A 576,716-nucleotide genomic window follows, 5' to 3' on the forward strand; every position below is an offset into this window, starting at 1 on the left:
GAAGCATTTTCCATTTAGTCCCACAAAAGAGAGAGAGAGAGAGAGAGAGAGAGAGAGAGAGAGGGAGAGAGAGAGAGAGAAGTCTCACTATGGATTTCCAGTAGTAGCATCCTTAATTGTCCCTGAGAATTCTGAAATTCTAAGTCTGAAAAAGAGCAGTATCTTTTCCCTGCTATTTACTGCGAGATCATCTTTATTCAACAGACTTTCTATAACAAAGAATACAGCTTAAACTTTAATTATATATATTGTAGTTTCTCCCACGTATTTCTACATCAGTAGGGTAGGAAAGTGGATTTGATGAACCTGGCCCCACTTGGGAGTGGAATTTTAAGCCTTTGGCAAATAAACGTACCTGCAACCCTGGCTGGGGCTGGGTTTAGCAACAGATTCCCTTGTAATGCTCAATATTCTATGAAGAAACATGGTACAGATATCCATTCAGTTTGCATGGACAAATGTGTGCTTTTGAAGGTTCAAAGCATTTGAATGCTAAAACCTGAGTATACATTTAGACTTAAAACACAGTTTCTTAATTAGTTCAATAGGAATTTTAAATTTAATTTTGTTACAGAGAGCTGTTAAATTTCATTTTTATTGAAAAATCTTTTGGAGAGAAACAGGTTGGCTAGAATTCTCTCAGAGCTGGATCCAGAAATTCTTACTCACATGAGTAATCCCACTGATTTATATGTATGTTCATGCTGAAGTAAGGTCTATACATGAAAAAACTGCAGAAGTGGGCCCATGAGGCCAGATTCTGAGAGGTGCGGATAAACCATTTCACATACAAGTTGCAGGTAGTTTGTAGGTTAGCAGATGTGAATTATAGTGTGCCACATCTTCAGGGATTAGTTTCCTCTGGATCAAGACATTGTTCCTGCTAGGTGTGGTTCTGGTTGGACAAAGACATGGTAAGCATGTTATCTTAGGCCCGCAGTTAAGAGGAAGAGAGGGTTTTCTCTATAGTGCTCAAACTCATTTTTCATCATCATGATGTTCCCATTACGCCTTTGGCGTTTAGGGCAGCAACAAAGCTCCTCCACTCCTGTCTGTTTCTGGCAAGTCTTTCAATGGTTCCCCAGCTGTGTCCCAAGTTTTTCAGCTCGGCTTTCATAGCTCTTTGCCATGTTGTTTTCAGACAGCCTCGTTTTTGCTTGCCTTCAGGTGTCCATCTTATTGCCACTCTGGCGAAGGAATCAGTTTCCACCCGAAGCACATGGCCAATGCATCTCCAACGCCTCTTGGCAACGATGGTCCTCTTGGCTGCACTGTGTCAGTAGATCTTGGTTTGAGTTTGTTGTGGGCCAAAAGATACGGAGGATTTTTCTGAGGCAGGTTATATAGAATGAAGATAGTTTGGACAAGTCATACTTTCTCATTCCCCAGAATTCTGCACTATAAAGTAATGTTGAAAGTACGCAGCTCTGATCAATCTTGCGTTTGGTTTTGTATGTTGATGATTTCCAGACTGTATGTAAGCTCCTGAAGGTGTTCCTGGCTTTATTGATTTTGCTCCGGATGTCCTGCCTTGTTCCATCATCCTGGCTGGCGGTGCTGCCCAAATATGTGAATGTTTCCATATTGTTGAGAACATAATCCTCTATCCGTGATGGTGAGGCAATATTAAAGGGCATGATATCTGTCTTATTGCAGTTAATTTTCAGTCCAATTTGCTGGCTGAATGCGTTGAGTCATGTTGTTTTTTCTTATATATAGTGTTGGGTATGTAATAGGAGAGCGAGATCATCTGTGATGTCCAGGTCTTCAAGGGATGAGAAGGGTGTTCATTTAATGCCTCTTGGCATGTCTTCTGTTGTACGCTGCATTACCCAGTCAATGGCAATGTTGAAGAGGATTGAAGACATGACACACTTCTGACGTACTCCTGTTTTGACTTCAAAACTGAGCTCCCTGTGATCAACACTGCATGTAATGTTGAAATTAAAAAAAAAAAAAAAAAACTTTTGATGATGTTGACTGTATGGAAAGGGATTCCATATGCCTGCAGAATGTCCTCTGCGGTCTGTGCCTTGTCATGGCGGGACAGCTTGCCTGCTCTAATGATCCCCAGAGTCTGTGTAAGTGGGGGCTTTGATAGGTTCAGCCATGCCGGATTGGTCTGTGGGAGAAGGTCCAGACAAAACAGACACCCTGGTCCTCCAGGTTGGGGGTTAGGCACAGAGCTAACAACCCTGTCTCATAAAAAACAAAATATGTTACAGAAACAGCGATGGAGAAATGACCATGTGTGTGTGTGATGGCTTTCAGAAGTCAATGACCCATATGACTGCCAGTGGTAACAACCAAAAGGAAGCCACTAGCATGAAGACTGAAGTGTTCAACACCAAGACAAAAACCAGACTTGTTTTTGGAACGTAGGGACAATATACGAAACAGGGAAGATGGCTCAGGTCACAGCAGAGATGAGATGCTACAGCTTACACATCCTGGGTGTCAGCTAGAGCAGATGGATGGGATCAGTAAGATTAACAACAGCCTCAGGAGAAACTTTGCTGTATTCTGGACGGGATGATTGACAATAACCTCATGGTATTGTCCTCCTTTTGAAGAAGGGAGTGGAGCATTGCTGCTGATGGGTTTCCATTCAAGCAGGGAGACTTGAGAGCCAGACTGAAAGGGAAAACACAATATCACCTTGATTCAGTGCTATGCTCCGACAAGTGACAGTGATGAAGAAATAAAGGACAAATTCTGCCTTACATTACAGGCGGAGTTAGAGAGAGTACCATGCCACGATCTAACTATCATCATGGGAGACCTGAATGCCCAGGTCAGTAAGGACAACACAAACAGTGACAGAGCAATGGAAAGACATGGGTGTGGCACCATGAATGAAAACGGAGAGAGACTTGTTGATTTCTGTATTATGAATGACCTAGTCATCAGCGGAACCCTATTTCAACATTGTGAAATTCACAAGCTGACATGGTGTTCTCCAGTGGCAGAGATAAGAACCAGATTAACCATATCACAATCAATGGAAAATGGCGACGCTCACTGATAGATGTGAAAGTGAGAAGGGGTGCAGATGTTGGTAGCAATCACCACCTTGCGACAGCCTCCATCAAGCTAAAATTAGAAGTGTGGGCCCACCAAACAAAGGGACATAGACGTTATGATATTGACAAACTAAAGGCCTCTGAAATACAGAAAGCCTTCATTCTACACTTGCAGACCTTGGTGAAGAGGAGGGGAATGCAGATGAGGAGAACAACGAGTAGTGGGACAAAGTAACGGCAATTTATGAACAGAGCAGTGAAGTCTGTCTAAGCTACAGGCAGAAGAGAAGGAAGGAGTGGATTACATCCAGCACGGAATGCCACAGAAACCGGATGAGCCCTGAAGAAAAAAGTTTTAGACACAAAATCCCAGAACCTAAAAGGACAAATACCGCAAGCAGTATAACAAGACACACCGGGAAGTCAAACGCCTTGTGAGAACGGACAAACAGCATTATATTGATAATCTGGCAACACAAGCAGAGAATGCAGCTGCTTGTGGTGAACAAGGAACAGTCTACAAAATTATGTGGCTTATCAGTGGTAAACGTCAGACACCAACAAACACTCATCAGGGACAAACAAGGCCACCTACTAACAACCGAAAAAGAACAAGAAATGCGCTCGTCACGAATATAGGGGGAAGAGTAGCATAAAATCCCTCCTTGGCAGCTGTACTGGATTCCCTTACCTGTAAAGGGTTAAGCAGTTCAAATAACCGAGTTGGCACCTGACCGAAGGACGAATGAGGAAAGAAGATACTTTCAGATCTAGGGGGGAAGGATTTGTTTGTTGTTCTGTAGTTTGTTCCCTCTCCGGACAGAGGGAGAAGCCAAGCAGGTACAATATCTCCTGAAAATATACCTGGAATAATCCATCTAAAACCACAGAAACTGTGAGTAGGGCCAGGAAATGCGTTAGGTTATCTTTTGTTTTGGTTCACATTGCTAAAGCAACTGGTTGGTAGTTTATTCTCAAGCCTCCCCAGGAAAGGGGGTGAAGGGGTTTGGGGGGGATATTTTAGGGGGATAGGGATTGCAAGTGACCCTTCCCCGAATATTTTACGTAAATCACTTGGTGGTGGCAGCAATATCAGTTGAAGGAATTAGTGCCTGAGAGAAGTTTTAACCTAAGCTGGTAAAATAGAAGCTTGGGGGTCTTTCATATGGGTCCCCACATCTGTACCCCAGAGTTCAGAGTGTGTGTGTGGGGGGGGGGGGACTCTGACAGTGCTGGACAGAGCATTTAAAAGAATTGCTGAACAGGGACCTTCCTAAAGAGAAAGCAAATATCCAGGAGACAGAAGATGATCTTGATATTAACACAGACATCCCAGCTAAGGAAGAGATCATTCAAGCCATCCAATCCTTAAAAAATGGGAAAGCTCTTGGCAAGGATAACTTGAATGCAGAATTGTTCAAGGTAAATCTTGAGTTAGCAGCATCTATCCTGGCCCCTCTATTTACATCAGTCTGGGAAAGGGGAAAAGTGCCAGATGAGTGGACCAATGGGTTTATTTATAGTGAAGATACCAAAGAAAGGAACTCTCAGTGATTGTAATAACTGGCGTGGTATCACACTTATCTGTGCCAAGCAAAGTATTGTGCAAGATCATAATCCAGCGTATATCAGAGGCAGTTCATCGCGTTCTCAGAAAAGAGCCAGCTGGTTTTCGGAAAGGATGTGGATGCACAGACCAGATCATCACTTTATGAAACATAACAGAACAATGTTTAGAATGGCAATGGCAACTCTACATAAAACTTATTTTTTACCAAGGGCAATATTAATTGGAAGGGGCACCAAAACACACTACATGGCTCTTGCAATCTACCCCAAAGTAATACAATTTTTTGGAGGAGTGATATTTTAACACTGTCATTTGGACCTTGTCTATCATTTTGGGAGCAGATCATTACAGAGGAAACTGAAGCAACCCTTTATTATCCTTTAATTAATAATTTCACAATTTTTTTCTTGTGAAGGGAGTTTTTAATCTCTTACACTAGGGCTTAAAGCTTCCTCACAACTAATCAGAAGTAAATGGCACCATCCTGACAGTCATAAAAATGACTAACAAATAAATGCTAATCCCATTCCATTCTGCGGAGCAGGTATCTCTGGGGGAGGTACAAAATGTTTGTCTGTTTGTTCACTGACTGGTCCTCCATAGATTTAGTGATTGAATTGACCACCAGACATCTACAAACAACAGAGCGAGCTCTTGAATCGAGCTGTTTGTCTCTAAATCTCAAAGCACTTTACAACGACGGGGAAACATTACTACCCCTGTTTTACAAATAGAAAAACTGAGGCACAGAGAGGTGAAGTGATCTGACTTAGGTCACACAGTGAGTTAGTGGCAGAACAGGGAACAGACCCTCATGTCTCTTGACTTCCAGTTTCATGCCCCATCCAGTGACTATGTTGCTTCTTTTTCAGCAAAGGAGGTCACTAAAATACCCACATCTCCAACATCATCATCGTTTGAGTGTTGCTATCATTCTCAGATGGCCTCCTGTATATCAAACACCCTTAACTCAACAATACCATACAAGGCTAATGAAAACCTTTCTGCTGATTCACAAAATAAGCTTAGGAATTCTATGTAAATTAAGATTTTTTAAGCTTTTCTAGAGAGAGTAAAAATTAATACTGAAGTCTTTGCACTAACCACGTGCAACCAAAAATCACAGCTGTCACACTTGCACCATCATTTGCACATACTCATTACCCATTCACCACTATGCCAACTTCCTACTTTTAAGTTCTGTTATTTCTCATTTCATCATTTCCAAAGGCTCTTCCTAAATTAACAGTTAGGTTAGTAATGGTACTTTAATCTCTTAAATGATATACGATTACAGTTTATATGCTTAGATATATAAATAAGAGAGCAAAAAAAAGTGCTTAAAACATCATTTGCATCCACTTCGATTTCAACCAGTAAAATCAAACTGTCCTCTAAATATATGAATAATACTGAATATATACCTCCTCTTGTCCATTTTGTTACCTAGAACCCTGTAGGTAACTGACCTTCTCTTGTTCATTTACTTTTACCTAAAACCGTTGACAATAACAACATCTTCCCCTTGCTGATTATTACCTACAACTCTGTAGGTAACTGTGCCTCTCTCTTACCATTTATGCCACCTAGAAATGTGTAGGCAACAATGCCTTCTACTTGCCTATCTTATTACCTAGCACTCTGCAGGTAACAAGACTTTTCTCTTGCCGATTCTACTACCTGGAACTCTGCAGGTACCAACAGTTTCCTCTTGTACTTTTCCCTTTTGTACAAACCTTGAAAAGGGAATTTGAGTGTCTTCATTTCTGCTCTTCTCTGAAAAATTGTGCTGTTTTATAAATGTATAGCTCTTTGAAGACTAAAAAAATTAAATTTGCTGAATAGAAAAATAACTGTCCTGATGTTTTTAGGTTTCTAGCAGCTGCTGGTTCTGCTAAATGAACCAGAAGAAACCAAGTCTATTGTTTTAAATACAAAATGGAAAGTAGAGTGAGACTACTTAAGACCTTGACATTCCAATGAGGCAGTCATGCCCCTTGCTATGCAACTATACAGATATTTTTTTCCATGCTCAGAGCTAATGCTCTGTTTTTTAAAAAGCAACTTAGACTAAAAAACCGTAGTGATTTCCAAAATTACCCAGTGTACTTCTGGTAAAGTTGACAGTTGATTTACCTAGAGTAACACAATCTCAGGAAGGTGGGCAGGTACATCAGAAGAGCACAGTTGTTTTATGTTAGAACCTTCCTGACATAGCTGGACACAGAAAGAAGTTAGTCCAGTCAATATCTTGCTTTGCAAAGGTTGATACCTTGCACTTGCATTTAAATATCTCCACACCATGCCAAAAAGGTAACTCTGCATGAGACATCTATTGAGGAAAACACCAGAAAGTCAAGTCTGCCTGGACAACTGCAATTCTCCTTTTATAAACTCTTGAGGTGAATGAATCCCATAGAAAGTGGTGGGGCGTCATATAAGCCTAGAACTTTTAAGGAACTGAATGAGAACTCCATAGACGAAAGTGTATTGACAGAGAGTCTGCACCATCATCATCCTCTGCTGCCTCAGCATGTCCAGCACTCTTGGGATATCCAGCATCTGGAAAAAGAAAAGTTAACTGTTATAACGACTGGTGATTAATAAGTCTGTGGTTTGTTCTTTCAAAACAGGAGAGATGTATGATCTAAGCACAAAGTCAGTAACTCCTGAGCTCAGATCTCAGCTCTGACAATTAACCCTCAGTGGCCTTGACCAAGTCACAAATTGTCTGCCTCATTTTCTTTATCTGTAGAAAAGGCTTAATACTAAATTTGCCTACCTCATAATGAAGCTTAATAATTTAATAGTTGGCAAGTGCTTTGAAGATGAAAAGCAGTGTCATGTGTAAATACTAAGTATCTTCAGCATAGATAAAGTGTCTTAGTTTCAGTATCATCTTTCAGGGCACATTCAAAAATGAAAAAAGCAACAAGTGCAATAGTCTATAGCTGGTCACCTTGGGTGATGGCCAGACAGGGCTAATGTCTCCTCTAAATATTTTATTAACTGTCACACTGTCTTCTACACAACACTAGTATTATAAATACAGATACACCCAGCAACCAGGCAAATCTAATGAAGTGCAGGGACTAGACTGAAAGAATGCATCTATAAAAATTGGTCATAAAGCCAAACTAGCAAGATGCTGGGTACCCTCAGCTCCCACTGAATTCCACAGAATGTGAGGATGCCCTGCACCACACAGGCATTGATCAGCACCTTGCAGGACAAGATTCCGGAATGAATAATACATTTTAATGCACACCTGATTCACTAGCAATCACTTTTACATTATTAATGGTGGTGTGCTTGTAAGGGTTCTCCCACCCTCAGTAGTAAGAATTTTCCATAGGCCACACCATAAGTACTCAATAGCAGTACAACACTTGCTCAGGTAACCCAGATCATAATCTCCACGTACATATACCAAAGCTTTTATTTTAAAACATGGGCAAGAAGATAACCTCATTGTGTTCCAAACAGGCAATCATGATCTCTGACAATATGACCACTCCCGTTCTTCCTACACCGGCACTGCAGTGCACCAATACAGGAGGGTTAGAGCTTTTAGGATCTGCTGTGCTGTTTGTATGGCGCCGCACTGATTGTATCTCCTCCAAGTACGCTGTCCGTTCCAATGAAAAAGAAAGAGATGTAAATACACACATTATATCACTACCATTATAACTAACATCAGAGCATTCCTGACAACGATCATTGATTTACTGAAACATTTTTAACAGCCCATCAAAGCAAAAGGAAGGATTACTTGTTTGCCTGGGTGGGCTCTTGGGGAGGTTATAGCCTAATTCTCTTTTGCTGGAGAGCTGTTAAAGTGACAGCATGCACAGTAATTATGTTTCAATTTATACAGTTTTTAATAATTATGTACATCAGTTTAGAGGCAGAAAGACGCACATTTCTACAAAACAAAAAAAACAAAAAACAAAAAAAACCCCCAGCAATCCAACATCCATCACTGGTATGAAGAAACCTTTAACATCAGTATGCTATACAACCATAGGAGGTGGTGTGGCTAATGGAGGGGATTAACACAACTTACACAGAAATCCCTTGGGATCATCTGGGCACCCGTGCTCTGGCCAGTCAGTGTACTGCAGATGCCAAACTGTTCTCTCCTGCCCTGTGAGAAGGTGTTTGATCTTCAAGCCTGTAGTTGCATAGCAGCCAGAGTCTGTCCGGAATCGTGTAGTAATCTTAAATCTTCCATAGGTGACAGTGTTGTGCCTTGAGCCAAGTCGGGGCCAGTACCTGAAGCTCTTTTCTCGCCCACCCTCCTTGGAAGCAAAGCATTGTAAACATAAGACATGAACACACACACACACACACACACACACACACACACACACAAATTGAACTTGCTGTAACAATCCCAACATTTCTACCCCACAATGTATCGCTAAAGGGCTTCTCCAAACACTTAGACTCAGTAAACGAGGAAACCATTTCTAAGGCTGAGTCTACACTAGAATGATTGGCCAGTACAACTATCTCAGGAAATCCCCCAAGTGGAGACCAGTTTATACCAGCAAAACTTCTACCAGTTCCCTGAATGAAAAACTATATTGTCAAAAGGATTTTTTTGCTAATATAAAAATATCACACAGGATCACGATCCTAACTAACATTACTATATTAAGAAATATTTCTAAAGTAGACCTGGCCTAAGGACCCACCTCTTCTGCAGTCACCATTGCTATAATGGCAATCCCTTGTTCCCACACCATCTGCCAGAAATCCTGACAGGTATTCTGCAAAGGGCCCTGTGTAGCAATATAGTCCCACTCAATGCCACTGACAGAGACCTGCAAAAAAATGCAAAAGGAGAAGGTTAATTACTGCTTACCAAGAAAGTTGTTTGCAAAGTGAGTGACTTTAAAGTTTGGAGTTGAAAGTAACATTTGGGAATCAAATGAGGCCATTTGTAAACCATATAAATCTGACTCCACCTAGTATTTGCACCCTGTTGTGTTGTAGTCATCATTTATATGGTCCTTTAAAAAAGTTAAATGAACATTTAGAGGAGAAAAACTAGAATCACGTAGTATTTTAAAAAACAACTATACTGGACAACTGAGGCTACATCAACATTCTTTCATACTGGGTGAATTCTGTGTATTTAGACAAATTAGGCTTTAAAGATATTTTCTAGCCATTTCAATGCCATTATTACAGCATTAAAATGAGTCTACACTAGTCAGAATGTTTTTCCTTCCAATTTTGATTCAAGAAAGTCAAAATGCTGACTTATAGCTTGTTATCAAGTATGGAAACTGTTTGATACTGTGCCAGGCAGCAAAAGGCCATTAAGAAACATATAACCTTGTTTAGAGCTGCCTACAGATAAGAAGGAGATCTTAACTCTCTTTAGAAGCATTAAATCATTTAGGACTATAACCCACCTCCCTGTGGCAACACCCACTGGAAAAGGGCAAAGGGCCCTGGCCCCTGGAAAGTCTATGAAGTTCACCTTGCAAGAGGTTCCTTATAATCTTTGAGGAAAGAGGCTTGGGCGGGGGGGGAGGGATTATACTGTGAAGAACAGTTTCCCACCGGGCTCCATCCATTCCCTGTGACCAGCCAGGAAAGTTCCAGCAAGAAGCTAGCATTCCCACTGTCTGTGCTCCCAAATCCACAGAAGGAGAGGGAACAATAGGGCCCTTAATTTCAGTTCTTTAGGTGAGTGTGTGTCTCTGTCTCTCTCTGCTGAGAACGGAGTCAGACTGGGCAATTACAATACCTGATACATATATACCATCTTTGATCTCAAAGGACCCCATCATGGATTAAAGATTATTGCCCAGCATGTCACATCCCCAAAGCATTGATTTACCTTCTATTAATGTATGACAAATTAAAAAGAGAAAGCAACTGAATGAAAAGTATATGGCAGACACCTCAGATATCTGACCATGAAGTCTCTCTTAAGGCCTAAGGGCTTGTCTACACCGAGACTTAATGCATGGTAAGGCAGGGTTTGAATGGACAGCCCTCTAGCCTGTCACTCACTAAGTGGCTGTGTAGACCCTGTTACTATGCTCTAAAGGTTTCATTGTGTGCTGTGATGTTCTGCCGTTTCAAACAGCGGTATGTCAAAGTGCACTACAGAACTTTTAGTGCGCAGTAACAGAGTCCACACAGTTGCTTAGTGTGTGGCAGGCTACAGTGCTGTAGTTTTACACACTGCGGTGTTGCGGACTAAATCTCCATGTAGATAAGACCTAAGAAAAATGTCTCTTCCTTAAAATAGTGACTATTAGGCCAACATGAAAAGGGAAAGAGGGACAGACTAAGCACTTACCCACACTCACTTATCAGTCAGTTTTTCAATATCAGTTCTAACATTTCTCTTAGTACAACAGTTGCAATCCCCTACACAGTTAAGAGAAAGAAAAAAGTCTCTCCCAGCAGTGTCATGCTGCTCTGAAACTAGTAACACCAACTGAGATCTTCATCACCAAGACTCTCCTTATAACCCCTGGTGCCCTGACATTTCAAAGTGCAGAGGTCAGTGTGCTCAGTCAATCCAGCAAGTCAACTAACCTGGCAACATTTTTAGGCTATTCAGAATTATTTTAACAGAACAATAAAGAGGCTTTTGATACTAGCTGCAAGGAGACTGAAGAATCCTTCTGCAAAACATTCTTCATCAGTGTAAATCTTACCTTAATATGGGATGCATTGATATAGCCAGTGTTGTTTTCTTTGGTTGGGACCAGCTCCACTCTGGCATCATCATAGGGAAGGACATCCTGGAACCTGTTTCTTTCTGCATTTTCAGGGAGCCGGGCTATTGAGCACTCTCCATCTATGAGCCTTTTCTTTTGAATCCGCTCATACTCGGTAAACACCATTCCTTGTTCCAGCCGTTGTTCGAGAATTTTACACTAAAAGATAGAATAAGATGATCATAAAATGCCATATCCCAACTCAATTTTATTCTTAACACTTCAGTGAAAAGAATTTAATTTAAAAAAAAAAAAATCACAAATTTCTCACTTAATTTTTTAAAAGCCCTCTACAACTACCACTGTTTTTACAATCACAGTAATTCAGGAGTGGCCAGATCTTGGGGTCTTTACTCAGATTAAACTAATTTATGTTAATGGGAGTTCTGTCTAAGTGAACATGGATGAAGAAAGTAAGGATATGGCACTAGGAGATGGAGATAGTAAATAACATTGAAAAATTATTCCTTGATTTCTATATAGACAATCCAATTAGACATGGAAACATTTTGTCAAACAAGGAAATTAGGACAGAGTCTCTATAGGTATTTGAGGCAAGGATAGATAAGTTTGGACGGGGATGTGTACAGTCCTTCCTGCTTGCTGTAGCAGGTTACAGTAACTAATTTGAGAGGTATCTTCCAACTCTATTATCTGGTCAGCTTTGTTGTTCAAATGGAAGAGAAAAGCTCCCCAGATTCAAAACAGTGTTTGTTAAATAAATAAATTCAGCACATTTTGCAAATACTCTGTTTTATCACCCTGCAGATGATAAATGTTGAAGATGGCAGCAAATCCTTCCAACAAACTCCTACTACAGATGAGGTATAAGCACAAATTCCTCATACCATAGTAATTCTATTTTTCACTATTTTCTATATTATTTTTCATTTATGTTTCATTAATTGTTTTATTTTTATTTAACAAGACCTGAAAAACAATCCCCCCCCCCCGGCCAAATACTTTCTAATCATAAGAGACTTTTGGAATTTCAGCATTTTGGGGGGGAGGGAGGGGAATGGAGAAAACAGAACAAGATTTAAGCTAGAGAACTGTGTGTGTCACATGAACCAGACTCTCACAGTAACATCAGAACAGCCACACAGTACGAGACAAATCAACCATCTAGTCTGGTATCCTGTCTCTAACAGTTGCTGTTACCAGATGGTAGAGAAAAAGTGTAAAATCTCCACAACAATTCATACATCAGCACACCCACAGGGAAGTTTCTGACTTTCTTCTTGGTCAAGTTTTCTACTATGAAATTGAAGAGCAAGGGCACAATAGCATGAATCTGAGCTTCAGAAGCAGTTGTTGAACAAACTTCTTGGTCCTCCAAAAATATCTGAAGTCCTCTGAAACTGGATTTTCTCCTATTACATAGGTCTGAATGGTTTTGTCAGTGCCCTATTTAAATGGTAAACTTCTTGTTTGTGCAGCATCACGCACAATAAGTGGCAACAATATCTGTTTTTTAAAGCTTTAACTATTTGCTTCAAGAATGACTTGATTCTTTCTTCTAACAGATTCCTGTGGGCGGTACTGGGCAATTGCGCCTCTGCCATATTGATTCTACTGCATACAGGTCTGCAAGGTTCTATTTTGTCACCCTCCTATTCAACATGCACTGCATACAGGGCTGCTGGGAAAGACAATGCAGGAATGTGGACACACATCTCTGACTCCTTTTCATCTACCCTATCAGTGCAGATTCCCTGTTTTCCCCCAAGTGCTTGGGAAAAACTGGGGTGTGGATAAAGTGTGCTCACTGAAGCTCAAGTCAGACCCCCCTCTCCCCCCCAAAAAATGATGCAGATAGGTAAGAGGGAGCATGTGAAATATGGGGAAACCTGCCATCATTAATGGCTGTGTCTGTTTGGTAACTTCAGTGACAATGTGTTATTTTAGGTCCCCAGCATCTGCTAGACTCCTATGGTGCGCCTATGGCTAAAAATGCCATTTTCTATCTACATTTGTCCAGAAAACTACAACACCTCTCTCCAGTGTGTGGACCATACTCAGTTATCCAAGCCTTTGAGATCCCCAGCACGGATTACTGCTATGTGCTTGACATAGGAAGCCATTTGGAAGTTTGTAGTTGGTGCAGAATGTGATTTCTCACTAAGGACTCAGTCTTGCAAGGTGTTCAGTGACCTTCCCAGTGAATTGAGTTAAAGTGGAGATGAAGCTGAGCGTGCTGTGTTATGCACAGAATCAGGTCCTTAAGTGTTGGCTGAAGCATGCACTTTATACTGCTTCTCCAAGGACTACACTGGCTTCCTCTATGCTCCTGGGTATAATTCAGGGTGATTATATAGGGCTCTATTGAACAATATTGTTTGGATTCTGCCTATTTTCATCCCATATCCTCTCACAACACTTAGATTAGCCAGAGTGACCTTGCTTATGCTGCATATCATAGAATATAAGGGTTGAAAGGGACCTCAGGAGGTCATCTAGTCCAACCCCCTGCTCAAAGCAGAACCAATCCCCAATTTTTGGCCCAGATCCCTATCAAGGATTGAACTCACAACCCTAGGTTTAACAGGCCAATGTTCAAACCACTGAACTATCCCTCCCACCCTAAACAGCTAGAAGCTGGAATCAAGTCATTCTCAGTTGCATGATCCTCAACTTTGGAGCCTACTTCTCCCCACAGGTTTCAGACGGTATAAATGTGTTGATCTTCATGGCATTGTGTAAGATCCATCTTTTTTTTCCAGGGTTTTACTGAGGAGAAATATCAATGTGATCTGCAAAGACCTAAACCCTGGATGAATTCTAACTAGGATACTTGTTACTTTTTTTATTATTATTTGTTAAGCACCAACAGTAATAAGTCACAGAGAAAGTCACAGCCTCTACCATGAAGAGCACACACTCTAGACAGGGATAAAACTCAGTGGGAAATTAAGGGAAACTTTCTAATTTAAAAAACTCTGAATACTATTTTAATTACTGCCCATATGCCCAGAAACTGGATGATAGGTGAATTTTACACATCTTAAAAAAAAAAAAAAAAAAAACCCTTTCATCCTTAGTCTCATAAGGCACTTTTTACCAACCACTAACCAATAATTAGAAGTCTCTTTCACTGATTTGCTGTCACCTTCTATGTCTGAATTATTTTGAGGGTGAGACATTATAGTAATTAGCACAACACACGACGACGATGCAGTTAATTTTTAAGATTGCCCGGCTAAGAGAAACCAAATACTCTAGAAAACTTTAACATACCCGTTCATCATTTGTTGCTCTGGTAGGCTCTTCTTTACCCTCATCTGGCAAAGGCATTCGAGACAAGGTTAGTCCATTTAGGGCAGCTAGCTTCAGAGGCCCTATTTTTTTTGCATCAGTTCTATTCTTTTTCATACCCTGCAAAAAAATTTGAAAAATTGTAACATCCACAAAACAGATGACGATGTAGTCTTCACAGGGGTTAAGCTTAATAAAGGGGACGACCGACTCCTTTTTGCAAACAGAAGACAATGCATAGCCCTTTCTCTTTGCTAACCACAGTGTAAGAGATTGCAGTGGTAGAGCCACATTCTTTCCTAGGACAGGACACCAGTCTGACTTCATTCCAGATACAAGTTTCTGAAACGGCCACAAGAATGACAAATATTGTTCTCTCCAAGGCTAGGTCACAGTGTGACGGACAATTTTGGGCAGTTTACAGTCCTCAATAGAATTAAAGTCTCTAATAGTATGAATAAAAGACAGAAAAAAATACCAAAATGGGATATCGCACACATCAAAATGATTATGTGCATCCGACTACATAGTTTATAGGCCCAGTTTTCAGAAGTGGCCGCAGAGAGCACAATTTTATGGGTGCATTTTATAGCATTTAGATGCACAAGCATTAGACTGCGGGGGGAGGAGGGGAAGAGGAGAGCAGGTTCTTAAATGTCAAACCAGAAAAAAAAAAAAAGCCTACAACAAATTTCAGATGCAAAAATGTGGTCAAGTCTTAGAGGCAGAGTTAAGGGCCTTTGGAAAATCAGGGCCTGAATCTTTAATTTTGCAGTATTCACTTACTGTTAGAGGAAAATATTAGTACAAATTCAGGGGGATTTTTGTGTTAAGAACCATTCCACCATAATCTTTTAAACACTTATTTACTAGAAAAAGCAAATGTCTCAATCCTACAGTTTATAAATTTGGCTGCTAACAAAAATAATAGACCTAAAGAATTTCTCACAGTGAAAAAAAACGGAAACATAACATGGGCACATGTGGTGTGTTAGTGAAAAATCATTACATCCAAGAGCTAACAGGCAGTAACAGAAACAAAAAACACTGCTAAATGCCAAAGCTCAGAGAATGGGACTCTGTGCAAGAATGAATGAATGGAAACCCAATAACGAAGGACCACATTGGGAGCAAAAGACGTCATGGAAAAATGCCTCTACCAGGCTTATCAGGATATAAATGTCAGTATTAAGTTCTGAAAGGAATTAGGTTCTATCTATATTGTTTGGAGGATTGTTGTAGCCATGTGTTGGTCTCAGGATGAGAGACACACGAAGTGGGTGAGGTACTGTCTTTTACTGGACCAACTTCTGTTGGTGAAAGACACAAGCTTTCGAGCCCCACAGAAGTTGGCCCAATAAAATATATTTCCTTACCCACCTTGTTCTAGCTATATTTTATAATAACTAAACAAAGGTACTTGCTGAATAAGACAGTATTCTGTTGAACATTTCCAATGAGTAAAGAACATCTCAGTTTAAAACTAAAGTGAGAGTCTCTCTCAGTGAAAGCAAACTAATTACAAACACAGTAGAAGGAAAAAGCAGGGTAGGTTCACAAATGTCTCAAAAACATATACCATGTAAAGAGCAAAAAGAAGAGTACTTGTGGCACCTTAGAGACTAACAAATTTATTTGAGCATAAGCTTTCGTGAGCACAGCTCAAGCTCACGGAAGCTTATGTTCAAATAAATTTGTTAGTCTCCAAGGTGCCACAAGTACTCCTTTTCTTTTTGCGGATACAGACTAACATGACTGCTACTCTGAAACATGTAAAGAGCAAGACTCAAAACCTCAAAGATATTTAAAGGTCACATTGCAATAATTAGGAGTTAGGTGCCTAAAAACCTTTGAGGATGACACAAGGTGGGAGTTTAAAAGCTGCCTATGAATATAAGCCTATCAACTGAAGAACCTAATTAGTTAGTTGTTAGTGTAGATGTTAGTGTAACAAAGGTGGCGGAAGGGAAGAGACAAAGAAATTATATACAATTATAAAGTTCTTAAAGGAAATTGACTAGGGTTGTGCAATTCTACTAGGTCTCTTTCTGCATCCAGCTCCATGCTAGAAATCTTGATTTGGAGGGACAATGATGAGGGCTATATACATGTCTAGATAAAGAGACTAATCCTACAGTATTTAGTTTCTGCAGGGTCAGCTGTAGCAGCTGTTAAGCAGTAAAACTAGCATGCCAATCAGTTTCTCATTGCTGCTTTTCCCTGTGTAAAGAGCTACTTGCAGCTGCTGGTAGTGACTCTAGGGAAGAAGTTAATGAAGCACAATCAATTAAAAAAAATAAAAGCAAACTAAAAATAGGGAAAACGGGGGGGGAGATAGTGGCTAAAACGAAGAAGAAATTATTTTGTTTTTATTACAGTTGCACTCACAATGAGCTAGGTTTCAGAGTAGCAGCCGTGTTAGTCTGTATTCGCAAAAAGAAAAGGAGTACTTGTGGCACCTTAGAGACTAACAAATTTATTTGAGCATAAGCTTTTGTGAGTTACAGCTCATTTCATCGGACGCATTTGGTGGAAAAAACAGAGGAGAGATTTATAGACACACACAGAGAACATGAAATAATGGGTTTATCATACACACTGTAAGGAGAGTGATCACTTAAGATAAGCCATCACCAGCAAGGGGGGGGGGGGAGAGGAAAGGAGGAAAACCTTTCATGGTGACAAGAAAGGTAGGCTAATTCCAGCAGTTAACAAGAATATCAGAGGAACAGTGGGGGGGAGAAATAACATGGGGAAATAGTTTTACTTTGTGTAATGACTCATCCATTCCCAGTCTCTATTCAAGACTAAGTTAATTGTACCCAGTTTGCAAATTAATTCCAATTCAGCAGTCTCTCGGAGTCTGTGTTTCTGAAGCTTTTTTGTTGAAGGATAGCCACTCTTAGGTCTGTGATCGAGTGACCAGAGAGATTGAAGTGTTCTCCAACTGGTTTTTGAATGTTATAATTCTTGACGTCTGATTTGTGTCCATTCATTCTTTTACGTAGAGACTGTCCAGTTTAGCCAATGTACATGGCAGAGGGGCATTGCTGGCACATGATGGCATATATCACATTGGTAGATGCGCAGGTGAACGACCCTCTGATAGCGTGGCTGATGTGATTAGGCCCTATGATGGTATCCCCTGAATAGATATGTGGACAGAGTTGGCAACGGGCTTTGTTGCAAGGATAGGTTCCTGGGTTAATGGTTCTGTTGTGTGGTGCGTGGTTGCTGGTGAGTATTTGCTTCAGACTGGGGGGCTGTCTGTAAGCAAGGACTGGCCTGTCTCCCAAGATCTGTGAGAGTGATGGGTCGTCCTTCAGGATAGGTTGTAGATCCTTGATGATGCGTTGGAGAGGTTTTAGTTGGGGGCTGAAGGTGATGGCTAGTGGCGTTCTGTTATTTTCTTTGTTGGGCCTGTCCTGTAGTAGGTGACTTCTGGGTACTCTTCTGGATCTGTCAATCTGTTTCTTCACTTCAGCAGGTGGGTATTGTAGTTGTAGGAATGCATGATAGAGATCTTGTAGGTGTTTGTCTCTGTCTGAGGGGTTGGAGCAAATGCGGTTATATCGTAGAGCTTGGCTGTAGACAATGGATCGAGTGGTATGATCTGGATGAAAGCTAGAGGCATGTAGGTAGGAATAGCGGTCAGTAGGTTTCCGATATAGGGTGGTGTTTATGTGACCATCGCTTAGTAGCACCGTAATGTCCAGGAAGTGGATCTCTTGTGTTGACTGGTCCAGGCTGAGGTTGATGGTGGGATGGAAATTGTTGAAATCATGGTGGAATTCCTCAAGAGCTTCTTTTCCATGGGTCCAGATGATGAAGATGTCATCAATGTAGCGCAAGTAGAGTAGGGGCATTAGGGGACGAGAGCTGAGGAAGCGTTGTTCTAAGTCAGCCATAAAAATGTTGGCATACTGTGGGGCCATGCGGGTACCCATCGCAGTGCCGCTGATTTGAAGGTATACATTGTCACCAAATGTGAAATAGTTATGGGTGAGGATAAAGTCACAAAGTTCAGCCACCAGGTTAGCCGTGACAGTATCGGGGATATTGTTCCTGACGGCTTGTAGTCCATCTTTGTGTGGAATGTTGGTGTAGAGGGCTTCTACATCCATAGTGGCTAGGATGGTGTTTTTAGGAAGATCACCAATGGACTGTAGTTTCCTCAGGAAGTCAGTGGTGTCTTGAAGATAGCTGGGAGTGCTGGTAACGAAGGGCCTGAGGAGGGAGTCTACATAGCCAGACAATCCTGCTGTCAGGATGCCAATGCCTGAGATGATGGGGCGTCCAGGATTTCCAGGTTTATGGATCTTGGGTAGCAGATAGAATACCCCAGGTCGGGGTTCTAGAGGTGTGTCTGTGCTTGTGTCTCTGTGTCGTTCTTGTGCTTTTTCAGGGAGTTTCTTGAGCAAATGCTGTAGTTTCTTTTGGTAACTCTCAGTGGGATCAGAGGGTAATGGCTTGTAGAAAGTGGTGTTGGAGAGCTGCCTAGTAGCCTCTTGTTCATACTCCGACCTATTCATGATGACGACAGCACCTCCTTTGTCAGCCTTTTTGATTATGATGTCAGAGTTGTTTCTGAGGCTGTGGATGGCACTGTGTTCTGCATGGCTGAGGTTATGGGGTAAGCGATGCTGCTTTTCCACAATTTCAGCTCATGCTCGTCGGCGGAAGCACTCTATGTAGAAATCCAGGCTGCTGTTTCGACCTTCAGGAGGAGTCCATCCAGAATCCTTCTTTTTGTAGTGTTGGCAGGAAGGTCTCTGTGGGTTAATATGTTGGTCAGAGGTGTGTTGGAAATATTCCTCGAGTCTAATGCCCCTACTCTACTTGCGCTACATTGATGACATCTTCATCATCTGGATCCATGGAAAAGAAGCTCTTGAGGAATTCCACTATGATTTCAACAATTTCCATCCCACCATCAACCTCAGCCTGGACCAGTCCACACAAGAGATCCACTTCATGGACATTACGGTGGTAATGAGCGATGGTCACATAAATACCACCCTATATCGGAAACCTACTGACCGCTATTCCTACCTACATGCCTCTAGCTTTCATCCAGATCATACCACTCGATCCATTGTCTACAGCCAAGCTCTACGATATAACCGCATTTGCTCCAACCCCTCAGACAGAGACAAACACCTACAAGATCTCTATCATGCATTCCTACAACTACAATACCCACCTGCTGAAGTGAAGAAACAGATTGACAGAGCCAGAAGAGTACCCAGAAGTCACCTACTACAGGACAGGTCCAACAAAGAAAATAACAGAACGCCACTAGCCATCACCTTCAGGCCCCAACTAAAACCTCTCCAACGCATCATCAAGGATCTACAACCTATCCTGAAGGACGACCCATCACTCTCACAGATCTTGGGAGACAGGCCAGTCCTTGCTTACCGACAGCCCCCCAATCTGAAGCAAATACTCACCAGCAACCACACACCACACAACAGAACCACTAACCCAGGAACCTATCCTTGCAACAAAGCCCGTTGCCAACTCTGTCCACATATCTATTCAGGGGATACCATCATAGGGCCTAATCACATCAGCCACGCTATCAGAGGCTCGTTCACCTGCGCATCTACCAATGTGATATATGCCATCATGTGCCAGCAATGCCCCTCTGCCATGTACATTGGTCAAACTGGACAGTCTCTACGTAAAAGAATGAATGGACACAAATCAGACGTCAAGAATTATAACATTCAAAAACCAGTTGGAGAACACTTCAATCTCTCTGGTCACTCGATCACAGACCTAAGAGTGGCTATCCTTCAACAAAAAAGCTTCAGAAACACAGACTCCAACGAGAGACTGCTGAATTGGAATTAATTTGCAAACTGGGTACAATTAACTTAGTCTTGAATAGAGACTGGGAATGGATGAGTCATTACACAAAGTAAAACTATTTCCCCATGTTATTTCTCCCCCCCACCCCACCCCCCACTGTTCCTCTGATATTCTTGTTAACTGCTGGAATTAGCCTACCTTTCTTGTCACCATGAAAGGTTTTCCTCCTTCCCCCCCCCCCGCTGCTGGTGATGGCTTATCTTAAGTGATCACTCTCCTTACAGTTGTGCCAACTCCTTTACGTTTCTCATCCTTCTTTCATCTCGAAAATCATATGGAAACGTCTCTGTCCACTCAGTCAACAGCTGCAGGATTTTGGGTGCAATTTTTCGTATCCGGCTCTTGTCAGTCCCAGGCTCGCTTAGTCTCTGATGCTCCATGCACAAATGGCAAACCTTGGCCATTAGCTCATATGGGTGCATGAACAGCCGCGAACTGAGCAGGAAGGTGAATATGTATGTTCTATCAGGATAGTAATCTACATTGGGTACTAAGTGCTGGATGAGGGCTTCCAGAGACCCTGATAGGAGATTGTTGTCATGGTAATAGAGTCCTCCACAGTTGTCCTCTTTTGACTGATACAGGTTTCTGTTGTAACCACTGCCGTCAAACATAGCTGCAAAGGGAGGTGTTTGTTGGCACAACGAATAGCCAGTGGCGATGAGGAAGTATGCCACAAACACCTCCCTTTGCAGCTATGTTTGACGGCAGTGGTTACAACAGAAACCTGTATCAGTCAAAAGAGGCCAACTGTGGAGGACTCTATTACCATGACAACAATCTCCTATCAGGCTCTCCTTACAGTGTGTATGATAAACCCATTGTTTCATGTTCTCTGTGTGTGTATATAAATCTCTCCTCTGTTTTTTCCACCGAATGCATCCGATGAAGTGAGCTGTAGCTCACGAAAGCTTATGCTCTAATAAATTTGTTAGTCTAAGGTGCCACAAGTACTCCTTTTCTTTTCACAATGAGCTAGACACTGTACAAAACACATGGAGTTATAGTTCCTGCCCTAAGAACTTGCAAACTAAACAGACTAAAAACAAAGAGGGGACAAAGTAGAAGATCACAAATTACATTGTGTGGTTCTGCACACATCTTGGAGGAGGTTTTGTGGGCGGGAGTGTCAGTTTGTGTTCCTTTCTTTCATTATCTATTTTTTATGGCTTGGTGAGGTAGAAGTGGGAGGGAGGGGAATGGCAAGGAAGGACTGAGTTTTTAAGGATGAAAGAATAGTTAAAAGGGAAGAAAGAATGGTTAAAAGGTAAGACAGGAAGGGAGGGAGCACTTAGAAAAGGGAAAAACCAAGGAGTGAATACAAAGGAGGGAGGTGCTTAGTGACATAACATTAGGAGGAGAGAGAGTGGGAAGTGTGTCAGAACACACAAGTTAACACTCAGTTAAGTCCAATGCTTTAATTATGGGAATGGGTCTAATGTCACAAAACTGCCAGGGGAGTGCATGTAGCTGCTCCTGCTTCAGTTGCCTGGTGAATGGGGGGGCTCTAGGAACCCTGGATGACTCATCCATGGGTTATATGAGGGTGAGGAGGTCTCCGATCCAGTCCCCCGTAGCTACAGACTGAATAGAGGGAGGGGGCAGGAAGACTAGCTGAACAGACTGAGGGGGATGGAAAGACAAAATAGGGGAGAAAAAGGACAGGACAAATAAAGAGAGAAAGCAGGAAACGACGAGAGAGAGAGAGAGAGGGCAATAGAGAGGAAGGTTACTGCATTTAATTGTTATGCTTCAAAGATATTGAAAAAGCTTTTTTAAAAAACACTGACAAATGGGATCAGATCTATCATCATGAACCAAGAGAAGAGAGAAAGAGAGAAATAATATCCACTTACACCTAAAGGGGGAAGACCTTCCACTATATTATTCTTCCCTGACAGAAGGTCAGAGACAGGTCTCTTCTTTAGAGAATCCTTTCTCACTCTGTACCTTCCCGAAGTCGTAAGGTCAGATTCTGACATGGACGGAGTCAGCAATCCTTCACCTCTTCTCTGCACCTGGGTTTCAGCCATTAACTGTACTGGGCTCACATCTTTTATCCTCTTTTCCGTCTCCGAAATATGTAACTTAGGCTCAAGGATATGCAAAGGGCCAGGAGGTGAAGCAACAGAACTGTAAGGGTAACTTAGTAAGGATTCATTAGGATAACCACCCATAATAGCAGAAAGCTGGGTTTGATCATCAGTGAGAGGAGTCAGAGTTGTAATAGCTTTGTTTTCTTCTTCAAATTCTTCTTCCTCCTCACTGCTGTGAATCAGCATAGTGGCATCCGAAAGAGACTTCTTATGATCACAGTTCAAACTTTCTTCTTGCTCCTTATTTTCTTCTTGCTTTGTTCTCTCCATGAAAATGCTGGGCTGTGACCCTGCCGACATGACCCTTGGAAGGGCCACATCTGCAGCAGAGGCTGACATGGTCCTCTCTTTAATTCTTATGCATTCAAAGTTGTGGGCAAGTCCAGCTATTTCAATACTGTTCCTTTTCTGTAGCTGAGCATGCCGTGCGGATGTTAAGGGCTCACTCACTTCCTGAAGGGAATGTGCAACAGGCAGGCTGTCTTCCTGAAACGTCTGAACAGAATGGTGGACTCGCCGCGTGATGAGATCTGGGTTGCTGCTGCTAATGTAAAGATGTCGGGAAAGGTCTGGAGTACTGTTTGCAGGTCTTGGGTATGGGTAAGGGGGAGGAGGTCGATAGACCTGGGTCTTCATGATATTTGGTGCTGGATACTCCTGAGCCTGAAGCTGCACATTTGTTAGCTCAGGGACACTGACTGCTCCAACAACTGGACGCCGTTCAGCAGGATATGGGTAGGGAGACTGGCTATGAAAACTGTAACTCAGGTTGAAAGGATAGTGATTAGATTGGGGGGAGGTGAAGTGAGCATGTTCTCGGATTTCAGGTTGGCTGTAGACCAGAGCATCAGGCCTACTGTAGGCATATGAATTGCTGATGTTAAGGTTTCTCATAGAATGACTCTGCCTGTCTGTGTGCATCATTCCTCTGTTAAGCTGTCTCATCACAGTTTCATAATCTGGTGTAGGCCGATAAGAAGGTGGTATTAGCGCACTATGTCGATGCGACGGAACATAATCAGGTCTCAGGACATCGCTTCCAGTAATGCTTGGGTTAGAGGACATGGGAGATGGCTGCAAGTAGTGCTGTGGGTTATTCAAAGAGTTTGTGCTGTGTGCACTATAGACACTTCCATTGCGGATTCTGCCATTGTAGTCATGTGGAGTTCTATCCAAGCTAGTCTGAGAGTGGTAGTAGTATCCATTCTGCTTGCTCACAAAAAGGTTATCTGAAAAAATAAAAGAGTGTTTTACAACCATTATGTCCAAACATTAAAAGAGTGAAATTTTCTCTACTAGCCATGTTTAATCAATGATTAATCATCAAAACCTCAGCCCTTCCCCTCCATATCTTGGCTTTAACAATATATTGCTGCCAAGCAACAATTTTACTTCCAAGGATTGCATTTTTAGTGCTGCAAGGCTCCCAACACTCCTCCCAAATACACAATTGCTACCTCGGGATACTATTTCTGTTTTACCTCTTGCTACCTGATCAATTTTCTGACATGCAGAATGGATCCTGTAATATAGTCCTTTACCTGGAGACTGATTTAATTCTGATGTGATTTGTTTTCAGACACCATGATGTCAATGAGTGTGGCATCAAGACTCAGCAGTGAAACATGAGAGTTGTAAATTTGCCTTCTATCTTGAAGTCATTCAGAACTTGTTTTGCTTTGACCAAGTGGGGTTGTGATGTAACAGCCAGAGTCAGAATTCAAGCAAGGTTGATCAATAAAATGTGTCAGCCTCACTCACAAGAACCATTCAAAAGTACGAATCTAGAAAAATCCCACCAACTAAGCAGTTACAGGCTCAGGAGCAACCAAAGGCTTTCAGCTCTCTAGGCCAGGGGAGACAGTGCACAGTACAGAGTTATGGCACGCGAGCTCTGTGGGGAAGAGGTGCACCATACCTGTAGGGGCAGCCATGCTAGTCATCTAACTAACTGGATTAACTAACAGTGGCTGCAGAGGGGACTTTCCCTCATCCACCAAGCCACTCAAAGTTCTGCAGTGACTGCAGCTACTGAGAATTAGGCAGAGTGCAAGCGATGGAGGAAAAGGGTAAAATAGAAAAAATTTTGGTCCTGCTTCTGATCTTATTTCTTTATATTTTATTTACCTGTTCCAGGCCAGTGATTTATACATAGTTACTCCTGTGGTACACCAGTGCAAGGTCTTGTCTATGGGCTTGGTTACACTTGCGAGTTAGAGTGCATTAAAGCAGCCCCGGGCGCCTTAGCTACTACCCATCCACACTGGCAAGGCACGTAGAGCGCTTTGACTCCACAGCTAGAGTGCTCCTGGTACTCCACCTCGGCAAGAAGATTAATGCTTGTTGTGCCTTAGCGGAAACGCCCAGGCGTCAGTGTGAACAAGGTGTTGCATTACTGCGCTCTAATCAGCCTCCAGAAACGTCCCATAAATCAAGTGGCCACTCTTCTCATTGTTTTGAACTCGCTGTAGGAATGTGGATATGCCCTTTGAAAGCTCTGTTTCTGAGCAGTCAGGGGAAAGAGAGTACAAAGTCCATGGATAATTTATGGAGCTTGGATATTCTTAAGGTCTAGAGGGATATGAAGGAGCTCCTGAGGCCTGCTCATTAACTTACCTTATATCTAGATAGATAGATAGATAGATAGATATAGATATAGCCATAAAAACCATAGTCAATTTAAGGTCATTCAAGAGGGACTGTGGTCTGTAATTACAATGTGCATGGTCAGTAACTCAGTATTTGCTATCCTAGCTCCCTGCTGTACCTCTATATCATTCTGTACTTAGAATAGAAACAAGTACTGCAGCAAGAGAAATAATGTGGGCCTGACTCACATTTACACTATGGCCTCTTTACACAGCTCTAGCAGTGCCATGGGGCCTTAAAGTGAGTTGAAATGTAATGTGGTAAAATGTGATATCATGTGGTCTGAGTGCTTACTAGTTCCCACTGTATTTAGAATTTACTTGAGAGTTAAACATTGAGAGTGACACATCATAATTTACCTTGGGATGATGTATATGGTTCTGTGTAGTGTCCATTGTAATGTAGAGGAGGTGGTGGTTGCATCATGTAAGGCTGTGGCTTGGGCTAAGAAAGAAGATATTTTAAAAGTAGTTAAATACTACATGACTATTAAAGAGTCTTGAAGAAGGTTGTACAAGGGGCTATTCTAAAAGCAAATTCAGTCAGTGTGTAACACAAAGTATCAGTTTTCAGGGCAAGTGAAGAGTAAAAGCCAACCAATGTCATGCCTACAAACAGACATCTAGGATTTTCTCTAGATGTAGGGGAATCTTAAATTGAAAACAGATGCATCTAAAATACCTAAAAACAAAAAATATTTTTAGATCAGTTAAGAAGTTACATCCTGGTTTTCTGACAAACTAACAAGTTTCTTAATTTATTGGTCCCACCTTATTTTTCCATCATTTCAGCTTATTTCACTAAATGAAAAAATATTAAGTCAAATGGAAAACTGAAAAAATTCAAATTTCAGAAGTTTGGCATATTCCTAAGAAAAGTATTCTTTTCCAATCTTCCTGACTATTAATGTAGTCACCACCATTTCTCCCCTCCTGGGGAATCCTCATTCTAGTTAGCAAGAAACAAGAAGTGGCTCAAATGTAAAGCTATTTGAAAACCTTACCAGAGACATCCTGGAAGAGGACCTCCTTCTAACTGGATTCACTGTAACAGCCTGGGTTTGTCTACAAAGCAAGTCAAATGATGAGCAAAAAATTTTACAACATTGTCAACTTAGGCCCAATCCTGTAAAGTGCTCACCACCACATTTCAGGGCACTCAGCACTTCACAGGCCCTATGTTGCACAGTCCTCCCGCCAGTCCCAGAGGGAAGAGCTTTGTACAGCATATGCACAAATCACTGCTGTTGCTAGAATGAGAAGAAAACACAAAAATAGGATGGGGAGGGAGAAAGACAAAACACCTTGTTTATCTCACTGCCTCCTCTCCCCATGTACAGCACCCTAGCAGGAGAAGAATTCAGATTGCACTGACACACCAGGCTTCCCCAGAAGTGAGGGAAACGGAGGAGGACCTGAATTTCACATACGCAGTGGGCAGGGAGAAAGGTGGGATTTTCATGCTCTCGCACCAAATTTCAACCCCTGATAGAGTCTCACCAAGTGGTAACCTGTAGGCTCCCTTGGCCTGGATATCTGTCTTTATAATAGTCTATAAAGGATCCTCAATACTTTCTAGGTTATAGAAATAAACAACAGTCAAATGCTCATTCTGGGTCCCTAACCAATCCAAATTTTAGATATGGCAAACATTCTAGCCATCATAAACAATGTTTTGTAGTTTGCCAAATCACTGCATGTTGGACTATTCAGCAATGCCCATTTTCCCCACCCTATACTGTTTCTGTACCTGTTAGCGTGCAGTACGACAAGGACCCAAAAGACACCAGAGCAATACAAATACAAAAATTTCAGAAAGAAAGATTATTCTCCAGCTCACCCTTTGGGAAGAGAAGGACGAGAAAGAATTGGTAAGCGTGGAAAGGAAAGAATGAGGAAAGGTTTCTGAGAGCCTTCCACAGGTGGAGAGTCTGGGGAGTCTCTAAAGACAAAGTACGTGCAGACAAAATGGAGACAGTCAACCAGCACATTGAAAAGAAAGGCACTTGTTACCAGCAGAGAAGACATTTTAACTGAACTTAGATGAGTCTGGGACAGAGATTCTTAGCCTGGATGTCAGCACTACCTTGCCCTTCCCTTTTGTTAAACAGGAGGATTTCCCAACTCATTGACATGGGTTCCCAGTAAGGAAAGGTTAAGAATTACTGGTCATGGGCATTTTTTTTTTTTAAGTGAGCTATTGTAAAGAGTGCAGAATTGACAGCCCAGAGACTGAAGTTCATAATGTGACCAGAAAACAGATATAGTTCAGACAGCAGCTACACATGCTTCAGACGTGTACACTACCTCCACCAATATGCTTCATCCCTGACCAGAAGGCAGCCACCACGAGGGACGAGAGGCCAGTTTGGTCTCTATTGCAAGTCAATCCTTCAACTATTTTTGAGTGTCAACAAGGGTGTAATTAATATTAGTGCCTGTTGTGGTGATTTTTGTGATATGGATATTTCTCACCATCTTTCCTTCAACTTCAATAGGCTCTGAATCAGACCTCAACAAGTCATTTATTGCTGGACTATGTAAAATAAATTGAATTAAATGGAAACCATGCTTATTCAGACTCACTGGACCCAATTCTCTGTCTCATACTAATGTAAACCAAGAATAACTTGACTGAAGTAAAAAAAGGTTAAAAAAAAAATCAGAATCAGGCCCTTGATTTGCAGTGTGGAGACTGGCCCATTAAATTTAATCTTCTCACTTGTATTTAATTTGTTCTGCTCTGGCGCTTACTGAGCTATGAGGAGTCTGTGGATATTGAAAGGGCCGCATACTGTAAAACTGCCAATCCAGTATCTTCCAAGCACACTACATTCACTCCTCCACTCCTTTAAAATAACTTCAGTGTCCTATTACAAGTTCAGTCAAAAGCACATTCAGAGCCCCATAGATTTCAGTATTTCACAAACACCTTGACATTAATGGCCCAAGTAGATGCATTTACAGCATTGAGATCCAGTTATTAGAAGAAGAGGACGATTTTCTCAGCTGTGACTCACGGTTATAAAAATATTGTCCTCTTTTATAAGGCTGCAACCATTTAAGATAAATCCTTTCCATATTGTAAACTTTAGCATTGGGGATAAATAAGTGGTTGAAAGCATCAGGAGTAAACAAGGTCACTACTTAGTATATTCTAAACAAGTAGTAAAATTACAGATGTTATATAACATTTAGATTCATTATGGGAACAGAGACCTCCTCCCCCCCAAAAAAACTATTCTACTTACAGGCTACATTTATTTAGTCTGTAAAATTTGTGTCTGGCCACACACATCCTCCACACATATTTTGCCGTTTCCATGTCCTCCTGTCAAACAAAATATATAGATATACGACAAAATATACAGGCTAAAATATACAGGCCCAACTCTTGGTCCCATGGAAGTCAGTGAAAGTTTTACCACTGACTTACACTGGAACAAGATTTGACCAACTTCATTTTGATATAACAGTTTCTATATCAAAGTTTCTTAGGAACCATGTAATTTGCAGGACTAATCCATCTGCTCAAGCATGAACACTCCACTAGATTAAAAAAAAAGTTGAAAAGAGCAGCCTTCTGTTGAAGAGAATGTTATGACTCAGAACACTGAATAACCATATATACTGTGCATATCACACTTTAAGACTATTACAATAATTATATTCTTGAAGAAGGGAACAGACAAATGCTTTAAAGACTCAATTCTGCAAGGCACTGAGCACTCTGGCTCTGACCCAGCAAAGCACTTAAACATGTACTTATCTTTAAGCATGAGAATAGTCCATTGACTTCAAAGTCTTATTTAAACACATGCTTAAATGCTTTGCTAGTTTAGACCAGAGTGCTCAGCAGTTTTGGTGTACTTACAAAAGATAAGATTTCTTAATGCCTTTTACTTTTGTATAAAAAGTACTGAAGCAGCCATAGAATTTAAAAGGTTATATTTGTGCCACCCTTATAATTAAAACTCTTTAAAAATTGTAATAGCAACTAAAAAACCACTTATCTACGAAGTTGAAAAAAAATAACATTTTGGACAAAAATAGTTTGAGGGATTATCTTATTTTGTGGTTTACTTGTATAGCTTTAGACTGAGAGAAATAAAAACTCGCTCACTTACAGTTTGGAACTGGATTGTCTCTTCTTTATTTGCCAATTCTAATGCAAAAAAGGACTTGTTGTGGGACATATTGGCAATGTCATGCCACCTAAGGATATATGGAGAAAACATGACAAGTAAGCTCTGGATTTTCAGCATACAGAAAGTATAAATGAAAAACAAAACCTATCTTTGGGAGGGTGAGGACTAACTGAACAATAACTCCCCCCTACCCCCAATCTGAGTCATGTGTAGCAAACTCTGCAATAGTAATTAGAGAAGCAGACTATAACTTTACACCCATTAAATTATTGTTAAAAGGAAAATGGGGACGTAACTGTAGTTTTTTGGAGGATATATAAGTGTGGGTGGTATTATTTATAATGGATAAATGCTTTGCTATTCCTGCTCAACTTTGTGGTCTTCCAACTTAAACTTTTTTTTTTAAAATGCATTTAAGACGAGAAACTAGCCATTAGCATGTCCTGACTTCTTCAAAGTTAATCACTCATTGTAAAAGAAAAGCTATGTCCAGTAACCAAGAATGCTCAGAGCTATTAAGACCTGGTTAAAATGAATGAGAAGACAGGCAAGAATGAGCAGAATTTGGGGCCCGTTGAGATTCACTGTGCATGGCCCACTTACTCTGGGGTTGCAGAGAGGTTCCAATATTTGGTCCTCAGTCAGTCAAAAACTATTTGATCAGATAAAATCCACTGAGAACAATGTCTACCTGGCCACAATGGTAACTATAAAAGTCACCAATGTCCTTGAAAGTAGCCTTCCACATGTGTCGCTACACGACATTCATTTGGTAGGCCAAATTCCGCCCATGGATGCACACGTGCAGCTCTTATTGTAGTCAGTGGGACTCATGTGCTTGCATCCAAAGGTGAAATCTGGGCTATTGGAATTGGGCCAGATGGATCTCAATGCCATGCCTAGCATGGAAAAACATTTTTAAAATGTTTAACTATGAAAATTCCCAGAAAGACTGCACGCTTCACTACCAGTGACAGCTTAATTGCAAACAGCAAATGATCTATCACTTCAGAATAGTAACAGAATAGTAATGCAACTCTCCTCTTCATATTTCCATATATAGAATAACACCCCCCGAACATATTTTTACGATTGCACATCCCCAAGTAATTGATGTGCACATTTGTTTTTTGTATGTGCCTGTATCTGCCAAAGTGATGCTGCCTTTAGATTCACATGCATTTGCACAGGGGAATATACATAACTGTAGGTGACACACACATATATAACATAGCTCTAAATGAACTAATCCTGCAGCAAATATAGGTAAAACTCCCATTGACTACAGTACGTATGCACAAGGGCTTCAAGACAGGGCCCATGTTTGGAACTGTGCTAATGAGTAAGATCTGTATTCATCCAAGATGCCATGAAAGCAACTGGGGACTGCACAGAAAATGTTAATTTGCAAAGTACTTATCAGCATTATTCTGACAGGGGACAATACTCACCGAAATATAACAGGAGGCCGGCCATTTTTGTGTTTCACAAAGATACCATCAAGACATGCCCCAATAAATAGATCACTTCCCTGGCTGTCCTAGAAGTAGTAAACAGAAATCACAAGAAAAACTCTTTATGAGCCAAAGTTACAGCAGAAACTATTCACTTCAGTGAGGTCACAGAAGGGTTCTTACATAAGCAATGCAAATCTTAATCTTTAGTTTGAGATCATGACCTCTCCTCATCATGCAGCACTAACACAGGACTCGATACAGTGGTCCTTATGCACTTGAGTAATCCCAGTGAAATCAATGGGACAACTCAGGTGACTAAGAGATGAAGTATAGGGCAAAGGTTTCTTATACATTGGATTTTCTTGTTTTTTCTTTAAGATGGTTGCACTTGTTAAGTCACGTCAAGTGTCAAAGCCATCCTTACCTTTGCAGGATAGCTCTCTTCACCATAGCCTTCCATTCTCTCTACCTCTTGCATATATAACATTTCTGCATCAGGAGGTATAAGGCCTCTACAAACAAACACAACAGTAACTTTTAATCTAGTGATCAGCTTCTAAAATTGTACCAGTGGGGAGGACTCCTACTTGCATTACTCTTGAAGCATGCTCTCAAAGCTCGAAAAGCACTTAGTAAGATATGGGGAGGAGGGATAGCTCAGTGGTTTGAGCATTGGCCTGCTAAACCTAGGGTTGTGAGTTCAATCCTTGAGGGGGCCATTTAGGGATCCGGGGCAAAAATTGGGGATTGGTCCTGCTTTGAGCAGAGGGTTGGACTCTATGACCTCCTGAGGTCCCGTCCAACCCCAATATTCTATGATTCTAGGAAGGTGGCCTTGATATCCAGGCTATTGTGAAATCTTGCTGCTTCTTGTCTGTCCAAGTGGCTAAAACACTTGTCCTGGTCCTGCCACTTGGAATCCTGTAACCCCTTCCTCTCTAGCTTCCCTGATTTCCATATCACTTCTCGCCAATTTGTCTGCTAATGTTTATTGAGACCATGTCACATCTCTCTTAAAATCCCTCCCCTGGCTCCCCATCACTCACCATATCAAAACTGAATGTTTAGTATTTCCATTCAGGGTCCTTCATAATTCCACTCCAGCCTGCATCTCAGGTTATTTATTTCTTTAGCACAAACAGTATGCTTAGCACTGTACAGCACAAGGAGACACACTAATTTCTTATTATATATCCCTTCTTTTCTCCAACAGTCACATCAACCTCAGCTCCTGCATTTCCTTCTCCCACTCCCATCTACATTCCTCTTTCTATGTTGGACATTATGCACAGAACAAGCCCACAATCCTGATATGTCCGTCCTCATCCCTCTCTTCATTCCAATTCCTCCTAAAAACTCGCCGTTTCCACGCTACTTAAAACAAACCCACAACACTGAGCCACATCAAACTCCATCTCAAGCCCAACATTATTCTAACTAGAGGGGAGAAAAAGAAGAGAGATCAGTAAAACAAACAAGGAATCTCATCTGATGCCCTCCTCTGGGTCTGCACCGTGTCTTATCTCTATGACTTAGACAGAAAACACCTTGAAACAGAGGTTACCTTTAGATTGGTACAGCTCTGAGCATACTGTTAGTTCTTACCAAACAAAAATAATTGTGGTGACAATTTCCATTACACTAAAGCGAGAGATTAAGTCAAAGGACTTTAAATATTATAACAATGAAGCCACAATATTTATTTTTGCTCTGATAAGCAGCATTATTACCATGTACATTTGCTATTTCAAATGTCCTGGCTTTACCCTGGATGTAAATACCCACACAAATTGCAAGAAGCTTGAAATTCACAGCACAGACAAGAGAAATGCAATTTTCTCCACACTACTCACTCCCAGCTGTGCCTCAACTCTGACTGGAAGGTAACATCTCTGGCAGGAGAGCAGTAGCTGTTCCTACTTATTCCTTCCCAGTTAGTGGCACCTATAGTTTTAGTGATTTGGAGATCTGTACTCTAGAAATTGGATTGAGACTGCATCATATGATAACTTTCAGTCACTACTGAGCCAAGATGGACTTGAATCAGCAACATATTGGTGACAAGCTCTATATCGCACTACCTAAAAATCCAACATCACCTATACCATAGAATCATAGGACTGGAAGGAACCTCGATAGGTCTTCTAGACTAGTCCCCTGCACTCAAGGCAGGACTAAGTATTTTCTAATACTTGGCAGGTGTTTGTCTAACCTGCTCCTAAAAATCTCACATGACAGAGATTCCACAACCTCCCTAGGCAATTTATTCCAGTGCTTAACTACCCTGACAGTTAGGAAGTTTTTCCTAATGTCCAACCTAAACTGCCCTTGCTGCAATTTAAGCCCATTGCGTCTTTTCATATCCTCAGAGGTTAATGAGAACAATTTTTCTCCCTCCTCCTTGTAACAATCTTTTATGTACTTGAAAACTGTTATGTCCAGCCCCCCGCCCCCAATCTTCTCTTCTCCAGACTAAATAAACCCAATTTTTTTTTCAAATCTTCCCTCATAAGTCATGTTTTCTACATCTTTAATCATTTTTGTTGCTCTTCTCCAGACTTGCTCCAATTTTTCCACATCTTTCCTGAAATGTGGCACCCAGAACTGGACACAACACTCTAGTTGAGGCCTAAGCGGCGCTCCAGTTGTCAGCCCTGGGACGGTGGGGGCTCCAGCTGTCAGTGCTCAACAATGCCCCACTTGAGTCGGCGCAAGCGCTCCTGGTGAGGATGCACACCACTGACAGAAGGTGCATACTATATGGACACACACACAGCCAATTTAAATTACTGCAATGGCTGTAGGTTGACCCAACTTAAGTCAATTTAACTTTGTAGTATAGACATGCCCTTAGATCTGAAGTGACTGCTTCACAATTTCTGCATTTATGAAATCTTACCTGTATTTTTGATGCAGCAAGGCCACTTTCTGAGTTGCTTCCTCCAGTACTTTTTCCTCTTGTAACCAACCCTTAACATAAAGCAGAATTTAGTTAAAGATCTAGTAGAAGGAATTCTAAAAGGATAAAATAATTAGTTCCTTCACTCAATAGGATCCTGACTTCCAACTGAGCCTGTGGTTAGTAGGCTGTGAACAGATTACCGCAAAAACCTAAAAAACACATTTTGTTTTTTTCCCCCACCATTTATCTTCACTATAATGTACAAACATCTTTAAACATTGCAATGTCCTGGAAAACTGGGATCTCGTGCGCAATTTAAAGCATTATGTGTAATTCTATTGCCTGATAAAAACTTTAATTAGCTCTGTACTTGCAGAACCTCAATAATTTGTGCTTTGATTGGTTTGGGAGCAGTAAACGAGAGAGAGAAGTAGTGGTTCTCAGCCTTTATATAAGCATGTATCCATTTGTTGAAATCTCTTTGATAAGCACTGCTATTTGTCAGTACAGTGTTTGCTCACTTCGAAAGGGGTCTCCAAACCAATTTGTTTTCTTTCAATAATGTCAGAAAAGCAGCTGAAGAAAGTGCTTACCACAGGAAACAAGGCAAATCTTTGTAGAAATTCCTGAGATTCATACTGATCGTAGTCTCCAAAGTCAGCTAAGGAAATGAAAGACCAGGTAAGATTCAAGTACTTGTGATGATGAAATGATATAGCTCAGTGTGAAGGATGCGCTCTCTGTACAGCATAGCTCCGTAATAATGAACTCTATTATTTGAAAGTAGTGGATGACACTGTACAATAGTTAGTAAACTTTGCAAAGTAGAACAGTTAAGCAAATCATGTTGTGATGAATGTATAAACCCCATACTGACCAAAAAAGGGGCTAAATAGAGATAGAGGCCTGGTGTACACCTCAGAGTTAGGTCAAGACAAGGCATCTTGTATTGACCTAATTATAAAAGTGTCCACACTTAAATTTCACTCCTGTCAAATTTCAGAGTAGCAGCCATGTTAGTCTGTATTCGCAAAAAGAAAAGGAGTACTTGTGGCACGTTAGAGGCTAAGAAATTTATTTGAGCATAAGCTTTTGAGAGCTACAGCTCACTTCATCGAATGCATTCAGTTTACTATCCAAGTAACTGCCCTGCTAAGCCAATTTAAAAACTCCACTTCCACGAGCAGCATAGAGTCAAGGGGTCAATGTAGTTAGGTCAACGCAGTGTCTATGTTGACACTGCGTTGCTTATGTCGATGGTTACTGGCTGTCGGGAACCTTCCCACAATGCCCCACACTAACAGTGCAAATTGACACAAAAGTTCCTTATGAAGACATGCACTGCCGACACAAGGAAAAGCGTAGACACACACAAGTAATGTAATTTCTGCTGTGGCTGTATGCCAATGTAAGTTAGGTCGACTTAATTTTGTAGTGTAGACATGGCCTCAGAGCTTTAAATTAGCACCAACTTGTTATACCTGGAGGGTGCATCAGGCTCACTGAGGAGCTCAGCTGGGAGAAGGAGACCCAGGAGAATGGAGATCTGGAGTTCCTGCCCTGTGAGAAGGGTCAGACAGAAGCTCAGTGGAAGGAGAATTGTGGGGAAACTACAAGAGTAGAGTTAACGCCAGGGCAGTAGGGGGTGGAGGGATTGAAAAAGGGACAAGATTCCAGCAAGGCAGCCCTGTGGGTTGATACTCTGTAGGAGAGAGGAGAACTGGGAGAACCTAAGATGCTCTAAAAGCTGAAGCCTGGGGCAGGCAGAAGTTGCTCTAGTTTGCATTTTTGTCTGGTTTCTGAGTTTTGCTGAGAGTTTCCAGGGGGTGGCCCTGCAAAGCTGAAGAGGAGCTCAGGAAGGACAGAAGATGTTATGTTGATTACCACTATGTTGTTGGACATTATTTATTTGGGGCCCTGGAAGGGTGGAAATATAGGAAGACATGGATAAAGGCCAAGTCACCATTGTTAGAGCCCTGTATGGATATAAAAATTTGAATCTGCATCCATGGAAATTAAATTGTATCTGACCTGTGATCTGCACTCCACCTTATAGAAGGATCTGCATCTGCACAGCACCCTCTAGAGCAGCAGTTCTCAACCGGGCATCTGTGGCCCCCTGGGGAGCTGCAAGCTGATTTCAGGGAGTCCAGGGCCCCGCGGGGCTCCGGGCTTCAGCCCCACAGGCAGTCCCCCCGAAACCGTAGCCCTGCTAATTGAGATCCTCTGCATAATCTAGAGCCCCGCACGATAAAAAAAAATTTGGATCCGCATCCAATTCGTAATCCAGAGATGGTAAACAAAGATCCGTATCCATGGATGCAGATATCTGTGGATATGAAGCGGTTATCTGCAGATTTGCAGAGTTCTAACCATTGTACCAGACCAATGACATAGCAAGGAGGAGAGCAAGGCAGAGTTGCTGAAATGCCATATCACACCAGGAGGGTGGGGGGTACTCTGTAATGGTGAGACTTTGTCCTTTTTCTCCTTAAATATCCTACTTAGTCTGTGTTCCGCTTCTGACTGGTCACATGACACAGTTCAGACACTAATCCTTTTGATCTTAATTCTTTAGAAACTCCACTCCTGTTCTTCTCTTTTCATTTGTTGTCTCCTGCACCCAATTGTATTCTGGTCCTTGGATCGCCGCTCCTCTCCCCTCCCCAGGATTCAAGTAGGCCTGGTCCCGGTTTAAGGCTTCTTTTACTGTGGATGCTGGTTGTCAGTTGCTCCAAATGAACACAGCTTGCACTGGGTGCATAAGAATGGGAGGTAGATAGGAAGGTAGCTATCAGAGATCACTGCTCCCCGATTCTCTTCGGCAGTCCCAGTTCTGCTGTAGATTAGAACAGACTAAGGGCTGTTCTGACAATTCTCCACTGGGTATGGTCCCACAGAGACTGTACATCGGATAGGGATTGTTGGAGCACACTGGACACTTCCCCTCCACGCCCTAAAATGATCCCTGTGCTGGGAGATGTGGGGAGTGAGGCCTAGAATCCAGTTCTGCATGCTCTGCACTTGCTGGGGGTATTCACAGCAAGGACTATGGGGAGGTTTTAGTTCTCTTTTGGTCACCCAAGCAGCCCAAAGGGATCACAAAGAGACAGAGAACCTGCCTCTCTGTATCTGACCCCAGCTGTCGAACAGGAGAAATAAAATGGGCTAAATACAGAAGACATCAAGAAGGCCAAGGTGTTTAATGTATTTTGCCTCTATCTTCACTAAAAAGGTAAGTTGTGAAGATACTTCACAATGGCGAATTCAGACGGGACGGGTGAGACATCGCTTCACTGTGGTCCCGCGCTCGCAATGCCACGTGTCGCCTGGGGAAGCGCACTGGCTGCCACTGGGAGTGGTGCGAGGAGCGCCAGGAGCTGGGAGTCCTGGTGCCGCAGATCAGGTCCGACTACAACACCAGGGGCATGCTCGAGAGGTCCCTGAAGGCAGCTACCTACTCACTGTACATGGAAACCCTGAAGCATAAACCAGACCAGGGTAAAGCCTTCGAACTGACCAGCAAGTGGGACGTCAGCAACCACTTCCTCGCCGGGGGCGGCTTCACCTGTTTCATCGACTGGTGGTTCATCCACCATACCCGGCTCAACTGTGTCCAACTCAACGGAGCCGTCCGCCACGGGAACTGAGACAAGCGTTGCAGGAAGTGCGGCTACTCCAACGAGACCTGGCCCCACGTCCAGTGCAGCTGCAAGCCCCACTCCAGAGCCTGGCAGCTGCCCCCCAATGCCATCCAGAACCGCCTGGTGAAAGCCATCACACCCCACCTGGGGGAGGTCGCTGTGAACTGCGCCATCCCCGATACTGACAGACAGTTGCGACCTGACATGGTAGTCACAGACGAGGCCTAGAAAAAGATCATCCTCGTCGACATCACAGTCTCCTTTGAGAACAAGACCCCGGCCTTCCGTGAAGCCCAAGCTTGTAAGCTGGAAAAATATGCCCCCCTGGCCGACACCCTGAGAGCAAAGGCCTACAAGATGCAGATGGATGCCCTGATCGTCGGAGCCCTGGGCGCTTGGGACCCCTGCAACAAGTGTGTGCTGCGGACCTGTGGGATTGGTCGACGCTACACACGGCTCATGGTCTCGGACACCATCCGATGGTCCAGGGACATCTACATCGAATACATCACCGGCCACTGACAGTACCAGGAGGTGTGAGCCGGTACGACATCATGTATCAACTATGAGAAAGGGACAGAGACTTTTTCCATTGGACCATATGAACTGGAAACAAACTCACTGAACATTAAATCTCACCAAATGAGGGTACATCCATCCTCATCATCGTTTCCATTCATTATACTCCACACCTGAACATAGCCATTATATGAACAACATACCCCCATATCTCAATGTCTGTATTTTGACCCGTTAACCTTTTACCCCCCAGTCGGGGAGACTGCAGATAATGTATTTCTTACGCCACCCGTTCCTTATTCCCTGATAACCAGAAACTTCTATGCTTAAACTCTGTACTGTTTTCTTTTTATTTCAACATCATCTTAATAAAATTAAGAACAACAATAGGGAAGGAACACAAGCCAAAATAGGGAAAGCACAGGTCAAAGAATATTAAATAAATTAGATGTATTCGAGTCAGTAGGGCCTGGTAAGGAACCAGCTGAAACAATCTCAGAATTGTTAGTGATTATCTCTGAGAATTTATTGAGGCCAGGAAAGCTCCCAGAGTGTTGGAGAAGGGCAAACATAGTACCTATCTTTAAAAAGGAGAACAAATTATAGACCAGTCTCCTAACTTTGACACCTAGAAAGATACTTTACTGGAACAAATTAATCCACAATCGATTGTAAGCACCTAGAGGATAACAGAGTTACAAGTAAAAAGAAAAGGAGTACTTGTGGCACCTTAGAGACTAACAAATTTATTAGAGCATAAGCTTTCGTGAGCTACAGCTCACTTCATCGGATGCATTACTTCTGATGAAGTGAGCTGTAGCTCACGAAAGCTTATGCTCTAATAAATTTGTTAGTCTCTAAGGTGCCACAAGTACTCCTTTTCTTTTTGCGAATACAGACTAACACGGCTGCTACTCTGAAACCTGTCATTATGAGAGTTACAAGTAACAGTCAACATGCATTTGTCAACAACAAATCATGCCAAACAAACCTAATTTCCTTCTCTCACTGGGTTACTGGCCTAATGGATAGGGGGAAGCTGTAGACATGACATTCTCATGAGCAAATTAGGGAAGTGTGGTCTAGATTAAACTACTATACAGTAGGTGCTACACTGCTTGAAAGACCATACTCAAAAAGTAATTACCAATGGTTCGCTATCAAACTGGGGAGATGTATTTAGTGTGGTCCTGCAGCTGTCTGTCCTGGGTCCAATACTATTCAATATTTTCATTAATGACTTGGAGAATGGAGTAGAGAATATGCTTAGAAATATGCAGATGGGAGGGATTGCTAGCACTTGGGAGGACAGAATTAGAATTCAAAATGACCTTGACAAATTGGAGAACTGGTCTGAAAGCAACAAGATGAAATCCAATAAAGACAAGTTCAAATTACTTCACCCAGAAAGACAAAATCAAATGCACAACTACAAAATGAGGAATAACTGCCTATGTAGTAGTACTGCTGAAAAGGATCTGGGACTGATAGTGGATCACAAATTGAATACGAGTCAACAGTGTGATGCAGATACAAAAAAACACCAAAATCTTTCTGGGGTGTATTTACAGGAGTTTCAGATGTAAAACGTGGGAGGGAACAGTCCTGCTCTACTAGGCACTGGTGAGGCCTCAGCTGGAGCAGCATGTCCAGTTCTGGGCACCATACTTTAGGGAAGATGTGAACAAATTTGAGAGTCCAGAAGAGAACAAAAAAAATGATAAAGGGATTAGAAAAATCTGACCTCTGAGGGAAGATTCAGAAAACTGGCATGTTTAGTCTTGAGAAATCTCTAAAAGTCTTTAAATATGTTTGTTAAGGGCTGTTATACAGAGGACAGGGATCAATTGTTCTTTTGTCCACTGAAGATAGGAAAAAAAGTAATTGGCTTAATCTGCAGCAAGGGAGATTTAGGTTAGATATTAGGAAAAAACTAAATCAAGATAATTAAGCTCTGAACAGGCTTCGAAAGGAGGTTGTGGAATTCCTGTCTTTGGAGGTTTTAAAGAACAAGTTAGGCAAACACCTGTCAGGGATGGTTTAGGTATATTTAGTCCTAACTTAGTACAGGAAGATCGACTAGATGACCTCTGAAGGTTCCTTCTAGTCCTACATTTCTATGGATTCTATAAATATCAGAGAAGCTATAAATGAATCTTCAGGAGAAAAGGTCTCAAAGGACCAGAGCTTCTGCTGAATATCTGTTCCATATATGAATATAACCCACAAAAATATAGCTCCTATTTACAAGTACTTAGACACCAGTCTTTAATTCAGAATTAAAAGTATTGTGTGGGCTAGTATTCACATTTAAAAGGAGACTTCAGCCATTTTAGATTAAGTTAATACTCACAATCTAACTACTGTTCAGAACTGACTTACTGTTACTATTAAAAATCACAAATTGCTGTGGTATTCATCAGTGGGGACAATGACAAATCACCAACTTGCCAAAATATAAGTGTTCATGTTCATGATAAAAGCAACTGACCCACTTTATAAGTCACCTTAGCTATCAAGCAGTACCAATTCAAAAACTCTACTAATCTATGCTGGTTTTTCAGTGTGTTACTAACACATACTATTCCTTTCTTACAACCCCGCCAGATAAAGTGAAAAATGCAAAAAAGTTAAAGGATAAATATTTTCCATCTGAGAAGAGGATTATATTGAGAAAGATTCCCATAAACAACTCACTGAGCAGAGACACATTTATACTCTTCCAAGAACGTGAAAATGAGTAAGAAAGAACTTGGTAGATGAAGATTATTAAAGGCCTAGCCTGAACTACAAAAAAAAAAAAAAAAAGAGAAACCCACAACCCACACAAAACCCCATTTTTACATACATATGGGTATTTTTAATTCACCCTATTTCACTGGTAAAACAGAAAAACGGATTCTCTTCTTTAAATGTGACGCTATCAATATCTACCCACTTAGTTAATTTTTTAAAAAATCAACTACAATTTTCATGTACTACACATGCCCCCCAAGTACCCTGCCAATGCTGGTGGTTTTACAAACTATTAGTTGTTACAAAGGAAGACAAAATTCAGGCAAAGGTTGTGGGAATGGAAGACTACATACAATTAGCCTGGTCATGGGGAGGACAGGTAAACTGTTAGGTTACACGTATATTTAAAAAAACCTAGAAACCTCCAGAACTATCCCACCTGCCCCCAACTAGCCAACATTAAATGGCTAATTTCTTGTAGGCATCATGGCAGAAGGGGGTCTTCAGGAGAGATTTGAATGTGCAGTAATGGTCCTGTGGACTAGCTCTGCAAGCACATTCCAGGCGTAGTTGGCATGAGACAACATGGAGAAAAGAATATGGATGTACAAACACATTCTTATTTATTAAAATGCATCCCCCCCTCCTGCTCCTAAACCAACAGGAGGAGATTGCAGAAGTTGAGACGCAATGAGGCCTAGTGGTCTGAGCATATGACTAAGAGCCAGGAACTCCTGGGCCACTGACTCCCTCTGTGGCTTTAGCTAAGTCCCACTGAAGTTAATGCACTTAAGGATCAAGCTCTTAATGACCAGCTAAGTGTTGAGGCAGCATAATCCAGGTGCATTAAATGATTATAAATTCAAAGCAAATATCATGTATTTTACAAAAAAGGCAGGTTAGAGCCACAAAAGTACATATAGAGTATCTACCATAACAGGGGGTGTTCATATAAGCAACAAATATAAAATATGCATTCAAATATCTCAAGTCACCATCCCTAAAATTTACTTAGTGAAATTCCTTTGTTTACCTTGAACAGCTAAGCCAGCCAGATGAATTGCTTGCTCTAATGTGCAAGGAATGTTTCCCTCCAAGATATCTTTCTTCAATTGCAAATAATACTGGTATCTACAACAACAACAAATATATATATATATATATATCTCCATGTCAGCTTTTTCATTTTTGTTTCAGTACAATATAGCCAAAAAAATCTTTTGGAAGCCAATGAATTTGCACGCATATTTCCTTCCAAATCCCCTCCCCTTCCCTCACTCTCTCACTACTGAGGAAACCACAATCCTCCTTGTCACTCAGTCCCATAACTTAGTGTTCATCTTCAACTTCTCCCTCACCCCTCACACTATAGTGTATCCATATTCCGCCACTTCTTTCAACACATCTCCAGGATCTGATCTCTCCTGCCTGCCCAGACATCAAAAACGTACTCATGTCCTCCTCATCGTAGTATTTAATTCCTATAATAGCTTCTTCTCTTGCCTCTCTGACAAAAATCACACCCTTTCTCTTCAGGCCATTCAAAACACCGCTGCTGGTCAAAACAATCCCTGATGGTCAATCTGACATCACTCCTCCCTTTGAATCACTTTGATTCTTGCTTTTCCAGTACATCTACTGCAAGCTATACATCATCCCCTTTAAGGCCCTACATAATCCATTCCCTTTAACCTGGTCTCTCATCGAATTTATCCAACCTGGTCTCTATCTGTGTCATCTCCTCCATTCATCAATTACATCATTTTCCCACAACCATCTTCTTGCATGCCTACACAGGGAACATGCTTTCTGAGGAAGTCCAGCAGCCACCAGCCTCTCCTCAAAGTACTTCCTTAAAACCTACTACTGCTGTAGTAAAACCTACATAAAACTTAGCCGACTAAAACATTTATTTAAACTGAATATAGATATTTTTAAAAGTTTAAAACTTCCTCATGCTGTACATTAGCCCTTGCTCAATACTGCAAACACTTCAACATGTGCTCAGCTTTACTCACTGGAGCAGTCCCATCTGAGTCAAGTAAAGCACACAAGTTTTTCAGCATCAGGGCCTAAATGCATAATTTTACAGGTATTGTCCCTGTCCCCCTTAACTGTTTTACTACATCACATTGAACAATAGTTTAAGAGTTCCTGGGGGCAGGGATTTTGTCCTCTTACATTTCAGGAGGTACATCATGCCATTAGAAACAATAAATAAATGCATGTCAGACTACACACAGGAACACAGATGTTTTCCATCTTTACCAAAGACTGTTAAACACAGCAACCTTTTAACGTATTCTCTACTATTTTCCCCTCTCCCACAAGAGCAGAGCCATGTGCTATATGACAATAGATACCAGTGCTACATAAATCACACACACACACACACACACACACACACAGAGCTGGGACTAAAATCCTTTGCTCCAAAAACACACAGTACCCTTTGTGCAAAAGGAAATCACCCTAACCAAGCAGTAGGTTTCTTGTTCTTCCTGCAGGACCCCTGCTAAAGGAATATATGATGATCATACAACTACCCCATCTAATTATGGGCAACTTCCCTCAAATACAGGCCTTGCACTCCCTTGGCTATGCCAAATATACCACTTGTTTTAAAAACTCTTTGGGCCAGATTCTGATATAGAGTGGGAGTAAGTAACTCCATTAACTTCTCTGAAATTAATTACGATCTTAACTGATGTGAATTAGGTAACTATCTAGTCCTTTATATCTAGCTGCCCACAGTATAGGAACACATCTGAACTCGGGTCTTGTGCATGGCAGTATATTACAACATTGCTGAGCTATTGCACCAGAAAGTTTACAGCCTCTGTGTCTGCTAAGAATGTCTATATTAGAAATATTGGCAGTTTCACCCCACTGAATTAGAAAACTGCCTAATCAAAGTGAAAGCTTTTACTATTTTGATCTTGCTGAAACAATTCCTGATACATCAACCTGTGGAATCCTATACCAAGTTTAGGACCTAATCCAATACCTGGAGTTGGATCAGGCCCTTAAGAACTTGGAAAACAACTGAAAAAAGACCCTACCATGCATTTTAACCTATTATAAAGAAAACAAGTATACAGCTTTTCCCATACAAAACGAGAACCAAAGTCAACAGAACTTGTGCTGCACTGTATAATATGTTGGAGGTGCAGAATGTATTCTGAGCCACCCCACTGCATTGAAGCATAGCAGCCTGTAATTAATGTTGTGACAGTTCTCAGGGTAAACAGGACTGAGAGCCATCTTGTTACCCCTCTGCCTTCAGTGTGAGGGAGTCTTGCTTGTGCTTAACTGGTTGTCAGTTCCGTGAAAACACAAGACTATTAACCACCCAAGCACTCTCCTCTGGACTATGCCAGCCCTTACTCTGCCTTGCAGGTTAACTGTACATGCAGTCCAGTCCCCAAGTTCCTTTGAAGCATTGCCCCTATATAGTGTTCACCCCTTATCTACTGAAGATTCATTGAAACACATATTTTCTGGGTACCCAGGACTGTCACAAATATGAAGGGTCCATGCAGCAGCAAAATAATTTTTAGTCTTCTAGTTCTTAAAAGTAAACTCCTGAACTACAGCAGTTCACATTAAAGTAAGTGTTTTCCACTTCTGTGAGAAACTAAATTTATCATCACAGATAGTAACTGCAATACAGCCTGCTACAACAGTTTCCTATTAAACTCTAAATTTAGGGTCTGAATGTGGTCTCAGCCAAACTGGTATAAATTAGAAATAACTCAGTGAAAGTGAAAAAAATAATCACACCGGTGTAAACACCATGTACATTAAAATAAGAAGTGAAACAGCAGCTGGGAAAAGGTGAATCAAATTTGTTTATCCTTACCTCCCTATTGAGGCTACGTAGACACAGCCCACTGGTTTAGATGTTTAGAATTTGGCTTTAAGATTCAGGGTTTTTTCCATTTCTATTTGTACAGAGCCTATCCCAATTCATTTACATTTTTGAATTTCTTTTGTCTATAAAAATCAAAGTTATAAAAAAGTGAAGGTACATTCACCATATGAAGAGCTAATCAGTGAACATACTGAACTGGATTCTCCTTTACAGTTAACAGCACTTCCTGGCACTTGTGCCTCTGATCAGTGAATTCATAAAGCAACAGTGGAAAAGGATGAACATATTTCCTCTCTGATATCCATCTTTATTGTCTATAATCACACACACTTTGCAAACATGGTTTATGAATGCCAGAGTGTTCCGACAACAGGACAACCTGCCTCTATGAGCTCTTCAGGTAGTAAGTGTTGGATTGGTTTCCTGAAGCAAAGTATTGCTCTGAAAGAAAAGCCTATAATAACTGAAAGGCTGATCATGCAAGCATGTCTGTGAGTAACTTTACTAGGCTCCAATGGACTCATAAGATCATTGGGAAAATTCATCCCAAGAGTAACTCTATTATTATATAGTCTAAATACACTAAAAGGATAATAAATGCCACAGTTTGGGCACAGTTTCTGCCTTAAGTCTGCATTTCCATTTTTACAAAGGTTGGAAATAAGGCAATTGTGTCTACTTTAAGATGACCCATATGTTAGAATGTTAAAAGCTGAAATTAAAAACCATGTGCAAGTTACCTGGTAATCTCCTGCTGAAGCTGAGAAACAGTAGGCACATAGAACACCACTCCAAAATATACCGTCGGCTCCAAAGCATATTTGTCCAGTTGCTTTTTTAGAGGCTTGTCCAAATCCACCCACCGGCGCTGGTTTTGCTTATTGTAATACCACAGACTGAAATAAGTAATCTGAAAAAGAGGGAAGCAATTCAATGATCAAATCATGTCAGTATTGCAATACCAGATAAAGTGCATATAGTGTGAACCTGGCACTGTCTCCAGCTTCACAAAAGGCTGGAGATATAGGACTAAAAACCATTTAACACAGGAAGGCTTTATAAATCTATAGTCTTAGGATTCAAAACTGCCAGGAGTATTGAAATATTTTTAACAGTAATAGCATGCCATATTAAATATTATGAAATAACAAAACAAGCCCAGGTAGTTGAGGAAAACACTTTTGGTTGCCTAATATATAAATTAACAGCCCTATTCCCAAAACACTGCTCACATAATAAAAGGTAAAAAGAAAAGGAGTACTTGTGGCACCTTAGAGACTAACAAATTTATTAGAGCATAAGCTAGTGAGCTGTAGCTCACGAAAGCTTATGCTCCAATAAATTTGTTAGTCTCTAAGGTGCCACAAGTACTCCTTTTCTTTTTGCGAATACAGACTAACACGGCTGCTACTCTGAAACCTGTCATAATAAAAGGTGGTATTCTCATCGACTTTGATAAGACTATTTACATAAGTAAGTAATATTCTTGGTAGTAAAAGTTTACTTTTCATGATGCAGCATTAACTTCATGATGCAGAATCAGACTCATTCAAATCTAAATTTCACACCATACAAGAAGTGATCAGTAATGTCTCATTTGGCAGCCTTTATTCCTGTGAATAACGATTTCAGAATTGGGTCCTCAGTGAGCGCGGACATGGGTACAAAAGGTCAATCTAAAAATCAGACAAACCATCAGTACTTTTATTATAATAGTGATTAATATAAAGCATCAATGTTGTGCATTGGTATCAGTGGCAGTTAGGAATTTCCCCAAGTGGTTTATACACACGCACTGTTATAGATGGTGCAGGTAGAAACACCTAAAGACTACCTAACACTTTTCTTTAAAAGACCATGCTTCCAGTTCCTTATAACTTTGCAATGTTAACTGCCAGGGCTGAAATATCGTATGCCAAGAGTCTGCCTCAAGTTGATTTCCCTTCCATCCTCCCCATACTGAAAGGGTCAGCCATTTCCGAGAATGAGAGTAGGAAAAAATGTGTTCACCGCTCTAGGCCAATGGGGGCTACCAGAAGTCGCCGGTTCCTGCAACACCCATTGGCCTGGAGCAGCAAACCACGGCCAGTGGGAGCTGCGATCAGCCAAACCTGCAGATGCGGCAGGAAAACAAACTGGTCCGGCTCGCCAGGGGTCTTATCCTGGCAGGCCACGGGCCAAAGGTTGCCAATCCCTGCTTTAGAACCTCCATGCTTTGGAGCAGGGACTTGAAATTTGTCCAGGGTGTTGACTTGGTGTCAGAGATGTGCCTTTTGTGGATGTGCTAATGGATGAGGGATGTAGGAAACCCCCAGTTCAAGCCTCACTTTTCTTGAGGGAGAGAAGTGATTTGAACAGGGATCTGTTGCCTCTCAGGCAACTGCTCTAGCCACTGGACTTCAGGATATTCTTATACGGTGTCTCAGTCTCTCCTATTGAAGTTGTTAGTTAACTAATTGAATATCTAAATATTAATTGGGCAAGTGAAGAGTTAAATAACTCTATAGCCTAATAGATAGGGCAGTGGCTCTCAACCTTTCCAGACTACTGTACCCCTTTCGAGAGTCTGAAACCCCTAGTTTCACCTCACTTCCTTATTCTCTCATTTTTACCATATAATTATAAAATAAATCAACTGAAATATAAATATTGTACTAACATTTGAGTGTATAGTATACAGAGCAATATAAACAAATCATTGTCTATGAAATTTTAGTTTGCATTAATTTTGTTAGTGCTTTTACGTAGCCTGTTGTAAAACTAGGCAAATAGCTAGATGAGTTGATGTACCCCCTGGAAGACCTCTTAGTACTTTCAGGGATACACATACCCCTGGTTAAGAGCCACTGAGTTAGGGCACTCACCTGAGAAGTGGCTGATCCCTGTTCAAATCCCTTCTCCCACTCAGAAGGAGGGGGGGGGGGAAGTTGAATCCAGGATCTCCCACATCTTTGGTGAGTACACTATCCACTGGCTAGGCTAAACCTTATCAAGAAAGTCCTCCTCCCCCAGCTATTTTGTTCCTGGCTCCTCATGCAATTTAGGAACACCCATCTTCCCTGGTTCTTGGATCACTAGCAGAGATAGACACCTCACTGCAGCCTACATTTAAGAGCCTATCTCTGTGACAGGATTGCGGTTTGCATACATCCCTGCAGTCAGCATCTCCCATTGGCTAGCTTAATTGGCTCCTTGCATGGTATGCTGGCTTTGTGGATCGCAGTACGAGGTACCAATCTCTCCCCATTTATTGTACAGGGCGCCTAGGTGTCTAATTCAGGCTTTCCAGATTGCAGTAATATACTGTGATTTTCTAGGGAAATAAAAGTCAGGGGCTCCGATGCTCAGAATAATAATGCCTCAGTCCCTTTGGAGGCTTGGACCTAAGGTACTATGATGAAAGCACCCTAGAAAAACTCAGGATGATGAAAATTTTGAGTTCAGTGCATCATATGGATGGCATGCAATAAAGAACACAGGGACAAAGCCACACACTGAATGAAGATGATAAAGAAATATTGAACAGCTACCCATTGAATGAGCCCATCAATGTCCATTGTACACTGAATGACGCATGGATCCTGTGAAAAAAATTGTAGCTGATCATGTAATTAAACAGCTTGTCTACACAAACAGCTAGACTGTAGCTAGTGGGGATATGAAAGTGCCCCACACTAGCCTAGAGTGGACTAAATGTCTGTGTGCACCTTGCAGATGTGCATAGGCTTTGACTGAGACTCGCATCAGCAAGGTACATAAATACAGGTAGTGTGCTACAGGCTAGTGTGGGGCAGAGCCACAGCCCAGCTTGCCATCGTCTAATTGTTTGTATAGACAAGGTCACTGACTATATACTATAATGCGCGCACACACAAGAAGCTGAATTAAAGTTACATGACAACCTTAATTATGGCATTTCCTAACTTCTGACTGCTAGAATTTGCTACCTTAACATCCTTTTATGTAAAATTGCATTAAAAGTAAGGTAGATGAACTACAGGAATACAATTACAACAATGTAGACTCATACCTCAATTAAAGTTGAAGTATAGGCCAAGCACTGCCAGATCCCACCTGCTGCTGTGATAAGCTTGTGTATGTAAGCCTATTCTTACTACTGGTCCAGTCCATCTACCCAGTTACTACTGCATTTAGCTGGCCTAGCAATTATAGTAACAGCTAGGGGCTACCACTAATCTTTAGGATCAGTGCAATGTTTAAAGCTGGACATTGAAACCTAACAGTATTTTGGTCACCACTACTGAACCAATGCAGCCTACTGTCAAAATGTGTGCGTCTCTGTCTGTGTCCTATCTCCCCGAATCATATGAACATTTATGAAAACTGACCTAGTGGAGATGTGTGACAATGCCCAGAAAACCATTTGACTGAGTTTGATCTGTAGACTTAATCTAAACCATGAAAAAGAAAATGGATTGTTATTTAAAGGGGAAACGGGGGGGACCTTGAGATTTGAGCTAAATATGCCAAAATTTTCAAACCTGTCAGACTCAAAATAAGCATCTAAATCTATATTGAATAAGTATCTTGGTTTTTTGGAGGTGCTGACTGCCTGAAGTTTCCACTGAGTTTCTTCAAAAATCAGGCCTCTTATGTTGTTGCATTAAAAAACAGATCTAAGTTATGACCACAAATAACGAAATGTGTCTACTCTTAAATATGACTGAGTGAAATTGTGTGCATTTAAATAACCTTTCCCCGCCCCCAAAAAAGTGCACACTTGAAGGCCCAATATAAACAGATTAAAGCCAAATGAAACACTCTGCCATATCCTGTCTTCTGAATCACATGCAAGCCTTCTTTTGGCTTCAAGGGTAGCATTTGGCCCTATGAATTCTCAGTAGGGGTAGTGCACTCTGGAATACTGGTGCTGATTAAAATAGAACCATTTTTTACTCATTGCTAAAAGTCTGTTAATAGTAGCACAAGACATTACACAATCCTAAAAAAAGTGACATGACATAATTCTTAAAATATGTCAAGCTTCTGAGATTAACACTGTAGTGAAATTTGTTTATTATAGCAACTTATTAGTCATTTAACTCCTGGGCAGAAAATAAAACCTAGATAAAAAGAACTGTAGAATTTCCACTTAACTACTTTCCAGCTAATTACTTTCTGCATTATAGAAAGAAATAGCAGGGCTTTTATATAATTGTGGAACTGTTGACAAAAAAAGGCACAGTAAAATTAATGGAACTAATAAAATAGGTCTAGAGAATACTAATATGGAAACCAAAATTTTAGGTGGTAAAAGGTTGCCTCTGTCGCCTACATGCATGCCACCTTGCTTTGAGGCAATGGGACTTCACAAGCTAAGCAGCTGGGTTTGGTCAGTATTTGCATGGGAGACAGAGGAAGAGACACAGTTCTGATGATATAGTAGGTCGTGATCTACTGTACCTTCTCTGTCAGTAGAAAATTAATGGTGCTAAAAGGCAAGGTCTTGTTGCAGGTTCTTCCTTGTACATGAAATATAAGCCCGAGGTCTCAATCACTTGATGGTCTCTTAAGAGACCATAGGAAAAACTGAGCTTGAATCTTAGTGCTCTAACCAAATTCCAATTCTGGTCATTTCATTCTGCCTCCCTCAGTTCCCACTATAGTGTCAACTGGAAACCATAGTTTTCCCCTTCTGTCCTAAACTGCTGTGTATTGTTGTTGTTAATCAGCTGCTGCCTTTCATTTAAGTGGTTGGTGAGTTTATATATCAGGTTAAATTTGTAAAGAATTGTGGAATCCTTCAAGCCAAAAGCTGCTTTATGGAGTTTATTTATCTTTATTATGTGAGAGAATACATTTTACTACAATATCTTGAGGTCACTTCTAGTCTGCATTTGTGCTGTTTGAAGAGGAACTTATAAAGATAAGGTGTCAATAACTGGAAATGTAAGCTTCCCTCGCATGAACTCTGCAACTCTTGCTGTGACCCCAAGATTTCATCTTGTCATGATCTCTGGATTTGATTTTACATCTCAAGAGAATCTAAAGGCAAGTATCAAGAAAAGCTTTGTTTCCCAAGGACTTTTCAGTCCACTTCTGCTGTTGCCTTTGAAGGTTTCTTTAATAGGTACAAGGTGCTATGCTGCTACAAACATCATAAATTCCCTGTCAGAAGTCACATAGCTTGGATTACAGACTGTCACATGTTCCCCTAAGGTTTGATAGTGGTGGCTAATTAGTTATTGCATAAACAACTTCAACAACCTACCATATATTTTGTGACACCCAAAGTGATCAAATATGATATTAAGAATTCTCATGATGAAAGCTAGAAAAAAGGAGCACTGAGTAACTAAGGCCTTATAAATGGATTGGAACAGAAAAGGAGAATGTTATTCTCCAGGTGGCTAAAACAATAGCAAAATTACATTAACTAGAAGGTGCCTGCCTCAAAGATACTTTAAATAAATGAGACAATACTCCAGACTAATTTTATAGTTTGACCAAGATATATTAGGGCCTGCAATCAGGGGATCTTTACAGTTTTTCAATTTGGACTTCATTAGAGATATGTGGGGGGGGGGGGGAGCTTACAGTCTAAGGGCATAAATGACATGTCAAGGGTGTTGGTGGATGAACAGTAACACACATAATATATCTACCATTAAAAAGATATATGAAGTGTCTTGCTCATGCTTTGCATCACTGAATTAGCAGACAGTACATAAAGTTTAAGAGCCACATTGTGCTGTCTTGGGGTTAAAAAAAGGACGCAGAAAACTCCACTTATACATTACAAAAAAAAAAAAAAAAAAACCATCCTCCCACTGGAGAGGGGAGGATTTAGAGGACCGCACATTAGACAGGGAGCACAGCCTCTAAATCTCATGCACCCCAGGAGTTTGTAGGGAAAGGAAACTCCAAACTTGCAGCATGCCAGTGCTTGCGTGGTGCTGTATGCATCTACATGCTGCCCCAATACACTCCAGGGGGGTTACAGACAATAAGTGGAGGCTAACACTGCTGGCTGCATGGACCCCGATTCTGAAGTTGCTACCTGTTTGTACCCCAAACCCTCAAAGAGCCATGTGCAGAATGGAGTTGAAGCGAGTTCTTTTATAAACGTAAGGGCTGGAGGAGTACTACTTGTTGGCTCTTCCCTGCTTCAGGGATTTTTCCACCCCATTTTCCTTTTATTTGCTTCTCTCACAATAAAAGGAGAAAACAGCTCTAAGTTAACTAGCAAGGTCTTCAGTTATGGAGATGGGTTTTTTTTTACAACACAAATTAACTGTTGTTAACAAGGAACACTTCTCAATATGAACATATATTTCATACCAAGGATCCCACCTGTTCTGGTGAATCTTACATCCGAGATACTTTACATACCAGCAATTACAATCTCTCTTTGACGGATATATTCTGTAGCTGGGCTAGCATGAGAAATTAAATTCATTCGGCAGTACATGAAAACACAATTCCTTGAGTTTGGGGTAAAATAAATATAAGGAACCCATAAAAGGACTAATTTTTCCAGTGTAATCAATGTTATTGCTGTAACGATTACCTTGAACAAAGCTGTACAAAAACACAATAAAATCAAAAGCAACATTAACTCTGAGGTACTTTGAAATATTCACTTCGGGACATTCTTGTTTATAACAAACTTACAAATTCACAAAACGGTTAAAATAATTTCATTTCTAGTTGTCTATGGACAAGAATGACCAGATCAAGGCTGTAGTCATGGGAATTATGACAATGACTGCAAACAGAAAGCAGTCCTTTCAAAATGCAATTCTTTTTTCTAATCCCCAGATGAATTTTTCCTAATTATTCCAAGATACCTTTCATAAGTATTATTTAAAACAAGTAACAGTTACCAATATCATCTCAAAGCAAAATATTGAGGGTTGTCTGTTTTGCCATAGTAACAATTTTGGCATCTGGTCTAATCAAATATGATCGCATAAGGTCTCAAATAGAGTATCTTTTTGCCTTTCCTTGAACTGACATGGCTGAAAGGGTTTTATTTTGAAGGGGAAGATAGGTATGGAGTCACTGGTTGCTGTACCAGAAGCAGATGAGTAGCTAGCAGACAACCAAACATGAAGTCAGTAAGCACATGCAGGAAATAACTGACCAGAACATTACTGAGAAAGAGAACTCTGATCTCTAATAGAAATCAGCTGCCAAGATGCCTAAAAATTGTAGCTCTTTTTAATGTTTATTTAGGTCACTTTCTCTCTCTGTTCAAAGGGGGAGGACTCATCTCACTTTCTGTTCTCAATTCTGTGCAAAACATTCATCCCAGAAGCATCTTAAATAGCTATTCATCAGGTTTCTTAATTTCTGGCATTTCTTCACCAAATAGAAAAGCAAAAATATTCAACATACCTCAGCTCATATTAATAAACAAACTACTGTGCTTCAAAAATACAGAAAATCCTGTTCTGCAGTCATCCATTACATCGGAATGCAGCAGATGCAACATATTTAGTATAAGTTACTATAAAGTTATATTACAATACTTAGATTCTGAAAAAGAGAATGTTATTTGCTACATGTTATTTTCAGGTTCTGACTTAACGTGAAAAAAGCTAAGGGGTTCAGGGTTAAGACTCCCTGCTTACCAGTTTTTGAAAGAACAACCTTACCCATTTTGTGCTTAGTAAATGAGAACATGGGGACAAATTCTGCACCTACTAAACAGTTCTTTTAGACAGTCACTAGAGAAAACCTCCCATTCCCTCAGACTTCTGCATGTAGGGGAATTGCCAATCTGTTCGCCTTGCCATAGTTTGTTCTGCCCCCAAATTCATTCTGGATGATAGCAGATAGTAACAACCCCAGAGCTCCCTGGTGTTGAGTCACGTTAAATGAAGATGCTTTTGGATAGGATCAAGTTTGCCATGTTCCTGACAGGTTTTAGTAAAAGAAACACTGATTTCTTCTTGGTTTAAAAAGGGAAACACAGACAATTAAGATCCTGTATGTTATGCATACTTCTTGTTAGTTCAAATATCAATGGTTAACAATCAGTAGAAGTAAGTAGTGCTGTCTTCCAGCCATGCAGAATGCAGGACTGGGCCCTAACACTTGTCCGTCCATCCATCCCAACTCACCACGCAGTACTGCTCATGTTCAAAGTCTGGTATGTGTATCCCTCTCTGGTGGGCATGGACATGATTGTGTTAGCCAAACCTCATTCATGGCCTTGCCACAAGGCTCAATCTACCAGTCACTGTGGTTTCTGATATCATTACTTAACAACAATATTAAGATAGTGTTTGTGTTAACAGACTATATCAGCCCTTACCTGGGTATTTATCTGATAAATGAACATTTTAAAAACATTACACTGAAAATATTTTAAAATGTATTTCCTCTGAGGAGGATCGGATATGCTGTAGACATTGGGCAGCAAAATTTGACTGTGCACAGTTCAAGTCTCTGAATTCTGCCTGGCTGACTTCTGCAGTGTCCTAATCCTTCCTCTCTCCCTCCAGACCTAGGGTTGCCAAATGTCCAGTTTTGACCGGAATGCCCGGTCAAAAAGGGACCCTGGTAGCGCCGGTCAGCGCCACCGACCAGGCCGTTAAAAGTCCAGTCAGTGATGCTGCAGGGCTAAGGCAGGGTAGTCCCTACCTGTCCTGGCACCGCGCTGCGCCCCAGAAGCAGCCAGCAGGTCCGGCTCAGAGGTGGGGGGGGGCGCCACGGGGTTCCATGCGCTGTCCCCACCCTGAGCACTGGCTTCGCACTCCCATTGCCCAGGAATTGCGGCCAATGGGAGCTGCGGGGGCAGTGCCTGCGGCGGAGGCACTGCCTGCGGCAAGAGCAGCATGCAGAGTCTCTCTCCTCCCCCCCACTCCGCCTAGGAGCCAGACCTGCTGGCCACTTCCGAGGTGCAGCGCGGTGCCAGGACAGGCAGGAAGTCTGCCTTAGCCCCGCTGCTCCACTAACCGGGAGTCACTCGAGGTAAGCCCATACCCCGACCATGAGCCTCAACCCCCTGCCCCAGCCCTGAGCTCTCCCAAGCCCAGAGCCCCCTCCTGCACCCCAAACCTCTCATCCCTGGATCTACCCCAGAGTCTGCACTCCCAGACAGAGCCCTCACCCCCCCCGCACCACAACCCCCCTTTCCCAGACCAGAGCCCCCTCTCGCACCCTGACCCCCTCATCCCCCACCCCAGAGCCTGCACCCCCAGCCCAAAGCCCATATCCCCTTCTGCACCCCAACCCCCTGCTTCAACCCACAGCTCCCTCCCGCACTCCAAATCCCTCAACCCCACCCCCTAGCCTGGTGCCCCCTCCTGCACCCCAAATCCCTCTTCCCCAACCCAGAGCCCACACCCCCAGCCAGAGCCCACACCCACTCCTCCACCCCAACCTCCTGACCCAGCCTGGAGCCCCCTCCCACACCTTGAACCCCTCATTTTTGGGCCCACCCCAGAGCCTGCACCCCCAATTAGAGCCTCACCACCTCCCACACCTCAACCCCCTGCTCCAGCGCAATGAAAGTGAGTGAGGGTGGGACAGAGCGAGCGAGCCACCAAGGGAGGGGGAAACGTAGTGAGCAGGGGGCGGGGCCTCAGGGAAGGGGCAGGGCTAGGGTACTCAGTTTTGTACTATTAGAAAAGTTGGCCACCCTATCCCGATCCAAGTTAAATACATGAATAACTAAAGGCATGCGCCACCTTCCGATCTTCTCCAGGAATTCCTCATCAGTTTTGATAGACTCCCTTGTCGCAGCATTTTCAAAACTTGGAGCCAAATATTCACCTCACTCACACAAATAATTTCCGTGACAACACTCTACTTGTGCAAGACCAGGCAGGATTTGCCCCTTCACTTTTCATTTTGAAAGATAAAATTCCCTCAACTTCCTTGAAGATAGCTAATAGCATTAACATTTAAAAGATGTTTCTGTTTAAAATGTCTTTTGCTCACATTCGTGCCCCAGTTACATGCCATGTGTAAATGTGCATGCAAGAGTGTACACACACACACACACACACACACACACACACACCTTTAATCCTGTTTGCAGTCAACAGCTTCACAACTACAGCACTTGATTCTTTTTCAGATCTGCAGGATTGGGACTGTCTCTTGTGAGAAACAGAGGTCCTAGGTTTTCATTATATCCCCTCTTTCAGCAGCATCAGAATAGTTACACTGAAGCACTATTAAGGGTAAATTTAATGAAGGCATGTTTTTGACTTGGCTTCTTGCCCAGGGTCTATGATTTAAGAGAGAGTGGGATTATATTTATGTTGCCTCTGATTCACATTCTGGGAATACCACAAGATATTCTTCTCCATATATTTTCATTATTTATTTTTAAGTTTATAAACACACAGGTCAAAAAGATGAAGTCAACAACAGATTCAAATCTCCTGATTCCTAGTTCCATGCTATAACCAGTACACCATACTACCTTGCTAATATAGGGGCTGGAATTGGTAAAAGCCAGTGTTTAGTGATGCACATTATGACTTCAACATTGATAATTTTTAAATGATGTTACCTGCATTACAGTTAAAAAAAATACAGTATTAACACAAAACCCTAAAGCTGTTCCTCAGAATCCTGTATAGCAGGGATCAGCAACCTTCGGCCTGCGGCTCGCCAGGGTAAGCCGCTTGGCGGGCTGGGCCAGTTTGTTTACCTGCCGCGTCTGCAGGTTCGGCCAATCGCGGCTCCTACTGGCCACGGTTCGCCGTTCCAGGCCAACGGGGGCTGCGGGAAGCGGCGGCCAGCACATCCCTGGCTCAAGGCCTAAAGGCTGCTGTTGTAGAACTAAACGAGGCCCTGAATGACATAATATTTTCTGTCTGTAGGCCTTGTACTTAATGAGCAGTCGGGGTTATTCAATGGCTGCTCGGAAAAAACTGATAAGATGTGAACTTAAAAGCATTTAAAAAGACAAATAAAACTTTCTGAAAGTATGCTTGAGAATGGCGATTTAAATCCCAGCTTCAGATCCCTCTTGCCACAACACATTTTTCTGCCAAGCAAGAATGTGTTTCCAGAAGAATTTCATCAAAGTTCAGCAGTCTGGTTCGCACTCCCTAGATGAGATACAGTAGAACCTCAGTTATGAGCCAATCCACACCTCATTTGGAACAGGAAGCATGCAATCAGGAAGCAGCAGAGACCAAAAAAAAAGCCAAATACAGTACAGTATTGTGTTAAACATAAACTATTAAAAAAACTAAGGGAAGTTTTAAAAAAAGATTTGATAAGGTAATGGAACTGTTTCTGTGCTTGTTTAATTTAAATTAAGATGGTTAAAAGCAGCATTTTTCTTCTGCACAGAACAGTTTCAGAGCTGTATTAAGTTAATGTTCAGTTGTAACCTTTTGAAAGAACTATAACGTTTTGTTCAGAGTTATGAACATTTCAGACGTATGAATAACCTCCATTCCAGAGGTGTTCCTAATTCTGAGATTCTCCTGTATATCAATCACAGTGGCGATGTTGCCATCATTTTCTGAATGTTTCATGTGCAAAACCGAAGGGGCAGAGATAATGGAGACTCAGTGAAGGAAGGTTTGAGCATTGGCCTGCTAAACCCAGGGTTGTGAGTTCAATCCTTGAGGGGGCCATTTAGGGATTGGGGCAAAAAAAATTGGGGGTCCTGCTTTGAGCAAGGGGTTGGACTAGATGACCTCCTGAGGTCCCTTTCAGCCCTGATATTCTATGATAAGTGCTACTTTACATAACAGGGTGTGCAAACCCCATACTGGTGAAGTGAGGGTTAAGGAATTGCACTGGTCACAGAAAGCCATGCCCCCTCAACCTTGTTGGGTGTGCTCCCAGTTGAAGGAGAGTTCAAAAGGGAGTGGCTCAGCCCAGTCAGGTGTTGCAGCCTCCTACAAAGAAGCTGCTGGGACTCCAAGCGGCCAGGACCAGCGTTGTAGAGAAGCTTTTGCAGGCCTTTCAACTGTGGGGGCCAAGGATGACGAGCCACTGCAGATAGGGGAAGATCCTCTGGAGGGGATCCCCTAAAGGGAGGCCAATAGGGACCCAAAGACAGACCCACCGTGCAGACAGAGGAATAGAAGATGGGGTAGGAAGTGGCCCAGGGAACAGGTGTAAGGGCACTTACCCCTGGCTATGTATCTGGACCATTATTTTGAAGGGACTTGGGTTGGAACCTGGTGGAGCAGAGAGGGTCCAGGTTCTCCTAACCCCAGCCACCAACTTTCTAGATGTGGAAAGCAATCACAGACTCTCGCCGTTGGGCAACATAAGAGTATAGCCACTAGGCGGAATTGCTAGCCTTGTACGCAACACCCCCCTTTCCTGACACTCCAGCACCAGGTAAATGGTTTGATAAGTGTGACTAGGTCAGGCAGGGTAGACAGTGCCTACGTGTGATGGAGTACACAAACCCTCCGAACAAGAAGATGTTAAAGAGCATTTATGAACTTAAGCAGCCCTGCCCCACTGTATCTGCAAGGCATCTCATACCTGGAGGAAGGGCCTTTAAAAAAAAAGGGTGGGGGGCAGCCTAGCTCAATTGGGTGCAGTGCTGCACAGAGAACAGACCTCCTATCCTCAGCTTTTGGAGAGTTTAGCAGCTAAGGTCAAAGCCTCCTTGCATGGCCATGGTGATCAATCTGAGCCTCCTGAGTGGAAAGTGGGCCATATCCTGAATGGCTGGTTTAGAACTCCTGTGAGTGACTTGCCTAAGGGTGCTGAACTTTGTTACAGACTGCTGGAAGCCCCTTGCAGGAAGGTGGCCTGCTGTCAGCTTCCAGTAGTTTGTTTGCTTTCCTTGGTCATGTTGGGTATCTGTGAGAGCCCCAGAAGAAGTCAACTCCCCTGGGAGTCAGCCAGAGGTTCCCACATCTAGACTTGTGCTGATGACTGCTTGGATGTTGAGGACTGAAGCACAGAGCTCTGCCACAACCCAAAAGGTTGCTGTGTGAGATCAAGCCCATGACACTACCCTTTTGCAAACCAGATACAATAAGTTCTCCACCTGCTACTGTAAAATGGCTCTGATTGTCAATTTATTCTATTTTCAGATGTCTCAAAACTCTAAACTCAAAACACTAACACACACACTCAACCATCAGCACTAAAGAACAGATACACAGCCTGCTACAGTATAGACTGGCAAAATAACTATTTTTGTCATTTTTCCCCCCTCAGGCACAACATAGCATGGTGAGAACACAAGACAATGAATTAGTAACAGCTACAGAAAAGTATGTGGTATATTAAATTCTGAACTATAAGGTTTAAAAAGGCAACTGATGGCAAACTACAAGAAGGCAGTTGGAAGTTAATGGATCCCAAAGTAAGCAAGTGCTGATAAGTCAGTGGATTTGTACTGGGGTTTTCTTACATTTATCAAAAGATTTTTAATACAGAATACGAGGCCATTTCTGCAAACATTTGCTACTGTATAATGCTTAATACCATGAGCAGTCCTAAAGTAATTAATGCTGTTCACAACAGTAACAGTCTGCAGGACTGAGCCCTAAATTAGTTTGCTCAATAGTTACTGAAGCTACTTGAAATTGGCAATATAATATTTTGGAAAAATCAACAAGTTATCAACTAACTAAACAGAGTAATCCTATATCCTTTCCAGCTTGCTCTTCTATTTTTGTTGCGTACCGCAGTCTGGGATTTTGTCTCTGTTTGTCTCTTACACAAAGCAGTATTTAGAGGCATCTCTTTTCTAGTACTACGGTACAACATATGCCCATTTCTGTCTTGTACATTTTCTAGTTTATATTTTGTTTTTTTTCCCAAACAAACAAAAAGTCAGATTAGTGCAGTACAAAATACACAATACAGTGGTTACAGCAGGACTGGGAATATGTGCCAATTTCCAAATTGTGTCAACAGCATCCAGCCCTTGCAGTCAAATTCATATCTCATACCACTAGACTGAAGCTAATGGAGTTACAATAATAATAAATGTCTCCCTTTAAAAACAGATCTGTGTGAACAAAGGTTCTACTTAGCTAAGGATTCTATAAGACCAGTTTCACAATTCAGCACTTCAGGTGTAAATAAATCAAAATATAAAAAAGAGGGATCATCAGATTTGCGTGGGACAGAGGTAAATCTGAGTTACTGGAGAGTAGAAAATCTCCAAAATGTTTAACCTTCTTTTCAAAACTAATTTGTGTATGCAACTACTCTGTCTTTTAGTGGAAGTCAAGCATCTGCACCTGGCCAACTATGCATTTAATGGGCCATCTGCTAGCTCAACTATCTAGCTCAGCAGTTCTCAAACTGTGGGTCACAACCCCATTTTAATGGGGTCGCCAAGGCTGGCATTAGACTTGCTGGCGACCATGACTGAAGCCTAAGCCCCACTGCCCAGGGCAGGGTCAAAGCCACGTGGCAGGGCTCAGGTGACAGGCCCTCCACCTGCGGCAGTGGGACTGAGGCTTTGGCTTCGGACCCCCAGCCCAGGATGCCAGGCTTGGACAGGCTCAGGTCTCGGTCCTCCTCCTGGGTATTACCTGTAGTAATTTTTGTTGTCAAAAGGGAATCACGGGGCAATGAAGTTTGAGAATCCCAGACCTAGCTTATACATACCATGCGTGTATTTGCACATACCCAGTCCACAGTACATGTATTAGCGCTGGCATGGGTGTCTGGTCGCATACGCTAGGAGAGACTTTGCCTCTCCAAACAGCCAGGCTTAACTCTGCCCCCTGCTGTGACGCTCCCTGTGTGTGGCTCCAGTCCTCTGGCTCCAACCCCACAGTGCTCTGCTCCACCTGCCTTCCTGCACTCTGGAGCTGGGGTCAGTGGCCGTCTACCCCATGGGCTGGAAGGGCTGGGGCCACACCTCCCGTGCTTAGAAGCTGGGGAGGCTAGGGTTGCGTGCCACCCTCCCTCCCATGCCCCAGGGCTGGGGCCGCATGCTCCTGCCCTCCCGGCATCCCTTTGTGGCTGGGGAACTAGCTGCAGGACTGGGCCGGTGACCGCAGGGGTGTGGCCTCACGGGGACGGGAGCAAGACTCCCCCAGCCAGCAGTTCACGCACCACCCATGAATACTGGTGCTTTTTTGCCCAGCACCAGTGCCCTGAGACCCCATTCATTCAAATACCTCTTTCTTAAAGAGACACTTCTTTCATGTAAGCTCTATAAACACAACTTATTAAAAGGGAAAAAAAATAGACTCTAAATTAACACCTGCCTCCAAGTTGCCCACTACTTTCTGAATCCCTCTGTTATGATCTATTCAGGCAGGAATGGTCATTACTTGTCTTAAATTCTGACAATATTCTCAGCACTGTACAAGAAGTGACAACCATTGTCCTTTTGGCTGGCACTTTAGGCTTGTGGGCTGAAACATGGTGCGCTGCTGTCCACATCCTATTCTCTAACCCTACAACATAAATTGTGAGACTGGGTTTTGAAGCCATCCAAGTTGCACTGTGGATCAGAGCATTCACAATAGAAGGAACATGCTGGGGTGGCTCGTACAGGAGAGAATTTGGTAAAGTGTCAGTTGTCTAAAACAGTGGTTTCAACCTGGGGTCAACGGACCCCGGGGGGTCCGCAGATTATGTCTAAGGGGTCCAAGAAAGGTTGTCATTACCATAGAACAGCGGTTCTCAACAGGGGTCTGCAGACCATGTCTAAGATTTCCAAAGGGGTCCACACCACCATTCAAAAGTTTTTAGGGATCCAAAGAAAAAAAAAGGTTAAAACTCACGGATCTAAAATGGTGGGAATCACTGTAGTGGGTAACCCCTTTAAAGGGATGGCTAGAGAAGTTGCCAATTTGCTTACCTCCCGCAGTTCGAGTCTCTGAGCCACAGCCTCCAGGCTTTCCTGGCCGGTGCTCTCCACGGAAAGAGTGAACTCCACAAATTCATTGTTGAGCAGCTGGATGCGGGCCACCAAGCAGCTCTTGCTGGACACTGTGTAACGACGAGTTCGTTTCAATTTGAGCCCAAAAGGTAACGGCATCTTTCCCCACGGCCAGTGGTGAAAAGCTATCACCACACCAGAAAATGAAGGGAAGTAGCAGTCTTCTCCGAAGCAATAAGGAGCCCTGAAGTATCCTGCCAATCAACCAGCGACAGCAGCAGCAGCCATTAAAGAAGAACAGGTCCTCCACCAAGCTCTAACTGGAGGGAGTTTCCACAGCAGCTCTAACAAGGAGAAGGGAGAGAGTCCAGAAGTGATTTATTTGAAAGAGGAATTGGAGCCATGGGAAATCCACACAGACTTACGTTTTCTAAATCACATGGTCAATGTTTTTCTCCTCCACTATAGAGAGTAGAGTATGCTCTACAATAGTGAAACAAGAATGAAGATTCCTGGTTTGCCACAGACTTTTGGAATGACCTTTGGTAAGTCACAACTTCTTGATGGCTCTGTCTTAGTCATCTGCCACATAATGTAATGAATTTTGACCAAATGCTGCCAACATGCTTTAAAGATAAAAACGGCTCTAAAACTGCTAGGTATTTCATAAACTAGATCAATACTTGGATAAGACACCTTTAGGAAAAACGTAGGTGTCTCAAATATTTGGGAGGGAGAGTCACTAGGTGGCACTGTTTTCTCCAACTCAGGACTAAATCTGTGCTCCAGTATTGTCCCAGAAGCACCATGCTATTGGAGCCTCTGTCTTGGACAAAATGCAGAACTAAAACATAGGGTCATTAGAGATGCCACAGTTTGGAGTGTCATGCGGTGGTGGGTTTTTTAGTTTGGAGCTGGGGTGAGGGAATACTAGCAAGATTCCCATTCAGTTCATTATATTCCAACTCTCGTTTCCCCCTGAAGTTCGTTAGCTACAATATTCTTTATTTCCTGTTCTAAACATCTGTACTGTGCTTCAGGTTGCTAGTATTTGCCATAGCGTCCTCCCTTCCACCTCACCAGAGGGGACTACCTTTCAGTGGTGGCTGAAGCAATTCTTTTCTAAATCTCCTCAAAGAGAGACTTCTTCTAGGGAACCTATAAACCCTAACAATTTCCTTGACACCATCCATTGCTCCATGACTCCCACAAACAATTTTCATGCGACCGCCTAAGCACAGAAAACCCTCCATAAATAAGTCTGGAAACTTACTACCCTCTTCCCAGTACTTTCTCACAGACCACTCCCTATAATAAATTGCACATCATTATTACCATTATTGACTGTTTAGAAAATGTGCCTGCATAATGGAAGTGAAGGTATCAACATTTTCTAAAAAGACTATTATTTCCTATGCAGTGATTACTATGTTTCATATATATAAAGTAGTTTGGGTAATTAGTAAGGTTTATAAAGTGTTTTGAGATCCATTCCGATGGAAATTGCTACACAAAGGCAGGCTTCACATAGTAAATTGCTGACATCTAATCACATTCCTGGGGAGGAGGAAACCAAACATTAATCTTGAAACTACCAGCCCAAGGTAAACAACACACGCACACAGCACGGACATGCTGATTACCTGAGCCTGGACTTTAAGGGGTTTTTTGGTTTCATTCCCCCTCCACTGTAACTAGCCCCACTAGGTTGGTGACTAGCACCTGCTTGGTGTCAGGCTCTGAGGACCCTCTGGATGAGCTCATAGCTGACACAGAGCAGCCCCATCCAGAGGAAGGGAGGGAGGAAAGAAGGGAGCAAGTCCACTGCCAGGGAGGGCTGAAGGGGCTCAGAACCCAGGCTGCCAAAGGGAGGCTCTCCCACCCAGACTGTGAGCACTGGGCAGCCCAGGACGAGGTATCAGGGCTGTCGCCCACAGGAGCTTCTTGACTGTCAGGGACTGGTTAATCTGCAGAGGCCACCCCCAGCCAGGGGAAGGCGAGGGAGGGGAGCATTTAAAGGGACGGTGCTCACTTTAGTTAGGCCTCCAGTTGAGCTCCCCTTTAACCTTGTGCATTGGGACACATGGGGGGCGGATTCTTCCTATGCAATTTATTTTTCCTATTATGTTTGGTTTTGCTGGGGGTAATATTTCTGGCGTCTAGGTCACAGCGATGATGTCATCAGGTGCTCAGGTGGAATCATGGATGCCACACATCTAGCTTTTTTATTTTTTTGATCCCCTCTAGTTTCCCAGTAGCTTTGTTTCATCACTTGAAACTTCAGGAGGGGGATGGTCAGCTTTTATATAAGCAAACGTCCTTTTTAATGAAGGGTTAGGGGGGTTGTTTTTTTAAATGCAAATTCACATCCACCTTAACTGAAAGGGTTTTATTTTAAAAAAGTTAGGGAGGAAATATTGGAGCTATTAAATAGGGAATTTCTAAAAAGTAATGTTACTCCAGCAGTGTTTAAAACCTAGAAAAGCAGGACAGAGTGAGAGTGAATTAAAGATAAAGGAAACAAATGAAATGTGTGTCTATGAACCAGGAGAATATTTACTTATGCAAACAGGGATTCTATAGTGATCAAAACATATGCCTAGCTTACTGCATCATCAGGTCTAGAGTGGCCTGACCAAACAGGGCAGGCAAACATCTGGACTCCTGAAAGAGCCAGATTGAAGAGGCCTGAACCTCCTTGGGCTGTGTTTACCATTGATGGATATCAGAGGTTACAAATAGACCTGAATAAAGAAAAGAGAACAACAGGCATTATAACTACTGGATCCATCATAGTAGAGTACTACTATTACATCTCTGCCTACCGAATTCTATACAGTGATGATGCACAGAAATGAACAGTATACAGAGAACCTGGTGTTGATCAGGATAAGATATTTCAAGGAAACACTGGAATATTACCAGGAAGTTAGCAATAACTCCAGTGTTACCAGAACCTAGCCTTGAAGGCACTAATTACTACACTATGACATTTGATAATTAACCCCATCATCAATGAAACCCCAGACTGCTGCAGGCAATGTTCTGCAACATTAACAATAATAGCAGTTATTAAACATCTGCTCTAGCACAGTGGTTAAGGACCTGCCAGTATTTACCATCAAGTTTTATTTTTCAGTGGCGCTGTAGGCCGGCAGCAAATATTTACTGTGGACAAAAACATAACATATAAGTTTGTCAAATCATGTACATTGTTTTGCCTGCAAAATATTACAGTTGATTTCTCTCTCTTCTATGGTTAGGAAAGAATCAAACATCAACTCCTTGTTTTCAAAGTCTTCCAAACAACATTTCTTCAGACTAGCATGCGTTAGTATTATATTTTTTAAAATTTATGGACTTTGATTTCTGAGAAGACTCCCTTTACAATTTGTTAAATGAAATACCTTATTTCCAGAATACAGATCAGTTTTGATGGGGAGGCAGACTCCTAATGCACCTCTCTTTTAGCCCCTTAAAATGTATAAATAAGGATAATCTGTATCTAATTTGAGTATTTTATTATGGATCATTCTGACCCAATCAAGGAAAATTCATAAACTCATACAGAGCTCTATGTTCCTTTTTGTTAGACACCCATGGAGGGGAATAAAGGTAGGCAAGAAGGGACAGATGACCGACCCCATGACACAGAAAGTGAGGGGAAGCAGCACCTCAGTGACCTACTCAACTCCCCCCATCAGGAAACCCTTCATGTCCTTTTTTGCATGGTCATGCTTCTAATGATTTGGAATAGGTTGTACCATTCTATACAACATAGTTCCCCAGCTCCTGGCAAATTTCCACAGAAGTCTGTGCAGTAATTAAGGTAGGCTGGATGAGAGACTGTCTCCCTGTATGCATATGCAATACTTAACAAAATTCTAGGTAGTACTGGAATATAAATCATAATGGATGGAATTAGATTTCCCTGCAGAGCCTAGGTTGACGTGGGGTTTCCAGGCTTTCCAGTTTGCTCTGCACATTGATCCACATAGTCCTACTACATAATAATAGCATGCAGGGAAGGTTCCACAGATTGAACCTTGCAGAGTTTCCTGCATACTGAGGGCAGAATCCCGCAGTGGATTTATTCCTGGAAGTGAAACTTGTGGATCGCTGACCAAGCTCGCTTTCCTGTGCCTTGGTATTGAACAGTTTGTACATCAGATTATGCTCTTTTCTCTGATCCCTGTAGTACCAAAGACAAAAACCCAATTATGGAGCTTTTAGTCAGAACTTTAAATCTGTTTTAACAGTTTTAAAGGGGTACAATTAAACATGAATGACTTTTTAGCTTTAAGGCAGTGGTTCCTAACCTGGGGTGCACATGCCCTTTGGGGGTGTGAGATGCCCTTTCTGGAGGTGCGAGACATGCCAGATTTTTTTTAGAAGGTAAATCATCGAAAACACAAATTAAACATAGGCACGTAAGTACAACTACTTTGTTTAATCAAACCTATTTATTTATTAACATTATGCATTTTTAAACAATTTACTGTAATATACCCCCAAAAAATATATCTAGGTTTAAAGAACTGACCTAGAACTTCAACGATTTTTGATAAGGGGTACGAGAACGTATTTTGAGAACCAAAGGGGTGCAGGCTGCAGTAAAGGTTAAGAACCACTGCTCTAAGGAGTCTTAAAAAAAAAAAAAAAAAAAAACACCCAAAACAAGTACAACTGATTAGTTCCAGAATGACTTATTACATTTCATTTGTCAGAGTGTCAGATTGCCCAGATTCTCATTGCTTTAGTTATTTCTTTGACAAAAGTAGATTTATGCATAAGAGGGAAATTTTAAATAAGACTTGGTGGTCCGTTAAAAGGGAAGGAATTTTCAAAACATGTCAGGTCCATTTTTAAGGCCATATTGCATTCTCTGCTGTTACCCTAGTGATGACAAACTAATTTTCTCTTTATCTAAAACTATATTTTTTGGTAAATTTTCCTTACTTATGAGGCATGCTTACCTCACTTTTTAAAATGATTCTTAGGAAAGCTATAGTGAAATTAAATAGTTATACTTATTTAATTAGCAATCCATATCATTCACTAAATCAAACATAGCCCGACATAATGCAAAATACAATTGTATTGAACAAATAAGAACATTTGAGGAATAACATTCAGAAGTAATTCAATAACTTATTGCTGGCCAAGCACAATTCTTGCAAATAGTGCAGTATTGTTTTCATTTACCAGCTGTCATTTTGCACTACCATCTGCTGTCATATTTGTCTCAGGCATTATTTCAAACATGTGTATCTACACTGTTGTGGGTCTTTTTTTGCAAAAAGAAATCTGTGCTAAACTGCCAACGCTTGTAAATCCAATCAACTCTCCGCTGAAATTACAAGTCTTTATTTGGCAGGCCTAGAATTTTCATACAAGAGCCAAAAAAGGAATTTCACTTGCTAAATTGCACACATCCATCTATCCATCCATCCATGCATGCTACACATATAGTTTTAGATAAGAATTTAGTCCAATCTGGCCAGGAACCAGACAGAATTACCAAGGATTTGAATATCTTCCTTCTTTATCCATGCTCCTAAAGCCTCTCCGATAATTAGCTTTCATTTAACTTTGTAAAGCATTTCATCATAGTTTGCATGAATGACAGTATGCAACATAAAACTGCAACGCAGGGAGGAGAAATGAGGCTCCCGCTATTTCAAGTATTTAAATGTAGAAACTTATTTTATAAATACGGAGCGAAGCCTAAAAGCAAAATCACTCCCCGCGCCTTGGTACATTTTTACCTATCAATCGCTGCAATTACTTACTCCTGGGACTAACTGCAAGAGTAAAGGCAAAACGTGCACAACATCACAAACTTCCTCTGCCACCCGGAGCGAAGAGGCCCAGAGAGTTATACTGACCTCACCACTCCAGGCTGCTCTTATTTATCTTAATAGGAAATGCCTGCAACTGTGTATCCTGGGCGGGCAGACAAACAAACAAAACAAAGAGGGGAAGAACACGTTATTTCCAACAGTGCCCGAGGCTTTCCCATTACCGGCTGCAGCGATCCAAAGATACAGTGTATCCCTTCCCACATCTTTAGCTGTGGAAGCTCACCAGCAGCGCGGAGAGTTCTTCCCCCGAAACCACCTCATCTAAATTCCTGGGACATTGACTTATTGTGCTCCCCTTGCATGAAACAGCTGCTATCTCCGCTCCCCCCGCCTTCTTCTCAGATCACTCATAGTGAAAACACGCCTCACTTCCTGTCTCAAAGCCCTTGCTCTGGATATCATTCCACTGGGTAAAGAGTCGGCCTGGGAGGGGAACAATATTGCAGCCAAATAAACCTGCAGCAGCCAGCTTTGCAGACACCTTTCATGTGAGCAGGGCTAGTGTGCTGCTTGAGCACAAACTGAGTTCTCTGGAATATTTCAAATCAGCTCTCTGGCTGTGCATTTAATTTCTTTCCCTGGGGGCGTTCCCCTGGCTCTATCCATGCGGAAGGATACGATGAAAGATTAAAGCGAATCGCGTACGCTGTAGCCCATTACCTCAGAGCGTTGGAATGCCTGGCAGGGAGAATGTCAGCAATGGGACAGCTGCTCCTCTGGCTACCGGGGCATTACAGAAATAGGGACTTACAACAGACAGTGGGCAATCCTTTCTTTTTTTAATCATATGATCATTTATTTGCTGCCTTTCCAATTAAAGAAAAGCTTCCTTCAGATCTACTGGTCTTATTTATACCTCGCCTGGACATATTTTTAAGCCTTCATTTTAATTAGGGTTATGTATTATATAAAGTGGCCGTTGTACAACATTATTTTAAGGTCTATGACTTAAAACAAAAGTGATTGGGGAGCGCCGGCCCTTATCCAGATGCCTTCTCAGCAGCACTACTGAGTAGCAATACTAGCAAATACAAAATTGATTAGGAGATAGAACTCTCAGTCCTTGGTAAGCCAAAAAACCCCATTGAAGTCAACAGGAATTTTGCCATTAATAAGAATTGTAAGATCAGGCATCAAGTGAGGACTAATTACTTCATGTTTATAAAGCATTTAACTGAAGAAAAGCCTTGTGTAAATGTTAAGGATCCCTTCTCACTTTGTTGGTAATGGAAGGGTCCTCCTCGTGGGGGGCAGAGGAAAGCAGTGGCACAGACTTAAAGGGGGACAAGTGGGTGGGGAATCAAACATAATAAGTGAATGCTGATTCATTATCAGAAAAGGTCAGTTATACAATCTGAACTCCTCCCCACACCCTAGGCAGGTTTAACTGCAGGTCCATTAGGTAAGCAGTAGGTAACTCAGTAGAACACTAACCTGTGTGTGACAACAAAATGTAGGTAATATTTGTACTATGAGGAACTGCTCTTGAGTTATTTCTTTACTGTGTAAGGCCCAAACATGGTTTCTATCACAGTTTCTTTTCATTCTGAGCACAATTTATTTTCCCACCTATCTTAATGCTACTGAGCCATATTTATGATAACCACTGTGAGCCATATACATCACGTTAAAAAAATAGATTGAGGGATTTTATGTTGAGAGTAAATATCAGTAACAAGTGTAAAAAATTACAGGAATGTTCCAAATATCCTCCAAATATGCAGTTAAGTTTAATCTAAAAAGACATCTCAACATGTTAAAGTATAGAAACACATGATTAAGGTACCCAAATAACTGCAATTTTGTAGCCATACCATGCAATAATCATTCAATTGTACTTAATGCAATTTAGTGATTTGGTCCCTCCCAGATTACATTATACTGACCTTTAAAGGTATGTTTCCATAGGTGCTGGAACAATTTTTATAGTGAGGGTGCTGAAAGCCATTGAACAAACTGTAAACCCTGTAAATGATGGAAACCACTTCAAACACCTTTCCACTCTTCCAGCACTTCTGTATGTTTCCCCCCTTTTTTCTTCCCTAACGTGTCAACAACCTGAACTGTGTCCTGTAATCTGATGCCTCCCTAATAGTATTATCAACACAACAGGTTGCAGCTCTATGTCTTGATGGGTCCCTGTAACTGGGAGTGATTGCTCCAGGCGACTGAGAGATCCGACACATTTTATCTGTTATATCTCCTTCCTAAATCCTGCTTTCAGTGTGATCCTGCCCTGAAGTTGCATCTCTGAGAACACTCTTAGCTCCCTAATTTTTCATATCTGTGTATTTGTGCATCTTACACTAAGGTAGGGTGATCAGATAGAACGTATGAAAAATCGGGATGTGGGTGGGGCGTAATAGGTGCTAATATAAGAAAAAGCCCTGAATATCAGGACTGTGCCTATAAAATCAGGACATCTGGTCACCCTACACTAAGGGGCATGCACCCAGCTCAGCAGCCTGCATTTCCACCTTTCCTCCTGAGAGCCCTGTGTTTCTTTTGGGTTCCCTAGAAAGGACTCCTCATGACCCGCTTCTCCACCTCTCCCATCGTTCTTCTGTCACATCCCTGCCTGTGCTGCTCTCTGTGTTACTCCCTCCCTCTGTTTTGCCAAGAAGCCAAGTCTGGCAAGCACTAAGGGCAGCGGCAGCTTTACTGTTGTTGAATGCGCATGCTCAGGTCTCTGACGCATGTGCATTAATAGATGTAGACTAACCCTGGGATGGGGGGATTGGACCGGCTGGCGCAGATGCAGTAGTCAGGTTAATTCAAGACCCAGGGGCACTTAGCCAAGCCCCCATCCTCCCTATCCCATCCTTGGGCCTGCAAGGGGCCGGGCTCTCCCGGGACGTCCCAGCCTGGGACACACCTTGATCTGATGGGTCCCTTCTAGAGTGCAACATGGCCCGTGGGCTGCACTGGCACTGAAGGGTTGTAGTCTAGGGTCCCATTGCCATGCTGACCCCGGGCAGTGGGTTGGTTGCACCTTCCCTGGTTGGCTTAGAATGAGCTGGCATTGCCCCATCCAGCCTCTCCAGGATTTCTCCATCCTTAGTGGAGCTGGTGCAATGCCAGTGGTGCAGCTGGGTACGTTAAATGCAGGAATTCATGGTGCCCTGTTTCTAGCAATTTGGTATCTCTGCCTGACTCCAAGGTTTGTAGCATTGCCAAACCTCCAGGATTCTCCCAGAGTCTCCAGAAATTAAAAAATAATCTTTACTTAAAGATCATGTCATGGGACGAAACCTCCAAGAATACGGCCAACCCAAATTGGCAACCCTAAAGGGTTGGGTCAGCTTGTTCCCTGACTAATGGAAAAGGGTCGCTCCGAAGTGAGTCCACTAAACACAACAAACTCCATTGTTCTCCGGAGCAAGAAGACATTTGCACAAGTGTCTTGATGAATTTATTGGGGAGACACTAGTTCTTGAAAAGATACAACGTACTCTAGAAATCAATAGGAAAGCAGTGTTGCCAGGACTTCTGAGCATCACAGAACCTTTAGAGAATGCATCATAATTTATTCACTGAACACAAGAGATGGTGGCTCCAGACACTTTAAGTCAGACACAGACTGATATTGATTGTCTCAGGGACGGGAATTACTCTTCGTGTGATTTATAAAATCTTCTCTCCTTTTTACAAATGTATTTTCTCCTTCACTGCTCTTTTACTACTTGACAGAGTGTCTCTGAGACTTCCTTTGTTTTTCATCACTCTAGGTATTATTCATGACAAATTCAGGATGTTCCACAAAACAAGGTTAAACCACAAAACAAGGTTAAATCAGGGCTCTCAGGAATTTACAGGGGCTTTTAAAGTATGGAATGTTGTAGCCATGTCAGTCCCAGGATATTAGAACAAGGTGGGAGAGGAAATAGCTTTTATTGGACCAATGTTGGTGAGAGAGACTAGCTTTGGAGTTTACACAGAGCTCTTCTTCAAGTCTGGGAAACTTATCAGAGTGTTTATCTGTCTTTATCTGTGACACTCTGATTAAGTTACCCAGACCTCAAGAAGAGCTCTGACAACAAAAGCTTGTCTCTCTCACCATCTGAAGTTGGTCCAATAAAAGATATTACCTCATCCACCTTGTCTTTTTAGGGGACCATTTAAAACACATGGCAGTTATGTGAAATGCAACACTGTAATATAATTTGTTGTGTTTTTAAAAGGGTGTTGGGTGCCATAGAGACATAAAATGACATAGACACAATCCATGCCCTACAATGCTTGCAATCTAAAATGTGTCCATTATGTTTCTGCAGATGAAACTTTTATCTGTGTTTGCTGGATCCCTTTTCAAGGTACAAATGGGCTCGTAAACAATGAATTGCAGTCATCACCTTGTACTACTGAATATATTAGCTGAGATTATTATTGAGGTTCTTCAGTTACAGTTTTGTAGTTAAAACTGAGATTGGCACTTAATACAGAGATGAATCACTGATTTATGTATGAAGAATACAGCATATGCTCCCCAAAATTACAGCACTTTATCAGAAAATTCATTCTGTATTCAAAAATAATTTACACGTAAATCCACTAATTAGTTTGAGATAAAATTAATTTTACAATGTCCTTTAGCATTCAGACCTTTCTTGTCCAGAAAACTTTATCTCTGCTCTGTAGTGAACCCATAAGTAATTTTTTACAACTGTCCTTAATGTCTTTAAAGTCAATTTAATCTAATCTGGGACACAAAACAAAAATTTATTATTGATCATAATTTTATGGTTATTGCATGGTGTTGTTACAAGACAGAGTTCATGTTATTTAGATGCCTTTACTGTTTATTTCCATATTTTAATATGTTTGTATTTCTTTTAAGTTTTACCGGTTTCAGAGTAGCAGCCGTGTTAGTCTGTATTCACAAAAAGAAAAGGAGTACTTGTGGCACCTTAGACTAACAAATTTATTTGAGCATAAGCTTTCGTGAGCTACAGCTCACTTGAAGTATCCGATGAAGTGAGCTGTAGGTGCCACAAGTACTCCTTTTCTTTTTTTAAGTTTTACCTTAACTCCTGGGTTTGTATACTTGTTTTTGGGATAATTACAACATCCCTGTAATGGTAATGTTTTTACTTTTAAGTTACTGATATATCTTTAAATGTAGGTTTTTTGTGTGGAAATAACCTTTTTAGTTTCAATTATTAAGGTGTGTTAAAACTACTTCTTGTATGCTGATCAATACTGTCTCATTTTTTCCTTGTACTCTCATATTCATCTGGAATCATCTGATGTCTCTTGACTTATTCTTCCATTGTAAACTGTTGGGGCAAGGGCTGTGTTTTTGCTCTGTGTTTGTACAGCACCTAGCACAAAATGGTTCCAGAGCTACAATAATACCAATTTTAAAAAAGTTACCATGTGATATATACAATGATTTATGAAATGTATGTAATATCAACCTTAATTTTTGTTTTAATTTTAGCTTTAGGGATAGATTCACTTGTACACTCTCACTGCTTTATGGCAGTTTGGAGCGGTCCAAAATACCAGCAGTATACTGGCCTGTTAAACTGGGTTTACAGTGGGCCGGACTGGGTGCGGTACAGTTGTGTCAGGGAGAGCAGAGGTCTGGGGTGAGTGCCGGCTCTTGCCAGTGGGGGCCCAACACGCTGCTGCTTTCGCCGCTGTGGTTTCTGGCAGAGCCTTTTATATCTGTGGATATTCACATCCGCGGATATGAATTTTGTATCCACACAGGGGTCTTAACTTTTACCCTCAAAATGCAGGCGCTTGCAGGGTTTGGTGGGAATTTTGTGGAGCCTAAAACTGAGGCTTAGGTGCCTAAAGTCCCTTTGTGAATCCCCTCCGTCGCTGGTTGGGATACAGGGTTTTTTAGATGTTAATTTAAAAGCGGCCAATTTACCAAGGAAGAAACTTGCTGAATAGGCAACGGGGCAACTTGACTCAGAATTGAAAAAAAAAAAAAAAATGGATATTTCCACCCCACTTCCTTTGTTTTTTTTAATTTAAAGGAGGTTATCCGTGTCGGAGGGCCTGGGAGCTGGGCAGGTGTAACAGAAGGCGGGAGGAGAGCAGGGATGGGGCGCTCAGGGGAGGCTCTGTGCAGAGTTGACCTGTGGGGGGGCAGAGCAGCCGTCCCCGGCCGAGGCGCGGGGGAGGGGGCGGCTTCGTCCCGGCGTGTGCTGTTCCCGGGCTGCCCGGCAGAGGGCGCAGCCGGCGGAGGCCGCGCTCTCTGTGCCGGCCCGGCCTGTGGTGGTAGCGGCGGCGGCGGCGGGCGGGCGGCCCGGGACTCCTCAGGCACGGCGACCATGGAGATCGGCACCGAGATCAGCCGCAAGATCCGGGTGAGAGAGCACCCGGGCAAGGCACTGGCGACCCCCGTTCCCGCGGGGCTGCGGCCCCGGGCCCCCCGCGCGGCCGCCGCTGAACAGGGCCGCAGGCTCGGGTCACGGGCCGGGCACCCGGCCGTGCGCTAGCGAGCCCCGGGCCCAGCTGTAAACCGTCCGCCGGGGTCCGCCTCCGACCCGCTCCCCGACGTGCGCGCGCCGGCCCGCCCAGCGGGGAGAGGGGGCAGGTGACGAGGGATACGGCCGGGGAGTGAGAACAGGTGGCGGGAGGCCCAAACCCCAGCCCCCCCCCCCCCTCCGCCCCCCCGCTTCCGTCGGGGTTTGGAATCCGAACCCGCCTCCGGATCCGAACTGTGCAGCCAAAGCCGGCTCCGGAGGGGGCCGAACCGACCGCCAAACATCCCCGCCCTCGGGGAGGCCGAACTCTGGCTCCGAATGATGCAGCTTGAGCCCATCACTACTATACACCAACCCTGATTCAAAAATCGTCAGGTAGAGTCTCTTCCCTCTCCCCGCCCCGTCATGAGATTGGTTTAAACATGAGGGTTTTTTTTTTTTTTAAAAAGGGTTCTTTTTATTGTTTGTTTTACTGGGGGAGAGGGGTGTTCACGGTTTCCAGTGTTCCTCTGCAATTATGAAGGGCTAGGAATTTAAAAACATAAATGGAGATTGTCAAGTAATCTCATTACTCAAGGAGCTAGGATACCGGAGATACTGAAAAAAGAAGAGGAGGACTTGTGGCACCTTAGAGACTAACAAATTTATTAGAGCATAAGCTTTCGTGATGCATCCGATGAAGTGAGCTGTAGCTCACGAAAGCTTATGCTCAAATAAATTTGTTAGTCTCTAAGGTGCCACAAGTCCTCCTTTTCTTTTTGCGAATACAGACTAACACGGCTGCTACTCTGAAACCGGAGATACTGAGAGACTGGTGATTACATCATGAGAGTTGTCAACACTGCCTCTTCCTTTGGAAGTTTGCATTGCAAATAGTGGAAAAGAGGAAAAATACAAGATCTATATTAGTGGTGTTGACAAACACATTTTAGCAACCAACATTCGGTCAGAGTTTGGGTACTAGTTATATCCAATGTTCCTTAACTTAAATGCAATAATCTTAATTTATTTTCTTTTTATAGGGCGCTATAAAGGGAAAATTGCAGGAGCTGGGAGCTTATGTCGGTAAGTTTTATTCTGTTTAATAGCTTTATTTAGGCTCATTGTAGTTAAAGGTGGTAAACCTCTGCTAGTTTGTGTCTGTCCCCTACAAGAGTATAAGGTAGTTTTCTCCCATGACAGTATGTGGGGCTCTCCACTGACTTTTTAGCTATTTATTTTAGTGCAACAATAGTTCACAAGTTGATATAGTGCTCCACTGGAAGCAACTCTGAGAAAGGCTTCAATCCTGTGTTTGGATTTATACTTACAAACTCCGGTACTCACCTGGAGCACAGTTGAAGTCCATGGGGAATGGGCTACATGGGTGCAAGGATCACATGCCATTGGGTGATCAAGCCCAAAGGTTGTAGCTGGGTCCAAAATTAATCCTGCTGCCCATTTAAATGTATTAAATGGGTAATTACATTTACAAGTTTACCCAAAGTGGTTATGAAAGGATGCCCCATCATTTTCTCAGCCCATCATGTCTGAAGAGGATGGGCTCATAATTTCTCCTTGCAGGTCTTCTCTTTAATTAGTTTGTCAGCCCCACAGTATATTTGGTCATTCAACCATGCAACCTGGTTGTCTTCTTTGATTCCGCTCTTTCCTTCCCACTGTTATCTTTCAGTTCTCTGGTTTCTCAATCATATAGCTTCTTTTTCAACAACATCTCTGAATCAGTTCTTTCTTTTTTCTAGAGCCAAGAGGTTATTAGTACTCTAGTACTAATCTCTGGTTTTAATTACTGCAAATGAGGAAGTTAGTTAACTAGAAATTAAAAGGTATAATGCCCAAAGTGAAATCCATGCAAGCTTCACGGGAACTTTTTAAAGACACCATAATAGAGGCTCAAATTAAATGTATACCCAAATTAAAAAACACAGTAAGAGAACAAAAAAGTGTCACCAGGGCTAAACAACAAAATAAAAGAAGCAGTTAGAGGCAAAAAGGCATTCTTTAAAAAGTGGAAGTTAAATCCTATTGAAGAAAATAGAAAGGAGCAAAAGGCCAAAAAGAATTTGAAGAACAGCTAGCCAATTCAAAAAGTAACAGCAAATTTTTTTAAGTACATCAGAAGCAGGAAGCCTGCTAAACTATCAGTGGGGCTACTGGAGGATCGAGATGCTAAAGGAGCACTCAGAGGATAAGGCCATTGTGGAGAAACTAAATGAATTTTTTGTATTGGTCTTCATGGTTGAGGATGTGAGGGAGATGTGATGGGTTGGATCACAGAAAACCCCTTGGGAACTACCACCTGATGTACTTTGACTATCTCTGAGTCTGTTTTCCCTACCAGCTTAGGACTTCAGTGCCCTGCCTAGTTTGAGCCAGACACGCTTGCCTGCTACAAACCCAGACCCAGGTCTGAACTATGTCCCGTAAAAGCTTCAGGCTTAACTGAAAACAGCTTAAGAAGTGTTCCTGTCTCCAACACTCAGATGCCCAGCTCCCAATGGGATCCAACCCCCAAATAGGTCTGTTTTACTCTGTATAAAGCTTATACAGGATAAACTCATAAATTGTTCATCCTCTATAGCACTGATAGAGAGAGATGCACAGATGTTTGCCCCCGCCCAGGTATTAATACATACTCTGGGTTAATTAATAAGTAAAAAAGTGATTTTATTAAATACAAAAAGTAGGATTTAAGTGTTTCCAAGTAATAACAGACAGAGCAAAGTGAATAACCAAGCAAAATAAAATAAAACACGCAAGTCTAAACCTAATACAATAAAAAAGTGATTACAGATGAAATCTCACCCTCAGAGATGTTCCAGTAAGCTTCTTTTACAGAATAGTCTCCTTCTAGTATGGGTCCAGCAATCACTCACACCCCTGTGGTTACTGTCCTTTGTTTCAGATATCTTTCAGGTATCCTTTGAGGGTGGAGAGGCTATCTTTTGAGCCAGCTGAAGACAAAATGAAGGGATCTCCCAGGGGTTTAAATAGACTTTCTCTTCTGGGTGGAGACCCCTTCCTTTCTCCTACCCAGAATTCAGCTCCAAGATGGAGTTTTGGAGTCACGTGGGCAAGTCACTTGTCAATGCATGACTGAGTTCCTTACCAGCCAGGCCACATTCCTCGGAAAGCTCGGATGTGGATTGACAGAAGATGACAGAACGAGGAGTAATGGTCTCAAGTTGCAATGGGGGAGGTTTAGATTGGATATTAGGAAAAACTTTTTCACTAAGAGGGTGGTGAAACACTGGAATGCGTTACCTAGGGAGGTGGTAGAATCTCCTTCCTTAGAGGTTTTTAAGGTCAGGCTTGACAAAGCCCTGGCTGGGATGATTTAACTGGGACTTGGTCCTGCTTTGAGCAGGGGGTTGGACTAGATGACCTTCTGGGGTCCCTTCCAACCCTGATATTCTATGATTCTATGATTCTATGATTCTATGATGTCTCCAAGTTCATTGTTAGCTTAAGTGTTTCTTGACTGGACAGTTACTGAGAATAGTCTTTTCTCAGGAAGCTGACCAACTGCTTCACTGAGGCTACTTAAAATTAAACAAGTACATAGCCAATATTCATAACTTTGAATACAAAAATGATACATGCATACAAATAGGATGAATATATCCAGTGGATCATAACCTTTACAGAGATATGTTACATGGCATATCTAGCATAAAACATATTCCAGTAATGTCATATATACTTTCATAAGCATATTCTCATAAAGCATTATGGGGTGCAATGTAACAGGAGATTCCTCAACCTGAGCCATTCTTTTTAGGTGACAAATCTGAGGAACTCTCCCAGATTGAGGAGTCAGTAGAGGAGGTTTTGGAACAGATGGATAAATTAAACAGTAATAAATCACCAAGACCAGTTGGTATTCACCCAAAAGTTCTGAGGAACTCAAATGTGAAATTGCAGAAATACTAACTCTGGTATGTAACCTATCATTTAAATCAGCTTCTGTAACAGATGACTGGAGCATAGGTAATGTGACGCAAATTTTTAAAAAAGACTCCAGAAGTGATCCTGGCCATTACAGACCACTAAGCCTTACTGCAGTACAGGGCAATTCGTTGAATTAAAATTAAACAATTAAAATTCGTTGAAACTGTAGTAATGAACAGAATTGTCAGATGCATAGATAAACACAATTTGTTTGGGGAAGAGTCAACATGTTTTTTGTAAAGGGAAATCATGTCTCACTAATCTACTAGAATTCCTTGAAAGGGTCAACAAACATGTGGACAAGGGGGATTCAGTGGATATAGTATACTTAGATTTTCAGAAAGCCTTTCACAGGTTCCCTCACCAAAGACTCTTAAGCAAAGTAAGCTGTCATGGGATAAGAGGGAAGGTCCTCTCCTGGATTGGTAACTGGTTAAAAGATAGGAAACAAAGGGTAGGAATAAATAGTCAGTTTTCAGAATGTAGAGAGGTAAATAGTGGTGTCCTTAGGGGTCTGTACTGGGACCAGTACTATTCAACATATTCATAAATGATCTGGAAAAAGAGGTAAACAATGGGGTGGCGAAATTTGCAGATGATACAAAATTACTCAAGATAGTTAAGTCCCAGGCAGACTGTGAAGAGTTACAAAAGGATCTTACAAAACTGGGTGACTGGGCAACAAAATGGCAGATAAAATTCACTGTTGATAAGTGCAAAGTAATGCACATTGGAAAACATCATCCCAACTATACATATAAAATGATGGGATCTAAATTAGCTGTTACCACTCAAGAAAGAGATCTTGGAGTCATTGTGGATAGTTCTCTGAAAACAAGCACTCAATATGAAGTGGCAGTCAAAAAAGCTAACAATGTTGGGAATCATTAGGAAGGGGATCGATAATAAGACAGAAAATATCATATTGCCTTTATATAAATCCCTGGTATGCCTACATCTTGAATACTTCATGTAGATCTGGTCAGCCAATATCAAAAAAGATCTATTGGAAGTGGAAAAGATACAGAAAAAATGATTAGGGATATGGATCAATTGCCATATGAGGAGAGATTAATAAGACTAGGACTTTTCAGCTTAGAAAAGAGACGACTAAGGGGGAATATGATCGAGGTCTATAAGATCATGACTGGTGTGTAGAAAGTAAATAAGGAAGTGTTATTCTCCTAACACAAGAACTAGGGGTCACCAAATGAAATTGATAGACAGCAGGTTTAAAAGAAACAAAAGGAACTATTTATTCACACAACACATAGTCAACCTGTGGAACTCTTTGCCAGAGGATGTTGTGAGGGCCAAGATGATAACAGGGTTCAAAAAATAACTAAATAAGTTCATTGAAGATAGATCCATCAATGACTATTAGCCAGGATGGACAGGGATGGTGTCCCTAGCTTCTGTTTGCCAGAAGCTTTGTCATCCTCATCTCAGTCCCTGGAAAAATCATGAAGCAGATCCTCAAGGAATCTATTCTGAAGCACTTAGAGGAGAGGAAAGTGATCAGGAACTGTCAGCATGGATTCACCAAGGGCAAATCATGCCTGACTAATCTAATTGCCTTCTATGACGAGATCACTGGTTCTGTGGATGAGGGGAAAGCAGTGGATGTGTTATTCCTTGACTTTAGCAAAGCTTTTGACACAGTCTCTCACAGTATTTGTGCCAGCAAGTTAAAGAAGTATGGGTTGGATGAATGGACTACAAGGTGGATAGAAAGCTGGCTAGGTTGTTGGGCTCAATGGGTAGTGATCAATGGCTCCATGTCTAGTTGGCAGCTGGTATCAAGTGGAATGCCCCAAGGGTCTGTCCGGGGCCGGTTTTGTTCAATATCTTCATTAATGATCTGGAGGATGGTGTGGATTGCACCCTCAGCAAGTTTGCAGATGACACTAAACTGGGAGGAGAGGTAGATATGTTGGAGAGTAGGGATAGGATACAGAGGGACCTAGACAAATTAGAAGATTGGGCCAAAAGAAATCTGATGAAGTTCAACAAGGACAAGTGCAGAGTCCTGCACTTAGGACGGAAGAATCCCATGCACCGCTACAGACTAGGGACCAAATGGCTAGGCAGCAGTTCTGCAGAAAAGGACCTGGGGTTACAGTGGACGGGAAGCTGGATATGAGTCAACAGTGTGCCCTTGTTGCCAAGAAGGCCAATGGCATTTTTGGGCTGTATAAGTAGGGGCACTGCCAGCAGATCAAGGGATGTGATCGTTCCCCTCTATTTGACGTTGGTGAGGCCTAATCTGGAGTACTGTGTCCAGTTTTGGGCCCCACTCTACAAGAAGGATGTGAAAAAATTGGAGGGCAACAAAAATGATTAGGGGACTGGAACACATGACTTGTAAGGAGAGGCTGAGGGAACTGGGATTGTTTAGTCTGCGGAAGAGAAAAATGAGGGGGGATTTGATAGCTGCTTTCAACTACCGGAAAGGGGGTTCCAAAGAGGATGGATCTAGACTGTTCTCAGTGGTAGCAGATGACAGAACGAGGAATAATGGTCTCAAGTTGCATTGGGGAAGGTTTAGGAAAAACTTTTTCACTAGGAGGCTGGTGAAACACTGGAATGCGTTACCTAGGGAGGAGGTGAAATCTCCTTCCTTTGAAGTTTTCAAGGTCAGGCTTGACAAAGCCCTGGCTGGGATTATTCAGTTGGGGATTGGTCCTGCTTTGAGCAGGGGGTTAGACTAGATGACCTCCTGAGGTCCCTTGCAGCCCTGATATTCTATGAATCTGGGAATGTGAGACTGGGGATGGATCACTTGTAACTACCTCTTCTGTTCATTCCCTCTGAAGCACCTGGCATTAGCCACTGTTGGAAGACAGGATACTGGGCTAGATTGACCTTTGATGTGAGCGAGTATAGCTGTTCTTTTGTAACCCCCTCTTCCGTTGTCTCTCCCCACCAACTAGTTCATTCAAAAGACAACTACCAAGATAATCTTTACAATGGCTTCCATTCTTCTGAATTAAGTTCAAGCTTCTCATTTTATTGAAAGGTCTCTGGACCCACCTACATCTCTGTCCATGTCTTATCTTACCTCCTGTCTACACTCAAGTTGTTGTGGTCCTTTGTTGCCATTTCTCACTCCTGATTTTACACTTTCTTTCATGTTGCCCTTAATGCTTGGAACAGCCTTCCAGTTAATATTTGCCTCCATTTCTTCCTTTAGAAAACCAAAATCCTTCCTACTTCTTGAGTCATTTTTACTATTCTGAGCATAGACCATTCTGTATGTGTACATTTTTATTCTGATTTGTGTTTATTTGTGCCATTCTTTTAGGTTTTCTGCAAAAAGACTGTTGTTTTTGGTTTTTTAAAGTTATTTATAGTGTAGAAATAACTGTTAAAGGAGAATCTCACAGCATAGGAAACTAAAAAGAAGAAAAAATATTATAAAATGCTAATCCAGAATTTTTCAGAATATACCAAAATCTCACATTTGTACAGATCCCCAAGTTTTTCAGCAAGGAAGTAACTTCCATACATTTTGGTAAGAGAACTAGGGGACTGTGAACAGTAATATCTTATTGTGGTTCACAAACTACTAGCACAGGGCTGAAATGATATCTTATGAACTTTAAGAACTGCTGTTGCAGTATATGAATTTAACTGCTGTAGTCACATAAACAGTCACATTCTCCTCTGTACATTTTACAATATAAGAGAAAATGTAATTCTATTCAATTATGCTTTGATTTCCATTTAAGACTTCCTCCTCTTTTCTCTGATTTGTTTCCTTAGGCCCTGATACTGTAAAGGCTTACGCATATGGTTGATTGTAAAGTCTTCGGAGCATGGACTGTCTGCTGCTCTGTAGTGTCTTAGTAAAATGGGGCCCCACTCTTGATTCGTTGTAAGGCACTACTGTAATAAACATGTTAAATACAAATATGCTTGACCTTACGCGCTGTGAGTAGTCTCTCTGAAGTCAGACAACTCACACTGTAAAGTTAAGCACATGAATAAGTCGCTTCAAGATTGGGGCCTTGATATTTTTTTTATTTTTTATTTTTTTTAGTTTAAATAAAGAATGGATGTACCGTTATTAAGGTTAAGATTTAGTCATGGGTATTTTTAGTAAAAGTCATGGACAGGTCATGGGCAATAAACTAAAATTCATGGCCTATGACTTGTCCATGACTTTTACTAAAAATACCCATGACTAAATCTTAACCCCGGGGCATGGCTGCACTGGGGGGTCCCCGGGGCCAACCCCACTTGCTGCTATAGCTGCAGAATTTCATGGAGATCGTGGAAAGTCACGGAATCCATGACTTCTGCGACCTCTGTGAGAAACTTGTAGCCATAACCACTATTTCCTCTCAGCAGCGTTCCCCACCACTCCCTCAAATAATGAGGTGAGGAGTTCTGAATTGGATTATCTTCAGTAAACATTATTGGTTTTCTTTCACGTTTAGTGACAACGGTAGCTTTGGGGTTGCGCAGCATTGTTAAGTGTCATCAAAATAAAAAAGGGTACATCTAATCCTCTTCGTAAAGACAGGTTTCAGAGTAGCAGCCGTGTTAGTCTGTATTCGCAAAAAGAAAAGGAGTACTTGTGGCACCTTAGAGACGAAGTGAGCTGTAGCTCACGAAAGCTTATGCTCAAATAAATTTGTTAGTCTCTAAGGTGCCACAAGTACTCCTTTTCCTCTTCATAAAGTCATTCAAAATGCTGCTGCTGTTTTAATAATCTAATACTTTGAAATGGAAGGCACTGTAGAGAATTGCAAAGTGCTTTATACATAGTAAGGAATGAAAGTAAGAAGATATCCTTTCATTGATATTCATCTGAAATGAACAATAGTTTGTTTTTAATCTTTCATATAGACCCAGGCCCTGAATTAACAAAGCACTTAAACATGTATGTAACTTTAAGTGATTTAATTGGCACTGCTGACATGCCTAGTTATGCACGAGTTGAAGTGTTTTACTCAATCCAGACCCTAATGATCTTACCATTCCCCCTTGAAGTATATAGTGTCTGTCTATACTTATTCATTTTTTTTTTAAGATGGAATTTTTGAAGTTAATAGGTAAAGGTTTGTCTGTAAATTTTATGCATAAATCAGAAAGGAAATTTCTTTTTTTCAGGGACATGTTTGCCGCCGCTTCCTGCAGCTCCTGTTGGCCGGGAACTGTGAACCACAGCCACTGGGAGCTGCGGGGGCAGTGCCTGCAGATGGTCAATGCAAACAAAATGTCTCGTGGCCCGCCAGCGGATTTACCTGATGGGCCATGTGCCGAAAGCTGCCGACCCTTGCTCTATTTGGTTGCTTTTCCTGAGGGAGAAAGCCCTTTTGCAGTATAGGGCTTTTATCTTAAATATTTGAATAAATGAGAAACGTATACTATGAGTGTTTAAATTTAAGGCCATAATATACAAATGTGATATCAAAATGACGTTCATATATTTATCGTGTATGTGTGACTCACTCTTTTAAAATTTTACTGTAGTCTTTAATTTGGGTTCTGGTGGAGTTGACAATCTTATGTGCTTTAGCCATATCTGAAGCTTGTTGTATTTCAGAGGAAGTGGAAAACTTGTCCACGAAAAGCTTGCTTATTCATTTGCTTATCAGATAATCTATTTGTTGTGCTGTCATAAGTAGGTATATTTGGCATACCAGGATGCAATCCAGACCAGTGAAGGGTTGTCTCATCCCTGTCCTACAACCATTACTCCTGGGGGAATACTGCACATGCTCAGAATTTATGTCCCCTGCAGATTTCTTTGCTTCCCCGCAGAAAAATGACTTTCTGACAGGGAAGCAAAGGGAAGCCACGAGAGAAGTCGTGACCCTTCCCAGCAGTATGTTTCGGGTGCCCAGGGCAGCCGACAGAGGAAATCACTGTGGGTCAGGGGGCAGGATTGGGGAAGACCCAGCCAGTGGCTCCTACCCTGCACTGGGCTCAGCTGCTAGTCCTGGCTGGGCTGGGGAGGACAGGACTTCCTCTTCACCTGCATGGCATCTGGGGCTGTGTCAGACCCACCCCCAGATTTCTCCCTCGGTTGTAGGAAGCTCTGCAAACTTCCCCTCCTGCCTGCATCCTCTTCCCCCACCCCCAGCGCGTCCTGCACCCCTCACTCCTCAGCTGCAGGGGGAGGGATCACTGTACAGGTAGCTGCTACCCCATCCACCCAGTCCCCACTGTATCCAGAACTCCTCACGCCGAGCCTGCCCCTCGCACCCATAACCGCACCTCCCAATAAGCCCCTACCCCCGCACTACCTTGATGAGCCATCCACACCTGGATCCGCACCATACCGAACCCCAACCAGCTGCACCTGGATCCCCACTCCCCCGGCATCTGGAACCCACCACTGAACCCCCCACACCCACTTTGCTGATGTCTGTCCCCCACACACACTCCCGAGCCCCAACCACCTTCACCTGGACCCCTTTGCAGAGTCCCATTACTGTTGCACTCAGAACCCCCCAACAAGCCTCTGTGCATCCAGATTCTTCCCCCCCGCACCTGGACCCCACTGAGCTACCCGCACCCAGGTTGCCCCACACAGAACCTTCTCAATCCACATCTGGATCCCTCCACGCTAAGCCCCTCCACAATTGGATCCTGCCTTGCTGAGCCTGCTTGCCCACACCTGGTGCGCTTGGCATGGAGCGGCATGGCCCTGGGGTGTTTCTGGGGCAGGCCTGGTCCTTGCGCTGTGTCGGGGTTGGGTGCAGCCTCACCACTGAGTCTGTGTCCCGGGGGGGTAAGCTGCACAGTGATCTCCCACCTCTGTGCAGTCAGTGGCCTGTGCTTCCCAATGCCATGATGGGGCTTTCATATTTATTTGACAAATAAAATTTGCGGAATTTTGCAGAATTTTAAAATATTGTGTGCAGAATTTATATTTTTTTGGCACAGAATTTTTAATTTTTTGGTGCAGAATGCCTTCAGGAGTAAACCTTGAGTGCTGCATAATACCTTGCTTATAGTAGCTCCAACCTAGGCTGCTCACAAACAGCCTTCCAGCATGCAGGTCACACCATGAGTCTCTGTACAGCTGCAGCCTGCCAGCCACACTTGGGTTTCACTCTAGCTCTTACCATCTTTAGTTATACTGCAGAGTATTCCCCAATATACTCCCAGTCCTGGATTTCCCCCCCAAAATGTGTCTTGTACTGCAAAGCCCTCTCCTGAACAGTCCACATTAATTCTGTCATTCCTTTAAGGAATAATGCACACAAGTTTACCACCTGAAATGGAGTTACTCAGATACTTCAATTTAAATACTGGATTAGCTAAATCAAGTTTATTAACTACAAAGAGAGTTTTAATTGAGTACAAGCAATAAGGCATAAAAGTCAATAATGGTTACAAGAAAATATAAAAATGCTTTCTGGTGCCTATCTTAACAGATTTTAAAAATTTTATTAAAGCTAATGTTAAAATTACATAATACACAGGTTGCGAAAAGAGTGACTGTACATCTGGGTATAGTGCTTGGATTATCCACAAATAGAAAGTTTGTTTTTAAAAGTCATATGGTACATACATAACATAATCGGCAATAACCCAGATTTAGGTGAATAAATTTAAGAATACAGTTTAGATCGGGGTGGCCAACCTGTGGCTCTGGAGCCACGTGCGGCTCTTCAGAAGTTAATATGCAGCTCCTTGTATAGGCACCGACTCCGGGGTTGGAGCTACAGGCACCAACTTTCCAATGTGCTGGGGGGTGCTCACTGCTCAACCCCTGGCTCTGCCACAGGCCCTAACCCTATTCCACACCTTCCCGCCCACTCCCCTAAGCCTGCCATGATCTTGCTCCTCTCCCTCCCCCCCCCCCCGAGAACCTCCTGCACGCCACAAAACAGCTGATTTGGAGGTGTGGGGAGGGAGGGGAAGGTGCTGATCGGTGGGGCTGCCGGTGGGTGGGAGGTGCTGGGAGCGGGGTGTGGGGGAGCTGATGGGGGGGCTGCTAACGTATTACTGTAGCTCTTTGGCAATGTACATTGGTAAATTCTCTCTCCTTCTCAGGCTTAGGTTGGCCACCCACAGTTTAGATATTAGACTCAAAGCAAATTTTCTTACCACATGCTTCCAACAGCATTACTAACCAAACTTTCAAGTCCAGATCCCTCCCCCAGAGTCCAATGGCTGCTGCTTTTGTCTTCTCAGGTGCAAAGAGTGAGATGGACAGGGAGAGAGAGGAGAGGAGCTTTGGAGTGCTTGCCCCTCCTCTTTATAGTTTCAGTCCCTCTTTGAAAAGCATTTCCAGCTGAGAACTGAGACTGGGGTCTGATGGACCAGGGAGACCTCATGCTGTTTCTTTTCTAAGATGGAGCTTTCTTTGCCCTTGCCCCCCTTTCTTGCCAAAGAATGGTCACTGGATAGGGGATGGCCCATCAGCTTTGTTGACACCTGGCCGGGACGTCCGCTTGCCCTTTGTCTTTGAAAAACTGGTTTAGCTACTCCCCAGATTTATCTGGGAAACACACTTCAGTCATGATTTCATCTTATGTTCATAACTTTACACACGATTTTGGTAGATGCATTTTACAATGATATTACTGATCAGCAAGTTAGGAGTTTTCAAATGATACCTCACAAGGCATGCCTTGTACAAAAATTATTACAATAGCGTATAGGGTGTGAATACAGGGGTGCATTCCATCACAATATGTCAAACAGAAGGGTTTTGATGAAGCAACTTCATGGGCTACATCTAGTGTTGTCAGTGAGGCAGATTTTTTATTGCAAAAAAGAGAACCTTGAAAACTTTTGATTTTACAAGAAAATTTGCAAGTAATTACCAATTAGTTTAAACAAATCTGTTTGGCCATGATTTTGCTATTCTCTTGCCACATTCTGTGCTTCCTGTTTAATGAAAATCTTTATTTCAAGTGGTTTATAGTAAAACTGGAGAAATATTTTGATGTCTTCTTTGTCTCTGCCTCTTTTGTGCATCTACTGTACTTTGAAAATCTTATAGAAATGTCATTGTTAATTACAAAGTTGCTTTGAAAAATAATAACAAATTGTATTATTTTTTCTTCCAATTAGATGAAGAACTCCCTGATTATATTATGGTCATGGTGGCCAACAAGAAGAGTCAGGAGCAGATGACAGAGGACCTTTCCCTTTTCCTAGGAAACAACACTGTCAGGTTTACTGTATGGTATGTTTGTGATCTACATTTTCCATGAACCTTACTTTTAACAATTATTTTACAACTGCATTTTGCGTATGAGACTTGAGAATTTAAGAAATTACACATTTTGTCATTATGCAAGTAAAGTTTGATCAATTAATTTTTTCTTGTGCCTGAAGTGATGCAATATAGTAACTGATAATTTTTAAAATTATTACTTGTAGCTTGCCAATATTCAGGCAGTGGTAATACTAATGTGTGTGTGTGTGTGTATATATATATATATATATGTGTGTGTGTGTATATGTATGTGTGTGTGTATATGTGTGTGTGTATATGTATGTGTGTATATGTGTGTGTATGTATGTGTGTATGTGTGTGTGTATGTATATGTATATATGTATATGTGTATGTATATGTATATATGTATATCATAGAATCATAGAATATCAGGGTTGGAAGGGACCCCAGAAGGTCATCTAGTCCAACCCCCTGCTCAAAGCAGGACCAAGTCCCAGTTAAATCATCCCAGCCAGGGCTTTGTCAAGCCTGACCTTAAAAACCTCTAAGGAAGGAGATTCTACCACCTCCCTAGGTAACGCATTCCAGTGTTTCACCACCCTCTTAGTGAAAAAGTTTTTCCTAATATCCAATCTAAACCTCCCCATTGCAACTTGAGACCATTACTCCTCGTTCTGTCATCTGCTACCATTGAGAACAGTCTAGAGCCATCCTCTTTGAAACCCCCTTTCAGGTAGTTGAAAGCAGCTATCAAATCCCCCCTCATTCTTCTCTTCTGCAGACTAAACAATCCCAGCTCCCTCAGCCTCTCCTCATAAGTCATGTGCTCTAGACCCCTAATCATTTTTTGTTGCCCTTCGTTGTACTCTTTCCAATTTATCCACATCCTTCCTGTAGTGTGGGGCCCAAAACTGGACACAGTACTCCAGATGAGGCCTCACCAGTGTCGAATAGAGGGGAACGATCACGTCCCTCGATCTGCTCGCTATGCCCCTACTTATACATCCCAAAATGCCATTGGCCTTCTTGGCAACAAGGGCACACTGCTGACTCATATCCAGCTTCTCGTCCACTGTCACCCCTAGGTCCTTTTCCGCAGAACTGCTGCCGAGCCATTCGGTCCCTAGTCTGTAGCGGTGCATTGGATTCTTCCATCCTAAGTGCAGGACCCTGCACTTATCCTTATTGAACCTCATTAGATTTCTTTTGGCCCAATCCTCCAATTTGTCTAGGTCCTTCTGTATCCTATCCCTCCCCTCCAGCGTATCTACCACTCCTCCCAGTTTAGTATCATCCGCAAATTTGCTGAGAGTGCAATCCACACCATCCTCCAGATCATTTATGAAGATATTGAACAAAACGGGCCCAGGACCGACCCCTGGGGCACTCCACTTGACACCGGCTGCCAACTAGACATGGAGCCATTGATCACTACCCGTTGAGCCCGACAATCTAGCCAGCTTTCTACCCACCTTATAGTGCATTCATCCAGCCCATACTTCCATAACTTGCTGACAAGAATGCTGTGGGAGACCGTGTCAAAAGCTTTGCTAAAGTCAAGAAACAATACATCCACTGCTTTCCCTTCATCCACAGAACCAGTAATCTCATCATAAAAGGCGATTAGATTAGTCAGGCATGACCTTCCCTTGGTGAATCCATGCTGACTGTTCCTGATCACTTTCCTCTCCTCTAAGTGCTTCAGGATTGATTCTTTGAGGACCTGCTCCATGATTTTTCCAGGGACTGAGGTGAGGCTGACTGGCCTGTAGTTCCCAGGATCCTCCTTCTTCCCTTTTTTAAAGATGGGCACTACATTAGCCTTTTTCCAGTCATCCGGGACTTCCCCCGTTCGCCACGAGTTTTCAAAGATAATGGCCAAGGGCTCTGCAATCACAGCCGCCAATTCCTTCAGCACTCTCGGATGCAATTCGTCTGGCCCCATGGACTTGTGCACGTCCAGCTTTTCTAAATAGTCCCTAACCACCTCTATCTCTACAGAGGGCTGGCCATCTCTTCCCCATTTGTGTTGCCCAGCACAGCAGTCTGGGAGCTGACCTTGTTAGTGAAAACAGAGGCAAAAAAAGCATTGAGTACATTAGCTTTTTCCACATCCTCTGTCACTAGCTTGCCTCCCTCATTCAGTAAGGGGCCCACACTTTCCTTGGCTTTCTTCTTGTTGCCAACATACCTGAAGAAACCCTTCTTGTTACTCTTGACATCTCTTGCTAGCTGCAGCTCCAGGTGCGATTTGGCCCTCCTGATATCTTTCCTACATGCACGAGCAATATTTTTATACTCTTCCCTGGTCATATGTCCAACCTTCCACTTCTTGTAAGCTTCTTTTTTATGTTTAAGATCCGCTAGGATTTCACCATTAAGCCAAGCTGGTCGCCTGCCATATTTACTATTCTTTCGACTCACTTTCTTTCTTTACTTTCTTTCGATTCTTCGACTACATATGTGTATGTGTATGTATGTATATGTGTATGTGTATGTGTATGTATGTATATGTATGTGTATGTATGTATATGTATGTGTATGTATGTATATGTATGTGTATGTGTGTGTATGTATATGTATGTGTATGTGTATGTGTATGTATGTGTGTGTGTATATGTGTATATGTATATGTGTATATGTATATGTGTATGTATATATGTATGTGTGTGTGTGTGTGTGTGTGTGTGTGTGTGTATGTGTATATGTATATGTGTATGTGTGTGTGTGTGTGTGTGTGTGTGTGTGTGTGTGTGTGTATATGTGTATGTATGTATATACACACAGCACTTAGAGACTGCGGTATTGGTATTCTCCTTTTGTCCATTTTTCCAGCTGAACCTTCTGAACTGTTCTGAAATGTTCAAAATAAATTAGGAGTCTATTTAGACATGGGTTAAAAAAACTGAGTTTCAAACATCTGAATCCCATCAAGGGAGTTGCCCTCAGAAAATTATTACTGCAAAATTATATAAGAACTAGAGAACATTACACAGTGCAGTCATATCTGGTTATAGTAGATTTATTTGGTAAACTTCCCTTTTATTCAGATTAATACAGCTTCAGTTAGAGATGTTGATATTGTGTAGGCATTACAGGTATGCCGTGTGGTAGCTGATGTAGGTCACAGGATATTAGAGAGACAAGGTGAGCAAGGTAATATCTTGTATTGGACCAACTTCTGTTGGTGAGAGACGCAACCGATTTCTTCCACAAACTCTGCAACATTAACAACCTCCCTCAGAACACCATTCTTGCCACCATGGATGTCACTTCCCTATATGCCAATATCCCTCACTGTGATGGCATAGCAGCCTGCCTCGAAATATTTTCAAGACAATGGACAACCCTCAGATATCTACCCCAAACACATCGCCAAATTCATCCATTTATCCTCACCCATGACAATTTTCCGTTCAACAACACCACGCATTGTCTAAACCATGGGAACATCCATGGGTACCAAGATGGCTTTCCAATATGTCACCCACTTTGTGTTCCTCCTTGAAGAAGAATTTCTGAGCAAATGCACCATGATACAAGTGATATACCTCAGATACATCAATGATAGATTTCCACCACAACATTAAAAACCACCACCTGTCCACTAAACTCTTTCTGGAATGGTCCCACACTAGCATTAACTTCCTGGACACCATAATCAGCTTCAGCAGTGGAACCCTACAGACAACCATATACAAGAAACCCACGAATCACCACATCTATCTTCATAGATCAAGTAACCACACCAAGAAATCTGTTATCTAGAGCCAGGCACTCAGATACCACAGAATATGTTCCAAGGCGAAAGTCCAGGATATATACCTTAACACACTTTAAATTGTCTTCACCAAACAAGGGCACTCCACCAGAAAAGTAGATCGGGTCAATCATGGAATGGGCCACCCAGATACCCTGAGAGACTGCACACCCCTAGTTATCACCTACCAACCCACACTGGAACCCATATGAGTATAGTGAAACAACTAAAACCCATACTCAATGGGAACCTCACCCTGAAAGAAATCTTTCCAGAACCCCCTCTTCTGACCTTCAAACACCTCCAGCCTCTCCAAGCTCCTCATCAAAAGCAAGCTCCCCACAGACCAAAACGCACCAACTCAAAGTGGTGCCAGAGCAACAGATGCAAAACCTGCAGACATATCTCCACTGTTGCCATGATCAACACCCCCCACAACACACCTTTCAAGATCCATGGGTCCTACACATGTCTATCATAACACGTGGTATACCTGATCCAATGCACTAAATGCCCCAATAACAACTATGTGGGTGAAACCAAACAATCACTATGCTGTCGAATGAAATCTCACAGAAAAATGATAAACGACCAAAAAAACCTATTCTCTGTGTGTGAATACTTTCCACAAAGCAGTCACTCTATATCAGACCTATCAATCTTCATGTTCAAAGGAAGCTTGCACAAAGCTTTCAAAAGACGAGCCTGGGAACTTAAATTGATGAGTGTGCTAGACATTAAAAATCATGGACTGAACAGAGACACTGGATTTATGGCTTATTACAACAATCTATAACCAGCAACGCTCCCCCAGCTGCCTCCCCCTTCCTCTTCCCCTTATGACTGGAGTGGTGTTAATGGGGCCCTTCAGCTTGAATGGTCCCTTGAAATATGTGTTAACAACTTATTCTAAACAATCTGTTCCAGACCTGAAGAAGAGCTCTTTGTAAGGCTATGTCTGCACTATAGCCTATGTCAGCATAACTTATGTTGCTCAGGGATGTGAAAGAACCACTCTCCTGAGTGACATAAGTTACACTGACACAAGCGCCAGAGTGGACAGTGCTATATCGGCGGGAGACCTTCTCCCACTGACATAGCTACTGCTGCGCATGGAGGTGGTTTTATTATGCTGACGGGAGTGCTCTCTCCTGTGGGCATAGAGCATCTTCACCAGATGCGCTGCAGCTGTATAAGTACAGCTATGCCACTGCAGCCCTGTACATATAGGCATGGCCTAAGTTCATAAGCCTGTCTCTCTCACCAACAGAAGATGGTCCACTAAAAGGTATTACTTTACCCACCTTGTCTCTCACGGCATTAAAGGAACATAGGAATTGCCATATCAGGGCAGATGATTGGTCCATCTACTTCTGTATTCTTTCTTTGGCAACAGCTGTATATGCTTCAAAGAAAGGTGCAAACTGCCTCTCCCCATGACTCCAAAACTTCATGATGAACAATTATGAAAAAACCTGCCCACCAGGGAAATTTCTTCCAAAATCCTAGCAGCTATGGATACTTTATACCCTGAAACATAACAGTATGAATCCCTCATAACTTTTGTCCTGTCTAATGTAACACTAGGGAGGCTTACTGTCTTCACCTCTCATTAAATTTAGGTTTGAATGGTTTTAAGTTTGATAATATTTAAAGGGGTGTTGGGTTAATTTAGGAGGCTTTCCAACTTCGAAAGTTTCAATTTTTTCCACAGGTAAACTGACTACTGAATTTTTTTTAGCTGCTATAGTTTAACATAACACTTAATATTTTAACTGAAATAAAATAAAATAAAATGTTTACAGTTCTGGGTTATTTTCTTTTTGAATTGCTTTGTGCCTTTGCAGCAGTTTTGTTGTATTGTCACTTTCACTATTTCGCCTGTAAATTAGTCAGTTTCCCTTTTTGTTGCTATAGGCCATTCATACAGCAACAGGGCAGGAGAAAAACATTTTAAAAGATGGGGAAAATTTGATTGTAAAAACACAACAATTTACATGAGGAACTGAAAGGCAGGAGTAGTACCTGGAACTAATTTACATTTTTAATTGACTAGATATCAATATGACAGTGTCCCTTTACAAGGCATTGCTGGCATGTGTTGCTTTTCATTTATTTTAGGCAGGTGTAGAGGTGAGGTGGGAGGGTCACATGCCCCACCCAGATTTTTGTGAGCACCATGCTGCCTTTGTGGAGCTTTACTCAGCCTGCTGCAGGAAGGGAAGCTCTGTCCTTCTCATGCTACACCTTCTTCCCTCCTCCCCTTCCTTCCCCCTCTTCTCCCCCCACCCCCCCGAGATTTCCAGTTCGCTTGGTCCTTCTCCCCAGCAGCGGGCCCAGGTGATGAGTGAAGGGGGTGGGACGGGTGCTGCTTCTCCTGCTGGGTGAGGGTGGCTGCTCTGGAGCTGGCGGGATTTTCTGCCCTCGCCCAGGGAGATGGGGATGGAAGGTTTCTGTACTAAGAGGCAACACATGGGTCAGTCACATACCTGTTGAGGGCACAATTTAAAGATTGTGGGTATTGTGTCACCTCTGTGCCCCTTGTCAGAAACAGAAGAAAGAGCATGCAATTTATTGTTTTTTGAAAAGTATACACACTTGTACATGCTCATTTATTCCCTATTGTGGCATGCCTGAACAGTTTGTTTGTGGGTTTGGTGTTTTTTTGTCGTTTTATCAGTCACACATCTGTGTCTTGCATCCATTGGGTACATGAATCAATTAGAAAACAAAATAGATACTGTCAAATGTGGAGGTTAGTTCCGTTATTGGAACTTGATCTTTATATCATCTTTTAGCTAGGCTGTATCCCAGAATGTATTATTAATATGACAGAACATTTTTAATACTTTGAAGATGAATAAATTAAATTAAATCATTTACTCATAAGACCAATAATGAGGTGAGGAGAGAGATTATTCTTCAGTGTAGGACAATATATCAAAATACATGAATTTTTAGATGTACTGCCTGGTTTGACAATGCCCTCTAAATTATTAAAGGAATGAGAGTACTGTAACTTAATCAGGTTTCTGGATCTGTGTGTGAATATAAATTTACTTCACAGCAAATATTTTATCAAATATTGAAATACAATGTGGTTAAAAATAACTGGAAAGATGAAGATTAAATGAAATGTATCCATGACAATCCAGAAATATGATGGGAAAATTAAATGGTAAATCCAGGAAACCTACAATTTTAAACATTGTTCTTATGCTTCAGTGTTTGTTCTCACCAAAATGGATTTCTCTTAGATTTCAATACTAATCCTTTGCAGGGCGTTTCCAGGTATAATGTATACCTCTAGTGTATAATTCTGATTCTGCTATAAAAAGCAGCACTGCCGTGACAGAGCTGTGGCTCAGTTTAAAGGTTTGTCAGCCCTTTTCTGACCAGGGTGGAGGGCCCTTGTCTACACTAGAAAATGAGGTTGGTTTAACTGCATCAGTCAGGGTTGTGAAAAATCAACCTCTCAGCGTGACATAATTAAACCAACCTAAATCTCAGAATAGACAGTGCTAGGTCAAGAGAAGAATTCTTCCCTTGACATAGCTATCACTTCTCCAGGAGGTGGATTACCTACACCAACAGGAGAATCCATCCTGTCAGCATAGGTAGTGTCTGCACTGAAGCACTACAATGGCACAGTTGTGCTGCTGTAATGTTTTAAGTGTAGTCAAGCCCTGAGTGTCAGGTCACACCTTTCCTTGTGTCCTGAGTGTGAAAGTTGATTCATGATGATCAGATCAGCAGAGCTCAGCTGACTCTGCTTTGGGAGTATTCTAGTGAGATTGCATGCAAGAGGGATCACAAAGGCTTCCTTACTGCAAAAGTGTTACTCAATCTTTTTTTCTCCTAAATTTCAATGGAACTCTCTTAGGCTCTGAAATTATGAAGATGTCTAGTTGCAACTGAGTAGGTAGGGTTGAATTCTAAAATGAGCTAAAAATGGGGCATGCATTTCTGTTTTTCTCTCAAGGCAGGTGTTCAGTCAGTGTGAAATTTTACACAGGATTGTTTTATTCCCTTGTAATTTTCTTTGTTGGTTTTACTTCATATATTTTTAATAGGAAGCCTTTGAATTTGGGCTCTAGCTGAAATTTTTCCTTGGCCGTGTTTCTTGACTTCTCTCTTTAAAAACGTTGTTTTACATAGCAAAATTTGCTAGGGAAGTGGATCTTGCATCTATCAGGTGCACAAAGCAGAGTATTTGATCTGTGTGTACAAAACTGATTGATTGAGTCTAGGAGTATACAGATATTGACTGATTGATTCTGGGGTTGGATGTACGTAGGGATGATTGTGTAAGTGGAAAGGAGGCTCACTCAAATGAGAGGCCTGTTGACATGAAAAATAAAACTTATAAACCTTGGCTGATTTTTGAATGGCTACTGTTCTGAAAAAGTTTAAATTACTCATCTCCTCATCTCTCTCTTTTTTTCAGGCTACATGGTGTGTTAGATAAACTTCGGTCAGTAACTACTGGTAAGTAAAGTTTGTCCAAGAAAGCAATAGCTTAGCTTTGGAAGCAGATATCAGTACTGTATTTTCTTATACTCGTGTATATATTTTTCCAGTTTTTAAAAAGTTCTTAATTGGCTATATCATTTAATATTTAATGTTTATGATGTCTGTGGCTCCTGGCTATGAAGAAAGTTGTCATGTATGTTACTTTTGGAATGAAGTAAATATGATCTTTTTAAGCAGGTCTTGCTGCTTTTTCAGTCCAGTGGTTTGCTTCTGAGGATTTCTGTAGAGGCCAGTTGTTCATTATCTTGTGGCTTTACAGCTGCACTTGCTGTATAATTGATTTACATAAGCTAAGTCACTGAACTTTGATGTAAGGGTGAAGTGCACCTGTCTTCACAGAACCTACTAGCCTAAAGTCTTCAGACTCTAACATCTTTGAGAGCAACTTACCTTCCAGCAAAAGCAGTTCATGTGGGAGTGATGAGAGACGGCGTGAGGAAATCCTACCACCTCTTGCAGTCTCCAGCACTCGGGCTGAAAGAAATGACTCCAGAGTTTCAACCAGCTCACAAGAGCAGAGAGCCGCTGCTGCCCGGTAAGGCTTCTACCTGCTTATTGGCAAGAACTCAGATTTCAGAGGATATACATCACTGGAATTGTTGTTTGGAAGAGAAGTAGGAAATAACTAGCTGATGAGACCAGAACAGGAGAATGGAGGCTTTTCCAGTCTCAAGCAGAAAAGAGTTACTACTGTGTGTTGCATAAAATAAATATTGTACCTGAAAAGTTTACATCATGCTTCTTTATGCCATAAATGTTCTTATCTTAACTAACTAAACTAAAACTAAAAGTATATGTAAAGTCTGCCAGATTTTTTAAAAGAGCAAAATCTTGTTTTTTATTTCTGCTTATATTTAAAGCGTTTTAAATTTTGTTTTTCAGGGATTCTTATCTGGCAGTTAGTTAAGACTTTGTAACCTCTTCTTTCACCAGGCAGTCTTATGAAGATGGATCTGCATCCCGCTTAATGTCAACAGTCAAGCCTTTAAGAGAGTTGGCGCCTTCTGAAGCTGTGATTGACATTAAACCTGAACCAGATGATCTCATTGATGAAGACTTAAATTTTGTGCAGGAGAATCCATTGTTGCCTCGGAAGAAAGCTGTTATAACTGTAACTTATGGATCTTCCCGTCCTACTGCTGAAATCTACAGACCACCAGCTAGCAGAAGCACGGACAGCCATATACACTTACAAAGATTGCCGCAGCAAGGCAGCCTACAGGGTGGTAGGCAGTTAGACATGGAAAGCTGCAGGTCTTTGGAAACAATCCCGCTATGTGATCCAGAAGCATTTGGCAGCTTAGCAGAAAGTTACAGGCCCACCTCCAAACTGAGCGCTGATAAAATAAGCAGTGAGGTTAGTATGCAGATCTAAACTATATCTGTATTTGACACACACTCAACAAAGCCAAGTCACCTTGGATGACACCTAAGAGGGCATCCTGGCCGCAGGAAGTCAATGGGAGTTTTGATGTAAGTTGGGCCAGGATTTCACCACTTTGGTCCACTGGCCAAAAACCAGTGTGCTTTAAAAAAACAAAACAAAAAAAACCCCCTCACAAATGGCTGACTAACTTGGTGATGCGGCATCTGTTTGGTGCTTTACTGACTTGGAGTAATGAATTAGAACATTGTTGGCAGTGAACATATGGTAGGTAAGAATAATCATTTTAATCTCTAGGTTTTTTTGGAATAGCTGTGTTCATGCATGAGTTCTTTGTAGATCTGCAGTTTGCCAGGTGTGGAATAAAGACCAACACTGAAGATCAAAGAAGAAGAAAATATATCCATCTACCTATTTGTGTATGTATCTCTCTGTCTTTTTAGTGTGCCAAACAACTTTGTATTTAGGGTGGATGAATCTTAGTCTCAAAAGCCATTGCTATTACATCACTTGCTGTGGATGCCAAAATGATCCTGTCAGCAGCAAGATAATTCTAGGACTGTCCTATTAATGTATTTAGGAACATTGTGTGTAAAAAGAAGAGGGATAAATGGATAGTTGACTTTCAAATTCTAACTTCTTAATAAAGTAAAAAAATTATTTGCCTTATATTCTAAGTGGAACTGTTTTTTTGTTTTGTATTGTTTTTTGACTATAATAATTTTTTGTGCTTATATAATGCTTTTAATCCAAAATGCTTTATAAATGCAGGTAAACTTCATCCTCTCATTTTATAGGCAGGGTATCTGGATCTTGAGAAGTGATGTGAGTTGCAAAGTCTCACATGAATTAGCAGCAGACCAGTCACCTCCCTTCTTGGGGTATATTAGACACGCCCCTTTGAGCTGTTACTCCCCCTGTCCCCCTTTTTTTAAATTAATATTATAATCCTGTATTTAAAAAAAATAGAGAGATATTTATGGAGAGAGCCCTAGAATTTGGAGGTTTCAGAGTAGCAGCCGTGTTAGTCTGTATCTGCAAAAAGAGAAGGAATACTTATTAAATCTCTAAGGTGCCACAAGTACTCCTTTTCTTTTTTCTAGAATTTGGAGTTTCATCATCTTCAGCCTTGTCTTAGACAAGTTTTTGTGGCTTGAAAGGTTTTTCTCTCTTCACCAAGATGTTGATTTCTCATGGTATGTGTCCTCTGCATGGTCACTAAAATCCTTTGGTGCATCAGTCTGGCTAGTGAATATTCTCTGTATTTATCCAAAGATAGAGCTGCTGCATAGGGGAAATAGGAAAGTATAAGCAGTATAAATGGTATTCTTGGCAGCAGAGTTCTATCTAGGTGTTCCATAGAGGGGATTGTGAGTCACATCCCAAACCTCATTCTTTCTATAGTACTTTTTTTCTGCACACAGTGCAATACATCCAGGATGTTAAGTGTGTCTCTGTGTCCTAGATCATTGTTTAAGTGGAAGCTCTCCATCATCTGTCTATTGGTGGAATAACAGGGTCTTGTTTGTTTGCATATTAATGTGGATCTGATTAATGAATTGTTGGTTGCAGGAAGAAAGTTCCAGGAAGAGAAGATTGCCAGTTATAAGCTCAGTGGTCAAAGTGAAAAAGTTCAATAATGATGGGGAGGAGGAGGAGGAGGAGGAGGAGGAGGAAGAAGACTATGGGTTACGAATAGGAAGTATCTCCAGCAGTGTGTCTGTACCAGCAAAGCCTGAAAGAAGGTAGTTGAAGATTTCTATGATCTACTACTGGTTTTTAATGTGAATCTAATAAAGGTCAGCATGGAAAAAGAATGAGTTGATGGATAAATCAGGGTTAACTAAAGGTTTAGTATAGTATGTGAGCTAACTGGTTTAAAACATTAGAGTTGAAGAATACCTTATAAAAAGATTTAGTTCGTTAAAGTGTATTCTCAGATTGTATATTCTAGCGACACTGTACTTAATTATTCAGTGTTTTAACATTTTGTTGAAAATGAAACATCACAGTACTGGATTTACAGTGGCTATTGGGATTCATATATCTGCAGGAAAAAATAATTTTTCTCTCTCTCAGACCTTCACTTCCACCATCCAAACAGGCCAATAAGAATTTAATATTGAAAGCTATATCTGAAGCTCAGGAATCGGTTACAAAGACAACCAACTATTCCACAGGTAATTCATGCCATTTTTATGGTTGGCAAAGCTATGTTATTTCTAAGTCCTTTCAAGGGAGTTGTTTACATGGGTGCTGATAGGTAGATTTGAAGGTTGGTCTGGAGCGTTGAAGAGTGCTCTGAGATCAAGGGGAATGAGAAGAGACAAAGGTTCCTCACATGGTGCAGATTCCATGCTATTGCCAGACAAAAAAAAATCCAAATTAAAATCTGCAAGAGCTGAGAAAAGTGTTTTTGAAAAGGGTATGGACAATGCCAGATGTTAATACTGAGCACTAACATAAGTTATTTTAATATAGTGCTTTACGTTTTCAGAAGACTTCCCAAATATTAATTTTATAGAGCTGGGGAACTGGCAAAAGGAGTGATTGGCAGTGGCACTGTAGAGATAAGGGTGAGGAATGGAGTCAGATGATAGGATGGTCATTGAGATAGACGCTTCCTTAAGAAACTGTATGTCCTAGGGACGTACAGAGGAAGAGGAGAGGAAGGAGAAAGCACTTCCAACAGTTGCCCACTTGATGCATGAGATATTGTGATTCACAATCACCCTAAATTGGAAGAGGAAAACTATTCTGTGCACTGGAGTGAGTTTGGATATAGTGTGAGCAGGATTGCCAGCCTCTTCACAAATGAGGCAGTAATGGAAAATTAACTTGGAATTGTTTTGGAGAGGAATTTGTTAAATCACTTGGCTATTTTTAAAACATCTTCCATACAAAAAATAAAGTGTTAAGAGAATGTTATTGAGGTTGTGAAGTGAAGTATCTACAGGTTAGGAAATACCTGAATTAAAGTAGTCTGTGCAGCATTAATTATGGCCCTTTGGGCATATGCATTATAATTAGATGATCGCATACTAACTTTACCACAAGACCCCTGCTTCATTGAGTGCCCAATTAATAAAGCTCTTTAATATATTTTTTTAATCCTCATTGTTCAATGTCATTCACTGCATAGCATCCAAACCCTTCAATGAATAAAGAATTTAGTTCTTTATAGAGTTTTCTTCTGCATTCATACCATGGTGTCTGAGTGCCACCCAAACAGCAGTGAACTTGTTGTTATAAAATCCTTGCAAATTAGGGAGGTGGTATTATGCCCATTTTACTGCTAGGGAACAGAATTATTAAGACAAGTTAGTGGAAGAGATGATACTACTAGAACTCTTGGTTCCTGGCTCCAACCCATAGCTTCACTATGTCAAGGGGTATTTTGGTAGAAAAAGACACAGCAGCAGGAACTAGAGCTCCCTATGGGTGTCCTGAAATGCTGCAGGAGGCTCAGTGGGCCTGGAGGGATGCACAGTGTAACGTGGTAGAAGACGGAACATTGTCAGAAACTTGAAAAAGTTGTTAAAAAATGTCCTGTGCTTGCAATGGTAGTCATTTTCTGTGGCTTATAACTCAGCCAAAGTAGGGACAGCAGAGAGCACCTCTCTGAATTCTGGGCTTATCTCCAGGCCATATTTCAGCTTCCTATTCCAAACCCCTAAGGTACAGGAGCCATTAATTTTTTTTGCAGTTTTTTTAAACATTCCAAGTGTTAGCTGGTGCTGTTGCTTTAGGTACAGTACAATTTGTAAAGCTTCATATCTTATTTAAACATTTTAAACAGAAAATGAAAATAGCATAAGTTCACGTACAATAAAAAGGATGAAAGAAGATAATAAACTGAATGATAAACCCAGCACTCTGCAGTGCCTCATGCTGTACAAGCTAGAGAATGGTCAGGACTGTCAATGTGGTATTCATCCAGAATGCAGCAATCACATCCTCCCACAGTTCTTTACATCCAGCTCACGGTCAAAACCAAACCAAAGCAAGGAAGTCAAACTGCCATCCTGATGTCATCAAATTCCACATGCTGCTGTTGTCACATTCTACACTGTTTCCAAGGACCTTGGGTTGGATTCTCCAGCATCCTGGCTATCACAGGTTGATTCAAACATATCCGCAGCGTAGTCATACTGACAGAAGGCAGGAAGAGAAATGGCTTTGAAAGTCACTAGAAAGTCCAGTTTGCATTTGCCCTCCATTTAACTACAAAAATAACAGGAGTACTTGTGGCACCTTAGAGACTAACAAATTTATTTGAGCATAAGCTTTCGTGGGCTACAGCCCACTTCATCGGATGCATGCAGTGGAAAATACAGTAGGATGATTTTATATACACAGAGAACATGTGCTCATTATATACACAGAAAACATGTGCCCATTGTTTCATGTTCTCTGTGTATATAAAATCACTCGTCTGGCCTGAAAGCTGGGTGAATGAATGCTGTTGCTAGTGTCAATCTCACTTCTACTGTAGGCCAACTGTGGCTCTGCACTGGCTGTTTTATGAGGAATCAGAAGTTGATCTTACAAAGCAGGCGTCATAAGATTGCAGCACGTGGAACTGCCACTAGGCCAGTCTCTGGACTGCCTTTAAAGTTATACACTTAGGTTGTTGAGAATGAAATTATTTTGGGATTAAATGCAAATGTAGTACCACTGTATGTTTTTTTGTTTTGTTTTTGTTTTTAATATGCTCAACTATTTGACTTATGGCCTGCGAAACCCAGGGTTGTGAGTTCAATCCTTGAGGGGGCCATTTAGGGATCTGGGGCAAAAATTGGGGATTGTGCCTGCTTTGAGCAGGGGGTTGGACTAGATGATCTCCTGAGGTCCCTTCCAACCCTGATATTCTATGATTCTATGTAAAGTTCCACAGAAGCAGACAGTTCCAGTTGCGCCCAGAACAAGAATTGCTCAGGATGAACCTCTGTTAGAAGTGATCCATGTACAGAGCCAACCTTCCAGAGTGAGCGCCCAGATTGAGGCAGAAGAACCTAAGGAACAGACTTTAGAAAGAATTCAAGGTAATTCTGATAATACTTTTCAAAAACCGATACACGGGAAAGTTACTTTACTTAAACATGGAATCCTGTTACAGGCTGATTATCAAGTTGTTTGGTCACATGTGCATTATGGTAGCATATAAAACTGAAAGTGCACCAGAGAAAAACAAAGTATGCACTGGAGAAGCAGATTTGAGCACCTTCTAGTGGTGCCGCAGCTTATTAGTTGCTTCTGTAGCTGTTGGACTCTCTTAGAAGCCAAGAATCAAAACCATAAAGGGCTGTATAGATCAAAACCAGCCCCTTGTGTTATACCTGGAAATGAGCTGAAAGCCATTGAGGTTTCTGGAGCAAAAGTGTAATATGTAATAATCACCTCAGATGAGCCAAGCAGGAAGCAAAGATTTGTATAGCCTTCTGGTTCATAGTGAATAATTTCACATAATGGAGTTGCTGCCAATCAGGATACACTTATTTGCGTATGTATTATGTTTGGTTACTATTTCCGCATCCTTAGTATTTTTGACTGTACTCTTCACAGGAGGGAAGGCTTGATCAGTATCTTACAAAAGAGAGAGAATTACAGCACTGGAGATTTAGAATCAAGGTGCAGTGTGCTATAAGATATTACAAAATAGTTTCAGTGCTACTGTTATCAGATGAGTTGTCTTCAAAAGTTTTTACCACTTTCTTTGTATAGGTTTTAAAATGTACTGTAGTGAAGGGTTGCGGGAAGACTGTTAAGACAGTGGTTACTTAAACATCAAGCTCTGTCTTCACCTTTGTTATAAAACTGCTAAAAGAAAACTGACTTAACATTAAAGGCAATAAAGAGTATAACTCTGAAAATGTCAGCAAAGTATTTAGCTTTTCCTACATCAAAGGGCAGTGCCAAGAGCAACAGGTTAAACACCTCACCTGGGTTAACTGAAAGAGAAGCTGTTGTGTGACACTCTGATGAATCCGAGGATTCAGTTACTGTTTTAAACATGTTGGAAAAAAAATCCAAAGATCTTGGCTAAAATTAAGGGAATAAAAGAAATTATTCTAACAGCTCAAGCAGATATTTCTGCCCTGAATGCCTGGGTTGCAAAGAATGAAGCTGAAATCTCTGCTTTAGAGATTGAAAGAAATGAATATGCAACCTTAGCAAGTGAATGTGACAGGCAGTTTGGAGTGTTCCTACCAAAACTAATGGATTTTGAAAGCCGTGAGACAGGAAATAATAAAATTAATTTTTGCCTTTGGAAACACTGACAAAGGTAATCCCATTTAAAAAAAAAAAAGTTATTGAGCTCTTCTGCTTACCTTCCAGATAGTTGTGGGAAGGGCTCATAGATCATTCAGTCCCCATCCAGCTTGGATGAAAAACCTAAACCTGTTATAATTATATTTTTTGAGATTCAATGCTAGAATTGTGAGATCCCAAAGGAAGCACAAAAAATCATTTTTATATCATGTATATACCCAAACTATATAATTTATCTTTTTAGACTTACAGTTGGCCAAAAAAATAGTCTTCCCTTGGAAGACACTTCTCCGGTCTAAATTAGCAATAATGACCAATGTGGGCATTTCATGACTATTATTGAACCCTGGCAAGAGTTGAGTGTCCTGAGGTAAGTCTTTATTGGTTTATCCCTTCAGAATTTTGGGTGTCTTCATCCCTAAGTTTTCCAAGTTCTTTGATACAACCTTTAACAGTGTGATGATGTATTTCCATTTTCTCAAAGAGGGTCACTTAGAATTAGCCCATAGTTGCTCATTCTGTAGAGCTTTTATCTACTCTTCATGTAACTGCACTCATAGATGAGATAGAGATTTTTGTGTGCTGCTTTCATGGCTTCAGAAATCCTGGCAAAATCTTAGATAACATACAACATAAATAAGTGATTGGAGTAATAAAAGACCTAATCCTGTGTTGGGCTCCACATGGGCCAAGGTCTTGAACAACATGTGGTTTTATGTCTTTGAACCAAATGAGCTGAATATAAATTATATCTACTAGTAAAGGTCTTTCTTCCCCCTTCTTTTTCTAAAATCTGTATTTCATAATATTAGCATCAAAATTAAGAAGAAATTGAGATGAAAATAGTTTTTAAAAAATCCAATAAATGTCAATTGTGTTAAAGGAACACTGTCAATTTAATAATCACACTGAAACTTTGTTTCCTCTAATCTCTATCAAATATAATAATCTTAGGTGTTTTTCTAGCAACAGCAAGTAGCAAATTGTTTTTCTCTCTTTGTCAATGTTTACTTTGTGCATTTGAGAGCTTTTTTTCTTATACTTAGTTTCATTGTTTCCCCTGTATATATAGGTTTCAGAGTAGCAGCCGTGTTAGTCTGTATTCGCAAAAAGAAAAGGAGTACTTGTGGCACCTTAGAGACTAACAAATTTATTAGAGCATAAGCTTGGGCCTGCTGTTTGTGTGTCTTTCACATAGCAACTGAGGAGAGAAAAACATTTAAAGAGAAAAGTTGTCCTGGAGACTTGGGTGTAGGACATTCAGTTGTTTTCATTTTGTGAAACTGACCAGATTTCAAGTTGACAGGGGGTCTCTGTCTCCTGGGGATTCTAAATATGGTATTCTGCTTTTGGGTAGATATGGAATTACATGTACACTCTAAACTTAAAGGGATTTTCCCAATATTATACCAACCAAAGTGGAGTTCACTGAACATTTATTATCGCTTAATGTTAATACTTTTAGCTCAGTTAATCACTGATCCTGCAAACAAACATGTGCTTAACTTCGCTACTGTGAGTGGTCCCTCTGATTGTTTGCGGGATTGGGGTCTTAACCACATACTACTGCAACAGAAACTTTTTTGAGGAACCCTCATTGCCCACTATTTTCTGTGCATCTTTGCTATAAACAAACCTGGTCAGGTGTGTGCCACTGGAGAAATGAAGTGTGTCCCAGTGTGAAATGTTCAGGGAGGAATTCTTGGCTTTAAAAAAAAAAAAATTATGGTGATATAGAAACAGCATGAATAAAACACAGCAAATATCTAGATTAAATTAAAGGGTAAAATGGATTTGAGTTGGACTGCTGTCAGGTTGGCTCAACTTCATTGTCTGAGGGGTGACAATTTCCTGTTAAAATTAATCACTGTTTTTTCAATCCCTCCTTTTTGTTTTTATTTTTTTATCTAGCCACATTGGTCGATAGCATTATGATGGCAGATTACTTCAGAATAGGAGTGAGTTTGAATAGTTTGTTTATAATGTAAGGAAAACTTCTCCAGCATCTGTATATGAGATGGTTTAATGTTTATAAACTATGTAAACTAAATGTTGGGGGTTTTAAATGGAAATGACTGCTTAGGAACACTGTCAACATACTATAAGGGCTGGTTTACACTAGGTACTTACATCAGTGTAGCTACATCTCTCAGGTGTGTGACAAATCCATACTCTTGAGAGATGTAGCTATATCAACCTATCCCCCTGTGTATACAGCACTAGGTTGTCAGAAGAATTTTTCTGTTGGCTTAGCTACCACCTCTTGGGGATGTGGATTACCTAAACTGATAGGAGAAACCCTCCCATCAGCATACGCAGTGTCTCCACTGAAGCGCTATAGCAGCGCAGCTGCACAGATGTAGCCTTTTAAGTGTAGACATATACTAAGTAAAACTAATTTTTCCAAACTTTAACAATAAATCTAATGCAGAAGAATGTGCTAACCTCATTTGTCTAGCAATTTTAAAGCATAAAGTATGCTCTGTTTTAGTTAGTTCCTTACATTTGAGTGTCCCTGAGAGGAGGCAGCTGGAAATGGGGATACGCGCTGTGCTACTCAAAATATAGACAATCCCTGTAAAAATGAGGGACAAAGGTGCAAGCAGAACTGATCTTCATAGTACTGTTTCTCCCAGAAGATCATGCATCCACAAACATAATCCATGCACAATCACAACAATGGGAAAGACTGGACTCTTTAAACAGCTGGTTTTTGGTGTGATGTGTCCTGTTGGAGGAAATGTTTTATTGCTATATGTTTTGGAACATTCGAGACGGAGAAATGAAACACACAAATGAAACACAGAAATGAAAATTTCTTCCTCTGTTAGAATTGATTTTTTTTTTTTTTTTTTTTTAAAGATCAGAAAGAAAGGAGTTAGCAGCTGGGTCCTCTTTTAATTTTGACATGCAGTAAAATGTGCTTCTAATCCGTATTTTCTTTAGGAACTCAACAAACGCAGCTCTTTTCCCGACTCCAGATTGAACCGTTAATTGAAGAAACTTTGCAAATGACTCAAGGTTAAAGATGGCTTTTCTTTTTTTCTTTTTGAAAATGTGATAGTTTGACCAAAGAGGTCATTGTGTTTTAGGTTTAAAGTAGCACTTCCCTTTAAATTAGTTATTGTAATGTCCTCTAGTTTTTACATGTTAAGTAAAATCTTTCCATCAGTAGGTGCCAAAAATGAGATACTGGCGTATGGATCCAGCTGCTTCTGCAGAGCCAACCCAATAACAAACGCCTAGTGATCAGGCCGTATGCTGCTACACCTTCAGCTGATATAATCAGAGTTGGTGCATAAAGAAGGAAGTACACTCATTTTCTGTTTTAAAAACCAGGGTGGATTTGATTTAAATCAAATTGATTTAAATCATGATTTAAATCACTAGTCAGGAAGACTCGATTTAATCATGGATTTCTACATCAAAGTGCATTTTTGTTGGTTGTTATAACCTTAATACATATTCTTCACAGCTCAGAGATAGATGTAGGTTTCATTTTTAGAAGGTACACGCTATACATTTTTGAAGTGATTTATTTTGAAAACTTTTCGGATTAGTTTTAGTTATATCAGAAAATGAATGATTGTTTGGTTATTTCATTTACCAAAGTTAAATGAAGCAGATAGTTCACCTCCCAATGACTTCATAAATATCTCCAATTCAACAGGTTAATCATTAATATTTGGAGGGTTTTCTTGCCATGCTGTATTAGGAGGAGAATATCACCAGACAGACATTTAAATTGTTTTATTTAACTATTTCTCACCTCTGTATATGATTTATTTATTTAAAACATTTTTGCTGTTAACAAGCATGTTATCTCTGGAGACACAAATCCACAGTTTGAGAACTGCAAAACTAAGCATCTCTGACGGTATCTTCTAGACTGAGCACTGAATTCCATTGGGGAGATAGTAAGATTAACCTAAATAATCTATACAGAACCCCATAAGATTGGGTCCCTAATCCATGAACTATTGGAACTCATTTACAGAACTTTTCTTAAACATTACATGAATATATTAGATATATATGAGATATCTTTGAGCTATAATGTATCTAAATTAAAACTATCTTTAGATAGGTTTTTTTTTCCTAAAAAAAAAAAATCCAATTCAAATTTAAAAAATCAATTTTTTAATTTTTTTATTTTAAAAAAATAATTGATTTTTATCTACCCTGTTAAAAACTAGTACAGAGAATTGAAAACAAAATGCTAGTAGGTTGGTCTCTTCTAAATTATTATTCGAAAACATGACTGCATACTAAAGTGCAATACGGTGGTTCTTTTATTCCAACTTTGATCCAATTTTTCTATCAGATTATTATGACGTGGAGTCTGTGGTCCACACTGATACTAGATCATTTATTCTGAAAAAGCCAAAGCTATCTGAGGAAATAGTAGTGCCACAGACCCAGGAATTGGGGAAGAAGGCTGCTGAGGCAATGCGGGCACTTTCAGGACGTCTTATACAGACAAGGTAAAAAGTCAGTCCTTTACTTCATTTAAAGTAACAGGACCAAATACAAGCCAAGTCTTGTTACTTTAATGTATCTTGTAATTGGTTAGAATGTTTATTTAAATGTAATAGGTTCCATAGTTGGAAGAACAAATTCAATACATTTCTTTGTTTCCATGCTGCAGAAGCTCAGTCAAGACTGATGAAAAATGGACAAAAGAGCCTACAGCCCAACTAAAACTCAGAAATCCTGACGCTCATTTCTTTTAAATTGAAAATGTGTCCCAGGCTTGGTTGTGGTTAGAGCAATTTTTTCATTTACTAGAAAATGGAAAAAAGAACTGGATGGCTTGCGGGTATCAGAGGGTGGCCCACTTGTATTGTAACTTTTATTACAGCTGTTACATCTTGCTGAAATCTAAGCAATAGTTTGCATGGGCTCTTGTTAAGGAGTTTTAATTTTGTTTAACTTTTTTACTTGTTATATTTACTCTTACCTCATCAGTCAGACTAAGATTTTGTCATGGTTATTTTTAGTAAAAGGCATGGATATGTCACAGGCAATAAACAAATTCACGGAAGCTGTGACTTGTCTGTGACTTTTGCTGCTGCGGCTCCATAGTTTCCCCCGCCACCATCATGGCTGGGAGCTGTGGGGTTCCCCTTCGGCCCATGGCAGCTGGAAGCGGCAGGTGACCATATTTCCCAAAGAGAAAACGGGACATCCCCAGCTGCTCGCCCAAGGCGTCCTCCTCCACTCCCCCTCCCCGGGAGGCTGTTGCCTGTTGCTACAATCCTGAGGAAAGCCATCTCAGGAGTCTGTCACCTGTTGCTGGAACCTTGCAGGGGGCCCCTTGCTGCCTGCCAGCTTGAGAGTCCCACAGCCCCTGGGGCTGAAGCAGAGAATGTCACGGAGATCTCTGGAAGTTATGGATTCCGTGATTTCCATGACCTCCATGACATAAACGTAGCCTTACCCATCAGACTAAATGCTAAAAATTTTAAAACGGTCTTTTGGTTGTAGTCATGTCCTCTAGCCACTTATCATTTTGAACTATAAGTGTGTAGAGAACGGAGGCAAACAGCAAGGTTAATGTTAATTTTAGATGGTAAGAGCTATTTAAGGAGGACAGTGAGTGAATGTATTCCTGATTGGGTTTGCCTTGGAGTGTGGGTGTAAAACTGAGCTGACCTAACTGGAGCCTCTATACCCAGAAGCCAGCAAACAGCTATTAAGTAGGTAAATGGTGTGTGGGAGCCCTGCTTTATGGGAGTTTTCCTATAAGGCATTTGGCCAAGGGAAGCGCAGGACTCGTAGCTGTTGAGAATGGTCTGTATTGAATTCACTGGGTTTGCAGAAATCAGTGCCCAGTGGACAGCGCTCCTTTTAGTTCATCCTAGTACTAGGTAACTCCTGATAGGGAGCAGCTCTGGTTTTGGGGTATGTGTATGTTTTACCTATTTATATACAAACTGCAGGAATGGATGTGATGGCATGTGATAAATGGCATTTAGCATGTACCTTTCATCACCTCACTGGCCCCTAGCCTCCTAGTTCCTCTCTTCCAGGGATCTGCTAACATTCCAAATCCCTGAGCAGTTTCTGTTTAAAAAAAGGCAACCTTCCAGAGAAGTGTTTCCTTTTTTGCTCTCCAAAAGTGATATTTTGTCACAAACATTACAGTTACTTAAGGCCATGGATGGTCATGATTCAGACCTGTACTAGACATGTTTAGCATCCAATATCTCATGATGCTGCAGGGCTGGAAACTGGAGCTTTATACCCTTGGAAAGAGGTGAGTCCTCCCATCCAATGGGATCGTGCTCTGACATCTAGCTCTAAAAGCTCTTGATATATTGAGCCTTATATTTGTAATGTTTTTAATATATTAAAAAACATTTTAGGCCCTTAATAGATGTGTATTCAATTTCAGTTGCTTTTTTCCCCCTTCTAACTGTAGCATATAAAGAATACATGATGGTGTGGTGAGAGATAAAGGCTTTGTTCGCACTTGTTTGGGATGGCTGCACAATTCACTTTTGCCTTTGCCAGTTGTGAGTAATGCAGCCATCCTAAACTCAAGCTCACCTACTCTTTTCAGACCTCAACATGTATCTTTCACTGTCTATCTGAGGGGGTATATGCATGTATATCGTATATGAAATAGCTTCTTCCAAGGATTCTGAATGGCATTTAGCTCACTTTTATGCCTCAAAATTGACTTATTTTAAACGACTTAACTGTGCTCCTTTAGTAACTTTGCACCTATCAATGAGTCTCTGAATTTGTCCTTTTGAGCCAGCGTGCACAGGCTGTGAAATTTACTACTCTCTGTAGGTGTAGATTCCTGTTCTTTTTGGTGTGTCAGTGATGCAGTAAGGAATGTTGATATTTGAAGAGGGTGATTATTGGCAAAAAAAAAAATAAAAAAAAAAAATCAATCCTGGATAATGAGATGCTCCTTGTACTTTGCCCTTTGGACTCATTCTTACAGTTCTGTTGGTATCAGTACAGCTGACTTCACTCCAATTTCTTAGAGTTAAATTCCCTGTGATTTTTACTGTGTGTTTTCTTCTGTTTTTTAGAGAGCAGCTTGCACAATCAGAAAAGCCTGCTAGCCCCAAGTTCATTGTGACACTGGATGGTGTCCCCAGCCCACCAGGGTACATATCTGATCAAGAAGAGGAGGAGATCTGTATAACTGAAGGAGCGAAGCCAGTTACCCAAAATGCAGCTGCAAACAAGAGATTAAAAAGCTTTCAAGCACAGCAGATGCAGGTTATAAGCAGGCAGCTGGAGAGCCCTTATGGTAAATTATCCTAGCCAACAGGGCCTTCATATTGGAGTTAGATTACTTTTTAATGTGGGGCTTTCATACTTGGGAGAACTCGCAAGCCTACCAGCATTAAACATCACTCCTTGCACTTGTTTGTATATTATTTGTTCAGGGTGTAACGAGACCAGTCTTTGAAAAGTGAAATTTCAGCATTTTAAGGGGATAGGGCCGTTTAACCTGCTGACCAAGAGTAGTAGCTGAAATTGTTCTCCACACAGCTTTGTGTCAGTAAAATTAGATAAGTGGTTTCTTTTAAACTTCAGGGAACTTTCACTTGTCAGAAAGAGCCATCATTCCCCTTACTTGCTGCATGATTGGCCCAAGGCAGGACTGCATGTTCTGAGATGCACCTTATTAATTTGTATTGAGTCATTGAAAATGTTCCAGGTTGTGGTGGTAACCATGGTCTTTATAGCCAGATTTGTTAATTTCAAAAGCTGTTTTTAATGAAACACTGTCTTTCAAATTGGTAGAATCTTTCAAAATAGAAGAAACTTTACTTATGATCACTGTATGTTTTTCTTAATATCTCATACATTCAGAATGCCAGCCCAGGAATTTAGAACATTGGCCACTTTAAAGTTGTTTAGAACTCTGCTTTTGAAATGTTGATTTCTGAATGCAAAGTAACACTCACTTTAAAATGTGGATTTTCCTTTCTCTTGGACTCCTTAAACACTCAGTGGTTTGAGGTCACGTTTACATTCCATTTTCGATTTGTAGTATGAGAATGTCAGATCCTCATCTATTAACAATGCATCAAAATTTCTTGAATTTGTATATAAGAAACTCAGGGCTAGGTACTATGTTGAGTGCTCTCAACTCCATTCACTGGATCAGGCCGTAAATCAGTGAAATACCTGGAGGTCTTTTTAAAGGACAGTTTCAGAAAGTATTAAAGAGAGATTTAGGCACTGATCCTATAAATACTTCTTGCATGCTTAGCTTTATGTGCTGCTTAGTTTGCTTCAGTGGGACTGCTCACAGCACAGAAAGCTAAGCAAGGGAGTAAGTTGAAGAATTGGAGCCAGGATGTGAAGCAACTTGGAGAAGATAGAGTTTCAGATGGGGCAATACCACTCAGGTTTGAAAGGATGTGAATTGGGTACATAAATGAGGCCAATAATGGAATGAGGGTGCAGAAAGATTGCTGCAAGGATGGCGAGGGATATTGGTGTGAATTTTGAATTGCATGTGGATAGTTAAGAAGCCCGTGAAGATGCCAGAGAATGAGGGATAGGGTCCTGTTTTCTAGGGCAATCCTACTCTGGTTTCTGAATCCTCCGAACTCGACAGGAAGAGATTTAAGAACAACAGAAGAAGGGAATTGCAGGAGGGAAACCAAGATGTGATTAAAGTGCAGTAATTGACAATAGAGTGATTGTATGAAAGTTGCACCTTCTTACTCAGCTTGTCCTGTTAACAAGGAGTCCTATCTGCTGATTGTAGTGTCAGAAGTAACTTCTAAATGCTGCTTTTTCATGATGGTCTCCCAAAGCCAAAACTGTCCATGAGAAAGGGCGATTTTATTCTGACACATGCATCAACAGAACAGTTAGTGAAGTTTCAGTTGCAGAATCTTTTTCTTAGTCCAGTCAGAGTAAGGAAGGATCCAATTTGTGTTTGCATATCTGGCAGAAAATCATTTTTTTTACTAGTAAACTGAGCTCATTTGATGATCTTTAAGTCCTTGGAAGACAATAAATATCCAACCATAGGATGATATTTTTAGCCATTTTAAGAAGAAAGCAAGGATTTAGCAGAGACAGTCTTGTGTAGGTTTCACTGGGCTGGAGTATACACTGGGGAACTATTGAGTGCACACTTGATTTGATCACTTTGTAATTAAGAAATTAACCCACTAAATAAAGTATTGCAGCTTTTACCAGCTAACTTTCTTCGCTCTAGTTAGAGGTTGACTAAACTCTGTGTATGTTCAGGTGATCTGAAATCTTGAGAGATTTCAATTTTTGTATGAATGCTTTCTCACCAACATATGGCAAGCTCTCTGTGCAGGGAACATACTGAATTTAAAGGGTGGTCTGCTTCATAAACCAAACTGCACATGTAATAAAAAAAGGTCCCTGTGTCATTTCTCCCCCACAGTGGAGATGGAGGAATTGACTGTGCCGCAGAAACAAGAGAAAGTGCTTGAGCGTTGCAAATACTGGCCTGCCTGTAAAAATGGAGATGAATGTGCATACCACCACCCCACATTACCATGCAAGTAAGTGCTACAGAACTTGATGACATCTGATCTGCTTTGTCCTTCTGGGCTCTAAATGCTGTGTTAAGTTATTTCACATCTGTTACTCAGTTAACATGCTTCATGGTGGGAAATGGGAGTTGAACTTTGCTTTATAAATGTAACTTCCTCCCCCCCCCCCCCCCCCACTTTCCTCTCTTTCACCATGTGGCAGAATTTTGTGGTATTTACAATCAGCGGAGTCACATCTGAGCTCCTGCAGGAAAGAGCTTTTTCCACCACACAGGGTGCTGTTTTTCTGAGCTCTTTATAGGAGAGCTGCGAGTGTACTCTCAGAGGCTATATCTACATTACAGCGCTTACAGCGGCACAGCTACAGCGTTGCTAAGTGCAGATGCTCTCCTGTCGACTTAATTACTGTAGCCACGATGAGCAGCGGTAGCTCTCTCTATACCAGGCCTTAGGTCAGTATAATTGCGTTGCTCAGGGGTGTGGATTTTCCACACCCCTGAGCGATGTAGTTATACCGACATAAGGCTGTAACGTAGTAGAGCAAGCCCAAGATACCTCAGCTAGGTGTCCCCAGAGTTTTGAGTGCAATTGCTCCCATGTATATGGTGGTACAATACTTTTTGGCTTAAAAGCAAAGATTTAGAGGAGTCCTGAAGATTTTACTGTGCTATTGACTCTTCTTCAACTGGCAGTGACTGTCCAGAACAGCTCTCTTGCTGTTGTCCTCCTGGATTTTTGTGTGTCAGGCAGGCACTCAGCTTTACTAGCTGCTGTCAGAAGAAGGGAAACTGAACCCAGCACAGTGGAACAGGCATGGTCCACCTAAGAGAATGTACACTGTTGTGGAGTTCATTCCGAAAGGTGGAATCTTTCTGATACAGGGTTAGCTAACAGGTCATCAAGCCCTTGCTTTCCCCACCCTCTATCCCACAGTGAGGGAGTGGAGAATAAAATTCACACCTTGATGCGGATTGATTCGGTGCATCTCTGATGAGATGATCACAATGGTCCCTTCTGGCCTTGGAATCTATGAATCTTTGACTGGGGAAGCAGATTCTCAGTCTGAAATTAGTCAAAGGGGACCATAGTACTGTAAAAGAGAATATTCCTTGTATTTTTGCTTAGTACAGTAGATACAGTAATTCAAGGTTGTATAGTAAGTGCACTTGCTTTATGAATGGTGGTATTCTTTGTGGTTTGCACTACTTTGTCTCACGAATGAGATAATATTTTGGAAGGTGTTTATGAGAGCTTCTCATTTCTCCAAAAGGCAATGATATATTGTAATTTATGCTACCCGATACCTCTGAATTTCTGGTAGACAAACACAAGTGGTTTCATTCCACAATAATTCTGAAAAGAAAATTCACATGAGATCAGAATACTAGTTTTTATCGCCCTAAAACACTGAGATTGAAAAGGGGACATTGTTGGGTTCAAGTATTTAGTACCCAGTGAAAATTATTCTCTTTGGGCGTGTACAGCTTGTGGTGTTCCTGCAGTGGGAGCCCAGAAGCTGAATCTTAGACACGTTTTGTCTGGTTTGCTTAGCCTTTCAGCTGCGGTTTTAAATCTAACTGCCTTAGCTCTGCTGTTTGGGGATATACTGGTGCTATTTTTAGATAGCAGGTATTATCAGACTTGCGGTCCATCAGGCTTGATGTTGTCTTGTTGAAAGAGTTCATTTTAAATTATGGCCTTACATCATCTAATCCTTATTTGGAAATATCACCTTCTGCAAAATGAACTCACTCTCTTTCTAGGTGCTGTGGCTCAGACCATATTTGATCTGTGGGAACTGTAGTTTGCCCTGGAGCGGGTGTGCACTAGCTACTGCATGGAACGTGGTTCAAATAACTGGTTTGTTTTTTTTTCCCCAGAGTCTTTCCCAGTTGCAAATTTGCTGATAAATGCCTGTTTATCCACCCAAACTGTAAATACGATGCAAAGTGTACTAAGCCAGACTGCCCTTACACTCATGCCAGCCGACGAATCCCATTGCCACCTCCCAAACCAGGTGAGCAGTCTTGACTATTGCTAGTTTATTGTGAATTTGTGAGGAAGGGAATAGTGCATGTGAGGAACTGGAGCTAACCCACAGAATCTGATTTGGTGATATCTAAGAGGAAAAAGTTTTCTGCATGAAACTTGACATTCACCTCACTTCTCTTATCCCCTGGGCATTAAGTCTTGAGTTAATATAACTGCAAAATCTGTTAGGAATGTCAAATCCCTGAGCTCCTCTGTGTAAGTGCTGCATACCAGCAACTCTCATTCAGTGCAAAGGGAGTAGCATGGGGCAGAGGTGGTGGCACACAGAAATAGCCTATCACTTCTGAATGGATCAGGTAATTAGTCAGTTCTGTAAGAACAAATGCACCTAAACTGTCCCCAGATTTAATTTGTATTATAACAAGAACAATCTTTTGATGTGAAAACACAAATTGAAGACTTATGTTTCTGGAAGTCTGCTTTCTGTCTTGTAATTTTACATGATTGTGATCATTTTTATCTTTCACTCATTAAAACAGAGAGACTATCCTTGGGTAAAGAAATGACTTGATGGAAATTAGGTTAACCACTAAATGCAGTTATTTGAGTTGGAATTTGCCCAAAATTTAGGGGTTAAATTCCTACTCCCATAAGAAACACTATGGTAAGGGAGCCACATCTCCAGTGGCTTAGTGCTTCCTGACATCACAGTGAGGTGTGGTTTCATTACTGTGTCAGGCTAGAGTCCTACATACTGATCACTTATGCCACTTTCTGCACTCCTATATGTTCCTGGGAAGAGCCCCACTGAGGTGTTATGTCCCAGTCCTGTTTAATTTGAAAACTAACAGGCTTGCTGCAGCCTGAATGCAAGATTTGAACCTCTTTGTCTGCCTAAATTCCCCTGAAGTTTGTTGGAAGCAATGTCCTGCATTTTCTGTCCTGAACTGTTGAAGTGCTTCTGTGTGTGGCTAAATAGTGGCCACGTTCCATCTTGGCATCAGCAGCTTTTCAGTGCTGGGTGGCATAATCCCGATATGTATTTCATATGTATATGTATAAATACATATGTATTTATGTATTTCACAGGGCTGTTACAAGGTTTAATTGTTTGCGGAGTGATTTGAGATCCTCAGATTAAATGAACTCTGGACATACAAAGTAGAAATTGCTGAGAAAATGGAATTGTTTTGATCCATACAATACTCTTGTTCTTTTTCTAACAGCACCACTACAAGCACCACCAGCAACCTCCAATAGTCAGCTCTGCAGATTTTTCCCTGCTTGTAAGAAAATGGAATGTCCATTTTATCATCCAAAAGTAAGAAGTGTCTGTTAACACTTCTATAGAAGTATGTTACGTTCCGTTACTGTGTTTTATGATGCAACCCTCAGAAATGCTTCTATAATTTGTATCTGAAAGGTAATCAATTTATAGCTTGAAAACGAGAGACAGAAAAGCACTGATTTATAGTTGTACATTTCTGAATGATCTTTCCTAAACTCTGTTTGGTGGTCTAGTAAAACTGTAGAAAATGCTAAATATCAGACTTGTTCAGTTACATCAGACTGGCCCCAATGAGTCAGTTGACACTGTGATATGTGTTCTGTGTCAGCTCATAGCTAACCACTTATCCAAACTCTTCAGCTTATGAGGAATGATTTGGACACAGGAGAAGAAAATACACTTCTGCAACATATCATGGGGAGAGCACACAATAAATGCTGACTTGGGATTTCATTTTTCCTGCCCCTGGGGTCATATAGTTAGCTTACAGTATGCACAGCTAAAAGATTATCCCATTGAGGATATAGCATCCAGAAGTGGCCACACTTAAAGTTTATATTGAGGGTATCTCCAGAGAAAGATGTGATCGGATTGGTAAAGACAGCCACCAAAGGAAGAGAAGAAAGGAAAGGCTGCCTTTAATTGTGAATTGTGTTTCTTTACGTTAGAGATTTGTCTTGCGGCTCTTCATGTTCGCTGTAAGAGGAAGCTGTAGCCTTTGTGCTACGAATTTTGACTTCTCTTTTGTTATGAGAATCACCTTTGATACATGTGGAAATTTTGTGAGCAGTCTGTCTTTTAGGGTATGTCTACACAGCAGTGTAAGCCCTGGCTTGACCTGAGCTCAAGTCTAACCCCCCTCACATCCACAAACCAATTGTGTTAACCTAGGGCTCGAACCTAGGATCCCAGGACCCTGCAGGGTTGGAGGGTCTGAGCCCATGTTAAGTTGGGACGTAGGGTCCAAGCCCTATTGCTTTCCTGTGTGCATGTGGCCCAGGCTTGACTCGGGTCCTGGATGTCTTCTGGATATATCCCAGAGTTCCTTGGGGCAACTTCCTTAGTCCTCTCTATGCCCATAGACAATCAGTGTTGCAGTCTATTGCACTCTATTGCAAACAGAAGCAGCTCAGATCAGCATTAACCCATTGTTTGCTGAACGCTGGTCTCCAAGCACACTATCAGGGAGCCTGCAGGGTTTTCAATGGAGACCAATAAGAAGAAGCTTTTTGCAGAGAGCTGCTTTTGGGTCACAAGAGCACAGCCAGATTTTGCTGCACTCAGCCAAGGGAGGGTGGGGGCGGCAGCGGGCCAGTGAGCGGAGCTAAGACTAAGTGGCTGCCTTGCAGGGGAGGCGAGCAGCAGAGCTCCTAGCTCAGCATGTCCGGGGCAGGATGACCCCCAACACCCTATCTGCTTCCCCTCCCTGCAGGGCAGCTGCTTGTTCTCTGCTCTCTGGCCCCCTCTGTGGGTGCATGTGCAGGGTGCCTGGGCAGCATGCACTGTCAGGGCAGCGAGTGGGAGCTGCAGTGGGCAGCAGCCAGGCTTGGACACGTTTGTTTTTCCTCTGAAACCTCCATTTTATGTCCAACTTCCAACCAAACAAAACACCTTCAGTGAACATCCCATTTTAACAATGTGGACTTGCCAAGTTTCATTTTAATAGGTTGACAGCTCTAGAAACTGATGCCCTAATTATCCTCAGAGCAGGTGCACAAAGGCATTTTCCTACCACTGTGGCTCAGCCTGGAGCTGGAGAGCCCAAATCACAGGTTAGATGGTAGTTCAGTATAAAGCCTTCTCAAACTGCACTCATTCTACTGAGCAGCCACCAAGGAAACTAATGACGCAACTCATGTGCTCCTTATGGGCACCTGAGTCCCATCAACAGCACTGTCACAGTTAGGAAACTGGATGGGCAGTAGTGTTTCCTCACAGAGCAACACATTCATAGGGCTAGACTGTTGAGACCGATGTAGGGGGGCACTAAGAAACTGGGATAGGGTTACTTTGATTCAGGTCTCTGCAGTGCAATGTGGACGCCCTAGGGTAAAACGAGTCCAAAAATCCTTAACCTAGGGTTAAAATGCAGTACAGACGCACAATCCCAGGGTTCCCTGACACAGGTCAGCTGACTCAAGTCCCACTAACCCTAAACTTACATTGCTGTGTAGACGTACCCTTAGAGTACTTTCTAGGATCTGATTAAGAAATACATTGCAATACATTGCCTAAACTCTTACTTTCCGTCTAGACAAAATGTAATCACTATGTCAACAATGAGAGAGTGCCTGAGATCTTTTTCAGAAGTCAGTTTCGGACATGATGAAAGAAGGGAAATACCCTCATTTAAATTGAATAATGAATTCACTTTTGGTCCGTAATTGTTGCTTTATCATTATGAAAGAAGAGAGTGAGATTTAGAAGGCAGTGATGTGATTGAATCTCTTCTAGTAAAACTGATGGTCCCAAGAAATACTATTTTCCAGGACAGTAATGTAATTTTACAAGTCACTAGAGAGATGAAAAGTGGAAGGTAAAATCTTCTAACAATGTATTTTTTGTCACTGCAGGTTAATTCTTGTTGCTCTTCAATATATGGTAGCATAGATCTGATAGTTAACTGCAATTCCACTGATAAGTTGCTTTAGTGACTTTGTAACAGGGACTTGCGATTCTTGGAATACTCAAAACTAACCCCTTATCTAAACTCTTCCTGTGAGGAGGAATGACTGAAAGGCTGCAGAAGAAAATTCACTGCTGCAGTGCACCATGGGGAGGAGAAATCCCAATATCTGTAATAAATCTTTAGAAGCCACACCTTTACAATACTAACATAATGAAGGTTACATTAGAGACAAAAACCTAGTGAGTTTGGCTTTTACTGTACACACCTTCAACTTTAGAGACCTTGAAACAGGATGCAACATGGGACCATGAGACACAGGGATTGGATGAAAATGAGGAATAATGGATTCTTAAATATATTAATCACAAGTCTGCAACACTCTTTGCACTGCTAAGAGAATCTTGATGCCTTCAGGGCATTCAGGATCAGTAGTATGACAAAATCATAAAATTGGTTCCTTTTGTTTATGACATTGAGAACACATTTGCCATTTTAGCAGATGATTCTTTTCCACCTCTAAAACGGTGAATCTCCCAAGTGTCAATCAATTTAACAGTCTTCAGTTTATTTGTTTTAGTACATTTTATTTGCGTTTTTATAATTCATGGTCAGTTATTAAATATCTTGTTGATAGAACATTTTCTTATAGAAAACAGAACCTCTGCCATTAGTGGGTTCAATTGACACTGCTGTTAATTTGCAAATTATTGACCCATTATTGCCCATCAGGTATTTTGGACTATACAATAATAAGTACTCGTGTATAAAATTTGCCAAGATATCTTGTTTGTGGCTTTAGGAGCGCTATCTTTAATTAGTCTTCTCTGAATTAATTTTAGCACTGTAGATTTAACACCCAGTGTACAAGACCAGACTGTCCATTCTACCATCCCACTATTGCTGTACCTCCACGTCATGCCTTGAAATGGACTCGAACTCAAACCAGGTAAATCTTTCACGGTGGTTAGCTTTTAAGGCCCTGATCATCTGAATATATATACACATGTGTAACTTTACTTACGTGAGTAGCCCTGTTGAATGTATGCATAAGTGTTCATTGGGTTAGGGCCTAAGATTGGTAATTATTTCACAATCTTATTGTGTAGCAATGGTCAAAGGCTAATCTGTCTTTGAACCAGAACTCTGTATTTGTTGTTTTGAACAGTGACTTAAATGGTTACTAACTCAACCCTTAGAAATGTGAAAAATCAAAGTTCTGCAGTGAGGGCCTGGAATAGAGCAAACAAGGTTCCAGGCCTGTGCCCAAAGACTAAGTAGAATGCACTGGTCTCCCTTGAGTCAGACCGTAAACTCCACATCAGTTCTTCCTTGTCCCTGGTCTCATGTCATGGTACATGACACCCCAGATGGCTCAGGTAGCTCTTTTTAGTATTCCTCATGTCATAGCGAAACAGCCTTTTTCCTAACACCGCCAGTGACTCCACATACCCTAGCAAACTGGTTAGTCTATGAAATGCTGTGGGAATTAGCCAGCATCCTAAGTATCAATGTTTTTTTTAATGCTCTGAATCAAGAAAATGGTACAGTTTACTCTGAAAATATCCACGTGAGGGGAATTTATTTACCTGTAAAATTTTTGGCTTAGAGGGAAAGATTAAGAAATGTAATGTAAAATAGCCAGTGTTTGAAGTTGAAATAGCTTGTGTTGAGAGTAAATGCTTGAGTTTTTCTTGTTTTACTCTGAAAGTTTAAGATTGCTGGTGATAAAATTATTAGCAGAACTTGCATGACATACAGAGAGAAATATGCAGGTCATAGGTTGAAGGTGAATAGTACCTGTAATTTGTTCCGTTTCCTCATATTTAATTGGTAATTTACATCTACTGTCCCAAGAGTTAAGAATGTTGTAAAACTCATTAAGGAAAATCTATACCATTAATCTATATCCCTTCATATGCCAGTACTTTTAGGATTAAATCCTGCTGTGTCAGCAAGAGCTGCAGGTTTTGGAAATTGAAGTCAGTGGAAGTTGCAACTGCTCAAAATAGCTGAAAATGAGGCTCTTTATTAAGGTGCCTAAACAGAGATTTAGGAACTTAACTTTAGGCACCAAGTTTGAAAATGTTCACCTTTCTTTTAAATGCTTAGCTCTCTTGAGCATTTCTAACCATTTAATATCCCCTGAAATGGAAATCTTGATACTTGAATCATTAAGAGGCTAGGACAACACTTGTCAAATCATCTATAATGGATAATAGGCTTGTTAATTATGTGTTTTTCCCCCTCCCCCAGTGAATAATTATCATACAATTTGTGGATGAAAGTTGCTGCCTTTGGACACTGATGGAGAGGAAATCCTGATACTACAAAACCTTTCATCACACCTTTGGAAGTTTTGAATATATATAGTTTTCATAAAATGAAATTGATTGCATACTTGAAATGTCTCTAATTTTCCAAATTTGTAAGTTTAATAGCTGGTTTTACTTTTTTTTTTTTTTTTTTTTTAAACTCGGTGAAGAGAACATCTGTGAAGGGAAAGAATTTTACTTTAAATTCCATTAAAAATTTTAAGACCTGGTTTGTATTTTACTGTTCAGTTTGGTCTGTTCTTTATTTGCTTAAAGATTATTCAGTAGAGCCACTCAAAGATTTTTAGTACCTGATGGATACAACAATAACTATTCTCTTGTGGGGATGGAAAGTTTTTTTTCTTTTTATTCAAGGAATAGTACATAGGCCTCTGATAATCTGACAGTAGAAGATAAAGGTAAGAGGGAAAGTAGTCATTAGTAAGCAAGTGTTTTTAAATGTAGCAAACAAAGTGAATTGTTCCACTGTTTTTGAATTACTGAGCAGTTCAACTGGAAATCCAATTTTAAGGATAAGTGTAGGTAGAAGGCACCATCTTGAATCTATCCTCAAAGACTTTATTGTTCTTCAAGCACTCAACACTGCTGCAAATACTTTGTTGTAATCATCTCCCTCCAGGGAGCACCTGTAACGTATATAGCAAAGATAAACCCATATGAATAGTAACTGTGAAGAAATAGTTTAAAATCTGTAATTCTTTTGTTCAAATGATGTAAATTGTTAAACAGTAACATGAATGCACTTTTTTTTATTAAATCTTTTGTATCTTTTGGGGACCCACATTTTCACAAAAATATACAAAAGATATATTTTTTTACAAATATTTACATTAGATATCAGAAAACAATATCACCTACATATTTTAAACTCAAATGTGACAAATATATTCTTAAATTCTGAAATTGAACACATCAGGAAATTAATTTAAAATATTTGTGCAGATAAAGTAATCAAAGTTTAGTTTATATTCAAATTTAAAAAATCTGAATTTATGCAAAAATCTGAAGATTTAATTTAAATATTTTAAAATAACATAAAAACTACAGTATTGCATGATTACAGGGATTAAATGGTCATGGCCAAAACCAAAATGGGAGCACACTTAAAACCATGATCCTTATTACAGTAATATATGAACATACACCTTTGGACTAGTTTAGAGTACATTTTTTGGTTAAAGCAAGAGGGATTGTCTGACAAACACCATAATGAAACACAAACAGTCTAAAAAGACAACTGGATCAATGATTTTAAGCTTAAAGAACTTCAGTAAAAAATTTTCCTAGACAATTGAGCGGTGGAGCATAGGATGAGGAACAGTACTGAAACAGTGGTTTCCAGCCCTTCTCTCCCCCTCCCTGAAATGAAAAGTAAAACTGCAAATGAAATTTTTTAATAGAATCTTCAAATACATCTATTAGCTAGCTGCACCTTTCAGAAGCATGCTTTCCCTTTTGGATATGAGACAAAAGTGAATCAATCATTATAGGGCAGCAAAACAGATTAATACCTGCACTGGTTAATTTCAACAGCTTTGATGTCTATCACCTATTGCACAAAGTTTAGTATAAGGCAATCTGCTGATGCGCTCCACTAATAAAAACAGTAGGTGACAAACCCACGAAGTAAAAAAAATAATAATTTCAGTCTAAGGGGAATGTTTTCTAATGAGTGCCATTTAGATTGATTTTACATTATTTTAAATAACTACTGTGGTCTTGATCTTATTCTTATGTAAAACTTTACATAAAATGTACATTTTACCTTTCTTCACAAATTAATACAGCTTTTCCATTACTTAGTATATGCTGTAAACTCAGAAATGAACTAAAAACAGTTAAACAAAGCTCACAAGTACCAACTGTTTGTTCTTGTTAAAATTTAAGTAGCTATTCCAAGTCCAAAAAACACAACACTATGACAAGTAGTAGCAATAAAGGAACATAGGCTAGAAATACGGAAAAAGCATTATCTGACAGCACCAAGAATTTCACAAAGGAGTAGTAAACCAACTTTATCATGCAGTTTGCATCAGTGCTGCCACTTGGAGTTTCTTTATAAAATGCATTTACTACATTTCCAAATATTTCAATAATCAAGCATGTCCTGGATATAATACATGTTGGAAACAATTGTGGAACTGTAGAAGTGCCAGTCACTATTCCATAGTTATGGCTGAACATAAGTTTTATGTTTTACGTCTTGCAGTGAAAGTAGGAATGCAGCCACTTTGTTACATAGGAAGATACAATGTATCCTCCCAAAATTACAGCATTTTCCCCTTTGGGTACAGAATGATTTTTCTGAGAATTTATAAATAAATCTGTTAGTTTGACTCTCTTTCAAAATAGCTGCCGTGGCTTCTTTTGTCCTCATGGGGGAGAGACTGGAAGTGCCTTTTGCTAGCAAATATGCCCTCTTTCAAAATGGCCACCAATTTTAAAAGATGGCATCTTTGTTCAAGTTCAGCTATGGTCTCAGACCCAGTGAGAATAGATGGCTGCTGTTTTGAAAGCAGGCAATTCTTATATTCATCAGCCCCTGCTAAAGATGAAATTTTTAATTAAGAAAAATGGCAGAAAATGAACAAAAAGAAAAGCAGTACTTGTGGCACCTTAGAGACTAACAAATTTATTAGAGCATAAGCTTTCGTGAGCCGATGAAGTGAGCTGTAGCTCACGAAAGCTTATGCTCTAATAAATTTGTTAGTCTCTAAGGTGCCACAAGTACTGCTTTTCTTTTTGCGAATACAGACTAACACGGCTGCTACTCAGAAAATGAATACTAACCCTGAAACTTGTTTTAAAGAACTATCTGTTGCACCAGATTGACTCAACAGGTATGGGAAATTCTGGAGAGGTGTGCATGGGAAGTTGGAGGGGAAGGGATAGGGGACGTTTCTGTATGGGTGCATTCTGGGGAATGTGGAGTTTATGTGTTAGGGGAAATTAACTAGTTCACGCTAGTTGCTTTGCACTGCTCCTGTGTGGGATTAACAGCAAGAATATCTGGTAAATCTGGTCCTAGAAGATTTAAAGGTGATACGACCCATCTTCAAATCATTAAAAATATTAAATGGCAACATTCTCTTTGGGTTTCTTGTTTCTATGACATTTTAAATAATAAACTTCCACGAAAGAATCTATATTAAAGATAAGATTGACAGTATATAGCAGTAATTTAGAGGTAAAACCATTACTGGAATCTTGTAACAACCTAAATCTGAATTTCCTGGGTTTGGAATGCTTGTTTTGGGAATTAAGTACAAGAGAAATCTAAATGTGTTAAGGTATGGATAAGACACACAAAATGTTAACTCTGTCTTCTAGTATCACCATTTGGGGTGGGAGGGGGAGTATTTAAAATCAGTTTAATCAAATTTAGGACTTCAAACATTTATGCATTCATCATAAGTGTATGGTTATTGTATAGTGTCACTATAGGGCAGAGTTGAGGTTGTTTGGGTGACTCTAAATTTCCATACCTTCACACATTTTGACTATTTATTTTAACTCATGCCTTAAACTCTCTCCTGAGTTTAATTATTTGCTTCTTGATCACAAAAGCCCTGTAATTTTTTTTAATTCTTAAATTACTGATTTGTACTCAATCGTAACTCCAATCTCAATATAATTTGTCAGTAATTTAAACAAAAACTAATGAGTACAGGCTCATTAGCAAGATTTGTGCATCTCCCTCCTTCTAAGCAACTGTAATTTGTGCTGGCAGATCATGGTTACCATTTTCAAAATGAAACATCTGATGGAATTTCACAATTCTTTGGTTTATTTTCTCCTAAAGAAAAGTTTAAATACCCCTGTTATTCAGCAATATGAAACCTGGACACTATCAGGTTAGGCCAGTTAAAATAACCCCAGTTTTGGAGTGTGGGTAAAACATAATGTATTTGTTTATTCCTTTTAGTCACATAGGCTGGAGGGTAGTAAAGCAGGCTCTCCCAAGCCTCAAGTTACCCCTTGGAAGCAGCTGGGACTTCCCCAGGAACAAAGGCGTGGGGCAATGCCCAGTAACTTTCCACTTAAACTAGCAGATGGGTTCTTTCCTCGCAGCTGCCACTTCACCAGCTGTCAGTTCTTTCAGTTTGAAATCTGGGTATTTTTCATCTGCTGGTTGGTGGTTTGACTCATTGACCACTTGCCCCTTCTGCTTGTCACTTCTTTTGCAACCTCACTCTCCAGCTTTCCTTCCTTACTATTTCCTTTTCTGCCCACCCCACTGTTCTTATTTACTCTTTCCCTCCTGCTGTTTCCTTCAGCACATCCTCCATAATTAAAGAAGTGGAATTAACTTTTGCTTGTCATTACCATGTTCATATATTGTATGCCATTACTCCTCCCCCGCAATCTTCCTTGTTTTTATAGTTGGGGGTTGGACTCTGTCTTCCTAGTTCTTTTTACATTGACTATAACAATAGGAGCCCAATCCTGATTAGAGGCTTTACTATAGATAACTCAAGTAGATGTGACCAAAAAACCCCTCAGTAACTGCTGAGATTGTATTCAGTTATTTGTGAATGATTTGGTAAGCAGATCTGTTGCAGCCACTCTCCGTATTATGAACCCAGTTTTCTTTCTCCCAAACAATCAGGTATTCAAGACCAGTTTGGTTTAAGACTAGAAGCTGAAGAGGACCAAAATCAAGAAAAGGATTTGGTCTGACAATACCACAGTGATTGGTACAAAGAGTGCATAGTAGGATTTGGCGTGCTCACGTATTTATCCAGATAAGTAAAAACAAACAGTACTGTAAACATCAGGGGAAAAAAAACAGATGACAAGAGGCAGGAAAGTCTGTAGGTATGAAAGAGCATATACGTGAAACACAGCTAGGGCTGCTCAATCAAATTGGTTACTATGACTAATATGGCAGTTTAAAGTGTGACCTGCAATAGTTTTTTCTTCCCTTCGTTTAGGCATGGTACATTCAGGAAGAAGGCCACAGAATGAGTCACTCACTATCCAAAACAGTTAGCAACAAGACATTTGTCTGTTGTACACACGCTAACCCAAAACCACTTGCTTTTGACAAAAATTAAGGCTTGCTGCATCTACTACGCTGATAAATCAAACAGGAAAACATGTCACTTTGCTGCTATAAGAAGAGTATATATTAAAACCAAATAGCTCAGCTTTCCATACGATGAGGGCTTGTTATCCACTTACAGCATGTAGATAATTATTTGGGTGCTGTGTGCTGTTTTTCAGGTGGTGCAGGTATCAGCCAGCATTAACCAGATTTCTGTAATTAGGGTAACTTCAGCTAGCAACTTTTGATTATGCTCATGGTTAAGATTTTTGTTCCAGCTAAATACTGACTTTATTGGTGCATATGTTCAGTTACTGGAAAGGAGTGCTAAACTAAGTTGCTCTTCCCGCAACCCCTTCATGGATCCAAATAATGGTGTCCAGTGATCATGTGTTGAAAAAGGAAAAATTGAGACATTTAAGGTTAAAATGATCCAATATAGTTGGCTCATTAGTTCTTCCCAACCTTTTCCACACATCTTGGCTCTTTTGACTACAATAGGGTCATGTTTAAGTCTGAGATGATTTTTTTTAGAATTCCAATCTGGGCATAGGATATCAGGTTTTCTCTTTAAATACTTTTCAATAACAGATGGATTCATGGGTATCTAGACTTGCAGGGGTTATTCTTTCACTTGTATAAGGGGTTTACTAGTTTAGTAATATTAAAAGAGATTACCTTCCGGCCCTTAAAAGTATCATACAGTTGGATTAATTGCAAACTAGAAAATGAACCTGCATGATTGAGTGGCAGGATATGAAAAAAAGAGTTGGGGGCTCATTGCCGCCCCTGTTGGTGCTGCATAGCTAAGGGAAAGACTCCTTCCCCAACCCCATTATTGCCTCCAGACCACCATACTTCCAGAACCAGTCTACACTCAGCCCTTCACATTCTTCTTTCCAGGTTTAGATGATCATAGCACAGTAGGCATTTTTCTGCACCAGTGGGCAGTTATAATGTCCCATAGGCTATTGGCCCTTGTATTCACTGCAGAAGCGTTTCACTTAGCAGCATGGTACCCATCTGATTGAAATTACGCCACTAACATTAGTGAGTGTAAACACTAATTGAGGCACAATTGACTTGTGTGCCAGTGTAGACACATCCCACTAGCACATTGGTGAGCTGTCAGTTTCCACTGCTGTCAAAGACAAAAACTCTTCAGCAATGAACTGCCTTAGTTTGCTTGTGGAACATGCACTCTACCCCCACAGATCTTCAGCTAAGACACTATTCTCTCCAGCTCCAGGAGTTTGGGGGTAGAGGGAGTATAGATAGCTGTTGTGCACCTCCTGCTACAGCCCTAGTGGTGATTTGTGGGTGCATTGTGTGCTGGTATTTGTGCTCTGATGTACCTCTGTGGTTCGTCAGTGCAAAAGTGTCAGCCGGCAAATTAGCAGTGGAGTGGCACAGCCGTAGCATGGGCACTGCTGAAGGTGGTGATAAGGGAATGGTTAGTGTGAGACGAAGATACTCTGGGGAAATATAGGGTGGGTGCAATTCACAGGCTGAAGACTTACTGGGGGATAGTGGGCATAGGATTTGTAGTAGATGGTGAGACACAGAAAGAAGACTTTCAGCTGGCAATTTAAAGAGGTTCACTAGCTAAAGGAGCTTTTGACACTCACCCCATCTGAACTGGTGTAAGGCAGCCTTAGCATGGATGCAAGGCCAAATTACACCATGTTCAGATGTGTAGTATAGCTGCACTGAATTAGTGGCAGAACAAAGGGTGCAACACAATAGATTACTACACTGACAATTGACTTCTCTAGCGTAGATAAATGCTAACTATTAATGTTTATATTATAATAATGGGCAGTGAGAGTAATGCTGCACTGATCTCACATCTGTGTCAGTCAGGTACACTTCCACTGAGTCAGTGGTGTACCCTAGCACAGACCCTAGTCCTAGCACCTTGAACAGCAGCTGTGTGGTTAGTGAAGCTATCGTACTCTAGTAGTAATGGCAATAGCTCATCTGTTCCAAATCCTGCCTGCCTGAGACACTTGATATTAGATCCGTACATTTTCTATTGTAAAAGAAACTCTAGTTAGATATAGGAAACAGTGTATAAGATTATTTGTTGGGTTACTAGTATTGACTATTACTAGGGCCCTACCAAATTCATGGTCCATTCTGGTCAATTTCACAGCCTGAGGGTTTTAAAATTGGTCAATTTCACGATTTCAGATGTTTACATCTGAAATTTCAGGATGCTGTAACTGAGGGTCCACACACAAAATGGAATGGGCAGGAGAAAGGGTTGCAAAGTTGTTGTAGGGGGTCCCAAGATTAGCACCCTGCCAGCTTCCTGCAGTTAGAGGAGGTTCCCAGTGGTGAAGCCAGAGCCCAGGCTGCCCCAGCTGCAGCCACTGGGAGCAAAAGCCCCCAGCCCAGCAAGCTCCACTGTGGGAAGAAGCCCCGAGCTCACTGCCTGGTGCTATTGCAGGAGCCCTGGGAAGGGGAGATGGAAACCCAGAGCCCAGCTCCTGAGCTGCTGCAGCACAGAAGTGAGGATGTACCACTCTCATTTCTGCACTGCCTCAGGAGATGGGTCTGATCTCCTCACCAAGGGCGACAGTGCAGGGGAAGGACAACTCCTGTCCCTTCCCAGCGTGGGCAGAATAGCAACTAGGAGCCCTGGGCTCTCTGCAGCAGGGGAGAACAGATTTCCCGGGAGATGGCTGATTTCACAGTCAGTGACATGTTTTTCAGGGGGGTGAAATTGGTAGGTCCTATATTACATAACAGCAAGCATTGTTGGACATGGAGGAGTACAGAGGTCTGGCTGAGTCTCTTCTTAGTTTCTCATCTACTCTATGCAATCTGTCTTTTTCTCCCCACCACACACACAAGATATTTACAGTGGGTGCTGAGGTTTATTTGTTTCATTTTTACATTTACTTGGAGTAAAATGATAAAAGAGGTGAATAACAACAGCTATGCTATCTCAACTCTGGAATCAAATGCCATCCTTAACAAACGCTGATTTAAGTAGACAATAACAACTGTGACCATAGCAATACTACTCACATTTAATAGCACTTCGTTAATGCAACCTGTGAGCTAGTTACTTTTGCTCCCTTTCATGTTGCATGAAAAATAACTGCACTCCTTAAAAAACAGATATAGCCCACAGCACACCTCCACTGCTTGATCATTTCAAACAAACAATTGAAGCAGTCTTCTCTAGTTTCACCAAAAATGCAACTTTCTCCTGGAGTTTATCATCACTAAAAATGCTTAAGTCTGTGTTATTTTGCCATTTAGAATACGTTCCTATGCTAAGGGTTACAAGCAGGCCCATATCCTTAACATTCATGCTTACTTAAAGAAGAGTTATGACTGGATGGTACATTACAATCAGAAGAGAGAGCTGAATAAAGATCTCTTCCAACTAGTTTTATTCCAGTTAAAAAATCTGAATGTACAAAATACCAGTGTTTGGAAAGATTATGTTCTCTCTGCATCCTCCAAGTGATACTGAGAAAATAAAAATCAACAATTCCTATTGCTGTGAAATTCTGTTTTTGCAACTGGTGACCCCAGTCTTTAAAGAGACTAAAATTATCTTATTTCATATTTCCAGCAAAGAGGCTAGCAGCTCAGTCAAGTTTAATCTCCCTTCCACTGAGAACACTTTTATCACAAGGCAAAAACTGGAGTTAGACTTTTAGGTTGTGGGCAAGGCACTCGCAAAGTGAGCAAATCTGTTTCTGCTCATGGAACTAATTTAATGTTTAAGTGCAACAAAATCACTAAATTAGCCTTGAAGAATGGGTTCATGCATGCCTAACAGCATTCATCAGACAGGATTATGACCCAGGCCTCTAAGCACATGAATACTGCAGGTCTAAGGAGCAAACTTTACTAATACTGCTTCACCAGACAATGCTTCATTTTTTGACTATTCATAGAAATGTCATATCCCATTTTATTACTTTAATCTTTTATTAAAATACTGTGTAGTTTTATTTAAGAACTGCTAGATGGTTTTTCTTTCAGTAATTAAAAAAAAAAGGAGTAATCTGTTTCAATGATATTCAATCCCCAGAATTTAAAGGAAACACATTCGTGCTGATAATAAATGCATCACATACAGCATTAGGTCAGAAATAACATCTCTTGATTAAAACCCCACTGTCTTATTGGGAAACTATACATTGATCCACAACTCACTTCTTCCTTTTATCCATGTGTTTCTTTTTCAACATCTGGCAGTGAGTGCAATCCACACATGGATTATCCAATACTGTAGCAAATCTAAGGGGCGCAGCATATTTGTTATAGTCTATCCTTCTGATAGACTCTAGACACTTGTCTTTCAGAGACAGATTGTTGTCTGTCTTAGATCAGCACCATTTCTTAAGCATGCAGGGCACTGTAGAATGTCTCATTGCACTCATGGGTCTTTCATGCCTGTAATTTTCCGCAGTGTCCTCTTTGCAAAGGTTCCATGTCACTCTTAATGAGGCATATGCACACATTTCCAGATAAATAAGCTGCATTTTCAAAAAGTTAAGAGAGATTAAAAATTATTATATGTTTAATGTAAAAGAAACTTCAATAAAAATTATTTTCCATTAAATTAAAAAATATTTCAAACTATATTGGCCATTACAGTCTATTTTTTACTTTAGTGAATCTCTGTACTTCATACCACTCTTAAATAAAAAGAATCAGGTGTTGTAAATATTTGACTGCTTCTTTACAAACAATAAGGGACAAACACATAACTGGTTAAATGTCTCAGATTCTGAACTTGAACATTATCTCTGCACTATTAAGAATTGTCCACAGAGTAAACATATTAGATTTCTAATTACTTTTTGGGAAGAATGGAAAGATATACCTACCTGCAGTCATCCCCTCCAGCACTGACAACATATTTATCCCCACTTGTAAATCGAATATTAGTCAAATGGGCTGAGTGACCTAAAAATCGCTTGTGTTTTGCCTAAAAAATAACAACATGAAAGATCATGAGTCGTCCTCATTGGACTGTTTTAGAAAGAAAGAGTAAAAGAGTGTGTGTATAATATTTAGTATCATGTATCTAGAAGGTTCTAAAATGCACCATAGGTTCCTACGCTACAGGGGTCATTTCATGAAATGCATCCACCATGGGGTGTAAAGCAGAAGCTATTAAATTGTCTCTAAATTATGGGGTGTGGAGGTGTCTCTAAACTATGGGGTGTGTGTATACACCGCCCTCCTCCCCATAGTTTAGAGACAATTTAATGCATTTATCCAGTGGGGTATAAAGCAATTGTTACCCATAAACATGCATGCCCAGTGATTAGGGCAGTCAGCTGGCAGATGGAAGTCCCAGGGTCTAGTTACGCTCCTCCAACAAATACTTATTTATATCACAGTGGATCTGCTTTAACAGGAGGGACTGAGACACAGACCAGCCCCAAAATACCCCATAGCTCACTGATTAGTGCATTTTCCTGGGAAGTAGGAGACCTAAATTCAAGTGTGGCAATGCTAAGCATTGCAGTGCCTAAGTCCTCCTTGGGTAGCCCACCACTACTCTTTTTGAATGTGCCTGCTTTCCACAGATGGGTGTCTGTGAAGTGGGCAGTATTTGTGTGTGCAGATACTTGCATGTAAGGGAGACCTTTTTGTGTCAAGAGAGGGAGGAGAGATCAGGAATGGGAGCAAAAAATTAAAAACCAAATTTTTGGGGGGGGGGATTTTTTTTTTTTTTAATGACTCCTCATGCTCTGCTCCCTCCTCTAACTCTCTTCCATGGCTGGCCATCACGTTCCAGCTTGTGAAGAGAATATTTCTGACATCATTCCATGCAGAAATTACAGATTCCTGTCTTAAGACCTTGTCTTCAAAAAAAGGTGTGTAACAAGTTCAAATCCTTGTGAAGACAATACAATTGTTTTCATGTGAGTTACTCAGTGGCTCAAGTTAAAGCCTAGGCTCCCCATCAGAACACACCTTTTTTTTTTTTTTTTTTTTTGGAGTGAAGACATGGTTTAAGAGAAACCATGTTCTTTGTTCACAGTTCAGAAAGTTGTCTCCTTGCTACAGGAGCCAGTGATGAACTCTAAATTTCCACAACATTTTCATTATGTTCTTTCTGACTAAAGGGATTTAACAGCCAAACAATAACTTTGTGACCATGAAATCAGCTACAGATAGGGACACTAATGCAACCATTTTGCTATTAATTTACACTGTGCAGTCACAGTTTGTTTCCATAACAAGTCCTTAACCTCAGGTGCCTCAGTTTCCTTATCTGTAAAATGGAGATAGTGTTACTTATCCACATTTATAGAGCGCTTTGAGACCTTCATAATGAAGGCACTTTATTAATGCAAGATGGCAAGGATTACTATTGCTAGTTTTTAGATTATTTGAAATCATGGATTGTGGCTACAGTTATTGTACAAGGGTTTAGGAAATCCTGGATAGCAAGCAAGCTTGTAAGACTATGGAGCTACAATTAAATGCATACATTAAAAAGCTATAAACTTAGGGGGGAAAAGCACTACCATCACCCTCCCTCCATAGATATTATAGGGTGCCACAAAATCAAAAAACACTTTGTGTTACAATCACACAAACAAAAGGTTCTTACAAATTTTTCAGGACATGGAAAGTCAAACAGCTTGACCATGCCAAAGTCATCGCCTGTTACAAGGCTGATTCCAGAGTGAGAGACACAGGCACAGTTCACATCAGCTTTCTCAGCATGCCTGGACCAGATTCCAACTACTTCATCCCCTAGAATACTGAAATAGAAGGGTGAGAGGGCCCCCTTGGCAACTAATGCATTGTAGGAAAAGCAATAGGTTTAGAAATAATAAACCGATTTTTATAGTATTCTGTGATTATGAGAATCTGAAATTAAAATAAACAATTTATCAAAAAAAGATATAACATGGCTAACAAAGCTAAAAAGCAGATGATGAAATTGATATTGTTAAAATTGACCAATGAGGCAATTATCAAATATTGAAAAATAAATTATGTGAGGTACAACATACAGAAGTTGAACAGAGATGTTACAATTAGAGCTTGTCAGAACATTTTTTGTGAAATATGTTTTCATGGGAAAATGCTTTTTCACTGAAATCAAAATGTTTTGATGTATGAATTTTGCTGGCATTTTTGACTGAAAGGTTCCCGAGGTCCAGGGTAGACCCTGGTCCATTCCAGAAAGAAAGAGTCCCAAATCAAAAGCTAACCCTTTTACTCTGAAAACTGACATTTCAATAACTTTCCATTTTGCAAAAACTTTTGAAAGGTTTGGTTTTCATCCTGAACTGGATCTAAAATACATTTCAAACCTTGAAAATCCTCATGAAATGGAATTGTTGGTCTCTGGCTAGCTTTAATTATAATGTACATGTACACTCCACAACCTGAAGAGAAACCCAGCACTGGATTATATGATGGATTATAATTTATATAATGAAAATTTGGAATGCTAGAATTTTTCTGGATCAGGCTTGAGTATAATATATATATATTAAAATAAAATTATAACACAGTTAGGGCTAGGTTAACTGACAGTGTTTCTTTCAAACACAATTAAACAAGGAATATAATAAATTAATCAACTCACTATTAAATCATAAAATGGATAGGTGCAAAAATGGCTCGGGACCTGATGATCTGAAAATTCTCCCCCATCTGATACTATCCTGATTGTGATCAGGAATCCTTTTGTTTTGAAAAGGAATGGGCTGCTGGCAGGACATTCTCTCTCTTTAAAGGCCCAGTGACTTTGGAATTCACTCCCCACAATGGTATGAAGTAGCTCAAGTCTGCCAATTTCAGGGCATGCTACAGATCCCAGCTCTTGTTCAGGGTTTTGAGAAAGTGGGAGATGTATGGGGCTGGTGATTTTTTGTTTTTAAAAAGACTGATTTTTTCAATTAACCTTTAGTGCATGAATGAAGGTATATTGCAAGATTTGTTATTTGTTATTGATTGTGATTTTACAGATTTGTCAAACGAGCCTAGAGCATGACATAAGTGATTTTTATTTCTATAAAAATTAAAATAAAGTAATTAAATATACAATGTAAAATAAAAACAATGTAGTTTTCAAAAAAACAAAAAATGCCAAAAACTTAATAAAATATAATTTTAAATATAATATAATCTGTTTATACAATTTCTTTTGTATATTTTTGAATACACCAATAATAATCATATTTTCCCATACGTTAAACAGATAGAAGTACTGTGTATAATCTAGCACTGTCTACTACCATGCTCTAATAGGCTCTGTAAAACTTAAATAATCACAGGCTTGTATTTACAGGTTTTTATTTGAAACCAATTTTATATTTTTTCCTGACGTACCCTCAAATTGCTATTTCACAGCTACTGCTGCAACACATTCAATTAACTGGGAGAGTGAGATGTATGATCTCTCAGGTTGCCTTAGATCAGGGGAGGGATAGCTCAGTGGTTTGAGCATTGGCCTGCTAAATCCAGGGTTGTAAATTCAATCCTTGAGGGGGCCATTTAGGGATCTGGGGCAAAAATTGGGGATTGGTCCTGCTTTGGGCAAGGGGTTGGACTAGATGACCTCCTCAGGTCGCTTCCAACCCTGATTGTCTATGATTCTATGATTGCACCACAACCTCTTCTGACAACAAAAATTACTACACAACCCCAGAAGGGGGACCGAAGTCTGAGCCTGCCATAGCCCTGCCGCCCTGGGTGATGGGGGCCAAAACCAAAGCCCAAGGGCTTTAACACCAGGCAGAGAGCCTGTAACCTGAGTGCCACTGCCCAGAGCTGAAGCCCTTGGGCTTGGGTTTCGACCCCAGACCGCAGCAAGCGGGGTTGCGACCCAATTTGGGGTCCCAACCCACAATTTGAGAACTGCTGCCATAGATGCTGGATCAAAAGCTGTAAAGGGTACTTAAAGAGAGTGAAAACTCATAACCTCCAGAGACCATATGCATCTAATATCCTGATTGGGCTAATTGCCAGTGGTCTCAAGTGGAGCCTAAACATTCTTCCCATGTGACTGTATAATGTACTCCTACTCTGTTGCCAGATCAATCAGGCATGTTTTTAAGAAAAATGTAGATCAAATGCTGTAGTGTTGCAGTATCCTTCATGATAATATGGTCATTTCCAGACCTATGGTTTTCTTTCCAGATGGGAGACATCTGAACTTTTACTCCAGTAGCAAAAGTGAATCTGTGAATTAGTTACCTGGTCCAAGTGGCCCATGTTATTCTGTCAATCACTGCCTGGTCCATAAGCTGTCTTCCCGAAGGCACTTCATAGACCTGCCTTTTGTAAGACCCAGTAGAGACCTTTGAGGATGAACGTTCAGAAATAAGAGTTCATTTGAGTTAAAAATGTTTGAAGATATTTGAAATGCTAAGGATATAATTATACACTCAATGTTATTATCAATGGCTCTGAAATAGGGTGTTATTGATAGAGCCTTTTACCCTACAGTAGAATCAGAGGAAGTATTCTGTGGAAAGATCTTATGCTTCCCAAAAACGTATACAAGTAGAGAACAATGAGAAATGGTGATCAATTTTTAATTTAAAAAAGTCTTATCAATAAAATGTGAGTGAAATATATGTACATTCCTTACTACACAGCACCCAATTAAAAGAGTAACTGTTGTAAATAATGCAGGTATAAACTGGACTTTTAAAAGTTGCTTAATTGGCCTGGGGAGGCTCAGCCCAATCTGTGTATGATCCTTTGGTGGTGAAAAGGCCACATAAGAACTCGTATGCTATTCCTCCTCCCTGATGTTGGTGCAGCAGGGAAAATGGAGTACTGCTAGGACATCCCTACTCTGATCCCAATATTTATTTTTGGCCTGTTGGAGCCATTTAAGGCCAGTATAAATTACAGCAGCCTGAAGCTTGAGCTTGCGACCTCATAGAAAGGGGTCAAAATGTGTAGATACATTGTGAAAGCCATGGCAACATGGGTAGAGTGCTCATAAGAGAAGGCTTGTACTGATAAGATGTGCACAGGGGCACTTTATTATTATGGTCAGGAATCTGAAGGGTTTGCCATAGTTTTCTGACGATTCCTGGGAAGAAAGATTGTACTCCTTCTTATTTCCAAAAGGTCACAAACCCAGCTTCAACAAGGTGATGAGGCAGATGAACAGTCAGTGTCACTTTTTAGTAACTCAGAAGTACGCTTCTGCTTTCTGTATTTATTTCTCACACTCAGGTACTAAGATGAGTCCAAACAACTTATTTTTATTTGTGATCTATACATGCCTATCACAAAACAACCTCACCATTTAACACAGCTATCAGTTTCTAACCATGATAGGCCCAGGACTGAAATATTGGGGGAGCTGCTGGTCAGGACTGAGATATGATTACTGGTGCCTCATAAGGAATCTTGCATGGTGTCTGCCACTAATATCTTTGGCGTGAACAAGTGTTAATAGACCTTCATGAGCAATACATTTACTTACAAACTTAAAAAATATATACAATGATCTCATATGACTAATACCTGGAGAAAATGACTATCTGCAGAGAAGTCCATCTGGATAACAAAGCTTGGGATATCTTTGCAGTAGCTAACTCGATTTAGCGTGGGACCCAATGTCAAGTCATAAAAATCCACTGCATTCTCACTAGTACCCACTGCTAAGTAACGAGAATCTGGACTGAACCTGAATAAATAAATAGTTTAAGAAGAGAGGTTGAAATTCACAAAAGAAAAATTTAAGATCTTAGAATTTCTTTTTCTATTTTCTTTTCAACGCTCTGCTATCAAGTATCATGTTGTTGTTGTTGTTGTTGTTTTTTTTGTAATGTAGTGTTACAAAATGGATCCAGCTCTTATTCTAAGGGATGAAAGACAAGAGAAAACATAAAATCTGTCTGGTCCTACTTTCTCTTTCAGCATGATTGATTATTAGTAATATATTGACAAAAACACACTGTTTACATCTTCTATCTCCCCTCCTTGTGACTCTCCTCAATCAGGAGTCACTCTTTCTCTTGTGCTACCCTATCTCTGCTGAAATTTTCTCCCCCTCTAAGAGGCTGAGTTGATTTCTTCTCTTTTGAATCTAGAGTTCTGAACTGAGCTCACCTATGACAGAACGCTTCCATTTCCCCTTCATTGTAAGTAATGTCTGACAATACTTACTGACATCTCTACTGCTTAGGTTCCAGCTTTCTGTTCTACTCCATCTTCATATGTCCTTTTTCTCTTTATGCCTTCTATTGAAGTCATTATACTCAACTCTGTAAAGCATTCACTCTATTCTATCTCTCTGCAAAGCATTTTGTAATACTCTGTACAATGGATACAATATAATTTACTTTTGTATAGTATTATAAAACTATTCTCAAAGCACACACTTTGAAAATTACACTGGATTGGGAGGGGATTAATATGGTGTTTTAGATATACAAACTCCAGGTGAATAGCAACTTTTGCATATGGGACTTCCTTATAAAATAAATCACCTTATGTGGGTGGAGTTTTTGTTTTTAAATTATTGCTTGCTTACTTTATCAGCTCATTATTATCACATTTCAAGGATAGATAAATGCCATGACTTTTCTGACCTTATGTCTTGGATAGCAGATCTTCTGTCCCTTTTTTTCCCCCATATTTTTAGAGAGGTCACCAGCAAGATAATAAATTCTCCATTTTTCATGCCAATAGCCACCATGTCCCCCTCGGGACTGTAAGAAACAGTACGAGCTGCATGTCCCAAACTGACTTTGTTCAGCATCTTCTGTGAGAAAATAAAAACCAGGAAAAGAGGAGTAAATATTTCTATTTATGCATATTCCAAAATAATCCATAACCAACAGTTTCTCATAGTATCCATTGAATGTTATTTTTATTATGCAAAAGATAGTATCACAATCACTATACTAGCTTAGTTTCTCAGACTATGGTAAGAAAAACTATTTTAAATCCTCACTATTGAATAAATCTCTGATTCTTTTTTTCTAAAATTATAGCTGCTTAGTACTATTAACTTTACATCTACCTTTTCAGCAATGTCCCAGAGTCTCACTGTCCCATCTTCTGCAGCAGAAAGGAAAAAATCTCTTGAAGGATGTGTAGCCAGTCCCCAGATAGGTCCATCCATATGACCATTAATTAGAATGTTACATGCTGCATTTTTCTCTCCAACTTCAATTATTTCAGCATTCCTTGTCCCAACAAGAATTTTTCCCTGGGACAATGGTGAAAGAATTATTACTGTAATAATATATTAGCTAATACTTATAAATAGTAACAAATGAGCCATGGTTATAATTCCATCAAGAAGGGCTGCTGAAATCAAATAAGGATTAAATTTTGTTAATGAAGAGATCGGCATGTGAATCTTCTGATTGTCTGAATTTCTGTTCACAAATCGGACATCAAATGTAAAACGGAATCATTCTCTGCCTCCAAATTTAACAGAATGTATTCAATTCAAGAGTTGGTATAATGGTCTGGGTGCTAAACCCAGAAAGCAATCCTTTGTTATTTTTTAATCAAGTTGTATACACAATGTCATCCTAACTCGCACTAGTATTTCCTTATGTGTATATATGTATGGACTGGAAAGTATGCTTTATGACAGATAATCTACAGCCATAGTAAGCCTTTAATTTAAGAACATTTTAAATTATAAATTAAAGTGAGATTCTTCAGTAACTCTTTAAATAGACATCTACTTGTATTAATTATTCAAACTAATAACCATGAGAAAAAGAGTCTGCAAAAATTCTTCAGTATATCAATTTGCTGTATAATAACCCAAGGATTGACAGCAATATATTAAAAAGAACATGCCTTACTTTGCCTCTACACACAGAACGAACACAGTCAGTCATCTGTCCTGTTTCCAATCTGAAGGCACGACATCGCTTCAGCTCCTGATCCCATAGTTTAACAGCCCCTCCTTCCTTTGATCTAATAAGATAGTAGCCAAAGACACTAAGTATGAAAGCTAGCTCGTATTTCAGTCAATTAAAACATTTTGTTATTTAATGTAGTTTAACCTCCCCATTTTTTCCATTTAGCTTATTCCCTCCTAAGAAAACCCACCCCCAAAAACCATGGAACTAAAATGACATTGTCTACCATCACATTCTTCACTGTTTGTGTGTTATATCCCTTTCCCCCACCCTGTCTCTGTCTTATCTATTTAAATTGTGAGCTCTTCAGGGCAGGGACCCTCTACAACTCTTTACAGTGCCAAGCACAATGGGGCACCATTCTTCATTGGCCCTTAGGCACTAATGTAATAAACAAGATAAAGGCATTATAAATTTATTCCTTAAAGATTCCATTAACATTTGTATAAGAAAAATATTAATATGCAATATATACCAGTCTAAAAAAATAAAATTCAGATTATAGATCAATAAAGTTTATTTATTAACACTTAACAGTTTTTAAACCAAGATAGATTTGCTTTTCGACTGTTTTAATCTCATCTTTCAAAAACACATTCATTCTTTAATTTGAATTAATTATGTGTATTAATCTATAAAGATGATCAATTTTGCTGAAATCTCTAAATTACTGTCCAGAGGAAAAATAAATCAAAGGCATAGTTAGATTACAGATTCTGTAATTCATATGGTGCTCCTCAGTTTCCTTCACTGTAATGCTTCTTCCCTGCTGTAGTGAAATGGCATTTAGAAAACTCTTCTGTCTAGCGACTAAAGTCATATGATGTGAAGAAAGGAGTGGATTTCCCAAACTACTGGTTTAGTATTATATGTTAAATGCTATCTGTGAGCCATAACAGTATAATCTTAAAACAAAGAGAAACTGAAGGAAGAGAAGAAAATACAAGAAAAGAAACTGAAGAGGAAAACTGAAAGAGAAGCAATGGGGAAGGTGTTGATGGGGAAATAGAAAACAGAATAAGATTTGTAGCATGTATTTTTAATTATTATTGTTTATTTTTTATTCAGTGCCTTTAATGTTCTAGATGCTTCATAGAACAAGTAAAAGATATGGTCCCTGTCCTGTAGAGTTCACAATCCACAAATGGAAAAGGTATGAGATGACAGACAATGGGGATGAGGAGACAGCAGGAAAAAGGCCAGATTCTCCATTACTCCCTTCTTGTACTGGTTGCAGAAAACATGGTCAGTGGGGACTTTAAATTATTTTTGTGTCTCCCTAATTTTGGTCCAGAATAGGCTCCAACGTTCTAAACACAACTCTGAGTAGCCCAATACAGCCTTTTAGAGCAGAACTGAGACATAAGGGTAGAGCAATACCACTGTGTGGTTATTTTGATAGGCTGTGCATGCTCCGTGGAGGTTAATTTTAATTATGTATTTTAGCTATAAGTGTTACTAGACCAAAGCATTGCATTACATTTCTGCTAAATGATTCAACTACTTATCGTGAGCAACTGCTGTTTTTCAATAGATAGTTATAAATATTGATGTGTAAGTATGCAGGCTTCCATTTCTCTTAAAAGTGGTCTCATAGCATATCTTCAGAAATCTGTGTGGTCAAAGCATCAGCCAAGTATGCAAATATGTTGCATACATCAAGTTCCCATAGGTGGTCATCCATACATATTTGATTAGTAAGACAGGTGGAGAGTCTGAGAATGCAATTCAGGGGACAAGAGGAGGAGATCTGGCTTTTAGTACTTTAGATCTACATTAAATGCCAAAACATACACACACACAATTACAAAATACTTTTGTCACCATTTTTCCATGAACAAACATACTACAAAATTATATGTCTGTGTGTTTTTAGGTAGTCTGTATAGTTTACATTAAAGTGTGCAATGTGTTTTGAGATTCTTCAGAATAGAAGACAATATACAGCAGTTATGAGTTGATTTTATTCTTACCTTTTACAATATATTCATTGATTCTTTTGAACTTGTGTGATAAGAATACCCTTTTGGCTTTGAGACACTCAATATTACATTAGAATGTGGAGAAATAAGTAGCAAATAAAAAGAACATATTAAAAGCAAAACATCTTTAAAATGCAAGACTATTATTTTAGGGAAATAATCATAAATTTGATGGAGTTTTGTATTTGGATGGGGTGTACGTTAACAGCTATCTCCAAGGGAAAGGAAAAGGATCTCACCAAAATGCAAGGAAATATGCAGTGTTCTGCAATACTGAATCTTGCTGAGCTTTCAGTCTCATTAAATCTGCTGTGTGCTATTGGCATCTGCAAATGAGGCTAGAGGAGCAGAAGGCAGCTCCCTCTCATGATGCTGCTTTCCTCTCTACTGCATCCCTTCTAATGCCAGGTCTGAAAGTGTAAAAAGGGATTGGAAGAAAACTGGCACTGGTCATGAAAATAAAGGATCTTCTTTTTGAAATCTGATTAAGACAGACCCAAGGGCTATGCTATTGAATAGGTGCCCTTTAACCTCTCAAGTGTCTCATGAGTTTTCCTGACGAAGATATCTGAATAAGAAAGGGGTGGTCAATTTATATTTCATGGCAAGGGAAAATTGATAAATTCATTGTTACAGTTCAGGGCAACTACACCTGTATTTCCCCTCAGTGGTCCAGCAAGGGCCCTGTTCTCAGGCTTCCACTGTATGTAATGCTCCCATTGTAAAACAGTGTTTATTTCTGTACTGTTTCAAAATTATTTTTTTCCTATTGTCTTAATCTTAATAATGAAAAATCATCACAAAATGTTTGAAATAGCTTGCATAGGTACTTAAATAAAGTGACTGATAGTAACTACTGGAATTTCATGTCCTGAAGCACATTTGTACAGCACATAATATCTTAGTAAAACATATTTGAATGATAAGAAAAAAAAAGACTCACGGTCTTTCTTTGCCTCCTGTTACGATTAGACCATCTCTTAGTGTAGTGTACATTGTGAACACAGGCCCATTGTGAGCTTTGGCCACAATTCGTACCAACACATGATCTTTCCAAACACAAACATCTCCACTGATGGTACCTGTAAATGTCAAGTTATTCTGAAAAGGGGGGAAAATATACTTATCATTTGATTCTGAATAAGTCAAGAAGAAATACATTTAATTTTTGCAATAAATAAATAATAAACAAATTCTACATTTTGGGCTAGATTGTGGCTTTATTAGTCATTGCTGTAAAAGTGGTGTTTGTAGAGGGATATGGACCAATGGCAGATCCCAGAGGCACTCTGTCTGCAGAGGAAAAAGGCAGATAGCCTCCAAGTTAGAGGGTGAGCTCAAAAAGAGAATCAGTTGCTATTCGCTTTTAAAGGTACATGCTCTTCTCCGGTCAACGTGAAAGAAGGATATAGCAAAGGTCATGCCTAGGCTGAGATGTCCAGCACTGCAGGGAGCATGAACACTCCCCCACTGCACTGAGAAAGTGCAAGGTATGGGATTTAGGGACCGGGCTCTCTGAGTCTGTTCCGCATCATCCCTTTGCACAACCATGGAAGAGCAGACAGGAAATCAGGAGCAGCTAAGATACTAGTTAGTATCATATTTCACACAAAAACTATTACTACTATCCTTCAAGCCCAATGTTCGATGGAAATCATCTTGTGTCCAGCTATTAGGTACAGCACTTCCCTCAATGGAGTACAGAGATGGTCAATTTAAAAAAGGAAAGTAGTAAGAATCTAACTCAATGGAACATAACTTGGTTTTCTTTAACTGTGCCTCCTATTTTTGAGGGGTAGTAAAGTTAAGTTTAACTACTTTAGGTATTCAAAAGTAATGATATTGAAAAATATTTTAAACCAGTAACAACTAAATGCTTATTGTTGGGAAGTTCAAAATGTTTTTGTTAAGTGCAGAATTCTTTATGTTTCAAATTATTGGTGATATTTAACACATAAGATAATATATCAATGTAAAGAAAATACATTCCCTTGATTGACTCTGCTGATTTTATCTGTCACTGGTTTCCCTTGAAGTCACATCTCTATCTAAGGCACTAACATAGCCTCCATTATCATAGTATCTGAGCTCCTCACAATCTTTATGATGATAATGATGTTATATGCATTGAAAACATTTAATTTCCAGATCCCAATTCACTTTCCAAGCTATTTACAGTATTTACATGACTCATTGCCACCCAACACTGAAATGCAGCTGATTCTGTGCAGGGAATGACACAGTTGTTTATCTTGTACAGCAACATCACATAACATTAAATGACTAGAAGTGAAGAAAAGGCAGGAAGGATACATGGGAATGTGGCCAGGAAACTGACACTAAACACCATCCTTATGCTTGTGAAAAGCTGCCCATACTTTTAAAAAAAATTACTTATTTATCTAGATTTGTATGCAAAAGTAAAGAAAGGCACTTATCCACCCTCTCTAAGCACCCTTGCAATAAATTACAAAAACAAAAATAAAACTGAAGTGCCTGTAGAAGACAACACTCCCCAACAGGTTCAAACTTCACCCTTAGATGCAGCTTGGACCAACACCTACCTCTTGCACTGTGATACAAAGGTCAACTGACTCAGATTATACCAGACCAGAAGAGGGAAGTCTGTTCCAGAGCTAAGGGCACCTCAAGGAGAACGCTCTACACACCAGCCCCCTCTTTTAAATCAAGGGGAATCCAGCTCAAACACATCTGCCAATTGCAACTGTGATGGAGAGGCAGTCTGTCAACTAGGGAAGTCCCAAGCCATTTAGGGCTTTAGAGGTCACAAACAACAATTTAAAGTCAGTCTGGAAACCAACAGGCAGCCAGTGTAGATCATACAGCACAGGTGTCATGTTCTGCCATTCAGAAGCACCAGTTAATAAGCAGGTTGCCACATTGTAGACCAGCTGAGTTTATTAAATTTACTTAAGATATAGCACCATGTACAGCACATTGCAGTAATCCAGGCTTCAAGTGACAAAGGTGTGGGTTCTGGTTTAGCATCTCAAAGAAATGGTCACAATCTCTTAGCATGGTGCAGATCATTTTAATAGATTCCAAGGGCAGAAGAAACACTGTGATCATCTAGTCTGACTTCCTATATACCAAAGGCCATAGGACTCCTCCAAACTAATTCCTTTTCAATTAGAGCATATCTTTTAAAAGAATCCACCATATTCCTTGGTACATTATTGCCATGGATAATTATCCTCAAAGAGCATTTCTGGACACTTTTGCTGTACAATCATCCCACAGCAGCTGGGGATGCAAAAGTACACCCAGACTGTGAACAAGAACCACCCTATGGTGGGCCCAAAACCTTAATAAAAGTGGAAAAGTTTTTCTCTTAATTTCTTCTGGTTGCCTTTCCCAACTTAACAACATCACCTCAGTCTTATCTGGAATGAACTTCAGCCAGCAAGTTCCCTGCAGAATTCCACATAAAGTGCCTTAAGGGAAGAGGCACTACCTCCCTGTACCACCTTCTGGGAATCTTTAGGCAGGAGAGAACAGAGCCACTCTAGAGCACCTCTGCAGTCCACAGACAAGTCTTCACGTTTAATGAACACAAGAGATGAGAATCTCAGGTTTTAGGTCTCAGCTGAAAGAAGGCGTATTACAATGACCTGATTATGATGGGCTACTAAATATTGACTTGAAGGGAAAAGTGGTACCTACCGAAACACCAAACAATTTCCCACAGATGCTAGATTTCTCTTGGGGATCTCCCATTCAAGTATAGATCAGCCCTGATCCTAGTAAGATATAATGACCTCACCACCTGGGGTGGTATTGCTGGTTTTTTATACCTTTTTATAAACTTTCTACATTAAATGCATACCACATATTGTGACTTAATCCCCCCAAACTTGGATCTTGCTTAGTTAAATTTTGTCTTGGAATACGCATGGCTGGAAGATGGACATTTGTTACCCATAGGTCAAATCTTCCTATCATTTTTTGTAAAGTAATAAAACAGAATGGGACTAGACGGGAATATTTTTAGTGATCAAAAAATCAATACGTATGAAGTTTATACAACACTGGGAGTATCTGAATTCATAACCTTTTTCTAAAGAGAACTGATTTCATTTAAATTAAGAATAAGCTCTAGAAATAATAAGTTTTTGTTAAACTATACAGTTTATATACTAATCAGCAGGTTACAGCAAATTATGCAAATAGGCATTTATGGCAGAAAAGTTCAGGATAACTCATTTTACTGTATATACAGACATGGAAGAATAAAATGTAAAAATAATGTTTTGTATCTATGCATTTTTAAATAATTTGTTAAGGTACATACAGCTCCAAAAGCTACAGATAGCATGGTCTGCATCCGGGCATCTTCTATTGAACTCAGTAGCCCTTTTTTACTGAGAAGAGCTCTTCCAGCAAGGGTCCAAAACCTCACATGTTTTACTCCCACTGAAACAAACTGGGTATCTGAATCCGGTCTGAATTCTGCTACAAATATACGTTGGTTATGACCAGCTCTGCTGGCAATTTTGGCACCTGGCAAAAAGAAAATGGAGAATTTGAATTTACCACAAAAATATGTCTTCTCTCAACAGAAGAATCCTTTACTCTGCAGCCTGATGAGTTATTCATCCCCACAATAGTAAAAAAAGTAGCTGAAACCCCAAACTGTTCCTCCTATATAAATCCTCAAATGGATTATCTCAATGCTTTAAACGCTAGAAAACTATACACATATACAAACTACGTACTCAGCGTAGGAAAAATTCCAGAATAGAGAAGGTGGTGTGGGGGAGAAGAATGAAATGAGGAGACAGATCAAGAAGAATAGAAGACTGAAAGACCTGATGTCCAAGACAGCATCTAGTGAAGATGCTGTGTCTACTTCTAGGCTGTAATTTTCAAAGGGGCTTAATGATTGGGGCCCTACTCCTATTGCATTTCAATGGGAATTGGGAGTCTAACTACCTTAGGTCCTCTGAAAATCACAGCTCTAGCATCTGGTCAAAATATGCAGAGATTGCCAGGGGGCTGCTCGGCAGCTTTTCTCCAAAGCTGCTCTATTTCTCTCTGTCCAAGATCAGTAGAGTACATTCAACAAAATCAGTCTAAGACTCGAAGATGGTGCCTTTCCAGCCTATACATAGTTTTTAAAATTAGATGTTCTGACCCGTTTGAAGATGGTTGTCTTAGATGCTTTGTTTTTATCTGCAGAGCAGATGAACAAAATATCTCACTACCTAAAGTACTTTGTCCTATCCAGGAAACATTTGATGGCTCTGTAGCTATCCAGATGGAGCCATATGAACTTTTGAGGATGGGCAAGTTTAGGACAGTGGCATCTTGACTGAAATGGTAAGGAGAAACTTACTAGACAGGCTCTTACTAAACATACTACACAGGCTCTATCTTTGCCCATGTCCATGCTCAACACTGCACCAGTTTCTGCAGGGACCTGACTGGACACTAATCACATATGATGACAGACACATATTGTGGGGGGTCATTTTCATTGCATACACTCATCACTCCTGATGGATTTCTCCTTGGTCAGCAGAGACCACCAGACGGGAAGGTGGCCAGTCAGTGCGTAATGTATCATGTCGGCACCCAGGGTTCAGGGCTCTGGTAGGGTTGCCAGATGTCCGGTTTTAGACTGGAATGCCCAGTCAAAAAGGAACCCTGGCGGCTCCAGTCAGCACTGCTGAATGGGCCACTAAAAGTCTGGTTGGTGGTGCAGTGGTTCTAAGGCAGGCTCCCTGCCCTGGTTCTGAGCAGCTCTCAGAAGCGGCGGCATGTCTGTCTCTAAGGCACAGGGACGGCCCCGGGGGCTCTGCGTGCTGCCCCGCCCCAAGTGTTGGCTCCGCTGCTCCCATTGACTGGGAACCATGGCTAATGGGAGCTGCAGGGGTGGCACCTGCAGCCATGGGCAGCACACAGAACCCCCTGGCCCTCCACCTAGGAGCCAGACATGCCAGCTGCTTCCTGGGAGGCACATGGAGCCAGGGCAGGCAGGAAGCCTGCCTTAGCCCTATTGTGCCATGGACTGGGAGCCGCCTGAGGTAAGCACTGCCTGGCTGGAGCCTGCACCCCAACCCACTGCCCCAGCTCAGAATCCCTTCTCACACCCTAACTCCCTCCCAGAGCCAACACACTGCACACACTCCCACACCTCAACCCCCGTCCCAGCCCTGAGTCCCCTCCTGTACCTCAAATCCCCCATCCCTGACCCCAACACAGAGCCCACAGCCCCAGCCCGCACACCCTCCTGCACCCCAACCTCCTGCCCGAGCCCTGAGGCCCCTCCTGCATCCTGAACCTATCATTTCTGGCGCCACCCCGGAGCCCATACCCCCAGCTAGAGCCCTCACCCACTCCTGCACTCCAACCCGCTGCCCCAACCCGGTGAAAGTGAGTGAGGGTGGGGAGAGTGAGTGAGTGAGGGAAAGGGGATGGAGTGAGCAAGAGGAGGGCCCTCAGAGAAGGGGTGGGGCCCACAGGAAGTGGCATGGCAGGGGTGGGGCAAGGGTGTTCAGTTTTGTGCGATTAGAAATTTGGCAATCCTAGGCTCTGGGTGCACCAGAAACTTTGTAGTCATGATCTGGGTAAGGACTTGCCAGTTGGGAAGGGGAGAGAGAGAAGGAGCATCACAGTGCAGAAGAGAGGATGGGCAACAAAACCCAAAATCCTGTGGCCTAAAACCTTGAACTCAGAGCAGAGATGCTATGAATGACTGTTTACTATAGTTGGGCACGTGATGTAATTCCAGAGATTATACAGAGGGAACAATTTAGGCATCACATTTCTGAGAGTTTCAGCTTCTTCTGTAGTCTTTGTGAGTGAGTCAGTCAAATCTCTAGAGGACTCCTTCTGGGTGTGAAAAGATTTATATTTATCAGAAAGAAATAGATTCAATACAAAACTGAATGAAACGTAAGGTTTACTTTCATTATTATAAATGGTGGTCAAAGGATTTTCTTAACCAGTGTTTACAAGGATGATGCACTGAAAATACATTTGGCAATTATCACAATAGTTAAGCACATTTATCTTATTTTTAACTTGTATAGTATATGCTATGAAACATTTATTACAATCATTTTTATCAGTTGATAACCAAAAATTTTATGTTGCAGTTTTGATGTGTGCTCTTGATTGACTTAGGGGCAATATAAATATATTGTACAAACACAAATGCTTTCCTACCTTCCTGCCACTTCCAAATGGTAATGGTGTGCTCAGGATCCAGCCCTACAGAGAGGAGAAGTTTGCCAGTGGCACTGAAACTGACTGAACAAACTCCCTTTGAATGGTAGCAACGCAGTACAGATAGTGTCTGTTTGTTCATTGCATCCCACACGTGGATAGAAGGAGCTGTAGCTAAATGAATATAAAATCATCAATTATTTGTTATATGCTTACAAACAAAGGCAACATTGTTGCTACTGAAAGCAAATGAGGTTTTTAACACTAGAAAAATAAAATTGTTTTGGTTAAAAAAAAAGGGGAGATTTTGGTCTCACCTTATAAACTAACTTTTTGAAACAAGACCACCAGTCTGGACTCTGGGCTTGTTGATCCAAATTATATTGGTGCAAGTAGCTTCATCCTCTAGTTGGTTGCTGAGCTTCTGAAACCCAACAGGTTTCAGAGTAGCAGCCGTATTAGTCTGTATTCGCAAAAAGAAAAGCAGTACTTGTGGCACCTTAGAGACTAACAAATTTATTAGAGCATAAGCTTTCGTGAGCTACAGCTCACTTCATCGGATGCATTTGGTGGAAAAAACAGAGGAGAGATTTATATACACACACAGAGAACATGAAACAATGGGTTTATCATACACACTGTAAGGAGAGTGATCACTTAAGATAAGCCATCACCAGCAGCAAGGGGGGGGAAAGGAAAAAAACCTTTCATGGTGACAAGCAAGGTAGGCTAATTCCAGCAGCTAACAAGAATATTAGAGAACAGTGGGGGGTGAGGTGGGAGGGAGAAATACCATGGGGAAATACTTTTACTTTGTGTAATGACTCATCCATTCCCAGTCTCTATTCAAGCCTAAGTTAACTGTATCCAGTTTGCAAATTAATTCCAATTCAGCAGTCTCTCGTTGGAGTCTGTTTTTGAAGCTTTTTTGTTGAAAGATAGCCACTCTTAGGTCTGTAATCGAGTGACCAGAGAGATTGAAGTGTTCTCCAACTGGTTTTTGAATGTTATAATTCTTGACGTCTGATTTGTGTCCATTCATTCTTTTACGTAGAGACTGTCCAGTTTGGCCAATGTACATGGCAGAGGGGCATTGCTGGCACATGATGGCATGTATCACATTGGTAGATATGCAGGTGAACGAGCCTCTGATAGTGTGGCTGATGTGATTAGGCCCTATGATGGTATCCCCTGAATAGATATGTGGACAGAGTTGGCAACGGGCTTTGTTGCAAGGATAGGTTTCCTGGGTTAGTGGTTCTGTTGTGTGGTGTGTGGTTGCTGGTGAGTATTTGCTTCAGATTGGGGGGCTGCCTGTAAGCAAGGACTGGCCTGTCTCCCAAGATATGTGAGAGTGATGGGTCGTCCTTCAGGATAGGTTGTAGATCCTTCATGATGCGTTGGAGAGGTTTTAGTTGGGGGCTGAAGGTGATGGCTAGTGGCGTTCTGTTGTTTTCTTTGTTGGGCCTGTCCTGTAGTAGGTGACTTCTGGGTACTCTTCTGGCTCTGTCAATCTGTTTCTTCACTTCAGCAGGTGGGTATTGTAGTTGTAGGAATGCATGATAGAGATCTTGTAGGTGTTTGTCTCTGTCTGAGAGGTTGGAGCAAATGCGGTTATATTGTAGAGCTTGGCTGTAGACAATGGATCGAGTGGTATGATCTGGATGAAAGCTAGAGGCATGTAGGTAGGAATAGCGGTCAGTAGGTTTCCGATATAGGGTGGTGTTTATGTGACCATCGCTTATTAGCACCGTAGTGTCCAGGAAGTGGATCTCTTGTGTGGACTGGTCCAGGCTGAGGTTGATGGTGGGATGGAAATTGTTGAAATCATGGCAGAATTCCTCAAGGGTTTCTTTTCCATGGGTCCAGATGATGAAGATGTCATCAATGTAGCGCAAGTAGAGTAGGGGCATTAGGGGACGAGAGCTGAGGAAGCGTTGTTCTAAGTCAGCCATAAAAATGTTGCATACTGTGGGGTACCCATCGCAGTGTTGCTGATTTGAAGGTATACATTGTCCCCAAATGTGAAATAGTTATGGGTGAGGACAAAGTCACAAAGTTCAGCCACCAGGTTAGCCGTGACAGTATCGGGGATACTGTTCCTGACGCCTTGTAGTCCATCTTTGTGTGGAATGCTGATGTAAAGGGCTTCTACATCCATAGTGGCTAGGATGGTGTTTTTAGGAAGATCACCAACGGACTGTAGTTTCCTCAGGAAGTCATTGGTGTCTCGAAGATAGCTGGGAGTGCTGGTAATGAAGGGCCTGAGGAGGGTTATTTCTACCCCCTACCCCACCCCCCACCGTTCCTCTGATATTCTTGTTAACTGCTGGAATTAGCCTACCTTGCTTGTCACCATGAAAGGTTTTCCTCCTTTCCCCCCCCGCTGCTGGTGATGGCTTATCTTAAGTGATCACTCTCCTTACAGTGTATATGATAAACCCATTGTTTCATGTTCTCTGTGTGTGTATATAAATCTCTCCTCTGTTTTTTCCACCAAATGCATCCGATGAAGTGAGCTGTAGCTCACGAAAGCTTATGCTCTAATAAATTTGTTAGTCTCTAAGGTGCCACAAGTACTGCTTTTCTTTTTGTGAAACCCAACAGAGACCCTCATACCACCAGTCCTCTGTTGTTTTCAACCCGAGTTAAATTGTCCTTAGCTTGAAACATTAACTCAAAATCTGAGAACTTTGAAACATACCTTATCTAGTAGTATGTAACTTGTCACAGGTTTAATATCTGGGTGAGGCTTTCATACTGGTGGTTTCTGCAAAAAGTCAGTTTACAAGAAAAGAACAAAATTTCCTTTTCTACAAGGTGCCCACCAGTTTGGAATGTGGGCTATATCTAGCAGTATGCCAGGTGAATCACTGGTAGGCTTACTGAGATAGAAGAACTAGAGGTGTTTATGTTGGTATGAGTTACTTAGATTGTAAACTCTCTGGGGTAGGGACTGTCTTTCCACAATATGCATGTACATTATTAATTATGGTGATGATGATTATTGTAGTGCCTAAAAGTCTCATTGTGCTAGATATCACAGAGACAGTCCCTTCCAAAAGAGCACACAGTCTAACCATGGCTTGCAATCTGTGTATAGAGCCTGGTACAATGAGGCCCCAATCCTGAGTAGGGGTTGGACTTTCAGAGGTGTGTAAGTGACTCAGCAGCACAAACCTACTTGAAAAATCAGTAACAACCTTCGCAGAAGGAAGTTAGAAGGACTCTCCTTCAACTCATGAAGAGGCCTGAAAAGAGTGGGTCCAGAAGGCTCTTTTCTGCTATGAAGATTTCCTTCATGCTGTTACATAGCCACTTTGGTTTAACCAAATAGAAACCTTCCCCCTGCTTCTTTTTTAAAAACTTTACATAGCACAAAACAGGGAATCAAATTTGTGAAAATCCTGGGAAGATTCATTTGGTGTATAGGCATCCAACTTCCTGAGCTAAGAAAATTACCTTGTCAAACCTCTCCTAGAACAGGTAGACAAGACCTTGGAACATGTTGAAGACTGTTTTCAAGTGGACCAACTTCTGAGAGCACACTAATTCACTCTTCTTAAGGCTAATAATAAACCCCATATGAGTAAGCAACTGTACTGACTCACAAACTACTTTTGGAGCCTCTAGAGCTAAGCATACAGAAGCCTGTTGTTGAGATACAGCAGAACGTGCTGGTGGGGGTGGGAGCAATGCAAAGATAAAGTGTCAATTAAAAGTGCTCTTGACCCAGAGCAAAGCAAGTATTTTTGATGTGATGGTGTGATGTATATGCAGGTGTGTTTTTTTGGAAGTGAGGATGCCTGCAGGATCAACTGCTGCTATAACTATCTGGGTTATCTCTACTTTGAATTTCCTGTGTGGCACCAGAGGACTGAGTGATATCAGATCTAAAAGTACACAGACACCCCTGGATCTCTTTGGTACTGGTGAACAGCAGAGTAAACTTCTGCAAAACAATCAAAACACTATATCTCATTCCTTTATAGCTTTATACAGCGTAAAACAGATTTATTCGGGGTTTGGACCCCATTGGGAGTTGGGCATCTGAGTCTTAAAGACAACTTCTGTAAGTTGCTTTCAGTCAAGTCTACAGCTGTTAGGGGATGTGGTTCAGACCTGGGTCTGGGTTTGCAGCAGGCTAGCGGGTCTGGCTCACACCAGGCAGAGCACTGAAGTCCTAAGCTGCCAGGGCAGGAAAGCAGGGGCAGAAGTAGTCTTGGCACTTCAGTTGGCAGTTCCCAAGGGGGTTTCTGTGATCCAATCCATCACCTCCCGAACTGCAACCCCCTGCCGCAGCCCTCCCAAACCTGGAGCACCTCATCCCTGGCCCCACCCCAGAGCCCTCACCCCTCCCATACCCCAACCCCCGCCTCAATCTGCAGCCCTCTCCTGCATTCCAAATTCCTCGGCCCCACCCCCCAGCCTAGAGACCCCTCCTGAGCACCAAAGCCCTCATCCCTGGCCCCACAGCCCAGAGCTCTCACACCGCCACACCCCAACCCGTTCCCCAGCCCTGAGCCCCCCCAACCCAGACCCCCCTCCTTCACCCCAAACCCCTCATCCCCGGCCCCACCCCAGAGCCCGCACCCCCAGCTCAGAGTCCTCACCCCCCTGTACCACAATCCTCTGCTGCAGCCCTGAGCTCCTTCCCACAGTCTGAATCCCTCATCCCCATCCCCCAGTCTGGAGCCTCCTCCTGCACCCCAAACCCCTCATCCCCAGCCCCCCCAAGCCTGCACCCCCAGCTGGAGCCCTCATCCCCTCCTGCACCTCAAGCCTCTACCCCAGTCTAGTGAAAGTGAGTGACAGTGGGGGTGAGAGAGCCACTGAGGCACGGGGAATGTAGTGAGTGGGGGGTGGGGCCTCAGGGAAGGTGCAGGGAAGGGGGCGGGGCCTCAGGAAGTGGAGGGGTTAGGGTGTTCAGTTTTGTGCAGTTAGAAAGTTGGCAACCCTATCTTCACCTAGACTCCACAAATGTGAATTTGAGTAAGTCTACCACAATAGGGTTAGCTAGAAGAAAAATGTGGTTCCCTCTGTTTATGCTCTTCTCAAAATCTCTGCCTTGATCTTGCTTCTCCCTCATGAAGGTCATGGTCTGCCTGCTGAGTATCTATCCTAGCAGAAGGATGCATTTTGTGGGGTCTCCTCTCTCGCTTTAGTCAGGGTAAAGGTTCCATGGGCAAGCAGGGCAGAAGAGATCTGCATTAGAATGAACCAGACCTGTTCTGCAGTCAGTAGAACATTTCAAGTGCCATTCTCAATTTGGCATGGAGATACTTAAAACATGATAATGAAGAGCAGCAGCAGCTCAGATTCTAGTCTAGTAGCTCCACAAAGAAGAGAGAATATAGTGCAGGACCCAGGCAATGCCATCAGGAATTATATAGTTTTATTAAGACATAGAAGGTCAAACTAAAGCTGTGCTAGGAAGGTCAATGAGGCAGCAGAAGTGCCCAAGTGGGAGTTAGTGGCGACATTATGCAGCATTAGAGAGGTTCCTCCTGAACTCATGGGAACAGCCATATTATGGTTACCTCTTACATAGGATTATTGCTTGGAAAAAGGCTCCCTCATATGATCTCTCCCATCCTTAATGCAACCTTCATTTGGCATATTCAAAAAAAATCAACACACTTCAAAATTTCACTGACCATGTGCTCATCACATGCATAATTTTTATCATGTTCTCTATATACACACAAACCCACTTTTATGCATCTCTGTGTCTGATGTGTGACAAACAGCTACAATGATTGCTCAACAATGAACTCACTCACACATGATGGTGATGGATCCTTAAGATTATAGTTAAGATACAATTAATTACTAAAAACAGCTCAATCACAATTGTCAAAAGACCCAAAATGATTCATCACAAAATTAAACTGGCATAATAACAATCATTTTGGATCACTGGTAGTAATTGCATGACAATCATACAGTAGATATGAAAGGTGGTTATTTTATTCACTCAGTCACCTAGGCCTCCTCAGTGGAATATTACTTTAAATGTATACATTACAAAATTATGTTCAATTGAATTGTCTAAAACTGTTAGTTGTCAGCCCCAATAGCTTCTAAAAACTGCATGTTTGTACAGATAAGCTACAGTAGCAGCATATGTTAGAAATAGTTTATCACCAGGCAGCAAGAAGGGAATATGTTTCAACAACAAATAGTTTTAAGATGTGTTCTTTTGAATGTTTTGATCTTTGGTAAAGGAAATATTCTATTTTTACAGTTTACTGAGCTATTGTGGTTTATGTTCAGTGCTGAGGCAGTAAATGATTGATATGTGGGTTTATAAACTTGAAATATATTCTCAGAATTTATTGACCTACGAAGTTGTAGACAGTGACTACTCAATAGTCTAACTATACCTGAAGAGGTTAAAATTTTATTTCCCTTACCTGACATATCTGCTGAGTCTCCTGTAATGGAAAAGCAGCAGAAAAATAATTAGATCAGAAATAAGATAAGGGTTCAAGAAAATATATGCTACAAAAAGTGTAATTTCTTACCACACACCTTAAGGTCATCTTCTTGCACTACAGCAGTACCAGTACTGCTATTATAGTTAAAGTTGAACAAATACTGATGTCTAAAGTCTAAGTGGTTTCAGTCACATTTGGAATACAAATGGCTAGCATGAATGTATTTTGTCTTCAATTGTGTGAGTTATAAAATGTACAAATGTCACTTGGGTCTACGCTTGAGTCCTTCTCTGCCTAGCTCTAAATTAATAGCATTTTTTATGTTTCAGGCATGCTGGCCAATTAAGTAAATAAATGCCCAGAGGGAAATAATATCTGAGATGGTATATTAATAAAGGGCCTGATCCTGACATGTACTGAACCCTCTCTACTCCCATTTACTTCAGTAGAAGAGATAGGTGATCAGCATTACACAGGAACACGCCCAAATTAGAGAAGCAATTAAGCATTCTGCATAACATAATGGATTTAGCATCATCATAAAACATTGCAATGAGATATTCTGATGTGAAAACTATTTCAATGCAAATCTAGAAAGACTCCGCTACCCTGCCATTACAATTTGAAAACACATTAAAGTAATATTTCTGTAAATCTTTGGAGACTGCATTATGTCAAAACTATGCTGATGCAAGTTACAACACTGTTAAAAATAACAAAAGCAAATAAGTATAGTAAAATAACCTTAATGCCAGTGTAAAGCTTTAAAAATTGTTTTGAAAAATGTTTATTTGATCTTTTTATTAAAAAAATCCCCCCCCATTTAATTACTGGGATTATTTGCATGGAAACAATTTTATTTATGTGGAGTCATCTGTTCCTGCTCTTTATTCCTCAATCCAGGTTATAAAATAAGGTAGAAGTTGTTCTATTATTAGCTGCTTTACAGAATGCTTATGGGACAAATAAGCATTAAAAGTGTCCTATGTTTCCTCCTGGGTGAAGAAGCACAGAGGGAAACAAAATAAGCAAAGAACCATAGCTTTTGGAGTGTCATTGCATTCCCCCCACCCCATTCTGCATTCTTTAAGTAAACCTTTAAAAAATGTTCAAAATCTAATCGCAATATTTCAATTTTGTCAAAAGATGTTTTATTCAACCTAAAACAAGTTTTATTTTTTTCTTTTCAATTTGCCAAAAATTTTGAAAAATTTTTGTTTTCAGTCCAACATGAAATGTTTTTTTCCCAACTTTTCAAAATTCCCAGTGAACAGAAAACAGCTGTTATTTTCCATTATTTTCCCAGCTCTTCTTAGCAGTAACTTCAGTACAAATTTTTGTAGAGAAATAAAAATATATTCCTGTTAAATCAATCTGGTTCCTACATTTTCTAAACTCTCAGACATTCAATATGTGCTATTATTTACTAAGAAACATTAAAAGATATGCAATGTATGTTTGGGTTGTGGAATTGACAGAGGACTGTATTGTGCTGCAATGTCTAGACACAATAGTGTTGATATAAAAGAGTACTGTTGTAAGGATTTCCTTTTTTGTGTGTGATCTTACATATCAACTTTAATGTCATTTTAATATATATTTGTTAATACTAAAATCTAGGATTATCTAGAGCAGGGGTACCTAAACTTGGTTCGTGGCTTGTTCAGGGTAAGCCCCTGGTGGGCCGCAAGACACTTTGTTTACCTGAGCATCCACAGGTACGGCCACTCACAGCTCCCAATGGCTGTGGTTCGCCGTTCCCAGCCAATAGAAGCTGCGGGAAGCAGTAGCCCGGCCCGCAGCACTTCCCACAGCTCCCACTGGCCGGGAATGGCAAACCGCGGCCACTGGAAGCTGCAAGCGGCCGTACCTGTGGATGCTCAGGTACACAAAGTGTCTTGCAGCCCGCCAGGGGCTTACCCTGAACAAGCCACGAACCGAGCTTGGGAACCCCTGATCTGGAAGGAAATGCTCATTATTGCTTTGGCTCTGTTTGGAAGGTTAAAACCATTTATTATGAGCATTATAGTTGTAGATACTGTAAACCTGTATCATGAGATAATATTATGTAAATTCACAACTATTTTTCCATTTAAGATAAAAATGCAGGCCACTGTTTAATTAAATGTTCTTCATTTGTCTCCCTTTCATCAAAAGACTACTGTTGAGTTGGTTGGAAGAACTGTTTATGATAATGATGTCCTAGAACAAGTCAGGAGATTAAATGAAAGTACAGACGAATTTAAATGGGGCTCAAATTTCCAAAATTACTTTCTGATAACTCTCCAAGCAAAATATAGGCTTTGGCTTCCTAAGCCTCTCAATAATTTTTGTTTAATTTTATTAAATTACACTCTAGAAAAAAATAAAGAGGACAGGTAACTGAGTAACATTCATACAAACGGAGATAGCATAATCAAATAATCTTTATGTTTTATTCATGAACTCAAATGACCCTAATGTCATGCTTGTATGTTAATTTCATTTTAAAAAAAATACAAACATACCTACTTGGCCAGTTGCCACAAGGTTGGTAAATTTGGGGTGCTGATTTACAGTGAGGCACAGAATATCATCATTATGTTCCTGGTAAAAAGACTGAGAGCCTACAATAAAAATACAAAAAATTAATACATTTGTTAAAACGTTTATGCATATATGGCAATGATTAAATTTGAAAAAATGTTCTAATATTTAATAGAGAATGGCCATATGATGACATAATATTCTACATTTAGAGCTTGGCGCCATGAATCACTAAATTCTAAATCTGGATTTGATATATACTTCTCAATTATATTGGACAAGTCCCTTAACCTCTCTCTCTCAGCTTTCTCATTAGGAGTATTGTGATAATGGATCAAATTTGTCCGTGGTGTAACAGCATAGACTTCATTGTTGTTATATCCGCTATTGATATGGACCATTAATACTTATTTCCCTACCCCACAGGGTTGCTGTTTGATCATTAGTTCGTATTTATAATGTATTTTGAAGATGAAAAGCAGTAAATAATTGTAGTATGTCTCACTTTATTAAACACTTTTGAAAACATACCATGCTTTAGATTAAAATTCTTACCATAAACATAACAAAGCTTTTAAAAATATACACCTGAGTAAATAATGCATTTGTTGAAAACAAACCATCAGTGCACCAAAAGATAAATTGCAATGGAAAATTTACCTTTAAAATTAATACACATGCTAATATATTTTCTGTGTCCTTTGTCAAAATATATTCTTTTAAAAACAGTTCAGTCATCTTAAATGAGCTCCTGTTCAAGGAACTGTGCTCTGCAAATGCTGATATGACAGAAAGTCTCCTGTTCTGACCACAAGCCCTAAATTGTCAATGTCCCCAGATGTGCTCCTCAACTTATTGAAGAGGCATCAGTGATTATGGTCATGGTTGGTGGAGGATGAGCAAAGAGAAAACCCTGGCATACATTGCTCTGAATTGCCCAGCACTGTAAGAAGTCCAAGGCTATCCAGCGATTGACAATTTGGGCAATAGACCAATTTCACCTACACTGGAAGAGGACGAAAGCACAATGTCGCATGCTGAACTCCAAAAGTGCATGCAGACATACGGCCTAGTAACTTCAGGCATACACAGACCATAGTTGAAGGTTGAGATTGGAATGCCAGACACAGGTAACAAATTGCTTGAAATCATTCGTTCGGCAGAAAGATTCCTGAATTTACAGAGTTTAGTGGGGCCCCAGTTTTCCGAGGTCAATTTTTTGAGTTGGTATTACTGTTCATAGAATCATAGAATCATAGAATATCAGGGTTGGAAGGGACCCCAGAAGGTCATCTAGTCCAACCCCCTGCTCAAAGCAGGACCAAGTCCCAGTTAAATCATCCCAGCCAGGGCTTTGTCAAGCCTGACCTTAAAAACCTCTAAGGAAGGAGATTCTACCACCTCCCTAGGTAACGCATTCCAGTGTTTCACCACCCTCTTAGTGAAAAAGTTTTTCCTAATATCCAATCTAAACCTCCCCCATTGCAACTTGAGACCATTACTCGTTCTGTCATCTGCTACCATTGAGAACAGTCTAGAGCCATCCTCTTTGAAACCCCCTTTCAGGTAGTTGAAAGCAGCTATCAAATCCCCCCTCATTCTTCTCTTCTGCAGACTAAACAATCCCAGCTCCCTCAGCCTCTCCTCATAAGTCATGTGCTCTAGACCCCTAATCATTTTCGTTGCCCTTCGTTGTACTCTTTCCAATTTATCCACATCCTTCCTGTAGTGTGGGGCCCAAAACTGGACACAGTACTCCAGATGAGGCCTCACCAGTGTCGAATAGAGGGGAACGATCACGTCCCTCGATCTGCTCGCTATGCCCCTACTTATACATCCCAAAATGCCATTGGCCTTCTTGGCAACAAGGGCACACTGCTGACTCATATCCAGCTTCTCGTCCACTGTCACCCCTAGGTCCTTTTCCGCGGAACTGCTGCCGAGCCATTCGGTCCCTAGTCTGTAGCGGTGCATTGGATTCTTCCATCCTAAGTGCAGGACCCTGCACTTATCCTTATTGAACCTCATTAGATTTCTTTTGGCCCAATCCTCCAATTTGTCTAGGTCCTTCTGTATCCTATCCCTCCCCTCCAGCGTATCTACCACTCCTCCCAGTTTAGTATCATCCGCAAATTTGCTGAGAGTGCAATCCACACCATCTTCCAGATCATTTATGAAGATATTGAACAAAACGGGCCCCAGGACCGACCCCTGGGGCACTCCACTTGACACCGGCTGCCAACTAGACATGGAGCCATTGATCACTACCCGTTGAGCCCGACAATCTAGCCAGCTTTCTACCCACCTTATAGTGCATTCATCCAGCCCATACTTCCTTAACTTGCTGACAAGAATGCTGTGGGAGACCGTGTCAAAAGCTTTGCTAAAGTCAAGAAACAATACATCCACTGCTTTCCCTTCATCCACAGAACCAGTAATCTCATCATAAAAGGCGATTAGATTAGTCAGGCATGACCTTCCCTTGGTGAATCCATGCTGACTGTTCCTGATCACTTTCCTCTCCTCTAAGTGCTTCAGGATTGATTCTTTGAGGACCTGCTCCATGATTTTTCCAGGGACTGAGGTGAGGCTGACCGGCCTGTAGTTCCCAGGATCCTCCTTCTTCCCTTTTTTAAAGATGGGCACTACATTAGCCTTTTTCCAGTCATCCGGGACTTCCCCCGTTCGCCACGAGTTTTCAAAGATAATGGCCAAGGGCTCTGCAATCACAGCCGCCAATTCCTTCAGCACTCTCGGATGCAATTCGTCCGGCCCCATGGACTTGTGCACGTCCAGCTTTTCTAAATAGTCCCTAACCACCTCTATCTCTACAGAGGGCTGGCCATCTCTTCCCCATTTTGTGTTGCCCAGCACAGCAGTCTGGGAGCTGACCTTGTTAGTGAAAACAGAGGCAAAAAAAGCATTGAGTACATTAGCTTTTTCCACATCCTCTGTCACTAGCTTGCCTCCCTCATTCAGTAAGGGGCCCACACTTTCCTTGGCTTTCTTCTTGTTGCCAACATACCTGAAGAAACCCTTCTTGTTACTCTTGACATCTCTTGCTAGCTGCAGCTCCAGGTGCGATTTGGCCCTCCTGATATCTTTCCTACATGCCCGAGCAATATTTTTATACTCTTCCCTGGTCATATGTCCATATGTTGATTTTCCTTTGGTCAAAATCAGACCCAGATGACTGAAGAGATGTAGTGTGAATAGGACATGAAAGAGGACTTATCCTCTGCCACTCCCTAACCGATTGACCAGGTATGGGAACTCATATATTCCTCTTTTTTCTGAGATATACTACTACTACTACTACGACGATCATGTATTTGGTAAATACCCATGGAGTGGAGGACAGGCAAAAGGGAAGCACAGCATACTGATAATGCTGACCTGCCACTACAAATCTCAGAAACTGCCTGTAACTTGGGAAAATTACCACATGGAAGTTAAGAGTCCTGAAGAATGAGGGTGGCAAACCAATCATTGTGATTCAAAGCAGGGAGAACAGTCACTAGGGTAACCATGCGGAATTTCATGTATTTGTTGAGGCTGTGAAGGCTGAAGATAGGTCTCATATCTCCCTTGGACTTGGAGATCAGGAAACACCATGAGTAGAATCCCCTTGCCCAGTTCTGAAGAGGAACCTCTTTCATCACTCCCAAATCCCAGACAGTCTGCATCTGCTGAAGGAGCAGACATTCATGAGAGGGGTCTCTGGAAAGGAATGGAGTGGAACTGAAGACATAACCCAATCCCACAAGTGCTCAGGACCCACTTGTCCATAGTTATTGACTCCCAAGACCTGTAGAAGTAGGATAGCTTATCCCCAAATGTAGGAGAATGGCTTGAAGCCTGCCGACTGTAATGCTGGCTTCCGAGAGAGTGTCAAATTAGCTGCATACCCAAAACTGATGAAAAACAGGCTGACTGGTTAAAATTGGGACTAGAAGACCTCTTATAAGACTTGAGCCCCTTCCTGGAAAAGTCTTGCTGCCTAGCAAGATAATTCAACCTAAAGAACCACTGAAGACAATAATGCTGCTTAAGCTGTTGCCCTGCAAAGTGATGCCTCTTTAACGCTGGTGTTAAAATCCCCAGCAAATGCATCATAGCTCAGTTTTCAAGAAATGTAACATTTTGTCATTTCCAAAAGCTGACCATAGTGATATTTTTGCCACTAGTCACCTTTTACAATGAACTCTTAAACTCTTCCCTGGAGGATTCTGGCAACTTATCTATAAATTTTGCCATTGTTTCCCACTTGAGAAAGTCATACTTTGATAAGAGTGCCTGATGATTGGCAATGAGCGTTTGTAAGGATGAGGCAGAATAAATTTTCCCAAACAAGTCCAATCTTTTAGATTCCTTGTCCTTTGGTGTCAATTTATCTCTCCCCCATCTTAACCCCTCATTAGCTGCTCTTACGACAAGAGAGTTAGGCGCTGTTTGTGAGTAGAAGCACCCAAAAAACCATTCACAAGCATGTGGTATCTTTTATTTGCATGCTTCATTGTGGGTGTAAGGAAGCTGGGTGTTAGGATCTTTGCCGGTTCCAAGATTGCTTCATTTATGGAGAAAGTCACTCTCCCTGGAGCTGAGGATTGGAGAATATCCATCAATTTATGGGTGTTCTCCTGAGAAAACTTGGCCTGAATACCCAAGGCTGAACGATTTAAAATCCTCAGGTACAGGGGAGGAAGAATCATAGAATCATAGAATATCAGGGTTGGAAGGGATCTCAGGAGGTCATTTAGTCCAACTCCCTGTTCAAAGCAGGACCAATCCCCAACTAAATTATCCCAGCCAGGGTTTTGTCAAGCCTGACCTTAAAAACTTCTAAGGAAGGAGATTCCACCACCTCCCTAGATAATGCATTCCAGTGTTTCACCAGCCTCCTAGTGAAAAAGTTTTTCCTAAACCTTCCCCAATGCAACTTGAGACCATTATTCCTCGTTCTGTCATCTGCTACCACTGAGAACAGTCTAGATCCATCCTCTTTGGAACCCCCTTTCCGGTAGTTGAAAGCAGCTATCAAATCCCCCCTCATTCTTCTCTTCCACGGACTAAACAATCCCAGTTCCCTCAGCCTCTCCTCATAATCATGTGTTCCAGTCCCCTAATCATTTTTGTTGCCCTCCACTGGACATTTTCCAATTTTTTCACACCCTTCTTGTGGTGTGGGGCCCAAAACTGGACACAGTACTCCAGATGAGGCCTCACCAATGTCAAATAGAGGGGAATGATCACGTCCCTCGATCTGTTGGCAATGTCCCTACTTATACATTCCAAATGCCATTGGCCTTCTTGGCAGCAACGGCACACTGTTGACTCATATCCAGCTTCTCGTCCACTGTAACCCCAGGTCCTTTTCTGCAGAACTGCTGCCTAGCCATTTGGTCCCTAGTCTGTAGCAGTGCATGGGATTCTTCCGTCCTAAGTGCAGAACTCTGCACTTGTCCTTGTTGAACCTCATCAGATTTCTTTTGGCCCAATCCTCTAATTTGTCTAGGTCCCTCTGTATCCTATCCCTACCCTACAGCATATCTACCTCTCCTCCCAGTTTAGTGTCATCTGAAAACTTGCTGAGGGTGCAATCTACACCATCCTCCAGATCATTAATGAAGATATTGAACAAAACCGGCCCCCAGACAGACCCTTGGGGCACTCCACTTGATACCAGCTGCCAACTAGACATGGAGCCATTGATCACTATGTGTTGAGCCCGACAATCTAGCCAGCTTTCTATCCACCTTATCGTCCATTCATCCAGCCCGTTCTTCTTTAACTTACTGGCAAGAATACTGTGGGAGACCATGTCAAAAGCTTTGCTAAAATCAAGGAACAACACGTCCACTGCTTTCCCCTCATCCACAGAGCCAGTTATCTCGTCATAGAAGGCAATTAGATTAGTTAGGCATGACTTGCCCTTGGTGAATCCATGCTGACTATTCTTGATCTCTTTCCTCTCCTCTAAGTGCTTCAAAATTGATTCCTTGAGGACCTGCTCCATGATTTTTCCAGGGACTGAGGTGAGGCTGACTGGCTTGTAGTTCCCAGGATCCTCCTTCTTCCCTTTTTTAAAGATGGGTACTACATTAGCATTTTTCCAGTCGTTCGGGACCTCCCCCGATCGCCATGAGTTTTCAAAGATAATGGCCAATGGCTCTGCAATCACATCCGCCAACTCCTTTAGCACTCTTGGATGCAGTGCATCCGGCCCCATGGACTTGTGCTCGTCCAGCTTTTCTAAATAGTCCTGAACCACTTCTTTCTTCACAGAGGGCTGGTTACCTCCTCCCCATACTGTGCAGTCCAGTGCAGTAGTCTGGGAGCTGACCTTGTTCGTGAAGACAGAGGCAAAAAAAGCATTGAGTACATTAGCTTTTTCCACATCCTCTGTCACTAGGTTGCCTCCCTCATTCAGTAAGGGGCCCACACTTTCCTTGACTTTCTTCTTGTTGCTGACATACCTGAAGAAACCCTTCTTGTTACTCTTAACATCTCTTGCTAGCTGCATCTCCAGGTGTGATTTGGTCTTCCTGATTTCGCTCCTGCATGCCCGAGCAATATTTTTATACTCTTCCCTGGTCATTTGTCCAATCTTCCACTTCTTGTAAGCTTCTTTTTTGTGTTTAAGATCAGCAAAGATTTCACTGTGAAGCCAAGCTGATCACCTGCCCTATTTACTATTCTTTCTACACATCGGGATGGTTTGTCCCTGTAACCTCAATAAGAATTCTTTAAAATACAGCCAGCTCTCGTGGACTCCTTTCGCCCTCATGTTATTCTCCCAGGGGATCCTGCTCATCAGTTCCCTGAGGTTGTCAAAATCTGCTTTTCTGAAGTCCAGGGTACATATTCTACTGCTCTCCTTTCTTCCCTTTGTCAGGATCCTGAACTCGATCATCTCATGGTCACTGCCTTCCAGGTTCCCATCCACTTTTGCTTCCCCTACTAATTCTTCCCTGTTTGTGAGCAGCAGGTCAAGAAGAGCTCTGCCCCAGTTGGTTCCTCCAGCACTTGCACCAGGAAATTGTCCGCTATACTTTCCAAAAACTTCCTGGATTGTCTGTGCACCGCTGTATTGCTCTCCCAGCAGATATCAGGGTGATTGAAGTCTCCCATGAGAACCAGGTCCTGTGATCTAGTAACTTCCATCAGTTGCTGGAAGAAAGCCTCCCCCCCGATCCAGTGGTCTATAGCAGACTCCCACCACGACATCACCCTTGTTGCTCACGCTTCTAAACTTAATCCAGAGACACTCAGGTTTTTCTGCAGTTCATACTGGAGCTCTGAGCAGTCATACTGCTCTCTTACATACAATGCAACTCCCCCATCTTTTCTGCCCTGCCTGTCCTTTCTGAACAATTTATATCCATCCATGACAGTACTCCACTATGTGAGTTATCCCACCAAGTCTTTCTTATTCCAATCACATCATAATTCCTTGACCGTGCCAGGACTTCCAGTTCTCCCTGGTATCACAAAGTTGTCTGGCAACGAAGAAGAAGGAGGAAGCAGAGCCCATGGAATCTCCTGCGTCACCTGTAACAATAGTTCAGGCGGAACCAGCATTTCTGGAGCAACTACTGTCTGTGGCTATAGTGACGGAGGTTCAGGAAGAGAGACTACTGGAGGAATAGGTGACTTCGTTCTGGACTGAGCAATATCCCAAGGAGGCCACTGTGGGTAGGGTTACAGCATTGGTGGCCAGTAAGATCTGGGTCACAGACTTCTATCTCTATTAAGGGACAACCCTGGAGATGGCAGATATACTGACTATGTATTTGCAGAGAAGAAGTGCAGTTTTTCTTATACTAAACAAAAGATATGATAAGATGCATGTTTTGCTAGCATATTGTAATGCTTCTGGTACACTACTGACCTAAGAGTAGTGCTTCCCAAATTCAAATCACCAGGCAAATTGCCTGTATTGTCAAAACACAGATGATGGTAGGGAAAAATAAGCCCTTTGAAAGTCTAAGTCTATCATTTAACAGTAATACAGGGGGTAGTTGATGAACTAACATACATAGTATGGGAGGACCGAGACGTGAAATGCTAGTTTAACAAATGAAGACATTTAGTCACAATAATGTTTTTAAAACCTCTTTCAAACATTTCTAAAATAGTTTTTCTGTAACATATATGGAAAACATGAAGCTATTATGCGGGTCAAAGGTTTTATTGGCACGTGTTTTGGATGATCTGCGTAACTAAGTAATGTGGCCACTCAAATGCATTCACTGGCTCATGTCATATTTAACAAAAGCCAACAAAAATCATAGCAAATGCATTTCTATACTGACTTTACTTTATTCATTTTTTTAATTTTGAGGGGCAGAGAGATGAATTCAAAGGTGAAGTGTGATGAATTCAAAGGTCCCACAGAAGTTTTCACTGTACATTTTATTATATATCCACATGTGTTTCAGGCACATTCAGTACACATTCCAAGTGGCTGTCATTTTGGATTACTTTAAGAGAAAATTGCTTGCAGCAATGCTGAAATTTTAAATGCATTAAATTCAAAACTAAAATGAAACATTTTAGGTCTCATGAGCAATTATCAAAACTTGCTCCGTGCTAGTTCCTTCAGCTGGAACAGAAACATTGAGACTTTAATTTTAGTTTTGAAATTCCTCTTTGACTACAGACCCTAACCCAAAATAGTGTATTAAAAGTAAACTTAGGAAAATTCAAACAGTAGCAGCACACAACATCCCTCTTGACAGGAGGGAATCTAAGATGGCAACCATAACCTAAAAGGTTCAACAGGACACTGTGATATGTGATTTGTCTCACAGCATCACAGTGACAAAACTGCAACGCCTCCTAAATTACAGATTCTTTGGCAATATATTGCTGTCAGCTGAGAATGTGAAGACAATTACTTTTTGAACACACATGATGCTGGTACACAGAGGGGGAGTACTACTGAGTTACGAAAATTGGTATTGAAATAACTGGATTCTTATACCTCCCTCCAAATATTGTCCTCACAGGGATTTATTCAGATCTTTTTTTTAATACATAGCACAAATAATACAGATCACACACTCATTGATTGCACTTTTAGCTAGATTTTCTTCTGTAAATCATTATTTTGCAATTTTTCCAGACAGCACTAAGATTTTAAGTATACTGGTTATCACATGGGTGTTGCCTGTACACACAAGCAGAGAAATTTTCTGAAGTAGTTTTTCCTACCTGTTGCCACGTTATACAGAATCCCAACGGATGCAGTATGATAAATTATATCAGCACCATCATTCAGATAGTGAACATTGTTCCTGCAGTCCTTGCCTCGGTATCCAAATACCAGCTCCAACACTAGATCCTAAGAAAACAGATATAAGTCTATTAAATACTTTAAAGCTTCTTTATGAATAAAGATTTCCTAGTGCTTTATTTTTTAAATGTGTACTTGCCTATATTCAAAGGAAAAATGAATTTTTAATGATGGCCAAAAACATCTGAGACTAATCTGCTGCCTACTACACCAGTATATCATATTTTCCCCGTATCTCATGCTATACCTTTTGATGAATGTTTTCACAAAAGATAGTATACACAGCCTCATCCGGCAAAAATAATATAACTCTTGATATACAAGATGCTAGGACACTAGTATGAATAGTATTCTTCACCAGTTTCATATTCCCATAGTCTACCTGTTGTTGAGCTTGGAGGACTAGGGGAATTGGAATGCAGAGATGGTGCCTAAAAATTCCCAAAGCATCATGACAAAATGCTACATACTATGCCAAATATTTTCTTGAATATTAATTAATAATCTATATTTCTAAAATGGTGAGAATATTATTTAGTATGTATATTACATTAGCATTCAGATGCCTAATGATGATCAGGGTCCTACTGTGCTTGACAATGACAGAGATGAAGACACACTCCCAAATTTAAAGCACTTACAATTTAAGCAAACAAGTCACATATGAAAAGGTGAAGGGATGGGGTACAGTCAAACACAGAATTAAAAAAAAACAAAACTCATATGCACTGGGGGGGGGAAGAGAAAGAGAGAGAGAAAATATTAATTAAGGCCCCAAATACTGCAATCAGATCTAACTGCAGGATTGGGGTCTAATGCTACCTAACCCTAAAAGCATCATTAACTGGCCATTACTTAAAAGCTTTAGAAGAGATTTATTTTGAATTTGAGTTTTAAAGGAGAAGATGGTAGTGAAGAGTTCAGGTGAATTTACAGATGAGTTCAGGGAGGGTATTTCATGCATAAAGGGAAGAGATAAATTTACTGCATTCCTCTGAATAAACTTCAGAATTAAAGGTGATTTGTTTATCTGGTTTAGTAACCTACTGGTAATACAATGCATGGCCACATGGAAAAATCAGAGTTCTGGCCAAGTGTGATATTATACTGATACCCTACAGGCTTCAAAGTAGCAGCCGTGTTAATCTGTATTCGCAAAAGCAAAAGGAGTATTTGTGGCACCTTAGAGACTAACACATTTATTTGAGCATAAGCTTTCATGAGCTACAGCTTATGCTCAAATAAATGTGTTAGTCTCTAAGGTGCCACAAGTACTCCTTTTGTTGATACCCTACACTCACCTAAGAGGGACTCCATACCACATAGGCTGAATGTGCTGTTTCTGTAACTGATAGACTCTGAAGAAAGCTGTGGCTCAGACACATTTGTGGGGTGGGGTGACATTGGACCTTTCAGGGATCAAAAGAAAAATGAAAGATAAAAGATCCTAAAGGATCCCCTCCCAAAAAAAGAAATTTGCTGCTGTATACATACATGCTATTAACTAAAAAGAAAAGCAGTACTTGTGGCACCTTAGAGACTAACGAATTTATTAGAGCATAAGCTTTCGTGAGCTACAGCTCACTTCATCGGATGCATTTGGTGGAAAAAACAGAGGAGAGATTTATATACACACACAGAGAACATGAAACAATGGGTTTATCATACACACTGTAAGGAGAGTGATCACTTAAGATAAGCCATCACCAGCAGCAGGGGGGGGAAAGGAGGAAAACCTTTCATGGTGACAAGCAAGGTAGGCTAATTCCAGCAGTTAACAAGAATATCAGAGGAACAGTGGGGGGTGGGGTGGGGGGGAGAAATAACATGGGGAAATTCTTCTCTACAAAAGAAAAAGGACACTAAGCTATCTAAACTACTATATGCCACAAGGGGCCACAACAATGGTTCCCGTAACCCACCCAGCAATATTGTTAATCTATCCAACTATACTCTTAGCCCAGCAGAAGTATCTGTCCTATCTCGGGGCCTCTCCTTTTGCCCCTCCACCCCCACGAACATGATACAGTTCTGTGGTGACCTAGAATCCTATTTTCGACATCTCAGACTCAAGGAATATTTCCAACACACCTCTGACCAACATATTAACCCACAGAGACCTTCCTGCCAACACTACAAAAAGAAGGATTCTGGATGGACTCCTCCTGAAGGTCGAAACAGCAGCCTGGATTTCTACATAGAGTGCTTCCGCTGACGAGCACGAGCTGAAATTGTGGAAAAGCAGCATCGCTTACCCCATAACCTCAGCCATGCAGAACACAGTGCCATCCAGCGCCTCAGAAACAACTCTGACATCATAATCAAAAAGGCTGACAAAGGAGGTGCTGTCGTCATCATGAATAGGTCGGAATATGAACAAGAGGCTACTAGGCAGCTCTCCAACACCACTTTCTACAAGCCATTACCCTCTGATCCCACTGAGAGTTACCAAAAGAAACTACAGCATTTGCTCAAGAAACTCCCTGAAAAAGCACAAGAACAAATCCGCACAGACACACCCCTAGAACCCCGACCTGGGGTATTCTATCTGCTACCCAAGATCCATAAACCTGGAAATCCTGGACGCCCCATCATCTCAGGCATTGGCACCCTGACAGCAGGATTGTCTGGCTATGTAGACTCCCTCCTCAGGCCCTTCGTTACCAGCACTCCCAGCTATCTTCGAGACACCACTGACTTCCTGAGGAAACTACAGTCCATTGGTGATCTTCCTAAAAACACCATCCTAGCCACTATGGATGTAGAAGCCCTCTACACCAACATTCCACACAAAGATGGACTACAAGCCGTCAGGAACAGTATCCCCGATACTGTCATGGCTAACCTGGTGGCTGAACTTTGTGACTTTGTCCTCACCCATAACTATTTCACATTTGGTGACAATGTATACCTTCAAATCAGCGGCACTGCGATGGGTACCCGCATGGCCCCACAGTATGCCAACATTTTTATGGCTGACTTAGAACAACGCTTCCTCAGCTCTCGTCCCCTAATGCCCCTACTCTACTTGCGCTACATTGATGACATCTTCATCATCTGGACCCATGGAAAAGAAGCTCTTGAGGAATTCCACCATGATTTCAACAATTTCCATCCCACCATCAACCTCAGCCTCGACCAGTCCACACAAGAGATCCACTTCCTGGACACTACAGTGCTAATAAGCGATGGTCACATAAACGCCACCCTATATCGGAAACCTACTGACCGCTATTCCTACCTACATGCCTCTAGCTTTCATCCAGATCATACCACTCGATCCATTGTCTACAGCCAAGCTCTACGATATAACCGCATTTGCTCCAACCCCTCAGACAGAGACAAACACCTACAAGATCTCTATCATGCATTCCTACAACTACAATACCCACCTGCTGAAGTGAAGAAACAGATTCACAGAGCCAGAAGAGTACCCAGAAGTCACCTACTACAGGACAGGCCCAACAAAGAAAATAACAGAACGCCACTAGCCATCACCTTCAGCCCCCAACTAAAACCTCTCCAACGCATCATCAAGGATCTACAACCTATCCTGAAGGTCGACCCATCACTCTCACAGATCTTGGGAGACAGGCAGTCCTTGCTTACAGGCAGCCCCCCAATCTGAAGCAAATACTCACCAGCAACCACACACCACACAACAGAACCACTAACCCAGGAAACCTATCCTTGCAACAAAGCCCGTTGCCAACTCTGTCCACATATCTATTCAGGGGATACCATCATAGGGCCTAATCACATCAGCCACACTATCAGAGGCTTGTTCACCTGCGCATCTACCAATGTGATATATGCCATCATGTGCCAGCAATGCCCCTCTGCCATGTACATTGGCCAAACTGGACAGTCTCTACGTAAAAGAATAAATGGACACAAATCAGACGTCAAGAATCATAACATTCAAAAACCAGTTGGAGAGCACTTCAATCTCTCTGGTCACTCGATTACAAACCTAAGAGTGGCTATCCTTTAACAAAAAAGCTTCAAAAACAGACTCCAACGAGAGACTGCTGAATTGGAATTAATTTGCAAACTGGATACAATTAACTTAGGCTTGAATAGAGACTGGGAATGGATGAGTCATTAAACAAAGTAAAACTATTTCCCCATGTTATTTCTCCCCCCCACCCCACCCCCCACTGTTCCTCTGATATTCTTGTTAACTGCTGGAATTAGCCTACCTTGCTTGTCACCATGAAAGATTTTCCTCCTTTCCCCCCCCCTGCTGCTGGTGATGGCTTATCTTAAGTGATCACTCTCCTTACAGTGTGTATGATAAACCCATTGTTTCATGTTCTCTGTGTGTGTATATAAATCTCTCCTCTGTTTTTTCCACCAAATGCATCCGATGCAGTGAGCTGTAGCTCACGAAAGCTTATGCTCTAATAAATTCGTTAGTCTCTAAGGTGCCACAAGTACTGCTTTTCTTTTTGCGAATACAGACTAAGACGGCTGCTACTCTGAAACATGCTATTAACTATTTCTCTCTTTATACTAACTTTACCATATACAACCAGTCACTTTATTGATAAGCAAATCAATTTTTTGGACAAAATAGAAAAAAAATGGGATTAAGGGAATGTTAAAATAGAAAAAAAGATGTCTGTGGTTTTCCTTACCTCTATTGGTCTCTTTTTTTTGCCAACGTTATTTGTCTGAAGTTTTTCAGGCTGTGGCAGTGCCCTACTAACTGGTGGTCTGAAATAGAGAACTGTGAATAAGAAAAGGCTGTCTGTCACCTATTCCGTACTAGAAGAGTATAGCCTAATCTGTTATCTGGAAAGGGAAAACTGTTAAATCATTATGTTGCTTAAATTGTCATAAAGAAAAAAGACCACTGTGAAAAGAATACTGTCTCTGATTGCAGAAGTGTCACAATTTATATTGATCAACTTGATAAGTTTTTGACAATTCTAAAAGTATCTATTAGGTCAATTCAAAGTCTTATTTTCCAATAAGAATGAGCCAAACATTCTTAACTTCTAACAGCATATTCTTTCTCCATATGCTTCCCTTTCAATGCAATAAGTATTGTTGGATGACCCACAAAAGTTTAGAGGCTTGCCTGAACTCATTTAAGGTTGTCCCACCCTTTCCCACAACTTCAAAGGGACCCTAGTTATCTCCCCACCTCCTTTCCTACATTCCTTCAATAGACCCTAGATACCCACATCTCTTCCTACAACTGTAAAAGTCTCTGCTGAGCCCTGGGCACCTCTGATACAGTTCAGGTCAATTCTTGATTGAATAAATAGAAATTAGAGATAGAAAAGACCTATTAACATCCAGCCCATTTCCTTGCAAATGCATGTTTGTTTTTATATCCTTACAGTATACGTTCTAGTGTTCTGGTTAGTCTAGTTTTAAGTTGTTCAAGCAATGAGCTTCCATCATTTCACTAGGAAAATAATAATTTGATCAAAATTTGTTTGCTTATCTTTTTAAATATTTGTAATATTTATATATTGTAGACAACATACATGGTTTCAGTCACAAAGGACAATTATATATATATTTAAAAACTCAGGAAAATAAATATATTTTATTGACCATATTTATGTAAGTATTGATAGCAAATCTCCAAGAGCAATAGTAGCTGATTCTAGATAAAATGTTCAGTTGTTAAAAAAAATCTTTTAAACTAAACTATCAGAAAAAGTAGTATTCATTTAAAATTGGGGATTTAACAAGTCTTTGTAAAGTCTAAATTATTTAACTCAGCTGACTTTGTAAGAGAGTTATTTATCCATCACTCCTTGTCATTGAAAGGAAAAGCTACAATAGATCATAACTCTTGGAGACAATGCCCGCAGAACATGACTGGCAGGAAACTTGTAATTTCAGTATTTTGCAGGCAGCAATCCTATCTAGGATACAGATCACAAAAGGTGCCCACTGTCTGGGGCATGGAACATACTAGTTTTTCTGCCAACTTGTTTTTCAAGTGAAAGGTAGAAAAAGATTAAGGAATGCAAATATGCATCTTCAACTCTGTTGGGAAGGTTGGTGGCTGGAAAGCTATTACAGTTTCTACTCTCAGAAACTCATAAAGCAGTATTTTTTCTTCCCTAAAGGCATCAGCAGCATTAGAATCTCATGCTACCGTGAGCTGATGGTGGGGACAGAGGAGGGAGAGGGACAGCTGTTGACCACACCCCCTTGGACCTAGCACTGTGGCCCCAGTGTCCTATGCTTCTCTCTGTGGCCACGATATGGAGCAGGAGCCTCCCAACTTCTGAGTGCAGGGATAAAGAGAGAGAGGCAGGCTGTGTCAGTATCCCCCCCCAATCACCTCTTAAGACTTTGCACAAGGTGCCTTCAGTCCACAATGTTTTTGTTGGCAGTTCCTTCCTTTTCTATAAATTTTCAAAACCTTTATCTAGTTCCCTAAGTTCAACTGTTACTTCTGTACTAATAGATCCCCAATCTACCTATCTATCCCTAACCTCCAACCCTCTGACCATTCTTGCATCTCCAACTTTCCTCAAACATCTCCTCCTGCTCTTGTACTTAATATATTCAAACTAAACTTCCCAACTTTCCTAACCCCTTTCCATGTCCTCCCTTCTCTACTGGTGATGATACCTATACTTTACTTTCCCAGGCTTGGAAGATTGCTGTGAAGTTTGACTCTTCTTTCTCCTTCTCCCCCATATTTGGGTTTTTCTTTAATTCATGTTGATTCTTTCTCTGCAGTATTATTTTAAAAAATTATATTGCTGTTGTCTTATTGTTTTGTACATGGCAAGCTCTCTGATGATGAACACTTTCCCCTGATATTTGTAAAGTACCTTGTATATTTACAACACTAATACAATAATATAATCACTAAACATGATAACGCGTATTACACAAGACTGCTGTATTTTTTATTTTACTATCCAATTAAACCACAAAAGTGCCTGGCAATTCATGCAATTTTTACCCTTTTTACACATGCTAGCTCTGGGATATAATTCATCTTCACAAAATAACAGACATCCTTTAATGCATTTACGCTTTTTCAGGGATAAATCAATGTTTTACTGTGAGAAAAACATCTTTAAATCACTTTTGTTCTACACTTTTTTCATAGGTGTACAATTTCCATTTAGGCACAAAAGCAATCAATATCTTGCATGGAAAATAGATGTCTCTCCAGGTCCAGATTAGACCCTTCAGAACTATGCCTTTGACCAAACCCCAAACACGTGTCTCATCATTAGGATGTGTAACGGATTATATTGTTTGTTTATTGGAATATTATGAAAACATATAAATCAAACAAGATGTAAATATATTTAAAATATACATCATAAATAAAACCATTGGAAATAATACATTTTTATAGATACAAATTATATTGCCACTAAATTCCTGTCAGAGAAATACAATCATTTAGGGGTGTGATATTCAAAAGCATCTAAGTTATATAGGAACACAGATCCCACTCTTAGTTGTTTAGTCAGCTGCTTCCAAACAGCCCAGCTCCAATTATATCCGATGAAAAAAATCAGACAACCTGTACAGCTCTTTTAATCTAAAACTAAGATCAAATGTCAATGCCTTTTTTTTTTTTAATAAAACAGCCTTAGTTTTCAGTTGGAAATAGTTAACTAACCTTATTATTCTGGAAATGGCTACACTGACCTCTAAATTATTAACCATTTCAGATTTATTGGCTGTACATGTCTGAAAAACATTAGTTGATATTTAATAACTTCTAGTCCTAAAAATCTCTGAAGTGAGATATTAAAATGTTATCCAGCTATACACCCAATTCTTTACTTTATGTGATCAAGAGTCCCTGAAGAAGAGAGGTGATTAAAAATTAAATTGAAAACAAGTTTGATAGCACAATACTATATTATTTCAGGGGTAAGAACTGCATTTATTATACGAATGGAAAGAATTGACATCTTAAAACCAGTATGATAAATGATACTGAGAGTACTTAATCAAGATTTTACTACCTGCAGATTATTCACTGGAATTATAATTAAGTTACTGCATTTCCTTTGATATCTCCATAACCTTCTGGGTACTTGTACAGATATTAATTAGTAATTGCGGATTACATATAAATAAGTTCATTCATTTCAATGTCATACCTTAAAGATGTATTATAAACTAAATATCATTAATCTACTTTCCTGTTTGCTTAGATAAAATGAATATGGCTGACTATTCTATCATCAGAATAAAAGTACCTTTCTCCTTTTAAAAAGGATAAGTATGAATGATGTCAGAGTGCTGTAAATTAGAAGACTACTTACCAGCAATTCTGTTAGTTGTAGTTACCTTGTCTACCATCCTATGATATTGGATTAAAGGACAGACACATTATGGTGCCACCTACTGGAAACAGGGATGCAAAGAGTTTTGAAGCCCCATACCTGACCACACAGCTTTAGCCAGAAAATGCTCCCGTCAGTTAAAAAAAACTTCCACAGCCATAGAAAAGGACACAGTATACAAACCAGTGAGAGAGATGATAAACAAGCACCAGAGCAGAGAATGGAGGGATGCAGGGAGAGAGAACAGGAGACTCCAATAAACAGAATTACTGTTAAGTAATTTTCTGTTGTTATATGCCTGTCTTCTCCAATCCTACATCAGTGGATAGAATGACAAAAATGTAGCAAGTAGTAAACCCAGGAAACGGGGCTAGCATATTGTTCCGCTAGCAGGACCCTTTGTCCAAAAGAGACTATTTGAGAAGCAGAGAGGCCTAGCTAATAGCGACATAAAAAAAGGAATAGAGACAACCATGTTGCCACGTCATACACTTGGGAAATGACTGCTCCAGCAATCACTGACAAGATGTGAAGACTTCTCTTGGCAAATGTCATCTGACAAACTCAGGACAAGGCTGCCAGTCTGGGCATACTCTGTGAGAATGCAGGCTTGAACCTAACTAACAAAAGTGACTTCAGATGCAGCCTTGCCCTTATTACAACCCTCAAAACAGAGTAGCAGTTGTTTTGGCTTTCTAAACTCATGAGAATGAGAATTTTTTGTTTGAAATGTTCAACAAATGAAACTTCTCATAGGGGCTGGGATGCAATACTGGATTTGGAGGGAGCAAGAAGAAGAATGGATGATTTTTCTTCATAGGGAATTCCATCTTCACCTTGGGAACAAAGGAAGGCTGAAAAAAAATCTTTCTGGTAAGAACGGGAAATATGAGAGAGAGAGATCAACTTGTTCATCTAGCTGAGATCACTGCAATAAGGAACACCATTTTAAAGAAAAGAAGTCTGCCCTAAGGCCCAAATGAGGGTTGAATCAGAGCTTGCCAGATGAGGAGCAAGTTTTACTGAAGAATCACAGGATTAATCACTAGTTTGAGACCTTACTTGAGTACCAATAGAAAAAAATCCCAAAGATCCTGGAGCAAGAAAAGTAGGAAACAGGATAGCCCTCTGATGTCAAAGCAGGCCAGGAAGACTTTTCAGACCTAAGAGTAAGAAAAAGAAGCACCTTTTCCTCCAGACAGTGTCATGTCAGCAGAGAAACCTTCTTTTCAGAATGACAGGTTTCAGAGTAGCAGCCGTGTTAGTCTGTATTCGCAAAAAGAAAAGGAGTACTTGTGGCACCTTAGAGACTAACAAATTTATTTGAGCATAAGCTTTCGTGAGCTACAGCTCACTTCATCGGATGCATTTGGTGGAAAATACAGAGGGGAGATTTTCGGTTTTCAGAAGTGGCTCCCTTCAACTTAAATGCAGTCAGCCTAAGGTGGTTGCAGAGCACAGAGCCATGAAGGGACCAGGTCAACAATTACAACTGTTTCATCCTGCCTGGCTTTCCTCAGTACCTTGAGTAGCAGAGGAAGCAGCATCTCAATACAACTCTTCAACTCTATGCGAGGCATCACAAAAAAGGGTGAGGGACTGGGATAAGAGAACTGAATCAGAAATGACTGACAGACATCAAGATAAACCAGTCCAAGGCGAGGCACTCTTCACTCTGGAAAATGGCATCAGAAGTCCAAGGGAGCAAGGTTCAATTTCCCAGAACAGTTTGTAATTAAGTCTGCCTAGAAGGCTGCTGTTATGGTCCTCCAGGTATAGTGGTTTCAAGGACAGAAGAAGGGTTCTTAGAGGCATCACTTCCAAAACTAGGGGCTGTATTGCAAGCACTTCCCTAGAAGTTGGCAGAAGCCACTGCTGTTTAATTGTTACAGCAGACAAAGATGTGGGAAACTAAACTAAAACAGGACTAGAAACTATCAAATTAGCAGAGTAAGGCAGGAGGCCCAGAGTTCTAGGAGCCTTCTACTCCACCCACAATACCCCCCAGACCAGGATCATGGGCTGATGGTTTGCCCAGATGCACCATCCCAACCCAAGAGACACATGTCAATGGTGATAAAGAGGTAGGGGATGGATGGAGGAAAGAAAGGATGGATGGATGGAGAAAATCACCAATTCAAAAAAGGATAAGGAGTACCCGTGGAACCTTAGAGACTAACAAATTTATTAGAGCATAAGCTTTCGTGAGCTACAGCTCACTTCATCGGAATGCATCCGATGAAGTGAGCTGTAGCTCACGAAAGCTTATGCTCTAATAAATTTGTTAGTCTCTAAGGTGCCACGGGTACTCCTTTTCTTTTTGCGAATACAGACCAACACGGCTGCTACTCTGAAACCTGTCAAAAAAGGATGAATCAGCACAGGGAAGAAAGGGAGTGCCACATGGGCCAAGGCCAAAGATTCAGTCACATCTACAGAACTAAGTCCACACAGGCTACAAAGCAAGCCAGTATCCCATGGATGCTTCTAACTGAGGAAGGGGAGATGCTGTGATTGGCAACAGCATGTTCAGTAAGGACTGAAGCCTTTAATAGGACATGAAAGCCTTCCACAGCTATTTAGGACTACACCCAGATGAACAACCTACTGGAAAGGGGTTAGGTGGAATTTGTCCCAGGGAAGTTGGCATCCACTACCAGCAAGTTTTGGAAGCTGAAGAAAGTACAAATGGCAGGGTACTAAACACAGGAAGTGACTGTTTCTGAGGGTGAAAGGTAGAAGACTCCAATGAGCTGAAAAGATATGAATATGCAGATATGTGCTCTGAACTGCTATCAAGCAGAGATGGTCACTTGGGAAGTGACTATAGAACTGATCTGGAAGTTTCCATCCAGAATCTCTGCTGTTATTTAACAGCCATAAAACAAGGAAGGACCGGAACCCTTCGCAGTTTTTGTGCATAAGAAATAACCAGAAGCAGAATTCCTAGCCAAAATTCCTCTGCAGGGACAGATAGTTCTATTACAAAAGAGATCCTGGAGTTGCATTACCTTTCAGTGCCTCAGGCTCCCTCTCTCAATGGAAACAAGACATCCCTACTTCACAGTTGTGTTGTGTATCCTAACTCATTAACATTACCAAGTTCTCTTAGAACCTCAGAAAGCAAAAAATATTATTGTATGGACTTCCCCATGGCTACAAAAGGATATGCCACAGATAAAAGCAGGCAGCTGTACAATGCTCTATACTTGTCCTACTTAATACTAAGGAGGAGAACTTAGGAACAACAAGATACATGACAAGTGGAACCTCATTACTGAGGCACAAGTTCAAGTATTCTCCCAAGATATATATTCCACATTCTGACTGTGGAAAATACACATTGAAGGTCCCCAACAGCCTAGAAATGAAGGATCTGGGGGATTCTGAGCAAGAAGCTGGTCCAAATATGATCTCCCTCTCAAGGGAATTATATCTATTCCCTCTGTGCAGTAATAACCTTGTAGGATCAAACCTCAGGGTTATATTTCTCATGACAAACTGCTAAGTAGTATGCAGAGGGATCATGGTGCTTCTAAACTGGACTCAAGTTAGAAACAAGGAGGGCAGGGACAGGCAATCTTACAGGAAGAGGTACTGTCTGTACAGAAGGAAGCCAGTATGAGAGTGTGGCTGTACAGTCTATCCTTTGTGAGGCTGGTGCAACACACAATTAGCAGAGACTGAAAGGTAACAGGTAAGAGGTCCTGATGTGTGGTGCAATAAGGGAGACCACAGACACAGAAACTAAGAGGAATGATGTGACAGCCAGGCCATTCAGAGCACCTGTGAGAAAAAGTGTGCATCCAAAGAAAATCAGTGAGAGAAAAGAGATGAATCCCAGCCAGAGACTGAGAGAAAGACCAAGTTTCTACTATGAACTGCATAGGCTCCCGGGACAACAGAAGAAAAATGGAAGGAAAACCTGTGACTGGGAAACAAGGGAGAGGAGATAAACCCCTCCCCAAAGATGGAGACACAAAGTTCTGGTTTCTGCACTTACAGGCTGGTAAGGGGAGGCAGAGACTGCAGAGCTGAAGGACTGGGAGTGGGGGTGCTCAACAAACACTTTTTATAAGTAGCCAGGGTCTTGGTTTTACCTCTCAACAGAAAGACCCACATACCATAAATTGCGAAGTAGTCAGTTTCATTCTCATGCTGAAAGAGCATGAACTGGGGTTTGAATTCCTGAGTGCAGTGATATGAAACTCAGGGGCTGGATCCTGCAGTCATCAGTTCAATACTTACACCAGATACAGGGAATAACCTGGAGTTTGCAGCCAGCACAGATTTTCCCCAAGGCTTTAACTGAAGCAGAATATGAAAGATATGAATCTGCCAGAGTGTGGCTTACCAGGGCCAGGACAGATGGAGAAGCCTCAGGACTAGATCCCCATGGACACTGGAGAGACTGAACCGGAGAACTGCGGAACAGCTGGACATGCTGCTAAAGAGAACAGCTCAACGAGCAGGCAGGACGCTAGAGAAGCTGGTCTCCAGTGTGGAGAATGAGCAGGCCCTCTGGCATCAGACCCCTGAGAGGAGAGAATTGTGCTGTTTGCACAGGGAACAAAGGAGATGTCAGAACCATCTGGGGCTGAGGGAGTGCCAGATGGACAGGGAGAGGCTCCAAGGAGGGCTAAGGAGGCTGAAGTTGGAGCAGCAGAAATTCCTGCAGGAACAGCAGGTGAAAGAGGAAAATCCTGAGGATGGGAAGCACAAGGAGAGGAGAGCAGTAGGGGGGTCCAACAAGGGAGGAGAGGCGGAAGAAATACCTGCCAAAGCAGGACTTACCAGAAGTGGAATTGGCTTGAAAACCTCAGGTATAGGAGTCCCTGGGCCTTGTGGAGGCAGAGAAGCTGATGATGAACTGCATAAGCTGTGGAGCAGAGCTGCAAGCTGAGGCAGAGTCCTGATACCAGTAAGGCAGGGAGGCAGCATGCTAGGCATATGGGTTCTTCAATCAAGGGAGCATCTTAGAGATTGAGGAGGGAAAGTCTGTGCCCTCTGGCCACCCCTATAAAACTGATATTTACAATGTCTGGTTCAATTGCCAACCCCAGTTGAGATCACCCCGCCCCCAGGGAGTGATCAGCCACAGAGCCTGGTGCCCTGCCTTTCACCCTCCCTTGGGTTTGAAGAAGAACATTCAAGTTTCTTTCCCTTCCTTGTCTCCTTTCTTCTTTTGTATCCCTGAAAGACAGAGAAAGAGAGAATGAGAGGAAAAGGGCAGAAGAAAGGAGACAGCAGGAGTGCAGAGTTGAAGCCTATATGTTTCGCAGTACAGAAGTCAAAGAAAATTAAAGGGAGAAAGTTCTGGCTCAAGCATATGTAGTTATGTGTGGGGTTTCAGAACTTTTTGCCTCCTTCCAGTAGGTGACATCATAAAATGTTGTCTGTCCCTTAATCCACTGTTATAGAATGGGAAAAGAGAGAAATGTATGACAGTTTTCAATTATAAAACAATTTGAGAAGACTATCTTGTATTTCAGTACAATATATAACTCCTTAGCCAAACAACTGATTGGCCTATTTGAATTTGTATGCGACTATACTATAGCATACAGTATGCAAAATAAAAGACTTTTGGTCTCAAGAATAGTGTTAAACTTGATTAGTTTGTGCTTAACTGTCTGTCTTTCAAGATATTCAAACAATATAATTGTAAACCAATCTAAAAAAACCTATAAATGCACTATATTGTTTCATAGCAGTGGAAACTGAGTGCAAGATAAGAGTAAAGGTATATTTACATATTTTTCATTCAAATATGTTTCAGGGTAACAATCTCGGCATTCGGAAGCAGGCATATGCCAGGCATGGTACAGAACATGGGAGTACATTTTCAAAACACTGTCCTAAGGATGCAAATCTAAAAAAAAAAAACCCACAGTTTTTCTAGGCTGATTTTTCATTTGGTGTGCAGCTGGGTCACTATTTCCACATGCAATATATAGCGGACATGCATTTGCATGAGGAATATGGCTGCATGCTCAAAAACTGTGCGTACAAAAAGTGGGAGAGGCATGGGAAGGTTTTAGAGGGTTAATTTTCTCTTTGAACACATGTAAGGGAGTTAATACAGGAGTTAAGTCCCTGTATCAAAGGGGAACAGACCCGTTCACATAGGTAATTTGTTTTATGCATGAAAATTTAGCCAGTGTTACTACACATCTATATTTTAGTATTCTTTGTTAAAAGACTATAGAAATGAAATAAATGTATGTATACTATACACAGTTTAAAAACAGTCAATCTCTTTTCATCCCACTTGATGTTGGTATGCACATATAGTTCTGCACAATGTTACAATTTGTCTCTCCCTAGGTTTCATTTTAAAGCTATTAACAGATCAAAGTATGGTCTTTTCTGATGTGCATTTCCTTCCATATCTGCCTTCTCTACCAGGGGAAGATGCCAACAAATCTCTTAGTTTTGAGTTTAGTGGTAAATGAGGCTGAAATGCCAATGGTGGTATCTTTATTTCTGTGTTAAAATGTAGATATTTTAATCACATTTTTCAGAGAGTAAATGCAGCTGTATGGACAGATGAAGAAATTCACCCTTGTGCTGAATGATATCACATCCTACGTTGAAGGATTCCAGTGGTGCTGGCCCTCTGTACAGGATGAACCACACCCAGGGAAAAATGAGCTCCAAATCGTTTATGAACTTAAAGAGATTGAAGACAATCTTTTTGTTTACATTTATTCTGGTTGGGATTTTCAAAACCACCTAAGCAATTTAAGTGTCTAATTTCTATTAAAAGTTAATAGCTCTCTGAGGTATTTTTTTAAAATCTTGCCTGCTGACAATAAGCAGTTAAACTGGGCACTCGTACTAAGCCTTGTATTCATAGAGATAAGTGCCAATTTTGTGTGCACAACTATAGAATTGTTAGTTATCTAGTATTTAACATTTTTAATTTAATACTGGTTAAACAGTGGATTCAATGCTTATAAAGGGTGCTAGATTGACATGGCAAATTCAGTCTCTATGACCATTTTTTCCTTGATCTCTCTACAGAGACTGCCAAGAAATGCTAAAGGAGTGCAAGTTATGGTGTTTTGTTTTTTTTATAACATAGATAGCTGTCCACTAAGAACTCCATTCCTACCTCCTCTTATTTCACACTAATTTAGTATTTTTAAAATGTTCACAAATTTAATGAACATGTGGACAATTTTATTGGTAAATACATCCCTAAATATAATGTAGAATATATTAAATAGAACTATAGCTGAGGCTATATATGTAATTTAAGAACTGATAAGCAGCATAATGGTATTTTGAAGGTTGCTAGGTAAAACACAGCATCCTATTAGACTCCAAAACAACATATGGGTTTTAATGGTAATGAGAGGTGATGGTAAAATATGGACTAGACTTCTTAGCAAAATAAAAGCATTACCTGGAACCTCTTTTCAGCAGCAGATAAGAAAAAGAGAATAATTACTTATACAAGTTTGGCTCTCAGCAAAATATTTGAAGGAAAGAAAGAAAATCAACTTTTTAAAGTACTTTTTTAAAGAGCAGAAGAGAAACTGTGTCTATAATAAGGGGTTTATTCACCTCTCCATGGGTCATACACAACCACTGATTTTTGCACAAAACTACCATTGACTTAAATTAAAGTTCTGCACAAGCAGTGGAGTGTGAATGTGATCCAATAAGTATAACTCCCAATATGAACAAGAAGAGGAAATGTGTGTGTACGTGGGTGTATAGAGAAGTGAGGACCTCTGATGTATGATAAGCATTTAGCTGAGTTGATAAGTACAACATCTGAATCATTCAATCTAAAAAATGACTTGACACTGGTAATTTCTCTAAATAAGGAGACAGATAGGATAAATTCAAGTCACTAATAAAAGCAGATGTAACACCTGTACAAAGTTACACAACAAAAGATATTAGATTATACTGGAATGCAATTGTCTCAGCTCACCAAATTGCAGGCATGTGGTACAGTCAATGATAAACTGTACAGTAATGTTTCCTAGTTATCCTCAGCATGCTGATTGGTTGTAAGGTTCCGTTTCATGTATTCATTATTGAGAAAAATCGTACAACCATATAAAATGCATATTCCTATACTCTGACAAATTAACAGCCTTTATCATTAGTAACCAGAGTGCTTGGGTTTGCTCTGGTTACTGTTCAATAACTGCACTATGAATATGCACATTTTCCACTCTGGATAGCAACTATAATCTTTCTGCTCTGACTTGCTTTTGTTATAAGAATGTTCAAGCTGTTTGGCAAAGATGCTAGCTCAGTTATCACTCCTTGCAGATGAAACAGAAGTAATTTAGAATTTTCTTAAATGAGAAAGAAGCACAAAGCAAAGAGGGTTATTAACCTGCTAAAGAAAAATAAAGTTGAAAAAAATGCATTCAACTCCTTTCTATTTTCCCTTTCCTCCCAACTTTAGCCCCAGGTCAGCAAGGCTCTGGTTTTCAGAACATCTGTTTTTGCATTGTTTCTTTACAATGTGAACATTTCAGCCCCTCTCTCCCAATTCAATTTCTAAAAGTTCTTGAGCAGAGTTTCTAAAGAACAGACTCAATGCTTCATTGTTTGTTCTGTCAGAGGGGCAAGTCACAGCTAGATCTCTATCATTAGAGTGCCAAATACAGCTGGATATATTCCAGGAGCAGGTATGACCCAGCATCATTCACAGGCACTCTTCTCCTGGACTGGAATCAGGCATTCCTTTATGATTTTCCTTTGATTCTGTTGATCCAGAAGTTAATTAAGAAAGTCAGATGGGATGAAAGCAAAATGCTGTGGATAATCCTGGCCCAAGCCTGGAAGTTTTGGTTCTCTAATCCTCTGGAACTTGAAACCACAGTCTACCAGATTTCTTGTCTCAGGATAGGGGCAAGATTCTCCATCCAGATTAAACTTCTCCACAGGCTGACAGCTTGGCTTCTGGACTGCTGGGAGCCCAAGTCAAGAGAGTATTTTGCTGAGGTCCAAAAGATCCTACTGTAAACCAAGAAGGCTTCAACTAGACACATCTACCCAGTGTAGTGGTAGAATAGTTCCAAATCTGGACAGATCAACAGGGAATAGATTTGAGATGGCCCTCTGTCATTTTTCTCTTTGAATACTCAGTACTTCTTTATCTACCAGAGTCCACATGGCTGCCACCTCAGATTTCTACACTCATGTGTGGGTTGGCAATCTGCTCATCATACAGTAACACATTTCTGAAAATGTTTTCCAAGTATTTTCTCTGGCACATGAACCAGATGTACCACGGTATCTGAATCTCGTTTTCATAAAGTGCTGTTTGAACCTTGTCAAACTGTTCTGCGTGCCATCTGTCTGTGAAAAGAGCATTGATTATAGCCACATCATGATCCCTTATTTAGGAAGATACAGGGTTGATGCTCCCTGCACTGTGTTCAATAAGAATAAGGTGATCCTGTATCTTCACTCCAACTTTCTGTGTAAAGTGATCTTTGATTTCCATTTCAATTGGGACAGAAACCTGTGCTTTTTCGCCCTCCTCTGGTCTTATGCACATCCAGGGAGATAAGAATCCATATTTGAGATGTCCAGAAGGCCTTAAGTTATTATATATATAAGCCAAAATTATCTGCAAGTGCCTCTGACTTTTGAGGCATGTAGTAAGACCAGGGTTCAACCCATCTTCGTTTCCAGGCTGTCCAGATGGATCAGATTAGGTATACAACACTGTTATAACATGACAGATATTCAGCCACATGGAGATATCAGAGGACACTCAACTAAGTCTAAGGCAGTTTCTATGACATGTCTTTGCACTGTATCCATCAATGAAATACTCAGGGCTGTTGCTGGAATTCTATTTTTTCATCATCATTCCTTCAACTTGGTTTTGAGATGTCAATCCCAATTTGAGAGAACAATCTTGTCATCATCTTTAACTAATACACCCCAAACCCACAGTGCTAAGATCAGCCTACCTTGCCCAGTGAAGTATCTGTTGCCTCAGTTTTCCGCTTCTTGGGCTCATCAATAAATGCATATGAACTGATGCTCCAAGTAACACCCCCTTCTTGGGGTCTAATTTATTAACATCACATAACAGTTCAATGTCAAATCATATCTTCCAGACCTCTTCCCCAGGCTGTATGGTTCCTTCTCAAATCCAGCTCTTTTCCTGATGAGGCTTCTTTTCTTGCTCCCTGGCAAGTGTCTCCTGTCTCACTTATACAGACGCCTTTCCTATATCTTTTCTTTGACCCTGAGTCACTTCTCTGTCAGAACATGCTTCTTCCACCTCTGGGCTGCCACCACATTACCCTTGGTAACTTGATTCTGCTGTATGTCAGAGCCTTGAAACCAGGCATGGGAACATGCATGTGCACCCAAAGCACTATGTTACATCCATCTCCTTTAAGGTATCTATATCTTGATAATTTCCCAAGAGTAGGGATCGATATGAGCAATTCACAAAGAAAAAACAGTTACATACTATAACAACTCTCAGATGACTGCTCATAGAGAACCATACTTCCATCTATCTTCTGGAGTTCTTTGGGGCCTCTAAAGAGATTCCTGAATTAGTAGAAGGAGTTGAATAGTGATTGGGGCCCCTCCACTTTTTATGACATCAAAACTCTGTGCAAGAGAGGGAGGGAGGGAGGAAGAAGTAGCATTAATGGAACTGATTTTTAGATAATTCCAAGCTCATGGATGGGAGCCAGGCATCTCCTAACAGGGTGCTCTCTCTATGGGAAAGCTCAGAGAACCACAGTTACGACAGTAAGTAATTTTTCTTTTCCTTCCCAAGGTATTTCCCTATTTTCACATCAAAAAATGGTTATCTACCTCTTGTAACTGTTGTTCTTCAAGATGTGTTGTTCATGTCCATTCCAAGAAGGTGCGTACACGCTGTATGCACAGTGGCTAGAAGGTTTTTCCCCTACCGGTACCCATTGGGACGGATCAGGCGCCCCTTGGAATTGCACCTTTATGGCACCCCATAAAAGGCCCTGCCGACCCGCCGCCTCTTCAGTTTCTTCTTGCCGGTTCACTCCGACAGAGGGGTAGGAGGGTGGGTCTTGGAATGGACATGAGCAACACATCTCGAAGAACAATTATTATGAGAGGTAGGTAAGAGGAGGTTACTCACCCTGTGGCGTAACTGACGTTCTTTGAGAGGAGTGTCCCTACGGGTGCTCCACTTCAGGTCAAGGTGCATCGCAGCGCCTTCAATCAGAGATTTCTTTAGCAGTACCCCTAAGGGCTGCGCATGCACAGTGCCTGCCTTACAAGCTGTCAGTGTTTGAATAGCAGGTGCATGGCCCGGGCTCCTCAGTTCCTTCTCTACAACAGAGTGCGTTCCAGAATCCGAAGTAGAGGGGAGGAGGGTGGGTAGTGGAGCACCCACAGGGACACTCATCTCGAAGAACATCAGTTACTGCACAGGGTGAGAAACCTCCTCTTCTTTGAGAGAGATGTTCCTGGGGGTGCTCTACTTCAGGTGACTGAAAAGCAGTATCCCTTAGGATGGTTGGGCCTTCGGATCAGAAAGAAGGCTACTGACAAGACAGCTCTACCCATCTTGTTGTCAGATGCTGCAGTGTGCATGACAGTGTAATGATTGACGAAGGTGAGGTTCGATGCCCAGGTAGCTGCCCTGTATATGTCAGAAAGCGGAACATTACGGAGAAAGGCAATGGAAGTGGAGACAGCTCTAGTAGAGTGTGTCCTAATAGATATAGGGGGTTGTATTTGCTTCAGTTGCTAACAGAGACGTATGCAGTCTGCAATCCATTTGGAGAGTCTCTGGGTAGAGATAGCTTTTCCCTGTGATCCCTGAGTGGTAGAGATGAAAAGTTTGAGGGTTTTCCTAAATGGTTTTGTTCTATCCAGGTAAAAGGATAGTGCTCTGAGCATATAAAGAGTGAGCATTCCTGTTTCAAAAACATTAGCATGAGGTTTTGGGGAAAATGTTGGTAGGTGTATTGGCTCATTGAGGTGACAGGAAGAGTGTATCTTAGGCAGTAACTTAGGGTGTGTGTGGAGTGTGACCTTATCACGGAAGAATGTGGTATACAGAGGTTCCACCGTAAGTGCTTCCATTTCTCCTACTTATCTGGCAGATGTTATTACTATCAGGAGATGGTCTTCATGGATAGGTGGAGAAGGGAGCAGGTAGCCATTGGCTCAAATGGTTTATCCATCAGGGCTTTGAGGACTAGGTGGAGGCCCCAGGGCACAGCAGGAAGTTTTATGTCTGGATATAATGTTTGGATGCCCTTCAGGAACCTTTTGGTTATTGGATAGGCAAAGACCGTAGTGTTGTCGATCTTATGGTGAAATGTGGTGATTGTGGCGAGATGGACCCATAGGCAACTCATGGAGAGACCTGATGTTTTAATGTCTAGCAGGTAATCAGTATCAGTGGGAATGGGGCAGAAATTGGGGAGGTCTGTTTGGCAGTACACCAAGATGTGAACCTTTTCCATTTATGTAGGTAAGTAGTGCGTGTTGTGCGTGTCCTGCTGTGTAGTAGGACTGTCCACACTTGTTCAGAACATGTTAACTCCTCATTAGAGAACCATTGATTAACCAGGCCTCAGGTGGAGTCATTGTACGGCAGGGTGAAATAGCTGGTCCCTGCATTGTGATAGGAGGTTGCTGATGGGGGGGAAGGGTAATCTGTGGCGTGACCAACATCCGCTTGAGGAAGGGATACCATGGTTGTCTGGGTCACGATGGGGCTATCAGAATGATGTTGGATTTGTCTGTTCTTATCTTCTATATTATTCTGTTCAATAGACGTATTGGTGGAAACGCATACATGAGAAAGTCAGTCCATGGGAGCATGAAAGCGTCTCCTTGAGAGTGTTTCCCCAGGCTGGCTCTGGAGCAGAAAGTTGTTTATTGCCATGGCAAATAGATCCAGTTGGGGATAACTTCATGTCTGGAAAATGGTGGATAGAATGGCGTCGTTGAGTTCCCACTTGTGCTGTATGGAGAAGGATCGACTGAGCTCGTCTGCGGTGGTGTTCTGAGAAGTGGGCAGGTATGAGGCGGAGATATGGATATTGTGTTGAAGGCACCAGTTCCATAATTTTACCGCCTCTATGCAGAGGAGTGGGACCAGGCTCGCTGCTGTCTATTCACATAAAACATGCATGTGGTGTTGTCAGTCATGATCCAAATTCTGCAGTTTTGGATAATGGGAAGGAAATGGAGGCAGGCATTGCATATGGCTCTGAGATCTAGTAGATTTATGTGAAGCTTGGTTTCCATAGAGGACCTGAGGCCCTGAGTGGTGAGGTGGCCCATGTGTGCTCCCCATCCTGTGAAGGATGCATCTGTAGTGATGGTCAGTGAAGGGGGTTCTTGTCAGAAGGGAATCCCGGCACATAGATTGAGAGGAGAGGTCCACCACAGGAGCGAATCCTTGACTTTCGGAGGCATAGTTAGCAATTTGTTTAATCTGTGGATATTTGGTTTGTATACTGTGGCTAGCCATCCCTGAAGGTGCTGCATGTACAGGTGGGCATTTGGGACCACGAATGTGGAAGTGGCCATGTGTCCTAACAGCTGCAGGGAATCTCTGACTGTAACCTGCAGGCTGGCATGTATCCGTATAATGAGGGTGCCCATTGTGTGGAATTTGTCCTGGGGAAGAGATTCAAGACCTGTGGTGGAATTGAGGTGTGATCCGAAGAACTCTATTTTTTGGGTAGGTCGTAAGGTAGATTTGTTTCTGTTTATTTGCAGACCCAGGGTGTAGAAGCAGTGCACGGTTGCAGAAGTTGCTCGGATCACCTCCAAATAAGTGGGGGACTTGAGGAGACAATCATCCAGGTAAGGAAAAATTAGGACCCCTTTCTTTCTGAGATGTGCTATTATGACTGCTAGTACTTTTGAGAAGACATGTGGGGCAGTGGAAAGGCCAAAGGGCAGGACCCTATATTGATAGTGTTCCACTCCCATGGCAAATCTGAGAAAATGTCGATGGGCAGGGTGGATAGTGACATGGAAATATGCGTCTTGGAGGTCGAGGGTTGAAAACCAATCTCCCTGCTGCAGCATCGGAATTATCGTTGGTAAAGCAACCATCTGGAATTTCTGTTTCTTGACGAACTTGTTTAGACATCGAAGGTCGAGGATAGGGCACCATCCACCATTTTTCTTTTCTGTCAAGAAGTAGTGGGAGTAAAACCCCTTCCCCCTGTGTTGAGCTGGTACCCGCTCTATCGCTCCTAGTTGTATGAGGTGTTGTACTCTTAATGGAGCAAATGTTCATGAGAGGGATCCCTGAAGAGGGACGGGGTGGGAGGGTGGGTGAAGGGGTATGGAGAGGAAGGGGATGGCATAACCCAATCTGATCATTTCCAGGACCCCTCTATCCATAGTGATGGCTTCCCAATTGGCAAGGAACAGGTGAAGATGGTGTCCAAAAAAATGGATAGTTGAAATTGGCGCTGAAAAGGGTGGGAGGTTTTCTATACCCTTGACCAAGGCTTCAAATTTGTTAGTTTGAGTTAGGAGGGTGGGTTGCCATCTTTTGTGGAGGTCGACGTTGTTGAGTTCTGGGTCTATGGCGTTGTTGTTGCTGCGTATCATATTGTCTGAAATGTTAATTTTGCACAAAAGCATGGTAGCATGGCCGTTGGTATGGCTGATATCTGTACTGCCTCTTTTTTGTGGCAGGTGGCTGAATGCCTAAAGATCTCAGTGTGGCACGTGATTCTTTCATGGAATGGAGGACCTCATTGGTTGCAGAGGCGAAGAATTTGTCCCCATCGAAGGGGAGATCTTCGACAGCGCCTGTATCTCCTTGGGAAAGGAGGAAGTAGTAAACCATGAGGCATGCCGTATGACGATGGCCGTGGCTGTGGATCTGGTGGCTGCATCCGCAGCATTGAGGACGGTCTAAAGAGCTGCGTGCGAGATCACTTGGCCCTTGGACACCACCGCTTTGAATTGTTGTCATTTGTCTTCCAACACATCATCAATAAATTGCATTACTTTAGCATAACTTGTGTGGTCATATTTTGCTAAGAGCGCCGCATCATTCGCTACTTGAAATTACAAAGTGGAAAATGAATACACTTTGCACCCAAAGGAGTCCAGTCTCTTGTTCTCCTTGTCAGATGGGGTAAATCAGAAAGGCTGGTGCTTATTTTTCTGGTTGGCCGCCTTGACCACTAGCGAATTGGGTGATGGGTGAGAAACTCAGAACCCTTCGACGGGACAAAATGCTTGCGGTCCAGTCTCTTGCTAGTGGCGGTTATCATGGCCAGGATCTGCCAGATATTTTTAGCTGGTCCATGATAGCCCCATTAATTGATAAGGCTATTTTGGATGAGGTGGTAGCTTGTAATATGTCAGTGAGTTCGTGGTGGATTTCTGGTACCTTCTCCAGGGTAATCTTGAGCTCATTGGCTACTCTTTTAAATAATTCCTGAAACGGAATGAGCTCATCAGTAGTGGGAGGTGGTGGGGGCCTCCTGTGGTGGTATCACTGTAGGATGGGGAGTGATGTCCTGTGCAGACGAAAAGGCTACTTCAGGTCTTATCTGCTTATCAGTGTAAGAAAGCATTGGGGAGGGCCTGACAGCTTTTCTACGGGTGACACGGTGAATGCCCAACTGTGTTGTGGTATAGTTCCATGGACCCCAGTGTGGCCATTGCCCAGGAAAAGGTGTAGGTGGTCCCATCAAGGCATAGGTGGCCATTAGGATAGGAGGATCATGGTATAGTGCATCTCCCACTTGTAGGTAATTGAACCTGGGAGGAATACTGTGAGGAAAATATATGGTCATTGTCCTCTTTCGCCTCCTCCTCTCCACTTGGAGCAGTAGGAGAGTAATGCAGATAGGGTGCTGAAGGTCCTGGTGATATATCGGTGCCGAGTAGTGGAGATTGAGGGGCACGTGACACTCTTAAATCCCCTGGATGTAAAAACTGAGGCGATGCAGTGACTCCAGGTGCCGAACGATAAGGCAAGAGAGGAATGAGGGTTGACTGAAGTGGAGATGGTGCTGCTGCCATTGGTGCAGGCACGGTCTGAGGAGGCATCTGCAGCACTGAAGGTTGCACTGGGGGTGCATATTGTGCCTCAGAAGTAGGTGCCCCAGATGTGGACACTGTTGGTCAGGCAGGTGACATGAGGCAGCTTGGTGCCGGGAATGTCGGCTGCAGTGGGTGAGAAAGCGGCACTGCAAGATCAAATGGTGGTGCTGCGGTCTCTGCTTGTGCTCTCGGCACTGTGACAGTTCTCGGCACCATGCTGTCAAAGATTGCAGAGGGAGAGCTGTAGTAGACGGGCAGCTGAAAGCCCTGAGCCTCAGCACCAGGAAGCTGAGCAGCTGACTCACAGCTGTGAGCAGCTGACTCACTAACGCCTGTGGAGTTAAAAGTGCTGAGCCGTGGAGTGGCGGGCACTGGTGAGGGGGAAGTCATTTGAGACTTCTTTGCTGAGGAGCAGCCCTTGTATGTAGGAAGGAGTGGGAGGAAGTTGAGGGGGAAGGAGTTGGCCGTTTCTTTGTTTTACCTTTCTCCCTTGAGGGTTTAAAAGAGCTTTGCTGGCCAGGCTCAGACAGGGGTCTGAGGGAGTTTTCTAAGAGGAGCAGTTTCAGTCTTAGCTCCTTGTCCTTGTGGGTTTGCGCTTTGAGCTTATTACATTGGATGCATTTTTGGGGTACACGAGACTCCCCCGAATAGCGTACACACTGTGAATGACCATCTGAGATGGGGATGGCTTCACTGCAGGAGGTACATCTCTTGAAGCCGGGGGAGCTGGGCATCTCCGTAGCCGACTTTTTTTTTTTAAATAACTCTAATAACTAAACTATTTTTCTTAAATAGTAACTCTATGACTAAACTATCTAAATTAAACTGAGAAACATAACTATCAATGACTAAACCTGAGAGGGCTGCTGAACTCCGTCTCTAGCTGGGGATGGTAGAGAAGGAACTGAGGAGCCTGGGCCATGCATGTGCTATTCAAACACTGACAGCTCGTGAGGCAGGCACTGCGCATGCACAACCCGTAGGGGTACTGCTGTTGAAATCTCCAATCGAAGGCTCTGGGACGCATCTTGACCTGAAGTGGAGCACCACAGGGATATCTGTCAAAGAAGAACTGTTTTTTCTTCTTTGAGTGCTTGCTCATGTCAATTCCAAGAACGTGACTCCCAAGCTGTACCTTGGAGGTGGGGTCATAGTTCACGGATTAGCTGACTGAAGCACCGCTCTGCTGAATGCTGAATCGTCCCTGGCATGCGGGGTAATGGCAAAGTGAGAAGTAAAGGTGGGGACTGATGACTATCTTGCCACCCCACATATCTCCTGGATCAGGACCTGGGTCAGAAATGTCACTAAGGAGGCCTGTACTGTTGTTGAGTGTACCTCCAGTGCAGGGGCAGATATCTACTAAATCATAACATATCCAGATATGGGATGAGGTCCACAATGAGATTCTTTGGAAAGACACTGGGAGGCCCTTCACCCTGTCTCCTACTGTGACAAACAGCTGGTTTGATTTTTGAAATGGCTTCATCCATTTGATATAAAACCAGTGCCCCGCAAATGTCCACGGAGTGGAGTCTTTGCTTCCAACTGTTAGCATGTGGCTTAGGGTAGAAGACGGTGAGAAAAATGTCCTGATTGGCATGAAAAAGAGACAACCTTTGGAAGAAAGGCTGGGTGAGGCCAAAGCTGCACCTTACCCTTATAAAAGATGGTATACAGGGGTTCAGATGTTAGGGTCTTGAGCTCAGATATCTTCCTAGCTGAGATTATTGCCACCAGAAATGCCACCTTCCATGACAGAGTAATAAGCATGTTGCTAGGGACTCGAAGGAGGCCCCCATTAGCCTTGAAAGAACCAGATTAAGGTCCCAAGCAGGGATCGGTTGCTGAACTTGAGCATATAACCTGTCAAGTCCTTTCAGAAAACCTGCAATCATCAGGTCAGCAAAGACTGATTGGTCTGTCACTCCTGGATGGAAAGCCAAAATGGCAGCCAGGTGAACTTTTATTGATGACACTGACAGGCCCTGCTGCTTTAAGTGTAGGAGATAGTCAAAGATGAAGGGTCTTGATAACTGCATCAGGGAGGTATACTCTGGAGTACACAGGAAAAAAAAATTAGTAGGTACTTAGCACCCACTGGCAGCCAGCTTACCCCCCTCCCCCAGGCAGCCCTGCCGATCAACTCCTCCCCCTCCCTCCCAGCCCCCCCTGCCCACCTCAATCAGCTGCTTCGTGGCATGCAGGAGACTCTAGGAGGAAGGGGGAGGAGTGGGACAAGGCACAGCATGCTCGGGGAGGAGGTGGAACTGGATGGGAAGAAGTGGGAATTTGGGAGAAGAGGTGGGGTGGGTCAGGGCCTGGGATGGAGTGAGGGGTTGTGCACCCCCCAGGCCCAGAGGAAGCTGGCACCTATGCCTTGGTGGATGGCTTCCTTCCGCCAAGGAAGACCTCCCTAATGGGTCCCGAGCATGTTAGCTCTAATGAGTTCAACCATGAAGCTTCCAAGCTGTGAGGTGAAGAGATTCTAGACTGGGATGCTGGAGCCAGCCATGATCCTAGGTGATAAGGTCCAGAACTAAGGGCAGGGTGATCTGGTCCGGAACCAAGGTGTCCGACGACAACTCCAGAAGTGTGGTGTGCCAATGCTGGTGGGGCCAGGCTGGCACTATCAGGATCACTGAGGCTCCTTCCCTCCTGACTTTGAGGAGAACCCTGTGGACTAATGGAATTGGTTGGAAACATGTAGAACAGGTGGTCCTCCCAGGGAAGGAGGAATGCATCCACAAGCAAGCCCGTACTGTGATTCAGGAAGGAGCAGAACTACAGGCACTTCCTACTGCGTTTTGTGGCAAACAAGTCAACCTGGGGAACTCCACAACATTGGAAAATGTTGTTCACCACATCTGGGTGAATGGACCACTCGTGATTGTGGAAGGATCTGATGAAATGGTCCGCCAGCTCATTTTGAGATCCGGGTAGGTCCGATGCCTCCAGGTGTATTGAGGGGGCTATGCAGCAGTCCCAGAGCTTTTGGGATTCCTGACAGGGGAGAGGAGCCTGCTCCACACTTTCTATTTATATAAAACATTACTATTGTATTGTCCATCATGACTGATGCACATCTCCCTTTCAAGTGAGCTTGGAAGGTCTGGCATGCCAGACGAACTCCCCTCAGCTTTCTGACATTGATGGGAAGCAAGAGCTTCACTTGGGATCAAAGGCCCTAAATCCTGAGCTCTCCCAGATGCACTCTCCACCCCATTGCTGATGCGTCGGTGACCAGAGACAGCAAGGGGTGTGGTTTGGAGAAGGGGGACCCCCATGCACACCACTTGAGCCACCACCGGAGAGACTCGAGAACCTGTGATGAAAGCCTATCTACCTTGTCCAGCGTGTCTCGGTCTGGTCACTATGCCAATGACAACAATGCCTGGAGAGGTCTGAGCCTCAGTCTCACGTGCTGTACTACATATGTACAGGCGGCCATGTGTCCAAGGAGCTTCAAGCAATTCCGTGCTGTGGTGGTGAGGTACTGTTTGAAGGCCTCTATAATGTGAATTGTCTGAAATCGAGATTCTGGCAGGAATGCTCTGGCTTGTCCTGAATAAACTCTATCCTCTGAATGGGGGATAGTGTTGACTTTTGCATGTTCAGCAGGATACTCAGTTTATCAAAGGTAGAACTTATCATGCTTACATGTTGCTCCACTTGTGCCTTGGTGCAGTCCTTGACCAACCAGTCACTGAGGTACGGGAATACCTGCACCTGCCATTTCTTCAGGTGAGCAGCTACGACTACCATGCACTTGGTGAACACTTGAGGTACTGCCAACAGGTTGAAGGGGAGGACTGTAAACTGGTAGTGAGTATGGATCACTACAAATCTGAGGAATCTTCTGTGGGACAGGACTATTGAAATATGGAAGTATGCATCCTTCAAGTCATTGGCAGCATACCAATCCCCTGGATCCAGGGAAGGGATCATGAGAGCCAAAGAGACCATACAAAACTTCAGTTTCTTCATGAACCTGTTGAGGTTTCACGTCAAGAATGGGTCTGAGACCCTATTTGGCTTTCGGGATCAGGAAGTACTGGGAGTAAAACCACTTGCCCTTTAGTTCCCACAGACCCTCCACTTTGCCCCTGCTAATAGAAGCGTTTTCACCTCCTGTATTAGGAGTTGCTCATGAGAGGGGTCCCTGAAGATGGATGGGGAAGGTGGGTGGGAGTGAGAGGAGTAACTGAATTGGAGGGACTATCCCAATTCTACTGTGCATAGTACCCAGCGATCTGAGGTAATCTGGGACCACGCACAGAAAAAATGAGATAAATGGGCCAAGAAGGGCAGTGGTGGATCCAGGATTTGGACTGTTGTGCCACCCCCGGGCGCACCTTCAAAGGCCTGCTTAGGTCTGGAGGGCTGTCTCATCGACCCTGACACCTGGTTGAGATGGGTGACACCTGTGATTTCTGCCCCGTTTTCTGTTAAAGTCCCTGCCTAGGTCGTCCCTGATAAGGATGGGGCATGGATTGGGACTTAAAAGTGTTTCCGCTGCATGGCAGGTGTATGCAGTCCTAAAGACTTTAAAGGGCTTGGGAGTCCTTTAAGCTATGCAGCTTCGAGTCAGTTTTCTCTGAAAACAAAGCTGAGTCCTCAAATGGGAGGTCCTGAATTGTCTGTTGGACCTCACCGGGAAAGCCTGAAGCCAGGAACAGCAACACATGGCTATTGCAGAGGACATGGTGCAGGTAGCTTAGTCTGCCGAGTCCAGCAGTGAAACCATCGCCATCGCCTTGCCCTCATACACTAAAGCCAAGAACTCTGCCCTGGAGTCTGCTGGTACAAACCCTTTGATTTTTGTCATTGCATTACAGGAGTTAAAATTATACTGGCTGAGGATTGCATGCTGGTTAGCAATGTGAAGCTGGAGCTCTCTCGGGGAATACACCTTCCTGCTGAAGAGGTCCAGCTTCTTCACATCCTTTGCTCGGGAGTGGGTCCTTGCTGCCCCTGCCTCTCCCATTCGTTTCCACATGCAACCACCAACGAATCTGGTGGAGGGTAGGTGAAAAGGTCTTTGTAACCTTTTGATGGTACAAAGTACTTCCTTTCCATCCCCTTCACTGTAGGGGTCAGAAAGGCCAGTGTCTACCACAGGGTCTTAGTAGTTTTTTGTATGGTCTTTATGAGAGGTAGTGTTACCCTCGAGGGGCCAGCGGGTGTCAGAATGTCCACCACAGACGACTCAGTGACCTCTTCTACCTGGAGCCCCAGGTTTTGAGCCATCCGTCTGAGAAGCTTCTTGTGTTTATCAGGAGAGTGTGCTGCTGTTAGGGCTATGAGGTTCCCGGCTGCTTCAAAGGTCTCCGGTGTGGAGGGGATATCTAAGTCTTCCACTTGGCCCTCTTCTACAGGCACCAAACTTGACGGACCCCTCTGCAGGCCCGAAGTCAATGGTGCTACATTGGGCACGGAAGAGGCGGAGTGGCCTGGCATGGGTTGCACTCTACTTGAAGGCTCACGCTCAGTCGTACGAGTGGGTGAACACCCTCTATCCATCTCCCTGAGCTTTTTGCGAGGCAATGGCAATCGCAAGCGGTGCCAAGTCTCTGCATGTAAAGAACTCTTCAGTGCCAGGGAATGATGGTGCCAAGGATCTCTGACTCCAGAGTCCTTCCTACAGTGCTGCAACCTCCCTGACAGAGGCTGGTGCGTTGCACACTGATGCCGAAGTGCTCAGTCCTGTGTCCATAGGGCTCGGCTCCGATTATGGGCGAAGAGCTGCATCCATCAGTAAAAGTTGTAGTCTACGGTCCCTTTTTTTTTTGGTCCTGGGATGGAATCCCCTGCAGATTTTACACCGATCAGTCTGGTGGGATTCTACCACGCACTTCAAGCAGGATGTGTGAGGGTCTCCCCTGGCATTGGCTTTTGGCAAACCCTACACATCTTAAACCTTTGAGACCCGGGCATGCCCTGGTCCCTGGGAAGGGAACTCTAGTTAAAAGTGGGGGGTTAAACTCAGACTATACTATTACTGAGAACTACTAACAACTATCTAAACTATTTACAGGTAAAACAGAGTCCACTAGGGGATCACCCGAGAATGAGAGAGAGAGAGAGAATACTCCAACAACTGTCATTGGCAGTAAGAAGGAACTGAAGAGATGGCGGGTCGGCAGGGCCCTATATGCAGCACCATGAAGGCGTGACTCCAGGGGGCGCCTGAGCCAACCCGATGGGTACCTCTAAGAGGAAAAACCTTCCGGCGACAGTGCACATGGCGTGCACACACCTACCTGGAATCAACATAAGCAAGCACTAGAAGAAGAACCAGGACACTTCCTTGTCAGTTTTTGTTCCTCACCCAAGATACCTGTATGTGTTTTAGGTCATAACTGTTTATGTTAGTGACAAAAGTTAGTTTACTATTTTTCACTCCTGTTAATAATCAGGAGTTGACACTTAGATGATCTGGTGATGAATGGGCTACACCCATCACTCATCAATTCAGAGGCAGTACAGAGTTGCTGATGGGAGCTCCAAAACTAAGCATCATCCCTTCATCTCAGGCCAAAGCTGGAGAAGAACTCCAACTACTGATTACTACCATTAAGACAATAACTTGAAATTATATTAATTAAACTTAAGTTATTTATGTAGTTATGTCTCCCTTTACGGAAAGATTCAATTAGTTACAAACTATATTCTGGTTATTCAACAAACGAACAGGGTGGGTAGAATAATGGGAGAAGCTGCTGACATAAAGGAAATTATGCAGTAATTTTTTTCCATTCTGCTTTGCAGCTTCTCCCCTCTTTCATACCACATGGAAGGTAGCAAGCAGCGAATCACAGAAGTTGTAGGGAAAGGGAGAATATAAAGCGGAATTATTATTATCAAATAATAGGCATGAATTTAAGTCCCCCAATATAAAAAACAAGCTTTGTAATGTAAGCAGTAATTTTGGACCAAATCCATGTAGCGCCTTCAAACGAAAGAATGGTTTTGATATAGGACCCTGACCAAACCATTCCTGAGAAATTCTATTGTAGGTAAGATCACCAGATCTTTGGGATTCTTCCTGTTTCCCTCATACCAGAAGTGAAATCTGGGGACTAGATAAATGAGTAGCATTTCCTGGTTCAGTTCTGTTTGTATGCCAAAAGTATATCAGTCACACTAACAGAGAATCCCTGCTCAACTACACTTCTATTTCAATGCCTAGTTCTGATAATTATAAGGTGATCCGGGTCCAGATAAAGAAGGAATCCCGGATTCTAGAAGTCTGGGTTTTTTCCTGCATGTGCAATGGAAACTCCTTGGCTGCTTCTATCAGACACCAAAAACCTTTGCCTTCTCGACCAACCAGGGACTAGTTCAATTATCTCAGCCCTTTCTTTTCTTATCTTTTTGTATATCCTTCGTGTGAACTGCCTTGAAAGGTAGCAGATTCTTTCTTGCTCAGGACATTATTTCCATTGCTTCTGAAAGAAACTTTAATCTCTGGTTAGTAAGGGGTATAAAAGAAACATGCTTCAGAGCATAAACCAACCTCTATATAATAGGAATTAGGAGAAAATTTCCCCTGTGAGAAGATTATTCCATGGGCTCACAGTTCTAGAATATTTGTGTGGAGTTTGTTCCAGTGACCACGAACTCTCAGAAGTTCTCAGTTCCCAGAAGTGAGCTCTCCAACCTTTAGATTCACAGGTTCTAAGGCCGGAAGAAACCATTGTGATCAGATGACAGGCCTCTGCGAGGACTATTGCTGATGGGGATGTAGAACTGAAAGACAACTCCTTCAAAATACTGTCTTCATTTCCACCAGTAAAAGATTGGAACTTTCAGGGGAACTGTCAAAGGAGCACATAGATTGTCTACCCTGAGATTAATTTGTTGGCACCTAATGTTGTAATGGTTTCAACTGTAATCAGGCTTAAGATGTCATATAAATTAAGGAAACCAAAAGGCATATCAACTTTAGAAGAAATCTCACAGATTTTTCAGGGCCCTCCTTCCAAAGGAATAGGACTCAGCAAATATTGGCAAATCTTGCTGCTGCAAGGAAAACCTTAGTTTGATCAGAATCCAGGATAGCCCAGATGAAGGATATTCTTTCAGTGGATTTTAGGATAGACGTTCTTCACTTTATCTTGAGGCATAAGGAATTAAACAGATTGCACGTTTTTCCCAGGGATTTCTCTAAGGTATCCAAGACCAAATAAATCTGTCAACTAGGAATGGGTACACACATACTCTCTGATACCTGAATCATGTTGCCACTATAGCCAGGCACTTAATAGAGAGAATAAAGGCAAAGCGGAGTATTTGTTTGCCTTCACAAAAGTATGGATGGCTTCTTTTGGTGAGATGGTGTGATAGTGCTGTAAAAGTATACATCTTTTAGGTCATCTATAGATTAAACAGGAAACAAGAAAAGGGAATCTGCATATAACTACTCCAAGGTGAGGAAGGAAGTTCTTGTGGTTAAGACATTGAACTGGGATTCAGGAAAACTAAGTTCAATTCCTTGCACTGTCACAGATTTCCTGTATGACCTTGGACAAGTTGCTTAATATTATTGTGCCTTGGTTTCCCAGTTGTAAAATGGATACGATACTTCACTACTACAAAGGGAAGTTCTGAGGATAAAAAAAAACCAGTTACCCACCTTTTCGTAACTGTTCTTCGAGTTGTGTTGCTCATGTCCATTCCACTGTAGGTGTGCACATACCCACATGCATGGTCATCAGAGATTTTTGCCTTAGCTGTATCCACAGGGCCAGCCATTACGCCCCCTTGAGTGCTGCACTCATGCGCTGGTATATCAGGCACCACCAGCCCAATGCCCTCTCGGTTTCTTTTTGCCGACAACTCCGACAGAGGGGCAGAGAGCGGGTAATGGAATGGACATAAGCAACATATCTCAAAGACAGGTTTCAGAGTAGCAGCCGTGTTAGTCTGTATTCGCAAAAAGAAAAGGAGCACATGTGGCACCTTAGAGACTAACAAATTTATTTGAGCATAAGCTTGAGCTACAGCTCACTTCATCGGATGCATTCAGTGGAAAATACAGTGGGGAGATGATTTATATAAACAGAGAACATGAAACAATGGGTGTTATCATACACACTGAAAGGAGAGTGATCACTTAAGATGAGCTATTACCAGTGGGGGTGGTGGGGGAGGAAGAAAACTTATTGTAGTGATAATCAAGGTGGGCCATTTCCAGCAGTTGACAAGAACGTCTGAGGAATAGTGGGGGGGGGGGAAATAACATGGGGAAATAGTTTTACTTTGTGTAATGATCCATCCACTCCCAGTCTCTATTCAAGCCTAAGTTAATTGTATCCAGTTTGCAAATTAATTCCAATTCAGCAGTCTCTCGTTGGAGTCTCTTTTTGAAGTTTTTTTGTTGAAGAATAGCCACTCTTAGGTCTGTAATCGAGTGACCAAAGACTGAAGTATTCTCCGACTGGTTTTTGAATGTTATAATTCTTGACGTCTGATTTGTGTCCATTTATTCTTTTACGTAGAGACTGTCCAGTTTGACCAATGTACATGGCAGAGGGGCATTGCTGGCACATGATGGCAGCATATATCACATTGGTAGATGCTCAGTTGAATGAGCCTTTTGATAGTGTGGCTGATGTGATTAGGCCCTATGATGGTGTCCCCTGAATAGATATGTGGACACAGTTGGCAATGGGCTTTGTTGAAAGGATAGGTTCCTGGGTTAGTGATTCTGTTGTGTGGTGTGTGGTTGCTGGTGAGTATTGGCTTCAGGTTGGTGGGCTGTCTGTAAGCAAAGACTGGCCTGTCTCCCAAGATCTGTGAGAGTGATGAGTCGTCCTTCGGGATAGGTTGTAGATTCTTGATGATGCATTGGAGAGGTTTTAGTTGGGGGCTGAAGGTGATGGCTAGTGGCGTTCTGTTATTTTCTTTGTTGGGCCTGTCCTGTAGTAGGTGACTTCTGGGTACTCTTCTGGCTCTGTCAATCTGTTTCTTCACTTCAGCAGGTGGGTATTGTAGTTGTAAGAATGCTTGATAGAGATCTTGTAGGTGTTTGTCTCTGTCTGAGGGGTTGAAGCAAATGTGGTTGTATCGTAGAGCTTGGCTGTAGACAATGGATCGTGTGGTGTGATCTGGATGAAAGCTAGAGGCATGTAGGTAGGAATAGCGGTCAGTAGGTTTCCGATATAGGGTGGTGTTTATGTGACCATCGCTTATTAGCACCGTAGTGTCCAGGAAGTGGATCTTTTGTGTGAACTGATCCAGGCTGAGGTCGATGGTGGGATGGAAATTGTTGAAATCATGGTGGAATTCCTCAAGGACTTCTTTTCCATGGGTCCAGATGATGAAGATGTCATCAATGTAGCGCAAGTAGAGTAGGGGCATAAGGGGATGAGAGCTGAGGAAGCGTTGTTCTAAGTCAGCCATGAAAATGTTGGCATACTGTGGGGCCATGCGGGTACCCATTGCAGTGCCGCTGATTTGAAGGTATACATTGTCCCCAAATGTGAAATAGTTATGGGTGAGGACAAAGTCACAAAGTTCAGCCACCAGGTTAGCCGTGACATTATCGGGGATACTTTCCTGACGGCTTGTAGTCCATCTTTGTGTGGAATGTTGGTATAGAGGGCTTCTACATCCATAGTGGCCAAGATGATGTTTTCAGGAAGATCACCGATGGATTGTAGTTTCCTCAGGAAGTCAGTGGTGTCTCGAAGATAGCTGGGAGTGCTGGTAGCGTAGGGCCTGAGGAGGCAGTCTACATAGCCGGACAATCCTGCAGTCAGGATGCCAATGCCTGACATAATGGGGCATCCAGGATTTCCAGGTTTATGGATCTTGGGTAGCAGACAGAATACCCCAGGTCGGGGTTCCAGGGGTGTGTCTGTGCGGATTTGTTCTTGTGCTTTTTCAGGGAGTTTCTTGAGCAAATGCGGGAGTTTCTTTTGGTAACCCTCAGTGGGATCAGAGGGTAATGGCTTGTAGAAAGTGGTGTTGGAGAGCTGCCTAGTAGCCTCTTGTTCATATTCCAACCTATTCATGACGACTACAGCACCTCCTTTGTCAGCCTTTTTGATTATGATGTCAGAATTGTTTCTGAGGCTGTGGATGGCATTGTGTTCTGCATGGCTGAGGTTATGGGGCAAGTGATGCTGCTTTTCCACAATTTCAGCCCATGCATGTCAGCAGAAGCATTCTATGTAGAAGTCCAGTCTGTTGTTTCGACCATCAGGAGGAGTCCACTCAGAATCCTTCTTTTTGTAGTGTTGGTAGGAAGGTCTCTGTGGGTCGGAGAGCACTTCAATCTCTCTGGTCACTTGATTACAGACCTAAGAGTGGCTATTCTTCAACAAAAAAACTTCAGAAACAGACTCCAACGAGAGACTGCTGAATTGGAATTAATTTGCAAACTGGATACAATTAACTTAGACTTGAATAGAGACTGGGAGTGGATGGGTCATTACACAACGTAAAACTATTTCCCCATGTTATTCCCCCCCCCCCCCACTGTTCCTCAGACGTTCTTGTCAACTGCTGGAAATGGCTCACCTTGATTATCACTACAATAGGTTTTCTTCCTCCCCCCTCCCCAGCTGGTAATAGCTCATCTTAAGTGATCACTCTCCTTACAGTGTGTATGATAACACTCATTGTTTCATGTTCTCTGTTTATATAAATCAGCTCCCCACTGTATTTTCCACTGAATGCATCCGATGAAGTGAGCTGTAGCTCATGAAAGCTTATGCTCAAATAAATTTGTTAGTCTATAAGGTGCCACAAGTACTCCACATCTCAAAGAACAACAGTTACGAAAAGGTGGGTAACCGTTTTTTCTTCTTCAAGTGCTTGCTCATGTAGATTCCATTGTAGGTAACTCACAAGCAGAATCCTCGGAGGTGGGTTCGGAGTTTACTGTCTTGCAGTCTGAAGCACTGCTCTACCAAAGCCTGCATATCTCAAACATGCTGTGTCAGCGCATAATGCAATGTGAACGTGTGGATGGATGACCAGGTCGCCGCCAGACAGATTTCCTGGATCGGCACTGTGACATTGCACTCAATATGCTTTATGAAAATATGCTTTGAATGTAAATATAATGTAACTGGTATATGCTTTATGCAAAAGGTCTCTTGTACGGTATCATTACAAAGCTTATAATCTACTGAGTGTGTTTCATCCTATTTGTATGAATGCATCATTCTTTTCAGAGTAGCAGCCGTGTTAGTCTGTATTCGCAAAAAGAAAAGGAGTACTTGTGGCACCTTAGAGACTAACAAATTTATCTGATCATAAGCTTTCGTGAGCTACAGCTCACTTCATCGGATGTACTCCTTTTCTTTTTGCGAATACAGACTAACACGTCTGCTACTCTGAAACCTGTCATTATGCAAAGCACTGAATTTAGCGTATGGAGTGGAAATCTATCAACTTCATGAAGGAATGCATCCGATGAAGTGAGCTGTAGCTCACGAAAGCTTATGCTCAAATAAATTTGTTAGTCTCTAAGGTGCCACAAGTACTCCTTTTCTTTGTATCATTTTTGTATCTGAAGCTAGAAATATGAAGTATTACTCTGAAGTCCTATTGTAATTATGCAAAGTGTGGGCCATTAATGGTGATTTAGAATCTTAATGGCTCCCATTAACCAGGACAACTGGCTTAAATGGCTCTGTTTACTTGTAAGCTTTCCTGTGTTCATATGAGTCAGGCCCTAAAAAATGGAGGCTTGGGGTCTCACAGGACATGTAACCATGTCAGCTGATACTGGAATCCATCTTAAACCTGGTGCTTTTCCATTTAGAAGGAGGGGTGGGGACCCAGAGAGACAAAAGATTCCCGCCTTATGCCAAAGACATAGAAGGGGGTGGAACAGAACAAAGTGGCTGCCAGTCATAAGAAATTCCCTAGTTACCACCTGAGCTGGAACTAACAAGAACTATACTGGGGAAAGGATCGGGCCCAGATTAGAAAGTACTCTAGTCTGTGAAAGACGCTGATTGGAACATCTCTGAGGGTGAGATTTACCTGTATTCAGTTTCTTAATCTATTAGGTTTAGACTTGCGTGTTTTGTTTTATTTTGCTTGGTAACTTTGTTCCGTCTGTTATTTCTTGAAACCACTTAAAACCTTCTTTTTATACTCAATAACATCACTTTCGTTTATTAATTAACCCAGAATAAGTGATTAATACCTGGGGGAGCAAACAGCTGTGTATATCTCTCTAACAGTGTTATAGAGGGTGGACAATTTATGAGTTTATACAGAGTAAATCAGATTTATTTGGGGTTTAGATCCCTTTGGGAGCTGGTGTCTGGGTGCTGGAGATAGGTGACTTGTTGAGCAGTTTTTGGTTAAATTCTGCAGCTTTGGGGGCGTGGATCAGACCTGGGTCTGAGCTTACGTGGACTAGTGTTTCTGGCTTAACAAGACAGGGTTCTGGAGTCCCAAACTGGCAGGGAAAATGGGATCAGAGGTAATCCCAGCACATCAGGTGACAGTCCCAAGTGGGTCTTTGTGACCGAACCCATCACAGGTACCTGCTCCTGGAAGGCTGCCAATGATGCCTGTGCCCTCACTGAGTAAGCTGTCACAATTGCCGGCTGGGGCACTTTCATCAGCTCACAGCAGTAGCGAATGCAGGCTATGATCCAGGATGAGATTTGCTGAGCAGACACTGGGCAACCTTTCATCCTGTCTGCCACTGCCACAAACAACTGTGTTGATTTGCGGAATATATCTATGTTCTATCTATGTAGAATGCTAGCATTCTCCTGATGTCCAAGGTGTGAAGTCTGCGCTCCTTGTCTGACGCATGAGGCTTCGGACAGAAGACTGGTAAGTATATGTCCTGGTCAATATGAAACTGGGAGATGACCTTGAGAAGAAACACCGGATGCAGGTGCAGCCGGTAGCCCATTCTTACTGCTGGGGTCTAGGCAATGGGCTGAAGCAACCCTTGGTTCCGGAGTAACCCCCTTCCGGAGACCATGGAGCAGCTTTAGATGCTTGAATCTGCCTTGAGACTATGGATAACCGTGACCGGTGCCCTGCACGGAGGGACTGGTACCTACGGCATGGAGACCAGGGTCAGTGCCGGGGGACCAGATGCAGGAAGTGTCAGTGATTGGGATCGGCCGATGATCTGCTGGATCAAGACGATGATCTGCCGGACGGTGGTCAGTGCTGGTAGTAGGGGGATTGGCGCCTTCCACTCAGCGAACCGCATCAGGACGATGGTGACCGTGACGCCGGCAACTGATGGAGAGTATCTGCTGACCTGGATGGAGGCTCCAGCGTCCATCGGCATGGAGATGGAGAGCATGTCATCACTTCGGGGGATCTGCGGTGCTCCACTGCTCCCTGGGAAGCCTTTTCAGCTGGCTTGCCTTCTTGGGGAGCCTTTGCTGAAGCTTGTGGCACCTGCTGCGCTAGCAGCACAGGCAGAGGCCTGTGCTCCTTCGATGCCTGGAGAGCATGTGTTGGCGTCGGTGGTGGCAAGGAACACAGTCCAGTACTGCTCGCAGCAGTTGGAGGAGGGTCTTTTACTGGGCTAACGGCCCCAACTGGTGAAGGCTGACTATGGGGCTCCGGGATAAGCGGATGGCCCAAAGCACTTCTTTTGCCCACTGCCACCTGGTTTTTCCTCACCAGCACTGGGGAGCCGTGTTTTCGCACCTTTTTTTTTTGGTACCAGTGACAGGGAGTGGTGTTGGCTGGAGCCTGTTGCTGAGGTGCACTCTTCACCAATACCAAGGTACTCAGCAAGTCATGCCGAGATGGCTCGGATGCCAGACAGAGGGTGGACTCCATAAGGAGGGCCTGGAGTTGAATATCCCACTCTTTCTGCGTGTAGGGCCAAAAGATCTTACAGATATGGCACTTGTCTTGATGTGTGCCTCCCACAAGCACTTGAGACAATTGCCATGACGGTTACTAACAGCCTTAGGCCTGTTACAGTCTGTGCAGGGCTTGAAACCCAGAGATCGGGCCATGTCCTACAGGTGGCAAAGTCCCTGCTGGGACCTTTACTACTAACAACTAAGCTATTAACAGATACTTAACACTAACTACTAAGAATAACTATATACAAGGGCTTAAGGCACAAAGTCCAAGACGACAAAACTGCTAGCCCTTGCCAAGCAAGGAAAAGGAGTACTTGTGGCACCTTAGAGACTAACAAATTTATTTGAGCATAAGCTTTCGTGAGCTACAGCTCACTTCATCGGATCCACCAAATGCATCCGATGAAGTGAGCTGTAGCTCACGAAAGCTTATGCTCTAATAAATTTGTTAGTCTCTAAGGTGCCACAAGTACTCCTTTTCTTCAAGCAAGGAAAGGTGCTCTGACTGAACACATGGGCGGAAAGAAGGAACTGAAATGGAGTAGGAACAGCAGTGCCTGATATCCAAGCGCATGAGCGTGGCACTCAAGGGAGCACCACGGCAAGCCTTATGGATACCGCTAAGGCAAAAATCTGTGATGACCGCACATGTGGGTGCGTGCACACCTACAATGCAATCGAGATGAGCAAGCACTTGAAGAAGAATTAAAGTTCATGAGATGCTCACATATGCCCTGCACCACTATAGCATAAATACCTAATTTAAAGACAGACAAAAGGGACATCATCACTGGGAGACTACACTGTCTCCAAATTAGGGACAACCAGACAGAATCCTGGGAATTGCCATCCATGAAAGATCAGAAGTATCTTCAAAACCCAGACCTTCAATGATTGATGTACCCTCTATATCAATAGCAATGTTTCTTTTTCCTCCGCAATGAAACTAAGTTCCCTGGTGCAGATCCCATCTGGGATCAGCGTCTGTTTGCTCTTTTGCTTGACAGCAGGAAGAGAGTAAACAGACTTCACTAAACATGGGGCCCAGCGCTGGGAGGAAAATTCAGCACTGACTGGAGATAGCTTAGCTGGAGATTTCCCCAGTGCTGAGACAGAGTGAGGAACTCTCACAAATAGCAGTATGCAGTTCATGGCTGAGAGGAGAGATCATCTAAATCCCTGGCACTAAGGATACCCCACCATCAGACACAAACAATGGTGCTGACCACATCATCTGATCAACCTCAGAACTGGTCCCACAGCGTTTGCCAGCCTGAAGCTTGATAATAGAGGCTGGCCCCAGCGTCAATAGTTGGAAAGGAAGGAACTGAAGCTATTGAGGACCACACTTCTCTTACAACCTCAGCTCCTAACATTCTGAGCTATGTGGGAGAGCTGATACAGTCCTAACAAACACTACTTTTCCAGAAGGTTCACAGTTCTTAGTGGGGTCAGGTAATGCCATCAACAATAGGCCACCTTGTAGAAAAATATTTATAACTGGGGACGACACATGACTCAGGGAAAAAAAACCCTTCTACTTGACTTACATATTTCTTGTTGAATCTTCAGGGTTGTCTGGTATCTTTTTACTTGTAAACTGAGAGACAATCATGGAACCTAAGGAAGCCACTCTTTAAGAGTCACTACAGAGAAATACACATTGGGCACAATTTTCAAAAATGGCTAATGATTTTGGATGTCCAACTTGAGACACCTTAAAGGGACCTAATTTTCAGGTGGCTAAATGCTCAATACTTTCTGAAAATCAGGCCTCTTAAAGGGATCTCATTTTGGGCACCTAAAATCACTGATTACTTTTGAAATTCTTGGCCTTAAGTTTCAAGAAAATAACACTGCTTTTTTATAGCACTTTAACCAGTATGATTCATGCATACTGCTCATTGCATTATACAAACTGGGAAATTCTCCTTTGATTTCACACTTCCATTCTTATGATGAGCTGTTCTATAAATTTCCTAAAATCCCAAACTTTCTCTCTTATGAATACATGTCCAGTCAAATATTACAAAAAATCCCCCAACAATGCAGATGAAAAGAGAGAAACATTTAGAAAAGGTTTTTAATTAAAAATGGTTTCCCAATCTTTTGTGATCCATCATATATAAAAATGCCACATAGAAAAAATAGGTAAATAATGAAGACATAAAACATTCAAATGTCACATGTGAGTGTTGCCTTACAGTCCATAACATTTTATCATTCTAAATAATGGATACAATAAACATACCAATACAGTCTATTTTTCTGGACCCATTTCCATTGAGAGACAAGCCATATAAAGCAGCTGTTCCACCAGACCATTCCACTTTTTCCCTGTCTTTCTCTTCTGCAATGGGAATTATACAGCAGGACTGCAGGCAATTATGCTAAGAGGTTAGAGCATAGCATGTGGCCAGCCACCCCTTCCATACACCTTTAAACCCCTTTTCTTTCTAGTTTTTGTCCTTTAGTTCCTTTGCACTGCAGGGGAACAAATAGTCCCAAATATTGAAAGCTTCAAACACATCTGTAGAATCTTCTTCCTTTTAATATTAAATGCCTATACAAGATTGTCAGCACAAGCAGTAGAAAAGTCACCACAAAGTTGCAAAAATCCTGTTTACCCTGTAGGGGAAAATAGAGGAACTGTTCCCCAAAGGTGAAATAAAACGGTTAAGCCAAAACATTATTAATTATGCAGGTAAAACAAAATTATATTACTTTATATTATATTACAAAATTATATTACAAAATTATATTTTATATCTATTACATTTAAGGAGCACAACATAGGAAAAATGATGCATAAGACCACAAAGAAAACGCAGGCATAGTTACCATCACAAACATCTTGACTATTGCACTTGATGTCATAATATCTATATCACAGATGTACATAGTCTTATACCTCCATTACCAGGCAATATTCATTTCTCTCTACCCTATATAAAATGTTAATCTTGCTGCCCTATGTATTAAAAAGGTTAAGATAACTTCTAAAATATAATGTCTTGTTTACACACAAGTTTTAAAATATCTACATATTAAATGGGGAACATCCTCCCCTCAGAAGCACAACTTTACTTCAGTACTTCTCTGCGGTCCTATGAGTATATTTAGTCAAAGATGGTGTAAAAACAAGAAATATTTTTAGAGTTGATATTTTAAACTTTTTTGTAATACTTAGGCAGATGTATCAAGTTTACCCATATCACAGACTATCTTCAGCAATTGGACTGAAGTAACTTCAGAACTGTTCTTCAACCAGGAGGAAGACAGAAGACTTGTCCTCCTGACTCCAGGCTTTTCTACCTCATGCCCAGCCCAGCTACTCACACTGTGTACTTAGCTCTTTATTTGTCCTCTAATCCCTTCGCTGCCCAGTAACAATCTGCATTTTAACAAACAGTATATTGCATAATGCACCTTATTTTAAGCATTCATTGCTGTATCAATGTACAACTCTACTTTTCAAAGTTTTGTAATAAAAACGCTTTATCCTGGATTATTATAAAGATAAGAAACTTACCTTACTACCCCTTGCCTTCACAGGAAGCAAAAATGGGAAAATGAAGAAAGAGAAAATAAAAATTAGTATATATTTAAGCAGTTTTTTAAAATTTTTGAACAGAACAGAATTGCAGTAATATTATAGCAGAAATCTGGGCTAAAAATAAAAAATGAATGCAGTGGATCAAATTCTGTTTCCATTACTCCTCCAGCCTCCCTAATTAGAAGGTTTTGGTCCTAACCTTTTAGGCCTTGATCCAATGTCCATTGAAATCATGAGAATCTTTACACTGACTTCATTGGGAGCTGGATCAGCACTTTGCTTACAATGCTGTAAAACTTATTGCATTTGTACTTTTGACAAGGGATCCAAATTAAGTTTGCATGGATAATCTTAATTATGGTATATCCTTATTTTTGAGTGCTTGAATTCAACTTTTATGTATATTAAGTATAGTTTTTCTGTATGTAAGTTCCTAAGTGTTTAAAAAAGCAAACTGAAAAAAAAAATTCATCATGTGGATTCTTCTAACCCCCAAATCTCCACACATACATATCATCAGCTAGGTTGGGACATTTAGATCCATAGTCCAACTCCAGATCATTACCACTTTCATTCAGGGAGTAACTAATAGTAGTTGCAGGCTGTTATCCTCTAGCTGGACCAACCACTAGAGACTAATATGGCATACACCCATAACAATAGGTATCACTACCACTTTTTGCCTATAATAAATATTTTATAGGGCTCAAAACAGGACATGATATTAACAAAACACAGACAAATGAACATATTATCCAAGAAATTACTCAAATGTTATCATTTACATAGGCCATTTATGCATTTTTTAATTCCTTCCATTTATAAAAATGGAGGCATGATCTAGATGTAAATAATTGTCTGGTAATCAAAAATGTTTCAAAAGCAGTACTGATTTAAAATGTGTTAGCTCTCTATGCATTTAATGCATCAATGTAATTATGTTTTATTATAAAATATATCTGCTACTTTTTTTAGCTACATATAACTTCAATTTAGAAATTACCTTTCATCTAGTGATGGCTCCTTTTGTTGCAGATGAGGCTTAATTCCAAACATTGGTCTGATGTTTGTTGATAAGGCTTTGATGGTGTAATTAATTTCATTCTCTCGTGTCACATCACTGTCATAACCTAATAAAATCAATACAGTAAACAGGACTAAGAGAAGAAGGAAGTGAAAAATAATAAATAATTATTTTATTTCTGTAGCATCCCTTCTGCAGGAGCACTGGGAAATCAAATAAAAAGTAATACAATATACATGTAATTAAATGCCACCTTCTTAGACAGACAAGGTGGTTGAGGTAATATCATTTATTGGACCAACTTCTGTTGGTGAGAGAGACAAGATTTTGAGCTTACACAGAGCTCTTCTTGTATCTCTAATATCCTGGGACATAGAAGGATTTCAAAGGGCAGTAATTTCTACCACCATAGGGCAGCAGTGGGCAACCTGCCATGGGGTCTTCCATGCCAAACCTGCAATTGTCTGCTACTAAAGGAGCAAATAAAGATGTAAAACTAAATTACTCAGATTATGTATAGTTATTTCTATGTTGCCTTTTTAAATGTTTTTGAACAGCTATTCCCTGAAACTTGTAAACGTTATGGCCAACTTGATATCAAGTTCAAATAAAGAGCATGTCATGGGAGAAGCTTGACTGGGAATATTATCCCTATGGCTTGGTTAGCAGATGTATGAACTGCTATAAAGAAAGTCCTTGTAACATCATGATTTCTTACGCTGGCAGAGAGATATCGGAAATGTCTGAATTTTTCTCTTGCACTTGTAGTCTGTGAATGATTTCTCTTTGCTGTAGTTTCTTTGTAACTGTAGTCTCAAGCATTTTCAAGATGATAGTATGGCAGAGGTCCCCAAAACTGTTGGGTGTGCCCCTGTGGGGGGAGGTGGAGGAATGTTTGGGGCGTGGCTGGGGCCCGGGCCAGCTTCCACAGGAGGGAAGGGGAAGGGAGCACCACCCAGCTCTGCTCCTGGCCCCGTTCCCTTCCCTCCGTCTGCGTCCCCACCTCCCAGCCTTGGCTCCCGGGGGCGGGGAAAGGATGTGGATAGGAGTAAGGGGGGGAGAGAGGTAAAAAGTTTGGGGACCACTGTACTATGGTTAGTTTAGATATCTGTCTCACCAGAAAAATAACAGAAAAATAAAAAGTGGTGGGCCAGTGCCTGTACAACTTACTAAAGTGAAATGTCAATTTAAGTGAATTGGACCCAGATTTTTTACGAAGTCTCATTTAACACACATCCACAGACACACCCCTTCAGAATTCTTTGGTGTTATCAGATCAAGACTTGTCACACATTTTAAAAATCACAGGTCCCATAGAATAGTAGTTTAGTTGTTGATGTATGTGTCACATTGGAAAAAGTTTTGTTGAAAATTATACCTTTTTGACATTTTAATATTATATTGTTTAGGTTTTGTGCTGTTTTATGCATGTATTTTAACTGTTAGTTCAGTGCCTAGAGCCTCTATGATCAACTTTAGAAATAAAATAATGATGCCAAGATTAATTATTTTTTTTGGATTGGAGCAAACATAATAGTTTGCTATACAAATTGTTCTCCAAATTCTTGAGGCTGGGGTTCCCTATGATCTGATTCGAAAATTCCAGCTGCCTATCAAATACATATTAACTGCAACCAAAATAATGTCTCTCTCACCTCCAAACTTGCTGAGTCTGATCCAAATGCTTAGGCTCTGGCAGTGTTTTTTCTCTGTATATATGTAGACAGCTGCAAAATAGCCAAAGTCTTCTGAGCAGCCTACAAGATGGTGACAGATTTGCAACACAGAAACTAAGACCTGTTTAAGAAGCAGGGGAGGAGTTCAGGAGAATCCTGCCCAATTAATGTTTTAAAACGCCTATTTGGTTGATCTGATTTATTCCAATGCCAACAAAGTTAAATTGCCTTCAGAAGAATCTAACATTTAGGGATAAAAAAAGCCAAATCTGGCAGGGACAGTTTAGAAGTATCTGAAGATTGTGATTCATTCTCTTGAATGTAACAGAGGCAAGCAAAACTCATTTGGGAGCACAGAGGAGGTATGGACAACCTTGGGAAAATCTTGAGCACCCCTGCCTGAGAACGAACTCCTGAACTATGATTTGAATAGGAACCCTTTATAACCCACACATTCCGTATTGCAGGAAGAACTGATATTTAGTTCTATGAAATGTGATTAAATGTTGTTACTCCTGTTCATTTTAGAACTGTATGATAAAGTGGCCCATAATACTAACACGAGCATATTTCAGGCTAGTACACTTAGATACAACAGACAAGGGCTTTTTAAAAAACCTCAAGACAACCAGATTCATTCATGATGTAGATTTCAACAGACATACAAATCCTTTTCTTCATAATTTTTAAAATAAATGGTGTTTAAACATAAACTTTATTTTGCTGACTTCTTTAATATAATTCTTTATTGATTTTAACATTTATATTAGTTTCTGGCAGTTAGATTCTGCTGGTACACCAAATCTATCTATGCAATTTCCAGGGCTGTGGTGTGGCTAGAGCAAGTTCTTGGATTATGTTCCACAGACTCAGATACTGAACAGTTTGGTGGTTTTGGTCAAATCACTTAATCTATCAGTTTCCCCATGACTATATTTATTGATCTGAACCTCACATAGGATTCTATAAAGTTTAATTAATGTCTCTAAAGTAGATTGGGGTCTGAGTAAAAATAGCTATGTACATATTTTCATTTCTAAATTGGCAGTTTTTCTAAAAGAAACAAGAATTGCTCTCTTACACTAGTATTTCTTAAGAATATTACTGACCTCCATCTTCCTCAGAATCTAGATCAGATTCTTCACTATCACACTGCCTACTCTCCCGATGTCCCTCCATCTCATAGGTCCACAGCATTAGAGAGGTGTCTGCCCCTCCGACAGTGACCAACAAACTGTCCTCATGAGTCCAACGAACATTTGTTACATGTGTACTATGGGCCACATACTTCTTAAATTTTCCAAATTTTCCCTAAATAAGGAAAAAAAGAGACAAAAGTTTAATCAACTCTTCTAAATAAAATTAAAATGAGCTGCTAATAAAAGACATTTTTGTCCACTGCTATATCCTTAACCTTTTAAAAGCATATGCTTTAAAACAGTTTTACATTTATTCTGTATTACATAATTTGACAAATTCCTCAATCATCCAGAAACTTGATGAAATATAAACCAGATCTGCACTTCCAGTGAGGCTCTGGTTAAGAAAATGAGGAGCAAAATCACTGCGATTTTCAATAAGAACATAGGAATGACAATACTGGCTCAGAGCAATGGTCCATCTAACCCCGTATCCTGTCTTCTGACAGCGGCCAGTGCTAGTGCTTCAGATGGAATGAAACAGAACAGGGCAATTATCAAGTGATCCATCCCTTGCTGTCCAGTGCCAGCTTCTGGCAGCCAGCAGTTTAGGGACATCTGGAGCATGAGGCTGAGTACCTAACCATCTTGGCTAATTGCCACTGATGGACCCATTCTCCAGGACTTTATTTAATCCAGTTATACTTTTGACCTTCACAATATCCCCTAGCAATGATTCCACAGGTTGACTGTGCATTGTATGAAGAAGTACTTCCTCATGTTTGTTTTAAACCTGCTGCCTATTAATTTCATTGGGTGAGCCCTGGTTCTTGTGTTTTGTGAAGACGTAAATAACACCTTCCTATTCACTTTCTTCACACCGTTCATGATTTTATACACCTCTATCATATCTCCCCTTAGTTATATCTTTTCTAAGCTGAACAGTCCCAGTCTTTTTAAAATCTCTCAAATGGAAGCTGTTCCATATACCTAATCATTTTTGTTGCCCTTCTCTGTACCTTTTCCAATTCTAATATATCTTTTTCAATAATTTACTGCATTAGTATTCAAGAATCTTTCACCAAATATTGATTTTAGTAAGGAAGGAAAAAACCAAATGTTCGAATTAAATATAAAAAAACCTGGTTACTAACCTTCCATAACTGTTGTTCTTTGAGATATGTTGCTCATGTCCATTCCAGTGTATGTGTGTGCTCGCCCTGAGCACCACCGGCGGAAAGCTTTTACCTAAGTGGTATCTGTCCGGTCAGCTCTGGTGCTCCCTGGAATCGTCTGCTCATGATACCGGTAAAAAAGGGCCCTGCCACCACCTCATTTCCTTCTTGCTGTCTAACTCTGGCAGGGGGCAGGCGGGGGCAGGGTTTGGAAAGGACATGAGCAACGTATCTCGAAGAACAACAGTTATGGAAGGTTAGTAACCATTTTTTCTTCTTTGAGTGCTTGCTCATGTCCATTCCAATGTAGGTGATTCCCAAGCAGTTGTGCAGGTGGAGGGTTTGGAGTTCACTGGCATGCTGTTGTAATACATCTGGGCCAAAATCTGTGTTGTCTCTACCCTGGGTGATGGCATAGTGAGATGCAAAGGTATAGACTGATGACCATGTTGCTGCTCTACAGGTGTCCTGGATAGGAACTTGAGCTACAAACGCCACCGAAGATGCTTGAGCCCTGGTAGAATGTGCGATTAGAGCAGGAGGAGCAGGCCCCTTTGCCAGGTCATAGCATGTGTGGATATAGGAAGTGATCCATGATGAGATTCTCTGGGCTGAGACTGGAAGGCCTTTCATTCTGTCTGCAATGGCTACCAAAAGCTGTGCAGATATTTGAAATGATTTAGTCCTTTCTAAATAGAAGGTTAGTGCACGTCTGACATCCAGCGAGAGGAGTCTCTGTTCCTCATTGTTGGCAGGTGGCTTCAGACAGAAGGCTAGAAAGAAGATATATTGGTTTCCATGGAATTGCGAGATCACCTTTTGAAGGAAGGTGGGATGTGGCTGCAATTGAACCTAGTCCTTGAAGACAACCATATAAGGTGGCTCCGATGTAAGGGCTCGGATTTCTGAGAACCTTCTGGCAGACATAATGGCTAGAGCCCTACAAATCCAAGGATATCCGCTTTATTTCTGTGGACCATTTTTGCGGATCGCAGCTTGGATGCAAATTTTGTATCTGCATAAGGCTCTGCAGCACACAGTCACCCAAACGGAGCAGCTGTCACCCAGCCCTCAGGCTCCAGCTCAGCTCTCTCAATCACAGCAGTGGGCTGCGATACATGGCAATAGCCCGCTGGGTATTCTGGAAGTTGTAGTCACCAGCTTGCTTGGATGGAGAAAGTATACTACAACTCCCAGAAGAGAATGAGCCAAGCACCATTTTGAAAGAGGTGTGGTTGTACTTGGAACTAGTGAGCAGCAATGGTGAGCACTGTGATGAGAGCAGTTGTTGCCGCTGTCTGTTCTGGCTGGGCCTGCATGCATTAGAGCCGCCGTAGCTGCGTAGGGGTGACCAGGCCCCACACTGGAGGATGGTGCTGCATACGAAGGCCCATGATTGTAGCCTCCCTGCCCAGAGTGGGGAAGGAAGTATGGTGAGGGTGGAATGGATGGGCTGGGCAGGAGGTCTCTGGGGAGAAGTGGGAGGTGGTTAGGGGTTGGGACTTGGCACAGCCCTGTGTCACTCGTGCACGGTGACCTCTGGAGCTGTTAGTAGAGCCCTGCAAATCCATGGATACCCGCAGACAATTTTTGCGGATACAAAATTTTTGTATACATGCAGGGCTCTAGTAATGGCCACCAGGAAGGCTACCTTCCAGGATAGGCAGAGCAGAAAGCATGTTGCCACCGGTTCAAATGGGAGTCCTGTCAGCCACGCCAACACCAGGTTGAGGTCCTGGGGGAGAAGCTATTGTAGCAGGGGGTATAATCTCTCCAGGTCTTTGAGGAAATAATCACAGATGGAGTTCAAGAAAACAGAACACCCAATCATCCATGGGTGAAAAGCCAAGATTGCCACTAGTTAGACCCTAATAAATGACACAGATAGGCCTTGTTGTTTCAAGTAGAGAAAGTAGTACAAAATGAAAGGCAGTGTTGACTGTGTAAGAGAAATATCCTTCAGTGCAGAAAAAAGCAAGAATCTTTTCCACTTTGTCAGGTAAGTGGTTCTAGTGGAGGGTTTTCTGCTCCCTAAAAACAACTCACAAACTGTCCTGAGCATGCTAGCTCTACAGGGTTCAGTAATGGAGCTTCCAGGCCATAAGATGAAGGGACTTGAGATTTGGATGAGGTAGATGGCCATGGTCCTGGGAGATCATGTCTGGAAATGAAGGCAGATGGAATGGCGTTTCCACCAAGAGGTCCAGGAGGGTGGTGAACCAGTGCCAATGTGGCAAAGCCCGGGTTATCAGGATAAGGCGTGTCCTGTCCCTTCTGATCTATAGCAAGACCTTGTGTATGAGAGGGATGGGAGGAAACACATAGAAGAGATAGTCCATCCAAGGGAGGAGAAAAGAGTCTGCGAGTGATCCCAAGCGGTGGCTGAGGAAGGAGCAGAACTGAAGATGCATCCTGTTGTGCCTCATCGTGAACAGGTTGATGTGGAGAGTCCCCGACTTCTGGAAGATGTGTTTCACAATGTCTGGATGGATGAACTACTTGTGATGACTGCAGAAGGATCTCCTGAGGTGACCTACTGCTCATTCTGTGACCCCAGCAGATAAGAGGCCTCGAGGTAGATTGAGTGGGCTATGCTTAATTCCCACAAGTTAGCTTCCTGGCACAAGTGAGAGGAGCACACCCCACCCAGCCTGTTTATATAAAACATAGCTATCATGTCTGTGAGGATCAACATGCACTTGCCCTCCAAGTGGTTTTGGAATACCTGGTAGGCTAGGCAAACTGCACTGTGCTCCCTGACACTGATGTGTAACACGAACTCCTCTGGAGACCAGAAGACCTGAGTTCTGAGGGATAAGCTCCCCAGCCCATCGACAAACTGTCTGTGATGAGAGACACTGATGGATGGGGTCTCAAGAAAGGAACTCCAGCATACACTGCCAGTGGGTTCAGCTACGGAAGAAAGGAAGCAATCACTGGTGGGGGAAGTGTGACTACCGTGTCCAAATGGTGTTGGCCCGGTTCATATGCCAATGCCAACCAAGCCTGAAGAGATCTGAGCTGTAGTCTCGCTTGCTGCAACACATAGGTGCATGATGCCATGTGGCCCAGGAGCTTTAGGAACTTTGTCCTGGTTATGGGGTGATTCCTTAGGCTTTCCATGAGTGCCCCTAGTTCTTGGAACCAGGCTTCTGGGAAGAAGGCTCTGGCTTGGACCAAGTCAAGGATCACCCCAATACATTCTATCCTTTAAACCAGAGAAAGGGTAGACTACTGGGCCCAAGTCCTGGAAAGTTGACAGTACTAACTTTACATTTGTCTCCACCTGGGCCTTGGTCCAAACTTTGATCAGTCAGTCATCGAGGCAAGGGTAGACCTGAACCTCTTGTTTCCCCAGGAAGGTCGCGATGACTGCCATGCACTTCGTGAACACCCAAGGGACCACTGACAGGTTGAATGGGAGCACTGCAAAGTGGTAGTGCACATGATTCACGATGAATCTGAGGAACCTTCTGTGTCCCTGAAAGACAGCAATATGAAAATAAGAATTCTTCAAATTGAGGGTGGTTTACCAGTCCCCTGGATCCAGGGAGGGGATGATAGAGGCCAAGGAGACCATGCGGAACTTCAGTCTCTTCATGAACTTCTTGAGCTTCCACAGGTCTAGAATCGATCTGAGACTGCTGTTGGCCTTCAGGATTAGGAAATAACTGGAGTAGGACCACTGGCTCCTTAGCTCCCCTGGAAGCTCCTCCACAGCTCCCAACCTTAGGAGCAACTGCACTTCTTGAATAAAAAGGAGCTTGTGAGAAGGATCCCTGAAGAGGGACAAGAAGGCAGGTTGGGAAGGAGGAAAACAACTTAACTGAAGGGAGTATTTGAGTGCTATCGTGTGTAGAACCCACTGGTCTGAGGTAATACAGGCCCACACCCAGTAGAAGTGGGATAAACGGTCCACAAAAACTGGAGAATCTGGATCCATGCTTTGGCCTGGTAAGCCCCCAAGCGTCACATCAAAAGGCGTGCACAGACCCCCACCGAGTGTTGGGGGCAGGGGTCAGACATGGGCACAGACAAGGTTGAGGTGGAGGTCTCCTCCTAAAACCACTACTCATTCTCCTACTGTAGTCCTGCTGGGCAGAAGTCTGGAAGAACCAAGCAGATGGCTGAGGTTTGTATTGCTTCCTTGAGGGAGTCAGTGTCTGCATTCCTAGGGACTTTAGGGTGGCCCTTGAGTCCTTTAGGCTGTGCAGATTTAAATCTGTCTGCTGGGAGAAGAATGAGATCCCCTCAAACAGAAGGTCTTGTGAGGTCTGCTGCACCTCATGTGGTAGGCTGGCAGCTTGAAGCAAGAGCTTCTGTGCATAGCCACTGCAGAGGCCATGGATCGGGCTGACGAGTCTGCCATGTCTACGGCTGCAGACAGGAATGCTCTCACAACCGACTTGCCTTCCTCCACTATGGCTGCAAACTCATGCCTGGACTTCTGTGGTACCCGTTCTTTAAACTTTTCCACAATATCCCAGGGATTAAAGTCATTAAAGTCCCAGGGATTAAACTCAAGAGTGCATGCTGAGTCACAATCCTGACCTGGAGTCCCCTGGTTGAATAGACCTTCCTGCCAAAGAGATCTAATTTCTTGGCATCCTGGCCTTGGGGTTGGTCCCTGTTGACCCTGCCGTTCCCACTCATTGGCCACTGACACCACCAAAAAGAACTCGGTGGGGGACGGGTGTAAAGAAAATTGAATAATTTGGCCCGGACAAAATATTTCTTTTCTAATCTCTTTGCCATCAGCTGAAGGGATGCTGGTGTTTGCCATAAGGGCTTGATAGGGTCCATAATGGTATCATTCAATGACAATGCCACTCTTGAAGGGCCCAATGCCATTAGGAAGTCCACTAGGGTGTGGAGGACTTCCTGATCTCCTCTACCTGGATCCCCAAGTTTTGGGCCATTCTTTTAAGGAGTTCCTTATGTGCCCTCTAATCATCTTGGGAGGGTGCTATCTCTGTTCCTGGGACCGCCTCATCTGGGGAGGAAGAGGAGGATGCCTGTATCAACTAGGAGCCCTGTTCTTTGTCCTCAGCATCGGACGGGTCCTGTGGTACCAGGTCCTGATATTCGGTACCGACCTCAGTACCGGGAGTTGAATCCTGCTCCAATAGTGTAGGAGGCTCTATAGACTCAGAGGTCATGGAGTACGATCTCCTGAAATGTGATCCCTGTGGTGGGGGAAATGCCTAGGGATTCCAGAAGGGCCTCTGTGCTGGGGGCCATGCCAGAAACAGAAAGGCCTGGCCTGCGTCCACTGTCGGGTACTGCTGGCTGGAGACTTGGTGCCAACTCCTGAGGCAGACATACAACTCTGCCTCTGAGTCTGTCTCCAAAGAATCCCTTCCCAGACACCACGATGGATTGGTGCCCAGCTGGTGCTGAATGGTGCTGAAATGGAGGAGGAGACCAGTTCTAATCCATCATGGCCAGTTTCCTGTTTGAAGGTACCTGGAGTCTTGGTGCTGTGGCAGATCTTCCTATCAGTGCCACCGTTGACTTCTCCTGTACTGGCGGGGACAGTGGTACCGGAAAAGGGAGCAAGTCTCTCAGAGCCACAAATGCCTCTGGTGTTGAAGGTATCACCAGGGTGGTAGGCATCCAGTGTCTCTCCAGGGAGTCCATTGGTGCCAGACTCAATGGTGTCTGTTCCAGAGCAGAAGTCAATGCTACCAGGCAGGCTCTAGAGATCTCAGAGTGGCCTGGCATGGGTTGCACTCTACTAGAGTCTCTCTGTGACCTCGGGGTCGGGGATTGACCACTGTCCATCTTTTTCGGCACCGGTGATGAAGAGCAGTGCTGAGAGTCCTTGGCCGGCGTGGTCTTCTTTGGCCCTGGAGATGACAGACGGTGACGAGGCTCCCGAGAGGCAGAAGCAATGTCCCTTCTCGGTGTTGTGGATGGAGACCGGTGCTGAGTCCTAATAGTCACTGGGACACTTCTGACAGAAGCTGAAGTACTTGGTGCTGAGTCCGAGGGACTTGGCTCCAAGGGAGGACAGAGAGCTGCCTCCATGAGAATAAACTTAAGTCTTGTGTCCCCATCTTTTTTGGTGCAGGGCATGAAGTTCTTGCAGATATTGCAGTGCTCCCACATGAGCTTCCCTCAGGCACTTAACGCAGCTGGAATGGAGATTGCTCACTGGCATAAGCTTGTGGCAAGAACCATAAGGTTTAAACCCCAGAGATTGAGGCATATCCCGGTGCCAGGAAGTGACTAACCCCCGCAACATGGGGTTCATTAACCTGACTAACTGTTCTAACAATTAAAACTTAATTATAATAATGGTAACTATACACAACAAGTTAGAAACAAAGTCCACTGAGGAATATTTGCGAACACAAGGACGAAGTAGTTCCAGTGACTGTCATGGGCAGTAAGAAGGAACTGGGGGCACTGCAAGGCCCTTTCTACTGGCACCATGAGCACGTGATTCCTGGGGGTACAACAGCTGATTAGATGGATACCACTGAGGGAAAAACTTTCCAGCAGCGATGCTCATGGCGAGCACACACCTACACTGGAATGGACATGAGCAAGCACTTGAAGGAGAACTGTGCATAACAATATTAAACAGAGATTTAGTACTGTGTAGCAGTTGTGAAAATTCATGTTAAAATACTATAAGCATGTGTACTGCTGACATCACTTGTATGATATAATATTAACAATTGGAGAACTATGTGATGGCATAAATATATTTCACAGTTTAATGCACAACAAGGTACAATGTCATACTTATTTCCTTTACCAATCATGGTGACAAAAAAACTTAAGAGCAATATTATGCTTATATGTAGTGATAATTTTAGTAAGTGTTGACATAAGCAATTTCATTAACCAAACTTCTAATATCACAGTTAGAAACTTACTTACTTTAGCAGGGAATCGGAAAAGTTTCACAAACCCAAAATCATCTCCTGTGGCCAAGACTTTACTATCACTGGTGAGGCATGAAGCAGTTACATCTGTGACTTCCCCAATTATTGGCCAGATTCCTTCACAGCAAGAGCCCAGAACACTTGTCCATGATGCCCAGCCAATTTTTTCAACCTACAAAACAAAATTTTTCATCAATGTGATCTCAAACAAAACAAAAGCTTTTTATTTCAAAATATATTATTTTATATACATACTGTTTTCCAAAGTTAGATACATGTGTAATTTATATGAGGAGGAGGAGAAGACATCCCTTATGTATGTACATTCTGGTAATGATATTATTTATATGAAGAGTTTACAAAAAAATTCTGTATAATTAAAGCAAAGAACAGTAAATAACTAACAGATGCTTTCTCCTAAAGGACAGGTAAGAATTGTAGTATTAAGTCTCATTCTCTATTGATGCAATTTATACTGTAGTTCTTTGGTTTGCAACTGAGTTACTTCCCTACCTCCAAATTGGGAATTGTCTGTCTTTTCCCACGAGGAGCTTCAAAGAACAGCTGCTCTTTAGCACCAGTGTTGACTTGTAAAAGCTTCCCTGTAAAATATATAAATTACACGCCAGTAAGTTAACACCAATTAGAAGATTCAACTTCACTGAACAAATGTCCATTTGGAAATTTTCTGTTAACCATTTCTCACAAATTATTTGTTTCCACTTAATTCATTTTTAAATTAATCATGCGTTTAGTATTCAGTACTACTTGAGAAAAAAAGTAATTCTTCCATGTGTAACACAAAGCAAGGATCTGTTTTCTTGGGAAAAAGATGCAACAATACATTGCTGAGAAGGTAGAAATCAAACAATACATTACATGCAAGACATAAGAATCTAGATAGAACTTTTATTTTACTTCATCTAATTGCACTCTTTTTAGGTGTCTAAATTGCGGTAACAGATATCTATGATTTTTACCCATATAACATCAGCATCCTTAAGTGAGGGATGCATCTACCATTGGCATCATAAATTCATATTCTATGTGTACCAGATAAAATGAAGCATGATCTGCATGTTTAGGTTAACAGAGAGTATAACCCTTTGACTTCCAATGAAATTTAGGCTCCTACATGCTTAAATCACTTTTGAAAATAGGATTTGGCTCTTTTATAAATTTTATAATCTATAATCTATTCTTGCAGTTGTCATTTAGAGTCACAGATTATTACTTACCTCTGATGTCCCAGTCCATGTGTGATACGTAACTGGAGGCACCCTTGCAGATTCCCACTCGCTTACTGCTCATTACATTGTAGATGTCTACAAAGCTGTCACATGACGCCACCGCTAAGTATTTTCCAGCACCTAAAATAAATTAGAACATAAGACATTTTTCAATCATTCCAGTGCTTTAAACATTAGTAGATAAGCTATTACCCTTTCACTTTTTGGATCTCAGTTAAATTAAATTTCCAGCTCTTTCTGAAATAGATGTGGTGATCCACAACCAACCCCTGACAGATTAGCATCTATATCACAAAATAACCAAAAATGTCAGAGACCTTGTCTACACTTGTGGTGGCATGTAGGGTATGTGTAGCTACATTTGGCAGAAAAAGGCAGGCTGCATCCACACTCACTGCAGTGCATAACTACATGTGGCAGTGAAAGGCTCCAGATGCTCCCCACTGCTGGAACCTTTCAATGTGGTGAAGAAAGGTTCTGGCAAGAAGGCAGCAAGACACGACACTGCTAAAAAGAGCAGTGTAGACAAGGCCCCAGGAGCCACAGCTTGGGCATGTAGAGCACATGTGTAGGGTATATATATCCTGGGGTTCAGGCATGCACTCTACTTTACTCACCGAATTAGTGCCTCACCGTCTATACCAGTGGTTCTCAACCAGGGGTTTGCGTACCCCATGGGTTATACAGAGATCTTCCAGAGGTTACATCAATTAATTTGGATATTTGCCTAATTTTACAACAGGCTATATAAAAAGCACTAGCAATGTCACTACAAATTAAAATTTTATACAGACAATGGCTTGTTTATACTGTTCTATGTACTATACCCTAAAATGTATGTGCAATATTTATATTCCAATTGATTTATTTTATAATTATATGGTAAAAATGAGAACATAAGCAATTTTTAGTATTTCTTATGCTCTTATGCTTTTTAGTATTTCTGGCTTTTAGTATTTCTTATGCTTTCCCCCAATCCCATCTTGCCCCTCCTGGCTGGTTGCTTGGCCTTGCCTTGATATAGGAGTCAAGGGCAGTCTTCAAGTGTATGCTCGTATATTAAACTCCCGCCATACCCAGCAGCACTTTAATTCTCTTCTCATTGTGCTATAAACCCCATCTGGTTAGGCAGAAGTAAACACAGTGTCTTTGTTTGTCAATATCTTCATAAATGATCTGGAGGATGGTGTGGATTGCACTCTCAGCAAATTTGCGGATGATACTAAACTGGGAGGAGTGGTAGATACGCTGGAGGGGAGGGATAGGATACAGAAGGACCTAGACAAATTGGAGGATTGGGCCAAAAGAAATCTAATGAGGTTCAATAAGGATAAGTGCAGGGTCCTGCACTTAGGATGGAAGAATCCAATGCACCGCTACAGACTAGGGACCGAATGGCTCGGCAGCAGTTCTGCGGAAAAGGACCTAGGGGTGACAGTGGACGAGAAGCTGGATATGAGTCAGCAGTGTGCCCTTGTTGCCAAGAAGGCCAATGGCATTTTGGGATGTATAAGTAGGGGCATAGCGAGCAGATCGAGGGACGTGATCGTTCCCCTCTATTCGACACTGGTGAGGCCTCATCTGGAGTACTGTGTCCAGTTTTGGGCCCCACACTACAAGAAGGATGTGGATAAATTGGAAAGAGTACAGCGAAGGGAAACAAAAATGATTAGGGGTCTAGAGCACATGACTTATGAGGAGAGGCTGAGGGAGCTGGGATTGTTTAGTCTGCAGAAGAGAAGAATGAGGGGGGATTTGATAGCTGCTTTCAACTACCTAAAAGGGGGTTTCAAAAAGGATGGCTCTAGACTGTTCTCAATGGTAGCAGATGACAGAACGAGGAGTAATGGTCTCAAGTTGCAATGGGGGAGGTTTAGATTGGATATTAGGAAAAACTTTTTCACTAAGAGGGTGGTGAAACACTGGAATGCGTTACCTAGGGAGGTGGTAGAATCTCCTTCCTTAGAGGTTTTTAAGGTCAGGCTTGACAAAGCCCTGGCTAGGATGATTTAACTGGGACTTGGTCCTGCTTTGAGCAGGGGGTTGGACTAGATGACCTTCTGGGGTCCCTTCCAACCCTGATATTCTATGATTCTATGATTCTATGATTCTATGTTCTTCGTTCACACATATTAGTAAGGATATAAAAGTATAAAAAAATCAACTCAAAATTCTATCCCAGGCTAAGAGACAGGCCTATATACTAACACTTTGTGGTGACACTTTTGTATTTTTATGTCTGATTTTGTAAGCAAATAGTTTTTAAGTAAGGTGAAACTTGGGGTATGCAAGACAATTCAGACTTCTGAAAAGGGTACAGTAGTCTGGAAAGGTTGAGAGCCACTGGTCTACACTGCTAGTTATATCCCTCCTAGCTGGGTGTGCAGTGTTTGCACTATACATTACAACATAAGAATGGCCCTACAGGGTCAGACCAAAGGTCTATCTAGCCCAGTATCCCGTCTTCCGAGAGTGGCCAGTGCCAGGTGCCCCAGAGGGAATGAACAGAACAGGTAATCATCAAGTGATCCATCCCCAGTCACTCATTCCCAGCTGGGGAAAACAGAGGCTAGGGACACCATTCCTGCCCATCCAGGCTAATAGCCATCGATGGACCTATCCTCCATGAATTTATCTAGTTTTTTTTTTAACCCTGTTATGGTCTTGGCCTTCACAACATCCTCTGGCAAGGAGTTCCACAGGTTGACTGTGTGTTGTGTGAAGAAATACTTCCTTTTGTTTGTTTGAAACCTGCTGCCTATTAATTTCATTTGGTGACCCCTAGTTCATGTATTATGAGAAGTAGTAAACAATACTTCCTTATCTATTTTCTCTACACCAGTCATGATTTTATAGACCTCAATCATATCTCCCCTTAGCCGTCTCTTTTCCAAGCTGAAAAGTCCCAGTTTTATTAACCTTTCCTCATACGGAAGCCGTTCCATACCCCTAATCATTTTTGTTGCCCTTTACTGAACCTTTTCCAATTCCAGTATATCTTTTTTTGTGATGGGGCAACCACATCTGCACACAGTATTCAAGATGTGGGCATACCATGCATACCATATATAGATGCAACGTGATATTTTCTGTCCTATTATCTATCCCTTTCTTAATTATTCCCAGCATTCCGTTTGCTTTTTTGACTGCCATTGCACATTGAGTGGATGTTTTCAGAGAACTAAGCACAATGACTCCAAGATCTCTTTCTTGAGTGGTAACAGCTAATTTAGACCCCATCATTTTATATGTATAGTTGGGATTATGCTTTCCAATGTGCATTACTTTGCATTTATCAACATTAAATTTTATCTGCCATTTTGTTGCCTAGTCACCTAGTTTTGAGAGATCCTTTTGTAGCTCTTTGCAATCTGCCTGGGTCTTAACTATCTTTAGTAATTTTTTATCATCTGCCCATTTTGCCACTTCACTGTTTACCCCTTTTTCCAGATCATTTATGAATAAGTGGAATAGGACTGGTCCCAGAACAGACTCTTGGGGGACACCACTATTTACCTCTTTCCATTCTGAAAACTGATCATTTATACCTACCATTTGTTTCCTATCTTTTAACCAGTTACCAATCCATGAGAGCACCTTCCCTCTTATCCCATGGCAGCTTACTTTGCGTAAGAGCCTTTGGTGAGGGACCTCGTCAAAGGCTTTCTGAAAATCTAAGTACACTATATCCACTGGATCCCCTTGGTCCACATGCTTGTTGACCCCGTCAAAGAATTCTAGTAGATTGGTGAGGCATGATTTCCCTTTGCAAAAACCATGTTGACTCTTCCCCATCAAAATATATTCATCTATGTGTCTGACAATTTTGTTCTTTATTATAGTTTCAACCAGTTTGCCTGGTACTGAAGTCAGGCTTGCTGGCCTGTAATTGCCGGGATCACTTCTGGAGCCCTTTTTAAAAATTGGCATCACATTAGCTAACCTCCAGTCATCTGGTACAGAAGCTGATTTAAATGATAGGTTACAGACTGCAGTTAGTAGTTCTGCAATTTCACATTTGAGTTCCTTCAGAACTTTTGGGGGAATACCATCTGGTCCTGGTGACTTTATTGCTGTTTAATTTATCAATTTGTTCCAAAACCTCCTCTAATGATACCTCAGTCTGTGACAGTTCCTCAGATCTGTCACCTAAAAAAGAATGGCTCAGGTTTGGGAATCTCCCTCACATCCTCAGCCGTGAAGATCGATGCAAAGAATTAATTTATTTTCTCCGCAATGCCCTTATCGTCCTTGAGCGCTCCTTTAGCACCTTGATTGTCCAGTGGCCCACTGGTTGTTTAACAGGCTTCCTGCTTCTGATGTACTTAAAAAAAATTTGCTATTACTTTTTGAGTCTTTGGCTAACTGTTCCTCAATTCTTTTTTGGTCTTCCTAATTGTATTTTTACACTTCATTTGCCAGTGTTTATGCTCCTTTCTATTTTCCTCACTAGGATTTAACTTCTACTTTTTAAAGGATGCCTTTTTGCCTCTCGCTGCTTCTTTTACTTTGTTGTTTAGCCATGGTGGCTCTTTTTTGGTTCTCTTACTATGTTTTTTAATTTGGAGTATACACTTAAGTTGAGCCTCTATTATTGTATCTTTAAAAAGTTTCCACGCAGCTTGCAGAGATTTCACTTTTTGCACTGTACCCTTTAATTTCTCTTTAACTAACCTCCTCATTTTTAGCCTTACACCTGGTTGTAAGGCTAAACATACTCATAGTCTGACACAGACAACCCCTTTAAGGAACAATCAGAAGTGAAAACTTGAAAATCCAACCATTCTTTCCTTCACAGAGGATGGCATGTGTAATATTAAGGTTGAGATAACAGCAGGGCAGTATTTGTGTGATATTTTGCATCAAACTTTGCCTATAGGTAACAAAACTGCTTCCACTGAGGTGTTGTTAATGCCTCGGGCTATACATTTGGGTTCCTAAATGGGAGCTGAGCTCTTCCAAAAAGCTGCCCCCAATCAGCGGTGCTGAGCACTTTTAAAAATATGACCCTAGAGCATTAATAATACTTCAAATAAATTGGTCTCTTTAGCTATGGGTAAAGTTTCATGAAGATACATAGTGTAATATATCACACAGAGACTGCCCTGCAGTGACCTCTACCTAATCCAAGTGACCAGATTTTCCAGAGCTCACAACACTCAGCAGCTCTCATTATTTGCAATGGGAGCTAATCACTTGAAAATCTAGTCTTTAAATTTATGTACCTAAATATGAGCTGAGCTCTTCTGATAATCCTGCCTTTATCCTCCAAAGTGTGATAATGCATCCCAGCAACATCAAATGATAATATTAATTCCATTTACTAAACAATGATAGATATAAAACAGGAGTACAAATCTTCATTTTCCTGTTCTTTTGAAGGAGATCCACAGAGATGCAGAATAAGATGTATGTCAATTTGTTTCTTTCTAATTTCCATAGAGTGCATAAAGAAAGCAACACTATGAAGGTTTTATATCTGAAAAGTGACCTTCCTTTAACACATTCTAACAATTGATTCGATACATTTATGGAGAAACACAAGTGTGTTCTCAGTGAAGAAACCAAAAATCCCAGTATGCATTTTTACCACAGATATGAAGTTCTATCAAGCTGGATTTGATAATCATCACCTTAATGGATCACTCACCAGGAGAAAATCGAATCTCTGAAATAACATCCTTCCTGTGGTGGAAGGAGACTAGATCCTCCAGAGTGTCTGCATTCACCATCAAGAAACTTCCATCATTGAGACCTACAGCCAATGCCTTTCCATCAGGAGAAAAGCAGCAACATCTGCCCCCTGGAAGAGACACACAGGAGCTATTTACTTATTCTTTCATTAAATATTCTCCCTTTCTGGCTTACCTATTTGTCCAAAAATTTGGACAGATTAGTAATGCAGTCCTCTGTAAACCACACATTTTTTTTCAGAAAGAATACCAAGAGATAATACAGACCCACTTCCATGAAAGTACACAGATTCTGTTACTGGATAAGCAGAGGTACAACTTCACATCTGCATTACATTTATTTGTATAATTTGAATTTTTTTACTATTATCAATATTTATTTTACATTAGTGATCAGTGCAAAGATACCATTATACATATTTCTATGTTGCTCACGACAATAGGTATTGGTGCCAGTTGTTTGCTACAATATGCTCTCCTCATACCAAGTGTACAGCAAGGTTCTTCACATGTCATCAGTTACAGTATATTTTCATCTGTCAATATGGAGTTTGACTATGCAGCATAATGCTGAACACTATATACTTAGCCCTTTCTTTCCTTCTCTTCAGATTTCACAGAATCTTCTAACATTTCTAAAATGTGCTGCTCCTTCTCTAATTTCACTGCTCAAACACTGGTGCATGTCAGAGTTCTCTTTCCTGGACTACTGCATCTGGCCTGATCTCTTCCTCTCTGGCCCCCACCACTTCTGTCTGTACAGAATTCAGCAGCTAAAATACTTTTCCTTTCCCATCACTTCGTCTGCATCAAATCTGGATTCTTCCTTTTTGCTTCTAAAATACTGAAAAAAAGTTTACTTACCTTTCATAACCATTGTTCTTCTAGATGTGTTGCTCATGCCCATTATATGCCCCATGTATGTGCACCATGTGCACTTGTTGGCAGAGATTTTTCCCGTAGTAGTATCCGTTGGGTCTGTTCTAGCGCCCTCTGCAGCTGCGTTTGTATGTGCCGGTATAAGGAACGCTGTCAACCATGCACCCTCTAAGTTCCTTCCTGCTGGTAACTCCAATAGAGGGGTAAGAAGGTGGGTCAGGGAATGGACATGAGCAACACATCTCAAAGAACAGTTTTGGAAGGTTAGAAACCATTTTTTCTTCTTCGAGTTCTTGCTCATGTCTATTCCACGCTAGATGATTCACAAGCAATACCCCAGGAGATGGGTGTGGAGTTCATGGATGTGCTGACTGCAAAACTGCAAAGGATGGCATCATCTTGGACCTTTTGACGGGGTGAACTCATTCCGTACTGGATGGGGAAAGGTTAACTCCTCACTCTGGACAGAGGAAGCCATGCCTCCCGCATCCCTACTGGGCATGCTTCAAGTGTAACATCACTATAAGAGGGGGCAGCCCAGCTCAATCTGGATTGACCACCAGAAAGGAAGGACTCTCCTTGCCAGCTGCTTCCCAGGAACCACTGGAGCTCCAGAATGCGGAAGTCAGAGGCACCGAGGCCCAAGCAGATGCCCTGTGGATGCCCAAGGGAGGTCTGAGCAACAGGGAGTTGCACCAACTGAGGAACCCGGAGACCTCGAAGATGTGCAGAATGCCACAAGGAATAACACAGTAGGAAGTAGCATCCTTTTATTTCGGGGTAGCACTTGACTGGCACCGCCTGTCCCTTTTGTTCACCTCCAACACCACCAGGGACTCTGGAGGAGGGTGCGAGTACAGATAGTTGAACTTGCTTGCTAGCACATAATAGATACTTCTTCTCTGCCCTCTTTGAAGTGGGGGCCAGAGAAGAAGGAATCTGCCATAGGGCCTTGACTGGTCCCATCATTGCCTCATTGATGGGCAGGGCTACTTTGATATCGTGGCTGCAGCAGCTCCATCCAATAAGGGTGTGTGATGTCTCTTTGAGCTCCTGGATCTCCAAGCCCAGGTTTGAAATGACCCACTTCAGAAGGTCCTGAAATCGTCCTGGTGAAGTAATCTGCTGGGACCTGCAACAGCTTCATCTGGAGAGGATCAGGGGGAGGCTTTCATCGGAGGAGGGACTCCTTACTCTCCTTCGGCCTCAACTATACCCACTGGGCTTTGGTACTGGGGTCGGTGCTGGAGTCTAGATCTTGGGCTGAGTGGGAAGGAGCAGTAGCCTATGTCCAAGAGACCACCAAGTAGTAGAAGTGGGAGTCAGACCCTGGTACCAGGGGAAACCCACTGCGGTTCCAGTCGGGCCACTGCATTGGCCAGTGACCTGCTAGCCAGGAGCCCATCGGGGGACCGGCAGTGAAGCTTGGTGAGGAGTAGGCTGGGTGCCGATGGTGGGCTTTTCTTGGTACACAGGGCTCCCCTTCAGAATCCAAAGAGGATTCCTCTGTTGGCGACCATGGTGGAGCAGTACCCACACATATGGTGTGGGGGCTCTGGGGACTAGCAGTGTGCCAGGCAGAAGGATGCCGGGATTAGGTAGGGCTTGCCCTTGGATGATGTCGGGGGACTCAGTGCCAGGAAGGCGCCTGATGCACCTTGTTCCCTCCTGCTTCCGGAGGCCAGAACTGGTAGGTTCCCCAGTGGGCTGGAGAGACCGGAACAGAGAGAAATTCCCTACCTACCTGATGAGCCTCAAGGGTTGATGGCACCGTCAGTCCACTGATACCAGGGTGACTCCCTGGTGTCAGTGGAGGGTCCTGCATCAGACTCATTTCCCTTGGTGGAGGTGTCAGTGCTGACGCAGGTCCAGGGGTAGAAGAACGGCCTGCCATGGGTCTCACTGCCTCTCCCCACTTGTCTCTCTTCTGTACCGGTGAGTGCCCTCTCTTGGTGTGCTGCTTTTTGTGTTTCTTCCATGGTACCAGGGATGGAGAATGGTGCCGGAAAGAGCTTAGTGCCAGGAGATAGGTTTGAGGGTGTCTTCCATGAGGATATTCTTTAGTCTGATGTCCCAGTCCTTTTTCGTGTGAGGTCTGAAGTCTTGACAGATTTTGCACTTGTCCTTAAAGTGAGTTTCCCCAAAACTCTTTAAACTCCTCGAGTGCGGGTCACTCACTGGCACAGGTTTGTCACAAGAGGCACAAAGCTTGAAGCCTGGGGACCGGAGAATGCCTGTCCCTACTTGTCTGTTCTTATATCATCCTCCCCTTCCTTGCTCCACCTGCTTGTCTGGTTTTGCCACAAGCATCTTCATTCTTTCTTCCAAACCATCCCTTACACATGCAACAACCTCCCTCAACTAGTCTGTAAAGCTACTATACCTATCCTCCTTAAAGTTAACCATATTTTCCCTGTACTTCCCTCCTATTGTTTATTACCCTCACTTGTTGCATCTTGTGTTAAATTAGATTATAAACTCTTCTGGGCAAATATTATGTCGTCCACAGTGTCTAGGACATTGGAGCCCCTCTCCAGATTAGGGCCTTTGAGTACTTCCACAATTTAATTAATTAGGAATTTTCTTCTTAATAATAAATAATAACAACAACCACCATTCAGAGAGCTATGATATTTTTTGCAGTTTTCATACACTTCCTGGCAGATCATCTCCCCAGTTTCAATCACAAAACAAAAAGACCTCACAAAATTATAACACATCATGATCATGTCAAACAACAACAAAAAAGGACGTTCAACATCAATGCTGTGATTTTATCTAAAAATACCCATGAACTAAAATTTCATAGTATATATACACGACACATAAAATCAACCATTGTTTAAACTGCCTCCCATACTAGATAAAAATGGTGGGTTTAATGCTGGGGCTTCATCCTTTATTTTAAATTATCTGGCTTTTAATTGTTAATAATTTTATGAAACACTATTACATTTAAATATTTCTTGAAGCTTTTATCTGTTGAGTCAGTAATGTCTTATCACAGAAACTATTTGAACTAGCGAAAACTTTATATTTTAATATTTTGTCTTTGCAAGATTTAGAATGCTAATATGTGTTAACTTAATTCAGTTACAATCTCTTTTCATACTAGCATCTTACCCTTTTTCAATTTGCGAACAGCTAACATACAATGGCTAGGAGATAGATCCCATATTCTTAAGGTTTTGTCATCACTTACAGTGGCACAAATAGGTAAATGAGGATGGGTGGCTAGACCCCAAACTTCCCCTTCCATGTGACCCTGTTAAAAAAAAATCCATCAGGTAATTTTATTTCCAAAACTGAAAAAAAAAATACACAAGGAAGCTACAAAGCTATACTGAGAATGTGCAAATCTTTGTTGGATGATAAAGAAAACTTACTAATGAAAACACTCCTGGTTCAGTAATCGGCACAGAATATCTTAAAAATAAAAAGCTTCTGAGTAAAATGTAATATAAAATTAAAGTAAATTATATCTGAGAAAATTGCCCAAGTGATCTGATTCACTAAATTATCTAATTTATAGAATCTTTTTGTTAACCTAACAATGACGGACCAAATTGTCACTGGACTATTCATGTGAATAATTATTACCCAATTTGAGTTGGGAATTCACAGTCTGGCCATAAATGTGCATTCTATTACTAAGAAAAAGCCCAATTTGTAAAAAGTATTTACAAACTTCCTTTTATCATCCTTCAAAATACACATGCATTATTTTAAGTTTGTGCTTAAGATAAAAACATACTATAACAAAACATTAGCATAGCAGAGCCTGACTCAAAAGAGATATAGAGATGTATTGGCAGATACGTCTTTTGATTCAGGATCTAGTATGCTAATTTTAATAGTGTATGGGTATATGTACGTGTGTGTTTTAAAAATCTGTTCATGCATTGTTGCGCTATAATAGCTCTTCACACACATGGATTAAATATGCATCTTACATATATATGAACAGAAAAGAACAAAGCCACAAGAATGATTCAAGGTCTTGAAAACTCATGTTCCAATCAGAGACTTAAGAAGCTCAGCCTGTTTAGGATATCAAAGAGAAGGCTAACAAGTGATTTATCATGGTTTATAGGTACCTACATAGAGAGAAGATATCTGATTGTACTGGGCTAGCAAAGCCCATAACAAGATCCAATGGCTGGGAGCTGAAACTACACCAATTCAAACTAGAAATAAGGCACTATGTTTTAAACAGTGAGGTAATTAATCATTGGAACAACTTACCAACGGGATGTAGTGGATTCGCCATCACTTGAAGTCTTTAAATCAAGAGTAGGTGTCTTTCTAAAATATATGTTCTAGTTCAGTGGTTTTCAACTTTTTCATTTGCGGACCTCTAAAAAATTTCAAATGGAGGTGTGGACCCCTTTGGAAATCTTAGAAATAGTCTTCAGACCCCCAAGGGTCCACAGACCACAAGTTGAAAATCACTGCTCTAGTCCAACAAGAATTTATGGAATTTAGATGAGATTTAATAAGAATTTATGATGCAGGAATTACTGGGTGAAATTCTAGGGCCTATGTTTTGCACAAGGTCAAACTAGATTATCATAATGATCTCTTTTGGCCTTAAAATCTCTGAATTTAAAAGAGTTTTCAGACTTCATTAACAATTATAATATTTATTATTTTATGTTACTTCTGTTTGAAATACAGCATTATACTTGTGATAGAAACTTTCAAAGCCCAGCGGATTCTAGGAAGGAAATGGGGAAAAAAGAATATATGGGTAATTATGATGGGATGTATTGACCCCACACCAGGGAACCAAGGGTTATCGAGCAGCTCTGAGTCCTGAAGGCCCAACCCAGCCACACCTGCTGGGCATGCTCACAGTGGAGACAGAGCTCAAAAGGAAGCAACTCAGCTCAGTCAGTGCGGACTGAGCAAAGGAGCAGTCCTATGCTGGTAACTCCTGGAGAGAGGCCGCAGGAGTTCCGCACTGCCTGGACCAACCCCTGCGGCAGAGCCACTGAAGGCCCCTGTGGAGACTAGGAAGAGGGCCAGAACTGAAAGACAAAGACTCTGGTGAGAACCCCCACACCTGAGAGTTCATAAGATGACACCTTTTGTGACGTTGAAGGGGGCTGAGAATGCAGTAGGAAGTGACCCAGTGAACAGGCTTGGTAGCATCTGCCCCCCAGGCTGCATATCTGACCAACCTGTCACAGGCTCTGGGTTGGAACCTGGTGGAGCAGGGAGGGACCAGGTTCCCCGACTATTGGCTGCAGAGTCTTGCAGCTGGGCGACATGGCTACAGACTCTTGTCACTGGGTGCAAATGCCAGGCTCAGATGTTCAACACCCTGTCAGTAATATTTTAAAATGTACCTGAACCAGCAGAGTTATTGGTCCACTTTTATCCACCTCCAGTATTTCCCCATTCTTTGTGCCCACTAAAATATGCCCATGTCCTAACGATATGGCACGTATAGAAGGATTGTCTTCTAAGAGGAGACCTAAAACATTAATTTTTTAAAGGTGTGAGAGTTTAATTTCAGAAGTATATACATTACACCCACATTTTACCAGATCATATTCAACAGAAAAGAAGTCCTGGCATTTTCCTGCCTATAAAACTTGGCTCCAGTTGGGGAGCTTTAGCACATATTAGCTAATTTTTAAAACGTGCAGAAACCACATAATTCATTCTGTGCCAGCCTTCCAGTTTTTGTTACCCTGCCTTCCCTAATAACCCTGCCACATAAGGCAATGATCCTCATGTTCAGCAGACTTTCCTTGAGGTTCAAACAAGGTGGAGAGCATTAACATGGCTATCTAATAAGCATGCTACAAACCTCAGTGAGAGAAATGTGCATACAGCTATGATGTTATCTATCTTAAAGTTAGAGTGGAGTACATCAGTAAAATGTGTTAAACTACTATTTTAACTGCAATAGAAGTTTAATAAGCAAATGGAGAACCACCCTTTTGACAGTCTAATGATGTAAGCTAAGAGCAGAAAATTCTTAGTTTTTAGGGAAGACAAATAGAGAAATCTCCAGAATATCAGATAGGGAAAGCTGTATATCAGGAACAACATCAGCTAGCAAATGGGAGAAATTTGAAGGAACAACAAGCCTGAAAACATTTCAGTACTCGTACGTGCTCACATGAAAACAAGTCAGACAGAGCATTATACCTTTAATAAAAAATATATATATTCTACCCTCCATTCCTTTTTTATCCAAGGCAGAACAAATAGGAAGATTAATCATGGAACCCCATGGTGCCATTTTTTAGAATAATTTTTCAGAGCGTAATCTTTCTAATTTTTTTAAACTACCCTCACTTCTGTAGCATAGTAGTTTATTGAAGTCTGTGGAATGAATGACAATTAGCTCCAAATCAAGATAGAAGACACTGTGAAGAGTTTATGGAAATGAACTTTCTGCAGCTTATAACTGTAATTCAGTGTAACTGTTACTACATTTTTATAAGAGATTCTCTCTTCAGACCATGGGTTGCTACTGGGCTAAAGATGTAGTATCTTCCATGACAAATGTAGTTTTGTCATTGATCTGTGTGGCCCATATTCAAAATGCTCTAATTGGAGTGAGTGTTTATCCTCAAAGATTTACAAATATGCTCAATTCACAAATAAAACTTTTTTTTCCTTCATGGTTAGTCTTGCAAACTCAATTTCTGATCAGTGTTAAGCTTGGTTCTTTCCTTCTGATGTATAATCATCAGTGATAAAGGTTCTATAGAACAAGTTTTCCTTCCTGGATGTGAACAGGTGAAACTGACTGAGACTTAGTAAAAATTTCAGTTTTTGTTACTTAACTGAATCCCCGCATTCACTGTCTCCTGGTTGGCTTGGTCCTAAGTACTAATAGGCATGAAAAATCATTATTGTTGTCATAAAAGAACACAGATATGACAGAATACTCAAAGGAAGCTGTGACAAAGTTCCTCCTCTATCTTGGTGGGTCTTGTGCTTATTGACGGATTTGCTCACCTTGGAGCTTCACGGCAGCCCTTAGTTTGGCCGTTTTCGTGAACCCACAGTGCAGGTAAACTCCTCCTGTGTCTGACCAGGAGTTGGGAGGTTTGGGGGGAACCTGGGACTGCCCTTTACTCCGGGTTCCAGCCCAAGAGCCCTGTGGAATGCAGCTGTCTAGAGTGCCTCCTGGAACAGCTATGCGACAGCTACAACTCCTTGGGCTACTTCCCCATGGCCTCCTCCCAACACCTTTAACCTCACCATAGGACCTTCCTCCTGGTGTTTGATAATGCTTGTACTCCTCCGTCCTCCAACAGTATGCGTTCTCACTCTCAGCTTCTAGCGCCTCTTGCTCCCAGCTCTTTACACGCACACCACAAACTTAAGTGAGCTCCTTTTTAAACCGAGGTGCCCTGATTAGCCTTCCTTAATTGATTCTAGCAGCTTCCTGATTGGCTGCAGGTGTTCTAATCAGCCTGTCAGTCTTAATTGTCTCCAGAAGGTTCCTTATTGTTCTGGAACCTTCCCTGTTACCTTACCCAGGGAAAAGGGACCTACTTAACCTGGGGCTAATATATCTGTCTTCTATTACTCTCCTGTAGCCATCTGGCCCGACCCTATCACAAAGCATATATGTTAGGTTAGAAGCTGCTATTTTTACTTAGTCATTTTTCCAGAGTAGAAGCACACTTTAAATAGAACCAACAATAGTTTTCAAATACAACTTTATTTTTTTCTTTTTCAATTTTTACTACAGCAAAATTTGATTTCCTTTTATTGTGGAAGAAGGAAACTTAGAAGAAAAAGCTTATTAAAGACAGTGTTTAAAGGCAGAATAAAATAGAGAGGTTTGATGTACAATACAATCACCTTTAGAGCCAGGGGCCAAAGCAGCTCGTTTGATGGCATAGGTTTTGAGACAGCGTTCAAAGGTGTCATCCCAGAGAGCCACTACCCCATCCTTTCCACCAGTTACAAATCCCTGCCCAAAAAAGTACAAGAAGATTAGTTCATAGGTTGTCATCAGTAGCCTTAATAATAATGTAGCTGTTAAATCATAGAATCATACAAGTTAGAGATGGAAAAGATCTATTAGATCTTCTGGTCCTGCCAATGCATTAAGTCTCTACAGTGCATTTTTAGTGCTTTGTCCAGTCTGCTTTTTAAAGTCCTGCACCTATCACTCTCAAGAAGACTATTCAGTAGCCTAATACATTTCACTGTCGGGATGTTTTCCTGATAGTTAGCCTAAATTTTCTCTTTCTTAATTTTACCCCTACATCTGGACCTCCCAGATCACTTTTACAATGGGCCTGGACTAGCATATTTGTGAATGTGGGGAAAGGTTACATCTGTATCTGAACTTTGTGGTTTGGGACCCTTTTCTCTAACAGGAATACTCTATTTCTATTCTCCTGCCTATGTCAGAAGACTGAAATTGTTTCATAAGGGGGAAAATATTGACAAAAGATAAACTGGCAATACAGCTGGAATCCTTTGATGTTATAAATTAGGAAAAACACAGTTTTGTTGTAAACATTCCCCATTCCTATACCTAAATTAATTATAACTGTGACAAAAAATGAACACTGTAGCTCCTTTGGCTCAAAAGGACATACTCTAGTTTAACTTATATCTATTCCAGATGACTAAAGCCTAGTGTACATTCAAGTTTTGTACCAATGTTACTATTTTGGCCAGCAGTGTGTGTTTGTTTTTTCACACTGAAATAGTTATGCAGGTACAACTGCTGAACTGGGACGCAGCTGAACTGATATAAAGGTGCCTTATACTGATGTAGCTTATTCCCCTTCCCATATTGGAATACCCATACCAATATATATTTATATTAACAGAAGTATATCAAACTAGAGGGCTTGTGTTGCTTTAACTATGCAAGCAGAGTTAAAGTGGTATAGTGCAGATAAGGCTTTACTGTATGTTGGCACTGTAACAGTGTTCAATTTGTAATCCAACAAAGCCCATATAATAGTTACTAGATTATATACATAAGGATACAGGATTATATACAATGGATGTAATTAAAAAGTTTATTTCATTTACGCATTTTCTACCAGTTTGGAAGAAATTTCCTATGCATAAAATGGTGAAAACCGCTATAAATGGTAGAAAGTTTTTAGGTGTGGCCATGTACATGAAGCAAGCCTTAGATCTATATTTTCTAATGCAAACAGCATCTGCTTAGGGTTGTCAGACATCTGATTTTCAACCGGAACGCCCATTTGAAAAGGGACCCTGGTAGCTCCAGCCAGCACTGCTGACCGGGCCACTAAAAATCTGGTCGGCAGTGCAGCGGGGCTAAGGCAGGCTCCCTGCCTGCCTTGGCTCTGTGCAGCTCCCCGGAAGCGGCTGGCATGTCCCTGCAGCCCCTAGGCACGGGGGCAATTTAGGAAGCTCTGTGTGCTGCCCCTGCCCCCAGCGCTGACCCTGCAGCTCCCACTTGCTGGGAACTGTGACCAGTGGGAGCTGTGGGGGTGGTGCCTGTGGGCAGGGGCAGCACGCAGAGACCCCTGGCCCATCTGCCTAAGGGCCGCAGGGACATGCCGGCTTCTTCTGGGTGTAGTGCAGAGCCAGGGTGGGCAGGCAGGCAGTGAGCCTGCCTTAGTTCTGCTGCACTGCTGACCAGGAGCCGCCTGAGGTAAGGACTTCCTGGCTGAAGCCAGCACCCCGAACTCCCTCCTGCATACCAACCTCCTGCCCCAGGGTCAGACCCCCCTCCCACACCCTAACCCCAGACCCCCAGTCCCACCCCAACCCAACTCCCTGCCCCAGGTCAGAACCTCCTCCCGCATGCTCTCTCCCAGACCCCGCACACTCACCCCAACCCGCTGCCCCAGGTCAGAACCCCCTGCCCCCAGCCCTGGGCCCCCTCTTGCATCTCAAATTCTTTATCCCCACCCCAGAGCCCACACCTCCAGCTGGAGCCTTCACCCCCTCCTGTACCCCAACCCTCTGCCCCAGCCCTGAGTCCGCTCCTGCACTCCAAACCTCTCATCCCCAGCACCACCCCAGACCCCTCCCCCCCAGCCAGAGCCCTCCTCCCGCACCTCAGTTCCCTGCCCCAGACCGCCCTCCCACAACCTGAACCCCTCATTTCTGGCCTCACCCTGGAGCCCACACCCCCAGCTGGAGGTCTCACCCCCTCCCTCACCCCAACCTCCTGCTCCAGTCCAGTGAAAGTGAGTGAGGGTGGGGAAAAGCAAGAGATAGAGGGAGGGGGCTGGAGTGAATGGGGGCGGAGCCTCAGGGAAGGGGTAGAGCAGGGTAAGGGTGTTTGGTTTTGTGCAGCTAGAAAGTTGGCAACCATACATCTGCTCAAGTCTTCACATAGTAACAAACATCACTGGCATATGTTTCTTTTAATGCAATGTAACCAAATCTCCTTTCACCCCCTGAAAGTCCCTCCACTTTATCTGCTTTATCCACTTTTACTCTTAAGGCATCATTAAAGAAGGAGGGCATGCAGCTCTTAAAAATTAATGAGAGGAGTCACTGTAATATAATGATACAATGCATTTCCTCCTACTAGGAAAGGCAACACTCTCTGTTCCCGCTGACTTGAGAGTGGGGAGCACCATCTAGAATAGGGTGACCAGATGTCCCAATTTTATAGGGACAGTCCCGATTTTTGGGTCTTTTTCTTATATAGGCTCCTATTACCCCCCACCCCATTCCGATTTTTCACATTTACTGTCTGGTCACCCTAATCTAGAATCCTGAACTCCAATTATATGATAATAGACTGCATTCATGTTAGGCCTAGCCACAAAGAGATTTTTATTAATCCAAACTATGTCTCATTTAAAATCCAAATAGTTCACTTACTTTTTCTAATGCATGCATGCTAAATACTGGACCATCGTGTGCTTTGACTGTTTTTATGAGAAACAAATCTCTCCAGATACACACATCCCCAGTGGAAGTTCCAGAGAATGCCATCTCTTCAGTCCAGCCGTATACTGCACACATCATTGTATCAGTTCTTGCCATTGCACCTATGCAGCCCTTTCTCCCAATCAGTCCTCCCCCTGGTTTAGAATAAAAACAAGTAATCAAATGCTTGCATAACTATCACTTTCAAAATAATTTATAGGGCAACCTATCCAGAATAATAAATCTGTTTCCCTCTAGCTCTGGAATAAGCAAACTTTGAAGGTTCTTCACAAATCATTACTTCTCACCTCCCCCCACTTTTTGGCACCTTTGAAGAAAAAGAATGCATCTCACCTTTAGGCATTCATTTTACATGCTACTTGATTCAGGGCTTGAATTTATATACACACGCATGTAAACATACATACAGATATATCAGAGGGAGTGAGTGAGAGAGAGTGTCTAAATACAGACTTTAATTTTCTGTCATATGATAGTATGGTATAAAGATTTTAATGGAATGAGTTTCGGATGACCATATTACTCCAATGTACAAACTTTAAACCCTAGCAACACATTCTTTTCATGCTATATTTTTGAAGGAAAGTTATTTTAGAACTTTAGCTTTAAAATTTGTGTTGATACAGTATCCTGTACTGTCCTATAAGTGACAGAAATGTTATTACCAATATTTTTGAAAAGCCTCTAAATTGTATGTCAAATAGTTTCTGTATATCAGGATGCCTATGTCCAGTATCTTGTGACCTGTCAGGCGTGAAAATGAGATGTGAATTTTCACAAAATTCTCAGAGTAACTCCATGTTTGAGACAACCTGTTTGCGTTGTCTCAGTGCCACCTAACAGATGAAGATCTAGGGATTTTTATATCTTCAAAGCACTGTGCTATATCTTCAGTGACAAAGCTCTGGATGTGTTTGCCTGCATTTGGCACTGATGAAGAATTCCCGACAAACACATACTTCAGTATCATGTGGTCTCAGGTCCACCAGTTCTAGCTCTAGTTTCAGTAGTGGATCTTGACTTAGAATATAGTAGGACTGATCTCTATCTCAGTGCTTATACTCACAATGATAAGTCTCCTTCACAATGACTGACTATCTCTACACTTTCCACAGGATACTGTCACTATGTGCATTCTTGAGTTTATGAAAAAGTATGTATGGAGGATGTGTCATAAGGGCCCCAATTTTGCCGACCCATCAGGCAGAGGTGATAGAGACAAAAAAGGCCGTTTTCATTAATAAGTGAAGGTAGGACCACGTTGCCATCAGTTCAAACAGAGGTCTAGTAAGAGAGAGTAGAACGAGGTCGGAGTCAGATCCTGTATGTGGGGGAAAATATTTTGGAGACCCTTCAGGAAACATTTTATGAGTGGATGTGTGAAGACAAAATGGCTGTCTATTGTGGCAGTGAAAAGTGGTGATGGCTGGAAAATGCACACAAATGGTGTCAGTGGATAATCCTGACCATTTAAGGTGTAAAATATAGTCTAGGACAGGGATCGGCAACCTTTGAGACATGGCCTGTCAGGGAAATCCGCTGATGGTCGGGATGGTTTCTTTACCTGCAGCATCCGCAGGTTTGGCCGATCGCAGCTCCCACTAGTCACGATTTGCCGTTCCAGGCCAATGGGGGCTGCAGGAAGCAGTGGCCAGCATATCCGTCAGCCTGCACTGCTTCCCGCAGCCCCCATTGGCCTGGAATGGTGAACTGCAGCCAGTGGGAGCTGCGATCAACCGAACCTGTGGACACTGCAGGTAAACAAACCATCCTGGCCCACCAACGGATTTCTCTGATGGGCTGCGTGCCAGAGGTTGCTGATCCCTGGTCTAGGATAAGTGGTAGTTGAGAGTTTATTGCATCAACCTAATGGGAGGTGCACCAGCATTGGAACCTAGTCCATTTGTGACATTAAGTGAATCTAGTCGTGTTGCGTCTGCTATTCAAGAGTATCTGTTTAACTGCATCTGAACAGGTTATTTCCAAATCCAAGAACCATGGAGGAGCCAGGCTTTGAGGTGGAGCATCTGTGGATTGGGATGGAGAATGTGACCTGCATCCTGTGAAAGGAGGTGTGGAGTTGGATGGAGGAGATCAGTTGGCATACCATCATGTGAAAGAGGTAAGTATACCAGATCTCTCGTGGAAATGTTGGTGCGATAAGGATAACATAGGTTCAATCCCCCTGATTCTTGTGGGATACTCAAAACAGAAAGGGGAAGGGAGGGAAGACATAAAGCAGTGGCGCATCCCATGTGATGAGGAATGTGTCTTCCAAAGACCTGTGTCCCAATCCCAACTCTTGAGCAGAACTGAGGGTATCAGACATTTTGTGGTGTGGCAAAAAGATCTATGTGGGGGAATCCCCAGTGGTTGAAGATAAGCTGAAGGAGTTGCTTATCCAGTTCCCAGTTGTGATCATGGAAGAATCTTTTGCTCAATGAGTCCACAGTGAAGTTCTGGTGTCCAGGGAGGAATGTGGCTGAGATGGTGATGTCGTTTTGGAGGCACTGAAATTATGGAACTGGTGTATCAGAGTATAAAGAGTGGAACCTTGCTCTGCCTTGTCTGTTGATGTAAAAACATGCAGATGATATTGTCCATCATGACTTTGATGGTGCGATATGCTATCAGTGGGAGGAAACATCAATAGGCATTGCGGATTACCTCTATGTCTAGGAGGCTGATGTGTAGGGTGGATTTGGTTAAAGACCATCTGCCCTCCACCATATGAGTGTGAAGGTGCACTCCCCAACTGATGAAGGAGGTGTCAGTTGTTAGAATCATGATTGATGCTGGCTGAAGGAAATGAACCCCAACACAGATGTTCTTAGGCTGTGTCTACCAGAGTAGTGAGTCCTTTACCGTCCTCGGCATGAATAAAAGTTTGTGGCTGCTGTGTCTGTGAGGGACATATGCTGTACAGACATATGTCTGAAGACATCACATGTGTAATCATGTGTGCTTTACCCATGAATGTCGTGGCGGTCATGTGTCATATTAGCTGGAGACACATTCTCTTGGAAATCTGGGGATAGGCTTGTACCTTGGATACAAGATCCACCATAGTCAAGAATCTGTGAGGCGGAAGGAAGGCTCTGTCTTGTATGGCATCTATTTGTGCACCAGTGAACTCCAGGTGTTGTACTGGTAAGTTCACACTGTGGCCTAGATTTGTGAAAAGGTCCATTGAGACCTGGACGGCACGAAGAGCGTTGGCTTTGGATGAGACCTTGTGGCGACAGTTGCCTAAGTATGGAAAGATGATGACACCTTGTTTACTTAGGTAGGCAGCAATTACCGCAAGGACGCTGGAGAATACACAAGGGGCTGTCAACAGTCCAAAAGGCAATACCTTGTACTGATTATGGTTGGCTCCCATGGGGAACTGGAGAAACCATCTGTGGACCAGGTGTTTTGTGAAATGGAAATACGCATCTCAGAGGTCGAGGGCCGAGAGCCAGTCCCCCTGTTCCAGTGCTGGGATAATGGTAGAGAAGGTAACCATCTTGAAGTGTTGCAGTTTGACAAACTTATTTAGGTTTTGAAGGTCCACGATCGGCTGCCAGCTGCCGGATTTCTTCTGGATCATAAAAAAATGGGAATAGAAACTCATTCCTCTGTGTTGGGAAGGGACCAGTTCTACGTCTCACAGGTGAAGAAGAAGATTTATTTCTTCTCATAGAATGGGTTCATGAGGGGGTCCCTGAAGAGGGACGAGGAGAGAGGAAGAATAGATAGGAAAGGGATGGAGTATCCTTCCCTGATGGTCTCTAGAACCCATATGTCTGAGGTGATTAGTCTCCAAGATGGAAAGAACGGAGCTAAACCATCACCAAACTAGTGGTATATCGAAGATGGTTGATGTGACTGGAAAAGAGGGAGGCTTCTTGAGGCCTTGACCTACCTTCAAAATTGTTGCTTGGCTGCAGGTGTGAGAGAGGTAGTCCCTTGAGGAGTGACCTGTCTACATTTGGTAGGGGGCTTTTGTTGTTGGTCCTGAGTGTCATAGTGCTGCTGACGAGTGTACTGCGGTGGTCAGGATCGTAGGGGGAGATGATACTTTTGTAGGTGTCTCTTTGGCATGGATGTGTAAATATTAAGGGAGTGGAGAGTAGCTTGGCAGTCTTTAAGGGAGTGTAGGGAATCAACCATATGCACCATGAATAGTTTGGGGCCCTCAAAGGGTAAATCTTCAACTGTGGTTTGTACTGCCTTAGGAAAGCCTGAGAGGTGCAATCATGGTGCCCGCCTCGTAACCATGCAGTTGCGATGGAGCGAGCAGGGATATCTACAGATAATGAGGCTCGTGGGGCTGTATGGGCCAAGAGGTATCCCTCAGATATAAGCACCTGGAATTGTTCTTTCTTGGCCTCAGGAAGGTTATGGCAGAGTTCCTCTATTTTGGACTAAGTGAGGTAGTTGTACTTGGCCATAAGAGCCTCGTAATTAGCTATTCAAAATTGGAGTGTGGCAGATGAATAAGCCTTGCGTCCGAATAAATTAAGCATTTCCAGTGTCTGTCCTGACGGGTAGATACTTGTCGTCCTTTCTCTTTCTAGAATCACAGAATATCAGGGTTGGAAGGGACCTCAGGAGGTCATCTAGTCCAACCCCCTGCTCAAAGCAGGACCAATCCCAACTAAATCATCCCAGCCAGGGCTTTGTCAAGCCTGACCTTAAAAACTTCTAAGGAAGGAGATTCCACCACCTCCCTAGGTAACACATTCCAGTGTTTCACCACCCTCCTAGTGAAAAAGTTTTTCCTAATATCCAAGCTATACCTCCCCCACTGCAACTTGAGACCATTACTCTTGCACCATATTAACTACTAGAGAATCTGGGGTCGGATGCGAGAAAAGAAATTCCACATCTTTTGCAATAACATTTTTTGTCTGTCCATTTTCAGGTTGGAGGGATGGCCACTGGGGTCTGCCAGAGCACTTTTGCAGGATTGAGAAGAACCTTGTTGATAGGTAGGGCAATTTCGGAGAAAGATAATGTGTGCAGGACATCGAGCAATTTATGCTCCTGATCTTTCACTTCCTCCAAAGGAATCTGGAAGGAGACTGCAATTCTGTGGAATAATTCTTGAATGTGTCTGAAGTTGTCAGCAGCAGTAGGAGGTGGGGGCATGATAGCCTCATTGGGGGAAGAAGAGGAGAAATATAATGTTGGTGGAGCTTCCTCCTCCTGTTCTTCCCCCTCATTCAGTACTCACTCCGGTGTGCAAGAGACCAATGGAGAAGGGAGAGGTATAGGTCTCCAGCATTGCTCCATGGGAGGCTTCTCAAACTGTGCCCTGTACATGTCCCCAAGGTCCCAATATGGCCAATGTGGAGGAGTGGAATGTGTAGTTGCATTCACTGTGGTCCATAACAGGATTGTGGTCCAGATGTGGATTGCCAATAGTGAGGATGTGTAGATGAAGTCGTCGGAACCTGTCTTGAATAACAGGGTGCGATGGAGCACTCCTCCTCTTCTTCCTCCTCGTCATTGGCGAAGGAGGGTGCCCTTGTCAGGGGAACAACAAGGAGTCTGGTGGCACCTTAAAGACTAGTCTTTATGACTAGTCTTTAAGGTGCCACCAGACTCCTTCTTTTTGTAGACACAGAATAACATGGCTACCTCCAATACTTGTCGGGGGAAAAGGGAGGAATGTTATGAGTCCAGAGAGGAGGGTGGAAGTGGGAGGAGGTCATGTCTGAGCAGAGCTGACTTGGGCATGTCAGATACAAGCTGTTCTTTTCAGTATCTAAATTCCTGGGGAGGAGGAAGGAACATCATCAGCACCGGTACATGACTCGGTACATGACTTCAGGTGGAGCTGAAGACTTGGTCAGTGCCGAGGACTCGCTCAGTGCCAGCGACTTTGTTGGTGCTGAGGACTTGGTTGGTGCTGGCAGTTTTGGTGGGGCCAAGGACTTGCTCTGTGTCGACAGCTTCAACTGTGCCAAAAAGGACGCCAGTGCCGATGGTTTTGTAAGTGCCATAGCTCCTGAAGTCAGTCTGTCTTGGTCTCCAGAGCTGAGATATGGTGCTGAGGGCTGTAGCTCTGCCTGGTTAGGGTCCTTAGTTTCATGCCGAAACCAGAGGTAGTCAGGTCTTGGAGCTATGTCCCCTGTCAGATGATGTTGAGGCAACTGACCTCACAGGGGAAGGTGAGCTTTGCCTCAGAGTGTGAGGAGGGAGCCTGTTTCTTCTTGTCAGAGCAAGAAAGAGACAACTTTCTCTTAGAGGGACATGGGGAATGAGGATCAGTGGACAGCCTGGCAGAGCGTGAAAGACACATGGGGGAGAGCCCGGGGCCGGGTTCGATGCTGGGCACTGTGATTTCTCCATGAGGAGAAGTTATAACCGAACGTTCCAGTCTTTTCTGGCCCTGGCAGTCAAGTTGTGACAGTGGGAACACTTTTGTGGGATGTGTTCCTCTTCCAGCAAGTGAACGCACTGGGGGTGGCCATCCATTACTGGAGGGCATTATAGCCAGAGTTGCACCTCTTAAACCTGGGAGATCTGGGCATAAGGGTGAGGAAAAAAGCTTCCTGGTTCGGAAGGGTGAGAAGCAGGGAAATGAAAACCTAACTGATGAGGTAACAATAAAGGTGACGCGAAAACAAATGTTTTTTGATAGAGGAAAGAAGAAGAAAAAGAAGAAGTTCTAAATTACACTAAAACTGACAGGTAAGGCACTATTCTATGAGGGAAAAAGGAGAAGCGGGCTCTTCTGCGGATTCCATCCTAGACCGAAGGCAGTAGAGAAGGAACTCAGGGGTGGGGGCGGTCAGACAGCACAACAATATATATATGTCCCACTCATGGTGTGAGGGAGAAGAGGTGTGAATGTGCAGTCTGACGGGCACTGCTGATGAAGATTTCTGATCCCAGGGGCAAGGGGCGCTGCCACCCCCACAGTGGAGAACCCATAGGGACAATATTCAAAGAGTTAGTCTTCTCAGCAACAGCTTGCCAGCAGTGTAATAACTTTATTAAACAGCAGCATACTGTGGCCTGGGTTGAACCTGGATAACTTCTTGGGCAGTCCATGACTGAGATGACTAGGGTGACTGTTTTCCTTGCCATTAAATGTTCTATAGCTCTTAGGATGAATCTTAAAAGGAATGGGAAGGATTCACCCGAGCCAGTGTATTTTCAGAACTACTGATGATGTCTGAGTATTTGGAGGTCTTGTCAACACAGTAGTTTTCTCCAGCAAAGGAGGTACTCTTTTCAAAGACCCTTTTGGCTCCATGTGCCTTTCAAGATCTGATACACTAGAGTTCAGAATACCATTTAGATGGTGTTTTTCCATTGCTCTAAATTAAACATTTTCGAATAGATTAAATATGCATCTATTCTTTAACTTCTTGAGTTTTTGTAGTCATGTTTAGCAAAGACAGCCACACAAAGTATAATTAGTAGGTATATTCACTGCAAGAGCCTTGTCTGCAATCTTATTTGTGCCTCTTACAGGTGTACCTTAGATTATTAAAATTGCATTCCTTTGTGATTTAGATCAATATATCTCTATTTTATATATATATATATATATATATATATGTATGTATTATACCCCCCAAATATTGAAGGTCTGAAATTATTACTTTGTCCTCTTTGGTATCACTTGAAAACTTTTTTGTATACATTGAATGGGATTTATTACATTATCCTACAACTGTGCATGAGATATTTTGAGCTATATAACTTTTGTGACAGATATGGTATTTCCTGAAATACTCTTGAAACACCTCATGGTGTCAAATTTATGTATTATTGTGGGCTGGACTGTATGTAATTTCTTCATGAGGAGATGTCAGAAACATTGCAACTCCATGCAGCATCTTTGGGATCCATTGTTTTAAATGAATGGTTTATGTATGACTGTTCTATTCCATGGGGGAAGAGCTACCACAGCTCCTACAGGAACTAAAACAATAGATTAAGGCAAATCAGGCAGGTTGTAATCTCCACAGAGAGAGGGGAGGCTCACATATACTAGTTCAAACTAGATTCCCCACAGAGCCCAACAGGCAAAGAAAAGACTTTGGGATAAATAGCCTGAGTTTAAAGTGACCCAGAGCCTTTTTTTCTGATCCAACAAATGGACAGACCCTTCTGTCCAAGGGGGCTCCAATTCTTCCTGGGAAGGGTTGGAAGGACTTTGGCCTACTGGGGCCCCATAAGACATATGGGTGATCTCTGGCAAGCTTATTAACATGCATGTAGGTTCTTTTATTGTTTTTAATGTTTTCTCTGTAATACTTTCACCTTAAGAATAAATGTGCTTGCTTATAAAGGGCTGTGTGCAACTTATAATTGCTGCCAATTATGTTGTTCGTAGCCTTCAAGAGAAAGCAAAGTGAAGATGCTGGCCTGTTTAGGCAGTCCCCTGGCTTGCTGGGACTATCACAGTGTAAGCAAGGAACTGTGTGGGCTGGAAAAGCCCCTGGTCTCCACCCAAGAGATGCGACAGCTGAGGAGCCTGGAGCCTCAGGGGTGCCTCAAGGGACCGTGGAGGGGGAATATGGTGCAATTGCCCTGAATTGTCACAACTATTAATGGCGTAACTATTATTTATAAAAACTAGACTAACCTCTCCAAGGCAGGCATTACATTTTCCTGCATGCTGTATTACACCTAGCACAATGGGCAGATTATCTTTCTTGGGGTCTCTGACACTACCATAACATAAATTAATTTTTATTATTAATAGGAGTTAGAAAGAGATAACCTATTGATATATGCATGTGTCAAAAATCATACAGAATACATAACAATAACTATCTTAGGTATAACAGACAATGCTGCAGTTAAAAATACAAGAAAAACATGCCTTTCCTTACCTGCTCTACGCCAGAATTTCATGTGTTTAATTCCAGCTGTTATCAGTTTATCAGGCATATAAGGATTCATTTTAACAACAAAAATCTTATCTTTGCTTCCTCTGAAATAAAAAAGTAAAATATTTCACTGCCTTGATCCACAGACAAATGTATACACTCACATTTTTCTGTAAAAACAATGAGGAGTTCTTGTACCACCTTAGAAACTAACGAATTTATCTGGGCATAAGCTTTCGTGGGCTAGTACCCACTTCATCAGATGCACACAGATTTTCTGTGTGATTGTCCAGCTTACTAATGTCTATCTCACAAAACATTCCTATAGCTCTTAACCATTCTTTTATTAGGAGAAATAGGAAGGCAGGCCATTGAACTAAAGGTATTGAGTTTACTGCCATTTTTATCTGTCTAACTCTTAATTTGACAGTTTGCAGATTAGAAATCTGGAGAAACTGCTCTACTTCAACAACCCACTCAACAGTATTTTCTTTATACAAGAACATACTTGACCCAAAATAATGCAATGATATTTATTCTTTGGGAATTAAGCCTTGATAGCAAATTAAGGCTGTAAGGTTACATTAATTGCAGACCGTATCTACATCAGTTTCTCATTCTGAAAATCAATGACAATGTCCATACACTTTTTACTGAACTTTTCCATCATTCTAGTGGACTTAAACAATAATGGATATGACATTGTTTGTCACATCTATCTTACAATACTTACCTTCAGCAGTTTTTGGAAAAAAAAACAAACCTGTCATCTTTGTTTGCTGACACATTTTGTATTTCTTTGTATGTTCCTAAATACAGACACACAATACACAGCTACAAGGACTACTGTTTTGAAAGATCCTATCTCTTTCAGCTATATTTCCTATCTATGTAAGAGAAAGTTATTTACCAGTAATTCTGCTTCTCTGAAAATATAGGAGTCTCCTTCTCCTTTTGTAAATACTCACTCATGGGTATTTGCTCCTTAGTGCAAGAATGGGAGAACTCCTCTAGCTTTTAGCTTCCTAAGATTTTTTGACGCTGAGGGGACCACAAGCCAGTCAGTTACTAACCACTTTACACCACAATCTGTCATATATAAATGCTGTCCTCCAACATTGCAGTCAATTCCAATGACAGAGTTTGAGGTGAAGCTCCCCAGATAGAAAAGCCAATCCAAAATGATCAACATAAGATTAAAAAAGGGCCCCAGGGGGAAAAAATCAGTAAAAAAAAGGTGCAAGAGAAAAACACCCGAAAGAATGCTCTGGGCTCTAATGGGAGGAGAACATATGAAATCCTAGAAAATGTAATCTACTTTGAAAATAAGATATTGAGCATGACAAGTCTAAAACAGGAGTCCATTCTGGAGGTGAAATCCAAGCAATAAATGCTTAATATATGTATATGGAGTAGACTATGTATCTGCTTTGAGATTTCTTAATGAAAACATACCTGAAGCAGGAGATGGTGACAGTGTTGCTTCAAAATTAGTGTACCTTGAAAACACCTTTAGTATCAAGCAATCCTGGTGTTAGCTATATAAAATGCAATCATATTGTCTTCTTAGCAATATACAGTACTGCCCGGTAAAGTGGCATCAAATGAAAAAGGTGTGTGGACTTTCTGAAGGCTTTTGTCTTTTCCAAAAACAACACTAAGCACCTTCAGACATTAAGTGTAGTGAGAGGAGTATTCTGGAATGGACATGCAAAACACACTGGCAGGACAAACAGCTTATTAAAGTGGAATTCAGACACCAACTTAGAGAGCAATTTTCAATATGTCCACTGCACTATCTTATCCTTGTAAAATCTGGTGTATGTTGGGTCTGTTACTAGGGCTCTGCAAGCTGAACTGACTGCTACCAGGTAAAAATTACTTTCCATGTGAGAAACTTAAGCTCAGAGAGATTGAGTGGCTTATAAGGAGCTTTCATCAATTTTGTCATCTTGATATTAATATCCCACGACACAGGAGGCTTTTTAACTGGAGGTTTTAAAAGCCTCAAGACCTGCATGAACCTGACAAGGGACTGCACAGACATTGCACTGGTTGACCTTCAGTTAGTTCACTATTAGCCAGATGGCTGCCAAATGTACCTGGATGTAGTTAGTCTTTCACTTAGACATGTGAAAAGACTAGTCAAGTAGCTTTTCTGGTGAGAACAAAGTGTCCACTCAGTCCTGTTTGCATGATTCCACAAATCTATTTTTAACTGTAGGAACTGGAGTTGTAGATGCTTCTCAAGTCTCCTTGGAAGCCCTCTACCAGTATAGAACTGCCCTCATTTCCAGAATAATTATGTCCAAGTGCAATTCCTATAGAGATAAAAATGCGCTGGGTGCGTAGTCCTCTGTATTGGCTCCTCATACCAGGTTAGACACATCTGTGGCTGCTAAAGTTTGAAGAGGAGGTATTTTAAGTCAATTTGTAATTAGTGATTGTTCCTGAACTGTCAACAGGTCAGAGTAACCTGGAGACTGTCTGCCATCAGATGAGATGTGAAAGTTCCTGTAATACTTACTTCCACTGGAATTGCAGGGTCTGCAGAGCTTACCTCATATGTAGGGCCCTACCAAATTCATGGCCATGAAAAACGTGTCACAGACCATGAAATCTGGTGTTGCTCCATGAAATCTGCTCTTTTGTGTGCATTTACTCTCTACTACACAGATTTCACGGGGGGGAGACCAGCATTTCTCAAATTGGGGATCCTGAACCATAAGGGAGTTGCAGAGGAGTCGCAAGGTTATTTTAGGGGGGTCGTGGTATTACCATCCTTACTTCTGCACTGCCTTCATTGCTGGGTGGCCAGAGTGAGGTGGCTGTTGGCCGGGTGCTCAGCTCTGAAGGCAGTGCTCCACCAGCTGCAGCACAAAAGTAAGCATGGCAATACCATATCATGCCACCCTTACTTCTGCGCTGCTGCCTTCAGAGCTGGGCAGCCGGAGGGTGGTGCTGCTGACTGAGTGAGGGCCCAGCTCAGCAGGCAGCAGCCTAGAAGTAAGGTTGGCAATACCATACCAGTCTATCCTTACTTCTATGCTGCTGCTGACAGCGGCTCTGCCTTAAGAGCTGGGATCCTGGCCAGAAGCCACCGTTCTCCAGCTGCCTAGCTCTGAAGGCAGCACGACCACCAGCAGCAACACAGAAGGGTAGTAGCACCACAACCCCCGCCCCAACAATAACTTTGCAACTCCTCCACAACTTCTTTTTGGGTCAGGACCCCTACAATTATAACACCATGAAATTTCAGATTTAAATATGTGAAATCATGAAATTTATTATTTTAAAAATCCTATGACTGTGAAATTGACCAAAATGGACTGTGAATTTGGTAGGCTCCTACTCACATGCAAACATGTCCTGGATACCACAAATAGCATTGCAGCCATGAGACCGAACATTAGTAGTATTGTCTAAACCAGTGGTTCCCAAAATGGGGGTCATGAACCCCTGGGGGTTTGCGAAATGTTACATGGGTTCTTGGGAAAAAATTCCCTAATGGCAGACAGAGCTGTCCCTAGGGACCCCGGCCAGCATGCGGCCAGCAGCCCGAAACCCCTGGACTTCCAAGAGCTAAGCATATCAAAGCAAGCATATCTATCACACTGAGGACATTTCAATTTCAAGACTCCTTATTAGAAAGGGAGGTGGATATTTTTTGCTGTTTTTAAAATTAAATAAGCACCTAGTATTGTTTTTAAAATTATTATGAAGAACAAGTTTGAGCTTTGTTGTAATGTGCATTGTTTGCCTGGACTGCTCGAGACCTGAATGCTTGTGTAGGAGGAACTCTGAGTTGGCTTCTTAAATACCTTCATGCGGTTTCACATCTGATACTCCTTGATGAAACATAGGAGCCTTGCCTTATAACAGGCTTATTCAAAGTGATACAAGCTACAAAAGTGAGATCTTGGAAGAGTGTTGCCGTTTTCATAATGCAATAAAAATACTGTAATGATAAATAATAATTAATAATAAATAGTGTGTAATAAGCATGTCATAAAAACAAATTTTATATTTCCAAGATCGTTGCTTTTATAATTTATACTCAAGTAAAGGAGAAAATCCCTGGAAATATTCATTTTTAGGAGGGAGTTCACGAGACTTGACATTTAGTGAAAGGAGTTCACAGGTTGTTAAAGTTTGGGAACCACTGGTCTAAACTTACCTGCTAACTCTCTTGCTGATCCGTTGTGCCCAACTGGGAATGTCTACAATCCTGTTCTGGAGAAGGAAAATTGATTTGAACTGTCTAGTGGGGCTCCTGTATACTTCAATTGTTTGTGGGGGACTGTTGAGAATGTGGGTAGTTTTTCACATATCCTAGTGACTCCATTCTGGTAGTGATATGGACTGTTCTTCCACATGATACAAAGTAGTGTCCTTAATCAGCCAACTTAGTGAATGTGCACACTCCCAGACTGGGCAGGTAGGCAATGACTTTCATCAAGAATTTTGTGAACATACGCAGAGCAGACACCAATTCAAGAAATAAGACAGTGAAGGAAGTGATGTTTCTTTACCTTATATCTGAATGCTTGAAGAGCATTCTAAGGTGCATGCAAGCATTCAGTTCTAGAGCACATAGCAATTAAACTTCATCTAAGAGAGTTGTAGTGGCTTCCAGGGTAACTATCTAGAATTTTTTTTTGACCCGATACTGATTCAGTTGCCTGAAATACAAGAAGGGCCAGAGATTTCCCATCTTTTTTCTGCCTGAAAGTATGTAGAATAAAATCCCTTTCCTTCTTTCAGCCAGTGGCCCTGGCTTTAAGATTTTCTTTGTCAGGAGGAACAAGAGTGCCGGTAGCACCTCTTCTTCACATTGATAAGCCTGAGAGCATTCTTGAGAATGAGGAGCACAATTTGGAAGACTTTCTGAGAACCATTTGTACGGGGGCACCACCTCATCCAATGAGCTCAGTATCATCTCCTTCAAATACCAAGGTCAGCAATAATGTCAGGCAAAACTGGCACTGGGCCCTGCCACTCAGAAATTTTGACTGACTCAGGCTTTAGTACTCCAGGCCAGTCTTGTGCCTTCCTAAGGTGCCTGAAGAAGAGCTTGTTGGACTGCCCCATGTTTCCTCAGCACTTGGAATTACATTTCTACACATATCTAGTACCCCTGTACATCATGAATGATGCCAGTGCAGACAATATAACAAACATGGTCATCAGTTTTAAACCTATCCTGAAGGACAACCCATCACTCTCACAGATCTTGGGAGACAGGCCAGTCCTAGCTTACAGACAGCCACCCAACCTGAAGCAAATACTCACCAGCAACCACACACCACACAACAGAATCACTAACCCAGGAACCTATCCTTGTAACAAAGCCTGTTGCCAATTCTGTCCACATATCTATTCAGGGGACATCATCATAGGGCCTAATCACATCAGCCACACCATCAGAGGCTCATTCACCTGCACATCTACCAATATGATATATGTCATCATGTGCCAGCAATGCCCCTCTGCCATGTACATTGGTCAAACTGGACAGTCTCTACGTAAAAGAATAAATCAGATGTCAAGAATTATAACATTCAAAAACCAGTTGGAGAACACTTCAATCTCTTTGGTCACTCGATTACAGACCTAAAAGTGGCAATACTTCAACAAAAAAACTTCAAAAACAGACTCCAACAAGAGACTGCTGAATTGGAATTAATTTGCAAACTGGATACAATTAACTTAGGCTTGAATAGAGACTGGGAGTGGATGGGTCATTACACAAAGTAAACTATTTCCCCATGTTTATTCCCTCCCCTCGACCCCCCACTGTTCCTCAGAAGTTCTCATCAACTGCTGGAAATGGCCCACCTTGATTATCACTACAAAAGGTTTTTTCACCCATTGTTTCATGTTCTCTATGTATATAAATCTCCCCATTGTATTTTCCATTGAATGCATCCAATGAAGTGAGCTGTAGCTCACAAAAGCCTATGCTCAAATAAATTCATTAGTCTCTAAGGTGCCACAAGTACTCCTTTTCTTTTTGCGAATACAGACTAACACGGCTGCTACTCTGAAACCTGTCTAAAAGGAAAGCATTACCGGTGCACCAAAGGGAACATCAGACCAAAAGACACAACAAGTGCTGAGCACCAACATAGATGTAGGAATGAGAAAGATATCTTTATTACTTACAGCTCAGCACCTAACAAGCTTTGGTTTTGGAGTGCTGAGAACAACAATGCAACAGAGCTAAGGTGCTAGCTAAAGGAAAACACATACATATGGTAAAAAGGCTCTATATTAATGGGTGGCACATAAAGCAGTGTGCCAAAGTTCTGAGAAAATATGTACCAAATTATGACAAAAAGCAGAATCCAGTGTGCCGGAGGCAAAAGACATCAGAAATTTAGAAATACTTTACTTCACCTGACTGAAAAGCAGAGCTGGATCCAGGAAAGAACACATAAAGAGCTTCAATGTTGTGTGCACAATAGGCACTGAATAAAAAATTTCAAATTTGTCCTATGAAGGGCCCCAGGACCCTTCTATTGTGGAATGAAAGCATGTAACTGTGACCCAGATTTTGTGTGTTAGAGTCAAAGAGTTGCTAACATTATCTGAACTGCAAAATAGAGAAATAACTATTTAGCACATCAAAACTGTGAAAGTGGAAATACGAAGCATGTTTCTTTTTCCAGCTGCTGAAAGTATACTGTTGAGCGAACATTTCATTGTCCACATTTAGACACTAGATCAGCATTTTGAATTATTCATGAAGTTTTTGGACCAGTTACTGTAAGAGAGGGTTACTCACGTTGTGCAGTAACTGAGGTTCTTCAAGATGGTTGTCCCTGCGGGTGCTCCACTTTAGGTGTCTGGACGCTTTGCACTTGCAATCAGAGATTTGTGGTAGCAGTGCCTGGTTGGGTTGCAGACACGCCATAGCTGTCTCGTTCCAGCGGTTACATAGTGGTGCACAGTCAACCATCCCCCTGTTCCTTCTCTACCTCAGAGGATCGGCCTGAAACTCAGAAGTAGAGAGGAGGTGGAAGGGTAGTGGAACACTGACAGGGACAACCATCTCAAAGAACCTCAGTTACTGCACAAGGTGAGTAACCCTCTCTTCTTATTCAAAAAGTGTTCCTGTGAGTGCTCCACTTTAGGTGACTGTTGAGCAGTGCCCGTCAGAGGAGGAGAGGGGCTTTGGAGTTTGTCTATTAATGGTGGATAACACCGTAAGTCCAAAGTGTGCATCTGATGCCGATTGTTGTTCTAAAGCAGGGATTGGCAACCTTTGGCACGTGGCCCGCCAGGGTAAGCCCCCTGGTAGGCTGGGCCCGTTTGTTTACCTGCTGCGTCTGCAAGTTCGGCCAATTGCAGCTCCCACTGGCCGCGGTTCGCCGCTCCAGGCCAATGAGGGCTCCGGGAAGCCTGGTGAGCCGCGTGCCAAAGGTTGCCGATCCCTGTTCTAAAGCATAGTGCTTAGTGAAAGTATGGACTGATGCCCATGTATCTGCTCTACAAATGTAGGTGATAGGGACATTATTGAGATAGGCCACAGATGCTGCCAGTGCTCTGGTGGAGTGTGTGCAAACTCCCGGTGGGGGTTATAGATTGCTGTTTTGATAGCACAAATGGATAAATCCTGATATCCATTTGGATAGTCTCTGTTCTGAGATGGTTTGACCATCTAGCGTTCTGTTATGGAAACAAATAGTCTAGGTGATTTTCTAAACGTTTTTGTTTTTTCAATGTAAAAAGTTAATGCTCTGCGAACATTAAAAGTGTGGAGTGAGGCCTCCCTCCCGTCCACATGTGGCTTAGGAAAAAATACAGGTAAGTAAATGGGTTGGTTTAAATGAAAGGGAGAGGCAACTTTGGGTATGAATTTAGGATGCGGTTATAGGATTACTTAATCTTTAAAGAATGTTGTATAAGGTGGGTATGCCATTAGAGCACTTAATTCTCCCACCCGTCTGGCAGACATGATGACAATGAGGAAAGCCACCTTCATGGATAAGTGCAACAAAGAGCAGGTTGCAAGGGTTCAAATGGCTTTTCCAGGAGTCTGCGTAGAACAAGGTTGAGGTCTCACATGAGTGTAGGGTTTCTTATTGTGGGTGTAACAGAGCACAGCTGGCTCTCCTGGCTCCTGCCTCTGCTAGGCTCAGATAAAGTCACTCAGAGACCCTGGGGTTCAGGAACCACTGGTGCTTTTATTTACAAGTATGTTCTCCCACCACCTTCTCACCATACAGCGTACACAATTCTGGGTTCCTTGTGGCTGAACCCAGGAGGGAAGGTCTTTCTCCCTGCCTAGACTCCTCGCTCTCCTCCATCCCACCACCCTGGCTTCCTTCTTCCCAGCCTCTTATATAGCCTTTGGCTAATTGGGCTGGCAGCTGGCTCTCATTTCCCAATTAGGGCAGGTTCTTTCCAGCCAGCTCCACTTTATTCACTTAAATGGGGCTAGTGTGGCAGGGGGCTGATTCTGGAGTCTTTTTGCTCAGCACCATGTCACAGTGGGATAAGTATTTTCAATGCCTGTAAGGAAGCACTTAATCGTCGGGAGAGTAAATATGGTGACCCTGTTTACCTTGTTGTGGAAGGAGGTAATAGCAACCATCAAGTGTACTCTGATGGAGCTTGTGAATAGCCCCGATTTTTTAAGTTCTAGTATACTGTCCAGGATCCTTGGGGGGGGGGCGAATTGTGTTAAGATCTGTTTATCTTGGCACCAGGTTCAGAATTGTTTCCACTTATGGATATATGTCTTTCTTGTACTTAGTCTCTGACTGTTCAGTAATACATCTTTTGCTTCCTCTGAACAGGCCTTCTCAACCCCAGTCAGCCATGGAGTAACCAGGACTTGAGGTGGAGTACTGCAAGGTTGGGGTGATGGACGCATCCCACATCTTATGATAGAAGGTGAGGTACTAAGGAAAGGCAGCTTTGAGGTGGTTTCACTGCCATCTGACATAAGTATGGGAACCACGTTTGTCTGGGCCATATGGGTGCTCTGAGAATGACCTTGGATTTGTCCTGCTTGATCCTTTGAATGACTTGGCTTAGGAGTGGGGTTGGAGGAAATGCATACATCAATGGTGCCTCCCATTTTATGAGGAGAGTGTTGCCTGGGGGTGGTGTCCCAATCCCACTTTGGAGCAATATTGTGGGCACTTGGCATTCTGAGCTGTTGCAAATAGAACTATGATGGGGAACCCCCAAAGTTTGAATATGGAGTTGAGAATTCCAAGGTCCATTTCTCACTTGTGAGTTTGTGAAAAATCCTTACTTAGTACATCTGCTGTTGTATTTTGACATCCTGGCAGATAAGATACCGATATCTCTATGTTGTTGGTGATGCACCAATTCCAAATTCTCTGTATATAGGGAGTATGATTGTGCTTCCCCCTGGTGATTTATATAAAACATGCATGCGATATTGTCCATGAGGATCTTAATGGCATTGTTCTTGATTAGAGGGAGAAAGTGGTCACATGCATTTCAGACCTCCCTTAGCTCTAGTAAGTTTATGTGCAGGTTGGATTCCGCTGGAAACCAGCAGCCTTGGACCGTATTGTTGAGTAGATGTCCCCCCCCCATTAGGGAAGCATCTGTCCATGATTGTCATGGATGGAGTTCTTTGTTGGAAAGGGTAGACATTCCTTGGTTGCGTCCACCATGTTAACGAGTCTTTTACTCTGCGTGGCATTGTGAGGCATCTGTTGAGAGAGTATCTAGCAGTATATACACTGTTCGAAGCCAGACTGGCAAGCATCTTATGTGGAGTCTGGCATGCTTGACCACAAATGTTGCTGACAAGTGCCCCAAAAGTTGTAAACACGTTTTAGCGGATGTTTGTGGGCTGTCCCTCAAAATTGAAATTAGATTGACTAGAGTGAGGAAGCATTGCTGGGGTAATGTTGCTGTTGGTGTTAGACAGTTGAGATAGACTCCTGTGAATTCCAACTTTTGGACAGGAACTAGTGTAGACTTTTGCACATTTATTTGCAACCCTAGGTTCGTGTAAAGGGTTATTGTGCTCTGCGTGACATTTATCGCTTATTGCCATGTTGGTGCCCATATGAGGCAGTTGTCCAAGTATGGAAATATCATTACTCTGTGTCTGCGGAATTGAGTCGCAATGACTGGTAGAACCTTGGAAAAAAACTCTGGGGCAGTGGTTAGGCCAAAGGGTAGTACTCTGCATTGGAAATGCTGTTTCCCTAGGGTGAATCTCAAGAATCTTGTGTGTGATGGGTGGATGTTAATATGAAAATAAGCATCCTGAAGGTCAAGAGCCAATCTCCCTTCTCTAATGCCGGAATTATTGTGGTTAGAGTCACCATGTTGATATATTCTCATGAATTTGTTGAGTTTTCGTAAATCCAGGATGGGTCTCCACCCGCTGGTCTTTTTCTGAGTTAGAAAATAGTGTGAATAAAAACCTCTTCCCCTGTGTTGCCATGGTACAGGTTCCACAGCACCTATTTGTACAAAGTAGTTCATTTCCTGTTGTAACAGATGCTTGTGAGAGGGGTCTCTGAAGAGGGACAGGAAAGGGGGGTGGGTAGGTGGGACAGAAATAAAGGGGATGGAGTAGCCCTTCTGGATAATCCCTAAAACCCGTTTGTCTGTTTTGTTGCTGTTCCAGACTGGGTAGTATGGTGACAGACGGTCTCCGAATGGGCGGGGAACCGTTTCTGATTCCAGAGTAAGAGAGTGTGGAGGTCTTGTGCCCTCGACCACACCTTCAAAATGATTGTCTAGAGGTGGATTATCAAGATGTCGAAGGCTGATCTTGGTTTTGCCAACATCTGTTCTTTGTTTATGCCTTGGTTGTACTGTCTTTGGAGCTGGGAGTATGGCGTAGACCAGAATCTCTGATTGTAAAACATGCTCTATTTCTTTTTGTTTGCAGGTATGTAAATACCAAGGGTTTTTAAGGCCGCCCTTGAGTCTTTTAGGGTATGTAATGAGACATCGGTTTTGCCTGCAAAGTTTCTGACCCTGGAAGGGTAAGTCCTTGCCTGGACCTCTCGTGGGAACCTGGAGAGGTGGAGCCAAGATGCACAGTGCATGACCATAGATGTTGCGATGCAATGTGCTGCCGTGTCAACAGAGTCAAAGGAGGCCTGTAGGGCTGTCCTGATGATGAGAGACCCCTCAGAAATGTTTGCCTTGTACTGTTCTTTTTTGTCATTGGATAAATTTTCAATAAAAGTTGACATTTGGAGAACAGATTGCATGTATATTTGGCCAGCAGAGTTGCACAGTTGGCTATGTGGAACCGAAGTGTAGCTGAGGGATAAGCTTTCCGCCAAAAAAGGTCCAGCCTTTTCCAATCCTTATCGTATGGGATCATTTGGGACTGATTTGTTTCCCCCTTTGGTTCACTGTCTCCACTACTAAGGAGTTTGGCATGGGGTGTGTAAATAGGAATTCAGCCCCTTTTGCTGGCACGTAGTATTTTTTGTCAGATCTTTTACATGAGGGTGGTGCTGTAGCAGATGTCTGCTAAATTATTTTTTTTTGCAGGCTCCATGCCTGCATAATTAATTGGCAGAGCTATCTTTGCTGATGGGTATGCCTGGGGTATGTCTCAGAGCTTATGTTGGGCTTCTGGTAGCTGAGCCAACGAAACGTCTAGGGATTCAGCAACCCTTTTGAAGAGGTCCTGAAAGGATTTGAAATCATCCCCCATGGTGGGCAGTGGTGGCATGATGGTTTCGTCTGGTTACAGCGAAGAGAGGTGAGTAGGCAGCGAAGTGTCATGCTCAGCTATGTCCTTGGGTTCCTCAGTGTCCTCCTCTTGTGTTTCTGAGGGTGCCAGAACAGTTGGTGAAGGAGATTTGGCTGTTCTGGACAAAGGAGAATTAGGAGAGCTGTAGTTTTGGGCCCCATACATTGCCCATGGATCCCAGTATGACCAGTTAGGTGGGAATGGTATGGGGGGTGGTGTCCAGAGGTGACCACATCCTCATATATCCGCAGGTGGTTGTTAATGAGATGGTCATGGCTTGGGTGAGGAGTGGCAAGCAATATATATTACTGCATCATCTTCTTCCTCATCACTGGAGATAGGGGAGGCTGATCTGCAGGGAGTAGTCAGCTGGCTTGGTACTGATATGGATGAGGTACCCTCACTAGCGAGTAAAGATTCAGGCACTGAGGCCACTCTCAGTGCCATCGATACCGGAGAAGATTTTTCAGTTAGAGATTGCTTTCTTTTAGGTGATTCTCCGTACAGGGATGTCTGTGATCGCTTTTTGATAGCCTTTCTAGGAATAGGCTCTTTGGCAGCTGTTGTTGAAGTAGAGCCCCTGTCAGAGGCTGCCGCTGGCGACAGTTGGCTGGGGGTGACCTGGACTTGGGGTTGAAGACTGGCCTGAGGGATTTCTCCTTCATGAGGATCTTCAGTTGGAGATCTCTGGCTTTTCTTGTCCTGCCTGTCAGCTTTCTGTAGTGTGGGCACTTTTGAGTAATGTGTGTCTTGCCAACGAAGCAGACACGCTGAGCCTGGCTGTCAGAGACCAGTATGGAGAGTCTGCAAGTCAGGCAGCATTTCAAGCCAAGTGAGCCAGGCATGTCCAAGGGAGTCAAAACTGGGATAAACCTGCTGGAGAGACGGGGGTAGAAAGGGAAGGTAAAGGGAGACTTTTTTGTGTGAAAATTAAAGAAATTAGAGTAAGGCAAGGGGACAGGGAAGCTAATTACAACAATCACTATGAACTATCTACTATAAATCTTATCTGAGGTAAGAGAAGGTGCTGCTGATTGCTCCCACTCAAGACAAAGATGATAGAGAAGGAACAGGAGGACGGTTGACTGCGCACCACTATGTAACCGCTCCGAGCGGCATGAGAGGGCTACAGCGCATGTGCAGCCCAACTGGACACTGCTACCAAAAATCTCCAATTACAAGTTCAGGGCATCAAGACACCTAAAGTGGAGCACGCATAGGGACACTCCTTGAAGAAGAACATAGCTTGTGACACACTATGGTGGATCCAATAATTCTTGGAACTGAAGTCATCTTTGGCACAAGGGTCAAATGCCTTGTAAACAAATATACAGAGAATCACTGAAGATTGGGGAACTTTCCAAAAATTCTGACAGCATCTGCTGATTTGGGAGAATTTGTTATTATCATAAATATTACTGAATCAAACGTGAATGAACTGTGTCAAATAACTGTAGGGGAAGACTCTTTCCTGATTCATCAAGGGACCTCAGAAGCAAGTGAGGACAGTAACTATTATGAGCCATTGACAAAGAAGGCATATTCATGCCTGAACAATCTAGCTTGACAGAAAGACTATGTTCCTCTCCCCACAAGTGGCCATTAAGAGGTAAGGAACCAGCAACTGCTAAAGCTTCCCAGAGACAAGCATATGAAGCCTCCTAGTCAGCTTGCCAGGAGACCTACTAGCAAGAACCAGCTGAACCAAGACCATTAGGGATCATTTTTCCAACTGCAGCAATACCTTCTAAAGACTTCTTCTGATCTGAAGAGCTTGAACTACTATCAAGAGAAAACTACTACTAAAGAGAAACTACTAAAACTACTACTAAAGAGAAAACTTAATTATTTGAGGATGGCAAGGCTGCCCTGCTTCCGCAGCTACCAGCTGTGCAGCCAAGTTTCCACAGCCTCAGAGCAGAGGGTTGGGGAAGGAGGAGTAAGGACCTGCAACAAAAGGGCATCCCTGGAGAAAGCAGTTGTCATCTGACAGCACCAACATAGGAAAGGGCTGAAGGAGCCACTGCTGGAGACCTACCACAAGAAGGTTTTGAAAAAGAAAAGTAGATACCAACATCTGCAGAAGGGCTGAAAGCGTACATCTGGTGAGTGCAGCTGCTACTTGGAAGGTAGATGAGGCCCAGAAAAACAGTGTCAGCACCAGCTGCACGCAGGAGCCTCAAGGTTCAGTAGCTGCCGGAAGGAGAAGCACCAGACCCAACTGCATAGAACAGGAACATTAAAGAAAGACATGTGAGTGTGTGTGGTGTTTGAAAGGCAAGTATTGTGCATGAATGTGCTGCAGAAATGGTGAGGAAGTGTGCGCAGCTGTAACTGGTAAGGAGGGAGGGGGAAGAGTCACTTGCAGCCAACGATTCAGCTTGGAAAGGGACTTGTATGCAGTCTGTGACTATGTAATATTTTTTTTGACATGACAAGTTACAGAAATGACAAACGGAGGTGTGTGTAGTGAGTTTTAAAGAAACTGTTTCAAAAGATACTAGGCAGTTACTCACACATCAAAGAAATGTTAAAGAACATCTCTTTTCTTCCAGTAAGAACAAATCTCTTATTTCTTATCTTGAGTTCGTCACTTAACTTACATAGCAATGGTTGTTGATTTTACTTTACCTACAGCTTTTCTCCCTGAACAAAGTGTCAAGTCTATGCTAAAAGCCATTGATTGGGTGAATCAACAAGCAAGGGAAACTGCTCATTTATGTCTCAGTAGTATTCTCACTTTGTATCCATTCTGTCCATTGCCATTTGAAACTAATTTTGGTATAGATTTCAGAATGAAGTTAAACTTTTACCTTACTGCTGAAAGCTTCTCTCCTTTTTTCCAGTCCCAGAGCACAATAGTATGATTATCATCTATGCCAACAGAAGCCAACCGTTTGCCATCCGCTAGAAAAGGAAATGTATGGTAAGAGAGTGGGTGGAGAGCATTACTCTGCAATAACAAGAAATCAAATTATTATATTAGATATACTATAAATCATACAAAACACTACTTATAATATTATGAGATGAAAGAATGTACAAACAGATAAACCACAGCTGATGTGTTGTAGTTAGGCAGATTTTTTTATATGAATGGTCTAGTGGACAGAGTATAGGATTTGAATCCAAGAATTTCCAAGTTCTAATCCTCCCTTTGCCATTAACTTAGTGCAAGACTTTAGACTAGTTATTTAATTTCATTATACATTTTAATCTTGGACTTTTAGGATTTTGGCACAGGAATTATTGATGTTGCTAGCTTTTTCCAACAGTTGGGTAATGCCAGGTCACCAAAAGCAGAGTCATTGCCTTCCTGTTCCTCTACACTAGAAGCATACTTCACCTTAGTATCCTCCACATCAGCACTCATCCTCAAGAATATCCTTTTGTAACAGGGTAGTTGACTCCCTGTGATGGGCTTGTAAAAAGAGAACAAGTCCATCTCAGGCACCTATAAGTAATTAGCTGCAAACCTCCATGGTGTGCTGACAGGGGTGGGTGGGTAAGAACACTGCTTTACCAAGTGTTGACATCAGTTCCACAAAATCCCTCAACGCAGGGAGGCACCAAGAATCTCTGTGTTGAGTTTAGTACTCCTTACCCTGATGAAGCAGAAACTCTGGGGTAACTGCAGATTGGGTTTACAGAAGTGTATTAGGGGTACTTCTAGGATATTTATGAGATATTCCCAAGCTTGATGACTCTGGTTAACATCTTGAGGCAGATCTGACTCTCAGGTATGTCATGATTAACTCCAAGTCAGAAGATGCAGCATTTATGCTCATTTGCAACTGATCTCTTTCCTGGCATATGCACATCTTCTGAAGCTGCAAAGCTGCTTTCCTGGAAACCTGGGGCAGGGGGGAATTTAGAGGGAGAGGATAACTTCTTGAAAAGTAAGAGCCAAGAAGGACTGGAAATTCTCTAATGTCAGAGGCCCAAGATCCAACAGTATGCACAATCTCAGCACACGCTTTAGCTGTGTCTGAGATCAGATTCATTCCAATGAAACCAAATACCATCCCAGAATGCAGTGAGGCCTACCACAAGAGAACAAGGAATCAACAGCTTGTATCAGAGTTCAACTTCCTGAGCAGAGAAAACTCAAAAGGTTTAACTGGCAAAGGCTGCCTACTATGGTGGAGTGGGAACGAAAAAAAGAGATAGCCAGATTCTTTCCAGAGAACAGACACGATCCAAGTTTCTCAACTCACTACATTCACTTTGTGCCAAGGATGGATCCTGGCTCCAGGATTACAGTAACCTTTGAATCTGAAGTATATGACACAAAACATCATAATTGCTAAAAATCATTTGAATCTAGGAAGACTTTCGGCACCAGCCAACCACCCCACCAGATCCATAACTCTTGTCATTCTAAGAGTAGAAATAGGAAGAAAAGAACCTTGGTCTCTTTCTTTCCTTCTTTGCTTTTCTCTCTTTTGAACAGACCCAAGATCCTGAACTCATTGGATTAGTCAATCTTTACAGTTTCTTACAATATTCAGATAAGAACAAACTTTGGATCCATCCTTTAATTTCCACTTATGAAGCTGAGTACCTACAAGGTAAAGACTCACTGTCCTTCAAAGTCAGACTTAGATGCCTTTAATGCCACTTCAAAGATGAAAAGTGAAAATTTATCTTTCCATACTGAAGGCATAACATTTTGATACATCAGGCATCAGCTAGGCAGGCACCCCTCATCCAGACATGTTAGGCAGCACACAGGTTGGTCAACATTTTTTCCCATAACAAAAATGATCTGATTTCTTGTCAAACATACTGATCTGTTGGTCTAAAAATACCACATGCCTGAACAAAAGGCTAACTGAGGCATACAGCAGACAAATAAAAAAAGGTGACAGGCCATAGAATAGAACTAGAGATTCACCTAAGTGACATTAGGCTCACAAAACTGCGATAATATTAATTGAAACTAACTACTAATAAAATAAACTTTAACTGATAAAACAAGGTAATTAGATACTATGATGATAAGTACAGTACATAGAAACAATAAAACATAATAAAGAATAGTCAAAGTTACGGTAGATGGAAAAAACAGGAAGTGAGTTCTTGTTTTACTGTGTCAGTGACCAAAGTATCTCAGAGATGTCTGTGGCTTTGACTCCTTACAAAGTTGTGATCCAAATATTCATATTCCCAAGAGACTAATGACATGCCTCCAAAAGACAATGCAATATGCACAACCACAAAATCAAAGTTGGAGAGATGGAGGGGAAGAATGGTAGCAAAATTGCTGCCAGTTTTCCAGACTGGATTATACTACACAAAGAAAAATAAAACAGTTGTATATTATAAAATCTCCTTAGTTCTTTAATATGCCTCATACTTGACTAAATGGTTCATTCTTAGAATGTAAAAAATACTACATACATCTCAGTTTCACGAAGGCATCAGACAGCAGTCGCAGTAAATACCAAAAATATACAATCTAACATTTTATAGGTCTACAGGAAGGGTTTTTTGAGTTCTGCATGTGAAGCATATTAGACCTACCTTGCACTGCACAGGTCTACAAGTATAGTATAGGTAGGGTTGCTTATTTATAAAAAAAAATGTAAATTGAATGTAGCCAGCCATTTAGGATGGTATTTCAATAGATGATATTGATACAGAAAGAATGCAAACCAAAACCTGTACTAATCCACAAATGATACAATGTATTACATTAATCATCTAATAACTAGTTAGACATTTCCAAAGCAGCATGTCATTAATCATATTTTTGAACAAACTCCCGTGCTATTAAAAGATTATCAGAAAGGTCTAATATTTTCTTATATACATTTAAAACAACCAGATGACTTGTTTTGTAGACCTGCGGAGGCATGTTTTTGACCTGCATAGGAAGGAAAATGGCTAATTTTGTTGAATGACCACAAGATGTGCCCATATTATTTCCCATTCCAATAGCTCCTTGAATTACAGCTGATGCTTCGATTGCTTCCTCAGCTTAAAGATTTATAAAGTGCATTAAAAAGTGAAATTTGCTACTTCCCAGTAAAAAAATGATTACCTACCTTTCGCAACTGTTGTTCTTCGAGATGTGTTGTTCATGTCCATTCCATTCTAGGTGTGTGCATGCCCACGTGCACAGTTGTTGGAATTTTTTGCCTTAGTCGTATCCATAGGGCTGGCTCTGGCACCCTTTGGAGTGCCGCACTCATGTGCTGGTATGTGAGGCACCACTGGGCCTATGCCCTCTCAGTTCCTTCTTGCCGGTAACCCCAACAGAGGGGTAGGAGGGCAGGTAATGGAATGGACACAAACACCACATCTCGAAGAACAGTTCCTAAAGGCAGGTAACCGTTTTTTCTTCTTCAAGTGCTTGCTCATGTCAATTCCATTCTAAGTGATTCTCAAGCAGTATCCCTGGAAGCGGGCTCAGAATTCACAGTTGTGCGGCTTGTAACACTGCTCAACCAAAGCTGGCATTGTCATGGGCCTGCTGGGTGGTTGAATAATGCAACACAAATATATGAATGGATGACCATGTAGTGACCCTGCAGATATCTCGAATCGGCACCTGGGCCAAGAAGGCTGCTGAAGAGGCTTGCACTGTAGCAGAATGAGCAGTTACAATTGCCGTAGAGGGTACCTTTGCCTGCTCATAGCAAAACTTGATGCAGGCAGTGATCCATGATGAAATCCTCTGAAACCCTCAGAAATCGGGAGGCCCTTCATTCTGTTTGCCACCGTAACAAAGAGCTGCGTTGACTTCTGGAATGGTTTAGTCCTTTCAATATAAAAAGCCAGCGCTCTCTTCATATCAAGAGAGTGTAGTCTGCACTCCTTGTCTGACTTATGAGGTTTCGGGAAGAAAACTGGTAAATATATGTCCTGGTTCGTATGAAACTGTGAAACTAACTTGGGCAAGAAGGCTGGGTGCAGTTGCAGTTGAACCTTATCCTTATAGAACACCATATAGAGCGGCTCCAAGGTGAGAACTCTAATTTTGGAGACCCTGCGGGCTGATGTTATAATCACCAGAAAAGAGAACTTCCATGAGAGAAGCAGAAGGGAACAAGAAGCTAACGACTTGAAGGGTGGACCTGTGAGCCTAGACAGCATGAGGTTCAGGTCCCAAGGTGGGACAGGGTCACGGACTTGAGGGTAGAAGTGCTCCAGGCTTTTCAGAAACCGAACCTGCATGTCATGTGCAAAGACCGAACTGCCTTGTGCTGGAGGGTGGAAGGCTGAAATAGCTGCCAAGTGGACCTTGATCGTTGAGAAACACAGGCCCTGGAGCTTGTGATGAAGAAGATAGTACAGGATCAACTGGAGAGAGGCCTGGTCGGGCCTAAAACCCCTGGTCCAAAGCCCAACATGTGAACTGTTTCTGGGCTTTCTGCTACCCATGAGGACCTGCTGAACGCAGGCCAAGCATGCCTGTTCTTCCGCATTCAGCCATGCAGCAACCAAGCTATCAGGTGCAGAGGTACCAGGTTCGGGTGCAGGAGGTGTCCGTGGTCGTGGGACAGCAAGTCTAGCTGGAGTGGAAGCTGTAGCAGAGCTGCTATCGAGAGGATTAGCAATGTGCCGAACCAGTGCTGGCAAGGCCAGAGAGGAGCTATTAGGATTATTATCATCTTGTCCTGCTTGATTTTCATGAGGATTCTGTGGATTAGAGGCACTGGCTGAATGTGTATGGCAGTGCCCCTGACCATGGGAGCAAGAAGGCATTGAACAGAGAGCTTCTGTCGTTCCCGTGAATCAAGCAGAAAATAGGGTACTTCCTGTTCTGCCTGAAAGTGAGTAAGTCCACCTGGGGAGTATCCCACCTCTGGAAGATCAAGCTGATCACTTCCAGATGGAGTGACCTCTTGTGACGAGATGAGAAGATCCTGCTGAGGCAATCCGCTAACACGTTCCTGGTACCTGGAAGGTGCAAGGCTACAGAGATAAATGGCATGCTGCACATAGAAGTCCCACAGCCAGAGAGCTTTCTGGCAAAGGGCTGACGACCGGGTTCTGTCTTGCTTGTTGATATAAAACCTTGTCAGAGTATTGTCTGTCAGGTCTGAATCACCTTGCCCTTCAGGTGATGCTGAACACAGACCCAGCTCACGACAGGTGGATCATACCAGATCGAGGTTCCTTTGCACCTAGTCCTGAGCTTTTCCCTTGATGATCCAGTCGTTGAGATATAGATAGACCTGAATGCCTTGATGCCTCAGGTAAGTGGCCACTGGTACCATACACTTTGTAAATACTCTCGGGATTGATGAGAGGCCAAAGGATAGCATCAAAATTGCAAATGGCGCTGGTCCACACAAAACGAAGGAACCATCTGTGCCCTGGAAAGATGGAAATATGAAAGTATGCTTCCTTCAAATCAAGGGTGGTGTACCAATTTCCTGGATCCAGGGAGGGGATGTTGGAGGCTAGGGAGACTGTGTGAAAACTCAACTTCTTGAGATATTTGCTGAGGTGCTGTAGATCCAAAATGAGTCTTAAATCCCTTTTTGCTTTCGGGATTAGGAATTAGTGGGAGTAAAATCCTTTTCCTCTTGAGTCTTGAGGGACTTCTTCCACTGCCCCACTCGTAGGTTTTCCACCTCCTGAACAAAGAGTTGCTTATGAGAAGGGTCCCCAAAGAGGGACAGGGAAGGGGGAGTGGGAGGGAGGAGGGAGTTGAGAACTGCAAGGTGCAGCCCAAAGATGATATACTGAGAACCCAATGGTCTGAGGTTTATCACAACCATGCCAACCGGAAGGGACACAGATGGTTGAGGAAAGAATTGGATGATGGATCCTGGAGTCTGACTGGGGCACTGTCCTCGTGCACACCCTCAAAATGCCTGTCTCAGGCCCCCTTGGTGTCTCGCAGGGCCGGGCTGGGCAAATAAATGGGAGGAAGAGGGGCGATGGCATTTAAACCCATCTCTTTCTTTCCTCCTGAAGGCACTTTGCTGAGGAGGCCTCCAGGACCTGGGTGGCAGAGGAGGACGGAACTGCTTTCTTGATATCTGCGGTGTGTGGGGCCCAGCAAATGCAGAGTGGCTTGGGAGTCTTTGAGACCATGCAGTCTCCCATCCATTTGCTCCGAGAAGAGCCCCTTGCCTTCAAATGGAAGGACCTGAATGGAGGACTGCATGTCCTGGAATAAACCTGAGGTTTGAAGCCAGGAACTGCGCCTCATTACCACAGCAGAGGCAACAACTCTGGCAGCTGAATTGGCAGCATCCCAGGCCATCTGGTGGAAGCCACTTGCCAACCCTTTCCCTCTTCCAGGATGGTCATGAAATCCTGGCCAAGGTCCTGTGGAATAGCATCCTTAAACTTGTTGAGGGAGTCCCATAGATTAAAGTTATACCTCCCCAACAAGACCTGGTGTTTGGACACCCTAAACTGGAGAATGGCCATCGAATATATTTTTCTTCCAAAAAGATCCAATCTTTTGACATTCTTATTTTTAGGTGTGGCTGCTCACCTGACCCTGCCTGTCCCTTTCATTGGCCGCCGATACAAGCAGCGACCGGGGGTGGGGGTGCGGGGTGTGTGTAGAGATATTCAAACCCGTTAGTAGGAACACAATATTTCCTTTTGGCCTGTTTGGGGGTGAGTGGAATGGATGAAGGGGTTTGTCACAATACCTTAGCCATCTTTAGAACACCCTCATGGACCAGCAGCCCAAGCCATGCCAGGGTTGCTGTGTTAGCATGCCTAAAAGGGCATCTGACTGTTCTGCCAGTTCCTTGGCCTCCAAGCCCTGGTTAGAAGCCACCCTTTTAAGCAGGACTTGGTGCTCTTTGAAGTCATCAGTAGGGCTGATGTGTGATGGGCCTCTGACGATGACAGCACCAGGGCCAGGGCACTTTCCCCCACTGTGGAGGGCTCCTTTGGCATTGGCACCTGATCCTCCAACCCCACCTGCATTGGAGTCTGTGCTGTGTTCCAAGCCCGGTACCAGCAGTTGCTTGTCCAAAGCGGCCAGGGAGAAGTTGTGCGAATATGGCACCAGAATCATTAGCATGCCCCATGGGTTCCAACAGGTCCATTGGCCCTGCTGCCACGCAGCCACAGCCAGTGCTGTGCTGGTCTCTGGAGCCAAAAGAGATCAGTGCTTCCTTGGTGAGGGGCTAAACTCCCACTCAGACCAGTCACCTTCCAGGGACCTGGCTACGCAGATAGTGTCAGAGAGAAGGCTTTGGATTCTTTGACCATAGGATGGTGTTCCAAGAAGAAGAATTGCTAGGAAGAGACAGGCTCCACCTAAGGAAGAGAGGGAAACGCATCTTCGCAAGCAGGCTGGCTAACCTAGTGAGGAGGGCTTTAAACTAGGTTCACCAGGGGAAGGAGACCAAAGCCCTGAAATAAGTGGGGCAGTGGGATACCAGGAGGAAGCAGGAGAGCACAAGAGGGGAGGACTCCTACCTCATACTATGAAACCAGAATGATCAGTGAGTTATCTTAAGTGCCTGTACACAAATGCAAGAAGCCTGGGAAACAAGTAGGGAGAACTGGAAGTCCTGGCACAGTCAAGGAATTATGATGTGATTGGAGTAACAGAGACTTGGTGGGATAACACACATGAATGGAGTACTCTCATGGATGGATACTGTCATGTCAGGAAGAACAGGCAAGGCAGGAAAGGTGGGGGAGTTGCATTTGTATGTAAGAGAGCAGTATAACTGCTCCGAGCTCCAGTATGAAACTGCAGGAAAACCTGAGAGTCTCTGGATTAAGTTTAGAAGTGTGAGCAACAAGGGTGATGTCATGGTAGGAGTCTGCTATAGACCACCAGACCAGGGGGATGAGGTGGACGAGGCTTTCTTCAGGCAATTAACAGAAGTTACGAGATCACAGGCCCTGGTTCTCATGGGGGACTTCAATCACCCTGATATCTGCTGGGAGAGCAATACAGCAGTGCACAGACAATCCAGGACGTTTTTGGAAAGTGTAGGGGACAATTTCCTGGTGCAAGTGCTGGAGGAATCAACTAGGGGCAGAGCTCTTCTTGACCTGCTGCTCATAAACAGGGAAGAATTAGTAGGCGAAGCAAAAGTGGATGGGAACCTGGGAGGCAGTGACCATGAGATGGTCGAGTTCAGGATCTTGACACAAGGAAGAAAGGAGAGCAGCAGAATACGGACCCTGGACTTCAGAAAAGCAGACAGACTCCCTCAGGGAATGATGGGCAGGATCCCCTGGGAGAATAACATGAGGGCGAAAGGAGTCCACGAGAGCTGGCTGTATTTTAAAGAATCCTAATTGAGGTTGTAGGAACAAACCGACCCAATGTGTTGAAAGAACATTAAATATCGCAGGCAACCAGCTTGGCTTAACCGTGAAATCCTTGCTGATCTTAAACAAATAAAAGAAACTTACAAGAAGTGGAAGATTGGACAAATGACCAGGGAGGAGTATAAAAATATTGCTCAGGCATGCAGGAGTGAAATCAGGAAGGCCAAATCACACTTGGAGTTGCAGCAAGCAAAGGATGTTAAGAGCAACAAGAAGGGTTTCTTCAGGTATGTTAGCAAGAAGGTGGTCAAGGAAAGTATGGGCCCCTTACTAATGGGGGAGGCAACCTAGTGACAGAGAATGTGGAAAAAGCTAATGTATTCAATGCTTTCTTTGCCTCTGTCTTCATGAACAAGGTCAGCTCCCAGACTACTGCACTGGGCAGCACAGTAAGGGGAGGAGGTAACCAGCCCTCTGTGGAGAAAGAAGTGGTTCAGGACTATTTCGAAAAGCTGGATGAGCACAAGTCCATGGGGCCGGATGCACTGCATCTGAGGGTGCTAAAGGAGTTGACAGATGTAATTGCAGAGCCATTGGCCATTATCTTAAAAACTCATGGCGATCAGGGGAAGTCCTGGATGACTGGAAAAAGGCTAATGTAGTGCCCATTTTTAAAAAAGGGAAGGAGGAGGATCATGGGAACTACAGGCCAGTCAGCCTCACTTCAGACCATGGAAAAATCATGGAGCAGGTCCTCAAGGAATCAATTTTGAAGCACTTAGAGGAGAGGAAAGTGATCAGGAACAGTCAGCATGGATTCACCAAGGGCAAGTCATGTGTGACTAACCTAACTGCCTTCTATGACAAGATAACTGGCTATGTGGATGAGGGGAAGGAGTGGACGTGTTATTCCTTGACTTTAGCAAAGCTTTTGATATGGCCTCTCACAGTATTCTTGCCAGCAAGTTAAAGAAGTATGGACTGGATAAATGGAATATAAGGTGGATAGAAAGCTGAATAGATCGTCGGGCTCAACGGGTAGTGATCAATGGCTCGATGTCTAGTTGGCAGCCAGTATCAAGCGGAGTGCCCCAAGGGTTGGTCTTGGGGCCGGTTTTGTTCAATATCTTCATTAATGATCTGGATGATGGCATGGACTGCACCCTCAGCAAGTTTGCATATGACACTAAATTGGAAGTAGTGGTAAATATGCTGGAGGGTAGGGATAGGATACAGAGGGACCTAGACAAATTAGAGGATTGGGCCAAAAGAAATCTGATGAGGTTCAACAAGGACAAGTGCAGAGTCCTGCACTTAGGATGGAAGAACCCCATGCACTGCTACAGACTAGAGACCGAATGGCTAGGTAGGGGTTCTGCAGAAAAAGACCTAGGGGTTACAGTGGATGAGAAGCTGGACATAAATCAACAGTGTGCCCTTGTTGCCAAGAAGGCTAACAGCATTTTGGGTTGTTTAAGTAGAAGCATTGCCAGCAGATCGAGGGACATGATCGTTCCCCTCTATTCAGCATTGGTGAGGCTTCATCTGGAGTACTGTGTCCAGTTTTGGGTCCCACACTACAAGAAGGATGTGGAAAAATTGGAAAGAGTCCAGCGGAGGGCAACAAAAATTATTATGGGGCTGCAGCACATGATTTATAAGGTGAGGCTGAGGGAACTGGGATTATTTAGTCTGCTGAAGAGAAGAATGAGGGGGGATTTGATAGCTGCTTTCAACTACCTGAAAGGGGGTTCCAAAGAGGATGGATCTAGACTGTTCTCAGTGATAGCAGATGACAGAACAAGGAGTAATGGTTTCAAGTTGAAGTGTGGGAGGTTTAGGTTGGATTAGCTTAGGAAAAACTTTTTCACTTGGAGGGTGGTGAAGCACTGAAATGAGTTACCTAGGGAGGAATCTCCTTCCTTAGAGGTTTTTAAGGTCAGGCTTGACAAAGCCCTGGCTGGGATGATTTAGTTGGGGATTGGTCCTGTTTTGAGCAGGTGGTTGGACTAGATGACCTCCTGAGGTCCCTTCCAACCCTGATATTCTATGATTCTATGACAAAGGTGGGACTGTGAGGCTTGCATCTGGCGGCTCACTCTAAGAGTGGAGGACTAGTGCCTGGAAGTCAGTGACTAATGCCTCTCTGGGGAACGATGCCGGAGAGACAGGGACCGGTGCTGTGGCAGCGAGTGGTCTCGCACCGGCGGAGACTGATGTGTTGAAGACTGTCTAAGGGACTGAGACCTAAGCCAGGGTGTCAGCTGATGGGAGGTGGGTCGGTACCAGGAATTCAGAGACTGGTGCCTTGATGCGGGAGACTGCGAGCACAGTGCTGGGGATATGGGCCATCTAGCTGGAGACCAAGGTTCCAGAGCTGGGAGTCGTGGTTGCAGAGTCGGGGAACAGACGCCTCTGCTCTGGGGACTGACGATGCCCCACTGCCCTTAGAAGTGGTCCCATGGCTGGCTTGTCTTTGGATTAGGGAGCCTTAGTCGAATCTGTTGCAGGACACAGCGTGGGCAGTACCAGAAGGGCCATTCGGTCACTAGCCAGCTGGAAGGCCTTGGGCATCAAAGACACTAAAAGGTGCTGGGGTCCCCAACTGCGCCCAGGAGTTGGAGGTGGATCTCTGGTTGGGCTGGGGGTGTCCAGCCGGAAAGATGCCCCCTTTGAGCTCCAGGGTGACCGTGAGGCCTGAAATTGGTCCTTTGCCCAACTCCCCCTTCCCCCTCTACTCTGTGCCAAGGAGCCACGCTCCTTTTTCTTGCGTTTCTTGAGGGGAAATGGTGCCGGGCAGAACTCATGGCTGGCGGGGCACTCCGGAGGGGGAGGGTTCCAACACTGGAACCCCCAGAAGTGCAGCCTTCATGAGGAGGGCCTTTAGGCAAATGTCCCGCTCTTTTTGAGTCCTGGGACGAAAGTTCTCACAGATTCTGCACTTCTCCTTTATGTGTGAAGCACTTTAAGCAGCACTTTAAGCAGCTGCTATGGGGGTCACTAACAGCCATAGACCTGTTGCAAGTTGAACAGGGTTTGAAGCTCGGAGATCGGGGTATGCCCCGCCTTGGGGCAAAGTCCCTGCTGGGACTCTAACTCATTAACACTTAATCACTAACTAAGTATTAACAACTATATAGAAAGAGACAGTCAATAGGCTGTTAGAAACCACTATCCATTTGCGAGACAAGAGGAAGGCGCTCCGACCAATCATCATGGGCGATAAGAAGGAATTGAGAGTGTGTAGGGCCAGTGGCACCGGTACATGAGCGCAGCACTCTAGAGGGCACCAGAGCCGGCCCTATGGATTCTGCTAAGGTGAAAAATTCTGAAAATTGTGCATGTGGGCAAGCACGCACTTAGAATGGAATCGCATGAACAAGCACTCGAAGTAGAACAACAAGTTCTGCACCATCTGCTTACTGGACTTGTTGCTCATTGTGATGGTTTGTGAAATCTATGTACACCTCATGAATTTTGACTGGTTTTATGAACTCTATGTATAACTCTAATTCTCAGTGTGTACAAAATTAGCCATTTGTTAACAGGGAGGCTGTCACATCTGGAAACAGCTACAAGACAATCCAAAAAGTCATTAATATGGAATGACTTTGCCTTGGCAATATAATAGATATGCTAAACAGACTGGCCAAGATGAAGAAAACTGGTTCTTCTTCCCAGGTTGTCTGGGGCCCTGGTTGGATCGGTGGAAATACCCCAGCAGCAAAGGAGAAACAAAGTAACAAAGTATAAGAACTGGCTTTTAAAAACTGAAACTCTGGAAGGTTTCAGGAAACAGAGACATGCATTCTGAGCTAGAGGGAATCTTTTGACTGCTAGACCTGAACAAGCTAAGGAGAGCTTGTTGCGGGGCAGAGAAATGGACCTGGAGGTTGACCAGGAGGTGAGGAGAGTCTGGGGACTGACTAAAACCCAAATGGGCTCTTTTAGTGGTGAGGACACTGAAGGGACAGTTATTCTGTGCAGATTTTGTTATTTTTGCATGGATCTGTAAGTCGGGATACTTTCTCTATGAATAAAATGTGTGTATGTGTTTACGGGATTACTTTGCAAAGCCTCTGGATTCCTTGTCATAACTGTTATATGTTCCGGAAGGGTTAAACAGTGAACAAGATTACTCATGAGGGTGGAGCTCTGGGAAATGTTGTGCTTAAGCTTCTGGAGAGGCCTGGGATGGGGGGGGATGTTCAGCACTAGTATTGGGGATTAAGGCAGCTGGACCATGGGTTCTCAGCTCCTAGAAGTGATACCAGACAGGGAGTCTGCACTCTGGGCATAAGCCTGGAAGCCAAAGCCAAGCACCTGGCCAAAACCCAGACTGAGTGCACTTAGAAGCATGCTGGATCCAGTATTTGGATCCAACCACAGCAGCTTGGTGAATGTCCAGAAAGGTCTATGACACTGCTTTAGTCAGAAGCTTGTCCTCTCAGATTCTCCAAAGATAAATTCAGGCAAAGAAACATATTACACACTGTATCTGCCATTATTTGTCCTGCAGTACTAGTAAACTGTGAAAACAAAAATATTAAAATCACTCAAAAGTGAACGCCATTGTTTGGCAAAAAATGAAAAAAAAAAAACAAAAAATGAAGTGTGCAACATAACACCAATAAAAAATAAATGAAAAAGTAGAACCAATTAAAGCTCCCTACCACACATACAAACAAAAGCAACCCATTTCAAAGCCTTACACACACACACACAAAAAATATATAGATACACAAATATATAGATACACAAACATATTTATACCTTTACCCAGAATACTTTTAGCAATTCTGATCTCAAAAGAGATATAGAAGAAATAGAAGAGGTCAAGAGATGTGTGAAAAAGAGCTAGAGGCATGGAAAGACTTTTATATGAAGAATGACTGAAAAGACTGAGCTTCTTCATTTTAGAGAAGAAACAAATAAAAGATGATATGATAGAGTTAAATAAGAATGCATGATTAGCCTATGGAACTCATTGCCACAATTTATAATTGAAGGCAAGAACTTAGAAGAATTCAAAAAGTTTTAGCCTTTCATATCAATTTCCACCACAGAATTATTAGTATTGTTTAATTTTTCTTCTGGCAGTGAACATCATGTACTATGTATTTTCCAAGAGTTTGCATTAAAAAACAAACACACAAACAAATAAAAACAAATAAAACAGAGATGGAGGTAACTGGCTATGATAAATAATATACTGTTTTGGTTTTTTAAAAGCTAAATAGATAATTTCAAAATGCTCACACACTATCCATAGTCGGTCAGTTCATTTCTTGTATGCATCATGACATAAGAGGGTCTTTAGGAAGAATATGAATATGCAGAGGGTTCTGTCTTTGCAGAGTGGCTGAGAAAGGACATTATATACACAAAGAGGCCCTGTATTAGAATGTTCAGAAGTACCTCTGAAAGAAGCAGATAAAAGAGGTGTTCTGCACCTTTCTCTGAAACAGTGAGAGAGGCCACGACCAGAGAGTGAATAAAGGACTAGATGAGCCAGTGGTCTAGTCCAGTATGTAAATTGCTGCACTTCCTCCTGTGCAAGAAAAGATAGAATCTAGCCTTCAACTCATCTTTCTAAGATACAAGCTGTTAAAATAGCTGCTAAAATGCAATGTTGCTAATATTTACCCAATGACTGATTAAGCCAAGAACTGACAAACAGAAAGAGTTCTGGCCATGAAGACTATAGTCAAAACAATGCAAATTTTAAAAACTATTCTGTATGAATTTCATCTTTAGCAGAAGCAACCAGGTGTTTTGTTGGAACCTGGAGGGGCTCAATATTTTATTAAAACTAACTGATTTTTGCTGATGGTCTCACATCAGAGTTTAGAATTTTTGCTTATTGCAGTTTGAGATAGCTCAACTTTGCTCCTAAAGAATGAACTGAAATGCCAAAGAATGGATTAATTTTATTACTTGGTTACCAAAGAGGTTTTATGTTTATTTTCCCAGAGCAGATACTAACAGAATCCAAAACGTGATAAGAAACATCATGATAAGAAAAATTAGTAAAGAGAAAAAATGAATAAATAGAGATTTTACATTTAAAGATTTGTGTTTAATGTATATTATTCATTAATAACAACTTCCATAAGCATCACTAAAAGGCTTCAACTCTTCAAAGGCTCAATTAAAAATAATAGCTCCAAATTCTTTTAGAAGCCTCAAGGAGTCTTTGCAATGGATTTTCTGAAGTAAATTTTTTGGGAATTAAAATAAAAGACATGAATGCTCTGCATAGAAAGTTTCGTCTTTCTGACAGTTTTTTAGAGGAAGAACAACATTGAAGGTCCTTTACTGGCAGAGGCAATTATTACTGTAGCAGTGGCTCTCAGGATTGGTCTTCCTCTAAAGTTCCAAGGAGACATTGCAGACTCATTGTCTAAGGCCTTCTCTACACTACCAAAAGGCAGCTTTTGTCGACAAAACAGTGAATGCGTACACACTGCGATGCAACTTTGTCGGCAAAAATGCTCCGTTTTGATGACAAAATACAACGACCCCGAGAGACATAAATCTTTTTCCTCTATTGACAATTGCCAGTATAGACACTACGCCTGATTTTATTGCTTTAATTGGTCTCCAGGAGGTGTCCCACATTGCCCATCATGACTGCTCTGGTCAGCAGTTTGAACTCCACTGCCCTGCAGCCAGGTAAACAACCATCTGACCCTATCTCTTAGGATATGGAGAGAGGAATCTGTGCAGTCACGGTTGTGCTTGAGCCATAGGAATTGGGATACCTATGGGCACATTTCTCGAGGCTTGTGTGAAAAGAGCTACGATCAGAACATCCTGCAGTGCAGAGCAAAGATAAGGTAGCTGAGGCAGGCGTACCATAAGGTGAGGGAGGCAAACCGTTGCTCCAGTGCTGCATCTAAGACCTGCCAGTTCTATAAGAAAGTGGACAATAGCCTCGGTGGCGACCCCACCTCCACTGCCAAGCCCCGTGGATACTTCAGCGGGCCTGGAGGCAGTGGAAAGAGGATCTAACCTGGAGGACGAAGTCATTGATTAGATGATGTGGAGTTCCCGGTGGGGTCGCCCAATGGGGCAGGCAGCCAGGAACTGTTCACCATTCCAGAGGTTTCTAGCCAGTCTCAGCGGTTACTCTCTGGTGAGCAAGAAGCAGGAGAGGAGACACCTGGTAAGTGGCTGTGGTTTGTGTACTGTGGAGGTGGGTTCAGGGTATAGAAATGTGAAAGGCTGGCTGTGTTTCTGTGAGCTGGACATCTCCCTGTGTAGCTAATCAGTACAGTAGAACAGGGTGTTGATGCACATTGAGATCTCATGGGAATCTTCCAGAGAGATCTCCAGGAAAGTATCCTGGAGGTACTCGGTAATTCTCTGCTGAAGGTTCCTTGGCAGAGCAGCTTTGTTCCTTCCCCCATTGTAGGAAACTTTCCTGCGCCATTCAGCAATTATTTTTGTGGGGACCAAAGCAGCACACTAGCGAGCAGCATGAGGAGCAAGGTGGAAGCCAAAAGCATGTTGTAGATGTACCTTCATTTCCCTTCTTACCCTTAGCAATGAGATGTCTTCTAGAATGACCCCTGCCTGTGGAAAAGTGTGGGAGAATTTTAGAATTTTTTCCCTAGTTGGCTGCATCACAACCCTTGCAGAATGAGTGCTCTTTTCCCCATACGGAGCCCTCTTCCCCCCATCAACAATCACCATGCTTTGGGTGTTCGCAGAGATGTGTGCTTGCCAAGGGTCAGTGAGAAAGTGATTGTTATGTTGCAAAGGGTGTATTTTACTGAAATGTTTCAATGCTGTGAGTGAATTTCACAATGATGCTTCTGTGCATTGTTCCTTGTGCTTCGGCAGATGTGGCCTTCAGAAACACCCCACACTCACTGGCTGAGTGTCTCTGTCACACAAGAAAGTGCCCAAGACAGAGCAAAGAAGACATGTTCTAGCAGGTACTGCACTCCTCCAATGCAGAGAAAAGGGAATGCAAGGAGTACTGGGAAGCTGAAAGGCAGGACAGAAAAAAAAAATCAGGAGTTTGTTAAGGACACTACTGAGTAGGTGATTCAAGTAATGGAGGAGCAAACGCAAACGCTGAAGTCCTTAATAATGTTGCAGACCAAACAGATCCATGCCTGCCCTCCCCTGTAGCACATTCAGAATTCTTTTCCATGTCCCCTGCCCCAAAACTCCGGCTGCGCAGTCCTTTCCACTTTCTGGGACTTCTAGATTTCCTCTTCACTACACCCTTTCAGACAACTTTCATAATGATAGCTGGACCTACACAGAGCTCTGAAAGTCTGCCCTTTCCTAGTACCTCCTTTCCCACCAAGTATCTTTGTGTATTTGTGTGTGCTGTTTCTTGTGCAATAACAACAAAGTTTTCGAATGGTAACTCATCTTTGTTTGTTTTCTACAAACTGAGAAAGCAGGCACTGCCAATACATATACAGGCAGTTATTCATGTGCTTGCTGGAACGTAAAGCCCCAAATGCCACTGTTACTTCCTAGGAAAACTACATGTAATGTGAATGAGGAGTACTTGTGGCATCTTAGAGACTAACAAATTTATTTGGGCATAAGCTTTCGTGGGCTAAAACCCACTTCATCAGATGCATAGAATGGAAAATACAGTAGGAAGATAGATAGATAGATAGATAGATACACACACACACACACACACACACACACACACACAGAACATGAAAAGATGGGGATTGCCATACCAACTCTAATGAGACAAATCAATTAAGGTGGGCTATTATCAGCAGAAGAAAAAAACTTTTGTAGTGATAATCAGGATGGCCCATTTCAATACAGTTGACAAGAAGGTGTGAGTAACAGTAGGGGGAAAATTAGCATTGGGAAATAGTTTTTAGTTTGTGTAATGACCCATCCACTCCCGGTCTTTGTTCAAGCCTAATTTGATGGTGTCCAGTTTGCAAATTAATTCCAGTTCTGCAGTTTCTCATTACAGTCTGTTTTTGAAGTTTTTTTGTTCAGTTAGGGAAACCCATTTCTGCAAAGCCATCCATTTCACACGTTTCCCAGAGTCATGGTTCTTCGTAGCAGGATGCGATTAATTGCCCTGCACACTTGCATTAACGCAGCCCCTATGGTCAACTTCCCAACTCCAAACTGATTTGCAACTGACTGGTTGCAGTCTAGAGTTGTCAGCTTCCACAGATCGACTGCCACAAACTTCTCTACCAATAGGGCAGCTCTCATTCTGGTGTCCTTTTGCAGCAGTGCTGGGGCGAGCTCTTCATAGAGTTCCAGGAAGGTGGCTTTCCACATCCGAAAGTTCTATAGCCATTGCTTGTCATCCCAGACCTGCATGATAATATGATCCCACCATTTAATGCTTGTTTCATCAGCCCAAAAGCGACAGTCCACTCTCGGTAGCTGTTCTGTGAATGTCAAAAGCAATCTAAAGTTGCTCCTATCCATATCCTACAGCATGTCAGGCAACTGGGAATCTTCTTCACTTAGGAACTTTGTGATTAACTGCATTGCCATCCGTGATGTCTTCATGACAGTTAACAGAGCATAGGATAGCAGTGCAGAATTCATCCCTTCTCACAAAGATGCTGGGGTGTACAGCAAAGAAGGGCTGTTGAAAAATGCCACAAAAGAAAGTCGGAAGCCCATGGAGTCCTGGGGCTGAAAGCAATGCATTATAGGACATTGAGCCTGGTCCCAAGATGTGCCGCAATCTGCTCTGCCATCCCCACAACACCTACCCACAAGTTCACAAACTGAACTTTCGGATAGGCACCCACAGTGCATTGTTCACACTGTCGATGATAGTGCCCGAATTGTGGGCGCACTCTGCCGACAAAGAGAGCAAGTATGAACATGACATTCCGATTTTTATTAAGCTGATTTTTGGAGTACTGACATCACTTTTATCAACAAAACTTAGTAGTGCAGACAAGGCCTAGGATTTGTGGCACTGCTTGTGACAAGGAAAGGACTAGTTATTATTAAAGTGATTCATTCCTGCTCTTTTGATTTGGATAACATGCTCTTTGATCTCATTCCAGATTTGTGAAATTGAACAGTAGCTTTCTACAGAAAATATTTATTATTAGAGAATCTTTGTCATTTCAGGGTGATCACTAGAAAGCATTTTCAACTGCAAAACTTGAATGTGGTCCATATCTAAGCACAAAGAGGAGATCATACTTACAAATTAAAATTGACTAGCAGTATACCTTCAAACAAAAAAAGCAGATGAAATATGTATATATTTATTTATTTTTTATATTTTACCTGAAAAATCAACAGCACAAACGCCATACTGGTGATAGCCCTTTAATACTGACAGTGGTTTGATTGTCTCTGTATCCCAAATGTGTATTGAGGAATCCCGACCAACCTAAAATATAAAGGATTTTAGGCATTCTTTTGTATTTTTGCTCAAAATAATAATTTTACCTTAAAATTTTAATTACATCAATAAATAAACTGAAAAAATTAAAGTGATGATATACTTCTCCCTCCCACCTTGTCTATAAAAATACCAAATATAACTGTAGTCCTAAAGTATCAACATGAAAATTCTCCCTCCTGTCTCACACCTGTCACTCCCATGGCTGGCCCTCTCTTCCTTCCAAGGAAGGAAGAACTTGAAAAAATTAACTACAATTAACTAACCTTATAATGGAATTCTACACTGAAAAGAGTATATTGTGGAAGGGTTGCATGTTTATTGTCTCAGTTATTTCTATGTCAGTTATTTTCAGTTTACAAATAAAACTACTAGCTTGTAAACTACTCTACGCTCGAGAGCCAACATAACTTCTTTCCTTTTCATGCATCATTAGCAGTAATAAAGGCTTTGCAGGTCAAATTATGTGATACCTATGCAATTCCATTACTTTCAGTAAGTTTGCAGCAATGCAGATGATTCAAATTTAGGATAATAGTCTCTTGGTGTCAAGTGTATTCTCTTTTAGCTATGTTGAGCGTGCAGGCATTACTACTCTGTAGTTATCTGATCACTTACTATTTGATCTATAGGTTTCAGAGTAGCAGCCGTGTTAGTCTGTATTCGCAAAAAGAAAAGGAGTACTTTTGGCACCTTAGAGACTAACAAATTTATTTGAGCATAAGCTTTCGTGAGCTACATTACTTTTGTAATGACCCATCCACTCCCTATTCTGGGTCATTACACAAAGTAAAACTATTTCCCCATGTTATTTCTCCCTCCCCACCCCACCCCCCATTGTTCCTCAGACGTTCTTGTTAACTGCTGGAAATGGCCCACCTTGATTATCACCACAAAAGGTTTTCCTCCTCCCCCCCCTTCCTGCTGGTAATAGCTCATCTTAAGTGTTCACTCTCCTTACAGTGTGTATGAAAAAACCCATTGTTTCATGTTCTCTGCATATGTATATAAATCTCCCCACTGTATTTTCCACTGAATGCATCCGATGAAGTGAGCTGTAGCTCACGAAAGCTTATGCTCAAATAAATTTGTTAGTCTCTAAGGTGCCACAACTATTCCTTTTCTATTTGGTCTATAGTATCTGTGCCTCATTCAATACACAAAATGGCAGTTAACGAGGCAGACAGCTGCAGCAAGACAAAGGGCATTCCTATCTGGTTTAAGGCACCAGACTGGTACCTAGGGTTCTACTTGGTTCTGCCACATATTTACTACATGATGTCAGGCAAGCCTATCATAATGCGCATACCTGGGGGGGCTGAATCAACATTTTATGGGCAACCTTAATTATAACATTTCTCTGTGTGTGTGTATATAAATCTCTCCTCTGTTTTTTCCACCAAATGCATCCGATGAAGTGAGCTGTAGCTCACGAAAGCTTATGCTCTAATAAATTTGTTAGTCTCTAAGGTGCCACAAGTACTCCTTTTCTTTTAATTTATTGCCTGACTTTACAATCTTAATGTTGTTCTAATACATATTTTAGAATATACTGTATCTTAGGTAATTTTTTATTCAAATATTTTCATCTTTCAAAATGTGTACTATATAAAACTTAAGTGGTTCACTGTATAATCAAAAATCTCTAACTAGGCCAATTTGTTTGCATTAATCTCAAACATATTTGTAAATTCTAGACAAAAAGTATTACCAATGTAAGGGTAAATTCTTTACTGAGAATTTGGTGAGCTGTCTAGTTAATAATCATTTGTCTTTATCAATACTAACAGTTTCTTAGACTCTGAGTTCACTAATTAAAACTCAAAATATTCTCTCAAGATCAAGCCATAAATTCTTGACGTGAGAACAAAGCTTTTGAAAGATGTTTATCAGAAAAGGATGCCTGTGAAAAAGTACTAAAGGTATGTACTGTCTGGAGATTGATAAAATAGCATCTTACTGTAAATAATAACAGCACTGAGATTTTGAGCATACATATAGAATTCAGACAGATGATAATATAAAACAGTCTAAACTGGAAATCCAGAGTATGAGAAAATTTGCTTTTGGCAGTTACTTTTAACAATGTAAAAAATGTTATTTGTATTCAGTTTTTTTCTATATGTTACCTTACAGTGGCAACACAATAGAATGTTGATTTTTAAAAAATAAAATAAAAATGTAAATTTATTCATGCTCATTTGAGAGTTGATCAGTTATAAACTCAGTCAGTTGTCAAAATTGATGAAATATATCTAATTGGAAAAAAGCAGGGCTGTGGATTAATCACAGTTAACTCATGTGATTAACTCAAAAAAAGTAACTGCGATTAAAAAAATTAATCGCGATTAATCGCACTGTTAAACAACAGAATACCAGTTGAAATGTATTACATATTTTTGGATGTTTTTCAACATTTATATATTGATTTCTATTACAACACAGAATAGAAAAAGTTTACAGTGCTCACTTTGTTATTTTTTATTACAAATATTTGAACTGTAAAAATGATAAACAAAAGAAAGTATTTTTCAATTCACCTCGTACAAGTACTGTAGTACAATCTGTTTATCGTGACAGTATAACTTACAAATGTAGATTTTTTTTTGGTTACAAAACTGCACTCAGAAACAAAACAATGTAAAACTTAAAAGCCTATAAGTCCACTCAATCCTACTTCTTGTTCAGCCAATTGCTAAGACAAACAAGTTTGTTTACATTTACGGGGGACTGCTGACTGCTTCTTATTTACAATGTCACCTGAAAGCGAGAACAGGCGTTTGCATGGCACTTTTGTAGCCAGCTTTGCAAGGTATTTATGTGCCAGATATGCTAAACATTCATATGCCCTTCATGCTTCGGCCACCATTCCAGAAGGCATGCTTCCATGCTGATGATGCTCGTTAAAAAAATAATGCATTAATTAAATTTGTGACTGAACTCCTTGGGGAAGAATTGTATGCCTCCTGTTCTATTTTACCCACATTCTGTTATATATTTCATGTTATAGCAGTCTCAGATGATGACCTAGCACAGGTTCGTTTTAAGAACACTTTCACAGGAGATTGATACTGTCTTTGCGTTTTGTCAAATGTGAGATTTCTAAGGATACAACACTCAACCCAAGGCTTAAGAATCTTAAGTGCCTTCCAAAATCTGAGAGGGATGAGGAATGGACCATGCTTTCAGAAGTCTTAAAAGAGCAACACTCCGATGCGGAAACTACAGAACCCGAACCACCAAGAAAGAAAATCAACCTTCCGCTGGTGGAATCTGACTCAAATGATGAAAATGAACATGCGTTGGTCCACTCTGCTTTGGATCGTTATCGAGCAGAACCCATCATCAGCATGGATGCATGTCTTCTCGAATGGTGGTTGAAGCATGAAGGGTCATATGAATCTTTAGCGCATCTGGCACGTAAATATCTTGCATGCCAGCTACAACAGTGTCATGCGAACACCTGTTCTCACTTTCAGGTGACACTGTAAATAAGACGTGGACAGCATTACCTTGCGCAAATTGTAACCAAACTTCTTTGTCTGAGTGATTGGCTGAACAAGAAGTAGGCTCCAAAGTTTTACATTGTTTTATTTTTATTTTATTTTTATTTTACATTGTTTTATTTTTGAATGCAGTTATTTTTTGTACACAAGTCTACATTTGCATGTTCAACTTTCATGATAAAGAGACTGCACTACAGTACTTGTATTAGAAGAACTGAAATATACTATTTCTTTTGTTTTTTACAGTGCAAATATAGAGAGCACTGTACTCTATGTATGGTGTTGTGTAACTGAAATCAATATATTTGAAAATGTAGAAAATATCCAAAAAATTTTAAATAAATGGTATTCTATTATTGTTTAACAGTGTGATTAAGCACGATTAATTTTTTTAATCACTTGACCGCCCTAGAAAAAAGCTGAGGTTCTCAATTTTTAGACCTCTCTGTCCCCAACACAATTTCAAAAATTTACCTGCATATTTGTAGATTGCAAAATCCTAAATATGCATGTGTAAATTCACTAAAGTACTGTAACTTCAAATTTCTAATGCATATAAACATTTATCCTACCTGGCCTGTTGCCACATAGTCCTTTAAGGGATGAATAGCAAGGCAAAGAATGTCATCATCATGACCCAGATAAAAGCGCTGTGTGTTCTGCTGCCGATTGTATACTACGCCCACTGCTGCAACATGGTATACAATTTCACCAGTCTGAGTGTAAAACAGATTACTCCGACAATCATAACCTCTGTAACTAATTAAAAAAATAATTTTTAGATCAAGATCACAAGCATAGATGCTAAGTAGTTAACGATATAAAAACAATCAGGACACATTCAATTCTTAAATTAGGTAAGACCTTACAAATGATTTACCAAATACTACATAGGAGTATTAAAAATGATTCATATCTCTATTTCCAAAGAATACTACTTTACAAACTTCAATTAATATGCAAAGATCATTACATCTACCCCTAACTTGAAAGAGACTGTTTTTTAAGAGTAATGCTTCAAAAGAAGTTTAGAACAGGAAGTAAAGACTAGTATTTTTTTCCAAATGAAACTGCAGGGGGAATTTAGATAGACTGCATGCAATTGTACAGGTTGGAATTTGTCCAGAATACTAGTCTTAACATTTTCTTTCTACATCACAAGTGATCAGGATCCTGGGTGAATTTGGTCAGGAGTTTTCAGTCAAAATGATTTTTCAATGGAAAATGCATTTTATTTCAGGTTGGTTCAACCCAGATCAAAACATTTCAGTTTGTTGAACTGAACTAAAACATTTTGTTTTGAGTCAGTTTAGTGTTCAACTGCATCTGCCTGTGGTATTCCAGTGCTTCATGCCTCATTCTCTCTTAAAGGCTAGAGTTTGGGGCTGGACTTCATCTCTCTTGACGCACCATAGTTTCTCTTTTGACCCAACTGTGTGGTGCATCTTGGGAGTCATGTGACTGTGGATGCATCATGGGAGATGTAGTCCAGTTGATAAGGGAAAATGAAAGTATGAGGCACCCAAAATATAACTCCCAGAAGGAAATGTAGCACCACAGACAGATGCAGTTGTCCAAAAGACTCAAAATAAAGCATTTATTAAATTTATTAAAATTTATTATTTATTCAATGAACATGTCAAAACAAATCATTTTTCCATCTAAATCTAAATCTTTGGAACTTTTCTTTCAAAGATTTGGATATTTCAATTTTTTGTCCTGATTTGACACAAAAACAAACATTGAAATATTAGAATTTCTTACAGGACAGAAATTCTGTTTTTTATTTAGCACTAGTCTTTGGTTTTGAGTGTAGCTCATGATTCAGTAGGTGGCACTTTGGTTTACTTCTGGGTCAAAACAATACTCCAGCAGCAAAGGGCTCCATTACCACAATGCTGGAGTATTGTTTTGAGCCAGTAGTCAAACAAAGTGCCACCTACTGATTCATTCAGTACTGAGGAGTTGCAGTACCTGCATTACTTCTTGAGGTATCAAGGAGTTTCTTGGAGTCTATCATTCAAGTAGTGAGCCAAAACCTACTTAGTCTGTGAAATCTAAGAGGATCACAAAACAAGATAATATGATGACTCCAGGCAGTATATCTGTGTCATGATCAGAAATAAAAATACCTTTACTGTAAGTACATACCGAAAAATGACAAAGGATTTATCATGCCATCAGAACCCCAAAACATCTACTGGCTGGATTCTTCACAATGTCAAAGATCCGTTTGCCATCACCAATCTGATGGCTGGCTTCTCCTGGAGGAACTCCTTCTGACACCTATTCAAAGATGCCTCCCCTCCTCACTTTCTCATTCCAGAAACCCACTTTGACTCCTTTGCTTAGGCTGGCTCCATTGCTCTTTAAGTACGCCATAGCCATCAAAGTGCACATGCATGGCTTTTACTACCATCATTATGCTGATGATTCACAAATCTACCTCTCTATTGATAAGTTATCTCCCTTCATCCAATGTAGTATCTTGGTCTGTCTTTCTGACATCTCTTTGTGGATGTCCAGTTGGCATCTTAAGCTCAACATAACCAAAACTGAGCTCTTGGTCTCCCCCCTCCCCCAAGTCCTTCCCTCTGTTCCCACTCTCTATCACCATGGTCAACACTATCATCACCCCAGTCATTCAGGCCCACAACCTAGGTGTCAGTTTTCACTTGGTCTTCTCACTACACCCACACATTCAAGCCATTTATAAATCTTGCCTCCTTTTCTTAGACAACATCTCTGATATCAAGCCTTTCCTCTGACTACAAAGTGAAAACTCACATCCCTTTATCAACATGTCATGCCTTCCCTATTACAACTTTTCTCCACTCCTCCAATCTATTTAGAATGCTGCTGCTGAATTAATCTTTGAGGTTTGTCACTCTGACCAAATCAACCTCCTCTTTAAGTCTCCTCCACTGGCTACTCATTCAGCTCCAGATGAAACACAAGCTTCTTGTTTTAAACTTTAAGGACATTCGTAACTTAATCCTGTTGTAGCTATCTGATCTAGTTACCAATAATGATCCACCAGCATTTCCAGCTTTTGTCTCCCAAAAGTTAGCTTCTCCAGTAAATATCTTCATGCTTACTCCCATGACAGTTATCTGTAATTATGATTTAAGTTTGTATACTATAATATCAGAAGGTAATCTGTTTTATTTGAACCACTGACACTCATTACAGATAACACACAGTGAGGCTACCTGCCTCTCTGTAAAGTGACTATTCACAGGCAGCAGGAAAGGCACATTCAGAAAATATGTAAAGTTCTTTTGTAAAGCAGACTTAAGCATACAACTCAGAGCAACATGTTGATTTATGTTTTGAGCACCCATTGCTCTCAATTACTTGTGAAGAAACGTATATAACTTCACGAACAATTTTACATCTTCTGTAGATCCAACAAGGAGAGTTTATTTAACAGCAGTCACTATAGTTCTTGGAGAATACTGACTCTACATGTTCATGCTGTAGAGATGTGCTGTCAGCACAGCCCAGCTTTAGAAACTTCTCTGCCCACTGAACAATGCATGAACAACCCACAGCAGACCTTTAACTCCCTGACTCCAGGGCTTGCTGCTCACTTTCCTTTTTTTCTGTTTAAAGATAGACGAAAGCAGATAAAAAAACAACGTTATTTGGTCCCCCCAAGTTACTGAAGTCACCATAAAAGGCCCAGGAATTTATGAAAAAGAATTAGAAAAAAATTATAGCTACAAGATATATAAAATGTAAGCTATTAATAAAAAGTGTCTGAAGAGACTTGGAGTGGTCCCTCTCTGTCAGCATCAGAGGGAGGCCACCTCGCCTCGCTACGCCACCTAGCAGCTGAGAGCTGATCAACAGGGGATTAGCACAGTAAGTCAGTAAAGAGTCTAGGGCGATGGCCCCTCATGACAGGACAATTGGCAGCCTTTAGAACAGCCCCCTGGCTTGGGCAGACAACCACCACAATCAGGCTCAGGCCCTCTGGGCCGGGCAGAGCAATAACAGTCTAGTTGGAGCAGGCAGCAAGCAGGTCAGGCTCCACCCTCTAAGCAGGGTAGGGCAATAGTAAATAGTCAGGCTCAAGCCCTCTCAGAGGGCCAAGAAAAATATGTCTATGGCCCAGCTCCTTGGCTGGGCAGACTGCAGACAAACGCAGACCATTTGGCCTAAGGTGGGTAGCCTGCCACCCCAGGGTGGGGTTGGCAGCAGTGGGTAGGGGGACCTGGGCCCACCCTATACCACCAGGTCCCAGCCTAGGGCCCTAACAGTGGTGGGAAATCCTGTCAAAACACGCTGACCATGGTTTCAGCAACACAACCAGACTAATGTCTGGTTTCCCTGGGCTACTTCCTACCCATACCTGTTCGTAGGGCTTAATCACTCATGGTATCCTCGTTGGGATACTCTGCCACCGGCAATTCCAGCAGCTTCTTGAGGTATTTGCCTGGCGGCAGCTCTTTCAGGTATTACTTCAGAAGCAAGGGTTGATACAGCTCAGTTGCTGGTTCAGGGACCAGCAACAAGGCAGCAACATCCAACTCCTTCCCTGGCTCTCCCTCAACAGAGCTGGAGGCTCTGCCTCTTATACTTCTTGTTCTGCCCCTCTGCTTCCAGCACAAGGGATGGGACCAGCCTGGGCGTGGAGTCCTCCCCATCAGAGTCAGAGGGAGGCCACTCCGCCTCACTACAGTGTCCTAGTGCAAAACAGTTTAGAGATGGTTGGATATTTGAACCAGGATTTGGTGAATCAGACTCAGTAATGGAACAATTCTACCCAGAGCAGAGTCTCCTATCTATTTGTCAGACTCTGACACAAACAACTCCAATGAATGGTTTACAGTTAATGAATGATAACGTGGTCTAGAAGTGACTAGATGAAACCAAAGGAATCAAGCAGGAGGAACATCAAGATGAAACTCCAGAACCCAATGACCTAGAGAAGGATGAGCTGGATTCTGAGAGACTCCTTGGGATCACTAAAGAAAAGCAACCATACAGAGTGGAGTGTAGGTACAATATGCACCATAAACAAAGCACCACAAAATAAATGGACAGCTGCATTCTGAACTAGCTGAAGTTTCCAAGTCATCTTCAAGTAATGCTTCCAGTATAACATACATAAGTGAGGCTATATGGAGGTGACAAAGGTATGGGTTATGGTGACAGTCACTTGCAAAAGAAAAAAATAACCTCCTCATAAAATGAATATTTACAAAAACTGATTGCTGCTATCTTGGCATCTAGAACAAGTTGAAGAGCCAACATGATCCCAAGTTTGTGAACACCAGGTTTCAAGTTACATATTGATATTCAAACATGGGCAATATCAATAAATGCCTTGTCCAGAAGTTATTAATAAACAATTGAATAACACTGGTCCGCAAACCAATCCCTGAGGTATTCCACTAGTAACCTCTCTCCAGTCTGATACCTCACCTTTCAGCACAACCCACTGCCTTTTCCCTGTTAGCCAGTTCCTTATCCACCGTACAATTCTAGTACTGATCCCCATCCTCTCTAATTTAACACATAATTTCCTATGTGGTACTGTGTCAAATTCTTGAACTGAAGTCCAAATATATCAGACCTACTGCATTTCCCTTATCTAAGAAATCAGTTATTTTTTCAAAAAAGGAAATCAGGTAGTCTGGCATGATCTACCTTTGGTAAATCCATGTTACATTACATCCCTTTTACCATTAATTTTATTATTCTTTCCTGAATAATTTGTTCTAAAGCCTTGCATACTACTGAGATAAGACAACTAGAAATGTAATTTCCTAGATCACTTCTTTTCCCTTTCTTAAATATAGATATCACATTAACTATTCTCCAGTCAAATGGCACTACTCGCAAATAAAGAACTATTAAACATCCTTGCTACCAGACTAGCAAACCCACGTGATAGTGCTTTCCGTATTCCATGATGAACCTTCCACCTTAGATGTGGTGATTTCCATTTTTAGCACTCATTTCCTTCAGCTGTATTGCCTTCATGTGCATGTTCCATGTTAGCATCCTTATTGATAACTGAGGTCAAGTATACATTTAGTTTTGGGGCTATACCTAGATTTCTTTTAAACTCCTTTGCATCCACGTTGCACAGCAGTCCAACCACACCCTTCATTATTCTCTTTTTATTTATATAACTAAAAAAACCTCAATATTTATTTTAATTTCCTTTGCAAGAGCTAATTCAGTTTGACTTGTAGCAAATTTCACTGACATGTTCTAATCTCCACAATGTAGCTTTCTTTGCTGATCAGCCCCTTTTTCCATTTCCTATAGGGTCTCTGTTTACTTCTAATAACCTTTTTGACGTGGTTATTCATCTAACTTGGTTCACAACTTTCCTTACAAGTTTTTTCCTTTGCTGGGAATGCCAATTTCAGATAATTTTTGAATAACTGATTTGAAGAAATTTCTTATCTCCTACACATTTGAGTCCTTGAGCTGTTCAGTCCAGTTGACTTCCTTGATTAATTCCCTTAATTTCCCAAAGTTCACTTTTTAAATATCATGTCAGAAACTAACCCTACAGGAAATCTCTAAAAGGTGTCTAGTGGCATTGAGAGTGGAGAGCATCACTCTCATTTGACAAAATTTGCACATTACCATCATGACCTTCGCAATATGCATTTATCAAACCTCACAAAGCAGATTTCCATTCTGCCACAGAGTCATCATTTGGTAGGAAGTGCAATATTAGTTGGTTTCCATATACTCCCTTAAAATTTTACGTAGCTATTGTTTAATACAGGGAGGAAGTTATATTTCTGCCTATTATTCTAACGTAATAACTATAATATTTTTCTTAATTCCCTCCATTCTTTTCTCTTGACAGAAATAGTTTCAGTTATGAAAACTAATGGGGAAAAAGGACCATTAATCCTGAAAAAAATATTAAAATATAGCCCAGGTACAAGACTTCACTGAGCTTTAACAATCTGGAAAGTATGACGTATTATTCAGTTACTGAGTTTATTAGAAGCAAAAAAAGATGTGAAAATGGGTTTGAAGTTTCTTAAAGGGCTAATTTTGAATTAAATTAAATTCCTAAATTAATAGATTTACTTGTAAATTCTCCAAAAATTAGTTCTGTATTCAAAGAGTATGTGCTGAATTTTGGGGAGGACACGCCATATTTTTCTTAGATAACAAAGAGGCTGATACCCTGCTTTAAGTAGAAAACTCAACTCAGTCTTAACTACAGAGTCCCTGGTAAAGCGAGAGAAAGAGAGATTCATTCCCAGATGCAGAAAAATATGGTTAGGTAACATTCAAGTCTTATATTTAGATAGCACTATAAAATAACGACACATCAACTGAGTTACCAGTAGGAATTTTATGGTGTAATCTAGCTGGGCAGCAAAACCACTGCTGTATATATATTTAGTTTAAAGACTTGTGTGTCTGTAAAAAGTGTCTAAAACACAGCATCTGATCTTAATAATTTTCAGTTGGTTCATCACATATTTAAATCTTACATTTCTATTTTTGTTGCCACAAATTTATAACAGAAAATGAATCTGTCCAGTCTGCTTTTAGAGAAAACTCAATTTTTCATACCCATGAACAAAGTGTAATCTTATACTGTTCCCTGGAGCTCTCTCTCTTCTTTTAGAAGCTGCACTTTTTCGTTTTTCTTTGCATTGCTCTTTAAGCTGAGGTAGATCTTCTTTGTAAACCTTTATGAAAGAGTACACATACATATAAACAAATATGTTTTCAGGAAGAACAAGTATCTGAGAAATAAACCTATAGATCAGCTCAGTTTTCCACCAGAATGGCACATTGACATTACTACAGACATTTGCAATGACTGTAGCCAACTGGGTATACAATTTCTTTTTAAATTACAAACCATACAGCATGATATGAAGTGTTGTGAATACATCCAGCCACTGAGCTTTCTGTTGTCTTTGAATGTGTCAACTACTGGCAATGGGCTAAATCCTAACATCCTTGCTCAATTTCTATTCAGTCCTTACTCAGGTAAAACTCCCATTGACTTCAGCGCTTTTCTTGAGAAAAGACCAAGTAAACCCTTGGGAAATATTTCAGGATTTGTCCCTGTGCCATTAAAACTCAAGTCTTACCTGTCGACGGTATGTGATCTGAGTCTCTTGTTCAATTTCAGAGTCTAGCTCTGGAACATCAGATTGATCTGAATCTGATTCATCACTGTTAGAATCAACGAGACTTTCTGTGATCAAGAAAACCAAAACATGGATGGAAACAATTAATTAAAATAGTGCATGGTTCAGAAAAAAACAACACCACTTCTGGCTTGTGCCTGACTGCTGATATTTACCACAACATGAGCTACTAAACCATGAAAAGATCATTTGAAATTATCATCAGTTCTCCTAATACAACAGTACTTTCAAATTTGGACTACTTGCTTTTTTCTTCCTTTTTGATAGCTAGGCTTCACGTATTAAATTCACTTCACAGGCAGGGTGGTCCAGTGGGCAGGGCACTTGATTGGAAGACGGAAGACCTAGGTTCCATTCTTGGCTCTGTGAATGACCTGCTAAGTGAACCTGGGCAAGATGTGTCTGTAAATTAGTTTCCCCTACTGATGACCTCTCGTGGTCCCTTCCAGCCCTACATTTCTCCGATTCTATAATATGTATGCACAAAAGCAGTTTTTTGTAGATACAAGTTTATTCACCTTTGAATATTGGAGCTGGTGCGTCTTATTTACTTTTGGGAGCAGATTCCAGAGGCATGGATCCTCCAATGACAATGTCTTGTTACCAGATACATAAAGTTTAAATTCTGGAGCCAACAGTGAGAATGACCCAACAGATTTTAACTTCAGTGGTGGTACAGAAGCAAAAAGCCCCTTTCACATAAATGGATCTTAGATCATTGAGTGAATTACACTCAAATGTAGATCTTAGTGAACTGGCGATATGTGCCTGAGACTCTGAAACTCATTGGTGAAGACTAATGTTACATTTGCAACTGCTCGTGTCATTAGATCCTTCTCCATATTATTAGACTCACTTCTGTCTTACTGCAAATGAGCTCTAATCAATTCATTCACATCCATTCTTATTTCCATGATGTACTGTAAAAGCACAAAGATCTCAGTATCAGAGTGTCACAGGTGGGATCTGCCCCATAGTGCCACCTGCGGGGTCAAACGTAGTGTTGCAGGTGTCCCTTTCCTTAGTCCACAAGTTAGGGCCGCATGGTTGGAACAGTGTGGCCTGTGCCATAAGCTCAGAGTTAAATAATTGCAAATTCAGAATCTGACTGTCTGCACCTTTAAATAAACAAATAAAACCTCAAAGGCAAGCACTTACTTGCAGTGCTAGAAGGCAAGGCCCTGACCTGGCCCTGGGGTTCTGGGCTAGCTCTGAAAATCTCCTCATCTGTCCCAGTTTCACCCAGTTCTGACGCTGAGAATTAGCAAACAAGCCTTCTTAACTGGCCTGCTGGCTCTTGATTGGTCAGTGTCTCCTCTTAGCCCTGCTAAACCTCTGGAGGACTGTGCCTTGTTGATAGCCCAGCCTGAACAAGGATGTATTCAGGGTGATGCCTCCAGCAGGGGGACAGGAAAGGCCTGACAGACTCCATCAGATGGAGTTTGATCAAGTGCACATTTAAGTCATCTGATTATTGATGGTACTGCCAGAAAAGCATATCATTTGTCTTTCCTAACAGCTGTACGTACATACTGTTTTTCCTAACAGCTGTATGTACAATTAGTTGCAACCTTGTAGGGTCCCAAAGCGTTAGAATGCAAGGAAAAAAGAAAATATTAATCACTTCTTTTTTGGATTTCTCTGCAAAAGTAAACAATCAATAGAATCTAAAAAATTGCCATTAAAACCAACAATACCAGCATGAATATTTTATTTCTGCCAGAAAGAGCTAATTAGTCCGAAAATACTGCCTCCATACTAAAACCATACTCAAAATCACACGGCTAGGCACAGGGATCAAAGATACATATGTGAGAAGGATGCACCTAGAGTTGCTCAAAAAGCACATTTTCAGCCACAGAGAGCAAGGGACTATCAACTAGCTTAAACTGAGCTCTCCTAGCATATCAAAATCACCTTACTAAATGTAATCATGCAGAATGGCATACATTTTGACAAATTTCTAGAGGAAAAAACAATATACTACAATTGTTTTGCCACGATACCCTTCCAAATAGCAACTTTTTCCTACCCACGATTACCTTTTAGTCTTAAGCATAAAGGCCTACATTTTCAAAAGTGAGTGCTAATTTTGGATACTTCAACTTGTAGGCTCCTATCTTGAGACTCCTTAAAGAAGCCTAATTTTCATAATCACTGAGCACTTACACTTCGAAATTCAGGCAACCTTTAAAGGTCTCAAGTTGGTCACCCAGAAACTCAGTTGCCCCAAATCAGTAGTAACTTTTGAAAATTTAAAACAAAAAATCTTTAAAATTAAGATACTCTTATATTGACTTCAATGGGACTCACATATGTAATGATAAGCATGGGCATAACTGTTTGTGGATTCGGACCATGAACTGTAAAATATTTATTAGAAGATTAACTGACATGTCTATGAACGGTCGGGAGAGAGAGACAGAGAAGATTGTCCTCTGTATGTGCCCTGCGAAATAAGAAGTGGGAATGAGATCAGCTAGATCTAAAACTTTACAGAATATTCTCAGAAAATAATGTTACTAAACAATTATGAAATTCTAATTAAAAGAATAAGTATAAAACATCTACTTTTTCCACATACCACTACGAAGTAAGAATGATTAAAACAAGGCAATTTAAATAAAAGCCTGATTTAATTAAAAGAATGATTTTTTGGAAATTCATGATTTGTATCACGATCACACACTATATACAATACCATATTATATTTGTTTGTAAAATAATTAATTAAACATGCTTTTGGGACAAAAAAGTTCTCGTCTCAAGACTGCAACTCAATTCTCGACATGTCCCATTTAGTCTAGTTTAGATATATAAAGAAACCCCTTGTAAAATGGTTAAATAAAAGTCATTGATATAGCGCATTAATGTTGACATAGATAAATAAAGCTCCAGTCCCACAAGGACTTAGGCGCATGTTTTACTTTATGGACTGTGAGTAAAGTTAAGCACGTGTCTTTGCAGGATTGAGGCCTAAATCTGATCTTTAACACTAATTATGCAAGTTAGAGATGGGATATTTGAAGGGCCCATAGCTTGCTTCAGCTCTAAAAATGAGAGCCTTTATTGAGAAATCTCAAACACATAGGTTAATGCTTTAGAATTTAAATAATTAAATAGATGAATCTTAAATCTTATGTTACTGATTACATGCTCAATGAAAGCATATTATTACACATTTCCTCAAGTAACTAAAATAACTCATTTTCAAACACGGTGGCCAACTTTCTAATTTCTGAAAACCTGACACTGAGCAATGGAATCTCCCCCAACTCCTGTTCTGCCTCTTCCTAAGAGGCACAGGCCCTGCCCCAGGCCCTGCCCCTTGCTCCACCTCTTCCCCTTGAGGCCCCAGCCCCTGCTCCTCTTCCCCGCCCCACCCACCACTGTCACTGCTGCTCTCTCCACTACCCTCCCCTTGCCAGCTGAGCAGGGCTTGAGGGGGTGACCGGGACAGGGCAGGGAAGGGAAAGCCGGGCTCTGGGAGTGGAGAGGGGAGTGGGGCAGGGCGGGTAAGGGAGAGCCATGCTTTGGGGATGGAGGGATAAGTGGGGCAGGGCTGGGAAGGGAGAGCCGCGTTCCAGGGGTGGAGAGGTAAGTGAGGAAGGATGGGGGAGGGATAGCCATGCTCCACAGGTGGAGGGGTGAGTGGGGCAGGGTGGGGAAGGAAGAGCCATGTTCCGGGGGTGGAGAGGCGAGTGGGTCAGGACGGGGAAGGAAGAGCTGCATTCTGGGGGTGGAAGGGTGAGTGGGGCAGGACGGAGGAGGGAGAGACGCGCTCTAGAGGTGAGAGACTGGGACAGCCACACTCCAGGGGTGGAAGGGTGAGTGGGCCAGGACAGAGCACAGAGAACCATGCTCTGGAGTGGAAAGGTGAATAGGGCAGGACAGGGCAGGGAGAGCCATGCTTGGCACAGGATAGGGGAGCCGCTGGTACCTCTCTCTGTCAGAGCCATTCCAGAGTGCTCTGCTGCTCCTCCAGACTCCAGCAGAAGCTGTGGCTTTTTCTCACTCCCCCCTCCTCAGTGGTAGAGACCAGTTACTGCAGGTAATCGGGCTTTTAGTGTCCGGACACGACCAGGCTCCCTTTTCAACCAGACTTTCCAATAAAAAAATGGACACCTTGCAACCCTATTACAATACTGGTAGGTTTATAGTGGTGATGCTTAAAAATCTTCAATATTGTCTTTGCACTTACAGTGTCACACCCCAATTGCCCCCTCCCTGAAGGAGTTTCTGGGGAAGGCAGATCAGCATTGTATGTGGCTAACACTGTTGCAAGCATTATAAAGCATTTTGGGGAGGGTCAAAGGTGTGAGAGTGGAGAGTGGTAATTTCCTTTGCAGAATACGAGAGGCCAGCGGGGGAGAACGAAGAAAAGAGAACGAGTTAACTTAAACCTTCGACTAGCTCCGTGTGAAGATAAGACGCTGGCCCTGGCCCAAGGTCATGGGCTCAATGAGAAATCAGCAGCTGCCCAGCCATGAGAAGAGGAGAACTAAGTTGAGCAGAGCTGCAGAGATAGCAGCGAGAACAGTGAGAGCAAATGAGATGGCGACAACGAAGGCCAATAGAAGGGAAAACAAAGTCTCTGGAGCCGGGATGTTTTGGGAAACCGAGGAGGCCACAGCAAGTTGGTTTGGACTGGTACAAAGAGCACCAGAAGCAGAAGTCCCTGAGTGGAACCCCCCCCCCAAGAAGCCCAGGACTGGAGCAACTGGGAGATTAACAGTGGATCCTCGGACGACCTGGGCCCAGGACATCACTCCCATCCACCCTTCCCCCCCCCTTCTTCTGACATTACACCCAGGCCTGGCCAGTCTTGGGTAGTGCGTGTATATAAAAGTGGGTTAGGGCATGGGGCACGAACGCTTTCTTTCTTCCCCTGAGTGACGTGGGAACGTTCCCAGCACTCTCTGCTGTTATTTTATTATTTTATCAATAAAGCTTTAAAACTTAGACACTTGATGTGTTCTGTACATCCTCCCCAAAGATCCTGTGGCATCAGCCTGATCAACTGACGCCCCCAGCAGATTGGTAACGAAAATCTGTCACAGTTTTGGTGGAGAATTGCAGGGGGGGGGGAGTCCTGCGGAGCGCACCAACTGCTTTGCACTTGGTATTTCATGTTTGCTCTGTCTGGCACTGTTGGTATTGCATGCTGGGGATTTTATGATTAAAGGTGAGCCCCACCCTCAGTCATAGCATGACAGAGAACCAGAGGGAGGTTTAGCATTCCTCTCTCCACCCCGGTCGGCAGGGGAAGGGTGCAGGTGGGTCTACCCTTGGTCGTAGAAGTACCCGGCAAGAGGAGGACTTAGGAGATCACTCCAAGTGACAGGGACAATCCCTGGCATATACACCCCCAATTGTAGTATGACTGAGTAGAAAGAGGAGAGCTTTGGAGTTTCTCGCTCCGCCCAAGAGGGGCACTTGCAGGGGTGTATGCACCCTCGGTGGGATCGGACCGAGTAATACGGAGGGAGGCTTAGAGTCTCTTCCTCCAGCCACTCCAAGCGTGTGTGGGGGGTGAGCACTGTAAGCTCTGGTGCCGGCGTGAGCACTGTGAAATCTCAAGTGATTTAAAAAACCTTAAGAGTGGTACCAACCGTTTGTGAGAGCATGTTCAGGAAACAGAAGGGTACAGCTGTGGACTCAGGAGTCCCGCAGTTATGGGCGATGGCATCAATGACGGGTTCAATGCCAGACGTATAGACATTAGGGAGTGCGGACACAGTAGTCCGGCTGCCTGGTCAGCTGGCATCTCAGGAGGCAGGTGGACCTGATGCCCGAGGCATGGGGGAGGCAGCAAAGAGGGACGGGACCCTGCTGCCTCTTTCAAAGGGGCGTGAGGACCTCTCCCAGCTGGAGAGGGCTCTCACCAAGATGGGATACAATCCCTGGGGTTCTGTGGTGGAGCTTCAGAAAAGACTGCAGACTTGGCAGGATTTGTTAGACCTATATGCCGAGTATGAAAAGCAGAAGGGTAAAAACCTAGGGGCAGCTGTGGGGTTAATATGGACTGCAGCAGCCGTGTGGTATCAAACATTGTTGGACAGAAAGAGGAGTTGGGGAAAAGGGAAGCAGTGTGCACCCGACCGCTGGTGGAAATTGAGCAACTGGAAGCGCAAATTACTAACCAGGCAGCAACCCAAGCCTATGCCCAGGACAAGTTGCAGGCCTTGAGACAGGACTTCCAGGAGGAAAAGGAAGAACGCACCTGTCTGGAAGCACTGGCTAAGCAAGTACCGGTCCTTCAGGGGCTTGTCAAAGATTTGACCATTCATGCTCAGCATCCTCCACAACGGCAGTGTGCTTGCCATGAAAAGAAAATTATACATTTAAAACGTCAGTTGGCCGTACGTTCAGTCCAGGTGGCAAGCCTCACCAGGGATGATTTTGGTGACCCCTGTGAGGGCTTTGATCTCTCTCTTTGTGAGGATCCTCAATTTCAGGCAGAACCTTGTTGCACCCCTATAGCGGCCCTCATTAAGACCGAGGAGAGGTCCAGCGGGTAAAGGGGGAGGTTGTACGTACAGCACTCCCAACTATGAGGAGAGCACCCCGTGGGGTGATTATGAAGAGGAAAGGGACCAGGAGGGGTGGGGACTAATTAAGAAGCCCACCTTCCTTGCTAAACTGGTAATGAAACTAAGCCTGTGCCCATGGAAAGGGATGGTGCAGTGAGAAAAAAAGGATTGGGCCCAGACAAGCAGGCAGGCAACAGATGAAGAAATTGGAGTAAAGAAAGCAGGAAGTACAGGCACGGGAAATTCAGATCCCTGAAATAGTACTCGGAATGGTAAAATCTGAGTTGATGAAGGTGTCATTTTGGGAGATAAGCAAGTGATTTAAGGAAAGAGAGTGAGAAATTAACTCTGCAGAGGCTGGAGGAAATTAAGCAATTAAATGCTGTAAAAGTGTTAAAAAGGAAAAGTGTTAAAGAAAAGAAAATTCTTGGTTTCTTTGCAGCCACTCTGAAGGAAAAATGGGCCCTTTTCCAAAGGAATGTCTGTAAATAATCCAGGCAAAGAGACAATCTGATTTAAATCATTTTACTATGGACAATTTAGGGTTTGCTAAATTGAAACCCTATTCTGCTAAAAGAATATAAGGGGGTTCTATTGGACCTTAAAGACCAAAGTCATGGCTGCAGCAGGGCAGTGAAAACCAGGAGAATGGGGAAAGATTTTGAATTTGTTTTTTGATAACAAAATAGCAGATAAGAGCTGTAGTAAAAGAGAGAAAGACAGTGCCCCACACTGAGCTGAGGTGGCTCTGAGTAATCAACCTGTCACTTTGCTAAGGGTACATAAAAATTCTGTGAGCACAAAAGAAACAGTTATACCTTATGAAAAAATTGATATGGCTAATGTTATGGAAATTAAATTATGGGAGGAATGTGCATTTTCCCCAGTGTATATTGTAAAAGGGGCAAAAGAAATGCAAAAATATACCACAATAGGTTGTGTTTTCCTTTTTAAATGTGTGTTTTGGAAGCAGGAGTTAAAAGTAATCAAAACTCTGGTGAAAGTTGATTGTGTCCCTTTTAAGACAGAGTCTCTGAGCTGCTAATGGCTTTTAATATAAAAGCAAGCCAGAAAGCTTCTGTGTTAATGGAAATTACCTAACTGATAAAAGTAGAAGCCATTGAAACCTGGCCTGTATATAGAACAAACAAGAAAATATGGGGGTAATTCCTCTGTCTTTCCTGCCATCAGCAAGGATATTTGTAAAAGAAAGGAATATTTTAAGCAATAATCTGCCACCCCAAAGGGTAGAAATATGGGGTTTTTTGTCCTGCAGAACAGGAAAAGCTGATACCAGCTGAAAAGCAACCCAGAATACCATGAAGCTACTGTCACAATAGAAATTGTGTTCTATGTTTTGTCTTGTGTTGTTTGTCTTGCTGCTAGCACTGTTGTGTATCAAATGCTTCAGGGAAACATCCTCAGGCAGCAGACATCATATTAGGAGAAACTGGTTTTGGAGCAGGGATTATAAATACTGTAGACATGGAGGTGATTAAGAATAAATTAAGCTCTCTCTCCCAGCTACAGGACAGCCGAATACAGAAACAAATGGAAATAAAAAAAAAACCATACTGCTATAGCTATAGGATATACTGAAATGCAGATACTTGCTTTGTTCACCTTGGAACACAAAATGTTTTGGGTAATATCAGGAAATACTAAGGTTTTGACACACGTGCTAAAGCAAAAAAAAAAAAAACCATCACTGTTTGATACTTGTCAGTACAAACGGATGCAGTCTCTTTTTAGCATAGTAAGGCCAGATCTTTTAATTGGGGGAAATTGTTGTTAAAATCGCACACCAATAGGCTCTGGAGGCCAAGATATGGAAAGTTAGCCCACTCCCCATGGGATCCTTCTGGCTACCCCGGACCTCGAGCCTGTGGGCTGGGGAGGGAGGGAAGTGATTGGACACCTGAGGTTGTACCGAGTGGACTCCTCAAAAGTGGGTATGCTTGTCCTTACCAGTTGCTCCAGAGCCATGTAGTAAAGACATTTCACTAGGATCCTATATGTGGGATGAATTGGATAATGAGACCAAAGTACTGTATAATGGGCAATGTGTATGTGTTAATTCCTGGGAAGCAGTGTTTTGCGAGGATGGAAGTGTCAGCAACCCACGAGTTGACAAATGTAAATGTAGTGTAAGTACTGTGTCTACCAATAATCACATTTACGGTTTACCACAACCAAAAAAGACTCAGCTTTGCCCAGTTGAGGAAGGAGCTATCTGAAACCCGTGAAGCTGTAGAGGCCGCTTTAGATAAGGAAAAGGCCAAGTGTAAGGGTGTCATATATAAAGGAAAGGGTAACCACATTTCTGTATACAGTGCTATAAAATCCATCCTGGCCAGAGACAACATCCTGTTACCTGTAAAGGGTTAAGAGGCTAACATGGTTGGCACCTGACCCAAAGGACCAATAAAGGGACAAGATACTTTCAAATCTTGGGGGGGGGGAGGGAGAGGCTTTTTGTTTGTGCTCTTTGTTTACGTGGTTGTTCTCTCTTGGAACTGAGAGAGGCCAGACAGAAATCCATCTTCTGTAACCCATCCTAATCCAAGTCTCCAATATTGCAACCAGTATAAGTAAGCCAGGCAAGGTGGATTAGTTTATCTTTTGTTTTATGTGAAGTTTCCCGGTGTTAAGAGGGAGGTTTATTCCTGTTTTCTGTAAACTTTAAAGGTTTTGCCCAGAGGGGGATCCTCTGTGTTTTGAATCTAAATACCCTGTAAAGTATTTTCCATTCTGATTTTACAGAGATGATTTTTACCTTTCTTTCTTTTTCCTTTTTTTTTTTAAATAAAATCCTTCTTTTAAGAACCTGATTGATTTTTCCATTGTTCCAAGATCCAGGGGTTTGGGTCTTTGATGATTTTGTAACCAATTGGTTAGGATATTATTCTCAAGCCTCCCCAGGAAAGGGGGTGTATAGGGCTTGGGGGGATATTTTGGGGGGAAGACATCTCCAAGTGGTGTCTTTTCCTGTTCTTTGTTTAAAACGCTTGGTGGTGGCAGCATACTGTTCAAGGACAAGGCAAAGTTTGTACCTTGGGGAAGTTTTTAACCTAAGCTGGTAAGAATAAGCTTAGGGGGTCTTTCATGCGGGTCCCCACATCTGTACCCAAGAGTTCAGAGCGTGGAAGGAACCTGACAAAAGGGATCGTCGTTAAAGACATCTGGGGATGGCAAATTAAAGACAAGGTAATGTTGCAAAAACTGGGGAAAGCAGCCACACCCTGGACATTAAGTGGGTGGGTCCGTACTCCATTGTGAACCGCATCTCCCTAGTAGTTATCAGCTAGAGCTAACCGGTAAATTAAAATGGGTGCATGCCAACCAATTCAAAACATGTTTCTCCCTAGGTTTCTGGACATGGCATCGTGGGCCTCAGTTGTGGACCAGCCATCTGCCTGGACCATCCGGGTTTCCAGCTGGCCATGGGATTCTCAGGATGATCATAATTATTAGGAGGGAAGATACCTCCAAAGGCTCTCCCTGGCTTGAGCTACGGATGGGGCCCGAGCCATCATGTGGTGTGAGGCTGGAGGGGAGGTGCCTTGGAGACAGTGCATAGTCCGGATAGACACAGCAGGGCCACAGCAAAATACCTGGTGGGTGGCCCCAAGCCGCCCCTGGATCCCATTGGGATAAATCCTGTTCCTCCTGTGGTGGCCCGGAGTGGAAATGGAATGGGAATCCCTTTGGCAAACAATAGCAATTACTGATCTTGGGATGTAATATTGTTGTTAGAAGCTCCTAAACCAGGCCAACAACAATATCCATGATGAAAACCAAGGCTGTAACAGGATGACTAATAATTTAGAAAGTTTTTTATACGTGCCTCAGTTTCCCCAATAGGCGCATTTATGTTGTTCTTTTTCTCTCCCTCTTGCTTTGTTAACAGGATAAGGCAGTAATAGCGAGAGCCCAGGGACACCCTGAACAGGAGTGGTGGGACCGCTCTTGCTGCTTCAGGCCTTCAGAATTTGTTAGTGTGATACAATGTATGTATGGTGGCACATATCTATGGGAATCCTCGGGTGTCTGACGCTTTCATCCTCCTTTGTTAATTTTACCACTGTTCAGAATTGGCCATGGTGGAAGAAAAGATCAATTATCTATTGGCAGAGGGGACAGTTGTAGCTTAGCATCCTAGGAATGAGGCATCACATATCTGGGATTGGGTGGTCCATCGTGACGTGTGGGAGGTGGCTCTCACCAATGACATGGCTAAGTGGTATATGCTGACTACATCTTCTATTAGCACATATGGATTGCAGAGGACAACACTTGGCAGCTGTGGCCTATGGAGCCCCCTCAAATGATATGCAGAGAAAAGGCAATGCGAGGCCGCTTTTATGAGGTAGGTCAACACATCTGCTGGGAAGGGGAGGCATCAGGATATGCCCCCACTAAGGCCCATGTGTTTACCAATACCTCTGTGTGTGTTTGGAGGACCACCTATCCCAGGGTGTCCCTTGATTTGCTGTTACACTCTGAGGCGCAAAAAAATTTTGGTGCATTGACCGCGGTTATGCAAAATATGGTTAATATCTCTAACTATGTTGTGTTTAATTTTTCATGGATTACACCCAATGTTTTCCTGCCCTTGATGCACACCTGGGAACTGACTGTATTCCAGACAGATGCCTCCTCCTTTACAGTGTTGCAGCATGTTTAATCTGGAGGAAGCTGCCTTTGCCACAGACATTTGAGTGGGGTATCTATGCCAACAGGGGGATGTGCTATGCTATGTTATGTTACTAATGAAGCCAGAAGTCATTATTGGCTAGTGTATGCAACTGTTGCTGACTAACAATTTTGTGTATGTTATGTTGCTGTTTATGTAGAAGGCCAATAGTAACCCTAGCCACTGTGTCAGAGGGAGGATGGAAACCTAAGTGCTGACCCCTCACAACAAAATGTTGATTCAGGGTCAAGGGGGGGGGAATGTCACACCCCAATGGCCCCCTCCCTCAGGGAGTCTCCTGGGAAGGCAGATCAGCATTGTATAGGTTAAGACTGTTGTAAGCATTACAAAGCATTTTGGGGAGGGTCAAAGGTGTATGAGTGGAGAGTGTAAGTTTCCTTTGCAGAATACGAGAGGCCAGCGGGGGAGAAAGAAGAAGAGCAGAGAATGAGTTAACTCAAACCTTCAGCTAGCTCCGTGTGAAGATAAGCCACTGGCCCCGGCCCAAGGTCATGGGCTCGACAAGAAACCAGCCATGAGAAGGGGAGAACTAAGTTGAGCAGAGCTGCAGAGATAGCAGCGAGAACAGTGAGAGCAAATGAGATGGCAACAGCAAAGGCCAATAGAAAGGAAAACAAAGTCTCCAGAGCCGGGATGTTTTGGGAAACCAAGGAGGCCACAGAAAGCCAGTTTGGACTGGCACGAAGAGCATCAGAAGCAGAGGTCCCTGAGTGGAATACCACCCTCACAAGGAGCCCAGGACTTAAAACCCTCCTGAGACCTGGACCAACGCGGAGATCAACAGCAGATCCTCGGACGAGCTGGGCATGAAGAAAGTGATGAGTAAATTTGCCAAATCTCTCTATACTTATAACAGGAAGTATCAACAAATATTGAGATTATGTTATTAGCTACCTCAGGCAACTGCAAAATTTTAAGGATGATCAATGCATAAGGTTAGATAATTCTGAATACGTATAAATTATGCTGCTACTTATATTAACCTTTTTCACCTTCTTTTTTAAACATAAAAGAATGTTATGAGCTCTCACCTTGGGGTGCTATGTGAATAGCATCCTTCAGCTTCCGTTCAGGGATAAATTTCCACTGGAAGACAGAATGATCAGCTCCACCAATAGAAACAACCCACTGATGATCATGTGACCATCTGACATTTGTCACATGAGCTGAATGCCCAAGATATTTTTTAAACTTTGCTCCTAGAACAAGGGCAGGGGGAGAAAGGGAAGCAAGCATTTTCAGTGTATTCAGAATAAATCTTTCAAAAGCACAATGATTAAAAAACAGGGAACATTTCTATACAATGTGTGAAAAAATAACCATTAAGCTTTAAATAAAAAAAAATCTGCTCATTAGATGCCACCAATATGGATAACTAGAATTCCATTTGCTCTGCTTTGTAACAGGAAAATGGATCCATAAAGAGTCATGAAATTATTATACCATTCCCAGCCTCTAATCTGCCTGCATATCAAATAGTAAAATTTTATTTTCATGCACCAGTTTAAAACAGATGAAAAAGCAGAGGCGGAAAGGAAGGGGACACATGCTAGGCTTTCATTAAGTTTACTATATTATGACAGGTTTCAGAGTAGCAGCCGTATTAGTCTGTATTTCTCAAAAAGAAAAGGATGCATCTGATGAAGTGAGCTGTAGCTCACAAAAGCTTACGCTCAAATAAATTTGTTAAAACTCTCTAAGGTGCCACAAGTACTCCTTTTCTTTTTACTAAATTAGGATCACTTTGCCCACCTTGTACAAGATCCCACTGCTTACTTTCCCTGCCATCACAGAGTGGCATTTTAATTTTTATTTGCACATATTTAATTGGGTTCCCCTCACTGAAAGCTTTGAGTGCCAGCTTCCACTTTTCCCATTGAAGAACTTTCAGTGTTAAGCAATTCTTGTCATGCATACTCATCACTACTATTACATCTGGTTAGCTCATTACCAAATCCTGCAAAAAAACCTCAAAATTCAGATACATGTCAAAAAGAAATTGGCTTCACAGAACTCATTGCAGGCGTTCTCATTATTTCTCTTCAGCAGATTAATTTGCTGTTTAATTAGTCACGCTCAAAACTACTTAAAAGAAGGAGAAAGCTGCTTTCTTTTAGATTTTCTGAAAATACTTCTTAGGACAGGTTTTTTAGATTATCTCAGTTAGCAACTAGCAAATGCCTTAAGGCTATCAAAAGAAAACAAAACAAAATCTGAAGGACTTCTTAAACTGTGTTTGCAAAAGGGAATAAGGCAAAATAACATTAGATATTCATGCCATTGTTGAGTGGCACAAACGGATGGTAAAATTCTATTTCTATAATACCCAAACAGTTATATGAACTTCCCTAATGTTTGTCCTCAAGCCCATTAGGTGGGTCACACAGTTATAGCCAGGGCCATCCCCCACCCCCGGTGCCCATGCGACGAATCCGTCACTTCCGGGACCGACGACGCCAGCCAATCACACTGGCCCGCAGGGCCCCCAAAGCGCGAGGCTGGAGTGGTTGCCCGAATTCGCCGTACCCAAGGGACTGCTCTGGTTATAGCTTAAATTAAAAAACATCAAAGGGTATGTGACCCTTAAAGAACTAACTGATTGTAAAGTAAGTGCAGATTTACATGAGGATTCTGAGGATGTAGCTAGGGCTCTAGGATCAGTTATCTGTTTCTCAAGTATCCCTACACCATTAAGGAGTATTTTATAGATAAATTAAAGGACACAAATCATCCTACAGTATCTAAAAAAATTCAAAAGTAGTAACAAAATTTGATTCCTTTTGATACAGATTTCCTACATGATCTAACCATAGCTAATGTCACCAAGGTCACAGAATCCGTTACTTCCATAGGCCTCAGTGACATTTTCTGTCCCGGGACTGCTCCCCGGGACTGGAGTCCTGACCCTGCAGCTCCCAGCCCCTGCCCTAGTGGGGGACTCCCCACAGCTTCCCAGTCGCGGCGGGCAACAGGGAGACCCCCCACAGTTGCCCAGTCACGGAGGGCAACAGGAAACCCCCCCCACAGCTGCCCAGCCATGGTGAGGTGACTGGCAGACCCTGCAGCTCTCCAGCCACTGACAGGGGTGGGGGACCCCTGCAGCTGCCCAACCGCCACGGACAATGAGGGGACTCCCCACAGCTGCCCAGCCGCAGCATGGGAACCCTGAAGTTCCCATTTGCCTAGGGGTGAGGGGACCCTGCAGCAGCCCAGCCCCCTAGTCAGGGGACCCCGGAGCTCCCACGCTCCGCAGCGGTGGGGGACCCAGGAGCCCCCAGCAGCATTGGGCGCTGAACCCTCCTATCCCTTTTGTCAGGGATATTTTAAGTGAAAGTCAGGAACAGATCACGGGTTTCCATGAATTTTTGTTTATTGCCTGTGATCTGTCCATGACATTTACTAAAAATATGCATGACAAAAACTTAGCTTTAACCATAGGACATTATTTCTCTGCTCTTTCAAAAACCAGGATTCAGTCTAGTCTCCAGGCTAATCTTAAACATTACAATGACTCTACCTCCTCGAATGCCAAAACGCATTTCAGGGGCTATGTCATATGATCATGGCATCACAGGTTTTAAGATACAACAAATCTTTGAGACTTAGAGCATTTTTCTTGTTCAACCTGAATGGTTTCTGAAATAGAGAATTCTGAATAACTGTGAAGCAGCAGCAACTCTTTTTTGTTAAACATACAAGTTTGCAAAGATTTCCCTCTCCCCCTACAATACACACACACTCTTCATTTTGGGGACTTCAGTTGAGAGTATGAGGTAGCTTGCTCTGGGCTTCAGCTTCAGAAATTTCATCTGAGATTTTTCCTTACCCTTAGTAGTAGGGTTGAGCAAGAAGTAGAGCCAATCAAGAAAAGGTTTTCCACTCCCATTAAAATTTTTGAGATTTCAAATTTTTACCCATTCCTGACCAGGACAAAACTGAGAGCTTTAGAAGTTTTTAGTTGAAAAACAAGAGACACCCACCCAGCCACCCAAGAACAGTCAATGACCTACTGGTTAGAGTACTCACCACGGATGTGAGAGACCCATGTTCAAGTTTCTGTTTTCCCTGATTCAGACCAAGGACTGGAACCTGTCTCTCCCACATCCCAGTTGAGTGCCCTAACCGGGTGAAACAGATAAGTCAACTTTGCTGACTTCTGGCCCAAATCCCTTAGAGCGGGGTAAGGGCTGGAAAAGGGAGGGAGCATTATGAGGGAGACCATAGTTACAATGCCTGGAGACATGTTCCCTGCATGTCTCCCTAATGAGAAAGTCACCTATTCATCGCCTTCTGTAGGAGTATTGGAAGAGAGGGAGAGGGAAGGGGAGGCCCATTTCCCCTAAGGAAGGAGTTTTGAATTACTTAACCCCATATTCCCTGATGCTTAGTCCTGGCTGAACAGGGGTCAGCTGCTCAGAATAAGGAATAGCAGGACCTGAAGCAGCTGGAAACTGATGACCTGACAGTATATACAAGGCCACAAAAAGAGCTCGCACCTTTTTTAATATCTGAGGCATTCTTAGCAGTGGAAGGCATTGGAAAACTGAGCCTTATATGCAAAATTTCTTTCTGAGAATGTCAATGTTTGAAAATCTGTACTGTGTATGTCCCTCTTTCCCTAGTGCTTGGAGGAAGATTAAACTGTTGGCTGTCAGCCAGAGTTTATGACTCAGGTTGAGGCTGCACCAACTTTGGCAAGACTGCCAAAATCCTTTTTGTCTTTGGAGGTGTTTAGAATTTTTATGTTTGCCAGCTAAGAAACTTCTCCTTGATGGTAAACTCCCACTCTGCCTTAATCAAGTCCTCAGATGCAGGAAGTAGAGGAACACAAAGCTCCTGATTTGTGCTAGCTAGGAAATACTTCTGAGACACTCCCTGGATTTTACCAATGGGCCCTGCTCCTGGGATTGATCCAGCAGCATCTCCAGGGCTGCTAGAACTTTTCTTAGCATAACAGTGAAGAGGTGAAGAGGGAACAACCTCTGCTGAGGCTCCTCTTCCAGGGTCACACAATCAGAATCAGACAGTTCCCCTTTGTCAGACAAGGTGGCAATATAGAGGAACTTCTAGGATTAAAACCAGAAAGAAGCCGAAGTTATGAACTTTCATTTGGATAATTTAACTGGGACACTGGGTGCTGTGGTGCGAGCCAGTAATCTTAGCTACTTGGGAGGCTGAGGCTGGCAAATCGCTGGTTCTAGGCCACAGTGCTATGCCAATCAGATGTCCAGTGCAGCTGACAGCCTGGCCAGAGGTTGGCTGAAGAACTGGCTAGAACACAAATTACGTGTTGTGATCGGCACTCTCTCTGTGAGGGCTGATGAACCAATTGATCAAGAATTTAACTGAGGCTTTTCCTTCCTTTCACAAGGAACTGTCCCTCTATTGGCACTGCTTTTATGCTCAGAAGCCCTAGGACTTGTGCTCAGTAAAAAGACACTATCTGTTTAAAGATTTCTCTGGGAAAAATGGCTCCAAAATGGCTCTGGGGAAAATGTATCTGTTATCTAGGCTTCATCCTGGGGCAAGGAGGTTCCCTGTGAGGGCCATGGGCAGACTGAAGGTCTACTGCCTGTGCAAGTTTGGAGGTGAAGTCCTCTTGGAGTTCCTCCTGAAGGATAGTTCTAGCTCCTAACCGAGAGTCAATGATCCAGTCTGCCACCGAGTACTACAGAATGGGGAATGCTTACTTGGAACAAAAATTACCAATATCCACTGACCTAGATCTGCATATGAATGGAGTGAGACCACAGCAGACACTTCTGAAGCTCATGGGATCAGGTGTGCTGATACTGTGCCTCACTGAGTGCATGTGTGGTGGTGAATTCCTTCACTTTTCTAGAGCCCTCATAGAGATTCTTTGCACAAAGGTCTTTTATTCTTACTTTTGCTAATTACACAATTTCATCCATAGCATGAAACATGAAACAGATCAGCAATCATGATAAAACAAACATAATTATAAAGGAATGCCCACAGTGCATCTGTTCTTCTACTGAAATTTCTAGAAACTGTGTACTACTGCCACATAGAACCTGTTGTGATATATATCACTATCTTATCCAAAGCGCACACAAAAACATAGATCATAAATTCTGTAAATCACTATTACATGGTTCATTTAATCAAACCATTACTATTTTACATATTTGTACTTTAACATTCTAAGACTAAAGCTTTGCCATTTACATAACTCTTAAGACCTTTCTACTTTCCCCAAACCTTTATAAATATTCATTAATAATCTAAGTCAAACAAGATATTACCTTTTCTTAAACAAGGATACCGGAATAGTTTTACTATTCCATAGTCATCAGCTGTAACCAAAACTTGACCATTAAAATTTCCATCTACAGAATTGATATCGTTGATATCAGAGTATTTGGGCCAGATTCCGTTAACTTCAAGGCCATAAACACATGTCCATGAAGCCCACTGGACGCCTTTTAATTCTTCTTTATTTGTTACTTCTTTTCCACCTAAAAATAAATAAAAAGGCTTATTTTTAATAATTCACTCATGCTTTTCCTTTAATACATTTAGTGCTAAAATGATCAAAAAATGACCAGAACTCAGATATTGCTCAGATTGAGCTGAAAATTGTACAGTAAAACTATCTTTTTCAAACATTCTTTTTATTAGAGGCAGCACTGATGGCAAAAGTCTATAGTCAACATTGCTTAATGCTTTCTATTATAAGACCTAGTTTTCAATTGCATATAAAATTTTGCCAAACTTTTTGGCTGAAATTTTTCATAGCAAGTATCTGCTTTAGGCTGTTTTTTGTTTTTTAAAAGGTTCAGCAAAAATGGTTCAGCCATTTCTAAGAACAAAGGTAGGGGAAAATATGTTGTTTGGCCCCTGTTAAAAAAAACCCTTACAGACTTTTCATTGAGAAACCCTAGAGCCTCCATGATTTTGAGCAGGAACTTGAAAATCTACCCAAATATAGCCAAATTACAAATCTCTGAAAAACCTCAGTTTATACAGATTTGTTAGAAGTTGGTAACATGCTCCAGTGATTCCACCTGCATTGAGTATGCTCCGTCCACACATAGCTCTTATATGCTGACTGGACTGAGAACGCACCATCCCAGAGCTGCAGACATAGCTAGGGCCACTATGATGCCAGGTACCACAACTGAGAACAGGCAGACTTCTGTTCTCTTAATGCCCCCCTTTAATGCCCAGGCAGAAGGAGAAAAGCAGACTGACATGCTTAAATGCAAAGTAGTGAAGAGGGAGAGGAGGACGACGGGTGGGCTGGAATGGACAGAGCAGGGACAGGCTATGGGGGTACAGGAGCAGGGGAAAACAAGGACAAGTTGTGGAGGGCCATGTTATGGGCAAGGATAGCATGGTATTTACCAGAGGTGGTTTTTACCAGGTAAATCATGGTTTTTACCACTCCAGGAAAAACGAGTTAGTCCCAGTTTAAGGAATTTTCTGTTTTTAAAAGTGTTTATTTAATGCACACCACATTACATTTAGTTTCAGTTACATATTCGAATTGTGGTTACATAAAACAGTAGATTAGGAGATTAATTTAGGGTTGTACAAATAAAAAAAATTGCAGTAGCTGAAATACTAATATATGTCATTACAATACTGAACATTGGAAGGTCTGTATACGTTTCAGTTTGGAACTTTCTTAAGGAAGTTATATATGTCATGACTCATTTAATTTTTCAATATCATATATACAAAAGTAAAAAAAAAACTGATTACATGAAAATGATAATACCCCAGAGTCGTAAGAATGAAGTGTTAAGCAATCAGAAACATGCAGAGTTGCGATCTGCCAGTTGTAACACAGAGGCCCATTGGTGGTTCACTACTTTGTGTCAGCAACTCCTCAGGCCTGACGTACTCACTACACCTAACACATTGTTTTCATGATATACACCCAAAAGGTGGAATGCAATATATCGTAGGAAAACTAATATCTCACTGATCATTAATATTTTTGTGTAATATATGTATGGGATGTGCACAAATAAGGTATGTGCTAGAATTATGTTCTGAAAATGTGTTTGAGAAACAATGCATAAGCACAGGTTTTAGAGTGGTAGTCATGTTAGTCTGTGTCACCAAAAACAATGAAGAGTCCTTGTGGCACCTTATGCCCAAATAAATTTGTTAGTCTCCGAGGAGTCCTTGTGGCACCTTAGAGACTAACAAATTTATTTGGGCATAAGGTGCCACAAGGACTCCTCGTTGTTAATGCATAAGCACAGTCTGCCCTAAACAAAGGAAAGTGTATTTGTTTGCTTGACCAGCCTGGTCCTCAGGCAGAGACAATGAAGGTATATTTACATACAAACTAAACAGAGTCATCAACCTAGCAAATGGGGGAAATAGCCTCTTGCGGGGTCTGAACCTCCAACGATAAGTAATTGAATCATCTGATAGTATACAATACTACTGTATTATAAAAGTATATCAAGTATGATCGTTTATGAAAGCTCATGACACACTGGTGATTAATATAATTGTGAAATGTACTGTGACAAAGCTCTGTCCTTGCCTCCATGGGTCCCGCATTTCCTGGTGGATTTTGCTAGCCTCAGAGGCTCATTGTGACCCTCCATGTAACCCTTCTTTCTCTAGACACAAGGGTCACAGTCTACTGAGACATTTTCATCATAAGCCAGCGAGGGAGGTGAGGAGAAGTTATTCTTCCTTGCACAGTCTCTGTTGTCTCCCAGTTTCAGTGATTAATCAGAGAGCAAAGGTGGGGGGGGAGCCCAGGCCCTCCCTCTACTCCAGGCTCCAGCCCAGGGACCCTAATAGTATCAGCTATGGTAGCTGACCTTTTAGAAAAATGACATGTACAATTCCCAGGGCTACTTCCCCCACAGCAGCCCTCACTTCCTCAAGCTCCACTTCAGCCTTATCTCAGGGCCTCCTTGTGCCTGATATGGTGTGTACTACTCAGCCTCTCCAACAGCGCAACTTCTTCCCACAGCTCCTGACATGCACACCCACCCGACTAACTGGGAGGCTTTTAACTAGTTTCAGCCAGCCCGATTGGCTTCAGGTGTCCCAATCAACCTAACCTTCTCCCTGCCTTCTGGAAAGTTCTTAATTAGCCCCAGGTGTCTTAATTGACCTGGAGCAGCTGCCATTTCACTTAACCTGGTACCAGGGATTTGTTTAGCCTGGAGCTAATATATCTATCTCTCACTACTCTTCCATAGCCATCTGGTCTTGCCCCGTCACAGTACATAGTAATACTATATGAGGAATTATGGATACTCAATAATATTATGCTTTAAAGTCAGTGACCAAACAAAGGGAGAGAAAGAGGTTTTCTGCCAGACAGAAGGGAAGGCAGTTATATACCTGTCTCCAATGAAATTAAGGAAGGTATGACTGAAAGCTGTTTAAGCCCCATTGACAGACAAATCAGCAGGGCAATGAGAAGTCCACAGGAAGGGAAGAAAAGCATGAGGTCATCCTGAGTCTGGGGACAAAACAGTGAGTTTTGGAAGATATAAGGAGAGAGAAGAGGCTATCTTGGAATCCATCAGTGGACAGCACAAGGGGCCACAGTTCTTGAAAATTGAGCAAGATGGATCCTTCAACCAAGGGAGTTCAAATTTGTGGGAATCGAATATAAGTGAAAAACCTGCGTAGGCAAAGATCTTTCACCTACAGCCCCTTGTACTTCTATAGAAAGTCCTGACTTAGAGAAAGTCAGCCATGGATGGAAAGAAAAAGATTGGTAAGAAATCTACTTTGAACCCAAGACCGTAGATTGTTGAGTTAAGTCTTAGCCACTAAAAAGTGTATTTTACTTTTATTTGCTTGCAACCAATTTGTCTTTGTCCTTTGTGCTTGAACTCACTTAAAAACTCTCTATTTTTGATTAAATAAACTTGCTTTACTTTTATTCTAAATTAACCAAGTACAGTGTTCAACGTGAAGTGATTATTAACTCTATGGTGCTTTTATCTCTTTAAAGGAGCAACAGGCCTTATTACTCCTTTAAACATTCCTGGAGAGAGCTGGACATTTCAGGGCAGATGGTTTTGGGAAAATTCAGGACTGGGGATGTGTTGGGGTCACTTGGTTAGCAATAACCAAGGCTCCTGGAGACCAGAGTATGGCTGTCGCATAGTGAGCAGGCTGCTGGAGTCGAAATTGTTGAACCATGGCAGATGAAAACATTTATTTTGGATACAGTTTCTTCTACTTTAAATGAAAGTAAATGTGGCAGAAAGTTGGGATTTTTGTTGAGCAACCACAGCCTTGCAATTTCTTCTTATTCAGATGACAATTTCTTTCTTGCGTATTTTGACTGAAAGAGGTTGACACAGGAGGTAATTGCCTCATGAAATCTCTTTTGCATTTTTGTTTTGTGTGGTGCAAGATCTTCATTTATCAGTAGATCCAACCATACTTTGTATGCAACTCCAACTGTCGTTGTGCAGTAAATAAGATATATGGTTACACGCTGAAGGAAGCTAAACAGGAAGATAAACAGAAATCCTGAATAGCTATGTATTCAATGAGCACTGTCCATTTTGTGCACTGAATGAAGCAGGGATCTTGTGGAAAAATATATATTATATGATCATGTAATTAAAAGACTGTATCATAATGCATACACAACAAGGGGGCCAAATTAAACCCTGAAGCATGGGATTTCCAGACCTAACTTTTGAGTGCTTAAATTTGCAACCTTAAAATTTATTTAATATAGATTTTTGTGTGAAATTTCATTATGTCCCCATGGTGTGAAATACCTCACCCACTAACTCTGTTGATTATTTGCGTGTTTTTGATATCGCCAAAACATTTCCAATAATGGGGTTATACTACACTTTAGAGCTGAAAACTGTATCTTAAAATATTAATTTTCTTTCTTTAATGTTCACCTATCTTGAAAGGAGAAGTTTACAATTATACTTTTGTCGTTGATTGCTCACCTAAATATTATTGTAATTTTTGTATAGTTTTGCAAAGACAGACTTATTTATAGGATCAATTTCCATATTTACCATAGCTTCAAGGGTCACTCATATTCCTTTTCTATTTCCAGCTAACAGATTCTAATATCCACCTAATTCAATTAATTTTTATGACATTGTATTATCAAAATTTCCATGAACTAGAGGACCTGGAACTGGTAGCTGAGGGGTGGGGGAGTCCCTCTGCCCTAATCCAGAGAGTGATACCACTGAAATTATGATTCTGTAAATTTTACAAAACAAAACAAATGACACTTCCCTTACCTTTTAATCACTAACTTGCCCATGGAATGAGATTTTACTACATTATGCTCCCAGACTAATAGTTGTATCTCTGTATCAAAGTATTCTTTTTCCAAAACTTCAGTTCACTAGATAATTACCCAGTCTTATATTTCCAGATTTTATTTGCATTCTGATGGTTTTAAATAGATACAAATTACTTATTGCAAAAGTTCATATAAGTTAACTTCATCAGTAGGGTTGCAAAAATCTAGTTCTAAAAAAAAAAGTATGAATCTGCTGATACGGGAGTTCTTGATCTTTTCAAGCACAAAAAGTATACAGCTATTTAACACGAGCTCATAAAACCCTGGTAAAAGAGAGCATTCAAATGTAAAAACAGATGGTTACTTACCTGTATTGTAAGTATTGAATAGGAGCGTGGACAGCAGAGATTGCACATTTAGTGAGCTAATAGAAAATCATGATTCCTTAAAATGAAGTAGGTATTATAAAATATCCTATATCCTTGTAGCTGAGGGAAGCAAGTTATGAGTCTCAGCTCAACACAAAAAATGTTTCCACTTACACAAATAAGTACTCATAATAGATGGTTTCCTGCTGTTCAACAAAATGTTTTGTGCAGCTAAACAACAGTCCTTTGCTGTACGGTCTAGCCATTCAATAGCCAAAAGGTCAGGTGACGACTGTTCAGATTAGAGTGAAGGACTTGACCATACTGAAGGGACAGTATGCCCTGTGGCTCATGGGCCCGCTCCTTAACATGCATGATATTGCAGGTTCCCCTGCTTTAGTCCACAACTTTAGGCTGCCTGCTTGAAGCAGGGCAGCCCATGCCGTAATCTTAGCATCAGTCTCTAAACAGTTAAATAAAAATAAACACTGAATTTGGCCATCTGAGCCTTTAAATAAACAAACAAAATCTTAAAAGGTAAGTCCTTAGTTACAACGCTTGAAGTCAAGGCCCTGACCTGACCCTGGGTTCTGAGCTAGCACTGAGAAGCTCCTCCTGTGTTCCAATCTCAGCCAGCTTTGCCCCTGAGAAGAAGGCAAGCCTCCTTAACTGGCCTATTGGCTCCCGATTGGTCAGTATCTCCTCCTGGGCCTTCCACGCCTTTGGAGGACTAAGTCTTTTTGGTAGCATTGCCTGAGCCGGGGCGTGAGGTGGTCAGGGCACTGCCACCTCCAGCAGGTAGCAGACAAAGCCTGGACAGACGCTGTCACTCATTTTCTCACACAGAATGGGCCTGAGACTCTATCTCCCCCTTCTGCAATAACCCCATCATCCTGGGAAAAGAAGTTGGTCCTGTGAATGAGGTTGGGGTTGTATATGAAAGGCAAACACCCTAAAATAATGTGAGGATTACTGTCCTTCATTTCCTTCAACCATTTAATGGGTTCATGGTCTATTATTAGGTAAAAGGAAGCCCCTAAAAGATAACGACACATTACCCCCATAGCCCATTTGATGGCCAGGCACTCTCTCTCACTGGTGGAGTATCTAATTTCTTGTGACTCCAGTTTTCAACTTATGTACAGTATAAGATGTACCATAGCCTGAAATTTTGCACCTATACTCCCAGACCATGTGAGGAATCAACGGTTTGCACTAAGAATGGAGTGAGAAGTTGGAACACCAGAGTTCAGGATGTTGGCACAGGATAGTTTTTATCTTTGTAAAGGTCTTGTCACGTTCAAATTGTCCATTGGACTGTTCCGGGTGCAGTGGCCTTCTTGAGGCCTGTCAATGGATTGTGAAAGCAAGGATTGTGAAAAGAGGTACAGACCTATGGTAATACCTGGCCAGATTCAGGAAAGCCCATACCTGTTTGTTGGTCTGGGTACTGGTGTCCTTCTTAAGGCTTCTGTCTTATCTTGCAGGGGTTAAATCTGCCATTCCCCATTAGATACTCCAGGTACCAAATTTCCTGCATCCCAAACTTACATTTTATTGAATTCGAAGTTAATCTTACCTTTTTTTATTACTTCGGCACAGAGGCCATGTGTACCACCTGCGGACTGCCAATTTGTACTAAAAATAAATGTTTTATGTATTTAGCCTTTCTAAGGCAGTTGAGGAGTTTGACACACTGCATTGAGTAAATATCAAATCGGGATACCGTATTACGCCTCCTGAAGTCCATACAAAATTGGGTGGTACCATCTGGTTTGGAACCCAGCATTACCAGGCTACACTAGGATCTTTTGGACTCTTCAAAGATGCCAAGATCTAACATGGCTCACACTTCCCAGTGTATGATTCCTTGGAGTTACTCAGGAATACGTTAAGTTCCATGTTCTACTTTTACTTCTGGGTTTGTCAGAATTCAGCATTTGATGACCTAACTGAATGGAGGAAACCATGTCAACAAATTCCTTGCTTGCCAGTGTCAAGTTAGGGGTAAGAGTTTAAGCTACTAGCACATCCTCAAGGCTGTCTGTTTCTTGTGTCTAAGGGCTCAGATCCTCAGGGAGTTCTCTAAGATCTATAAGTATGTTTTCCTGAGCCCACTAGGGTTTTAAACATATTTACATGGTAGATCTGGTGTTTCTTTTTGTCCAAACATTGAAATTTATAACTCACCTCTCTGACTCAGTGGACAACCTCATATGGGCGCAACCATTTGGCCAGGAGTTTGCTCTCCACGTTGGGGAGGAGCAGAAGCATGCGGTCTCCTAGGCTGAAAAATCCTCTCCTAGACACCTTTACTATACTGTTGGGCCTGGGTTTTTTGGGCCCATAGGAGATTCTCCTTCGTAAGTTGTCCCAGCCATTTAAGACACTCTCACATTAGTAGGATATACTGAAACACATTTTTGAGAGCATGACAGCTGCTCTTTAAGGAGACCCAAGATTTGTTGAGGCCATTGGCCATGTAAGAGTTAAAAGGGCGAGAAGCCTGTTGAGGCCTGGGGAACCTCTCGTACTGCAAAGAGGAGATAGGGAAGCAGCTGTTTCCAATCCCTGTAGACCATCTTCACAAACTTTTTTAGCATTTGCTTAAGAGTCTGGTTAAACCTCTCTACTACACCATGTTTCTGGGGATGGAACACTAATGTTTGGAGATGTCTAGGTTAAAAGAGTTGCCATGCCTCTTGTGGTAGATGGGATGTGAAGCTAGTCTCCAATATGTAAGGACTTGAGAATGTAAGTCCACTTGAGTGAAAAGAAAGACAAACTCCCTGGCTATGGCTTTGGCAGTAATTGAGAAGAAGGGAAAAATCTCTGGATAACGGGCTGCATAATCCACTATGATCAGGATCTATTGTTGCTCCCTTGCACTTTTTTCCAAATGCCCCAATATGTCCATCCCTACCCACTCAAATGGCATACTTACGAGAGATAAGAGGATTAAGGGAACCCAGAGGTTTCCTTTAGATGCTACTGTCAGCACTCAGGGTAAGACACACAAAAGCTCACCACTTATTGGTACATCTGTGGCCAAAATATCTGGCCAGCACCTTCTCGAGGGATATATCTCTGCCCAAGAAACAATGAAGGGAACTACATGTGCCAGCCATAATACTTATTTCTGAATGTTTTGAGACACCAGGAGCTGGTGAAGTATGTCACCCATCGAGGTGTTGTTCTCCTCTGTAGAGAGTAAGTCATTTTGCAAATCAAATTGGGGAAACTGGGAGGCCTGAGCCTCATTAGTGATGGTTCCATTAACCACTGCAACCAGGGTGTACATCTCGCTAACGGTGTCAACTCCTCATTGTTCCTGGACCAAATGAAAGAACCTGTCTAACATTAGGTCAATAACCGGAAAAGGATTATTCAAAAGTGGTCCTGTTGAGCTGCCAGCAAGTTTGGGAAGAGGGCTATCCTGAGGCAGTCCTGTTGAGCTATCAGCTGACTTGTTAACTGCCAGAGCAGTTTGCAACCAAAACTTCCCGGCTAGTCATCACAGAGGTTGGAGCCCACAATCAGAAATCGGTCTGGGCTCACTGAGCAGCGAGATAGTAGTGTTGCCAGTCCTTCCCAATTATTACTTCCCACGACAAATTGGGAGTTACACCAACCAAAAGCATTCTAGCTTGCTCTCTTAAGTTCCAATGTACCCAGGCTGTGGAGTAGGAATAAGTGTCCCCGTGGACACTGTTCATGTGCACCAGGTCATCCTTTTGTAGCTATTCAGGATCAAGTAGGGTCTCCCAGATTAGGGGTTGGGAGCACCCTAAACTGTTTAGCCCCCTAGGACTACTGGAGCTACAAATGCTCAGCAACAGTTCTAGTCTGTTCTGCCAAAGAGATCCCAGAACCACAGTCCGTGAAATCACACTCCATGAGGGAGCACAAGCAGCTGACACATCCCAGCTTCCCACAGCAGAAATAGAAATAGAAACCATTTGATAACGGAAAGCACCTTAGCCTGCTCCTGGGAATGACTCCATGCGCTCCCCCTCTGACAGGCCTTGCAGTGGTTGCAGGATGCCTTCTGGGGTCTATCGGGTGGGTACCCCTCATTCTGTGACTACTCCAGGAGCTCCCAGCCCTGCTGCCCTGAGTTAATTCCTCAGGAGATTGGGGCCAGGCTTCACTAGGCCTAGGTCACTCACACTGGACAGGTCAACTTTCTGACATAAAGTCCCCTGAGTTGGACGGCAGCTGTCAGTATGCTGGGTTGTGTTGGTGTACCCAGGCTTGCACGGTAGCCAGCAAAACCTGTAGATCCTGTTTGAATACCACAGACTCTATGATCTCGGATGGAGAACAAAGCCAGTGGGTGGGCCAATTCTTTAGCTGCTGGGGCACAACCTAGGATCATGCCCCAAGTGAGAAAGTTTCTGTCTGGAACTGGCACCGGTAAATCTCTAATGATACCCTCAGAGGATGAGAATGGTGACTTTCACGGTATCGTACTACTTTGCAGCTTCATCAACTGAGGCCTAGTAAGCCACCTGAGCTTCCCCAGAAACAAAAGGAGCTAGTCACGCAACTCAGTTAGTCTCTTCCAAGTGATGGGCAAGAGACATCTACTCAAATGTTACAAGGTACATCTCAGGATTATCAGTGGGTCCCAATCTGCAAAAGGCTGTGCCTGGCCCCAACGGCATCACTTCAGAATAGGACTGGCCATTTTTCCGCTTGAGCATAGCCAAGTGGTGAGCTGGAGCCGGTTCGCACCGGTTTGCGTGAACTGGTTGTTAAATTTAGAAGCAAGTTTAGAACCGGTTGTTAAAGGGCTGGGTAAACTCCAGCCCGCGGGCCACATCTGGCCCGCAGGACCATCCTGTCTGGCCCGCCTGAGCTCCCGGCTGGGGAGGCTCCCCTTGAGAATCCCTTTTTACTCACATGGCGGCGCTCCGGGTCTTTGGCAACACTTTAGCAGCGGCTCCTTCACTTGCGCCGGGTCTTTGGCGGCAGGTCCCTCAGGGCCACTGAAGACCCAGAGCGACTGAAGGAACCGGTTTTTCAGATTTTGGCAGCTCATCACTGAGCATAGCCTCTGGGAACTGCTGCTGCAGTAGCTCAAGGAGCACAGGCTGTTGCAACTGGGTAGTTCACCAGGCCTCCTCTTGTACTTCCAGGAAAAGTTGCTGGGACTCTGCCTGAACATGCTGCTACTGAACCAGAGTCATATGCTCTCCTCCACGGACAGAAGGAGTCAATCCCACTTCTAGTACCAAGTTGTGGCAAGCAGGGTTGCTCCATAGTGCCCTCTGTGGGGCCAAACATGGTACTACAGGCACCCCATGCCTTAGTCCTTAAGTTTTGGAGTCCTGTTAGGCAGCCTATACTGTAAGCTCAGTGTCACTGTTTAAACAGTTAAATAAAAATAAACTGAGAATTTGCCTATCTGAACCTTAAAATACACAAACAAAACCTCAAAGGCAAGCACTTAATTGCAGCACTTGAAGGTAAGACCGTGACCTGGCCCTAGGTTCTGGGCTAATACTGAGAAGCTCCTCCTGTGTCCCAGTCTCACCCAACTCTGGCTTCTTCTCAAGGTCAAACTTTCTTAATGGGCCTGCTGTCTCCTGATTGGTCAGTGTCTCCTCCTGGCCCTTTCCTCTGGAGGACTACTTTTTTTGGTAGGCTGGCCTGAGCAGAGAGGTGTCAGGGTGCTGGCACCTCCAGCAGAAGGGTCAGGGAAGGCCAGTTAGAGCTTGTCAAAGACCTCTTTTGGAAGAAGTGCTAGAGGCATCTGAACAAAGAATCTGTTTAAGTCAGATTATCCTGATTAAATCCATGTATCATTTTTGTATCTAAAGTTATGAATATTGGCTATGTATTTGTATCTCAAATGTGTTTGTTCCTGGGTGACACCTCACAAATAGATTTACATCAAGGCTACACAGCTATGTGTGGATGGCTCATTAAGGACACTTCAGTTTAATAATGGGCTCTCCCTGAGGATGCTTCAGACACCAAGGGGCCAACAGTCCTCCCATGTGAGTCAGCAAACCATGTAAGGACATGCGATATGCTCAGGTGACCCTGGACTCCATCTTGGGCCAGTAACTTTCCACAAACAAGGCTGTGGGCTTTGTTTGGGACAGTAAAATCCCATGGACATTGCAGAGGATATAAAAAGACATCCGAGACATCTCCATTTTGTCTTCATTTCGTGCTTCTTTTCTCTGGACTGGATTTCTAACAAAGGCGATCTAAACAAGGACTGATGACCCCCAATCTGTTTGGGTGATCCCAGAGAGATTTTTGCAAGCTAGCACTTCATTCCGTTACTGCTGTGACCCTGATCTATGAATACTGAAAATCATTTGTATATATATGATGGGATAGAGGGAGCCTATATAGGAAGAATGGGCTCCACCTAAACCAAAGTGGATCCAGACTGCTGGCACTTAACATTAAAAAGGTTGCAGAGCAGTTTTTAAACTAAGAGATGGGAAAAAGTTGATTGCTGCAGAGGTGGACATGGATTGAACAGAGACTTCTCTTAGAGGAGAATCTATTGATGGAGATTCTCTAGGTTTTAGTCAGGAGGAGAGGATGGAAGAGGATAAAGTATGGGTCAGATCAGACGAGAAACATTCATATAAAGAATCTGACACATCAGAAAAGAGTAGACAAATAAACACTGACAAGTTTTTAAAGTGCTTGTACACAAAGGTTAGAACTCTAAATAAAAAGATGGGTGAACTAGAGTGCCTCGTGTTAAAGGAGGATGTTGATATAATAGGCATCACAGAAACCTGGTGGAGTGAGGACAATCAATGGGACACAATCATTTCGGGGTACAAAATATATCGTAAGGACAGAACAGGTCATGTGGGGGGCGGAGTGGCACTATATGTGAGAAAAAATGTAGAATCAAATGAAATAAAAATCTTAAATGAATCCACATGTTCCATAGAATCTCTATGGACAGTAATTCCATGCTCTAATAAGAACATAACAGTAGGGATCTATTATCGACCACCTGACCAGGACAGTGATAGTGATGATGAAATACTAAGGGAGACTAGAGAGGCTATCAAAATAAAGAACTCAATAACAGTGGGGGATTTCAAGTATCCCCATATTGACTGGATACATGTCACCTCAGGACAAAATGCAGAGACAAAATTTCTAGATACTTTAAATGACTGCTTCTTGGAGCAGCTGGTTCAGGAACCCACAAGGGGAGAAGCGACTCTCGATCTAGTCCTGAGTACAGCGCAGGATCTGGTCCAAGAGGTAACTATAACAGGACCGCTTGGAAATAGTGACCATAATATAATAACATTTAACATTCCTGTGGTGGGAAGAACACCTCAACAGCCCAACACTGTGGCATTTAATTTCAGAAAGGGGAACTATGCAAAAATGAGGAGGTTAGTTAAACAGAAATTAAAAGGTACAGTGACTAGAGCAAGGGTGGGCAAACTTTTTGGCCTGACGGCCACATCGGGTTTCCAAAATTTTATGGAGGGCCGGTTAGGGGAGGTTGTGTCTCCCCAGACAGCCAGGCATGGCCCAGCCCCCGCCTCCTATCTGACCCCCTCCGCTTCTCGCCCCCGATGGCTCCCCTGGGACTCCTGCCCCATCCAACCCACCCTGTCCCTTGACGGCCCCCTCAGGACTCTTACCCCATCCACCACCCCGTTTCCTGTCCCCTGACCCCCCCCCGGAACCCCCACCCCGACTGCCCCCTACTGCCCCATCCAACCCGCCGTCTCATTCCTGACTTGCCCCCCGGGACTCCTGCCCCATCCAACCCTCCTGTCCCCCCCGACCACCCTGACCCCAATCCACACCCCCACCCTCTGACCACTCCCCTCAACTGCCCTGCCCTCTATCCAGCCCCCTTACCCCCTTACTGCGCCGCCCAGAGCACAGGGTCAGGCCGCGACTCTGCAACTGTGCTGCCAGGCCACCCAAAGCGTTGTGCCGGCAGCGCGGCGTGCTGAAGCTGCAGGGGAGGAGGGACAGCAGGAGAGGGGCTAGCCTCCCTGGCCAGGAGCTCAGGGGCCGGGCAGGATAGGCCCGCGGGCCGGATGTGGCCTGTAGGCCGTAGTTTGCCCACCTCTGGACTAGAGTGAAATCCCTGCAAGCTGCATGGACACTTTTCAAAGACACCATAATAGAGGCTCAACTTAAATGTATACCCCAAACTAAAAAACACAGTAAAAGAACTAAAAAAGAGCCACTGTGGTTTAACAACCATGTAAAAGAAGCAGTGAGAGATAAAAAGGCATCTTTTAGAAAGTGGAAGTCGAATCCTATTGAGGTAAATAGAAAGGAGCATAAACACTGCCCAATTAAATGTAAAAAATGTAATAAGAAAAGCCAAAAAGGAGTTTGAAGAACAGCTAGCCAAAAACTCAAAAAGATAATAACAAAATGTTTTTTAAGTATATCAGAAGCCGGAAGCCTGCTAAACAACCAGTGGGGTCCCTAGACGATCGAGATACAAAAGGAGCACTTAAAGAGGATAAAGTCATCGCAGAGAAACTAAATTAATTCTTTGCTTCAGTCTTCACGGCTGCAGATGTTAGGGAGATTCCCAAAACCTGAGCTTTTGTAGGTGACAAATTTGAGGAATTATCATAGATTGAAGTATCAGTAGAGGAGGTTTTGGAATTAATTGAGAAACTTAACAGTAACAATCACCGGGACCATATGGCATTCACCCAAGAGTTCTGAAAGAACTCAAATGTGAAATTGCAGAACTATTAACTATGATTTGTAACCTGTCCTTTAAATCAGCTTCTGTACCCAAGGACTGGAAGATAGCTAATGTAACACCAATATTTAAGAAGGGCTCCAGAGGTGATCCTGGCAATTATAGACCGGTAAGTCTAACATCAGTACCGGGCAAATTAGTTGAAACAATAGTAAAGAATAAAATTGTTAGACACATAGAAGAACAGAAATTGTTGCACAAAAGTCAACATGGTTTCTGTAAAGGGAGATCATGTCTTACTAATCTATTAGAGTTCTTTGAGGGGGTCAGCAAACATGTGGACATAGTGTACTTAGATTTCCAAAAAGCCTTTCACAAGGTCCCTCACCAAAGGTTCTTACGTAAATTAAATTGTCATGGGATAATTGGGATGATCCTTTCATGGATTGAGAACTGGTTAAAAGACAGGGAACAAAGGGTAGGAATAAATGGTAAATTTTCAGAATGGAGAGGGATAACTAGTGGTGTTCCTCAACGGTCAATCCTAGGACCAATCCTATTCAACTTATTCATAAATGATCTGGAGAAAGGGATAAACAGTGAGGTGGCAAAGTTTGCAGATGATACTAAACTGCTCAAGATAGTTAAGACCAAAGCAGACTGTGAAGAACTTCAAAAAGATCTCATAAAACTAAGTGATTGCGCAACAAAATGGCAAATGAAATTTAATGTGAATAAATGTAAAGTCATGCACATTGGAAAAATAACCCCAACTATACATACAATATGATGGGGGCTAATTTAGCTATAACTAATCAGGATAAAGATCTTCGAGTCATTGTGGATAATTCTCTGAAGATGTCCACGCAGTGTGCAGCGGCAGTCAAAAAAAGCAACCGGGATGTTAGGAATCATTAAAAAAGGGATGGAGAATATCTTATTGCCCTTATATAAATCCATGGTACGCCCACATTTTGAATACTGCATAGAGATGTGGTCCCCTCATCTCAAAAAAGATATACTGGCATTAGAAAAGGTTCAGAGAAGGGCAACTACAATGATTCAGAGTTTGGAACAGGTCCCATATGAGGAGAGATTAAAGAGGCTAGGACTTTTCAGCTTGGAAAAGAGGAGACTAAGAGGGGATATGATAGAGGTATATAAAATCACGTGTGGTGTGTAGAAAGTGAATAAGGAAAAATTATTTACTTGTTCCCATAATAGAAGAACTAGGGGCCACCAAATGAAATTAATGGGCAGCAGCTTTAAAACAAAAAGAAGTTCTTCACTCAGAGCACAGTCAACCTGTGGAACCCCTTGTGTGAGGAGGCTGTGAAGGCTAGGACTATAACAGGGTTTAAAAAAGAACTGGATAAATTCATGGAGGTTAAGTCCATTAATGGTTATTAGGCAGGATGGGTAAGGAATGGTATACCTAGCCTCTATTTGTCAGAGGGTAGAGATGGATGGCAGGAGAGAGATCACTTGATCATTACCTGTTAGGTTCACTCCCTCTGGGGCATCTGGCATTGACCACTATCAGTAGACAGGATAGTGGGCTGGATGGACCTTTGGTCTGACCCAGTATGGCCAATCTTATGTTCTTATCCTTTAACCATTCAATAACCCTCTTTCCCTTCTTTTTTATATCATTAAACCTTTAATTTTTAGCTACTAAAGGATTGGCATCAGTGTGATTATTGGGTAATATCCGAGTTATATATTGACCAGGTTAAGTGGCTGATCCCTTGGGATTGGAAGGACTCTACATCTGATTAAATTGTTTTCAGTAACCACTCATCATAAAGCCCAGTGTGTCTGGGAGGTGAGCCAAGGACTGGAAAGCCTAAGGAAATCACATTTTTGACTTCTTGTTAACCAGTGTGGTGATACAGAAATTCATTCTTCTTACTGGCTCGGTATAATCTAATGATAGAATAACTACCAATTTTGGGTGAGTCTGCCTTATTTCTCAAGAGTCTATCCTGAATTTGGCATTCTTAGCTGTGACCCACTGAGGCACAGTGAGACCTCCTAAAGGGGGAAAACACGGATAGTGACATGGCCAGAGGGCCAAACCATGAAGAAGGCACTGCGGTTCCTGAGGCTACAAGGGGGGATGCAGGTGAATGTAGAGACAAAGTGATGGTGTGCAAACTAAGGAAGGGGAGGGTTGTCAGCCTCGAGCAATGCTCAGAGTGACCAGGAGAAGGCACCAGCCCAGTGGTGAGTGATGTGCCCCAACACACCTGCGTAGTCAAGGTCAGAGATGGAAAACGAGTGGGAAAGGGCACACCCCTAAAAATGTTGATTGGTCTTTCCAAAAGTTCAGTCAGGAAAGCACCCTTGCAGGTACGTTAATTGGAATCCAGAGAATACTTGATTGGAAGATACACAGACTTCAGCTATCCCTGTAAGCATCTGAGGTGAAGACTGTTTGATGCTGATCTTTACTTGATCTCTGGAATAGTCATAGACAACTCAATTGTCCAGGTAAGGGAATACCTGAATGCCAATGTTTCTGAGGTGAGCTGCTCCTACTGCCATGCATTTGGTAAACACCCTTAGGGCAGATGAAAGACCAAAAAGGAGGACAGTATATTGGCAATGAAGGCCTACAAACTTCAGATACTTTCTATGGCTTGGATGGGTTGTCAAATGAAAGCAGGCACTTTGGCAATTGAGAGCAGCATACAGTCACTGGAATTGAGAGATGGAATGATGGATGCCAGGGGAGCATGGAGCTGAATCTCTTGGTCTAACCTCAGCACTGAGCAGATCGTGAGGAATGTTCTTAGAGACACTTCAGTGGCCTTTTTAAGACATGAAGTGCTCTTTTTGAATTTTGTGACAGATTTAGGTCTCAATTCTTTGCGAAAGGAACCCAGAGACAGGGAGTACTTCCTCTTTTCACAGTGGAAGGATTAAGCTTTTTCAGATTTTTGAGAGAAGTGGAGAGGCACTTCCAGCAGGACAGGTATGGGATTTTATGATCTCAGATACTTTGCAAGAGGGGCAATGAGTAAACTCCAGAGGTCCTGGCATAACCTCTCAGTCTGAAAAGAAGAGATCTCTGTTTGCAGGGTGCAGAAAAAACCCTCCATAAAATGATTAAACAATAAAGAATTGTTAAAATGGGTACTACTGTCTCACTAGTTGCACTTGTGAATGATCTGTTTACAAAAGAGAAACATCTCAATATGAGAGGGAAAACCATGAAAGAGCACACGGAGTTTCTCATTGCCTCTGGCTGCTTGTTAGAAGAACAGAAGGAGGGGTTGGAGCGGGTGACCCTGTATACACTTGCCTGGGGCCATGAGGAAGTGTAGAAAGTATTTTCCACCCTCACAGGTATTGCTACAGAGAACTGTCTGGCTCACCCGCACTGGACATAAACACACCTAAGTGGAAGAGATGTGCAATCACTCAAAGAAGAATTAATCTTTTTTTAAAAGGTGGGAGGAGGAGACATGCTCTTCAGAACAATCCCCTGATTTTAAAAAAATGGTTTCAAATAATTTTTTTAAAATAACACTGTAATAAAGCAAACATGCTGCTAATAAGAGAAAGATAAGAATATTTAATTAAAATTAAGCAACTATGGCTCAGAAATGCTTAGTACCCAAGCCATAGTACTGTGACAGTCTAGAATATGAAGACAAATCTGAATGGGCAGACTATTTATGGCTAAGTCTCTAATTTTCTCATACATGTTATCCATACATACATGTTATGAATAATTACTTGGTCCCTAACATCTTTGTTCAATTTCCATGCCCTCGACAACTTAATGTTTCAAACCAAGATTTATTAACTATATATTGTGGATTGAATTTATAAAATAAAGTAAATTATAAAAATACAAAATCTTACTTGGCATCTTGTAAAAAAGTCTTTTCGCACTGCCATCATTGGTCTGTAAATATTTACTGTCTGAAGACCAGTCCATATGAGTGATGAAACTTACAGATCCAACACATTCCCCAACTTTTTTGTACCGCTGAACAACACCATAAATATCAACAGAGCTGTCATTGGAGCCAACAGCAAGGAAAGTCCCATCTGGTGAATATTTTAATTCATGAATGGCTTCTTTCCTGTCTTTAATATGAACAACCTCTGTCATATCCCTGTAAGGGAGAAAGAAAATGTGTCACAAGCACAAAAGAGAATATCATCTTGTTGTCAAGCTCACTGTTTCAAGAATGTGGCTGACAAAATTTTCTTCTGAATTCAGAAATTTTACTATTCCTTGTACAAATGTACTTTTTTCATATGCTTTCAGAGTAATGACTAGACATAAATAGTCCGTGAACCTGTGTTTAAAATTTAAGTTTAAATACTTTCTTAGCATGTTTTCTACATAAAATAAAACAGAAATATGCACAGATTATTTAAGAAAAAGTTTATAATTTATTTATAATTTTCTAATCTTTGTACCTACCTGACTCTAAGTACAGTGAAAGAGCCATCCTTCATGCCAAGTGCAAGATGGATTCCATCAGTACTAACAGCTGCACAGCGAATTGGTTCTTCCATATTGCACCGTGCAATCAATGCATGGTCTATTAGGCTCCAAATTCTAAAATAAAATATTAAATAAAATCATATAAGGAATGGCTGTTTTCCAATAAAAAAAGTGAAGATTTCAACTTCATAGAATATATTCGGAATGCAGCACTACAGCTATATTCTGAAGTCATTTGCTATCAACAACTTCCAAAACTAACAAAGTTACAAGCTTTGCATACAGCAATGAGTGCCTGTATATTTGAGAGTACGATTGAGTACCCAATTCGTGAATCTGCAGAGGCAGACTCATTTTGTTTGAAAGAACAGTACTTATTTGTAAAACCTGAATTTTCTATTGCTTAAAGTGTATACTATTCATTTAGTTAAAGATTATTGAATGAACAACTGAAAATTTTACAACACAAATGCCTCCCTTTCTGTTAATTATTTATCATTCATAATGTAGCACAACTTTCTGCATGTCACCAGATACCAATATAATTTCTAACTTATACTAATTCATGCCTTTTCAAGCATGGAATTTTACAGTTGCATGTTAATTAATTTTTTATTATATTAGTGTAACTCCTAGCAGATTAGCAAAAAATGACACTACACTTAATTTGAAAAATGTTAAAAAAAAACTCTGTAAAGGAGAATAATTTGCTAGGATTTATTGGACTGTAGCCTTATTTAACAAATATAAATACATTAAGTTACATTAAGTAAACAAAAATGTCAAGTCTGAAATGCAATTCTATCACATTTAAAAAAAACATGATGTAAATAAGAATTATAAGGTACTGTACCATAACAGCCCAAAAGAAGGCATCTCAGTAATGCCTGATATAGTTTGGATGAAAGGTTCACTAAAGACATCAGGCAAAATTATTTAACTTGGGAGTTGTGGATGCTTCACAGCACCTCTGAAAGTTAAATCACTTCTTAGATACTCAAATATAAATTTAGGTGTGTAACTTTAGTTACCCAAGTTTGAAAATGTTGGTACTCATCTTATTTACTATCATTGAAATTATGAAAGTAATCCCTTCCACCATTTGAGTTCAAATTAAGGCCTTGATTTCCATTTTGAAAACTACCCATTTCTGCCACTGTTTTCAGACCTCCATCAGCAAAGTAATCAGTATTTAGAGTTAAAGAATAAATTATGTTGGTTCAATACCACAATATGACATGCCATAAATCATTTTGCATTTTTACATTTCAATTGTTTTTCTAAAGATGAAGTCTCATCTATAAAGCTATACATAATCTGGGTGGGAAACTTTAGTTTGGTGTATTATTGTTGGTCATTTTGTTGTTGGGGGGAGAGGGGGGGCACTGTTGTTGTTACTAACCTCACTGATCGGTCATCACTTCCAGTCATGGCCAATGGTTTTGTAGGATGGACTGCCAGAGCCCACAGCTCTCCTTCACAGTGACCCTGCATGATCAGGAAAGGCTTATTGCGTTCATGCACAACAATCTCAAAAATTTCACTGTCTTGTGTCCCAACTAGGATATGGTCTCCTCGCCAGCAAACACTTCTCACAGACAGACCTATGGGAAAAATATATGTATAGGCACTTTGTTATGAACCACTTAAAATTTCACACAGATCGCATAGCTGTCAAAACCTTAAAAGAAAGAAAACAACCAGAAATTAACCTGCATAATAAATACTATCTTATTCTTTCAGCCATGGACAAACTTTTTACCACAGCAGACCACACATCCATCACTACCTTAAGGATGCCAGCCTTAACCTCTTGCATTGCCATACATCTAATAGAAAGAGTGAGCCTTGCATATTGGAGAGCAAAGTAAAAAAACGTGTAGTCAAATCTTAACATAACAAAAGCATCATCCAGCACATTGACATTTGCATATAAAAGTGTATGTTTTAATCCATCTAATTCCTAAACATATAAAATAATATACTGAATATGAGTCACATACTCCAACTACTAATCAAAGAGCACACTCATATTTCTGACGGAGCTGGCAGAGACTACATGAACAACATCAACAGAGATATCAATGGGATGTGTTATTCTTAACTTTCATAAGAATTACAGGTAAGCAGAAAGTTAAAGTTAAAGGACAAGTGTCTTTTCATCTCACAAGTCTGTCTACTCAAGGTTGCCTTCCACAATCATCAACAAAACAACCAGTATATCATCTGATTATCAGAAGAAGCTAATCAAGGTGAAAGAGTGAAAAATAGATCCTACTGGCAACAATATATAGAGTAGGGTGGGCTTGGGGACTGGTCTGCATATTTTGGTACCTAAATACGTATCCTAATTTTCAGTGGAGTTGAGCACCCACAAGTTACACTGAGTTGAGGGCAGTTAAAGGTGACCAGCTATTCTGAAAACCAGATAACTTTTATTTAGTTTCCTGAATATGGATTTAGGTGCCTAACTCTAGGCATGCCAAAATTCTTAAATTTTGGCTTTAGTCAATAGTGTCTACTATACAAGCAATTTTACCAGTTTCAAGTAGGCATTCCTGCCTTTTCTCACTCCTGCTTTTTCTCAGTCCTTTTGGCAGTGGGCATCAAAGAGGAAGTTTGCCAAGGATTTTTGTAGGCTCCAAGATGGCATCATAATTGGTAAAACCACACAAGCAGGACACACAGTATGCAAAATATCCACTAACTTGTGTGGATTGCCCTGGACTAGTGCTACCTGAATACCAAGGGAAGTGGCTATATTTTTCATAAATTCCTGTTATGTTATATAATTATCCAAAAATGGGGAGAATCATTCAGAGACAATGGTCTCATCCAGGGAGAAACAAATGGGTAGATAAGCACTGTAGTGTACCTCTGTTCTGCAGTCTCCTGAATCTTTGAACTGGAAGGGTCAGCTGAAGGAAGCAACTGAAAGAGGCACATCCTCTGCTTACCGGGTACTGGAATCGGTACTGAGATTGGTATCAGATACAGTATATCGCCTTGATGGAGATTTATTGGTACATGGTGTGATGTTATATGATTAAAATATAACCATGTAGATCATTGTTGCTACCATTGTTATATAATTGCAACAAATCTTGTACAAAGTGTGTCAAGTAAGGTGTCAATAGAAAAGTTATGGTTTGCTGAATATGATTATTCTATTTTTATGCATGTATCCTTTTTCTATCTGAAGTTATGAATATTGATTATGTACCTGTATTTCAAATATGTTTGCTCCAGTGCTATCACCCACAGGGTAATTTTCATGCAGTCTGGCCAGCAGAAGGGACTATTCAAATTGAATGGCCCATCAAAGAACACTTAACTCACAATGGATCACAGAAGAGGCTTATCCACACCTGATGGACTTTCTTGTGAATGTTCTAGAATATGGATAATGGCCTCTGCTATGACTCAGCGAAGCATGCAACGGCATGTGACTAGATCATGTAACCAGATCATGTGACCCTAAATGCCATCTTGTTACCTGTTTTTTTCCAAAAACTGAATATGAGTCACGTAGCCCAACTTCTAATCAAAGGGCACACTCATATTTCTGACAGAGCTGGCAGAGACTACATGGGATTGAGGACCTTCCAATCATTTGGGAACAACCAGAGACTTGACTTAAGCCAAGTAGTTTATTTCATCACTGCTTCAAGCCTGATCCAAGGACCTTGTAATTATTGTATGTATTTGATTCCTTTAACCCATTTTAAATCTCACCTCTTTCTTTTTATAAATAAACCTTTAGATATTAGATACTAAAGAATTGGCAACAGTGTGATTAATGGGTAAGATCTGAGTTATATATTGACCTGGGTATGTGGCTGGTCCTTTGGGATCAGAAGAACCCTTTGATTGATTAAATTGGTTTTAAATAACCACTCATCATTAAGTCTAATGTCTGGGTTTTGAATCCAGGACTGGAATACCTAAGGAGGTTGCATTTCTGATTTCTTGTTAGCCAGTGTGGTAAGACAGAAGTTTAATTTTGTTGCTGGATTGGTCTGTCTTATGGAAGAATAATCACCAGTTTTGGGGTGCATCTGTCCTATTTCTCAGCAGCATTTGGTATTCTCAGTTGTGACCCACTGAGGCACGGTGACACATGGTCTAGGCAATGAGGACCTAGAGTCCAGAGGAACCCCACAAGAATTTCCAAAAATACCACTGTTGGACCTGATATGGTACCAGGGACCAGCTGCAAGACATCCTGTCCCTGGACCTGCTCCTATAAGAATGATGGTACCGAGATTTTGATTTGTATGAAGAGGAACAAGGAGAGGCTCTAGTCCTTCTGTTATGGGATACTAATGAAACTCCTCCCACATCAGCAATGAATCTAAAACAGAGGGAAAGAAGGTCCCTGACTGCAACATAGGTCTCAGGTGTTGTTGTACCAAGAGCATAGTGTGTACCTCAGATGAAATCAAAGCTGTTAAAGGTCCCGGCAATAGAGTCAGTCTCAATGGTACTGAAAGTGGTGCCAGAAGTAACAACTTGACATTGGTAAACAACAAATGTGACACTGGGGAATGTTTAGCTAGGGCTGGCTTATTTCTAAACTCAGTACCAGACTTTTTTCTGTGAGTTTGTCAGTGACCTGGCTCTCAAAAAGGAACTGGGCTTCTTCTGGCTAGGGGCATTTAAAGTATCCATCTTCTGGTGTTTACACAGTACCAAAGAAGGAGAATGCCTTCTGCCTGGTTCCCTTTGATGAGGATCCCTCCAAGTCCAGCAGTGCACTTTGAGATAGAGTAAAATGTGAACCCCCATGTACCGAGTGGCTGGGTTCCGAGTGAGGGTGCAAAGCTGCCTCTATCAGGATATGGTGAAAATGAATTTACCTCAACTTCTTGGCCCTGGTCTTAAACCCTTTACAGAAAGGGCACTTCTGCCTTACATGACCCTCTCCGAAATACTTTAAACATCTAGAATGAGGGTTGATAACTGGCATAGGTACGTTACAGTCAGAATAGAGTTTAAATCCTGGGGATTTAGGCACACTCCTGTACTGAGCTTTAAGCCTGAAGTATGTATGTGTGTGTGTGTGTGTGTGTGTGTGTGTGTGTGCGCGCGTGTGTGTATATATATATATAACACTAGACAAATTTCTAAAACAGGTACCATAAGCTATCACTATAATCAACTAACAAACTATGTACAATAGGAACTAGAAACAATTTCTCTAAGAGAAGGGGAAAAGTGTGACAAGCACACACATTCTCCCATTACCAACTACGAACAGTAAAAAGGAACTGAAGGGGATTTTCCCATTTATACCCTTAGTTAGCAGCATGAGTGTGCAGAGGGTGCAGACACTATCCCAACAGGTAGTTCTCTGAGAAAAAAAGTTCTCTGACTGCTGTGCACTGGCATGCATACACCTACAGTGAAATGGACATGTGCAAGCACTCAAAAAAGAAACTATGTACCCTCGGCATGGAGTTCTCTTTAGGGGATGCTCAGGACTCAGGTCTAGATGGCCTGCTTCTTCCGGGAGGCAAGTTGAGAGAGGAAGATAGGTGGGAGAGAGGCCCCCACTCTCCAATTTAATAAAAATATCTAGAGGAAATTTCACAAATGGAATTTTGTGGAGTTTTCCAACCTCACCCAAGGGTTCCTCCCACATATTTTCCCAACACAGAGAATATAATTGGGCTCAATAGCTTCTGTTGTTATTACTGCTACTATTTTGGAAATGACGGAAAAACAGCAAAGAACAAACTAGGGGAAATCTGTCTAACACCCACCCCTGGAAAGTTCTTAAAAGTGTTTTGGTGGTTAGTTGTGTTGTTGGTAAACCCCTCTTTGAATTTAAAAATAAAACTTCTTTTTTGTATACAATAAGATAACAAATACGAGATTATCTGATATCAGTTGGAAAAAATCTCCCCATTATTCAATATTAGAGTTGAATGTTCAGATGGAAACAAAGATAAAAACATCATGCTTACAGAGAAATTCGACCAATAACTCATTTTTATAGGTAAGATGCAATAAATTATATTAGAGGTGGAAATTAAATACTTTGTGTTTTTTTTAAATGGTGCTATGTAATATAACCAAAGAGTCATTTTGTGAAGTTGGAAAAACAGAAGTAGGATATCTTTAAATTAGCCTTTGGGAATAGTCAGATGCTTGTGGAAGACAAGAGTTTTAGCCAGATAAAAAAGGTGAAAGTTGACAACACAGTCATCTTGGTACACTTGATGAAGTAGATGTCTACACAGTAACTTAGTCTGCACCAGGTGAGGTATAAATTGTAATGCACACCAACGTTGCCCACACTAACTGGCCTGGCCCATGTTGATCCTAGCACACCAGAAGTTCTTCAGTGTGTGTTAATGTAGTCCTGTTTCAAACAGTAACATTATTGCACAGAAGAGAACTTTTAGTGCATACCAGTAGGGTCCACATGGTCCAGTTAGTGTGCAACATGCTGGTGCAAAGTAAAATTTACACCCCAGATATTGTAAACTAAAGCACCTTAGAGACTAAACAGCAGCAAAACAATAATTTTAAGAATGCTGGAAATGAAAAGTGGCAAAAATACTTAATTCTGCTTTTGAACATCTAAATGAATTAGATGAGGGAATGAAAAACCTTCAATAATAAGGGCTTTGAAGAGCACAGCATTATTAAAACTTCTCAGTAGGAGTGGCGAGACTTATATTCACTGTCTGCTCGTGCCCAACCCAATGCACTTTCCTCAAGGTGAATACGACTTTTAAGGGGGGAAAGCAGGAGCAAAAAGGCCTGCAGCAGGATCCATCCAGAAGTTCAGGTCTGTGGGGCTGCCTCAGAACAATATAGAGAGCTCAGTGAAGCCTGGGAGCAAATGCAGTGCAATTGGAACATTCAGAAAATTATGGGGTAAACTGATAAATTCTACTGAGCATGTACAAATGGTGACCTTTTGCAGATTATAACTCTTCCAAATCCGGGCAGATTTTTACAACTACCAGCAAGATGCAACTCTGCCAAATGTCAAGATTTTGCCTTTGTTGCAAATCACAGATGTGCTATAAGTAGCTTTGCCACTAACCTAATTCTAAAAAATGGCCAAACAGTTTTTTCCTCAATTCCCCTCCCCGCAATTCTTTTTTTTTTAAATTTAACAAGAGACAATTGACAACAAGAAGTGTTTGGCGACCTCAGTACAGAAGTCACTACTGCACTATTTACATTTTTCTTTTTCTAAAATAGAAAGATGTGTAATTTTGTTAGAGATGAAAATAACATTTGAATTAGAGAAATCACTGGGAGAAAAAGAGGGAAGATATTTTCTAATAAGAGGTTTTTTAGAAGGGAAAATAGTGATAACTGAAGTTCAGAGACAATTGTCATATTATTTTGAATATTAGTTGCGTTTTCAAAAGGAGAGATAATAGGAGAAAATTTTAATGTTAAAATTGATTCAATAATATACAGATCTACTTAAAATCTAACTCAGAGCACTGGAACATATCTTAAGAATCATATTAGAAATAATGGGTTAACAAAGGCTTGGAGATGGAAACACAGAAGAGAACCACCATACTTTTTCATTAATTCTTACCAAATATACTTAAAATTAGATTACCTCTTTCTAACTCAAAGGTGAAAATCTAATAATAAAGACATTACTTGGAACCCAGATTGGGCTTTAAATGGGAACTTTAATACATTATTATAGGATGTAATAATAAGTAATATTGAAAAAAGAAACTACACAATATTTTGAAGCAAATATTCCTGGGGGCATCTTCCATAACATAAAGTGGGTATCAGAAATAGTTAAACAACATGTTTTAAAAGCACTAGCTAGAGAAGGAGTGAACAAATTAATGAAGGAATTGTTAGAATTAGAAAGAGAACAGGTAGAAAGATATAAAATGGTCTTCTTTTACATAGAGGTATCAGGATATTAGCTGATTAAACTTTCAAAGTGTATAGCAAGAGTTAATCTTTGCAATCATTTCAAACAGCGGTGGCCCTTTCAACCTATGGATAAGAGTAATGGCGAATGAAAGAAAAAATTATAAAACTTTTTGTGAACTTGTAAATTCCTTTTTTTTTTTCTTTTTCTTTTTTCTTTTTTTAAACTTTAAGATATATGAGCAGGTATCCTTATCTGTGCTGTAATAACTTTGCATTAAATACCACGTTCACAAAGTTCCACTAATGAAATTTCAGTAATTTCTGGCAGGTGATGCTAGTCTTATTTAAGATATCTGAAACCCTTAATCTTGCTGAATGCTAGATTGAAACAAGGGAAGAAGAAGCAAAAGAAAGCCTTATTAAAAAAAAAAGCTATTGTCCAAATACCTGCCTTTCCCCTGGAAAGGAAGTAGGGGAAAAAGCAGAGATTTGAATACATTTGGCTCTTGCTTAGAGACTCTGATTACGGTTGCCAGGATTCTGGTTGAAAAGGGAACCTGGCAATGTCTGGTTAGCACTGCTGACTGGACACGAAAAGCCCGGTTACCTGCAGTAACTGGTCTCTGCCACCAGGCGGGCAGGAAGAGAAGCAGCTGCCATTGGAGTCTGGAGGAACAGGTTTCAGAGTAGCAGCCATGTTAGTCTGTATCCACAAAAAGAAAAGGAGTACTCGTGGCATCTTAGAGACTAACAAATTTATTTGAGCATAAAGCTTTCGTGAGCTGCATCCAATGAAGTGAGCTGTAGCTCATGAAAGCTTATGCTCAAATAAATTTGTTAGTCTCTAAGGTGCCACGAGTACTCCTTTTCTTTTTTTTGGAGGAACAGTGGAGCACTCAGGAACGGCTCTGGCAGAGAGAGGTACCAGCAGCTCCCCCGTCCTGAGCGTAGCTCTCCCTGCCCCACTCACCCTTCCACTCCCAGATCATGTCTCTCCCTGCCCCACTCACCCCTCCACCCCCGGAGTGCAGCTCTCCTTCCCCTGCCCTGCCCCAGTCAACCCCTTTCCCCTGGAGCCTGGCTGTCTTGCCAATGTCATGCACAATCACCCCTCCACCCATACAGCCCTGCTCAGCTGGCAGAGGGAGGGTGGTGGAGAAAGCAGCGAGCGGTGGGGCGGGGCGGGTAAGAGAAGAGGAGCGGGGACGGGGCCTCAAGGGAAAGAGGTAGACCAAGGGGCAGGGAAGGTTCCGGCACTCAGTGTCCAGTTTTCACTACTTAGAAAGTTGGCCACCCTAACTGAGGTAGTCGTTTTTCTTGAACTGTTTCAGTATTGAGAAAGTGACTGTCCACTCCAGGTCATTTAAAATGGACCACAACCCATCTTGTTAGGATATCTCAGAATCTTAGTGGGGGTGCCAGGTCAATTACAGTTCAAATACAGTATGTTTATTTTACTATATATGAGAGCAGTTATTTATTGATACTAATATATTTGGCTAGCTCAAATCATCCTTCAATGTACTGGGATCTTGCACGACTGTAAAAAATAACAAGCAGCTTCAGCAATTGGCTGAGAGGCCTGCAACAGAAGTGCTACTGAAAGTGACAGTATGTTTCAGCATGTCTGAATTCTTTTCATGAGTTGGTATTGAATCAATATCTTAGGCCAATATAAGAAACAAATATTTTGCTGGAGGTGCCTCCTTTTCAATGTGTCATAAAACCGAGGACTTGAGATTATTTCATATGATAAGGCACCTTCGTGGTTATGTCTGACCGATGCTGAGTATGTAAGTGCTTTTATCGTTAGCCAAATTTCAGCACAGCTAATTGCAATCTGCCTATCAAAATGCCCTCTACAATTTCTGCTGCAATACACTAGTTCTCATTTCCTGTCCTCTATTGTTATACAGTGTTACTGCATACCGTGAAAAAGCTGCTGTGTTACAACATAAGGGTGGCTGCACCTCAGCAGTAAGAAAAGTTTTCACTCTATGTGCTGTAACTATTTCACAGAACTGTTGTGAGTCTTATTGAATATTTGAAGTGCTTAGTGATCCCCAGATGAATGGCCATTATATAAGTGCAAATTATTAATTCTTATAGTGCAAATAGATTGTTCATATTAATATACATATAAATTTATAAAACGTTTCCATTAACTTTTTTTTAAATAGACATTACTTTTTCAATCTATGAAGACCTTCCTTTTTGATGGTGTAACAAAAATGATAAGACTATTTTACCTTTATATCCCTGGTCTGTTTCCCTGAGATCAATCACAGTAATTGGTTTAAAATTTAAATCCCATAGACGAACACAGCCATCCCTGCCACCAGTGGCAAAACCTTCCTCACATGCATTCATGCTGAAAATTCCTGCCTATAAAGAAGAAAAAAAAGTTTAAAAATATGCAGTTTACAGTTACTATTATGCAAAGCAAAATTATTCTTCATAATGATAGGAAATAATTTCCCTTTTGTTATGTCATAGAAGACAACATAAATTATACAAGTACATGTTTTATAATTGAGAGAGTCAGAATATATGTAATAATTAAAGAACAATTTTTAGTATTATGGATATCCTCCCAGTGTTGTAATGGAATTGAAAGTGGTACAGAAAGAACTTCATAAGAACATAAGAATGGCCCTACTGGGTCAGACCAAATGTCCATCTAGCCCAGTATCCTGTCTTCCGACAGTGGCCAGTGCGAGGTCCCCCAGAGGGAATGAACAGAACAGGTAATCATCAAGTGATCCATCCCCTGTCACTCATTCCCAGCGAGGGAAAACAGAGGCTAGGAACACCATTCCTGCCCATCCTGGCTAATAGCCATTGATGGACTTATCCTCTATGAATTTATCTAGTTTTTTTTTGAACCCTGTTATGGTCTTGGCTTTCACAACATCCTTTGGCAAGGAGTTCCACAGGTTGTATGAAGAAATACTTCCTTTTATTTGTTTTAAACCTGCTGCCTATTAATTTCATTTGGTGACCCCTAGTTCTTGTGTTATGATAAATACTAAACAACACTTCCTTATCTACAGTAACTCCTTGCTTAACGTTGTAGTTATGTTCCTGAAAAATGTGACTTTAAGCGAAACGATGTTAAGCGAATCCAATTTCCCCATAAGAATTAACGTAAATGGGGGGGTTAGGTTCCAGGGAAATTTTTTTCACCAGACAAAAAAACTATAAATCTCACACACACACACACACACACACTATAAGTTTTAAACAAATAATTTAATACTGTACACAGCAATGATGATTGTGAAGCTTGGTTGAGTGAAGTTAGAGGGTGGAAGAGGGTGGGATACTTCCCAGGGAATGCCTTACTGCTAAATGATGAGCTAGCATTCGGCCGAGCCCTCAAGGGTTAACACATTGTTGTTAATGTAGCCTCACACTCTACATGGCAGCACGAATGGAGGGAGAGGAGACAGCACGGCAGACAGAGACACACACCCTGTGTGTGGGAGAGAAAGAGAGATGTGCATTGCCCTTTAAGTATGCTGACACCATTCTAAGTACATTACCTTTAAAAAGATCAGAAAGTTGAGATAGCAGCTGCGCCAGCAAGCTCTCCCTGTCCTGAGCCCTGTCCTGTCCCCACTCTGCTCTATATGGAGAAGCGGTAAGTGGGCAGTAGGGGGAGACCATGACATTAGTCCCCGTCTTCTCCCCTCCCCTGCACAGCAAGCAGGAGGCTCCCAGGAGCAGCTCCAAGGCAGAGGGCAGGAGCAGCACATGGCAGTGGGGGGAGGCACAGCTGAACTGCCGGCAATTGATAGCCTGCTGGGCAACTGACGCACAGGGAACTCAGGGGAGCGGGGAGCTGATAAGGGAGCTGAAGGGGCGGGGGGCTGCCAGTCCACCCTGGTTCCAAGCCCCCACCAGCTAGCTGCAACAGGCTGCTCTTCCTGCAAGCAGTGGATAAAGCAGGCGGCTGCCAAACAATGTTATAAGGGAGCATTGCACAACTTTAAATGAGCATGTTCCCTAATTGATCAGCAACATAACAACGAAACAATGTTGGGACGACTTTAAGTGAGGAGTTACTGTACTTTCTCTACACCAGTCATGATTTTATAGACCTCAATAATCCATCTCCCCTTAGCCATCTCTTTTCCAAGCTGAAAAGTCACAGTTTTATTAATCTCTCCTCATACAGAAGCCGTTCCATACCCCTAATCATTTTTGTCACCCTTTTCTGAACCTTTTCCAATTCCAGTATATCTTTTTTGAGATAGGACAACCACATCTACACACAGTATTCAAGATGTGGGCGTACCATGGATTTATATAGATGGACATGATATTTTCTGTCCTATTATCTATTCCTTTCTTAATTATTCCCAGCATTCTGTTTGCTTTTTTGACTGCCATTGCACATTGAGTGGATGTTTTCAGAGAACTATCCACAATGACTCCAAGATCTCTTTCTTGAGTAGTAACAGCTAATTTAGACCCATCATTTTATATGTATAGCTGGGATTATGCTTTCCAATGTGCATTACTTTGCATTTATCAACATTAAATTTCATCTGCCATTTTGTTGCCCAGTTTTGAGAGATCCTTTTGTAGCTCTTCGCAATCTGCCTGGGTCTTAACTATCTTTAGTAATTTTGTATCATCTGCAAATTTTGCCACTTCACTGTTTACCCCTTTTTCCAGATCATTTATGGGTAAGTTGAATAGGACTGGTCCCATAACAGACTCCTGGGGGGCACCACTATTTACCTTTTGGTTGAGCTCAGGGATGACGCAGTTATACCGACTGAACTCCCGGTATAGACAGCATTATGTCGATGGGAAGGCTTCTCCCATCAACACAGCTACTGCCTCTCGGGAAGATGGAGTACCTATGCCAATGGGAGAAGCTCTCCCGTCATTGCAGGTAACGTCTTCACTAAGTGCTACAGTGGCACAGCTGCCCAGGACTGTAAGTATGGATAGTCCTAGATGTCTGACCCTGAATTTGGGTGCACTAAAATGCATGTTGTTCAAGTGAGCCCAGCTTATCATGAGATCCAGATCATTCTGTGGAACTGATGAGTTAGCCATTATTTATCACTGGACTTTGATTGAATGGGATTTTTTGCCTATTTACTACCCAAGTAACTCAAAAAACAGTAGAATTAATGTGTTTGCTAGTATTCAGTAGGTAGAGAGAACTGCTGAAATATTACTTTCATTCTGATGCTGATGATCATAATGCTGCTGCTTCTTATACCTAAAAAGAGTTTAGTTTCACATTCTTTTGCCTTAGACTCCCTCTAACCTCTGCAAATATCAATGGAAAGACTTCCACTGCCTTTACTGGAGTTTGGATCAGGTCTTTAGTTGCCATTAGTCTACTCCTTCAGTTAATTAGGCAAAAAGTCAAACAATGTTTGACATTTTGCCTAAAAATATATATATATATCTAATATAGATCTGCATTAGTAGGAGCATTGCCAGCAGATGGAGGGAGGCACTGGTGAGGCCATATCTGGAGTACTGTGTCCAGTTTTGGGCCCCCACTACAGAAAGGATGTGGACAAATTGGAGAGAATCCAGCGGAGGGCAACAAAAATGATCAGGGGACTGGAACACATGACTTACGAGGAGAGGCTGAGGGAACTGGGCTTGTTTAGTCTGCAGAAGAGAAGGGTGAGGGGGGATTTGATAACAGCCTTCAACTACCTGAAGGGAGTTCCAAAGAGGATGGAGCTCAGCTGTTCTTAGTGGTAGCAGATGACAGAACAAGGAGCAATGGTCTCAAGTTGCAGTGGGGGAGGTCTAGGTTGGATATTAGGAAACATTATTTCACTAGGAGAGTGGTGAAGCACTGGAATGGATTACCTAGGGAGGTGGTGGAATCTCCATCCTTAGAGGTTTTTAAGGCCCGTCTTGACAAAGCCCTGGCTGGGATGATTTAGTTGGTGTTGGTCTTGCTTTGAGCAGGGGGGTTGGACTGGACGACCTCCTGAGGTCTCTTCTAACCCTAATCTTCTATGAAAAAGGCATGACTGGTATAACCAAAATTGAAATAAAGATAAATACAACACAGCTGCCTAATATATTGTACCTAATCCTGATTTATTTTTTTTGCCAGGAGCTTCAATTTTATTGATCTAAAAATCATTTTCAAAAGTGACTCAGTCACTTAGGAATTTAGATTCTATTTAATTCCATTTTCAAATATGTATAGCTCCTAAGTCACTTAAGAGCCTTTAAATTTTTACCTTATCTCTATTTTTTAAAATATATATTAAATACTAAAGTTACAAGCAAACAAAAAGTAACACCAGATGAACACTTAAAAACAACCAAAGCATGGAAATGGTTCTAAAACCTACTTGTGACACCCTGGTACCACCTTATTCACCATAATAGTCCTGCCTATGCAATTTCTACATTGGATTAGCTCTAATTAGGGCTATGCTTGAAAGATCATGTGGAAAGCATGTGCAAGATGCAACTGCCCACCTACTAAGGTGTACTGGAAAACTAAACATATTACACCAGTTCCCCAAGAACAGTAGTGGCTTCCCTTTTCACATGCAGGTACAATTCAAAGCATAAACACTGATCTATAAAAACATATGTGATAAATGAATGGGGGGGGAATAGCCCACATTTATGAACACCCAGCCAGCCAGTTAGCTGTAAAATCCCTCTTTGTGTCTGTTCTCGGATTCCTTTACCTGTAAAGTGTTAACAAACCCACAGGTAAAAGAAAAGGAGTGGGCACTTGACCAAAAGAGTAAATGGGAAGGCTAGAACTTTTAAATTTCGTAAAGAGGCTGGAGGGACAGAGCAGCTTTAAACCAGTTATGATCATAAATATCAGATTATACCTAGAACTACTTATCTGAACCTCCAAATGTGTAAGTAGATCAGAATGTTTAGCTAGACTCGATCAGGTTGATTTTTGTTTATTTTTCAAAGCTTGTGGATCTCCTCTGTGCTAACCCCAGGTCTTTTGTTTGCTTGTAACCTTTAAGCTGAACCCTCAAGAAAGCTATTTCGGGGGCTTAATTTTTGTAATTGTTTCTTTTAAACTCTAGCAAAAAGCCTAAGTTCCAGATGGATTGTTTTCCTTTTTGTTTTTAATAAAATTTGCCTTTTTTAAGAACAGGATTTGTGTCCTAAGGGGTTTGTGCATGTTGTTTGATTAGCTGATTGCCACAGCTAATTTCCTTTGTTTTCTTTCTCAGCTCTTTCCCGGCGTGGGGGTGAAAGGGCTTGAGGGTACCCCTCAGGGAGGAATTCCCAAGTGCACCCTTGTGTTCAAAGGGTGTTTTTTTTTCATTTGGGTGGTGGCAGCATTTACCAAGCCAAGGTCAGAGAAAAGTTGTAACCTTCGGAGTTTAATACAAGCCTGGAGCGGCAAGTATTAATTTTTAAAATCCTTGCGGGCCCCCACTTCCTGCACTTGGAGTAACAGAGTGGGGATTCAGCCTTGACTGTATGAGATATTGCCTCTCCCTCCCACTTATGTCCTGCACAAGTCGACATCAGCTGTAACACTTGAGGTAACTGTCCTCCCCTGAAGCAGTCTCGGGGAAGCAAATTCCCATTGGAAGGCCATTGACTCTGGAATTCACTCCCTTTACTTGCCCAGCAAAACCCAAATTGATTCTCCTTCAGGCTAGTACAAAGCCAATCTCTTTTCAAAGCATTTTGATAAATGAAAGTTGGTGAGGATAGTGAGATTTTTTCTAGGGAATGTCATTGTTAACTTCTGCCTCGAAAGAATAAAAAAATTCTCTCAAAGTTTTATTATATTTTGGAAATGTATTCCATGACATGTGAAAGGAGTGTATTTCACTATAGAAATCTAAAAATAATTAAGCATTTTCCTATATATTTACACTATAAATGTAGATCAGTGTAGTTTGAATTCATAATTAGCCAGTCCAATAGGAACAAAACTCTGGGTGACAAACTGTGTTGGCCAACAAGACCAGCTTTAAAACATTCATTTAAATTATTGTTTCCATCTATATTTAATTAAAGCTCAGCGTACCACCATGGATGCATGATGCTTGGGTGCCTGTTATTTAACCTCAGCCTCTGGCATCAGTCCACACAACTTTAATATTCACCTTTGAAAGCAAAAAGAAAAGGAGTACCGGTGGCACCTTAGAGACTAACAAATTTATTAGAGCATAAGCTTTCGTGAGCTACAGCTCACTTCATCGTGGACATAAATCAGACGTCAAGAATTATAACATTCAAAAACCAGTTGGAGAACACTTCAATCTCTCTGGTCACTCGATCACAGATCTTAGAGTGGCTATACTTCAACAAAAAAGCTTCAAAAACAGACTCCAACGAGAGACTGTTGAATTGGAATTAATTTGCAAACTGGATACAATTAACTTAGGCTTGAATAGAGACTGGGAATGGATGAGTCATTACACAAAGTAAAACTATTTCCCCATGGTATTTCTCCCTCCCACCCCACCCCCCACTGTTCCTCTGATATTCTTGTTAACTGCTGGAATTAGCCTACCTTGCTTGTCACCATGAAAGGTTTTCCTCCTTTCCCCCCCCTGCTGCTGGTGATGGCTTATCTTAAGTGATCACTCTCCTTACAGTGTGTATGATAAACCCATTGTTTCATGTTCTCTGTGTGTGTGTATATAAATCTCTCCTCTGTTTTTTCCACCAAATGCATCCGATGAAGTGAGCTGTAGCTCACGAAAGCTTATGCTCTAATAAATTTGTTAGTCTCTAAGGTGCCACCGGTACTCCTTTTCTTTTTGCGAATACAGACTAACACGGCTGCTACTCTGAAACCTTTGAAAGCGTATCCCAAAATAAATTATTCACCTACTGAGAAAGCATCTGAACTTACTGTGCAACATACAACCATATTTTCTTTTTGCGAATACAGACTAACACGGCTGCTACTCTGAATACAACCATAGTATGCAAAAGTCTTGAAAATATAGAATGGTATTTTTTGTTTTAAATAATATATCATATAGTTTATTACACATTCATATGAATGTATAAAGGGTTTGAAATTCATAGATCATTTCTCAATCACTATCCATAAAACACTGCAACTAAGAACTTTCTATAGCCTAGTCTTTGTAATGACACAGTAGTGTGCTTTGATAAGTTTTTTAGGTTAATGGCTTTAGTGTTAATTTTCCTGTATCAGATCTACCATCTATGACTAAGCTCCTGAAGTGCTACCAATGTGTGTTTGTATATCTCTTTTTCTTCTTTCCCCATTCAGCTCTTTGCCCCTCCTGCTGATGCCTTCCCTCTCAAACCCCTGGTCAGTTCCATCTCTTACCCACCCTTTCCTCTCCTGTTCCAGATAAATTTAGCTCTCCACCCCCCCCCCCCCCCGCTGTTACATTCCTTACTGCTCATCCGTTCTCAGCCCGCTGCAATTCTCTTCCTAGCTTCTTGAGAACTTATGTTCAGTTACTCATACATTATAACCCCTAAATCATTTTCAAAGTCACTGCTTTCCAAGCTAGAGTCCCCCATTATATAGGCATGGCCTGCATTCCTTGTTTCTAGATGTATAACTTTGCATTTGGCTATAATAAAGCACATTTTGTTTGAACAGGCAAAGCTTACCAATGTTCCAGATCACTCTGTATGATTTCCCTCTCTTCTCCATTATTTATCATTTCACCAGTTTTTGCTGTTATAATTTGTGAATGATGTAGTGATTTTATGTTTACTTCCAGATCATCGATGAAAATGTTGAATAGCATCAGGCCTAGTACCACTCCTTGCATAACCCCATTAGAAACAGCTCCATTCAAAAATGATTCCCCATTGACAACTATTTTTTGAGATCTGTTAGTTAGATCTGTTCTTAATCATTTTAACAGGTGCTGTACTGATATAATACTAATTTTTAAATCAAGGTTCACATGGTACTGAGTCAAACACCTTACAAAAGTTTACATACACACACACATATATATATATATACACACACATACATATACATATATACATATATATATATACACACACACACACACATATATATATGGATATCTATACATCTTCGGTTACCTGTATAAAAAATTGAAATCAAGTTTGTTTAAAAGACCTATTTTCCATAAAACCATGTTGATTGGCATTAATTGTATTCCTATACTATAGTTCTTATGACCTGAATCCCATATCAACTTTTTCCAGTATTTTGCCCAGGATCGAGGTCAGGTTTACCAGCCTGTAGTTATCTTGGTTATCCAGCTTGTCCTTTTTGAATATTGGCACAACACTCTCTTCTAGTCTTTTAAAATTTCCCCAATATTCTAATTTTTAATAAATCTTATGATTGGTCCAGAAATCTCTTCAGACAACTCTTTTAGGACTCTTGGGTGCAAGTTATCTTGGCCTGCTGATTTTAAAATTTTTATCCCATGTTGATGTTGTCTAACATCCTCCTCAGTTAGTAATAGCCTGGAACGTACTTTAATACCCTCAAATAATGAGTTCATCATCTTGCTTCTTTACACATACAGAACAGAAATATTTACTGAACACTTCTGCTTTTTCTGCTTCATTATTAACAGTTTTACCATCTCTATCTAGTAATGGGCCCATACCATTGCTAGAATTTCTTTTGTTCCTGATACATTTTTTAAAATCCTTCTTCTTGTCTTTAGCCCTGCCAGCCTTGGATTTTCCCTGATGTCTTTAGCTTCCCTTATCAATTTTCTGAACTTCATAACTTCTAATTTATATCAATTGCTATCTATTTGCCCATTTTTCTATTTTTATATAATGCTTTTTAATTGGTGCCTTAACTTCACTGAAATAGGATGGGCTTTTAGCCAAAGTTGTCATTTTCCTTCATTGTAGAATCATGGATTTTTGATCATCTAATATATTTTTCTTTAAATAGTCCCAATTTTCAGTCTAATTTTTTTCTCCCAAACAATGTCACTCAATTTTCTTGAGCATTGGGAAATTAGCCCCTTTGAAGCACCAGGCATATACATTTTTGGTTGCAATTGCCCTCTGTTTGCCATGTTAAATCATCTTCCTTCATATGGCAACAGTGGAACAGTGAAAGAAACAGCGTGACTACAGTTGGATCTTAAGGTCTCTTATCCAGACGAAAGCACAAGGAGTAGCTATGTGAATGGCTGTGGCGCCTCCAGCATGAGTATAGATTGGGCAATTGTCCGTGATGTGTCCAACAGCTTGTACCACGCCACAGTTGCAGTTCAGCGATTTCCTCACTTTCTATCCATGGGGTAAGTATGCTCATCTTCCATGTTAGATGTGGATATGGTTTAGAGCTGTCCGTATGCACCGTGGGAAGGAGAAGCCTGGCACTTCCACAGTTGGGTCGTCAATTAGATTTTTGTTTGGCATGTCGGTAGCTGGCCAGACTTCAGACCATTTTCTGCAAAATGTCCTTATTTTCCACAAAGAGGGCTGTGCACAAGATCAGAAGGGTTTTCTTGATTTTAGTTGGTGGTGAGAGTGATGCTCCAGATCATGGGGGACCGCTACTCTGATATTTGCTATGATCTTCCCTAACTGTCACAGCCTCTCAGAGATTTGCTGGTGCAACGTTAGCCAGTACCAATAGCCATGGAACTGGTATTGATATGAGGGTTCCACTAATTATGCAAAGAGCTGTGTTAATTTCAGTATCCACTAAAATGGTGTGTGGACTTCCACTCCAAAACAGGTGCACACTGTTCCACTATGGAATGAACTAGGGCTAGTGTCCATGTTCAGAGTATGCATTTAACATGCCTTGAAATAGATTTCTAGTGTTTGTAGGACCTGTTCTAGAATCTTTTCTGAGGTTTCAAATGAGGAAGTCTGAGAAGCCAGCACAATGTCATCCTAGTACATGAACTTTCGGGAGGATGTTGGTGGAATAATTGCTGATAGATAGTCGAAAAGTGCTAGAACTAAAACAGACTCTTGCAGGAGTCCGTTTTTCAGTCTTTGCAGGCTGCTGATAGCATCACCAAGATACACGGTGAATCTGAGATTGTTCAGCATTTCAATGATGAGCCTAATTCTAGGGTAACAGAGCATGGCTATTGCAAGTTTCAGTAGAAGTCTTTTCTGCCATACTGTATTGTATGTGCAAAAAGAAAAGGAGTACTTGTGGCACCTTAGAGACTAACAAATTTATTTGAGCATAAGCTTTCGTGAGCTACAGTTCACTTCATCGGATGCATTCAGTGGAAAAACACTGAATGCATCCGATGAAGTGAGCTGTAGCTCACGAAAGCTTATGCTCAAATAAATTTGTTAGTCTCTAAGGTGCCACAAGTACTCCTTTTCTTTTTGCGAATACAGACTAACACGGCTGCTACTCTGAAACCTATATTGTATGTGGAATTAAGATTGATAAATATTGTTGCTGTTTTAAATTGGCATTGGTAGCCAGCCTCTCTATAGCTGGTCAACACAAGGATTTGGTTACAACAGTTTCTGCCTATTATGAAACCAGCTTGTTCTTTGGGGGACCAGTTCCTCCACCAATGGCTTCATTCTGCAAAGCAGAAGCTGCTCCAATAGCTTATAGCAGCCACTAGGAAGCACTATAGGTCAATAACTTTTTGCATTAGTTGCCTCTTTTCCTGGTTTGAGAACAGCTATAATTTTTGCTCCTTTCCATTCTTTTGCTGTTCTCCCTGAGGAGTAGATGTTGGTAGAGAGAGCAGCTAGCCATTTTCTCATTATTTGGCCCAAATGCTTTACGACCACAGGGAATACGTCATCGAGACCTGCTGCTTTTCCAGGCTTTATTTGAGTGAGGCCACTGTCCACCTCCTCCACTGAATTGGGCACAGAAAATTGGGAAAATGTTTGGCATCATTTGAGGGCATTATAGAGTTCTTTACTGACTTTACGGTGCTTTTGTCAATTGAGTTGGCAATTAGTTGCCACGCTATGACATCTGGATTCACCTGCGGAGATTTATAGATTGCAGGCGTCACTCCACCAAGGGCATGGAGGAGACACCAGACTTTCAACTTGACTTTGTGAGGTCAAGGGCCTCCAAAGTGTCGCACTATCTTTGCATTCTTGATGAGTCCAAAGAATGGAACAAAGCTTTTGCGGTATCTGGTTGTCCATTTGCTGTATATGCCACAGGAGTTCTTCAATCTCTAGTGTCCAGCAGGGAGTGAAAGCCTTTCTGTATCCCCTGGGAATACTGACTTTGACAGCTGTAATAAGGCTAACCAAGTGATGATAATTGGCAAGGGTCAGAGGGATCCACATCACAGATTTCTCTGTTATACTGCTTTCCGAAAGTTCCACACTGAGGCTTCAGGATGGAGCAAAATAGCGGGATTTGGAGATTGACCTTTATCACAATGGGTGTGTGTAGTCTGTTGGGATAGTCATTGAGACTGGAACCTCAAGGTACACATGTACTTATTTCCTTTGATTGCACATGTGTAGAGTCTCTGATGACAGAGTTGCCATTATCATCCTGCGACAAAGCAAAGGTCAGGCATATAGCATAGGGGGGAGGGATGATAACCTGCTACAGGAGTAAGCACAACTAATGTAAAATTGGTGACAGAATGTCCTGAAATGCCTCCTAGCCATGGAAAAAGCCATGGAAAACAGCCCCTTCTAAGTCAAACCGGAAGCCAACCCTTCACTGCATATAATGCAGTTAAACATTGAGGGTTTATCCAGCGCAAAATGCGACTACCTCACAAAGATCCTACAAACAGATGAAATTGACATCTTTCACTTCAAGAAACACACATCGAGTGAGAAAGCCACCAGAGAGATCAATGGATACATCCTTGTCTCAGCAGTCAACCCATGTCAAAGATGACTTGAAGAACACTATTCAGGTCCTCCCAAACATGTCTCTTAATTCCATCACCACCAAGGTCAGAGACTTGACTGTAGTGAATGTCTGTAAACTCCCATTAATGAACTGTCCCTCTACAGTTTGGCCACCTGCAAGCCACCCCGCCATATATGTTGGCAACTTCAATAGCTACCACAGTTTGTAGGGTTATGACTCCAACGATTTCACAGAAGAAAAATTGTCATCATGGGCAGCAACAAAAGACTTTTGCCTGCTCTATCACACTAAGAAGTGTGGCACATTTAGGTAAGCATTCTGGTAAAAATGCCATATTAAATGTAATCAGCTTATGATCACTGTTCCCTGAGCAATCAATAGCTTCTAGTCCCATGATTAATTCATCTTATCCATCATACAAAATCCAAAATAGAATTACCTCATGTAGGGTGCAATACCTTTTGTTAGAAAATCCATCACCCATATTTTTAGAAACCAATTATGTTTTACCATTGGCTGCATTAAACCTCCATAATATGTTTGCTAAATGGAAGTCCCCACCCATAACATCACGTTTACTTTCTATACATTAAAGGTAGGTGTTGGAGTAATGGATCCTGTTCTCTGTTTTGATTTGGTGGTTGTAACACGCACCCGCTAGTACCCCCTGCTGGGCTTTATAGATAGCACTTTGCTTCACATGCATTCAGGATCTGTATTTCTGAATTAGCAGTAATTCTAAAAGAAGGTAATGGATCTTTAATGTCAGGTGCCACCCAATTCCACCCTCCCCTTTTTCCTATTCTATCCTTCCTGAACATATTCTAACCAGTGATTTTAACATTCCAGTCATGCAAATCGTTCCACCAAGTTTCAGTAACACCAACTATATCAAATTTCTTTTCATCAGTGAGACATTCCAATTCTTCTTGCATGTTACCCAGACTCCAGGTATTGGTATATTAAATGGAAAAAAACTTAGTTAATGCAGAGTTAAAAAGTTGCCTAGTGAAGACAGTTCATGCCCTTCCAAAAATCAAGTTCGGCAAAACCAGTAAATACAAAGTTAACGTAAATGCCCATGCAACCTTAGCTCTGCCCCTGCCTCCCCGGAACTGGCAAGAGCCACTGGGAATATACTGCATATACTCTGCATATACTCCAGCTGCTTTCAGTGTTTTAGATACAGCTGTATTGAACGTTGGAGTCAGTAGATGGGGCAAGTTGGCATAGGTGTGTTTGTGATATGAGGAGACCTGGGGAGTAGTTTGAGAAGTGTCACAGAGCTATGACTGTGATATGAAGAAATCTGGGTCTGAGATTCTCCATGTGTGCAATCAAAGGAAATAGGTACATGTGTACCTTGAAGTTTCAGTCTGCAACATTTAATACAGAATTGTGTAGGTTGTGTCAGTAGCAGGGCATGGAGTCTTCTTGCCAGAGTACTGTCAGTAGAGAGGTGGCTTATAAGAGCAGTCTCTGGATTTAATGACTGGTAGGGAAAAGATGGCATCCTGGGTGCAAGTGTGAAGGGGTTGTAAAAAGTGTGATATTCTGTCAGAGGAGTAGGATCAGTGTTTGAGCATAGTGCAGGTACAAGAAGCGCCTGTCCATTACATTGAAAGGCAGAGTGCAAGTATCTGCATTATAGATGGTTTAGGGCACCTTGCACAGAAGGCAGAGTTAAGGTTACATGGGCATTTACCTTAACTTGGTATTTCCTGGTTTTCAGAGGTTTGAGTTTTGCTGAACTTGATGTTTTGGAAGGTCATGAGTGGTCACCAGGCAACCTTAACTCTGTGTTAACTTAGTTTTTTGCCAATTAATTTCCTATCTTTTCAAAACAGAAAAAGAAATGTTTGTTGGTAGAGTTAGTGGCCACTTAGGCACTTTTAGTTCTCACCTACGTTTGTAGCTGATATGCTACTGTGGCTAGGTAATCAAAATACCTAGCTTTTATATAGTTAGGCTGGGCAGGATTCTATTTTGTAAAAAAAAATCGACAGATGTCAGTAAACATCTATTTCAGTTGACACAAAAAAAATAAAATGAAAAAAATCCTCGGGAAACAGTTAGCTTGAGTGCAGCCTCCCCCTTGCACCTGCAGGGATTGGGTGTCATTGGCTCTTTTGCAGGACAGTTTTCTGTGGCCCTGCTGCCATGGTCTTGCTCCCTCACTAGCTGGGATTACGAAGGCCCCATGAGGACAACACCCTTCCCCGCACCTTGCGCCTGCAAGGACCAGGTGTCACCAGCCCTGTGCCAGCACAGGAAACCCTCTGCAGCCTGCTGTCACAGGTGTGAGAATGGGGTCATGACAGAAGGCCTGCAGAGAGCTACCTGCAGGGCTGTGGGGCTAGTGACACTTGATCAGACAGCTGCAGCGGCACAGGAGCTAGCAAACAGAGCTCTAAACAGGGGAGTTTGAGTGGGAGTTCTGTTGGAGGAGACGGTAGTTGTACTTGGTTTTGTATTTTTAGTATTTGTGTGTGTGTGTGTAGGGGCTTTGTACTGGGAGAGCAGCTGAGCCCTGATTAGGGGGTGGGGCTTCTGACTAGAGGTCCTATAAAGGTAGCCAGCCAGTCAGGCAGCGGCACAGGAGCTAGCAAACAGAGCTCTGAACAGGGGAGTTTGAAAGGGGAGTTTGTATTGTGGTGCTTGTTTGGGGTTTGCTTTTGCTGGGGGGAGGAGGAGTGGTCTTTTTGGTGTGGCTTGTGTTTCCCAGATTAACAGGATTTAGGTGGGAATGAGATGACAGATACAGAGGCAGCTGTGGGAGTGACTCCTGTAGTGGAAGACACATTGAGGATGACTGGATGTGGAAGCTGTGGTATGTACATGATCCTGGAGGGGGGAACTGGTAAGAGTTTTTTCTGCATGAAATGCCGTCTGATAGAGCTGATGGAGGAAAAGATCCGAGGTTTGGAGATGCAGGTGGAAAGTCTCGTTGAGTTTAGGAAGGGGTTTGAGCAGATGATGGAGCAAAGATATGAGGTATCTGAAGGGAAAAGCTCAGACTCGCAGATGGAAGCAGGGCTGGGGAATTTTGAGGGGAGACTGGGTGAGGAAAGTGTTCAGTGGAAGCATGTGACTAAAAGAACCAGGCAGAGGAAAAGACGGGCTAGTGAAGGAGAAATAGATCTTAGGAATAGCTTTGCAGAGTTGGAAAATGAAGAAGGGGCTCAGCAGGTACTTGTTGAAGGTGGAAGGGTAAGGAAGAAGAGAAGAGAGGCTAGTCCTATAGGAAAAGGGGAAGAGTAAGGGAGACTACACCAAATATGAGCCCCAGGAGGATACAGGATGGGTTGAAGAAGATTATAAGGGAAAATAGGAATGGAAAGAACTTGCAGCCAGAGGGAACAGGGGAGAGACTGGAGAATAGCACCGTCACCAGGAAAAGGCAGGTCTATGTGATCGGGGACTCTTTAAGAGAGAGAAGAATAGACAGGCCTGTAACTAGAGCTGATCCTGAGAATAGAAGGGTGTGCTGTCTTCCGTGTGCTAAGATCCGGGATGTAGACCTGAGGTTGAAAAGGATCCTAAAGGGAGCGGGAAAGAATCCCCTAATTATCCTTCATGTGGGAACAAATGATACGGCTAGATTCTCGCTGGAAAGTATTAAGGGAGACTATGCTAGGCTGGGGAAGACGCTTAAGGAAATTGAGGCTCAGGTGATCTTTAGTGGGATCCTTCCTGTTCCTAGAGAAGGGCAACAAAGGTGTGACAAGATTATGACTGTCAACAGATGGCTTAGGCAGTGGTGCTATAAGGAGGGCTTTGGGATGTACGGCCACTGGGAGGCATTCACGGACAGAGGACAGTTCTCTGGGGATGGACTTCATCTGAGTAGGGAAGGAAATAGACTTTTAGGATCGAGGCTGGCACAACTGATAAAGAGAGCTTTAAACTAGGAATTAGGGGGAGATGGATGGGAGATGTCCAGAAAATCTCCATGCCAGATTTTAGCATTGAGAGGGAAGACGACGAAGTAAGAAAGGATACCGCCGTGGGTAGGAGAATGTATATAAGGAGCGAGGGCGGTGTGGATACTAGTCTAATAGGTTATACTGGCTGTAGAATGACTGTGCCTAATAGGGTACAAAATGTGAGCGAGGCCAAACAGCAAAAATTAAGATGTTTGTACACCAATGCGAGGAGCCTAGGTAACAAAATGGAGGAACTAGAGCTACTGGCGCAGGAAGTGAAACCAGATATTATAGGGATAACAGAAACATGGTGGAATAGTAGTCATGACTGGACTACAGGTATTGAAGGGTATGTGCTCTTTAGGAAAGACAGAAACAAAGGTAAAGAGGGTGGAGTAGCATTGTATATCAATGATGAGGTAGAATGTAAAGAAATAAGAAGCGATGCAATGGATAAGACAGAGTCCATCTGGGCAAAAATTACATTGGGGAAGAAAACTAGTAAAGCCTCTCCTACGATAGTGCTTGGGGTGTGCTATAGACCTCCGGGATCTAATTTGGATATGGAAAGAGCCCTTTTTAATGTCTTTAATAAAGTAAATACTAATGGAAACTGCATGATCATGGGAGACTAACTTCCCAGATATAGACTGGAGGACCAGTGCTAGTAATAATAATAGGGCTCAGATTTTCCTAGATGCGACAGCTGATGGATTCCTTCATCAAGTAGTTGCTGAACCGACTAGAGGGGATGCCATTTTAGATTTAATTTTGGTGAGTAGCGAGGACCTCATAGAAGAAATGGTTGTAGGGGACAATCTTGGTTCAAGTGATCATGAGCTAATTCAGTTCAAACTAAATGGAAGGATTAACAAAAATAAATCTGCAACTAGGGTTTTTGATTTCAAAAGGGCTGACTTTCAAAAATTAAGGAAATTAGTTAGGGAAGTGGATTGGACTGAAGAACTTATGGATCTAAAGGTAGAGGAGGCCTGGGATTACTTTAAATCAAAACTGCAGAAGCTATCAGAACCCTGTATCCCAAGAAAGGGGAAAAAATTCATAGGAAGGAGTTGTAAACCAAGCTGGATGAGCAAGCATCTTAGAGAGGTGATTAAGAAGAAGCAGAAAGCATACAGGGAGTGGAAGATGGGAGGGATCAGCAAGGAAAGCTACCTAATTGAGGTCAGAACATGTAGGGATAAAGTGAGACAGGCTAAAAGTCGAGCGGAGTTGGACCTTGCAAAGGGAATTAAAACCAATAGTAAAAGGTTCTATAGCCATATAAATAAGAAGAAAACTAAGAAAGAAGTGGGGCCGCTTAACACTGAGGATGGAGTGGGGATTAAAGATAATCTAGGCATGGCCCAATATCTAAACAAATACTTTGCCTCAGTCTTTAATAAGGCTAAAGAAGATCTTGGGGATAATGGTAGCATGACAAATGGGAATGAGGATATAGAGGTAGATATTACCATATCTGAGGTAGAAGCAAAACTGAAACAGCTTAATGGGACTAAATCGGGGGGCCCAGATAATCTTCATCCAAGAATATTAAAGGAATTGGCACCTGAAATTGCAAGCCCATTAGCAAGAATTTTTAATGAATCTGTAAACTCAGGAGTAGTACCGAATGATTGGAGAATTGCTAATATAGTTCCTATTTTTAAGAAAGGAAAAAAAAGTGATCCAGGTAACTACAGGCCAGTTAGTTTGACATCTGAGTATGCAAGGTCCTGGAAAAAATTTTGAAGGAGAAATTAGTTAAGGACATTGAAGTCAATGGTAAATGGGACAAAATACAACATGGTTTTACAAAAGGTAGATTGTGCCAAACCAACCTAATCTCCTTTTTTGAAAAAGTAACAGATTTTTTAGATAAAGGAAATGCAGTGGATCTAATTTACCTAGATTTCAGTAAGGCATTTGATACCATGCCACATGGGGAATTATTAGTTAAATTGGAGAAGATGGGGATCAATATGAACATCAAAAGGTGGATAAGGAATTGGTTGAAGGGGAGACTGCAACGGGTCCTACTGAAAGGTGAACTGTCAGGTTGGAGGGAGGTTACCAGTGGAGTTCCTCAGGGATCGGTTTTGGGACCAATCTTTTTTAATCTTTTTATTACTGACCTTGGCACAAAAAGTGGGAGTGTGCTAATAAAGTTTGTAGATGATACAAAGCTGGGAGGTATTGCCAATTCGGAGAAGGATCGGGATATTATACAGGAGGATCTGGATGACCTTGTAAACTGGAGTAATAGTAATAGGACGAAATTTAATAGTGAGAAGTGTAAGGTTATGCATTTAGGGATTAATAACAAGAATTTTAGTTATAAGTTGGGGACGCATCAATTAGAAGTAACGGAGGAGGAGAAGGACCTTGGAGTATTGGTTGATCATAGGATGACTATGAGCTGCCAATGTGATATGGCTGTGAAAAAAGCTAATGCAGTTTTGGGATGCATCAGGAGAGGCATTTCCAGTAGGGATAAGGAGGTTTCAGTACCGTTATACAAGGCACTGGTGAGACCTCACCTAGAATACTGTGTGCAGTTCTGGTCTCCCATGTTTAAAAAGGATGAATTCAAACTAGAGCAGGTACAGAGAAGGGCTACTAGGATGATCCGAGGAATGGAAAACTTGTCTTATGAAAGGAGACTTAAGGAGCTTGGCTTGTTTAGCCTAAGTAAAAGAAGGTTGAGGGGAGATATGATTGCTCTCTATAAATATATCAGAGGGATAAATACAGAAGAGAGAGAGGAATTATTTAAGCTCAGCACCAATGTGGACACAAGAACAAATGGGTATAAACTGGCCACCAGGAAGTTTAGACTTGAAATCAGACGAAGGTTTTTAACCATCAGAGGAGTGAAGTTTTGGAATAACCTTCCAAGGGAAGCAGTGGGGGCAAAAGATCTATCTGGTTTTAAGATTCTACTTGATAAGTTTATGGAGGAGATGGGATAATGGGATTTTGGTAATTAATTGATCTTTAAATATTCAGGGTAAATAGGCCAAATCCCCTGAGATGGGATATTAGATGGATGGGATCTGAGTTACTATAGAAAATTCTTTCCTGGGTATCTGGCTGGTGAATCTTGCCCATATGCTCAGGGTTTAGCTGATTGCCATATTTGGGGTCGGGAAGGAATTTTCCTCCAGGGCAAATTGGAGAGGCCCTGGAGGTTTTTCGCCTTCCTCTGTAGCATGGGGCATGGTTGACTTGAGGGAGGCTTCTCTGCTCCTTGAAGTCTTTGAACCATGATTTAAGGACTTCAATAGCTCAGACATGAGTGAGGTTTTTCATAGGAGTGGGTGGGTGAGATTCTGTGGCCTGCGCTGTGCAGGAGGTCGGACTAGATGATCAGAATGGTCCCTTCTGACCTTAGTATCTATGAATCTATGAATCCCTGCAGGGGTAAAGTGCGGGGAAGGCTGTGGTCCTTACAGGGCAGAGCAGAGATCCTTGGGCCAGGACTGCAAGTAGGAGGATTAACCAATCAATATTAATTGTCAAAACTGAAAAAAAAAATCCAAATCTTGATTTTAAAATGGTCAGTGATCCACCACCACCCTTAGTAAATTGTCCCACTGGTTAATTACCCTCACTGACAAAATTTATGCCTTATTTCCTGTCTGAATTTGCCTGACTTCAACTTCCAGCCATTGGATCATGGTGTACCTTTCTCTGCTAAACTGAAGAGCCCACCATTAAATATTTGCTCTCCATATACATACATTAGAAAACATGCGTTGTAGTGATAAGTTAAATAGCGTGAGCTCTTTGAGTCTATCACTACAACGCATGTTTTCTAATGTATGTATATGTACATATATAGACTGTAATCAAATTACCCCTTAACCTTCTCTTTGTTAAGCTAAATAGAGCAAGCTCCTTCAATCTATCACAATGCATATTTTCTAATCTTTTAGCATTCTTTTTACTCTTCTCTGAACTCTCCAATTTATCAACATAATTCTTGAATTGTTGGCACTAGAACTGGACACACTATTCCAGCAGCGGTTGCACCAGTGCCAAATAAAGAGGTAAAATAACCTCTTCTCTTCGACTTGAGATTCCCCTATTTATGCATCCCAAGATTGCATCACCTCTTTTGCCCTCAGCATTACATCAGGAACTAATGTTCAGTTGATTAACCAGCATGACTCCCAAATCTTTTTCAGAGTTGCTGCTTCCCAAGATAGAATCCCCATCCTGTAAGTATGGCCTACATTTTTGGTTTCCAGATGTATTCCTTTACTTCTAGCCATATTAAAAACACATTGTTTGCTTGTGCCCAGTTTACCAAGCAATCCAGATCACTCTAAATCAGTGACCTGCACTCTTTATTATTTACCACTCTCAAGGTTCCTTCCCCACTCTGAACTCTAGGGTACAGATGTGGGGACCTGCATGAAAACCTCCTAAGCTTACTTTTACCAACCTAGGTTAAAACTTCCCCAAGGTACAAACTATTTTACCCTTTGCCCTTGGACTTCCACTGCCACCACCAAACGTTCGACTGGGTTTACTGGGAAAACATTGTTTTGGAACGTCTCTCCCCCCAAAATCCTCACCAAAACCTTGCACCCCCCTGCCTGGGAAAGGCTTGATAAAAATCCTCACCAATTTGCATAGGTGAACACAGACCCAAACCATTGGATCTTAAGAACAATGAAAAAAACATTCAATTTCTTACAAGAAGAATTTGAATATAAGAAAAGGTAAAAACAATCACCTCTGTAAAATCAGGATGGTAAATACCTTACAGGGTAATTAGATTCAAAACATAGAGAATCCCTCTAGGCAAAACCTTAAGTTACAAGAAAGACACGAATATTCATTCTATTCAGCACAGTCTAATTTCTCAGCCATTTAAAGAAATCATAATCTAATGCATATCTAGCTAGATTACTTACTAAGTTCTAAGACTCCATTCCCGTTCTGTCCCCGGCAAAAGCATCACACAGACAGACCCTTTGTTTCTCCCTCCCTCCAGCTTTGAAAATATCTTGTCTCCTCATTGGTCATTGTGGTCAGGTGCCAGCGAGGTTCTCCTAGCTTCTTAACCCTTTACAGGTGAAAGGACTTTTCCTCTGGGCAGGAGGGATTTTAAAGGTGTTTACCCTTCCCTTTATATTTATGACAACCACTCCCCCAATTTGTGTGTTGTCTGCAAACTTTATCAGTGATGATTTTAGGGTTTTCTTCCAGATCACTGACAAAAATGTTAAATAGCACAGAGCCAACAAGTGATCCCTGTGGTATCTCACTAGAAACCCACCTGCTTCATGATGATTCCCCACTTACAATTATATTTTGAGTCCTATCGCTTAGGGAGTTTTTAATCCATTTAATATGTCATGTTAATTTTACATCGTTCTAATTTTTTTCATCAATATGTCATGAGGTACCAAGTCAAATGCCGTACAGAAGTCTATTATGACAACACTACTACCTTTATCAACCAAGCTTGTAGTCTCATTAAAAAAAAACGATATCAAGTTAGTTAGACAGGATCTATTTTCCATAAACTCAGGTTGATTTTACATTAATTACATTACCTTCCTTTAAAAATTTATTAATTCGGAAAGGTGTTAAGTGACCCATCCACTTCAATGAGATGTTCTCAGCTGAAAGAACACCCGATGGAGATAAATATAGCCTGAAACAATAGCTTCAATATGTGTGAACTGCTCGATTCATGTCAGTGGATGCACTCATCCCCCATACCCAGTGCTGCAGAGGCTGTTATATGTATTAAGCATGCCCATTCTGAATTCCTCATCCCAGTGACAGCAATGTATTCTTAGTGCATGCCCCCAAATTCCCCTCCCCTACTCTTCCATCCTAATCACTGTTGTGATAATTTGGTCTACAAATTTACCCTAATTGTAAATTCTACTGTTAAAAGTGAGTGTATGTTCATAAGATATCACAATAACCTATAACAACAAATGTTGATGGGAACAGCTACAAGAAAATCAGAATAAGTCCAAACAGAAAGGCCTACTGATATAACTCAAGGAAAACATTTAAATCATACTTGGTAAAAACAGAAGATATGGAACTGGAAATTAACCAAAATTGGTGTGTTAGATATTAGGCCTAATCAGTGGACAAATTAATGAGGGGATGAGCTATTTCACGCACCAGTCCCTTTTTGGATCTTTAAAGAAAGAACCTTCAGAGGGGAACCAAGAAGAATAAAAGCTATTGGAGCAAGCTTCACCACCATGACTGCCACCTCTACTGTCTCCTGGGACCAGACCTTCTTTGTCCTGATCCTGAGGGATGGCCTGACCAGACCAGAGTGGAAGCCAGATGACATCATCACTTCTACCAGCCTCAGCGGCATCCCAAATACCACTGAAGATGAAACAGGATTGAACTGTAACAGAAGCAGCCATAACAGATCTAGCCAATCTCAACTAACTTCTTCTCTTTACTCCAAAAGGAAAGTTATTACCATTGAACACTGTTAAACAAGGGTCTTTTTTCCTTTCAAACCTCTCTCCAACTAGAGGGAAATGGAACAAGAAATGTAAAATAAGGCTTTCATTTTAACAACATTTCAAATGCTTTAACCATTTTACCTTTTTAGTACCTTTTAATAAAAGGTTTAAAAGGTTTTCAATGGTATTTGCCATAATACTAAGCAGGCTAAGGTCTCTGTATACCAAACCCTGAACCTTGCTTAACACTGTTTAACATTGGACAGCGACTGGGTTATGTTAACATCTTTGGGCACCTATATTCCATCTAAATTAATGCAATATCACCCTCTCCTCCCAGCAAACATTTGCTTGTGTAATTTATTTTCTTTTCAATAAACAGTTTAAGTACCTTTTGATGTATTCAGATTACATTTTCCCACAATTAAAAAAAAAACCCTTTGATAGAGAGACACCGGAACAAGATGCCTCCTTTTTTATTTCTGCTTTCTGCTCTGAATTGGATTAGAATTCATACTGCCACGGGTGGTGCTCAGAGTCAATAACCATTACATAACATCAGAGTCACAAGGTCCTATGATGTAGAGGTAGTTTTCCAGATAACCTCTTCCTCTGCATATACTCAGTGTAATTCATCTTGCACACTGCAAGAGAAGTCTTTAACTAATAATGTTTTAATTTGATTTTCCCCACAAGGCTAGTAGATGCATGTACTCCGTTGGGGTAACTCTCAAGGATTTGAGATACTTGTGTGATGACCTCTTCCCCCTAGTTTGATCTCTATCTGTGAGCAAAAATTCACTACCAGAATCTGTTAACGTTAAGAAAAGTCTTTTTCCCCACATGGGGCCATATCTCAGGAACCAATAGCTCCAAATTTGGCTCACTGACCAAACCCCGCACCCACACAAGGGACAAAATTTGAAAGCATCCCAGTAACTGTCCAGATTTTGGAGCGCTTATGACAGTCAAGCTATAAACCGAAACTAGTCTTAAGCTTAAACTATTGTAGAGCTGCCGCTCCACTGCAGGAAGAAATTTAAGAGTTTCTTCTCTTCCCATTCTGTGTCTCATTGGATCAATTTGTTCATAACACACTGAGTTTTAATATTATCTGTAAGGTACACCATTGTCCATAATTAAAATCCACCTTCAAACATAAGGAATTGTTTTAGAAAGTCAACTTGATATACTCCTAATAGTGTGACCAAGTAAATTTCTCTTAGATTACAAATGTCAGAAAAATTAATGGCTTTATTTGTGAATAGCAGATGAGAAATCTTAAAATGTTGAACTTTGCCTTGTATTGTCACACACACTAGTTACAACATCTGGAGGAAAAAAAGAGACACACGCAGCTCTGCATGTAGAAATTAGATTCAGGATTATTGAGTTTTTTCTCCACTTGTCTCCTCCACATAAGCATACAGTCTAGAGTGATATGGGAAGGATACAGAAAAATTATGTAAAGGGAAAAAAAAAAACCTCTTCAGATTTAGATTTAAACATTTTGGTTTAAAATAAAAATAATCTCAACAATAATATTTCAAAAACCTTCTTTGAACTATTCATTACACACGAATCAACTTCCAAAGCTGTGCATTGTTCAAACAATCTGAATTATAACATAAATATACTTACAGCATGTGCTCCTTGTATGGTCCGTATGAGATTAATTCCTTTCCATACATATATATCTCCATTAAGTGCACCAGAATGTGTCACTTCATCTCTTGCACAGGCTAGGCAGAGTATAGTTTGGAGATCACCAGTCTTGCCAAAAACACCACGCTTTGGTGTCAACGAATTGCCACACAAGCTCCAGAACTGATAGATAAAACATATGGTATAAAAATGGTGTTTATTTTGCCAAAGTCCTGTGAATTTTGCAAACAATGTAATGCAGGGATCAGCAACCTTTGGCAAGCAGCCCGCCAGGGTAAGCCCCCTGGTGGACCGGGCCAGTTTGTTTACCTGCCAAGTCCACAGGTTTGGCCAATCACAGCTCCCACTGGCCACGGTTCACCAATCCAGGCCAATGGGGGCTGAGGGAAGTGACGCAGGCCGAGGGATATGCTGGCCGCCGAGTCCCACAGACCCCCTTTGGCATGGAGCGGCAAACCGCGGCCAGCGGGAGCTGCGATCGGCCGAACCTGCCGACATGGTAGGTAAATAAACCGGCCTGGCCAGCCAGGGGAATTACTCTAACGGGCTGCATGCCAAAGGTTGCCGATCCCTGATGTAGTGCATGCATATTTGAGAGTGAGTGAGAGAGCAATATACTAAAGCCAAAAGACTCAAAGTATTGTACTCTTTTCATTACTCTGGTTCTCCAGAGTGCCACCTGTAGCAATTGTTTTTCAGCTAACCAAAGTGTTTTACTTCCAATAAGCATACTATTTTCATATATTTATGACCTTTTGTGTGAAAGAGTTTCCTGGTATCAGTTTTAAAATAAAGTTCAAATGTCTTTACTGATCAAAATTTCAGTGTTAAGTTCAATATTATTGCTGCTTTGTAATCATTCAAAAGAGTTGTTTCATAATGAAATTATCTGATTTTTTTCATTATGCAATACAGAAAATATCCTTTGTGCTTTAGTGACAACTTTTTAGACCAACAGTAGAAGTGTGATGTTCAGGAGCTAGAGCTATGATTTGCATGTTTCAGCACAAGCAGGTGTATGCAAGATTCATGTTATTCAACATGGAAAATAGGAAGTGCAGTCATTACTTGAACATCTGAAGCCCTCTAAACTGCAAAATTACTCTTTTCTAGGAGGATGTTTCTTTGGCTATGTTAGTTAACATCACAATAGATCTCAACTCAAGTAGTAAGCCAATAAATAATGAAGATTTCTTTTACTGAAAAGTGTGAATGAAAGAGAAAGCACACACTATATGTCAGTTAAGAGGAGATTACAGAAAGAAATTTCCAGTTTCTGTGCATTACCACAACTTGATATGTTTGGATTTGTTTGGGAGGGAGAGTGAAAGGTGTTTATGTGAATAGGGACAAGTGCTGGGAGAGTTTTAATTTTGAGTTAGATATGTGAAGATTTTTAAATTCAGCCAGTGGGCCAATTGGTCTATGCTACAGTTTTTTGGTTTTTTTTTTTAAATATTTTGTAGTAATGCAGACAGAGCTCTGGAAGGGAGCATTTAGATAAATTGAAATAAATTTTAAAAGGACACCTGGAGAACTATTAGTAGCAGTTAGTTGCCCTGTGCTTTGTTTTTTTTTTCTGTCTTTAGGGAAAAACAAGGAAACTGGAGTGAACACATTTTCATTAAAGTGATATTGTATGCAGATCTCTCAGTCTTGAGTTTCACAGGACTGTACCATTTTCCCCTCAAAGTCCCTTATCCCAGTTGAAGCAGAACATTTCCTATATTTACTTTGCCATGAGCCCCCAGTTTGAGAAGGAAGCCAAACTGAGTGGCATTGTGATCTGGCATATGGAGTTGCATTGCCACTGAGGTTTGGCCTGGCCATCCCTCTGCCTGCCTATGAAGGGGCAGAAAGGCCAAATCTGAACTGTGCAGTGTCCCTCTTTAGCCATTTGAAATATTAGGAAATATGTTATGATTAAAAATGCGAACACAAAACCCGTCAACCAGTGTAACAGTTAAGGGAATATTAACAAGGTTAATACATACAAACTAAGTGTAATGTTGTTAACATTGTTATTTGAACCTTAACTTCCTCTATGGGATGATCTCCTCAGCTGGACTACATCTTCCATTATACAAACACCCACCTCCTTTCCCCTTCTCTTTTTGTGAATCCAGCCCTTTTAAAATGCCTGAAACAAAATATTTTGGGTCATACTACACGTTTCTTTGACCTGAAATAGATTTTAATTGATCTCCCAAAATGTTTCACAATTTTTGGATTTGGACCAAACCAGCCCCCTGCTTTTTTTGGAATTACTAGCAAACTGAAAAATAAGTTATTTACCCAGCTCTAGTACTTATTGACCACTCCGTAACCAAAGATCTTGGCAGGTACTAGGTCTGCAAATACAGTATCCTCAGAGCTGGAGTTACAGGATAACTATTGGCCCACTCTCTTGCTCTATCCTTCCTTTTCCTGGTATGGAATGCAGAGCAGTGGCCATACAGGCTGCCTCACCTTGTACTTTCCTGAAAAATCCTGCTTACTTTTTCTATGCACATAAATATGCAGTAGAGTGCTCAGGAACTGCTGTGCCAATTTTGTAACCCTGTGCTGAATGTCATGTAGCATTTTATTTCATTCACCGCAAACAGGTAACACAAACTGGCTCAAGAGATGATCCATCATTTTCCCTATAGCTCTTTGTACTAATTTAGACTCTTAATCATTGTTTTTCTTGCTCACAACCTGCTAAAAATTCTCAATAAAGGCCATTAGTAGAAGGATTATAGCAGTTACCTAAAAAAAGATTTTCATATTTCCAGTAGTTATTGAGAAATAACCATACACTGATTATGCAAATCCCTGCACTTGAACTCTGATTGGTTAATTATAGCAGTACAGAGATTCACATACTATATTACCTGAGAAATAACAGTACAGTCATTGTACAGATTAGGCACCCACAAACAATATGAGAGCAGAGAATAACATATATGAGAAAAGCAATTCCACAAACTCTTGTCATTTCAATTGATTTAGGAAATTCTATTTAATAATATAACAATTTGCATTCTCCAGTCAAATACCTAGTCAATATGAAGTCTATCCAGAGATGTAGATCATTATATAATGATTCCTAGCATGAGAAATAATTGTTGATGTTAAAAAGGAACATCATTTTTAAAAAGTCTGACCTCTTGCCTAATCAGGATGCTATTCAAAGTCTTGGGTTAGGATTTTTTATTTAAATAACGAATGACCAAATAGCTGCAGCCTAGTTGTTGAAGATGCTTAGAATATGATTTAATTAAAACGGATTTTGTTAATTATAAGTTGCTAAAGGAAACTAATTTTTTTAAAATAAACAAATAGGTTACTTCAGCAATCTGAGCCATTTTAATTATACAACTGTTTTTGGTAAAAGATAGGAGGACTAATTTGCCAGTGTTGCACTATGTATTGAAGTGGCAGAAAGTTAAGTAGTAATCAAGCTAATGGAAGTTTTTAAACTACATGATAAACAGTATGTTAAATCAAAGTTGTATGCAATCTAGCTGACACACTGAACATTTTTGCCAACAAAGCAATAATAGTTTAATCCCCACATTCACTCTTTCCAAGCAACATAAATTTTCCCATCTGTCAATGATAAAAAATATTTTTTTAAAAAAAGTACTCCCAGAGATCTTTGTAAACAAATGGCTATAAGGAATTTCAATGGCCACTCCTCATTTTTAGTGTAAATTAGGGATCAAATTGGGGCATACACAGGGATATTTCCCATTTCCCCCAGTCACCCCGCAGCCACCAATTTGTGCTCCAGAATCTCAGCTTTTCTATTTAAAGTTGCTCCCTCAATACATTTTGAAAGAGAAGGGTCCCTGAAGAGGAGGCAGGGTAGAAGCTTGGCCGTGACCATAACTGAATGGAATAATCTCTGGTGACTATAAGACCCACTAGTTCAAAACAATTCCAGTGAATGTTTGGAAGGAGGATGGACAGACAGACAGTTGCTAAAGATGGATGAGAAGGGTAGTAACCTAGGATCAAGATCAGTACGGGCTTTTAAGATGACCACCACACTTGCTGCTTATTGGTGGACACAGAAGGTATTTGAAGAGAAGAAGGATGAGCCCCATTGTGTGAGAAGGGGTTATTCACCTTGTGCAGTAACTGTGGTTCTTTGAGATGTGTCCCCCTATGGGTGCTCCACTGTAGATGTATCCGCATCCTTGCGCCTCAGATTGGAGATTTCAGCTAGCAGTGTCCATTCGGCCTGCACATGTGCTCTCCCTGTCTCATGCCTTGCCTCAAGGCTATCCAGTGCTGCACAAGTTAACCATCCTCAGTGTCTTCTCTATTGCACAGCCTCTTATTAAAAGCTCACAAATAGAAGGGAAGGCTGTGAAGCACCCATAGGGGCACAGATCTCGAAGAACCATAGTAACTGTGTAAGATGAGTAACCGCTTCTTCTTTGAGTAATGTCCCTATGGGTGTTCCACTGTAGGTGACTGTACAGCAGAACCCCGATGGAGCTTTGGAGTCAAGTCTAATATTGATGCCAATACAGTGTAGCCAAACATGGCATCTGATGCTGAGACATGAGTGACTGCCCAATGTTCTGCAAAAGTTGCTGCTCTGCATATATTTTTGATGGGAACGTTTTTGACAGAAGTGGAAACAGATCTTGTAGAATGAATATGAACTCCAGATGGAGGTTGAAGATTGTGAGTACAATAGCAATAGTAATGAAGATCGATATCCCTCTAAAGAGTCTTTCTTTCAAAACTGAGGATCCTTTAGACCTCTCTGAAATGGAAAGGAATAGTTTAGGAGATTTTCTGAAAATTTTTTGTTATATCCAAATAGAATGCCAATGCACTCCTGATGTCAAGTATATGCAATATTGCTTCTCTCTTGTCATGGTGCAGCTTTGGGAAGAAGGTTGGGAGGTGAATAAGTTGGTTTATGTAGAAGGCAGAGGATAGTTTCATGAGGAACTTGGAGTGTGTTCTCAGTGCAAACTGATCTCTTAAATCACCACCACCACCACTGCTGGTTGTGCCATTAGCGTGCCTATTTCCCCAATTCTTCAAGCCAAGGTGATGGCTACTAGGAATGCTGTTTTCATAGATAGATGTGTAAGTGAGAATATGGCCAGGGGTTCAAAAGGAGACTTTGTAAGACAGTTAAGGTTCAGGTTAAAAATTTCATGTTGGTGTCAGGCATGACTATTAGCTGTCAGGAACAGTATCCCCGATAATGTCATGGTTAACCTGGTGGCTGAACTTTGTGACTTTGTCCTCACAACTATAACCTGTTCACATTTGGGGACAATGTATACCTTCAAATCAGCGGCACTGCAATGGGTACCCGCATGGCCCACAGTATGCCAACATTTTTATGGCTGACTTAGAACAACGCTTCCTCAGCTCTCGTCCCCTAATGCCCCTACTCTACTTGCGCTACATTGATGACATCTTCATCATCTGGACCCATGGAAAAGAAGCCCTTGAGGAATTCCACCAGGATTTCAACAATTTCCATCCCACCATCAACCTCAGCCTGGACCAGTCCACACAAGAGATCCACTTCCTGGACACTACGGTGCTAATAAGCGATGCTCACATAACCACCACCTTATACCGGAAACCTACTGACCGCTATTCCTACCTACATGCCTCCAGCTTTCACCCCACCACACGATCCATTGTCTACAGCCAAGCTCTACGATACAACCGCATTTGCTCCAACCCCTTAGACAGAGACAAACACCTACAAGATCTCTATCAAGCATTCTTACAACTACAATACCCACCTGCTGAAGTGAAGAAACAGATTGACAGTGCCAGAAGAGTACCCAGAAGTCACCTACTACAGGACAGGCCCAACAAAGAAAATAACAGAACGTTCTTAGCTGTCACCTTCAGCCCCCAACTAAAATCTCTCCAACGCATCATCAAGGATCTACAACCTATCCTGAAGGACAACCCATCACTCTCACAGATCTTGGGAGACAGGCCAGTCCTTGCTTACAGACAGTCCCCCAACCTGAAGCAAATACTCACCAGCAACCACACAACAAAACCACTAACCCAGGAACCTATCCTTTCAACAAAGCCTATTGCCAAGTCTGTTCACATATCTATTCAGGGGACATCATCATAGGGCCTAATTACATCAGCCACACTATCAGAGGCTCGTTCACCTGCACATTTACCAATGTGATATATTCCATCATCTGAAAGCAATGCCGCTCTGCCATGTACATTGGTCAAACTGGACAGTCTCTACGTAAAAGAATAAATGGACATAAATCAGACGTCAAGAATAATAACATTCAAAAACCAGTTGGAGCACACTTCAGTCTCTGGTCACTCGATTACAGACCTAAGAGTGGCTATTCTTCAACAAAAAAAAAACTTCAAAAACAGACTCCAATGAGAGACTGCTGAATTGGAATTAATTTGCAAACTGGATACACTTAACTTAGGCTTGAATAGAGACTGGGAGTGGATGGGTCATTACACAAAGTAAAACTATTTCCCCATTTACTTCACCCCCACCCCCCATTTTTTCCTCAGACATTCTTGTCAACTGCTGGATATGGCCCACCTTGATTATCATCACAAAAGGTTTTCTTCCTTCCCCCCCACCACTCCTGCTGGTAATAGCACATCTTAAGTGATCACTCTCCTTACAGTGTGTATGATAAAACCCATTGTTTCATGTTGTGTGTGTGTGTGTGTGTGTGTGTGTGTGTGTGTGTGTGTGTGTGTGTGTGTGTGTGTGTGTGTGTGTGTGTGTGTGTGTGTGTGTGTGTGTGTGTATAAATCTCCCCACTGTATTTTCCACTGAATGCATCCGATGAAGTGAGCTGTAGCTTACGAAAGCTTATGCTCAAATAAATTTGTTAGTCTCTAAGGTGCCACAAGTACTCCTTTCCTTTTTTCAGACCCTTAAGGAAGCTTTTTGTTGTAGGATGAATGATTACAGAGTAGCTGTCTATCTTATGAGGAAAGGCGGTTATGGCTGCGAGATATACCTTTACTGAGTTTTGAGATAATCCTCACCTTTTTAGATCTAGGATGTAGTCTAGTACCAGTGGGAGAGAAAGGACGTTGGCGTAAAATGTTTTGAGTCACACCAGATTTGGAATCTTTTCCTCTTCTGGATTATACTTGTGACAAGTTGATGTTTTTCTGCTATGTAATAGCACCTCTTTAACATCCTATGAACAGGACATCTCTGTGCTTTCAAACCATCAAGAAGCCATGCCTTGAGTCGGACAACTTGCAAGTTGGGGTGGTGGATCTGTCTGGCATTCTGAAAGTGGAGGTGGGGAAGGAGCTGGAGTTTGACTGGAAGATGAATTAATGATACAGGAACCATGCCTATCTTGGCCACATGTGGACTATAAGAATAACCTTTGCTCTTTCTTTTCTTATCTTGGGCAGGATTTTCAATGAGAGGAATTGGAGAGAAGGCGTAAAGGAGACCCATATTCCAGTGAAAGAGGAAGGTGTCTCCGAGCAAATGATGCCACAGTCCAGCTCTGGACCAGTACTGGAAACATTTATTGGTTTTGGCTGTCGCAAATGTGTCTATTTTTGGGACTCCCCAATGCCTAAATATGTTTTGGAGAACAATGAAGTCCATTTCCCATATGTGTTCCTCCAAAAATGTCCTGCTGAGGACGTCCGCTATGGTATTCTGTATACCCAGAAGTTAGGCAGATGATATGTTGATGCTGTGCTGAATGCACCAATTCCATTGCTTCATTGCCTCTGCACAAAATCGCTCTGACAATTTATGTAGAACATATATACTATGTTGCCTGTCTTAACCTTTATGTTTGCCTTTGTTCAATGATAGGAAATGTGAACAGGCAATAATGACCACTCTGAGCTCCAACAGATTGACACGCAGTGTTGATTCCAAGGGGGACCATTTGCTTGAACCATGTGGTCATCTAGATGAGGTCCCCGGCCCAGTAAAGATGTGTCTGTTGTCAGTTCCAATATTGGAGGTGGCTGAGTGAAGGGGACCCCGCACAGATATGCTGTGGATCTTTCCACCCTTTGAGAGAGTCTTTGATTATCAAGGACATTAACAGTGGTTTGTTAAGTCTGTCTGGTGCGTATATCATTTTGAGCCATGCCTTAAGGCAACACAGGGGGAGCCTTGCACGAGTTATTACAAGGTGCCTATTGCCATGTGCCCCAGTAATTGAAGGCAATTCCTGGCCAAGGTCTGGGGGCTGATTTGGACGGTGTGGATTAAGACTGTTACAGTGTTGAACCTTTGACAGGTTTCAGAGTAGCAGCCGTGTTAGTCTGTATCCGCAAAAAGAACAGGAGTACTTGTGGCACCTTAGAGACTAACAAATTTATTTGAGCATAAGCTTTCGTGGGCTACAGCATAGAATGGAACATATAGTAAGATATATATAGATATACACACACACACACACACACGCACGCACACACATACAGATAAGTTGGAAGTTACCATACAAACTGTGAGAGGCTAATTAGTTAAGATGAGCTATTATCAGCAGGAGAAAAAAAATTTCTGTAGTGATGATCAGGATGGCCCATTTAGACAGTTGACAAGAAGATGTGAGGATACTTAACATGGGGAAAAAAATTCAATATGTGTAATGACCCACCCACTTCCAGTCTCTATTCAAACCCAAGTTAATAGTATCTAGTTTGCATATTAATTCAAGCTCAACAGTTTTTCATTGGAGTCTGTTTTTGAAGCTTTTCTGTTACAAAATTGTCACCCTTAAATCTTTTACTGAGTGGCCACAGAGGTTGAAGTGTTCTCCTACCAGTTTTTGAAATTTATGATTCCTGATGTCAGATTTGTGTCCATTTATTCTTTTGTGTAGAGACTGTCCAGTTTGGCCAATGTACATGGCAGAGGGACATTGCTGGCACATGATGGCATCTATCACATTGATAAATGTGCAGGTGAACAAGCCTCTGATGGCGTGGCTAATGTAATTAGGTTCTATGATGGTATCATTTGAATAAATATGTGGACAGAGTTGGCATCGGGCTTTGTTGCAAGGATAGGTTCCTGGGTTAGTGTTTTTGTTGTGTGGTGTGTGGTTGCTGAAGACTATTTGCTTCAGGTTGGGGGGCTGTCTGTAAGCGAGGACTGGTCTGTCTCCCAAGATCTGTGAGAGTGAGGGATCATTTTTCAGGATAGATTGTAGATCTTTGATGATGTGCCGGAGGCTGAAGGTGACAGCTAGTGGCGTTCTGTTATTTTCTTTGTTGGGCCTGTCCTGTAGACCGGACAGTCTACGCAAAAGAATAAATGGACACAAATCATTAAATCACACAAATCACAGTGGCTGGGTCATTACACGTATTGAATCTATTTCCTTAAGTTAAGTATCCTCACACCTTCTTGTCAACTGTCTAAATGGGCCGTCTTGATTATCACTACAAAAGTTTTTTTCTCCTGCTGATAATAGCTCATCTTAACTAATTAGTCTCTCACAGTTTGTATGGTAACTTCCAACTTCTCTGTATCTATCTATCTATCTTCTTACTATATGTTCCATTCTATGCATCCGATGAAGTGGGTTGTAGCCCACGAAAGCTTATGCTCTAATAAATTTCTTAGTCTCTAAGATTCCACAAGTACTCCTGTTCTTTTTAGTGTTGAACCTGTGTAGCGGGAGGAAGGCTTTGGCCTTTACTGCATCTAGATATGCACCTATGAATTCTAGATGTTGCACTGGAGTCAGTCGATTTTTGAGTGTTCAGTTGTAATCCCAACTCCATAAATAATCTACAGCAGTGTTTCTCAACCTGTGGCCCAATCAATATACAGCTGTGGCCCATGTGACATCCTCAGGGCCATACAGGTAGTATGTGTGTTACATGAGTCACATCCATCCAATATATACATATATGCATATGCACCCCACAATGGTAAATAGGTTGAGAAGAACTGATATATAGTCTTTTGCAAGGCTGATAGGGCATCAAACAAACAATTATACCTTGAGTAGGCAGTCATCTAGATACAGATATATCATGATTTCTAATTTGCAAAGACATGCCGCTACCAGAGATAGGACCTTCAAGATGCGGACAATAGGCTGAATGGAAGTACCCTGTATTTAATATGGTCTTGACCAAAGCTGAATATCAGGAAATTTCTGTGGAATGGTTGGATCTTGATATGAAAATAAGCATTTTGTAGATCAAGGGCCGAGAACCAGTCTCTCTAGTCCAGATATGAAATTACTGCTGCTAATTTAACCATCTTTAATCTTTGTGCCTTCACGTATTTGTTGAGCGATCTCAGATCCAGAATAGGTCTCCAGCCTTTATTCTTTTTCAGTATCAGGAAGTATTTGTCATATACTTTCCGTCTGTGATGATTATGAACTTGTTCTATAGCACTGGGGTTTGGCATGGTATATTTGCTGATGTAACACACTCGTGAGAAGGATCCTTGAAGAGGCTATGTATCGAAACTGATGTTTCAACGTTGAAGGCTGTGCAGGTGAGGTTTGGGGTACTGCCGGCCTTTGTTTTTGTATCCGTTGTCTCTTCCAATGAGGTTCATAGTTTCTCTGGTGTGGACGGAACTGGGCAGGTCAGGATCTTTGTGATGTCTGAGATTTGCTGTACTTCCATGTCTGTGCAGGTATGTAGATCCCCAGGGAATGCAACATGGCTCTTGAGTAGTTTGGTGCATGGAGGGAATCATCTGTTTTTTCCATGAAGAGTTTGGATCTTTCGAATGGAAGGTCCTCCTCAGTCATTTGGACTTCTCTTGGGAGGCTGGAAAAGTGAAGTCACAAAGCTCTCCTGAGAAGCTGTATCAGCAGTGTCTAATGAAGTCTGTAATGATGTACTTACCAGAAGCTGGCCCTCAGCAATGATGAGTTGGAACTGCACTCTTTGATCATTTGGGAGATGTTCAATAAAGGTGCTGAATTTTCAATAATTGATGTAGTTATATGTCACCATCAGGGCCTGATAATTAGCAATCCTAAACTTGCTGATGAGTAAGATTTCCTGCCAAATAAATCCATTCTTTTCCAGTCCTTGTGATAGCATGTTGATTTAGCACAGGGATTGGCAACCTTTGGCACGCGGCCCATCAGGAAAAGCTGATGGTGGGCCAGGATGGTTTGTTTACCTGCAGTGTTCGCAGGTTCAGCCAATCGCACTGGCCGCGGTTCACCATTCCAGGCCAATGGGGGCTGTGGGAGAAGGCGCAGGCCGAGGGATGTACTCGAAGAAATGTGGCTTTTTCTTTGGCAGCACAATGAAGCTTTGGTAAACCTGCTGAGAGATACTCTGGCAATACTCACCTTCCACTGACAAAGTGGAAGGGTTTCCTCTTGTTAGTGGTATGTAGACCCTAAATAGAACAGCATGCCTCTGGAATCTTTGAGGGAGTATGGGGAGTCATCAGTCCAGATTACAGGCCTCAGTGACAGGGAACATGGTGCAGTGTTCAACAATGACAAAAATGTGGGTAGTGGGAAAAGATTTAGAGGGGAAAAATGCAAGAGTTTCTCTTTTATTTATTTGAGTTCCCTGTGTTTCTCTATAATGTAAGAAATGCTTCTCCATGCATTTCTTAACTGTAGGCTGTTAGAAGTCATTGATTGCTCCAAGAAAACAATAGAATCTTGAGTGTACGGACTCACCTCAAAATTACATTTTGTATACCCTGCCTGCTGCACTTTGATGTAGTTGCCTGTCCCAAGCCTGGACAAAATGAGGAGGTTTGAGCTCAAATCAAACCACCTAACCATGTTAAAAAAAAAACACAACTAATTGGTTATAGAAAATGGAGCCAAGCTACCATTCTGGTAAATATGGTTGCTCAGTAGAGAATACTGCCATCCCCTCATGCTACATGAAAATTCCTGGTAAAAGCCAGTCTCTGGAAGACAGAACCCCCAAACGTTTGATGCTGACAGCAAGAAAACACTTCAAAGCTCTCACAGATCATGACGGAGATGAACAACTATGAAATTGAAATCTTGAGCATCAGTCAGAGCAGACTGACAGGTGTGGATAAGAAGCACTCCAAGCAAGAGAAGAAACATCTCATCTATGCAGGTCTTAGTGACAATGCATGCTTCGCAGGAGTAGCACTCAATATAAGAGATTCTATAGAAAAATCGCTTTTCAACTGGGAACCTATCAACTAACACATCATATGTGCAAGGCTCCAAATCAGATTCTTAAACATGTCTATAATATGATGCTATGCTCTGACACAGGAACATAGTGATGAGGATAAAGATAAGTACTATAATTGACTCCAAATGTGATTGACAGAATACCAAAACATGATCTACTCATTCTGATGGCTAAAGTACAATGTGATAACCAAGGAATGGAAAGTTCAGTGGGAAAGTGTGTATTGGGAATCATTAAACCCAAATGGTGAGAGATTAATTTAATTGTGCATGGTGTCCAACCCAGTTCTTGCAAGCACCCTGTTCCCTCATAACAACATACATAGAGAAACATAGAATTCACCAGTTGGCAAAACAAAAAAACAAAATAAAAAAAACCCAAATCAATCACATCTGCTTTAGCTCAAGATACAGGTCATCTATCCAAAAATCCAAGGGCATCTCGAGCAGCAGTTGCCAACAGCTTTTCCAAACTGAATTTAAATCTGAGAAAGCTCAACTTTAAACAGAAAGCAGCAAAGAAAATCCGCAGTACAGAACTGAAAACAAAAAAAGAAGTACTGTGAGAAACTCCAACTTCAACTAAGTAACAGATTTGAGGCACTCCCAGAGGCAGAGGAAGACAAGGCAACAACTGGACCTAAAGAAAGTGGGCAGTGCTCAGTGACAATGTGATTCAACCAGCAGCAGTTGTAGTTGGATATCAACATAAACAAAGCAAGAATTAGATAAGCCAAGAGATACAGCATCTTATTGATCAAAGAAAAGCACTGAAAGGAAAACTCCTGAATGCTAAGATCAATGAAATATTGGAAAAAGCAAAAGGAGTACAAGAAAACAGATAAAGCAGTGAAAAGCAATGCAAGGAAAAAGAAACAGCATTATGTTTAAGACTTAGCAGCTGAAGCTGCTGTTATGAAAGGAAACCTTAAAGTCGTTTAACTTGTAACTACAACCCTGTGTGGAAACTTCAAAACAGGAAATGGAACAATAAAAAATAAAGAGGGAAAATGCTTACAACTGAGGTAGAACAGAACAACAGATGGGCACAGCATTTTAAATAAATCCTCAACAGACCAAGCCATACCTCAGGACCAGAATTCAATGAAACATTTAAACCTGACCAACTTGATATCAACATCGTTCCCACAGAGATGTCAGAAGTACAGGCTACAGTCAAGAAGCTCAAAAACAACAGAGCAGAGGGAGATGATCAAATCACAGCAGAAATGCACTTTACACTACAACCCTAACCAAACTGGCAGAGCTGTTTAATGAGGAAAGAGACCACTCCTAACCAGTGGAAACATGGAATAATTCTCAGAATACTCAAAAATGGTGTTTTTACTGACTAACGACTGGAGAGGAGTCAATACTCTCTGTAGCAGGAAAAGTCTTCTATAGTGTGAGACTATACAGGATGAAAGAGGCAGTGGATGCAAAGCTTAGGGAAGAAGCATCTGGATTCAAGTCGAAGAGATCCTGTGTAGATCAGATATTCTCACTAAGGACTATCAGAAAAATGCATACAATGGCAGGCTCCCCTTATTATCAATTTAGTCTAATTTCAAAAGGCATTTAACAGACTGCATTGGCATACATTGTGGAATATTCTTCAGTTTTATGAAATTCCAGATAAAGTTGTCATCGTCAAGACTAAATACATTGATGCAAACAACGCTGTAAGGATAATCAACCAGACAACACAACGGTTCAACATGGACACTAGCATTATTGTTTGGGATTGCCATAGATTGGATAATTAAGAAGCGCATTAGCAACACAAACACTGACATAGTATGGGTAGATGGCAAATGCCTGCTTACAAGGCCTAGATTTTGCTGATGATATCACTCTATTGAGTGACACCTCCAAAAAGCTACAAAGAAAGACAGACACGTTGGCAAAAATATCAGGCCAAGCAGGACTCACAAACAAATGTCCTTGAAACCCTAGTGTCAAGCAACAAAAACATATCAGAAGGCAGAAACAAAGACAGTTGAACAGTTCATTTACCTGAGCAGCACCATATTAGCTAACAGAGATTTTGTGAAATAAGTGATATCAAGGATAGGAAACGCATCCACAGCATTCACTAAAAACTCAACAACCTATGGAAATCAAAGATACACAGTACCAAAACAAAACTGAATTTTCAACTCAAATGTAATCTCAGTGCTAACATACAGCTGAAAGAGCTGGAGATCTTAAAATGTTTTAGATGCTTATGAAAATAAATGCCTACGAAAGATTCTGGGCATTGGATAGAGAGACTTTATCAACGATGAAGAGATTTGAGAAATCATCAACCAGCAGCTTATCTCCACTAGAATTAGAAGGAAATGTTGGACATATTTGGGGCATGCCAACATACAGACTCCCAAGTAAAGCTCTCAGGTGGAAACCAGCTGGTGGGAAGAAACAAGGGCACCCCAGAGAACCACCACCCTTAGCAGGGAGGACAGAACAGTCAGTCAATCTCAACACCATAGAGCAGATGGAAGCAGCAGATAATGACAGAGATGGATGGAAGAGACTAGTTTCTGCCCTGTATGCCAACATCAGCAAAAGTAGGATGTAGTAAAAAATCATCATCATCACCACCACCACTACTTACTTAGGATCTCCAAACAGTATATTTTATAATACTTTATTTTTAATTAACTTCAGTGTATCTTGTGGAAGAACTCTCATGTCCTTTTAAAAAAAGAAACTGCACTAGCAGTTGTCTAATTACAAATAATGTTCTTTTTCCAATTTACATGTTCAATTTATATTAAGCAGCAACTGAATCTAATATAGTCTATTAATAGAAAAGTTATCAGAATATCTCATGAGAAATAATATTTTTGTTTGTAATTTATTAGTAAGATTCTGAATACAAGCCTCCTATCTAAATTAAATATGAAAGTATAGAATCATAGAATATCAGGGTTGGAAGGAACCTCAGGAGGTCATCTAGTCCAACCCCCTGCTCAAAGCAGAACCAATCCCCAATTTCTGTCCCAGATCCCTAAATGGCCCCCTCAAGGATTGAACTCACAACCCTGGATTTAGCAGGCCAATGCCCAAACCACTGAGCTATCCCTCCCCCCCCTTTAGATTCCATAATTACTTGTTTTACCAAAAAAAAAGTGATAGTAAATATAACTCAACATATTTATATAAGAAAAGAGTAAATTTAGTACAGTACCTTAATATGTTTTACACCACAGCTGACTAGTTTGTTTGGTTGGTACAAATCCCAAGAAATATCAAATATCTGCAAATAAATCAGAATGCTAGTAAAGATGGCATTTTTAATACTTGTATAATTTTAGATATAAATGAAAATAACACAAATTCACATCAAGATGACAAACAGCACAAAATCTACTGACCTACAGACAGCAGAAAGCTATTTCAGAGCTTTTCAAAGAAGTTTATTGGGACTATTTTTTATACCTCCCTTCAAAAGTTAAATTGCATTGTACATTATATAAATAGCTTTCATTATCTGTATTTGTCTGGCATACCCAAAGTAACATACTGTACAGTTACAGAAGATGCTGTGTGTATATTTAAAAGTTATAGAAAAAAATTCTATCTTGCATTTGAGAAATAATATGTGATTATGTAAAAAGGGGCACACAGATGTCTAATGCTGTTATTTTCTGATGTTTGAGGACTGTGAAGATGTGCAGGTTAATGTTCTTTTTTGCCTTTTCTCATTTTTATGTATTATCTTTGGATTTATATATCTAAACTAGAAGCTTGATAAGGAGATAAAGTTCAATATCTATTTGCCAGAATGCTCTGAAGGAGTTATTGGTGATATTCTCAAAAGCCTGGAAGATTTTAAATGCCAGCAAGATTATAAAAATGAAAATAGTCACCAAATGTATATTATTGTTAAATGGAGTTGGTTTAAGTTCTTGTAACATGTCTTAACAGTGTTCTTTTTGAGTGTTCTTTCATTTGTATAAAAGCTATGAATAAGCTTGCTTCAAAATGGTCTCCAAAATACTGTGTGTATTTCCCAACTCCTAAGCCACATACACCTAATGAATTCCAGAGGTAAAAAGATTTGGCACACTTTGGTTTTCCCATACCAGAAGTAGGGTCTAGAGTTGCCTCAAATATGACACCTTCAATATATGCTTCTAGGTCTCCACAAAGTATGCATAAATATGTGGTGAACTACATATCACATAAAGCATAGATATTTATGACGCATATATTTTTCCTCAAATAACGTTAACATGATCAATTTCTATAATCTACAACAGCTGTTATTCAGAAAACAAAAATTCCCAATAAGTACACACAGAGGTTTCAACATACCAAAATTCCACCAATACTCTTATTAAGTAGTTATGCTTACCCTGTCTGTATGACCAGGAGCCATAGATAACATTTTTCCTTTTCTCCAGTCCCACACGCATATTGTATTTTTTGAATCCAGACCCACTGAGACCAAACGCTGATAATTTCCAAGAAGTTTAAAAAAAGAAAAAAGAAAAATTTCAATATTTGAATCACGTTCCCATTTAATTTTGAGAGACTTCTTACCATAACTGGATTTTTAAAAGAAATCTAATTGTATATACATTTCAGAGGAAAAAATAGAGCAACAGGGCCCAGTGCTAGTCTTCGTGTAAGCAAAAAACTTCCATGGAGGTTGTGTCAGTAGAAGAACAATACACTTTTATAAACCTGAGGTTAACTAGTACCTTAACAGATATTTCTGAATTAATATTTTGAATATTGTTCTTGAAATGTCTTCAATATACAAATGTGAATAAAACATAAAACATTACTCTGTACCTAACACTCAATTCTGTAAAAATGCAGGTGCTAAACATTAAGTATCTGAGCAGTCCCATTGAAGTTAGTTTAAATTTAAAGTATCTACACCCTGATCCTGTAAACACTTACGTAAGTATTAATATTAAAATTTCAAGGAAGTGTAAAGAATAAACATCTTTATCTTTACTTCTTCAAAACCTGTTAAACAAAATATTTCTTTAAAAATAATGAAGTTAAAGCTGAGAGTGTTTTTAAAATTCAGTTCAGCCAATACCCAAAAATATTTTTAATATTCTATACCTATTAAACTTTATTTTATTTTCTGAAATTCTTAAGAGATCAAGAGAGAAGACATTTCAGGAGTAAGGAGGCTGCATGAAAGGAACAGAGAGAAAAGTGGACTGTATGCAATGCATCCGATGAAGTGAGCTGTAGCTCACGAAAGCTTATGCTCTAATAAATTTGTTAGTCTCTAAGGTGCCACCGGTACTCCTTTTCTTTTTGCGAATACAGACTAACACGGCTGCTACTCTGAAACCTGTATGCATGTGCACATTCAGCTTCCCAGATGATGCTTAACAAAAGATGCGATTCAATTCTGAACTTTCAACCTTCACTGGCATCCACAGCTATGCCAAGAATGATGGTTAATTTATATTTGAAGGCTAATCTATATCATTCTCCATAAGCTATGTTATGAAACAATTTGTGCTGCTTCCTTCTGCCTCCAAAGCAGCAACTGATTTTGTCTTGCATGATTGCTTTAGCATCAGGGCCTAAAACCAGCACTGAGGGAATTCAGTAAGCATATCCAAGGAGTCCCCAGACAAAAGATGAACTGCAAATCTGGAAGTGCCAAAAAATTATTCCTGAGATGAAAAAACTAAAGTAAATAAATAAATAAAAATCTTTCTGTGCTCCCAGCCATCTCTTAGCCTAATATGTGGACATATACAGCATGTTTCTGGGCTTAACTCACTTTTTATTTTAGCTTTGGAGTTCAACTTTATTATTTATTTCTTAAACATTGAGAGCACAGTTGTTACTGTGTAAGATCTGACCACAATCATCTTACACAATCTTAAAGACAGACTAAGATCAGACAAATACAAAGTGGGTGGTAGGGTGTTTTGGGTTTGTTTGTTTGTTTTTACATTTGGATAGTGATGGCTTAATTTTGACAGAGGAAGGACTTGTGAGCCTTATGGACAAAGATTTTTCCTCCCTTTAACTGATAATGCTTACACTCATAGTAGCAAGTGGAGGCAAATTTAGTTTCCATTTTCTGACACACGTACATGATAATAGTCAATTAGAAAGTCTGCCTGTCAGGGAAATCCACCTACAATACCACCAACACCAAACTGGCTGCAAGGTGCACAGCCCACAGCAAAGAAACTACACCTCTACCCTGCTATAACGCTGTCCTCGGGAGCCAAAAAATCTTACCGCATTATAGGTGAAACTGCATTATATCTAACTTGCTTTGATCCACCGGAGTGCACAGCCCCGCCCAACCCCTCCCCCCGAGCGCTGCTTTACCGCATTATATCCAAATTCGTGTTATATCAGGTCACGTTATATTGGGGTAAAGGTGTACATGGAAGTGATCTCTCTGGTCTCTATTTGCAAAACTCCATAAATTCCCAGTTTTCAGATCTTTCAAAATCCACTCTTTCTACTGAAAATGTTCCAAACAGGAATTGGTCCAGCTCCAGCATTAACTATCCTGCTCAGGAATGAATGGAGTAAAGGTATACTGAATCTATTACCATTATAATAATTTTTAAAGCCCCCATCACCATGAGATCTGGGTGTTACACAAAACTTAAGTAGAGACTGAAATCTCAAAAAGAGACCAAATTTCATGCTTCCCATCTGCCTGCAGATTTACCAGAGAGCTAGAAAAGCAGGATTTAATTAGTATGGAACACCTGAACAAAGAGGTAGGTTTTGAAGTTCTTTCTAAAAGTGGCTAGTTCATGCTTAACTGTATTTCCATAGACAAAATATTTTAGAGGTACAACTCTCCTATCAAGAAGCCTCTACCATAAACTTTACCATTGGAGCCAGAAAGTTGTAATATACTGGATGAACACGGGCATAGACAACTGGGGACTGAGGAAGCTATAGCCCTCCTCCACTTTCCCCCAAAAACGTAGAAACTGCATTAGTAAGGAAACAATGAATTGGGAACTGGAGTTCATTTATCTCATTTTAATAAAAGTGAAGAAATTTAGTTATGGTGCAAAACTACTAATTGAAATGATATTCAAAAGCTATTTTATTTTTTTTAATTCTAGTCCCCCCCAAAATACAAAAAGGTTATTTATGTCCCTGATGAATGTAGATGTACGGTACTTTGGAGATGATGAGACAGTCTTAAGGTAGCCTGAGGCCTTAGACCCATTTAGGGCTTTATATATGGCAATCAGTACCTTGCATTTCACACACCAGTCAAATGGCAACAAGTCCAGACAGGCAGCTGGACTAGAGGGAGTTTCCAGCAGACTTTAACAGATAATCTTAGATAAACTTTAGTCCTAGACTAGGATAGTTGAGCTAAGAGATTATGAAGGCAAAAATGATTGATGCTAGAACAGCATTTGAGAAGTAGAGGCATAATTTTCTTTGCCCACCGTAGGTGAAAGAATGTTGTTCTTGCAAGAAATGCATCCTGAAAATTTAGCCATAATGAGAAATCTAAAACCCAAAGATTCCCTATCACACTGATGATCTCTACGGATTCCCTCTTATGTTTCCAGGATTTTTAAATGAAATTCACACTTGGGAGCATTCTTATCCTAATTCTTGCTCAGATAATGAGAATAATTGATCTCTACACCACTACATTTCTAACTGGGAAAGTAGTAGAGCTAGTAGTTAACAGAAATTAGTTTCCCTGGCTAACAGAAGGAACTAAAGTCAGATAGGAAAGAACACATCCTAAAGACCATATTGTGCCTGGCCTCTGCACAGGTCTGTAAGAAGGGGAGAATAGGACGGGGAAGCAGAGTAGCACAATGAGCCTTCTCCCCACCCTGTGGAGAGGCCAGGCACAATTTCCGTTAGGACTGAAGTGCTAGCGACCCCCAAAAATAGAGAGAATAAACTAAAACATGCCCCACGTCAACTACCAGAGCCATCTAGCTCAGAGAAGCAACTATGCAGGGTGCTGAGACATTCGGGAAGCAATTTGCTACTATGGGAACAGTGCCTCCTAAAGCCCCGCTGGATCAGTGGCTCCACACTGCCTCCAATAAAGGCCAGTACCATCATCACATAATCTGGCCCTAAGCCTGTGATTTTTTTAAAATCCTCTTTTCAAGATGGCTAACATTTTGTTAGCTGGGGAAGAGCCTGCCATCGTGTGTGTCTTCTTTCTTGCTCTCGCCATACCTGGAATGATCTCCCTACTCCAGTGCAGTAGGCTTCCCACATCTCTTCATTCACATCTCTTCTGAAGCTGCAAATTTTTAAATTTGGCAAGAACAGTGTCTGTAAATATTAACATCACTTTCCTGAAACTAGAACTAGACAAATAAAACCTTTGATTTATCTCCTGAAAGAAAGTTGTATAGGAGGACTTTTTAAAAACAGATTTAGACAGTTTATCTTTTAAAAACAGATTTTGTAAATAGAATATTGGCTACATACCTGCCCATCTAAGTCAAATGCCAAGCAAGCTATACCATGTGTGTGAACATCTTTCAGTATCGATATAGTTTGCACAGTGTATGAGTCCCAAACACAGATATATGGTTCTTTTCCAACTTGACCTGTTGCCACCAACACTCGTTCAGGATGTAAAGCAAGGCTGCCAAAAAAATGAAAAATAATTTCAAATTTTAGAACTTTTGTTCAAGGAACTTGTACATTATTTAGCTTGTTAATCAAATGTTAGTTTAATTCCTTAAACAAAAAAGTCAACTTTTATAACAAGTTTTCCCATTGACACAACAAGACGTCTTATAGGATGATACTGTGACAACTTTCATGGTAGCTATACAACTTTCTTTCACACAGTTCTACCAACTGAACTTTAATCTTCCATGAATCTTTTCCAATGTGAAACTTATTTCATAATCTATCACACTCACTAAATCTTCTGTTCTGCAACATACATGCTTTACCAAATTCTTCTGCTTAATTACTACTTCCCATTTTCTCCTGTTTAAAAGGACACCAACACAAAAGATATAATTTTGAATTAAGGACAGTTGACTTAAAATATAATAAAATATTTAATGGTTATTTAACACATGATATGGTGAATATGTAAATGAGGTATAACAGAGGACCTGAAATCTTCCAGTTTATATTTCATATCAAAGGAAGATGGGTAAGAGGGATGTATTCCTAGAGAAATCCAATCTTTTTGTACAAACTGGATACAGCAAAACAGAGTGATCTGTGAAATGCTCTACTTGATCCACGAAGGTAACCATTTGACAGGTGACTCTAAACCAGTGGTCACCAACTGGTTGATCATGATCAACTGGTTAATCCTAGAGGATCTCCCAGTCGATTGTGCTCTCCGGTGGTGTAGCATGGCTGCTGCTAAGGCAGGTGCCTGCCCCAGCCCCACGCTGCTCCCAGAAGTGGCCAGCGCGGCCCTGGGGGTGGAGAGGCAGAGGTCTCCCTCTGCATGCTGCTCCTACCTGCAAGTACCACCCTTGCAGCTCCCATTGGCCAGGAACAGGAACGGGGAGTTGTGGCCAATGGGAGCTGTGGGGGTGGTGTTTGCAGAGAGGGGCAGCACACAGAGCCACATGCCCCCCTCCTTAGAGGTTTTTAAGGTCAGGCTTGACAAAGCCCTGACTGGGATGATTTAGTTGGGGATTAGGTCCTGCTTTGAGCAGGGGGTTGGACTAGATGACCGCCTGAGGTCCCTTCCAACCCTGATATTCTATGATTTTATTATTCTAAGCAGGGCACAAACCCCAAATTGCTTGTGAGTTCCATACTTAGCTTTCACCAACCAAGCATCAAGTGTAAACTCCTCAGGCAGTATAACAGTCTAAAACATGGAGTCACAGACAGTCCACTTGGGTACTCTGGTCTCTCTTGCCATCTAGGCAAGCTTGCCTTTGTAAAAGATGTTCCCTTAAACAAAAAAAATCACACTAATACTCAGGTTACTCTCAATCCCAAAGGATCAGTCACTTACCCTAGCTCAATTGCACTCTAGATCTTACATCAAAGACAACCCTTGTGGACAATTTTATAATTAACTAAAGTTTTAGTAACTAAGAAAAAGAAATTAGTTATTTACAAGGTTAAAGCAGATACACACACACACAAATAAGTTACAGTCTTAGGTTCTAAAAGGTGATAGAAGCTCCTGCAATAAGCAAACTGTATACATCCTATAGGGCTAACCCAGGCTAAGCAGCTGGGGATCCCTTGCTTATGCTTAGAAATCTTGCCCTCCCAAAGTCCAAGCATCGTAGAGATACAGTTCTTCTGTCAGGGATTTTTATTCCCTTCCTACCAGAGTTCAAGATGATGGGATGAGCTCACACACACGTCTCCTCTTTATGGGGGAGGGAGGAATGTAGTGAATGTCTGTGTTCTTTGATGTTTCATAATGTCTCATTTGATTTCAGAGGGCCTTCTTGATGGGCAGACGCTAATACCTGGTGTACGAAGCCAGTATTTTACATAAACTAATGCTTTTTTCCTGTTTGATGACTTATGTAGGATTACAATGCAAACACTTAATATCACCTTATAACATGGGGTACAGATGTTATCCTATAAGCATTTCATAAAGACTAAACACATTTTTATAAACTTAACATATATTTTAACAATACTAACACATAAGTGAGCCAGACTAGTCTCCAGCTATGTATTTCAATGTTCAGTTAGGACTAAGGCTGTCAATCACAGTTAACTTAAGCAATTAATGCAAAACAAATTAACTAGATTAAAAAAATTAATCACGATTAATCGAAGTTTAAATTGTACTGTTAAACAATAACAGAATACCAATTTAAATTTATTATAAATATTTTTGGATTTTTTTCACATTTTCAAATATATTGATTACAATTACAACACAGAATACAAGGTGTACCATGCTCTCTTTATTACTATTATTACAAATATTTGCACTGTAAAAAAGATAAAATAGTATTTTTCAATTCACCACATACAACTACTGTAGTGCAATCTCTTTCTCATGAAAGTGCAATTTACAAATGTAGAATTATTATTATTTTGCATAACTGCACTCAAAAAAAAAAAACAATGTAAAACTTTAGAGCCTATAAGTCCATTTGGACCTACTGCTTGTCAGCAAAACAAGTTTGTTTACATTTATGGGAGATAATGCTACCTGAAAGTAACACTGTTGTAGCAGGCGTTGCAAGGCATTTATGTGCTAAACATTTGTATGCCCCTTCATGCTTCAACTTGTAGATTGTTCCATCTTTTTTTCATCTTTTTACACTGCAAATATTTGTAATCAAAAATAATAATTAGGGCTGTTGCATGCGATTAACTCGAAACAAATTAACACTTTTTTTAAACAAGCCTTAATCACACACCAGGGCACCATGCACAGGTGGGCACTGCTACATGCCTCCAGGGAAGGGGTGTCCCACCACCCTGCTCCTCTACTGCTCCCACCTCTTTCCCACCCCCATTGAGTTACCCCTAGCCAAGCAGCTCCAGATTGGGAGCTTGTCTCCTGTCTGCTGCACAAAGCAGGGGTGAAGAAGGCTGATATTGGGGTGTTCCCTTCCCCGCACCAATGTACCCAGTCATCACTGAGCGAGGGTCCGAGAACAAGGGGAGCCTGTCTGCTGCTGGCTTGGGAGTGCTGCCGACAACAGCTGCTGATGGCTAAAAAGGTACTCAGGTTCCTGAGTGCTCTGCTTAGAGACAGCACTCCCGCAACACACACATTTCCTCCCCCCCCCCACCCACCAAAAATATTTAAATAAATGGTATTCTATTATTTAACAGTGCAATTAAAACGTCACAATTGATTGTGACTTTTTTTCAATCTCACGATTCATTTTTAAAATAATTTGACAGCCCCAGTTGAGACCTCGGGGCCTTGGCATGAGCTGGCACTTGATCTGCCAGCAACACACCAGGAACTTGATAAGTAAATTTAGAAAAGACAAAGGATGCTCTGGACATAGAAGTGAGAGGGTAGATCAAGCTAGTCATGGAGCTATTAAAGAAGACCAATTTAAAATGTAAGATTTATTTTCTCTATAACTAACCTAAAAGAAAACTACCTTCTCTGTGTTTTGCAAAGCATGCAGATGAGGTATGTTATGCCAACTGCTTCTTTGGTTTTACAGTAACTCCTCGCTTAACGTTCTAGTTATGTTCCTGAAAAAAGCGACTTTAAGTGAAACGATGTTAAGCAAATCCAATTTCTTCATAAGAATTAATGTAAATAGTGGGGATTAGGTTCCAAGGAAAATGTTTTTCACCAGACAAAAGTCTATATTATATTACACAGTATAAGTTTTAAACGAACAATTTAATACTGTACACAGCAATGGTGATTGTGAAGCGTGGTTGAGGTGGTGAAGTCAGAGGCTGGGATATTTCCCAGGGAATGCCTTAGTGCTAAATGATGAACTAGTACTCGGCTGAGCCCTCAAGGGTTAAATACATTGTTCTTAATGTATCCTCACACTCTACAAGGCAGCACAAACGGAGGGAGGGGAGACAGCATGGCAGACAGAGACAGAGAGACACACCCTGTGTGCGAGAGAGAGATGTGCACTGCCCCTTTAAGTATGCTGACCCCACTCTAAGTATATTGCCTTTTTAAGTAGATCAGCAAGTTGAGACAGCAGCTGCTGCCAGAAAGTTCCCTCTGTCCTGAGCCCTGTCGTGTCTCTCCCTGCTCTATGGAGGTGGGGGGGCAAGAGTAGGGGGGAGGGGGACACCTTGACATTAGCCCTCTCTTTCCCCACCCGGACAACAAGCGGGAGGCTCCAACGCAGAGGGCAGGAGCAGCACATGGCAGTGGGGGGAGGGACAGCTGAACTGCCTGGCAATTGATAGCCTGCTGGGTAGCTGCCGCACAGGGAACTTAGGAGAGCGGGAAGCTGATACGGGGGCTGCTGGTCCATCCTGGTTCCAAGCCCCCACCAGCTAGCTCCAATGGGCTGCTCTTTCTGCAAGCAGTGGACGAAGCAGGCAGCTGCCAAAACAACGTTATAAGGGAGTATTGCACAACTTTAAACGAGCATGTTCTCTAATTGATCAACAACGTAACAACATTAACCAGGACGACTAAGTGACGAGTCATTGTACTACATTTTTTCTCTACTTCTAATAAATCTTGTTTTTATGAATACTACTATTGTATGAATAATTTCATATAGCACAATGACTCAAGCACTTCCTCCTGGCTCTGAGCAATATCAGCACATCCCTCCCGTGGAAAGGAACAATGTGCATGTGTGGGAAGGAGTAAAAGGACCTGATGAGGGGAGAAATGTTGGAAGTGAAAGGATCTGAGTTGGACAAAGTAGGGGTAAAGGAAAGAGGACTGGACAGATGATAAGAAAGCAGGGGAGGCAAAGAGTTGAGGAGGAAAACTGGAGGAGAAAGGACCAAGTGAAGAATAAAGGAGAAAATGATGGAGGAGAAAGGATGGGGAAGTGATTGGACCTAAAAGAGGAAAAGGAACAGTGAAGATAAAAATATAGAAAGGCTAGTCTTCTGTCTAATTCATGAGACTTGAAATCAGGACCCCTGGGTTCCATCCCTGGCTCTGCCACTAACTTGTTATTTAATCTTAGGCAGGACAATCAATCAGTTCCCCCCATCTCTAAAACAGAGTTAATAATATGATGGAGGAGGACTGTATAATTACATGGACAGATAGACTTAATTATAATACTTCCACCCCTCATAATTAGGTACAAGCATCTTACCTGCTTTCACATGGAAAGCATTATACTGTATAAGTAGCAAGTATTATCATAAATATATTTTTATTCAATGGGAAGAACAATTTAAATAAGAAAAGATTCACAAGTGCAGAGGAGAATGAAATCTCCATTACAACACAGTAGCTCTGCTGCATATACTACAGCAAGGCTAATATAGTTAAACAACCTTAGTAGTATGCTATGGATTACGGGACACCAATAGCTATATAATAGCCAACATTTTGAAACCTAGGTCCCTACAGTTAAGCTCTTAAAACTGTTATTTAGGTGCCCAAATATGAAGACTTGATTTTGAAAGTACTGAGCACTTCCAGCTGCCACTGACGTCCACACCATGGAACTTTGACCTCAGTAGGAACTGCAGGTGCTCAGTACCTCTGAAAAATCAGGCGACTTTATTTAGGTGTCTTAAAATGGATTTAGGAGTTTAGTGTGTGTTAGTTAATTTTTAAATTATTGTGTAATAAGGGCATTTGATCTTGGAAATTTTAGCTTTTTTGAAAAATCAGCTGAATGCTATGAAGTAAATATTATTAGGTAGTATTTTGTAGCAGTATCTATTATAATAACACTGTTTTTCCAAGATGTTTTTCTAAAACATCTTAAGACAATGACAACTGATATACTTTAGCCATAAGCTGTGGAATAAAAATGCATATTGAGATAATAAAGACTGACTTATAAAACTAAAACATTACTGCCATTATTAAGATAACTGGATTTTTTAAACACTCTCTTTCAGTGATCTGGTCATGTAAATGTACAATATCAGTTTTAAAATTACACCAGTTTGGCTCAATGGTGCATTCTTGAAGCCGAGTTTGTCCTATATTATGATTGCACCTGTTCTAACTGTCATAGATGAGAAATTAGCAGCACCTAAAGATGTAATTAGCAGAATAAAAAAAAATTATCTATGCAATATCCATAAGCTTTATCATTGACAAAAACATTAAACTTATCTTGCACTTTTGTGGATTAAGGCAAAACCCTCAATAGATCTAGAAATGAAAATAGAAACCAAATTAATGCCTTAAAATGTTTTATTTCTAAAAGCTATTCATGTACAGAAGCACAGAATTAAGCTTAGCAAACTTCAGAGGGACAAAAAACAATAAGATTGCAGAAAATGGTAAATCTGTATTTTTTCCCCATCACTTTCTACCACAGAGTCAAGCAGTGCTTAGCGTTTGTCAAAAATACAAATTCCTACTTGCATATAGAGAATATGTAATTAAATAGAATGCAAAAGCCAGATCCTAATTCATTGTAAAATAAAAATAAAATAAGAATAGGTTTATGCATTGCTGAAGCTTACACTAATAGAGGCATACTGAATGAAACTAGCAGCTAGATATTTTTACTAACCTGGCCTCCATAGTAGTCTGTATAAGCACTTACATACCCACAGAACATATGAATTGACTCATGAAAAATATAATTTGCTTCAGTACAGCTGTGTGTTATGTTCACTTTCAGTAACAGCAGCAAATAAACCAACCTGAAACTCTGCCCTAGCAACAACAAAATTACACTTACATACAATGAGTGGGGAAAACACTGGAAAGGACAATATAGAATATCTCTCTTCTGCCTATCGTGGAAATGCTCATTGGTACAGAAATTTTGTATCATGATAAAACACTTTTTTAAAAAAATCACTAAATTGAACAAATTTTGGCACCAGAAGTAGAATTAGATGTATTCCTATAATTCAAAAGGAGTATTTGTGGCAACTTAGAGACTAACAAATTTATTAGAGCATAAGCTTTCGTGAGCTACAGCTCACTTCATTATGCTCTAATAAATTTGTTAGTCTCTAAGGTGCCACAAGTACTCCTTTTCTTTTTGCGAATACAGACTAACACGGCTGCTACTCTGAATCCTATAATTCACAAAGCCAACATAACCTAAGATTAAATACTTCTTTGAGCTGCATGCTCCACACACCTTCTCAAAGCAGCAAGAAAAAGAATGTAAAGGAAATGGAACTGCTCCCTTATCTTCACTGTTACTGTAAAGGAATGCTTGCAAAGATACAGAGAAGGCTGGTGATAAAAAATGCCAAGATCATAACTAATACATGGATAACTTTAGGCAAGTAATGTAGTGCATTTTTTGTGAACATGAGAAACAGGAGCCTCAGGTACAGGGAAATCTAACACAAAACAAAGTATTTTAAAAATCTTTCTTCTCTGGAGAAAGTATAGGCAATGTATTAAGTGAAATGGATATGCTGCTCACACATAGACATTAGATAATAAATATTTAATACTACGATACTTCTGCTTCACAGTAAGGAGTGAGTTTGGGCTTGGGGAATCACTCCAAAATATTTCAGGTGATTAGGGCTGACCCTGTCCTCCAAGAGGTGGGTCTTATTGTCTCCCCTCTTCCTCCTATTCTGGAGGTCTGCTTCTGGATATCAGAAGGAGTGGCTTGAAATTAGAGAATGGACTTCTTAGAAGACTGATTCCCTGGGACCAGCTTGCCCAGGACTGTCCCTCTCTACTTCATGTGGTCCACATGTCAAATGGTTCTGTATTTCACTGAATCCCCCAGTAGGGAGTCCCTAGGATGCTTGTATAGAGGTGGCAGCAGAGGTGAGAGGATTGGGCTAGAATCCATGGTGTTTACCGTGTGTCCAAAACTCCCTATCCACCACTCCAGGGGAGGCAGAGAGGAACAACATGACTGATCTTTGCAGGTAGGTACAGTGACAGATAGGTGCGGGCTCTATGGACTAAGGAATTATCTTACATCTGCCTCATGGTCTGTTTTGCATCAATTTCTTCACACAGAAGAGAGGGAAGAGAGCAGTTTGCTGATGCAACCAGATTTTCCAAGCCTACCAGTTTCCTTTTCTGCCCAGGGGAGGACAGTTGAGGTGACCCCACCAAGACTGAATTGCTGAAATTATGCCTGTATCTTGCCCACTGTCGCCATCCTCTCAAATGCTTTCAGGGAATTTCCTGCTCAATGGAGGGACACTGGAGTCTGAAGGAAAAACTGCATTCTATCTGTGATGGGTTGTCACCCCCGGGGAGCAGTCTGCGGGCCATGGGAACCACTGGGTCCCCTAACCTCCCAGCTGGGCAGGCCTCTCTCACACCCCCTCCTGCACCAAACTCCCTCCCAGGAAAAAGACTTGTATACCGGGGCCCCACAAAATCTAATAGCCCCAGGCCCACAGGAGAGTTAATCCAGCCCTGTTTGTGTGTTTTCCATTATTTTGAACACAATAATGGGATTCACAATACATTTGTTAGACAAATTCTGTTAGTTGTTAACGCCTGGTTTCTTGACAGCAGCATGAAAGCAGTGCTTACTGTTTGTTTAAATGTGGGATGAGACCAGAGAAAAGCACAATGTGACTGAGATCCCAAATCTGTAATTAGGCTGAGGATAGAAAGGGATCTTTAGGCAGGTTAGTGAATGACTGACAGCTTTGAAACTTCACTCCCACATTATAAAAGGGAAAGAGAATTAGCATTTGTTGTGTTTTCTTTTTCAGTTTTGTCCTCAATATTGAATTTAAAGTAGACATAGAAAAATAGAGAAGCTGAAGAAACAGATACTGTTTTAAAGAAGAGGTTTCCTTAGCAACAAAATATCAGATGAAAATCCAAGAATGTATACATGTGACTGTGCTTCACAAAACTAGGACACTAGAAAATGCAGAAAAGAATACAGTTGTGGTAGATACCACCACTTTTGGTATCTTCTAATTAAAAGTATAATTCAAACATCAGAATTATTTTTATGTACTTAAGCATACAAACCATCTCGTATTAAGTTTTTATACATATTTTAGTCACCTTTCCCCCTTTACTTTGGTTGGGGATCCACCACTTTTTCTCACTTGTCATTTGGGCACACCCTCCCTTCCCCGAACAAGGAGGATAGTAGAAGAAGCTGCAGATCTTTTTTGCCACACCAATCAATCAGTCCATTTACAGGAAATGCTATAAGAACACAGACTTTGAAAAAGAATATTTTCTAAGTGAGTTATTTTGGGGATGCATCTGTTTCTCACAAACCCAGTGTAACCAGGGGAATGGTCCTGCTATTGTGGGGAACTTTCCTGGCTTATACACTACCCCAGTGAAGTGGGCTAGTGAAAGGATCTGAGTCCTCGCTCCCACTTCCTTTACCCAGAGCCCTGTCTGACCTTGAGGACTCCCCTTCCCTGACCCATTGATCATTACATATAATTCAAAGCAAATATAGTTTATAAAAAGGAATCAATTTAAAAAAATAAGGAAAAAATGGTAAAGGTTAAAGGAAAACATGTCACCCTCCTCTGTGGCATGGGGACATCACAACCAGCATCTTTGGAATGTAAGGGAAGTTCAGTCTGTTCCTCACAAGTCCCAGGCCTCCTTCTCAGGCCCTGGCTGTGCTGCAGGGATGCTGCACTTGCTCTGGCGGTGGCCACATGCTCTCAGGCTCTAGGTGGCAGGACCCTTCTTCCCAGCGTCGCACCTGCCCCATCAGGGTTACGATCCCCCTCCAAGTCTGGCCTGCAAGGCGTCTTGGCTGGTGGCATCTACCTGTGCTGGGCCCGCTGCCCAGGGTCCCCCTCGCTCTCCCCAGCTGCTCACCGCACCCAGATCCACTCTGCCTCAGCACGACTACTGCTACTGCTCTTCCTCCAGCTCCCTGGGCTGCTCCTCTGGACCTGGTTGCTGCAGCTCTCCTCCCAGGACAGGTCTGCTCTGTGGGCTGCTTCTCTGACTCTGCTCCCAGCACTGACCTGCTTCCTGAGCTGCTTTTCTGGCCCCTCTGGATCTGGCACAGCTCTGCTCCCCAGCTCAGCTTGGGCCCCTGCTTTCTCCTTAGCTCAGCCCCATTCTGTCTGACCCAAGCAATTCCAGCTCACAGGGAGGACGGGACTCCTCTGGCCTCCTGACTCCCTGATTAGCCTGCCTGCCCTGTCAATCAGGCTGAGCTGGAGCATTGGCCTCTCCCCATTGTTCCTGGGGACTGTCAGTCTCAAGGGCCTGATTTCCCATTGACCCTTCCCCTTCCCTTTAGTACTGGGAGCTAGTCAACCAAAACACCCCCACGGAGTTTTAGTAAGGGGACAACAGTCACCTTACACCAAAAACCAGGATCCCTAAGGAGACTACCCAATGCTGTATCTTTCACATGGTTATTCAGAGCACTGGTAATGGCACAGCCTGCTCTTTTAGAAATCTATTCTAAAGTAAACGTATGCAACTTAAAGAAAATCAGAATAGTAAACTGCTTGGAATTGGGGAGTGGGGGAGGACAGCCACTTGAAAATTAAGTTCTGATTAGTTCCCAAGTCTCTCTCACTGCCCTTCTATATACTACCTTACTGAAAAAGGGTTTACAAAAAGCAAAAGTGATACAAGGTCGGTGAAATCCTTTAGTCTGGAAAGCATAACTTTTGGGAAGAAGTAATCAGTCCAGCCAGAAAAAGAGGGAGGAAAGCTGAATAAATGAGGATGTACATTAAGTGAGAATAGAAGACTGTAACCAAAGGCAACATCTGATGATGATATCATATCTACTTTGCATTATTTGATAAAAGTAGGTTGAGATTGCCAGGTGGCTGCTCTGTATGTCTCCTTATAAAAGGGTCTAGTTCTGTCTACCCGTGACGTGGAGATAGATCTTGCTAAGCATGCTGAGATATCTGAAAGCATCTTCTAGCCCTTCTTATAAGCTTCTTAAATAGAAAACATGACCCAGGTAAGAGCTGGTTATGTAACAGGCTTTCCAGACCTTAGTTCTTGCCAGCATATAAGGTGAACAAGGTATCAGATTTCCTGGTAGACTGTTCTGTCTTAGTAGGTTTGAATGCTGTACTAAGATCTAAGCTATATTATCTTCTCTCTTTAGGATGATTAGTTTTTCAACAAAATTAAGGGTAGTTTGATGTCCTGGGTGAGATAAAGAAAGACTGCTGATGAAAATTCTAAAATAGTACTGAGTATAACTTGGGAGAAATTGAAGAAAAAGGTTTTGAAATAAGGTCCCTAATCCCTTTAACAGAAGTGATAGCTATTAAAAGGCAAATTTGGAGGTTTTGCCATTCAAAGCACTTCAACAATACAACCCACATGGTCCAATTGCATGGTGTTACCTTCAGCTTAAGCATCTCTTGAAGGACATACTTGGTCCTGAGGTTCTGCGAGCACCACAGACTCCAGAATTGTTGTTGAAGTGGAAAGAGTCCTACAGATTCACCCAACCAGCTGTAGCCTGTTACAACTTCCTGATCCAAATGACCCAAAAATGGTTACCTTCTCGTAATTGTTGTTCTTCGAGATGTGTTGTTCATGTCCATTCCAATTAGGTGTGCACAACAGTCGGAAAGTTTTTCCCCCTAGCAGTATCCATACACCTAATTGGAATAGACATGAACAAGCACTCAAAGAAGAATTCAGATTTCCTGTGCCACACCTGGAAGAAAAGATGTGTGAGGAAGTGCCTTGCAAAACATTAAAAACCTCTACTTTTGATTTTCAGTTACAGCTAATCCAGCAGAAAGTTATAATTTTGTTCATACTGGTCTATGCATCAGTTGTAGAGCATGGGCCTTGCCAAAAGAGACTGCTGCTAGAGATGTGGGTATCCCAGAACAATACTGGCTTGCATATTTTGGGAGAGTCCCAAGGTACAATCCTGTTGTCCAGAAGTAAGTAGGAAAATTAATATGATAATGGATTCCTCCTTAAAATTACTTCTCAGAACTGTGTTTTGGGATATATCCCATCATCTTGGAAACTCTCCAACTCACTGAAAGCTTTGTTGTCTGCTTGTAGCCAAATGACTCATATGGTTTGATGGAAGAGGAGACTGCTTCCAAGGATAGAAACTCAGCACAGCAGCTTGGCTGACCTGGCAGCTAAAGAGTAGATAACATTTCAGAGAAGAGGGAGCTCAGACAAATTTTAAAAGATTTGGTCTGACTTTTCAGAAATCTTTGATTAATTCCTAGCTGATGTCACTCTCCTTTCCCCTTCCAGCCCTCCCTTCTTCCTTTCCTTTCATACCCATCCCATTACTTTAGTTATTTTCTCCCTTATTTTTTTAAACAAAATTCAATACAATACATAAATAAAGGCAACATTGGCCTGGTCTATGCACAAAGTTGCACCTTTTTAACTACAAGTGTGATTTTAAACCAATATACTTTAAATTGGTACAACTTTGTGTGTGGGGATTCTTAAATCAATTTAAATTTGGCTTCTATCAATTTAGCTTGTTCCTGGTCAACAATATTTTAATCTGTCATGTCTGCTATTTTAGAACCTTATAAGAAGGATGGAAAGATGTTTTGAAGTATCAGAGTACAGTATGGGCCAGCTAAACTGACATCAGCCAGGCGTAAATCAAATTAAGAATGTTCAACTGCAACAGAATCCTTGGTGTTTCCTCTCTCGGGAGTAAGGGAACCTGTCCCAGTCATGTACTGTGGGTGGTCGCAACACCAGCCCCACTTCCCTACTATTTGCAATGGGAACTCTGCCCTATATAGGCCTCTCTCATTTTGATCCCTCATCTGGAAAGTCTCAACCCCCCCCCCCCATGCCTTCAGGGATACTCCCTCCCTCGGATCCCAGCAAAAGGAAAGGCAAAGAAAGAATGAAAGAACGAACGAACGTGGGGCAGAAATGGAGTTGTGACTCTACAGTGCTGTCAACAATCCAATCCCAACAAAATGGACTTGGAAAAATTTCTCTGACTGGGTATCTGTGACCACTCAGCTTGTTAGTCTTACCTTGGGAGTCCACTGTACTCTCCTCATGGTCAGGGTGAAGGGCTCCTGCCTAGGAGTTTCCTCCACAGCGCTAGGAGTCACTCCTGCAGTCTGCTGGTTGGGGCAATCTTACACCCTGCTGACTACAGTTTCCTCCCTTTTAAAAGTCTCATCCCTATCATGCATGATTGGCAAGGCCAGAGGGGTGGGCCTAGTCCTACCTCCAGGGTTTTTCTGGCCCCTTCCTCATCCATGTGGTCCCTATACACCCTGTCACACAGACTATACAGTTGCACTGATTTTAGCAAAATTGGTTTATAATTACACCTTTGGTTAGCACTGCAATTTTAAATATATAAAGCAGTGGTTCTCAAACTTTTGTATTGGTGACCCCTTCCACACAGCAAGCCTCTGAGTGCGACCCCCACTTATAAATTAAAAACACTTTTTTTTATATTTAGCACTATTATAAATGCTGGAGGGAAAGCAGGGCTTGGAGTGGAGGCTGACAGCTCATGACCCCCCCATGTAATAATCTCGCGACCCCCTGAGGGGTCCCGACCCCCAGTTTGAGAACCACTGATATAAAGGCAATCAAATTAATATAAACAGGTTTAAACCAATACAACTGTGTGCACACAGAAGTTTGCTTTGGTATAACTAACCCAGTTTAATTAAACTGTTGCAAGTGTGTGAATAAAAGCAATTTCAGAGGGAGGAAATAATCAGGTAGCAAAAAGTTTAAAAAAGACTGCTCAATTAAATGCTCCAGAATCTGATTTAGATACCAGCTAGCAAAGACAGCTTTAACAGAAGGACAAAATTCAACTAATGCTTTGAGCTATTTAGGGATGAGATATTGAGATGTTAAACTGTCTTCATTTGGCAAAATTTTGGGAGCACCCAAAGTAACACTTTTATGCAAAAGCCTGATCTACGCACATTTACTCTTAACTAAAGGTACAGTGTTGCACCAATTTAGTTAAATTGGTATGTGATCATTCTTACATCATTTTAAACCTTGAGGGCAAGCTAACCCTCCATAAGCCAGGTTTACACTTATCTAAGAGTGTCCTTCGTATAGCCCATCGATTGAACGATGACATTTTCATGCTCTCTTTCTTTTTATGGATTCTGGAGTGACTCTGAAGTCCAAAGCATGACGCATATGCTCGTGAGCAGATCGGGCCAGACAAAGTCATTCATGAGCATCTTGGTAGCTATTGCAGTGGTATGACACTTTTCCCTTGCAGTGAACAGTTGATTATTTCTATCCTCTTCAAAGCCTTGAAAAGCTCTGACTGTTGTGTATCGCCATACTGATCTATTTGACGCAGGATCAAGATCTCAAGATCATCCAGTTTTATTGCAAAGTGTATGTTGTTCTTGATACTTGTCCTTGTAGAGCTTTCTGGAGCAGCCTTCATTCTGGTGTCCTTGTGCCAATTCTCCATAGAAAATTTTTCTGGGGAGTCAATGTTCAGGCCTCCTAATATCCAACCCAGTGTAGTTGGGCTCTATCAGCATGGCCTCGATGCTTGTGGCATTTGACTTTTGGAGAACCTCCAACATGGTAATTTTGTCTTGCCAGTGGATCCCCATAATTGTACGCAGAGGCCGCATATGGGAGGCCTCTAGCTGTTTGATATGCCATTTGTATGGTGTCCAGGTCTCACAGCCATAGAGGAGAGATGTGAGCACAAAAGCATTGTAAAGTTTTATTTTTGTTGAGAGGGTTAAGTTTTGGGATTTCAAGACTTTGTTACATAGCCTTCATAGTGACTGAGAAGCTTTCTGTATCCTATTTGTGATCTCTTGGTCAAGAGAGCCATCATTAGAGATGTTGCTGCCAAGACAGATAAAATTGTCAACTTCTTTTAGTTGGGTTCCACTAATGGATATGCTAGGGGATATGGCATGGAGTGGTGAAGATGACTGATGCAACACCACAGTTTTCTCCAGTCTGATTGTGAGGCCAAACAATTTTGATGCTTCAGTGCATCATAGATCGCTTTGCTGGAGATCTCCCTGTGTGTGTGCTAGGAGAGCACAGTCATCCAGAGAGTGCTTCTCTTATTAGTAGTTCTGTTACTTTTGTTTTTGCTTTAAGCCTCATAAGATTGAAGACAGACACAGACACAATAGCTCAGATGTATATGCCTCTGTTGATTGTAGTATGGTTGAGAACTTGGATGATGAAGAGATTGAACAGTAGAGGAGCAAGGACTCCATTTGAAATGGGAAGGGAGTCAGTGTGATCTCCATTAAAAAGTACCTGACCTTACAACCCCCCATGGAATAAACAAATGATCTTTACCAGTTTTGGTGGGCAACCAAGTTTGCTGAGGATCATCCATAATCCTTCTCTATCAAATGCTTTTTGTCAGATCAATGAAGACACTGAACAGATACATGTTTTGTTTAATAAATTTTTCCTTGCATTTGCCTGATACTGAAAATCAGGTCTATGGTGCTACAACCAGATCTGAATCCACACTGAGCCACAGGTAGATTGACTTCTGAGACAGATTAAATCAGTCGCTTCAGAAGGACACAAGCAAAGATTTTTCCAGCCATGAGAGATATCCCACAATAGTTATCACAGACCATTTTGCTGCCTTTATTTTTAAATAAAGGAATAACTGTGGCATCTTTGAAGTCTTGTGCCATTTCTTTGTTCTCCCAGAAGTCAGTAAGGATCTTCTGGTGTGTTGTTGCCATCTTTGGACCAGCAGATTTATACATTTCTGCCAGTATTCCATCTCTGCCTGAGATGGAATACTGATTGTATAATGGGTTTTTTTTCTGTTTTTATAAGTGAGGGTGATGAGTCAAGTTGGTGCTGAATAGGCTTTTGAGGTATCTGATTAATAGCATTTATTTCAATGAAGGATGGTCTATTCAGTAGTTGGCTGAAGTGTTCAACCCATCTCTGTTCCATGCTATGTTTGTCTTTGATGACTGTCCTGCCATCAGCCATTATGAGTGAACCTATGCCCACCGTTGAAGGTCCTTCAAGGAGTCAAGGAACTTCTTTGTTTCATTTGTTTCCACATATATTTGAGTGTCTTCTGAGGCTTCTCCCACCATTTATCTTGTATTGAACATGGTTGTCTTTGTGTCTTGCTTTGCAGGTGTTTGAATCTGTCTCTCTTTGAGGTGGACTAAATATCATTTTACCAGTTTTGGAAAGCCTGATTTTTTTCTTTCAAGAGTACTGTGATTTCCTCATCATTTTCATCAAACCAGTCACAGTGAGCCCTTTTCTTCTGTTCGAGGACATCACTTGCAGTTTTTTGTACTGTGTCTCCAAATTCCTCCCTTGAGACAAAGTTATCACTAAGGTTGGTTTCTAGTGCACTTTGTAGCTTGTCTCGATAGGATGCGTGGTTTAGGATGCAGAGGATAGTCTTGATTGTTTTTGGTCGTTTTGGGTGTGTGGGGATAATATATACATTCAGTATTGACCTAATCATTCTATGATCCATCCAGCATCCTGCTCCACACATGACTCTGGTGATCCTGACACCCCTTATGTCACATTGTCGTACAATGAGGTAATCTATTAGATGCCATTGTCCACACACAAAGTTTAACTGGTTTAACTAAATCGGAGCAAAATGACACTTTTAGATACACCATGCAATGTTTGTCTAAACAAGCCCTAAAAGTATTCTCAGTTCTTTAACAACTCTATCAAAACTAAAATATCAGGTAGGTTTATAAAGGTTTACTTAGTTTCCACATTTTATGAACCCCAGCATCTGAAGATTTTCCAGATGCAGTAGTAACTCTCCTGATGTGGCATTCTTCCTGGATGGAAGGAGAACATTTACTGGTTGGACCGCACACCCAAATTCAGAGATTCATCCTCTCAAGTTCTGCTTTGTCAGCTGGAATTTGTGTGGTTCTTGACACTTCACAGGACCCTGTAATAGGTATTTGATGTTAGATAATTGAGATGGAAAAACATAGGAAAACTCTCCTGCATGTACATGAGAAGGTGTGATAGCCCCAAGATGCAATCTGGACTGTGGAACCACTGTGCCCCCTTTAAGTCTTCTGCCCAGGCTATCTCCTACACTACTATGTTAGTAAACAACACAGCCCTCCAAGCTCTTTTCACTCAGCCATCAGTGTGCAAAGGCACACCCAACAAAGTTACATGGAGGCTTTCACAGCCTCTCATGAACTGTATACAGGGAGACACCTGCAAATTCCCCCAGCCTTGCACCCCAGAATTATGCATCTTACTCTGCTCAAGACCTTGATCAAGGCAAGCTCATTAATTAGTTTGCCATTTCATCAAAGGGAGAGGGATATAAACCAGCCCTTGTTAATATATTCCCCAAGCACTTCAGCCAAAAACACACTGGTTTATATTAAACATAAAACAGATTTATTAACTACAGAAAGACAGATTTTAAGAGATTAAGTGGTATTGGCATAGAAGATTGGCCATGACCTCACTTCCTTCTTGCTTCTTAGATGGCTTAATTAGTCTGGATAGCATCGGGAATCCATTGGTCTTTGTGACATTACTCAGGGTGCAATCTGGACTATTGAACAGCTGTCCCCCCCTTAATTCTCTAACCTGAGGTGCCTTTTACACTGCTTCACTATGAGAGCAACCACTGCTGGTCTTGCCCCGACACAGCCTCCAGCATGTAATCACCCCCAGCTCTACTGTATGAGTAGAGCTGAAGGGAGAGAATCTGGTGAGTTTACTCCCCTTTCTTATAGCAATTCTCTTCTTTGAGAATCATCTCCATCTGGAGTTCAGGACAGAAAGCCTGTCTGCACAGGAACCTCCAGCTGTTGCATTGTCAAAATGTAAATTTGTCACTCACACCCTTCTTCCTGAACAAAAATGGCTGCTTAACCAGGTGATAATACATTTGATCTTGTTGACACCTGGCTGAGACGTTAGTTTGTCTTTTGTCTCTGAGGAACTAGTTTGAAGCTGTTTATCCAGACTTAGTATATGTCTTATACAGTAACATTTTATAACTTTACAATGTTGCCATACATTTTACCAGGATAATAATTTTCAGCAGATTAAGAGTTTTCAAATGATACCTCACAAGGCATACTTTGTACAAAATTTAGCAAAGTCTTGTTAAAAGAGTGAGCATAGGGGTACATACTGTCACAGTCTTATCTATTCCCAAGCCTGTAAGAAGAGGGCCAGATATTCTCCGAAGCACATCAAATTTGGGGATGAGAGGAAGATGCTTAGAAGTGGCTGTCAAATTAGCAGATGGGCATTCTTCCCCTGTATTGTTTCTTGCTCTGTTGCCAAGGAGCTGTTCAGTACTTTACTAAAAGTAGGAGCTCCTAGGAAAAAGGTAAGGTCGCTAGTAGCAAAGGACTGAAGAAAAAGAAACCGCCTTTTTCTGAGATGTTGAGGACTGCATCAATCACAGAGACTAGTTTGGGCATAAGCTTTCATGGGCTAAAACCCAAGTCATCGGATGCATGCAGTGGAAAATACAGTAGGAAGATATATATACACAGAGAACATGAAAAAATGGGTGTTGCCATACCAACTGTAAAGAGATCAATTAATTAAGGGGGCTATTATCAGAAGGAGAGAAAAAATCTTTTGTGGCGATAATCAGGATGACCCATTTCAAACAGTTGACAAGAAGGTGTGAATAACAGTGGGGGAGGGGAGGAATTAGCACGGGGAAATATTTTTTACTTTGTGTAATGACCCATCCACTCCCATCTTTATTCAAGACTAATTTAATGGTGTCCAGTTTGCAAATTAATTCCAATTCTGCAGTTTCTCATTGGAGTCTGTTTTCGAAGTTTTTGTTGTAGGAGAATTGCAACTTTTAGGTTTGAAATTGAGTGACCAGGAGGTTGAAGTGTTCTCTGGCTGGTTTTTGAATGTTATAATTCTTGATGTCTGATTTGTGTCCATTTATTCTTTTGCATAGAGATTGTCTGGTTTGGCCAATGTACATGGCAGAGGGGCATTGTTGGTACATGATGGCATATATCACGTTGGTAAATGTGTAGGTGAACGAGCCTCTTAAAGTAGTGATACATATTCCCCTCAAAAAAAAGATGAGAGAATGTAGACTGAATACTTTGAGGTGATGCTTAGGTTTCTCACTTTGGCTGTCTGTTTTGTCAGCCATTTGGAGATCCTGTCAGACAATGGCACAGGCACACACAGAAAAAAACTATCTACAAAAAAAGTATCCCCAAAGAAGCAATAAAGGGGAAAACTACAAAGGAATTTGTGAGGACTGTCATGGTGCGAGACTCATCCTGGGCCGCCTCCTGCTGGTCTCTCAGGCAATTAGCTCTTCCAGCCTCCGGAGCGCCCTCTGCAGGCCCGTATCTCACTGCTGCTGGCTCCTGTGTCCCTCCCGGACCCCGGTGCCCCTTTCCCTGGGGTGCTGCCCCTGGCAGTGCCCTCACAGTCTCTGGGTCTCCCCTACCCAGGGGAACCCCCAACCCCCTATCCCCACCTCGCCTCAGTATATGGCTACTGCCCAGTCACCATCTAGCCCCCGTTCACTGAGGCAGACTGCAGTTTATAAGCCACTCATCACAGGCAAGAGGGGTTTGGACATGCTGCCTCTGCCTACCCGTGGGCTGCCCCCTGCAACCCCAGTACCCTTTTAGGCCTTACACTAGGCCTGCAGCCTGGAGGGTTTCCAGGCCGGAGCTCCCCAGCTCCTTTGGCCTTCCCCCAGCCCTGCTCCACCTTAGGTACCCAGGCACGCTCCCCAGCAGCCAGGCCCTTCTCCCTTTAAAGGCAGAAAGTGTCTGCTCCTGGCCCTCTTATAAGGGCCAGCTGGGCCCTGATTGGTGCATGGCCACAGTTTCGGCTGCTTCTCCATTCAACCTTCCCCCAGGGCTGCTTTTAACCCCTTCGGGCAGGAGCGGGTGACCACCCCGCTACACGGACACAAATGGACTTCAACATTACTGCTTCTTCAGTGGTCAGGAGCTGGAAGGCAGATGGAGCCACTCCTATTTTTATATTTTTGGAATCCAACAAAAGGGGAAAGGATGGGTGGATGGGGAAATGAGGGGCCCGAGTGAACAATCCTTTCTAGAAAATATCAGGCCTGTGCTCTAAAGGATTTTTTATCTGAAATTCAGGGATCCATTTGGGCAATTCTCAAAGGTAGCGATGAAATTTTTAAGCTGACTATACATAAATATATTGCAGTTGTTATTTTTTAAGTATACAGTAAATTAAGATATTTAAAACTTGAATTTGTTGTCAAATAATATTCCAAAGAGTATGGATTAACAATTAAATATAAGGAAAAGAACAAGAACTTGATACGGCATTGAATAAAGTAAAAGCGCAGTTGTCACATTAAAATGCAGATTAGATGTAAAAAGTACATTTACTAGTTCTTCCAACTTTCCCTTTATTTCTGTCTAAGGATTCTAGAAGAAAATTGATCTTTAAGATGACAGACTAGCTGTGGTAAATCTTCATGCAGTGTCCAAATACTGTCTGTTGCCTTGTCCTGATCTAAGCTAAAGCATCATTCACCTTGCTTGCTCTTGCAGAACGATTATAAGCAAAGAACGAGGATTAACACAGTTCTAAAAGTCAGAAAGAGGTTTATATAGTAGTCAGCTAATCACAATCTAGAATTAATCTTTTTATTGTGTGTGTGTGTGTGTGCGCGCACTGTCTTGATAAAACAGACATCTCTTTACTCACTGTTTCAGTCTAAATAGGAAGGAGGTCCATAAATTGGTCATAATTTAAATGACCACAAGTTACATGAAGGCTTTTAAATAACACCCTGTACTCACTTATCTTTTCCAATTTTCTGCTTAATTTTAAGAGGATACAAATATATCATCCCATCATTCAGTTTTTAATTTAATTTTTTAAGTAAAATACTTCATAGTTGAAGAATTAGTTTACAACAGTATACCAGTTTACTTTTATATACACATGCATATACAAATATATGTATATATAGATAAATAAATGGAAAGTAGCATGATAAAGAAAAACAGTTCTCTCATCCCTCTTGTCTGTTAGAATGACTTTTGGAGATATACCACATTGATACATAAACTTCACATCCCAAGTCTGGAAAAACCAGAACAGAATATGCAATCAAATGAAGAAAGTATTTATTAGAGATGACAGCACATAATGTTTTTATTATAACTATGGATAAATTCTAAACATAAAATTTTCAATCTCAATTACTTACACAATAGATAGTTTGACCCACTGCTGCAATTTGGCATTTTATTTTACTTATTTATTTGCAGGTTAACTTTTAATAGAATTTTGAACAAGAGTTTAGTATTGACATTAAACATTAATTTATATAATTTTACTTCCACAAGTATCCAAATACTATGTACTCTGTATGAAGAAAAAATTTAAAACTTTTCTTGTTTAAGATTCTAGTTACATCTAGGATTTTATGTGCTCTATAATTTAAAATTCCAAACAATGTCAAAGATGTAAGTTTTTCCTTCCTCTATGGAAAGTTTTGACTAAATTATTAAGGAAACACTGCTTGTGGTTCCACAGTCAAGTTTGAGTTGAGTTTTGTACTTCAAGCAAAGATTCAACCACTTCTCTCTGTAAGAAAAATATAGCAGATTCTCCCCAAAATTAGAACATTGACTCTTTGGGCACAAAATGATTTTTATGAGAATTTAAAAGTAATAGATTAATTAGTTTTGAAGTTAAAATTGATTTAAAAATGGGTCCTTTAAGAAATGTAAGTTCTCTACTCAGAACATACTTTTCTCCAAATTATCTCAGTAACAAAACAACAAGCTCTTCAAACTTCCCATATACTTAAAACTGAATAAAGTCTTGTGCATAGACTGCATTTGAATATTTGCCAAGTTTTTTGTTGTTCTGTTTCTAAGGATTATCGGGGGAGGTGGTTCCCATAACTCAAAGATTCTCCTTCAGTGGGGGCTGGTAACTATTTTCATCAACAATTCCACAAAGAACTGTCTTCTTTCAAAATAACTGCCATCTTTTATTGTTCTCAACAGAAATTATTCTCCATGAGACTGAAAGCCATAGCTGCCCTTCACAAAGGTGTTGTCTGTCAAGATGGCTACCACTTCCCATTGTTCCCAAAAGGAGTCAAGCCAAACAAGGCCGGCTCTAGGATTTTTGCCGCCCCAAGCAAAAAAATTTTTGGCTACCCCCGCTTTTTTTTTGTGCCCCCGCCGCCCCAACTCCACCCCTTCCCAACACCTTCCCCAAATCCCCAGCCCCGCCTCTTCCCCCGGGCATGCCGCATTCCCCCCCCATCGCTTCCTGTGGCTCCCTCCCACAATCCCTCGCTCTAGCTCACCTCCGCTCCGCCTGCTCCCCTGAATACGCTTCTCCCTCCTCTCTCTCAGGCGAGGGAGAGGCAGCACATTCAGGGGAGCAGGTGGAGCAGAGGTGAGCAAGGGTGCGGGGGGGGAGTGCAGGAAGTAATGGGGGGGTAGAGGAACCGCTCCCCGCCCCAGCTCACATCCGCTCCACCATTGCCGCGTTGCTCCTCCCTCCCTCCCTGGCTTGCCATGCGAAAACTCTGGGAAGGAGGGGGGAGAAGCAAAGCGGCGGTGGCACACTCAGGAGAGCAGGCAGAGGCGAGCTGGGGCATATTTCTGGGGGGGGCATGGCCAGTGCCGGAATGCCGCCCCTAGAAATGTGCCACCCCAAGCACCTGCTTGTTTTCCTGGTGCCTAGAGCCGGCCCTGAAGCCAAATCATCCTCAGCTAAAATAGTGGCCTCTCTCAGCATAAGGAGCATACCATCTTGGTGTCACACTATATATATGTGGTATATATGGTATTATTGGGAGAGACCTCAATATTGATACAAAAACGATAAAATGTATGACATTCATGTGTTAAGCCTTTACAAACTTGTCAGTGCCTTTACTGAATATTAAGATAGCTGTAAGTGTGTGTATCAAGGATGCTTGAAATATAACAATACCTGCATATGTACTTAAGTTTGTTATTTTCTAAAGTTTTTAATCAATCAAAAAAATCAAATCAAAAAAAATTGCAGAAGGCTTCTGCTTTCTGTCACTCCAAAGACAAGACAAATGTTAGGAAGATAATGCCCTCCTAGACACAAGCCCATGTTTATTACCCCTAAGAATGTTTATTCAAACTTTAAAATGCATTCTTAATACCTATTTTGCTTTTATTTTTAAAACATTGTCTTACGCTATGTTTTGAAAAATGGATGTAAACTTGGTTATTGTGATTGATAATTTTTCTAGAAAAACAAGTTAACTGCAAATTGTATATTGCAACTGGTAAACACCCACTTGGTCTAATAGGTAAGTAAACCACAGTGTCTTTTTAAGACAGGACACCTCCATTTGTCTAAAATAAGTTTGGTACAAACGTAATCCGCACCTCAAGAAAACAAATCATGGAAAACATTCATGTTTTAGGAAAATACCTGATTGTGTAAAAGAATGTGTTATTAGAATAATAAATCTAGGTTCTAAAGTGGGCTTTTTCACCCTCCCACGAAAAACATCTAAGTAAACCCACAGAAAGAATTCAAGAAATATCCTTGTTGAAATGAATTTCTTTTGTAAGCATGCTAAAAACATCATTCAGAAAAGCCTCTAGGAAAATGTGTAGTTGGAAATTATTTAAACCTTTCATTTATTTCTTAAATGTTGAAATGCGAACACCTTTATAAAATGCATATTTATCAATATGTTAGCTAAAAGCAAAGCTTCTAATATGATTTCTCAATATCATTGCTATGTAAATGGTAAAATACTTTATGTACCAACCTGAAATCTAATGACCTTGCTAATCTGATTACTAATACAAAACACTATTTAAATATAGAATATTTATCCTCAAGGGGAATGAATTAATTAGCTAACTCCCTCACCCAACTCTGGAAGACAAGAAAAATCATGTCTCCAAAAATTATGAAGAATCAATAGCTTGGTTAATAACTATTCTTGCTAAACAGTCTTAAAATTACTGAATTTTCTTTTGAGAAATAAAAGCTTTTAATAAAAAAAAACTGGAGTGTTTGGACTTTTTGGAAACAATTTAATTGCCTGATGAACTATAATAAAATTAAAGAAATATCTCAAAAAATGCATTGAATAAAAAAAAGTTAAAACTAAAGATGTTCTGAGAATCTCTTGCCACAACGACAAAGGAAATATAACCACCAAGAAAGAATTAAAACCTAAAAGCATGAATGCATTAATAAACTACATATTCATAAAATGAAGAGATTCCTAAGGAAAACCCATGAATGTACTAAGCCAATGAAAGTATGACAGCAGCCAACTTCAATTCAAAATAAGCCTGAAAGTGGTGGTTTCCCCTATAATTTCACAAAAATGGGAAGGAGAGGCACTAACCCTGAAGTTAGCATCCCTTTACTCACGCCCTACTATCTTGCTCAAACACACACAGCACATATCAGCTTAATCCTGTCCATTTTTACAAGCAAGCTGCCACAGACAACTAAGAAAAAACAAAAAGGCTAACACCAAAGAAACCTCAACAAAACCAACCTAAGGACAATCTCCCTAAGACTTCAACATGGATTGGTGAGAGGAAGTTAATTAAAACACTGCGAAGGGATTAGATTAAAAAATTCTTGTAATGATTTTATTGGGAAAGGGAAACACTGTTAAGATTGTTTCTCCAGTTAATCACCAGATAATTAGACCACACATTCCTGCAGAGGAGACCAGAGTTAAACACTGATAAACAGAGAAACAGGGATTGAATTTAATTTAAGATTCTTAATATTAGTTAACTGGACTGTCTCCAGACAGCTCCTTATATGGCTTCTTCTATGTAATGGATTTAAGGTTTTTTTTTCCATAGGATTTAGTTAAGATTGCTTACCTTACTCATCTATAAACTGGTTATTAATAATAACCAACAGATCCATCTGCCATTGAACAAATTTCTTTTGCCCATCCATAAACAGTTTTTTGTTATTGAATGATATTCCAAAATTGGACTCACAATGCTGGGAAATAAAATATGTGTCTCAATTTACCAAGAAAAATGGGCTCTGCTGAAAGACCTGATTTCTGACAGCAGGAGATGGTGGGAGTGTGCTATGGCAGGGGGGAAACGGGGGCAGAGCCTAGCTAAATTGTTTTTTATTGTATATTTAATCCCAATCTCAAAAATGTACCTCTCCCTTTCACCTTAAAATAGTTAAATTGGTATCACTGATGAACTGGCAATAAGAGAAACAATTAGGATTGCCAGGTGTCTGGTTTTCGACCAGAATGCCCGGTTGAAAAGGGACCCTGGAGGCTCAGGTCAGCAGCGCTGACCGGGCCTTTATAAGTCTGGTTGGCAGCACAGCAAAGGTAAAGCAGGCTCCCTGCCTGCCATGGCTCGGTGAGGCTCCCAGAAGCAGTGGCATGTCCCCCCTCCAGCTCCTAAGCAAAGGGGTAGCCAGGGGGCTCCGCACGCTGCCCCCGCCCCAAGCACCACCTCTGCAGCTCCCATTGGCTGGGAACCACGGCCAATGGGAACTGCTGGGGCAGCGCCTGCGGACAGGGCAGTGCGCAGAGCCACCTGGATACACCTCCGTGTAGGAGCCGGAGAGAGAACATGCTACTGTTTCCAGGAGCTGTCTGAGGTAAGCGCCACCCAGAGCCTGTACCCCTGATCCCTCCCATGCCCCAACCCCCTGCCCCAGCCTTGATCCCCCTCCTACCCATCAAACCCCTCATCCCCAGCTCCACCCCAGAGCCCACACCCCCAGTCAGAGCCCTCACCTCCCGCCACGCTCCAACCCCCTGCCCCAGCCCTGATCCCCCTCCGGCCCTCCAAGCCCCCCGGTCCCAGCCTGGAGTTCCCTCCTATACCCTAAACCCCTCATCCCCAGCCCCAATATAGAGGCTGCACCCCCAGCCAGAGCCCTCACCCACCTCCACCCCCACACCCTTCTGAGCCAGCCTGGTGAAAATGAGTGAGTGAGGGTGGGGAGAGTGAGCAACAGAGGGAGGGAAGGAGGGAGTGAGTGGGGGGCAGGGCCTCGAAGAAAGGGGCAGGGCAAGGGTGTTCAGTTTTGTGCAAGTAGAAAGTTGGCACTCCTAGAAACAATTAGTAGTAGCTAGACTATCACTTCTTGTTTCTCTCTAGATTAAATAGTATCAGTAATTTTAAAAATAAAATTACTTGGCGCCCAACAGTTAAACATTTATCCCTTTCCACCACACAGTATATGTGGCGTAACTATCATATGGTAGCATTCTCTTTGGGTTTCTTGTTTTGTTATTATGGATTGTCAATAATTTTTCAAAAGAATGAAATTTCCCTGTTGTGACATCATGATGAAAAAAATGAAAAAGCTCATTCTATAAAAATCAGTTTAATTTACTCTAGAACGACAAATATTATTGTAAACTAAACATAAATATAGGTTTATTACATGTGCCACTACAGGATAGAGTTGAGACTATTTGGATGCCTTAACTGCGCATTTTTATACTTCAACAGGTTTGAATTTCTTTTAAGTGTAATCTTGACTCTAAATTTCCAGGGTTTGTAATGTTTGGTTTTGGGATAATTACAACATCCTTGTAAAAACAACAAGGAGTCCTTGTGGCACCTTAGAGACTAACAAAGTTTTTTGGGTATAAGCTTTCATGGGCTATAACCCACTTCATCAGATACAGCACATGAAAAGATAGGAGTTGCCTTATCAATTGGGAAGACAGTGCTAACGAGGCCAATTCAACTAGGGTGGATGTGGCCCATTCCCAACAGTTGACAAGAAGGGGTGAATAGAGGGGAAATTATTTTTTGTAGTGACCCAGACACTCCATCTTTATTCAGGCCTAATTTGATGGTGTCAAGTTTGCAAATTAATTCTGGTTCTGCAGTTTCTTGTTGAAGTCTGCTTTTGAATTTTTTTTTGTTAAAGAATGGCTACTTTTAAGTCTGTTATTGAGTGCCCAGGGAGACTGAAGAGCTCTCCTACTGGTTTCTGAATGTTACAATTCTTGATGTCTGATTTGTGTCCATTTATTCTTTTGCGTAGAGACTGTCCAGTTTGGCCAATGTACATGGCAGAGGTGCATTGCTGGCACATGAAGGGACCATCCTGATCATCTAGTCTGACCTCCTGCACAGTACAGGCCACAGAATCTCACCCACCCACTCCTATGAAAAACCTCACCCATGTCTGAGCTATTGAAGTCCCCAAATCATGGTTTAAAGACTTCAAGGAGCAGAGAAGCCTCCCTCAAGTGACCCATGCCCCATGCTACAGAGGAAGGCGAAAAACCTCCAGGGCCTCTCCAATCTGCCCTGGAGGAAAATTCCTTCCCGACCCCAAATATGGCAATCGGCTAAACCCTGAGCATATGGGCAAGATTCACCAGCCAGATACTACAGAAAATTCTTTCCTGGGTAACTCAGATCCCATCCATCTAATATCCCATCTCAGGGAATTAGGCCTATTTACCCTGAATATTTAAAGATCAATTACTTACCAAAATCCCATTATCCCATCATACCATCTCCTCCATAAACTTATCAAGTAGAATCTTAAAACCAGATAGATCTTTTGCCCCCACTGCTTCCCTTGGAAGGCTATTCCAAAACTTCACTCCTCTGATGGTTAAAAACCTTCGTCTGATTTCAAGTCTAAACTTCCTGGTGGCCAGTTTATACCCATTTGTTCTTGTGTCCACATTGTGCTGGCACATGAAGGCATGTATCACATTGGTAGATGTGCAGGTGAACAAGCCCTGATGATGTGGCTGATGTGGTTAGGTCCTATGATGGTGTCCCTTGAATAGATATGCGGACAGAGTTGGCAACAGGGTTTGTGGCAGGGATTGGTTCCTGGGTTAGTGTTTCAGTTGTATGGTGTGTAGTTGCTGGTGAGCATTTGCTTCAGGTTGGGTGGCTGTCTGTAGCAAGGACTGGCCTGTTTCCTAAGGTCTGTGAGAGTGAGGGATCATCCTTCAGGATAGGTTGTAGATCCTTGATGATGCGCTGGAGAGGTTTTAGGTGATAGCTAGTGGCGTTCTGTTACTTTCTTTGTTGGGCCTGTCCTGTAGTAGGTGACTTTTGGGTACCCTTCTGGCTCTGTCAAATTGTGTCTTCACTTCACCAGGTGGGTATTGTAGTTTTAAGAATGCTTGATAGAGATTCTGTGGGCGTTTGTCTCTGTCTGAGGGATTGGAGCAAATGCAGTTGTATCTTGGAGCTTGGCTGTAGATAATGGATCATGTGATGTGGGCTGGATGAAAGTTGGAGGCATGTAGGTAAGTACAGTGGTCAGTAGGTTTTCCGTATAGGGTGGTGTTTATGTGACCATCGCTTATTTGCACTGTACTGTCCATGAAGTGGATCTCTTATGTGGACTGGCCCAAGCTGAGGTTGATGGTGGGATGGAAATTGTTGAAATCATGGTGGAATTCCTCAAGGGCCTCCTTCGCATAGAATCATGGAATATCAGGGTTGGAAGGGACCTCAGGAGGTCATCTAGTCCAACCCCCTGCTCAAAGTAGGACCAATCCCCAACTAAATCATCCCAGCCAAGGCTTTGTCAAGCCTGACCTTAAAAACTTCCAAGGAAGGAGATTCCACCACCTCCCTAGGTAACGCATTTCAGTGCTTCACCACCCTCCTAGTGAAATAGTTTTTCCTAATATCCAATCTAGACCTCCCACACTGCAACTTGAGACCATTACTCCTCATTCTGTCATCTGCTACCACTGAGAACAGTCTAGATCCATCCTCTTTGGAACCCCCTTTCAGATAATTGAAAGCAGCTACCAAATCCCCCCCATAAGTCATGTGTTACAGTCCCCTAATCATTTTTGTTGCCTTCTGCTGGACGCTTTCCAATTTTTTCACATCCTTCTTGTAGTGTGGGGCCCAAAACTGGACACAGTACTCCAGATGAGGCCTCACCAATGTCGAATAGAGGGGAACGATCACGTCCCTCGATCTGCTGGCAATGCCTCTACTTATACATCCAAAATGCCATTGGCCTTCTTGGCAGCAACGGCACCACTGTTGACTCATATCCAGTTTCTTGTCCACTGTAACCCCTAGGTCCTTTTCGGCAGAACTGCTGCCTAGCCATTCGGTCCCTAGTCTGTAGCGGTGCATGGGATTCTTCTGTTGTAAGTGCAGAACACTGCACTTGTTCTTATTGAACCTCATCAGATTTCTTTTGGCCCAATCCTCTAATTTGTCTAGGTCCCTCTGTATCCTATCCCTACCCTCCAGCATATCTACCTCTCTCCCAGTTTAGTGTCATCTGCAAACTTGCTGAGGGTGCAATCCACGTCATCCTCCAGATCATTAATGATGATCCAGATGATGGGTCCAGACGATGAACATGTCATCAATGTAGCGCAAGCAGAGTGGGAGCATTAGGGGACGAGAGCTAAGGAAGCGTTGTTCTAAGTCAGCTATAAAAATGTTGCCATACTGTGGAGCCTTGCGGATACCCATAGCAGTGCCACTGATTTGAAGGTATAAATCGTTCCCAAATCTGAAATAGTTGTGGGTAAGGACAAAGTCACAAAGCTCAGCCACCAGGTTTGCCTTGACATTATCGGGGATACTGTTCCTGGTGGCTTGTAGTCCATCTTTGTGTGTTTTTTTTACTCCATGCATCTGATGAAGTGAGTTATAGCCCACAAAAGCTTATGCCCAAATAAATTTGTTCATTTCTAAGGTGCCACAAGGACTCCTCGTTGTTTTTGCTGATACAGACTAACATAACTACCTCTCTGAAACATCCTTGTAATGTTTTTACCCTTAAATCACTGATATGTACTGTCAAGGCTTATTCCCCGCTCTGGCACTTTGAGTGCAGAAGGTGGGGGCCTGCAAGGATTCTACAAATTAATACTGGCCACTCCAGGCTTGTATTAAACTCCCAAGGTTACAGCTTCTCTCGGACCTTGGATGACACCACCCAAGTTCAAAAAAACCCCTTTGGACCCAGGAAGGCGCTCTTGGGAATTCCTCCCTGTGGGGTACCCTCAAGCCCTTTTACCCCCCTCCGGAGAAGAGCTGAGAAAGAAAACAAAGGAAATCAGCTATTGCCACCAGCTAATTAAACAACATATGCATAAACCTCTTAAGACACAAAAACCCAATTCTGTTCTTAAAAAAGAATTAAATTTTATTAAAAACAAAAAGAAAGAAAATACATTTGGAACTTAGGCTATTGCTAGATTTAAAAAGAGAAAATATAATAATTAAGCATCAAGAATGGTTTTCTTGAGGTTCAGCTTCGTGTTACAAGGAAAACGAAAGCATTTGGGGGTTAGCACAGACAAGTCCACAAGCCATAAAGAAATCAGAGAGATAAACCTAATCACATCTTCCTAGACATTCCCTGATCTACTTACAAATCTGGGGTTCAGATTAAGAATTCCTAGGTATGATTTGATGATTTTTCATACCTGGTTTAAAACTTCTTACAGTATTGCTGCTCTGTGTCTCCTCTCTCCAGAGAGCAGACAGACAGACAAAGGAAAAATTTTTCCCAATTCTAAAAGGTTCTAGCCCTCCCATTGGCTCTTTTGATCAGGTGCCCACTCCCTTCCTTTTACCTATGGGCTTTTTTAACCCTTTACAGGTAAAGCAAGTAGAGAACAGCGACTAACAGGATTTTGTAGCTAACTGGCTGGCTAGGTATCCATAAAAGGGAGCTACCTCTCACCCTTCATTTTACTTCATGTACTCTCAACCTTAACGTCTGTTTAAACATAACTTTATTGTGAGATTTGAACTGGAAACATTTTCCTAGTTCACAGCCTCATGCAAAGTCAGGCATAAAAGTATTAGCCAGTGCCTATGACATATGAGCTATGTATCGTTCAAGTTGCATTTCTCCATAACAGGGATCGGCAACCTTTGGCACACGGCCCCTCAGGGAAATCCGCTGGCAGGCCTGGACAGTTTATTTACCTGCAGGATCCGCAAGTTTGGCTGATCGCAGCTCCCACCTCGCCATTCCAGGCCAATGGGGGCTGCAGGAAGCCGCACAGACCGAGGGATGTGCTGGCTGCCGCTTCCCGCAGCCCCCATTGGCCTGAAACGGGAGACCGCAGCCAGTGGGAGCTGTGATAGGCCGAACCTGCGGACATGGCAGGTAAACAAACCAGCCCGGCCCGCCAGTGGATTTCCCCTGACAGGCCATGGGCCAAAGGTTGCCGATCCCTGCTTCGTAGCATAGTTTCCCAGAAATGTACTGTCAGACACACAAAAGAATTAAAAGCTACTGACCTCTGAAAAGAATCTAGACTCCCAAATTTGTGAGGGGGAGAACAGAACTAGTTTCCTGCCTACCAAGATGCACTTCCTATCAGATCACATTTCTCCCTTCTACAGTCTGCTGATCTGAGTTCTGTTCCTATTGTCACCTGTTTTTTGAAGAAACCCATACTGTATACAGTCTAACACGAGATCAAAGATTCAATAAAATCATGATATTGCAGAGATTCTTACACCATCTCTCTTAAAATACTGGGTGGATGGAGGAGAGTGAAAAATATGTGCAACCTGAAATATAACTGCACCAGATGATAATGCTGATATTATGGGCAGAATGTACTGACTGACTGTATGATCTTGACCAAGTCAAAAACCTGTGTGGGCCTCAGTTTATTCTTCTATAAAATGGGGATACTACTTCACAGGAGTTGTGATGAAGTTTAACATTTGCAGAATGATTTAACTGAACTGGTGGTTTAGCAGAAATATATGATAGTAGTAATCAGCAAGAACGAATCTTTATAATCATAAATTAAAATGAGTTACCATATGTAAAAACATACATAAGAAAATACTTCTCCAGCCTGAAGTTTAGTCAGTCCTCTGAACCTGGGTTTGGAGCCCTGCCTTCCTACAGACATTCTCCTGCCGCTGGCTCCCCAACACCCATTCTTACAGTTCATCTCCAGAGTAAGATGTGAGGGAAAGGAAGTCAACGTTAACTCCTTGATTATTGGGGACCTAGCATTGTCCCTACAATCTGTCAAATCTTCAGATGAAAATCATCAACACCAGGTCGCAGGAGACAGTTTGATGATAGGAACGGTAGCAGTTACTCTGATCCACTAAGGACATTGCAGCTTCTACGATCACTTAAGCCACCCAGTCAATGGTATCTAAGGCAGGGGTTCTCACAATACATTTTTTGGTGGCCTCAGAATGCGGCCACCAACTCTTGCTGGTATTGCTAGACAATTTTGTTAAAATACTTAATTAACTTTAGGAAAAACAAATAAATATGCACATATACATGTCCAAATCATTATAATTTATTTATGTAGGGTTTTTTTTTGCAGACTCAATAATAAAAATAATGTACAGTTCTTTATTCTTTACTGGACCTAAACAGAATAGAAACACAAATAAGGTGCTTTGCACATTCTTGTCTTTTGTTGTTGTTGTTTCTTTTGTTTTTGGTTGCCTTTTTTAAAAGGACTTGCTAGCTAATAAGCCTGCTGCTGCAAAAAGTAATATTTGTATGTTTGTTAATATCACTTTTCCTAACAGACTTCCTAGCTAGCTGGGAGGCTGTGAAAAGTGATATTAACAACCATACAAGTATCAATTTTCACAGCAGACTTACTCAGCCCTGGCAAGCCAAGAGACAAATTAAGCCCTGGATGGGGAGGTGGGTAGGGAGACAGTGGGGGCCAGGGGCAATGGGGTGGAGGGCGGTGAGCCTAGGGTCCAGGCCTGGAGCCCGCCACCACATGGCCGGAGCCCAGGGCCGGAGGAGGCTGTGGGGTCCAGGAGCAATGGTGAGATTGAACCCAGAGCTGGCACCCGCTGCCATGTGGCTGGGATCCATGGCCAGAGTCCAAAGTCCCATGACCAAAGCCTGCCACCCGCCACCCCTGGCTGAATGCCGAAGCCTGAGCCTCTCCACCTCTGGGAAGGTGGGAAACTGATTGGCTGCATGTTCATCCAGCGTTTGTGGCTCCAGATGGGGGGGAGGGCACAACCCCTTCTGGTGGCCATGGGTGAGAGGTACTGTTTTGCACCCCTACCCCAGTCATTGCCTAGGAGGCTGTGGCCATAAGAAAAGTCCCTGGTGGCCTCATTTGAGAAACACTGATCTAAGGCATCTAATACCTTTAACACACAGGGCTAGATTAAGGCAGAAACCCTACAGGCCTGTGCTTAAGGCCCCAGCTCCTTGAGTCATGTGATTCTATCGGAATCGAAACTTACATTTAAAAACAATTCTAGTCACCATGGTTGTGAAGAAAAGCTTGAAAATATGGCTGGATTGTAACCACAGCAGTTACATCTGCATGAGTCAGCAGACAGCCTCACACAATAGAACTAAGGCCAAGTCTACACTACCCGCTGGATTGGTGGATAGTGATCAATCGGGGATAGATTTATCGCACCTAGTGTAGACGCGATGAATCGATCCCCGATCGCTCTGCTGTCGACTCCGGAACTCCATCAGGGCAAGAGGCAGAAGCAGAGTCAATGGGGGAGCAGTGGCCATCAATCCTGCACCGTGAGGACGCGAAGTAAGTGATTCTAAGTCAATCTAAGATACGTCGACTTCAGCTACGCTATTTTCGTAGCTGAAGTTGCGTATCTTAGATCGATCCCTCCCGCCAGTGTAGACCAGGCCTAAGAGTGTGTGACTGCACCACGCATCTCAGTGAAGTGTTAACTTCTAGAATCACTGCTCCAGGAGCCCAAACATCAGCCCAACACCAAACCAAAAGTGAACTCTGTGTGTGGCAGGAGGACAAGAGTGTACTGAGCCCAGCCCACCATCCAAGCAGATACACCAACATCCCAGATATAAGTCCTGGGGCTTCCTGCTGCCACCCTTCTGCTCCTGGTGGGGAGAAAGGGACCCCATGCTGCTGCTCCTGACTCTCTAGAAAAGGAATGGGGGGACACACACACCCGCCATTCCAGGTTGGGGAGGGATCATGGTGCCAGAGCAAGGCAGTGGGAATAAAAAAAGGAATGATTTGAAACAGGGTTATAATTAGCCAGCATCAAAATATGGCGTCTTCAGAAGAGATTACTTAAGTGCTTCCTGAGTGCCACCAGTACCCTCCCATCTCTACCAACAATGGACCCAATACTTTCTCACAGGTTTTCACAAGTGAGGAAAGATATAGTTCCAAATGAAAGACTGCAAAAGAACATTTTCCAGCAATCCAGAGACTCAATGTGACACTGAGGCCAAACTCAAACACATAAATCACTTAATTTGTTCCTTTCATATATGCCACTGTGGATGTAGTCAGTTTGATTTGAATCTGAGATGTTTTATCCACAAAACAAGGAAATTTATCACAACTCTATCTGTCAATAAGAGCAGACAACCCCGAGTCAAGCTATCCGTTACCCAATACAACTTCATTTATTAAAAATGTACAAAAACTACATTAACACTGATATTAGAATATATTTAGAATATAATTATTGTTATGCATAGCCAATCAATGGTGTAGTGTAAATACCATCTTAAATGTACATCTTGCAAGCACAACTGAGAAATTCTTCTGGAAGCATACTAATTCTCCTGAAGAAGAAATCCTGACTCTATAAGCAATACCACTCGTCAGATCATTTATTCCTGCCTCATCTTGACAATACAAGCCATAGTCTGCCAGCTATATCTTTCTAGTTACTTTATAACAGATATAAACTCCCCCTTATTCCAAAGGACATCACAGTATTAAGATATTATGTAAAGTATACATCAGTGTTCAATCCAGCACTAAAAGCTACATTAATGCAACATCTTAAGTAACAGTGTCTGATATGGATGGGAAAATGTATTTGGGCAAATTTATTTCCTGACTGGGTATTTTATTTACAATACTGCATTTTCATGTATTTAAAACATTATGTGAATTACAGACAAATTTAGGAGTCCAAAGAGCATATATTATCCTGTATTTCAATCTAATTCTAGAGACAACTTTCCATATTACAAAAAGCTTGAGCTACAAATATCTTAAGACACATTCATGGACGAATTCATGCTTATCTGATGATTCGTCTACTCCAAGTATCCAAAATCTCCATTTCAAAAATCGGCTTTCCTCTGTTTCTGTAGACTAAGAGGCAGGCTCGGACCTGTTCATGGAGAATGTACTTGAATCTGTGGGGAAACATCCACATCCACATCCACTTGAATCTGTGAGGAAACATCCATTGAAACTGCTTCCAAATCTAAAAAAAAAAACGGTTCTCAAGAATAACCTAAATGATTTAAAATTATTGCTTAAAATTTCCCTAATACCTATTCTATTGAAGGCAAAAAAAGGACCAAAACACTATGGGTACACTGGCAAGCTTAGATATTTAGGGAAGATAAACTGTAAAATAAGCACAAAGTTTCTCTCTCTCTCTCCTTTAAACTCCGACCCACCTAAACAGTGAGATTTTAATGGCAGTATGGTGAATCCTGATAGCATTGTAGATTAAATAACACATTTCTAAATTTGGAAATTAACAAAACAAGGAAATTTTTCACAACTCTATTGGTCAATAAGAGCAGACAACCCCGAGTTGTGAAGCTACCTATTACTCAGAACAACTTCATATATTAAAATGTATTAAAATTAAAATTGATTGAGTAGAGTTCTAATGTCCAATGAACCTGTTGCCAGAGAAACACAGAATTTTCAACTCAGGTATTGAGGGCAGAATAAGAACCTATATAGAATACAAGTAGTGTTGTGTCTATAAGATCCAACTTATGCAGTATAATTCTTACCAATAGCAACTCCAGCTGTGATAAGCTCTTGGTTCTCTTCCCAAATTTCTTTCTTTTATCAGTAAATTGTCTAGGTTGGAGAACACATCCACTACCAGCCTGTTTACATATAGTTACTTCCATCAAATATTTTGTAAATATATGTGGTGCAAATGCTAGTCTAAAAAGCAACACAGATATTGTTCTCCTGTTAGGAATTCAAAATACATCCTTGTGCTTGAGATAATCCTCTGTGTCTGTAGAAGCCTGCAAGGTCCAGAGCACATGGCAAGTTGCCTTCCTCTAGAAGAGGTCAGGGTATCCCCCAAAACAATACTTTCAACTTTTCCTTCACAAAGAAGGAACTGAGATCCAAGATCTAGGATGAGACAGTTTCCTGTTTTCTTCAGTATCTGAAATAAGAGTCCTCTCACTCTTCTATTGAAGTTCACATGCCACACCTACCACTGTAACATCCAGGCATCTCTTTTCACACACACTTGATAGTGGGTTTGGGGGGGGGCCCCCCCCCTTTTTGGCTATGTGAATCAAGAGCATCCTCAAAAGGGGAAATTTGAAGGAAGTTTTGAGAAGCAAATTCAGTCATCCCACTAGATAATCATGAGCACTAACATGATTGATATACCAAGATGCCTTTGCAAAACCTCATCACTGCTGTCAGGCAGAGAACAACTGGATGATGCATTTTTGACCCCACGGCCCCTTTCTCCTGCTTCAAGCTGTCACTCTTCTCAGATAAAAGGTATTTGCAAGCTAGGAAAGAAAAAAGATTGGCTGCTCCACACCCTCTGTACTTCAGCAAATCTTGCCTGTGGGGCATCCTAGGTGGATCTTTTTTTCCCTGTGATGCGTACACTGGTTCTGACAAACAATGCTAGGAAACTCAGGTAGGAACAAAAAAGAAGATTAAGAAGTTCAGCACGAAGGTGAGGGTATGTGACTGAGCTCCAGGTATGAAGGAAAGAGTCAATCCAGGCTTGTGAGACGAGCAAATCCCTCCTCCATGCTGAGGGTAACCAAAGGCCGGTAAACACTCCTTTCAGGACCTTATTTCCAGAGGCAGCATCACCAGACACTGCCAAGCCATGGACATAGTTGCTGGATAAACTGGGAACAGCATACCATATAGTGGCTTAACAGAGTTCAGCAACAGAAGAACTCCTGCTCATGGCTCAGGAGGCAGCTATTGCTCTGGCAGAATGTGTGCTGAGGTTTTCAGGATTGGGAATAGGTTGCTGAAACACAGAAATGCTGGATGCAGAATCCAATCCAGGGAGAACTGAGTGGAGAGGTCTTTTCTTCCTTAAAAGGGACCATCAAAGGATAAAGAGCAAACGGGACTTCTTTAAAAAAAAACAAACTTGTTCTGAAAAGACAATACTGAAGGGTCATCTACGGTCATCTAATCTCAAACCTGGCTTTTGAATTAGAACAAGAGTTAGAAAGGGAGATTTCTAGACTAAAATGTACAGAGGACGTTTCTTGAAGAGGAAACTAGGATATATATGGAGAACCACAATTTTCAAATGGAAAAAAAATCAGACTGTATGGTGGGCTCAGAGATGGAACCATAAGCATCCTACCCAACAAACCAAAGTGATAACCGACAGAAAGGAAACATTCTGGGAAAGGGAGACAGAAAAATAAGTGCAGAGGTTTGAAGAGATATGCTCAAAGGCTGTTGAGGACAAGGTTCAGGTTCCAGAGAGGGACGGGAGACTTAAAAGAAACTCTAATATAGGACACCACTTTAAGGAATCTTGTCAAAGGGACTGGAGTCCACCAAGAAACCTCCCACAACTGCTAAGGGCATAGGATGGACTCCTTGTTGTTGGAAGAAAAGCTTTTTTCAAAGTAGTCCCAGAGAAACTTCAGAGTGGAGGATATCTGAGGCTTCAGGCAGAGAATTACCAATCAAATTCTACCCAGATCCATAAAAAAAAAATAGGAAATCTCATTTTTCCAGGAGGAAGGAAGGGTGTAATTTAGACATGCTGGAAGAAGTCATACTGCCCGAGTTTGAAGTAGCTGGGGCTAAAATGAAGGACCAAATCCTGGGACAACAGTTTTCTCTATTCTGGGTGGCAGAGGCAGAACCCCTTCAACAGACAGAGCCTGTGAACCAGGTCCACCTAGACCATTTCAGGACCACAAGTAACAGAGGGTACTAATTTTTCTCCATTTTTAACACCTTATAAATTAGAAGGAGAAAGGTATAAGCCCTTTTCCCTGGCTAAGCTTTGGAGGAGGCATCCTGAGCCCAAACAGGGGTCAGGATACCTGATGCAATATTAGGGACCTTTGAAGTTGCTGTTTGAAGCTAATAAACTGATGCTAAGAGCTAGGGACTTACCAGTCAGAAAGTTAAAAGCTTCTAGGTATAGAAACCACTCCTCTGGATGACATTGCGGTGGCTCAAACAGTCGAACTGAAAATTCAGACACCTGGAAAAATGTAAAGCCTCGAAAGACTATAGATTCTTTTCCACTCACTTGAAGAGGATGGTGGTTCCCAATAGAGGTTTACTTCTCATTCTGCCTTGACTGCTGAAGTAGGCCATCTCCATTACATTGTCAATTCCGATAAGGATAGATTGGAGTGGAGTAAGACTCGGGGGAGGACAAAAAAAAACAGGCCGCCTTCAGTTCGAGGACACTGACATGGAATTCGCATTTCCTGGGTGACCACATTCAGGACAGAGCTCAAGGCACAATGTGCAACCCAACCAAACAGGCTGGCAGATATGGCTGTTTGAGTCCAAGGGGGATCCTGAAAAGGAGACCCATTCAGACTGTTGATTTGGTCCAGTCCTCACAGAGCAGATATGTTTAAAACTTCATCAGGAAACTAATCTACCATAGGTAGGTGGAAGGACAGCAATTGTTTTAGAAATGACTGGAAGTGGAATCTTAGCCAAGCACAACACCAGAAATCTCAGGATCATGCATGAAGAACCCTGATCTTGTGAACTAGAATTGTCTGAGGAGTGTTTCCAGCTCTAGAATATTCTTGTGGAAGGGGACCATCTTACCTATTACTAAATCAATGATGCGCCAATATATGAAAGATCTCGGAGGGATATAAGGAGCTTTACTATGTGTTCACCAAGTCCTGGGACAGCCAAGGTGATACACTGACTACTGCAGATGTTTTCAAAAGAGAATTTGCTCAGAACCAGACGGTCATCCAAGTGAGGAATAATACAGATACCCCGCTTAGAGCTGCAGCTACCACTCCCATCATTGTTGAGAAAGTCTCGATGGTCAATGCAAGCAGAAGGACAAGGTCTTGAAATAAAAGTAAAAGTGGCCAGCAGCAAACATTAGGAACCTCTTCTAAGATGTGAATGAACAAGTAGTCAATGGGTGCCAAGAAATTCCTTGACTCTATGACTGTCTGGAGTCCTAAACCTGGCACAGCAATCTAGCCCTATGTTTCTTGTTGCCAGGACTCAAGGTCAGGATCTGCAGCAAGTCTGGCCTTTTCAAAAGAGCTCAAGCATCATGCTTAAAGAAGGTCATTTCTTGCAGAAACAGAAATCTGTACTGGACTCCACTCCTATGTTGGTGCAGCTTAGTGGCCACCAATGCTTCAATGCAAGCCAGCTATGTACTGACTTGTGCACATTGTGTGAATGTGAAAGCACTACTGAAGGCTGTCCTGTCACTGAATCTATACCAATGCAAATGGCATTCACACAGAGTCCCACTGCCTCATGAGGGAGATTCACTTTGGTTTTTTGAGACTAAAGCATTCAATACGATCAAGGCTGTCCATTCACCTGATTTATCAAATGTGGCCAGGATAGCTCTCAGGCTCTTGTCACAGAACTTGACTGAGGAATTATTTCTCAAGTGATGGCAAAAACTGAACTGAGTCAAATACTTGATATATGGACGTATTACAAACAGTTACTTTCAAATGAACTAAATATTATGAATAATTAGCACAGGGAATTCAAAAGACTATTATAGCATTATAATTCCAAACTCATCTGCCAGCCATGACAACTCTAAAATGACTAATTTGTATAAATGTCCTCTGGTCACTTTAAATCAGAAAGCTGTATTGTTAGTTTCAATATTGAATTCTTTTCATTTTAAAATTCCTGTTTCTGGACTATAACACTAAAATCAATCACAATTATGACTGATCACCTGCAGAAAAATTCTTTTGAACAAACTTAACCCTTTCACAGTTGTAACCTAGTGACATCATTGTAAATATTTGGGCAAATTGCAAAGTAACACATTCTCTCTCTCTCTCTCTCTCTCTCTCTCTCTCTCTCTCTCTCACAAAACGCTTAAGATCATAAAATGTGAAACTAAATTCTCATGCAAATACATTCTACTTTATTTTTCAATCATGCAAATTATAAAGTATGGCAAGCTAAGTCTGTGAAAGATTGAAAAACAAAAATTCATGTGATTCACTCAGAGAGCACAAACGTCTGAAGAACTGAAATACCAAGTTGTCAATATTCAACTGATGCAAGATTGGCATTAATGAACTTCTGTTTATAAAACTCGTGGACCATTATATGGGACAATTAATTCTTCATATTACGTAAATGTGTTGAGAAGCCACAGGATTTGTATTAAGGATTAAATTCCAAAATTCAGTTGTCCAAGAAGAAGAAGGGTTAAAAAAAAAAAACAAAAAAACAAAAAAAAACCCATAGCATGTTAATACTAACACATTGAGAAAATAACAGCTATTAAGAAAAAAGTGACAACTCCCAAATAATTGGCTTTTAAATATTCAATTGATTTTAATCACAAAGGCTTAATACAAATCTAATTTTAACAGCTTAAAACAACCAACCAAATTTGACTTCATGCAAGCTATTAAGTGATAGTACTTTATGCAAATTTAATCAGCTAACCCCTGTGGCATTGTCTCCTCATATCTCACCCTATGGCACTTTAAGAAAAATGTTAAATCAGCCTTATGAAGCTGTCATGAAAATATACCAGCCCAGGTACAAAATCTATTTGATTATCAGAACCATGATGGCAAGTAACATAATGAAATCCCGCTGAAATTACAGGGAAAATTAAGATAGGCAGAAATCTAAAGTAATTACCCAAGTAGGAATTTGGCCAAACATGCCCTTAAATTCCTGCACAAAATGACTTTGGATTTTTAATAATCAAATATGGCAGCCACTCAGTTTTACTTCTCATTATCCAACAATATATTGCTCCTTAACCCTATATTATGGTATGGGTTCAGTACTGACTCAGAGGAGAAAGTGCTAACTACCCGTTCAAGAGCAGCACTTTTTGAAGCACCTACATGTTTTCTCATCCAAGTATTGGCCTGGTCGATCCTACCTGAAAGTACTGACAGGATCAGATCACAAGGTGGAGTAAGTGCAGCCTATGAAAAGCATGATGAGTGAAGGCAAGCTTGTAAGCGTTTGGCTCATTACTGTGTAGATCTACTTCAATACACTATAGTGTTCGAGATTTGTGATATGTTTTTACAGTGTCCTTCTTGGTCGATAATTTTCTGGTATTTGTGTATATTGATGTAGTACTTAGAAGACAGTACACTGAAGAGTTCTTATGACACAGATACTAATTAGTGACAGGTATCAGAATAGTAGCCGTGTTAGTCTGTATCCGCAAAAAGAACAGGAGTACTTGAGGCACCTTAGAGACTAACAAATTTATTTGAGCATAAGCTTTTGTGGGCTACAGCTCACTTCACTGGATGCATAGAATGGAACAGATAGATAGATAGATAGATAGATAAAAAGTAGAGGCTAATTAATTAAGATGAACTATTATCAACAGGAGAAAAAAAAAACTTTTGTAGTGATAATCAAGATGGCCCATTTAGACAATTGACAAGAAGATGAGAGTATACTTAACATGGGGAAATAGATTCAATATGTGTAATGACGCAGCCACTCCCAGTCTCTATTCAAACCCAAGTTAATGGTATCTAGTTTGCATATTAATTCAGGCTCAGCAGTTTCTAGTTGGAGTCTGTTTTTGAAGCTTTTCACTTGCAAAATTGCCACCTTTAAATCTGTTACTGAGTGGCCAGAGAGGTTGAAGTGTTCTCCCACTGGTTTTTTAATGTTATGATTCCTGATGTCAGATTTGTGTCCATTTATTCTTTTGCGTACAGACTGTCCGGTTTGGCCAATGTACATGGCAGAAGAGCATTGCTGGCACATGATGGCATCTTTCACATTGGTAGATGTGCAGGTGAACAAACCCGTGATGGCATGGCTAATGTGATTAGGTCCTATGATGGTGTCACTTGAATAAATATGTGGACAGAGTTGGCAACGGGCTTTATTGCAAGGATAGGTTCCTGGGTTAGTGTTTTTGTTGTGTGGTTGCTGGAGAATATTTGCTTCAGGTTGGGGGCAGTCTGTAAGCGAGGACTGGTCTATCTCCCAAGATCTGTGAGAGTGAGGGATCATTTTTCAGGATAGGTTGTAGATCTTTGATGATGTGCTGGAGAGGCTTTAGTTGGGGGCTGAAGGTGACCGCTAGTGGCGTTCCATTATTTTCTTTGTTGGACCTGTCCTATAGTAGGTGACTTCTGAGTACTCTTCTGGTTCTGTCCATCTGTTTCTTCACTTCAGCAGGTGGGTTTTGTAGTTTTAAAGAATGCTTGATAAGATCTTGAAGGTGTTTGTCTCTGAGAAATTGGAGCAAATGAAGTTGTATCTTAGAAATTGGCTGCAGACAATGGATCGTGTGCTGTGTCCTGGATGGAAGCTGGAGGCATGTAGGTAAGTAGAGCGGTCACTAGGTTTCCTGTATAGGGTGGTGTTTATGTGACCATCGCTTATTAGCATACTAGTGTCCAGAAAATGGATGCTTGTGTGGAATGATCTAGGCTGAGGTTGATGGTGGGATGGAAATGGTTGAAATCATGGTGGAATTCCTCAAGGACTTCTTTTCCCTGGGTCCAGATGATGAAGATGTCATCAATGTAGTGCAAGTAGAGTGGAAGCTTTAGGGGACGAGAGCTAAGGAAGCATTGTTCTAAGTCAGCCATAAAAATGTTGGCATACTGTGGGGCCATGCGGGTACCCATAGCAGTGCCGCTGACTTGAAGGTATATATTGTCCCCAAATGTGAAATAGTTGTGGGTGAGGACAAAGTCACAAAGCTCAGCCATCCGGTTTGCCATGAAATTATTGGGGATACTGTTCCTAACAGCTTGTAGTCCATCTTCGTGTGGAATGTTGGTGTAGAGGGCTTCTACATCCATAGTGGCCTGGATGGTGTTTTCTGGAAGATCACCGATGGATTGTAGCTTCCTCAGGAAGTCAGTGGTGTCTCGAAGACAGCTGGGAGTGCTGGTGGCATAGGGCCTGAGGAGAGAGTCTACATAGCCAGACAATCCTGCAGTTAGAGTGCCAATGCCCGAGATGATGGGGCGTCCAGAATTTCCAGGTTTATGGGTCATGGGTAGCAAACAGAATATTCCTGGTCGGGGTTCTAGGCATGTGTCTGCACAGATCTGTTCCTGTGCTTTTTCAGGGAGTTTCTTGAGCAGATGGTGTAGTTTCTTTTGGTAATCCTCAGTGGGATCAGAGGATAATGGCCTGTAGAATGTGGAGTTAGAGAGCTGCCTAGCAGCCTCTTGTTCATATTCTAACTTATTCATGATGATGACAGCACCTTCTTCGTCAGCCTTTTTGATTATGATGTCAGAGTTGTTCCTGAGGCTGTTGATGGCATTGTGTTCAGCACGGCTAAAGTTATGGGGCAAGTGATGCTGCTTTTCCGCAATTTCAGCCCATGCACATCGATGGAAGCAATCCATGTAGAAGTCCAGTCTTTTGTTTCGACGTTCAGGAGAAGTCCACGCAGAATTCACCTGCACATCTACCAGTGTGATAGATGCCATCATGTGCCAGCAATGCCACTCTGCCATATACATTGGCCAAACCGGATAGTCTCTACGCAAAAGAATAAATGGACACAAATCAGACATCAGGGATCATAACATTCAAAAACCGGTAGGAGAACACTTCAACCTCTCTGGCCACTCAGTAACAGATTTAAAGGTGGCAATTTTGCAAGTGAAAAGCTTCAAAAACAGACTCCAACGAGAAACTGCTGAGCCTGAATTAATATGCAAACTAGATACCATTAACTTGGGTTTGAATAGAGACTGGGAGTAGCTGGGTCATTACACATATTGAATCTATTTCCCCACGTTAAGTATCCTCACACCTTCTTGACAACTGTCTAAATGGTCCATCTTGATTATCACTACAAAAGTTTTTTTCTCCTGCTGATAATAGCTCATCTTAATTAATTAGCCTCTTACTCCACTTTTTCATGTTCTCTAAATATCTGTATATCTATATCTATATCTATCTTCTTACTATATGTTCCATTCTATTCATCCAGTGAAGTGGCTGTAGCCCATGAAAGTTTATGCTCAAATAAATTTGTTAGTCTCTAAGGTGCCACAACAAGAAAAGGAGTACTTGTGGAACCTTAGAGACTAACAAATTTATTTGAGCATAAGCTTTCCTGAGCTACAGCTCACTTCATCGGATGCATTCAGTGGAAAATACAGTGGGGAGATTTATATATACAGAGAACATGAAACAATGCGTGTTACCATACACACAGTAAGGAGAGCGATCATTTAAGATGAGCTATTACCAGGAGGAGAGTGGGGGGGAATGGCTGGGAGGAGGAAGAAAACCTTTTGTAGTGATAATCAAGGTGGGCCATTTCCAGCAGTTGACAAGAACGTCTGAGGAACAGTGGGGTGGGGGGAAAATAACATGGGGAAATACCCACCTGCTGAAGTGAAGAAACAGACTGACAGAACCAGAAGAGTACCCAGAAGTCACCTACTACAAGACAGGCCCAACAAAGAAAATAACAGAATGCCACTAGCCATCACCTTCAGCCCCCAACTAAAACCTCTCCAACGCATCATCAAGGATCTACAACCTATCCTGAAGGACGACCCATCACTCTCACAGATCTTGGGAGACAGGCCAGTCCTTGTTTACAGACAGCCCCCCCAACCTGAAGCAAATACTACCAGCAACCACACACACCACACAACAGAACCACTAACCCAGGAACCTATCCCTGCAACAAAACCCGTTGCCAACTGTGTCCACATATCTAGTCAGGGGACACCATTATAGGTTCTAATCACATCAGCCACACTATCAGAGGCTCGTTCACCTGCACATCTACCAATGTGATATATTCCATCATCTGAAAGCAATGCCGCTCTGCCATGTACATTGGTCAAACTGGACAGTCTCTACGTAAAAGAATGAATGGACACAAATCAGACATCAAGAATTATAACATTCAAAAACCAGTCGGAGAACACTTCAATCTCTCCGGTTACACGATTACAGACCTAAGAGTGGCTATTGTTCAACAAAAAAATAACTTCAAAAACAGACTCCAACGAGAGACTGCTGAATTGGAATTAATTTGCAAACTGGATACACTTAACTTAGGCTTGAACAGAGACTGGGAGTGGATGGGTCATTACACAAAGTAATACTATTTCCCCATGTTTATTCCCTCCCCCCACTGTTCCTCAGATGTTCTTGTCAACTGCTGGAAATGGCCCACCTTGATTATTACTACAAAAGGTTTTCTTCCCCCAATCTCCCCCCCCCGCCCCCGCTCTCCTGCTGGTAATAGCTCATCTTAAGGGATCACTCTCCTTACAGTGTGTATGGTAACACCCATTGTTTCATGTTCTCTGTGTATATAAATCTCACCACTGTATTTTCCACTGAATGCATCTGATGAAGTGAGCTGTAGCTCACGAAAGCTTATGCTCAAATAAATTCCTTAGTCTCTAAGGTGGCACAAGTACTCCTTTTCTTTTTGCGAATACATACTAACACGGCTGCTACTCTGAATCCTGTCATTAAGGTGCCACAGTTACTCCTGTTTTTTTGCAGATACTAATTAAAGTGACAGTCAAGTTTTAGTTCCAATTGTTCTACCTTGACTCAATTAAATTTAGAAGGTTGTATTGTCTTTATTCCAAAATGTTTTCATTCCACCAAACCAATTTTAAAAAAAAGTTACTAAAACACTTTTTTGGTTAAAAAAAACAAAACAAAAAAAACCTCTCCAAAAACTATACAAAATCTAGCATGTATATCTTTCTATACATGTGTGTTCCCGTGTTTTCTGCTTGATTTTTTTAATAAAAATTTGCATAGAAAGTCAGGACTTGAAAAATTCTTTTGCTCACAGCAAGAAAGAAGATTTCATAAGCAAATCCATTAATGTGTACAGAATCAAGTTTTGTGGGTTTGGGAGGTTTATATTTTTCTTTTAGTAAGTTTCTAGGCCTAATGGTTGAGAAGAAAGTCTTTCAAATATGAACAGTACTGTAAATAGTGCTGTCTTTCTTATCTGCAAATGGACAGTTCTAAAGCCTGTGTTGTTACTCATAATTGTGCTAAGCAGCAGCAGAATGGGGGCATATCTATATGGTGGTTTAGTCAAGAGCATGGTGAGCTAGGGTGTAAGTCTACATCGCTATAGCCTGCCGCGCAATGAGTGGCCATGTGAATTTGTACCACACATTACAAGTCTTGTAGTGCATTTTTATATTTACTGTTTATTTGAAACAACAGTATCAAAGCTTTTTCAAAACAGTAGTATATCAAAACGTAAAAATACAGATTTTTTAGGGCACAGTAGCATGGTCAACACAGTCACTTAGTGTGTGGCAGGCTGCTGCACTGTAGAGCAGGGATGGGCAAACTTTTTGGCCTGAGGGCCACATATGGGAATATAAATTGTATGGCGGGCCATGAATGCTCACAAAATCGGGGTTGGGGCATGGGAAGGCGTGAGGGCTCTGGTCGGGGGTGCGGGCTGCGGGGTGGGGCCAGAAATAAGGAGTTCAGGGTGCAGGAGGGGGCACTGGGGAAGAGAGGACTCTGGCTGGGGATGCAGGCTCTGGAGTGGGGCTGGGGATGAGGAGTTTGGGGTATAGGGGGGCGCTCCGGGCTGGGACTAAGGGGTTCAGAGGGGGATCAGTGCTGGGGCAGGGGGTTGGGGTGCGGGAAGGGGTGCAGGCTCTGGTTGGGGGTATGGGCTCTGGAGTGGGGCTGGGGATGAGAAGGTTTGGGGTACAGGAGGGTGCTCCGGACTGGGATCAAGTGGTTTGGATGGCAGGAGGGGGATCAGGGCTGGGGCAGGGAGTTTGGGGGAGGCTCAGGAGTGCAGACTCTGGGCGGCACTTACCTCAAGCAGCTCCCGGAAGCAGCAGCATGTCTCTTCTCCAGTTCCTTAGCACAGGCACAGCCAGGCAGCTCTGCACACTGCCCCATCCACAGGCACCGCCCCTGCAGCTCTCATTGGCCGCAGTTCCCGGCCAATGGGAGCCATGGGAGCAGCACTTGGGGTGGGGACAGCATGCAGAATGGAGCCCCCTGGCTGCCCCTACGCATACGAGCTGGAGAGGGGCCAGGCTGCTGCTTCCGGGAGCCACGTGGAGCAGCCCCCGACCCTACTCCCTGGCTGGAGCACCGGAGCAGGGCAAGCCCCAGACACCACTCCCCAGCGGGAGCTCAAGGGCTGGATTAAACCGGCTGGTGGGCCGGATCCAGCCCATGGGCCATACTTTGTCCAGCCCTGCTGTAGAGTCATACTCCAGCTTGCCCTTCACTAACTACAGACAAGGCCTGAAATTAACAAGAGTTTGGTGAATTTCACAATTGTTATTCAGAACCCTGTGGGCAGTAAAACTGCCAAGAATAGCATAAATTCATGCTCCTGGCCTTACTTTAGAAAGTAGCACTGGCAGGTACTGAATGCATTCACTACAAAGGACTCCTAAAAAGATTGTCTGAGAAAAAGATTAGCAGAGAACAGCAGGAAGAGAGAGAGATCATTCCTTCCTCCTTCCAGAGGCCAGAGTGGGGGCTTAGAAATTCAGACACCTACTGGACAGAGACCAAAAACATGGAGACCCTGAGTAAAATCCAGAGACAGCACTCTAGTAAGAATCCAAGCACCAAGTGGTAGGGAGATGAACTGCTTAGCCTGGGTACTGTCTTTTGACAGAGGGGAGCCCTCATCTTCATTTAGAACTTCCTATGATAAAAGTTTTCAAGCTCTGTGTATGGTTTTATTTAACCAAAAGCCCAATTTTCTGTTGAAAAACAGTTTCAAACAGAAAAATTTCAACCATCCCTACAGATAAGTAATCTCTTTCTTCTTTGAGGACCTCTGTGCATTCCCACTTGCGGGAAATTAACAAGCAATGCTCCACCAGGTAGATGGTTGGTGAAGAGCTTTTAAATAAGTATGGTCCCTGGCACTGCTCTCCCAAACTATGTATTAGAATATGATGCTAGGTCCAAAGAGTAATATCTGGTGAAAATGTGCACCCAAACACCTGCAGAATGTGCCTAAGACATGCCTTTGATGCTGCAATGGCTCTCATGGAATGGGTCTTTAAACCAAGATTTACTAGTTTCCTCGCCAATATCTCACAATATCTACTCCTGGGGAAATTCTGCACCAAAAAAATTAAAAATTCTGTGCACTATATTTTAAAATTCTGCATATTTTATTTGTCAAAATAACACAATATAATCATGCCAGTTTCAATTTTTTTGGTAACTTATTTCAAAATATCCGTTAGCAAGTATGTCTGTAACAATACAGACCAAAAAAAAATTCTGGTATTTTTTTTTGAAAAATAGATTCCTTACTAGGCCTATTAATCCAGAACTTTGAGTAATTCACAGAAGTAGTGCAAAGATTTGGGAGTGTCAAGGGTAACGGAGGAACTGAGGGAGAGGGAAGGAGCCTGGAATGAACCTGGAGGATTGTTGGGTGTGGGTGGGAGAAGTATGGAACAAGATTTTTGTGGGGGGGAGGAGGAAGGATTGTTAGGGAGTTGGGGAGCCTCCCTCATGGAGACTCTGGCTGATCCCAAGCCTCTCCCATTCAGTCAGACGCTTCTGTCTTTATCCCTGCACGTGCCCCCCACCCTGATGGGTCCCTGCAGTCTCCTCCCCAGGTGGCCATGCACCCCCACTCCCATTCAGTCCCTGGCTCAATGCTGTCACCCCACTAGCCATTCTAAGCCCCAGTCTGTGACCCCCCCCAACAACCTTGTGTGTCCCACTCTGTCCTAATCTGGCTCTGCGGGCAGGGTGCTGTGATGAACTTCTACTCCTGGGGGAATTCTGTGCCACTGCACACACACAGATTTTTTTTCCCCCACAGAAAAAACATTCTGCCCAGAAGTGCTGCAGTTCCACCTTTTGCCCACCAGAGGCTGCTGTGGCACCAGAAGAGCCTTCTGCATTCATGTTGTTGGCTGTTCTGGCACCACCAATGTATTTTCTGCGGAAAAAAAAATTCTGCGCGAGACATGAATTCTGCGCATACGCAGTGGCACAGAATTCCATGAGGAGTAAATATCCTATTTTTCTCCTAAACCTATGTGAAAGTCTTAAGTAATGAGTTTTTCCTGGTATCTCTCCCCATATTTTACAAATAACCTAAAAGATTTTCTAAAGGGCTTGGATTTTTCTACGTAAAAGTTGATTGTCCTTGTGGAGAACTGGGAAATATTTGTATTTTTATAAATATCATGTTCCTCAGTGCATCTGTTTAATATTACTCTACCTGAATGCACAGTTAAATCAAAAGGAGTTGTTCAAAGCAACCAGACAGGAAAGGAAAACAATGGACTCTGATAAGGAGCATTCCCTCAAACAAACAATAGCATCAGGAGTAAAGATTTGAAGTATATCTGGGCCCCATTTGAGCTTCCTGAAAGATCAAGATGCCAGATTTCTTGTGGGGATTAGCAGACCTGCTCTTAAAATCAGCAGCAGCAGCAGGGCTGCTGGCTGCTCAAAACATTTACCCATGGCTATAATAGCTCTGCTTGTCCCCAGACTTACTCTTGCCCTGTTCCAGTCTTACTCCTCATAGAATTAAAGGCCAGAAGGGACCATCATGATCATCTAGTTTGCCCTCCTGCACATCGCAGACCACAGAACCTCACCTATCCACTCCTGTACTAGACCCATAACCTCTCGCTGAGTTACTGAAATCCTCAAATAATGATTTAAAGACTTAAAGTTACAGAAAATCCATCATTTACATAATTTAAACAAGTGACCTGTGTCCCATGCTGCAGAGGAAGGCAAAAAAAAACCCCCTCCAGAAATCCAGGGTCTATGCCAATCTGACCTGGAGGAAAATTCCTTCCCAACCCCAAATACGGCAGTCAGTTGCACCCTAAACATTTCAGAAAGACCCAACAGCCAGACACCTGAGAAAGAATTCTCTGTAGTAACTCTGAGCCCTTCTCATCTAGTGTCCCATCACCAGCCGCTGGAGATATTTGCTACTAGCAATCACTGATTGGCTACATGCCATTGTAGGCAATGTCATCATACCATCCCCTTCATAAACTTATCAAGCTCACTCTTGAGGCTATTTAGGAGTTTTGTCCCCATTGCTCCTCTGGAAAGGCTGTTCCAGAACTTCACTCCTCTGATGGTTAGAAACCTTGACCTAATTTTGAGCCTCAGTTTGTTAATGGCCAGTTTATATCCATTTGTTCTTGTGTAAACATTGGCACTTAATTTAAATAACTTCTCTTCCTCCCCGGTATTTATCCCTCTGATGTATTTATAGAGAGCAAGCACATCTCCCCTCAGCCTTCATTTGGTTAGGCTACACAAGCCAAGCTCTTTGATTCTCCCCCTTAATAAGGAAGCTTTTCCATTCATCTGATCATCCTAGTAGCCCTTCTCTGCTCCTGTTCCAGTTTGAATTCATCTTTCTTAAACATGGAAGATCAGAATTGCACACCAAATTCCAGATGAAGTCTCACCAGTGCCTTGTATTTATGGTACTAACACGTCCCTATCTCTACTGGAAATACCTTGCCTGATGCATCCTAGGATTGCATTAGCCTTGCTCATGGCTGCATCACATTAGCTACTCACAGTCATCCTGTAATCAACCAATATATCCAGGTCTTTCTCCTCATCTGTTGCTTCCAATTGATAAGTCCCCAGCTTATAGCAAAAAATCTTGTTGTTAGTCCCTAAGTGCATGACCTTGGACTTTGCACTATTAAATTTCATCCCATTTCTATTACTCCAGTTTTCAAGGTCGGCCAGTTCTTCATGTATGATATTCCAGTCCGTCTCCATATTGGCAATACTTCCCAAATTTATGTCATCCACATATTTTGTTAACATACTCCCACTTTTTGTTAAATAAGATTGATCCCTAGACTGATCCCTGAGGAACTCCCACTAGTAATCTCCCACCAACCTGACAGTTCACCTTTCAGTATGCCCTACTGTAGTCTCCCCTTTAACCAGTTCCTTATCCATCTTTCAATTCTCATATTAATCACCATCTTTTCCAATTTAACTAATAATTTTCCATGTGGAACTTATCACATGCCTTACGGAAATCCAGGTAGATTAGATCTACTGCATTACCTTTGTCTAAAAAAAAAAATCAGGGGGGTTAGTCTGATATGATCTACCTTTTGTAAAACCATATTGTATTTTATCCCAATTATCATTTACCTCTATTTCCTTAACTACTTTCTCTTTCAAAATTTATTCCAAGACTTTGCATGCAACTGAGGTCAAACAGGCTTGTAGCTTCCTGGATCATTTTTTTCCCCTTTCTTAAAAATAGGTACTATATTAGCAATTCTCCAGTGATAGGGTACAACCCCCCCCACGTTTACGGATTCATTAAAAATCTTTGCTATTGGGTTTGCAATTTCATGTGCCAGTTCCTCTAATATTCTTGGATGGAGATTATCCCGGGGCCCCTGATTTATACCCATTAAGCTGTTTGAGTTTGACTTCCACCTCGCATGTGGTAATTTCCATTTCCTTATCCTCATTTCCATTAGCCATCCTGCCACTACCCCTTAGCTCCTCACAACCTTTATTAAAAACTGAGGCTAAATATTCATTTAGGTGTTGGGCCACGCCTAGATTTTTAATCTCCACCCCATCCTCAATGCTTAGCGGTCCCACTTCTTTTCTTCCCCCCCTCCCAATTTATATGACTATTGAACCTTTTGCTATTGGTTTTCATTTCCTTTGCAAGGTCCAACTCTGCTTGGCTTTTGGCAAGTCTCACATTTTCCCTACACTTTTTGACCTCCAAGAGGTAGCTTTCGTCGCTGATCAATCCAATCTTCCATTCATTGTAGGTTTTCTGCTTTCTCTTAATAACCTGTTTAAGATGCTTGCTCATACAGCTTGGTCTGTAACCCTTCCCTACAATTTTTTCCCCTTGCTTGGAATGCAGGCTTCAGATGGTTTCTGCAACTTTGATTTAAAGTAAATCCAAGCCTCCTTCACATTCAGATCCTTGAGTTCTTCAGTCCAGTCTACTTTCTTAATTAATTCCCATAATTTTTTTAAGTTAGCCCTTTTGAAATCAAGGGCCATAGTTGCAGATCTATTTTTGTTTATCCTTCCATTTAGTTAAAATTGAATTAGCTCATGATCACTAGAATCAAGGTTGTCCCCTACTTCTATGAGGTCCTCACTACTCACCAATACAAAATCTAAAATGGCATAATCTCTTGTAGGTTTGGTGAAGAAATCTGTCAGCTATCACATCTAGGAAAAATCTGGGTCCTACTATTATTAGTAGCACTTGTCCACCAATCTACATATGGGAAGTTGAAGTCTCCTTCACACAAATGTCCCACTAGTATTTATTTCATTAGAAATATTAAAGAGGTCTCTACTCATATCCACATCAGATCCTGGGGGTCTGTAGCATACCCCAAGCCACTGTCCCAGGGGAGCCTCTGGTAGCTTTCTTCCGCAAAGTGATTTTGACCCAAAAAGACTTGTTTTACAAATTCCATCACTTCTAATTTCTTTACAGTCTATCTCATCATTAATATACAATGCTACTCCATCTCCTTTACCTTTATTTCTTTTTCCTGAACAGCACACACACTCTTCAGCACACACTGTTTGCCAGAAGCTGGGAATGAGTGACAGGGGATGGCTCACTTGATGATTACCTATTCTGTTCATTCCCTCTGGGGCACCTGGCCCTGGCCACTGTAGGAAGACAAGTTAGCAGGGAGGATAAAAATCAATAATTTAAAAAAAAAAAATAAAATAAATGGATTTTTATCTAAATCATATTTTTGATAAAATGCTTTTTGAGGAAAAAGCCTATCTAAAGATAGTTTTATCTAAGATACATTATAACTCAAAGATATCTCATCATGGAATAGGGATTATAAATTCTAATTCTATAGTATGAGACAATATATTCATGTAATGTTTAAGAAAAGTTGTGTAAATGAGTTCCAATAGTTCATGGATTGGGAACCCAATCTTATGGGGTTCCAGGGGCATCTGTATAGATTTAGGTTAATCCTTCTATCTACTCAATGGGACTCAGTGCTATGTCAAGAAGATACCAACAAAGATGCTTAGTTTTGCAGTTCTCAAACTGTGGATTTGTGTCTCCAGAGATAACATGCTTGTTAACAGCAAAAATGTTTTAAAATAAAAATAAAAATAAATAAATATATAGAGGTGAGAAATAACAGACCTCAACCCTATTGTCCCTCTGCAAATTTGTGTACACTGAGTCAATCCCCTACCTCTCTCTAAAAGTGCAAAGTTTCAAAAAGTTCAATGAATAAAAAGATTGTTGGGGGCGGAATAGATCTGGACAAGGAGAAGAAGTCTGGAGATAAATGTGAGAAGAGAGGAACAGGCCGTAGAAACAAAATGAAACTGTTTGAGCAGCATATTCCAGAAGTCTTGAGGTCTTTCTCAGTGCAGCCTTCATTGATTTCAGATCTACTATACCATGCTCTCACAAGAAGGGAAAACCTATAAAGGCAGCAAGCCGTAAGAGACCCAGTTTGGGAATATTTTAATGAAGTTCCTCTACATGCGTGCAAAAAGCAAAGAGTGCAACAAAAAAATGCAAGGCCTGGTTACCCAAATGAAACAACATCATAACTTATATTTTGGGTTATAGAGCTGTTTCCTAATGAAAGCTGGCAATTGGAGTTATGCCCATCAGCATGTAGAACTCCTTACCATGTGTGCTCTAAGAGCATGAGGGATAAGATGTTATAAAATGTAGGCCCAAAGGGAGGAGGATTTGTTAGCCTTAACTTGGTCAGTTTAAATCAGAGCCTTATTACTATGCAACTCTTATTGGCACCAAAGAAAGTATTTGGTGGTGTGCAGAGTGAGACTTTTATTATTTTGAGTTGAAGATTAATGGCATAGCTCTAGGGTGGCAGAGGACAGCAATACTTGAACTGTACAATACCTATTATCTTTCATTGCATTTACTGGGAGGGGTGTTTTCCTAGTATTGGGAGAGAGACCTGAAGTGGTGAGGATCAAGTCCTGCTCACCTTACTCCCTCCAGTCCACTGAAGTCAATGGGACTTAACTGCATGACTAATGTGATCAGGTATGGCCCCAGCAGTAATGAGATGACCAGATAAAAAGTACATCTATTATTTTACATATCAGAGGGGTAGCCATGTTAGTCTGGATCTGTAAAAGAGGCAAAGAGTCCTGTGGCACCTTATAGACTAAGAGAGGTATTGGAGCATAAGCTTTCGTGGGTGATGCATCAGACGAAGTGGGTATTCACCCACGAAAGCTTATGCTCCAATACGTCTGTCAGTCTATAAGGTGCCACAGGACTCTTTGCCATCTATTGTTTTGTGGCACTAAAGGAACTGTTGCTATGTCTAATGGATATGTAGTGGTGGTAACTAAAGGCGAGATGCACAGTCAACCTGTGGAACTTTTTGCCAGAGGATGTTGTGAAGGCCAAGACTATAATAGGGTTCAAAAAAGAACTAGATTAATTCATGGAGGATAGGTCCATCCATGGTTTTTAGCCAGGATGGGCAGGGATGGTGTCCCTAACCTCTGTTTGCCAGAAGCTTGGAATGAACGACGGGATGGATCACTTGATTACCTGTTCTGTTCATTCCCTGGGGCACCTGACATTGGCCACTGTCGGAAGACAGGATGCTGGGCTAGATGGACCTTTGGTCTGACCCAGTATGGCCATTCTTACGTTCTTATCATGAAAAGTGTTCCTTCTCAGGAGGAAGCTGCGGTGAAGATGATGAAAGGAACATGTCTGAACATGCAGGATCTTCAGGTTGGTAAAGATTTTTATTTCTTACTTCTTTCTTAAGGATTGCCTGTCTTCCTTCTGGATTATTCTTGAATTCTCATGTTTGAGCAAAAAAATATAGTTGTTACTGTATGGTACTATCACTGTGATAAAAAATAAATAGCTGAAATAGGCAGATCTTCCTTTTACAATTTCACCTTTAAAGTAGTACCGAGTGTCAGTGAATGCAATGAGTAATACTAAATGAGCAGTATGGTAATAATAATTAAGTAACTGCCTTGACTTATTTTGTTTAGGAGAATCCATCCTCACCATACAAGATTCTGAACAGTATCCACCTTCAAGATCACCATCATTTTCTATAGTTTCAGAGTTATCTGCCAATGATAGTGTTTCAGTCACATCATGTATATCACCAGTAGCAAAAAGAAAAAAAAAATCTCCATCATCCAGAAACAACCAGAGATGAGTTTGTGATAAGAACCAGCAGATTACAAAAAAAGTTAATTGATAAAAAAAATTGCCTGGTTTGTTTATGTAACAAACTTTCCTTTCTGTATGATTGAGAACCCACAATTCATTAACATGGTTCAGTCATTAAGACCAGGATACAGTCCACCCAACATAGCAGGTCCCAGGCAAATTGCTGGGTGTATGAAAGAGAAATTGAGCAATGTGCAAAAGGTCTAGAGCGTGAAATTGTTAACCTGAGTCTTGATGGGTGGAGCAATGTCCACAATGATCCTGTTGTATGTACTTGTGTGACATCAGCAGAAGGGAATGTCTTCCTTACAGAAACAATTGATACATCAGGAAATGCACACACAGCAAAATACTTGCAAGAAGTAGCAGTAAAAGCTATAACAAACTGAAAAAAAAATCAAATGTCTAGTACGCAGCTTGGTCACAGACAATGCTGCAAATGTATCCAAGATGAGAAAAAATTTAGAAGAGAGTCCCAAGCTAATAACATACGGTTGCAGTGCTCATTTGATGCACCTCCTAGACTCCTGGCCAAAGACTTCAGTGTTCCAGAAATAAAGGCTAATTTTGTTGAAATTGCAAAATACTTCTGTAACAACCACTCTGCAGCAGCTGCTCTGAAAAAAGTGGAGGAACCAAGCTAACTCTCCCACAAGATATGTGATGGAACTCAACAGTGGACTGTTTTGAGCACTATATCAAGAACTGGCCTAATCTGATGACAGTTTGTGAACAAAATCGTGAAAAAAATAGATGGAACCGTCACAGTCAAAGTTCTCAACATTGGGCTTAAGAGAAATGTTGAACACATGCCAAGTACCCTGAAGCCTATTTCTGTAGCCTTGAACAAAATGCAGGGAAATAGCTGTTTTATTGCTAACGCTGGTGAAATCTGGAAGGAACTGAGTGAGATCTTAAAAAGAGAAATATGCAATGACAGTTAAATTACAAGCATTAAAAAAAAACAAATGAGACTAGCACTATCTCCAGCTCATTTCTTGAAAATATTCTCAATACTCGTACCAGGGTCAAACCTTAAGTGCGGAAGAAGAGGAGTTGGCTATGACATGGACATCCAGCAATCATCCCTCCATAACGCCAACTATAATAAACTTCAGAGCTCAGGGTGAACCATTCAAGAAATATATGTTTGCTGATGACGTTTTAAAGAAAGTCACACCAGTGAACTGGTGGAAGTCACTTAAGCACTTGGATTCAGAGACTGTTGAAGTGATAATCTCACTTTTTACAGCAGTAGCTTCTACTGCTCGTGTAGAAAGAATATTTTCTTCCTTTGGACTAATTCATTCCAAATTGAGAAATCGTTTGGGACCTGAAAAAGCAGGAAAGGTTGTTTTTCTTTTCCAAATTATGAACAAACAGGAAAATGAAGGTGAAGACAACTGAGTTAGCTACAGAAGCCAATATTTTAAATTTCTCATGTTGACCTGGCTGACACAGTCAATTTAATTTTTGGGTTTTTTTAAATATTTCATTTAACTACTTTAGTTACAAACAATTTTAACAAAAGCAAACCTAATTTTAAAAAATGTGAATGTTTAACTAAATTCAAAAATTCATATGTTTGTTCTGTTAAAGTATTATAGATTTGCTGTTGAAGAAAAAAATCCAGAATATATAATGTTGTTGTTTTAGTTAAATAAAACAATTTAAAAATGTCTGGTGATGTTCTCCTCTTAATACAGCATGGCAAGAAAATCCTCCAAATATTAATGATTAACCTGTTGAATTGGAGATAGTTCACCTCCCAGTGACTTCATAAATATCTGCTTCAATTACCTTTGGTAAATGAAATAACCAAACAATCATTCATTTTCTGATATACCTGTAAAACTTATCTGAAAAGTTTTCAAAATAAATCACTTTAAAAATGTATGGTGTGTACCTTCTAAAAATGAAATCTACATCTATCTCTCAGTTGTGAAGAATATGTATTAAGGTTATAACAATCAACAAGAATGCACTTTTATGCAGAAATCCATGATTAAATCGAGTCTTCCTGACAAGCGATTTAAATCAAATCCACTCTGCAGGATACTGGGCTAGATGGACCTTTGGTCTGATCCAGTAGGGCCATTCTTATGTTCAATACCTGTACTCCAGTCATTACTACGATTACACCATATTTCTGTTATCCCTGTAATATCTAGTTTAACTTCCTGCACCAGTGGTTCTAGTTCCTCCATTTTGTTACTCAGGCTCCTTGCATGGGTATGCAAACATCTTAGTTGTTTCTGCTTGGCTTCACCCAGATTCCTCAACCAATGAGGTACAGTTATTCTATGGCCAGTATTACCCATCTGTCAGCTTCATTGGTATTAGCACTATCTTTCCTCTTAATGTCCATTCTCCTACCCATTGTTGTTCCTTTCTCCACTGCTGTATTCTCTCTCTTTCTTGATTTTCCTCCTGGTCAATATTAGAATCAGGCATGGAGATTACCCAACCATCTCCCCTAAATTTCTAGTTTAAAGCTCTTTAAAGCCTGCAATTAACTGAAAGCATTAATTTTTAACACGTTAATAGCATACATCTGGGTGGGGAGGGAGGCATCAGTGGTGAGGGGGCTGAAGAGTTTAATTTTTTTTAATTGCTTGACTGCCCTACTTTGCACCTGAAGAATAATTACCATTCTCACTCATTCTTTTGCCCAGTCTATTGAGGCCTTACTAGACAACATCCATTTGGTCTTCAGAGCTGCTTTTGATTTACCAGCATGAATAATCTTGCATTAAGGATTTGTTCCTGACATAATTCCAAGGAGATATTGATCTCAAACCTTTGATAGAAGGCAATGCTGAGATTAGAGTGGCAAAATGTGTCTTGGGCTTCTGTCAAGAGGATCTCACCATGGAGGCTCGTCTCAATACACTTGATGAGCCTCAATCTGTAGACATTAAGAAGCCAGAAGAGCATGAAGTCTCAAATGTCTCTCCCTTCTAGCATGGGAAGTGAAGGCTCAGCAAACTGCACACCAGATTACCCAGTGGGTTTCACCCAAACATAGAAGGTCCTGGATATGGGCATTGATTTCCAGTATGATTGATGGGCGGAAAGGGCATCTCTTGAAGCCATTACTGGGATGAGGGCCCAGTATGGTCCTCATACTGGGTCAAATGAAGACTCCTGGGACAAGGGAAGGTCTAACTACACCAGGGGTTCTCAAACTGGGGGTTGGGACCCCTCAGGGGGTCACGAGGTTATTACATGGGGGGTCGTGAGCTGTCAACCTCCACCCCAAACTCTGTTTTGCCTCCAGCATTTATAATGGTGTTAAATATATACAAAAATATTTTTAATTTATAAGTTGCACTCAGAAACTTGCTATGTGAAAAGGGTCACCAGTAAAAAAAAGTTTGAGAACCTCTGAACTACACTACGTGTTCTATACTACTCTAACTATTTACAAAAATTACTAACAGAAGATCCTAGAATGAGGACACAAAGGTGAATTCCATTCACTCTCTGTGGCAATGGCGAAGGAACTGAGGCAGATAAGGGGGTACACTCCCTCATATTGAGTAAGGTAATGACATCACTTCCAAGCAAGAACTCTTGTACAGCCCCAACAGACACAACTTTGCAAGGCAATTTGATGTCTCAGTGCTGGGTGCCATATCCACAAGTGGGAACACACAGAGGGCCCTCAAAGAAGAACAAAACATTAGAATCTATTTAATGACAAAAAATGGCATGAACTCAGAGTTAAGGTTGATTGGTGGTATGTTGTCCCCCTGAAGAACGCTGACTTGAGCAAAACTCAAACTTCCGAAAACAAGGATATCATAGAATGAATCATAGAACTGGAAGGGACCTTGAGAGGTCATCTAGTCCAGAAGCCCACACTCAAGAAAGGACTAAGTATTATCTAGACCACCCTTGACCAGTGTTTGTCCAACCTGTTCTTAAAAATCCCCAATGATGGAGATTCCATCACCTCCCTCGGCAATTTATTCCAGTGCTTAACCACTCTGACAGTTAGGAAGTTTTTCCTAATGTCCAACCTAAACCACCCTTGCTGCAATTTAAGCCCATTGCTTCTTGTCCTATCCTCAGAGGTTAAGAAGAACAATTTTTCTCCCCCTCCTTGTAACAAACTTTTATGTACTTGAAAACTGTTATCACATCCCCTCTTAGTCTTCTCTTCTCCAGACTAAACAATCTTCCCTCATAGGTCATGTTTTCTAGACCTTTAATCATTTTTGTTGCTCTTCTCTGGATTTTCTCCAATTTGTTCATATCTTTCCTGAAATGTGGCACCCAGAACTGGACACAATACTCCAGTGGAGGCTTAATCAGCCTGAAGTAGAGCAGAAGAATTACTTCTCGTATCTTGCTTATAATACCTCCTGATAATACATCCCAGAATGATGTTCACTTTTTTTGCAACAGCTGTTGACTCATATTTAGCTTGTGATCCACTATGACCACCAGATCCCTTCCCACAGTACTCCCTCCTAGGCAGTCATTTCCCATTTTGATATGCATAGTTAAGATTTTCCATGCAACCTTAAGTCTGCCCTCGTACAGCAGTGACCCAATATTCCCTGTTAACACACACTGCTTTACTCTGCCAATCCCACAATTTCTGAAATGTACAAACTCTTCACCTCCTTTTACAAGCTGTTCATGCACAGAATCCTATCTAACACTATTAAAGAACAAAGGGGGGGGGGGGAAGTTGGTCAGATAGGTACTATTTTGGGAGAGGACTTGTATCTCCAGAATCCCGGCTCAAATGCCCCAAATTTGGATCACTAATCCTACTCTGTATTTCCACAAGGTATAGCAATTTTCAAAAAAAATGTATACAAATATGTGGATTTTAGAGCACCTAGAAGCATCTTGTTATAAACAGCAAGGATGTATGGAAGGAAAGGGCTGCTCTACATATCTGTCTTCAGCATAGGAGACTCTGAAAGGTCTGAAGTAGCCTATTCATCTCAATACGATGTTCTCAGCTGAGTGAGAATACCCCATGAAGACAAATACAACCTGAAACAATTGCATCTCAGAAGATATTCTCGTTCCCCTCATGAGTAATTTAGAGCCTGTGATATGCATTAAGTTCGTCCATCCTCAGCTCCCCACCCAAAGGGACAGGACTTGCCCAGATCCTGGATCACATGTGGAGCAAGGAAGAGGCTTCAAACCCTCCCAAAAGGGTGCGGCCAGAACCCAGTTCACATGAATGGGGTAGGGAAGTGTTCCAACCCTTGTAGATGGGCACATGGCCCCCAAATCCTGGCGCATACAAAGGGAACAGGAGAGGAATTCAGATACCTTCAGTGGGGCAAGACCCCCTATATCCCAGCTCATGAGGGGGTCCCAGAGAGGCAAGAACCCGCCAGATTTAGACACACAGGAGGGGAGAATGTGGGGCTGACAAGTGCGCCTGCCCCATTCTCCCTCAGTCCCTCTGCCGCTCACCCACACATCCCCCTAATCCCCACAACACCTTTACCTGAGCCTCCAACCTCTCTCCTCTCCCCTACCACCAATCCTAATTTTTCCCTCCCTTTACTGCAGCCCCAAAGATCTCTCCCTTGACTCCCCCACACCTCTGCCCCCTAATATTCCTTCCCCTCTGGAAGTATTTACATATCTAATTTTGTCCTCCAAAGACTTTGATTACATTCCCCACATAATAAAATTGCCACCCATGATACACAAATTGCAGCAACCTCCAGCCATTCAGTCCCAAACTCCTTTTGTTTTAGGTGGGGGCTTGTGATTAATGTATCCTTAGTTATTATAATTGAACCCATCAATCTCAACAAGGTCAGTGATTCATCCAGTAATTATCACCTGTGAGTTAACAGTACCAGGCAGCAGAACTAAAGTGTTTCGGGGGGCCCTGTAACTCAGAAACCCGTCCGTTAAATGACCCCAAATTTGGATCACTAACACTACTGCATGCAAGGAACACCAAACTTCAAAGCAATCCAAATAACCATTTGGAGTTTAGAGCACTTACTAGAGTCAAGTTTTAAAATATATAAAATGGTGGGAAAGGAAAGCCTGTTTTTCCTATATTGACACGTGCACTGTAAAAAATGTACATTTTCTTAAATATCACTCTCAATTTGCGTCCTCCAAAGACTTAGTGGGAGCCGTATACTACTTTGGGTAAAACTCAAAAGATTGAGACCATTTTGCCCTGCATCACATCAATAGTTTGATCTTTAGCTCTGTGCAAAGAAAACCCACCTAGAAACTTTTTGAAAAATGACTATTTTGTGGGGGGCCTTATTATATCTCAGGAGAGCATGGCTCAAATGACCTCAAAGTCAGGTCACTGCACCTTTCTGAGCCACACCAAACTTCAAAGGAATCCAACTAAACATGTCAATTTTAGGTTCCAGAGTAGCAGCCGTGTTAGTCTGTATTCGCAAAAAGAAAAGGAGTACTTGTGGCACCTTAGAGACTAACAAATTTATTTGAGCATAAGCTTTTGTGAGCTACAGCTCACTTCATCGGATGCATTGAAGTGAGCTGTAGCTCACGAAAGCTTATGCTCAAATAAATTTGTTAGTCTCTAAGGTGCCACAAGTACTCCTTTTCTTTATGTCAATTTTAGAGGATTTAGCAAGACTGACCTTTAAACAGAAGTTGTGACACAACTTTAAGTATAGTGGCACTGCTGAACTACTCTAATAAAGAATATGATATAATATTTTCAGTATTACATTCTAATATGCATCAATGATATATCCTCACCTGGAATACTGTGTTCACTTCTGGTTATTGACTCTCAGAAGATATACAGCAAAAATAAATGGAGTCGTAACACGAGGAAAAAAAATGATTAGAGGCATGGACAGCCCTTTTATGAAGAGAAATTGAGAAGACAGACTGTTCATATTAGAGAGGAGACAAATAAGGGGAGGGACATGATGGAGGTATACAAAATAATTAATGATAGCAGAGAAAGTAATTTGAGTGATCCTAATTACTCTCTCATATAACAAAAAACAAAAGAAGGACATTCATAAATTGAAAGGCAAGGAACAGATAAAAAGAAAACTTTTTCTCTCTCTCAATGCATTATTAACCTGTGGGACTCATTCCCACAGGTAAAATAGAGGCCAAGGGTTTACCATGATTAAAAATAAGATTAGACGTTTTATATGGATAATGAGAACATCTAGCTAAATTAGGTATGATTAAACCATGTGTGTGTGTTTTATTTTAAATAAGAGGTTTAAATCTTGATATCAGAAGCTAACCACGAACTGATGGTATTAGGAGGAAACTCTCTGTCTACTACGGACAAGTTACAGTATTCCATAATTGACTACTAAAAAAGTTCTTGCACCTTTCTCAAGAATCTAGTACCCACCATTATCAGAAACAGGATACTGGATTGGTCTAGAGGGATGACTGGTGTGATCTGGTATGGCAATTCCTATCTTCCTGCGTGCTGCTTAATGTTAGAATGCCATTCAAAACATGCCATATCTATGCAGAAGAGTACCAATGATCTACCCACTTTGTATTATGGGACCTAGTTATCAAAAGTTCATAATGCAATTTAAATTTAGCAGATGTAGATGTGTATGCACTCAAGTTTGATTTTTTAATCCATTACAAAGTTTAAAACCTCAGTCTTGACTTTACAACTGAGAACTCATGTATACATACAGAAATGGCAATCCTGCAGTTTTCTTCCTGCAGAGATTGTAAGTAACATCGCAGTATTCAACGTGTTTTATCAAATCAAACTGTATGAGCAAATTTTCAGCATACTGAAAACTTGCTATTTTATGGAGAGAAAATAAAGCAGCTATAGTGATTATTCTGTTATATAATCCCACCTTCAATGACATTCTCACATTTTTCTCATAGCTAATTTCTTTGAGAAAACATTTAATTTAATATTTCAGGATGATGAGATGCTAAAAGTCAGATATCTTTAAGAACTAATGTCCTCAGTCACTAAAGTTGAGTTTGAAAAGCTACCAAGGTTGGGTCGGGTTTTTTTTGTTTGTTTGTTTGTTTTTTAAAAGGAGAAAGCAACCCCCTTAATCATAAAAAAATTTGATGGTATCATTGGAAACAGTCATTCTACTGTTGAGATGAACGTTCACTACATCTTCAAGTGTTCTAACAGTTCTATATGGTCTAACGTTTGATAGGCATACAAAAAACTGTACACAATTGAAAACACTCCCCACTCCACAAGGGTTTCCTCAGCAAACAGATAAAGAATCGGATCACCGTAACAGCATTACGTTGTAAGCAAGAACTTCCTGTATGTTTGATCATGATACCACAGAAGCCAAAACATATCTACTAACAATCAGGAAAGTCACTACAAATTTCCCCCTTGCAGATATTCTGTTCTTTGGTACATTTTGAATGATAAGTAGTTATTAGCCTTTTATTCCAAATTAGCACTCAATACAAACATTCAGAGAGACCAAAGAAATTTCAGAGTTGGAAGCCAATTTTTTTCTCATGGTCCAATCCTGTCAACACTTCTACCAGATGTAATGCTGTAAGTAGCCCCATTGAAATCAACAGGGAAACTTCATGATAGCAAGTACTACATCAATGAGAACTATTCATGTCAGTAAGCACTATGTAGTAAACCTTTGCAAGATTGAGCACAACTCATAGGAATGACAGGCCCTAAGGAAGCAAAGGCTCATGGGAGCTATGCTGAAGATTTTCCACAATGTCCCCTTGCCTGAGGAGTTTATCACAATTCCTGAGGTGCTTTTTTGTTTCAGATTAAGAGGAAATTGTCAAAAAAGAATGAAATGACAATAGAACAAATAGCTAATTCACATATCTGACCCAGCTTGGTTGCATAGTACACTACAGCATTCCATGAGCTACCTAATTTTTTCTTCTCATTTTGAGCATCAAGTAGGAATTAATTTAGGGACAGAATGGTCTGTAAGAGAAGCTCATACCCGTACTTCAAAATCTTCAAAAGTTTGAAAAGACCTTAAACAGAATTTTAAGATCAAAATAAAAACTGAAATATTTGTGGCCATTTTGGTCCAGATTTCTAGAATGTATTAAACCCTGAAAGCGTCAGCATCCATTTTACTCTCTATGTGCAAAGCTAGTTAATACATTTGTACAGCTAATATAAAAGATATGCCAAGTGCTTTCCAGCATCTCAAGCAATTCACAGTACACAATGTGTTTTTACAAGATTTACTGGCTACTGAAAAACTGTTCTCTAAATAAAAACAGCAATCAAAGGACAACAATATTTAAAATCCACATACAATGAGGCCTACTGGAAGAAAAAGGATTGCTGACCTAGGTTCACATCTTCCCTTTATACACTTCAAAATGCTGCCATTCACCTTCCAATACTACCTGGCTATCCAAAAGCCTACTAAGATTGGTTTGGTGTATTTAGGAAATAACTCCGCCTCCATGATATCTACTGTGCTTATGCACCACTGGTGTTTAATCTTTTTTATTAACTTCAACACCCGATAAGACTCAAGATTTAGCCTACTACAATTAGACAGATCTGTAGAATAAATTTCAAATCTGCAAGAATGTTTGGTATTATAAAATTATCTTAAACGTTGCAGAAGCTGCAGATGTGTCTTTCATTTCCATACTCTAATCGCTGTATTTAGATGTGGGCCAAAGGTCTACCTGCTGCAGATTAACCTCCTCCTGAGTTGAATGACTTTAAAATGCACATCAGATTACTACTTCCCAGCCTTTTGACTCGCACACACAGGTGGGAACCAAGCAACGGTCGAGACACATCATTTTATACTGGCAAAATATTGACATACGGCCATGCATACAAATTTCAGCACCAAGCACCTGAGGAAAGCCGGCAGTGAACCGCGCAATCCAAAAGCCATTTCTATAGGGATTTCTATTCTTGCTGCTATACAAGACAAACTAAATTGCAAGGGGAGGGGGCGGGGAAGAGATTAAAGCCACACTGTCATTGGCATATTCAGATTATTTCCAATATTCTGCCTGTGATCTCCGGACGCCAGGAGAAAGGGGTGGGAGGTCTGGTGCCCCTGGCACTGGACGGGACACAGTCCGGTATCCCAAGTACAATTTCTACCGATGTTTCTGAGGATCAGGGTCTCGGATACCCGGGGATGTCCTGGTGCGGCAGGCAGGGCTTCGCCAGGTGCTCCCGCGGCTGAAGGTGGAGGCAATAGGGGAGAGTGGGGGTTGATGGATAGAAGGGCGTCTGGGACCTCCCAGTCCGGCCGGGGCTCCGGGGCGAGGGCACAGGGGAGGGCGTGAGGGTCTCCCTACCTGATGATGTCGTCCTGGTGCCCCAGGTAGAATTTCTGCCGGTGCTCCCGGGGGCTGTAGACCACGCCGACCCCCGCCACGAAGTAGACGATCTCCTTAGCCGCCGTGTAGTAGAGGTTGTTGCGGCACTGGTGACCCCGGTAGCCATAGACCCACTCTAGCCGCAGGTGGCAGTTGGGGGCATTCCGGTCAGCCATGTCCCCACCGCCGGAGCCCTATAGGAGAGGGGGCCAGTTACCCTCCCCCCTCCTGGGCTCGGTGTCTCCCTCGCTAATCCCTGGCCGCCGCCATGGATGCCCGCCGCCGCCGCCGCCGCCGCCGCTCCTCCGCCTCCTCACAGAGGGCGCCGCCGAACGAGCTGGGCTGGTCTCCTCGCGCCAGACATGGCTGCACTGAGACACCGCCCGGAACGGTTAGCGCCAGAAACGGCTTCCCCTCAGATCGGGCTGTTAGACTGTCGTGCGCATGCTCGGGCCGCGTGAGCATGCCCGGCGCCGCCCGCTGAAAGCGCTGCCCCCGCGCTGCCCTTCTCAGCCGCCGGAGTCCGCTCACCGAGCGGGATGAAAGCGAGGGGCGGGGGGAACGGACAGGACAGAGCAGGGGGCAATACATGGCCAGGGGAGGGAGGGGCAGGCGGGCTGATCGGCAGACAGGGGAACGGGCAAAGGGGACTGGGCTGGGCAAAAGGAATGAACAAAGTTACCAAACGGGGTGAGCCAGCTGCTGTGGTTGCCAACATGCGATGGGGGTAGCAGCGAAGCTTGTGCTCCTCTGTGGAGGTTACATCTCTGTACCACCTACCTCCCTAGGTCGTGTGCTGTCTAAAACTAGGGGTAGCCCAATGTCTAGAAGAAGCAGCTCTTCTCTAGCTGAAATAATGTATCGAGCACCCAAAGACGACTTGATTCCATTAAATAGTTTACAGATACCCTCTACCTAAAAAAGGCTTTCAGAGTTATCATATATGGTTGTAGGTTTTTTAAAAGAATTCCTTATCAGTTTACATAGGTGTTGCATGGCTGCACCTCTTGTCTGCAATGCTGAGTGCCTGACTGGTACTTCAGTTCCTGCACTGCACTCTTAAAAATAAAAGGAGGGTAAAACTACTTTTAAACAGTATTCTTATTACACATTGTCCTTAGCGCATCATTTACCTTGATTAAAATTATGCTTAATGTTAAGATGCTATTTAAATTATGGTTTAAATAGCAAATAATCATGGAAAATAATAATTGACACTATTAGCTAAGAAATCACATCTCAGAGTGTTTTCTGGTATAACACTTCCTATAGTCTTAGTGTGATTTTATCACTTGAATTATTTCTACATTTGTTCTTTTTCCTACCGGATGAGTTTATTCTTTATCAGATGACTTTAAGGTTGTATGAATTTCTAGGTTATCCACCAAAGAGAATTTTCTCAATAGTTATTTCTCCTTTAAGTACTTACGTTGAAGCTCAGGGCACCCATGACTGTGAATCACCTTGTTACCCTGTGCCTCCAGTGTGAGGTAGTCATGCCTATGTCTGGCTGGGTGTCAGCTCCCTACCACCAGCTTACTCATAGCCTTTTGGACTTTGGACTTTTTTGGGACTCATTGAGGACAGGTGGATTATTTTGTGATTAAGGACGGAGGTTTGTGTAAACTGTATTTAAAATTAAACCCAGGGGTGAAAGTAAGTTAAGGACTTACTGGTACACCGGAGTCCTGAGCAGGGAGCGTGGCCTCAACCGGAAAAGGCAGGGCCTTAAATCCCCGGGCCCTTTAAATCACTGAGAAGCCCTGGGGACTCCTGGCTGCCACCGCTACCCCAGGTCTCTGGCAGAGCTTTAAAGGGCCTGGGGCTCCACTGTGGTAGCGGCTGCTGGAGGCCCGAGCCCTTTAAATTCCTGCCTGAGCTGTGCTGCACAAGCCCTGGGGTAGCGGCGGCTGGGCTCTGGTGGCAATTTAAAGGGCCCCGGGGCGGTAGCGGGGCAATTTAAAGGGTAGCCCAGGGCTTGGACAGCAGGGATCAGGTGGGGATTTATTTAAAGGGCCAGGGCGGTAGCAGCAGCTGGAGCTCCGTGGCCCTTTAAATCCACGCTGGAGCCCTGCCACCGCTACCCCAGGGCTTTAAATTGCCATCTGCAAAAGCCAGTCCTGGCACAGCGCACCGGCTCTTGCCGGTATGCCATACCGGGGTGTACCGGCTTACTTTCACCTCTGATTAAACCAGCTCTAGAAAGGGGAGCCGAGAGTCACAACAGAGACTATCTGGAGTGCTTAAGGGGTCCACAAGACAGGCAAATGGCAACAGAGTGCCTGTAAAACGATCTCTGGCCATGAGAGGATGCTTAATAAGCAGCCACACTGCTCTACCCATATATTTATTAAAATCAACACAGAGCAGCAACACAAACCAGAAGCATTACTGTCTGTGTTGAGACTCATGAAGCCTGGAACTATGACTCAGAAGTAAAGCTGGCCATAAAGCAGTCTTTCCCTCTCAAGCAAAATTTTGAATTTTTGAAAAAACTTTAATCCCAAATCAGGACTGAAAAAAGGTGGGGCATGACATTTTTCATAGTTGGGGATAGATTATTTTCAGTCTATTTCAGGAAAATAGAAATTTTCAGTTTGCTGCCTGAGCAGCGTGTGGCACCTGCGAATCCAGGCTGCAAGAGATCAGGCCAGCCAGGGAACTGAGCAGCCTGACCTGAAAATTCCTAAGCTGTTCTATTCGACAGTATTAAACGCACCATTATTCTTTATAGTGTGTTAACTCAGACATGGCTAGCTTGTGTGACCACCACAGCTCCTTCACACTCAGAGGTGTTTGCAGTGAATGTCCACAGCCCCTGTGTATGTCTTTTGTGGGAACTGTGGTGACCAGTTAAAACATTTTAAACTTAGAGAATTAACACAAGACTCCCTCCCCCAATTTCCCTTATTCCCTTTCCTTAAGCTCCATAGAATCGTTTGCATATTAACATGTATTAAAATCATTTTCTAGTTATACTTGTGCAGTCGCATAAATTTACAGACTGGAGCGAAAAAAAAAAAAGAGAAAATGCAACTTGCAAGACTCTCTCTCTCCCAGAGCCTACACCCCTCCCCTGGCTTCAGACTATGGAAAGAGAGTTGGGGTGTGGTGTTTACCTGGGGCTCCAAGGCAGGGCGAGACGGGGGGCCTCCACGCACTGCTGCCCCCAGGCACCACCCCCACAGCTTCCCATTGGCCGCAGGGTGCTCAGGGCAGGGACAGTGCATGGAGGCAAAGCCCCGCCCCAGGGAGGGCTGGCAGCCAGTGGAGTGAGCAGACAGATGCCGCACAGCTCCGTTGCGCTGCCGGGGCCCCTGGAGGAGGAGTGCCTGGGGGTGGCAGGTGAGTCCAAGGGAGAGACCCGGCCCCAAAAACTGCTGGAGTCCAACCGGCCATATTGGGGTGGTTTGCAGGCCGCAGATGGCCTGCGGGCCGGGAATTTGAGATCTCTGATTTAGACGATGCCTGACAGGTGTTTGTCCAACCTGCTCTTAAAAATCCCCAACTTGGGTAATTACATCTGCCTGATGAAATTCCCCCAGTTGTTTCAACTGATACTCCTTTTTATAGGTATTCTTCATTTTTGTCCTAACCTGATGTGTAGTTCTGATTTGTGCTCTTTAAGAAAGCTCTTGTTGTCTAACCCAATGATAGGTAAATTAACTTTTGTAATGTATACTAAAAAAAAAAAAAGAGATGTGAAGATAATCGTTCATTTAGCTTATCTGCAAATTCATTATCCTTCTGACTTGCTCCCTTTACTCCTTCATGATTGAGGCAGGCCTATTGATTTGGTTACAGGCTTACAGCTTCTGCTATTTGAAAAATTGTTGTTGGGCATTTATCTCAAAATTCCATCTTAGCCCTCTTCATTTTTTTTCCTTACATATTGGCTCATGTGCTCTACACTTATTATTGGCCTTATTAGGGTTGGATTTCTATTTTCAGAAGGATAGCTGTCTGGCTGAAATAACCTCTTGAGCTATGCCATTGAGCCATGCTGATTTATAACTTGCTTTCCTATTTCCTCCTTTGTTCAGAAGTCTGCATGCCATGTGTGACTCTTATGGTATGCTTAAATGCTATTGAATAATAGGTAGCATTCTTGCCAGATCTTAAAGATTGTTATTTCTTTTGACTTTAGGGCCTTTTTTATTTACTTCCTCATTTATATGAAAACTCACTTTCTGGAGTTGTGCCATCATACTAGTTTGAGACCTTTCCACCCCCAAGCATACTAAAATTAATGTTGTTACTATTACTTAGTGTCTCATCTCTCTCATGCCTATATATATGATAATTACTACTTAAACCAGCTGCTGGGTGTTACTTAGGATCTAATAGAAAACAAGCACTGCATGGGTGTTCTTTGGAATGAGCCAAGAAGCACTTGTTTAAGAAATAAATTATTTACATAAAATATACTGCAAATCTTTCCACTATTGCTATAAGAATACTTTTGCTATAACTGTATATTGTGCTGAATGAAAGCTTTTCATAGTAATCTGAATTCATTTAGAGACAGTGTAGGACTTGCATCATTGTGTAGTGACGCAAAACGAAATTTGCACTGATCTGTTTGACTACACAGAAACACAAAGGGGGTTTCTGTTTTACCTTAGACATGTTTTTATAAAATTAAATGCAATAATCAGCACCATGGACAGTACCATTTAACACTTTCATTAACCGTTGTTTTTTGAGGGAGAGCAAAGTTTGAATTGTTCAGTGTCCGCTAATTCCTTATCTGGATGTGACCATACCACTGGCTGAGGCTGGAGTCCTTTTGTGTTGATTGCCATGTAACGCCTTTCAGGCTGAATTCATATGCATGAAGAAGAGGGAGAAAAAGGAGGAGGGACTGAGAGAAGAGCATCAGTGTGCATGTAGATGTGTGCGGAAGAATGAAGAGAAGACTGGTGCAGAAGAAGCTCAAGGATCTCAAGTGACTAATGAAGAGGTAACAGTTGGCTGAGAGCACTGGTGCTGAGGTGGGAACAGTTGGGCTGCTAGCTGCAGAAAAGGCTATGAGTGCCTAAGCTGAGCAGGTGGAATGGTAATTGGGGAAGGGAGGCAGTTGTAATAAACTCCTTCCTGTCAATTTTTTATTGGTAGCAAAAACTGGTGCTGAGAATGTAACATTTTGCACCCCTTCTTCATAGTCATATGGGTAGCAAGTTCTGAGAGCTGCTCTTCTCAGAATTTGTTACCACTCACTCGTTCCCCATATCCTGGTCCTGGGATGGCAAATTCAGAGATAAAAGGAGTTAATAAAGAAAAATCAAAAATTAATACTAAATATTTTTGAGTATTTTTTGAGTATTTTTGATGGGCCTACAGTTGTGCCCATCCTATTTCTGTTGTAGAGATTTTTTCCAGCATCCCATTGTGGGCTCTATTAATTCTAAAAGGATCTAAAATTTATAAGTAGAAAACATTTCACATCAGAAGTGGGTTTAAAGTTTTCTTCCCTATAGTTCCAGTGATTGCTGACTATTTTTTTTTAAATTAAAATCTGCTTGTTCCTATTTGAACCATGTTTTTATACACACACTTTCATATTGTGGCATACTACCTACACAAGGTAGACAAGGCTTTCTTTGGTTTCCAGATCACAGGCCCTGATTCTCCTGGGGGACTTCAATCACCCTGACATCTGCTGGGAGAGCAATACAGCAGTGCACAGACAATCCAGTAAGTTTTTCGAGAGTGTTGGGGACAACTTCCTGGTGCAAATATAGGAGGAACCAACTAGGGACCGTGCTCCTCTTGACCTGCTGCTCACAAACAGGGAAGAATTGGTAGGGGAAGTAGAAGTGGGTGGCAACTTGGGCAGCAGTGACCATGAGATGGTTGAGTTCAGGATCCTGACAAAAGGAAGAAAGGAGAGCAGCAGAATATGGACTTCAGAAAAGCAGTCTTTGACTCCCTCAGGGAACTGATGGGCAGAATCCCCTGGGAGGCTAATATGAGGGGGAAGGGAGTCCACGAGAGCTGGCTGTATTTTAAAGAAGCCTTATTCAGGGTGCAGGAACAAACCATCCCTATGTGCAGAAAGAATAGCAAATATGGCAGGCGGCCAGCTTGGCTTAAACAGAGAAATCTTCGGTGAGCTTAAACACAAAAAGGAAGCTTACAAGAATTGGAAACTTGGACAGATGACTAGGGAGGAGTATACAAATATTGCTTGAGCATGCAGCGGTGTAATCAGGAAGGCCAAAGCACAATTGGAGTTGCAGCTAGCAAGGAATATGAAGGGTAACAAGAAGGGTGTCTACAGGTATGTTAGCAAGAAGAAGGTGGTCAGGGAAAGTGTGGGACCCTTACTGAATGGGGGAGGCAACCTAGTGATAGACGACGTGGAAAAAGCTGAAGTACTCAATGCTTTTTTTGCCTTGCTCTTCACAGACAAGGTCAGCTCCCAGAGCAGGTGAGCAGCCCTCAATAGTGAAAGAACAGGTTAAGAACTATTTAGAAAAGCTGGACTTGCACAAGTCCATGGGGCCGGATGCAATGCGTCCAAGGGTGCTAAGGGAGTTGGCTGATGTGACTGCAGAGCCATTGGCCATTATCTTTGAAAACTTCTGGCAATCGGGACATCCCGGATGATTGGAAAAAGGCATATATAGTGCCAATCTTTAAAAAAGGGAAGGAAGAGAATCCGGGGAACTACAGACCAGTCGGCTTCACCTCAGTCCCTGGAAAAATCATGGAGCAGGTCCTCAAGGAATCCATTTTGAACCAGTTGGAGGAGAAGATGATGATCAGGAACAGTCAATGTGGATTCACCAAGGGTAAGTCATGCCTGACCAATGGGATTGCTCTCTATGATGAGATAACTAGCTCTATGGATATGGGGAAAGCAGGGGACATGATATGCCTTGACTTTAGCAAAGCTTTTGATACGGTCTCCCACAGTATTCTTGCTAGCAAGTTAAAGAAGTATGGATTGGATGAATGTATTATAAGGTGTATACAAAGCTGGCTAGATCATCAGGCTCAATGGGTAGTGATCAACGGCTTTATGTCTAGCTGGCAGACGGTATCAAGTGAAGTACCCCAGGGGTTGGTCCTGGGGCAGATTTTGTTCAACATATTCATTAATGATCTGAATCCATCACATTATTTTTACTGGTACTTAAGCATGTGCTTAACTGCCTATATGAATATGAATGTCCTCAGATTCATATTTATGTGATTATACAATTTGGGCCTTAAAGACTATTAATTTACCTTTTCAAATTTTATTTTCATTGATCTGCCTGACATAATGTTATTAGAAATTGGCAGAGATGGCATGTACCTATCAACATTTTAAAAACAAAATTATAAATTAATCCATTTAAAATTACATAAAGCAGTTCATAAATACCTACCTAATAGGAATCCTGTTTAATGTTAAAAAGAGAATGGTTAACAGAAAACTAATTATAAGCTGTATTTATTTATTTATTTGTAAGAGAACAAATGCTGTCTTGTTCTAAATACAAACTTATAGATACTGAGGTCAACTCTTGTCCCCAATAGTAAAACTACTGTTGTCTTCAGCAGGTCCAACATTTTACTATGTATTTAAATTAACATGTTACTGAATATATTTTCAGTAGCAGGAAGTACTACAAAATGCTATAATTAGTTGTGTATTTTATACTCTCTCTCTATGGTTTAAATAGGTTATAAATCTATAGTTAGAAAGATATTCATTAATATTTCCAATTTACAGTACAAAATTGTCCTAATTTTCCATTTGCTTAAGTTTTTATGTCCTCAGTATTATGTCTCCTCCAAAAAAACTATTCAAAAAAGGGCTTCTATTTTACCTCAGGGTATGAGTAGTTTTAGTAGAATGAAGCTGAATACTCTCAATTTGAGACTACTGATGCATGTCAGATGATTTCACAACCATCTTTTTATTAAAAATGTTAATATTCTTCCTTAATTTCTTTACCAGTGCACTAAAGATGACAAACAAGACCAGTGTTAATCCACATTGTTACAATTCACTAAAAGATGCTTTCTGAACCTCTAAACAATGCAATAAGTACCATACTTCAGATTGCCAACCATCTGCCACCAATCTTCATCTTGCTCTTACATTCACTACTATTCACACACTCTGGATCTAAATGACTTGTCTTCAACGTGCATTTCGCTTCCAATTAAATATGTACTACAGTAATCCATCGAGGTGAGCTTGGAAATCTGTATCAGACACCATCAATTCATATGACAGCCTAAACAGAATTAAATGAAGCACATGAAGTAAGGCTGATTAAATACCTTTGCCTCTTCCATCAATAATCTTACCCTGAAAATCTGATTCTGAACCTTCCAAATGAATTGATTTTGAACTGTAAACTAAATACAGAACTTTATTCTAAATGCAATTTACGTGACAGCCACCTCTAACTCCATTTTACGATGCTATCTAAAATGACAAAGTAGTACCTTACTTGCATGCAAAATTAATGGTATTTTTCTCTCTTTTTCAGATATTTCTCTACAACTAAAAATGGTGTGGGGTGATCAGTCCATAAACATGATGCAAATTTATTTTTTCTTTTAAAATACCATCAACTGATTGATGCAAATTATTAGATTTTAAAAAATCAAGATCACATCTTTCTGCATATTACTAAGCAGAGATTTGAAAATATAATCCACTGTACTGACTTCACAAGAGATCTCTCTCAGCCAAGCCTTTTGACAATCATGCAAATGCACTGCTATAATAAAGGTCACTACAGAACCAACATACACAACTGTAGGTTTTAAGAAGATGTGACAACAGTTCCTTTAGAGATGAGAATATGTGGCAGATATATTTAACAAAAACTAAGGGCAATTAAACACATGCAGCAACAGTATTCAAAATTAATTTAACCACAGATAAATATCCTTAAAGTCATCAGTTGCTTATGTCACTGTATAAATACTGTATTCAGATACTGCATATCATAGATAGCTCCCCCTCACCTCCCCCTTCCCCTGACCCCTCCCAGAATTCCATCCTGAACTGAAGAGTTCAATTCCTATACAGGTCAAATTGCATCACCTAGTTACATCTGAATAAAAAATAACTTAAAAATTTGCACTGTGATTTTGTATATTAGACTTAAATATTTAATAGCTTTTACAGTAGACCTTACTTTAAGGATTACAAAGATTTTATTTCCTACTACAGCTGAAGACAGATAGAGGAACACTATTCCACAATTTTCAGCACGATCTACTGTAGACAGACTCACATGCATTAGCTACTCTCGGACAATGAAAGGAAATTAGAACTTTTCCCCATATTTCCTGTTATAGAAAAGATCAATTAAGAACAATACATATTAGCAACCCCTCAAGTATTATTTGCCAAATAGGACCATTGTCATGGCAGATGGATTTTTAGGCGTATCAAGCTTGACAGCATTCTCTTATTATGTTCCATTTTAGCAGACAGTAGTACAGAGCTTGATAGTTGTATTTCTTTCAAGTCTTGAGCCTTGACTGCATTAAAGATTTTATGATCTGGCCAACGTACTATATCCTGAAATACAAATATGTAAGGAAAAAATAGAAAGAAAATAGAATGACGTGCCCAATTACAACCTTAATTTTGTTTTCTTGTGCATATGCATTGTGATATGGTCTTCAGTTACATGACCATATGTCCTTCCAGAGGACCCCTGCCCCATTTAAGCATTGTCCATCCTGTGCACTGCTGAATGAGGTCACCATTTCCTTTTATCTTCTTCATTCAACAACATGTGGCACCATTCCTTATTTATTGCAAGCTCTCCATATGTTATACTGAATACACAAATTCCCCCACAGATTCATGGGCTTTTCTATGGTGTTCATCACTGTAGTATCCAAATGCCTCACAAAGTTAGTGAATCTAACTTCATGACAGCATTGCCCTCTACTGATTGGCTGGCTGTTCCAATCTGCTGGCTCCTCTTCTCCCTCCCCCCCAATCTCTTTATCTAAGCTTCACTCCACACTAGCCCCTCATATGCTCTGTTCCCCTGCCCTGTCCCCCTGACCTCCTTCCTCTCCCTTTTCTTTCCACTAAGGGTATCCCTGTCAAGTAAACCCACTGTCGATCAATTGTATAGTCAATTGCTTGACCACACTTTGGTTGGATATGAAATATATTCAAGAGTCCCAGTAATCAATGTGAATCACATTTATGGCTAAAAATCAATAATAAATAATAAAAATAATAATAATAATAATATTAGTACAGGTTCAATATGATACCAGTTTCTGGGAAGCTATCGTATGTAGAGTTGTTAAATTCACACAGAAGGTGTGCTCCCAAAGTTACACTCCAGAAGCTATCCTTTTTAAACCCATACATCATCTGAAACTAGATTTAACCAATCAGCTTTCTATCTTGTTTGTCTGGTACCAGAGAGTACCCCTGTTCTGAACACACGCATTCCAGGTACCAAGGGGTGTGAAGGCACCTCCTAGGTTTGTACCAGGGTAGATCAATTACATAACCTTGTCCTTTTCCTTTGAGACATTCAAGTACTGACCTGTGAGAGTAACTCCCTACCTGTTGCTTTGATAAAAGACCTGTATGTTCTGATTCTGACTGTTTTCCTATCTACTTAAGCCAAAGCTTTCTTCAGCTAATATAAGGTGTTTTGAGATATATGATATGGGTGAACAGAATTGTGGGGAGGGATATATTCAATTAACATAACTTTCCAACACTTATATTAATACTATGTTTAACATGTATGTATTGGATAATATCACCCAAAAAATCAATCATAGAACTAACATGCCATTTGCGGTCCTCACATTGCTCCCCCTGCTGGTATTCAGACCTTTGCCTCACCATTGCATCTATCTTGGCTATTCAGATTAAAACTCATCAGGGCAGGGGCCATCTACTACTCTGTTATATGTAAGGGCTACCACAATGGGGCACATTCTTGGCTGGCCCTTAGATACTACCATAAACATGTTAAGAAGTTACTCACCTGGTGCGAAAATGATGGTTCTTTGAAATGTGTTCTGCTACAGGTACTCCACTGTAGTTGCACTTGCATCCCTGTGCTGCTGATAAGAGAACTTTGGTAGCAGTGTCTGTTCAGACAGCACATGTGCTGTTCTCCCCATTGTGCTCTGCCATGAGGCTAAGCAGCACATGTGGGTCAACCCCCCTCAGTTCCTTCTCTACCACAGAGTCCTTGACAAGAACTCCAAAGTAGAGAGGAGGAGGGTGGGTCAGGAAGCACCTATAGGGACATGCATTTTGAAGAACCATCGTTGCTGCACGAGTAACTTCTTCTTCGAGTAGTGTCCCTATGGGTGCTCCACTGTAGGTGGCTCCCAAGCAGTAATCCTAATGGGAGCCTGGGGCTTTGGAGTAGAGTCTGTTATGGATGACAATACTGCGGAGCCAAAGATAGCATCGGAAGCAGAGTCCCTCGTAATCTCATAATGTTCTGCGAAGGTATGCGCAGACACCCAGATTGCTGCCTTGCAGATTTCCAATATAGACACATTCTTGAGGAAGGTGACAGAGCAGGAAACTGACCATGTGGAATGTGTTTGGATTCTGGATGGAGGTACTATGTTACAAACCTGATAGCCGTGTCTGATACAGTTTGAGACCCATTTGGGGCATCTGATATCGCTGTGCCTTTAGACCTTTCTGCAATGGAAGGGAAAAGTTTAGAAGATTTCCTAAAGGCCTTTGTCCTGTCCAAATAAAAGGCCAAGGCTCTCCTAATATCTAGCATGTGCAGTTTAGCTTCCCTGCTATCAGGGTGAAGCTTAGGGTAAAAGGCTGGGAGGTGAATCAGTTGGTTTATGTGAAAAGAGGAGGTCACTTTGGGGATGAACTTTGGGTGCAGTCTGAAAGTAACTTTGCCCTGAAAAAATATTGTATAAGGGGGCTGTGCCATCACTGCCGCTATTTCCCCTGTTCTTCTTGCCAAGATGATCACTGACAGGTACGGGAGCGAACAAGTAGCCATGGGTTTGAAAGGCGGCCTACTTAGGCTCTTTAGTACTAAGTTTAGGTCCCATGTTGGGGTAGGATGTCTGGGTTGGGGAAAAAGGTTTACTATGCCCCAAGGAATTGTTTTGCGGTTGGGTGTGAGAGCGCTGAATATCCCTTTTTGTTGATGGATGGCTGCTATGGCTGCTGGATGAACTTTGAGTGAGCTAGGAGCTAGTCCTGATTTCTTGAGAGGCAGTATATGATCTAAGACCACTGGGAGAGTAGCAAATGTTGGGAAAATTTGTCTGGAATTATACCAAACCTGAAACCTGGCACACTTGGGCAGGTAAATGACACATTTTCTATTGTGTAGTAACACTTCCTGTACCTCCTCAGAGCAGGCTCTTTCTATCTGCTGGAACTATGAAGAAGCCAGGCCTTGAGCTGGATAATCCACAGGTTGGGATGGAGAGTGTTGGAGAGAGATTGGCAGGTACGTGACAGTTGTGACAGGTAAGTGTACCATGTCTGTCTCAACCATGAAGGTGCATTCACTTTTTATTTAAACAGAGCTTTCAATAGTAGAGGGAATGGAGTAAAGGCATAGTGAAGGTCCTTTTCCCACAGAAGAAGGGAAGCATCCCCTAAGGAGTGTTGACCTAATCCTATCCTGGAGCAGTAGAATGGGCATTTCTTCTTCCAGTAAGTGGTGAACAGGTTTATAGTTGGTGTTCCCCACCATCTAAATATGTTTTGTAGTACTGCTGAGTTTAATCTCCCATTTGTGGTTGTGTAGCAGACAGCCGTGTGTCTGAGATAGTCTGCTATCATGTTTTGTACTCCTGGAAGGTAGGCTGCTGATATTGTGATGCTGTGGGAAATTCTCCAGTTCCATAGCTTTAGTACTTCTGCACAAAAGGGAGGGCAATCTGGTGCCTCCCTGGTGATTTATGTAGTACATGCATGCTATGTTGTCTGTTAAGACCCTTGTGTGTGTGTGTACCTTTGATTAGCAAAAGGAAGGAGGTGCAGGCATTCCTGACCACTAAGTTCAAGGAGGTTAATGTAAAGAGATCTCTCTGTGGATGATCACTTGCCTTGTGTCATAAGATTTTTGAGATGTGCCCCACCTTTTGAGGGATGTATCGGTGGTGAGAAGCAATGATGAGGAAGTTTTCAAGAAGGGGATCCCCATGCAGACATTTGCTGGGTCTTTTTGCCAGTCCAGGGAGTGTTTAACTTTGGTGGGCAGTGATAGAAATTTGTCTAGTCTTTGTTCAGGCTGTAGACTGAGCTTAACCACATTTTGAGGCACCTCATGTGAAGTCTGGGATGAGATATCATGGATGTGCCTGCTGCCATATACCCCAGAAGTTCGAGACAGTGTCTGCCTGATATGAGGGCAGGTTTGTACTGCCTCTCTGACTGTGGCCAAGGTGTGGAACCTGTGCTGTAGCAGGAGTGCTCTCACCTGTAATGAGTCAAGATCAGCTTCTATGAGCTCTAGGTGCTGTACAGGGGTGAATGTCAATTTTTGGACGTTGATCTGTAGGCCCTGCTCTGTGAACAAGTCTACAGCAATCTGGGTGACCCAGAGGGCTTTGTTGAAGGAGCAGGCTCTTAGGAGACAGGTAGGGGTAGATCATAGTCTCCTGGGAACGTAGGTGCACCGCGACTATGAAGAGAATGTTGGAGAATACTCTCGGAGCTGATGGGAGGCCAAGGGGAGCACTCTATACTGGTAATGTTCCTGACCCAGGGTAAATCTGAGGAACCATCTGTGTGAAGGTAGTATCAATATGTGGAAATAGGCATCCTGCAGGTTGAGGACCAAAAACCAATCTCCCTGTTCTAAAGATGGAATAATCACTGCTAGTGTGACCATCCTGTGTTTTTGAGCTTTGACAAATTTGTTCAGTGCTCTAAGTTCCAATATGGGTCTCCAACCTCCCTTCTTCTCAGGTAACTGGAAATAACGAGATTAAAACCTTAACCTCCTGGGTGCTGAGGTACTGGTTCTGTGGCTCCTAGCGAGAGGAGGTGATCTATTTCTTGCCATAATAAACTCTAGGGTTCAGAAGGGTCCCTGAAGAGGGACAGGGGAGGGTGTTTGGGGTGGGAGGTGAAGTGGATGGAATACCCATTGCAGATGATTTCCAGCACCCATCAGTCAGATGTTATTTTGTTCCCAGTTGTTGTGGAACAAAGCAAGGCAGCACCCAAATGGATGCAATGGGTTGATCAGCTGCAGTTGGTGTTGAGGGGAGCGGTCTGTTGGTGATGTTTTGAGGTAGATGGTTGTTAAGAGAAAGACTGGGGGCCTTATGGTTTACATTTGGAATATCTGGATTTTTTTCCTTTGAGGCTCATAATAGCATTCATTTGTAAAAAATGTATTGTGCGGGACTTATGCTGAGATTGAGGACTAAATTTTCTTTTTTGCCCAGGTGTACAAATCCCTAATGACTGGAGAGTGGCCCAGGAATCCTTAAGTGTATAGAGAGATGCATCAGTTTTCTTAGCAAACAATTTAGTGCCCTTGAAGGGGAGGTCCTCCAATGTTGTCTGTGCTTCCTTAGGGAAGCTACGTAGGTGTAAACAGGACACTCATCACAACCACTGCTGTAAAAATAGACCAGGCTGCTGTGTCGGCTACATCAATTGCTGACTGGAGTGCTGTCTTGGCCACTGGTTGTCCTTCACTAACAATGGCCCAAAAATGTTCATGCTGTGACTCCAGAAGCTGATCAATAAATGAGTTAAGCTTGGCATGATTGAGATAGTCATATTTTGCTGTCAAACCTTGAATTTCATACCCAGTAAGACTAATATGCGTTATTGAAAAACTGTGCATTTGACAAAGAAATTAAAATAGACCTGAATAGAAATGAAAAATAAATAGGATCTTTCTTTACATTTATTAGAACTCTGAGATTTTCAGTCTTAGTGATAATGATAATCAGGATTCTTGCTGCAGCATGCCTCAGGGATATCCTGTAGTCCTCGAATGAAAAATAATCCCCAACTGTAGCCATAGAGGGTTTGAATTATTTTGATTCCTGAACTTTGAATTGTTCCTTTGTAGGGTTGCAAGTAGAATGCGGTAACAAGTGATTTATTTTGCCAGTGAGATGTTATTACAGTCACAAAAGCATGCAAGTGAAATAAGAAGCATTCCTGCATTTAACTCCCCTTCAGAGAGGAAAGATGTCTCCTAACACAATACATTTATGCATTTATAAAACGTGGATATTACCAGAATTTCTTTTAGCCAACATGACCAAGAATCAGTTCTCTAAGATTTTTGGATAATTTTTGCTCCTGAACTCCTATATATCATTTATCTACCTTTCTTAATATATTCACTTCTATATTTGTACTGCATGCATAACATATTTGTTTAACACTGCCCCAAGATGTCACTAAACAACAAAGACTATTGCTTTATTCGTGATTGGCCCTATGAAGAAATTCAAATCTGTTTGATCTAAAATACTCAAAATGTCACAACATTATACACTAGACCCTTCCATTATTTCAAATATAAATATAAAGTAGCTTTCTCTTGACCACAAAACCTTCTGAAAGCGCAACAGATACACCTACAAACCACTCAGCCTATGTTCTCCTTTTCATAATACAAATGCAAACACCTCTACAGAATCATTCAACTCACATTTTCCTGTAATGTTCCCATCAGTGAAAATCCCCTCTAACCTAAACAATGCCTCCCAGATCCAAAGAGGTTGTGGTGCTAAATTAAGACTCTTACTAGCAGTCACTATTTCACAAGCAGGATATCTATCTTTTTTTTCCTCCCACGTTATCTGGCCCTAAGAAATGGCCTCTAAAATATTATTTTTATTGACTAGCCTACAGCCTAGTTCTCTAGTTTTTCCACAGGGCATGTAATCGCTCAAGCAGAAGCAATGCAAGTTTCACCTGCACGGTACCTCAACCCTGAACTGAAGGGAACGAGAAACTAATCAGTTACCATACCCATTTACTCCTTGTCCTCTCTAAGACTTCAAACAAGCATGCCAGTTGTGGTGATAGTAATTGTAATAGTTTAATGTGCAGATGCTTATTCACTATGAATTTTACTGAAACCAGCAATTTTCACATAAAATACTGGATCACCTTATGATTACCTGTTCTGTTCATTCCCTCTGGGGCATCTAGCATTGTCCACTGTTGGAAGACAGGATACTGGGATAGATGGACCTTTAATCCTAATATGGCTGCTCTTATGTTCTTATAAGCTACCATATGATAACACCTTTAAATCATTACCAGTTTGGGATGGATTTTAACTAGTGATATTAAACATGAAAGGCTCCATAGCTACAAAAAAAATCATTCCTCAATTCCTTGAGGAGGCTAATGCCAGCGTCTGAAATATATAAAGCACCTTAACCTGTGTGTAAATCCAGGCTGATATAGAATTTACAAATTGTATTTAACTGTTAGTGTGCAATGTGCAAAACTCCTGTAAAAATAGCAAAATACCAAATATTCAGTCACTACTTATCCCGTGTCTGTGTAACACCAACAGATCCCGGTCATCGTCGGGCAGGATCAAACCTGGGATCTCTTGAGCTTAGTGCATGAGCTGAAAGCCAACTCACTGTTAGCTAAAGCTGTAGAGCAGACTCATGTTCTCTCTCTCTCTAAGTGGTCTCGGTGCCACTAGATGGTACACAACACCATACCCAGAAGGTGTGTGGGTTACATACTTCCCCTAGCTGAGGAAGCGCATCCTGGAGCTTCAGAGACTTCCCAGTTAAAATCTTGGATGAGCCTCCACTTGTAATGCTGACAGATCCCGGTCATCAGCAGGCGGGATCGAACCTGGGACCTCTGGAGCTTAATACATGAGCCTCTACTAAATGAGCTAAAAGCCAATGGGCTATTTTCTAAGGCTGTAGAGCAGACTCATTTAACACTCTCTCTCTCTCTCTCTCTCTCTCTCTCTCTCTCTCTCTCTCTCTCTCTCTCCTCTCTCTCTCTCTCTCGTCTCTCTCTCCTCTCTCTCTCTCTCTCCTCTCTCTCTCTCTCTCTCTCTCTCTCTCTCTCTCTCTCTCTCTCTCTCTCTCTCTCTCTCTCTCTCTCTCTCTCTCTCTCTCTCTCTCTCTCTCTCTCTCTCTCTCTCTCTCTCTCTCTCTCTCTCTCTCTCTCTCTCTCTCTCTCTCTCTCTGGGACAGAACACCAGACCCAGGAGGTGTATGGATTACATCTGCTCATACCACTTTCATCTGTTTTAGTTCCAGGTAACTCTAGAATTAATGTACTGACCTCAAAATACAAACTGCAAGTGTCCTTCACATTGTGTTCTATTATAAAATAGCTCCCCAGATGTACTAAATTACATAAAATGTTAACAAAAAGATATTTCAAAAAGCATGGTCTCAAATGTTCACAAAAATGGTTGGAAGCACTGCTACTAATCTTTTTAATAAATCAATAGATACTGGCAAATGTTCATAATCCCTTTGAATGCCATGTCTTGCATACCCTTTGATACTATGCCAAACTATTAAATATATGCTATAGAGTTTGCAATTTTAAACAAGCTAAGAACTCAATAGTTACTCAGTGGAGAGCAGGACATTCTCAAGTGGAGCACTAAGAAGCATGCTTGATCAGAGGCTGAAGCACAAGTTGTGCAGAATGAGCCCACCAGTTGCTGTATGTTTTCATGAGATACAGTGTGTGCTCCCACGCATAGAGACCAGTATACAGGCAGGATAGGGCTATGGCATTACCTCTTCACAACCCTTATTAACCCCTTTTAGTTCAGAGCACTCTCCACGTAGGGAGCTTTGTGCTACCTGGGTCCTCCTGCATTCACTCATGCATAGGTCAGTCATCACCCAACTGTAAACTACTAAGCATGAGCAGTGCAAGCACAGCCTGTGCTACTTCCTCCTGCCCCTCTCCCCTCCCCCCCCCGCATCAGAATAAACCAGTTTATGCACATTATTTCCTCTTGGTCCAAGCTGTTAGCAAATATTTAGGACCATCCTGGATTGTTTCCATTAGGAGGAAAGAACTAACTATATGTATCAAATATTTCTTTGGTGTCTAGAGCCCTGTCCAGCCTCTTACCTCCTTTAACACCAGACTCCTTTCGGATTTTTGATGGACAGGGTTGGGTTCATCTGGATCCTGCCTCAAGCTCAGTAGAGTGTAACTTCCATATTCTCTTACCAGATAAATTTACTTGGTGGTGCCTCCCCCGATCCCTGCTCCCTCTTAGCAGGATCACCACGCAACGAGGCAGTTTGAATGGAAAATTCCGACCACAGGATAGTGCTGAGTTGCTTGCCAGATAGCTGGAGACTCCCAAGGAATAAACACAAACAATATATACAGAGGAACTGTATTAAACAGGAAGAAAATATGACAGAACAGGATAAACCAAAACTCCCACGGTTGCCGGTGCCGTCCCCATGCTGATAAAACTAATTGATTTCCTCAGCATTCCCAATCGTGTGACCTGATATAATAGGAATAACATTTAGTGTCCTCTTGGTACGCTTCTGTTCCGAAGATAATTACCCTACACAATTCTAATGCCTAATCTCATACCCTAGAGCACAGATATAATCACAGCAAACTGGCAACCCCTGCAGCAAGAGCAGTACTTGCCACATGGTGACTGATTTATATAGGGAGCTTAAGCACTGGTTCCTTTATACCTTTTAGCCCAGTTGTTAAAGAACTCACTGTGGATGTGAAAGGCCCAGGGTCAATTCTCTTCTCAGCCTGAAGGGGAGAAATTATTTGAACAGGGATCTCCCACCTATGAGGAGCATGCTTTAACCACTGAGTTATGGGATAACCTGATAGGAGAAGGAGATCCTTGCTCGCCTTCTTCTGTTCAAGCCATTTGTGACCAAGGGACCTCTTGATGCCAACTGTCAGAAGGCACAGGAGATGCCTACGGTTTTACAGGGAAGTCCTGGGTCAGATATATGGAAATTCAGTTAACCAAAAGAGAGGCATGCAAGGTCTCTATCACAATCCAGAAGCTCACTGATCATGTATGGATAATATTTAAGAAGTTATGTATCTATACTGGAAGTTACGTTCTCCAAGCCTTAGAGTTAAGGCCGGTAACATGTCTTAAACAGATTCTTTTCAAGCAGGAGGTAGCAGATGCTTTCCCTTCTGGTCATTGTGCTTTCCATGTCTCACACTATAAGCCTATTTGCATAGTGAGACATATGCTGATTAAAAGATTGCAAAAATCAACAAGAGGAAGGCCATGTGGGGGGAAAGCAGTTGATAGGGGATGTCCTGTTTATGAAAAAAACAAGAAGAACTGGCCTGATATATATAAGGGTACCAAGAGATACCCTGCCCCTTTACTTAGGGGACAAGCTAGCAGAGTGTTTTGTCGCATGAAAAAGGGATCACAGCCAGGCCTGGATGAAAAAAGCTGGAAGGACTTTGGGGTAAGCTTTACTCTATAAGACAAGAAAGTATCAAGGTAAATAAGTCCAAGTTCTTATGTTATGATTTTATTTTATAAATAACCTATTGCTATCCTGCAGAGGGTCAGTGGACCACTTATGTTTCAGTGGACCACTTATGTTGCCCATGGCCAGTGGAGTCAGAGAGCTGACCCATGGTAGGCACAGTAAAGACTTCCTCATACAAAGCACAAGTGGTAGTGAGGTGCCTCAAACCCTGGGTACCCCAGAAAGCATTACACCATTCTACTTTATATAAATATTGTGTGGGTGGGACAGACAGAGAGAGAGACAATGACTCTATAGCCTGAGGGTTAGATTAGCCACTTGGGTAGGGGAAGACCCAGGGTCCAGTCCTCCTGCTTCAATAACCAATAATTCAACTAATAATTCTAATAACTAATTATATATATTAGTTAATATAATAACTAATAATTCAACAGGAAAATTTGATGGAAACCTCACCTGCCTCAGACTATTCTATAGCCCTTGGGTTAGAGCAGTCAGGTGGGAGATTCCAGTTCAAATCCTGTCTCCCTCTTCAGCTGAAGGGGAGAAATGAACCTGGGTCTCCCATATTACAGGTGAATAATCACTAGGATAAAAGATATGGGCACCAACCCCACCTCCTCCTCCATTTTGTAGTATTCTTAGAGCACACCTACTGGAACAAGCCCCATTGGGAAGACAGGCACTCCTCCACCTGTCTTCTCCTGCTTATGGCTCACACAGGGGCTTAGGCACCTGGGTGCTTATCTCATGCTAAGGGCCCTACCAAATTCACGACCATGAAAAATGTGTCATGGACTGTGCAATCCGATCGTTGTATGCTTTTACCCTATCCTATACAGATTTCACGGGGGAGACCAGCATTTCTCAAACTGGAGGTCCTGCCCCAAAAGAGAGTTGCAGAGGAGGTCACAAGGTTATGGGGGGGGGGTCATAGTATTGCCACCCTTACTTCTGCACTGTCTTCAAAGCTGGGCAGCCAGAGAGCAGCAGCAGCTGGCCAGGCATCCAGCTCTGAAGGCAGCGGCCTATCAGCAGCAGCACAGAAGTAGGGGGGCAATACCATACTATGCCACCCTTACTTCTGTGCTGCTGCCTTCAGACCTGGGCAGCCAGACAGTGGCAGTTGCTGAGTGAGGGCCCAGCTCTGAAGGCAGCAGTGCAAAAGGATGGCAATATCACACCACGCCATCCTTACTTCTGCACTGCTGCTGGTGGTGGCTCTGCCTTCAGAGGTAGGCTTCCGGCCAGCAGCCGTCGCTCTCCAGCTGCTCAGCTCTGAAGGCAGCGCCACCACCAGTAGCAGCGCAGAAGTAAAGGTAGCAGTATCACATCCCCCCACACAACTCCTTTTTGGGTCAGGACCAGTACAATTACAACACAGTGAAATTTCAGATTTAAAATAGCTACAATCATAAAATTTACAATTTTTAAAATCCTATGACTATGAAATTGATCAAAATGGACCATGAATTTGGTACGGCCCTACTCATGCCTATTGTGAGGCAACAGTGCACATACCTGAGGTAGAAACTCAGGTGCTGCCTCAGGACTTTGTACAGAAAAAAAAAATCAGGTGCTGAGTTTAGGCATCTACGGGTTAGGCAGCTGCCACATGGATCACAGTACTACCTAAAACTAGGATTTAGGCACCTAACCCTCAGATTGAGGCACCTCAGTCCCTATGTGGATCTGGTCTTCTGTCTCTGCTCCTTCTCAGAGCCAAGATCTCCACATTTCTCTCACTGTCTGCTGTTTTTTTCCTCCTTCTGACAGACAAACAGCTGCAGCCAATCAATGCCCTGGTCCTATATTTTTAATCAATCCCCACAGCCCCCTTACTCAAACTCTGCCAGGCTGTTCCATGCCTTGGGAAGTGGTTTCTATTCTTTCAGCTCTCACTAACAATGGGGCATTTAATTGCTCCCTCATTCAACTTGAATGAAGTATGCTTAATATACTAATTAACTTTTGGTATTTGACTGGTGGCCACCATTAACATCTTACACCATAACATTATTACCATTCAACTTTTTTCCACCGCTACAATATCTGAAATTAGTTCTTGATTGGTTTTCTCTGCCAAATTTGAAAAGAACTGGTGAAAGCTCCAAGGCAGAGAAAGTACAGATGCTCACAGTGGGCCCAAGCCTGTACTCTTCGTAACCAGAACGCCCACTGTCTTCAGGAGTTTTTTTTCTTGAGGAGTGTAGAACTGGGTTCTTAGCATTTGGAAGAACAGTGTGACTCCAAGATATTTTTGCTGTTCTTATATTTTGGAATCCTGGAACCAGGTAAGGACAATTGTAATCAGATTTTCAGAAGTGCTGAGTTCCCACCATAGTGAATAGTAACAGCAAGTGATGAACACCTCTTAAAATTGAACTCTCATATCTGTAGCACTTAAAGAGCTCTGCTGTAAAATTTAAACCACTCCAACCCTAAGAACTGTATTGCTATACATAATATGTTGAAAAACTGATATTTATAGTGTTCTCTTGGGCCAAACTGTTTAACACAGAAGTGGAAATCCTTGAATCCACTAGTTCTCAGTAAAGAGAGGAAATGTTATAGTATATCAAATGGAAAACGGTATGATATAGTAGACAGTTTTAAAAATAAAACTTGGGATCCTTGGGATGACTGGTTAGCAACCCAACCAAACTCTGCTCTCAGTTACCAATGTTAAGGGCCTGATCCAGCTCTCATTAACATAAATATAAATTTTACCTCTGACTTCAATGGGGCAGCAGCAGCAGGTCCCAAATCCACTCCCTTGGATTACTCTAGATTTACAGTATTGTAAATAAAGCCTGATCGGCACAAAAGCTGCATTGATGTAACTAAATCAGTTTCTAAAGTAAAACCCATTTAGTTAAATCCCTATAACATTTGTATTTAGGCAAGGCCTGAATATGTGAGTTGGCACAATACAGCAAGATACACTGAACGAGTTTGGTAACAGATATACAGAATAAAGCTTCACTCCAACTACCACATACGCTTAATTTTAAGTGGAGGAGTTGCCCCACCGACTTCAAATTTACCATGCGTCTGCAGGATCGGGGCGTCTGTCCCACGCTCATTTGATAGGGCTCCCTGTACTCGCCCCACAGGGACTAGTCGGGGGGAGAACGCCAGTTTAATTTGGCAACTATCGGCGCTGCCTCTGGGGTGAGCCCATGGGAGTCTGGGGATCCGGCACTGCCACCCCCTTAGGGCTAAGTAGTGCAGCCCGCTGGTGTTTGGGGGGATGGGGCCGAGCCTGGGCAGAGGGTTGGCCAGGGAGGCCACCGGGCCGGGGAGAGGGGAGAGCGGAGTTTGCCTCTGATGGACACGGCGAGACTGTGCCCCAGAGGAGCAGCCGCTGCTGCAGTACCCGCGGGAGCCACCCCCAGGCCTTCGCCGTGCGGCCAGGCTCAGGCCGGCCGGGGCAGAGCGAACCGGGCTGCGCCGTTTCTCAGGCAGCTGCTTGGCCGCCTCTGCTCCTGCTAGGCCCCGGCTCGGGCGTTGCTTGGCAGAGGGACGCCAGCTCTGCGGGGAGGAGACCGAGACCGGTCCGGGTCCGCCTCGCACGGCAGGATGGGGCTGGAGATGGAGCCGCTGCTCCAGGCCTGGAGCTACTTCAGGAGGCGGAAGTTCCAGCTCTGCGCGGATCTCTGCTCCCAGCTGCTGGAGAAATCCCCCGGGCACCAGGTACCGGGCCCGGCCGCGGGGCTCGCGGCGCTGTGCGAATGATGGGAGGGGTGGAGGTTGAGGACTCAGACTCACGAGAGAGCTGGAGCGGGGGTAAGAGTGGGCGGGCGCCGGGGAGTGTGTGTCAGCGCCCCCCTCACTCGGGGTGAGCGGAGTGTGTCCGCGCAGTAGGGTTTGTAGCTACGCCTAGTGCATCCAGCTTTCCCCTGGCCTCCCAACATCCTCCCTTTCCTGCCTCCAGTCCAGCCTGGCACTGGGTTGCTCGAGGAAGGGCATGAGCATCGGTGCTTAGGGGAGCCATGCTTCCTACAAGGGAGGCTCGGGCAGCTTCTCGGCTTTATTGCCTGTTGCCACCCTGGCCTTCCAAACATAGCTGTTCCAAGTGGGCGACTGTCGCCTACTGACAGAGGAGGGAGTGTAAACCAATAAATTGCATCAGCCAGAAACACTTGCTAGACAGTTTGGAGGCACCTAGACTGAACTTAATATAGAAGGTGGACCAATACAAGATATTACCTAACTGACCTTGTCTCTAATATTCTGGGACCAACACAACAACATCAGCACTGCAAAGTAATGTTAGCTAGCTCTTACATATTGCTTGTTAGTAGATCTCACAGAAGTACTATTAAGTTGATAACTTGATAAGAACTGAGCAAGAACAAAAATCAAAATCAAACTTGAATGTGTATTTGTTGTCATTTGATGCTAAGCCTCACTCTTAAGACAAAAATACATTTTGTTTTGTTTTTTTTAAAAGTGAGCTCGCTACTACTGACCTCTCTGAAATCTTTCCTTCCTTCCTTCTAGAGAAGGCAGTGGAGCCCTCACAAATTTACTCTAAATCAGTGTTGAAGGGACATCTATTCCTCTAGTGGCATGAGATGGCATATGCACTTTAGGGCCTCAAATCCAAAGCAAGTAGTGAAGTAGGAGACAAAGGTACTTCTATAATTAAAATATATATGTTATAATAGCAATAAGATAATTGTGGCCCTTTATCTCTCCCCCACCCCAAGTCCAGTCCATCCCAAAACTCCCCCAGCCCAAGCAGAGTTCTGACCCTGTAAAAGGAGAAGTACTCGAGACATCATGTAATGCTCTGGTTTTTGATATTTTGATATTAATTTTATGTCAAAAGTGCTCAGATGCTATTGTGATTGGCAGAAGTGTAAAACTAAGAGATTGATATTCCTGCTAGTCTTCAATATCTGGTAAAGGGACTGTATATTTGAATTTATTGTTTAATCATCAGTTACATGGAACTGACAATTTGTTCCATCTGAATGGGTATTAACTCTAAGTGTTCAGTATGCTGTTCAAGGTGTACATTTCACTTATATATGTTGCATGAAAAAAAAAGGGTTCTCCAACTTTCATCCTGGATAAATATTATTTTATGTAAAGGTCATTATTGCTATTATTTCTTGGAGAACAACAGCTAGATGGGCTTTGTCTCTGGGCAAGATATACTGGGAAGATTTTTAGTTCTCACAAAATGTCCTATACTTCAGTTTCTCTTAAGAGCTTGAGAATTCACCCTCCCCATAAGGGAAAAGAGGCAAAGGATCTCAAGCAGCAACCACTGAAATTGCACAAGGTATACAATTTGATGAGCACTTGTTTACGCTAGATATTTGAAAACATTTATTCATACCATAAGCCCTAAGTCACCACGCAAAAGCCATAAGGAACAAATAAAAAAGCTTTACTTAGAAAGGACATTCAGAGAAAGCTTGAAGCTGTAACCTCATGATTGTTTCCACTAATTACTGCTGTACATGCACTAGACATCTGCAGAGCTGTTCTTCATGGGGTCTTCCACATCATAAATAAGGCAAGCTTATTGAAGTGTGTTTGCAGTATGTATACTTAGATTATAAGCTTTTTGGGTCAGGGACCATCTTATGTTTGTACAATGCCTAGCAAAATGGGGCCCTCAACAATGACGGGGGTTCCTAGATGCAACCACAATACTAATAGTACCATATTAACACTGCTGCAGCAGTGTTATTCATTTATAAATATTTGAAGTGCCAAACTGAGAAGTTTTCCAAATCATTACCAGTCTGAATATAAAAGCTATCCACATTTATTGTATAGGGAGCTTTTGAATGTGCACTGTAGAACTCCAACATACAAGCATTACAGTGTGATTTTTTTTTCCTTGGGACTTCAGCAAAAATTTTGCTGAAAAGTTACTTTGTCTTTTGCTGAGCTTATTGCAGAACCGACTGAGGAAAGCAGCTCATAGCAGAAGAAATAGGGTAAGGAGCATAATGTATCATGGGCTGGGAGAAAGCGTTTAGGAGCAGTATGGCTGTGGGAAGGAGGAGAAGGCGGCAAATAAGATATTAGCATGAGAGGACAGCAGTGGCAGGTGGAACGAACAAGTGGGAAAAATAGCAGTTTGAAGAGAGAAAGATCTATACTTTCTAATTTTAGAGGAAGCTGCAGTGTAGAGGACAGCGTAGGCACAGCAGGGGTTTGATATTGGTAGTATTTGAAGACTATCAACTGAGTCATTAGTCTTAACTTGCTGGGTTTTTGTGGTATATTTGCCATCCAAATATTGAGCATGGACCCAATCTTGCAAACACTTAAGTTCATACATACCTTTACTCCCATGAATAAAGTTCAGATGTGCTATTTGGAGGAGCAGGACCCACTGTTTGTACCAGCTGGTGTTAACGTCATAGCTTTGACAATTGACAATGAAGGCAACTTTATATAGATCTAGAAACAATCAATTACTTTTTATTTGCAAACTGGATAAAGCTAAGCTACCTATTTCAAATCGCACAAAGAAAAAAGTGGAAACACTTTTTAAAATAATTGATTTCATATAGCATAAGTCCCAGTGCAAGATTTACACTTCGTTCTGAAAATGTACTTATTGCCACAAGTAACTACTGTTGCTTTAGCTGAAGAATTAAAGTGAACGGAATTCTCTCAAATTTGTACATTTGACAATTCTTTGCATATAGTCAGTTTCACTGTTGCTGCTATATAATTATTTGAGGAATCCTAATTTAAAAGGTCGACTTAAACAGGAATGATTTGCTTTTTAAAGTGAACTGTATTTCTACTTGACTGATGCTCTTAGTTCTCAGATTAATTTTTTATCTTTTAAATATGCACTATGTATTTAGTTAAGTCTCTGTGGAAAACAGTATGTATAACTGAAATCAATACTAAAAGTTCATAGACTTTAAAAAAAATGCAATAATTAGTTTAATGTGAATTGGTCAGCATATTTCTTCAGAAAGATTGTAGAGTGCACAGTATTTCTTGGTGTATTTTTGTCAGAAATATGATGGCAATCCTCTGACAATCTTATCTGACAGCCCATGTAGAAGGTGGAACTACTAACAGATGGTATAGGAGTACTGATAATCTCTTTATTGGTACAGAAAGAAACTAAAATTAACAGGCAAGAAATTCTTCATTGTAGCAACTTGAGTCAGACTCACCATATCAAAAATTCTACATTTGAAATCTCACTAAGAAGCCATTTTCTACTGTGTACATAAAGACTAGCCTTTAAAATGTTTGATATAGTTAATGCTAGAAGGCAGATTAATGTTAAATGATTTGTCTTCTCTGTTGTCTGCCAATTACTGTGTTATCTACTCAGCATGACTCAGATTCTGCAGCTTTTATTGTAATCCACACAGAATCTAAGGCTAGTATTAGCTTTTATTGGCTACCTGCCTGATATTTTACAACTCTGCTTCTGATTTATAAAACAGTGTCTTTCTCTTCACTGTGTTAGTGCACTTTTATCGTAGTCTTCTTGATCAAGCCTTGATATGTCACGTTTGAAGTGTTATTGTAGTCATGATGGTCCTTGGATACCACATTTACTTCCACAAATTGAGCAACCGCCCCAGACACGCCAAAAAAACCAAACCCTATTATCTAGAACCAGGCCTTAGATAAAACAGAATTTGCTCCTAAGAGAAAGTCCGGGATACACACCTAAACACATTTAAAAGTGCCTTGGAACCCATATGGGGTATCAAATTATTACAACCCATATTTGATGGGAACCCCATCCTGAAAGAAGTCTTTCCTGAGCCCTTGTTCTGACCTTCAAACATCTCCCCAATCTTTCCAACATCATCTTCAGAAGCAAGCTCCCCGCATACAAGGGCCCACCAACTCAAAGCAACACCAGACCCTGCCAAAACAGATGCAAAACCTGCAGAAATATCTCCACTGCTATGGTGTTCAATACCCCTCACAACACACCTTTCAAGGTTCCTGGGTCCTACACATCTGTCACAACACGAGGCATTTTATGCACTGGTTGAGGTACACCACAACAACTGGGTGGGTGAAACCAGACTATCATTGTGCTCGCTAATGAGCCTACAGAGAAAAAAAGTGATCAAAGACACTATCACCCATGGACCAACTCTTTTCACAAAGCTGTTGCTCCATAGCTGATCTTTCAGTACTTGTCCTCAAAGCAAATCTGCACAACACTTTCAAAAGGCGAGCTAGGGAACTTAAATTCATAACTCTGCTAGACATACCCCAAAAGCCATGGACTTAATAGGGTCACTAATTTTTATGGCTTATTACAACAATTTGCAATATATCACACTGCCTGCTACCCTTAGTTGCTCACTTCAAACCCTTTGTGTGTAACAATCTAACCCCCAATTTCTCATTTCATTGCAAATTACCTCCTTCAACATGTTGCCCCTTCTGCTTACCAGTCTTTTGCTCAGACATTCTGCTTTCTTCCCCAGACCTGAAGGAGAATTCTGTGTAGCTCAAAAGTTTGTATCTTTCACCAGCAGAACTTTGGTCCAATAAAAGATTATCTCACGTATCTTGTCAATCTGTCATATGTTCATTCTGCTTGGCTCAGGTCAGAGGGAAAAGGGCTACTATGCCTCAATCTGCATTTTTATATTAACTATTTGTGCTTTTGTTTTAAACTCAGTCTAACTTTACGTATTGTTTCGAGCGTACTGAAAGTAAGTGATTAAAAAGGAAACCATATTCACATACGCAAATCTGTTTACTCTGCATTTAATAAGTTATTTTCTAAGAACTCAAAAGAGCAGATATCAAAGTATGTGATAATCTTTGAAGTCAGAACTCTAAGGGGTGCATATTACTCAAACATCTACTCACATCTTGACATGCTTATTCTAATGTTCAGTAATTAAAAATGACAATGGTTGTGAATTTAAAAAAAAATTTTTTATCCTTATTATTCAACAATTGGCCTCATACATTATTTACCCCACACCATTCAAAACCTGTATTGTATACTTTTCTATAATGCTCATCACCATAAAATCTGAGTTTTTGAAAAACATTAATGAATTCAAATCGACAACATCCCTGTGAGGCAAGATAGTAGTTGGGAACTAAACCACAGAGCAAATATGGTCAAAATTGTCCATTGGTTTTTGCTGCCCAAGTTGAGATGCCCAGAGCCTAATATCCAGAGAGCTTATCATTTTTATAGGTATGTTCAAAAATACAGCTCCCATTGACTTTGTTCACAGTTGCATGTTCAGCACTTCTGCAGCTCAAGCCCCAGACATCTCATGTTGGGCACCCAGAAGTGAATATACAATTAATAACTACCTGTGAAAAGTTTGGTTTGAGCGAGCTGCTCAGCATCACATAGGAACTCTGGAGAAGGAATAGAATCCAGTTCCCTAGGGCAACTCTCTTAGCCTCAAGACCCTCATCTCTTTTCCTGTAGTCCCTGACTCACTGGATGCACATCTTCCAACTTTTACAACAGATGAGGCAGGGGTTCTAGAAATAGCCTCATCCTGTACACAGTCCTGAGTCATTCCCTGAGTACCTATCAATTAGGTATACTGAATGAGTCAGGAAAAGCAGTAGGTGATAATGTAACAAAAGATTGAGTAGTAAAATTTTCAAAAGTGCTTAAGTACCACTGACTTAAAAATGGGACTTAGATGGTTAAATCACTATGGCCCACATCCTCAAGAGTATTTAAGCTCCTAATTTCCACTGAAATTAATGTCAATGGCAGTTATGAGCCTAAAGCATTAAGCTTTTTGAGGCATCACGTTAATTTTTCAGCCAATCATGCATGAACTAGAATTTCTCTTGCAACGATACTAAATACTTTAAGAATTGGTTTACAATGCAAATATAAAGACAGGTTTCAGAGTAGCAGCCGTGTTAGTCTGTATTCGCAAAAAGAAAAGGAGTACTTGTGGCACCTTAGAGACTAACAAATTTATTAGAGCATAAGCTTTCGTGAGCTACAGCTCACTTCATCGGATGCATCCGATGAAGTGAGCTGTAGCTCACGAAAGCTTATGCTCTAATAAATTTGTTAGTCTCTAAGGTGCCACAAGTACTCCTTTTCTTTTTGCGAATACAGACTAACACACAGGGCTGCTACTCTGAAAACTGTAAGGAGAGTGATCACTTAAGATAAGCCATCACCAGCAGCAGGGGGGGGGAAAGGAGGAAAACCTTTCATGGTGACAAGCAAGGTAGGCTAATTCCAGCAGTTAACAAGTGATCACTCTCCTTACAGTGTGTATGATAAACCCATTGTTTCATGTTCTCTGTGTTTGTGTATATAAATCTCCTCTGTTTTTTCCACCAAATGCATCCGATGAAGTGAGCTGTAACTCACGAAAGCTTATGCTCTAATAAATTTGTTAGTCTAAGGTGCCACAAGTACTCCTTTTCTTTTTGCAATTCTTAAAGAATTAATCATTAAAATTGATTCCAAAATGTAACTAGATGAACTTTTAAAAAAAAAAAATCAAGGAATTCCTCGAGTTTTAAAAGATTCCCTTAAACAGATTCTCTTTTGATATGTACTGTATTTTTATTTACTTATTTATGAAGTCTCCAAAGAATTCAGTGGATGACTTCCCAATAAAACTCTTACAACATGCTGGGTATATGAATGCATGAACCCTTAATACCAAATACAACTTTCTCCTACCATAAGAAATTGGACCTTGGCTTCCATATTTGTTGTAGTAGCGTGACAGAGAGAATACTCTCTCTACTGCTGTCTGTTTATTGTCCTGATTAGTTGCCTAATCCGATTACTGTTCTTTGTGTTCTATGTGTCACATTCAAGGCACTAAACCAGCACTGATGTACTAATTGTGAACGTGTAATTCAGCTATTAAGGGGGAAAAAAGTCTCAATAGTATAATTGTTAATAGATGTGTAATGAATGTCCTGCTTTAAAAAAAAATTAATGCTCTACTATAGGACTTCATGCTTTCATTAAACTGTCTTTTTTTTTTTTTAAATACTTCCCTCCCCTGACCCTCAGTGCTGTTACTCCTATGGGATTGATTTTTTTTTTGCAGTTTTATAGAAATGAAGTAATTGCTAAATAATTGAAACACCTTAAACCTAGCTACTTGTATGCTGATTTTTAACAAGGTCAGAGTAAACATATAATTAACATGTCCACATGGAGATGCACTTCTGAAAGCATCCTCAGCTGAAATAAACAGTTGACACAAATTGCTGTGGTTACTAAATGTAAAGATAAATATTATTAGTGATTCATTTAGTCACTTCCCTGCACTATGATGTAGATCTAGAGTGATGCCAGTAGCAATTTGGCCTGCATTTTCAGTATACACTGATTTTTCACAGTATGTTGCACATATCAATTCATATTTACCTTAAATTTCAGTTGTAGATACAGGCATGTTATAAGCGTCAAAAATAGTTATCCAGACAGTGTTTGAGGCTCTCCTCTTTAAGATCTTACATTAGAGGTTTAATTTTATAAAAACAGCTCTTTCTGGTAGTTTTATCTCAAAATGGATTGATTTCACACACTAACTTTCATTTTAAAATGCTCTCAAGGGTTTATAAATCTGGGCTGAATTCTTCTTTCATTTATACTTTTACAACATTAGCAACTTCAAGAGGGGATTAGATGTGTAAAAGATGACAAACTTAGACCCTTTGTTGTTAAGACCAGGCCACTTGTTAGCTTATTCTTGCAAGTCCTCTCACTCAAGTCTTTACTCAAGTGACTAGTTCCATTGATTTCAGTTGGATTACGTACATGAGTAAAAATTGCAGGATCCACTCTTATTCTGTTTAATAATAATTTCCATCACTTGCTTAAATGTTAGTTAGCCAACTTAAATGTATTAGCCAACACATCCTACAACTCTAGTTCAGTCAAGGCAGTGTATACTCCCTACCATGTGTAGTTGGTCAACCTTACTCTCTTAAAAATGAGAGGGAATGTAACTCTCATAGCTTCATTTAACTTAGTCATGATGAATGCTCTTGTATAGGAAATATTTTGGATCACCCTAAATTAATGTTAACAAATAATATCTAGAGTAAGATACACAACTTGAATATCCAGGCATTTGAGTTAGGGCTGCCACAGTATCCTTAAAATTGCTCTTGTTTGCTATTGCAACACAGTATGGAGGATTACCAACTGCTCTGAAACCATTTTCTAGTAGCCCATATCTATATATAATAAAACAGTAAGGCATATATCTGGCCAACAGTCCTAAATCATTGTGATATCAGCAGTAACTCAGCCAGTCATGACCCTTATTTTAAAGCTAATTTCCATGCTACAATTTCATTGGTTATAAATCAGTAATATGAGGGAGATGGACAGATGATGGATTGCATAGATGGTAGATTACTTGGCCCAACAGCTACAGTTCTTCAAAAGGTTGGTTTTATCCATACAGATCATCCCAGGCTCCCTAGTGTAACCTACACCCCTAAACAAAACAATTCTCCCTGCACATTCCCACAAATGCAAATCACAGCTACCTGCACAACACACACAAATAACCCCAAACACAGCGCCTCACTGCATCACACACCCCTTATATACAATTTGTGCAAATCTCCCAGCACAACACAGGCACTTATCCAACCACACTCATACTTAACATAAACTTGAGCAGCAAAGCTATAATGCACACAATAGGATGAATAAAGGACAACTTGAACCAACCTCAATGTCCTATTTTTTATGCTAATAAAAATATGTAGTGGCATCTAGAAGACTAGTACTTATTAAAAGAACATTGCATCCTAAACAAAGTCAAGTATTCAAGAGACAGGAACCACTTCAGCTCCAAATGATTCCAAACAGGATTTTGTGATTCAATACAGCCCCTCCTTGGGGAAGCTTTATCATAAAAAACCTTAGTGCAAATAATCCATAACAGAAGTCCCCAAATGTAGTCCATTTATCATCCCAGTGCACGTATTCCTTAAAATTAGATGACATCTAGTCCATTGATATAGCATATATTACACTCTGGCATCTTTCTTAGTCCTCTTGGTCCTTGGATGCCAGGACAGCCATCCCAACCGGAGTGCATCCCTGCTTCCCTACAGCCTCTGTGCTGGGAGTTTATCCTCAGGAGGCATCCATCACTCTCCCTGTTCCATTAACCTCTCCTCTCAGATTTGTAGGCACATAGGATCTGCCACTGCTCAAAAGCCTTTAGTACTCAGTTCTGGCTTGGGAATCGGCAGACAACTCCCTCTGCTGCTCTCCTGCCTTGAGCCCTGGCTCGGGGAAGTCAGCCAGCAGACCTCGCTTGCTGCTCTCTTACCTTCGGCCTTCCCCCAGGAACCTTCTGTCGCTTCCTTCAGAGACTTTCTCCATGCTGCTACCTGAACCTTTATAACCCTATCCTCTTAACTGGCCAAAATGGGAGCACCTATTTTGCTGGACCTTTTTCATTTAAGGGGGACAGCCACCTTAAGACGGTTCTTTTTAGTTATGTTTTGGGTTTTGAGCCTTTACTGTGACTTGGGTCACATCTTTTCAAAAACTTTCTCTACTGTCATGAGAGCTAAAAACTTCTTAAAAACGTAAGTTGAGATTCTAATGTAAACATAGGGTTCTAGGAGTTGGGGCTTTAAGAAAACATCACATATTGGGAGGTTTGTGATAAAATTGCAAGAGTTGGCAACATTGCATTATGATTCCTCCAGACCACACTGCATTGCAGTGAGAGATGCTGGGCATCCACAGCTTTTGCTGACTTCATCTGCATTCTGCTTATCAGGGCCCTGTCTGAAATTGAATATCCAGCAAATGAGGAATGTATCATTAGTGGCCACATGCCAATGTCTGGTTTAAAGAGACTTGCTCAGCATTACATAGGCGGTCTGTGGGAGAAGCACGACTAGAACTGACTGTGTGGAATTCACTTGTCCTAATCACAAAAAAATAGTTTCTCTTCCTGCAGCCCTCTGCCTTGCTTTCTACGCACAACTTCTAGAGCAGATGACACAGATCCTACAAGCAGTCTGATTCAGTACACAATGGAGATTCATTCCCTGGACACCATCCCTACATCACCTAATGATCATAATTAAGGACTGCATCATAATACACAAGGGGGATGAATTAAAGTTGCCCATGCAATCTGAATTGCTGGCATTTTCTAACTTTTGAGTGCGTATTTTTTTCAATCTGAATAATAGTCTTTGAACAGTTTGTTTGTAATTTCCAGGTGCCAGCTCCTGCCAAAGCCCTTAGGTCTCACTTCAACATTGACAAATGCATGGCTAGAAATCAGTCCAGCTCACCTGTGTGTTAGTATTATTAAAATGAGTATTATTTTTTATAGAGATCTGTTTAGTGTTTGGATTTTATTAAAGCTTTTGAGTTGTTGCATTTGTTAATCTCACGTATATTATCTGTATCCCACTGTGATGGTGTGCACTCACCTCTTGTGGCACCTCCTGGGGGTGGGTGTGTGTGTGAAAGAAACTGCACACTCTCTTTGTGCCCTCTGTTAACCTTGTCAGGTGGGTCTTTAGTGGCTCAGCTCTCCAGCCAAGTCACACACAGTCTGTAAGCACAAACAAATCCCTTTTGGGGTAAAAGGTTCAACAGTGTCTGTCATTGTTAAGGTCTTTAGCCCTGTCTCTGGGCTCAGTCCTCAGTGCCTTCTGAGCTTTAAGTCCATGTCTGCCCTGGTATAGAGCAATGCCCCCCAGAGCTTTCTCCCTGGGACTCTTAAGTTATGCCCTTCACTTGGGTCTCTAAACAAGGCTTAACCCCTTCTCAGGGCTTAGGCCAGTGACTGGTGGGGAGAACCTGGGCCCAACCACTACTCCAGGGCCCAACCCTGGGACCCTATAAGTAGCAGCTGCTTCCTGTAATAGATGCTGCTATTCCCTGAGCCACTTCCCACGTAGCCCCTTCCGCTTCACCTTTACCTCAAGGCTGAAGTTTTCTGTTCTTTGTTTGTGCAGGGTCTCTCCCAGGCCTCCTTGCTTGGGCAGTTTCACAGCTGTCCAGTCCTTCCTCACCCCTCTGGTCCCAGCCAGCAACTGATCTGCTCAGCCTCAACAGCTCCTGTTATCTGAGCCTGCTGTGTTCCCATTGGCTGCTTCCCTGCAGACTTTCTAGGGAGACCTGGAGGATCCACCTTTACTGCTCCTTTTCTGGCTTGGGGTGTGGTAGGACAGCAAGGCCTCCAGCAGGAGACATCAAAAGTCCTGGTACACTCCCATCATACCCAAGTTATAAGCAGGAATCCTAGAAATCTGTTTGTCACAAAAAATGTGGAATTTGCATTTTTGTACAAAGAATCTTTAGTTTTTACATTTTGTGCAAAAATAAAAACAGAAGCCCATTTATCTGAGCCTCCATTTTCTGGCTCTTTATATTAATCGAACCGGGGCTGACCGCCTGAGCCCTGCCACTGGAGGTTGAAGCTCTTCAAATTATCCTATTTTTGATTATCCGATCTGGCCCCGATCCCAATTAGATCAGATAAGCAGGGTTCCACTGTATTGTGGCTAGGGAAACCTCAGTTCAGCATTTCATTTTAATCATGGAAAAACACAGATTTTTATGTTGTTGTTTTTTATCAGAGAATGTTGGGGGGGGGGGGATTTATCATAGAAACCTTATAACCAGGGATTCTAGTTAATATTTAAGTGTTAGTTTGCTTTGTAACTATCAAAGTACTTGCTATGAAGCTGGAAACCTAACTAGTCAGGAGAGAAACATTACCAAGTGTGGAATACTAGTTTACCACAAGAAGTGTCATCTACTGCCCAACAGAAGGCCTATAGACACCAGACAAACGATTTTGGCACCTCAGTGGACAAAATACTTTAATTACTCCCTCCACACCCATGAAGAATGGATGTGCACAAACCCTCCACCCATCACACTTTGAACTGGGGGAAGGGAATAAAAATCCCTGACCAGAGGGATCTCTATCATTATGCTTCTTGGAATTTGGAGAAGGCAGTATTTCTAAGCAAAAGCAAGGTATTCCCAAACTTCTTAACTTGAGTTAGCCTTAAAGGACATATAGAGCTTGCACATTGCAGCAGTTTCTATTACTTTTTGAAACCTAAGACTGTAACTCAATTGTGGGTATGTGTTTATCTGCTTTAACTTTGTAAAGGTTCTTTTTCTTAGTTAATAAACCTTTAGTTAGTTTAATATAGGATTGGCTACAAGCATTGCCTTTGGTTAGAGATCTAAGATACAATTGACCTAGAGTAAGGGACTGGTCCTTTGGGACTGGGAGTGATCTGAATATTATTGAGATTTATTTTTATTTATTTATTGGTGTAAGGGACCAAGTGTCACAAAGGCAGGCTTACCTGGGTGGCAAGATAGACCCAAGTGCCCCAGGGGACTGTCTGTGACTCCATGTTAAAGCTGGTATAATGGTTGAGGAGTTCACATTTGACACTTGGGTAATGAAATCTAATTATAGAACACACAACCAGTTTGGGGTTTGTGTCCTTGTTTGTAACAGTCTGCCCTGAGGTTGGCACCCATATTTGTGAACCACTCCAGATAGCTCGACAGCCCATGCACCATGAAATTGCTGGCATTGTCTAACTTTTGTGTTTGATTTTGCAACCTAATTAATATCCTTTGAACAGTTTGTCAGTAATTTCTTAGATTTTTTTCCTAAAAGAAAAAGAGGTATAAACAAACGTTGTTATATGCAGTAGTAACGCTTCTTCTCTCCTCTCCCCCCAAAAATCGTGCATCATCAGCAGGATTTAAACGCTGAAACTTCATCACTATAGCACAGGTTGAGCTACAGCTAACTATATTAGCAAGTAGAAAAAGACTTGCTCTGGTAGAAGTGGGAGAAATGGGCTGCTGGAGTTGTATGCTGGGTTGTGTAGGTGGTGAGAAGGAGCCAGATTGGTCCTATCTTCTCTCTTTCCCTGCCCCCCCCCCCCGTCCAGTGGAGGGGGAGTACCTTCCCTATCTTGTACTCCCAAGGAGCGGGGGAATGGCTAAGTAGGGCTGTGTGCTGGGTCAGTGTACATAGGATGGGGATTATCAAGGGGAGTTCAGCCCATCTTTCCCCTCACTCCCCAAGAAGCTGTCTGCTTCTGTTGTTAATCGGTGTAGCATGTGGTGCTCTTGCCTTGGCAATGTGAGCCAAGCGTTAGATTATAATGTTAATGTTCAGTTATTTTAATATGCTACCACAATTTTGTTGACCAGGCAAGTAACAGAAGGGAATGGTGGTTTTTTTTCATAGTTCACATTTCAGCCAAAACTGAACAGAATGAAGGGACAGAGAAAAGGCATTTCTCTGTCTTGTGCTCTTTTCTCCTGCCAAATTTGATTGTTTAATAATGGAGGTGTTAGAGCTTTTCAGTTTAAAAAAAAAAGTCATTCTTTTCTAGGGGCAATCTAGTTGTGGGGTTTGTTGCTACCAGCTCACTCTACAATAATTTGCAAGAGCTGGGTTAGTGTACTGAAGCCTAAATATTTTGCACTATTACTAAACTTAGACAATCTTGTGTTTACACATTGGGAAATTTAAGTGAGCCCTCCTATAGTTTAAGGAGCTGGAAAATCTATCATCTTACCCTGTGTTTCAGATTCTACACTGGTGTTCCAGATCCATACAGGTTCTTTTTGGTACTAGAATGACTTTTTTCAAATGTTTTAAGTCCCCAAATTCACTTGCCATAATATTACCTTGAAGTTGTTGGGATTTCCTCCCCGCCTCCCTTAGGTGTTTTGCCTTCTCTAAATGGTAGCTACAGTACTATAGTGTTAATTTGAAAAATATAATGTTTTTAGTATTTATTGAATTAAATACACTGTCTCCATCATAATGTATACAAAACTTGTTTGTATGCAGATATTTATTTTTCTTTTAAGAACTTCGTGATGAAGCCATCAATGGCTAACAAAAAAAAATTGGGATCCCTTTTCTTCATGCATGCCATGTGAGGATTTTGTTATATATTCCTGGACCTAAAATTCCGATTTATTTTCTGAGTGTCACTTACAGTTTAACAATGGTATTTAGCTGTACCTTCAGATGTACATTTAAAAATAATTGTATATGGGATATTCACCTGGTATTCTTACATTTTAAAACCCCTTAATGTTTAATCTATGACTTGGCAAATGTGACCAAATTGAAACAAGAAACCAAGCTATGTCTGAGATATTACTTGCTGTAAATCTACTTCAGTTATGGAAAACATCTCTTCGGTCTTGAAAATGTAGAGGAGTAAAATAATCTGGTAATGGTGGATAATGGATGACAGAGGTCACATCAAGTAGTTTGATTTAGTTACATTGCTGTTCCATTTATGGGTTTGTTTTGTTTTTTCATTGTTTGATTCCATTTCTTATTTCACTCCTCCTTTTCTTATTTTCTTATTCATTCTAGGAACCTGATTGTGAATTCACAGTTTCTCAGGTAAAAAAATGTCATAAGTACCAGTATTTGAAAAAACACTGAGAATAGTTTATAGCATGTTGTATAGTGATGTTTGTTTCATTTAATTCCTTAGGGCTTGTCTACATAGAGACTTAGTGCATGGCAAGCCAGGGATGTGAATCTACAGCTATGTGTGCTATGTTCCCAGCCCCACTCCGCCGCAACCTTGTTCAGCCCCTAGTCCTGCTCCTCCCCCAGCCCCAGCTCTGCTCTCATTCCCTCTTCACCCCCATGCCAGCTTCACCTCTAGCCTCAACTCCTCCCCCAGCCCCAGTTCTGTCCCGAGCTCCACCTTCAGCCCAAGCTCCACTACTGAGGATGCCTTGGCTATACAATAATGGAGGGGGGAGCATGGACAGATTCCATTAATGGTAAGGGGGGGGCACAACTGGAAAAAGAAAAGGAGTACTTGTAGCACCTTAGAGACTAACAAATTTATTTGAGCATAAGCTTTCGTGAGCTGTTTATGCTCAAATAAATTTGTTAGTCTAAGGTGCCACAAGTACTCCTTTTCTTTTTGCGAATACAGACTAACACGGCTGCTACTCTGAAACACAACTGGAAAGTTTGTGCACCACTACATTAATGTATCCTTACAATTTCGTATTAGGATAATTCTGAAAGAAGTAATGGAAAATTGCTGTGCATGGTATTGCAGTAAAGGATTAAAATAGGCTGTTTTTTAAAACCTGTAGTTGTTACTAATAACATGGAATATATTTAAAAACTGGTAGATTTTGGCCTTATTGTGTAAACTGAAAAGCAGAAAACACATTCCATATTAGAATAAAACATATAGCAGGAACTGCTACAAGTTATTGGTAGAAAAACATTAGGGCTTTGAGCTCATCAGATTTTGAGATAAATGGTGCTTCTCCATGCAGCTGGTGTGGTGGGCAAATATACCTTGCTTTCTTAAGATCTTCTATAGTGCTCCTCATTTTAGCATCTACCTTATTATTGCACTTTGTATAGACAGTAGAGGTGCTGAGCAACTCCAGTTGAAGTAATTCAGAGTTGAGACTACTCAGAGGCTGTCATGAGGTGCTCAGCATCTCAGAAGATGAGACCATAGATAATAAAACCAAATTGTTTCATTATGGACAAGAACATTGGTTACAGTTATCTGTTTTGATGGAGAAAGGTATACTTTTCATTTTCTCTTCAGAAGAGTCAGTAGCCAAGTATAATTGTTCTAACAAAGCCCTGTATCACTTTACGCTGTGTAAATAGTAGATTATACGAAAAGAGATGTTTTCACAAATCTCATTTTATTTTTCAAAAACCTATCTTGCCATGCACCTTTAGCATCTTTTTGTACATTTATTATTTCATCTGAAAATTTTTATGCTTCCTTTAGTTAACCAGAGGTTTGAAGTGATTATGTTGCCATCTATCTGCGTTTTTTGGAGAGGGGAGGGGGAATTCCACCTACTTTGTTACATACATGCACCAGCATTGGATTTATTCACTACATACTTCTCTTATGGGTCTTGTATAATGAACAGATAACAAGGATTATGGATCATCCTCTTGTCTTGCAAGATAAAAAAAATCCCTATATGCATGCAACCTTTAAGTTCCATATTTGGTAATGTTCCATCTATTGCTGCTTTAATCAAAATTCTGATAAACTGAAGCATTGCCATAAGCAATACTCTGATCTGAAGCTGATGTGTAATTAGGTGATAGTATGTGATTTTTAAGATCATTGTTGGCTATACATGCCCAAGTAGTAGTTAAACATAGAAGCATAGCTAAGGGCCCTAACTTTCCAATAGCTGACTGATAATGACAAAAGGATGCATGTTGCTTTTTTAAAGAAGTGCCTAGTGCGTCTTGTTGGTGAAGAAGAGTGAAGATTATCTAGGCCTTACCCATACTAAAATTGGCCTCTTTCAGCAATTGGTATAGCTGCACCAGTATAAATAACAAATTTCATGGAAAAGCACTAAAAAGCAGCTTTTCTTATGTATGCTAGGAGTTGGCATTGGTTCAGCTACACTGATGTTTATACCAGCAATTTGCTGAAATTGGAGCTAATGCATCAAAAAGAGGAATATAGCATGGAAATAAAATACTTGTGTGGAGCTTCATGAAAATATGTAAAGGTGAGATGAACTTTTAACTGCAAATATTTAATGAAATTAAAGGTTGTCATCAAAATTACAGGTTAAGAAACTATAAGAAAAAGTAGACCTGGATTACATTGGAATTGGCTAGATTCAAATTGCCCTGGTCTGTTCTTTTTTTTTTTTTTTCCTATTACTATTAACAGATTTCCAAATGTGGCTGAGCTGGCTGTTTAGATGCAGTCTCTTCTCCCAGCTCCAAACTGCACTAAATTGCAGCTTAAAATACATTTTCCTAGTATTTCTTTTCTGTGTAAGCAATTAGTGTAGTTGCCACCAAGATATTATATAATGCAAATGTGAGAGGAGATGGTCTATGCAATCCTAAATGAGGAAAAGTCTCTGAGTCAGTCTCTATTAAAATCTGGTATCCATTATGAAAAGTTTGAGGTTCCTTCTATAGCAGGCCCTCCAGTGTTTCTGAATTCAAAAAAAGATTTGTCCTTGTGTGTTTGACCCCTTTGGTTTCATTTAGAGAAGAATTAACCTTGCTATTTCTCATTTGCAAATATTAAGCATGCTTTGCTAATGGTCTGTTTAGACCAGTGTCAGGGAAGAAATAAACCTGATTATTTTAATAAGTCTCATGCTGGGACGTTTATGGTAGTCTGTTCTATGTCTGAAAAAGTCAGTGATTGATCTTGCAATCCTTTTCATCATTCCAGGCCTGTAAGTACGTGTATATTGAGTTATCAAGAAGGGAACTGGATCTGCGATGCTAGTTCTCCAGAGCTTCTATTTAATCACTGAAGCTTTTCCCCTCTGGTTTGAGCCTACACTGAGCAGTTCATACAGCAAAATCCTTGAGTAATTTACTATTCCATATAATCCTCCAAGTCAGTGGTGGGGAACCTGTGACCCACGGACCACATGCAGCCAGTCAGGGTAATCTGCTGGCAGACGGCGAGACAGTGTTTACGCTGACCGTCCGCAGGCGCAGGCACAGCCACCTGCTGCTTCCAGTGGCTGTGTTTGCCGTTCCTGGCCAAAGGGAGCTGCAGGAAGCAGCCCAGGGGACCTGCTGGCTGCCACTTCCCACATCTCCCATTGGCTGGGAACACCAAGCTGCAGGTTGCCATGCCTGCAGATGGTCAATGTAAACATTGTCTCATGACCCGCCAGCAGATTACCCTGATGGGCCGCAGGTTGCCCACCACTGCTTCAAGTTGTTCACTTGAGCTATTTGCCTGTCCAATTCACCATCCAATGCTGCAATGGTATTGTGCAGTTGGTTAGACTTAGTATATCGGTAGATGTACATGTTTACGAGTGGTGATTATTCTGAAGCTAGGAGATTTGGATTCTCCTTTTTAAAGGCTGCCTGTATTGAAACTGAATAGTGTTGTAAGTGTTAGCATTTAAGAGTCTTACTTGATAACTTTGTTCCCTACTGATTAAGATTTTTTTTCCCCCCTGTGCACTGAGCTGCCTAGGGTAAGGTACATAGGGCTATGATTTGCCTTCCCCTCTTGTAATGGTGTGGCTAAGGGGTGATTGACTGTTGGTGATTTGGAACTGAGGCTGAAAATGTTTCCAGCCGTGGAACCTCAAGCAATTGCTTGTTCCAAAGACCAGTCTTAATGTTTTGTATTTATTATAGTGCATCAAAATTCTGCCACCTGAACCGGTCAGTCAAATCACTACCTTTCTCAACCCAAACAAAGTATAAATATGAAGGGATTAAAAAAAGGTTAAAAACCTACTAAAATTGAATGTGTTTTAGATTCCTTTCCAGTACTTAAAGTTTGATTTGTGTATTTATTTGTTTTATCCTTATGTAGGCTGCTTGGAGTTTGAAAACACGAGCTCTAACGGAAATGGTTTATGTGGATGAAATTGATTTAGATCAGGAGGGAATAGCAGAGTTGATTCTTGATGAAAATGCCATTGCTCAAGTTGCACGTAAGTACAGACTTTCACCTAAATGTATTAAAATGATGTAAGTTCTTTGTGGCAGGACTGTCATCTAGTATATAATTGTACAGTACATAATGTTATAGGGACCAACATAGTGTTGATTTTTAGGCATTATCACAATATAAATGTTCAATAATATAACATGGCATTGTAAAAGGTACACTGAGATTCAGCTGAAAGAAAGTTTTGTTTACTAAATTTGGCAGTTTGATAGATTTTTAAATCTGTTCACTTATGTAAAGCCCACATCTCTTAAGGAATATAATAGCAGCATACCTAGCCTGGCATCAGGATGCATCTGCTGTCACAGTTTACCTTTACTTGGTACCTTGAGTTCCTCTCTGGCTGGGCAGTTCATTTGGTGTGTACTTTATGCTGCTGCTTTGGCCTTTCAACCAAAGCAAAAGTCTACTTTCAAGGCAAGATTCCTCCATCAGTCTTCCACTCAGGTTCAGTAATCCTTTTTCCTCTCAGTGCATGGATTTCTGTACCACTTCTCTAGGAGTTAGCACTGGTGGAGGTGGAAAGGACACAGACCCTTCCTCTAATATGTGTCCTACCCCTGGAATCCTAAATTGTGAGTAGCAGTATGCCCTAATCTAAGACTGCTCTGCTGTGCTGTTTCCCAGGACCATTTCCTAGAAAGCTTGTTGGTGGTATGGCCTTTTCTAGTACACAAGCCCCTCCCCAGGGTCCTTCTTTGGCCCATCTCTAGGTCTCCTCTCTGGCCCTTTCCTGGCTTCTTCCACACAGCCTCTCTCAGGATTCCTCACCATCTGCCTTTCTCAACAAGGAGTCATTATGAAAAAATATAGTCAGCCTGTAATTAAAACAAGAACTGAAAAGGAGGTGACCAGTCAGAACTGGCATCTTAGGGAAAAATTGCCAATAGCTAATAGATTAAGTTTTTATATCATGCAAATGAATGTTAAGCAAGATGTATACAAATAAAAGTAGTTATCTATAGTAGGCAAGTTCAAGAGAGCTTTTGAAAGGAGGGCAACAGTTAGTTGAATAAGAGGGGAGAACCCTCTAATAGCTGAAAGGCAGAGACCCAGCCTCTGAAAAAATGGTAACACTATTTTATTTATGTATTGACTTCTATAGCACTCGGAATAAAAGAGGCTAATGACTAAGGGGGATACTTCTGGAGAATTCAGGAATTGAAGTACATCAGGAGTTAATCTGAAAGAAAATTAGAACTTGCAGCATGCTAAGGAATTTGGCTAACAGACGTGGGTGGCAGGGAGCTCATTTGCTAAGGCAAAAGAACAGGGTGACTTACAGTTCTGGATGCCTCAAGAAAATATCACAAGGTCTAATCTGGACTACAAGGTCCCTGTCTTGAGGACCAGGTCTTCATTCTCTTTAAGGACCATGCAGCCTTAGGGTGGCTATATACAAATGTTAAGTGATAATACTCTTATTTTGTAGGTCCAGGAACTTCTTTGAAACTCCCTGGAACCAGTCAAGGTGGAGGTCCCAGTCCAGCTGTTAGGTATCTATTTCCTTATAGCTTTAACTTGTAAATATATTAAATTTAGGATCTGCACATTAATGTAACATATTAAGTTTAACAAATTACAAAATGTTAGGTTTAAATGTGTAGCGTTTCTGTATTGATAAATTGGTGGAAAAACCACTTCTATTCCAGGATGACTTGAGAAGAGCAAATATAGTACCTGTCTTTAGAAAAGGGATGGGGGAAGGAGCTGGGAAACTATTGACCAGTCAGGCTAACTTTGATACCTGGAAAGATACTGGAACAAGTGTATTAAACAACTCATTTGTTAAGCACCTATAGGGTAATAGGATGGTAAGTATAATATTTGTCAAAAACAAATCATGCCAAACCAATTAAATTTTTTTCTTTGTCTGGGTTACTGATATAGAGTGGATGGGGGAAGCAGTAAACATTATCTATGTTGTTTTTAGTAGGGCTTTTGACACAGTCCCATGTGACATTCTCATAAGCAAACTAGAGAAATATGATCTAAATGAAGTTACTATAAGGTGGGTGCATAACTAACTGGTTGAAAGACTGTACTCAGAGAATAATTACCAGTGGCTTGCTGTCAAACTGGAAGGATATATGTATGTAGTGAAGGCCCTCAGAGGTCTGTCCTGTATTTGGTACTATTCAATGTTTTAGTTAATAACTTGGCTAAAGAGTATCCTTATAAAATTTGCAGATTAAATCAAGATGGGAGGGATTGCAAGCACTTTTGGAGGATTAGCATTCAAAACAACCTTGAGAAATTAGAGAATTGATCTTAGATCAACAAGATGAAATTCAATAAAGACAAGTGCAAGTACTACACTTACAATCAAACAAAAAAAATCAAATACACAACTACAGTAGTACTGCTGTAAAGGATCTGTGGGTTATAATGGATCACAAATTGATTTTGAGCCAACAGTGTGATGCAGTTGTGAAAAAGGTTAATATCATCTGGGATGTATTCATTACCTCCTGTGTAAGACATAGGAGGTAATTATCCCACTCTGCTCGGCACTGTGAGACCTCAGCTGCAGTAGCATATTCAGTTCTGGGCACCACGCTTTAAGAAAACTGGAAAAAAAATTAGAGAAAGTCCAGAGGACAGCAACAAAAATGATAAAAGGTTTAGAAAACCTGACGTATGAAGACAGGAATAAAAACTCGGCATGTTTAGTCTTGAGAAGACGACTGAGGGAAGATCTGATAAGTCTTCAAATATGAAAAGGGCTGTTGTAAAGTTGATAGTAATCAATGGTTTTCAATGTCCACAGCAGGTAGGACAAGAATTTGCATAATTTGCAGAAGGGAAGATTTAGGTTAGATATTAGGAAAAATTTTCTAACTATAAAGAGTAATTAAGCTCTGGAATAGACTTCTAAGGGAGGTTGTAGAATCCCTATCCTTGGAAGTTTTTAAGAATAGGTTAGACTAACACCTGTCAGTGATGGACAAAGTTTACTTGGTCCTTCCTCAGCCCAGGAAGCTAGATAGAAGAGCTCTTGAGGTCCTTTCGAGCTCTACATCTCTATGATTCTATGAACACATTTCCCTCATCTGCTCTTCATTTTAACATTTGTTTGTTCGATTTAGGCCAGTGACTCAGTCAGGAAGACCTGTTACAGGGTTTGTGCGACCCAGCACACAAAGTGGACGACCAGGCACTATGGAACAGGCTATAAGAACTCCTAGAACGGCTCATACTGCTCGCCCAATTACTAGCGCTTCTGGAAGATGTGTCAGACTAGGAACGGTGAGTGGCTTGGTTTTACTACTATGAAGGATAGCTTTCCCTTCTGCGATGGTATAGTTGAGCTTAAAAATTATGTCTGAAAAAAATCAAACTTGGGAAAGTTAGCTCAAGTAATATGAAGTAGATAGCCAAGCTCTATATTTAAAAAAAAATGAATAAAATGCTATCAAACCTTACTTGTTTAAATGTGCATAAAATTTCACAAAAGGAAATTCTGCAGTCCTGATTCTTCACTCACTGAACTCCATGAAGAAAACTGTTGACTTCAACAGAAGCAGGATGGAGCCCTCTCCAAGTTTTCCACATGTTTTTTTTCTTTTTTTCCCCCCACTGTTAGAGAGCAATAGTTTCTCTTTAAAATCACCAGTGAGTTACTAAGATTAAATCTGGCTAATTTATGCTGTGTTAGTGAAATCACCAATAGTGTGTCTGGCTTGAAGACATAATGTAAACTAGGGTTTATTTGGTAGGCAAAAAGTGTTGTTGAACTCCTGCTATATATGCATATAAGCAGTTCTTCCCAAGTCTTTGCCAAAAAAAAAAAAAAAAAAAAAGCCTTTTTTTAAAATCACATACTCTACAGTTATAATTTGGTTTTTTTCCATTGAAGGTTTTTTCATCTGATATTTGAAATGTATTTGTATAGTGTAATGGGTTCATTCTGTTTAACACTTTTTTTCAGGCCTCTATGCTCACAAATCCGGAGGGTCCTTTCATAAACTTGTCTAGATTGAATTTAGCAAAATATGCTCAAAAACCAAAGTTAGCAAAGGTATGTGACTATTTTGGTCAAAGTTCTGCTATATTTAATATCACTTCAATGTTACTTTACCGTTAATCTCTCTCTCTTCTTCTAGATTTTTAGGACCCTTTCCAGCCTAATATTTCCTCCGTAGCTGCTGGACTATGGGAGTGCCACAATCTTTCAAGGTCCAGCAGCTGAGGAGTCTGTTCGCTACTCAGAGAAGGAAGTACTCTCTTGTTAGCAGTACTAACACATTGCATTAGATATTTCTCAATGTTGACAATCCTTAAATCCGCAATATTGTGGTAAATTGGAATTCGGGAAATAGACTTGTCTTATAAATGCAGAAATGAAGTATCCAGCAGCAGTATTTAGAACCTAAATTGTCCTAATATGGGGTCAGCTATTTTTCCCCCCAAACCCCTTTAGATGGGGAAGGCTTTTTTTTTTAAACAAACAAACAAAACAAGACACCATCTGTGTGAGCACAGACATTGTACTTGGACACAAATGTACTCTGACATCTTTGTGTCCATCGGGAAAAGTAGCAAAGGCTGTTCAAACTAAAGCCTCACCTGTTTCTCCAACCAACCATGTCTGAAAAAATTGCAGTCATAAGAGGGAAGGTCCTAAGGACTTCAAGAAAACATTAGGTCTTTCCCCTATCATGCCCCAATGGATGGAGCTGGAAGACCTCTCACCAGTATATTCTTCTTGGTTCTCTCTCCTTCCCTTTCAAGATCTAAGATTAAGAAACTCCAACAGACTGTTCAGCCCCAGTAAGGGGAGATGGACGGGTCCAGTACCCGATATCAGCAATTCATTTAGAGAAGCTCATTCCCTCCCTCCTGATCCAAGCTGCATAACTTCTAACTGCAGAAGGTTGTATGTGAGTGGCAGCCTAACATAGTAAGGCCAATGTATCTTCTACATAGGTTGCCAGGCTCAAAATAGACACTCCAGAATCTGAAAGCATAGGTGTGCATGTACCCTCAGTATATTTTTATAATGCTGTTTATTCTAATAGACCTCCTTTGAAAAGAAATAAATGGGAAAATTACAGTCCACATAACCATTCTATGCTATTATAAGGACGACATTAAATTCCTTAAACTTGTAATCTTAAAGTGAGAAAACGTAATGTTTTTTCAGTTTACAGAATTGACGTTCTTTTAAGGTGTATTTATGCTAGGTCCACAAATATTAGCAGTGTGACCCAGACTGGAAAACGTTTGTGAAGAGGTAATACTGAATCAAAGTTTAAAACGAGGCATTGAACATACATAAGCCATTATTATGTTATGATGATAGAACATGCAGTTACTTTCAAGAAATATTACATCAGCTAATCACAGGTTTCAGAGTAGCAGCCGTGTTAGTCTGTATTCGCAAAAAGAAAAGGAGTACTTGTGGCACCTTAGAGACTAACAAATTTATTAGAGCATAAGCTTTCGTGAGCTACAGTTAGTCTAAGGTGCCACAAGTACTCCTTTTCTTTTTACATCAGCTAATGGATCTTGAACCATGCATGCAAGACTGACAAAAGGCCTGATAAAATACCTTGTTTGGCCTCTAAGAAGAGAATTTTGTGGATGAATTTGGAGTATGAATAAAAGTCTACACTGTTAATCTAAAAAAAAAAAAAATTTAAAATGTTTGGATTTTTTTCCTTCACTTTCAAGGCATGACTTGCTTCCCTTTTTCGTATTAGATCTATTTTTCCACGATCATTAGTGCTCATAATTTTTTTTAGTCTGTTCTCATGATTGACAGCCAGAGAAACTGAAGTCCTCTACCAACACAACAAGTATATCGGTGTGCCTTCCCTCACAAATGTAACTCAGTCCTTACCTGAAAGATGCAAAGATTATTTTGTTTCATTTTTATCATTGGGTGACCTCTCAATTGTCTCTCTTTACGAGAGTGCCAGTTGAGTTGGTGTCTTTATGTGGATACCTGTCCACAAGGAAGTGGACTGATCGCCACAGTTCACTTTGCATAAGCCACTGAAAGGTTATCAGATGGGCTGATTCTCTTCTGACCTGAGCTGTATTTGACTAGTGACGTAGAGATGGAAATCCCTTTTTTGAGACATGCAATCGTGAGCATTGCACATCTACCTTTAAATCTGTTAATGGCAGTCAGCCTATCTAGGACTGTAATTAATACACACTTATTGGTACATTGTTATACAAAAACAAACCCTATCTTTATAAATGTCTTAAATAGGAATATGTGGGCAATTCCTGAAGCCTAGATAGGTGAGGATTTCTCCTGAACTCTGAATCCCCTTTTTTTCTAAGCTTAAGGCACTTAAACAAAAACTTCATTAAAATGTGACAGATTTTTGTAATCAATCAGATTGTGTTCTGTATGCAAATGTGTGTGTACTGCAAGTAAATGTGCAGATTTGGAACGCTGCATGCAGATGGATAGTTGGGTTGCATACTCACATTCCAGATTGACACGTTCAGTTGCAGTAATAATATGCCATAGAATCATAGAAATTTTTACTCCTGAGGGCATTCTGCAACAAAAAAAAATTAAAAATTCTGCACGCAATATTTTAAAATTCTGAACATTTGTCAAATAAATGTGGAAGGTCAGAATTGCAGTGGGGAATCACAGACCACTGGCTGCAGAGAGGTGGGAGATCAGACTCGGCAGTGGGGCTGTACCCAACCCTGGCACAGCGCAAGGACTGGGCCTGCCCCAGAAACACCCCAGGGCCCTTCCATACCAGGTATGGGCAGGCAGGCTCAGCAAGGCACGATCCAAGTGTGGAGGGACTTAGTGTGGGGGGGATCCAGGTGTGGGTTGAGAGGGTTCTTTTGGGGGCAATCTGTGTGCAGATGGCTCAGTGGGGATCTGGATGCACACGGCCTTGTTCGAGGGTTCTGGGTGCAACGGTAATGGGACTCTTCAGGGGGGTCCAGGTGAAGGTAGTTCGGAGGGGTGTGGGGAGTCTGGGTGTAGAGGGCTCAGTGGGATGGGGATCCAGGTGCAGCTGGTTGGGGCTCGGTAGGGTGGGGATCCAGATGCAGATGGCTCATTGGGGTGGTTCAGATGCAGGGGGAATTTGGAGGTAAAGGTAGAGGTGGCCTGGGATTACTTTAAATCAAAGCTGCAGAAGCTACCAGAAGCCTGTATCCCAAGAAAGGGGAAAAAATTCATAGGCAGGATTTGTAAACCAAGCTGGATGAGCAAGCATTTTAGAGAGGTGATTAAGAAAAAGCAGAAAGCATACAGGGAGTGGAAGATGGGAGGGATCAGCAAGGAAAGCTACCTTATTGAGGTCAGAACATGTAGGGATAAAGTGAGACAGGCTAAAAGTCGAGTAGAGTTGGACCTTGCAAAGGGAATTAAAACCAATAGTAAAAGGTTCTATAGCCATATAAATAAGAAGAAAACTAAGAAAGAAGTGGGGCCGCTTAACACTGAGGATGGAGTGGAGGTTAAAGATAATCTGGGCAGGGCCCAATATCTGAACAAATACTTTGCCTCAGTCTTTAATAAGGCTAAAGAGGATCTTAGGGATAATGGTAGCATGACAAATGGGAAGGAGGATATAGAGGTAGATATTGCCATATCGGAGGTAGAAGCGAAACTGAAACAGCTTAATGGGACTAAATCGGGGGGCCCAGATAATCTTCATCCAAGAATATTAAAGGAATTGGCACCTGAAATTGCAAGCCCATTAGCAAGAATTTTTAATGAATCTATAAACTCAGGAGTTGTACCGAATGATTGGAGAATTGCTAATATAGTTCCTATTTTTAAGAAAGGAAAAAAAAAGTGATCCAGGTAACTACAGGCCAGTTAGTTTGACATCTGTAGTATGCAAGGTCCTGGAAAAAATTTTGAAGGAGAAATTAGTTAAGGACATTGAAGTCAATGGTAAATGGGACAAAATACAACATGGTTTTACGAAAGATAGATCGTGCCAAACCAACCTAATCTCCTTTTTTGAAAAAGTAACAGATTTTTTAGATAAAGGAAACGCAGTGGATCTAATTTACCTAGATTTCAGTAAGGCGTTTGATACCGTGCCATATGGGGAATTATTAAATTGGAGAAGATGGGGATCAATATGAACATCAAAAGGTGGATAAGGAATTGGTTGAAGGGGAGACTGCAACGGGTCCTACTGAAAGGAGAACTGTCAGGTTGGAGGGAGGTTACCAGTGGAGTTCCTCAGGGATCGGTTTTGGGACCAATCTTTTTATTACTGACCTTGGCACAAAAAGTGGGAGTGTGCTAATAAAGTTTGCAGATGATACAAAGCTGGGAGGTATTGCCAATTCGGAGAAGGATCGGGATATTATACAGGAAGATCTGGATGACCTTGTAAACTGGAGTAATAGTAATAGGACGAAATTTAATAGTGAGAAGTGTAAGGTTATGCATTTAGGGATTAATAACAAGAATTTGTTATAAGTTGGGGACGCATCAATTAGAAGTAACGGAGGAGGAGAAGGACCTTGGAGTATTGGTTGATCATAGGATGACTATGAGCTGCCAATGTGATATGGCTGTGAAAAAAGCTAATGCGGTTTTGGGATGCATCAGGAGAGGCATTTCTAGTAGGGATAAGGAGGTTTTAGTACCATTATACAAGGCACTGGTGGGACTTCACCTAGAATACTGTGTGCAGTTCTGGTCTCCCATGTTTAAAAAGGATGAATTCATACTGAAGCAGGTACAGAGAAGGGCTACTAGGATGATCCGAGGAATGGAAAACTTGTCTTATGAAAGGAGACTTAAGGAGCTTGGCTTGTTTAGCCTAACTAAGAGAAGGTTGAGGGGAGATATGATTGCTCTCTATAAATATATCAGAGGGATAAATACAGGAGAGGGAGAGGAATTATTTCAGCTCAGCACCAATGTGGACACAAGAACAAATGGGTATAAACTGGCCACCAGGAAGTTTAGACTTGAAATTAGACGAAGGTTTCTTACCATCAGAGGAGTGAAGTTTTGGAATAGCCTTCCAAAGGAAGCAGTGGGGGCAAAAGATCTATCTGGCTTTAAGATTCTACTTGATAAGTTTATGGAGGAGATGGTATGATGGGATAATGGGATTTTGATAAGTAATTGATCTTTAAATATTCAGGGTAAATAGGCCTAATCCCCTGAGATGGGATATTAGATGGATGGGATCTGAGTTACCCAGGAAAGAATTTTCTGTAGTGTCTGGCTGGTGAATCTTGCCCATATGCTCAGGGTTTAGCGGATCGCCATATTTGGGGTCAGGAAGGCATTTTCCTCCAGGGCAGATTGGAGAGGCCCTGGAGGTTTTTCACCTTCCTCTGTAGCATGGGGCATGGGTCACTTGAGGGAGGATTTTCTGCTCCTTGAAGTCTTTAAACCACAATTTGAGGACTTCAATAGCTCAGACATAAGTGAGGTTTTTCATAGGAGTGGGTGGGTGAGATTCTGTGGCCTGCATTGTGCAGGAGGTCGGACGAGATGATCAGAATGGTCCCTTCTGACCTTAGTATCTGTGAATGGGAGTACAGTGATTCCTCCTCCTGCAGCTGAGGAACTATGGGTGCAGGAAGCATGAGGGAGGGGAGAGTTTTCAGAGCTTCCTACATCCAGATGAAAAATCTGGAAGTGAGTCTGACACAGCCCTAGATGCTGTGCAGGGGAAGAGGAAGTCCCCTCCTCCCCAGCCCAGCCAGGACTAGCAGCTGAGCCCGGTGCAGGGTAGAAACCACTAGCCAGGTCTTCCCCAGTCCCTCCCCATAGTGATTTACCTAACTGCCAGCTGCCCTGGTCACCCAAAACATGCTTCAGGGAAGGGACACATGACTGCTCTTGTGGCTTTCCTTTGCTTTCCCCTCAGAAAGTAATTTTTCTGTGAAGTAAAGAAATCTGTGGGGGACCTAAATTCTGCACATGCACAGTGGTGCAGAATTCTCCCAGGAGTAAGAAATGTAGGACGGGAAGGGTTCTCAGTAGGTCATTATTTCAATACCTGCACTGAGGCAGGATTAAGTATTGTCTAGACCACCTCGACAGGTGTTTGTCTAACCTGTTTTTAAAATCATCTGATTGAGATTTTACAACCTGCCTAGGTAAATTGTTCAATGATTAACTAACTACCCTTACTGTTAGAACGTTTTTCATAATATCTAAATCTCCCTTGCTGCAATTAAAGCCCATCACTTCTTGTCCTATCCTCAGTAGTAAAAGAACAGTTTATCACCCTTCTCTTTATAACAGCCTTTTACGTACTTGAATATTATTATGTCCCCCTTCAGTTGTCTTCTCTTGAACAAACAAATCCAGTTTTTTTTTTTTGGTCTTTCCTCATAAGTCATGTTTTCTAGACTTTTGATGATTTTTGTTGCTCTCCTCTGGACTTTCTCCAATCTGTTCACATCTTTCCTAAAGCGTGATATCCAGAACTGGACACAATACTCTAGTGGAAGCCTTCTCCATGCTGAGTAGAGTGGAAGAATTATTTGTGTCTTGCTTACAACTCTCCTGCTAGTACATTCCAGAATGATAATTGCTTTTTTTGCATTGACAACTCATATTTAGTTTGTAATCCACATCCATACATGCAAACATATGCATACATTTTTTTAAACAGCATCTCTCTTGAAAACTTAGCATTTTTTCAAAAGCTGAATGAATCATCACTTTCAGCTCAGAACAGGTTTAGGCTAAGGAATCTTACTAGACACATCCGCAGGGAGCAAGTACAATTATCAATGTTAGAAAGCTAAAGTAATATGACATTAATATTTCTTACAGAAAGTAAGAGGAGTTAATGTGCAGCTTTATGGATTTTACAATTTTTTTTTTTTAAGGAGAAGACAGCATTGAGTCTAAAGCCAAAGCATGATGAAGTTTTAAGATCCTCATTTCATTTTGTTAGTCTCTAAGGTGCCACAAGTACTCCTTTTATTTCATTTTGTGTTAAGGATTGTTGCTTAAAGTTGTAAAACTCTCTGAGCTATCACCTCTCCAACGTGCAAAGAGACGATAAATCTCAACCACTAAGTTCACATAGCTGTGTAACCATGTGAAGTAAAAATCTTAAATGAACCAAACTGTATCATAGAATCTCTACAGATAGTAATCCCATGCTCTAATAAGAAGAATATAGCAGTAGGGATATATTACCGACTACCTGACCAGGATGGTGATAGTGACTGTGAAATGCTCAGGAAGATTAGGAAGGCTAACATACAAAACAAAAAACACACAATAATAATGGGGGATTTCAACTATCCCCATATTAGCTAAATACATAGCACCTCAGGACAAGATGCAAAGACATTTCTTGGCACCTTAAATGACTGCTTCTTGGAGTAGCTAGTCCTGGAACCCATAAGAGGAGAGGCAATTTTTGATTTAGTTCTAAGCGGAACACAGGATCTGGTCCAAGGTGTGACTATAGCTGGACTGCTTTGTAATGGTGACCATAATATGATTAAATTTAACATCCCTGTGGTGGGGAAAACACCACAGCAGCCCAACACTGTAGCATTTAATTTCAGAAAGGGGAACTACACAAAAATGAGGAAGTTAGTTAAACAGAAATTAAAAGGTACAGTGCCAAAAGTGAAATCCCTGCAAGCTGCATGGAAACTTTTTAAAGACACCATAATAGATGCTCAACTTAAATGTATAACCCAAATTAAAAAAACATAGTAAGAGAACCAAAAAAGTGCCACCGTGGCTAAACAACTAAGTAAAAGTAGTAATGAGAGACAAAAAGACATCCTTTAAAAAGTGGAAGTTAAATTCTAGTGAGGAAAATAGAACAGAGCATAAACTCTGGCAAATGAAGTGTAAAAAATGTAATTAGGAAGGGCAAAAAATAATTTGAAGAACAGCTATCCAAAGACTCAAAAAAAATTGTAAGTACATCAGAAGCAGGAAGTCTTCTAAACAATCAGTGGGGCCACTGGACGATCAAGATGCTAAAGGAACATTCAAGGATGATAAGGCCATTGCGGAGAAATTAAATGAATTCTTTGCATCAATCTTCATGGCTGAGGATGTGAGAGAGATTCCCAAACCTGAGCCATTCTTTTTAGCTGACAAATCTGAGGAACTGTCCCAGATTGAGGTGTCAGAGGTGGTTTTGGAACAAATTGATAAACTAAAAAAGCATTTCTCAAATGCAGCCACCATGGCCACATGCAACCACCAGGGCTTTTCTTGCGGCCACAGCCTCCTGGGCAGTGACTGGGGCAGGGGTGCAAAGCAGTACCTCTCCCCCAGGACCACCAGAAGGGGTTGGGCCCTCCCCCCATCTTTAGCCACAAATGCTGGATGAGCATGCAGCCAATGAGTCTCCCACCTTCCCGCGGGGTGGTGAGGCTTGGGTTTCGGGCTTCAGCCTAGGGTGGCGGATGGCAGGCTCCAGTCATGGGACTTTGGGCTCTGGCCCTTGACCCTAGTCACACGGTGGCAGGTGCCAGCTTTGGGCTCAACCCCACCATTGTCCCTGGCCCCCACAGCCTCCTCCAGCCCTGGGCTCCAGCTGTGTGGTGGTGGGCTCCAGCCCTGGCCCCCCACTGTCTCCCTATCCACTTCCCCATCCAGGGCTTAATTTGTCCCCTGCTTGCCAGGGCTGAGTAAGTCTGCTGTGAAAATTGATATTTGTACAGTTGTTAATATTATTTTTTACAGCCTCCTAGCTAGCTGGCATGTTTGCTATGAAAAGTGATATTACCAAACATACCAATATTACTTTTTGCAGCAGCAGACTTACTAGCTAGAAAGTCTTTTAGAAAAGGCAACCAAAAACAAAAGAAACAAAAACAAAAGACAAGAATGTGCAAAGCACCTTATTTGTGTTTCTATTCTGTTTAGGTCCAGTAAAGAATAGAGAACTATACATTATTTTTATTATTGAGTCTGCAAAAAAAACCTATAAAAAATTATAATGTTTTTGACATGTATATTTATTTGTTTTTCCTAAAGTTAATTATTTTAAGAAAAATTGTCACAGCGGCCACCAGCAAGAGTTGGTGGCCACACTCTGAGGCCACCAAAAAATGTATTGTGAAAACCCCTGAAGTAAATAGTAATAAGTCACCAGGACCAGATGGTATTCACTCAAGAGTTCTGAAGAAACTCAAATGTGAAATTGTAGAACTACTAATTGTAGTTTGTAACCTATCATTTAAATCCGCTTCTATACCAAATGACTGGAGGATAGCTAATGTGAAGCCAGTTTTTAGAAAGGGCTCCAGAGGTGATCCTGGCAATTACAGGCCTGTCAGCCTAACTTCAGTACTGGACAAACTGGTTGAACCTATAGTAAAGAACAAAACTGAGACACCCCTAGATGATCATAATTTGTTGGGGAAAAGTCAACATGGTTTTTGTAAAGGGAAATCATGCCTCACCAATCTACTTGAATTCTTTGAGGAGGCAAACAAGCATGTTGACAAGGGGGATCCGTTGGATATACTATACTTAGATTTTCAGAAAGCCTTTTACAAGGTCCCTCACCAAAGGTTTTAAGCAAAGTAAGCTGTCATGGGATATGAGGGAAAGTCCTCTCATGGATTGGTAACTGGATAAAAGAGGGTAGGAATAAATTATCAGTTTTCAGAATGGAGAGAAGTAAATAGTGATGTCCCCCACGGGTCTGTACTGGGACAAGTCCTGTTCAACATATTCTTAAATGTTCTGGAAAAAGGGGTAAACAGTGAGGTGGCAAAATTTGCACATGATCCAAAATTACTAAGATAGTTAAGTCCCAAGCAGACTGCAAAGAGCTACAAAAGGATCTCACAAAACTGGGTGACTGGGCAACAAAATGGCAGATGAAATTGTATGTTTATAAATGCAAAGTAGTGCACATGTGAAAATAACCATAACTATACATATAAAATAATGGGTCTAAATTACCTGTTACCACTCAAGAAAGAGATCTTAGAGTCATTGTGGATAATTCTCTGAAAACATCCACTCAATGTGCAGCAGCAGTCAAAAAAGTGAACAGAATGTTGGGCATCATTAAGAAAGGGATAGCTAATAAAACAGAAAATATCATATTGCCTCTATATAAATCCATGGTATGCCCCACATCTTGAATACTACATGCAGAAGTGGTCGCCCCATCTCAAAAGAGATCTATTGGAATTGGAAAAGATTCAGAAAAGACATAATTAGGGGTTTGGAACGACTTCTGTATGAGGAGAGATTAATAAGACTGGGACTTTTCAGCTTGGAAAAGAGATAACTAAAGTAGGATATGAGAGAGGTCTCAAAATCATGACTGGTGTGGAGAAAGTAAATAAGGAAGTGTTGTTTACTACTTCTCATAACACAAGAACTAGGGGTCACCTAATGAAATTAATAGGCAGCAGGTTTAAAACAAACAAAAGGAAGTTTTTCTTCACAGAATGCGCAGTCAACCTGTGGAACTCCTTGCCAGAGGATGTTATGAAGGCCAAGACTATATAGGGTTTAAAAAGAACTAGGTAAGTTCATGGAGAATAGGTCCATCAATGGCTATTAGCTGGGACGTGCAGGGATGGTGTTCCTAGCCTCTGTTTGCCAGAAGCTGGGAATGGGCGACGGGATGGATCACTCAATGATTACCTGTTTTGTTCAGTCCTTCTGGGGCAGCTGGCATTGGTCACTGCTGGAAGACAGGATACTGGGCTAGGTGGACCTTTGGTCTGACCCAGTATAGCCATTCTTATGCAATCTTATGCTTGCCCTCCCTATATTTCCCTTTCTCTCCTTTGTTTGTGAAATTCACTTTAAATTATAAACTTTTCATGGCATGGACAATGTCTTCTTATGTGTTTTAAAATATAGGAATGGCTATATTAGACCATATGGTCCATCTAATCCCATATTCTGTTTCCAACTGTGGCCAGCAGCAATTATTTCAGAGTAAAAAACTAAGGTGCCACCAGACTCCAAGACTAGCAAATGTATTTGGGCATAAGCTTTTGTGGGTAAAACACACATTTCTTCAGATGCATCAATCTGAAGAAGTGGGTTTTTTACCCATGAAATCTTATGCCCAAATAAATCTGTTACTCTTTAAGGTGCCACCAGACTCCTCTTTGTTTTTGTGGATACAGACTAACACGGCTACCACTCTGATTTCAGAGAAAGATGCAAGAAACCATATAGGAGAGAGAGTGTATTCCTTAACTCTATACAAGGAAAGGTTCTTTCTAATTTTCATTACCTAAAGGTTGATTTATGTTGTGAAGCAGGAGGATTTATATCCCTTTCAAAATTTGTTTTTAAATAAAGATTTACTATGGAAATTCTAGGTTTCAGAGTAGCAGCTGTGTTAGTCTGTATCCGCAAAAAGGAGGACTTGTGGCACCTTAGAGACTAACAAATTTATTTGAGCATAAGCTTTCGTGAGCTACAGCTCACTTCATCGGATGCATTCAGTGGAAAATACAGTGGGGAGATTTATATACACAGAGAACATGAAACAATGGGTGTTACCATACACACTGTAATGAGAGCGATCAGGTAAGGTGAGCTATTACCAGCAGTCAAGAAATGGAAATGGCCCACCTTGATTATCACTACAAAAGGTTCCCACCCACCCCCCGCCCCGCTCTCCTGCTGGTAATAGCTCACCTTACCTGATCACCCATTGTTTCACGTTCTCTGTGTATATAAATCTCCCCACTGTATTTTCCACTGAATGCATCTGATGAAGCGAGCTGTAGCTCACGAAAGCTTATGCTCAAATAAATTTGTTAGTCTCTAAGGTGCCACAAGTCCTCTTTTTATTGAAATTCTAAATATTCTTATCCATATACGTGTCCAATCTTAGTTAATCCTGTTACATTTTTGGCCTCAATATCATCTTGGGGGAATATCACAGGCAAATCATACAAGAAAATGTTTACTTTTCAGTTTTAGGTTTGCTACTTTTCACTTTCATTGAATGTTTCCTTGTTTTGTATTATGAGAGGAGATAATTAGTGACTTATCTATCTTTTCTATACCCTTAATTAATTTGTATATCTCTTACCATGTTTGCTCTTAATCACCTTTCTATAGAATGTTTTTTTCCCATGCCTCTAATCATTCTCTTTGCCCATTTCTGAAGCCCTACTTTGCTTTTATTTTATTTATTTATTTGATAGGGTAACTAGAACCAAACTCCGTATTGCAGGGGAGGGCGTACTATTGATTTATATAATAGCATTTTCAGTAAAAAGAAAAGGAGTACTTGTGGCACCTTAGAGACTAACAAATTTATTAGAGCATAAGCTTTCGTGAGCTACAGCTCACTTCATCGGATGCATTTGGTGGAAAAAAATATTTTCAGTGTTCATCTTCCCATTCCTTATACATCTTAAATTTATTTACCTTTTCTGACCACTGCACTATATTGAGCAGAAGTCGACATTGAGCTTTCTTTAGGTGATACCCAGATCTTTTTCTGATTTGTTTCAATTAATTTAGAACCCACTAAGATGTCAATAGTTCAGATTATTCCCTCCAGGTTGCTTTGTGTTACATTTATCAGAACTTAATTTCATTTGCCATTGGTTTGCCTGTTCACCTAGGTTGGTCAGGTTTCAGTGTTCTTTGGTCTTGAAGAACATAAATAAATAGTCATCTGCATATTTTGCCACCTCACTACTTAGTCCTAATACAGAACCTTGTGGCATCCCACTATGAATTTTTTGCGAGGATAAATATTGACTATTTATTCTTAACTGTGTTTTGTGTCTTAGATATGATGAGAGGCAAAATGGCTACTTATTTCCTTAGCTGTCTCTTCTGCTGGGCTTTTTCGGGAGTCCAAATCAGTTGCCAACTGACAAATTGTCAAACTATTTATTGATACAGTTTCTAGCACAAATTGAACCCAAGCCAGACTGGAAACTTTGGATGCTACTGCAATAGCACATCTCATACTGTTGCATCTGAACACATAACATTCAGAATTTTCTTCATTACCACCAATAATTTGGCTTTTCTTCTGTTAGCTGTTATTGATAAAGATTGATATTGATAAGTCTCCAGCATTTGGGATAAAAGCCTAAGACAAGGCACTGTAAGATACCATGGAGTTTCTGAATATATTCTTTCCTTCCTTTTGGAGTTAGAGATATCCCTGTCTAGACAAAAGTAAGAGGAGAAAGTAAGTTGAGTCTTTTCCCATCGGCCATGACAATTCACTAGCAATTCTTTAATTTCCATAGGTTAATCGTTTAAGAATTCGTTCTAAGGGAAAGGAAGCTAGCAAAATAATCATAGAAGGCCCGGGGAGGCTTGTTAGTTCTCAGTTTGGGGTTCTGAAGAGGCTTGGTATCTTGAACAAACAGGGCACTTTTTCGCCTCCCAAGGAAACCTATATTCTATATTTGACTAACTTGAATTTATGGAAATGGTATCCTCTTCTGCAATGATTAAGATCTAGAATTTGTAAAACCCTTCCTTCTGTTGTTACTTTAAGGCTGAGGGGTTTAAGATTCAACATCACTGAGGTTCTTGTAAAATAAATTATGAGCAATAAGAACTTAGTCTTAGAAAATTTCCTGTTAGCAGGTGTTTTGTATGTTGATCATGGCCATTTCTAAAAAGTTAATGATTTTTACACTTTTCAGAATTTTCTTGAACATACCTATGTCAAAATAAAAAAAAAAATTATTCTGGACTTAAATCCCCCTCCCACCTTCCTCTTCCAACCTGATTGTTCTAGAAGTCATTCATAAAAATTGTTTTTGGTAGAGGAAATCCCCCTCCCCCAAAAGCCTTGTTCTGATGGGATTATTAAATTTTGAAGCCTCTGCCTCATTGTGTGTCATTTTGGATGTCTCTGATCATAGACTTAATGATTTAACTCTAAGTTTGAAGTATACAGAATAACTAACAGTTGGTCACTGCTAGCATCCAGCAGTTAGAAAAATGATTTTTGGAAATTTTTAAAATAAATAAGATCGGAAGGAAGATTGTTACCCGAGTAATATAATATCAGGTTTCATGGTAGGTGACTTTGCAGTGTTAGTGTGTGTGCGCTATCGGTTCTGTAAATAAACAGAAGACTTCAGTGTCCATTATGGTCAACCCAATATCTTTCACCAGCATTAAATTCACTTTAAAATTCAATTCAGGTCAGAAAAATGTCTGTAAAAAATCAGAACTTTTTCCCCTCCCTCAACCAATCTTTTCCCTCTGTATATTCAATCTTGACTGTTTATTTTTCTGACCATAATACATCTATATTTAGTAGTACTGCAGAGTCAACAGAGCTGTAGCGATTAAGATGCACTCTCTTCTGGATTGTGTATCCAGAGACTTGTTTGCCAAGTTTCAGATGCAGAATCTTTTTACTAATGATGTGCAAACGTGGAGAAAAAATAAATCTGGATTTTCAGATTCCAGAATGGTTGAATATGAAGTATCAAACTTTAGAAGAGCCATTTTTCACTCGTAAACTGAGCAAATTTGAGCCCTGGTCCTTAAGACACATGCCTATGCTTAAATTCCATTGACCTCCAGACTACTCACAGTGTATAAAATTAAGGATGTACGCAAGTCTTTGCAGGATCAAGGTCTTTCCATAAGTAAGACGACTATAAACATGAAACCCCCCAATGTCACTTACACATCTAGATTAGACACTTCAAAAAAAATTTTAAACCAAACATTATAGACACTTAGTAATTTCCTATACTGTACTATGAATGTAAAAATTGTCTCCTGGTAACACAGTACACCAGTAGATTTTGCTTATCTAACTCAAAGTCCATTTCATGTTTCAGTAGAGTTATGTAACTGTGTTTGCTATTTTAGAGTAGTAATTGGTGATTATTACATTCTGAGAACCCAAAGTGTTTATTATATAAAGGTATTAATGTTTTTCTTCAAACATGATAATATCTTAAATGTTCTTCTGATAGGCATTGTTCGAATACATTTTTCACCATGAAAATGACGTTAAGAATGTAAGTAATCTATACAAAATAGATATTTACTTGTACTAAGTCTTATTCTGTCATGTCTGTCAGGTTTCAGCTGAACTAAGGCTTCTAGTGTTATTTAGTTCTTAGGATAGAAAAATTGCAGCTTTAAGAAAATTCTTGTTACAAATAAGAAAAAAAAAAAATCACAGATACTAAAATGTTAATGCCTTTATTTTCAGAAGTCAAGATAGCATATACCTGTGCTACCTCAAGCGGAGCTAGTGCACTAAAAATAGCAGTGTAGCTAGGGTTGCTCAGTGAAGCTGTCCCATGTACCTTCCCGGACGCCATGGGCATGTACTTAGGCAGCTAGCCCAAGCAGCACTGTCCATGCAACCCCAGCTACACTGCTATTTTTAGTGCACTAGCTCAAGCTAGTGTGGGTATATCTATATAAGCTGGATATCACACCCCTTCTTCCAAGTGTAGATGCAGACTAAAAAGAGTGAGGAAGAATTGTTTGGAATTGTATATGGCATAATACTGTAATTAGTAATAATGGATTGAACTTAAAATCAGGTAAATTACTGGCAGAGCTATCATGGGTAAGTCTGTGTGGGTGGAAATCTCACCTTTAGCTCCAAGTGTAGACATAACTACAGTTTTATACTATATTGAACAGTCACAGTTAGATTTGTGTACCTGTTGTTTAACTCTTCAAAAGTAACGTAAGCCAGACTTGCAAGTTTTTTCTTACCAGCTCACAAAAGGTGAAGTGTGTTTTGTTGGATGAGTAAGATATAAAATGTATTATAACATACAAAGTATTTCTGGCACATTCATCACCCTGGTATCTGGTAGGTTGTGCTTGGAGTAAAAAGAAGTTCAGATCAATTTTACATGACTCATTAAGCATTTATTGGCTTTTCTGCAACACCTAAGGATGAGTTGAGCAAGGGGTGCGTTCAGGGGGCTGAAGATGAAGCAATTTAAATATTTCCATGATGCCATTTTGACTGTTTTCAACTAGTGAAGCAATAATTACCAGAAAACACATGGTTTCTGTGGATGTAGATCAGAATCATTTTCAGATGAAATGCTATGAATGTTTAATCTGGCACTAAATTATGTCAATCATATGCTGTCTGCCAGTTTGATTGCACAGGCCTCTCTTGATACAATTGAATTTCAGTATATTAGTATCCAAAATATAACCAATCGGTGAGTGTCAGAAACAGAAAAGTATAACATGTTAATTGCTGCTAATCTACTTTGACACTAAGGAAGTGGGATTTTTTCTGATGCCACCAACAATGAAAATATATATTGTTTACCAAGAGGAACTCTAGACCACCAGTGACAAAGGGCTTATATGGTATAAAATCACTTAGACATGCTAACATGAAATGAATACCAAATGAAAGTGAAAATACATCACTAAACTATTTCAGTGATATTAACAGCAGGATCTCCTGGGCTGGACTGGCAAGTTCATAGAGCCCAGACAATATGTAACATTTCAGAAATCTTGTGGAAATAGTATTTTGGAGTGCCTATACGGGATCCCCAGACATTTCTGTTTTGGCACGGAGAGATATCAGTAACGGATTGTATCTTTATTTTCTAAGCTCTTATGTGAAATACTTTTGTGGCTCAGTTTACAGTATTGATTGTACTTATGGTACTATATTTTAAACATACAACTTAATTTTAATATTCAGCTCCCTTGATCTTTTTCATTTGCTCTTCTTCTTTTCCTCCTATTTTCAGTGTTTCTTCTCATGCACTTCCATTTCCATCTCCCTTCTCCTCTTTACCCTCATTCCTCCATATTTAGTCTCTCCCTCCTTCTCAAACCCCCTTAACAAGTTCTCCCATTACTTCATCTCAGTTAAAAAAAAAAAAAAAAAACACACAAACGAACAAAAAACCCAACTCTCTCCTTCAAATCAATTAAATTCACTCCTTACTCACTTGTTCAACCCAATCACTTCACTCATTCACCCACCTACCTCTCCCTGGGTCAGGCACTCTTTGTCACTTGGTCATTCAGTAATGAAGGGCTGGGGTATCCTTGCAGCCTAAGATGACTCTCTTGGAAAGGGACAAGGCATGGAGACTAGTTGTCCCAAGACCTAAGAAGCTGCCCTCTGGGTGGGAGAAGAGGAGGACCCAAAAGCTTGAAGAGCCACTGTCCAGTCAAGTTTTCTGCACCAGGATCAGAAAGAGTGGTTCCTGTAGTCGGCTATGCACTCAAGTTAGGGAAAACTGTACTCCCAACCTGTCCATGAATGTGGGAGGGGACGGAACAGACTAGCTCTGCATCATGTCCACAGTTGACTGAGGCTGTGGGTGAACTCCAAGAGTCAATTCACAGGTTGCCGATAAATGCTTCTTAATGTGATTTCATAGATTAAGTCAAGGCCAGAAGGGAATGTGGGGATCATCTAGTCCATCTCCTGTATAAAACACAGGACATAGAACTGCTTCAAAATAATTCCTAGAAGCTTATTTTTAGAAAAAAGACGTACAACATACAACACACCAATCTTGATTTTAAAATTGCCAAGTGATGGAGAGTCCACACAAACCCTTACTAAATGTTCCACTGATTAATTACTCTGTTATAAATGTATACCATATTTCAATATGAATCTGTCTAGCTTCAAGATCCAGCCCTGGATCATGTTACTCTGTTAGCCTCATGATCAAATAACATGTTCTCCATGTAGGTACCTACAGACTATAATCAAGTCACCCATTAACCTTCTGTTTGTTAATCTGAATGGAATTGAGCTCTGTGTGTCTGTCGCTATAAGCCTTTTTTTCTAGTTCTGTAATCAATCTTGTAGCTTTTCTCTGAACCCCTCGAGTTTATCAACATCCTTGAATTGTGGACATGAGACATAGACCATAGTATTCCAGCAAACATCGCATCTTTGCCAAATACAGAGTTAGAATAGACCTCTGTACTTGAGATTCCCCTGTTTATGCATCAAAGAATCAGAATAGCCCTTTTGGCCCAGTGTCACACTGGGAACTCTACTGAGCTGATTATCCACTATAATCCAATATTTTTTTATAATTGCTTCCAGGATAGGGTTCCCCTGTTGTGTAGCAGGTTTTACTCACTGTTGGGGTACCTCCTTTTCTGCTGGGTCTGAGGATTAGCTCTCATCCAGTCTAGCCCCCTCTTCTGTTGCTCACGTTGCCTGGGGCCTCTCTTGCTCTCCAGGACTTGGGAGTACTCTCCTTTCATGACTTGGCCTCTATCATTTTCCCTTTCCAAGGTATCAAAGTCCCTCTGGACAATCTGTCCAGATGCTGTCACAGGCAGTCCTCCATGTCAATTCCAAGTCCATGCCACTTTCCCAGTGGTTGGTAGGGGAACCCAGGTCTGCCTGCTACTCTGGGTTTTAGCCCAGACACCCTGTAATCAGCAGCCAAGCTCTACACTGCTCTTTCCCTGAGCTTCTTCCTTCTCTGCATTCCACAGGCTTTCTTCCTGCAACTCCTCTGGGTGAACCCTTCCAGAAGGGCTAAGATACCAGGGCTTTTGCGCTGCGCCTTGCTCTCTGTGTCCAGAGAATGAGTGTAGACTCCCTCCCTACAGCTCCCTTTTGCTGCAAACTTCCTGGCTTTATACAAGCTCCGCCTGCTCCTGCCCAGCTGGGTTTCATCATCAATTAGCCTTTATCAGTCCCTGGCTCTCCGCAAGGTGCATCCTATATAGTTAATTGGCCCCTTCTGATGCACCTTAACCCCATCAGTGCTGGTATGGCATGAACACCCCCGTCACTGTGCCTACCATTCTTTGTTCCTACATGTATATATTTAGCCAATTAAAAAGCATATTATTTGCCTTATGCCCAGTTTACCATGCAATCCGATGTACTCGGTATCCGTATATCATTTTCCACTCCCCTAATTTTTTTGTCATCTGCAGTACCTTTGTCAGTGATGAATTTTATTTTTTCTTCCAGGTCTTTAACAAAAATGTTAAATAGCATAGGGCCAAGACTGATTCCTTGCTGGCCCTCACTAAAACAACGTTTCAAAGATGAATATCCTGTTTTACAACTACATTGAGATTTATCGTTAGACCGCTTTTACTCAATTTACTATACGTCATGTTAATTATGTATCTTTTTTAGGTTTTTAATCAAAATGTCATGCGTACCAAGTCAGATCCCTTACAGAAGTCTAAGTATATTACATCAACATTATTCTTTTACCAGCCAAATCGCATCCAAAAAAGATATCAAATATTTACAAATAAAATGGAAAGATATTATTATAGAAGGGGATCTTTGCTCTCATTTTCCCCATCTTGAGGGACTTGCACTGTTGTCTTCTGCAATAAAATTTAATAAACAAGCCTTAAGGCCACTTTTTTTTTTACCTCCATTTAGTTCTCCCACCATCCTTTTTAACTGTTGAGTTTCCTTATCAATTTCTATTAAAGAATATGATTGTACAGTTGTATGCAGATTTGATTAAACACTGCACAATATAAAGTATTTTATCTACATTAATAGCCAAATACAGAAAAAATTCACTGACTCTACCAGTTTTTGAGATAGGAGTACAGGAAAGCACAGTATTTCTTTAATACAGTATAATACTTTTTTAAAAAATGCATCCAGTATCCCAGGGATTGGCAACATTTGGCACACAGCCCTGGCGGGTCTGGCCGGTTTTGTTACCTGCCGGTTGCATCTGCAGGTTTGGCGGATCGCAGCTCCCACTGACGCGTTCGCCGCTCCAGGTCACTGAGGGCTGTGGGCTGATATGCCAAAGGTTGCCAATCCATTGGAGTGTCCCTTTATTTACTTAAGGAAAAATAAATACCTATTTTGAGAGAAATTATTCCTCCTTTATTGCTGTTCACCGCTTATTTTTCTTTTGGGATCATTCATCAATAACTGACTCTCTTTAGACACTATTCTTGATTTTCATTTGTGGACTAAACACTGTGGCTAAATGTCAGTGACAATGGGACAATTTAAAAGCTTTGCTCAAATTGTTCATCTTCTGCTGAGCTCATTTCAACCAAAGAGTGGAACACCAGAGTCTGACATGCTTGAAAGTTTAATGATGCTTCATTACAATTTGTCTTAAGGAAACAGCAGCAAATATACTGTATACGGGTTAATATCCCAGCCCATTGCGTTGCCTTGGTATTTGCCAACACCCAAAGCACAGTACACTGGGTGGATGAAGGAAAGCACACTATGTTCTATTTTTATAACTGCATTTTTTTAAAATTATTAAGGCAAAGAACATTAACATCCACTGTAGTTGCTATGCTTGTCACCAAAATACCCTTAGGACATTTCTCTTCACATGCATTGATTGCATTTTGGCCTTTTCTCATTGCAATACCTATTTCAAACACATTGTGAGCAGTCATGTAACTTGTCATTTTATGTACCCCAATAAACAAACACAAATTAGGGGAGGTTTCAGTCTTAACCATCTTCCAAAATTTTAAATCTGTGCTTTTTTCCCCCCATTAAAGTGGCTTCAGTTAGTGAACTTAGCGTTTTTTTTCATTGGTATAACTAAGGTGATTTCATTTTTCATACTGCTGTTTGCTAATGAAGCAAACTTATAGTTTTCTGCCCCTCCCCATTGAACTACAAAGAAGCCAAGATCCTAATGGAAGGCAAACAATTTTATACATGGTAAATATCATTCACATTGGTATGAAATTAAGCCCCAATCCTGAAATGAACTCTGTACAACTAGATCCATGCATAGCACCACTGAGACTAAAGATTCCAGGATTTGATCAATATGTTTCCTTAGTTTTCTGAAGGATTACACAAAGCAAGACTTTTTCTAATAGTGCTTGTCTACACCATGTTGCATTTAGCGACAAGGCTGTGTCGACATAGCCTTGTCGCTAAAAGTCAGCCTGTGTAAAGGCTCTTTTTCGGTACTTTGTTGGCACTTTTGCTGACCAAATACTTCCAGCCCTGCGAGCGGCGTTAGCTTTGTCAACAGGAGAGTGCACCTGCTGACAAAGCCACATTCACACTGCCACTTGTGTCAGCAAAACTTGTCTTTCATGGGGGGGCTTTTTTAAGTACCTGTGAAAGACAAAAGTTTTGTCGACTACTTCGCAGTGTAGACAAGCCCTGAATTGAATATGCTGGGACAGGTCCTCAACTTGTGTGAATTGTTGTAGCTTTGTTCAAGTCAATGCAGCTATGACAATTTTACACCAGCTGAAGATCTGGCCTGCTGTCTTTAAAGCAGACTGCTGCTGCTAGCAGGCTGGCTTACAGGACAACTGACACAGTTGCTGGTAAAAAGCACTTTATTTCCCTTCCCACAGCAATATATATACAGCACTTGTTTATTCCTTTTCTGTTGTTTATCACCCAATGTTCTCATCATTCTTATCTTTGGGTTCCATTATCTTGGGGTGGTAAAGACTCTCAGGTGCTGCTTATCTCATTAGTCCTTAGTTCAGCCAAAGTTTAGTCCTCAGTCCAGCCAAAATCTTCTGGCCTTGTCCTTCAACTTACCACCCGCAGCCCCGCCTCTTGTACTGTTATTTTCCATTACTTGGCACACATTTCTAAACATCTGATACTCAGCATTCCCACAGCAGACCTAATTGTGCTAGCTGCAGGAGCAAAGCAACCTGGGAATAAACCCAGGAACACTTGGGCACTTGGTCAACCTAATATTGGCATTTCAGATATACAGCTATCAGTTTTTTCTGATTATATACACTAGAACTTACTAGTTTACTGTAGCAATACAACCAACCAAAACCACACACACAAAACAAAACACATACCTAAGAAACAGTTCTCTACTGGCCCCTAGTTTAGCTACTCTAATAGGAGTCTTCCATTTCTGTGGTTCTATGAAATAGTTATGAAGAAATCAAGTAAATTCTGAGCTTCATGGCCATGGATGTCTATTTCATACCATTTGTTTAAAATCTTTTTAGACTATTTTTGGTGAAACTGCAATAGTGGAAGTGTAGTTTTTACTCTGACATCTTACGTTATGATGGAAAATGGAATTTCAAACAATTCTGCAGCTTGTATGTTTTACAGCCTTTCAATACACTATAGACAGATTCTTTCAGCACAATATGCCATGACCTGAAATCAGAAATTAAAGAAAAAAAGATAAACTAGAGCTTCTTTCTGATTTTTAATCTGTTTAAATATGACCCTTCCAATGGTCCCTTTCAAGCAAAGTGAGTTGAATAGCATACCTACCTTTCAAATATCCCTGATTGTGGAGGATTAGGAGGGAGAGAAGCCTTCCTATTTTTTCCCCCATACTCATTTCCTGTGTTATGGGAAACAGAAGACCAAAGAAAGCAGTGTTTACCACTGCACACATTTGGAAGTGCACTGTACTCAAGTGATCCAGGTGGAAAAGGCCTGATATTACCAAAATCAAGATAATTTGTACACTATTTCAAGCAGAACTACCTTGGCAATTTTTTCTTTAAAAAAATAAAAAAAGTTTAAGCCACTTTTAGTAAATTTCCCCATGGATGATGGGAAACATGTAAAATGTGTATGCTTAGGCTTATGGAATACCTTACATAGTCTCTGCAATCTCATTAAATGTGTTCCCTAGTTCCTCTTTTGCATTATATATAACTTTTTAAAAGCATGTATGATTACATCCTGCTATAATCCTTTCAAACATTTTTATGATTCAATCTTCATAGAAATAAAGTAATAATACTTCCATAGTCTACATGTAAAAACAATGTCTGCATGTACCAAAGCATTTTACTCAATATTTTTAGATTTTGCTGTTCTTTGTCTTGTATTTTTCTTCAGTATTCTTTGTTGAAATCTGGAAATGCCAGTTTTAAGATGTGGGTTGTGGTGTTTGTGTATTTTTTTTAAAAGGCTTTAGATTTGGCAGCACTTGCCACAGAGCACGCACAGTACAAGGACTGGTGGTGGAAAGTCCAAATTGGGAAATGCTACTATAGGTAAGTCATTTTTCTATTCTTTAGTGATTGATTGTGATCTGAGGAACATGAACTTTAGTTTCTTATAATTGTACAGTATTTCCTAAGCTTCAAGGTCAAATTGTGTAGTAGTAAGAGGTGTTCGTACAGTAAGTAGTTAAGGGATGGAAATATAATAAAATTAGAGCTGGTCAAAGTTGGAATTTTTGTTTTACAGGAAATTCCAAAAATTGTTCCATTTTGAAACAAAAAAAATTGAAATTTCCTAGAAGGGAAACAAAAAAAAATCATTTTGAAATAAAGCATTTCATTTAGAATATTTGAAACAAAATTGATTCTCGGAGTACCCAATGGTCTCATGTGAAGCTGGGAGCCTAGAAGCCCTGAGACAGATGGCTGAGCCAGCAATCATTGGAGCTTGGATTCCCAGGTTTCTGCTGCAGAGATAGAAACAGGCCCTACTCTAGCTGAGGCACATTCGGGCTCCTGGTTCCATGGTAGGGAATCTGTGAACCCCTGGCACCTGCTCCGACACAGCTCATATGGTGTGGCTCCCAATGGGGCCATCAAACCTGGAAGCCATGTGTTTCCCAGCAGCCCACCAGTGAGCTGGGCCTGAAGCCTGCATTGCAGGCTGGGTGCCAGCCAGAACCCTGCCCAGGTATCACCAGAAATTCAGTGGAGCAGTCCATTTCCTGGAAAACAGACCTATTGGCATTTTCTGGGTGAAGCAGGGTTTGAGCTTTACTCATAATTTACATAAAATTGTTTATCTTTCAAATAAGGCGGCTAGTACAGTATATTCAATTAATGAGGAAGACTACAGTCTGGCGTATTAATGAAAAAAATGAGCAGACTTTGTCCCACAATCTGAGATAATGTCGAGGCTCCAATATTTGAGCACTGGAGCTTCCTCCTTGTGTTTGTCTCAATTATATGCAGGGCTGATAACACCTATTATTAAGGTTGCTCAAAGCTTCCTAGTATAAGACCCTGTTTCCAGTTGCTTATAACTTTGACAGATTTAAACATGTTCTCCCTTCCACAGAGGTGGGCTAATTAATCACATCTTTTGGTTGCAGAACTTTTCTGAGGAACTTCCAAAATTATATTTCAAATTTCTAACCACCTGTTGTCATAAGTTTGACTGCCAATGTTGAGTTAGACAGTGCGTCACAAACATTAATGGATTTATTTTCACTGCACATTGTGAGAGGAAGGATATTATCCCCATTTTACAGATGGGAACTGAAACACAGATTAAAGTCAAAAAGGATTCACAAATTTTGGGTGCCCAATTTGAGACATCTAGGACCTGAGATTTCATTATACAGTACTTTGTGTTCAGAGCTCAGCACCTGTTGACTTCTGTTGCAGCTCTGAGTGCTCACCATTTCTCCAGTGAGACTGCAGGCAGGCACCCAGAAAGTCAGGAATACATAGTGACAACCTCTGAAAAGTTTTATTTAAGTGACTTGCCTAGTATTATATAGGGATTCTATGGCAGAGACAGAATAGAACCCAGTTTCCCCAGGCAGCATTTGACTGCCCTTAATGATGAGACCATTCTTTATCTTCCTGCTGTCCCCAGCTCATTCACTACACACGTTCCAACTTTTGGAATAAATGAAGCTGGGGTCCTAAAGAAGGTTCCTTTCAATACACGACCCTGATTTATTCCCAGAGGAGATCCATCCTGCATACTGAATGAGGCAGGAGTCTTGTGGAAAAAATAGTATGTGATCAAAAGGACTTTCAGCGCACATGCACAAAGGGGGCTGAATTAAGGTTACAAAGGCAATTCTGGCATTTCCTAACTTTTGAACCTGGATTTTCTTTTAGCAGATGCATGATTTTTTACACCCCCACCCACCATCACGTTACTTTTGGCACTTTAGTGAGTTTTTGTTTTTAGTGAATAGTGCTTTGTTTGAATAAGTTACATTATTGTCGAATAAAGAACTTTCTGTATGTATCTGTTCTCTCTTAGGTTAGGCTTGTACCGTGAAGCAGAAAAACAATTTAAATCAGCTCTCAAGCAGCAAGACATGGTAGATACAATACTGTATTTAGCAAAAGTAAGTAGATATTCTCAAATCAAATTAAATCTGCCTGCTTTAGAACAACTTGAAATTCTCATCTATACATGAAAATCCAGGGGGCATCTGAGCTGGGACTATCCAACTTGATACATTTTTCAGATTGTGTAGCTTTTCAAATCCATTTTAAAATGTATTAAAACAATCTTTTCAGAATGCAATTAACTTAAACAGCAGAACTCACACAAATAGAACAAGTTATTTTTCAGATTTCCATTATATAAAATTTTAAAGTTTTGTGCGAATAAGGCTTTCTTTTAGAGGATTATTTATGAGCTTTTTTTCTCTGTACATTTTTCCCCACAACTTGTCTTACTCCAGTTCTTTAATATCAAAATGGTGGTGAATAGTATGGGAAATACAAGTCAGTACCGAAAACAGAAGTCTCACTAAATTGTTGTTGCCGCAGGCTCAAGCATTCATGTACTTCAGAGTATGACTATTTGGATTTGATAATTTGTTATTAGCAGAACTGTTTACAAAAGCAAGAGCATAGTTTAAGTACTGGACACCATCAAAGACACCTTCTTCTGTCTTATGTTCTCTCCACCAACAAATCCTAATTAGGACTATACAGATAAGGAATGATCAGAGTTGCTGTATTTAATGTGTAGCTATCTGATATCTTAGGAGACCAATGAAATAAACTAATAAGGGTGACTAGATGGATCTAAAAACTGGTTTTTCAAATGACATCAAAAGGAATTTATCGGTAGCAGTCAGAAAGACGTCGAAATTGACAAAGTTGTATCAAAGATATGCAAAACACTTGAAGAACCAACATCACCGCTCAAACACCAAAATTGTTGTTTATGGTAGTGCACATGATGTTCTAAACATTTTTTCCGGACATTCAAGAAGAGACAGGCCTGCTCCAGGAAACTTGCAGTCTAAGGACTTCTCCATACAGTTTGTGGGCAGCAAGCCTGTGTCAAAGCACACTACAGAACTTTTAGTACATGGTAACAGGGTCCACATGGCCAGTTGGCATGTGACAGCTTTATATCCTGGCTTGCTGTGCACTAATTGACCATATATACAAGTGCCCGGGGTATCTTTTATCTAGGAGCTTGAATAATAATAGCAATGAAGCCGTGGCTGCATGGGCTTTGCAAGCCTATTCTAGTGACTAGTCCCTGCTGCCATGGCTTCACTACCTTTGTTATTTGAGCTAGCTAGATTAACACTAATTCCAATATGTCTACATGTGCTGCAGTTATTCATTTGATTGCAGTAAAGATGTACCATAAAGCAGCATTTCCTCAGACTTTGGAAAGCTCACACACACACACACACACACACACACACCCAGAGGGAAACCTATTTCCCCTCCTGCTTTTTCAGTACAGCTATTAAAGGCCTCCCTAAAATAAGTGATTACTCAGAGTATATATATAGCTTTTTATTGTATGATGCTTCCTCTGTGCGTTGAGTAGTGAATTAGCATCTGGGTTAGCAGCCATTGGAAAGAATGGGGCAGTTCATATCGAAGAGGTATTGTTTCAGGCTCTCTGCAAAATCAGACAGACATCAGTATCACCTACATCCTAGTCATATTTTAATCACCATAACAAGTAGAGATTTAAAAAAAAAAACTTGAAACCTGAGACTTGTGAAAAACTAAGAGTTTTCTGCATATCTATCTGGCTAATCCTGAAACCTTCCTCCTCCATGCTTTGAGAAACATTGGTTTAAGGCCAAAGGACAGGGGAAGGGGAATAAGAAATAAGGAATTGTTTTGTACAAGTCAAGAACTCCAAGGAGTCATACTATTTCACGACTACAGAGCTAGAAATGGGACTTTTACACCAGAGAACTAGGAGGTTCCCAGCTCTCCAGAAGGGGCAACATTCAGCACTTGCTGTTAGCACCAGAAGAACACAATATGTCAGACTTAAAAGTCATAGTATTCTTATGGTTTGAAAAGCTATTTTTAAAGGTTTTAAAAATTAATTTTTATGCCCCTCAAGCTTGTGCAGTTTTACTTATAGTATAAGGAATGCTGAGCTTTACAGGTGATGGATACAAAATAATAAATAACTATTTTAAAGACTCTCAGAAACAGTTCTAAAATGGTGTGTAAGTTATAGGTACGTGCAGGTATGGTGTGTGTAAAGGGTTTATTGCAACTAATTTTGGGATGACTTGCATAAGTCATTCATGTGTTTCCCACATTGAGTAATATGATCATCCCAAACTCTTGCTAATTAAAAAGCTATACCCACTATCATGTATTCTCTCATCTATATATCCTCTGCTGAAGCTCCTTTTAGAGAGAGATTTGATTGTAGAAAAAAGTTAGTGAGAAATAGTAAAATAAATTCAAATGTTAAAGAAAGGAAAATGAGCATGACACATATAATGGAGACATTTCTTTCAAATTTAAGGCTTAATGCAGACATTAAATCCATCTGAAACTGCTCTACAGATTATAAACTGAAATGTAGAGTGAATACTCTGAAGGCTGCTTTAGATACAAACACAAGTGTAACATCCACAGATGGAATGTGCTAGGAATAGATTGTTGATGTCCCATTGCTTAAAATGTCTGCTTAATTGATACTGTCACTTGGGGGGGAAACAAAAAAAGCAGCAGCAAGCCTCAATCTTCCTTATTCCTTCTCCACAGGAAGGAATTATTTTTTCTTAATATAGGAGATGCTAGCAACTATCAAGCAATTTTTTTCCACTGATCCTAATGTTCTAATTCTAATTTTACTGTGATCAGTTTGAAACTGCAGTCCCTTACTAGAGAAATACTTGCTGTCAATTAGATCATTAAAATTACCACATTGTCTCATTTCAAAGAATGCTGGGTGTGTGTGTGTGTGTGTGTGTGTGTGTGTGTAAAAAGCACCATATATCTGTTTAGAGATAATTAAAGATTGGACTATAATAACTTGATCATTTGCATTCAGAATTCCCTGCATGGATCCCAAAAGCAGAAGAACTGTATTGTGCTTCTAACTGTGGTCATTTCTTTAAATTTGTAATGTTTGATGCTTTACTCCTTTGGTTCACTTATATTAAATAACACCAATGGCAGCTATTTTTCCATTGTTCGTATATTACAATCAAACATTTACTATGTTATTCGACTAGCATGAGCACTTTAAGTGTGTCTTGCTTTACTCTGAAGTATATATACCTGAAACACTTTTCTACTGAAATATGAGTAATCAGCTTGGGGAATTGAATGGCACAAGTGATTCATGTAGAATATGGCTTTTTTCTTCTCTGTAACAGATTCAGATGTGCTTCATTCCAGTAGCCTCTGAAAGTTATACCATCTGAGTGCTGCTAAATGGTCTTTGTGACATCAGTGGATGGTCTCTTTCCAGTTATACTGTAGTTCTTACAGGACAGGTCGCCACATCACTATTAGCACCATACTAGTATTACCAACACAGAAACTAAAGATTGACAGGCCATGCAGACTGAACTACCCTTTTGCCTATAAGGGATCATCTTCTCTAAATATGACTGGAGACATTTTGGCAGAGCAATATGAGGAAGCTTGCAAATGTCACTGCCCACTTTGTCATTTGGCCAGAGTAGAAGACTTTCCATGAATTCTAAAATATACTTTAACAGACCTCTGCTCTTTCTTCATTCAAATTCCTCCTGAGACTCACTTCTGCCATGAGGCTCAAAATGTGACCACTATCATTTTTTAGATTAAAAATGTTTAAAATATTTAAAGTGACATCATCTTAATCTCCCAGTTTGACTGATTTTTGTTAGTTTTGTGAATTATAGGTAGGTCCCTGGCCCTATGTTATAAGTAATAATTATAAATATAGAGACAGGAAATGTCTCACTGTGGTTCTTGTATAGTTCCAGGCATGTCTTAACACTTAAATAATTAAGACTGTCACATTTTTAGCATCACTGCAAAGATTTTCCCATTGATGCTCATATGACTATTTGACATAATGGCTTCTGCATCAAAAGAAGAATCTCTCTCTTGCTGGTAGCACTTCTTTTGTCAAAGAGCTGTCTGAGCATGAAAATCAATATTTGACATATTTATATACACTTTCTTTGCTCAGGTGTATTTTCGGTTGGATCAGCCTTTGACAGCTTTACATCTTTTCAAGCAAGGATTAGATAGATTTCCTGGAGAAGTGACCCTTCTTTGTGGGATTGCCAGAATCTATGAGGTATGCATGTACTACACTACTACTAATGCAAACAAGATTATCTTCTTATGCAAGAAAAAGGGCCAGAGGTTCAATATGCTTGTAAGGTCATCAAAAATTCACCACATTACCTGTTTTATATTAGTAATGCTGGAAAATAATGTTGCAGAAAGTCTACCAAAATAAAGACAGCTTTGCAGGCTTATTTGTTCAGCTGGTTAACTATATCAAACAGACCATGCTTTTCCTTGTTCAAACACACACAAACAAATACACATTAAATCAAGTGTTGCATTTCCAGATGTTGTCCATGTAGTACTATGATTGGCTCATACATTTTTCATTGATCTAAAAGAGAAGAAAAGTGCTGGTGTCTCAAACGGTCTGTTAATAGATTTAAACAGCAGGATAGTCTACAGGTCAGTACTGCCTTCTTTAGTACTGTAAGTCATTGTGAATTAGTAAAGTTGAAATGTGTCATAGCTTAGCTGGTATTTGTTTTAAATGGAACTACTAATATTTTAGAATAGAACAGTGGTTTCATTGTAGGCTGATAATCAGAGGCAGTTGCTTTTATTTTGCATTAAAGAAAATGCTGTCATTAAAAACAGAAATATTGAGTTTTATATTGTAGTTTGCTTGGCACACTGAAATGGCAATAAATCTATTTCAAAGTATAAAGAAGTCATCCATTTTTGTCTAATATCCATTTTTTTGTTTTTGTTTTTTTTAGAAAGAAAAATCTTTTCTAGTCTTCCTATCTAAATCTTTAAACACAGTTTGAGAAAGCGGTGTTTAAATAGTGTGGCATATTATTCTGTAGACTATTCTTACATTATGCAGCCTTTTTATGAATTTTTGTACTATAGTCTGTATTAGATATTTCTCTGCACCATTGTTATAGAAAGATGTTTGTTTCTGTACTGATGGGCTTTGGTGTGTCACATAACTACAGATATATAACTTAATTAAAGATTTGTACCATTGCATACAAACATTCAGCTCTCTTTACACATGCCTGGAGGGACATATGTACCAAATACTTTCTCCTTAGGCATTAGAAAAAGAGAAGGTCTGCCACTTTCCATCTGCTCCAGCTTTTTAAATGATCGTACTATTAAAATTTAGTACGTTTCCTTGTTTGAGAAATGTAAGTTTGCATAAGTTAATTTGCTACAGTTTTATTGAGTGATAGAACAGGTTTTAATTTGACTGTCTTCAGTCAAGCTGCTCAGGGTGATAGTATGATACACTGTAGGATGTTAGTAGGATGTTTTATGAGCAATAGGGTAAATGAACAAACTGCTCTCTAAACAAATAAAAACACTTCTTGAATTACCTCTAAATTTTGTATACTCACGCATCTTCTACAGGAGGTGGTTTCTCTGGTGACAGTAACCCCTCAAAGTACATGGGACATAGGTCTAGTTGTTACAAGAAGCAAAAGTCTATACCTCTTCTCCATTCAAATACCATACCTCCAGGTGTATTTTTAGATACACTATGATCATTTTAATTGGCACCTCCTACTGGAAACAAACTTGCTAAATTATTCCATGATTCCAGTTTTCAGAGGCTCATGGTAATATTTGGTGCTCATTTAATTCATGAATTGCTTTGAACATAACCATTAAAGAATTGTTCTGAAAATCTGACTAAACAGTCTGGAATTTATCTTTCAATTTTGGGGGAACTATTGTACTGTGCTGTGTACTCCATAGCATAGTATAAATAGCAGCAAACACCTATTTGCACATGGTAGCTATTGTGAATAGGCTTTAGAAAACACCACGTGTGCCTTTAAGTGTACTTGTCATACCTGTGTTCTATTAATCCATGGTTTAGAATCAGTAAAATGTTCTCCACTGAATCCATTCTTCTCAGTTAAATGGGCATGTAGTTTATGAAGAGGCTAATAAGTGAATTGTAGTGCATGTTCAGAGAACCATAATAAACTATTCTTGTTTGTTGATGTGTCTACACTGTAGCTGGGAGCATGCTTCCTAGCATGGGTAAACAGAGAGACACTAGCTTTGCTCGACTTAGTGCACTAGAAGTAACAGCGTGGCCAGGGACAGCATGGGCAGTGGCTCAAGCTAGGCACCAGAATACATATCCAACAGGTCCAGGCAGGTTTCTATTCAGGCAGCTAGCTTGAGCTGCCACCAGTGCTACCTCCAGCTACACTGCTATTTTTAGAATACTAGCTCAAGCAAAGCCAACGCATATCAGTCTGCCTTCACTGGGTAGGCATACCCTTAGGTTGCCAGCTCCTTACCTGTGCCTTGTAAAGCACTGTGCAAGTTTATGGCACTTTATAAGAGTTTAATAAAATGATAAAAAAGCAAGATTACTACAGTTTGCAAAATATTTGTTCGTTTGCTTTTCTATTTTTGATGTGCAGGAAATGAACAACATCTCCTTAGCTGCAGAATACTACAGAAAAGTCTTAAAACAAGATAACACTCATGTGGAAGCCATTGCATGCATTGGTAGTAACCACTTTTATTCAGACCAACCTGAGATAGCTTTGCGGTTTTACAGGTGTGTGCAAGTAAGATTAATATTAAAGAGAAATATTTTTGTAACATTGATAGTGCCAAAGAAAATGCGAGTGTATAGGAATCAAAGGTGTCTAACCAAATGGAGAAATATTGCCTACTGTATCACCAACATACCTACCCTAATATCTTCTATACTTACATTATGGTAATTACATTTAAGCACTTAATATGCAGGATAATTGTTAAAATAAAAGTGCATCAAAATGGTTGAGTACCTGATTAATGAATGATGAGGGGGCTCAAAAGGACCTGATTTTCAACTTCATTTTGCAGGAGGCACACGCCACCTTGAAGGATTAAGCCACTAAAAAAAAAAAACTTTTGTAAAACTCCATGGCTCACATCCTTGGCTACAGGTGTGCTTGCAGCCATGTGTTCCCCTGTTCCTAGGTTGACTGTGAGTCAGGGTTTTCCCCAGGTTTATTTTACAGCAATCTGAAGACTGCTGTAAACCGTGCCAGCTGCCACCAGTCTTAAACAGCTAAGGATCACCAGCCTGTGAAAAGCCCCTATACCAACATCAGAGAAAGACAATTTGTGCACTTTGTAGCCTGATCCTTTTTAATGGTTAATAATAATTGCATTGATTGCCAATTGATACTAATTAATGAGCTGGGGGTAATAGGGTTCTCATCCCAGAATCAGGCTCCACAGAATTAAAACTGATGTCTTGTAGGGAACTTCAGCATATATGGAAAGACACTCATGCTGAGGGCAAAGCAAAGCCTTGTTTTAATAACACCCAATTAGTAAGGACAGAAAAGCCCCAAACCACATAAACAGATGGAGTAATGCAGTATTAGGGATATCTTTGGTGTCATTCCCTGCATAGGCTCCGATACTTACACCCTTCCTTGGGGACCTAGCGGTGAGAGACAAAGGACCAGCCCCGCCTCTGGCATCCCAAATAAGTCCAATGGTCCAGGATCTTCAGTGCCCAAAGATTGGTGGTAGATAACAATGAAGAGCTGAAGAGTCAACAATGGAAAGCTAGCCCCCACTACAAAGAGGCTTGTCCTAAAGGGCCTGGGCACTATCACGAATATTCATTCTGATGCCTAGCCTTCCATGTCCAAATCTAACTTCCTCACTCTCATAATATTGGGGTGCACTTATCCTATAGGTTAACCTATCAATGTCATTTAACTCATTATCACAGTCACCAATTGCTCAAGCAAGTTTGTAGTTAGACCTCTGTCAATGATTCTGTCCTAAAATATCCAAGCCCAGTACCAGTTCAGTGTTCCTATAGTTTCCTGGTACTGTTGTGTACCAACTCCCTCTATTGAGCAAGCTGTTACCCTAGATTTTGGGAAACAGGGAACTGTTGGGCCATTTTATCAATGCTACATCACAGGCCTACCATACTTCTGCTAACTTGCTTAAACTGGTGTCTTACAGGATACAGGCCTGTAGGTTCCTTGTATTACTTCTGAGTAAAATAAAAAGGCTAAGCTAGCTCTATGGACTACAGCATCTATGCTAGTTCTAAACCACCTGAATATCTCCCTTCATTATGGCGATCCTCTTGCCATTGACTATGATGGCTTTAGGTCCAGAACTGGCCTGTGCTCTCATACAAAGCAGCTACATTCATTCTAAGATCTGGTTTTAAGTATACCTTTCCCTCTAAGTCTTATAAAAGAGTTCTGCTTTAATAAAACAGCTACCTTTTAAAACACACACTTTTTTTTCCCCAATTTTTATTGAAATGGGCAGCATTTAATATGCCTACTATGTAAATATGATTAAAAGTTAGATAAGATCTGATTTGGCGTTTGCTGAAAGTCCAGAATTGGGCAAAATAACTAAAGTATGAAGCGTGATTATAAAAAATGATAGCAACAAGTTACAAACTTTAAGGTTGGGTGATGAGGGATATATCCAACTCTGACTTACACTAAAATCAAATGTAGTGGCACATCTGAAAAGCCAAAGTGTGAGTTTTGATTTGCACACACAGCATTTTGCATAGCACTGAGTCTACATATAGAAATAGTCTGTGTCTATTGTCTCTAGCTTAGCCTTTCAACACATTTTTGCCAAACAGGATGGTCATTACCCACGATTAACTGTGGTTTTTACTTTTTAAAATTCACATTTGCTTTGAACTCACTTTATTTTACTCCGTTCAGAGCATATTGTTATGTAATGTACTTAGTCATGCCTAATCCTGTTGGGATGGAGGGAAGATTTTTCCATTTAGAAAGAAATTCATACATGCAATACATCTAAAAATGTTAAATTATCTTTCTCTTGAACTAGACGTCTCCTGCAGATGGGTGTTTATAACTGCCAGCTATTTAACAATCTGGGCCTCTGTTGCTTCTATGCCCAGCAGTACGATATGACACTGACCTCCCTTGAACGGGCACTTTCTTTGGCTGAAAATGAGGAGGAGGCAGCAGATGTTTGGTACAACTTGGGGCATGTGGCTGTGGTATGAAAAAAATAAAGTTTTTCTGAATAAATATGAGTCTACTAAATGAAAAAAAAAAAGTGCTGAAGCAAAAGGAATTGGTGTGATAGACCCAAAGACCTATTGGGGCGGGGGGGGGGGGAAACCACACACACCACTTACAGTATGGAAGTCTGATAGTACAGAATAAAGCACAGTACATATTTAGTTGGGTTGAGGGTTTACTACCAGTTCAGAACAGGAAGAAACCCCAGGAGAGGAGTACCTTTCATTCTTCCAGTTTGGCATGTTGTCACATCTTGCTGAAAGACTCTTCAACAGAACCTTGGTGGAACTTGCTCTGTTGCAAACCTATTAGACTAATATAGCAGATTCAGAGTAGTTTCTCCTGCAGCTGGTTTCCCTTAGACATGAAGTGCTGGGTTGCTACATGCTATTGGATAACAATTTTTATGGCAATAGAATTAGAGTATTAGAATAGAATTAGACCCTAGAGTAGCATGTGTTGTGGCTGAGAAGGTGCATCTCTGTTACAGCTTGCTTTTTTTAAAACAGAAATACAAGTGGTAATTGTCCAGTAAAGATATTCAAGTTAATTATCTATAATTTTAATAGAGTTCATTGTAAAATCCTTTCTTATGGAGAATATCATCACATTAATGCATAGCCCAGTTTGCATTTCTCTTTAGCTACCTGCCTGAAGTAGACTTCTAAACACCATTGAAACTTTCAACAGTGTTCCACCTTAAATCAATGGGAATGTTTCCAGTGACTCTACTGGAATTGGGATAAGACCCTTAATACATAAATTTTGACACCCTCAGAAGTTTAAAAGCCATGATGTATGTATTTCTTCGTGTTTGGCAGTTTCAGGGTGACCTTGCATTTCATCATTTTAAATCATATAATTGAAACATTAGCAAATAGCCTCCTGTTCCAGACCAGAGATACTGAGATTTGTACTAGAGTAAGATGCCCCCATTTGAGGAGAGGAGAGCAAAAGGCAATTGAGAAAAACTGGAATTGTGAGTAGGGTTCCTGTCAGTGTGTTTTATTTAAAGTAAAATAATTTTACACAATAGTACATCCAGATGAAAAAAGCATTCCTTTAAAACAAAACAGAAAAACTAAGCAACCTGAAATTTACTGTCAAACTTTTTGATGAGTGGAAAACTCTGTTTGTATTTTTAGGGAATAGGTGACCTGAACTTGGCTTACCAGTGTTTCATGCTGACCCTAGCCAATAATAATGACCATGCAGAAGCTTATAACAACTTGGCTGTGCTGGAGCTACGAAGGGGTCATGTTGAGCAGGTTGGTGCTAAACTCTAAAGCTATGTGAGATGCTTGTTTTGAACCTCCTGTGGTTAGCATCTTGATTTCACTGAAATTTCAGTTGAGTGAGAAGCCAGCCAGATGGCTTGATTGTCAGCAAAGTTTAACTCAGATGCATGTTTTGAAGTAGCTTCTGGATTTTAATACCATGCACCACTAGACTCATGTCCTCATACATCCTCGAGTGGCTGGTTGAAGACAAGCAACATTTGCAATGCCTTCACAGCATCTGCTGTTGAGAGTTATGGCAAACTAGGGTTTTCTGAAGGTAAAATGTTGGAATATACTACTTGACTGAAATAGGTGAAAGAGTCCATTATCAGGTGGCCAAGGGATTTCTTCTACAAAGAGGTGATGAAGAGATTGCCTCATTAAAATTATGTACAGCCAGTAGTATTTATTTATGCATTGCAATCACAAAGGCTACCTTGAGATTTTTCTGATTTAAGCATTCAGATTAGAGTGTGACCATTGGCTTAAATAAATAAATGTTCCATGCTAAGGCATTGGAAAATTATATGGAAAAATTACAGTAGACAAAAATATGCGACTACCCTGGGCACAAGAGGAACCCTGAACGCAACTGGATGGCAGCATTTTTTTCCACTTTGTACATAAGTGAGTGTTTATAATAAGGAAAAAAGGGCAGTACACTATATTGAAGCAAGTTTTGTACAGGAACAGAATGCCTTCCTGTAAGGCTTTCTTTGCAATGCACCCTAAGTCAGTGAGAGCTTGGGGCATCTAGTTGCCCAACCTAGGAGTACCATAGCATGTTGCACGTATATCTAAATGTAGCTAAATATAGTTGATGTGCATGTTGGAATAATCTGTACATTACAACAATTTGTAACACTTACCCTCCTTTGTCCTATGACTGCAGAGGCATTAACTGCCCTCTTCATCTTGAATGATCTTGTAATTTGTTAACTCCTTATGTTTAATCTGTTCTACCTTGTATTTATCTGTGACACTGATTACCTTTCTCAGACCTGAAGAAGAGCTCTGTGTAACTCAAAAGCTTGTCTCTCTCACCAACAGAAGTTGGTCCAATAAAAACATACTACCTCACCCACCTTGTCTCTGTTAGAACAAACACATTTTATTACTTTTTCATGTAAATCACATGAAAGTCAAACCTACATTGGTTGGAAAGTCAGTCAGAATAAGCCTTCAGTAAGAACTGAATCTTTTCATTTGAACAGCAAAGCTGGTTTGTTGGATTTATATATTACATACATACACACACACAGAATAATATACAGTACTTACGTAAATCTGTTCCAAAGCAGCAAGTCATTTATAGAGCATTTATAGAACATTATACAAGTATCCTAGCAATCACAATGGTAACATTTAACATACCCTCATGCTGATCTTTGCTATGACCGATGAAGTTCAATTTTACTTTGTTTTCCAATCAGTCAACATACATAAATTTATATCCCAGATGGAGCCTTAGTCCAAATTATATTGAAAGAGGGGAGTACTGTTTATAATTATGGCTGGATACGCATTTCCAGCCTAATTCCCTGTTTTCAGTTGCTTTTAACTATAATTTTCAAGCTGGCATTTTTCAATTTAATACCTATCCAGACCAAACATTTTCCATTAAATTTAGTTAATACTTTGTGAAAGAGTAACAGTGAAGACTTGCTAACATACATAACCTATGAAAGTTTATAGCTATTAGATACTTAACTGTTTAATCCCCTGAACTGCACCTAAAGAAAACTAATCCAATGATTGAAAAGAAAAAAAGTACAGTATATGTGCTGACAAAATTTAAATGAATAGCAAAGAAATTACTCAAATATTCAGGACCTTTATGAAAAATAATTTATTGTAAGTATAAAAATGAAAATCTCAAATATAGTAAGTTTATCTACGATGGTAGAATTTACAGTATTTGAGAAACAAGTTATTCCATAATTTGACTGCATTGTAATGCATACTCAAAAGCCCAACTTGGGTGCTAAGCTTTAATGTTAATAGCCTTTTTTTTCAAAACAGCAGAAAACCTATTTTATGGAGATCATTGTTAGAGTACATTTTATTTGAAATGTCCACAAAGTTCCTATTAAAAAATGGAAAGTATTCGCAAGTAGAACTTACTTTTGTGTTGCATTCATGGCATTACTTTCATCTCACTATATATTAATTCAGTTTATATATAATGTATGTACACACACACACACAGTTATTTTTCACTAGTTTAATACTATAGTCACCTGTCACTTAAAAGGATTACTCCTGATGGCTATTGGGCAGCCTGTTCAATATTTAGTGGGACACTTTCAAATCTCACAACCTCAAAAAATCCCAGTTTGTTTTAAAAATCCACACACCCCCAAACTTTTCATGCGAGTAGGGGTTTGTTTGTTTTAAAATCATCAGCTCTCCAAAAAGTGTGAAGAACTTCGGCTGTTTAGGCTGAGCAAATCAGAATGCTGGATCATTTGAAAGGATGGATGTTTACATACACCTCACCATCCTTCAGCTCTTCCTGTCGGATCTATTCTTGTGAGCCTGCAGAGGACAGCGAATGATGAGAATTCTGCTCTCCAAACACTGCAGAGAGCAGAACTCTTGTCAATTTCATTCCCTGGCCAGCTCACTGGAACATTGCTTCAGGGAAAATGCAGGCGGAATAGCATAATATCAGATACATGTTCATTTGTATTTCATCCAGCTCAGAATTCTGGAATTTTAGGGGAGCTAACAGCAAAGTAAATGAAAAGAAAACTATAAAACTCCCAATAAAAACAATACACACTGGGACATCTTAAACCTGAAAAATGTCATTTTCAAGAGATCAGATTTTAGGTTTTCAACTACGCTTAATACTCCAGAGCATTAGGCAGTGTTTTAAGACAGTAGCTCCAACTCCAGTAGAAATTTAGATCAGTTTCTCAGAGTTTCCCCCCTTTTTTGAGGAATATGTTCTATTTGGTATTTAGTACTAAATTGCCTATTTAAAGCTCCAACTCTGCCCTGTTAACACTGGCAAGGCTCCCATTCATTTTAATGCTATTAAATTGTATTATGCCTTTATATAGTGGTGCTTATTGCTCATGTGTATTTTAAGATGACTTTCTTAGTAAAGACTCATGAGACAATCCAAGATCATGTCCTCACAGAACAGATAACATTTTCTCTTGATTCTCTCGCCCCTCTGCCATTCACATGTTTCAATATAGTCTTGTTTTTAATGTGTGTAGGCAAGAGCATTGCTGCAGACTGCTTCATCTTTAGCACCTCATATGTATGAGCCCCATTTCAATTTTGCAGCACTTTCTGACCAGGTAATGTACCGTTTTCTTCTTCTGTCATCTGAAAGCTCAACAAGCTTTTGTTTGCATGTAACAAGTTTCCAGATACGTGAATGAAAAAATGTGAAGCGTCTACCCTTTAGATTAAACTTTTATGTCTACAATGTAATGCACAGGGATTAGAATTCAAACACCATCAAATTATTTCTTTTGAGAATGAAAATTTCTACTTTGAAGACCTTTAGCTATGTAGTAATTTTAGTAATTCCTTGAATTTACATAAATTTACTGAACTATAGAATTTTCACTTCATTTGTGGTCTGTATAGTTATTTGATCATTTTGTATATTAAGTAGTAAAATAGCATCCGATTATGATTTCTTAACAATGAAAAGAATGTTAAAATTGTTTATGCCATAATTTTACCTGTTACTGGAATATAATATTTTTCAGCTTTAATGCCTTTGACTTTTTTACTTTTTATTAACTTCTGTCATAAGACACACTTCAGTTATTGAACTGGTAATTTATCTTTTGTTCACTTAGTTTGAATGCAGAAGAGGTATCCTGATCTATACTGAAAATAAGGGTGACAATTGTTAGAGTATGTGTAGGAAACTAGTTTTGAATCAAGTACTGTAGATAAGACGAGCTAACGTGAGAATTTTTTCTTAAACCCATGCCCATTATCTATTACAATCTCATTGGTATTAAAGAGTAGTATGTACAGGTCTTGAAATGTTTTGCAAATACAAATTGCTCTTTGCCTCTGCCTTCACCTTGAAGACGATTCAGATGCAAGTCTATGCTATGTGGGCAGCCCACTAACACTAAAGTGAGAATAACCCACTCATTCTTAAACATACCCTCTCCATTGTAAAGCACAAGATTTAAAGTGTAAATAAAATGCCATACTTACTGATTAAGGACCGTATCCTGATCTCTACATGTGGCCTATTTATATAGGCTGTGCACAGGGGAACTTTACAGGCATTAGAGCAGACCAGCTGTGTATGCAGCCTGCTAATGTATCCCCTACACCCAATGTAATACCCTGGTATACAAGTAGCAATAGCCTTTCTAGCCAGGACTCCAACCCACCTATTCTCAAATCCTCCCTCTGAAGGTCTTTCTGATTAGGTCATTACAGTGCTGTGTTCTATGGGTCAGAGGTTACGTAGACCTGCAGCACCTTGTCTTTTTCTATCCAAAGGCCCCCACTTGTACTAGAGGTTTTAGGCCTATAATCAAACTTATTTGTTCAGTCTTGAGACCAGTTTACTTGGACACTTGTGGAGGAAGTGTCATGGCATCAAAAAGTGCTGCTTAGAGTACATGCAATAAATAGTGCACTGTTTGTGACTAGAGTGTTTATGTCTTGCAGGTTGGAGATCTCCAGAGGAGTTATATAGCTGCTCAGAAGTCAAAGGAAGCATTTCCAGGTCATGTTGATACACAACAGCTCATCAAACAGTTAAAACAGCACTTCGCCATGCTTTGATGCCATATTTCTGTCATGTAAAATAGCTCAAATGATTTTACAGCCGAGATACTACAAAATACATTTTACAAAAGGATAGCTGAAAATTTAATAGGAACAAACCCTCCTTATTACAAGGCCTGTGTTTGGTTTGGGTACCAGTGAAAGTTTAAAAAATTCTGAACTGACTTGTAACATAGTAGGCAAGACATTTCACTTTTTACATGTGGCTAGAACATACAATGTATTTATTTCGGAGTAAAGAATGAGATATTGCAACTATCTGATAATAGTGTCAGGCAATTCACCATTTAATATTCAGGAAGCATTTTAAAGGATTTTTTCCTGACGTATTGGCAAGTTTCTAATGTTCCTCTTTGACAGTGCAGCATTAAGGCAAAAAGGTTTCATGTCCGTCTTTCAAGCATGGCTTTTAATACTGTACATTCTTACAGATTAGTTTATGAATAAATTCATTATGAGTACAGTTTATGAATAAATTCCTTGTTATTTGAAGGAAAATATATTTTCCTTTATATTCTGGTGATATAAAATAAGTTTTGATTGTTTCCATTGTTATAGCATTCATATTGCTTCCAGTTTTCCTTATACTTACTTTCAAGAAAGAAAGGATTTTGAAAAATCTAGTAGAATTGGCATTAATAGCATAATGTGCATGCTTCTCTCTCACTAACAGAACAAAGTCCAAGGATTAGGTCCATAGTAATATATTAAGAGGACAGATGCTTGAGTGTCAGATTCACAAGGAGGACATAGGTGTCCAATTGCTACTTTAGGGACCTAATCCAACATTTAGGTGCCACTGGCCATCACAACCCCCCTAACCCTGTAGATGTCCATAGTCCCTATGCTTTCCACCTAAGTTTCCACTGTTAAAGTCTCCAAAGCACCAAACAGGTTCACAGTAGCCTCAAATCCTGACATCAGCCTGCAACTCAGCATCTAACTCGCACCCAAACCCCAGTGGGATTCTTAGACTAGACATGGCCTCTGCCTGTTACCCTTGGGCCTGGTCTAGTAGGTATGCTCAGAGCACCTAAACCCACACAAAATGGATGTTTTGAAGCTATCCACTCTGTCTGCATTGGGTCAGAGAGAAAGAATGACTACAGCCTAGTGATTAGGACACTAACTGGGAGGAGGGAGACCCAAATTCTAGTACCTCTGCTCAAATGCGTATTTAATTATTTACACAGAGTGGGGACCAATTTCAACAGGAGAGATTTAGAAAGACCTGCCCGAGAATACCCCATAGCCCAGTGAATAGGGCACTCTCCTGGCCAAGGGGAAACCCTCTTCACCTCAGGCAGAGTTGGGAAACTGAACGCAGATCTCCCACCTGGCTGAGTATCCTTACCACTGAGCTAAAAATAATGACACCATTTCCTCCTCAATTTTTCCCTGAGATAGGGCTGACCTGGCTTAGGTGCCTAATTCCAGGAGAGTATACGCAGCTGTGAATCTAAAGTGGGGATAAGCACCTAATTCCCTTTGCAGGGGGACTTAGGAAATGCTGAGGAGAGAGGAGTGGCCTATTGGCTAGCCTAGGCAGCTCTCCACTCAGCAGGCTGTCTTTTGTGAATCCCATTCTTAGGCACCTCTCTCCCCCCATGTATTGAATGGAGAGCTGGGGTGCCTAACTCAGGGTCATGAATTATTTTTGGTGACAGGGTCCCTAAAAGTTAGGCAGTGCTATGCTGAGTGTTGCAGCACCTAGACCCCCTTGCAAATTCCACTCAGTGTTTAAAAATGCTACCATAATTAGGGTGACTAGAATATTTGTTAAAGAATATTTGTTAAAGGTATAATATGATGATCTCTTTTTTCCCCTCTGCATTTTAAAATAGTTCCATTTATCTACTTCCCATTTGTGTGCATCTGCCACCATTTTTTTTTAAATCACATGCAAAATTGAAGGATCCTCTACTGCAATAATTTTTGCGGGGGGCCAATTTCTGAAAATGTCAGGAACAATTTGGTAGTTTTCATCCCTTTTCCCTTCTGTGTTTACTGTTTTATAGAAGTAAAAGTCTGACAATAGTGACAGATTCCTCCGACATATTCTACTTCTGTCCTCATGAATGACTTTCTCTCCATACAGCTCAGTTGGGAGTTTTGATTTAAGAGGGAGAATCTGACCCACAGTATTTCAGTCTCCCAGCTTTTTCAAAAAGATTGATATGGCAAAACTTTAGTTTGTTTAAAAAAGCCTTACAGAGAACACTTCATGAGACCACCCCCTTCCCACCCAAACCTCTCAGTTTGTTTCCATCGCTCAGACAACAGCACTTCTGAAATAACTGGCAGCTCACTACTGCCATGGAACTTAAGCCCACCACACAACCTATTTTGATTCTGGTTGTGATGCTGGAAGCCCAGATGCCATCTCATGCCTAGCTCCCCATACCTCAATGGGACACCAAAATACATAGCTGAAATCAGTTGAGCTCGCCTGGCTTGTTAAAATAGATATTAGAATTGTAAGAAACTGAGTTGCCGCATGCATTAATCTCATTGATAACCTCTGTATCCCATATTGTAATATTTGAACAATTATATTGTAAGTTTTTGACTGTGTAAATCAACAGAAAGTAGAGACACATGAACTGGTCCAAAGTGCTGATCTGTAACAAAAGGTGTCACATCCTGCCTAACAGGCAAGGTTCATCGACACCAGATGGACTATTGTGGGACCACAGAAAACAAAAGATGTTTGTTATTTTGCCCTCCCCACCATGAAGAGGAATCATGCAAGTGGATTCCTCCCATCAGCTGAATTTTCAGCTCAGAGCACAAGGAAAGAGAGGGATAACACCACCTACCAAGAAGGAACAGTATCTCTATGCTGCTTGCACTCTGGGAGGCGGGGGGCACAAGTTTACTAGGCGTAAACAAGAGATCCCCAGTACTTAGTCTGGGTTTGTCCTAAAGGACATACAAGGCTTGCTTATTATAGAACTTCTATTACTTTTTGAAACTTAAGCTTGTACCTCATTTGTGCATATGGTTTTATCTGCTTTAAACCTTCTAAGTAACTCTCTTGCTTCCTTTTCCAACTTAATAAATCTTTCTATACTTTATTATAGAATTGACTACAAGTGTGGTCATTGGTGAACGATCTAGGTGCAATTCATCGGGGGTAACTGACTGAGTTTGGGACCAAACATACTTACAGTGACTGCTACATCTGAGTTTATATACTTGAATAATTCTTTAGACGGGTATTATATGCTTAAAAGAATATGGCTGAGTCCAATCTGTTCCTTCATTTATTGTGGGGAGATCAAATATGGGCAATACTATTAAATCTACATGGATGCTAAACTATACACAGTAATTAAAGGCAATGTAACCAGGCTTGTGAATAAAACTGAACACCAAGTTCTAAACAGGGATTAAAATCTCTTAGCTTTCTAATGTGCAGCATTTGGAAGCCACTCCAAATATATCTTGCATACTCCATTCAGCTTTGTTTGCCCAAAAGTCAGTAGCTATTTGCTTTGCGACCCTTTGATGTCCCAAAACAAGGATATTCCAATATTTACTCAAGACTAACACACTAATTAGATCAAATGTGGTAATGAGAATGCAGCACCACACTGAAAACAGCAGATTAATGAGCCAGGCTGTTAGTCAGAGGAACATTTTAATTTTTTAAAAAAATCTTAGACAAATTGGCTGGCCCTGGGGCAAAACAACCATCAGATAATTTAGTATGACGTAACATAACACAATGCATCAGAAACAGTATCTGTCTTTGCAGGAAAATCAAGTTAGGACAGTATGACCTTAATAGTGTAAGCACCATTTCTGTAACATAGCAATTGTTTTTCCTCTAACCAGTAGCCCCACCAGTATCCAGCCAGCATTATCCAGCTATGCTGAGAGACACTGGATGTGGTTTGATTAGGCCACAACTTTATTCTTAAATGACTGGGAGTACCCAGCAGATAAAAGTGTACAGTGCAGGTAATTTAATAATCATTTCAATATATACCTGGGGGCTTCCATCAGCCCTCCCCCTTACCCATCCTGGTCTCCAGCCAACCCACTGCTGCGACCTCACCATCTAAGTTCCCTGTAAGCTGTGCGGCCACACAACAGCGCACTAAGCACCACGCAGGTGCTCAGGGAACCCGTCCGCCTGGCTGGGACTTGCCGCAGCCAGGGGAGGGGCACCCCCTTCCCCAACCCAACTCCGTCCCAGACCTGCCATGGCCAGGAAATGGGTGCCCCTCTCCCAGTGCCAACCCAGCCCAGCCCCAGACCTGCCGTGGCCGGATGAGGGGCGCCCCTCCCCCTCCCCCATCCCCAGCCCAGCCCCCGACCTGCCGCGGCCAGGGGATGGGCGCCCCTCCCACAGCCCCAGCCCCAGCGCTGCCATGGTGGGGAAAGGCACCTATTCCTCCCTTCTCCCCCCCCCGCCCCGAGTCCAGGTGCTAATGGAGGGAGTCCTCTCTCCCCACCATAGCCTTGGGGCAGCCTGCTCCCCAAACCTCTCATCCTCTGCCTCACCTCAGAGGCTGCACCTCATCCCCAGCCCCACTCCAGAGCCCGCACACCGCTGCACCCCAGCCCTCTGCCTCCTCCCACACTCCAAACCCCTCCACCCCACTCCCACCACATGAATTTTGAAATTAATTCTGCATGTGTGGGGAAAAAATAGAGGGAACGCTGCTTACCATCCCCCCACCCCCAAATGAGGGGCTATAAAGTAGCGGGGACTGGTTTCTTGCCATACCAGGTCATAGGAGCCCCAACTTCCCCATCTCTTTTTCCTATAAAGAATACCACCTTTAAATCCTTAATCAATCCATTTTATCTATATCCCTGCTCTGTGGAGTACCTGCACAGGACATCGGCCCCTGCAACACTATAGCCTAACTCCCATTTCATGTTCACCCCCAACTAAGCCCCTCCCCCCAACTCCCTTGGCCAATCCAGCAGTGAAGGAAAAATTCCTTCTCAGCCCCCCAAGAAAGGCACATCTAGCACAATGCCCACAGTGGATCCTGACAAAACCCAGTATTTCACCACTTTCATGTCTGGGAGGGTGTGAGATGCTCCCCCAGTCCAGATAAAAGGACTTTTCCCGCACCAGCATGAACCTATATAATCCCCACTCTTTTCCAGTCATCTGGAGGGTGGGGGGAGAATGGGTCAGTCTCACCTAGTGGGGAGTTGGCATTCCAGAAAATGGTGCTATTCACAATGATGCCCAAGATATTATTGCTAATGGTATACTGGTAGGTCATGCACACTGAATCCCAGTGTTACTGCAAGATCTCAAGGGAATCTCCATTTAGACACCTGCCACCAAGCCAGATCTGCTCAGGCCATCATTATACCCCCAACTCATCAGTCAGTCAGTCTTTACAACAGCCTTCAAGTTGCTAAAGCTAGAAACTATTTAAAAGCCATGAATGTTTAGGATTATGAATGGGACTAGGGGTGTTTTGGGAAGAAGTAATGGAAGACTCCGTAACAATGATGCAAGTCAAAGTTTTGGCTAAAATTCTGAAAGCTTATGGATAAGTTCTTTAGCTACCTTTAAAAGACCACAGCACAATACAGGAGCAATATGTTGTTTAGGTATAGGTGCAGGATATGGACCCTCCTTACTACCAACGTTTTTTCAAATGGTCCTAGAGATTAAGGCCAGAAAGGACATTAGCTCATCGAGTCTGGCCTCCTGCATAATTTCATTCAGTTACTCCTGTTTTGAGCCCAACTTATGTTTGGCTAATGCAGCTCTTCTAGAAAGGCATCCAGTCTTGATTTGAAGACATCAAGAGTTTGTCCCAGTGGTTAATCACCCTCCATGTTAAACATTTGTACCTTTCTCCTCATTTGAAGCTATCTCGCTTTAGCTTCCAGCTGCTAGTTCTTGTTATGCTTTTCTTCACAACTTCTCACTATCCTGTTGATGTCCTCCTCAATGTGACTACAAGGCTCATGTATTTCCACTCTTATGCTCAGGTTCACTTTGACCATGTACTTGAGTTTTATTGACACAGCCCATTTTTGTAGCCCTAGCAGGCTCATTTCCTTTGCTCTTTCCCACCCCCTGCCCACATAGGTTTTTTTAAAAATCTTCATTTTAGGAGCCCTTTTTCTTTCCTGGAGTTCCCCACTGCGGTAGTATGACTCAGGTCCCTTGTAACTTAGCAGTGCTGTTGATAAAACTATACTCTCCTTCTGTCTCCTGACTTCTCCTACAGACTCAAGTTTTATATATTACACACACCTACAAAAATCACCAACTGGCATGACATTTGTAGTAACTGAACCAAGTGTCCGGTCTCAATGATGACACACAGGACAAGATGGGCAGAGCTCAGAAGAACACTGCACACAAGCCTGAAGATGAGCCCAATGGCTCAGTGTCCCCTATAGTAAGGAGTAGTTGCCCAGGCTGCCAGTGAACTTTTACCAACATAACCACAGCTGCCACATATGTCCAGCAATCAAGGACAGCATCAGAAGGTCTAAACCCTTGGTTGGAAGCCAGTTCAAAAGAAGCGGCCAGGGCAGCAAAGCGGGGTATCACAGCTTGACATCAGGATGAGGGTGTTGAAAGTCTCCCAAAGGTACATGGCAGAATTCCCCCTGCATAGTACTTTTAGAACTAGACTGGACAACACACTGCAACATAAAACACAGGACATGAACCTGCCTTGGCAGGAGTGCTGGACTGGATGATCAAATGAACGGAAAGGTTGGGCTTTCAACAGGGGTCAGAGCAGCAGGAGAGCAATGCTGTTTGCTAAGCTACTTGACATTTAGTAAACTGTTGGAGTCCTGAATACTTATGATTCCCTGCAGATAACATTTTGTTTATGTTAAACTCTGCATAACAAACAGCTTTGGCCTCTGAACAGTATTTTACTGACAGTTCTGCCCATTAATGAAGGTAACTGAGTGGGTGGCAGACACAGAATGGGAAAGGTCATTCAATTTTGTTTCTATTTATTGCACCAGGAATAGCTTCACTCCCCTCCCACCAACATCACCCTGTGCTTCACAAGAGGCATGAATAAGACTGAGAAGCCCTGGTTTTCATCTATGGAGTTGTAGAAGTGTTAGTGTCTCTAAACATTAGCCAGTGATTCTTAAATTGTTACCCTTAGAGGGCAGTTGAGCTAGTAGTTGCCCTGCTCACAGCTTCCACAGCCCTCAGCTTAGGAGGAGTCGGGCCCTAGGACCACTTACCAATGGATTTGATCTATGGCAGTGGCTCTCAACCTTTGCAGACTACTGTACCCCTTTCTGGAGTCTGATTTGTCTTGTGTACCCCCAAGTTTCACCTCACTTAAAAACTACTTGCTTACAAAATCAGACATAAAAATACAAAAAAGTGACACCGCACACTATTACTGAAAAATTGCTTACTTTCTCATTTTTACCATACAATTATAAATAAATTGAAATACAAATATTTTACTTACATTTCAGTGTGTATATAGAGCAGTATAATCAAGTCATTGTATGAAAATTTTAGTTCGTACCGACTTTGCTGGTGCTTTTTATATAGCCGTTTAAAAAACTAGGCAAATATCTAAATGTTACTAGGCAAATACCTAGATGAGTTGATGTACCCCCAGTAAGACCTCTGTGTACCCCAAGGGGCATGTCTACCCCTGGTTGAGAACCACTGGTCTATGGAACATGTGACTACAGTGATAATGCCCAGTTTTCATAGAAAGAAATATCAGGCAAACACACCATGAACTGGTAGTTTCAGAGTGGCAGCCGTGTTAGTCTGTATCAGCAAAAAGAACGAGGAGTAGTTGTGGCACCTTAGAGACTAACAAATCTATGAATTACTTTGTATCACTAGGCATGGAATATGCAATTTTGTCTAGTCTGTTCATCACCTTCTTCCTGTGTTATGCAGTTAGAAAGGGCAAGGCTGTGCTCTAGTTAAATTTATCAAAATATCAGCATTTATATAGGTTTCAGAGTAGCAGCCGTGTTAGTCTGTATTCGCAAAAAGAAAAGGAGTACTTGTGGCACCTTAGAGACTAACAAATTTATTAGAGCATAAGCTTTCGTGAGCTACAGCTCACTTCATCGGATGCATCCGATGAAGTGAGCTGTAGCTCACGAAAGCTTATGCTCTAATAAATTTGTTAGTCTCTAAGGTGCCACAAGTACTCCTTTTCTTTTAGCATTTATATAGGAACCCTTTGCAAACAAGTGTTAAACATAATTATGTGCGAACCACATTAACAGAAAGATAGCATCAAATCATTGTGGTTATTTACTTGTACATGAGACTGTTTACCCACTCATTTGATTCTTTTCATGTTCTATTTACTTTGACAGGTGTATCAATGATTTAGATTACAGTGCCAGAAAGAAACCGCTCCAAGCTACAGGAGAATAAGATGTTGCAAAGACTACACAAAGGGCAATCACATTAAAAGAGCCAGAAACTCAATTGAGATGGTTTCCTACCTGGAAAAAATTTCCTCTCATTGTCAGCTAACTCTCTTAAAGATATCCATACCATAAAGTAATTACCAAGGATATGATTTTAACCTCTCTAGAGTTTTACATGATTACCAATCCCAGATCATGCCAAGCCTGTATTCTATAATACTTAACCCTTTTGTAGTGCATTGCAAACATTAACTAATTAATCTCACATACTAAGATTCAAGTCATCCACAACAAGTGCCAATAAAACCTTTATCCCCTATACACCATTGTGTATTCTGTATAAAGATACTATAGAAACATTATTATAGGAATGTGTTACAAAATTTAACTTGTTTTATGACGACTATGTTTTAGTTGTCTGAATTACCCAGAGCCAAATATACAGGACTCACAAGGGATCATGATCCTTTAAAAATAGCTTATGTGCTTATTTTATAAAATAAGTTACAATATAATAAATGTCATGGCTTGTAAGTTTGTTATAATGGGTCCTTCCAGGACTAGACATTAGTGCCAGGGGTCCCACTGGTTTAAATGGTTTAAAGCTTCCCAATGGTGTAAGCCTCCCATTTTGAGCCCTGCAGGGACACAACATATCAGACTTTAGAGATGTAACATTTTTACTTCTGGAGAAGCTATTATTGGTGCAGGATCAAATTCATTTCACCACAGGGGTAGGGTGGGTCATGGGACAGATTTGGGGGGAGGAGGAAGGAGAAAACGTTTCTCTGCCAGTTTAAAAAGAATTAAGTGGCAGCTAATTGAACAAGCTCAAGTCCCTAGAAGACAGATTGATAGACGGCATGGAAAGTTGGCAGAGATACACAATAAAGCAATTTACTACATGGCTCTACAGTTCATCACAGGGACATCACCTCCACCTGTATTGCACATAGTCTGATCTTCAGATGCTCTGAGTGCACACAAATACCCAGGAATTCCTTCAAGTCAGACCATACAGGACTTGGTCACTAGGGAATGGGTTCTTAAATGCCAGCCCTTCAGTGAGTTCTGCATGGGCACAGATATCCACCTACATGGAGCTTACTGCAAGACCTGACCTCTGACTGCCAACTCTTTACGGCAGGAACCAGGTCTCCAAGTGTACTGTGGTTAGCATTCTAAGGTTCCATCTTTATTTGGGCCTCTGCGTATTATCACACTATAGATAATAATGACATCATACATCCATACTTATTTCAATGAAGTTCTTAATGTAGCTAGACAAACTCTACCCATATTAATAGAGCCAGCTATTCAAATTTATCCTTTTTTTTAAAAATAGAAATCATGGCACTGTAGCCTGAAAAATATTCAAATTCCTTGCATTATTCAACAATCTTAACATTGCTCATCTGTCTATGTCATTTTATCTGTCTTCTAAAAGGAAAAACTAGATACTTTCAGCTATCCTAGCTCATGCATAGGTTATAAACTGTCTGGATTTTCAAGTTACATATAGCTCTGATTAGCTGCCTTTTTTAAAAAAAAAAAAAGCAAAATAGATACCTTTTCCTCTAGATAGTCATTTTAAAAGCAGAACTGAATCCTGGGCAAACAGGTTTTTGACCTTTTATTGAAAAAAAAATGAAGATGTCCAATGTCTTGTGTCATTATCACACGCAACTCCATGTCACATCATATCATCATCTCACCACCCTCTGTTGTGCTGCAACATAACCCCAAATGACACAATGAAAAGTTGACATGCACTGTAAGTAAATTCCTTTCTGACTAAGTACCCGTCATCCCTGGATAAATGGAAGGGCATTTTGGCAGCAAGTATTATTAAAGAATAGTAAGAGACAAAAACAAACACACACAGAATTTGTAGGTTGAAAACATATTATACAGAGATAGGTAAAAGACCCCTGTGTCTCTAGGAGACTATCGACACTTAAACCCTTCCTGAGATTAGATTTTACTGCAATGAAGTTGCATGCACTTCTACCCCACAGACAGAATGTTTTCCTCTAGGTCTATTAAAGCATCCCTAGGGAGTGTAAATACTTTTGGTATAAACAACACTGAGATTTGTGCATGGATTATACATAAGTCTCCTCCTTCTACACATTACAGATCCTGGCCTGTTTGCTCTAACCTATTTAAAACATTACAGTAATTTCTGATAACCAAATGACACCCAAATACCACTGTCAGCAAGTTCAAGTGCTTTTAATAAATACTGTAATGGGTTCTTAACATTTCACCCGAGTCCAGAATTAGCACAACTTAACAGACTTGATGATGTAGACTTATGGTGCATATAAACAAAGCAAAAAGGACATGGTCCATAGCCCCAAAACCTAGATTTCCCATTTAGATCATGCTTAGGTTTTAAAAATTGTTTAAAGCTGAGCCAATAATTAACACTGCTCTTTTCCCCAGACAATTGTTCTTCCCCAACCTGTTTTTTGCATATACTTCTCCAGCCCATGAAGCCCAGCATGGTGACAAGTATACCTTCAGTAAAGGAGCTCTAAACATGGCATCTTAGAGAACCCATCAACACTTCTGAATCAGCCCAGGGGATTCTTACTATATCTTGGGGCTAAACATGCTGCTCCAGCATTGCTCTCAGCCCTTACTGACTAGAGAGCAAACATCATAACAGGTGAACTCACATCAGGGCCAGCTCCAGGCACCAGCTTTCCAAGCAGGTGCTTGGGGCAGCAGTCCGTGTCCCGCGCTGGCAATTCAGCGGCAGCTCTGCAACTGTTGCGGTGGCAGCAATTCAGCAGTGGCTGTTTGGGGTGACAAAATTGGTAGAGCCGCCCCTGTCTCACATCCACTAGTCTGCCATGCTACTAGGCTGGACCCAAAACTTCATTAAAAGTTTCTTACTGGTAGCTTGAACTCTGAATACAACATCTCTCATTTCTCTTTGTTAGGCTTGCGCAGTTAAAGATCTTTTTGATAGAACCACTATTGTTCAAGAAGAGATTGGGGAGCTGCTTTATGACTCTTACCTTGGGGTGGTTTGAAATAGAAGAATTTTGTGCTGTATAATTAGGCATGATTCTCTAGGGCTTGATAAGGCTGTTTGCTGCCTCTCTTATGGGATGCACTTGGGAGGCACAGGTGTTCCCAGTGATACAGATGGGCTTCTGAAAATGAGCTGAGGGCCTTTGTTCATGGACTCAAATAGGTAACGGGCTATATTGAAAGCATGCTAGCACCTGACAATTAAACCAAAACAAGTTTTCATACTCCAGAGTAACACTTGTAAAAAGAAGAGAAGATTTTCCTAAACGCAGGCTGACAATAGAAATGGATTTGATCCAATGTTTTGACCGTGAGATTTCCAGAAAAAACATCAGTGCAGTATAGATTTGATCTGAATGCTATACAATACTTAAGAACAGGTTATTGCCCTTCTTTCATCCCATCTTTTCTGGGTCTTTAGACCCCAGTTTTGCCATCCTCACTCAGTTTGTGGTACTTCTCTATGCTAGTATCTCATTAGCTACATGTTCTGTTTTCAGGCTGTAGTTAATGTGTGAAACCTGCAGCATCGCCCTACAGCTATTTCTGCTGTCTCTGTAGGTTCTGTCCAGGGAAATATATTCAATCAGGCAAGCTTCAATTCCATCAACTGATAGTATGATCATGAACTACCAACTGATCAGACTCAGACAGTCACCAATAATTCCTGAAGACATTCAGGCTTTCCATTTATTTGGAAAAAAAAATGGAACAATCTTTTTTGGTTGACCTCATTAGGTGAAGACTTTGACTGTCCCCAGTGGATGGACTGGATGAGAGACTAAGTTTTATTTAATCAGTCACACTAGCTAGGAAGGGGAATCAGGGCCGGCTTTAGGTTTTTTGCTGCCCCAAGCAAATTTGCCGTCCTAAACTCAGGTGGGGCTGGGGCTTGCAGGCAGCGCGGGGAGTGAGGTCACCCTCTTTCCCCCCCAGCCACGCAGAGAAGCCCTGATATAAGGTGTGGCACAAGGCAGCACAGCAGCCAGTGCGCAGATGAGGTGGCGCAGCCCCGGCAGGACTCGCCCTCTTCTCCCCAGGTAGCGGCTAGGCCCTGGCAGCTCAACATCTCGGGGCTGGGGCTTCCCCTTCCCACTGTGGCCGGGGGCGTGGCGCCCTCACCCCATCTAAGTGGCACAGCTCCAAGAGCGCAACTGCCCCGAAAAAAAAAGGATGGCTGGAATGCCACCCTTGGAAATGTGCTGCCCCAAGCATGTGCTTGCTTTGCTGGTGCCTAGAGCCAGTCCTGAGGGGAATAACAGGACTGTCACCCCAAGCATTTTACAATCTGACAACCTGCCCTCTTATATGGTGGTGTTCAGATTCTGTACTCTGGAAGTTTAGAGTGGACTTTATAAAACTGGACATGAGCATTTATCGCAACTGTCCACTGCTCTCTTCTCTAGAATCTATTAGATGGTTTCTAAAATGTAGGGCAGAAATATAGATGCTTGCAGAATTACTCTCTCATAACTAGTGGATCTCAGCACTCTGACTTTGCACATAAAAACCTGCAACATTAGACTGTCTGATACATGAATTTACAAGTGAGTCAGACAGCCCCTTTTGTTTTCACATGAACCAACACTATGGCATGAATCATGCAGATAAACTGCAGACAATGACGTGGGGTGCCAAATGCAGTGTTTGGAAAAACAGTACAGCTCTCTGATGCAGAGGTGCTGGAGGGTGAAGATAATAAACAGGATCAGCAATGACTCAGGGGAAACATGAAGGAAAAGACTATATTAGAAAACACGATTTAATTGGCTGAGCCTCACATATGGAATGAAAGGCTCATAGATGCCATGTAGATAACCACATTAGGCATCATTTCCATGAGCAGATAAACAGGGATTCTGAGAGTATTAAAAGGTAAACTGTGGCTCTGTCAGTTTCTGTCAAGGTTACAGCTGCTCTGTATTTTAATATGCTGTGCATGGCTGTATTTTAAAAGGAAGGAAAAGAGAAATAACTCAGAGGAGCCCATTTATTAAACCTTACTCTGCAACCCAATGTGATGTTGCTGTGATAAGAAGGATTGTCTCAATTAGACATTAATTTAACCTGATCAGGATAGGTAGAGCTCGCTCTCTCTCGCTCACGCTCTGGATGAGAAGTGACTGGAAGAGAAAAGAAATATTCTAGAAAGCAGTGAGTGGAACGAAAGAGCAGAGACTGAGCAGGAGTTTTGGTAGATCATTTAGTGGGGAAGGGAAGGAGCTTGCCTACACAGGGATTTAGTGCGCAGCAAGCCTGCATGTGAAATCTACAGTGCTCCCGCAAGCCGTACATTAATTGTCCATGTGGACCCTGGCAGAACTTTTAGTGCACGGTAGCAGGGTCCAAACAGCCAGCTAATGGGCAGCCCATACTGCAGTGTAGATTCACACCCTGGCTTTCTGCACACTAAGTCTCTGTGTAGACAAGCCCTGAGGGTACGTCTACACAGGGATTAAAAAAAAAAAAAAACCACACCTGTGGCTGGCTCAGGTCAGCTGACTCAAGTTCATATAACTCTTCATATGGTACATTTTTATTAGCCAGCCCTCAGTCATAGCATATCTTGTCCAGAAAAGAGGTTCAGTGCTGCTGAACAAGATCCTCCCTGAAACAAACATGGTGGTTTGCTGAGGAATACTATATGCAGCACATCTAAAATACACAACGCCTCACTGGGACCATTATGTTCTTTCATATGCCAATATCCAGAGTTCTGTGAGCACCTCTGCCATTATATGCATAATTAGTTACTTATTTGAATAATCCCTTTGCCCTGGATAAGACAATATCCCCCTTTACAAGAGGCCTTACAGAGAATATGTTCTCAGACTCCTAATACTCGAGGCAACTTCCATGCATCCACCCTTGCCAGACACAGATCACTAGGACAGGTTAAGTAAACTTTGACAAAATGAAAAGGCAGACTTTTTGCATAAACTGGAGCAAAGATTGGTTCTGCTCTTTTCTTTAACAACAATGCCTGGCACTTACTGTATACAGTGTTTTTAAATGCAAGATCTCAATGTGCTTTTCAAAGATTAGTAACTAATACAAGTATCATTTCCATTTTAAAGATGCGGAAACTAAGACAAGTGACTGTTACATAACAAATCAGTGGTAGAGCTGGGAGTAGAAACCAGGTCTCCTGACTCAAACACCTATACCCTGTCAGCTGCAAAATGCATCCTCCTCTCTTAACATAGAAGTGAGGAACAATTCCCAGCATGCAAAGCTTCACCTTTCCAGGGCAAATTTCCTGGGACACTTTATTTATAGTGATTTGAGAGAATTAAAACTTTAATTCTTTCAACTATTTTTAAAAGATTGCTTTTTTGAACATCACACAATAATGGAATATTACACATGCAGTTGAATTTGGCTCATCTACCAGTATAATATGGATAAATGAAAGTTGGGAGAAAGAAACACCTGCCAATTGGAAAACCAAGCAGCCCAGTAGAAATAAGGACAAGCCATGTTCACCTGAGTTAATAAAGCTTACACTTGTTCAACATGCTGTTCCCTGAAATACAGTATCTTGTAGCAATTGCTCCATCTCAGTTTACAAAAGTGGAAATAATTCAAACTGCACATTTGATTTAAGATCTGATAAGATACACTTTGTTGTATTGTATTGATGTTATTGTCAATGTACCAGTAAATGTCATTGCTTTTTATGTAATATACCAAATTGAAAAAATCTATTAGTCTGGTGCTTGTGTATTTGCTCAGCTCACCAGTGGTTGATCCGCTTTACCTGGACACCTTGTCTTTGTGGATTAAGGTATTTCCATCCATGGTCTTCAGTGGGAATTTAGAGAGGTGATCTGCAAACTCAATGGCTCCATGTTCTTTTTTCACTATGTAAATCAGCATTGATTTTTTTGTGTGCATGCAACATTAATACTGCCGGGTACTTGGCAAAAGAATGAGATCCCAGATTATGGAGGACATCAGAAGTGACAGTGAGTGCTACCTTGGTAAATTAAGATTATTAATCCTGTAGCAGATTCCAGATTTCACGCTGAAAGGCTTGGACATCAGTGAATTGCTATGAATGGTATGTATTAAACAGGTTGTGTGCAAAGTGATTTGTAGCGATAGTCTTGGGTTAGTACTCCCTGATTTCATTCTGCTTTTTCCTACGTAGGTACTATTTTTCAGTCATGCCAATATAAAGCACAGTGAAATGGTGTGGGTGAAATCACTATTATTTTCAGGTTTAGGTTTTTGCTTGCTTGCATGTTGCAGTGCTTTTTATTGTTGTTTTGCCCATACAATTGTATGTCATTAATTCAATCTATCCACATGCTTCCCTGTGGTCCTGACTATGGTTTTTTAAATGTCCATTTGTATGTACTACAGAATTAGAGTTGTCTTGACAAGTCTCTACACCTTTTTTGGGGCCCAAGCCTGCAAATAATTATGCCTCTGCTTAACTTTACATACGTTACTAATCCTACTGACACTGAATTCAGTGTGATCAATATGTGCCTAGAATTAAGCATGCATAAAATCTTGCTGCCATTGACATCAATAAGGTAAAGATTTCACCCCATGTATGTAAGAATTTGCAGAATCAGGGCTTTAATCTACTCCTGTAGACATTAATAACTGAAGACATTAAGAACTTCAAAAAACATGGTGGGCTTCCCCAGCACTCTAGCCACATGAGGGCTGTGACTTTGGATTCTGAGCTCAGTCCTCAGCTCCCACATCTAGTAGAGGCTGGAAAGTAACTACATTATTCATGAGTGGCTCTCTTCTAGGTAACCCATAAGGAGAGTTGGTGGGTTCCTAAAGACGACATGTAGCACTGCTTGGTCAGACCATAGATTGTGATGATGTGGGGTCTTGGATTGCAAATATATGGAAGACAATAGAGGCAATCCAAGAGAGCTGAAGAGAGTCTAGTCTAATGTTATAGAAGGAGATTGTAAATCAGGACTATGGGGGGTGTCTAGTTCCAGCTATACCTACGACACTGTGTGACCTTTATCATATCACTTAACCTCCTGGTGCCACAGTTTTCCCATCTGTAAAAACAGCATAATTTACCTACCACCCCCAGGGAGTCATGAATTATGCCGATTCCTAACCATTTCTGAAAGCCATATGTGGTGCTAATACACCACACTATATGGTGCACCTTTACTCTGAATAGCATCTTTCATATGATTTGTATCTCAAAATGATTTACAATGTAAACAACACAGCTCCAGAGTCAGTAATAAATACTAATAAAGGGAATGAGAAAGGATGGAACATAGCTAAGGGTGAACAGATAAGCATTTTGATGAGATTTTGAAGTGAGATGGAAAGTTGGCTGTTACAGGGTTCAAAAAAGAACTAGATAGCCATTGATGGACCTATCCTCCATGAACCTATTAGCCAGGATGGACAAGGATGGTGTCCCTAGTCTCTGTTTGCCAGAAGCTGGGAATGGGCAACAGGAAATGAATCACTTTATGATAACCTGGTCATTCCCTCCGGGGCACCTGGCATTGGCCACTGTTGGAGGACAGGATACTGGGCTAGATGGACCTTTGAACTGACTCTGTTTGGCCGCTCTTATGCAAGTTGATGAGGCATAGAGATACATCAAAGGAGAAGGCACTTGCATTACAAAAGGCAAAACTGGGTGTCATCTTTGAAAATGCTTTGTAACTCCTGTGTAGAAGAATATGGCATGCTTCAAAACTTTCAAAAAAAGAGTTTTGACAGTGTGACCCCATTGGGAGACATGTGACTGAAACCCTGTGTTCCAGATTGAAGATTTGGGAGAGAATGGTGTGTAGACAATAAGAGAAGAAAAAACACACTTATAGAGCAGAAAGAAGCACTGGTGAATGTTAACAAGTCAGCTTCATGTTTTGACTTAGGGGGAAACAGGGACACTCTACTGTACTAAGTTAAAGTGAAAAGCATTTGTCTCACTCCCACCTTGACATTAGTGAAGACTTCTGGGTATCATATGTCACCCGTTACCCTAAGGTGTCAGACCCAAGACATTTTTACATGGTATATGTCCTTCCCCTCCCACACGAAAGGACTCCAGCAATGCTTCTATTTTTCTGTTTCCTGTTTGCCTTCCTCCAAAGCAGGGATTAGCCACACAGTTCAGCCAAGGTTGTACTGTATTACTACACTGAGCTAAATAGCCTTTCACAATAGATTCCCAAGCAGCTACACAAAAATTAATAGTAAGAAAAGGGATCATGCAGGTCAATGAAGAGGAAAACAGTATGAAAAACAAATACAAACAAAAGCACAACAGCTGTTGTCTCAACAATATTTTTGCCCTCAATCAGTATAACGAGAGATGCAACACTGTTTTCCAGCATTCTCAGCTATGGTAACTAAATATAAGCAACTGTGCAATTGTCTCTGCTGAAGAACTGAAGGAGACTGCAGACTGCTAAGGAAAGGTCAAAAGTTTATGGCAGGCTGTGGCTGTGCTGACATATGCAGAGCAGTGTGTTCAGGCTGGACACACGGCAATGCATGAGCTTGAGGATGAAGCTTGAGTCCGATGAATTGAGCTGTAGCTCACGAAAGCTTATGCTCTAATAAATTGGTTAGTCTCTAAGGTGCCACAGGTACTCCTTTTCTTTTTGTGAATACAGACTAACACGGCTGCTACTCTGGAGCTTGAGGAGTTACTCTCTAGTAACCAGGAAGCCCTGTAGCCAATGGGAAGTGAGCCAAGGTGAGGAACTGATTAGAGAAGGTGGAGGATAGATGGCTGGAGGTGAGTTGTGACCAGTAGAGCCATTTGCTCCTCACTTCTGAAGCGAGGAGATGTAGATTTGTGCAGTGAAGGAGCTAGTGAGAGAGGTTTGGATTTGGGTGGAAAGAATCAAGCAGAGAAAGATAAGTTAATTCTAGTTGGTAAGTGAATGATCCAGATGGACTAGGATCAGACACTAGATAGATAAGAGACTGACCACAGACACACAGAGGTTACTTTTGAAAGGGCTGGGCTAGCTATTAAAAAACCAGTTTGGTCTTGACTCAGACTGGAAAAGGTCAACAGAATAGAGATCACTCTAAGCAGGGATATCATTTAGCATTCTTTATTGCATGTGACTGAGCAATTATTGTGTAACTGAGGAAAGGGAGAAGGGGAATAGGTAGCAAGCTACCTATTGTTGTAGGAGAACAAAGCTTGAGGAAAATATTCCTATTTACTGGTTTTGTATGTTACACCGTGACCTAATATTGTATTAAATATGTAGTGCTGATTTTTCAAAAGCACCCAAGTGACTTAGGAGCATAAGAGCCATTGACTAAATATTCCATCCATAACCACTAGTGCTTGGCCTAAGTTTATGTACCTGAAATTTCCCTGGGATTTTGAGAAGAGTAAGCCTGGATCATGTTGTTACACAAGGACAGAGACAAATACATCATCAAATTGAATATCTGCTGCTGTTTAGAGCTAAGGAACGATAATTGAACACCTAATTTTGATTGTATTCCAGCAAGCTGGTGCTTACAGTCCACAGGCCAGGACAAGAATAACCTACTGTGGGGAAAGAGCACTTAGAGGGCCTGATTCTTCACTACCTTGAGCCTCATGTGCATTTACATCTATGCAAAAGGAATGCAGAATGCTAGCAAATCCAACTTCTCAACTCATTATACTAGTCGCAGTGTTTTAAACCCATTTTGCACAGATGTAAATCACAATACAAGGCAGGGAAGACTCAAAACCTAAAAGCCTCTGCTTCTTAGTTTATTGGAACTGGTCTCACCCCATATTTGGGCTTTTCATTTCTCATGGGAATAAATAATGCCATTACCAATAAAGAGCTATAACCGAGGAGGAGTGTGATATGGCTGTGAAAAAAGCTAATGCAGTTTTGGGATGCATCAGGAGAGGCATTTCCAGTAGGGATAATGAGGTTTTAGTACCGTTATACAAGGCACTGGTGAGACCTCATCTAGAATACTGTGTGCAGTTCTGGTCTCCCACGTTTAAAAAGGATGAATTCAAACTGGAGCAGGTACAGAGAAGGGCTACTAGGATGATCCGAGGAATGGAAAACTTGTCTTATGAAAGGAGACTTCAGGAGCTTGGCTTGTTTAGCCTAACTAAAAGAAGGTTGAGGGGAGATATGATTGCTCTCTATAAATATATCAGAGGGATAAATACAGGAGAGGGAGAGGAATTATTTAAGCTCAGCACCAATGTGGACACAAGAACAAATGGGTATAAACTGGCCACCAGGAAGTTTAGACTTGAAATTAGATGAAGGTTTCTAACCATCAGAGGAGTGAAGTTTTGGAATAACCTTCCAAGGGAAGCAGTGGGGGCAAAAGATCTATCTGGTTTTAAGATTCTACTTGATAAGTTTATGGAGGAGATGGTATGATGGGATAATGGGATTTTGGTAAGTAATTGATCTTTAAATATTCAGGGTAAATAGGACTAATCCCCTGAGATGGGATATCAGATGGATGGGATCTGAGTTACTATAGAAAATTCTTTCCTGGGTATCTGGCTGGTGAATCTTGCCCATATGCTCAGGGTTTAGCTGATCGCCATATTTGGGGTTGGGAAGGAATTTTCCTCCAGGGCAGATTGGAGAGGCCCTGGAGGTTTTTCACCTTTCTCTGTAGCATGGGGCACGGGTCACTTGAGGGAGGCTTCTCTGCTCCTTGAAGTCTTTAAACCACGATTTAAAGACTTCAATAGCTCAGACATAGGTGAGGTTTTTCGTAGGAGTGGGTGGGTGAGATTCTGTGGCCTGCGCTGTGCAGGAGGTCGGACTAGATGATCAGAATGGTCCCTTCTGACCTTAGTATCTATGAATCTAGGAGGAGAAGGAGGAGAGAGGAAAGAATCCTCACTAGCTCACATCTAAGGTGGGAAGAAAGGACTCATCCTCTTGATTAATATGATTATGAATCAATAAAGTTTTTATAGTTTCATATTACACAAACTTGGCTATTAATAATTAATCATATTTTGATGATCGTGTATACTGTAATGGCCAACTGAGAATGGGGCCCTATAACGCTAGGCACTGTAGAAGCATAGGTTCCTGCCCTGCATAACAAGTTAAATGGACAAGGCACGTAAAGGTGTGTAACACATAAGCAAAGTGAATAATGCGATTGTGCCTAATGTTATGTTAGTTCTGCAATTTTATTTATTCCTTTTGTTATTTAAATCCTTACAGGACTTGGCCCTGTATTGCTTGTTTTTCTTCTATCAGGTTGTCAAGCTGCTGATCAAACATTCTGAAGGCAAGACACCTTACTTGAACAATTTCTTAAATTGAATAACTTTTAAAATACTCCAGCCACACATTGCTGGGTGTGGCATTCCCTTTGCAAAATGAGGCTTCAAGCAGAAATAAAAGACTGGATTCAAAACTCTCCTGGACTCAAGCAGTTAAGTCGGAGGGGCAGATTGAATGAGCACTTTTTGGACTGCTAAGGAAATTACTGCCAATTGGAAAACAATGTTTTAATAGGTGATATTTTCTTTGTCCAAGCTTAGAATAATAGTTACTAGAGAGGTTTAAGGTTCAGAAAGCACTATCCATGGTTAAGCCAAAATCATTTAAAATAAGAGATAGGATGGACAACTAGTCTTGCCCTTGTCCTTCATGTGGGTTTGTGTGGGTTTGCAGAGAGGATGAAGATGGTGTATGGGAAACAGAATGTTATTTAATGATGTAGCAAACTTCAAAACACAAGTATACTATACAAACCTTTCTGTAAGACTATATGTAATATTAAACATTGACCACTTAAGCACCCCCCAATCCAATTATTAACAATGAATCTTAAACATTAGTTATATGAACCTGCAAGAAGCAGCTATTATTAGAGATGGTTATTTTTAGAATGAGAACAGCTATATGGAAGGCGCTCAGATATTACAGCAATGGGAGCCAAACGAGTACCTCAAAGGAAGTACAGGTACCTAAATAAAAAGAATGGAAAGATCTGCCCATTTCTTCCTACTTTCCTCAATATGCACCTTATTCAGTGTGATATTTCCCAGCTCGTCCCTTTTGTCATGCTTGGGGAGGTCTCTGCTCATATGCTTGTCTCCAAAGGCAAAGTTCAACCAAATGGTAATTTGAAAAAACTAATATAAACAGCTCTATTGGTAAAATAGTTGAAAAACTCCCAGATATATGGTAATATATTCCACGTATTTAACACAGGTAGCCAGGTCTTCACCCATACATATAGTATGAACATGGTACATATTATATTCCATCATAAAATTCACCAAGTGATTATTTTTGCTGACACTCTACAAAATATCTTAACATAAATATGCATCTGCTTTCTAACCCTTAATCCCAATGGAAAATTCCATTCATTTCTTTATAGCACCTCTACTTTTTTACATGATGATAATTAACACACCATTTCATATATCTTTCTAAAAACCACAGGCTTGTGTATCTTTTATCACTCGTATATTTTGTGAAACTAACTCAGCCTTACTGACCTCTTCTGTGCCTCAGTTTATCCCTGTGTGAAACAGGAACAATACTGACATACCTCATGTTATATGGCTTAAATCGATTAAAGGTCAAAGCATATGGAGATCTCTGATGAAGGAAACCTTGCAAGTTTGAAGCTTCAATAAATAATAATAGCCAGATCCTTAATTCTGTTTTGTTAGCTTCAGACATTAAACATGAAATGGCAGGACTAGTTGAATATAATTTGTATCAAATTGTGTTTATTAATTTATCCAGCAGGCTCGCTCTTGCTTCCATAGAATAATTATTAATCCCTAGCTAGTATATAAAACTTTCCATCCACAGACAGCAAAGTCCTTTACAAACAGCATCTTTTGTCAATGACAAACCTTTCATTGACTTCAGTGGGAGAAGGATTAGGCCCAGTGTGTTCCCTAAATAAATATTTATTAAGAAAATAACCTTGTTTGTTCCATATCATTATCTTTCAATTGTGAACATCACTGTAACTTTCACTACCTACCCAGGGATAGTGACTCATGCTTGTTTTGAAGAAGCCAGCACTTAGGAGCCAACAGTCATCTTTGTTAGGAGACAGACAGCACTTTTGGAATGACTTACTGTATTGTGCTGCCAGTCTCCACAGAATGCAAAATTCAAACCAAACAAAAGCATAGATGCAAGTTAATCACACAATTGCATTAGTGTCCTCTGCTGAACTCCTCAGTACTGAAAAGACCTTTGGAGGGATTATGCTTAACCAAGAGCATTAACTCTGTGTACAAAGTTGTAAAATAAACAAACATCCCCCCATCCTCTCTAGTTAATACAATATTAGCACAAAGCCTTTGATATTAATACACTACCTTGTTACGTTTGGACATAAAACTGTTTGAGCTAAATATTGCTATTTTTTTTTTGGATCAGTACTGAGTCCCCAGCCTGAGTAGCTGGGTTAGGTGTTGGGCAGATGCACAAGGGAAGGAATCTTCTCCTCGGGACCAATGCAGCTCTGCAACTACTCTAAACAAAATTACTTCAGCCCAGCGGGTGAAACTGCCCTCAGAAGCACTGCCACCGTCCAAGCTCCACCACAGGTTGTGCACTCTATTGCACAATCCCCCAAGTCCCACTTACCTCTTCTGCAGCAGATTTGCACCTTTTCTGCAGCCAGGGACCCTGTGTGGATGAGGTGGCAGGACTGGCCCTAGTGCTGGGACTATTGAGAGGGATGGGTGAAGAAAAAATAAGGGTTCCTGATGCATCAAGTATTTCTTCAACCAAACTCCAGGTATATGCTTCTAAGGGTCTGAAATGGCTGCATGCCTACATGGATACATGCCAACTGTATTTTCCACTCTATGCATCTAATGAAGTGGGTTATAGCCCACAAAAGCTTATGCCCAAATAGATTGTTAGTCTCTAAGGTGCCACAAGTCTTTTTTAGAGTCACTTCTTCCCAGGATAGAGTACCCCATGTTGTAAGTATGGCCTTCTTTCTTTATTCCTAGATGTATACATATTAGACATATTGTTTGCTTGTGTAAGGGGACTGTTGCCCCCTTACTAACATTCAGTGGAGGTGTTTTGGTTGGCTAGCTCCCAGTACTAAAAGGGGGAAGGGTCAATGGGGAATCAGGACCCTGAGACTGACAGCCCCCAGGAACAATGGGGAGAGGCCAATGCTCCTGGTCAGCTTGAATGACAGGGCAGGCAGGCTAATCAGGGAGTCAGGAAGCCAGGGAGGTCCCGTCCTCCATGTGAACTGGAATTTCCTGGGTTAGACAGAGTGGGGTCGAGCTAAGGAGAAAGCAGGGGTTCAAGCTGAGCTGGGGAGCAGAGCTGTGCCAGAAAAACTGCCCAGAGAGAGCAGACTTGCCCTGGGAGCAGAGCTGCAGCAACCAGAGCCAGAGGGGCCAGAAAAGCAGCCCAGGAAGCAGGTCAGTGCCGGGAGCAGAGTCACAGAAGCAGCCTGCAGAACAGACCTGTCCTGGGAGCTGAGCTGCAACAACCAGAGCCAGAGGGGCCCAAAAAAGCAGCCCAGAGAGCTGGAGGCAGAGCAGCAGCAGCAGCGCAGAGACAGAGTGATCCAGCTGGGGCTGGAGCAGTCTGGAGCTGGGTGCGGTGAGCAGCTGGGGAGGCCGAGGGGGACCCTAGGCAGCAGGCCCAGCACAGGGAGACACCTCAGCCAAGGGGCTTTGCAGGCCAGGCTTGGATCATAACCCCAACAGGGCGGGGGCGACACTGGGCAGAAGGGTCCTACCACTTAGAGCCTGAGAGCGTGTGGCCACCACCAGAGCAAGCGTCCAACCCACAGCATCCCTGCAGCACAGCCAGGGCCTGAGAAGAAGGCCTGGGACTTACAAGGAACAGACTGTGAACTGCCCGGACATTCCAGAGACGCTGTTTGTGATGTTCCCTGCCACAGAACGGGGTGATGTGTTTCCTTTAACCTTTCCCATTTTCCCTTATTATTATTTTTAAAATTAATTGTTGATTAAATAACTTGCATTTGCTTTAACTTGTATGTAATAGTCAGTGGGTCAGAGAAGTGCCCAGTGCAGAGAGACTACCCCGGAGTGGGGACACCCTAGCCCTGTCCTAGGTGACCACAGCAGGGTTGGGGGTCAAGCCCCCCAGGAATCCTGGGCCCAGCCTTTTGGGGGATTTTTCCAGACAGGAGAGGGGAAGGGGAGTCCTCAAGGACAGGGAGGCCACTGGGTAAAGGAAGTGGGAGCAAGGACTCAGATCCTTTCGCTAGCCTGCTTCACCGGGGTAGTACAGAAGCCAGGAAAGTTCCCCACAATAGTGGGACTATTCCCCCGCTTACACTTGCGCTCAATTTACCAAACGACCCAGCTTTCTCTGTGTCAGTGGCCTGTTTCTTCATTATTTACCACTTTTCCAATTTGTATCTTTTGCAAACTTTTTAAAAAAAAATGATAAATAGCATAGACCCAAGAATTAGTCTCTGCAGGACCCCATTAGAAACATATGTTTGACTATGATTCTCCATTTACAATTATATTGAGACCTATTAGCTAAATTTTAATTCATTTAATGTGTACCATGTTAAATTGTTCTAGATTTTTTTGTTTTTGTTTTTTAAATCAAAATGGGGTATGGTACCAAGTCAAGCACCTTATAGAAATCTAAGTACAGGAACTCCTCACTTCAAGTCATCCCGGTTAACGTTGTTTCGTTCCTGATCAATTAGGGAACATGCTCATTTAAAGTTGTGCAATGCTCCCTTCTAATGTCGTTTGGCAGCCACTTGCTTTGTCCACTGCTTGCAGGAAGAGCAGCCCCTTGCAGCTAGCTGGTGGGTGGTTGAAACCAGGGTGGACCGGCAACCCCCCAGCAGCTTCCCGCTCCCATAAGTTCCCTGCGGGGCAGCCACCCAGCAGTATATCAATTGCTGGCAGTTCAGCTGTCCCTCCCCCCACTGCAATGTGCTACTCTTGCCCTCTGCCTTGGAGCTGCTCCCCGAGACTCCTGCTTGCTAGGGGGGAGGGGAAGAAGAGAGGGGCTAATGTCAGGGTGTCCCCATCCCCCCTGCTCTATGGAAGATGGGGTAAGCGGGCTGCAGAAGCAGGGGGCACACATGGACTGAGGGAGCTGCTGCCCTAGGCGGGAGCTGCAGGTCCGGTCTCAGCTTGCTGATCTAATTAACAAAGCAGTATACTTCTGACCCCACTCTTCATACTTAAAGGGGAAATGCACGTCTCTCAAACACACACAGGGTGTGTGTCTCTGTCTGCCTTCCCTCCTTTCCTGCTGCCTTGTAGAGTGTGAGAGTTAACCCTTTAGGGCTCAGCCAATTGCTAGTTCATCATTTAGCAGTAAGGCATTCCCTGGGAAATATCCCACCCTCTGACTCCTCAACCAAGCTTCACAATCATCATTACTGTGTACCAGTATTAAATTGTTTGTTTAAAACTTATACTCTGTGTGTGTGTACACGCACACACACACACACACGTGTCTTTTGTCTGGTGAAAAAAATTTCCCTGGAACCTAACCTCCTCATTTACATTAAGTCTTATGGGGAAATTGGATTTGCTTAACATAGTTTCACTTAAAGTCACATTTTTCAGGAACATAACTACAACATTAAATGAGGAGTTCCTGTATATTAAATCAACATAATTACTTTTATCAACAAAACCTGTAATCTCACCAAAAAAAATAAAGTTCGTTTGTTGGGATCTATTTTCCATAAAACCATGTTGATTGGCATTAATTACCCTCTTTTAATTCTTGATTAATCAAGGCCAATATCAGCTGGTCCTTTATCTTGCCCTGGCTCGATGTCAGACTGATAGGCCTATAATTATCCAGGTCATCCTGTTTACACTTTTTAAGCACTGGCAAAACATTAGCTTTCTTCCAGTTTTCTGGAACTTTCCCAGTACTCCAAGACTTATTGAAAGTCAACTTTAATGGCCCATGAGCTCCTCAGCTAGCTCTTTTAAAAAGTGTTTGTCATTGTATGAGTCATTAGAATATATGGTGAGATTCATAGAAGGGAAAGACTAGAAAGTTCTCAAAATATCACTGTGCTGAGGATACAATACATACAGAAACTGCAATGCAAGTAGATAATTCATCAGTCCATTTATTAAAGTGCTTGCTTGCAGTTCTCACTTCAATGCAGCTGAAATCCTAATAAATATTGATCCAAGAATGATGTTCTGCTCCAGCAGCACTTTAATAGATAAGAGGACAAATTCACCACTGCTGGAAGCAAGTATAACCACAGGGAAGTCAATAAGGTTGATCCTACTTCTATCAATCATGAATTTGGCCACAAAAGATTTAAAACAAACAGTCTGGACCCCTTGGATCTTGCCAACTTTTGTGTAACCTTGATAGACAGCAGGCAGAACAAAGTGGGTCTAATGATTTTGTTACAGACTCTAGCCCATATGCTTCCCTCCTCTGCAAAGCTATGGAGAACAAATTACCACTTAAACACTGCAGCTCAACTAGTGACTGACTAGATCAAGACCTGTAACAGGGCAGTCTGACTTAGTGGTCAGAGCCAGGGGGAGTCAGGGTCATGGTCAGACATCACATCAAAAGGTCAAACCAGAGTCAGAGTCCAAAGCCACATGAAGGGTCAAGCTGAACTCACCATCAGAAGTCATGCCAAGCATTAAGCCAGGGTCAGAGTCAAAAGTTATACCAAGGGTCAGAGATGAAGATGGAGTCAAGAGCAGGAGGCAGGGCAAGGAAGCAGGAACAAGGTGTGATAATAAAAGCAAGGACAAGGCATAGTAGCAGATACACAGAGGTGGTCAAAGCTGCAGGAACCAGGCATGGAGATAAAGGCTTGGTTTCAGATGTCTGAGCAGCAACAGGCCTCATAATGATTGTTCAGAAAAGGGGTGGACTGGGAACACTTTGGTATCCAATCAGCAGTCTGCTGCTAATCACCTGACCCTGCTGAGTCACCAGCTGTAGGTGGTGGTAGGGCATTAGCTGCAGGTTTCCTCACCTTTCCCCCTGCATTATAGTAGTGCAAAGGGTAAAACTTTTTGCTTAGCAATCCTGTGGACCTTAGTTTGAGACCCATAGTGCCTAACAGTATGGATCAATAGCAGGGTTTGAAATCAAGATTTTCAGCATGAACCCCCCTGAAGCCAAAAACCAAGTTCACTAGCTGGAAGCAGTAGCAAACAAATAAATTTCTTATGTGGACCTGTAACCCATGAACCTCCTGGGTGTGGTGTTCTGTCCCATCTAGAGGGACCGAGACCACTTAGAGACAAAGAGATTAATGAGTTTGCTTTATAGCCTTAGCTAATAGGCAGTTGGCTTTTAGCTCACGCGGTACAGGCTCATGCACCAAGGTCCCACGTTTGATCCTGCCTGACGATGACTAGGGTCTATTGGTGTTATAGACCCACCACTGAAGGACAAAGACCCAGACTGCCTCCTCCCACCAGATCTGCAAGACCAGGATGGGCATGGGAGTTCACACAGAGTAGCAGTAGAAGGCTGGGCATCCAGGGCCACAGATCCTGAACATTTAGATGGAAAAAACTCTCCTCCATGTCCTCCTTCCTTCTCCTAGCCATGGTAGGATTGGCTGTTGTAGGCTGCCAGGCCTTAGGCTATGCTCTGCAGAGGGGATTCACAAAGTGCTCAGCAAAGGTTCATTCTGTTTCAAGCAGTATTACATTACTATAGGTTTCAGAGTAGCAGCTGTGTTAGTCTGTATCCACAAAAAGAAAAAGGAACTTGTGGCACCTTAGAGACTAAAATTTATTTGAGCATAAGCTTTCGTGAGCTACAGCTCACTTCATCGGATGCATGTAGTGGAAAATACAGTGGGGAGATTTTATATACACAGAGAACATGAAACAATGGGTGTTACCATACACACTGTAACCTCTCGTTATAAACTGTATCCGATGAAGTGGACTGTAGCCCACGAAAGCTTATGCTCAGATAAATTTGTTAGTCTCTAAGGTGCCACAAGTACTCCTTTTCTTTTTACATTACTATAGGCTTTTCCTTTAGTTTGGTCACAGCCTGGGAGGGGGTGGGGCCGGAAGGAGCACTTAGTTGGGTTCTTCTCTGCTTCCTTCCTTCAACCTCTGTCTCTGTTCAAGGGCCATGCAGATGTTTTGCAGAAGAAAGAAAGGTGATACAAGAGGTGGGGGGAGAGCACCGTACATAATCCTTTTTCCCCTCCACACTCCCTCCTCCTCATTCAGCAATATTGGGAGGGGGAACTTTTGGGCCCAGGGCATGTTCTTGGGACATACATTGCACAGAATGCTGTGTTAATACTGCCTCTATCAGAAAATAAAAAGAGCCACCCTAAAGAGTGTGTGCCTGGAAATAAGCACTCAAGGCATTTAAATATCATGAATTATTTATGAGGTACAATTAACCATGCTTTTATCCCCTGACGGTTATGATGTCTGATACCATATACTTTGGGACTGTGATTTGATTGTACTACAAGGAGAAATCATCAACTAGCAATACAGGCTACTGAGAACCAGAGTCCTGCAGCTCTTGGCATGCATCCATCCATGGAGACACAGAATTAAAAGGGATCCCTACTATGCTATCCTTGAATGTTCTAAAATAAACATTACTTCAGGGTCCTTAATCACATATTTGAAAATGCAGAAAACCCCAAAGCACCAATTTGTCTCCCTTGAATTTTGCAGAGTAACTTTAACAGCTAAAAGCCTGAATTTATTTTCACACCTTTTCTTTTCTGAACAGCAAATCCCCCCCTCAAGCCACTCATCTAAACTTGGTACAGGCAGCACTGCCCAGTAGAGGATTTAGATGCCTTTTTTCCTCCATTGTATTTCATGTTTTTTCTGCACATGTTCAGTAAAGTATGAAACCATGACATTTCATATTTAACTCTAGGGCACAGTGCCTGGTTATTTTAGATCAACATACTGTATTTTAGTTTCAGACAAAGCTGGGAGCTAAGATTTTTCTTCATCAAGTGAGTTTTCCAAGTGTTTCTCGAATATATACATTCTGATGTTCTAAATGGACCTGAAGATTTAGAAACATCATAGTCATCGTATTGATTTTCATAAATATACAACGTGTAAGCTGTAGGTCTCTATTCCATATATGTATCTGCTGTAGGAATTATTTTCCTCAGCCCTGCATATTTTTTTCTACTGTGTATATATTTTAAATATCCATGGGCTAGATGTCATCATGAAATACAAAGGGAGTGAGAGACAATGCCGTCGCTCCAAATCAGGAGCATTTGTACATAATTTTTATATTATGCTAATGCCTAGGATTCTAAGACTGGCCCCTCTGGTACTATCTGTTGTACAAACAAACAGATTGAACATTCTCTGGGGCAGAGAACAAGTCTATCTAAGAAGACAAGGAAAATACAAAAGCTGGGGGATAGGGAGACATTCAGTTAGATTGTGCTCTTCCGACTCTTCGAGATGCCCTCTCTTCCCCCCCCCCCCCCCCATCACTGACTATTATGATTTTAACCCTACATCTCCCTCCTAATTCAGTTTATCTGGACAAGTACTGGGCATTGACATCTGGGCCACTTTAGAGAATTATGTAGCAAATGCACATAGCGACAACAAAAAACCCCAACACTAGCCTCACTGCGCTAGATGATGTACACACCATATATTGTATATTTGCTGGCTAGCAAGTTACTGGAGAACACACTTGCTTTCTCTGCCTAGAAATTGTTGTAGGTGAGTATTTGGCTGACATCTAAATGTAATGATGTCATCTCCTCCTCGGGTCGATAGTACCTGCTGGTTTTCATCTTTACTGCCCACAGGTATCAACCAGAAACCTGCATCTTATCAGGCCATTCCCCCCACCCCTTCACTTTCCTTCATTCACTGATGTTTCAGCCCTCCTACAGCTTGCCCCTAGCCTAAGAAAGTGGTACTGGTTGTTTCTGGCATATAGCAGAAATCGCCATCAGAATCATGACTATCACCATCATAGCCTGCATCACTTACATACACCTAACGTAGTTTCAGCTTCATTCATGTCAAGAGAGAAAGGTCCTTGGCAGTGAGTGCTGCTGCTGAACAAAGAGAAAAATCACATTCTCACTGGACACTTTTCCAGAGAAATGAAGCTCTGAAATATGCTCTCTGCTTATGAACCTAACCCACCAGCACATGGCAGTGGTACCTGGGTAGGGTGTGGTATGTGGTATGTTTGACTAAACAAGCCAGCAAGCCAACAGCAGCTCTGAGCATTGGGATATCTTTCTCTAGCCCAGGGATCAGCAACCTTTGGCACGCAGCCCACCAAGGTAAGCCCCCGGGCAGGCCAGGCTGGTCTGTTTACCTGCCACGTCTGCAGGTTTGGCTGATCACAGCTCCCACTAGCCACAGTTTGCAGCTCCAGGCCAATGGGGGCTGTGGGAAGCAGCGTGGGCCAAGGGATGTGCTGGCCACCACTTCCCATAGCCCCCATTGGCCTGGAGCAGCGAACTGCAGCCAGTAGGAGCCACGATCGGCCGAACCTGCGGATGCGGCAGGTAAACAAACCGGCCCACCGGGGGGCTTGCTCTGGCAGGCCACGGGCCAAAGGTTGCTGATCCCTGCTCTAGCCTCTCCACTTGCTTACAAAGGTCTTGTATGGGTTCCCATTTCATTTTGAAGAGGGATCAGCTGAACAAAGGAGATGCTGAGCTTCAGTGCAACTTTAAGGGAAACCTATGAATGACATGGTCTGTCTCCTGCCTGACATCTTTAGAAATGATTAGAAAGCATTCAGAAGGATGGCCAGCACTCCAAATTCAAATTGCTATGGGGCTTCTAGTTCAGGGGAGGCATCTGACACGTTTTCATGACAAGAGAGATGAATCCTAATAGGAGAGAAATAGATTCTAAACTGGGGGATCTGGATCATGTTCCACAGTGGAAGATGATGGTGTCTGCTTAAGGCACAAAGTTGTGGATACAATAGGGCCATTCTTACAGAGCCTTGATTATTCAGAGCTTGCATGAAAGACTGGAAATGGTCTCTGGAAACAGTACAGTATTGCCAAGCCCAGCATTAAAAAAAAATCATAAGTCAAGGCCCCCAGCCCAGTCATGAGATTTTAAAAAAATTAATTGGGAATTCTCTTTATTTCCCTTCCAGTTTCTGAGCCAGTAGGGTACAAGGGGGACATATTTTCAAAGGTTTTTTGCAACCATAAGGGTTAGAAACTTACTATATATATATATGCTGAGATTTTCACATAATCCCCACGATTCCAGGTGTTGGAGCTTCCAGGAAAACACCAAATATCACAAGACTTGTTGTATAATTGTGAGATTTGGCAACACTGGCAGTATGACAGTGAAACTAGTCATATGTATAAGTAATAAAGACTGACATAGATACTGCAAGAAGTTATTCTTGCAAGTCTAAGGGTTTTAGAAAGCCTAATGTCAGCTGTCATTGTATTAACTGAGAAATAACATTTGTGACAAAGCTCTGTCCTTGTCTCTGTGGGTCCCGCATTTCCTGGCAGATTTTGCTAGCCTCAGAGGCTCACTGTGACCCTCCACCTAACCCTTTTCTCTCTAGGGACAAGGGTCAGTCTACTGAGCCATTTTCATCATAAGCCAGCAAGGGAGGTGAGGAGAAGCTATCCTCCCTTGCACAGTTTCTGTTGTCTCCCAGTCTCAGTGATTAATCGGCAGGGGGGGCAGGAAGCAAAAGGGGGAGCCCAGGCCCACCTTCTACTCTGAGCTCCAGCCCAGGGACCCTAATAGTATCAGCTATGGTAGCTAACCTTTTAGAAACATGACACAAACAATTCCCTGAGCTACTTCCCCACAGCAGCCCCCACTTCCTCAAACTCCATTTCACCCTTACCTCAGGGCCTCCTTCCTTGTGCCTGATATGGTGTGTACTACTCAGTCTCTCCAACAGCACAACTTCCTCCCACAGCTCCTAACATCTGCACCCATCTGACTAACTGGGAGACTTTTAACTAGTTTCAGCCAACCCTTGACTGGCTTCAGGTGTCCCAATCAACCTAGAGTTCTCCCTGCCTTCTGGAAAGTTCTTAATTGGCCCCAGGTGTCTTAATTGACCTGGAGCAGCAGCCATTTAACTTATCCTGGTACCAGTGATTTCTTTAGCCTGGAGCTAATATATCTATCTCCCCCTACTTTTCCATAGCCATCTGGCCTTGCCCCATCACATATTGTATGCGATCATGTAATCAAGACTTTTTTGGTGGGGTTTTTTATTTTACATTTTGTTTACATTTCAGAAACACAGTAAGAGAGAGAAAACAAAATGTGGGAGGCACATTACAACATAATCAAGAGAACAGAATCATTAGGGGGAAGGCACCCCAGACTAAAAGGTCTATATGTACAGTTAGAGAAAGTAGGTGACCTATCTCATAGAAAAGACATTACATTTAAGGCTCTCTTGTTTTTCAGGGATTGTTTCAAATTTGCCGTGCCTCAAATGCTCCTATGTACCTTCTAGGGCCCCTACAGGAAGTGCTCATAATCCTTTTAAGTAAAGGAGTAAAGATTAGAAAAAACCAACCAACCAACCTTGGCATTGCTAGTCCATTGCTAATTCACACTGCCTTGTATTCCTTCTTTTCCCCCTCCCTGCAATTGTACATGGTCAACTACCTATATTGTAAGCTCCCCAGTGCAGGTACCATGAATGTTTACATAGCACCAGAAGGCTTCAGGTGTTAGTTAAATAACAATTATAAATACAACCACATTCCATAGGCACAAGAGTGTACAGTCCAGTTTGAACTTGCAATTTTGATGTTTCTTGATTTTTGCCTGCTTAACTGCGCAGCCTTAATATTCTCTTAATGCAGGAATATAAATTAAATTTTCAGGCCTTTGGTAGGACAGTTTTAAAAAAATCTGTTGGGCTTTACTCTGAAAGGCTGTGTATGTTAATATTTATAGTAAAACTGATTTGCTGGTTTAAGATTAACAAATTAGAATTTATGTTACACTTCAAAATATTACTGTACCATTTTTGAGATGCTGCCATAGAGATGACAATTTTATCATACTTTATGTTCACACACAGTCAGTAGAACTCCCCGTCCTTACTAAAGTGCCTTTATTTGAGTGAATTCCAGTATCCTGATTTTTTTTCTTCTTCTTGTGCAGCCTTCTGGCTGTCTGATGGTTTGACTGTTTGTAAGTCTCTGGCAAAGGAGCACTGCCAAATACCTATTTCATTTGTTAAGATATTGTTTTACTTGCCTATCTCCTTGGCACTATGTATTCAACCCAAAACTCTCCAATGTGGTGCCTAAAATTAGCCTATTTGGAGACATAAGTGGTCTGATTTTGCAAAGCTGCTGAATGTTCCCAGGGTCCTACTGATTTCAATAGAGATTGCAGGTGCTCAACTCCTCTGAAAAAATTAGGCCGTTATTTTGGGATAGCTAGATCAGCTTCTTGTCTCTCTCATCCTCTCCCTGCCCCCTGCCGTTGGCCACAGCCCCTTCCCAGCTTCTAAACAAGCCCCTCTTGTTCTGCCAGTCTGGCCCCAACCCAGACTGAAATAGGTCGCCAGATGAGCAGGCAGGAGAGCCTCACACTCTCTCCCCAAACTATCAGAGCCCAGGCTCTGTCTCCATTCTTTCCCCAGACCCAGCAACTCATGCTTTACCAAACCACCATGACCTTCTTGCCTTGGCCTTCAAGAGACAAGATAGCACTGGCAGCAGTCAGATGTCAGGAAAATCTTGTACACAGAGATGTGGGCGGGGAGGAAGGTGGGAGCAACTACTCCCAGGCCTTCCAGCTCTGTCCCTCTTCTCCCAAGCCAGACACACTGCCCCCCTTTTATCGTCCCCCCTTAGCATTCCTCCTCCCACCCACACCCACCAAGATAATTTTTGAAAACTAGCCAGTAGTAACTAAAGGGTTGAACTCCATCAGGATTAGCCAGCATTCGTAAGGGTTAATAGAAGGTGTGTTTGTATGTTATTTTGCTGTTATAATGCCCAGTGTATTTCCCTTTGTTCCATTACTGTATGCCAATTCCTTACAGCAGAATATCATCAATGCATTTATTCAAAGTGGCCTCATAAAATATCCATCCTGTATCATGCTGGTCCCAGTGGGCAGCAGCCATACAATCTTCTCCCCTACATACTGAGTGCAGCAGAAGTCAGGACAGCCAAGTGAAGCTGTCAGACAACTGCACTGAGCAGACACCATTTCAGTTCCTATGACATCCTCAAGGCTTCCTAAAATAAGGGATTACAAATTTCTTAACCAAGAACTGAGGATATTTGTTTCAATGAGACAGGTTTATTCCAGCTCTAGGGAGGCTGCAAGCCCCAAACTGACAGGATAAGACTCATGATGTGCATTTTTATATCTGTGCATAAATAGTATGGTGATAAGAACTATTACAGCATCTTTAGATACAGATTCAGATACAGAATCTAAAATGGGCTGATTTTTACTATCAGATGAGCTGATCCAATCTGTGCATTTAAAAAATAGTATCTTGACCCAAGCCCTATTGAACTCAGCAGGAGTCTTTCAGCTGGGCTCTGATTCTTCTTCTGCAGTATCAGTCTGATCTTCTGAGTCCAATGCGGCTGGGGTTGTCGTCTTTGTTACTTGTTTGTACACTGTCTAGGTGACCAGATGTCCCAATTTTATAGGGACAGTCCCGATTTTTGGGTCTCTCTCTCACATAGGCACCTAATATCCCCCACCTCCTGTCCTGATTTTTGAGACTTGCTATCTGGTCAGTCTAAAACTGTCTACCACAACAGGGACCCAATCACTGACTGGAGTTCCTAGGCACTACCAAACAGGAATGGTAACAAACATATAATCCAGTCTCAGTTGTTCGGAGTGCTTGGGGTTCAATACTGCACCCATTGAAATCAGTGAGAGTGCTGCCATTGACTTCAAATCAGACAGGATCTAGCTCTATGGTCTGGGGGTTTTTTTTGTTATTTTTTATCATGTGTAGGATTGACAACTTTCTAAGCGCACAAAACTGAACACCCCTGCCCTGCCCCTTCCCCGAGGGCCTGCCCTTGCCCTGCCCCTTCTCCGAGGCCCTGGCCCCACTTGCTCCATTCCCCCTCCCTCCATTGCTTCCTCTCCCCCGCCCTCACTCACTTTCACTGGGCTGGGGCAGGGAGTTGGGATGTGGCCTCCGACTAGGGGTGCAGGCTCTGGGGTGGGGCTGCGGATGAGGAGCTTGGTATGGAAGGGGCTCAGGGCTAGAGCAGGGAATTGGGGTTTTGAGGGGGGTGCAGGGTCTGGGTGGGGCTTACCACAGCTCCCAGAAAGCAACCGCCAGGTCCCAGCAGCTCCTAGGCGCATGGGTGGTCAGGGAGGCTCCGTGTGCTGTCTTCGCACCTGCAGGCGCTGCCCCTGCAGCTCCCATTGGTCGCAGTTCCTGGCCAATGGGAGCTGCAGAGTCAGCACTAGCGGCAGGGGCAACATGCAGAGCCTCCCTGGCTGCCCATGTGCTGCAGGGACCTGGCGACCACTTCTGGGAGTCGCATGGAGCTAGGGCAGGCAGGGAGCCTGCTTTAGCCTCGGACCCCACTGCTGGTTGGCAATGCCGACCGGAGCCACCAGGGTCCCTTTTCAACCAGGCATTCTGGTCAAAAACCGGACGCCTGGCAACTCTAAATGTGCTTTGCACACTACGCATTTCCTGCGGTGTCTTTACATCTGGGGAGTTCTGCTGTAATTTGTTCTCAATAACAGCCATAAACTGGCAGCGCCTCCATTGTTTGTTTGCCACTTAAATGTTATTGTGGTGGAAGGAAGGGCTCTAATTTGGTGGGAAGGGCCTGGCACACTATAATTTGCTCATGTTTCTCACATTCTATGCTGCATTTCTTCTTAATCAGTGAGTCACACCTTGTGTGTGTCAGCCACAGACAGATAAAACTACAAGGTTTTCTCCTGCAATGATAGTGAAGATGCCCTGGAACAAAACCCTTCATTTTTGAAGTAGCCATGAACAGAACAATTTGCTGTTAAATGTGAATGCTTTAGGATGTGGTGGCACTTGAATATCCACGTTACCTGAGGTTAGGCTAGTAATTGCCACAGTTCCTACCCAAGCTTACAACACACATCTCTCCAGTGCGGAGAAGTGACATTTTGTCAGCTTTGCTTAAGTGACATCACATCATGGCATGCAACACACATTGATATGACCTAATGCAGTAGGATGTAAGACTTGTGCCAAGTCACTGAATAAAAGGAAAACAGTTTTTACTTTAAAAAAAAAAAGAGGCATAAACCTGGTAGCTTTAATGTCTGTGGACACTACAGTAATTACAGTTATATTATTATATGCATGATTGTGGATGCTTTTAGGGCCAAATAAATCCTGTACATCTTATGTTGTCCTGCATACTTAATTTACAGTACAGAAAAACAGTTAAACAAATTAAACAATGTCCCCTGCCTTCATACAGTAAGCTGTTCAAAGTTCATTTTCTACAACCTGGACCACAGCCCTGGGGCTGGTGTAACTATGACAGTAGTGGAGCCTTCATTACATCATCACAAGAGAAATAACACGGAGAGAGAGGCGGAGTCAGCCCTATAACCTAATCCCAAAGCTCCTAGCTTGCCTCAGCCCCAATCTTCTGGCTCCATCACATATGTAAGATAACACCTCCCCCCGCAGCATATGCAATTACATTTTGCTGTTAAAACAACAGATGCAGTATCAGTTACAGTGCTGGTGAGGGAGGTGATCCATGCCTAGCTATTAGGACTAGATGTCTGTAACAGGAACCTGGGTGTGTGTGTCAAGGCTGCGTTGCACAATGGAACGTGTGTGTGTGTGTCCGTGGAAAGAGTGTGCTATGAAAGGGTAAAGTAGTGATCACACACGAATAGGGCAAACATTCTGCAATAAGCTTAGCTCCACAACAGAAGAAGCAATTCTGCAGCTTTTCTTGCTTTTATAAAAAGTTACCATAAAGGTGAAACTATAGCTGCAATGCATACAGAACCTATCACACCATAACTGAACTATTTCCCTGCCTTCACTGCCCTGTTCTGTGGTGACTTGGTAAAATATATAGCAAGTATTTAATACACACTTCCCTAATTTCACTAATATAAACAAAGCAAACCCCCAAATTATAATTATATCATGTAAACAAGAACAAGGAGTTGCCAATTAGTTCTAGACAAGGAATGGGCCCAGCTGCCAACAATACTAAAAATGTGAATGCGAATGTGATAACAAAAACAAATAATATTGGCAGATAAGAGCCCAAACCAAAACCCAGATCTGAGCAGCCATGGCCCTTAGAGGTGCTCAAATGTGGGATCAGGTCCAAATCTTATGGCTTCATTCCATCTCTAATATGCATAGCAAAAGCTAGAAAACTATCACACCTCGTACTCAGACAAAAAATAAACTTCTACTCAAATGTGTAGTATCTAAGCAAATGAAGACCACCAAAGTGACAAAGCCACTGCTTCCAGCACAATAACTCGGGCAATTATCCTTAACTGCCTAACATGTTTAACAGTTCATTGAGTCAGCAACTCCAACATGAAATCAGCTCTAAAGTACCTGCATTGTCTCCACGCAGACACTGGGCAGACAACAAGCCATCTTCCCCCCTCCCCTTCGTGACCAGATTCTTTCATTTGTGCTAGAAGTTCATTATGATAGATGGAGCCCTTTGGAGGCCAGGGCACTGGTCACTTAGATCTCCCAGGACACCAGGTGTGGTTAGAGTTGGAGGGAGTTAGGTAGCTTGATTGAGTTTGGAAGCTGCCAAACTTCAGTGAAGTTGCTATTATGCTGATGGGAGAGCTTCTTCCATTGGCGTAGTTAATCCACCTCTACGAGAGGCAATAGCTATGTCAACTGGAGAGGCCCTTCCATTGACGTAGCCCTGCCTAAACTAGGGATTTGGTTGGTATAACTAAATCGCCTTTTCACCCCCCTGAGCGACATCATTATACCAATGTACATTTATAGTGTAGACCTGGCCATATAAGGGATCATTTACACCTGTAGTGAGCCTGATGAGCTAAGGAGGTAATTAGCTCACCAGCTGGAGTACCCTAGGAAGAAAGCAAGCAGTACAGAAGGCTGACCCAGGGAATAGGAAGGGGCCTCCATCCATCTGTTGTTATATTGTGTTGTACCTGACACTTAAGGAACAAACAATAATAAACACACTTGGTGAAGGCATGCTGGTGGGCTGTGCATGCTGTATAATTCAGCAGGAGGGCCTATCAGCCTGGGTTTGCAGGAGCTGAAGGGGGAACCCATTCACATTCATAAACCATAGCAACTGGAATGGGAGTGCAGCAAAATGGTCACTGCTGCTTCAGTGCTGACCCAGCAGCCCAGACTCTTTGTCTTTGCTGCTCTGACTCAAGTCCTGCTGAGCAACCTCAGGCAAAAGCATGTGCCTTTCCAGAGAAGGTGTAAACCTTTGCCAGAGGTTTCTGGATGGCTGGTTGCTGGCTTTCTGAAGAAGTTCCCATACATTACATGTGCCTAATGCAACAGAGGAAGGATTGTGAATTAGTTGGGGATGGTATTACCACTTGTAGGTATTGGAAGTATCTGGTAAAACATTTACCATATTCATGCATATAGCTTCCATCTCCTTGTGTGAGGTGGTGTAAGGCCTTTTCAATGAATACCCCCGGTGTGTCTTCACTCTCAGACCTTGTGGCTAGGTTTTGTAGATCAACAAATGCATAAAGTTTCAGGATGTTGACACCATTGACCTTCTGGTCTAAAGAAAGCTCTGAGGCAGCTAGAGCTGTGTTGCTGAGCTTTCTGTACTATTTTCAAAGATTCCGAAAAATTCCATAGATGGTTCATGATATTATCATCAAAAGAGCATTGCCTAAAGCCACAGTTACATGGCATAATGGCAATTATTGATGATACACTGCCGGACTGTCTCAATTCCTCCACATGCATGAATATGTAACTGCCATGCAGGGAAAGCTAGAAAAAATATATATAATATATATTACTGGGTTATTCATGTCACCTACAAGACTGAGTAGATGTTCTCTGCAGGTGAACAGGTTGTCCAAATCTCTGGACTGCCTCAACCATGTAGGGGGCATAGCTTTTATTATTAGCACTCACTTTCAGTTTGCTAGGGACACAGCAATGGATCTTGTCACAGGGTGGCTGGCCCCTCTAAATGAAGTAGAGCTACATCCCCTGTGCCAAAATAGGTGCTTCCATTTGCCCAATTAAGGGGGCAGCATGACATCTGGGGCTATAAAGAGACCCAGAGAGAGACATGCACTCAGTGAGTCAGAGCTGACTGAGTTGGTCAGGAGGCAGACAAGAGCAGGGTAAGAGATGACACAAGCTGATTGTGGTTCCAAGGAGAAGGCTGAAGGCAGGAGAGCTGTAAGAGGGACTTCCCTGCTGACATCTCTAGGGTGGGAGAGCTGGATCCAGAAAAAACAGGAGAGGGCCAGAGGGAGTCAGAGATGCTCCCCTGGTAAAAATGGATCTCGCAGCAGAGGATTCTTGCTGGGAAGAGCAGGGCTGCATTCCAATAGGAAGGGTTGAGGTGACTGTCCTGGCAGAGACAGCTGAGGATAGACGAGGAACCTAGGTGTGATGGAAGACACTGGAGTACGGGGAGGATGCTCTACCAGCTGGGTGGTTGTGGGCTTTCCCACTGGGAAAAGCAGGGTTTTAAGGACTATTTGAACTGGGGATGATATGGACTATGTTTTGGAATTTTTGTTATGGGCTGATTTGCACTTTTCTTTTGCAATAAACTGGCTCCCAGGACAGGTACTATTCAAGTAAGAGAGCCTGTCTTGCTGTCTTTGGGTCACCTGAGAAGAGAAACTGAGGTGGGCAAGCCTGCTGTGCCACAGCCGGGCACTCCAAGTGGGGTGATCCTATGACAGATTTCGATGTCAGTTTTTTGTGTCTTAAAATCAACAGACTCAAAGGTCAGTTATATTGGCTTTAGTTAATGTATGGCCTCTAGTTTACATACATTCAAGTCACCACTGCAGTCCAAACTTGGCACTACAAGCGCACTACAAGCACATATAGCTGTTCTCAGTATCAGTTGGTTTGTCACAGATAATAAGGCAAGTATAGTCACTCAGTGTCTCTTTGTTATCAGATATTTGGTTCTTGAACTGGAGAGTCAAGTACAGAAGTGCTAAGTGTTGAACTGTAGGGATAAGACCAAATTATTTTAAAGGGCCAAATCCCCCTCTCTCACTCTAAATAGTACCTCACCTCCCTATGAAAATGTTCTGAGTGACATCTCCTGATTCAGCCCAGTAACAGGAATGAGGGATAGGATAGAGCCAATAGCGCTTCATCTCCTGCATGAACCATTCACACACCCCTGGACTCCCTGCAAGGGGAACAGGTGCCTGCTGGTTCAGCAAAGAGGTGGCAGCAGTGCAGGAAGGAAGATGGGAGCAAACAGCTGGTGTGTCTTACTCACTGCTAGCTTGTACCTTGGTTCAGCTTCTGCAGCAATTGGAAAAGTAGCACTGTGCATATCCCTTAAACCAACCCTGAGGAATTGTAGAATCCATGACCCCTGACATGAATAACTTTTTCCCAGGGGCATTCTGAGCAAAGTCAGCCACTAAGATCATAAGAACAGTCATGTTGGGTCAGACCAATGGTCCATTTAGCCCAGTATCCTGTCTTCTGACAACGGCCAACGCCAAATGCCTCCAAGGTACATATAGGGTTCACAATCCTTGAAAGAGGAATAATGTTTAGAAAATTACATACCAGTTGGAGGGGGTTTAGGGCTTCAAGGTTCTTACTTTGGTATCTTGGTTGTTGGACTGTGCTTATGGCTCACTGAAAATCATTGGTCTGGAATCTGCATTTTTTAAAAGCGTGGGATAAGGGTTAGCTGTGAAGGACAGACACAATGTGGCCCATGGATGGTTAATTTGTTGGGTGGTTTCTTTCTCTCTTTGTACTTTTGGTGTCTTGTACCCAAATAGCAGCACAAATTACCTCCAAGTACTTGGACAGCAGAACTTCACATTTCCTGCCATGGGCTTTGATTTGCTTAGCGAAGGTTATACGATGGTGTTCTTAAGCATTCCATTAACTACTTTTAGCATTATCACCTGTGATTACTCCTGCCTGCCGTGGAAAGTTGTGTTTCTTGCCTGAGATACAATTGTAAGTTTGTTGTATTATTCATCATGCTATAATGTCAGTTGACACAGGCTAGACAGGGAAATAGAACATGAGAATTAATTGAAAATTGAGGACAAAGTATCTTTATGGTGGGCAGAGACTGCAATGTTCCAAAGAGGGTGGTA

The 576,716-nt window shown here is 41.5% G+C and overlaps 4 protein-coding genes and 1 long non-coding RNA gene across 13 annotated transcripts; 2 read left to right on the forward strand and 3 right to left on the reverse strand.

Annotated features, from left to right (window-relative positions):
• Positions 1–6,842: 6,842 nt before the first annotated feature.
• On the reverse strand, positions 6,843–67,632 carry PTPN21 (protein tyrosine phosphatase non-receptor type 21). Of its 3 annotated transcripts, none has more exons than XM_038407774.2 (19): positions 67,292–67,632; positions 61,246–61,610; positions 45,242–45,411; positions 41,661–41,758; positions 34,322–34,389; positions 33,726–33,796; positions 31,251–31,338; positions 30,821–30,909; positions 29,349–29,436; positions 28,473–28,552; positions 26,226–26,286; positions 25,582–25,666; positions 22,334–23,802; positions 14,583–14,720; positions 11,283–11,504; positions 9,294–9,422; positions 8,660–8,894; positions 8,061–8,221; positions 6,843–7,155 (listed from the first exon to the last, which is right to left on the reverse strand). In XM_038407774.2, exons 2-19 carry the CDS (start codon positions 61,423–61,425, stop codon positions 7,027–7,029), a joined length of 3,561 nt encoding a protein of 1,186 aa, XP_038263702.1. In that variant the 5' UTR covers positions 61,426–61,610; positions 67,292–67,632; the 3' UTR covers positions 6,843–7,026. The 3 variants fall into 3 exon arrangements, with proteins under 3 accessions (XP_038263702.1, XP_038263703.1, XP_038263704.1); XM_038407775.2 differs by having other exon boundaries at positions 67,354–67,595; XM_038407776.2 differs by lacking the exon at positions 67,292–67,632 and adding an exon at positions 67,059–67,142.
• A 5,519-nt stretch (positions 67,633–73,151) lies between these two features.
• On the forward strand, positions 73,152–120,600 carry ZC3H14 (zinc finger CCCH-type containing 14). 3 transcript variants are annotated; one of them, XM_038404490.2, is made up of 17 exons: positions 73,152–73,453; positions 74,596–74,638; positions 86,567–86,681; positions 94,883–94,923; positions 95,308–95,503; positions 95,902–96,325; positions 97,925–98,097; positions 98,432–98,532; positions 101,242–101,397; positions 105,572–105,646; positions 106,950–107,109; positions 109,675–109,898; positions 112,032–112,152; positions 114,024–114,160; positions 115,362–115,456; positions 118,892–118,998; positions 120,306–120,600. In XM_038404490.2, exons 1-17 carry the CDS (start codon positions 73,187–73,189, stop codon positions 120,310–120,312), a joined length of 2,442 nt encoding a protein of 813 aa, XP_038260418.2. In that variant the 5' UTR covers positions 73,152–73,186; the 3' UTR covers positions 120,313–120,600. The 3 variants fall into 3 exon arrangements, with proteins under 3 accessions (XP_038260418.2, XP_043373673.1, XP_038260419.1); XM_038404491.2 differs by lacking the exon at positions 73,152–73,453 and adding an exon at positions 73,799–73,948; XM_043517738.1 differs by lacking the exon at positions 105,572–105,646 and having other exon boundaries at positions 73,154–73,453.
• A 2,453-nt stretch (positions 120,601–123,053) lies between these two features.
• Positions 123,054–449,433, reverse strand: EML5 (EMAP like 5). 3 transcript variants are annotated; one of them, XM_038404485.2, is made up of 44 exons: positions 448,890–449,431; positions 383,199–383,358; positions 379,117–379,215; positions 377,947–378,015; positions 362,581–362,766; positions 339,013–339,148; positions 330,291–330,492; positions 328,865–329,002; positions 328,294–328,550; positions 310,391–310,603; positions 305,156–305,323; positions 292,815–292,921; positions 292,285–292,403; positions 285,291–285,477; positions 281,095–281,200; positions 262,425–262,518; positions 247,896–247,996; positions 238,984–239,186; positions 236,008–236,119; positions 233,523–233,650; positions 231,295–231,436; positions 227,250–227,402; positions 221,588–221,719; positions 220,863–220,951; positions 220,345–220,521; positions 212,249–212,450; positions 209,443–209,569; positions 208,416–208,430; positions 181,438–181,446; positions 170,370–170,448; positions 165,648–165,777; positions 156,413–156,511; positions 153,882–153,902; positions 147,466–147,639; positions 144,587–144,795; positions 141,218–141,375; positions 138,233–138,347; positions 137,431–137,619; positions 136,997–137,169; positions 135,927–136,089; positions 134,637–134,740; positions 132,034–132,187; positions 130,292–130,392; positions 123,054–129,937 (listed from the first exon to the last, which is right to left on the reverse strand). In XM_038404485.2, the coding sequence occupies exons 1-44, from the start codon at positions 449,084–449,086 to the stop codon at positions 129,901–129,903; spliced, it is 5,934 nt and encodes a 1,977-aa protein (XP_038260413.1). In that variant the 5' UTR covers positions 449,087–449,431; the 3' UTR covers positions 123,054–129,900. The 3 variants fall into 3 exon arrangements, with proteins under 3 accessions (XP_038260413.1, XP_038260414.1, XP_043373672.1); XM_038404486.2 differs by lacking the exon at positions 181,438–181,446; XM_043517737.1 differs by lacking the exons at positions 123,054–129,937; positions 130,292–130,392; positions 132,034–132,187; ... (5 more) ...; positions 141,218–141,375; positions 144,587–144,795 and having other exon boundaries at positions 147,470–147,639; positions 156,417–156,511; positions 448,890–449,433.
• A 21,067-nt stretch (positions 449,434–470,500) lies between these two features.
• Positions 470,501–535,577, forward strand: TTC8 (tetratricopeptide repeat domain 8). 3 transcript variants are annotated; one of them, XM_038407406.2, is made up of 15 exons: positions 470,501–470,650; positions 486,740–486,769; positions 490,704–490,824; positions 492,274–492,337; positions 493,931–494,090; positions 494,773–494,862; positions 509,715–509,759; positions 517,616–517,701; positions 519,671–519,758; positions 523,832–523,942; positions 526,326–526,465; positions 528,751–528,925; positions 530,096–530,218; positions 533,461–533,544; positions 534,896–535,577. In XM_038407406.2, the coding sequence occupies exons 3-15, from the start codon at positions 490,740–490,742 to the stop codon at positions 535,010–535,012; spliced, it is 1,368 nt and encodes a 455-aa protein (XP_038263334.1). In that variant the 5' UTR covers positions 470,501–470,650; positions 486,740–486,769; positions 490,704–490,739; the 3' UTR covers positions 535,013–535,577. The 3 variants fall into 3 exon arrangements, with proteins under 3 accessions (XP_038263334.1, XP_038263332.1, XP_038263331.1); XM_038407403.2 differs by lacking the exon at positions 470,501–470,650 and adding an exon at positions 471,484–472,052; XM_038407404.2 differs by lacking the exons at positions 470,501–470,650; positions 486,740–486,769 and adding an exon at positions 471,483–472,052.
• Positions 511,313–513,335, reverse strand: LOC122460846. The gene is made up of 2 exons (XR_006282400.1): positions 512,850–513,335; positions 511,313–512,176 (listed from the first exon to the last, which is right to left on the reverse strand). It is a non-coding gene; the product is annotated as an uncharacterized LOC122460846 (long non-coding RNA).
• Positions 535,578–576,716: the final 41,139 nt, after the last annotated feature.

Source organism: Dermochelys coriacea, chromosome 6 (assembly GCF_009764565.3).
Source record: "Dermochelys coriacea isolate rDerCor1 chromosome 6, rDerCor1.pri.v4, whole genome shotgun sequence".
In the NCBI taxonomy this organism is placed as follows: domain Eukaryota; kingdom Metazoa; phylum Chordata; order Testudines; family Dermochelyidae; genus Dermochelys; species Dermochelys coriacea.

Bases quoted from the DNA above. Each gene is read 5' to 3' on its own strand.
- PTPN21 (XM_038407774.2), bottom strand. From the start codon at position 61,425: ATGCCGTTACCTTTTGGGCTCAAATTGAAACGAACTCGTCGTTACACA. The intron at 31,339-33,725 runs GTAAGATTTCAT...GTTTGTTTGTAG, and splicing joins TTGCTGCATCAAAAATACAG to AGGCCTTATACCTCCTGATG. The intron at 30,910-31,250 runs GTAAGGATGGCT...TACTACTTCTAG, and splicing joins AAGAGAGCTATCCTGCAAAG to GACAGCCAGGGAAGTGATCT.
- ZC3H14 (XM_038404490.2), top strand. From the start codon at position 73,187: ATGGGGCGCTCAGGGGAGGCTCTGTGCAGAGTTGACCTGTGGGGGGGC. The intron at 101,398-105,571 runs GTAATTCTGATA...TATTTTCTTTAG, and splicing joins GACTTTAGAAAGAATTCAAG to GAACTCAACAAACGCAGCTC. The intron at 107,110-109,674 runs GTAAAAAGTCAG...TCTGTTTTTTAG, and splicing joins GGACGTCTTATACAGACAAG to AGAGCAGCTTGCACAATCAG.
- EML5 (XM_038404485.2), bottom strand. From the start codon at position 449,086: ATGGCTGACCGGAATGCCCCCAACTGCCACCTGCGGCTAGAGTGGGTC. The intron at 220,522-220,862 runs GTAGGGAAGTAA...TTTGTTTTGTAG, and splicing joins AGACAATTCCCAATTTGGAG to GTTGAAAAAATTGGCTGGGC. The intron at 132,188-134,636 runs GTAACTAATTCA...CTTCTATTTCAG, and splicing joins ACATGGGCCACTTGGACCAG to TATTCTAGGGGATGAAGTAG.
- TTC8 (XM_038407403.2), top strand. From the start codon at position 471,939: ATGGGGCTGGAGATGGAGCCGCTGCTCCAGGCCTGGAGCTACTTCAGG. The intron at 523,943-526,325 runs GTATGCATGTAC...TTTGATGTGCAG, and splicing joins GGATTGCCAGAATCTATGAG to GAAATGAACAACATCTCCTT. The intron at 533,545-534,895 runs GTAATGTACCGT...TATGTCTTGCAG, and splicing joins TTGCAGCACTTTCTGACCAG to GTTGGAGATCTCCAGAGGAG.